Source organism: Natator depressus, chromosome 19, assembly GCF_965152275.1.
Source record: "Natator depressus isolate rNatDep1 chromosome 19, rNatDep2.hap1, whole genome shotgun sequence".
Classification (NCBI taxonomy): domain Eukaryota; kingdom Metazoa; phylum Chordata; order Testudines; family Cheloniidae; genus Natator; species Natator depressus.
Genome location: NC_134252.1, coordinates 1,256,225 through 1,830,732, shown reverse-complemented (window position 1 = coordinate 1,830,732; position 574,508 = coordinate 1,256,225). Strand labels below are relative to the sequence as shown.

The following is a 574,508-nucleotide window of genomic DNA, read 5'->3' as shown; positions in this document are numbered from 1 at the left end:
TACAAGACTTCCATCAAAATACGGTTGCTTGAAAAGAAAATCCTGTTTAGTAAAATAAAAATTGTGCAAAGCCCCCAGAGAACTAATTCATATGCATTTCAGGAAAGGCGGGGAGTAGCATAAGGAAGACTGGCTTAGCTTTGCGGAGATGTGAAGGCTATGCAGATATTTTCATCTTAAAGTCGCAGGTGGAGTCACCCAAAGTCATAAGTATCTGACTATTTGGTGATCCTCTGTGACATGAGTTGGGGGCCTTGGTTCAGTTCTTAGCAGACAGCCATCCACATAAATATCCGTGGCCCCTTACTAGGAGTTTTAGTAGAGGAGCTAAAGACTAAATTTGCCAAGGAGTCTGAGCTCCTCTCTCATCCCCCTCAGGGCAGTGTGAAGGCACATTAATTGGGGAATCCTACACGGCTGCTGCCCAGTGCTGTAGCTGTCCCGCTGATAAATGAAGGACATCTCTCTCCAGCGCTGTCGCTCTGTTTCCTTTCAATTTGGCTAACTTCCTTTTAAAAGGATCTGCTGCATTCAAGAACATTTATCTAGAAAGAGGTCTTTAAAAAAGCTTGGCGGTGCAATTCTGTGCTTTTGTGCAGACATCTCCTATCTGTCATATATCTCTCCCAGTTAACCAGGCTCAGAACCTTTATTAGAATAATCTACATTGTCTGTCCTTAAGCCATCCTTTACCTATTAATGCATATGCACACACATTCCATTCCCTGCTTGGAGATGAAACTGTGTTCTCGATGAATGAGATGGCAAGAGGGGAATTAAATTATGTGCTGCATTCTCCAATACTGCACACCAGCAGAACGTTAGCCACCCCTCCTCAAATAAGGTTCTATCTGTAAAGCAGAGAGCTGCTGAAATATTCATTAAATAAATTATTCAGTGCAAAACGTCTATTTGCTGAATATCGTGGTCATCTACTAGCATCTGACTGGCTCTAGTTCCCCGTTCCTCTTTATTATTATAATTGCTGCATGTTACAAGAGCTCCCAGAGACTCCAATGTGGTACATGCTTTGCAGACACACTGTAAGAGACAGTCCCTGCCCCGAAGAGTTTACAGTCCCAATAGGCAAGGCAGACAGTATGGGGAAAGGAGATATTAGCCTTATTTTATAGCAGGGGGAGCTGAGAGAGACAGAGATTAGGGGAGAGGGTCTGCGCAGAACCGGGCATTCAACCCAGGTCTCTCAAGTCCCCATCTGGTGCCTTAATGCTGGGGCCATCCTTAATCCCGGGAGATTTGTTGGGAGTCTGTAGTGGAGTCAGGAATTGAACCCAGCTCTCTCAGGTTCCAGTCCAGATTCGTGTGCTCTCCTTGCAGACAGACCTGGCCCCCAGTGGCGTAGGATGAGACACACGTGTTTGTATGAGAACCCCAGCACCTTATGGGGTAAATCTTATCAGCTCAGAATGCCAGGGTAAATCCTAGCAATGATGGTTTGTTTTCCTATTAGACAGCAATAAACACACAGAAACCTTCAGGATCAAATTCCCCCCTGCACAGGGAGCCAGCACAAGAACTGGGCACCACTTCCATGCTCAAAATAAGGGGTAAGTGGGACTTTCATGCTGCCTAGCCCTTGTGCCATTAAGCGATCTGTGGGGGAATTGCCTGTAAGGCTACAGCTATGCTTGGAGCTGAGGGTGTGATTCCCAGCTCACACTCTCACATCCTCGCACAAGCACTCATCGAGATAGCGTGCTGAACATGGCAGTGAGCTGGGGTAGAGCGGGCAGCAACAGGTGGCTCCCCAAGTACATGCCTGTCTGGACCCTGTGGGGACCTAATCAGGGCAGCTCGCCCCGGCCGCTACTTCCCACTGCCCAGGCTACCACAGCTGCACGGCTATCTTTAGAGAGCTAGGAAGAGTATGCCGAGGTGAGCCGGGAATCATACCCCCAGCTCCAAGGGTAGCCATTGCCTTTGTGAGAAATGGTGATGGACCCTGGTGAACTCTTTTCACGCTCCGTGATAACACTGATATGCCTTTGCCTCCGCTCCCCTTAGCTTCATGCAAACACCCAATAGCTTTTGTAAAGAAAACCACTTAGCAGCTGACATCAGCTGAAGAAACAACTCTTCTGGTTAATTAAAAACTATAGTGGCGTGTACAGTAACTTGGCTCCGGCTGAAGACATATCATAGCTAATTGGGAAGTCAATCCAGATCTAATCCTACAGAACATATTAATGAGAACATAAAATCACTTCTTTAGTCAAGGTAGTTTTTATTTAATTTCCAGTGCCTTATTTTGACTTAGTAAGTCAGGTCTTCTTGAAGTATCAAAACACTCCATATGCAGCTGTGTAACAGGGAACATAAATATGCCATTAAAAATGAACCCAGCTTGATCTTGATGCTGACAAAGCAACTTCAAAAGAATCCAAATCATTTGTTTTTGGGGGAAGGAGCCATGTTCTCTCAGGGAGGGAATGAGGCTTGAAGAATCCTCAGCAAAATGAAACATCAAAAGAGATCTGAGTTAGGATTTTCCAAAAACCTGCAAATAACCCATAAGTGCAGCACCAAAACTCACATGGCCCAAAGCAAAGAGCGTGAACAGCTATCAGCAAAAAGGAAAGAACAGGAGTTGTAATATACACCATTGTGCCTTCCAGCAAGAGAGAATCTTGTGAAATAATACGAGGCAGGCCCAGTCTGCAGTGTCGCTCAGAAACCCAAGTTAGCCTCCCAATCATGGACTGAGAGATTATCTAGTCCGACCTCCTGTGCAACACAGGCCATGGAATTTCACCCAGCGATTCCAGCATTGTGTGTTTCACTGCAATGTGTGTGTCTCATTCCCTGGGCTATCAGGAGCTGGCACTGCTGCGTCGGCAGCATGCCTACACTTATGAGACAGAAGAGAGAGAGAGTCCGTGGCACTAAGCAGTAATCTTCTCCGTCTGACTAAGGGGTTGCCATGTCAAGGCTCTGCACTGGGAGTGGAGGATGTGGGCTGGCTTTGTTGCAGAAGGGAGTTAGACAAACTGGCTGTAACGTAGGAGGTGAATCCTGGTGGCCCTGAGTAGGCGAAGCCCATGTCATGCTGTCCAGACCCAGAACTCTTGAGGGGCTTGAAAATAGCAGGTAATTTCAGCATTTATTTATTTATTTTCATTCTCTGCATCTTTCCAAGTCAAAATAGCAATGTCCTGAAGCACCAGCCCATCTAAGGGGGAGAGCCTTTGACTTCAGCAGGGCTCATGGACTTGAGTGGGGCTCCTCTTCCGAGGAAGGCCAGCCCAATGAAAATTATTTTCAACGAGGCTAATCCCAGGAAAACTCTCATGGAAGAGCCCTGTTCTCATTGGAGTTCTGGTGCAAAGAGTTTAAATAACGTTGGATGAAGTTTCTGGACTCTGGGATACTTGCCCACGTGATGTCCATTATCCTAGACATCAGGGTAGCTATGAAATTACTCTCTCTCCCACCAACCAGCTTCTTTCAAAGTCAATAACTACCCACTATTGCCTTATTTCCATGAATAAAACACTCCTCGGTTTTAGGATTTAGGCAGTAAAAGCAGGACAGCTTGAAATGCTTTGTAGGTTAATAGTTTCTTCATTTATGAACAAGTGGAGAAAAATCCCAGAGATTTGCAAACCAACAAGGCATCTATATTTCCCCCCCTTTTTTGGAATTTCAGAGACCTAGTCTGGATCAATCGTAAAGGCTAGTGCAGTTTTCCCAGAGGGTCCCTGTGCACCGAGCATTTAGCACACCTACATTCCTGCTCAGCTTAAAAAAATAAAGTAAAGAGTATTTCCCCTTTGCATGCAATAGTTAAGAAATGGAGAGCAGAGAGTCATAAAGTTCCCTTTTATAGCTGTGGAAGACAGCAGCAGAGTGTGCTAAAGTGAGCGAGGAAAACCCAAGGTGACATTTAATTTTAGCGATAATAAGCTATGGCAAAATTCCTCTTATTAAAGACCTAAGGCAAAAATGTTCAGCTGGTGTATTCTGGAGGAGAGATATTGCAAGGAGCAGAAGAAGACAGGGTACGACACCTTCAACAAGATGAGAAGAGCCAGGCAATAATTTTTGGGAGGAGGAATTTGAACACCTTTACATAAGCAAGAAACTAACCATTACAGTGAGAAAAGCAGTTTCTTTACCTCTTTTCTTACACTCCCAGCTCTTGCACCCAGGGATTTTTTCCAGTGGATCTATATCTATATAGGCCTAGGACATGCCAGTGAGGCCCGGGCAGCAGAGAGTTGCAGCCCCTCCAAGGACTGGGGAAGGAAGGATGCATCTTTCAGCCCACCGAAATGCCCCTCCCATGGGTCAGCATCAAGGTGACAAGGTGGGGAAAGTGGCTGTGTCACCTTTGGGGTGATAGTCAGCCACAGGGGACACATGGAAGGAGCAGACTATGCATCTGCATGACAAAGCAGAGGGCAGACACCCGCTGAGGGAGCTATCTGCCACTCCCGAGGAAGAATCAGGTCTAGAAAGCACAATCCAGTTCAGTATGTTCTGGGGGCGGGGTGGGGGGGGGTTATAAATCCTTCTCTCTTGGGCTTAATGCTTCAGAGCCCATAATTGTGGGCGCTAAGGTGAATTAAGGAATGTGGGTTGGTAAACTGGGAGGTTATGGGGTGAATTCTTCTCTGTGCAGTAGGTCAGAACCATGACCCACTTATTTTGAGAAGTGCGTTTGAATCCTGAACGAAAGGGCTTCTGGGTCAAGAGGGGTGAGTGGAAAGATGAAGCCGTTTTGCATTCAAGAGCATAATAGCAAAGACACCCTTTGTTTGCCATAATTTCCCCCTGCCAATTCTCACCAGGTGGGATTGCTGCGTAGAGGCAAAATTTGTGGGAGCAGCCTACGAATTACAGCCTGCTCTTAAAGTGGTCCAGCCAGCTCTGACCACCAGCCTTCGTTCTGCTCCTCTGCAGCCCCTCACTGGATTCATTGCTCTTTTTGGAAACTCTTGGGACTGAATTATTTCAAGGAGATGAGGATTTTTTTTCTCCATAGGCCCTTTTGCCGATGTTTATTTCACATGGCAGCTATGTCTGCAGATAATTCGCAGCATCTATTTTGGCAGCAGTTCCTGGAAAATCTAATAAGCCACTTGGTAAGTCATGCACTTCCACGAGTTGGCTGCACACACGAGCCAGTAACATAACACAGAATTAAATGTTACTCTGTTTTCTGAAAGGACTAGCCCCTGAGAACAGCAAGAGTAGGGGAGCACAAGTGTGAGCATTACAAGGCCTCAGACCACCCGCCCGTGAGCTGCACTCCAGCCCCAGACATTAAGCAGAGAGAGGGCCCGGAGCAATTTCTCACTACCAAGGCTTCTCTATATTGTGCAACACTGATTTTTCATAGACTTATAGATTTTAAGGCCAACAGGTCCACGGGGATCATCTCATCTGCCCTCCTGCATAGTCCAGGCCAGAGACCTTCCCTGAATTAACTCCTGCTCCGTGGGGCGCTCATGTTCAGCTGATTATCCACCACAACCCCCAAGTCTTTTTCAGAGTCACTGCTGTCCAGGATTAAGAGTCCCCCATCCTGGCCTATACGCTTTGTTCCTAGACGTATAATCTTCTATTTGGCTGTACTGAAACTCATACTGTTTTCCTGCACGCTGCTTGCCAAACGATCCACGCTGTTCTTTATCTGTGACCTGTTCTCTTCATTATTTACCACTCCCCCCCCCCCCCCGGCTTTGTGTCATCTTCAAACTTTATCAGGGATGATTTTCTCTCTTTTCCCACGTCATTGACAAAAATGTTCAATACATTTCTCCAGTTACCTGTAAAATGGCTGCGAATAGTACAAAATGTCCGCCCTCTGGAAAGGCAAGTATTGGTTCTCTCGATGCCGTCTGTACATTTGTTTGTAATGCTCCCCTGGCTGTGGTGGCCAGGTGCAATATGACAAATTAAAACAGCAGCAGCGTTTCTCCTCCCATTTCCTGGCGGTCCTCCTTTCCCAGCATGGAACCATATCATGCAGCGGTGAGTGACCTTCCTCCCAGGCCCCTGCTAATACAGCAGGATCCAGAGTGCAGAATACAGGATTCGAGGGGTCTCTCTCTGTCAGAAGGCAACGGGGCTTGAGCTGAGAGGGAAGCTGCTGTGGTGGGTAAGACACGGCACTGCGATCCAAAAGGGCTGGGATCTATTTCCAGCTCCTCCACAGGCTTCCCGTGTGACAGTGGGCAAATCAATCAATGTCCCAGTGCCTCTGTTTTCTATCTGTAAAAAGGAAATAACGATCCTTCCCTGGTCTGGCTATTTCGATTCTGAGTCAGGGCCTGTCTCTTACTATGTGTCTGTGCAGCCCCCAGCGCGATGGGCACTGATTTTGGCTGGGGCCGCTTGACAGTACCGTAATCCTATAATTTTGGCTTTCAGCGTCCCCAGTGGTGATGTTGGGATCAGTGCCAAGTCAATGCAGGCCTTAGGTTGAGATTCCAAACTGAGGTCCCTTCTGTCTGACCTGTAGGACTCTCCAGGTAATGAAGAATCTCACAGCACTCTTCAGAAAAGGGTGAGGAAAGTGTGGTGTCTCTCCCAGTAAGACCGTTTGCTAACGTACAAGGCTGTGTATATTGCTGAGCACAAAACAGCTGCTCCGTTTACCTGCATAGTCTTTTCCGTCCAGAGATCGGACTCATTGCTGTGCAAAGCACTTTGGGAGACACGGAGAATGAAACGTGCGGTATAAAACTCACAGGCTAGCCCATCTGGGCCTTTTGCTTCGTCTAACTCCATTGCTGTAGGGCAACTAATGGCATCGACTGACACCAACTAGCAGAAGTCACCAGCTTCTGGGAATTTCAGTTGTTCCTCTGTTGGCCCTGGAAGACCCAGCATGTAGGCCAATGTGCTCACATTCCATTGCCTGGAGGAATGGAGTGACCCCAGCAGCCCAGATAAGAAGGCTGCAGCTGTTACTGGTGCAACTAACCACTGAGTCATTGGCAGGTGCAGCTTTTTAGGAGCAGGTGAAGTGCAGCCTGCCTTGAGGTGTTAAAAGAAAGGGAAACCAACGGACTATATCTGAGATTTTGGCTTCACTAGAAATGTGCTAGGATGCCACATGGCACCCATGCTGACTGGACATGATTCAGGGGATGGGGAGGAGTGTGTTATAAGGTACCTGCAGTAGGAATAATAGCCCACTTTTCCGAGTGGAAAAATACCTGAGGAAGGAAAGATGTCCCCTGTGATTAAGGGAGGGGAGTAGCCCAGCCCAGCACATGCACCTGGCCAAATTGACTGAAACTGGGAAGCAGGTAAACCCTCTAAGAGATTAATCAGGTGTTACAGCCCCTTTGGTCTGTTCTTTCTGCCTTGCATTGAGTTCATTCCATCTTGGGCTGGGATTCAGAAGTAGGGTGCATGCAAGTGTTAGGAAAGGTTCCTTTTCCTTTGAATCCAGACGGTGGGGAGGTTCCTACGCCCAACTAATTAGACAAGGTAGAAAATAGGCGATGGCATGTGATTAATTCTGAAAAAAAGAAAAGCTGAAATGAACTTCTCCAGTTCCTCAAACCCTTTCACTAGCTCAGCTACAAACACCCTTCTCCTGCTCCTCCCAGAAGGCATCCATCCACCCTTCTCCTGCTCCTTCCAGTAGGCATCCATCCATACCTTTTCACTCCCTAGGACCCGCTGGTGGGGAGTCGGGGCCTCTTGGAGTGTTACATGGGAGCTGACTAGAGGGGAATACTGGAGAGGAACAGAGGGAAAAGATTAGGGAACACCCAAGTTTGGATGAGCATCAGATGCCTCAGAATATGGTTACTGCCAGGGTGGTCAAACCAGAGCTCCATCCAGCACAGGCTCTGGTTTCTGACAGTGACTAAAGGCAAGTGCTTTCCAGGCTGGTGCAAGAAACCCCATGGAAAGCAATTGTGGGATGGCCTTGTGGCAAGGAAGTTTCTTCTTAACCCTTGGGCTCTTGTAGCACCACACCTTTATCGAGCTGCGTAGAAGTAGGTATAGAACGATGAACATCATTACAATTTGTGCACTCCATGCGGCAGGTCGGCGCTGGTGGATTCTCAGAATAATAAGGATGATGGGCAGTTGAAATGACATTTACAGAATGAAGCTAACGGCAAAAAATTGCTGGCACGTTAACATAATTCCTGCTGTAAAATGAATCAGGCCATTCTGCCAGCACAGGGAATTGAACTGATGAGTTCAGCCAACGGCAGCCTCTTTAATGTATTTTGCATTTGTTGTTCCCTTTTCAGCGCTTGCTTTCCTTGCGGTGCTCGGTCTCTGCAGACTGATGCCTTTTCCACCGGAGGACAGGGGCATAGCTCAGCTGACACAACATCCCAGTGCCCTGTAGAATTGGGTCTCAGGTCAACGTTGTTTTCTGCCTGCATATTGCACCGCTCGGAGCACCCAGCTTGGTCGTCAGAGAGAGAATTCAGGAATATAAGTCACTGCCACTCACTGCACTGTCGCAGAACAATAGCGGCCATACAGTGTTTGTCAATAATTCCCCAGGAGGAGGCGGAAAAAAAGCCATTCTGCAAAATGCTCCCATTTAGTATAATATTCGTCTGGCTCTTTCATTCGGAATGGCCATTGCATTGAAAAGCCAACACCCAAGCTCGCTCCTTCCATGCAGTCTAAAGGTCACAGAGGAATGGAAACTTTTGTCCAGGATTCTTCTGCCCACACAGAGACATGAGATTTTTATCTAGGGATAAATTTAACTTTGGCTATACGCGCAAAAGGAAGGATCTCCATGTGGTGAAAGCACCTGACTGGGATTTGTATAGTATATTTATGTCTGCATCTGTAACTTTCACTCCATGCATCTGAAAAAGTGGGGGTTTTACCCACGAAAGCTTGTGCTCAAATAAATCTGTTAGTCTTTAAGGTGCCACCAGACTCCTTGTTGTTTTTGTGGAAACAGACTAACACGGCTACCCCCTGTTATTTGACTGGGATTTGGGAAACTGGGGTCTAATTCCTACCCCTGTCACAGGCTCCCTCTTTGGCTTTGAGCCTGAATCTCTCTGTGTCTCACTCCCCCCATCTGTAAACTGGGGACAATAAATCTGTTTCGATTATGTAGATTATTAACTCTTAGGGGCAGGGACTGTCTCTCACGAGGTAGTTGTATAACACCCAGCATAATGGGGTCCTGATAAAAAATAATCCATTCATGTATGCAGTGGGTGTGAATTGGTGTGGCTTCACTAAGGTTAATAGAGCTATGCTTATTTACACCGGATGAGGATCTGCCCCATATATCTATATAATGTCAGAGGCTTTCATGGTCATTTATTTGTTTAAGAAGTATGAACATTTAGGAAGATTCAAGTAGCCACTTAAGCAATGAACATCTTAATGTATTGCTGTCTTGAGATATTTATTCCACTGTTATATACATTTTTTTCCCCTTTCTTCTTTTAGCGACAACAAGAAAGGTCTTGGGTCAGGAGACTTTCCGTCTATATTACTGAAACACTTCAGTGTCTGTCAAGTGATCATTGTAAATTACTTCATTAGTCTGTCCTCGCCAACCTCTCCGTAATCTATTAGACGACAGCTTTACCTACAAACCGCTGCATCGGAAGCTTTGCATATCACTGCATAGCGACAGTCCATTTAACCTTCGTGGATTTCGCTCCTTTACAAAGGCTGGGACTTGCAAGCTGTCGTGTTAGAGGGCGCCAGCCATGTAGCAGGGATCCCCTTGGGCAGAGGAGAAAATGAAAAGTTGCTCATATTGTGGAGGTCTGAGTGGCTCAGGCCATTAGAAGTAGACTATGGGCCACTTCACCTCCAAGAATATGCCTGCATTTGAGCTGGGAGGTGTGATTCCCAGCTCATGTAGACGTTCCCACTCCAGCTGTGCTTGGCCTAGCACTTAAAATAACTGTGTCTGCAGCGGCATGGGCTCAGGCCAGCTACCCGCAGATGTTCCCAGGGATTCGGGCAGGATTAGCACTCAGGGCAGCAAGCCTGAGCAGCCATGGCTACGCGTCTGTTTTAGGTGATAGCTGGAGCCCAGCTAGTGTGGGTACGTCAATGCAACCTGGGAATCACAGCCCCCAGCTCCCTACACCCCTGGTGTGAATTAACCTAACTGGTCAGCGCTGGAGAGTCCTTGCCATCTGACAGCCGTTCAGTGCAGACTGTGAACTTTTCTAGTGGCCCCACTCAAGTGACAATCAGATTTGTTTGAGGTTTTTTTAATGTCCTTGTTTGTTTCAAATGGGTGAAGATGTGAGAGTTGGGTAGGGGGGTCAGGTGAGAACCTGAGCTGTGACCCAGCCTCTCTAAGGGGAAGGGTTCCCTCCAAGGAACAGCAAAGGACACTAGGGGGTTAAGAAGCCCCATATTCAGTACATGATCTCATGGCCAGGGAGCCGAGGAAACCTGAAAGGACGGATGGCCTGCTGGTTTGGGCACTTGCCTGGGACTTGGGACACCAAGGTGCAGTCCCCTGCTCTGCCACAGACTTTGTGTGACCTCAGGCAAGTCACTTAGCCTCTGTGCCTCTGTTCTGTACCAGGGAATAACGGCCCTTCCCTGCTTCACAGGAGTGTTGTGAGGATAATTACATTAAACATGGGAGGTGCTGAGATAATCCAGTAATGGGAGGTACATAAGTATCTACTCCAGATATACAGAGTCCTGAGTCCTGCCCACTGAGCCACACTGACAATTAGTCTGGGCCAGACTCTGCCATCCTTTGTTGAGCAAATCTCTCGGGACATTTTCTGTAATTAAGAATCACAGAATGTGAGCCACTGATTTGAAAGAAGATTCTGCATTCATGCAGGGGGAAGGAGGGACTAAGAGAATGAATTGGGCCAATTTATCCATCTGGTTTTCATGCATTTTGCTCATTAGATTCATGTCTTCCCTCCTACTCCACTCTGAATCATGTCAATCAATCAGATTTCACTCTCAGTGGGCCAGATCCTCATCCACTGTAAATCAATGTTCCCAAGTGACTTTGGTGCCATGTTTGTATATTGACTTCCATGGAGCTATGCCCGATTTACACCCGCTGAGGCTCCGGCCCCTGCATATCTTTGACTAAACTCAGGCGTTGATCTAGTGCTCTGAGGGGGGAGGGATAGCTCAGCGGTTTAAGCATTGGCCTGCTAAACCCAGGGTTGTGAGTTCAATCCTTGAGGGGACCATTTAGGGATCTGGGGCAAAAATTGGGGATTGGTCCTGCTTTGAGCAGGTGGTTGGACTAGACTAGATGACCTCCTAAGGTCCATTCCAACCCTGATATTCGATGATTTCCTGGGTATAGGCTGGGCAGTGCTGTGATTACAGGGCACAGTATATTAAAGAAGGCACTAGAGATAGCCGTTAGGGCACTGATGTGGGCCTTGGGAGTCCTGCCAGTGAGGTTCTGCAGTTTGGGAACAGTTAACATTCCCAGCATCACTTTCCTGAAAGTTTGTCACTAATATAATTGCTGAATAATTCATTTTCTAAAAACTTCCCCCCAGCCCTGCATGTAAACAGTTTGCAAACTGCTGCTGATGACATTCGCCTCATAACAGTCCCAAACAGAGAGTTCCAGGCAGCCCCGGCTCCTGTGTTGTTGGTGAGCTACAGAGGGTTTGTTGGAAATTGCAGCCTCTCACAGATGTCTTCTGGAGGCTTTGCCTCAAGCCATTTTTGCTAACAGTAAGGGGGGGAATGTTTTTCTGAACCTAATGTCTCCTAAGGCCCTTTCATGTTACAGGTAAACTGAGTTATTAAAATTGTCAGACCAGTGTAAGTAAAGCAAACCTTTGTAGCATGTTTAGATGCACATGCAAAAAGCAGTCATTCTGATGGCTGTTGGAAGGAGAACAGACCACGGAGAGCCTTGTGCACTTCAAATAGTCAAGGTCTTTTATCACTCCAAGCTGCATATTTAATGAGTATCGGGTGCTTGGAACCCATTAGAACTACCATGTATGTATAAAGTGCAGCTACCCATAACTATAACAGTGAGGGAACATGCTGCATTTTTGAGAATACCTCGTTGCACACTTTGTCTGTCCTGTGTATTAGAATTGTCAGGTCTTTCAGGCAGGGCTGCCGCGATCCGTCTGTACTGCACCCAGGCCAATGGGGCTCTGATCTCAGCTGGGGCCTGGAGGGGTCACCATAACTATAATCAGGGTCAGAAAGCAACGACGTTATTGAGGCCACCCTCTAAGAATGGGCTTTCTTTTCTCCAAAACAAATGTTATAATAAAGCAGTGACTGAACAATGTCGGTGTCGTGGTGTGGACACATACAAATAGCCATACTACATGTCAAAGCTCACTGAGATGTGACTTTCTTTCCCCCTCCCCCCCCGCCCCCTGAATGTGAGCATTACCAGCCTTCAAACAGCAAACAGCCATGCTTGGGAATATTTCCAGTGAAAAACGGCCCATTTTCAATTGAAGTGAATTTGCAGTGGAAAGTATGCCAAGCCTTCCCTTCCCTCCCCCCCACAAAAAAACAACAACAAAAAACATTGTTCACATGCTTTCTATATGGCAAGGGCAATTCTGGAAAACATCTGTGGCAAGCGAAAAATGTGGAGGCATGAAATTACAGCAAAAGCAGCCCCAAAGTTGAGCAGAAGGCATGGTACTAACTGCTCAGGTATTGGATACAGTTATTTGTGAATGAATTATTTACACATGAAAGAAAAAAACAACATGAATAATTTATTTGACAAATGTTCTTTGATTCATACATCTCTATTGATGGACAGTGGAAAAATAGATCTACAAATGAATTTTTCTCTTAGTTGCTAGACAAAATTAATTGAATAAACAATTCATTAATATGATTCAGCCAGCCCAATCTGAAATCCATCCCAGAGCGGAGTGTCAGCAGGAGATGCAGGCCACATGTAATTCCCACTTCATCCCTAAAAGGGCTATGCAGAACCAAACTTCTATGAAACTCCTGCTGGCTCATGATGCAGAGGGTTTTGTGCTGGCTTTCTGCAAGGGGTGAATTTCAGCCTTTATGATTGTCACACACCCCTAGACATCTCTTTTTAGTCCCATAGCAGACCCTTCTAGCGCTCTACCCTAAGTGATGGGCATTAGTAGTCCTATAAATACAGGAGTCACTAGAGCAAGATCCCAAACATGGCAGAACTTTACTGCCTTCTTTATGATCAATATTTGCGTTCATTGCACCATTGCTGTGTATGGCACTTTACCAGACAAGTGTGAAGACAAGGGCCCTTCCCTAAGGAGTTTATAATCTCAGTGATAACAACATGAGAAATACCAAGGGGTTGAGGGCAGGGCTCAGAGATGACTTACAGCTCCTTGCTAGCTAGCTTCAGGCAGGGAATAACCTCATTTCTCTCACTCTCTCAAAGCAACAAGGAGGTTTATGACTCTCACTCGGGGGAAATCATGGGAAGATTCAGGTGGCTGAACCTGACAGGCTCCCAGGGAAGCCATCTTGTGTCTCTGTGCTGGTCTGACAGAGCAGAGCCAACCCAGTGTCCAACCCAAATCTCTCTTGTTGTAGTTAGGTTGCTCCAGCTTCTATCAAACCAGGGAGGAGAAGGCTGGTTCTGTGGTTGTCACTTGGCAGCAATTAAGGAGGCCCAGATTCCATCCCTAGCTCTGCTACAGCTTCCCTTTGTGACCTGGAACAAATCACTTAATCTGTCTGGGCCTCAGCTTTCCATCCGTAAAATGACAATAATAATACTCCCTTTCTTTCTCACGCGCCATCTCTTGCCTACATCGTCTGTAAGCTCTTTGGGGCTGGGACTCTTTCTATGGTGTATTTACCATCCTCAGGCCTGGTCTCAATTGGGGCTTCACAGCACGACCATAATACAAATGAAAGGCAAACTTATCTGACCTCACAAAGAATCGCTGGGTTCAGAGTTTGGGAGAACATTCCTGTTGGCTTGTATCAAAGCCAAACTGGCTACACCCATACGTCAGCCTCACACAGACCCAGAGGAACTCGGGATATTTTCTTGACCATCCTGATGCCCTTCGAGATAAAAGTCAGAAACCAGCCCCAGGGTATTTGGGCAGCATCTGGGACTTGGTCAAGACTTATTTTGCTGTGACTCCGTGGTGCATTTCCAGACTCTACAGTGGCTGCAGATGCAGGCTGTGCCACTGGATACTAGTTCAGTATGATGGGAAACAATTACTTTATTCTCATCCACTTTAAATTGCACAACATGTCTGCAGCTGCCTAACATGACCAGTCTGAAGGAAAATGGTCTGCAAGATAAAGTGGAATGGCACTACAATTCAAAGGAAGCTCCAGAGACCGTTGTTGTTTGGTTGACAGTTGGGAGGTCCTCCAGAAATCCTGCAGCAGAAGCAGAAAGGAAAATTGGCCACTGTGTTGCAGGATGGGAGCGCCCAATGAAAATTGCCACCTTGAAACAGAACTTGGCCATCCTGTTCTGAATGGAATTGAGAAACTGGCAACCCCTGGCTCCCACCATGACAGAAGTAAGGCCATTTAATATTGCAATGCATGATGGATGCAACTGGAATATTACCATATTACTATTTGCAAGATGATGGATCAAATTCTCTGCTGCCATAACTCCACTGACTTTCCTGGAGTTAGTGCAGCTGAGGGATTGGACCTTTTGCCATTCCAGTCATACCTTGTGCAGAAATACAGAATTGGCTGGACATGATATTCTCCACATGATTTCCACATGTTGTGACAAGCAGCAGCTGGAACTGGAAATGACACCTATGTAGGCTATTATACAAAGCTGGTCTACAGTCCATTGTGGAGAAAAGAGACGCAGTGCATTATGGGAAAAACACATACCCTTGATTGTATTTTAACCCTGGAAAGCTTTCATTGAAATGAAAACAATAATACAATAATTGCTCTAGGTGTGTAGTTTTATTTGGCCTATTGATGACTCCTCAGGGTTGCTCAGTGCAGATGCTGTGAACGAATTATTTGCAAGTCATATGGTTTCGGGTCTGAAGATCCAGTATGGTGGAAGCCATTCAACTCTTTCTGCGCCAGGTCCAAGGCAAATTCCACCTGTGCTGCCAGAGATCAAAAGCCCTGGGACTCAAAGCCCAAGCTGCCAAACCCATCTGGAAGCATTATGCCTGCATCTGTGACCCAGCAAGGAGGAATGTGTAATCTGCATCAGCAAATAGAGCTATCGGACATATACAGTATTAACAGTGAACACAACAGAACCTTGTGTGCATGGATTGCAACCGGTCAGCTACTGCAGCACCAGAAAAGGACTTTACGCCTATCCTTCCAAGGGGAATCTCCATGGTGCACCATTTGCAAATGATCTTTCCTTACCACACTGTTATCACAACCTGTGTCTCTCCCAAAGGCTACTGAGGGGAGGGCGTTGTTTTTCAAGAATGCTAGGGGATCTGATTTTCAGACATGATGAGCATCCCCAGCTGCCAATCATCACAAGTGCTAAGTACTCAGCACCAATGAAAATCATGCCCTAAATATTGTGATTGGCTTCTACGCGAGGGGGCTACTTCTGTGCTGCGCCTCCATCAGAGCCCAGGGGGAGAGGGGAGAAAGGCAGCTTTGCTAGAGGCCTCCTTGGCATTTTGGGTTTTCATTACAATCCATGCAAAGCAAGCAGTGATACGTGTCTTGGGGAAGTCCACTCGTTAACGATTTTAACCAACCAGAAGGAAGATTTTAACCAGCATTTATTCTTCCCAGACTGTTTTGACGCTGCTTTGTCCAGTGCTCTTTTCAGAATCCATTGCTGTGAGTCTCTCTAGATTAAGGGACTATTGGTTTTGGCTGCTAGACACTGAAATCTGTCAGGGCTGAAAATCTCAACATTTGTCCCATTTAACTTTGACTCAGGCTTCCGCTGAGCCAGAGTCTGGACAGCAACCACAGCTGGAAACAGTTCACGCTGAAGAAGAACCTGTGGGTCTGGAATGATGGAGAAACAAGTTCAAGACAATTTTCATCTTTGTGGGTTTAAAATGGCCTCTTAGGGCAATGCATTCTTACAAACATATCTTACCTAAGAATAGAGGCCCTGGTCCAGCAAAGTGCTTAGCCATGAGCTTACTTTAAAGAACATGGGTAGTTCCTGTCAATGGGATGATTCCTGCTTAGAATTAAGCCTGGGTTTAAGGGGAGAAGGGAGAAGTACTTTCTAGTGCTCTTTGAGAGCCTGACCCGCCCAGTAAGGTGAGTGGGAGTCTTTCCATTGACTGCCATGTCTGTAGATCAGTCCTCCAGTGACGGTCACCGGGCCAAATCTAGTCCAGAGGGTCCAATTTCTGTGAAGCTAACAGAATTGTGACTGCTCCTCTCTGGAGACAGCAAAGTGAATAATGGAGGATGTTATGCCACCTCTCACACCTGCATAAGCAGCTTCAGAGGAAGGTCCGGCTGTGGACAGGAGAACTTGCTAACTGGCAGCTAAGCAGCCAGAGCATACCAGTGAATCTGGTTTTGGTTTCTTTAATACACTGTATGAAAAGATTCTGGACTGCACCTTGCCATAGAGTAGAATGCACTCCAAAATCTTCATGGTGTGTGACTGATGCATCTTTACACGGGGAGTTAAATGCCTGGGAATAAAAGTGTTTGGAAGAAAACAAAAATAGACTAATCAATAGAATGGAAGGAATTTCACATCCACAGCTATCATGATGATAGTAACAATGGTACCGATAACATTAATGGCTTGTCATCAACAGAGAAGGGCAAGAACATACTATTTACCAGGTGAAACCAATGTACTTTGTAACTACAAAATGTTGACATAATATTTGTGTCTTGTAAAATAAGGCGATGACAAAATAAAACATCAAACTCATATTTCATTGATCTGCCTCCCTTACTGTAAAAACCCTCCTCACCTTCAGAAGGAAATAGAAACACATCATGTTTAGGTGTTGTGTAGCTTTAAACTACAGTGCATTTTATCCCAGTCACACTCATCATGCTGAAGTAGGTAGGGAACTAGGAGAACAAACACTTTTCAAAAAACAAACGTGTTTTTTCCCTTTTAATTTTTCTGCCTCTGGTTATATGTAGACAGAACTCTTGGGAGCAGGTTGTCCATTTCTGCTCTTCTTTCCCAAAATATTATTGTAGGTAATGAACGACTGGCCCAGTCAACACTTAAAAAACAGTCTGCTAGTAATATGAAAACATGCTATCAATTTTTAAAAGGCAAAGACAAAGAACAAATCAAAAGAAACGAACCTCCCATACTTTGGTTCTGCCTACCTCTACACTAACCAATTTTTGGCAAAGCTAAATAACATCTAATATTAATATTAATTTTCTTGAAGGGGAGTCATAAAGGCTGTCAGAGAGAAAGCTGCCTGTTGCTGAGACGGAGAGGCTACGTCTACCTGCAAAAGCAGATGAACAAGGCAATTTTAAAAAGGACATTTGTGTTTGCAATGTGTGCCGGGGAAGTCTTTTGTCCGGGGTCACGTGTCCAAAATCCAGGCCAAGACTGGAAACATTCTGTCCTTTATTATCTCCTATGTTCCATGTAGCTTCTTATAAATTCAGCTGCTCAGGAGCAATGTTACCAGCAGCCTGAATGCTGAAAGGGAACTACTTTACTTTAATTGTATGAGTGATTCCTACACAAAAGATAATAAAGCCTTAAGTGATTAGTAATTATTAGGAGTGCAGCTACATGTGCATAACACAGAGATGCATGCTTTTATTTCTTGACTTCCCTCTATTGCAAGGGTATGCCAGCTGCTTATGAGAAGCAAGTTAAACTTACAGCAAGATGGGCTGGTTTTCATAATTATACTGAGCGCATAGACAGGGCTGGGGAGCTTCAAGGTGCTCTTCAGACACAATGCAATCCTCACTGTCATACCCCCATGGAGTAGGTCAGGACTATCAACAAGCTAGGTCAGGGAAGCTGGGACAGAAAGGTTAAATGACTTGCCCGAGGCCACTGCTAGCGTCATTGTTGGAGCTGGGAGTAGAACTGTGTGTTCCTGGTTTCTAGCGCTGGTCTGGGGCTCAGGCCCTCCCTTTCTTACAAAGCTAAGAGGACCCAAACTCTGCTCAGCCACTGCTGCCTTGGTACTTTTCCAGGCTCCCAGGGGATCAGTGGAATATATTGCATGGAATGGACTGCAGCCTCCAACACAGCTGCTGCCCATGGACACTACAGGTCTATGGTCGGAAAGGACATGTGGGCCATGTGTTGGTATTATAGGGAGGGTGAACAACAAAAATGCATGGGAGGCCTGTGGCCTGACAGCTGCCCTTTAGCGCAATTCTTTAAATCATGGCTTGCAGAGTCCGTGTGCTTGGGGTAAATGTTCAAGACTCATGCGGGGACTTGACCATGTGACTTTTGTTGATCCCAGCAGAACCTGAGTAACCCAGATCCCCTCTTCACTGCTACTGAACCCCTCCGCCCTCTCTGCGACGCAGAGATAAATCCCACATGCTGGGAGAATGACAGAAGAGAGGAATCTTCCCAGAGTGATGGAGGCAGAGTTGCCTATTGCAGATGAATTGCACAATCTGTCCTCTGGTTAACAAGGTTTGGGGTGGGGCTGGCACAATGACCGGGCCATCTGCGGACTTGACAAATTAGCTGAATGGTCCAGATGCAGTGAGTGTCGAGAAGTAGGGGATTTTTCATTTCTCAGTGGCAGAAAATGGTTATTCCTGTCCCTAATGGCTTTGCTTTTGAATGGGAACAAATTTCTTTCTTTTTTTAAGAAAAACAAACAAAACCTTATTTTTAGAAAATTACCACTTCCTAATGTGTTCCCACTAACCATGTATTGTCTGATTTCCTGTAACCACAGGCCAAAAACTACATTAATGCCATATATTTGGCTGGAACTTTAAGTTCATAAAAGTCTGGAATTGCAAAGTTATGGTTCCCACAGCAGCCACAGGTAACAATTAGCCTGGTTCTGTCCATTTCTAGAACAGAAGGTCTCCCTCCCAAATACAAAGCTATGCCAAGGGGTGTGTATGTGTATGTGGAGGGGGGTGGATCAGTAAACAAAAGCTGATCTATTTTTCTTTTTCTCTTTTCAGGTTTACCTCTTCTATACCTACCGTTCTGAACAGCTTCTTATCCTACCACCCAATGTGGAACCTCCTAAACACATCACACATAATTTATTTCCACTTAGCTCTACTCTTTGTAACAAACATAATTCATGGTACATCCTGCATTATCTTCTCCCTCTGTATATCACATATAATAAATATCACCACAGTAAAATTCATAGCTTGTGACACTCCTTATTAATGCCATCTTCTCATAGCAAAGAGAGATTACAGTGGCTATTATGAATTTACGCAGATCTCACTTCAGAGACAAACAAAGACATACATCACTTTTGGAATATAACACTTCATACCTGCTGTCTGGAATGTCTGTCGGATGATGGAAACACACACACAGTTTCCATGCATGCCCATTGCCTTCAACTTAGCAAAAATGGCAATCAATATTTTCAACAAATCAATGCACTCTAAATGCAATGTTCTCAGGGAAGCAAAGAGAGCAAAAAGGTGTATGAGTATGTGTGTAAGGCTTCATCTACACTTGGAGCTGGGGGTGTGATTCCCAGCTCACACAGACATACTCGCACTTGCTGACATTGAGGTAGTGTAGAGTTAGGGTTACCCATGGGGTCCAGTCAGGTTTGTACTTGGGGCAGCTAGCCCGTGCACCCCCTGGCCACTCACTGCTGCCCATGCTGCCCTAGGTACATTACTAATTTTAGTATGCTAGTTTGATGAGAGCTAGTTGGAGTATGTCTGCATGAGCTGTGAATCAAACCCTGGCTCCAAGTGTAGATGTAGCCTGAGTACCAAGCAGATCCCTGGCTCCTAAGCTGCTCCATCAGCCCATCAGTGTGACTAGTGTACACATCAGCTGTTTGTTATTTTTCAAATTAGCCAGCCTCCACTAGTTAGCAGGGCCTTTATTTCCTGGACGAGTGATTTATGAGTGCAGATCAGCTGTAGGAAATGCTAAACAGAAACGATGCAGATACTTGGCGAGGCTTGAAAGGGGATCTTTCATTTGGAAAAGTTCAGTAACATTATAGCTGTTTGGAAAACACTCCTAGTTTTGCTTCCAATTTGAGATGTTTGCTCTGACTCGCAAATTGCTTTTGTTTCCTTCTTCTCCCCACCATGCATTACTGTTTAGGTTATAAAGATGGAAGCCTGGTTTCTAATCTAATTTTGCTCTAAGTCTGCTAAAAGGAGCATACGTTTTCTGGGGCTTCACTCATAGGCCAACTCTTAAACCTATTTTGTGTTTAGAAGGCCCAGGTGTCTCTCCTGGAACATCAGCATTACACAAAGTTCTAATAGTCTTTCCTGTCCTAGCGTAAGAACTCAGCACAGTTCTTCCTTCATGTCGTCTGGCTTGCTGAGAGAGCATGAATAATTAAAATCTGTAGCACAGTGGCTTGTTCATATTTAAATTGTATTAGTGTTACCAACTGTCTTGAGCAGTTTAATATTCATACCTTACATGGTCCTCTTAGAGCTGATCTAGCACAGTACCTGACTTAAATTGCTGCTGTCAGTTTTGATTAAAATTTAAATTGAACACAGTTGCAGGAAAATTAAATTAACATTCCTTCTGAGCAATACTACAGAATTTAATGTAACAATTAATACAACTGAATCATGTAACTGCTAAGAGAGGTTTAAATGTAACCCAGGATTGGAGGAAGGCAGGGAAACATTGCATTCTCCAACTCTCAAGGATTCCAGGACTGGGAAAGAGAAACCCAACATGTTGTCAGTGCCATTAAGAAAAGAAAATAAACAAAACCCAACATTTCTAAAAGGAAACTCATTTTGTTTTCCAGAGGAAGGAATCAAGTTATCAATAAAAATCTCTCAGGGTCTTTTCTAATTGGATTAATTTGACATTTTATGGAAGGAAAAAATAATGATTAAAACTATTCTTGATTTTTAGCCCCATTTGACTGGCTGGAGCTTCCTGAGCTGGCTTCTTCAGGGATGTTCTTGGGTCTCTTTTGTTCTTTGCTCCAAAGTGTCCAGACTAGAACTGGTTGGAAAATGGACTTTTTTTTCTACAGACAATGTTGACTTTTTGTCAAAAACTGACAAGCAAAAAAAAAAAAAAAGAATTTTTTTTCATCTACAAGCTCAATATTTTGGGTCAAAAACCACCAAAAAATGCTCAGCTGAAAACTGCCAAAAATGTTTTTTTCTTTTAGCTGAGACTTTCCATTTTTCAGCTTTTTAGAGGGGAAAAACAACAATAACCAGTAGACATGTCAAAACCTGCAGACATATCTCCACTGCCAATGATCAATACCCTGCACAGCACACCTTTCAAGATTCAAGCGTCCTACTCATGCCTATCACAGCACATGATGTACCTCATCCAGTCCATCAAATGCCCAATAACAACTATGTGGGTGAAACCAGACAATCACTACGCTCTTAAATGAATTCACACAGAAAAATTATAAAAGACATAAAAGACATATCACCCATAGGCAAACACTTTTCACAAAGTGACCACTCCATATCTGATCTTTCAATACTTGTCCTCAAAGAAAACCTGCACAACACCTTAAAAAGGTGAGCCTGAGAACTTACATTCATAACTCTGCTAGACATAAAAAGCCATGGACTTAACAGGGACCCTCGTTTATTGCTCATTACAACAATTTGTAGCACGTCACATTGCCTGCTACCCTTAATTGCCCACTTTAAATCCTTTACGCATAACAATCTAACCCCTAATTTCCCACTTCAAGTGACTGCCTCCAACATGCTACCCCTTCTGCTTCACAACCTGTCAATCTGTATTTATTACTGGGCTTCCTTCCCCTGACCTGAGGAAGAACTCTGTGTAGCTCAAAAACTTGTACCTTCCACCAGCAAAAGTTGGTCCAGTAAAAGGTGTTACCTCCCTTACCTTGTCTTTAACAACAACAACATCCGCAGCATTTTTGAGACTTTCCACAAGCAGTTTGTTCAGCTGAAAACCCAGTTTTCTGCTGGAAAAAGTTAACAGAAAAGTTTCCACCCCCAACACGGTTTTTTTCCCCTGCCATACCTCTCTCTCCCTCCAGGACCCTTTCACTTTTACCCACCAAGCTAGCTTGGAAATAGCCATCGGACAGCTACAGGTCTCCCTAAACAAACACACACAACACGGCTAACGACTGGATTCTAAATGTTCATGTCCAAAATGGTCAGGGTTGGTTTTTACACACTCCAACACTCAGCTGTGTCCTGCCATTCCAGCGACTGGAGCTTGACGTTTTTGTTCACGGATATTTGCCATTTGCCACAAAATTGTGCATCCCAAATCCTGCCCTCCCCAACTTCTTTTTATCATTTGCAATGGGTAGGCTGAAACCAGTTGGAAAATTTGGTCCTAATAATGACTGACTCCCATACAACTGGCGCTCTGGTTTAGGAGGCAGAGAGAGTGCCACTATTTCCCTGGCAACTGGTGATAAAATTGAATCAATTGGTCAGCACAGTCTCCATGGGATTCAGGAGTCCCAGCACAAAATGGGTGTCCAGCAAAATAAACTATGACTGGATAATCAGATTTTATATATATAAAATTTCACATGAAAAAGATCAACACACATCAAGCATAGAGACCTTCTGCATAATTGGGGGGAGGGATAGCTCAAAGGTTTGAGCATTGGCCTGCTTAAACCCAGGGTTGTGAGCTCAATCCTTGAGGTGGCCATTTAGGGATCTGGGGCAAAAATTGGGGATTGGTCCTGCTTTGAGCAGGGGGTTGGACTAGATGACCGCCTGAGGTCCCTTCCAACCCTGATATTCTATGATTACCAGCAATTAAAAAACAATGAAAAAATTAGGTACATCAAATTATTCATATTCAAAAAATTAACATAGCTGAATTAACACAAAAGAAATTAAACATTTTTGCTGCCTCAATTAAAGGTTCGAGGGATAAACTAGAATCAGTGTTTCTCAATCTTTTTGATACCAGGGACAAGCTTGCTGTCTTCCTAAACTATGTCAGGGTGATCTCGGGGACTGGCGCTGGTCCATAGACTGGGTAATTGAGAAACACTGCACTAGATGACCCGTGAGCAGTTTCTTCAAACCCAAATTGTTCTGTGATTCAGCTCATCTTCGTTCTATGGGTGAAATTAATTTCAGTGCCTCTAAATCCCCTAGATTGCTTTGAAAATCACAGCCCCCTGGTGTATGCTCTCAGAGGATGAAATTCTTACCTCTGAAGACGGTCAGCACAAGCCCTGGGCACCACATACGATCCAGTGATGGCTGAAGTGGTCCTAGTGCGGACTCTCAGCACATTTATCTTACAGGCATTATTTCCTGCTATTGGTAGTCGCATATGCAGATTCAGGGCTGAAAATATGATCATATTAAGCCCTGTTCTCTAAACCAGGTTGTTAAAGAAGTTCCTACATTTTCACATCAAAAGTTCTTTCCTTTCCATCTTCAAAACATACGATTTTTCCCCCTCAAAGTCACAAAAGTCTCCACAAAGGATTGTTGCAAGGATACTAAAAGGTTTAACGGACAGAGGAATAAAAAGGATCGTGTAGGCAAGACTACACCTTTCATATCAAGGAGAACATGGACCATTCACTTGTTTCAAATATGTCATAAAACTTTTATTTTAATTTACCCCCTTTCCAGATTTTTAACACTTGAGCAAAACAAAAATCAAATCTAAGCCTTGTGAATACGTTTGGTTTATTTAGCATACAGCACATTCCTCTATGTAACAGCTGTTTTAAACATTTAAAGTGACCTCCAACTAGAAACTTGCACTGCAGAATGTATATTTGTTACCTTTCATTGTCTCTCACCCTTGACTAAATGACCTTTAAGGTCCAGAAACTTTATAGGACCATTATTTTATTAGCCTAATAAAAGGTAGCTCTAGTACCAAAATTAATGTTTCTGTGGAAAGGACAGCTAACTACCCTGCCACCCCGGGGAAGAAAAAATATGGTGTAAATTGAGGTCAGAGTTGGACTCTTCAGTCAGACATCTTGTTGGCTGGGTAGACTATGATCCATGTGGTTTATCCTCTCTCAGCTCAAAGGAGGTGGTTTACAATTCCTGGCTTTATTATTTCTTTTATCAGCTAACACCGAGCCTGAATAGCAAGTTTTGGAAAATTCTTGTTTTAATAGATCTATCTATCAGTAGTGTCTGAGCATCTGCATGCTTAGAGCATCTATTACCTAGCAAAGTCTCTCTCTCTCTCTCTCTCTCTCTCTCCTTGGCCCTTGAGTATCTGGGCCTGAGGCATGGTAATCAATCCAGAATTCACCCTATTAACTAGCACACACAAAAGAGAGAGAAAGTTTAACAGCTAGGACCCGCCTAGCACAGGTTCGTCATAACCTTCCATAAATTGATGCTTAACAGTAACATTAAAACCTGCCAGAGGAAAGCTGTCACGCAGGTGGGATACATTTCGCAGTGAAACAGGAAACAGATCTCTTTGCTAGCAATTTCCAGGTTAGCTACAATAATAGAGTCAGGTATATGTTGCCCACCATCTCCTGTAGCTGACGTTCCAGATCAGCATGAGCCAGAATGGCATGAAAATACCTTCTGGAGGGGAAGGAACTATCCTGAAGATACTTAAGGCCAAACTGAACATCCATCTTCGCTCCGCATACTCCAGGAGTGGAGTAAATCATCCCTGTACTCGGGGACAGCTCAAAAAAGACACTGTGGTGGAGAACCATGTAGGAAAACTCAATACATAATGGCAAGTACCCAAACATTGCTCGACTGCAAAGAGCCACAGTAAAATGCACACAATGGAGCAGGCTGCAGCTGCTGCCAATGTTAAAATGACTACACCTGCAAAGATTACACATCCCAGCATGCCATGCTTCATATTGAGCTGAGGGGGGTCAAACCACTTGTTGGGTCTGAGCAACTTTAAGTGCCATGCTAATGTATTAAAAACTGGAAGCCATCAAGAGCCTTCACTCTGTGAATATTTCATTTACCATAGGGATGATAAATTGAACTACACTTGTCTTATGCCGCACGTGACCTGAGAGCAAGAGTTCCCACCAGGGGAAGGGGAGTTATGAAAGGCAATCAGTGGAGGGGGGATCTTCACGTCGTTGAAAATTTTATGACCATCTAAAGCAAAGAAAATCTTGCTTCCCCTGCACCCTGCACCCTGACCCTTCAAAGTCGATTATGCTCAGTTAATCTCTCAAATTACACTCACAAATAAATGATACAGGCTTAGCACTGGCATCGCTCAGGGGTTTTGAACTTTTATTTTATAGTATGTATAATGGAGTCGCCAGAAGCTTTGACTTCGAATAAGAGGCTGCCAATCAGCAAAGCCTGACAAAGACAGGCTGAGAGCCCCCATCAACCTCTTGAGTCTTCTAAGAGGGATGCCATGTCTGTGACAACATCTTCCCAGCAGGAAAGCTTGGCACGTCCTGGAAAGAGACAAGAGAAAAGATGATGCGACTGAAGGAGAAAGCCTTTTTACTCAAAGGAGCAGACAAAATGCAGCCCAGCCTGCCTGGACCCTGTTTGCCATGGACATATTTGCACAAGCCGCATGGGCTTGTGCACAGCCTGGACCTTCAGGCTGGAGAGAAAATCAAACGCTTATACTGGAAAGGGCCAGCGTTCATTTCTTTCCCCAGGGAGCGAGTCGTCAGGACAAAAGGCGTAATAGTAAATAATTCGGTGTGGGCGTCTGATGTTTTAGCATTTGTGCATTGATTGCTTTCATTCGTTGGGGTTTGTCTGCTTCCTCGCTGAACTTCACCACACCTGCAGCTACCGTAGGGGGGCCACTTGATGGGCCCAGCTGCTGGGGCACAGTGCCAGTCAGCATGATGAGGTGCAACGTGACTTGCCAAATTCACACGGGGAGGTCAGACCCCCCAAGACACAGCACAGACATGGAACAAATAAATCTGCGATTCCAGCAGCACAACCCAATAGCTGTTTATTTGTGAAGGCCAAAAAAAAAAAGGATCTGTGTGTGTATATGCATGTGTGTTTGTGTGTGTGTATGTGTGAGGAAACAAAGACAATAAGCAAGAAAGAACAAGTACTGGTGGGAGGGCCACAACAGCCTGATGCCAGGCCCCGGCCAAAAATCCTGAAAGGCATTTGATTGGCTGGAAAAATCATCAAAAAAAAATAATCATCAAAAATGGCAGGCCCCAGTGCTTTTCCCAAGGCAATGACAGTTCCAGCCTAGATACATCTGCTGTGATGTTTTATTGATTATTTAAGAGCCTTAAGGCAATTTAGCCTGAGCCTGTAGAAAAGGATTTTGGTTTTGTTCCACTGGATGTCATTGTTTCTGGGCTATCACACTGCCTAGGAAACTTGCTTCTGATGTAGCTACTTTAGCTTTACAGCTGCAGGAAGAATTAGTCTAAAGTGTCTGGGAGAGGCTCTAAGGGCAAAACAAACTAGCTAGAGAACTGTGCCCCTTGCATTAACACTGTATCTCCGTAGGAAGTTGGCTGGGGTTGTGCAGTGACTTGCAGAACCAGCCTGAATCCATAGGAATGTAGGATTTGTCATTAGCACATTGCCTTAATAGCTGACTCTGACTGATGGTTCAGACGAAGGTAAAAAACAAACAAACAACCTGCTCTTGTACAAAGCTTTGCCATAGAGCAGCTCTTCCTGATTCGGAGCAAGGACTAGAACCTGTTTCTGCCACAATCCCAGGTGAGTGAAAGAATAGTTAATTATTTGTACAAAGTGGAGCAGCTCCAATAGGAGAGATTGAGAGAGAATGGCTTTATAGCCTGGCGGTTGGCTCTTCTGGGGTGGGACTCTTGCATTGGTGTCTTATCATGAAAGAATTCGAAAGGTCTCATTTTCCATCCTTGTCAGAACAACAACAAAATCTGAAATCTCAGAATTTTTCCTGAAATGGAATTGTTGTTTTCTGGCCAGCCCTGTTCTTAACTGCTACAGGGGAATGTTTAATGACCTGGAGCAGGGAGACTCCAGTGTATAACCAAGTGACAGATTACAGGGAACATGTAGCTCAGCTTGAAATTCAAATAGGGAATGTACGAAAAAGAATGACCTGATTCACTCAGAGCTAAACTGTGACAATCCCCGGGTGGGTGTGCAGGGCGGGGGAGGTGCTGGAGTAGCGATAGATGCCTTTTGGTGCTGGATGAACATTTATGTTAATAGGGTCACACACAAAGGAAAGAAATTAGGGTTTTAGTTAACAAGCCATTTTGGCACAATCCGCCTCCTGATGCTGGAGAGCAAACCCTGAAAGGAGCATGTGGTGGTTAGAGGGGCAGTTGCTATTGAAGTCCAAGGTAGGACCCCAGCAACACTTACTTCTTCAAGGTTACTGCCATGAGGAGGGTGCTATCAAAGGCCAATAACAAATGCCAGATTCCAGCATTATATCCTTGTCCTAGGATACTGCAAAGAAAGGCTCAGGGATTTCCAATTCAAGAGGAGGAATCTTCAGTGGGTATTAGAAAAATCAGAAACTGTATTCACAGGAGTGGCTGTTTAGGCAACTGCAGAGAGATACCAATAACGTCTCCTATCTAACAGCTGAAGAACATCATGACTCAGACCCCAGGAAGAGACAGACATCCTATAAAGGTGAAATGTCCTGTCAACTTGGAAGATGTTTTGGCTTAACTCCAAAGGCCTTTCATGAAAAGAAAACCACCAACAGAGCCACTACCTTTGAATAATATTTGTCCTTTGTTGAGTGGTATGTTTTGTTGAAATCTTATGTAAAAGGAGAAAATGATGATAAGAAAATGAGGACAAGAGCTCTTAAGGGATAGTAAAGTTTTCCTCACTGGGTACAGGCATAATGTGAGTTCTCCCAGGCAGCCCAAAGGAGAAGTTAATTTCCTAACCTTGTTCATTCTCAGTGGCTTCTTTGACTTTTCTTCAATATGATTTCTGCCTTCCGGCCTGATTGCAGGCTCCACACACACAGCGTGGTATTTGGTCATGCGGCCTAGTGGCTGGAGAACTGGACTGGGATGCCCAGCTCTGCCACTGGTCTCCTGAGTGACCTTGAGCAAGTCACTTCACCACCATAACATGGGGAGGATGACAGGGACTCCTTTGTCAAGCTCTTGGAGATCTGTGGATGAAAAGCGCTGCATAAGAGCTCGGTGGTGGTGTTTGTTACACTTCCATTCAGCCTCAAGCTTCTGAGGTGAGTCAAGAATTTCCCCACACAACGGTTAGAATCCAGAAAACACCAAGCTGCAGGAAAGGTAATGACCCACATATCCCTGGCTGCTGGGACAATTTCTCTTGGGGTCAATTAACTATGGGCCCAATCCTGCAATCATTGACATCAGTGGTAATACTCATGTCTATAAAGTTGAACACACGTGGGATCAGGGCCTAAGACATTTTTCCAGCTCAGGAAGAGATTGTTCATGCCCCAGAAGTGGGTCCGGCACGTGAGAATGGCCACACTGGGTCAGACCAATGATCCATCTAGCCTAGGATCCTGTCTTCCGATGGTAGCCCATGCCAGATCCTTCTGAAGGAATGAACAGGGCAATTATTGAGTGATCATCCCCTGTCATCCCGTCCCAGCGTCTGGCAGGCAGAGGCTTAGGGACACCCTGAGCATGGGGTTGCATCTCTGGCTCTCTTGGCTAATAGCCACAGATGGATCGATCCTCCATGAAAAGCCTTCTCTGACACTGCCCCATGGCAGACCCATTTGGTCAGTGAGGTCTTTATGCTCTAGACCTATTAATCCACTTTCACCAGCATCAAATGCTGGTGAAAGTGGATTAACAGGTCTAGAGCATAAAGAACTCATTGACCAAGTGGGTCTGCCATGGGGCTGTTATTCCCAGGCCTTGAATGTTTGCCCCTCTCAGCTGGGTACCACGCTGCATTTTTGAAAAAGCACTATTTTCCCTGAGATATTCGATATGCTTTTTATAACCATGCTGCTACCATCATGCGCTCCATTTGATATCTCTTCACCTTGGGGAATGGCAAAGAATGAATCATTCGAAGAAGGGTCAGAGGGCGTCTAATGTCAGCTATGAAAACAATGGTGGGGTGTGTAGGAACCTGCCTGATTTCTGTGCAGAAGAATATTTAGCAGTTGAATAAACTTGACTTAATAATTCTTGACTTAACAATCAACCACTGAAGTGGCAACATCCAATAGGTAGTTCAGCTGGAACATCTGAAAAAAAAAATCAATGCTCTTTGCCAGCACCTGATACTTGTACAGTGTCCTAAGATAACGGGCAGTAGGCGTGTTCCCACTTCAGAGAAAACCTCGCTCATTCATGGGAATCATAGCAGTTAACCACGGATCTACCAGAGTTAGACTAGCTTGTACATTCTCTTCCCAGTGCAGGATTGTTCCCGACAGATGTTCAGAGACCACAGTGATGGGCAACCTTATGGAAACCTAGAAGTGTTCTGTTTCTTTTGTATTTTTTAAAAGTCCAAACTAATGGGACTTCTGCCAGCTCTGCTGGGAAAGGATATTTTACAGAACTGCTCTCTGCACCCTCCTGGCACATATACAGATATATTTCACACCTTTGTTGTCCAAATAAGCCCAGTGCAGATTGGGAGCCATTGTACAGTCACCAACTGATGGCTGGGTGGTGTCTTGTATGGAATTATGTGGTTGGTCCCAGAGGATAGAACAGCTTGGCAATGTTGCCTTGGGTGATAAACAGAATGGGTCAATATAAGAAAGTGGCATAAACAAGGGCAGGGTGCACAGGCTGGACAACACCTAAATTTGATAGCTGGTGAATTATGGATGCTTAGATAGATAGTGTCCCCATCATAAACCCCCCTCTGCTGGCACTAATTACTCCTCTGATGGCAATCTCAGCAGAGAGGTTGAGGACTGAATGGTCTATGAATTCTGAACTCCCCTTGCCAGCCCAGCTTGAGAGAGATTGGCAGAACTGTTTGGGGCAAGGGTGAGCGGCAGATTTGTCATGGCTGCTGCTCGTGCTGCACCTCTCCTGAGGATAAACAGAGGTCTCCAGGTTCTCGGGCTGTCAGGCTGGTGTCAAATTCACCCCTGCAAATGCACAGAAAAGTGGACCAAATGTGTGGAGTTGCGAAGACGGAGAGTACAAACCAATCAGGGTGTCTGTCAGTTAATGTTCTCTATAAAAACAAGGGTTAAAACGTGTAGTGTGTTTATTGACCCTCTTTCCCATGCCCAGAGCTGTTCCATAAGGTATTTTATATATGGAAAAAAAATAAAACTGATGGATCATTTGATATCTTTCTGTACTTTTCAGGTCCCTGGAGAATGTATGGCTGAGAAACTACTTTCTCCCTGACAGACACGTAAGACTGAATCTGATCTCACTGAACCTTAAGAGCAAGTGCAAATGGAAGGATATTGTCAGACTGAACTGCCCCACACTGCTTGTGAGCAGCGGACGAGTGGGTCCAAGTTGCTCAGAAACTTCGGCTGGACTCCATCTGTGGTTTTTATGAAACCCACTAAAACTGGAATAATGGAGGTCTATTTTCTGGCTAATGAAGACTCTTATTAGTCCTCTGATCGATCATTATCTTCAGGACAGAATTAGAACCCCATATACTTTTTCAAGGTGATACTTTTTATTAGACTAACTAGGAAGTTTTCAGGCTTGCAAGGTTGCAGATAGGTAAGGTCACTTCAGGTGCAATGTACATTCAGAGCAATATTCTCCTTAGGTTGCACATCGTTTGCCTAAACAGCAAGGAGGAAACATTTCTCATTGTTATTCTGGGCGGAGTGGGTGGTGACTTCATCTCTATTTAAACTGGTACAGTATCTGTGAAATCTCACCACTGCTCATGAAAGATCTTTTAGGACAATTAAATACAATGGATCAAGGTTTTAGTTACTCTTACCAAGAAACTATGCACTAGATGTTGATGAACATTGGAGTGCCACGGATCTAGTAGCTATCTCTTACTCACTTGGGAGTGTTCTCACCCTTCATGAAGGGGAATCTGGTGCAGCTGGAGATGGACAGCCCTGGAAACAGTGGCTTCTCTGCAAAGATTTTCAACCAGAGTAACAATTAAGTTGTGAGAGAGAAACTATCCGTTAGGAACTGGTCTGAGACCGTCTAACCTTCGGGTCAGACAGTGATGGCCATCTACCTAGAGTTGGTCCGAAAACGAAAATGTTACCAGCAAATCATTTCAAGAGAAAGGTCTCCCTTAGACGCTTTTTGATTGAAAAATGTCAGTTTTCTGCAGGAAAGTAGCATTTTCTCTCACTTTCTAAAAAACTTTCATGTTTCAGTTCAAAAAACTTCTTTAAAAGTGTGGGGAACATACTCCCCTGCCCACCCCAACCCCCGACTTTCTCTCACTTTATAAATATTTTTCCCTTTTCCACTGGAAGAAAATAAAGAGGGGAGAGGGAGGAAGTAGAAAGACTGAACTCAGTGGCTTAGGAGCTGTGTAGGCTCTGGGAAATATTGAAAAGCTTATAGTAAAAGGCAAGGTAGCACAGGGAGTGAAACTGAGTTTTGACTCTAATAGGAAACTGTGAATGAAGATGAATCCTTGTTTTCACAAACCTTGTCTGGCTGCAAGGAAACACAGGAGTAACAGCTCCAGAAAAACCTTTACAAATGCACAGATGTGTTGCAAATATTAGAAGAGGAAGCAGAGAGTTTGGATATTCTCCCTCTCCCTTTACCTCCAGCATCTTGAGTTTGGGGGACTGAACAGCACCAGCCAGAATTGGGGGCGGGTAGGAGGCATGGTAAGTGTGAACTACGGAGTACACAGAGGAAAAAACTCTCTCTAGGAAGAAATTAATTATGCAAATGATCTTTCCGGAAGGTTTAAAAATAAGTTATTTTTTAAAGGAGAACAGATGGGCTCAGAGTACCCAACAGATGCATTTTCTATCTTGGAATCAGCATTAGGTAACAACGGTAAGAGCAAAGCTTTGACGTTTGTGTGAGTCATGCAGGCAACAGGATGGAAGATGCTTCTAACCTAAACTTGCCTTCAAAATGCAGTGTGCTTCCACTGTAACCAAGCTGCAGGCCTATGGGAAAAGCTGTCTCTGCAATGTGCCCTGAAGGTTAGGAGGATGGGGTTCAGCCCCATATCAGCAAATTCCTCATTGCTGAAAAGCTCTGACTCACCCCCCTCAGTTATTTCCACTTTGAGGACTATGAGCTGAACATTGTGGTTTCTAAAATGGAAGGATATTGTCAGACTGAATTGCCCCCACACTGCTTGTGAGCAGTGGACGAGTCCTGTAACAATAGGTTCTGGAATGCCCTTTTAGAACATTCACTCATAAAGGATAGTACGGGAACGGCCCCAAAAGAGTGCTGGAGAATGGCATTCTGACCCGATTAAAGCCCTGGCTGAGAATCTGAACTGCTCCCCACCCCCAGCCCATTTGGGCCTCTGGAAACATTAAAAAAAGGAATATTTTCTTAATGAGATAGAATGAACTCTTGCAGCAGGGCTGGGTATTCTGAGTGCACAGCTCTATTCTCTACAGCTGGCATGCAGTCTTGGTTCTGGAGATTTATCAGTGGGTGCGTTCAGTTATTTGCATTTGTGAGGGATGACTGGGTTACAAAATATTGGCAGAACTTCCCCTATTTTCTGGAGCTTCTCTATTATCAGATCCCACCTGTTCTGGAACATGGGCTCAACTTGTTCCATTTTAGCCTCTAGTGCGTTTGACACCCCTACTTCATGCCCCCCATCTTTGAATGAGAGAGGGGATGAGAGCTCGATGAGTGCCCCCTGGCAATTAGTGTGTTGAGAAGAAGAGAACAGTGAATTGCCAAGAAACCCAATCTCTGGATTTGTACAGTCAGCCTTAAAAGTAGGGTTGGCAGAATTAGATTTTTATTTCATTATAATTTTGACAGATAATCTTGATATTTATTTTTAAGCAATTTTTTTAGATTTTTATTTTTAAAAATCACAGTTGTGCAAAATTTAAACTTTTTTTTCCATTTTTATCTATTTAAGTTTTCAAAGTTGCAGAAACTTATGGGGGAGGTCGAACAATAAGAAGTATTTAATGGCAGACACTGAGGTTCAAAAAGGTAAAGCTTTATAATGGTTAAAACACAAATTGTCAAAAATGTCAAAATATACAAAGTAAATATCCTCCAATCAAACTCTAATCAGTTCTCAAGCAGCATTTGCCTTACTTCGCCTCTCTGTGATTTTCTATTATCAGCAATGGAAATATTTTCCCTCTGTTTGGGTGTGACAGTGAAATCGACATTTACCGACAAAAATATAATTCTTCCCAGACCTACTTAGTAATGCAAGAAGTCCATAGAAGTTGGACAGACATGTCCAATTCCATTTCCCGACCCATACAGTATGTACTTGTAGGTCACTGTCACTCTAGTTACTTAGCTACACAGGCTGTATTCAATCCAGTGAGCTAATCTCAACACCACTGAGCCAGTAGAAATTTGGAGGGGAAAAGTTACTGACCAACCCTTTGTTTCTCCGTCAGAACGAATCAGCATCAGAAAAGTTAATGGGGAACACAAAACCTATTTAAACGATGCATTTACCACTTGGCTGATCCCATTACATTGTGTAATATCCAGGTGTCACATTTCCTCTCCAAATGTCTGTCTTAATGCTTTCCGGGGCTGCTTGGATTAGCTGGGCACTGCTGAGTGCCACATGGGAGCATGTGTAACCCTCCCACCCTCACTCCCCAAGAACCTGAGGTTTCCAGGAAAAGATAATCTCCATGGGAGGATAATCAGGTTTCCGATGAAATAGAAAGAGAAACTAGGCAGGTTGGCAGGATGCAATTAAAGAGACCTCCCTGACCAAAGAGTGTGCAGAACTGCCCAGCATTCCTCCAGGGCCCGATTCAGGGAAGCACTCTGGTATATACCTTATGAGACAAGGTGGGGGAGGGAATATCTTTTATTGGACCAACTTCTGTAGGTGAGAGAGACGAGCTCTCAGCCACACGGAGCTCTTCTTCGGGTCTGGGAAAGGTACTTCCTGTATCATGGCTAAATGCAAGGGGGAACAGACTCTTCAGTGTAAGTAGTTAGCACTTATTCCCAGGGGCCATTTGAGGTAGAGTGGCCCCTTAACACCTCTGCAGACATAGGACAAAAAGGGGGGTTATTGGGTTACAGCTTGTTGTCATGAGCCATAAATCCAGTGTCTCTGTTCAGTCCATGATTTTTAGTGTCTAGAAGAATTATGAACTTAAGCTCCCAGGCTCGTCTTTTGAAGGTGTTGTGCAGGTTTCCTTTGGAGATGAGGACCAATCAGTCAGCTGTCGAGTGATCGCTCTGGGATGAGTGATCGCTTACCCACACGTGCGAGGGCGGTTTTGTCTTTTGTCATCTTCCTTTGTGAGTGCGGTCGAGAGGGCAGTGATTGTCTCATTTCACCCCATAGTGGTTATTGGGTCAGTGCAGTGGATGAGGTACACCATGTGTTGGGTACACTACATGGGGATATCACCTCACCCACCCAGTCTCTCTGATATCCTGGGACCGACAACAACACGGCTTTTTCACGGTGAAACAGACTTGTCTAGCTAGTCGATAGCCACCACCTACTATAATTCCTAAATACCTAGAGGTTTGTATTCCTTCATTCTGCTCGGTGTCTCTCAGGGCACAACACCTTGCCAACCCGGCCCCATTTCCCCAGTAGTTTTACTAACTAACATCATGTGACTTAAGCAATTCAGATTCCTCAGACAGCCTTCCCCTTTCCTTATCAAAGCCGCTACATACCCATCAAAGGTGATCCATTGTTTCTTCTGCTTTACAGAGCGCACATACTGTATCTTTGTGTTTATTTCTTTGAAAAAGATTTCTGTTTAAATCACAATAGCCAGCTAGCACTCTAAACAAAATCGCTGCATTTTTCGTATCCGAGTCCTGAAGTAAGTCATTATTATCCTCAGCACTAGGGCACAATACAACAAACCTTCCGCTTTTTGTGTTGATCCAGATTTTCTGAGCCCCCTTTTTTCTCTCACCTTCCTGCCTTTATAATCGCGCCCTCGCCCCGCCCCAGCTGGACTTCATCTCTAATTAAACCTGGTGCAGCCAGATAACGTGACTGGCCTCTCAGGCCCTCGTTAACAACTCAGGTTGGACAAGCAACTGCTGTGCCCCCTGCTGAAAGGATAATCACCTGTTTTCTAGGTGAACCAAACTTGAAGCAAAACTTCCCAGAGTTCTGAACTGTTCAGATATGAGGGTTTTCACTTCCATTTTTCAGCCATGACCACAAATGCCAAAATTCTGCATGAAAAGGCTGTTTTTGTGGTGTTTGGAGGTAAGGTCACCAGAGGACGTGCCAGGAATTTTCTGTAGAAGGCTGTTCACAGGCATTTTCCAACCCAGTTTTGCAGACTCAAAGGCTCCAACAGGCTTTGCATGAACACTGCAGCTGGGATTTTCAAAGGAGTTTAAGGGACATAGGTGCTCAACTTCCCCTTTGAAAAATCCAACCATGGGTGAGTGTATGAACCAACCCCAAACTTGGAATGGGTAGAGCTTGGCTCATGGCTAATGACGATGAGCTGAACCTGCAAGATGCTGAGTCTCCTCTGCGCCCAGTGACACTACTGGGATAGTGGGTGCTCAACACTGCAGGGTCATTGTCAAGTCCGATCCTCTTCATCTGGTATTATACTGTACACCATGAGCTGCTCTGTTATGGCTACATCCAGGGGACCCTAACCCCAAATTCAGCTAATGGGTCGTCTTTTCATCTCTGTTACAGTGGTTTAAATTTGGAGCAACTACATCGGCTGAACAGGATTACTCCTGGTTTACATCGGTGTAATAGATCTGAATTTAGCCCGAAATTACCAGTGACCACTCCTGATTCCTGACCTGGGAATAGACTCCTACAACTATATCCCTTAACTCCTCCTCTCTGGAGCTTCTGCACAGAATGGAGTGCATCATTCCAAACCCACAGGATCAGTTTAACATTGGGAACCAGATTAAAACTATTTCTATTTTTTTTAAAAGGGAGCAAGACTGCTCCTTTGGCCTGTGTCCCATGAATAGACACTCTTCTTGCTTGGCACCATGTTACCTACTGACATTTCTCTGCTAAAGCAGGCACAAACAATAGAAATAGCAGCCAAGGAGTCTCAGAATAGGGTTTTGTTTTACTTCTCTATCTCCTGATTATAGATTTGATATTTGGAATGCTTCTCTTTGTGTCTGAAGAAAGTCTGAGCAATTTGGAGCTTCACCAACTCTCTTGCTCCTGTACTAATTTATTTCCCCCTGAGTCAGCCTGACATGGTCTGAGATCCCCACAGCTATATTTGATGGTCTCTTCACTTAAACTTGGCAGTTCGTTTTTCAGACACATCATGTGGCTGGAACCATCTGGAATAGCTCATTTCCACTTCGCAAATGTTCATGTTTAAAAATGGATATTTTTACGAGGATCCACACATTCACTGAGGAGTGAAATGTCATTTCCATTGCCAAATGCTGCTTTCTGCACTGGAAATTCACTGCAGGCTGAAATTCTTCCCTATACAGTGGGAAGCTCCGGCCAGCACAAGGCCTATATTCCATTCGGAGCCTACCACTGGCTTTTGGGTGGTGCATGGACCTTGTGGGGCTGAAGTGGGACATAAGGGTGTTTAGACTTTTTGCTGGCTTTCTTCAAAACACATATTTTTTGTTGCAAAACTGCTGTTGCTCAAGTGAGGTAATAGTCACCCCCATGCAAAGTATTTGACCTGAGGATGTTGTTTCTTCCCTATCTCATTTGAATCTGGGACTTACCTCCCCAGTTTTATCCACGTGCTATGAAATCTCATAGAGCTACAATCATATTTTTTAAAACCTAAAGTTTGCTTCCAATATTAGTGATCTTTCAGTCCTTGCTAATGTCCTTTCAGCCAGGATTTCCAAAACTGACTAGCAACCGGAGATGCCTTCAAGGGGTCTGATTTTTCAGAAAGTGCTGAGCACCCTCGTTCCAAAAGAAAAGCTTCTCAAGTTGGGTATCCAAAATCACTAGTCACTTTTGGCTTTCATGATCCCTGATCATGCTCTGGTATGTCCTGCCTCGGGTGAGCAGCTCTCCTTAGGTACAGTTCAATCTGTAGTTCCAATTTTAAAGAGCAAGATTAAAGGTGTAATTGCCTTCTTAGATTCTTAAGAAGGTCAAACAAGAACATGAGAGGGATCCTTGTAAAAGATGTAATAAAGTGTTCAGTTATGGTCTGATGAAATATCTATACTCTCTGCATAGCGATTTCAAAGAAACACCATTATAATGTGGTGTTTTATTAAAATGGAGACAAGAAGGATCTTGAGCACTTGTTGCTAATGTACATACTTGATCCAACACCCTCTTCTCTGGAGTGTTGCTTTATAGGTCCGAATGAAATTGTTGTGTTTTCCCATGCTTGGAAGGAGCAGCTGTGCACACCGAGAATCGTTAACATTGCTAGTGACTCAGCGTGGAGCATGGAGCCACTTACAGAAGCAAGCTCAGTCTCTCCGGTTTTTAACTCAGATCAGAAATTCCAGTGATTGGGCCGCGCCTGCTTTTCTCCTGAGAGCTGGAAGGCAACACTGCACCTGTACTCTGGCTAACTGTTCTCAGCCACATCAACCAGCGTGGTGCACCCTGAGGTCAGCACATCCAGTCCTGGGAGGACCACCTCAGTGTTGGGGTGTCCTCTTGTGGCATAGAGCTGTCACAGAGACTCCTACACCCACTCCCTGCTGCCAGCCCAGGGGGCCTGAGCAGAAGACAGGATCCTATCCTGCACCAAGTTCCAGGTGCAGTTTCAGCCTTGGTGCTGCTAGCAGCTAGCAAAAATCACAGTAAACCCCAGGGCCAAGGGGAGGGCAAAGGTGAGATTCCCCCCAGCCCTGACCTGTACTGGATGCAGCTCAACTGGACCCTGGCCTCTGGCTGTCTGGGTGTTATTGCACCCTTAGACTTATGGGTGGCATGAGGATAAATCAGAGGCATATAAAGAAATGAGCCCTGGACATCATCTCACTCAACTGTGTTGCCTTAAAATATATTTGATTTACATATATATAATATAAAAGAGGCCGAGTAAATGATAGAACACAGAGCTGCTCAAGCCAAATGCAAGGACAACAATGTAAGGATATTTATGTACAATACAACTCATTTACAGTGTTCCAGGGGCTGTAATCTAATGCTTACTCTGTACAATTATTCAAAATACTAGGTACACAGATAGGCTGGCTAACACATTGCTGTATAATTTAGCCCTGTGTTATGTGCCATTCCCTGGTGTTTAGGGTTTAGAAAAGAATCATTTATGAGACACTCATAGGCTGCCAATGGTAGGTGGATTTCAGTTGCGTGGTGTCAATAGATGAACCGTGAATTCAACCGGGAGTCACCAAAAGATCACGACCTGACACACATCCCCAGACTGGCACTACCTGGGGCTGGAATCCCACACTGGAGACCGAGCCGCTTCCTAGCCCGCCTCAGGGCCCCACCCCAGAAAGAATCCCATTGCCTTTAGGGGGAGATTTTGCTCTGTGAAATCAGCAGGATTTGACCTTCAGGGATGCTACAATCAAGGCTCTGTGACTGTCCTCAGAGCTTCCTGAGGTGTCCCAAAGGCTCAGCTGTGAGATCCTGCGGCAATCCAGGCAGAGGGAAGAGGTTAGGCACAAGACACATTCATATTGACATGCACAGTTGTCAATCTCCAACAGCCACACTGAGAAGAGTGCGTGAAAGCCAGAGCACAAGGTAGAATATGGTATAAGTGCCACGCTGTCAACTCAGCTGCAGTCTGCACAGGGAGTGTGGGGTTGCTTTTGTCTGTGTGAGCAGACAGCAGATAAACGAAGACTGTAAGACCAGACTCATATGGCACTTGGCAGTGTTGCTTTGTGAGATCTGTGCAAATGTTGCCTTTGGTTTCCACTGAAACCCTATTATGCCTCTGGGAGTGCGAGAACCGGGACCAGCCCAGGGTGACCCATAAACTGTGTGTTGTGTGCTTCCTCACCCCTCTGCCAGAAAGGGACTCACTCCCACCTCTTTCACCCTCTCCCCTGCCTCTGTGTTTCCCACGCCTCTCCACTGCACTTAGGAGAGTAATTGCTCAGTGTGTGTAACTCAGCACAACTTCACTGACTTCACAAGCTGAGGATCCGGCCCTAGGCATTGCAAGGGTTAAGTGTACCGGGCAGTAGGGAGTGAAGGCTTCTGGCACTTTTCCTCTTCCATTGGTTACACCCCTCGGCAGGAATGGCCTCATTTCTACCGGGAAATATCCATTTCAATCCATTTTTCGATTTTCCAGTTGGGAGAATTGAAACAAAAAAATAGTTTCCTGTCAAGATTAACAGCATGTTTTGTTTTGAAAAGTTAATGCAAGTGAAAAATGCCTTTTGATAACATCTCATTTGTTTTTAAAAATCATTTTGACATTTGCAATGCGAAATTTTTCTGAATTTTTTGCTCCACACATTTTCCAATATTTTGACTTTGTTCGCCAATAAATATGTTAGGTGTAGTACACACCACAGTAGTGGGCATTATGTGCACTGTGTTAATATAATATACATTTTATAGCTGTGTGTTTGGAAGTTATGTTAACTGAATGTATAATGCTCTCCCCACAATTCTCTTCCCCCATATCAAGAACCCCACAACACTTTGCAAAGCTGAAGTCAGCTATGACATCAGAAAATAAGACACTTTTCAAGGCAAAGCTGCATGAATACTTTGTACCAAGTACAGTTAGTGAGTGCTCTCACCGTTCATCAACACCTGGACTGTAGTATTCAAAATGAGATATGGGGAAGTACCAAGGACACAGTTGGCACAAACAAGTGGGTTAAACTTAAACTTCAAGTAATGAATAGGAGGCTTTGGGCTTGAAAACAACTGCAGAGTAAATAGAAGTGGGTTTGGGGGCATGTCTTTGAGGCACACCTTCTGTGTAAGGTGAACATGCTGCGAGATAAGAATTTTGTCCCGGAAGGAGCGTATGATTGTCTCCTTTTCATATTGTACTGCTTAGTCATTAGACAACAAATTTGACTAAAAGTTCAACTATTTGGTCTCTTGAACATTAGGAACAAACCCTGAGTGCAGTCAAACAATTGGCTACACCTTTCAGTCAATAACTTTCTGTTCTGATTTGGACCAGAAACTAATTTCAAAATGTTGAAATTTCCCTCAGGACGAAAATTCCATTTCTCAATCAGCTCAATTTTGTATTTTTCACTGCAGGGGAGGTGAGGTGAGGTGCTCATTAAGAGAGATGGAGTTCTAATGAGAATAGGCAGGAGAGGTTCTGTCAGGCTATCAGAGAGTGTCAGATAGAATAACAAGAGGCGTGAGCTTAGTTTAAAAATAATGTAGCTAAAAGTTTTGTACCTGGAAATAGTTAATAAGTTGAAGGGCAAGTGCAACAGCATCCCAGTAGATATAGTTTAAGCAAAAATAGACAAATATTTGGAGGGTATAACTGATAAACTGTGGGGTAAGAACAGCAGGATTTAACTGCAGCGACGAACACAAGGGAAGACATATGATTTCTGGTGTTCTCTCCTCTGAAGTCTCCTCTGTCCTCTGAGAGATAGAAAGGATAAGTCTCTGAGAAAGAAAAATGTTCTTTTTGGTGACCTTATGGATTAAAGATCTCTTTCTAAACCAAATTTTCATATAAAACTTGCCATCCAGAATCCTGAGCTTAAACTTCACTTCGTCTGTTGACAGACATGACCTTTCCTAGCTTTGTATATTAAATATCACAAAACCTGCTGCAATTTAAGCTAAAGCTTTTATGTTTAAATAAAGGCAACTTAAAGCAAAGTTAGCTTCTGTGCAAAGCCCATGGCACATGGGAATATGGCGATGATTGGGACACAACATTTTCTTCTCTTCCTGTAGAATTAGCCATACAGCCCCTAACCCTCGCAGTTGGACTCTGAGTCCCTTTATTAGGGACAACGGGATGCTAATGCTTCTTTGACCTGGCAGCTTTGCAAAGAGGCGTGTGTAGTGGCATTATCATGCTCCTCAATATTTTACCTGAAAAGAAGCCGTTTGGGTCCCACATGCTTTTGATCATTGAACAATATACTGATGTTTGAAACAGGACCTTAGGTGCACTAATAAATCACGTCACATCAGTGTCCTCCCTTTATCAAAGGTCATAAAGCAACGCCCTGGCTAGCTCATTATCCAGTCACCAAAATGACAACTAGGGAAGGACAGACACCATAAAATTGTGTTCACATAGGTCCTTTCCATGCAACTGGGTCACTCCCAAGATGATTTGCTTGAAACTAGTCACCTAAAGTGAAAGGTTCCATGTCTCATGATTGAACCCCAGGCTTACGGATATCATCTTACAGCAGGTGCCCATATAGCTAGGATCATTCATCATCCGGATCGCTCATTGGGTGCCTGGAAGCAATTTCCAATCTCGGCCAAGCCAGGGCAAATTACTCCACTCCAAAAGTGTTTGGCTTTACTGGTTCTGGAGAGGTAAAAAGAACAACTGAACAGGCCTAGGGAAGATGTGTCAGCCCCTAGCCCTGCTGTGCTCTGCCCTGCTGTGCTGTGCTGTTGCCAGTGGAGCGTGATGCCCCGCGCCATTCACTGGGAAATCGGGGAAGTGGCACAGTTACATTTTGCACATACAACCCAGGGGAGAGGAAACCACGTTTCTTTGCCTGTGCATTCCTAAGTGCAGTTTGTGTGGCTCTGGCACCAGCAGCCTGAGGGATTTCATGTGAGTGAGTGATCCCCAGCGAGTGTAAAGGCCACACAATCTTGCCCAGAGTGACTCTCAGTTGGTTCCAAAATTAAACAGAAACACCCTTACTTTCCTGCTCACCTCCAGGCAGCTTCCTGTGCCCCATTGTCAGCCACTGGGGCCAGAAGTGCATGGGAACAATAAGAAATCACAGATGTTATGTGGCTGCAAAACCCAGCTTTGCATGGGCTCCTTCCTGTGAACAGAGGTGGGGATGAGTGTTTCACGCGGCCCATTCACAATGGCTGTGACAGGTGCAGCAGCTCCCGTAGGAGGGAGAAAGTTTCAAATCCTTTCTCACATGCTCAGGAGCATTGTTGGGCTATGGAGAGGATGGGAGATTGGCAGCGTCTCCTGCGCAGGTGCAGCCAGAAGCAGGAAAGGGTGAATGGCATCAGACCTGGTGATGTGAATTGTTTGATGCCAATCTCACACTAGCCTCAGAACTCAGTGAATTCTCATCACTCTGGCTTAGCTTTCCCATAAAAGCAAGCTGGTCAATCTATCCAGGCAAAGTGTGTAGGGAGAGAAGCCTTTGTGCCATATTATGTCATACTGGTGAGATCAAAGCAGTGAAAATTCTTCAGAAAGAACTCTTCATGATAAAATATCATCATCAAGATTTTGAAAATTAGAAAAAAATTCTTACCAGCCAGATAGCCATCCATAGGGTGCACAGATACTGTGGTGATGGGTCAGTCTGAAGCCTAAGCAGCTAAATAGACACAGGTGGTGTTATTCTCAGAGACATTAGAGAAGACAATACATCTAACTCAGCAGGATCGGGAATGAGGAGTTATGGTGGGTTGCTGTTAGATGCTTCCATGTTTCAATTCTGGTGCATCATTAGCAATACGAGCATCAACACGATCGTGTGCAGTTAGAACCACAACTCATTAAAGGCTCATGGGAGGGGAAATAATCTGAGGTCAGCAATCGTACAGGCTGTGGCTTTCCCTGTTTATGGAGTATGGACATGCAAAGCCACGATGTTTGTCCGATTTGCATGGACTTTACATTCAGCAGCATTTCTCTCCCCATCCCCCATCTTTTTTCAGCTTGGAGATGCCTTTTTAGCTAACAGTTGCTTTGTGACAACAAATCAATGTGTTTCTGTGTAACAGAATTAACTGAACTTACCCAGCTAAAGATCCGCTCTTTGATTATTGTCAATAACTAATCTCTTCGTAGGTGAAATGAAGAATGCTGTCTCATTAGCACATGGTTTACTGAGCAGAAATTATCAGTAGAGAGAATCTAAGGCCTCCAAAGGAGGGTTAAGGCAGTGTAGCCAAAAGGGGACTGTTAAACAAAGGAGAATAGTGCTGGAAAAGTCCCAAATGGTATGGATTGTCATTTGGAGGAAAACTGCTGGATGCTTCACCCAACCATTTTATCTCATGCTTTTTCATCTAGGAAGTACACTTGGAATCTGATGAGGAAAGATTGTTTCTTCTCAGTGGTATTATAGTTGCCATAGAGCCGTAGATGGATAGGTACAAGCAACTTCAGGAAAGCATGATCCCAAGAGCAGGTTTTCATCTCCGGTGGAACAGGAGAGGAGCAGAGATTTTGCATTGTAGGGCTACAATATGTGTTTTGTAGTGCTAGAATTGTTTCCCAATATTGTTCAAAGGCCAGAGGAGTGGGAGAGGATGGTTAGTGGTGAAAGGCTGATGGAAATAAGTGTTTAGGGGGCTGGACTGGAGAAGAGTGAGGTACTTAGACACACTGTGGATCTGTGAGATTGTTCTAGGTACAGGGAACAGTAGGGGAAAAGTTGCAGGAATGTGAGTTAGGAAAGGAGATGAAAGGAAGTAGGGATGAGTAGGGAACACAGAGTCTTTTCCACCAAAACCCAAGCAACGCTGAGATGCATGCAAATGTCAAATAAAAAACAGCCAGATATTTGTATTGCTCTGTGATTTCAGGATGGAGGCAAAGGTTCTGTTCCCTTCCTATGTTATCCTAACCAGTGCATCCAGCCTCCACCCTGAGTCTGAGCCTCCAATTGTGGAGAGAGGTTGCTGATCCCTCAGTCCCAGATGTAACCATGAAGCCGGGTCTCTTCTCTCTGAACTTTCACTGATTCAAATCCTTCAACCCAGGTTTATTTGGGGAGTTTAAGAAAAATCTAGGGGTCTGTTCTTCAGCTGGTGAAAATCAGCAAAGCTCTACTGAAGTCCTTGGATCTACACCAGCCAAGAAAAAAATGAGGCACTTTGTATTTAAAGCATCCGGCTTTATTCTGAATGAATCTGCCTAGTGCTTCTCATTTGCAGTCAAAGCTGTTTGACAGTTCTGAGGAACACACAACCCCCCACCTCTCATTCTCTTAGACAGTTGAGCCTATTAGTGCAGCCAGATTTTGATTTTCATTTCATCGGTGCCTGATTTAAGTCAGACTTGAAATCCCCCAAAGATACCTAGGTAATTCAGGAGTAACCCTAATTTCCTACCTCATCTATTCAGGCCACATAACAAGTTGCCATGGAGATCTGCTGAGCGCAGGCATGACTCACTGGTGATGGAGTCTCGGAGCCAGCAGCATCTGTTAATCTTATTTTTATCAATTTTTAAAGAGGGGATAAGGGTGAAAACTTTTTCTCTCCCCACCCCAACATCGCTTGCGAAAGCTCGGCATTTGTACTGTATTGAGATCCCAGGCTCCAGTGACTTTGAAAATGAACCTCAGCAAACATGAAGCAGTAGCTTGGGAAATATGCACTATGAGGGATGGAATTTAGTAGCAGGGAGCTGCTAATATGCTGCTACCTTTGACATATTGCTCTGGCTTTAATGAGTGAATGATTGACAGCACAAGATAGAGGTAAAAGGAAAACATACCATAGCCTTCTCCTCAGGTAGTCACAGCCAAGTCAGGGCCTGTAGCCAGGTCAGGCAGAGAAAAAGGGGCTTTCATTTATGAAACTTAGACATATGCCATCTTCAAATAGATCTTTTAATTGTTTTTTCTCTTTTATAGCGTGTGTGTGTGTGTGTGTGTGTGTGTGTGTGTGTGTGTGTGTGTGTGTTGAGCCTCTCTTCAGTTATAGGTTTACATTTCAGCAACATGTGTATTAAGTGGAAAATATGTTCTTAACTTAAGGAGATAGATAGATAGATAGATAGATAGATAGATAGATAGATAGATAGATAGATAGATAGATAGATAGTAATTGTGGCTCAGATGTCTGGTTCAAGGCCTACAGAATGGACCAGAAAATCAGCACCATGGACAGAGAGTGAAGGCAAAAAGGAGCCTCAGAAAAGGGCATTTGAAAGTCAAAATAAAAATAAGTAAACTCTGGGTTGGGATTCCCACCCCCACTTCCCTGCACACTCTGGGTAGGTGTTTTTCCCCATCATGCTTTGGGCATTTTATCAAGCAACCCAATTCTAACATAAATAAAACAACAGCTCCTGTGGCTGGTCATGCCACTGATTCAGCCCCAGACCACAAACCCCACCACAGCTTCATAGCTAGCCCCAGATGGTTCCCTTTAGTGTTAGCAAATGGGTTGTGCCTGCCCCTAGATGCGGAGTGCACCCAGCGATCCTTATGTCACAGAGATCCCATGGTTGTCAAGTTGGTGAACCCAATTATTAATGACAATGCGCAGTAGTTGTCGTCTTCATTATTTGCATGCCGACATGCGCCCTGTCCCAAGGATTTACAATCTTACGCTTTCCCAGCTTTGCTTCAGGGAGGGTGCAGCTCTGTGCTGCCCCAGCAGGCACACTCTGCCCAAATGGCCCGTTAGACACACTATCGACTGGCTGTAGCAGTGCGGCGACTCATTCTTTAGGGTTGTTATTGTGGGGAAGCTCTTACAAAGAGATGGCTCTGGCCTTTTGTTCCCAGCCTAGTGGGGCCGGTGACCGTTCCAATTCCTCAGGGAAAACCATTCCCCAGCCAAGGGCCAGCCACCAGGTAAACCCCAGTCCCCCAGCGCTGTCAGCTCCAGCAGCTCCTGTGCTGGATCATGCAGCGACAAGTAGAGTCTCCATTTAATGGGACTAATCTCAGCAGAATATATGAGACTTATTTCATTAACATGTGTAAGTGCATTTAAATGGCAGCTTTTGCCCACGCATTTCAAAGCAGAGCATTCGTATTGCACTGAGAAAGAGGCAGTTTTTACATAAAGCAAATACGGAACGCTTTTGGTTTTAGTAAAATCTTTTAACCAAACACCATAGAAATCAAAACAAGTGGCAATGTTTTCTTGTATTTCAAATAAAAAATGCATCTTTCCTAGAAGTAAATCATCACTACCTCCACAGGGACTGTTATAAGCAACTATAAAAATGACACAGAGCACCGCACCGAGTGCCAAGCTAAGCTGGTATAAAGGTAAAATAAAGCAAAGCTGGATCCCTTAGGGCTCATCCCCTGCACTTTCAGCCTGGCCTCCTCCGAAGAAGTTGCCACAAGCAGCCCTGGCGGTTAGGCTCCGCCAGAGCGGGTATGATGTTGTCACTCACCTGCTTTTGCATGACAGTACTGCCTGTGTCCAGCAGGAGTTTTTTCAACTTTTTGATTCACTGAACATTTCTTAAAACATTGTTTTCAGCTGGACTCACAACCAGTGGGGGGGTTGTTGTTTTTCTGAGTTTGTCAGTATTCAGAGGAGCAGCCGTGTTAGTCTGTATCCGCAAAAAGAAAAGGAGGACTTGTGGCACCTTAGAGACTAACCAATTTATTTGAGCAAAAGCTTTCGTGAGCTACAGCTCACTTCATCGGATGCCAAGAATGTCAGTATTGGAATTGTCAGTAAACCAAAAAGTCTGTGAAAGTCATATGTCAAAGGCTGTTTTTCACCCAGCTCTGCTCCTTAGGAACAGACCTTTAGACAATACAAACTGTGGATTTTTAAGGCGATAAAAAAACCCAAAGCCAAGATCTAAAAAAGTTAGTCTCCAACACCCTGAGCAAATTCTTGCATTAGTCTCCTCTTGTGTCACACCTAGGAAATAAAGCCAGTGGTGGCAATGATGGACAGGTTGGCATTGGATAGGTGCCTTCTGAGACTGAGAACCAGCACGGGGGGCCTGGTCTCTGCTAGGGTAGCTTCCTAACACAATAACATGCTCTCCCATGAACCTGTTCTGCCTCGTGGCAGAGCCAGGGAAGTCTGAGTTCCATGGGCACAGCTGTGATTTCCTCACAGAACTTTCCATTCACACAAAAACAAGCACTGAAAGAGCCCAGGTTTCCCCTTTTAAATAGGTCTGAGGATGCTGTCCCACCAGGGACAGAGCCTAATCACAAGAGCCAGTGTGGGCCTTTGTCAGCCTCTACTGGCTGCACCATGTAAAGTACATTATGAATCCACTGGTGTCTCCAGTTAATGGGCATTGTGTGCAAATGTGCCCCATTGAAATCAATGGGAGCTTTGCCATTGACTTAAATGGGACCAGGATTTGAGCACTGATGTTTTAATGAAGCAATAGAGGCTTGTTCTGTTCAATCCAGAAGTTCAAACCTTGTAGAGGACACAACTAGGGGTGATGTTACAGGAACACAGAAGAATATTTAAATCATTAATAAATTTGGAACCATAATGAGCTCCTATTTAGCCCAGGTACAATGAGTAAAGTAACATAATGGACTATGACTAAAAATATTTTTCTCACGACTGAATGTAAATTGTGTAGCAAAATGTGCCTGAAGCCAGAAGGTGGATCTATTCTGTAATGTATAATGTTGGGATATACAGTAATTCACCTGAATTCCATCTAACAGCGTGTTGACGGGGTATGGATATATTTTTTACATAATCTGCAAAAAGACGCTCCATGCAGATGTTTTCTGACTTTGTTCTGATTTAATCCTCTTTATTTATTGCACCATTGTACAAGTATATTATTTTCTATTTTTCTTCCTGCCATTCTATCTCAATGCACCTGATACTTCTGATCTTATCAGAACTTTTAAGAGAGGACAATAAGTACATTTGTGTCATTTCCCACTTTAATATGAAAGGAGGAGAGAGAAAGGAGATAGCTGTTGAAGAACAAAATGCTCAAATGATCTGTTTTAAAAATAACATTAAAGATCTTTAGGATGCCTCCTGCAAAACATTCTGTTTAGAGACGATTCTGTTTTGTGCCACTTTCTTGGCCTTTCTCATCCTTTGGCATGCAGGGTGGAGGATGTTTGAAAGGAAATCGGGACTCTCGTTTCTTCGAGTAGAGCTGCCATTTTTATTTATTTATTTAATTTTTAGAAACAATCTTTAGTTGCCAGAAATGCTGTTTTGGGTCAAATTCAGGGAATAGTTTCAGCTGAAAAAAATGGTGAAAAAATTCCAGTAAACTCAACACATTTTGCCTTTTTGTTTTGAAGAGCTGAATTTAGAAATTTAGCAAGATTAATTTTTAAACAAACAAACAAAAGGGTTAAACAATGTCCCAAAATTATATCAAATATTTAGTTCAACCCAAAACAGTGTTTTGTTTGTTTTTTATTTCCACAAGGAAAAAAACCCCAAAAAATGTCATTCGGGGTCAGCCTGAAAGTAAATTTTCTGCAGATTTTTCCACAGAACCAAAAAAATCAGCTGTTCACCCAGCTCGATCTCGGAGTCCACATGAGCCTGCTGCTGATCCCACCCTCATCCTAATGTCAGACCCTCTGTCCCAGCGCAAGTGCCTCCCCGAGAGGTGGCAGAGGATTGGGGGTGTAAGTAGCTGGAGCACGACAACTCTAAAGAGGTGAAGAGCCAGACCTGCTTCTCCTTTCAGTTGCTCAGGTGTCCTCGTTTGTCTCCTACCTGCTTTGTTACTTCCTCCCCTCACGTTTTATGCAGGTGGTGAGAGGAGAGGCTTGTTTCTTTCTCCGCTGGCAAGCTGCTGTAAAATGACAATGTCACAACATCCAGCCAGCCAGTCATGATGGGACCATGGGAATATTATTTGGCTAATGAACGTGCACTTTGTCGGGTAGCCGGTGGGATGGTTCACCTTGTTGCTCCCGGGAGCTTCCAATGGGATGAGCCATGCAAGGTCATTGCTGCCTGCCAGCCCCGAATCATTTCTTCATTAGATGCTTGAGAACTGACAATAATACTAACCAAGGGAGACGCCTGCGTGACGCAGGGCTACCCTGGGCTCTTCCTCCTCAGGACGTTCAAAGCCTGATTCCAAAGAGAAAATTGAACAACTGCAGCTCCAGGGGCTGCTACATCAGGAGCAGTGGGTGCCCACCAGGCCCCAGCCCGCCTTGGCAAGGGGCCCCCATTTCTCCAGTGCAATGGCAGAGGCGGGGGACAGCATGGAACTGGAGCACAGTCAGGAACGAGGGCTCAGAGAATGTCATGTCAGTCTGGGAGGAGCTTTACATTCCTTCTCCAGTGCTCCCAAGAGCCTCTAAGCATCCTACATCCTAGTGCAGGCATCCCACTACAAAAGGGTCCGTTCCCCAGAGAAAGGCCCAGCCAAGGCCTGTGGATGTTCTGTGATGATTCCTCTCACACAGGCAGCGGCTTCAGTCTCCAAATAGTTTCTTGTTCCACATGCATCTTTTCCTATCATGATAGTGAGGCAATTCCACTGAGACACTTAGCAAGCAGCACTAAGTCTCCCTTTCACAGAATTCAAGGTGTGGTGTCACCTATCTATCTAATCTGTCTATCTATCTCCCTATTCCCACCCTCCTCCCCCACCCCATCTATCTACACATCCCCATCCACCCCCTCTATCTATCTAATCTATCTATCTATCTCTCTATTCCCATCCACTTCCCCCCATCTATCTACACATCCCCATCCACCCTCTCTATCTATCTATCTATCTATCTATCTATCTATCTATCTATTCCCATCCACCTCCCCCCATCTATCTGCACATCCCCATCCACCCCCTCTATCTATCTATCTATGGTTTTGCTAAAGCACCCATCTCCCAATATCTAAACCTTGTGTCTGCTTTAACCCATGGGAATGGCTTCACAATGTCAGAGGTTTCTACGCTGTAGATGATTGGTGGCCCAGCTGCAGGATCTCTCTTTAAGGAACTAAACTTCAGTAGTGATTCTTCTGCCTTCAAGGGCATTTAGAAAATTGCAAAGCTCCTTTCATCCATGGTCACTGTAGTTCCAACCTCAATGGCCCTCTGTCCAGTTACAAGGATGCTCCTCTCCGCCACACAGGGAGTTCTGTTCTAAGCAATGCCTGCTGTTCTGTAATCTATCTGATCTAATTAACCCAATTATCCTACACCTGCAGCTCCAAGCCCAGATAGACTTTATGGCCTAACGATCTATCTGTACTGTGCAGACAAGTATAAACCTTTTCTTCTGGTTAGTGCTAAACTAATCAGCCTCGCAGGTAAGTTTACAATTTTTCATGCAGCCCGGCACTTTGGTTATAAATGTTTCATTTTGCTGCTGTTTCGGTCACTCTGCTTTGCAGGATTTATAACAATCCTCATTCAAACCAAGGTTCTTCTCAAACATGCTCCAGTGAAGTGGAATTTGCTGCTAAATAAGGTGTTATTAACCTAGCTCTCCAGTTCCAGGCAAGGAATAAGCTTTGCCACTGAAACTATTCTTCACTGATGAACTCTGCTTAAATAGCGATTAGCAGACATTCCAGTAGCAAGACAAATGCAAAGCCTGTGACCTTTCAGGCTCTCAGCTGCAGACACACATTTAAGATCTAAATGTGGTTTCTATTGCTTGTTCCAGGCGTTCACCAAACAGTGATTTTTATGGCTCTTCTCTTCAACACGTAGTTTTTAATCATTTCCATTTCTGTTTCTGTTAGTTTTACTCCCTCGCCTGCATGAAGCTGTCTCAGATCATTTTTGAAAATCGATGTATTCAGCCCCGGACAGTCCCATTTTTTAGACTTCGTGTGGGTCACTGTCCATGACATGAGAACATCAACTGTGTTATACAAGTCTGGATACTTCCATGGCATGTTATACACCAGCCAGGATTGCGTAAACTGTTCAAAATAGAACCACTGTTATTTTCATGCCAAACCCTTTCTAATGGCTTTGCAAGCCCAAGATTTCAGAAAGAGATGGTTTTGAATGAGCCTGGCTTTGCACAGGTTGTACCTTCCTGGAAATCCACAGGCAGCGCTTGAATATGCGGCGTTTGCTCAAGCTCGTTTAGGCTCACATGGGCTGGGTGCAAAACGGAAGTGGCAATAGTGGCCATCCTGGAATATGTAGTACCTCCGACACGCCCCATGTGATGTCGCCTATTGACGGTTTTTCCCTCAAACAGCATCCAACATCATTCGTTCTAGTGCACTTTGGTAACCAAAAAGAAACATTGAGGTGGCGGGGGGGGATCCAACATTTCAGATTTTTGAAAAATGTTCAGTTTTTCAAAAATCAAAACTGGGTGAAAATTCTATTTTTTGACAAAAAACTAAAACTTTAATCAAAACTAAAATTTCAACATCAAAAATGTTTTTTTTTTTAACTGAACGCAACTTTTTTAACTGAGTGGGAGAATTTTGACTAGTTCTACAATATGACAAACAAAGAGAAAATACGACCACGATGCTGCATTGTGCCCACATGTGGCAAGATAAGAGAGGAACAGAAGTATGCCACAAGCCAGCTTATCTGGCCAGCTGCATGTAGCAGGTGCTACAATCATGTGTTCCTTACCTGCCTCTTGGTCAGCCATGAGAGCTCAATGCAGAGGAGCAAACCTTATCAGTGAGAAAATCTAATGTCATTTTCCACACATGCAAGAATATTACTTTAGAGACCATATTGCAGAGGCAAACTGCGCTTTTGTACTGTGATCACTATATGCGGTCTTCAGAGGCTCCTGGGGAGACAATAGGGGGTGGTGAGGGTGGTGCTGGGCCTGTGTTTAGTCAGACACAGCTCAATCTTTACCTACTGCGGTAAATTTCCTCTGACAACATTTTTATGTCAGTTTTGTCTTTCCTCACTCAGACAGCACCAGCCTCTAATGCAAACCCTATGTATATTCAGTTTGTACAGCAAAATAATAGAATTTCAAATCAGCTGACGAGCATTACAGCAGCCCTGCTTCCCCCAGGTATTGAGCCTAACTTTAAAATTAGGAAAAAAGAAAAGGAGTACTTGTGGCACCTCAGAGACTAACCAATTTATTTGAGCATAAGCTTTCGTGAGCTACAGCTCACTTCATTGGATGCTCACGAAAGCTTATGCTCAAATAAATTGGTTAGTCTCTAAGGTGCCACAAGTCCTCCTTTTCTTTTTGCGAATACAGACTAACACGGCCGCTACTCTGAAACCTTTAAAATTAGGCTTTGAAATAAATGTCACAAGTTACTGGGCTTGTTATAAGCATAACTGGATGAAATTCTAAGGTCTGTGTTATTTGAGTCGGACTAAATGATCTTAAGGTACAGTCTTCAAACCAATGACTCTCTGAATATATCTTGCTGAAGAGAGGCCTATTGGAGATCTAAGAGCTATGATTATTCGTTTTTAAATTTATAAAACTTTAGAATGGCCAAATGGAACTGCAAGTTTCAGCAGAAAATAGGAGTCTTTAATGTAGATGTGCATCTCCCCACTCTACCTTGTCACAAACAAGGACATGATCATTAGATATATCTTTAAAGGACAAAATTATTGTATTTGTTTCCCTGTCAGTTTTCATGAGGCCATCAGTCATTCCTCACGGAGAGAACATTTTTTATGTACATTGACAGGATAAATTATATGGTTCTCATCCCAGCAAATCAACATTACTATGACATTAGCTTTTGCAAAATGATGCCTGAACACATCAGAAATTCCAATCAGGTTTATTAGATCTGCCTTTTCTTCACATGTTTATTTTATCCAAAGTTGCGGTGTTTTTTTCTCTAATGTGGAATTGCGGGGGGGTTGATTTTCTATAAAACAAAACCACCGAATTAATGCCTTGGATGTTCGCAGACTTTTCATTAGGGGGAGTTACTCGGTCTGACCGTAATACACAGTGATAAATGCTAGATGAATGCTCACTCAGAGATATTATGACACTGGTGATGAAGGGAAGCCGCTGAGGTGCTTTGTAAGACTGAGAAAAGAGACAATTTAACCTGAGCTTTTAGAGTTATTCAGGAAACGGGTTTTTTCCTGTGAAAATTTTTGATGAAAATGCAACCTTTTCATTTTCATCATTTTCCTGCGTTGTTTGCAGGTTTTCACCAAAAAATGAAAATTGAAAAATGTCAATTTTAAACAACTGAAAGTGAAAAAGTTCCTAATTTTTTTGGTTTCTTGCAAGTGAAAACTGAAAAAATTCAGTGAATCAGACAAATATTTTGGTTTTTGACAAACCTAAATTATTTAGTCAAAAACGGACAATTCCCATGGAAATTTCAGTTTTGATGAGAAGGTCATTTTTCGGTTAAAAAAGCAAAAGCAAAAATGCAATGCTGACCTTCTCTAGTAGTTTTAACTCAGCAAACTAGACTAACCACCTTGATCGATGTCAACAGCAGGGCTTGAACCTGGAAGTCGTATGTTAAGCACATGAGCTTCTATCATTCAGGCTAAAAGACTAATCCTATTAATTGCAGTCAACAGGAGCCTCATGAAACTCATCTTTAATCTACCTACTACGAGGGAACAAAGACCCAAACCCATAGGTTACATTGGGAGGCAGTGTGGCCTAGTGGATAGCCTCACATGCTGTCATACCAGAGAACTGCATTCTATTTCTAATTCTGCCACTGGGTGATCTTGGGCCCTTCACCACTCCGTGCCTGAGTTTTTCAATCTGTAAAATGGGGATAATGATATTCATCTCCTTTGTAAAGTGCTTTGAGAACTGTGGAGGAAAATCGTTGTATAAAAGCAGGGTAGTGTATGTTATTATTTTTACTGTGCCAGCTTTCAGGGTGAAGTGGTAAGTGAGTAGAGACATCAGATAACCAGACCCAGTCCTTTTATCGATCGAAGGTAAAGTCAGCATTATTCAAAAGGTGAATACATTGTCAATCTGAGAACAATCTCTAGCAGCGGTATGATGCTTTTTCCTTGCAGCTAACCATAGATTATTTCTGTCCTCTTCAAAGGCTTGGAAAGCTCGGAGTGTTGTGTGCTGCCATGCTGATCTATTTGACACAGACTTCTCGAGATCGTCTGGTTTTATTGCACCAAAGTGTGTGCTGTTCCTGATGCTGTCTTTGTCGCACTTTCTGAGGGGGCCTTGATTCTGATGTTCTTGTGCCAATTATATATATACAAAGAGCAAAAGTTACAACAAATTCACTACTAGTCCATTTCCACAATAAAGCTTAGCGTGGGTACAAAGTATGCTGGGAGATTTTCAGTAGCATAATGCACTAACTACTGGAAGCCAGGGGGCTACATGGTCAGTTCCTCTCTGTCATTTCTTTTGCAGGCGGGATTGCAGGATGCCCTGCTTCATCACTTTTCCTCTTCTTCCTCTTCCTCCCATTGTGGTGACATTCCCTTTAGCTGAGGATAGCTGGACGTGGCTCCCCCCACTCCTCAGCACCACTCCAAAGGTTGGGTCATTCACAACACTCAGGATAATACTCCCTTCCCACTCTCTTCCAGCCCACGACTGTCTAGGGCACAAGAAGCAAGTGCAGGATCCCAGCTCCGATCCTCCAAACTGCTTTGTAGCTGATGGCTCCTCTGGCTATCCTCCATCTTCTCTTCCCCTCTAAAAACTGCCTCGTGCTGCTCCACGGAGATGGGCCGTTGCTGCGTTTCACACCGGAGGCAGCGGTTGCGAATCCTGTGTGGAGTTCATGTCAGTTTATTAAGATTTTAAAACACTTTGGGATCCTCTGGGAAGCAAGGCAATACATCAAGGCAAGGTACGCAGTTACATTTCACAGCTCACGTCCTGGCCATGTCAGTGCAACACTAGTGGCAGCAGGAGAAAGTATGTAGCCTTAATAAAGCAGCTGCTTTCTCGCCTTCTGCCTTGTCCGAAGAGGTGCTGAGCAGCTGCCTGTCCTCTTGATGTCAGTGGAAGATGCAGGTGCTCAGCACATCTCAGGAGCAGTTATTAACAAAAGGGCACAGATAATTATTAATTATAATTTTATGTATTGGTTTCCACAATATGCTAGGCATTTTCTCAGACATTTTGTCAGCAAATAGTTGAAGAAAACCTTTACAGGAGAGAAATTGTCCATCTTTGCACTGTGCCTGGGCCCCCTGTTCTGTTGGAAAAATACAAATCCCCGAGACAATTAGCTGAAACCAACAAAATAAACTCATGTATAATGAAGACATGAAACCTCGGAGGGTTGTAAATGTCACTGCAAGTAAAGAGGCTGCCACAAGGCAAAAGGTCTGAAAATGAGATTTAGAAATGAACTGGGAGTATCACTGGCATTCAGCAGAGATGAGCCCAATCTCGGTTCTCAGCCAGCAGGGGCCAGTTTGACAGTGTCAGAAGTCCTGGTAGCTCTTGGCCAGGGTTCTCCACAGAGAAGAACGACTCTCTTCAAGCAGAACCCAGGGTGCCATGATATATCTGTAAATTAAGCAGTCTGAAATATTTTCATCACACAGTATAAACACGTGCTACCCACAATATCCCTACATTTCTCATCATAACAAGGGGGGTCGTTATCTCTGATTATGACATCTGTTATAGTGAAGGGGAATAAAGAACATGCTAACTGCACTGTGGCAGTAATATACAGTGGTTACTGTAACTGATTGGGGTGAATGGGGATTCTAACGCATTTTTACATCACTGGTGTATAATACAGCATTGATAATATAATTTTACTATCATTATAAGATCATTCAATATACGTTTTCATCAAAGCTTTTCAGATTTGAGGCTGGACAGGTTGGGGGATTGAATTGTTTTTAAAATTTATTTTTTCAGGAGAAAGAAGCAGAAAAAATAGCATTTAGAGATGGATTTCCTTGTACAGTGCTAGAGTTAAAAGAAGACAAAGTTTTCTCAAGCCCCAATTGCAGAGGGAAGCACGGGACAGCCAGCCTGGTGCTCTCAGTGGTGTTAACAGTTCCTGAGTCTCATCTATGAATGGCGATATGCTCCCCTGCTCTGAGAGTGCAGGAGACCCTCCCAAAGGGCTGGAGACTCTCCCAATTGGTGGAGAATCTCAGTGCCATGTCTTACCAGCCTATTTAGAATATTGCATTTTCCCCAAAGTTTATCCGTAGGCTTGAAGAGTCACCAAATTGGTTTAGCATTTCTTCGGTGACAGCTCTTGTTTTATGGGGATTAGAAGTTGAACAGTTTGGACAGGAGATTTCTAATGAGAATCGTTTCACCAGCCTTCCTCTATATTGAAGGTTTTTGTTTTCCTTTCTCATTTCTCTCACATGCATTTAGCAGCTGTGGGTAACACCCAGCCAGAGAGAGCTGATACATGGTCACAGACAAGTTAGAAAGCAGGTGATAAGTGGGTGCTGGAGTGATGCTCTGAGGAATAGAACCAAGCAGAGCTTTCTTGTAAAAGAGAAACTCTCCCAAGTTTCTGTATTGTTGTCAAAAGAGAATCAGCGGAGGCTGAAGAAAGAACAGAATCATTAGTGTGACATAACCCCACGGACCTGAATCGCTGAGGCCAAATGTGAATGAGCAAGCGCTCAAGTACAAATAGAAAATGAAGAAATGTGGGGAGTTCTGGAAAGCTGTCAGTGGGAGGATGTCTCTGGAGCCATAGAATCATAGAATCATAGAATCATAGAATATCAGGGTTGGAAGGGACCCCAGAAGGTCATCTAGTCCAACCCCCTGCTCGAAGCAGGACCAATTCCCAGTTAAATCATCCCATAATCCCAGTTAAATCATAGCTTGAATTACGAAAATCTCCTAATTCTCCTGGGTCCCAAACAGATACATATTTTCAGGTAGGTAGAGTTTTCAGTCTCTGGAGGGCCTAGAGCCTGTTATGCATATTCTCAGGGGGACCTATACGTGGGGAGCCTAGAGGTCTCTAAAGAGAAGATGATCTCTCTTTAAATGGGTGAAGAATATAGAAAGGATGAAACCTCTGTAAAATGGGCAAACAAATGTTAGATACCATGGACAAGATTTGTGAAAGTGACTAGTGATTTTGGGTTCCTAACCCGAGATGCCTTTAAAGGGCCTCTTTTTCATAGAGTCTAAGGCCAGAAGGAACAATTATGATCATCTAACCTGACCTCCTGCATAACAAAGGCCATAGAACGTCTCTGAAAAGATTCCTGTGCTAATTTCGCCCTCTGAAATGCAGGCGCCTTCAAACTTTCTTAAGTCTAGCGTGCAAATCCTGAAGCACTCAGTTGCATCTGTCACTTTTGAAAATCTTGACCTAGATAGAAGTGTGGTGTGGGTAACCATATGAATTAATCTCCTCAAGGAAGAGAACTCACTAAGAATCCTGCTGTTCAGAATAGTTTGGAGAACAAAAGGGACCAGTAAGAATCGTCTATTTTGCCTTCCCTCCCACCCCACCAGCCTGCCCTCTAACTCCCATACTTTTGAAATGACATTTCAATAAAGAAAATCTGTGCTTAATTCTAATAATATGATGCTTTTGTACCATCCCATAAATTGTAGCCCGCTAAGAATGAAATCAATGCAGCATATGAGAGAAATGGAACTAAGCAGAAAATTTACAATGTACAGTTCATTTGGCAAATTTAGTAAATTTCCTCTATGCAAATTCTCCATGGCTTTTTACTCATTTGTCCAGTCACAATAAGCTAATGAATATGTTATGGGAACACGTTTCAGACAGTGGGATACCCACAGATCTTTCCCTCTACTGGATATTTGTAATCCCGTATTTGGATTCTGGGATTGGTCACCCAAGTCAAATGGTATTGTTTCTTTTTCCTGGTTGGCTGTTCTGACCTTTATAAATGACTGCCACTTCTTCCAGTGGAAATGAATTTCATTTTGCAATTAAATTTAACCTGGGCTTTGAGCCCCACGTTGGCTTTCTGAGAACTTGGGTAACAAAAGAATTTCTCCCTCCTGACTGTGCACAAAAAGTGAATTGCCGGGCTGGTTGCTGGAATTCATTTAATCACAAAGCAAACTTCACTTCTAATGTGGTGCCATCAACATGTTCACTGATTTATTTTTTTCCCTAAGGATCAGTGTTTTCTCATCCTCCTGACTGAAATATGGGGGTGTCAGGCTGCTGACAGGGAATTCTTTCTCATCAAATGAGTGAGGGGTATTTTAAGGATATCAAAGTTATAGCAGATCAGGAAACTTTAAACAGAGCAAGGCAGGTAGAACCATGCTAGATCCACAGTGCTGCAGACTACAAACCATCTTCCGTCTGACCGTGCTGCCACCTGCTGGCCATTTCATTCCTGTCTGGTTGTGACACTACAAAGCTGGATTAGCACTGCTGATGCCCGAATGTAAAGTTAGTATCTAAACATTGTTTTATTTTTTTTCTTCTGTGATTGTATCCTATAGGTTCCTGTTTGATACAATCTCCCCTTTGCTATGCTCAAATAAATTGGTTAGTCTCTAAGGTGCCACAAGTACTCCTTTTCCCTTTGCTATGTTATTGGATTCTATTATCTGACATAGAGCAGGAATCTGGGAACCTAGCAAACTCAGATATACTGGAGCTAACTACCTGGAATGGGCTGGTGACATAGCTTTTCTGGGCCTGATCTTGAGTTGGGATATATCCGCTTAGCTCCACTAAAGTCAACAGACTCACTCCAGCTTGCACCAGCTGCAGATCTGGCCTTATCTTCCAGATTTGTTAGTATATTACAGCCCTTTGGCCAAATTGTATTCTTGCAGTCCTAGTCCAATAGCTTGAGTGCTGCTAATATGCTCCACTGAAAGAGCTGTAATATGTAATCTTGTTTTGAAAGAATAACAGTCTCAGAGATTTCCCAGATACGGTGTAATCAAAGACAAAACTGGTTTTCAGAAAGATGAATACACAGCTTGGGCTGAATTGTGCCCATAAGAGTAAATGGATGGTGGTAACAAAGAGGAGCTTTTGGTTCTTATTAAGTTCCAGCCGGAATTTCTTTACTGCATTAACATCATGTACTGGCTAGAGAAATGCAATGTGACTGATACCTAGATACCCCTAAGAGGGGAGCTCTAGGGATGTCTTCTTACATATATTTCAAAGAGATTGCCAATAGCATTTTGCTTTCTGCTTAGATCATCAAATTTCTAGTACATTGACTGAAAAGGACTAATACTGAATTTTTTAAAAGGAACAACAAATTTTGTGCACTTAGAGGATGCCATGGGCCTGACACTCTTCTCCTTTTATTCTGATGTAATTCCATTGGGCCAGATCCTCAGCTGATGTAACAGATGCAGCGGCACTGAAGTCAACAGTGACTTATGCCAGCTAGGGATCCACCTGTACATTTTAGCTAAATTTCTCCTGCTTAGCATGAGGAGAATTAGGCCCATTGTTTAGTGTACTTGTACCAGTTCCCTGTATTTGAAATGAGGCAACATGACACAGTGTATTTCTCTTTCAAAGCTGCATAGTTCTGACACCAGTAACCTTTAGCTCTCGAATTGAAGGCTGCACAGCAGATGATTCCACCGGTAGGGCTGGAGACACGTTCATTTCGCAGGCATTTTTTTAAGGTACAAAAATATGTCATTCCACCTCTCATTATCCACTTCATCAGTCTCAAACTGTCGGGTTAATTACCCTCACCCACTCTTCCTCCTCCTCTGACAAAGTTAAATAACAAACAGCTGCTGTCACCCTTTAGGGTACCTGTTCTGCTGAGCTGTATAACTTATGGAAATGAACTCAATTAAAGAGGCTTTTAGAGCAGAACTTCTGATTACTCCAAACCATAACTTTTATTTTTCAACAGTTTGGTCCTGTCATTAAGTCTGAGAAGTTTGATGTAAGTGTTTAGTGGCTTCCCCTCCAGAGGTCTAGCTCGGAATATCAGGGAGGCCTTGGAAAAAGGAATTGCCTTTCTATGGTGTCGTGACTGGAAGCTGTTGTGTTTTGCAGTAGCATTGGTAACCGAACAGGATTTTGGTGTTTGCGAGGGAGCCAATCACTCCTGTATTTGCACAATGGGTGAAATTCACCCTTGTGCAGAGAACAAGTAAAAGGGCAGTGCATGGGATCCACTTAAACCCTATTCTGAGGACCAAAGTGATATCTAAACCTTGTTCTGCCCTTTTGCACGGGGATGAATTTCGGCAATGTGAATATAGGGCCATGTTGCTTTCAGGCCCAAGTGTGAGTCAAAACTCAGTAAAGACCTAAAGACAAAACTGAAAGAAGGATTTACACCCTCATGCCTTTTCTGCCTGACCTAAATAATCCAGTCTGATGGCTACACTTTTCCAGTACAGGGAACAGTCAGGTGCAGAATGCCAGTCCAGAGTCTACAGCCTAGTGAACCTTTCACCAATGGTCATTTCACATGCCTAAATTCCAGTTTGCACGTCCAAACACAGGATTAGCAGGGCCTGCCTCGGAAAACTGGGACCTGTGTGTGTATGTACACACTTAGAGACCTGGGGGGTTGTGTGTATACATGTAGAGACCTAGGCAAATATTTGTAACATCCACAATTATATAAGAAGGTTTTGTACAAATGTAGAAGTAATAAAACACACGTGCTCCAGGGCATAGGCCAACCACCATCTGCTAGGCAAAGAACAACTAGACCAGGAATCAGGAGACTGTGACAGTGTCTGACTACGTGCATGTGCAACTTCCAGCACAATGGGGTCCTAATCTTGGTTGGTGCCTGTGGGCACTGCTGGCCTACAAATAATAATCTCAGTGAAGCATGCTACTCCGTAATTGTGCACTCCAGGGTTTCTCGCGCCTTCCTATGTAATATCTGGAAGTCGCCAGTGTCAGAAACACAACAGAGGATTAAATAGCCCACTGGTCTGATCCAGTAAGTCATTTCCAACATATAACACACACACACACACACACACACACATACTCTAAGCATAGACACAGATCATTCATGCTGCCCTTGACTGGGTAGAGCAACTCTATAGAAAAGGGGTTTTTAGGAAGGGAATGCTGTCTCCTCTGAGTCTACAGTGGAGAATTGCTAGGAAGGCAGTTGGTAATCACCCAAGTGAGAACTTGTCCATGACCACAGCTGGAAAGGATCCTAGGGTATTTACTGACTGGGAGGTATTAGGAAGGGCCTCACTTTTATGCTTCATCTGCCCCCGGTTTAAATCTAGCATAACATGAGAACGAGAGCAAAGGCAGAATGGTAGTTAGTCACCCAATACAATTTATTTACTCCATTGAAGGGATGGGCCCATTCCATAGCTCAGGAGTGAGTCGTGAAGGTCACTGCCTTAAGTACAGAAATAAATTGTTATATATTATATCACTTCCCACACTTTGTTTATATTGTTATTATCAATTTATGGTGTTGCATTATTAATACCAAGTACTCCATTACTTGATGCTTCCTTATTTTGCTAGTTTTATATGAATGACAATAAAAATAAATATTTTAAAATAAGTAGCCAATCATTAAATCTCTCAGTACTAACAGTGAAGAATTAATTCAGCATTAATGCAAATGTGATGTGCCATTTATGCAGGATTGGAAGCACACTGTAATTTACTAACTAATGAATGGGCTGTTAGTAGAGAGGATATGGGCTGTTAGAAGAATGAGGGGTGATTTGATAGCTGCTTTCAACTACCTGAAAGGGGGTTCCGAAGAGGATGGCTCTAGACTGTTCTCAGTGGTAGCAGATGACAGAACAAGGAGTAATGGTCTCAAGTTGCAGTGGGGGAGATTTAGGTTGGATATTAGGAAAAACTTTTTCACTAGGAGGGTGGTGAAACACTGGAATGCGTTACCTAGGGAGGTGGTGGAATCTCCTTCCTTAGACGTTTTTAAGGTCAGGCTTGACAAAGCCCTGGCTGGGATGATTTAATTGGGGATCGGTCCTGCTTTGAGCAGGGGGTTGGACTAGATGACCTCCTGAGGTCCCTTCCAACCCTGATATTCTATGATTCTATGATATCGATTGAACACCTTTACATTAGTGGGACTATCTGGAAACAGACATACAACAAGCACAACGGAGAGCTCTTCCGTCTGAAGGGTAGAAGAGAGCACTTTCCAGAGCCTTAAGAGTCAGCCAATGTTAGATTTGTACTGAATGGGCCAGATCTCCAGCAGGTGCAAATCTGCAGAGCTCCAATTCTAGGTCAGATCCTCAGCTGGTGTAAACCAATGTAGGTCCACGGAAGTCAACGTCACTAGGCCGATTTGCACCAGCGGAGGCTGTGGCCATGAATCTGCTCTCACTTACTCCAGTGTAAAGCGGGAGTAACTCCATTGGAATTACTTGTTATACCAGGGTCAATAAGAGGAAAAGCAGGCCCTCGGTTTCTAATTGGCACTGTAGCCCATGCTTTGATTCTGATCATTTTAGGTTTTCACGTAATATCCACAAACCCCAAAACCTTTCTGGATTTCTGACAACCCTTTCTCTAAGTTGTACCCTCCTTTTTGCCTCTTTTCCACAGGCAATGTTGTGATTGCTGCAGAAGGGCATCATCCAATCCCCACTGACCTCAGTGGGGAGATTTCAGTGGGAGCCATTTAGTAGGAGTCACAGGCAATTTAGAAAAATTGGTTTGCTGAAATATTAACACAACTACAAGATGGACAAGTAAAGTGCTGGCTTATTCCAGATCTCCACCCACACCACTCCGAGCAGGTTAGAGACAACAGCTCACAGCCAGACCTGACTTTGCAGCATGAGTCTCTCTAGGAAGAAGTTTTGCTCAACTTCTTCAATCCTCAAAAATGATTCCATCTGAATTATGGATGACGGTCCAAGTCAGATGGGTCTTATTTTATCTACCCAACTTCAGCCAGCTCTTTGCCTTTAACTCATGGAGGATGCAGATATGCTGTATAAAAGCTCAAGTTATGGCATGATTCAGGAGTGACTGACTTGGTCTAGCTAGGCATTCTCTAACTAGCCAAGTGCCCGTCACTCTAGGATCACAGACAGTAAAGAATTTAGCTTCGCGACCCCTTGGTGAGACAGGAAAGTGCCATTATTCCCACTCCACAGATGGGGGACTGCGGTACTGACAGGCTGAGTGATTTGCGCAAGGTCACACACAGCAGGGAAGAGAATCCACGTTTCCTGAACCCCATTCAATGGCTTCACCACAAGATTCTCCTTCCTCCCTAAAAAACACGAATAACCAAAAGCTGTTTTCACTTAACCGGGGGAAAGATTTGCTTGTAGGAATTTTCTGGCCCTGGACAGAGCACAGATAAATGTCTGTGACCTAGAGGTTGTCAATGGGGAGAGAACAGCTCTCTGCTATTTACAGGTAAAATCTTGTATTTTCTTCCTAATGAAACGTTCAGCTCTTGATTCAGTCCCTCATTCTGCCCCCCATTATCATGCACTCCTTACTGCACAGGAGCGCAATCACACATTTCAAAGGGCTCCAATGAAGTTGCTGGAAGATGGATGGGGAACGTTTTTTTTCCCCTGACAATAGCTGTTGTTAAGGCTTTTGTGCACAGCTCTTCAGCTTCTGAGAAATGAGTGTGTAATCTCCATTCCGACTTGCGAAGGAAACAGAAAATCCATACAGGCCTTTTTAAACCTATAGATTTCCAAAGCTAATATATTGCTTTATTCACAAGGGAGATGCTGAGCAAAATGATAGGCCCCTATTGAAAGCTGGGCATGCTGCTTCCCCTTTCACCTGGGGTAGACAACAAAGAGTGCATTTAATTGGCATTTGCAATGAAGGAGCTTTGTGAATGGGAACATTAGTACTGAGTGGTGGTGGTGGGGTACAGGAGGTGTGTGTAAGGTGTGATTTCCTTTGTCAGGATAACCAGGAGGTCAGACTAGATGATCTAATAGTCCTGTCTGGCTTTAAAATCTATGACTCTTTTTGCATCCTGCAGGTTATTAGATCCCAATCTTTGAAGCCCATGGAAAGACTCCTTTTGATTTGTGAAGCTGTATCAGGCCCAAAGTTGAGCTCCAGGAGGTGAAAGTCCTGCAGATAAAGCACTTCTCCATGGATGGGTCAGAAGCTCAGTTCCTGAGCACCTTCTTCAGTGGCACAGAGTTGCCTTTGATGAGTATCATTTTGGTTATTTACTTTACATGTCCTGTAAAGTTCTCTTCAGGGAAAACCCTAAAAATAAAAATTGCCAATAAAGTTAAAGGTGTGAAATGAAGGATCCTCCCCAGTGTTGCAGTGGACACATGCTTTAGAAATGGGAGGGCTTTGATATTAAATCTAATTGAGTCACAAGAGTTAAAGGTGAAATCCACCCCATGCATTAATGAAGCCCTAGTTTCAGGGCTTTAGGAAGATTTAAGTGATGCATGGTCCCTATATTGAACTGACTATAAAGTGGGTCCCAGTTTAGATTGGATTAGTTACTGGAGCATTTAGATCAAGTAATAACATTGACACAGAAATCTCAGCCATGGAGTTACAGACGGTACAATACGATCAATCTTCTTTTGTAGCTGAGAGTTAATCTTTTAACAAGTAATTAAAATACGGTTGGCTAAGCCAAGATGTCTGAATAGGAAACCACAAAGGAGGGAATAGGGCTGTGGGAAGGGGAGGCGTTGTGTTGGCAGCTGTAACATAGGAATCCTGTTTTGAGTTTGATTTGTGATGTGTAGCAGGGGGTGGAGAGGATAATGAATGGCTAGAGGTCATGGTCTGAGACCTGCCTCATCCCTTAAAGGGAGGTTGCCGTCTCTAGCCAAAGAAGTTACCAACAAGCGATAGCCTTTTTTAGAGCCTCATGGTTCAAGGCAATGATTTGTGCTCACTGGCAAACTGCCATTGGCTTCATCGGGAACCTCTAACCAGGCTGTGGACTAGGACTCCAATCCGGCAAAGCATTTAGGTATATGCTTAATTTTCACCACATGGGCACTCCCATTGGAGTCAATTGGACTTAAAGTTAAGCACGTGTTTAAAAACTTCACTGAATTGAGATACTGGTACCTAGGCTACAAACTTACCTGTATCCTGAGAAACGCATTTCTGCCCAGATTGCAAGACTTCTTTTAAGGTTACCGAGATGCTTTCACTTCTCTCACTTTCTCTCCTATTCAGTTTTGTATTTCACGGCCTGCATTCATCTACTTGAAGAAGTCCATTAGGACTTTTCCTCATTTAGAATTCTGGGCACAATATACAAGAGTTAGCTTAATCAATGAGATACTACTCCTGAAAAACCTCCCTTTGCCTTGGTGACTCACCTGCAGAATATTAACATTTCAGGGCTTTCTCTGCTCATCAAATATCCTGCTGCTGAATGCAAGCACCAGGCTATGGGCAGAAGCCTCACCCTCTGTACCAAATCAGCCAAGTACCAGAGGGGTGGATTTGATTTCTATCAACACCATCAGAAGCCATTTGTGGTTTTGGAGACATGTTTAAAAGATGAATTGGTTGTTTGCAGAAAGCTGAAAAATGGTTCAGTTACAGCTCACTGATTAGGACCCGTAGTAATTGTGCTGTATAAAAATTCAGGTCACCATTTTAAATTCATTATTTTTAGCAAAACAAAAGCTAGAGTGAAAAAAGAACTATTCTGAAATCCTAGTTGTTACAATAGAAGAGAATTATTTAATAACAATATTACACAATAAAGTCCAAAGATTGTTTTTAAGACTTCTTATTCTTTAGGTAATTAATGTAGGAGATTTTCCTTTCTTCTCTGTTTATATTTAGCTCAGCCCTTTGCAACAGATGTAAAATCATTTGAGCTAAATTTAAAGTCCCCCTAATTTCCTTATTACTCCACTAGCATTTCTAACTAACTTTACCGGCTTTAACAGGACAAATTAGAATCAGTGCTTCCTTTGTCTGTTTTAATAAGTAGTTGCCATTACTCCTGAGGTATTCTCAGGGCTGTGATCTTCTAAGTGCCTGTTTTCAATAGGAGAGATATAATTGTGGTTTTTAATGTTTAAAGATTAATTATATAGCAGCCCCCGTGCAAATCTGCAGCTTCCTTTTCCCCCTTGTTTGCAATTTAATGTTTTTAAATAGTTACGGGTGGCATCCAGAACTCTCCCACGCCAAGGGATCCAGGCCAGTTACTCACACTGCAATGTTTTGATTCTGTTGGTCTTTGGAGAGCCAGGTATGTGGCTGGGTGAAGAATCCATCTGTATTTCTTACCTGCTATGTGGGACATTTCTGACATCCCTGTTAAACTTCCTGAGGGTGAAGTGAACCGCTGCACAGAGAGGCAACATCTCCAGTTAAGTCTCATTTACGCCTGCAAGTGTTGTGCAGACCTGCTGATGGCCCCTCTCTACACAGAGGTGGATTCCACCCTGTCAGAACAATTACTGCTGCATGAATTCCCACCTTCCCCTTCCCCTGGCTGTTCAGCTATTGAGAAGAGACGTCCTGTAGTGTCTGCACAAACCTATAACACAGCAAAACTGTCTCTCGTAGACATCAGTATGTTTATTGGAGGGTTCCCATCAAATGACCCATGACTGAGAACAGAGTCCTGCTATACCTCTGTCATGGTCCCTTGGCAGGCTGCCCCACTGGGATCCTCTTGCAGTCCTCCAAGGGTGCCCTTTTCAAATGGCAGCTCTGTACCTCCACTTCTCTTTAGGGTGGGATCTTCCAATCCAGCCAACTCTTCAACTGGGTTTCTGGCTTCCATCCTGTTTGCCAGACACGTTATTTGCAGGCCAGTGAGTTTGGCATCTGCAAGTTCGCCCCAGGTGCCTGTGACAGCGGGTTTTTGCAGGGAGGCAGAAGCAGCTTCTTCCAAACACAGCATGGGTCATTTTGCCCAAAAGGTGCACAGAATTCAGAACAGCCGAAGAGACCTACACACCTGGTCCCTTACTTAGCGTCAACCTCTCTATCTGTACCTCAGTTGGGTCTGGCTTATTCCCCATAGCTGGGAGGGGAGAACCAGCCTATGCTGCTTGCAGCCTGCTCCTTCCGTTGCTGAGCATGTCCTCTGGCCTGTCAGCTTCTTCACTGATACATCCTGGCCAACTCTCTCAGCACACTCCAACCCCCCCTCCACACACCCTCTTTGCCAAGGGTACCTTGTTAGACCGTTGAGGGCTTTTGATCCTCGGGAAGAGTAAAACATCCTAGCCTGCTTAGAGTCAGCTGGGTAAAGCATTCCCCCAGCTGATGGCCCAGCCATGAGATCTTAACTCCTTTGAAGCTTGTGAGGCTGTCTCCTCTGTGCCATTGTTGTACTTTTCCTGCTCAGCTCTGTAACAACCCCTTTTACATCCTCCTTTGAGTTAGCTCCATGCATTGGGTCAGGCAGCAATATGCCACTGAACAGGGAAACTGAGTCATGCACAATAGTCATAAAATAATCCTACATTTTCTGCACTACATCACACCCTCCGTGTGAGGGAATTCAGGAACATGCCTGCCCGGCTGTCACTTGGACAAGCACACAAGATGCACACGGTGCAAACCAGGCACCTGTCCTCCAGAGGAGGTTAGAACGTGCTTTGATTTGATTGATAAGCAGACAACTTCATGTGGGTTGGTGGAGGGATACCAGTGCAGATGGGAGTGCTAAATGCACACGGTATTTAAGCAGCTCTGGCTGAGACCCCCACCCTACCACCACCACCACCTTCCCACCTTCTGGAACAGCCCCATGGTACTGAATAGAGAATAATAGCTTTTTATATATCTACATCCATCCTAAAGACCTGAACCGAGAATTCTATCCCACCTTTAGAAATCTAGAGGATAAAATAAATCTACAGAAAGGTTCTCACCCTATCAAATTTGATAGGCTTTTGGAGTAGTTGCTATTACATTTCTATAGAGCCCTATTAGTTTAATCTCTCTCAAAGCCCCTAGGGCTTTTCCATACATAGCCCAGACAAGAAGGTGGCATTTTTGTTCTCCAGATCTCAGGTTTGAGTGGATTTGTTGGCATTCTTCTTCTTCAAAACATCCCCTTGTTCTCGCTGTATGAACGGAGTCCAGCGAAGCCTATGTAACATGGAAAATGTGTGTAAGAAAGTTTATTTCCAGACAGATCTTTGTGCAGTGGGCTATGAGGATAGCAGTGTGTATTTACACACCAATCCCTACAGGCTGGGAGCTCTCTGGGGCTTATTTTTTATCTTGTGATTTTCAAGGCATCTGAGCACACAGTTCCCCCTCCTTCCCCCAGCTGCCTCTGCTCTGATCTTAGCTGTACATTTCCTAAATGGTACAGTCCCCAGCAGTTTAGGCTCCAGGCTTCTATGAACAGGAGGAAAAAAACCCCTCAGTATTAACAAATGTCAGCATGATGTGTGTTAATAGAGATAGTTTTCACATGTAAGATGCAAGGCTTTTTCTTTTTTTACAAAATTTTTTTTTAATAATACTGCTTTGCATTCACCTGCCTTCACATCACTGCTTGATACACACATTTGCTGCTGGTTGATCGAGTCTCTCAATTTTGCTATTATAGCTAAACTAGGACATTTGCAATCATTTATTCATTGCACGGTTAAAGAAGGAAAAAAGGCATCTCAGGTTTTTAAAATAACGTTAAATGTTCGTTGGTGACCAGCTGCAGAGAAATATTTGAAATCAAAATAATGTGGGAGATAAAGAGTGGATTTGCTTTCTTACGCCGCTGGTAAGAAACAATCAAGACACTTTCCTTATCTCTTTTTCCTCTCACTGTATAGAGTAGAATCACCTAATACACCCTCACCCTCTCCCACATCCCAACCCCCTGCCCCAGCCCTGAGCCTTCTCCCACACCCAAACTCCCTCCCAGAGCCCGCACCCCCTCCTGCACCCCAACCATCTGCCCCAGCCTGGAGCCCCCTCCTGCACCCAAACTCCCTCCCAGAGCCCACACCCCTCACCCCCTCCTGCACCCTGAGCCCCCTCCAGCACTCAAACTCCCTCCTTAAGCTTGCACCCCTCACCCTCTTCTGCACCCCTGCCCCAGGCTCAGCCCGGAGTCCCCTCCCACACGCCGAATCCCTTGGGCCCATCCCAGAGCCTGCACCCCAACCCTCTGCCCCAGCCCGGTGAAAGTGACTGAGGGTCGGGGAGAGCAAGCAATGGAGGGAGGGGGGATGGAATGAGCAGGGTGGGGCCTCAGAGAAGGGGTGTGGCAAAGGTGGGGCCTCAGGAAAGAGCGGGGCTAGGGGGTTTGGGTTTGGGTTTGTGTGATTAGACAGTTGGCCACCCTACCTTGGGCCTTGATTTCAGTGACCTACTGTGGAAGGGTAGCCAGTCCCTGGACTCTCAAAGGGTTGCTATGGGGATGTTTGGCACATTTTGGAAGCGAAGGTGCAATTGTAAGGGCCTTCCTACCACAATGAGTTATCAGTAGAAACAGATCCTGGGACCTTCAGCACCAAGAGGAGAGCATACGCTTCTCCCCCTTGAGCTGAATAAACATAACTAGCTGTGAGAAGTAGCCGGTGTTTATCTTCTTGGTGGACACTTAACCAGGCATGATGGGAGAGGACATGAGGCACCGGGGGAGACGCTTCATGCTCAGCTGGTGTGTTACCCAGCGGTTGCTGTGGGCCTCATTTAAAGTCCACTGAAGTGGATGGAAAGATTCCCATTGACTTATCCGCACCACAACTGCCAATAAGCCAGCTTACAACAATACCGCCTCCCAACCCAGGGCGTTTGCCACTGACCATGCAGATGGGACCTGACCTGTGCTCCATAACAAACGCAGCCCTTGGAGAGCCCTCAGTTATTAGCTGTACAGCAGCGAATAGTATGTGGGGGGAACCAAATTACACCAGGATGCTCCCCTGAAGAGATCAGGCTTCCTTTAAGATGGTTACCACACACTTTGACTCCATCTGCACAGGCAAGGCAAGACCACACGTAACACAGCTGGGGCAAACAAAGACCAAGGGATTTGGGGTGCTGTAGAAACAGTAGCAGGAACCCTTCCCCCCACACACTCACGTACACACATATGTGTCACTGCAGCCCACTTGGGACTTAAAAGGAGACAAGAAGATTCTGGGTCCATAGATGTCCCAAATTGCTTATATTGGTATAGATTGGTATAGATAATCAATAATACAGCAAGAAGCTTGATACGTAACTGCAAAGATGTATACTCAGAGTGGGAAGGTGAAGGGACTTAGAGGGGTCACGGTGCCCACTTGTTTCTCACAGGGACAAAGGCATCACCCTGCAGAAGGCATGCAGAGAGAAGGAGGGCAGTGCTTTGCGAAACTCAGTCTCTGCTAGTGAAAATAGATTTTCTTTAATTCAGTTCAGGACAAAGTTGTTACTTTTTCCTCTGGCAAAGAAAGAGGGTTAGTTTTTTCCTCCAGCTGGAACGAGGTGGCAGGTTTAAGTGGAAGCACTCCCCTTTCGCCAGTTTCCCCAGTGGAAATAGCTTTTCCTCCAGCAGAAAACAGCCAGGAACTGGAGGTGGCACCGCTGAAAATTCTGCTGTTTGTAAAATGGGGGGCAGGGAAGGGGGGATGTGCCACTTTGCTGGTAAAACCACTTAAAGTTCAGCTAAACTGTCTTCACTCCTGTCCCCAGTGGTGGCAGGTCTGGAATATTCCTAGGGGAACGTGAGGACCCCGTGTGATCCCCGGGATGCAGTGTCCCAGGTGGTATGGTGAAGAATGGGCGTCATGACACATTTATTCAAAGGAAACCACTATATACAGCACAATATGCTAAAAATAGGTAACATTTCTCCATCTGTTCTGCTTGCGTTCTAGCACAGAAAGCAAACTAGGCATAAAACCAGCTCTGTCTGCTGGAGTCAAACTTGTTTGAAGGACAGTTCAGGATACACCAACCTGCATAAAATATCCCATCTCACCATTTCCAGACAAGACAATACCAGCACCCTGAACTCAAGGTCTTGTGAACTTCAGCAGGGATCTGTTCAGCGGATGGGACAGTTCAGGTAGGAGCTTCCTGGGGTGCCCCGGCTTTGCTGTTTGCAGGCAGATTTGAACATACAGCTGAGGGGCTGGTGAGGGGAGTTAGTTTTACAAATACCTGGGTAAGGGGAGAAGGGTTATAGATGGGATTATTTTCATGAATAATAGTCAGGCAGCTTGATTTCCATGGGAGACACTTGATAATTTTCCAATCTCCCCCCAAGCCCACCAAATAAATCTAAATTCTGTATAAAACTTAATTTCAACTTCATAGCTCAAACTTATGTGTTTACTTCAGGGAGTAAATGCTATTTGTGGTCTCCAGTACAATGCAGCTCATAATTTTTTCACACCTCTCAGAGCAGGTGACAGTTGCTTGCAAAGTCTAATTCATTCTCGCTCAGTGCACAAAGCTGTGTTTTTAATGTATGCGCAAATAACACATCAGAATAAGGTTATAGACAGAAGAATCCCTCCCTATGCCCAGAATATGCATTTTCTGGAAGCAACCATCCAAAAAGGAAAGCCATACAAAAGTAGACACCTCAAACTGGCTCAATATTAAAAGACAACAATGAATGGGCCTCACTCTATAATTTCCTCTTGGACAGAGCCACTTTTTACTTAATTGCAGGAAGGATTGTTATGCTAATTGTCATGGTGCACTGAGTTAATTCAGCAGCACTGAATGTCTAAATTTAGCTTCCCACTTCTGCGCGGCTGATCCCTTCTGAGCCACCTGAACGGGATAAAAGGGCATTTCTGCATGAAGCTGGAGGCAGCTTTGCCCTGCTCCTTTGCTGCCGTGCAGTGAGAGACTAGCCATAGGCAGCAGGACCCCCACACTTTGTGCAGCAGCTACATTGTAAATTCCACCAAACAGATTAGATTTGATTTTAATTGTGGTGATTCTGTCAGTCTTAGGGCTTCCAGGGACCTGCCACCATAGGGTCTCTTCTGGTCAGGTTCTTACATCATGCGCCATTGTCCTGGTGGCACAATGTTTTTCGGATTCTCTGCATGTCTAGAGACCCCACCTGAGAGCCCAGGCCCATTGTGCTATGTTCTGCACAGACACATGGTAAGAGACCGTCCCTTCCCCAAACTGCTCACAGGACAATGTGAAACTTTTCTCCGTGCTGCATTATGGTGGGGCTGCAGCTGGCTGAGAAGGCTGAGGCAGCTCTCCAGCCATGGCGTGCAAGCTGAGGTTGAATGGAGATCAAGCCCAGAAAGAAGCGTGGAGCAAAGCAATGACCACCCCTAGACCCTGCTGTCCCCAGGGTCACATTCAGGTCTGTCACATGCCACTGCAAAATAATCCCTCCCAGTTCAACCTCCTGCATGACACCTAGCTGCTGCCAAGAACTGGGTCCAGGTCTTCTCTGGGGCCCTGCTCTGGGTCACCACTTCAGTCCCTGTTGGAAGCAAGGAGCAAGAGCCTGGGATTTGAGACTGTCACCGAGCAGCCATGGAAACGCCTTGAGCAACAATATTCTTTGATGTGCTGCTGTAATTGCATTTAGTCAGGTTTTAGGTGTATTGTAACAGTATTGATTGCTAATAATAAAGCTGCAGCTGTTTAATGCCAATGGATGATTCACTGTCAGTGGGAACAGAAAGTCTGGGGGCAAAGTTTCATTTCTGACATTCAGTAATTTCTTCTCTCCAGATTGTTTTGTACTGAAATCTGTGTATCGAGGACTGATTAGCCTTGGGGATTTATTAGAATGTTGGGTTGCAATTTTTGCCTGTAATGTGAGGCGCAGAAAGGGGGATTTGCTGTGAAGCCGCATTGTCAGGCACAAGCTGCTTGTTTCCAAACAGAAGGTGAACTTTGGAATCAAATTGTCTGAAGCTGGAGCAAGTTTAAAGACAAAATCCATTCCGAGAGGTGGCTCACCTTGGTGGAACTGTGTGGGACGGCAGGGCTGGGGGACACACCATGCGGAGGCCAGTAAGTGACATAGGCCATATTTCTTCTCTAGCTAGAGACTCTTCCAGGCATAAACCAGGCTTGAACCTCCTCTGCCTTCTCCTGACCACACCTCACCATCCTGTGTCGGCTCCTCTGAGGCCATGCCTCTGCTAGAAAGTCACAGCCACACTGGCATAGTCGGCGGGACAGACCCTATTCCATGGACACTCCTACGTTGGTCGAAGATGTCTTTATACAGGTATGGCTGTTCCCACACAGGATGGGGAGAAGCTATAACTACATCCAGACTTAGCCTTGGATAGGTAAAAATTCACACCCATAACTGACAGTTCTACCAGGATGACGTTCAAATATACGCGAAGCCTTAGTCTTATTCCTGCTCAGAAATTCATGCAACACAAGTGGTCACAGCTCCCCTCCTTGTCTTGTTAAAGGGCTTGATTCAGCTAAGCGCTTGAGCATGTGTTTAAATTCCATTGGCCTTCCTGAGCCTCCGCACCCAGCAAGAACTACTCCACTGAGTAAAGGTGACAGAATCAGACACAAGCTGGGTTTGCTGGAAAGTTTCACCTCCACATCCCCACAGTGTCCTGAGAAAAACTGTTGTTCTTTCACAGAGCTCTGGATCATATCCCAGAGCACCCCATTGGCTAGAGCTCTGCAAAATATTCTCTCCACGAGCCATGCAAGTGGAAAAATCTCTGGTCCAGCTCTTCGGCTGGTGGCAGTCTCCATGGAATTTGCCCTCCTGAGAAACCAGTCTTCTACTGCTTGGATCTGCGAAGTCGCCTATGATATTTTTAATTCCACTTCACGTTTTTTACATACACAAAAAGTGGCCATTGCAAGCAGACAGTCGTTACTTGGCAACATTTTCACCTGGTGCAAACTTAGGACAATTCCCAGTTTGACTCTCATCTTCCCAGTTCCACTCACCTCCTGCCCCACCAAGATTAGACATGTTTAACGGTAGAAATCATGTTAATTTTTTTTACCCTGGGTCACATTCATAAATATGCAGGCTAGTGGGGGGCACTGGGAGTGGGCGCTGGGATACTGTCCCCTTTCACCAAGTGGGTCTAACCCAGACAGGCCTGAACACACTTTAAGTTTGTTCCCATCCCATCCGTGGGCATCACAGAGCTACACTGACCTTCAGCAGTAGCAGATCTGGTCCCTCATCTTTTTTTTAGGCTCCTAAATAAAAGTGTTTTGTTTTTCGGAGGAGCTGAAAAATTCCCGCTGCTGGGGAGTCAACAGGAGGGGAGAGTGTGCAGCGCCTCTGAAAACCAGGCACCCAGATTTCCAGCCTGTGATTTATGTATTCAGCTTTGAAGAGATGTGGGTAGCTGATGTGGAAGGGCAGCGTGGTCTGCAGGGTAGGGCAGTGATTGTGAATCAGGAAATCCAGGTTCAGCTCCCACTGACCTGATGTATGACCCTTAGCAAGTCACTTCCCCTCTCTGGACAGCTGCTTTCCCTCTGCTTTTTTTGTCTGGTCTATTTAGAGGGTGAGCTGACTGGGACTGTCCTTTTCTTATGTGTTTATTCACCGTCTAGCACAATGGGGTCCTGCTCTTGGCCGGGGTCGCTGGGGGCCATTGTCAGACAAATGATAAGACGAAGAAATTGTTATTTCTCTGGTTCTACATTTCCCAGTCTCCTTCCTAGTTAATCCTCACAGTTAACAAAATCGATGTTTCTGGTCAGGTTTTAACTTGCAGATTATTTTCATGCAATAGAAAGTGTATTAAAACATAGTGTACTTTTTAAAATTAGATTTTTTTTCTTTTTTTTTTTATGATAAGCTATTCGGCAGCAAATGCATTTCAGTCACACTGAGAAGATGAAAGAGCCTGAGCCACTGTATTACTTTAAGTAATCAGGCTGGAGGCTAAAGGTAGCTTTCTTTTTAGCTGACAAATAGAAGGAATAAATAACCCGGACACTAAAAGTTGCATTAGGCAAATAAACATTTCCACAAGAATTATATGTGACATTCAAGAGAAAGCAAATAAACCCTGACTTATGGAAAGCTATCAAACCTCTTGGAGAATTAAATAACTGAAAATCATTATGTAGCATTTGAGGGAAGCTATTAAAAACTGTCCTTCCTTTCAGGCACTATTTTAAAGAAAGTGTGTTTGTAATAGAGTCTGTAGCATTTTAATCCAATTTCTGATACAGAGCAGAATGAACAATCCAATTTTATTTAAAATTCCTTTTAATTACGAGAGAGAGGGAGGGAGAGTTGTGCATTCCTTTACTCTCTTTGCAAATCTATTTGTGTCGTGGAGTTCTTCCTCTGCGTAACTGCTCATTAGAGTCAGAGAGTGGTACAGGGCTCTGCAAGTTTCACCCACACAGCTTTGCTAACATACTTCAGTTTTGCCATGTAGCACTTCCTGTTAGTCTAGTCCACCCCCACAAACATCTCCACCAATTCACCTCAGCCCTGGCCAGCACCACGCCTGCTGGTCAACGCCCTCGGCTTCTCCGGCAGAGAGGCTTCCACTTCCACTGAATTGTGCTATGCCATTTCATAATGTAAAGTTCTGTTTGTAGCAGGGTCAAAACTTCAGGGGGAGAGGGGTCCACTAAGCTTATTTTCACACACACAAGCAAGATTTAACTCCTGTTCCTAGGTGAAAGAAATGATTTCTTAACCTCACTGCACCACAAAGTCCCTGTCTAATCTTTACCAAACTTATGGAAGATGTGCTTCACACGCAAAGCTCTGGGCCCGTGGTGTTAGTGTCCAGTTTTATTAACTACAAATCCAGATTCATAATTCTTCCCCTGAAACATAGGATAGCACTTCGTTTATAGCTCAGATGGAGGCTTGAAGGCATTTGATACCAAGGAGATTTTATTCAAGGACTTGGCATACAAACATATCAGATAACACCAATGATACAATAATGCTTTTCAAAAGAAATAGCTGTGTTCAGAGCTCCTCTCTCTCTGTTGGTGCAGCTGAGTACACAGCCAAAGTGTGATGCATGGAGAAAAACACTTCCAGTCGGAAAGTAAAAGACCATTTTGGACACTGGCTTGCATGGTGCTAAAAAGTAGAGTTGAGCAGAGATTTTGGTTGAATAGTAAATTCTCCAAAATTGCAGTTTTGGAGCAACCAAAACTGTTTGTGAATTTGGGCTGAATTCAGTTTTGGCTGAATAAAGAATGAGAGGGAAATTTTGAAAATGTCTGAACAGTTTCATTTCATTTTGAAAAGGTCATTTCGAATCAACATTTCATGTTGAAAATTTCATTCTGGAAATGACATTCAAATGGTTTTATCCAATCCAACAACATGGCGTGTCACATAAATAACACCCAGAGGTGATGTTAAGCAGCCAATATGGGCCTTGCAGGAATGAGGTACTTTCCCAAGTACACACACACTTTTCTTCTAGTGAAAAGTGCTAGAATGAGACATTCGGCAGATGTAACGCAGACAGCAGCACCAGCATCTTTCCCCATGTATTGCCATGACATCAGGCCTCAAGCATGTTTTGGGGGGAACCTCATTTGGGGTTGAGAAGGGAGTTCAGGCTCCGTGTTCGGTTAACGCTTGCCCTCTTTTCTGACGCTCGGCAAGGAGGCAGTGTTCATAGTTACTGTGGTACTGCCATCTTCCTGTTGGAAACCTGTCAACGTCTGGCCATTTCATTTAGGTAGCTGAGAATCTCGCCTAGCTCTAGATACCTGTTTCAAGATGTTGGCTCCAGATTTTAGAATTTACAAAAAGTTTCTAAAACCTTCTGGTTCATGGCATAAACTCATCACCTGCTGGGCCCAGGAAGGATGGAGTTTTTTCTCCGCTAGTCAAGTCAGCTGTGACATCTGAGCTTCATTTGAAGCTTCTGAAGTCAGACTAGTGGACGAGGTGGACCCTGGAATGGTACCGATGTGTCAGTGCTTACAGGAGGGAAAACCTCCCACAAGAACAGCTGTTTTGCTGGTCCTATGTGTTTATTTGGTGCCTGTGGACAGAAAGACCATATCAGAGTCCTTGGAAATGAACCACTTTTTGAGGACTAGTTCCACATCTACAATCAGGAGGCTGCTCAGACAGTGGAATAAAAGAACGGAAGGGTCAGGCTATCGATCTGGGGCCAAAGTCAGCCCCTGGGCACACTGAGCCCCCTGCCCTTGAGGCCAAAGGGAATGGCGTGTGCACGTCTGAGGAAAGGATCCAGCCCCAAGTTAAGCATATGAGGCTGTGATGGGGAAAGACAAACAGTCTGACCCCGCGAGGGGAAAATGCAAGGAAGGTAATTGTGAGAAAGGCCATTAGGCACCGGGACAGAGGGACTGAAGGGAACATTTTCAAAGCATTAATGTCAATGGCGGTTAAGCTGCTGAAGCCCTATGAAATGCTTTGAAAACGTGAGGAGTTGTTTCAGCTCTATTGGAAGAGCTCGGAAGCACCAGCCCCCGGGGGGGTTACTGCCGTGTCTGCTCCCTGCAGGGGTGGAGGGGACATGTGGGGCTGTGTAGCCCGCTCAGCGGTCCCAGAGAGCACAACATCTGAGGTAATGTGGGGAGGATTTTAGAGCTTTGCTCCCCTAGGTCTGGGGACAAAGAATGGTGCCACCTTACCCAGCTCTCTCCCTAGGGATTCATAATGCCTGGAGCGTTGACTCATTTTGGATCCGCTCAAACTTGCCCTGTCTTATTAAAGTTGTCAGCATCCCGTTTGCAGTAAGAGATGTGAAAAAGAAGGGAAGTATGACAGAAGGAAAACTGCAAAGCCCAGAAATAAAAACCCAGATGCAGGCTCTCTGGCAAACCAGAGGGGGAAGGCCACGTTTGTGTATTAGGTAGAACAGCCGCCAGCATCAAAAGCTGCACATCTGAAAGGGAGAGCAGCATTAGGTAGATTAAAGCAAAATTCACATGAAAATCAGACCCTACATAGGCTTCTGTGCGAGGGAGCCAAACAGCAGATCTTTTAACTTTCAACAGTGTGTCAGCTTAGAGCATTAGACCAGGGGATGGGTCTGTGTTCTATCACAGAATCGTAGACATGTAGAACTGGAAGGGACCTGGAGGCATCACTAGTCCAGCCCCCTGCACTCAAGGCAGGACGTCAAAGTTCTATCTCGACCATCCCTGCTGACAGGTGTTCGTCTAACCTGAGCATCCTTCCATTTTTATGGTCTGCTGTTTAACCTGGCTGCCCCTCCCTTACCAAAGAGCCTCATCTTTTGGGGGACTGAAACGGATCCATCTGAAATAAGTAACCAGGGATCTAGTGAGCAACAAGGAATTGGTTGGGGGCACTGGCTCTGTAGCTTTTCTTTTCCCTGTGGCATTACTTTTTGGAAAACTATTCATTTCTTAATTCCCATTGTAAAAATTCAATCAAGTTACTTTAATACGATGGCAGCATCCAGCTACGTAGGCATCCCCAAGAGTGTTATTGCAACTGAATACCCTGTTAATATTTAGTTTTAACAGCAAACATTATGGCTTTCAATTTAGCAGATGATACTTCTGGTTAGTTATGTATCGTATGTGCCATACCTTCCTCTCTGCGTGGTTTCTCTCATAGCATTTTGTTATATATTTAAAAAAAAATTTCTCTGAGCACTTTCTATGTGTTGATCCAGTGAAGCAGTATTGGGATCAAAAACATGTTCTGAAAAGAGAACAGGAGGACTTGTGTCACCTGAGAGACTAACACATTTATGTGAGCATAAGCTTTCATGGGTTACAGCCCACTTCATCGGAGGCACAGAATTGAACATATAGTAAGAAGATATATATATATATATATATATATACATACAGAGAACATGAAAAGGTGGAAGTTGCCATACCAACTGTAAGGGGCTAATTAATTAAGATGAGCTACTATTAGCAGGAGAAAAAAACTTTTGGAGTGATAATCAAGATGGCCCGTTTAGACAGTTGACAAGAAGGTGTGAGGATACTTAACATGGGGAAATAGATTCAATATGTGTAATGACCCAGCCACTCCCAGTCTCTATTCAAACCCAAGTTAATGGTATCTAGTTTGCATATTAATTCAAGCTCAGCAGTTTCTCGTTGGAATCTGTTTTTGAAGTTTTCTGCTGCAAAATTGCCACCTTTAAGTCTGTTACTGAGTGACCAGAGAGGTTGAAGTGTTCTCTGACTGGTTTTTGAATGTTATGATTCCTGATGTCGGATTTGTGTCCATTTATTCTTTTGCGTAGAGACTGTCCGGTTTGGCCAATGTACATGGCAGAGGGGCATTGCTGGCACATGATGGCATATATCACATTGGTAGATGTGCAGGTGAACGAGCCCCTGATGGCGTGGCTAATGTGATTAGGTCCTATGATGGTGTCACTTGAATAAATATTTGGACAGAGTTAGCATCGGGCTTTGTTGCAAGGATAGGTTCCTGGGTTAGTGTTTTTGTTGTGTGGTGTGTGGTTGCTGGAGAGTATTTGCTTCAGGTTGGGGGGCTATCTGTAAGTGAGGACTGGTTCTGTCTCCCAAGATCTGTGAGAGTGAGGGATCGTCTTTCAGGATAGGTTGTAGATCTTTGATGATGCGCTGGAGAGGTTTTAGTTGGGGGCTGAAGGTGATGGCTAGTGGCGTTCTGTTAATTTCTTTGTTGGGCCTGTCCTGTAGTAGGTGACTTCTGGGTACTCTTCTGGCTCTGTCAATCTGTTTTTTCACTTCAGCAGGTGGGTATTGTAGTTTTAAGAATGCTTGATAGAGATCTTGTAGATCTTACACATATTGAATCTATCTCCCCATATTAAGTATCCTCACATCTTCTTTTCAACTGTCTAAATGGGCCATCTTGATTATCACTCCAAAAGTTTTTTTCTCCTGCTGATAATAGCTCATCTTAATTAATTAGCCTCTTACAGTTGGTATGGCAACTTCCACCTTTTCGTGTTCTCTGTATGTATATATATGTATATCTTCTTACTATATGTTCCATTCTATGCATCCAATGAAGTGGGCTTTAGCTCACGAAAGCTTATGCTCAAATAAATGTGTTAGTCTCTAAGATGCCACAAGGACTCCTGTTCTTTTTGCGGATACAGACTAACACGGCTGCTACTCTGAAATATGTTCTGAAAAGTAATTGATGTAATCAGCTACACAGAGCTCTGTGGTCCTGATAAATGTTTTCTCCAGCAAGCCTTGGAAATGTGTATCAGGATGACATTAGGAATTAACCAGAACTTCGCCCAGTAGCAGGAAGGCCAAGTCTGCGAGATCCACAGCTGCTTATCAGTGCAGGGTTCCAACAGCAGCTGATGTAGCTTGTGAATTCACCCTTATTATAGAACCATAGATAGGCAGGGCTTGTTCTAGAGCTAAATCAAACAGAGGAGGAGAAAGGGGGCATCCCTGCCTCGTACCTGCCCGCAATGGAAATGTGGCAGAATTAACACCATTGGTAGCTACCCTGGAAGTTGGGTTAGTTTATAAAAGCTTATCTCAAGCAATAAATGGCTAACGTAATCCAAATTTTGCTAACACAGGCTACGTGGTCAACGGCCTTTTTGGCATCTAAAAAATGGCAGCTAAGAGTTCTTTGCAATGTCTTGAAGTGGCAGTAATATCTATCAGTTGACACAAATAATCTGAGCCATGTCTATTATGAAGGAAGCCCATCTGAGCGATGTGTAGAATGTGTGAATGAACTTTGTCCAAGCAAGAGCTTTAGCTAAAATCTTAGTGTCAAAACTGATTAAAGAAATTGGCCTGTAATTACTACATAGTACAAGGTCTTTCCCAGGTTTAGGAATAACTGAAATTACAGTTTCTCTTAGAGTAGGCAGAAGAGTTTGCTCATTCTCAGCCTCATTGAACATATTCAATAATCTAGGTGTCAAAGTTTCAGAGAACTTTATTTTGTAAAATCCAGTTGGGAACCAATCTGCACCAGGAGACTTTCCAAACATCCTCTCTTTTTTTGTAGCGTGAGTCAGTTCTGTGATTTCTAGAGGGCCATCTAACAGTTCCTTCTGAGAGCCAGAGATTTGTGGCAGAGACCGTCCTCTAGAAAAGTTACCTAGGGCATCTTCCCTCTTCAGCTAAATATAGTTTTGAATAAAATTGTTGAAATTGATTATTAATATCTGTGTTCTATATAATTTATTGCTACTATCATGAATAGCAGCAACCTATTTCTGTTAGCCTTGTGCTTAAGTTGGTATTCCAACAAACTCTCTCGCCAGTTCCCCAGTAGTTTTGCTTCAAACAGAATAAAGCAAACTCAACCTTTTGGGACAGATGTTTCTTGATTTCACATCTTAGATTGATGTGAGTTCTGAGTTTCTCTGGGGAGGGGGCAGAAACCTAGTCTACCATCCAAGGCCTTAATTTCCTTTGCAAGGGTAATCGGTTCTATGTTATCTCCATTTTTTTTTAAAGGTGGCATAACAGATGATACAGCCTCTAATGAAGACTTTAAAGGCTTCCCAGTGTGTGGCAGTTGATGAAGCAGTGGGGATATTTGCTCTGTGATGGGTAACATAGAACATACAGGAGCAAAATGAAAACAAAACACTGTACTCAAGTACATCTTTTTCTAGGGATGGGTCATTATTGCCTGGTAACCTGATAATACTGCTACCCAGGCCACCCCACAGCTGCCTCTGGATTCAATGCCAAGACTTGTGCCAGGCTGAGTTGTCGTATTTGTACCAACCAGGCCAAATTCATCATTCACGGAGTTGCACCTGAGATGGATCCCTCCTTCTGGGGTACTCTGGTAAGATCAGCAACCCCTCTCCCCTGCTCTCTGCCTTCACTCCCGCTGAATCCTGGGTAGTGAGAGGATCTTGTAGGTTGTCAGGTTAATTATTAAACCCTCCCAGCAGGATCTTCATATGGAAGATGTTTTGCAGACATGTTCCTACCGGTGCAATAATCCTCCATTTAACCAGGCAGATATGGCCAGCAAAATAAAGAGGCCACATAAGACAGCATTTTCCCTTAGCATCACCTGATGCTGCGGGCAGGCAGAGTTATAGGAAAGAGATCTGTATTAAGCACACCAAGAGGCCTGTACTTGTCTGGTAACACCATAGCCCCCCACTTGCAGGTCTGAACCCTCTGGTGTCACCCCCTACTAGGTCCCTCCTGGAATCAGACTCTCTTTCTCTGGTACCACAAGCATATGTTCCGATGAAAATGGTGGAGTTCTTGCTGAGGCCGGTAGCCCGCGTAGGCTGCACCACTGTCCACCCAGAGAAGGCAGCTATGGGCCAGGCTGTCGATTTCCACCGGACATGTATAGTCACAGGAGCCAACAGTGGGAACTGCCCGAGGGAAAACTGCCTCCTTAAGACGTTCCCATGTAGCGAGCAAACAGGCTACTTATACCTCTCTGCTTTGGGGGCCACAGTGTCTTCTTGCTTAGTACGGCAGGAAAGGAAATTTGAGCGAGCAAATTGCCTGAGAAAGTAGTACAGAGAGAATGACTCAAGCTGCAATTATCACAGCACCCTGTACTCACTGCAGCACAAAGCCTAGCTCCCATCCCTGCAGTGTCTGCCAGTAAATAACCATTACCCCAGGAGGCAAGGGCTAATACGGCTTGTATTTCAGAAGCGCACTCTTCTTTGAAATGCGATGTAAGTGCCAGGGAAAGGAGAAGAGCTGCAGGACAGAATGGGGTGGTTAATGAGATGAAATTGCCCTTGGATAATCTGGATACCCAGAGTACTCCAGCACTGCTAAAAGTCACTAAAACATTTTCTGACTCTACGTACATCATGCTGCCGGTTTCACCCTGCTGGGGCTTGGTAATATGGTTTAGTTGGTACTTCAGCCAGCTGTTTGTTTTCCCCATGTGCAGGGTAGAAAGCTGCTGCACTCCAAAGCCCTGCTCTAGAGATTATTTTAAATTAATCAATTAGGATAAATTAGCTTTGTGATGTAAAATGTCCTTGCTCCATGCAAGTCTTTTGAACTGTTAGTTCTTTTCAGAAGATTAATTACCAGAGTACAGGGCTAATGCTGTTTTAATGGAATCTGTTATTTAAGTTTAAGGAGTTCTAGATACTGAGTGCATTGGAGTTAGATTTTCATTATGTAGATTCCAAATCAACCAAGAGAGGATGAAACTACCAAGAAAGGGCTCCTTAGCCAGGAAGAGGAGCTGTGATTCATGCCTTGATCCCGTGTAAGGCACAAACTAAGAATCACTTTAATTGTCTCCACCCTGCCTATGATTCCAGGAATTAGTTTTAACCTGGACTTAAAGGGGCTGTTTACAATGTGCATGTATTTGCACCTCAAACAACTGTTCCCTGGCCTAATGAAACAAAGCCAGGACTTTGACTGCCAGAGTTTGGCATGGCACCTCGTTGTTATTGTGTTGCAGGTGGATTTCTCCCAGCACTTAGCCTAGTTCCGTGTGTCTCTTTAGGATGATTTTGGAGAGCAGTTATTTAGGGGTAATTTCTCCCTTCAGTGTATGCCTGCAGCTTCCATTAATGCTAAAGAGCTAGGTGCATGTGTAAACTACAGATCCCTCTCTCCCTGCCCATCCACAGACAATAGGAGCTAGTACAGCCCCTAGCTACTCAGTCCTGGCTCTTTAGCTCAAGATGGAGCAGCTTCTGCTCTTAGCTCTGGAGGTCCATGGTTCTCCAGCAAAGAAGATGGAGACACCTTCATGCTGGAGGTTGTGGGTATTTTTATGTTTCCCCAGCTCATGCACATGTAGGAAGGATGACTTGCTCCGGTGCAGGAGATCAAGTCCGCTCAATTTGACATTTGGGCCCTAATGTTCAAACACAGCCACACGTTTGCAGTCCTTCCGCTTTTGGGTGCTGAGTTTGTGCAGCTCCCACGAACTGCAGCTGGGGTCGTGGGTATTTGCCATCTCTGAAAACCATGTGCAGGCACTGCAAGGTGGACAACCCAGAAGTGCAACACCCCAAAACGAATGGCTGCTTTTGACCTTACTGGCTGCTAGTTCTGAGTGATCCACTTGAATGAAAAAGAATTGTTACTCATAAAAAAATCACTGTGGAGCAAATGAGTGTTGAGTGTTGGGTTTATGAAATCATCTGTGACACATCACTTTGGATCAGATCCTGATAGCTGCCGAAGTATCTTAGTCCCAACTGTGCACCATCTGAATGCTTGCAGGTAATTAGTAGGCAAAGGTACCTTAGAACCAGGAAATGTTCCCTCCATGGGCAGAAGGAGGCATCATAGTGGTGGATATGGGTCCAGCACACTGTCAGAACTGTGGAATATGAAGTTGGGGGTTTAGGTTGGATTTGGGTTTCCTTTGCATTTATAAGTAGGGGCTGAGCAAATTGCAAAGAGTTTAATGTAATATATCTCTATCGTAACTCATATTGCAGATAATTTCGTGCTTTAATGACAGTTTATATCCACAGTGCTATTTTCCTCTGTTGCAAACATGGCACATTCAAGAGGGCTCAAGATCCAGATATTTGTCACCTCCAAACCAAACATAAGCCAGATCCGAGTCATGTCACATCCTCAGCCAAGCAGCAGGGATGGATTGCAGGGAGGTGGCACCCAGAACTGCAGCAAGGAGGGGAAACGTGAGTGAAGTACCACGCCCTGCCATTCTGAAGCAGAAACTTGTCTGCTCGGCCTTTCTTTGCTCTGACTGGTGGACAGAGAGTCTGGGCTTTTGTGGCTGACAAGTTCACAGGAGAAGGCAACTTCCAAACATAGACTGGGGGAAAGGGATAAAGAGAAACAGACTCAGTCAAAAAGTCTGTGGGAAGTGGCCCAGTCCTCCTGGGCTTGTTTCCCAGATTCTCCACATCTTCTAACCTAGGCTTGACCAGGGAGTCTCCTGGCCTTGTTTCCTCTTAAAATGGAAGGAGAGAGAGAGAGAGAGAGAGAGAGATGTGGGCCATAGCCAATCCCACAATCTAGAATGATGTTTCTTTCCCACTTTGGTTCTCCATTGCCCTGAACTCCTGAGCAGACACTGGCACCAGGGTGAGGTGAGTGCAAGATGATGCCAAATCAAGTGTTTCCATAAGGTGCAGGACAACACAGAACCAGGCCCCTTGTATTTTAGCAAATGGCCAAGATTATGAGATTTGACTATTAAGAAATCTTTGCACATTTCACAGTGACAGGACGACAGTTCACAGAATACACCATGCTGCTTCTCTAACCAAGACTGAGCTCCCCAGTGAAAACCAAAACCTGGAACAGGGTTGTGTGACCCTGCTGCTGTACTGGAGGTACTAAAAGAAAAACCAAGCACATATAATGAATTCTCTATAAACAGTACATTTGTTCTCCTAGTTGATATAAAACACCAGGGCATAAATGGTGATGCCGTAGTGGGGTTAACAAGTTCACTGAGATGTTAGTTTCTCTCCCATGCTCAAAGATGTTTCCTTTGGTAGGGTTTTGGGAAGGAGATAGGGTTGTCCACACAGCTCTGCAGCACGTTCATTTCCTTTTTCGAGTCATTAATTTTCCCCAATACTGAGAAATCTGCCAGTCAAGAATCTTTTCCTGACCTCTCACCTCATTTCCTGGGGTCTTTCCTGTCGTTTTGTCTATTCAGCTCTCAGTTGACTAATTTATGCATTATTAATCATGTGTGTTATGGTCGTGGCTAGGAACCAACCAAGCCTAGGGCTTCAGTAGACTAGGCACTGTGCAAACACAGAGTAGCAAAGAGTCCCTGCCTCAGAGAACTTGAAAACTAAAGCTCTAAACAGACAAGCCATACGAAGGCTAGGGGAATTCATTCATTCTTTCCCTTAGCCTCTTGGTAATTAGTGTCTGAGCAAGAGTAGCTGTTGCCTGGGACTTAGATAGAAGGAGAAACTTTATTTGAGCTGAGCCAGCCCCTAGAGCAGGTTTGGAGTCTGGCCCAGAGACTGGGTTTGTTTCAAGTCAGTCTCTGCTTTTCCAAGGCCAGTTCATCCAGTCCTGTCAATCACAGATCCAACGGCTAGTGCGGCTTTGCCTGCATACACCAAATCTAGCTTCAGTGTTAGTCTTTTTCCACTACAGAAACAAAATGTTTCCTAAGCTGAAGCATGTTCATTAGCACAATATGGAAATGACCCAGTATTTTGGTTTTCCATTTGCCTAATTAGTTTTTTGCAGATTAGCAAGTGGAACAGCTGAACAATCAATTGGATGTATTAATCAGGCCTATTTTGGAAGCCTTAAATAGAAAATATGTTTGAGCTCCTTTTCCATTAAGGAAATAATGGTTGATAAATGGACACACATAACATAAATTACCCCCTTTAACAAGATGAGAAAAGAAAATAGTGATGTATAAATAAGGAAAGCTTATTGGCAATTCATTGGGCTCAAACCGATGAGCAATCTAATTCCAACCCAGGAAAAAAAACAGCAAGCGGTAACTAAAAAACCAGCAAGTTGAAATAGGGCCAGTTGGCTGTTTTTAAGCATAATCCAGGATAAATGATTGTTTAAATTCTGGGATCATCTATCAAGTAGCATTTATGTGACTCTCATCAGAACAAAGTTCTAAAGGGAATAAATATATATCTCTAAGACAAATACTAATAATCCTAGCAATACAAGACTAATTATACAAATATTAATAATAGCACATTGAATGAAAAAAACACTCCAGCAATCTCAGACGCTCATTTCAAAGCCTTTGTGGAAACAAATAGAAGTTTTCACAGGTGGAAAACAAGTTCCTCTATGAAAATGGCAAACCTGGCATAATTCTGTGCAGCTCAGGTTCTTATATCACACCTATCAGCATGGTATCTGAGTCCTTTCCTACCTTCGCATATTAGCATTTCAGAATTTTGCCAAGAAAGCCAAATTCTATGCTTTGTACCATGTAAAAAAGCCATGATTCCAATATTTCTCACACACACACACACACGCATCATTCACTGGGCTGCAGCCACTGGCCCCTGTACATCGTTCCCTCTGCCACTGTGCCGTCGTTCACGCTCGTTTGCTCTGCTGCCATTGACTGCTGCACTGTGACTTTCTGGGCAGCCACTGGCCTCTCTACTGCAACCTCTGGGACGTCTTGCGGTCCCACCACCTCGCCCGGCGCTCCATGATTTCAGCAATTAGTGGGGGAACGCACTGGTGGTGCTGGCTGGTCAGTCTCTTTCACTGGACACGCTGTCCCACAGCAAGTCAAAGTCTTAGCACTTAGAGCCAGCTCCAGTGATTCATAACCAAACAAAAAACTCTCAATGGAGTCTAAGCAGTTCTGTCTTTGAAGCGTGGAGAGGAGGAGGATCAAATGGTGTTTCAGACTCGTTGGGCAGAGCCCACCCCTCAGGTACAAACACCTGTCCCTACTTTCTTTTTCCTCTTTCGCAGGGATTTGGCATCCCTACACCCTGCATAGCAAGTTCAGTTCAGGATGACCCCCCCTAAAGCAGGGCAGGCCAACCCCTGCCCCCCTCCACACAGTAAGGACAATCGCCTTTCACAACCCCTGTATCCAGCAACAAAGTGACTTGCAATCCAACACCAGACAAAAGTTTGGGGAAAGCAGGGCAATCATGCTGCATGTGTAGGCAGAGTAGGCATGTCTATGCATACAAGGTCAGCTCCTGAAGTCTTTTCCCCCCAGCTCATCACCGGATGTCAGGGGAGAGCTCATTCAGACTCTGCTTACATCAGGCACCAGCAAGGAGCATGCTCAGAATATTGTATTCTGCATGCCGACCAGGGGGCCATATGGGGAATTATATCTGGTGGCTATACAAAGATACACAATGGAAGGATCAACTTTAAAAGACAGAATCGAAGCTGATGTCAGAGCGCTAGCTGGCACCCCCAAGTCTATGTGTAAGAATAAGATATTGAAATAGACGAGCAGATACTGAATATGACCAGATGCATCTGTGAACATCTTGAGACAGCTTTCAGGCCCGAGTTACCAAGCAAGGTCAGATAGGTTCTCGATCTTCTGTAACTGAAATGCTGCTTTAAGTAAGACTGACCCTGAATGGTGAAGCCTGGTAATATCCAGACCTCTGGCAGATGGTATTCAATGTAGGTCTAAGGCAGATGGATAGGTGCAGTTGATCTAATATTCTTATTTGCAAAGGTTCAATAAACAAATATGAGGTTGTTGCAAATTATTTCTACCATCCCTTCTTGCAATGAAGTTAACAGTTGAATGAGTCCAAATACATCAGTTGTATAAATTCATAGGGCATTTTCATGTTTCAAACTCGTTACGTATTTCTAGTTGGCCAAACATGTTCAAATTACCATTAACTGCAATCCTATCACTTGGTTCACTGAGCAGAAAGGCAATACCTGGATTTTAACTGTTGAAGAACTGTGGGAGCAAGAGAGTGTGTGTGCAGGAGGAGGAGGAGAAGGAGACAGACCGAGAAGTGACAGAGACAGAGAGGGCACGCTGCAGCTCTTCTCTTTGACAAGTAATGCATGACTGATTATTCAGCCCAGGTGAATGATTCCCTCTTTCATTTGGCTTGTTCCAAGGTCTTGCCTTTGATCCAAGTCTGAAATGTCCCCTTAACATTTGTGTCGGATCATCTGAAGCAAGAGCAGTACAACCTGTTCTCGCGGTTTATGGCCCCAACCCAGCCTCTCCCGCCCGCTGCAACATTTCACTTTCATCCCAGGATTGTGTTCTAGTATGATGTGGACATTATTAGGGCCCCTGATCCAGCTCCCTTTGGAGTCAGTGGGAGCTTTGCTATTAAGTTCAGTGGGAGCTGGATTGTGCCCTTAGTGAGTACAGTTCATAGGCCCAAATAGAGGCCCCTAGATCTATGGGCAGAGGAGCCTTCCATGCAAAAATCTCCCTGCAGCCACCCAGTTGGAGGGGAGAGTGTCACCTCGGCCGTGCTTTCCCCCTGCCACCTTGGACTCTGCGGAGGGGACACCCCGGGCTCAGAAACCCACATGCACGAGGGAGACAGGAGGGCTGCAGGCTGGGGGCCGGTGAACTTGCACCATCTCCCCACTGCTCCCCAGGCAGGGAATCCACTGAAAGGCTAAGGCAGCCCTTTCCTCCAGACCTGTCCTGTGGAACCGCCCCGGGACAACCAGGGCAGAGGGAACCCTGGCGCTGGAGCTGTGCTGCTCAGGTGCTGGAAGAGGACAGGAGCAGATGCAAAGGCACAGGGTCTCTAGCCCGTCTCCAGAATCCTCAGATTCTGGGCATGGAGCCTTCTTTTTGCCTCAGTTTCCCCACATGTAAATTGGGGATGATAATAATAATAATCACATACCACGCTGAGGCTTCGTTTACATTTGTAAAGGGCTTTGCCTTTCTTTAGTGTCCCACTGCAAAATTCAAAGTTATTAATTATTTATTATTATTGCCACCTTTGCCTGCCTGCCTGCTGTCACCAGCCTGGAGGTGGAGACTGGAACTCTTTGTGTAAAACATAAATCCTCAGCAATGCCTCTCTGCAGGCCCGCGACACCTGCCAACAGGGCCCCAGTACCCAGTGCTCCTTATGTACAGAACACACGTCGCCCTGGAGAGACCTGGCAGAGAGTTAAACCCTGGTGGAAACTCATCCCTGCGCAAGCACAAGGTGGGCATTGTGCTTCCTGGATCAGGTGTCAGAACTAGCGGAGCTGCTAATGTTCCATGTTCTGGGCCATAAATATCGGACTGGGGGAGAAGAATCTTTTTAATGTTTTGTCTAACGCAATGGTTCTCAGTCGGGGTACGGGTACCCCCGGGGGTACGCAGAGGTCTTCCAGGGTGTACATCAACTCATCTAGATATTTGCCTAGTTTTACAACAGGCCACATAAAAAGCACTAGCGAAGTCAGTACAAACTAAAATTTCATACAGACAATGACTTGTTTATACGGCTCTATATACTATACACTGAAATGTAAGTACAGTATTTATATTCCAGTTGATTTATTTTATAATTATATGCTAAAAATGAGAAAGTCAGGAATTTTTCACTAACAGTGTGCTGTGACACTTGTGTATTTTTATCTCTGATTTATTTCTGTTGTGATTTATGTCACAAGTAGTTTGTGAGGTGAAACTTGGGGGTACGCAAGACAAATCAGACTCCTGAAAGGGGTACGGCAGTCTGGAAAGGTTGAGAGCTACTAGCCTAACATGCCCCGGCTCACTGGTGTCTGTAACGCTGCGTTTCTTGGTTATGGAGAGTAGCTTCTTGACTGTGCCCAGCCAATGGCTTATCTTCCCTTCATTGGCCTCACAAGTGACCCTGCAGCTCAGCCATGTGTCCTTACATGTATTGGATTGGACTGGATTTCTAAGCCTTGCTTCCTGAATCAATGAGTATGAGCTAAGGCAGGTACTTTGGTTTTTATAACACTCTGGCCACTCTCAGGGGTTTGTGGCTCTGTCTCTTGAAGCGTTGAAGTACCGACTGTCTCTTTGCCTGCATGCCCAGAAGGCCTGGAGCTCAGAAAGCTGTAGTGGGAACCAAGCTCATCTATGTTTTTAAGCTCATTTAAGCATGTTCCACACTTTGATCCTGAAAGTAACTACCTTCCTTCAACTCAGATTTTGAGCTCTTTTGGGTAGAGATGGTCTTTGTATGGGCGTACAGTGCCTTGCACAGTCTGTCTGGAGCTGATATGTACTGCAAATAAATTATGTATGGCACGAATAAGCTGTGATTATCAAACAGACTCTGATGAGTAACTTTTCCCCACCCTTTCCCACCAGAAAACTCCTGGCAAATTGTATCAAATTTTCCCAAGCTTTTATGACAATTCCTAACTGTGGAAGCTCTGCCAAAGCGCTGCATGGGTTTGGACGTAGAGATGGGTTAGAAAACAATCTTTCCAGTGAAGATTAACATACTCAGGAAATATGCCCAGAAAAGTCAATTTAGAGGACAAAATGGAAACACAAGCAAAAGATCTATTAAATACAAAAATGAAATAATAGACACTGAGAATGAAACTCCCTTAAAATGGGTTTGGGTTTGGATTTAGATAACAAATAGCTGAACTGTCTCCAATGTATAGCTGGCTAACCCCAGGCAGTACAGACTCTCAGAAGGTTCAATTACATGTCCAGCCAAAAATAATATGGGGACAAGTCTCAGTGTATTTATTTTGCTGTTTCTGTGACTGTGCTGACTGCTGGCTGACTCTTCGAAGGGTCAATAACCGCTGTTACAAAGTGTATCCTTCTCTATCTGAACGACCTTCTGAGAGGTGCCATTCAGTGTTCAGGCATTCTGTGAATTATTTAATATGCCAGTTAGATTTTTAGAGCTGCAGTATCTCATGCTAGTGGAATTTTAAGCCAACCTCTCCTGTGGATAAATATATCTGCAGAGCTGGTATCTCAAGTGAAATCTCTGCCTGTGATTTCTGAAAAATTGCTTCTTTTCTATACAAATGTGGAAACTTATGTAACCCTAACCCACTGACCCCCTTCCAACTTCCTATTTTACAAACTTATTATTGTTTCATTAACTCCAAATGTTTTATTTACACTTACACTTGTATCCGCACATCAGCAGTCAAAGTAAGGCTCTCCTTTCATAATACCCCTTGTAGATAACTATGTTCATGGCTAACCCCAACCCCATGGCACATATCCAGTGCCCTGGGCTGCTTGAATTAAAGGATGTATTATATGCAAGATTACAGTTCATTATCTCCTCTTCCCCAGTGGCAGCAACAAAACTAAATCCAGCTGCATAACTACTGATTTATACTTTGCAACTTTGCAAGTGTTTTCATAGATTCCAAGGCCAAAATGGACCATTGTGATCATCTAGTCTGACATCCTGTGTAGCACAGGCCAGAGAACTTCACAAGAATAATTCCTAGAGCAGATCTCTTTGAAAAACATCCAGTCTTAATTTTAAATCTGTCAGTGATGGAGAATCCACCACGACTCTAGGTAAATTGTTCCATTGGTTAATCACTCTCGCTATCCAAAATTTATGTTTTGTTTCCAGTCTGAATTTATCTAGCTTCAGCTTCCAGTCAATTAATTGTGCTATACCTTTGTCTGCCAGACTGAAGAGCTCATTATTAAATATTTGTTCCCCATCTAGATATTTATAGACTGTAATCAAGTCACCCCTTGACCTTCTCTTTGTTAAGCTATATAGATTGTGCTCCTGGAGTCTATCACTGTAAGGCAGGTTTTCTAATCCTTTAATCAAGTGCTCTGGGGCCATGGCAAAGTACAACATTCCCAGTAGCAAGAGCAGTTTTTCACAGCAAAATCCTGCTTTCTTGCTCATCACCCATATTCCCCCCAGGAAAAAGGCAAAGAAGAGAAAAGGGGAGACATGAACATTTAAAATTTTCCCCAAAAATGTCAAGAAAATTTGTGAAGAAATGAGAAATCGTTCTAATTCAAACCCTGCAAAATGAAAACAATTTTGAAATTGTTCGTGAAATTATGGGAGGGTTTTTTTTTCCATTTTACATCGTGCTCTGTCCAGTAGATCCCTAGCTATGAAGTGAGATCTCACCACTTCTGGTGCACAACTAGGATTCGGTAGTGGACGCACTCTAGAGAGGGCAAATTGTGGGAAAATTTGTTCACTGTAGTAAATGGGTTTTTTTTAATCATCCATATTATCAGGAGCCAGGGTGAGGAAGGAATATCAAAAAAACAGAGCAAGAGAGAGACATACACACACATAAATCCTGCCACTGAAGAACAAAGCGATGGGAAGGGGATAGAGAGAGACAAGTTACTAATGCTGCAGACAGTAGCTAGTGAGCTGAGCACATGCTGGTCAGACTGTCCCTGAAGATGTGTGGTTGACTCCACTGCATAAAGAAAAAGGATCTGGAAAACATATACTTTGCTGGGAAATAAGCAGCAGCATCCAAACCAGATAAAAGCTCCCAAACTATTGCATGTATTAGTTAAGACCCTCAGAAAGCTGGAGTAATAAATAATAAATAACAGAAACATTCCAAAGTGCTTAAAACTCTTCAAAATGATCTCCCGACTTTGAACATCCCATCAGCTGGCTGGTGCTAAAAAATTAATTTGGTACAGATGATAAGAAAACCCATTTCTGAGAGTGCATTATCCTGAGACTTCAGCTCCTAACACACACACACATGAAATGATACACTGGCGAAGATCAGAGGAAATCGTTGTGGCTCTTTGTTATTCAGTGGCTGGGGAAGCCCTGTATAGAGTATTTAATACCCTTTGAACACCCTGCCGCTCAGAAATTTCTTTCTGCTTGTGTTCATTTTGTAGTCAGAATCAAGTAGCTACGGTTACAGACCAAGTTCAGTGCTGAGAGGGCATGCTCTGCAGTGGCACTGCTCATGTCATGCAGAGCCACAAGTGCCATGACGCCTCGGTAGGAATGATGAGTGTGTCTAGCACCGGTGGGAGAAGGTGCAGGAAGAGGAAGGAACGGCTACTCACCAGTGACTGGAGTTCTCCAAATGTACTGCTTCCGGAGATCCAAGAAAGGATGGAGTTGTGTGTATTGCTTCTGAGCTCTGTGGCCTGCTCGCTATCTCTCTTCCTTAGTATCTAAGCATGTGCCACTCCACCCAGTGAAGTCCTGCAGAGGCAATTTGATGAAGGACAATTCTTCCTCTCCTTTCTCCACTGGTTTCTTTGTTCACGTGTTCTAACAAAATGAACATGGAGTATACTGGTTCCATTCGCCTTAACATCATTGCCAAAGAGAGAGAGACCTTTGTTGCCACAACCATCTGGCAGCAGAGCTAGGGCCCAGGACACGCAGGTCTGGAGAGAAAGGAGTAGCTCTGTGTAATGCTATTTTGGAAGTGCCCTGTCTGTTAACACAAGCCCCTGTGGGGAGGGAAACCTTTTCATGAATGTGAAGTTTGTTTGGAGTTGGTCAAGAGAAGGGGATCATGGGAAATCTGCATCCCAGGGCATCTGGCACTTCTCAAAATCGGCTGGACCCATCAGGACACAGGTGGTGTTACAGGGTTCTCACTGTTTTGTCACAATACTGACCTTGATGGGATGTGGCAGAAGCAAGAAGGGGAACACACAGTTCCCGAGAGTGAGATAGACAAATCTGTTTCCGGGGAAAGGAGTCCAGGTGGCACCATAGTCATTGCTGACTCCCTTTCCTGCTCACGTGGCCTTTCTGAGCAGTGTCTGTAGAGGAAATCGTATGCTCAGGCAGGAATCATAGAATCATAGAAATGTAGGACTGGAAGAGACCTCGAGAGGTCATCTAGTCCAGTCCCCTGCACTCATGGCAGGACTAAGTATTAGACCATCCCTGACAGGTGTTTGTCTAACCTGCTCTTTAAAATCTCTAATGATGGAGATTCCACAACCTCCCTGGGCAATTTATTCCAGTGCTTAACCACCCTGACAGTTAGGAAGTTTTTCCTAATGTCCAACGTAAACTGGGCAGGAAGGAGCCAGCCTGTATGGATGGGAGTGGGAAGGAAGATGCACAAGCTGGTTACTGCCTTGCTTGTGGTGTCACGGCTTGGTAATCCCTGATCACACCCTGCCCTGCCTACATGGCCCTCAGGTACCTCAGAGCAGCTCAGAACCCTAGGATACAGAAATAATAGGCAGCCTTGATTTTCAGCTGCCATTTACAGCTAGGAGTGAGCCCTGTTAAGTCCATGGATTCTTGCTCACATCAAGGTACTATTCTGGTGTCTGGCGAGAAGTAGAAATGAGCATGTGAACTCTGAGCCTAAAGGGAATAACAGGTCAGAGACTGCATGAGACAGCTAGCTAGCATTTTCCTCAACGTCCCTGCAGGTCTTCTGATACATGCTTCAGGGTGCTAAGAAAATGAAAAATGATTAATCAAGAAACATTTCCACTTGTATAATATTTTCTCTTCTCCTTGCTGATAACTGACTAGGAAGCATCATTAGAGTTACTGTGGTAAGTGGTTTTAATATGGGCTTTTCTCTCCTTTAAAGACAAGTGTGTGCTCTCTCCTTAGGGCTGCAGCCTTCTACTTCAGGGACTTTTATCAGCTGCTTCATGTAGTAATAATCACCTGGGAAGAAGCTATAAATGCAGAGAAAAGTCACATATTTCCGAAAGGTACCAGGAATTGTTTTCAGAGAAACTCATTACATATTAAAATAAATAAATATGAATACTAACAATGCTTTCCACTGGGATATTTCCCTCTAATCCTCCTTCCCTTCATCCCTTTGTTTTCATGGATGTTGCTTTGCCATAGCCCAATGCTGCACATGCACAAGGCAGAGCTACTGAGCTACAAATCTGTAGGTGTTCAGCAAATGAGAGCTGGTCAAGGCTTACATTTCGGTGCTGTGGGATACTCCAACCTTTCGAAATGTCCCTTGGTCCTGGTTCAGAATGAAGAGCCAAAATTTCCCATGAAATGAAATTTTCCCCCCAAAATTTGTTTTGGAAACATCGGAATGACCTTATTGAAACACTTTGTATTGACTGTATCATTTCAACTTGTGTATTATATTGGGGTATGTAGGTTATATTATATTAGGGTAAATAGGTTAATCTTTTTTCAATGTTTATATTATATAAAGGGGAAATGAAGCGCTTTGGCTTCACAGAAGTAAAGGGCTTTGATAATTTTTCATCAGAAATTTTAGACAAAATTGATATGCTCCCAAGAAACGTTTCAGTTCTGTCAAATCCGCCTTTTCCAGCAGAAGACTGGTTGGTTGGAATATTTTCAACAAGCTCTACTTCAAACCCAACTTGAGTTTGTTGGCTGATCACTACTGGCTGGACTGTGTTTGATTCCTGCAGTTCTTGTCAATGACACTCACCTTCCGAAGCAGCGGGGGAGGCTGGTTGCTTTTATTTTAATTAGTGTCTAGTCACTGTTACAACTTGACATCTATATTTAATTCTGTTTGCAATATTTCTGTCGCGGGGAATGATAATGTAGCAAAGCAACGATCATTCTTGGAACAGTCGCTTATTCAAAATATTACTCCTACTTAATCAATGTAGTTGAGTGATTGATTGACCTGCATAGCCAATCTTGTCTAGCATGTTACTGTTATTAAAACAAATGCATTTCTGAAGTCCATCTGCATGTAGTAAATTGTAAAAAATAATGGCAGTGTAGCATTAATGCAGATGTTTTGTGTGCACAACAATCAAGTCATCCTGCCCCCCGAGGAGAGGAAGGATGGTCTTGTGGCAAAGGCACTGGACAGGGACACAGGAGACCTACATTCAGTTTCTAGGCTCCTGGTGTAAGGTCACTCCAGTTGTGCACCAGTTCATGGGGATCATAATCCTTCCTCCTCCACCCCTTTGTCTGGTTTGTCTAATTAGAGGAAGGTCTTTACTCCAAAGACAGTCTCTTGCTTTGCCTCACACAACAGGGTTCCAATCTCAGTCTTTACTCCAAAGACAGTCTCTTGCTTTGCCTCACACAACAGGGTTCCAATCTCAGTCTGGGCCTCTCGGCTGTTCCATGATACTAGCGAGACCATTATTGAGAATAAAAACTTTTTTCCAACTTTTTCGACTCCTCCCCAAGAAGTTCTTTTAGGGCTTAGCCTGACGTTTGAGAGGAGAGTCAGGGGAGATTTAGTTTATCCAAACTGGTTTAACCAACTTCCCGCAGAAAGGCAGATGAAGGGGGGGCAGTGTTCAGTACTGCTGACCCCACACACTCAAAATCATAAGTCAGGCCCCAAAATCAATGAGACTGGCTGAAAAATCATGAGATTTTTAAAAAATACTCACCATTGGGATCTTTTTCTTTGCCTTCTAGTTTCCGAGCATTTAGGGGTCATTTTTTTTGTTAATGAAAGATGAGATGTTCACATAGTCCAGGAACCAGGGATTTAAGAAAAATACCAGCGATCGTGAGACTTGTGAGAACATCAAGGGTGTTGGCGACTCTGCCATGAGGAGCGGAGCAGTGACTGCTTGCAGCGCCTGGTGATTTTCCTTCCCTGCCTCCCGAATCCACTCCGCCTCAGGTTCCCACTGTCCCGTTGGCCCGCCCAGCTGCTGTGGGAGGTGCTGAAGTTCCACAAATACAGACAAATCAGGGTCCTTGGCACAAGAACTCCAGGGGGCTAGTCACCACCCATGAGGGCATGGTGGGATGATTGCAAATCGGCACGAGGAACTTTGAGCATTTTTCACAAGGTTCTGGAAGAGCCGACCATGGGATGGAGCAGGCGGAATTGTGGGCATTTGACCCCACGCTTCCCCAGGTCCCTGAGAAGAATGCTGGCACCCCACGAGGCACTTCCAAACTGTCCTAGAAGGCAGTGCGCTGGGGGGTGGAGGGGGCACACTGGGATGCCTACCCACAGTGCGGGGCGTCTCTTGCCGATTCAGCCTCTCACTGAGAGGACTCATGGCAATAGCAAAGTCAGCCAAACGTGCACTTGCTCTAGTAACGTTACAACGTCGGCAGCTGTCTGCTGGTAGAAATGCTCCCGGAAAACCTTTCTGCTGCAGAGGTGGGCCTGAATGTCCACTGCTCAGGAAGGACGGGATAGCTTCTTCCTTACACAAAGTCAAACTATTTCCCCTTGTTTATTTCCCCCCCCCGTTCCTCACACATTCTTGTTAACTTCTGGAAATGGCCCACCTTGATTATCACTACAAAAGGTCCCCCCCACTGCTGGTAATAGCTCACCTTTCCTGATCACTCTTGTTACAGTGTGTAATGGTAACACCCATTGTTTCATGTTCTCTGTGTATATAAAACCTCCCCACTGTCTTTTCCACTGCATGCATCTGATGAAGTGAGCTATAGCTCATGAAAGCTTATGTTCAAATAAATTGGTTAGTCTCTAAGGTGCCACGAGTCCTCCTTTTCTTTTTGCGAATACAGACTAACACGGCTGCTACTCTGAAACCTTCTTCCTTCTAGTGACTGCAGGACTGTCTGCTGCTCATAATCCAGGGTGGGTGGGGCAGAGAGGAAACCCCTCGCTGAGGGTCAAGTCACTGCAGAGCAGTAAAATTCTTTCATGTCCAAAAGCAAAGGGTCAGCTACAGTCCGGAGAGAATTGGGAGTGTCGGCTGGGTGGCATAGATTAACATTCGCACTCAGACCAGAGTCTGCAACTTTATAGCCCCGCAGGCTGAGCCCCGCAAGCACCAATCCCCTGACACGGGCCAGCTGCAAGGGTTTTATTGCAGGGTACACGTACCCACAGCAGGCTCCGGTTTAGTGCAGAGAAAAAGCAGTTCCTGGCTTCAGCCCCTCTTCTGGTGACTGTGATTTTTCTGCCCTGAACAACAGGACGATGCAATAAAACAAAGGCTTTGAAATATTATTAGTATCCCTGACTTTCCAAGCTAGGCTGTAAAAGATCTGAAATAAAAGTTAATACTCTGTCCCCTTCCTTCCCTTCCCCATCAGTGAACATTATGGCAGTGCTTACCACAGCCTGGCGGAGCTGCGACCGCTCACGGCTGCTCTACAGCCCCGCTGGAGCCAAGCTGTTACTGTCCTTGCTTGTGTCATCTCCTCCCTCTGGGTACCGTAGGGCCCGGGTTTCTGCGTCCCCGCATTTCAATCCTCCCGGTGCTGCCAGGAGTGGGAATGCAGAAGGGTCTGGTTCTCAGAAGTCCTGAGCACCCCCAGCTTCCACTGAAGTCAATCAGAGTTTTGGGTGCTCAGCATATCTGGACACCAGGCCCTTAGATGCTTGAGAGCCGATAGCCTCTCTCATGCCCCAATATCCCTCCTCAGAGCTCACCCGCTGCTTGTTCTTGTGGGGCGAGCGCACTGAGGTCATAGAGGGAGCCAGAAATTACCCTTTTTTAAACCACACACTTTGTTTTACTATCCTGCAGTCTTTGAGCAGAGGCAGTGAATGGTCCTAGCAACTCTCCCAAGTGCAGTAAATGCTGACTGAAGCGCAGAGGGGGGACGATGCTCAGTTCTATCGGTCGCCGGCGGTCCAAGGGCAGGACTACAGCCTGCAAAGGACAACACAGAATGTCGACATTTCCCAGCTCTCTCTCATCGTTTCTTTTGTCCCTTCTGCATTTCAGAAGCACTTCTCCCTCCGCCCCAAGTGGGCCAGGAGCTTTTCCATCCCATCCTAGCTTCTCCTCCTGAGTTACTGGGTTGTGTCTTCCAGATCTCTGCCAGAGGGCAGCAGCGTGCTGCTGGGAGGTGTGAAACCACATTAGGATTCCCAAGGGGATGTATCTAGAGATCCAAAAGCATTCACAAATCATGTCACCCCCCACCCCACCCGAATTATGAGATTGGTTTAAAAGTCATGTGATTTTTAAAAAAGTACTAATTTGGGGTTCTTTGATTTAGCTTCGGGGTTTTCAGCTTTCAGGGCATGTTTTCAAGTTGTTCTCCACAACCAGGAGCATTAGAAACCGTCTTTAGAAAACATTTCAAGCTGAGATTCTGTTATATACACATGGCCTCAGGAACTCGGGCTTTCAGGAAATCACCAGGTGTCATGAGACTTGGGATAAAATCACAAGAGTTGGGACCGCAGAAAAAGCATGGCCTATTGTTCCACCGGTAATGTCACTTCCGTTAGTAGGACTGTTTGCAAAATGGGTCGATTCCCAAGGAAAATTTTTGAAGAAACCAAAAAATGGTTCGCTCTCAGCCAAATTTTCAGAGCTGAGAATGTTCATCCACTGAAAACTAAAAATTGGTCGGCTGAAAACCCCCCAAACCCCCAAAAAGAAATTGCCAAAAAGTTCAGTTTTAGCACTTTGGGTTTTCTGTCAATATTTTGAACAAGAGTAGACAGTTTCCACTTTTCTATTTTGTCAAAAACCCAATTTTCCATCAAAAATAAGTTCTGACAGAAAACATTCGACCTGTCCTATTTGTTATATCTATTCTGAAGATTTAAATATTTAATCCCTATTCCTGGCCTTGGGACATTCCCATCAACTATGGATAAAGGTCCCCACATGGTTACCTGTCAGATAACACCGGTGACACCATTATGTGGGCTGCCAGCTGCCCTCAGCGCTGACTGTAGCAGCCAAACTCCACAGTAAAGAGACAAGTAAGAGAAGCCCATTTTATGGACAGGCTGAGATTTCACTAGCTGCTCAGGAATCTGTTCCCACCCCTTGTTCCCTTCTTCTGAGGTGAAGGATTCCCCCTAATCCAGGTACTGAGATGGATTTTGGTGCAATGAAGCTATACTGAGTCCGGTGCCTGCTCAGCATTCGGGGATTTGAGCGTAACACTCAACACAAACTACATGCTCCCATACACTCCTAGATCCCCCGCTCACAAATACAGACCCTTCCCCGCCGACTCTCTGCAAACAGAGTCAGATCTTCCAATGGCGGCGCACCGTTGACATAAACGGAGTGATGCTGATCTATTCCAGTGAAGGGTCTCATTCACAGAAGCAGCACCCTAGCTGCATAATAAGAAAGGATATTATATAATTATTGCACTTGTTACCAGGTTCTGGGTTCTGGTTCTTCTTTTTTATTAATATTATATTTTTTTCTCCTAATGCTATTTACCTAGCAGTTGCTGAATTCAGATGCCTTGGAAAAATAAATACTTGGGTATTTTTCGATCTGAATCTCTGAATCTAACAAAGCTAATGCAAAGCAGCTGTATAGAACCCGTATGAATAGATTAGCATAAAATTAGGTACAAAATAACAAATATCAACAAGTCAACATACTATAAAGCCATGAGCTTTATTCAAATATTCTGCTCTGCAGGCAGCTTTGCTCCTGATGCCCTCACAGGTGAAATACCTTTCCATGACTGTGTGGTTGTCACAGTTTCTATCTAGATAGCACCTTGCCTCTGCTTAATGCTCACATCAAGAGTCACATTCTGCAGCCTTATGGCAGTAGAAAGCCTGCCCCCGTTGATGGCTGGCTGGCTGAGGATGCTAGCTCACTGCTAGCTGATCAGGCTATCTGAGCACCTGCCATGTTCATTAGATTGGCAAAGTAAGGTGCTCAGACAGACAGACAGACCTTTCACCCCCATCAAAACTGGTGATCTCTTTCCCTATGGAAGTAGCCAATTCCACAAACAGGACTGAAGCATTCGGATTCTCTCCTCCCTTCCCGTCCTCAGTCCACGTTCTCTCTTCTCCTCTCCCCGGCTCTGCTCTGCTTTGTAAAACTGCTCCAGGGAAGGGATGTATATTTTAAATAAACAGGTTAGTGGGGGGAAATCCCCAGCTGCTCGGCATGAGTCTGAGCAGCCCAGAGGAGCCAGCACTGAGAGGGCTCAGTGCACAAGCGGGTTACCCAGGCCAGGGCAGCGCCAGGGCTGGAGGAGAGGGGAGTGCAGCTGAGCAGAGTGGGGTCCCCACCAGAGAGCTGCTTCAGGGCAGCGTGAATCAGAGGTTGGAGGACACTCCACTCTTGCCTGAGGGCCCTTGTCTGCACCTCGGAGTGTTGTGGGGCTATTAAAATGCTGGGAAAGGGCTTAACCCTCTCCAGCACCATTGCCATTCTACACCAGGTCTGTGGATTTGTAGCAGGTTGTGACAATCTGCTGTATAAGGCCCTCACATCCCTCCTACACCAAACCCAACATGCTCTGTGCACTGCGCTCCTTGTAATGCCCAGGGCAAGTCTAATGAGCAGAACGGTCAGCGCAGGAGTCAGAAACAACGGGGCACCATTTTCAGAGTGGGCAGTGACAGCCGTACTGTGAATTAGGGGTCGGCAAGTCAAAGGGTCTGTGTCCTAGAAGGAAGTGATCCCTCCCACAGAACTCCTTGCCCAGGAAAGTGTGCAGAATACAAGAGTGCGTGAGAGGGGGAAACAGCTCCCTGCCCAGGAGAGTTTGCAGGCCGCAATGTGAGAGCTCCCTGCCCAGGGCGAGCGTGCACACCGCTCTGTCTTGGGGGGGTGGGCGCGTCACCGGGAGGCTCTACAATGAAGACACAGCGTGAGTCTCCACTCTGCTGCAGCCGAAGCTACAGTCACCGAGTGCTGCAGGGAACGAAGCAGCAGAAATGCCATGAAATCTGTAGCTCCACAGGGTTATTCTCAGCCAGCCAACTCCTGCTGTGCACCGAGTGCGCTGACTCCCCAGGAGTCGTCGCTGAGGTGAAGCGAGCCAGCTGTCCTCTGCCACCAAAGCCCAGCGACTGACCAGGCCAGCCGGGACCTACCTTCCACAATCCCGCTTTGCTGAGCTGCATTAGTCCCAAATGGGGACCGCAAGTGTGAGGGGGGACCTTCGTCACAGAGGGCAGGCAGCAATTAGACCTGAACTCTGCCCTCAGGCTGGAATCAGTTTGCTGAGAACCCGGATGAAAGCAGAATAAGACAGAGGGAAGGAAGAAATATTTCAGTCTCTAGCCAGGGGAATGGGTGTATCTGAGGAGCTGAGTGCCAAACTCATGGAGGGGCTTTCAGCTGATAAAACTACGATTGTATCTTTAGGACAAAAGGCCCCTTAGTAGTTGGAAAGGGTCATGAAGCGAGCTGGCTTCATCTGTTGTCTGCCTGTTTGCCAATAAATTAAAAGGTCAGCCCTGTCCATGGGTTCGTTATGCCAGAATCTTCCCAAAATTACAGGGAAGTTCTGGTTTTCCCTTGGTTCACTGTCTGCTGCTGTCAACACCCTCTGGTTAGCCTCACTTTCTCTCTATTGCTTTTTATTTCAGTTGATCATTTTGCTGGTGTTTCTCACTCTGGTGCTGGAGGTTTTCCCCAGGTGCTTTTTCAATCCAATATTTTCTTTAGCAGCTTGCTCCAGCTCTGGCAGATCCTAGGATTTCTTTTTCCTTTCAGTTCAGTTTTATTTGTCCCCCTGCAAGAGAAAGAGGTGGTAGGAAAAGTCCTGGGGTTTCTGTGATTTGATTGACAAGGCTGGAATTTCTGTCTGGAACTCATGCTCATGGAATGACTGTCATCTCCCAGAGCATGCATTTCCACAGACTGAGCTAAAGAACTAGGGGTCAGGTTTTTAAAGGTATTTGGATGCCTTACTCCCACTGATTTCAGTGGGACTTAGGTGCCTAACTGCCTTTAAAAACCTGGCCCAAAGCCACTGAGCTAAAAGCTGTAACAAATTCACATCACTTAGAGAAGTTGTTGATAAACTGGAGACGGTTTTCAGAGAAGAGCCATAAGAATGAGTAAAAGATTAGAAAACCTGCCTTATAGTGATAGACTCCAGGAGCTCCATCTATTTAGCTGAGCCAAAGAGAAGATTAAGGGGTGACTTGATTAGTCTGTAAGTACCTACATGGAGAACAAATTATTTGATAATGGGCTCTTCAGTCTAGCAGAGAAAGATGTAACATGATCCAATGGCTGTAAGTTGAAGCTAGATAAATCCAGACTTGAAATAAGGCGTACATTTTTAACAGTGAGGATAATTAACCACTGGACCAATTTGCTCAAGGTCATGGTGGATTCTCCATCACTAGCATTTTTAAAATCAAGACTGGATGTTTGTTTAGAAGATCTGCTCTAGAAATTACATGGGGGGCAGTTCTCTAGCCTGTGTTACACAAGTCAGACTAGATGATCGCAGCGGTCCCTTCTGACCTCAGAATCTACAAATGAAGACTCCTGTGAAATGCAGAGGTCCGGAGTACGTTAGTTTATTCCACAGCTGCACACAGCCTTAGTTCAGACCCTGTTTGAAGTACACCTACATATGAGCTGAAGGATCTCTCAGCTTCATCCCAGAGGGGGTTTCACAGCTGTAACTGAGGGCAGAATTTGGTGCTGCATATTTGTTACCCCCATTAGTGACACCACTGAGCTTTGTGGGCACTGACATTCATTCCAGAACCCAAACCATGGTATTGCTCCGAGCCTCCGGAGACCCTGCGGCCCACACCCAGCATCAGCCATCGCTCAGAGTGCCCAGCAGGTGCTGGTAAAGAGCAGCTGGCACCTTCACTTAGTCCCAGAATGGCCACAGGCCTGGGACTCAAGGACAAATCCAGGCCTGACATCAGTGGAGATGCACTTTTCCTGCAGCAGGTCTGAATTTGGCCCTTATCACTAAGGATGACATTCTCCTGTGTGCAGAGGGTCAGCACAAGGCCCAGGAACCCACTTACTTCATAGGCATCAATCTCGCCTTAAAGGTTCACCCAACACAACCTGGACAACAGGATCTGTTGGTTCTTATTTAGAAACACGTGCAAGGCATGCTACTGTAGCTGTGGTCTCTCCCACTGGTGCTGTTCACACCAGTCTAGTATTCTCATTCCCTTCAAATGGTCTTTGCAAGGAATTTATAATGCGGGATGGGGGACTCTGTTTGGATAAATAAGGCTCAGTCTGGATCTCCACCTCAAAAACCAGCCAAACCCACCAAACTCACGTTGCTGTCAACTTTAAATAGAAAATTGTTTTCAATTTCTCTGCCAACAACATCACCCTTCTTGGTCTTGGCAGGAAGCTGAATCATTGCAGAGGGAAGGATGTGTCTGTGGCTGTAGTGCACTGGACTGGGAGCTAGGAGATCTCTGTTTAATTCCCAGCTCTGCCACAGACTCTCTGTGTGACCTTGGGCAAGCAGCTTAATCATTCTGGGCCTCACTTCCCTCTCTGTAAAATGGGGATAACACACCTCCCTTTGTATGTGGATTGTAAGTTCTTTGAGGCAGGGAGAGTCTCTCACTGTGTGTTTATATGGCATGCAGCACACCGGGCCTGACATCAGTTCGGGCCTCTAAGCACAGCTCTGATATGAATAATAGGGAAGACTGTTGTCATGGTATTTCCACCAACTGGGAGCAAACAATACTGGAAACTTCCCAGAGCTTGTCCTCGTGAGCCTCCACTAGCCCACTCTCTAGCTGAGGCTTGCAGAGAAGTTCTGAAGAAGCTTAAGAACTTTGAATCTGGGATCTGTCAGCGCAACTGGATGTAAACAGACCTTCTCTGCGGCCCTGGGGGCTCTTTAATGCGACTCAATTTGGCAGGCCACACTCCCTGATGATTTGGTGACAGCAATACGCCAGTGCAGAGATGTCATTTGAAGTGACATCTGTTCCAAGAGCCAAGATCAAAGGAATCTATCAGAGTGAACATGAGTGTTGCCAAGAAGGCCAATGGCATTTTGGGATGTATAAGTAGGGGCATTGCCAGCAGATCGAGGGACGTGATCGTTCCTCTCTATTCGACACTAGTGAGGCCTCATCTGGAGTACTGTGTCCAGTGTTGGGCCCCACACTACATGAGGATGTGGAAAAATTGGAAAGAGTCCAGCGGAGGGCAACAAAAATGATTAGGGGACTGGAACACATGACTTATGAGGAGAGGCTGAGGGAACTGGGGATGTTTAGTCTACAGAAGAGAAGAATGAGGGGGGATTTGATAGCTGCTTTCAACTCAGAGGATGGATCTAGACTGTTGTCAGTGGTAGCAGATGACAGAACGAGGAGTAATGGTCTCAAGTTGCAGTGGGGGAGATTTAGGTTGGATATTAGGAAAAACTTTTTCACTAGGAGGGTGGTGAAACACTGGAATGCGTTACCTAGGAAGGTGGTGGAATCTCCTTCCTTAGAAGTTTTTAAGGTCAGGCTTGACAAAGCCCTGGCTGGGATGATTTAATTGGGGATCAGTCCTGCTTTGAGCAGCGGGTTGGACTAGATGACCTCCTGATGTCCCTTCCAACTCTGGTATTCTATGATTCTATGACTTGTTTAGGGATGCTGACACAACTTGACTAGGCTGAGTCTTGTGTTTACTCAGCGTGTAGCTCTCTCTTGTCCCGGTCAATGAGATCTGTGCCTGGAGAAGTTCCACAGTATTTCCCTTACCAGAATAATCCCCCTGTTCCACATTCCTGAGTGTCTGTCCTGGCTTCCCTCAGCTTCCCTCAGACCTCACGCACCACCCAGGTATTCCTTGTTCCTGGGCCTTCCTGGGTGAGGGAACCTGGCCTGCCCATCATATCTCCATCCTACCTAACGATGTGTTTTTGTGCCTCACTGATAGGAAATGTAACAGTCATAGATGCCAAAATACTCTGCCAGGCAGGGGCACTAGTTCAGTCTTGTAGGTTTTCATCACTCACGTAGTATGCACTGATGGACAGAACGGACGGAGAAATGCTGGGTTCAGAAGAATGAAACCATAGCTGAGTTGCCCAAGCAGTGGGCAGGTTCCAGGAGGCATTCTCAAGGGGAAACAGGATGGCAGGAATGTAAATGCTTGCACCTGCATCAAACACACTCAACAGGCCCCCTGGACTCAGGACTGAAAGATTCAAGCCATGGAGAAAAGTTGGCACCATAGGAAGAAAATCGTGGGTTTGTGTTTGCCTTAAAACCCCTACGTGGAGGGTAGGTATAGGGTCCAGAGTGACCTAGACAAAGTGGAGGTTTGGGCCAAAAGAAATCTGATGAGGTTCAACAAGGACAACTGCAGAGTCCTGCACGTAGGATGGAAGAATCCCATGCACTGCTACAAGCTGGGTACCGACTGGCTAAGCAGCAGTTCTGCAGAAAAGGACCTGGGGATTACAGTGGACAAGAAGCTGGATAGGAGTCAACAGTGTGCCCCTGTTGCCAAGAAAGCTAATGGCATATTGGGCTGCATTAGTAGGAACATTGCCAGCAGATCAAGGGAAATTATTATTCCCCTCTATTCTGTACTGGTGAGGTCAGTAAAAAAAGGGAAGAAGGAGGATCCTGGGAACTACAGGCCGGTCAGCCTCACCTCAGTCCCTGGAAAAATCATGGAGCAGGTCCTCAAAGAATCAATCCTGAATCAATCCTGAAGCACTTACATGAGAGGAAAGTGATCAGGAACAGTCAGCATGGATTCACCAAGGGAAGGTCATGCCTGACTAATCTAATCGCCTTTTATGATGAGATTACTGGTTCTGTGGATGAAGGGAAAGCAGTGGATGTATTGTTTCTTGACTTTAGCAAAGCTTTTGACACGGTCTCCCACAGTATTCTTGTCAGCAAGTTAAGGAAGTATGGGCTGGATGAATGCACTATAAGGTGGGTAGAAAGCTGGCTAGATTGTCGGGCTCAACGGGTAGTGATCAATGGCTCCATGTCTAGTTGGCAGCCGGTGTCAAGTGGAGTGCCCCAGGGGTCGGTCCTGGGGCCGGTTTTGTTCAATATCTTCATAAATGATCTGGAGGATGGTGTGGATTGCACTCTCAGCAAATTTGCAGATGATACTAAACTGGGAGGAGTGGTAGATACGCTGGAGGGGAGGGATAGGATACAGAAGGACCTAGACAAATTGGAGGATTGGGCCAAAAGAAATCTGATGAGGTTCAATAAGGATAAGTGCAGGGTCCTGCACTTAGGATGGAAGAATCCAATGCACCGCTACAGACTAGGGACCGAATGGCTAGGCAGCAGTTCTGCGGAAAAGGACCTAGGGGTGACAGTGGACGAGAAGCTGGATATGAGTCAGCAGTGTGCCCTTGTTGCCAAGAAGGCCAATGGCATTTTGGGATGTATAAGTAGGGGCATAGCGAGCAGATCGAGGGACGTGATCGTTCCCCTCTATTCGACACTGGTGAGGCCTCATCTGGAGTACTGTGTCCAGTTTTGGGCCCCACACTACAAGAAGGATGTGGATAAATTGGAGAGAGTCCAGCGAAGGGCAACAAAAATGATTAGGGGTCTAGAGCACATGACTTATGAAGAGAGGCTGAGGGAGCTGGGATTGTTTAGTCTGCAGAAGAGAAGAATGAGGGGGGATTTGATAGCTGCTTTCAACTACCTGAAAGGGGGTTCCAAAGAGGATGGCTCTAGACTGTTCTCAATGGTAGCAGATGACAGAACGAGGAGTAATGGTCTCAAGTTGCAATGGGGGAGGTTTAGATTGGATATTAGGAAAAACTTTTTCACTAAGAGGGTGGTGAAACACTGGAATGCGTTACCTAGGGAGGTGGTAGAATCTCCTTCCTTAGAGGTTTTTAAGGTCAGGCTTGACAAAGCCCTGGCTGGGATGATTTAACTGGGAATTGGTCCTGCTTCGAGCAGGGGGTTGGACTAGATGACCTTCTGGGGTCCCTTCCAACCCTGATATTCTATGATTCTATGATTCTATGATTCACACCTGGAGTATTGCATCCAATTTTGGGCCCCCCACTACAGAAAGGGTGTGGACAAATTGGAGAGAGTCCAGCGGAGGGGAACAAAAATGATTAGGGGGCTGGAGCACATGACTTACGGGGAGAGGCTGAGGGAACTGGGCTTATTTAGTCTGCAGAAGGGAAGAGTGAGGGGGGATTTGAGAGCAACCTTCAACTACCGGAAGGAAGGTTCCAAAGAGGATGGAGCCAGGCTGTTCTCAGTGGTGGCAGATGACAGAACAAGGAGCAATGGTCTCAAGTTGCAGTGGGGGAGGTCTAGGTTGGATATTAGGAAAAACTATTTCACTGGGAGGGTGGTGAAACACTGGAATGGGTTACCTAGGGAGGTGGTGGAATCTCCATCTTCAGAGGTTTTTAAGGACCAGCTTGACAAAGCCCTGGCTGGGATGATTTATTTGGGGATTGGTCCTGCTTTGAGCAGGGGGTTGGACTAGATGACCTCTTGAGGTCTCTTCCAACCCTAATCTACAATTCTATGAAATGCAGTCACCTTTCCGAAGTGAACAGCTATTGAACGGCACATAGGAACACTTTGTGACAGATTAATTTGGGGAACTGAGAGAAGCTGAATATTGTAATTTAGTTGGGACACTTTGATTAGCACCTTGGTACATAATGGAGTGCTTAAAATCCTTTAACTTGACACTTATGAAATAAATTGTGAAATTGCTATGCTATTGGCAAACTAGGATATTCTTGCTGATGGGTGTAGAGTGTTTGTTCTTAGTCTGGTTGCCTAGCCCATGAAAAGATATTTAATGTGAATGAGAAGATCTTGCTGCTGTGTGCTGGGGAGGCTGGAGACACTGTGTAGTTTGCAGAGTAGATCCAGAAAAACGTTTAGCTCCACAAAATGAGAAATGGTGAATACAAAACCAGACCTCAAAACAGCTCCTTACTGGGTTTGCTTTAAAGTGTAATAAGAACAAGATGTCATGTTTTATAATTGTATGAAAGAGAGCAAATATGCCTGCATGTTGTTAGAGGCTCAGAATCCTTGGTAAAGAAAGTTTAAAGGACAGTCAGTTTGACATGTAGTGTGTGTTTTTTTAAGTGAAATATATGTTGGTGTATTACACTTGTCCCTTAGTTGCCAGACTAGTTTTTGTGAGTTTACATTCACAATTACCTGTTAACTTTTTGCTGTTGCTGTGTGAAGAACTGGCACAAACAGGAAAAACTAAAACAGAGACTCTTCAAGGGAAACTGTAGAACGCAGTATGCAAGAAGTGCTGTGAGATGTAGATTTAGTAATTTTAGCAGTTACTTCTGACAGGAGTAGTTTAAAAAATATTCACACTCCAGGGGTGATCATTATATTTTTAAATTGATGTCCCTTTAAAGATGAATATTAGATTATTTCAAGCTGGTGTTTGAGGGAGGTGCTCGTGTGACATTCACAGTTAGATTTAAAAAGAATAATTTGACTTGTCAAGTGAACAAATTTCCATTGGAAATGAGAGAATAAATATTGAACCCCACAGGTTCCTTTGTTTAAAGAGCAACTGTTCTGATTTTAACCACACCATGATCGTCAGGGCCAGCTGACTGGGGCACCCATTGAGTGAATTTTAGACTGAAACCCACAGATTATGACTGTGCTGATATAAACCCTCATCCTGGATCAGGACGGCTGGCTTCAGATGAGAATAAAATAAAAGAGGTTTAGAGGCAATTTGTTTAATGTGTACTGTACCCCGGTCAATTCAGAAGCATTCCAGAGTATATGAGGCACAGAGCAGTGGGAAATATCTGATTCAGGTCATAAAAAAACCAAATGATGGCTTTGCTAAACTGGAAATTACTTTCTTCACAGGGGGAAAAAAAGTGATGTGGCTCTCTCTCTAGCACTTCAAAGTAGTTACATTACCTGCAATCCGGTACTTTAGGACACTCTATGCACTGAACAGTTTGGTATAATTAGGGTTTAATCATTCATTATACGGCATAATAAAAACTAAAATATATATGCTAGGTTAATTTTTTGCAAAATATTGTGCTGAGGTTAGAGGAGGTGATTTACTCAGGCCCTCTCAGCTGCAGGGAGATATGATCATTTAGGCACCATCCCTGTGGACCCAACCCTGCTCCTTTGCAGAACTCTGCTGAAGTCAGTAGAGCTCTGTGTGGACTCGGGGCCGCCCCAGGTATTCCTCATTTCAGGACCAGGACCTCGGCACAGAGAAATTGTACATTTCTGTGCAAATAGTTTCCTTTCACCCTGGTACATTCCTCTCCTCCTGCTGCTACTATCTGCCTTCTGCATGCCGTGTGTCCGGTGCACGGTACTCTGGCTGGCTGGAGTCTCCGTAGACAGCCTTGGATGTGAGAGGCCTGAGCAGCCCTATTCCCAGCTGTGATAGCGAGTCAGCGCTGCAGCCTACCGTCAAATATCTTCTTTGCCTTCAGATACCGAAGTCTTATTTTTGTAATCTGCTTTTTGCTAGCTGCTCCTGCTGCTGCCCTTTGCAGCTTATTTCACATACGACTTAGCTCTGCATAAAGGAAATCTGCCTAATTTCGTCCAGCCTCTGACCTTTTCATAGCTGGAGTTCATGCCTCTGTGTCCTGAAACATGACAGTGACTCTCGCAGCCTTCTAGCTTCTCCTTTCCCCCAGGATTTATATTCTACAACCGGGTCCCGTCCTAATCTTCTCTTCTCAAGCCCACTTTCTTTTGCTAAGAATAACTAAGCACCTTGAGTCTCCTGTTCCATCTCCATTATGGGCAGGGCTTTTAACCGATTAACACCCTGTGCAATTCCATCGAAGTTCGCAGGATTGCAGCATAGAAATTTTTTTCCTGAATAGCCTGATTCCTGCACTGATTAATAAATGGGTTCCTTTTATGTTCATGAATTGTCCATGAACTAACTGCAATTGTTATGATTATACCTGGTATTTGTAAATTGTTTGCTGGATTGTTTTTACAGTCACGGGTAGGCCTCTGAGTTTTCATATACTGACCATAGTGACTAGTGCTTGGGGTGTTTGATAGCCAGCATTCAGACTGTGATTGGTCACCTAAGTCACACTGTGTGGTTTCTGTTCTCTGATTGGGTGACCTACCCTTCATAAACAGGAATGGTGCCCAAAGAAAGCATTTGGGGGTTGAATTTCTCAGGGAGAGGGTGGGGAGAGAGTTATGGAAAGACACCCAGGAAGTTAACAGGCCTATATTATAGTGAATCCTTTCCTGTCCCCCGTATGCAGGGAAAGAGCACTTTGTTTGGTTATGTACCTGAACCACAGATTTAAAAATAGCTGCAATCTAGCCTGACTCCAGGAGAGAGAGGGGAAAAATTAGGCCTGTTTACTGGGCACACAGCAAAAAGTCACTATCTTACTCTGCCGTTCTAACCCTCGCCTCCCCGACACACAGCCAGTGTGTGTAGGGTGTGGGGGCTTATAAAGGGGGACCCTTTATCTGTAATATGCTTATTTTCTCATCCACAGCAGCACCGGCACAAATGAAAGCTCTGTCATGACCGCTGCTGTGAGCAAACCCCAACCTCCCTAATGTTTCCAAAAAAGCAGCCCAAGCTGGGTGCAAATGTTGCTAGATTAAACTTCAAGTCAGAGTTCACTGGCACATTTGAAAACTGGTGTCACTCTTCACCCAGTTCCAGCAATGAAGCCCTTTAGGACACCAAGCAGGAAAGTCAAAGCATGAAATCAGGTCGGTTTTGTTAAAATGAGGATCCTCAGAACTCCTGGAGAATGGCTGGGAGAAACTCCCACAAGTCCAGCTGTGCCAGGAATCTTATAGAAATCCTCAGGGCTCCTCAAGTCCTCTCGGAGTCTCACAGAAAGTGTTTTTTTCTGTTTAATGCATCCTGCTTCCAGGAGAGGCAGGCACACCAAGAGATGGGCCTTTCTGGTGCCTTTTGGACATTTCTGGCTGGAGCTTGTCAAAGTTCTGGAAAAATGAAAATTTATTGAGGATAATTTTTTCTCCAGATCTTAGGAAAGTTTGGGGTAAGGGCTGGGGTCTGTTCCATTTGTCTCTGCACCGGCTTCCCTGCCCCTAATTTAAATTGCAACAAGAAACAACAACTCAGAGCTGCTCCCCACTGTGCTTAATTACTGCTGAGCAAAAGCATGGAAGAGCGCTCAGGCCCACACTTGTCACCAATGACCTTTCTTTAGTCCAGCTGTAGATTATTTTGCCCTCTTCCCTCCTCCTCTGTTCCTCTTACTTCTGTATAAAATGGAGCCAGCTATTAGCAATGTCCCTTGAAGGTGGTTTGAGACTGTGGAGAGAAATGCTCTCCTTTAACTATTGTCTTTACCCTTCTAGTTAATGAAACCCATGTGGTTTTAAATTGCTTGCCTTTTTAAAAAAAAAATCTTTTTGCAGACCTCCCAAGGCAGCTGACTACTTGGCGGGCTCTCTGTTGGTGTACGCTGAGGGTAGCATCACTACCTCTCTCCCTGCGATGTGCCATGTCATTCCACGGGTAGCTTGGCTTGAGAGAGCTGGAGAGATTTCAGATGTGTGTGGTTTGTGAGGCTCTTACGAACAGCGATGAGAGCTACGCATGCGCACACCCTTTGCATGTAGAACGCTCCCCTGACGCTGGTGAGCCCAAGAGCACTCCTCAGGCTCTCCCATGAACAGGAGGAATAAGATCATCAGAAATGAGCACTGTATGCCACAGGTAGCCTCTGGAGCACTTTGGTCAGGGCCAGAGCGAGGCCTTGCAATTGCTGCTGCCTCAGTCTCCGCTGAATTGTTAAGAGCTTGCTCCTCCCTGATTGCTAATTGAGATTTTCCTGACAACCCACACGGTGGAAGCAGGGGAAATAAAATTACAGAGTTATTCACTCTTTTTGTACAACTGATGTGCTGATTACCTGTCAATCAAGCAATTGCATTAACATCTGACAGTGTGTGCATAACAATTACCCCCATCAAATTAAGGAAACCTTTCACACTCCCAGAGAGAGAGAGGAAATTCAATCAGCATAATTAGCTCAATCAGAAAAGAACTTCTTTTCATCAAGAGGAGGGAAGGGAGGGAGGGAAACGGGGGAGGGGGAGAGAGAGTCTATCTAGTTGCCTAAATGTCACATCATACAGAAATATCACAGCAGTGTCTGGCCATGCAGTGCCAGCTGCTTGCTGAGCAGTCACCAGAAATGACAATGAATCCAGCCAAAGCATTTTTTCCCCTCTAGCTCCTGGTAATCTTTCCCTCTGTGTTCTGGGGAAGCTTTCCCTAGAAGCAATACTGCCTTAGCTTTCCTTTCGCATTGGCTCAAGTGGCTTCTTTCCTACAGAGTCCCTGGTGCCTTTGTTTGCGGAGACTGCTCTCCACCCTCTTACCCTCCCTCTTCCCCCCCCCCCCCCGCCTCATCTTGCCCCCCTCGTAATTCTTCTTCCACTGGGGAAAAAAGGAACAGCAATAAAACAATCGAAGGGGCCTTTTCAAAAGAGAAGCATATTCTGCAGAGATCAGAAACGTATGGTGCTCATGGCATTCCCCATAGGGTGGTATTAATCCCTGGGTACAGGAGCCGATAGAATCAGAGAAGTGTAGGACTGGAAGGGACCTCAGGAGGTCATCTAGTCCTGTCCCTTGCACTCATTGCGGGACTAAGTGTTCTCATTCTAGACCATCCCTGACAGGTGTTTGTCTAACCTGTTCGTAAAAATCTCCAATGATGGAGATTCCACAACCTCCCTGGGCAATTTATTCCAGTGCTTAGCCACCCTGACAGTTAGGAAGTTTTTCCTAATGTCCAGCCTAAACCTTCCTTGCTGCAATTTAAGCCCGTTGGGTCTGGTCCTATCCTTACAGGATAAGAACAGTTTCTCACCCTCCTCCTTGTAACAACCTTTTAGATATTTGAAAACTGTTTTGAAAAATTTGAAGATATTTGAAAAATGTCCCCTCTCAGTCTTCTCTTCTCCAAACTAAACAAAACCAATGTTTTCAATCTTCCCTCATAGGTCATGTTTTCTAGACCTTTAATACTTTTGTTGCTCTTCTCTGGACTTTCTCCATTTGTCCACATCTTTTCCAAAGTGTGATGCCAAAACTGGACACAGTACTCTAGTTGATAAATTTATGGAGGGGATGGTATGATGAGATTGCCTACAAGGAATTTTAATCCTATTCTCCAGAGCACTTGCAACCCCTCCCAGCTTGGTATCGTTCACAAACCTCATAAGGGTGAGCTCTATGCGATTATCTAAATCAGGGATTCTCAGACTTTTTCTTTATGAGGCCCCTGCAACATGCAATAAACACGCCCCAGCCCGCCTGTGTCACGACAACAGGTTTTCCGCATATAAAAGCCAGGGCTGATGTTAAGGGACAGGAAGCAGGGCAGTTGCTCAGTTTCCACATCACAGGAGGCACCACAAAGCTGCAGCTTCAGCCTGGGGTGGTGGAGCTCAGGGTCCTGGGCTGAAGTCCTTTGTGGTGGGGCTTTGGCTTTCTGCCCTGGGCCCTAGAGAGTCTAATGCCCGCCCTGCTTGGTGGTTCCCCAAAACCTGCTCACGGCCCCCCAGGGGGCCCCGGACCCCTGGTTGAGAACCACTGATCTAAATCATGAAGATATTGAACAGAACCGGGCCAAGGACCAATCCCTGCGGGACCCCACTTGATGTGCTCTTGCAGCTTGTCTGAGAACCTCTGAGACTCTCTGGGAAAGGTTTTCCAGCCAGCTCTGCACCCACCTTACAGGAGCGTATGTGGTACAAGGCTTATGTGTGACCTACGTGAGGCATCAGCCTTGTCGCGGGGAGAAAGAAGAGCCTGAGTTATGCACGGGCCTCGCTGTGGCTCTCTGCACAGGAGGAAATTTCACCTCCATTCTGCTGTGAGTGGTGGGAGGAGGGACCCAGCTCCTTCACAGGAAAGGTAACACAAGGAAAGAAAACAAGCCCATCCAGTTAAGTGCGACACAAATCATGATATTCGGCTCCTCCCACAGAAATTGATGGCCTGACTTCCATGACTTTCAATGCCAGGGCCATGGTGCCACTTGCCAAAAGTAGCGTCAACAGGCTTTGTCTAAACTAATAAACTTTGCACCCATCTTCCGGTGCTGGTTTGGAGGGGGATCAGGCATTCACAAACACCTCTTTGCTGGTACCACACCAGGCTAGTGTCTCCTGTTCTGTTACAGGGGAGTAGAAGACGCCCTGTTTCCCCGCCCCCACAAATGAATGAGAGTGAGAATCTGTGAAAGTGCAACTGTGCACTGGGTTTGGGAAGCTTCGGCTTATTTCCTAGTTTTTGAATCAATCAATTTCCACTCTGGCAATTTTCAAGATAGACACTTTCTCCCAAGAGAGAAAATGCTGATCCCTACATTCCTAAACACGATTGCACACCCTGGGGCTGTGGATCTCAGCCCATGGCCTCTTCTGGACGTATTAGTGCAACCTCTTCCCTGGGTTAATGCCAGTGACTACAGATTTCCAAATAGATTGCCACTGAGAATGAAGCCTAGTGAATTAGATTTGATCCTCTTAAAGGAGAGGCAGTTTCATCAAATGATCTATCTGAGAAACTTAGACAGTTCAAATGAGTGGGGGAGGGAGCATAGATTTCTTTGTTGGTGATTTCTTATGATGATTAAAGGTAGCAAAAGTTAGGTGCACTCTGGGACATTGGGCTTCCTGAATTTTTGAGGAGCCAATTATTTTATCATTTGTGAAAGGTGTACTTGTTAAGAGAATTGAAGAGTCTCTTGATCCTTTCTATCCTTGCAGCTTCTTTGACAGTTACTCTCTGTCTTGCCCTTTGCTGCGATTTATATGGGTTTTTAATTTTTGTAGCATTCATTTTAATTTAGAAAGTTTAAAAAAGAATTAATGGCAGGCCAGAGGGCACTGAGAACTGGGCTGTTTTCCTTGTGAAACAGAGAAACAGCTGTTCTGATGGACAGCTCCAGAAACCTTAGAGGTCCCTCTGAATTTAAGACAGAAGCCGCCGCTGAGGGAGCAAATAAAGTTTCAAGTTTGTCTATCTCCCGCTAATGCATTTGGAGCCCTCCCTCGGTACTTGCAAAAATGATCCAAAATCTGGCTGCAGTGTCAGAGACAAGACTCTTTCTCCACTCTGGCTTGATAAATCCTACAGCAGATTATCCATGTGAGCTTGCCCCACAGGGCCACTAGTGAAACTGCAAAGGGATGCTCTTGGTCCTCCCTGCTCAAAGCCCAATTACATAGTTTGCCATTGAGAAATGATTTGGACTCTATAATAAGGAGTGGGAAAAAACCCCTAAAGTTATAGTTGTCAGCTTATCACATCGTTAATAATACTTTGCATATTTAGCCCCTTTTAGCCTAGCCTCTCAACATGCTTTGGTTGAAATTCATAGCTGGGCAGAGGGGCCAGCACAAGACCCAGGCACCACAAAAAACCTCTGAATTTCCTCCTCTGCAAGCCGTTACTAGCCATGGCCTTACCACAAGCTAGAGTAATATATATTCTTATTGAGGCTGCAGAAGTTAAGGAATTCGTCAGTGTCAGAAGCAGGAATAGTCCCCAGTTCTGACCACTAGACCAGGGGTGTTCAGCCTGTGAACAGGTTCCCCATGAGTTGTGAGGACCCAGCCTTCCTCATATTGCTACACAAGGGGCAACATGGAGAGGCAAAGGTGGAGCAGCACAGTGCTGGGCTGGGCACCCTGACATAGGAATTTCTTTTCATTTCTCATCTTTTATTATTCTGGAGTTCGGGGGATTTTGCTGTTGGTTTATTTTCACAGACCATGTTCTCCACTTAGAGTCTGCTCCTCCAGCTCTGACCCTCCAGCTGTAACGGTGCTGGGACTCCTTCATTTTCCTCAGTGCTAAGACAGAGTCCGTCTCTTTGCAGCTGGTGGCCTGGTGCTCTCAGAGGAGGCCTGTTGCTTCTCTGTCCATGACAGCCATGTATCCCGATTAGGCCGAATGGAGTGCTCTCTGTGGATATCCCACCTACCCAGGAATCGCTCTGCTCACCTTCAGCAGGCAGGGGAAGTTGTGCCAGTGGTTGCATCAATAAGAGAGACACAAGCATCTATTCCCTCCAGCCACCGAATGTGTTGCTGTCTCTGGAGAGTCCCTGCTTCCAGACATGAGTCTTCACCAGGGCACTCCGGCCACTGGGACACAGGTCGTTCTCTGGGCTCCTCGCAGCACTGCGCGCTAACTCCTGTCAGTTTACGTAGGAGGGTTCTAATCAGGTTCCAAGGCTGGAGGGAAGTTTAAACCAGCAAGATTTAGACCGGGGAAGAGCCAGGATTTTTCACACCTGTCCCTGACCGTCAGTCTGGGTGGGAGCAAAGAGAGGATGAGAATTCCAGGTGAAACGAAATGGAATCGTGCAGAATGGAATTGGAGGAAGGCGAGGCTCGCTTGGGATGGAGACAATGTGGGAGAAGGTCCAAGGGTCTGAGGATGCCTGAAGCGAGCAGAATGAGAAGAAGAGGACAGAACGTTAGTGTTCGTTGTTCATTAGTATTTCTACTTCAGTAGCACGAGGGGCCCCAACCCAGCTCAGGGCCTGATTGGGCTAGGTGCTGTACAAACACCGAAGACACGGTCCCGGCCCGAAAGAGCTAACTATCTAACTTACATCACAAGCCACACCAAGGAGTAGCAGCAAACCCGGGGGGAATGGGGAAGGGAGCAGGGGAATGGTGGCTGGAACATGTGATTACATACCTTACCCCTGAACAAAGGTGGATGGGTCAAGGGCATGAGGTGCCATGAGCAGGCATGTTCCCATTCGATTACACCTCCCTTTCATTTCCAAGGATCTCAAGGCACTGTACTAACCTAGAACCACATTCTGCTCTCGGTCACACCTGCGTAACTCAGAGCTGAATTTGACCCCTAACAAGCTAATACATAGGAGTCATTTCATCATCTGTTGGAATAAAGGCAGCTGTGACATGCCAAGCAGCAGCTGTGTAATGGTGCTCAGCAAAACTGCCAACAATTGAAAATAGATGGGAAATCTAGATATGTCACTAGGCTCTGCTCTTATCCCCTGTCACACCCTCTTTACCTCAGTGCAGGGCCAGGCTGGGATGCGATGGGATTCCAGGTGGAAATCAAAAGTTAGTTCTCACTAAAGTGCAGCTCAAACAGCACTTCCTTCAAACGGGGTCCAAGAGGGCACGAGGTAGAAATTTCCTAATGCTAAACTGTGTGCCCATGAGATCAGGGTGAGCCACTCTTCTCAGCCCAACAGCTGTGGCAAGACAAGGAGGGGCATGCTGAGAAGTTAGAAACAAATTGTGCACAGATGTCAGGTAGAAAAATAAGAAGTGCAGGGAAGACCCCCTAGGAGAAGTGGATGAAGCGAAAGCCACTGGGCTCACTCAAGAAACAGCTGCCATCCTGGAGAGGAAGGAGCGCAAAAGAGGAACAAGGTCTGTGGGGCTCCTGTGAGTCAACAGCGAGACTTCTGTCAGGAAAGTTCTCCTCCCACAGGTACGCGGGCTGCAGGGCAGGCCTGGTGCTCTGCCTTGGTTGCAAGGCAACATCATATTAGGATGCGTGAGTCGAAAGTCTTTACTTCAGATCCTTTTAATCTGCGGTTCTGAGCTCTGGACTAGTGGTGACGATTCAGGGGAGGAGGGAGCTGCAGGCAGTTTGCTTCCCTTTCGGTATGTGCCCCAGCCCTGTAGGAGAGACTGTACAGGGCAGAGGGTATAAAAATGGTGTTAAAATTCCCTCTCTACTGGTGAAATCAGCAACCTGGATCTTCCTCGCTGTCTTTCTCCCCTAACCCTAATGACAGTGCTGCCCTGTCTTTTGTGACCAGCCATACGGACGTTCTTAGGCTGTGGACTCTCCACAGAGTGAAAGTGGGTCAGGTCTCCTTTGGGTCTGCGTGGAAGCGTGGAGTCCTCTTGGAGGCAAGTGATTGGTCCCTCTCTCCCCCATCTGACAGGTGATGCTGCAAAGCGGCAGTCAGCAGGGTCGCCTGGCTGTAAGGGACAAGCCACATGAGGTAGCCATGGCTCCTTTCAGTGGGATTATACACGCTGCCACCTGCACCTGCCACTCCTTCTGGCAGGGAGAGCACTCCCCAAATTCTCAGAGCGACCAGAGGGAGAGCACCCCTCCTGTTCAGCCTTAGCCTTCTCCTCCTTGTCTGGCCACATACAACACTTAGCTCTGCTCCACCGCACTGGGGGCCCCCCAAGATCCTTCAGCACTGGGAGGGGGCCTCCTCCAGCTGCATTCTTCACAGCAGCTTTTAACAACAAGCTGAAGGAGCAGCTGCTTGGTGCCCTCCACCATGTGCAAATTGTTCAACACCTTGGCCATGCCTGTCTTGTTCCTGGGGATCCAGGCCAGGAAATACTTCCCCAGGAGGAACAGAGAAGGAGGAATGCAGGAGCCTGATTCTCCTCTCCAGCAACCTGCCCCCTGCAAATCATCAGGCCTCTGTGCAGGTATGTTCCAGGTCCTACAACTGTGTGCTACATACTGGCCACAAGTCTGATGCTTGGTGATAGACTGCCTCTGCCCCAAAGAGCTTGCAGTCTTTGAGATGGACCAGGTGGAGGCAGGAGACACTGGGGAGTGCAGGGGAGGAAAAGCTTGGTGTTTGAGTTTTAAATGTTCTTTACACCCATTGTGATGGAGATGAGTCAGTAGCAGGGATGTGAATGAGCATGGTGCCGAAGGGAATGGAATTGCAGAGCTAGCACAGGTTGGCAAGGCTGTCTGCAACACCCCTCTTAGCCGGTGTCATTCCTGCTGGTAACAGGTTACATGGCTTTGGCTGACTCATTGAGGTAGGCAGCTTGTTATCCGACCTGATTCATAAGGGAAGTCAGAGGACCTTTCTGAGAAAGAGAGGATCTAGGGTGAAGGCTGACCATTTCTGAGAGAGGAACCCTAGCAGCAGCTGCCCAGCCTGGGGAGTAAGCCTGAGTTCTGTGTTCATATTATTTCTAATAAAATCCACAGCCAGGACATGGGTGAGCATGGAGCCTACAGAGCAGGTGTCCTGTGTTTGGAAGTGGATTGGGAATAGCATATGCTTGCATTCCATACAGCAGGTTGGCAGGGGAGAAGTCATGAAGAAGAGGATGGGAGGAGAGGGGCCCACATGCTCTTTCACATCCCAGCCCTCCACATTGTCGAGAACCCATAGATTCTCCTTGTGTCACTTTGAAATGTAGCAGCTAAAATGAAATTACTAGGAGAAACTTGCCTCAAGTTTAAGGCTATCACCATATTCATATCAAATAAACATTCTCTGTGCTGAAGGTCCCAGGGTCCTTCCTAGCCTGCTACCATCACCAAGGTGGCATTATTACATCCTTGCATCTCTGGTGGATCACGCTAACCCCAGAGCAGTCGCAGTTTGCAGCAGGGTGCTCACCAATATGTGGCAGAGAGATAAAAGGCTTTCAAAATACCCCAAAGGGAAGTTTCTTTATTTACTCATAAAAGTAAAGATCAAAATATATTTTGTCATTAGCACATTTTCAAATAGCTTCTAATGAGTGAGTCACAGAGGAGATGCCAGAGGGAGGGAGCTGAGCATGTCATTTAGCACATAGAAGGATGAAAAAGCTCTTTGTCTCACTTACAAATTAAAGTATAAAGATTAAAGATTACTACAGGGCTGCAGATAACAATGGAGCAGATAAAAACCTGGCTCAGCAGAAGGCTGTGCTCTTATCTGTTTTCCTCAGGGCCTGAAACAAAGATTTTGCTTTTCCAGTATCTTAATTAAGGTGCATGGAACAGAATTGCATTAAGTGCATTTCCAGTGGATTTTATGTCACATTGTAGCAGGGGCAGCATGGTGCTCCAAAGAATGGATGAACACACGTTGGGCAGTATGGTTTAGAAGGCAGCCCAATGAGGACAGCATTTCATCCACAATTCAGGACCAAGCTCTGCCGGTAAGGAGAAGGTTACCATCTCTCCACTAGTCTCCTGCCGGCTTTTTCATGAGATGGGCTTGGTGGGCCCATTCCAGTTCTTATTCGGCCAGGATCCATGCTGCAAAAGCACCACCACACTTCACTCTGTGTAGATCCCACACTGACAGACCCCAAGCCACGGCTGGAGTGTGCATGAAAGATGCCCTGCAGTGTCCTCCAGCGCCAGGCAGGGTGGGAAAGCTTAGCCCTGATTCCATCTCTGCTGCCCTTGTTCTAGGGACCCAATCCCATTTTACCGGCCCTAGGTTTGTTTATGACAGAAAAATACAAAATAAAATCAACCCCCGCCCCGTGTTTCAAACTTGGATTCAACTTTTTAAAAAGAAACAGACTTCACATAAATAGACAAAAAAGTCCAAACCCTGATCCTCTTTCTGAAAATTATGAATTACGTCCCGAATATACACACACACTCCCCATCACCGCCACCAAAAATAACCACACGGTGCTCTTCATGGGGGGGGTTTGAAAAAGGTATAAAAGGGCAACATTTTCATAAATAGCTCCCTAAACTGGCCCCATAAAATCTGTTCATTCATGAACGTGGACTTTTGGATGCACAAATTGCTCATGCATGCAACAAAGTCAAGTGATCCCAGCCTGAGCAGGCCTCCGAAAGCGGTCACGGGAGGGTAAATCTCCTCAAACCTTAGTCATCCCCTCCAGACTTCAGCTGGTTATTTTGAAGGTTTGTAAGTGAACATGGTGGTATTTTTGTCAGTAATTTTAGAACACTTAGAGCTCTATAAATATAACAGAGAGTTGCCCTGATGCTGGCTCCATTTTCATAGATTCATAGAATATCAGAGTTGGAAGGGACCTCAGGAGGTCATCTAGTCCAACCCCCTGCTCAAAGCAGGACCAATCCCCAATTTTTCCCCAGAACCCCCTAAATGGCGCCCTCAAGGATTGAACTCACAACGCTGGGTTTAGCAGGCCAATGCTCAAACCATTGAGCTATCCCTCCCCCCGAAGGCTGAGTAAAAAAGGGAAAGAAAAAGTCTCCGCTCGTTGTTGAAAGTGTCAGCATCACAGAACGCAGGATGACCGGATGCTTGAGTGGAAGGGACTAGCCGTGCTAAACACTCACTGGAGAGCCGGAATTGAGCTGGGCTGACTTTTAGAGAGAGCCAGTTAAAAGGCTAATCTGCCTAAGAGCTGATGTCTCTTCTGATTAGGACAACCGCTTCTTTTCTAGTGTGGTCTACTCTGATTCTTGCTTCACAGCCTGGACCGGGATCCATCTTGCTCTAGTGTCTCCCACGCCGCCCACGCCACTTCCTTTTAAACTGGATGTAGAGCTGATGAAAGCGTCCGACTGGCAGCTCTGGAGATGGGAGGGCTGAAGAAGCCGAGGCAATGGGAGGGCAGCGTCACTAAACAAGACCTGTTGCTTCTACTCATGTGCTTCAAGCCTGGCCTACAGCAGGAGTTCTCCGGCCACCCCATCACCTCCAGAGTCTGGCTCCTGACTGAGGGTCATGAATGGCTCTTAAAGTCTCACCAAACCATTATTTCCCTCACCTTTCCCCTGGGCACTGCCCTTCTTCTATCCGAATGGGTATTCCCAGCTCCAGCCATTATTCCGGCAGCTACTTTACTTTCTTACCTCTTACTGCGTGGATCTCAAGATTTACCATCTCATGATATTTGGTTCTTTTAGTTGGGTGTAGGAGGGAAAGAACCCTAACGGAGGTAATAGGATCGTAACGTTGAAAATTGCCTGCCCTGGATTTAAATTACCCATGACACACCAAACAGGGAAGGCACTGAGTGTATTTGTTTTAAAACTTATTCCAAGAGAAGCCCCCCCTTGCATCTGCATTTGGGGTGCCATTTAGTTAGGTTGCATATTGCTAAACGTTCAGTCCATGTTCTTTAAAAGCTAGGGTGAAATTCACCTTGGTGCAAAGAGGCAGCATAACTCTGGAGGGGGGAGGAATTTTCAAAAGCACCTAAATGGCCCGTATGCCCATAACCCCTTTACAAACTCACCTCTGTAACATCTCGCCCCATCTGTACTACGGTCTCCCCATTTCTGGGAACTAGCACACGGCATTTGTGTGATGCCCCTAAGCAGCCGGACCTGCCTGGGAATCTGAGCTCTGCACTGGGTGGCTTGCACGTGCCAAATCCCAGGGTACGCACCGGCTGTGATTGTGGTTTTCATTGCAGGGGTGCGGGGAGGACACAGGTTGGGTGCGTGTAGATTTTATCTCTGTCTTTTTCTTTGTATGTTACCGTATTGAAAAGGCAATAAAATATAACACAACAGAAAGAAAACTGTCACCTAGAAACTTCACAGCGATTAGCGATGTCATCGAAGCACAGCGATATTTCAGAATAATGGCATGATACCAAGCGCTAAAACCTGACTCCAGCAAGGATTAAGCTCCATCAGTTTCATTAATTTGGCTGTTTAAAGGCAAAATGGAGAAAAAAGATCAGAGTTGCAGTTACAATCCTTAACCATAATGCAGGGAGAGATGTGAATTCCGAGCCAGGCTCAGGAGTCACAAATGTCCGTGTGGATCCATTGACGTGAGCGGAGTTACTCCAGCTTTGTATCCGTGTCAATGAGATCATTTCCTGTATTTTTCAAGAGAAGACAAATTGTCTATTTCTTGATGGAAAATACCTGCAAAGTATGTTTTCTTTGAGCATACGACTGTTGCAGCAGAGTGTATTTTTCCTTATTACCTGCGTAACGGGGCTATTCAAATGGGCCCATAATGATAACAAAGGCTAAACGTGAATTCGAAGTGCACTGCTTCCATAAATACCTTACAGTCTGTAACTTATGATGCACCCCAGATGAAGCCCAGAAGGCCCGTATCTGATCGCTTCCCTCTGCCTACCGTTGAAATGCTTCCTCTCTGAGGATGAGACACGGTGTGCACAGCAACATCCAGAACCAGGGGGACAGGGAACACGAGAACTTCCCTGAACTTCGGGGCATCCACTCAGAACCAAACCAGCAACTTCTCCAGCTCTTCACCGAGTGCCTGAATGTTGAGGCCAAGAAAGGACCCTCGGCCCAGAACCCCTCCTCCAGATTTTTGAATCATCAACTGAGAGGTAATGTACATTGGTAGACAGAATAAGCCAATCCTGGGCTGCTAATGTAAGAGACCAGATCCGCTAAGCACAAAGCGCAGATAACAATCATGACTTTAACACATCAGACAACGGCTTTATTTGTGCTATTGTAACTTACCAGGAAAATGTGACTCAAAAATGCTCCCTGACAGCGACTATTCCATTTTAAGTATATTGCCTATAGGAGTCTAGACAGAGCCAAGCTCCTTGTCAGAAAGGTTAGGGTCTTGAAATTCTTCTCCTGTTTGTTCACTCAAGCAAAGCAGCAGCAGCTGCTAATAAAGGTCTCAGTGATATCCTGCAGGCCTGTAGGAAATGTGCGCTGGGCTAATAGAGATTCGTTGGCTTCAGGACTATCCAGGCCTCTAATCTGAAGGTTCAAATTGAAATAAACACCCCAGCGGCAAAGTGGTTGGGCTAACTAGATCCAAGCGCACCTGGCTGTGTGCAAAGCCAGCTTCTCTCTCAATGTTTGCTTCGTAAAATAGCAAAACTTTATCAGCATGTAACAACCTCCAGCTCCGCAGATTGCAGGTGTGAAGCTACGGGAAAGATCCTCAGCTCTGTCATGTCTTCTCCCAAGACGAGCTATTAGAAAATCTGAAAGCCCAGTGAAAGAGCAGGCTCTGCAGTTTTGTGACGGGTGTTGGTAAATCCCTCTGGCTCCTGCCTCATTTTGCTCCTCTTCTCTGAACTCTCTCCAGTTTGTCAATGCAGGACCAGCATGTAGCATCCCGCTAGTGCCCGCACCAGAGATATATAGAGAAAAGGGCCTTTGTGCCCTTGCTCTGTGATGTGACGCGACTATATTGCTCTTTTTGGCTGAAATTATGCATTTAAACAAAACCCTTTTGCTCACATGGAGGTCAATGGCAAAACTCCCATTGACTTCGGTGAAAGGAAGGTGGAGCACTGTAGCTCTGGGCTTTGCTGCTGATCAGGATCAGGCTCTGTATCAGTTCTATGAAGTAATAAAAGTTCTGACACTGAGTGGGAGGGGGGAGGTAGAGGAGTCATTTATAATAAAATCCCCAAATTTCATTCCTTGGAATGATACAGCCCTTTGCATCCACACACACATCCATGGAACTCGCATCAGGGCCTCTGGCATGGAACTCGCATCAGGGCCATGATCTGAAATCGCAAGATTCAAAGTGACATCTCTGGAATGCTTTTTAAATTTTTTGCTATAAATATGTTCTGAACTGCTAGTAATCACCCAGGAGTATTCTGCTGCAGAGACCCCAGGCCTTATCCACTGGACATATCCCAGGCCTTGTTCCTTTATAAGGGTGATTTAGCCTCAAACCAAATACCCAGGGATTAAACAATGGCAGCAGCCTGTCTTTCCTTTCACACAATCATTCTTTTATTTTTAAGTAACATATTGTGGTTTCCTAGAAGAATGAGATCCACTTTGATAACTTTAAAAAGAAACATGCTTTTTCAGACTTCTTGAAGCAAAACTCAAGCTTCAGCTGTGATTCATTCCTACTTGACAATCAAGTGATTATTACTTTATACATATATATGTCAACATACGTCTCTATCCCAAATTTGAAAGCAATTCGTTTCGGAGATGTGTTTAATGCTTCATTGCACAACTCTGATGAGTGTGTTGGTTAATTGCAAATCTGGCAGCACCCTGAGTGAAAAAGACGTACAGGCAAAAATAAAAATATCTTTAAAAAAAATAAAATGATAGCAACAAACTCAAACTCCTGCTGCACATTTCCTACCATTTTTTTCAAATCCGCCTCAGATGTAATAATCAGCAAATTAGCTGAAATTGAGATGAGCCATATTTTCCCCACATTTATAAACAAAGAAAAAATATTTCTCAGAATTTTGTAGACCATATTTCTCCAGTGAGACAAAGCCCCAGCCTCGTCAGTATTTACACACACGCACTGAAGTCAATGGGAGCATTCACATGAGCAAAGTTAAGAGCGGACATGAGATTTGCAGGAACAAGGCCTTAATTTGGTAATTAGTATACAGAAAGAATGCTGTCTGGAGAGATCAAGTGTATAGTGGAAGAAGCGTCGCTATCCTGCACAATGAGAAACTTTTGAACTCTGATCTTCGTTTTCAGATCTAATCTGTTCCATGGGGAAAGTCATGGCAAGTATCCTGACACGTTAACCAGAAGCATTCGGGTAATTCAAAGTTCACAGCAACTCCTGGGACAAAGGGGCTGAAAGTGTCATTACCAGTAAGTGAACCCGACATGTGCTCCAAACACATGGAAAAGTGACAGGAAGTAGTCCAGGCTCTACTGCATGCGTGTGCCAAGTCTGAGTGGCCAAAGTTCATGACTCTGTTGAATCAAAAAAACAGTTTTCAACACAATACACAAAGGCACTTCTCAGTCCTGGCTATTTCCAAGCCAAATTTTCAGCGGTCTCTTCTAACCCGTTTTGGACGTAGAGCCATTTTTAAAAAGGTACTTTTCTTTAATAATAAAAAAGGAATAATTGGGAAGGTGCATTGCTTTTCATTCTCAATAAACTAAGCACTTTTACGCCCCTCACCACCCCCACATGTAACTGTTGCTCAGAGACCAAGCTCAGAAAATGTCAGCCCAAACAGTAAACAATTAAAAAAGCTATAAGTTGCTGAAAGCAGGGGATTACAGTAGAAATGTGTGTTATACCTTAAAGCTATACTTCTCACAAACTACTAGTAATGTACAGGGACAGGATAGTTTCCTTTTAAATAGTCTGTGAGCCTTCCAGTGGCGCTCACTGGGTTCTGTGTTTTAGAAGCCACTATTTATAAAGTGGGATTTATGCAGTGCACTGCACAGGCCTTGTGTTGGGTCTCTGCACAGAGGTGAATTGCACCCTTAGAGTTCAGTGCTACAATTCTGTAGCATGACTAGGTTCAGATACTACAAATGGAGATAAGAACCAGTAATAAATGGCTTGTGTCCAAGAGGACAAGGAGACTCTGACAAAGAAAATTCTGCTGTGCCTAATGTTTTTGAGATGTAAGTTGCAAAAAAGAGCTAAAGTGGCAATTTTGCACTGTAAATTTCAGGCAGTATGTGAACCTCCCAGTCCTAACAAAATTAGGGCAAAATCAGGCATGTTTATAGCTTAACCACACCAAGTGTGAGAGAGAAATGTTCTTTGCAGAAAGCTAAAAGGACTCCATGGGAGACAGTAGGTTTAATAGAGGCCAATCATCTGTCTCGCGCTGTGGACCCACAGGTACTTATTACCCTTCCTGGAATATTTTAAAAAATTAATGAAATAAAGACTTTACTGTAATGATGAAATATGGGCCACATTAGCTTCTCAGGGTAAATTTATTGAAAAATATTCCACTGGATGATACTTCAGATAAAGCATTGACCCAATGTATAAAGATGAATTTTCAATATCTATTTCTATTGCTTATTTTTAAGCATAGTAAATATTCTCCTTTATCATTTCCACTGTTCAGCCAAATAGTACATGAATGTAGATGAGTTCCTTAAAAGTAAACAAAAAACCTTGTGACTCTCATTAAGGTTTGCAGCTGCTGCACTTTTCATTGATTGATTCATTTCTTAATTTTTTATTTTAATTTCTTGAAATCCACCAAGAGTTGAGACCCTGCAGCTTTGGGGTTACTCTGCTTTGGGGCATCTTATTGCTCCATTAGTTTTAGTTCTTTTTTAGTCACGTTTTCAGCAAATCTAGGTCACCCTTCCTGTTGGCGCTGAGCTACTCACAACTATCAGTAAATTGAGAGGCAGAGAACAGTTATTCAGATTTTATAGCTGGGAAACTGAGGCACAGAGCGATCATATGACTTGCCCATGGTCACACAGGGAGCTTGTGGCACAGACAAAAATTGAAACCTGGTTTCCGGAGCACTAGTCCATGCCCTAACCACAAGGCCATTCTTCCCATACTACAGTGACCCTTTCCAGTGTGACAATTTCAGGACACATTTGGGTAACAACAGTGATTTAAATGGAGTTGCTCCCAACTGATGCCAGTGGGAACATACGCAGTATCAGCCCCTTCATTATGCGTTGCATTTTTCACTTCCGACTGTGACTTTTGTCAAGGTCAAAATTTGCCTTCAGCTTTGAAATGCATTAAAGGAAAATGTATTTCAAATATGCACAGGTAGAACACAGCCTCCTTTAGTGGACTCTGTCCCTGGCCAGCAAAGTTCATGTCTCGGTTATGACAATGCACAGAACACACACAGCAAGTGTAGGCAAATGAGTTGTGTATATTGACTCTACCCTCTGGCCCCCAGCTGGCCAGCAAAACAATGAATGAATATTACACATCCCCAACCCATGCCACCCTGCCACATCCACTGTCCCTTTCTCTGCCTGCAAGGCACAAAGCACCTTTTCAAGGTAAACACTCACTGAAAGCTAGTTAATAACTTGGGTGGTTTTCCCATGAGCATCTTAGCCAGGCAGTTTTATGTGATATTGTTTGACATGAATGATGTATCCTGACATGAAGCATCAAAGTAAGATGCAGCCATTGGTGAAAGCAAAATGCTTCCTCAAACCATAGCTGAATGCAATCAAGGGTTAGAGAAAAACACATCTCTCAGAAGAAGGGTGTTAATGAACACGCAGCATTAACTGCGAGGTTACTAGATACATTTGCTGTGGCTGGCCCAGCGATACCTGTTTCCACCTATGGGATATGGCTGCGTCCATCTGACGTGCGTACCGCACCCCCTTTGTACTCTCCCTCCCTTCTGTTGGGGCTTGTGCAGCCCAGCTTGTCTGTACGGCCCTTTCCCACATGACGTACAAATGCAGCCTGGTTCCAATGTGTCTTCCTGATGCCAGAGCTCCCCAGTTCTGCTCTCTGATGCCTGCAGTAAAAGATTTGCAAGACCCCGTGTCCTGGGACCTCTGAGCAGAATCCTAAACCCTGATGATGATAAGCACAGCTCAGGCTGGGCATCTTTATTTAGCACCTCTTAAAAATCTGGTTGCTAAAAACACAGAGGAGTAGGGAAAAAATAGACTGGCCAAAACAATCCTGTAGCATGACTAGGGTCAGATCCTACAAATGGAGATAAGAACCAGTAATAAATGGCTTGTGTCCAAGATGAGCAAAAGCAGCGATGATCCAATAAGCGGAATTGAATTAGCAGGTACATTTTACAGCAAAGTCCTTGGCAACGTGTTTTAGGGATTGAAGATATTTATAGCAGAGGGGGAGGGACTTGGGCCTGTGTCAGAAGGAGTGTGCCTTCATACTCAGCTGCTCGGATCATAGCTCTCCTGTGCACTGCACATTGTTCCACTAAGTGTTATGACTGGTAATAGATTAATTAAAGTTACCACTCCAAGGAGAGCTTGGAATGGGAGAGTCACTTCCATCTGCCAATTGCAAGGTCATAATTCTGTGAACTTGTGATTGGAATCCTCAACCATTTTAGAAAGTGCAGGCGGAGACCTATCAGATCATAGGTAATTTGATTAGAAAATAATTGGTCTACGGCAGAGCCTTTAAAAATCTAACAGATTTGCTGCTGATAAAATTAAAATTAGAAACTAAATTGATTAGCTTGTGCCAGCAAAGGAACCAAAATGTCAGACGCCAGCTGCACATTTGCATTTGGTACTTAACAGAGTTCTTACCCAAAGAGAGAAATATATGTTTGACATTTCCATGATTTCTACCATTCGAATGTATATTTTATTGATATTAATTAAAAATGCAAAGAAATAATGGAGTGGAAACTGACAGAAGGAAGTTAGCTATTCTAATGCAGACCTCGGCTGGCTATGCTGGGGTATGGGGAGAGCAGATCGCAGGTTCTCCTGGGTGCACAATGAGTAATCAGAAACAGTTAGCACTGCACTTTTTCTTTTCTAGAATTCCTTTGAATGCTTTAACAGGGGAAAAAATTATGTGGATTTTGGTGCAGTTATCATGCTAGGTATAGTAGAGACGGGTGCTATGCAAGCGTCCCTCAAGCAGTTCTGCCAACGCACCTAAATTCTGAGCTACAGCTCCACTGCTCTTCCAGTCCTGGATTCACCCACACCTCCCCACACACAGCTCTGCCAATGTACTTCAGTGTTGTTGTCCAGCGTCCCCTGCTAGACCAGTCCTGCATCCTGTGTCCCAACACAGCTCTGCCAAATGCACCTGAGTCCTGCCACCTCTGTTGAAATACGCCAAGCTGCATTATGGTGTAGTGCAGCGATCAGCCAGTGCTTCGTGTACCTCCTCTGTGTAGTGTCGTACACTTTGTTATTCTGTAAAGAAGGAACTACATTCCATGCTTTGGCCAGGGCAGCCACAATTCCATATTATCCCTCAAAGAGGAGCTATCAGCTTGACACAGAACTTTTTGGTGAGCTTTTCCGGCCTGCTATACAGGAGGTCAGAAGACGTGACCATAATGGTCCTTTCTGGCCTTAAAAAATCTATGAATCCCATGAGCTGAAATGTGTGATTCTTGGCTCCATCTGAAATAAAGCCCTTGAAGTCTGGGCCTTCTGAACAGTTTGAAGGTGAGAAGTCGCATTATTATTACTGAGTCCTCAAAGCATTAAAAATGTGATTACTCTCCTCTATTTCCACCTCCCTTCTTCTCTCTTTATCTCTGATGCTGCCTACCCCCTATGCTGGAAACACCCTCCTTGACTGCAGCTGGTGGAAAGGCGAATAATTCACTCTGGATTTAGCCTCTTTTTCTGTTTGAAAATTGCCTGCCAACAGATTGGAAAGCGCCGAACTTCGAGAAAAGTCACAAACGTTCACCAAACCTCCCTTCTCACCGACTTGGGGCTGCATTTCCTCCCCCAGCTGTTCTTTGTCTCTCAACAAGAGAGGTCACGTGGTAGGTGGCTGAGGCTTGACTGCTTAAGAGTAATTCTTAGGATCCAGTTTCTGAGGTGAATATTCCAGGTACAAATACAAAGTTGGCTGTTTCTACAAAGATTCTCCAATATTAGTTTAAAATTCAACTTCCTGACAACAATCCTGCCAGAAAACTTGTCTAATGGGATATTGGCATCAGGCAAATGCAGAAATGGGATGTTTGCACTGGTAAAGTAAATTTATTTACAAATTCATATGAGTATTTGTATCATTTTTAGTACCTTCCCATGCAACCTCCAAATCCCAGCTCAACCCCCACCTTTCCCCCAAACTATCTGACATTGGCTCACACCCTTGTGCCAGCCTTCTAGATATGTATTAATTCCTTCCAGCTCATGGTCTGGGCAATAAAGGACGGTGCTTGGGTCCATGTAGCCCCGCCCAGCCAGCCCTGCAGAGCATGCTCCAGCTGGAGGGAGGGTTGAAAAGGGAGCAACCAGCTCAGAAGAGGGTGGCTGGTGAGGAGGACAGACCTACCCTGGAGGCTCCTGGCAAGGGGGCCGGAGAAGCCTCCCCGAGGGGCTAAGACTGTACACTCTGCCGGGTTGGGGCTGACGGTTTGATTGCCGTTTCTTTTGCTTCTCACTTGATATTTGGACTGGAAGCGGGGGGAGAACAGCAGATGGTAGGAAGTGACCCTGGGAGGGTAACTTGAAGGGCATCTTTGGGGGACAGACACTATTGACCCTCCTGGGGTCTGGGCTGGTGCCTGGTGGAAGGCCACTGCCCATCTCACACACCTCTGATTAAAAGAGCATCTGGACTGCAAGACCTGCCCACGGGGAGGTTGCACTAGGTGCGCTAATCACTAGGCCACCTAACCCACCGAGACTTTATCACACATTTTAAAAGGAACTAACATGATCAGCATCTAGCAAAAGAAGCAGCCCCATGGAATTGTACGTAGTCTTTCCTGCCATCCTCTGGCATATGCCTGATGTCATCTCTCTGCCATGAACGGTTACATATAACTAGAGCCAAGAGAAGAATGCTACATATTTTCCTATGAAAACAATTTGCCAAATTTTTGACCCAAACAATATTTTTTCATTTTGTTCAGAGTTTTTCAGAATTCTTTTCCCCCCTCTCTTTGCTCGTGTTCTGCATCCCCTCCACCCAGATATCCTTTTTTCCATTGGAATTGTGGGAAGGAAAAAAGACAAGAGAGAGAACAAAAAGAGAAAGGAAAAATTGAACCACCAAAATTTTTCAATTTCCTTTTTATCAAAAAAAGTAGAAAATTTTCTTCCCAGATGTTTGCTTCACTAAAAAAGGTAAGTTTCCTTTTTAAAAAAAAAAATGTCCATGAAAAAAATTTTTTGGCCAGCTCGAAATATAGCCTAGATTGTTTGTTCCTTGGGTCTGGAACTGTCTTGATTCCCTATATTGGGGTGTGCTCCTGCTCCCATTGAAACCTCCATGTGCTCCTGGGGTGCTATGGGCAGGTGCTTAGGAATTTTCACTACTCTGAAGGTCGGAAACCTTCACCTAATTTCAAGCCTAAACTTGTTGATGGCCAGTTTATATCCATTTGTTCTTGTGTTCACATTGGTGCTGAATTTAAATAACTCCTCTCCCTCCATGATATTTATCCCTCTGGTGTACTTATAGACAGCCATCATAACTCCCCTCAGCCTTCTTTTGTTAGGCTAAATAAGCCAAGTTCCTCTGAGTCTCCTCTCATAAGTTTGGTTCTCCATTCCTCTGATCATCTTCGTAATCCAGCACCTGTTCCAATTTGAATTCATCTTTCTTAAACATGGGAGACCAGAACTGCACACAATATTTCAGATGAGGTCTCACCAGTGCCTTGTACAATGATACTAACACTTCTCTATCTCTACTGGAATTACCTCCCTTGATGCATCCTAGGATTGCATTAGCCTTTTTCCTGGCCGCATGAGCCTGCCACAGAAAGTGTATAATTAATAATGGCACCAGGTTAATTCATGCTCTGAGCTAATCAGCTAATCACAGTGACACAAGCAAGATGACATGAAGCATTGACATTTCGGTGCCTCATTGTTGAACCAAGTTCCTTGGGGAGAAAGCGTGCAGATAATGGTTTTCCTCCTGTTTGAGGAGTGATGGACAGGTTAATGCCAGGTGAATGTGTGTGAGTGTGAGTGCATACGTGAATGTATAACAATGTGTGCGTGTATATGTGAACACACGTGTACCTGTATGTGAGTGCATGCCTGTGTGTGTGTATGTCTGCATGTGTTTACATGTGGATATGTGAGTCTGCACGTATATGGATGTGTGCACATGTGTGCGGAAGTGTTTGCATGTGTCTCGGGAGTACGTGTGTGCAAATACAACACAGCAAATCATGCATATGAGCAGCAGAGCGTAGTTCCTACCTTGAGCCTGCATCCCTAATGAGCTTGGTAAATACATCACTTCGTTTATGGGATCACTTTCATCTGGTGACCTGTGTGTCATTTTTATGCCTATCATGTTAAAGAAAAAGTCTACTTGTGGACTGTGAACCCAGGGTGCAGTTTTAATTGGGAACAGGTTGTTTTGGAGCATTTTCTCCTCTAATTTATTTTGCCTTGGGGATGTGTTACTGTGTGTAAATCTTACAGGGTTATGCAAAGGTTTCTCATGCAGCCTCTGGGATATTTTAATCTTATTTTTATGATGAGACATTTAGAAATATTGTGATAAAATAATTATAAAAATTCCACATAAAGCAACAGGAAATTCTTCATCAAAGGGCTCTGAATTATACTGAGGAGCAAAGGACCAGAATCCTAAATGCAGGTAGGGCCCATATGGACTGTCTATTGCAACCCTACAACCCTGAGCAATGCTACGGGAAGTCGTTACATGCTGGGCCAGTTACTCAGCTGGTGTAACTCATCACAGCCCGATTGACTGTGGGTAAGCTACACTGATTTACCCAAACTGAGGATCTAGCCCATTGTCACCAATGGAATTACCCTGGATTTACACCAAAGTGACATCAGAATTTGGCCCAATGGGAGTTTTGCTGTTAGCTTTAGTGGGGGTAGGACTGGGCCTTTGATGGACAGACAGGTAGTGTGTTTACTTCTCAGCTACCAACCATCTTTCACAGCGTGCTTTCACTCAGCAGTGAGTCCTATTCCCTCCTCGGCTCTGGCACTTGAGCTGCTAGGATATTCACAAGTTATTTCCAGTGCTCTCCATCAAGCCAAGCCCCGCAATCATGCAGTGATCCTAGATTACAGCAGCAACGATTGGATGCGACCCCCTGCTAGCGCCTAGCAATGCCAGCAGAGGTCTGGCATGTACTGCTTGCAGCTACGCTAGTAAATCATGGGTTAGCAATGTAGTGGTTCCGTTACTTCAAAGCCCATCTGTGGGAATAATGTCATGTTGCCATCATTTCCCAGAGCTCCTCTGTACTGGAGCCTGTTCGATTATAGTACTGATTACTCTAGAGATGATGACAAAATACAGTCATCTATATTTCTATTGGCTACTATTGAAAAAGACAACCCAAAAATGATTTCACTTTCCTGCTTCTCTGCAGCGTGTGGTGATGAGGGGAATCGAGCCAGCTCAGAACATCCACAGCGATTTGCAGGAGGCAACAAGCCAAAAGCTGGTTTTCGTCTTTGTAGCTCTGTCATAATTTAACAGCACAAACACCCTCCCAGCTGGCTTGTGTTCCTAGCTCGGGAAGTTCAGAGCCATGCTAACGTTGGGCGTTGTGTTAATGGTGAGCCTGCCACCGGGGATTTTCCCCTTCCCTTATCAAGCCCTGGATCCTCCTCTCTTGCAAGATGGGGCTTTCCTTGTGGAACCAGCATCCCTCTCCCTGGAAAATCATTTCTTACATACAGGCTGTTGGGAGGGGCTGAGACCTGTGGCTCCACCATTGAGCATGGGGCATGTGTCTCTGGATTTGCCACCAGCATGCAGCAGGGCTGTGTCAGCAGTGCAGTCTTACTGTGGTTCTCCTCCTCGCCCTAACGGCTTCACCTTGAAAGAGGAGTCGGAGGGTTCCCAAGGATATGGAGAAAGGAAGGCTCAGGGGACCTCTGGAACCTCTGTTGCAATCTTGAGCTCAGTGAGTTGAAAAGACTGGTCCCTCCGACCCCATGTCCACGTTCCCCGTCCCGTCAGCACATCTGGCACACCCCTGTCCCTGTGTTTCCAGAGGTGAAGGATGAAATGATCCTGGCTGATTGCACTCACATGCCCTGAGCGGTCACCTCCCCAGTCAGGAATGAGGCCTGTTGGCGGAGGAGGGGGCCAAGCTTGCGTGGTGACTCTCTGCGTTGTAGCTGTATTAGGCATTGCTTCCAGGGCTGCTAGAGGGAAAGATGCCCAGTGCCCATCAGCACTGTCTCTGCTACGAGGCGTCTCTTCCAACAGACCCTCCTGGCCATGAAAGAACATAGAGCAGTAATGATCATAATGGTCCCTTCTGACCTTAATATCTATGAATCTATAATGCTCTGGCTCTGGCTCAGCTCAGGTGCCCCCCAGGGCACCCCCGGTAGCAGTCCCTGGGGCCCATTTACAGGCCTTTCTGCAACCTTAGCTCTATGTTTCCACTCTTCTTCAGCTGTTCCCAGCTCCTCCCACTCAGCGATCACGGCCTGTCCCACGAGGTGCAGTGCAACCTCCCTCCGCCCAGTAAGGACACCTGCCATTCCCTAGCAGTGCCGAGATGGTCTCCGAGCGGTTGACAGATGGTGCCTCGGATGCCAGCACCGGCTCTGCAGCAAGACGTAACATGATTGACCGTGTGTGTGTGTGGTGAGTGGCAGCATCCATCTGGATGACATTCAATTAAGTACATCCAGGAGATTCAAAATCAAACTCTCCTGCGCAAGGGAAGCGCTCTGCCAATGCACAGCCAAGCTGAAGTGCCATAAGCACCGCAGCGTGGAAGAGTGTGTATCGTGCCTGTGCAAAAGCAGCATGTCAGTTGCCCTTATAAAATGTTGCCAACCAGCCCAGCTTGCAGTCGCAGTGCTCACAGAGAGCAGTGAGGAGAGACAGCTGAAAGGCGAACATAAAAGAGAAAAGGGATGCAGCTGGAGCTGGCCAACTGACCCAATGTCTTGCAAGCGTGACTCCTCCTGACCACTGCACCAGTGTCTCCTTCAAAGCCACACTGCAACAGACGACCCCCGTCCCGCTCTGTGGAACACCCTGGCACAGAGCGGTGATGTGAGTTCTCCTGCACCAAATCCCATCTAGATACACAGCTAGCTCCTCACAGGGCAGGCTGGGACATCAGGGCTAGGACCCCCCACCCATATATTCCTGCTTGAAAATACTGAACTTGTAAGTGAAACACCACGTGTTGTGTTCGACAGGGGAGATGTTCTGAACCTCCTGTGCCGGGCTAGAGCGCAGGGAGACTGCTGAGCTGCATACATCAGAGACGTGAGACGACTTTCCGCAGACTCCTGCCCAGAGAAGCTCTAGCAAGGACAGCCCGGGTGCATCTACACCGCAACTAGACACCCGCAGCTGGCCCCTGCCAGCCAACTCGGGCTCACAGGGCTCAGGCTGGGGGCTCTTTCGCTGCTGTGTGGACATCTGGGCTCGGGCTGGAGCCAGGGCTCTAGGACCCTGCAGGGTGAGAGGGTCCCAGAGCTCAGGCCGGACCCTGAGCCCAGAAGTCTACACAGTAATGAAACAGCCTCGCAGGCCAAGCCCCATGAGCCCGAGTCAGCTGGCACAGGCCAGCTGCGGGTTTTTCTTTGCCATTCTTGTAAGGGTCTGTCTACGCAGCAATGTGTCCTGGGCTAATGGGTGATGCTGAGGCCAGGTCCCCAAAACTTTTCATATTCTGAGCCATTAGCTGCTGTCTTTTACAAATTCGCCCTTTTAGTGGGTGTCCCGTTCACCAACCCACCCTTCTGCGCAGAATATTCCCTGTTTCTACCAGGCAGCACTGCCTCTCACTAGCCCTGTCCCAGCCCTCTGCATAATCTGTCACCACCCTTGCCAGAAATCACGTGCTTAAAAAGGGTCTCCCGCCACAAGAACTACACAGCTAATTGGTTTTGATTTTTAAACCGATGGTCGATTAACAATTTGCACAGGAGCCGGTACTTAGTTCTCATGCAGCAGGAGCAAGAAACCCCACCTTTAAAGCTCCAAAATCAATAGTCATTTTTATGAGTGAGACTGAGCTAGATTTCATCCTACAGTACATTAATTGGCTATTGCTTTTACTCAGTTGTATTACATGCTTTGGGAAATATGAGGCATTATTTCTTTTTAATGTTAGTAAGTGTCTCCGCTCGTCGTTGCAAGGCGGGTTTGGATTACATGTGAGTGGGCATTTCCCTTCCGGGACTATATGATTAGAGATGGTCAGGAATTTTTTGATAACTTTTCTTTGCCAAAAAATACCTGTTTATGGGGAAAGGGCCCGTTTCGATTAATTTCCCACGCTGAAAAAAAGGCCGGAAAGTCAAAGTTGCCAAAAGAGTTTCCATAATCCGGTGCCAAGAGGTGGGGCAGTAACAGGACTTTCACCATTGACTAACCTGGGGGAAATGGAATAAAAACCACCCAGCTGAGATTCAAGAAATGAAACATTACGTACGATACATCCTGTGCATTAGACAGAGGGGGAATCCATGTCTGGAAAATTCCTGGAGTCTCTCAAGTCAAACCAAAGCAGACACATACGAACGGCAACACTGCATTGTGGTCCATCTAGCCCAACGTCTTGTCTTTTGACATTGGCCAGTGCCAAGTGCTTCAGAAGGAATGAACAGAACAGGGCAGTTTTGAGTGATCCATCCCCTGTCATCCAGTCCCAGCTTCTGGCAGTCAGAGGTTTAGGGACAGCCAGAGCATGTGGAGCGTCCCTGACTATCTTGGTGAGGGACCATGTCAAAGGCTTTCTGAAAGTCCAAGTACATTATATTCACTGGATCGCCCTTTACCACATGCTTGTTGACATCCCCAAAGAATTCTAATAGACTGGTGAGGCACGATTTCCTTTTACAAAAGCCATGTTGACTCTTCTCCAATATATCATGTTCATCTATGTGTCTGATAATTTTGTTTTTTAGTATAGTATATAGTATTGCCTGGCATTGCACACAAGTCTGTCTAGATGTCTCAAGAGATCTGCAACCTTCACACCTGGCAGACAATTCACCATGAGGTTCTCCCAGTCATCACAAACCCAAGTATCAATATTTCTAATAATTGAATCCCCCAATTACTATTACCTGTCTCTTCCTAATAACTGGGGTTCCCACCCTGGGAGGGGTATCTTCAGTGCAAGAGGATGCCATGACATCATCTGGAAGGAAGATCGCAACTATGGGATTGTTTCCCTCCACCCCAGCTTGATGTTCTCTTTCTCTGAGACTTTCATCTTCCTCAACAGCACAAAGTCTGTCAGACTGCAGGTGAGACTGCTCTACTGGCCCCAGAAAGTCTCATCTGTGTACCTCTCTGTCTCCCTCAGCTCTTCCAATTCAGCCCCTCTGGTCTCAAGGGCCCATACCCCGTCTCTGAGGACCCTGAGTTGTTTGCACTGAATGCACACATGTGCCATCTGCCCAAAAGGCAGGTAATAATACTTGCTGCATTCAGTGCGATAAACTGGATAGCTCCCCCTCTGCTGCTGGACTTCTGCCTGCATTATTTTACTCCTGCAGGGAGGTTGGTTGATTTGTTTTGGGGAAGGTGGTTACTGGCCTAAATTTAGAATGCGTTGGTTAGGTGTTCGCACGTCTCACACTCCCTCGCAAAACTCCCCTGCTCGCTAGCTCCTCTGGTCACTTAGGAGCTGGCTTTTTAAACCCCTGTTCTCCCTGAGTTAGCCCCACCCCTTGCCAAGGGGTCCTAAAGGTGTCAGGGACCACAGCATGGCAGGCTAGAGCCTTGTTAGGAAGCTCTCAGCCAAGCCTATCAGGCTGCTGGCTCAGCATAGAGCCCCCACAACAGACCACACTAAAATCTGTCATCAAGCAAGCGCACAACAAGCAGACGGACAGCCAAGAAAGCGCCAGATCCAGCAGAGATCCCCATGGAGGATGGGAACGGTCTGAAATGGGTACAGATGAGAGGGCGTGAGACCGCTGAATTTTCTGTCTTAAGGGCAAAGTTGAGCATTTTCCCACAGGTAACTGTGAACGTAGGAGAGGAGAGAGGGCTGGGCAGAGCTTCTGAGACAGCAGGGCCTGATCTGGGCAGGTGCTGAGCAACCACAACGTGGGAGGCATTCTCAGAAGCACTCAGGCTTGGCCTGACTCTGCCCCCATGGAAGTCACTGCTAGAACGTCCCTGGCCTGCAACAGGTGCAGGGTCAGGCCCCAGAATTCCCTCCCGCCCCATGGGAGTTGTCAGGGCACAGCAGGGACATGTTCCAGGTGGGTCTAGCTCTAACTTTGACATCAGTGGGGACAGAGCCGAGTGCTTTGGGAAATCGCGCCCAGCCCCTCTCGGGACCAGGCCGATAGGCAGCACCTCTTTCTTGTACGCTGGGCACATGGGAGTGAAAGCGCCTGGTTCAGTGTTTGCAAAACGGGCTGGAGCAAAGATGCAGGAGAAGCTGCTGAAGAGCTGGGCAGAGGGACGGGGCAGGTGGGTTAGTCATAGAATATCAGGGTTGGAAGGGACCTCAGGAGGTCATCTAGTCTAACCCCTGCTCAGAGCAGGACCAATCCCCAACTAAATCATCCCAGCCAGGGCTTTGTCAAGCCTGACCTTAAAAACCTCTAAGGAAAGAGATTCCACCACCTCCCTAGGTAACGCATTCCAGTGTTTCACCACCCTCCTAGTGAAAAAGTTTTTCCTAATATCCAACCTAAGTCCTGGAGATGCGGCACTGGTCTCAGAGCATGTCCTCTCTTAGGGTGAAATGTCCTCTGTTTTCAGGGTGTCAGTATCGGGCCTATGCACCACTTGGGTCCTCAGGGTTGATATGGGAATTCAGTGTTCCTCTGCACCGGGGAAATGCCACTCGCCTGTACATTTTAGTCATTCTTTCCCTTCTTTCTCCTGTATCTGTCATTTGCAGACAATATAAAACCTTCCAAACTGCAGCCTCCGCTCCCTGCTTTGGTGCTCAGAGGCGTAGTCCCAGCATGGCTGTGAAGAGGCTTTTCTTCATGTGCCCTGCATTTTCCCCTAGGGTGACCAGACAGCAAGTGTGAAAAATCGGGACAGTGAGTGGGGGGTAATAGGAGCCTATGTAAGAAAAAGCCCCAAATATCAGGACTGTCCCTATAAAATCGGGACATCTGGTCACCCTACTTTCACCACCAGCTCTTACCTAACCTCAGACAGGTCTTGGGGTTTGCAAGGTGGAGGAGGGGTTTCATCCAGCCTCAGAAGCTGCTTGCCTCCAATGAAAGGCTGAGCAGAAGGTGGCTAGACTTCAGCCTCGCAGCAAATGAAGAGCAAGCAGAATCCTTTGGAATAAAGTTCAACACCACCACCAACAACAAAAATATACCCCTTGAAATGCCTCATCGGCAAGTACAGCCGGGGCCACTTGTAATTATCGGAAAACAGGGGCTGTCCCTGACGCTTGGAATTGACATGAACACAGAGAAAAATCCTTCCTTTCCACTCTTTTCTTTTCTTCTTTGCTTGCTTCAAGTGTGTCTTTCAGAGGTTCTGACATAATAATTCTTAATCATGCGGGGGAAGGGTGGCCCGAAAGACTGTTAGATGGATCAGAACTCCTGCAAGCTGCTGAGAAAGAAGTAGTGAAATTAAAAAAAGAAGAAACTAAATTTGTTATTGAGACTAGACTCATTGACCTGAAATTTTACCCTCCTTAACACAAGGAGAGAAGATATATGATTTATTCATAGCTTAACCTGCATCAGCCCAGTGTGAAGAACCAAGCACAAAAGGTTTTTGTCTTTGTTTCTGTCCAGCCTGCAATTAAAACCACAAACCACAGTGAGCCTGTGTTGAAGTGTAAGTGGCGTATATTACAGCATTTCTAAAAGTACCAAACCTCACCGTACTAAGAGAATGGCCTTTATCAGAAGCTACTTTTATTACCATGGAAACGGAAAGATAGCACAGACCAGTCCAGTCATTTCCATGCTCCAAAGAAGAAGAACGGATACATCTTTATCTATAAGGTTGTAATTATCATTGAGGGCGACGGGCAAAACTGCGAGAGGTGAAGGGTGTGGCTGGGATGCTTCTAAAGGTTTTTTTTTTTTTTACTTCTTTGATCTGGAAACCTCACAATAACAAGATTTCCTGTAAAAACTCCAGCACCTTTCTAGTGTTGGCCAAATACTAAATTTTCATTTCCATGCCAAGCCCCTAGGTGCATGACTGAACTATTCAAATAACAGAGGAGAAAAGTCAACACAGAAAAAAAACCCATACAACTAAACTAAAAATAACTAGAGTAAAGAAACATTTTGAGTAGAACTGGGAAGAAATTGGGAGAATCCAGGATCTGACTCCCCAGCGGAAGAGGGTTCCATTGAAATGAAGTAAGCAAGATGCCATAAAGACTGGCCACTATCACTTTATATGGAGCAGCCACCACTAAGGACGGAGTGAGAGGCTCCTGAACTGCGATACTTGCAAAGCTGACAGTCACTTCCCTGATCCAGGCTCCATTCAGGTCAAGGAGACAGAGCAGGGGAGAGAATAAATCTGAGGGGGGGAGCAGAGGCCCGTTAATGCCTCAAATAATATTGTTGCCCATCAGCTCCACAGAGTATGTGGACATGAGGGGTTTGCATGCCTAGTCTGGGCAGATGCAAGCAATGGGCATTTGAATATCTAGTGTGACTCATTTTCTTGTGCATGTTCCCTGTAAATCTTGCCCTCTGACTAATGCTTTTATTCCAGCCTGTTGTACTTTCCTGCTCTGTATTAAATCTTCATCTCATCAGCACTTGACTGAATTTGTAGAAGCAAAATGGAAGGGGGGAACTCAGGCATGAATTAGCAGTTTAAGATCAGAATAAGGTTCATATAAATCTCTGATCTGCCCATCCATCATAATGTAATAATGTGAAAATATCAACACGACGCATTGCTTAGTGACTGTCACAGCCATTCGTCCTGTGATGGCCTTTTCTGCTTCCAGCACTCGTCTCATTTCACTTGGAGACTTGCAGATCCTACTAAGTCCAGCTGCGGGATCCCTGTACTCAGGGCACTATCCAGAAACGGAGGGCAAAGAAAATTATATTTTCATATTGGCTGCTGGAGTCGGTGGTTTTGGAATTGAATATTTGTCTTTCTTTCACGGTGTGAGTGAATTTACTGCTCGTGAATTAATGGCCCTGGGGCCCGAGGAGGAGCAGTGGACATCTGCTGTGCAGTCATTCCCCACCAAGCTTGGCTAGTGCAGCATCCCTGCTGCACTTCTGCCCTCGAATTGTACAAAAGAGTGTATCCGATGAATTTTCCTCATTCTTTGCTCATGAGCAGGTTGTAATTTCCTTGGAGTTAGCCAGGATTTGAATAGGTGAGAGGTTTTCCGCAGGAGTGGGTGGGTGAGATTCTGTGGCCTGCGTTGTGCAGGAGGTCAGACTAGATGATCATAATGGTCCCTTCTGACCTTAATATCTATGAATCTATGAAATAACCCAGCCATATGGCGGAAACATTTTAACCCGGGGAATCGATTGCAAATTGTTCTTTGGGGGTATCTGAGTTTTGATATTTGATAGTTAAGCTGTGCTGGTTAGCTGTGATTGGCCAGACTTGTCACATGATATTGCTTCTGTTCCCTGACTGGATAAGCCAGGCAGACACTTCTGGAATGAGTGTGTGGGCTTGTGTGCAACTCTGGAACTCACTTCCTGCGTTCAAGAGTGAAACCTGATCCCAGGGATGTTCATGGAAAGCGGACATGCAAAAATAACACCAACACTTAGCCCTTTGCTAGCCCTCCTTACCCACAGGTCTCCAAGTGCTTTACAAAGGAGGGCAGCAGCATTATCCCCATTTTACAGAGTGGGAAACAGAGGCACAGAGTGGGGAAGGGATTTGCCCAATGAGGCATGAACTTGGCTGAAATGCAAAATTGTACTGCACATTGGTGGATTTTCCTCCATTATTTCCCCAGCTCTGCCTTTAACCCCAGCTCCATCTCAGTCAATATACCACTGGGTCCCCGTTGTGGGGAAGAATGGTTTTCTGGCTAACGCACGTCATTTCCTCCCCTCCCCTCCCCTCCCCTCCCCTCCCCGAGCACACACCTCAGTCCAGACCAGCAGCAGCCCCCGCTCCTGTGTGAGACCTGGAACCCAGCCTCAAGAGACTGCCCGGGCCCCTGAACGCATGGAGCTCTTCAGCACCCAGGGTCTGCGAGCAGATGGTGAAAGGCTCTCCCTGTGGGAGGATCTGAACGCTGCACTTAATGGTGTGGCCTTTGGAGGGATTTGGCTTGGGCTGGCTGTGGGGGACAGGGGATTGGAAGAGGGAAGCTGCTCAGACAAACAAAAGAGAAGCACAGGTTTTAAACACCCCCCTTTTAAGGGTTTCTTTCCCCTCTCTCTGGGGTGAGCTCAGGACTGCAGCCTGCAGCCCTGCAGGGACTGCACGATGCCTGTATCCGCTCCGTGCACTGAATGGGCAGAGACTCCTCATTTCATACCTCATTGACACTTTGTCTGCAGTGCCTCCATGCAGGCAGCCACTGGCAGGAGCACACAGCTCAAGATTTCTCTTTCATATGATGCTTAATGTCCTTGCCTAGGTACATTGGGCAGGGGTTTTAGTTCATTCAATTAACAACAAGCTACCTGAACTCTTGTGACTCAGCGTACACAACCCAGGCAAAGACATCTTCACCACGGCCTGAACCCCTATTCCCTTTCCATAGGAACCCCGCAACACTGAATAGCACGGAACATCCCTTCCTCCACTGAGTAAGCTACAGGCCTGCTGCTACAGGCCCTGCTCTCACTGGGTCCTTACTGCTTGGAGCCACCATCCTTCACTGCTTGCGTGGTCCATTTTGGTGCACAAGGTGGCTACATAAGCAATTTAATATAAAAACCATTGTTATCAATCTATATGTGAAAAGCACCAGGGCTTGGACAGACAAAAAGTGAGACGCAGCAAATCAACCTGGTCCCAACGTGCGGAGAACCTCCTGTAAAGTGCGGCACAGCCTCCGCTCCCGCGGATCGGCTCCTCGTGGAATCCGGCCCTGTTCTCCTAAGAATGCATCTTCAAAAGGCCTAGAACCCCAGTCTCCCGCCCTACAGCTGCGAATTGGCGCAGTAATGCATCTACCGAGGTGGTTTGCAGGTGCAAACGGGGAGGGACCCCACTTTTCAACACTGGGCTCTGAGGCACATTAGGAAATTGCTCTTTAGCTCTGGGGTTCCACATTTTCAGCAAGAGACTGAAGAGACTCCGTAGCTGTCCTGCCTGCACCATTCCTCGAGCTGGAGTCTATTTTCTGAGTCCCACAGCTAAGCAAGCATTTCCAAGACCAGTTTTGAGCCTCTGTAACAAGCAGAAAAGGGGATTTGGAGAGGGTTATGCAGAGAAACTAGGGATTTCGACTATTTGTGTTAATAGAAGCGGGTGAGTTTTGGTATGAACCTCTTTTAACATTAACATTTCGCAAGGACAGCATCACCAGTGCGCAAGGTGTGGACAAGGCCTTTTGTTTGCAGTTTCTGTTTTTCATAAACTTTCCTGAGACTTTCTCAGTGTTTATTACAAAAATGGGTGGAAAAAGGCTAAACATGCGTGGAAATCAGTGCAAAACATGAACCTTACAGCTTTCTGGGTAAATATTGGGGGACAGGCAGACAGAAAAAAGCAACAAACAGAGAAAAGTAAACACCTGTCAGGGATGATCTAGGCTTATTTTGTCCTGCATCAGTGCAAGAGGCTGGACTTGATGATTTCTCCAGGTCTCATCCTGCCCTGCATTTCTGTGATTCTATAAAAGCAGTTTCATGCTGTGGTTTATTCCATGAAGTGTACTTTAACAGTACGTGTGTGTTTGTGTGTGTCTTCCACTACATTGCCTTATTTTAACAGCCAGCCTCACATTTACCTATTATTAACATAAACACACCTACCTAATGTTATATATTCCATTTTCTTGACATAATCAGTATTTTCATGTACATGAGTGATCGAAAATTGCAGTGAAAATTCATTTTAAAAAAGAAAATAGCTTTTTTTTTTTTGGGGGGGGGGGGGGGGGATTTTTTATCAAAAATTGAGAATGAAGGGTCTTAGGTATGGAGAGCAGCCCAGGCTGCCTATCCCAGTCGAGGAGCTGCACACGTGGCCAGCAGTGTGTCATTACACAATGAATTAGGTTTCAGAAGCTCAAATCCCCTTAGTATGCAGGTCAGGTACGATGGGAGGCACAGAATCTCTGTTGTAGTCATCTGGATCATGGATCATAATATGATTGATTTACAATGTGTCACAAATGGAGAAACTTGAGTGCCGGAAAGTCGATTTTAGGCTTGCCCATATACTTGCCATGAATGTATGTGCCAGGTGAATGCAACGGCCTTTACAAGTTTTTGTTCTTTAAAAGTTCTGGAATGAAGTCCCTGTTACCCGCCTCATTTGATGATTTTCTTTCAGGCGGCTGACCGAATTTGTGCCCACAAACTGGGTTTGAGCCCAAGTACTGGGAGAATCCAGGCTAATGAGTACAGGAAAGAACTGCAGCTGCATGTGGACAATGGTATACACAAGAGATCATTTCCATCATGCTTTGCTTTCCTGTTCTGGAAAGAGCAGAAGTCAGGGTGCAGTTATTGTCACCTATACAGCCGGATACTTTGGTGCCATAATTTTAAGCAAACACAAAATACAGTTGTGTTCTTTGTGATCTCAGGCCAGCTCCATGTGGCTTGGTAGCATGGTGATGGGGAGCTGTGAGGAAAGATATGGGCTTTCTTTAGAGACAGTTTTAGAATCACAGAGGCATAGGAAAGGTTCCCAGCTCCTCCACCACATATGCCCAAAACATATTGTTTCTCGTTAGTATTCTAATTTAGGGAATGTGTGATCCTAGTGAATTTATAGAGTAACCGGAGGTGTCTTGTGTGAACTTTAAATCTGAAAAAATACAACTTGGCTTCTCCGCTGCCGTTTCATTAATACAGCTGCTCTATATACATACAAATGGTGTTTGCGTGGGGGAAGCAGCAGTCCACACACTAGATTCCCATATTAAAAGAGAGGTAGAGTCTATTTCTTCAGGGCAGGGACTGTCTCTCCCTATGCGTCTGTGCAGTGCCCCGCCCGATGGAGCCATGATCTCGGATGGCCTCTCTCGGTGCCATTGTGACACAAGTAGTGACCTAAGGGAGTTGCTCCTTACCACCTGCCTATTTTTCAAGCATGGTGGCTTTTTCCCGAAGTTTAAAAGGTTTTTTTTTTAAATATATTTATGTCAATCAATACTTAAGTCTAATCTGGAGGTTTGTGTTATTGTGTCTGAGTGAACATGGCCTTACAATATCTGTCAAGCTTGCTGAGTGCTGAAATAGGTGCTATAAATATGAGACAGCCTAAAAAAGAAAGGGGGAAAAAAAAAGCCAAGGAAGGAAGCAGAAGTGAAGTAACAGTGATTGATCTGTACCCCTCAGAATTTACAAGCTTTTATAGCTTAGAATTATACCAACGCCGTTTGGAGCACACTGGTAATACTAAGTGTTACATAGCTGAGAAATCATTGGAAGCACTCGTTACTCACGTTGGAGGTATTTTATCTGTGAATTTATGTCTGCAAATACATTAACTATTTAAATCAATACCGTTACTTCATTACTAGTGGGGAACTTAAACTCAGTTCTCTTTAATGACCTTTATAAATTACTGCTTACATTTTGTTTTCTGGCGGGACTGGGAGACTAGCAGCTGCATGGCTTGCCACCTCCTGAGACAGAGCTAGGCTAAATGACTTCCCCCAGTCACTTATGTTCATTGCTGAGCTGAGGCATAAGAACGGCCACACTGGGTCAGACCAATAGTCCGTCTAGTCCAGTATCCTGTCTTTCAACAGTGGCCAGTACCAGGTGCTTTACCCTTTGTGATCCACCCTCTGTTGTTCAGTCCCAGCATCTGGCAGTCAGAGACTTAGTGATACCCAGAGCATGGGGTTGCATCCTTGACCATCTTGGCTAATAGCCATTGTTGGACCTATCCTCCAGGAACTTATCTAGTTCTTTTTTGACCCCAGTTATACTTTACAAAAGCCATGTTGACTCTTCCTCAACATATCATATTTATCTATCTGTCTGATCATGCTGTTCTTTACTATAGTTTGTAATTACCTGGATTGTCTCTGGGGCCTTTTTTAAAAATAGGTTTTAAATTGGCTATCCTCCAGTCATCTGGTACAGAAGCTAATTTAAGCGATAGGTTACATACCATGGTTATCAGAGGGGTAGCCCTGTTAGTCTGTACCAGCAAAAACAACGAGGAGTCCTTGTGGCACCTCAGAGACTAACAAATTTATTTGGGCATGAGCTTTCATGGGCTAAAACCAACTTCATCTGATGAAATGGGTTTTAGCCCGCAAAAGCTTATGCCCAAATAAATTTGTTAGTGTCTAAGGTGCCACACGGACTCCTCATTGTTTATACCACAGTTCTGCAATTTCATAGCTGAGTTCCTTCAGAACTCGTGGGTGAATACCATCTGGTCCTGGTTCATCATTACTGTTTAATTAATCAATTTATTCCAATACCTTTTCTATTGACATCTCAATCTGGGACAGTTCCTCAGATTTGTCACCTGAAAAGAATGGCTTTTGGGTGTAGGGATCTCCCCCATATCCTTTGCAGTGAAGACCCATGCAAAGAATTAATTTAGCTTCTCTGCAATGGACTTGTCTTCCCTGAGTGCTCCTTTAGCACCTTGATCATTCAGTGACAACACTGATTGTTTGGCAGGCTTCCTGCTTCTGATGTACTTTTTTAATAAAATTGCGATTAGTTTTTGTGTCTTAGGTAGTTGCTCTTGAAATTCTTTCTTGGCCTGGCTCCCTATCACTTGACTTGCCTGCTAGGCTCCTGTTTGTTTTCCTCGCTGAAGTTGATGGGACTTAGAACATGCTGAAAGTTAAACACTTCCTTAAGAGCTTTGCTGAAAATGGATGGAGTGAGGAACTAGGACCACGGAGAGTCAGTGGCAGAGCTAGGAATGGGACCTATGAATCCTGGCATTAGATGTTCTGCATTAACCAATCGAAAAAAATTCCTCTTCCCAGAAGAGGAGAAGTGGAATGAGAACTGGCTCTCCTGCTCCCATGGTTACTAATGGTGTCACTTTGCACCAGGAGAATGCAATGCTCTAGAGATGGCTGCTGTTTCTGAAGTTTATTTGTTATAGTTAATAAGGTTATAGGGCAACTCTGGAGTTAATCAGGATTTATACTTGTCTAACAGTGCAAAATGTGGCTCATAATTTCAAGTCTGTTGCCTTATGAAAACAAACTGGTTGTCTGTGTCAAACTGACCATTTGATCAGAGGCTGTCAGAAGACAATATCATTGAAATATTGGGGAAAAGGAAGCAACAGTGCTCAGAGCATTATAATGGGATATGGGATCAATCCATCAGTATGATATTTTTTATTAATTAAACAGATTTTGAGGGAGAGTCTAAAGTTTACGTATGTTTCCCTTTGTAGAAAGTGACCCTGACTTCAGTATTGCCCGGGTTGGAACGGAAAAGCAAGCACATTTCTGAAAACAAATGCAAAAATCTGTACAGTCAGCTTGATTTCAGAGGCACTGGGAACTCAGGGATCCCACTGAGAGCTCTGAAAATCAGGCCCCTTGGATTTTTGAAGAATTTCTAAGTCTTGGAAGATTGAACCATGGTGCTATGAGGAGGTTGACAACAGGAAAACATGTGTCCACAGACCCCAGAGATATTTGCCACTGTAGTAGCTGCATTATAAAGCCATCCAGTCGTCAGTGGGCCTTTTCTTTCCAGCAAGAAAGGAGGACTGGGAACTGTAAAGAAAACTAGCATCTCTGGAGATTCACATCCTAAATTATCCCTGGCGTTCCCTTTTCAAAATTGAATAAATTATACTGGTGGAGTAAAATTAAAGGCAGAAGGTTTTCTAATGCACCTAGAGCAACAAAACTCCGTGTAGATGCTGAAACCAAATTAGAATAACGTCTGAATCCAGAGCACTTTCTTACTGCATTCAGCACCGGCTTGAAGAGATCTGGAGAGTCCAACACCTCACAAATGTAACAATAGGGAAAGGAACAATGAGCATGCCGCATGTACTAATTTATACATTTATCTACAGCTGCAGGAAATAGAGACTGGGTCCCCACTAATTATTTTGTGGACAAAATGTCAAGCAGCAACTTAGCAAACAGCCCTTTGAATGTTTAGTGACTGCAGCTCAGATACTGAAAGCTGCCACCCTTGGGTTGCAGAAATCATGGTGCATAATTATTTTATAATCAGTTTCATTGTATTGCCAGACATCTAGGAGGTAAATGCATTTCACTAATTTCCTGCTGCTGGGTCTAACCGCACTGACTGTGTTGAAAACGGAAATGGAAACTATGGGATTTTATTTAGATTTGCCAGATATGTGGCTCAAGGAAATATCTTGGTTTATACGCAGAACTAGCCTTGAAAGAGATGGCTATTAGTCTATTAGCCAGTTCCCACAGTGTGTCCTATTATTCCTGGGTGCACTGCCTGGGAGGGATGTAGTTTCAGGCCTGCTATTGTGACATAACTAAGCTGTTCTCTGTCTGTGTGCATGCACAGTAACACAGCTCTGTCCTCATTAGCTAGCAAAGGCATGAGCAGCAGGAACAACAGACCATTCTCCCTGAATAGCAGCCAGCAGGACCAGGTGACTCTCCTTCCTGCCCTAGGAGCCCCTGCAGGAAAAAGCAGAAGAGCTTGATCTCATTAGAGTTTAGCTGGCCTTATTCTGACTGATTGGGTCAGCTGGTCTGACCCCTGCCCCAGGCAGGGCACTTCTCTATATGAGTAGGCTCTGACCCCGCACCCTTAGGTCAGTGGTGCAGGATCAGGCCCTCAGAGGGTTATGCAGTCTCTTCTTTTACGACAGGGCCCTTGAGCATCCGTTCCAATGTCTGCATCAGTCTGGATCTGCCCCTTTCAGGGAGGAGCCACTAAGGGAGCAGAACTCCGTGAGGATGGTCCCTGCCTCGACACTGGGGTTCGGGGTGTGGGGGGGGAGTCCATTGTCTCGATCAGGTTAGTTCCAGAGAGGCTGGTGTACCTGGGCTTTCCCTCCTAACTCCAGCTTCCTCGCCCTCCTGGCTACACTCGGTGCTTGTGCTTTTAACTCTCAGGATGGAGAATTCAAGGGGAGTGCTGTCGAGCGGGGAGAGCGGAGGCACAGGAAATGGGGGGGAGGTTGCTATTCAAATGATCCCAATGCAAGAAGCCCCACATGGATGAGAACATCCTTCCGAGACCCCTTTTGATGCAAATGAAAGAGGTTCCTCCTGAAATGTCAATCAGAACCTTTCGGTGAGGTGTGCAGAGCTGTGAATATGGGATGTTCCAGTCCACCTCCATGTCTCTCCTTTTCTCAGCTCAGGAGCTCCAGCCCCAGTGCTCAGCCTTTTGTGTTCTGAGTTTCCCGAGGATTTCAAGGCTGCCCAATTTACTCTCTTGTTAAGCAGGAGATCTGCTCAGTCACTGATTTATGTTTTTTAATCAGGGCACAAAAGTGTGAGGGAGCTGAGGGGAAACATGGCTCCCTCGTTAAAACATATTAATTGCTTTAATAAACGTAGGAAGAGGGCAGGAAAAGACAAGGGAGTTCCCCCTGGCTAAATATTTACCAGTCAAGCCCTGCTCTTCATGAAATTGAAGACTAGTTTAATGGAACAGTAGCTTTTGTCTTGGCAAAGCTGTAGATGCTGGTGACATGAATGCTGGGAGATGAAAATGACACAGAAAAGCATCCCTGGATGCAACTGACAGTGGTGGGTCAAGATCATAAAATACCTGCCTACCCTAACTGGAAAATTCTCTGGCATTCCTCTAACCTCTAACCATTTCTGCTGCCAGCACTTTGGAACTGCGAGGTTTGTTCTATGCTTACAATTGACTTTAAACGGGCCAGGTGCGAGTCTCCCGCAAAAAGCCTGGCCAAGATCTCGCAGAAACTACAGTGATAAAGAAAATGGCCCAAGAAGAGGGCATTCCATATGCCCTCAGAAATAAGGTTTCTCAGAGACTTTGTGATCTATTTCCAGGGGAAATATTTCAGAGATAATAAATAACTATATGGAAGGCAGCAGGCGCCTGCTTGCACTTTGACTGCAAAGTATGTCCTCTGGCAAGGCATAGTGTCTGTGTCAATATGCCCCCTCGATTCACTGCCATTCATGCATTCCTATCAATACCCAAACAAATGCATATTGATCAGGTAATTGTTCTGTTATCAGCGTACTCCTTAGTCGCTGATGAGCTAACAGGGTCTTGGGGATGTTATGGGGTGTTTTAAGTCATGCTGAGCAGTGAGTGTTGGATCCCACTCCAGCTGGGGTGTGGGTATTTATCCTGATTGCCCTGAACAGAGCTGTGCCCAGGGACCATATGGTAACTCTTGTGGCTAAAAGCAGGGTCTGAGATTTCCTGCTCATGAGGAGTTTGGCCAAAAATCACGGGATCTTCGAAAGCTGGGTCTTGCCCTGCGCTTGGCCCAGAAGATGACAACCCCGGTGGAGCTGAGGGAGCCTAGCTTTCCAGGTAGGAGGCAGAACTGCTACTTCCCAAAACACTTTAAAGACATGTTCCTAGTTGTCACTAATCAATCACCTTGATCAGAAATAATGGCATAGTGCTTAGCTGTTCAGAGCACTTCAGTCATTAACTAATTAATTAACTAATGCAAAGTGTAACTTCACACTCCATAATTAGGCCAGGAACTCTAACCTACTACACAGCTCCGTAAAAGTCCTTAGAAAGGCAGGTTTCAGAGTAACAGCCGTGTTAGTCTGTATTCGCAAAAAGAAAAGGAGTACGTGTGGCACCTTAGAGACTAACCAATTTATTTGAGCATAAGCTTTCGTGAGAAAGGCAGCGAGCTCGCTCCTGTCTGTCTGCTCTGATGATGTAGCTGAGACAGGGTCATGCTGCCCCCTGAGGAAATGTTTGTATTGGTCCAGCAGAGAAGTTCTAACATTTCCTTTTGGCGAATTAATCTGAAATCAGTGGAACTAGAGCCTCAGCAGAGGAACCAGAGGAGCAAGACCTGGTCTGCCTTCTGCATCAGTGCAGGGATTTTAACCCTAGATCTTGAGCGCAATATGGTAGAGGGGCTCTATAAATGTACCCAGGTAATTATTTGTATTGCAGTACAGCTGTAGATGTCTGCCCTGGGATCAAGGCCCCATCGTCCTAGGTGCTGCACAGACCCAAAGTAAGATAGTCCCTGCCCCAAAGAGTTTACAGTATAAATAGACAAGAACAGCAAAGTGTGGGAGAAAGGAAGAACTCTTGTCCCCATTGTACTGATGGGGAAACTGAGGCATTAGCGACTAAATGACTTGCCTAAGGTCACTCAGAGGGTGTGCGGCAGAGCAGGAACCAGAGCTCAGCTCTCCTGACTCCTATTCTAGTGCTTGAGCCACAAGACTCTCTCCTCTGCTCTGGGAGCCAGCCGTGCTGGAACTATTTGTACAGTGGGGGTGCTGAGAGCCATTGAACCAAACAGTGAATCCTGCGTATGATGGAAACCGCTTCAAGCCAGGGGGTGCGGGAGCCCTCTTAGTTCCAGCACCTATGGGGAGCATGTCTATTTGTGCGCACAAGCTTATGCTCATGCAAGCCTGAACTGTTGTGTGCCCCGGGCTGCATTCGGGGCCCAACCCAGCAGACACAGACAGGTGCAGCTACCTTTGCTCATGATATTAGTCCCATTGACTTCAAACTAGACAACTCGCATGAGTAAGGTTCCTCCCGGGCATTTGTTTATAGGATTGTGGCATTCGCGGGGCACGGTTGGGCAGGCCCTTTTGGAAATTTTGGTCCTGAGAATGTTCCCAGCCCCCTTGATGAGCTCAGAGAGTTCCTCCCTAAATCGAGTTGGGCTCCTGTGTGCTGAATCCAGGCCGCTCTCATCACCACAGGGATCCGCTTTACATCTTTTCTTTTCTACAGCAGTGAATTCATTAGTGGGTAAAGACGAAGACAACCACAGGGAACAAGATGAGCACAGACTGAGCGGGGTTGGCCATGTGTCTAGCTTACATGCATCATTCCTGGGTGAGCAATTTAACATATTGTCCCCAATTCCTCTCATTATGTATGTAAGGCAATATAGAGCATCATCTGTCCCTCGCCCCATATCCCTGTTGGCTGCCTAGCCTTCCTTCCCCAGCCAGTGGGGATTTGCTGAAAGTCCCTGCTTGCTGTATCATATGCTGTATGACATGCATCCCACGAAGAGGGTATTCACCCAGGAAAGCTTATGCTCCAATACGTCTGTTAGTCTATAAGGTGCCACAGGACTCTTTGCCACTTTTACAGATCCAGACTAAGACGGCTACCCCTCTGATACTTGATATGCTGTATGGTGGTCTCTGAGCCAATGACCCTTGTCAGGACTTGAGCTAACAGAATGACTGTAGATTTCTCTCTGACTCTTGCCTGTGATCTACTGACCAGCGTAATAAATGATTGCAGCTGCAGTGAATAACAATGCACCCCGGTCCCAATGTCCTAGCATTGTGTGTCTTAAGGAAGAAGATGGGTCCTTGGTGATAAAATGCTCCAGGAAAGAGGCACAGAATGCTTTTACCTGGAGGTCACATTGCACAGATGTACACAAGCAATCAAAGGGAAGGCCTTGAAAGTGAAACAAACAAAAGTGTCTGAGCAATGCGGTGAGATCTGGGAAGTTAGGAAGGTGGGGTTTCTCCCAGTGCACAGGGTGCTGTGAGATCAGAAGCGCCAAGGTTGGAGTAGGGGGTGCTGTGCAATATGGTGCATCAGGCAGAGGGGTGCAGGAAGCTGGGGTGCCAGGGCAAGGACTGCTGTGAGATTTGGGGTGTTCATTTTTAGGGGGTGTGCTGCTCTGCAGAGAAGTGCTGTGGAACTTGGGTTCCAGGATTTAATCCAGATGGTGCTGTTGGATCTTTCTTTAAAGCCTTCTTGGTATTCCTCACACCTGACTTCCCATCCCTTCTGCCAGTGCGCAGGGCTGTCTAGGCTCACCACCACAAAGCGAAGGATGCCAGCAGGAGGAGCAGGAAATTGGCCATCCATATTCCAAAAAGTCTACTTGGCCAGCTATCATTTAAAGTTAATGGTCCAGTCGCTGGTCTCCACTGTATCTCCAAGGTGGCTCCAGTCACCTGCTGACAGTTCTTGATACTTGATTCATACCAACCTAGCCACCTCTACGTGACCCATAACCAGTCCATTCAATACTTATTCCCCAGCTCTCAGTGAGCGTCTCTGAAAAGAAGTTAACCCCTTGGTTAACTGCAATAGCAAGGAGCTGGCAATACAGAAGTGAGTGGGTAAAAACTGTCACACACAATTTTCATAAAAATAATCCAGAAATTGACGATGTTCTCCATGAGCCCCCAAACTTTGCACTGACCATGCTATCCCTTGTGTCCTGCTAGTACTGTAAAAACAAACACAGTCATAGGATGTGCAGGGATGGGTCGGAAAATCCTGGCAGTATGCTAACGCTGCTCCTCTGTGAATGGGCAGGAAGGCCTGGTGTGGGATACTGGACTCACTTCTGCTCACCCCAATAAAAAGAGGATTCAGAGAAGAGCAGTGTAAACGTTTGTCTGGTCTGTCTCTGAGGAGGCGTTAAAAAGATGGAAGCTGTTTAATTTAGAGGTGAGGGGCTTTGGACAGAAGTTTACACAACAACGAATGGTCACCTATTAACCCTTTCTCATAACACAAGAGCAAGGGGACACCGAGTGATACCGAAAGGCTACACATTTAAACCTGTTTTAAAGAAACACTGTATTACACAACTGCACTGTTAGCCAGTGGAACTCATTGCCACAAGAGCTTGTAGTAGGATTCAAAAGAGGGTTAGATCTTTATGCAGATAATGAGAACGTCCACAGTTTCATTAGGTAGCAGAAACAATACACTGAGTAGGGATCTAAACCCTCGAGAGAGAGAGAGAGAGGAATTTTCCTCTACAGCCAAGCTCTTCCAGAATTGCTCACTATAAGGTTTCTGGCACCTTCCTCTGAAGAAGCTGGTGCTAGCCACTGTTGGAGAGATGGTGCTGGACCAGACAAACCCTGCATCTGAGCCAGTCTGGCAGTTCCGCTATATGCAGGTACCCAGTACAAACAACAGATTCTCCTGAGTATGAACATACCCCCAGCATCAGAAGATATCTGGAGAAAATGTTTCATGCTCTGTTGCTAAACTGTTTTGGAGTCATTTGAAATTGTGCTGGTATTTGGAAGCCAGTGATGCATGAACAGCTAAGAGAGAGATTCTAATAAAGCTACATTTAGATTTCTCTCTGATATTTAGATTGGGCCTAAACTCTGCTTCCCAGCAGCTCCCCATGGTGAGAGTGAATAGCTTTCTGCTTTGCAGAGTTTGGAGGTGGGACTGGCCATTAAATTATTCATTATGTGCTTTCTCCAGTGCTTTAACTTTGTAGCCATGTGACAATGCAGGTCCTGATTCAGAAAAGGAGATTTTTATGCAGATAATGGATAACCTGTGCGGGGGGAGGAAGGATAATTCTGAAGCTGGTATTTCGAAAGGGCTGCCTAGAATTGTTTCAGACACACGGAGCATTAATTTAGGAGCTAGAATTGATAAAGCGGTCCCCACAATTGATCGCCTGGCCATCAGTGTCACATAAAGGAAAACATTTCAGAAAGCAAAACTGCTTTATACAAATAATAAAGTATGATGATAAATTGTAATCCAAAGCTTGAAAGTAATACATGCATTTCCCTAATCCTGTAATTTAATTTGAAAATAACTTTAAAGCTGCATTTACTTAGCATTTTCCATTATGTGGCTGAAACGAGATTCCCCCTTTGTACACCCACACGTTTGTTTTCTCCTAATGCCATGATACATCAAAAGATCCAGGATGTGATACCAGTCTAAGCTCCCCAGCTCCTTCTTTTTTGTTTTTTTCCTGTTGTAGTTCGTTCTCCATTATGCAACTGCACCGATTACAGCTTGTCCTCAGAGGAGTTACTTTTCACTATAGCCTTTTCTATTATGCTGCAATCGGAGAGGAAGGGAAAAAACGCCACCTCCCTTTCTCTGTGATAACAGTTACGCCTGTCTCATTCTAAAAGCACTCGGTGTTTTGCAAAGCAGCACATCATCCCCATGTCCAGGAGAAACCAGCTGAGGGGAAGCTGCTTCCCACATCCAGTAACAACGCAGATGCCCCCGAGGGAAAATCCAGCTCCAGTAGCCAAGTCCCATTCACCCCACAGGATCAATTCATTTAATAGCTTGAGTAATAGATTCTAAGGCCAGAAGGCGCCCCTGTGATCATGCAGCCTGACGGCCTCTCTAACACAGACCAGAGAATATCCCCAAAATCGTACTTTTCCATAGTGCCCACAGGGCTATATCCTTGGCCCAGCACAAAGCCCAACTGAAGGAGCTGTGCCCAGGGAGATTGTGCTGAGGTGTGGGGAAGGAACCTGCCCCCAGCCCAGGAATATCATCTCCTCCTTTTTTTACAGGTGTGGAAACTGGGAGACAGGGAGGGGAAGATACTAGGCCAAGCTTATACAGTGTGTCAGTGTTTTGAACAGGGGGTCTTGACTCTAAGCCCCATATCTAATCCTTAATTATTTTTCTCCATAATATCCTGCATCAGTGAGTTCCATGGGTTAACTTTATGCTTATGTTTGCCAGCATTGGCGATGTTATTCTGAAGACAGATGGTCAAGTACTTCCTGGCAGGATCAAAAAACGTGGCAGCACCTGAGCCAGCCTCCGCTCCTGTGGTGCTGAGTTAGACACTCCAGTCAGCTCCAGCACAGACCCAGAGGTTGGGCCACACCCCTCTGAAGTTCACTGAAACTGAGATTCACTCAGCCCAGGGGCTTCTCAGTTAACAGGGACTTTCCCAGTGCTCAGTGTTCAGCCTTTCTGGGAGCCTGAACCCCAAATAAATCTGTTTTACTCTGTATAAAGCTTATACAGGGTAAACTCATAAATTGTCCATCCTCTATAACACTGATAGAGAGATATGCACAGCTGTTTGCTCCCCCAGGTATTAATCACTTACTCTGGGTTTATTAATAAACAAAAATGGTTTTATTAAGTATAAAAAGTAGAATTTAAGTGGTTTCAAGTAATAACAGACAGAACAAAGTAAGTCACCAAGCAAAATAAAGCAAAAACATGCAAGTCTAAGCCTAATACATTAAGAAACTGATTACAATTAATATCTCAACCTTAGAGATGTTCCAATAAGCTTCTTTCACAGACTAGACTCCTTCTTAGTCTGGGCCCAATCCTTTCCCCTGGTACAGTCTTTGTTAGATCCAGCAGACATCGCAGGTGGTAAGCAGGGGTTTTCTCATGACTGGCAGCCCCCTTTGTCCTGCTCCACCCCCTTTTATAGCTTTGGCACAAGGCAGGAATCTTTTGTCTGTGCTTGTCCCCACCCCCACTTCATCAATGGAAAAGTACAAGGATTGAGATGGTTTCCAGCTTCATGTGACTGTAAAACCCCCTAGTCTCCATTCTTCCTGGGTTGGCCCACACATAGACAGGAAGGTTTGCAGGTAAATAAACCATTTACAATCAATTGTCTGGGTCAATGGGAGCCATCAAGGTTCTAAACCACCATTAATGGGCCACACTTTGCATAATTACAATAGGACCTCAGAGTTATACTTCATATTTCTATCTTCAGATACAAGAATGATACATGCATATAAATAGGAGGAATATATTCAATACTTTATAACCTTTGTTATGATACCTTACGAGAGACCATTTGCATAAAGCATATTCCAGTTACGTCATATTTACACTCATAAGCATATTTCCATAAAACATATGGAGTGCAACGTCACATTACCCTCCTCCATTCCACTGCTCTGTCTGCAACTTTCACTCTCTGGCCAGGTATTCTTTTACTCAGTGCAGTAGGAAGCAAATGATTGGATGGCTTCCCAGTCAGGCCTGAAATCAGGGAGCACCTTCTGAGAGCACTTTACTTGCTGCCAGTTTCCTTTCTCCTGTGATTTATCACTCCCTGCGTTTCCCCAGTTGGAGTAGGAGCCAGAATGACTATAACCTTGGGGAATTAAAACTACATTTTATTTTCTTTTGTGTTTTTAATGGAAGGAACTCTAAAGTAAAATATAAAACTTGATGGGGAGCCATGCACAGTACGTGTAGCTCAATTGACACAATGTGATTTTCAGAAGCAATGAGGATTGGCAGCAGAATACACTGATTTCCTTTCTGAATTTCAGGTATAAATTAATGGGCTCAGTGCACAAAGACTTTGGTTCCTGAGGCTTGAACTTGACTTAAATTTTATTCATAGCAAAATTCCCCCTCTCCTATTCCCTCTTTCCCACACACATGTATACACATTGCATAGAGTTTTAGAGTAGTTTCTTGAATCTTTAATTGAAGTGAAATTTATGTTCAGAGCCTGTAAATTGCATTTGCTAATTCCAGCAACCCTGGAATTCCTAAGCCTAGCCGTGCACAATAGCCTTTCCATCTCCCATTGTGTCATGCTGCATTTCCAATGCGGGTCTTGCAGCACACTGTTGTTTCAGTTTAAATATTAAAGTTCATTTTAATATGTAAATAATACAAGGGAGTGGGTCAGAAATCAACACAATGAGCCTCATGCTTTGTGTTAGCTGCTGACTTGAATAGCTCTAAGTTTGGCAGAGCGGGGAGAGAAATTATTTGTGTGTGTGAGAAAGAGAGAGAGAGTTGAACATGCACAATGGAGTGGGGGGAGTTGGGTTTCCTGGCCCCTGGGAGCCAACCACACCAGCTTTCAGGACTCTTCGCAGTAGGGGCTGTGTGATGAGTCCGGTGAGAAATGTACTGTTTGCAGATTGAATACAGCAGGCAGCCCTGTGGAATGAGAGGCTTCCTCACACACAGGACCACCCCAGACAGATACTATCTTCTGGGCCCTATCTCACAACCAGCCAGCCCCCCATCTGAGAGCCAGTTGCACCCCAGAACACAGCTCCCCTCTCCCGACAGCACCCGTAGGGGGCAGGGAGCTTTGTACAAAAAACACTCACAGCAGCTGAGGTCTGCAGCTATTAGAGAGGGGAGGGTTTCCCACAGAGCACGGAAAGGATCAGAGGGGGGTTGACGTGTTTCCGTCGAAGTATTCGGAAGGTCGGTGGTGCTGCTGCTGTGAGGAACATGTAGCAGCCGGCCATGCTGAAGGCTGCAAGAATGGAGGAGTGGCCAGATAGAGCACAAAGGTTACATCGCGCTCTTCTCGGAGCGTGTGCTGTGATGCCATGGTGAGGGAGAGGTCAGAGCCAATTAGCTGTTTGTCCCCCTTCCATCTCAAACATGGACCGCATGAGTCTGTCGAGGCAAAACCCCAACAAGTGGCACGATCCATCCCTCCCTAAATCGCATGCCCAGCAACGTCCCCTCATGCAAGAAAGCTGGTGAGAAGGAATCAGGCCACTGGAACTTAAAACACAATCTGTGCCTCAGCAGGCAGAGTGGGGCAGACTCCAGGCCCTCTGCAAGCGCACAGACCTTGGCTCTAGCCGGCCTTCTCGGTTCGCGTTTGAAGTCTGCCGGCAGGTCAAGCACTAAAAGGACGATGCTTTACCTATTAGTGTTACATTTGTCCTGCAGGCCCTGGCCATGGCTCTAGCCGTCTCTGCTGGATTATTAATTCAGAGCTCTTGAATTTTTATAGGCAATTAGCTGGTCAAGTAACCCACCAGATTGAGCTGTCTGCCTTTGGCACCTACAAAAATGAGGCAAAGAAGGCCAAGTGCAGGTAGAATAATAGAACCATAAACATTAGCACTGGTCTGCAGACCTGTTGGGGTGACCAGCCCATCCCATTTCCCAGTGCATGAGTCGGACTTCACACCCTCTGCTCAGCCCTCTCCTCCAGCGAGAACAACAAGGAAAAGCTTCCTGCCCACCTCTCCTCTGGGCTGGCCACCCAGAAAGGAGACAGTTCACAGCAGCCTGTCCTCTTGGCAGTCAGACCACACTGGGGACGTTGCTCAGGGATTCCACCTTCTGGCTTCTCTAACTCCTAGGGCCCTGCCCTCTCCCTGCCATCTGCTCTCTTCATGGACCCTGCGACCTAGGGGCCCCAGGTGCAGAGCATTGTGTGGTGGAATGTTCTTCCCTGCTGAACTCTTTAACAGAGAAATCAAGAGGAGCCTGAGCTGTGCCAAATTTAAGGGGCAAGATCAAGACCTGGCAGCTGCAGGATAGCCCAGGCATGCAGGGCGACAGCTGGGGCAAACCACCACTGTGAGATTAATAGAGGGTACAGCCCTTTGCAACAGCAATTGCTCTTTCTTTATGGTGCTCCTAGACACTGCCGTGTGGGTAATAGGAGCAGCTAGACATACAGAGCGACGTTGGCCGTGCTGGCCAGGCGAACAGGATTTCAAAAGCTAGCAGCCCAACCAAGAGTGAGATATAAGCAGAGCGGAAAATTTTCAACAGAACAGTTTCATTGAAATTGAACTCTTTTGTAGGAATACAAATCACTTTGGCTTTCTCATTTCATTTCAATACTATCAAAGCATTTAATATTAACTGTATCATTTTGATTCGTTCCATTTTGACTTTTATAGTATATTAAAATAACTTTAATATCTTATTAGATTTTGTAATATATATATTACATGTCATGTTGTAGTACGACATTTCAACATTATCAAAATCCCAAATCAATTTTTTTCACAATCCAGGTCCAATGGAGCAGTTTCAAAATTTGGACTTCTCATTCTGAGTCAGAGCAAATCCCAAAGCTGCAGTGCCAGAGGTTCCCATGGAATGGAAGCTCTCTGGGGCAGGGACTGTAGCGTACCATGTTTTGTATAACACCTAGCACAGCCTGGCCAAGCCCGACATTCTATTGTGATATAAATTAATAATCATCAGAGCAAAATTAGGAGGCCCACTAGGGCCATTTTATCCCATGCTAGTGTTTATTTGTCCTTCGTGTATCTTCCCCTTTGTGAGCTGGGATGGTTTTCTCCATGTCACATGTACTTGAGGTTATTTGGTGTGTGCCAGGTTCTTTTCTTGAACTTAGCTTTCCTGCAATGGATTCTTTATCCACCTCAGATCCTCGACAGCAACAGCAACCATAAGGATGAAGACCTTACTGATTGCGAGGGGCACTCAGATCCTGTGGCAATGGCAGACATGTACCTCCCTAAGACAGATGTCAGTGGGTAGTTTGTGTGTGGCTCAGGAAGTACCCAGCACACACTGCCATGGTTCTGAGATGCCCCAAGGTTATAGAACACCCTCTGCTTTTCTCAGAGTTGAGATGGTATGGTTTTCTGTAAGTAACTGTGGGAGAGGGCAACCAAAACCCAGCCATGTCTCCCTCGGAGCTGACCTCAGTGACCTGAAAGACAATCCTTGCTTATCATCAGCATTCACTCCCCTAAATGCTGTTACTCAGGAGGGAATTATCTTGGCATTATGATGTTTTGCACAGGGGAGGGATCTTTTGTATTCTTGCCTAATGGTTTCTTTCTCCACCATTCCTTTACTTGTCATGCCTAAAGGTGAGGACTTAGAGGGATGTTTTCTCACTCTCTGCTCTTGCTGCTGATTTCTAAAGATGTCTGTGTCTCCTCTATCTTTGATCTAGGTAATGACTCTGAACTCCCATTAGAACTCATTTCATGTTTATGTCTTTCATGCTCTCTTGTCATCTTGTGTATTCTGTTTTGCACACTTTGAAGTAGCCAAACTGTGTATGCTGCACATTATACTCCATTCGCTTGCACAAAGGACTCCCAGGCTCTGATTTTACCATTATGATTTTCAAAGGCACCCATGGGCCCATATCTCCCTGTGTGCAGTAGAACCGTAAGCCTAGCTCTAGTGCAAAGCAGTCCTGGGATGGGGAGACGGCTCTGGGAGTGTTTATTTTATGTTGCTAAGGAAAAATCCCTCTGGATATTGAGAGAGAAAAATGAAATTAACTGTGCTGATAATTGATTAGCTAGTTCAATTCACATGACGTAACAGGGCAGATTCACACTCGGAAAAGCCCCATGAAAAGCCACTATTTGACCTCTTGACTTTTTAAGAATAATAAAAACAAACAAAAAAACACCCTAGAAAAACATGTTTTAAAATGTGCCAGATAATGAAGGAGAATCAGTGAATTAAACCCCCTGCCCATAATTCATATAGCTCTTTTCATCAGCATTCACAGGCCCTTATCCCACCAGGACGCAGAAAGATGGAGAAAAGCCCCTTCCAATCCTAATAGCTCTGGCTCCAATGAACTGTTTCACAGCATAACCAAGAGAACCAGACCCAAAGGCAAACCCTCCTGCTTTGGTTATGTGCCCCCCTCTCCATTTGGGGGGAGAAGATGTGCTCCACCAGAGTGAAGTCTGAGCCATTCATTGTGGAACAGAGCAATACGCAAGTTCAAGCTGTGGAGAGAGGCTTCTCCTCTCAGTGCCTGGGGTGGGCCACATGGCAGCATTGTCACAATCCCCCTCCCCCTCCACGCTCCTACCTTGGGCACATCACGGGAGTCAGTGTCCCTATTATATCTAAGGGGCTGCTGCACACCAGAGTCAAAGCAGCTGTCCTGGGAGCTCCAGTACATGTAGGTAGAAAATCACTGGCTGTGCTCGCTGAACATTCGAGCTTCTTCCTTGCAAAATGCACCTGCCATGGCACTGAACACCCCGGGTGCATCATGATGTCTCACTGCTTGAAATGGGGTGTCAATGGATGACAGCAGGGGCACAGGAGAGTCAGAAGGCAGAGGGCATAATGGCAGATGTATGTGGAAACAGGCCCCTGAGCCCCGAGCACAGCTAACCTGCTGCTCCAGACTCGGTCAAGGGACTAGGCTAGACGTCACCACTCCATCAAGCCTTCACTTCTTCTCCGCCTATCGGTTGCCGTGTAACCGTGAGGCTGTTTGTGCGGAAAGTGTCCGAGGTGCAGAAATGCAGCATGATCACCCAGGAAAGGAAGCTTCAGGCAGTTGCCAAGCAAAACTTATGGGTGCCTGAGCACACAACCCTCCTGGCATTACCCCAGTGCCACCTGTCTGGATTGCAGGCAGGTTTAATGGGATGCTGCAGGCTAACTCTGTCTGCCTGAAGGATGCAGGGGAGGGGGAGATGCAGGTATTAGACTCTCCCACAACTTCGCCCCCTGTTACAGGCATGTCAAAAACGTCTCCGCAGGCAGCTGTAGTGGTTCACACATTCCCGGACATTTCCCTAATCTTTACTGTTATCAAAGAGTATTTCAAGAGATCAGGCTTGCAGACATAGGTCAGAGAACAAGTCAGGTTTTATTTAGAAAAGGTTATTTTGCCAGTTGGTTCATAACAAGCTCCTGGGTTTGACTAGTGAGTCCCTTTAGAAGAGTTTTTCTCCTGGTCCCCAGGACGACGGTCACGCAATAGGGGTTTGGCTCTGCTCTCGTGGAACTGACATGAGTGTCTGGCCCTTGGTCAGCCCCAACCCCACTATGGCACAGACAAGCGCTCATGGCTTTTGCAAAAGGAAACAAAATTGCCTTTTCCCCCAGCCGATTGTGAAGTCTGCTTCTGGTTTTTTTAAAATTGTTCCCATGAATTAAACTGTTTTTTGTGGCTAGTGACTCCAGCTCAGCTGAGATCATGCTAGGCGCTGTCCACACCGCAAGGGACCAGCTTGCCCTCAAGTGCTTACTGTCTCAATAAGAGAGAGGCGCAGGGAGACGAGGTCACCCAGCAGGTCGGTGGCAGAGCAAGGAATGGAGGCCAGCTCTCCTGCCTCCCAGGCTGGAGTCCTGCTCAGTAAGTGGCTCTTTCAGTACCTCCGTTATCTTGCTCTGGAGCCCCCTGCATTTGAAGCAGAACATACATCCAGGCTGCTCCCAAAGCACTTCACAAAATGAGCATGAATGCTATACAAGAGTCACTTTATCCCCGGTGAAATGCAACCACCTCTAGGGTGAGGCACCACAACTGTTTAACACAGCACAGCAGTTTAAAAGAGGGACTGTATCTAGCTGATCCTGCAAGGGGCACATACAGAGAATGCCACTGCCTCTGTTGGATTTTGGCCAGAGCACCAGGGTTAATGCTCTCAATACCTGTGAAAAGTGCTACTGGACCTAGAAGGACCCTAAGCGTCTAAGACCTTGGTTTTCCATGTACTCTGGAGCACAGCACAGGTTGGTGCCATCTGGGGCTCTGATTCCGTATTGACTCAGAGGCAAAACAGACACCTACTGAATCAACACCACCGCATCTTGCAACACCCTGTTGTCCTACTGCCAAGTCTCTCAGTCAAGCGCTGGCCCAGTCTAGCTTGAGTCATCTGACAAGGCCACAGCTTGGGGTTCCTGGCTACTCCCTGCGTGCCGCCGTTAACCTTCTACTCCCCTGGTCAAGCTTAAAGGAGAAATTCTCAGGAACATTTTTCCATTCATGAAACAGAAACAGCTGTGTAGCAGTGAGCCAAGAGCCCGTCTCTTGGCATGGCGAGCGAGAATGCAACTAGGCCAAACTTTCACTCATGCTAAAATTTCCAGATCATGTTGGTTATCCCTGGGGAAACCCTTGCAGTGCAAAACTCTGCTACTCCCCATTCCTCCTACTGCCATCTCGGCAGAATATTTCAGACCACTGAAATCCATCAAATCCATCCCGCTGGTTAGGTGGATTATTCTCTGAGTGACCATAATTCTTGTGCTAAAATGGCAGGTAGAAACATGGAGTCCCGTTCCTTCTGAGTACATCGACAATGAAGCAAATGATTTTAGAACGAATTCTTTTGCAAAGCAAGTTTAGTATAAAAGGCATTTATTCATCTTTTATGCTTCATTGCAGGTCAGGTAGGGCATCCCCATTCAAAGTTCACATGCTCAGGATCTCTTTTGAAAAGTGCTGTAAGCTCTTCTAATTTTGCAAAAAAGACGTTAATAACGTCCCTGCTGCGCTTTATTGTGTCCTGAAAGGCTGACAATCTGCTTTCAGAAATTACAGAGGAAATGTTGGGAAACCCAAATGAACTGGTACAGGTAGCAGTCATCCCAGACACTGTGATCTGTAAGCAGCAGCTGAGCTGTTCAGCCAGCCACGGAACAATAACCGCACGCAATAAAAACCAACCAGGGCACAATATCAGAACCATTCCCTCACCTAACAGTGAATTTAAATTACGCTGGAAATCCATAAAGGATGCCAAGTGTGAATGCAGCAAATCTGATTCAATCAGCATTTGGGCTGGAAGACGATATATTATTAGAGATGAGACAAATAATTCTAATAAGATTGGAATATCCTCTTGCGGAATCTTCTGGCGAAACAGAAATCTCAGAATAATTCAAACACAAAGCAATTTCCCCGGGGCCATAGCCTGCGTGGGCAGAATGTGTAGAATAGAGCACAGGAGATGCCCTGGAGCTGTGGTGACCTTGGCAGCATTATGGGATGCTGTGACCTGATTCAAAGCCCACTGAATAGCTGGATTGGCATCAGGGGTTTAGGATCAGGCCCTAAATGCACAGGGATGAGGAGTTCTCAATGCACAACATGTGTTGTGAGGGCTTCCCTCAGCAAGAGACACGATGCTGGTTTTGTTTCCCTCTCTTTGTCTCTTTCCGTCTCACTTCAGAGGCCAGGAAATTGCCTTTGCATGTAGTTTATCTTCCCCTGTTGCCCCGCGGCACTGAGAGGCTGGCTTCCCCGGTGGTTATGGCGTAATACCTACAGACCCCGGTCGTCAGGATCGAACCTGGGACCTCTGGAGCTAAATGCATGAGCCTCTACTGCATGAACTAAAAGCCACATGGCTATTAGCTAAGGCTGTAGAGTAGACTCATTAATCTCTAAGTGATCTCGGTGCCACTAGAGGGGACAGAGCACCACACCCAGGAGGTGTGTGGCTTACAATGGCATGGGCTTAAGACACAGCAGATCTGGGCTCAGTTCCTTGCTCTGCCACAGACTCTTTGTGTGACTGTTGGCAAGTCACGTGATCACTCTGTGCTTCTCAGTTCCCCATTTGGAAAATAGTGATAAGAATGCTCCCTTTCCCGCACCCTGTGTCTGTAAGCTGGTTGGGGCAGATGCTCTCTGGTATTGTCTGTACGTGCAGCACCTGGCACAATGAAGATGGAATTTCAGCTCCTGTCATACAAATAAATCATAACAGCTGACATCCGTGTGACTCCTGGGCTTGGGTGGGCAGATGCAGGTTGCCAACAGATAAACAGAAGCATCTTTTGCCAGCACCAATTTCCTACCTGGCTGCTGGTGACCAGAATCTGAGGATCCTAGCGCCCAGCCCAGGATAAAATGGACTTTTAGTTTTACCACCTGCATTCAGGGAGATTTTTAATTCTTCTACGAAAGCTTCAGAATTTATGATCCCTTGTCCCAGCCACAGCTCTGGTCACTGTGATCCACACTCTACGCTAGAACATCATCATCGCCAGCGTCATCGTATTGCGGGTAACGCTTGGCAAGTTCCCGGGCACTGCTGTAATAGAGCTAACAAATAATACTAGTAACAGATGGTCACGGAGCCTTTAGACCGGCGCCCGACGTGCTGCGAACTCCATGTATGCACACTGGCCACCTGATACAACTCCAGCCAGTCTTTGAACCCCTTTTCTTCTCCTCTTCCATCTATTTCTGCTAAAGCCCTTTCAGTATTGGAGTTGTCTGTGAAAATAATTAGAAGTTAAGTGCAAATCTACAGTGTGTATTTCATGGCATTAAAATGAATGACATTACTTCTCCCCTCACTTGGCTTTTAATACAGCAGTTTTATTAAATGATCACAGCTTTTCATTGTGGTAATGGGCATTATTTCTGATTGACTACCGAGGTGCTGCAGTCACTCATCTGAGATTATCCTCAAAGATGGATAATTTTACACCTATTGAAAAGACAGTATTTTTGTTGCTTTGCTGCTGTCAGAGGAGGCTAAATTATGTATTTGTATTGTAATCTAATGCGAATGGATGAATGGAATTATGACTGGACCGATGTGCAGAGAAGGCAGCTGACAGTAAGTTTCATATTCTAGCACCGTTGTTAACTGGGAAACCCATTGATCAGATACCTCCATTGGGGAATGCAATATGTACTGGGATCAGTCACTGGATATCCACCGAGAAGTGGCTAGGAGAACATTCAATAATTCTGACCCCCACTGACTTCAGTGTGCTTTGAGTCAGGTCCTTGCTCCCAATCTCAGCATCATTTATATCAGTACTGGTGCACCAGGTGTCCCACCAGAGCAGGATTAGAGGGTCATAATAGTGCCTTCTGGCCTTAAAATGTATGAGTCGATGAACAAAGGATTGCTATGCCTTCCTGGAACGTTGTCCCATCTAATCCAGTATCCTTCCTCCAACAGTGGCCCTCACCAGGAAGGTACAAGACATCCTGCAGTAGCAGTTATGGGATAACCTGTCCCCAGGGAAAGCGTCTTCCTTAACCACAACAGTCAGAGGTGGATTTATGCCCGTTAACGTGAGTGTTTGTATCCCATCTAACACTTTGTTGTTTTTTAATCCTCACTGTTAGAGTTCTAGATATCATTATCCATGGAACTATTTAAATCTTTTTTGAATGCTTCTAAATTCTTGGCCTCAAAGATATCATGTGTCAAAGAGTTCCACAGACAATTCTTAATGGTAAATATCTGTGCAGGACCCTACTGTTTATTGCTGTCAGCCTCCCATGGGTCAGGGAGGCCTACCCTATCAGGAAGTTACGGTGTCCTTGTATTCATGAAGGTGCAGTTTGGAGAAACCTAGTTAGCAAGGGAGTCAGAAGAGGCATGGTTGATTCTGGTTTATAGAGCTGGGTCTTAGAACTGGGAAGAGAAAAAACGTGTGGAAACGAAGTGTCCCTTGCATGAAAAAGACCACATACCATGGACATTCCCCCCCACCCTCCGCTTCAGAATCTAATCCAGCTTCAGTGTCTTTCCAGGGTTATACAGAGACACTTTTCTTTTTTCCTCTCCTATATATATATAGATTTAACGACAGCGAGGTTTACACCAGGCTGAGTGGCGTAACCACTGCTCTTCTAGTAAATCTTAGTTACATGCAAAGACTAATCCTTTGGGATTGACACAGCTGGGCAACTGCTCATTCATTTCTGCAATGTGTTGTGTGTGGTGGTACAACCCTTTTCCCTTTGCATGTGCGTTTTTTGTGCTGCTTTAGGCAGTTGAATGAATTCAGGCCTTTGGGGAGAGATAAAAATGTATTAACACTGCATCTAAAAAATTAGAGGAATAGTCAAGCAAATTTATTTTTATTGACTTTTAGTGGGCCATTTAATCCAAACATCTCATTATCTGCAATATAAATATGCTCTGTAATGGTATTGCAATAAGAACAATTAGCTTTGCAATTAGCATGAGAATGAGCTCTCCGTGACTGCATGCAAAAGGCAACAGGCGTATCAGAAATGTGTCCTGTCGAGGAGAAAAAATAGCATTTCCGTTGGGTAGATGGATACAGTCTGACTTTAAGGACCAATAATATTTCTTCTATCAATCGAGCTTCCACACAGTCTGAGGAAGGGGCTTCGCTTTCCCTGAAGAACGTCTTTTCCTTTCATTGCCATGGCCTTGATTACCTAGATTTGTTATGGATGTCATGGAGTCCTGCAGCAATTAGCCCGTTCCATTAGTACTCTACCTGACTGATTTCCAGAGTTATTATAAAGGCTGGAGCTCCATATGGACTCTGTCTGAGCAGGCAGCTCAGGTCCAGCGCTCAAAAGGGGCCAGCTGGGAGCCAGCCCGAGAGGCCTTGTTTCATTCTGACTGCTGCCCACCAAGCCTGGCCATCTGGAAGCAAATGGTGCCCTGGGGAACTTCACGTATGAGGCCAAGGTAATGGTGAACAAATGGCAACTCTTCTCTGCCCTGGCCCCAGGAGAAGCTGGTGTTACCCACACCCACTCCAGGCAGCGCTGTCTCCAGTGGTGCCTGGCCCACGGAGAGGGGTCGATGAGTCTACTATTGCCTTGGCTTGCATTGCTGGGTCTTTTAGCTCAGGCATAGAGGCTTGTGCTGCTAGATCCGTCCTTAGATTTCCAGCGCCTCAGCTCCCACAAGGCAGAGGCATGCCGAGTTGTTAACACAATCAAAAGTGCAGCATCTCACTCCACCGCCAGGCCTGGCTCTTGAGCTAGAGAGGGGCTTGCTGTGCTGTCACCTAATGCTCCAGCCGCCTTCTGCCAGGCCCAGCAGAGCCAGCTGCCACGGAAACCTGCTTCTGGTGAAGATCCCTTCCTCCAGGGACACTCTGTGGTCAGTCTGAGACTCTGGGCCAGATTCCCAAAGGGATTTAGGTGCAATTTACATCTCAGTGAGCCGGGCGCCGAACACCCATTGACTGTCCATGAGTTAAGTCCCACTTTTACAAACGCATCTGAACAGGTCAGGTGCCTAAGTGGTGCCTTCCCCTTATGCTGGCCTGCCTGAGCAGGGTGAATTCGGGCAGAAAAGTATCAGAGTAGAACCAGAACATATCCAATTTGTATGGAAAATGCAAATCATTCCACCACTACTAAAAAATGGAATGTATAAATTAAACATGTTCAACAATAGACTTGACTTTGCTCCTTGCATATTTTAGAGCAGTGATATTCAGACCTCAGTGGTTTAGGGACCAAATTAGCGATCAACACTGCCCAAAAGAACCAAACAGTATGAATTCATTGTTTCGTTTACTATATATATATAATTATTCTCACAGCAAAATGACTGACCAAGTATTCTACAATTGGTTAATAACATAGTAAAAGCATCCTGATTGATTAATAACTTAGATTGGTTAATCATTAAATCACACAATATTGTGTGCTGCACAGAGCCATAGGAGACACATTTAAGAACCACTTGCAGCCTGCGAGCCTCAATCTGAGTATCGTTGTTTTAGAGGGTTTACTAGAGCTAATGGCTGAGTATTTTTGATCATTTTCCTACTTCAAGCTCCAGAATGATGTCAGGGTCCCAATGTCCAACAACTGAGCTAGGGAAGGGCTGTCACTGCAATGAGATTACTAAAGGCAAAGAGCTGGCACAGATGTTCTACAACTGGAAACCTCTGTGTCAAAACTAAAAGCATCTCTCTGAAAATTCTTGGGCCTGTTTCTCAGTGACTATTAATTGGGGGATTCTGCTGAGGCACACAATGAAATTATTTTCCATCACCTGCTTATTGATCATCTGCCTCCACTTGGACTTTTAGTAGCTTAGGAAACTGAAGACAGCCAGAGTTGCCATCTCAGGCTATTGAATAAATAATAACCATCACAAAATTCCAGCATTTAGGTCTTATTTAAATCTCCTTGCCCACAAGACTAACGTCAGTTTTATGATGCGTCATTATAGCCTCCCAGTGCATCCTGCCTGCCAAACAATATGTTCCATGAAAACTGATATAATCTGCTTGTTATCTATAACACAGCCTAGCAGCAACTCTTCATTGATTTTCTGCAAAACCACAATACAAATCTTCCTCTATGCCCCCTTTTACCTTTTTATGATTCTGAAGGGTTGCTTTCCACTCCTCTGTCATTTCTTGCCCACGTGCATCATTCTTGGTTATTTTATAACATTAAAAAAAACAACTATTGATTTGTACCACCACATGAACGAGTGAAAAGCTGGGAAGGGCGGCGGGGACACCATCATCAGTTATTTGAACAGCGGATTTAGCAGCTGCATTCCACAGAGCAGAGGAGCCAAAGTTACAAGAACTCCACTTAGAAATACAGAGGAAGCTCTTCAGGTCTGAAAGTGCAGGATCCTAATTTTTGGTTTCACTGAACATTTTCACACAACTGGCAAATATTTTTCAGTTTACAGCACCTGAAAAGTGAAACGATTTCCTGCAGAAATTTCCGTTTTTATTAAAAAGCCATTTTTAATCCTAAAAAAAAAAAATCAACTGAAATATTTTGAACAGCTCTAATCTGGCCCCTAACATCATGGTATTTGAGCACTCCCAGGAATTAATTATTTCAGCCTCACAGCACTTCCATGAGGTAGGATACATTTTACAGAGGGGGAGCTGAAGCACAGACCAATAAGTACAGCTCAACATTCAAGACCCCATCCATCAAAGCACATGCTTAACTTTAAGCATACACGTAGTCCTTTTAGCCAGCAGGTAGGGTCCTCTGCCGATCACAGGAAAGTCATGTTCCCTGAGGTACACACTATTTCTTTGGGTTAACAAGGCACTTGGTGGAATTTTATTTACTGAAAAGGAGGAGTAACGGGTTGTAACTCTCCTCTTTAATGGCAATTAATAGTGTCACATTTCTCCCGAGTTAAAATACAGGAACAGAAACGTGTTTCAGTGTTTTTAGTGCACATGTAATTAAAAACTAAGCTTTCCAGGTGGCAACATAAATAATTCCTGCCTGCTGATCAAATGATATTTAAGTAACGGAACAGGAATTAAGGGCCAGATCCAAAAGCCCCTGGAAGTAAATTGTACAACTTCCCTTGACTGCAATTGAGTTTGGGTCAGACCCTGACTGTCCCAGAAATGTGAAGTCTGTACCTGTTGGAGCAAAGTGACTGAGATGGCAGAGGGTGTGTCTACATTGCAGTTAAGCACTGGCAGCTGGCCTGTGTCAGCTGACTCGGGCCCGTGGGGCTCAGACTGCCGGGCTGTAAACGTTGGGGCTTGGGCTGGAACCCAGACTCTGAGACCTAGTGAGTGGGGAGAGTCCCAGGGCCCGGGTTTGGAACATCTACACCACAATTTTACAACCCCACAGCCCAAGCCCTGTGAGCCTGAGTCAGCTGACAAGGGCCAGCTGCAGGTATTTAACTGCAATGTAGACATATTTATGTACAGGCGTGATTACCTGCCCTTTCCTGGTTACTATAAGCGGCCAGTCCGCATCCAAATCCAGTAAAAATAATAAATTAAAATAGGCTATAATCCATTTTATAACTATTTATTAATAAGTATTTAAAATCACTATCTAAAAGGACAGATAGATCAACAGCAATGGATATAATGGTATTAAGAAACCAATAATCCAATATTTTAAAATTTGGAAACAAAATAGCTAAAATTTAGTTATGGTAAGTGTGATACAGCATGGCCAGAGGGCAGCAGGAGAGTGTTAGAAGGGAGCCTTATTCCCTGTAGGGGGAAGAAAGTTTGCTATAAATTAATTAAAGCACCTGAAGCCAGTCACATGATAAAAACTCCCTGCTTCAATCAGACAAGGGGAGGAGTTGAAGCAGAGTGGATTGGTATTGGAGCAGAGAGCCGTTTGGAGGGAAGCAGAGGAGAGTTTGGAGAAGTGCTGAGGTGGGCTAAGAAGACCAAGACCCTAGGTTAAGGGACACCTGGTTTGTGCAGAGGGAGGGCAGGAAGCCCCACAAGCTGAAGGGCAGGAGAGGGAAGTAGCCCAGGGAAAGGAACCGCTAGTTCAAGTGGTTTACCGCTAACCCTAGGGCCCCTGGGCTGGGACCCAGAGTAGAGGGCAGGCCCGGGTCCCTCCCTCTCCACTCCCCTCCTCTAGGACACTAGTGGGGCAGTTAATACCCCAGTTCAGCGGCAAGAAACGGTGCCCTGAAACCTCCCCCCTCCCAAGAAGAGAAAGCGCGAGACCCATCATAGTAGTGCCCACAATTTGCCACATAAGATACACGGAATGGACCTCCGGGATCTTTACCTGTCACTGAACATAGCCATCATATTGATCGTGGAGTATAAAACCTATCTACAAATATTCTCTTTAAAATTTTTACCTTTACGATTGCCAGCATTTCCTTCACTCACTTGCCACGAGCCCCAAGTACGAGGCCAAAGAAGTGTATATTTTTACCTCCCATCAAGTTCTTAATCTCTTCCTCCACTTCGAGGTAGTAAGTTACCTTCTCTCTGAGGCCTTTCGCTAAACTCTTGGCATTATCTTCCCAACTAACTGTCACATCCACAACCACCGCCATATCTCCTTTTGTAAAGACTATATCTGGTTTTCTGAGTTCTCCCTTTTTATTTCTCAAATGGGGTTCTTTAAATACTTTCCATCCTAATTTACCCACCTTATCTACAACATCTGAGACTACCCTATTATGTTGTCTAATTCGTTCATCTTTAGTTTTAAAGCATTGTCCTGATATGTGTGGTATTGTCTCTTTCACCTTGCCACACCATCTACAAGAGGCATTTACTCCAACTCTTCCTCTTGCTAATGTTTCTCTTGTAGGGTATATATTCGCCCTAAATTGTAACGCTGCAATAAATGATGGGCACTTAATCTTACTAGAATTTTTCATAATCGAATTACTAATTGCATCATTCTTAAAATATTTCGTTCCTACCCCCTCACATCTCAATCCACACCATCTAGAGAATTCTTTCTCCCTCCATTTTTTAGGATTTGGTGTTGCTGCACTAAATACCAGAATCTTGTCAACTAGATTTTCTCCAGCATATAAATATGAAAGATCTATCCGTTGTCCTTAGAAACAATATGTCTTCTCAATTTCCAAATCAACATATTAGGGATTTGTATACTAAATTTTGTCAGCGCAAGTCCTCCATCTCTCCCTCTAGAATAAAATAAACCATCAGTAGTACATTGCAGTAAATGTAAAATTTGTTTTACTATTTTCCTAACTAAAATATCCAAATCATTTAAAAGATAAAAGGGGGGTTCTATTAAAAGTGGATTATAAAATAGCCTCTGTAAAATAAATGTTTGTAAAATCGTTAATTTCTGGGCCAGCTTCAGGGAGGACTTATTCAAACTCTTACTCCATTCATTCAATTTATCCCGAAGCGACAGTCCTCCAACCTCTATCCAGGGATCTATTCTTGCACCCAAATACTTTTCAAATTCTCCTGGTTGTACATACTCAATCCTATCAGTCCCTATATTCCAATTATCCTTTGGATTAACTATATAAGTTTTATATTTTGATAAAATGTGAAAACCCTTCGTTTTTTTCACATTAATTCGAAGATTAGTGGTGTTACGAAAACATTCTAAAATACCCAAATTTTTAATCATCCCTTGATATGAATCACTTAAAATTGCCACGTTGTCAGCAAATGCCAATGACGTGACACTATTACCCTGAACATAAAATCCACAGCCCTCTGATTCCAACCTAGTTAAAAGGGGATCGATGGCAATATTAAATAAAATAGGAGACAAAGGGTCACCCTGTTTGACCCCGCTCCTAATTAAAATAGACTCTGTACTTTTATCCCCCACCCAAACCCTTGTGGTACAGTTATCATATAAGTCCCCAATAATTCTTATAAAATGCTCATTTATTCCCTATCTTCTGAGGCCAGCCATAATATGTCCATGTCCAACTGAGTCAAATGTTTTTGCTAAGTCTACAAATACTGTAGCTAATTCCTCACCACTTCGTTTTACCCCTTTTATCAAATTATCTAAAATTGCTATAATTTCCTCACAGCCAGGGGCAGAAATAAATCATTTTTGTCTACTACATATTTTAACTGCAATCATTAATCTTTTAGCTAAAATCTTAGTATATAGTCAAACCCATATCGAACCTATTGTTAAAGGCCTCTTTCAATTCCTCCTCATTTTCCGCTTTTGGAATTAAAATTGTTCTATTTTCTTTAAAATCATCTGGGACTTGACCATTTTAAAACGATATATTAAAATTTTTTGTGAGAATTAAGAGAGTCTATGTTTAAAATATCCCATAAATCACTCACCTTTATTTCATCTGGGTCAGGGGCGCTATCTTTATGAATTTCTCTTAATACTTCTCTAATTTCATTCACGGAGATTGGACTCATTAATACATCATTATCCACACTCTCTGTGGGTGAAGGCCAACCAACGGTATTTCCATGTCCAACTTTATCCAATATATCAACATAATATGCCTCAATTTCTTTCATAAGGATGTTACATTTGGCTCTATCCGGTTCTCCCATTATAATTCGAGCCAATCTTCTTCTATCCTTCTCAAATAACTGCTGATAAAACTTATATTTTGCTTTCTTAGTAGCATATTTTCTAATAGAGGTGGACTGTCTTTTCCTATCTCCTATCACTACCTTCCTTCTCTTCCCCTTATTTGTCACCTCCTGTTGTTCCTCTTTCCTATTAATATTCTCCCCTAACAGCGAATTACATACCCTTTCCAGCATGGCCCATCCAAGTTGATTATCCTTTAATAACCTTTAAATTTCCTCTAGGCTATTAACTATTTCCTGTCCTTCTCTACTCTGTTTCCCCTGCCTACAAACTTTTTCCACTTTATCCACAAATGGATGTTCTTGTAATGGTAAAATTCTTTCTCTGGGAGGTGGAGTTTCTAATACATTCTCTTCAAATTTGTCTACCTTTCTCACTTCATTAATCTGTCCATCTATCTTGATTTTTTTCTTCGCCAATTCTCGCCTTTTATCTGATATTTGTTTCTTAGTTTTTTATCTTAATTCACCTTCAATACATTTATTTATATTCCTTTTCCCTAAATATTTATTCTCTACTTGAAGAAGCAATTTGACCTCCTTATCTGTCCAAATCCGAGATCAAGAAGATCTCTCTCTATTCTTAGCTTTACTGCTATATCTTCTTTTCTTTGCTTGTTTCTAATGGCGGGGTGTCTGTGTCTACAGTGTTGGCTTAATCCCGATTTAGTATGAAATGCCAGCCCACAAATAGAACAGGTATAGCTCTTTGCCGGGGTATCCACCTCCCTGGACACGCACTTGGGGTAGATGCAAACTATATTTTGATATTGAGAGGATTTTCTGCACTTCTGACATATCACTCTTATGGCCTTACTTTTATGAACTATGTTAATATGTTTTGCCCATTTTCCAGATGCTGATAAAACCGGAGGGCAAATTGGACAATTGAAACAATCAACATGGTATTCCCAGTAGAAAACCCCATCTTTCCATGAACTACTTTTTGGTATATTTAACAAATTTGTTGAATTATCAATCATACCGTCCTTAAAATCTGCAACAGAATTAACTGAATTTGATAAATTAATATTAAAATGACCAGGTTCTTTAAAATACAGCTCATCAAATGTATTTAAATCCTCAAAATCTGGATTAAAATTGTCCATAAATAAACTATTAAAAGTATCCTTAGTAAAAACCATAGGTAAAATAGATAAAATCTCCTCACCTCAATCATTACTTATCATTTCATCTTCCTCAACTCCCCTTTCCTTTTCCATTGGGATCCATCGATCTCACTCTCCTGAGGTATCATCTCATTCCCAACTGTCTTGTCCATCGGTCCAGGGACCCTAATTACTCCCCTAATATATTTAACACTGTCGGCCAGGGCATCGAAGCCGACAGCGGGGGCATTGTTAATCCGGTATATAAATAAAATTTTCTTTTTTCCATATTTAAAAGATATAAGCCTTCTCAGGGGGAAACTAACCCGTACCAGGGGAAAACTAACCCTTACCAGGGGGAGTCTACCCATACCTGGAGGAGGCTCCCTTACTGGGGGGCAGCTTTGTTGGGGATGCCCATCCCCACCCCCCCAGAATGTGGGGGGTTTGTCCTCTGCAATCCGCCCGGCTATCCAAGCCAGTTACTGACTCTCACCACGAGGAGGCAGCGGTTGGACTTGCCATCCAGAGGCTTTCCTCAGTGTGGGGTCCCAACCAGCATAAAGTCAAGCCCTAATCGGTGTGCGGAAGAGGGCTCAGATCTTGGCGGGGACTGCCCCTATTGGCCGGGTTCGCACCCATCCCCGCCTCACAATCCATCACTACCCTCAGGTCGTGGAAAACCGTCCAGGCTCGACATCTGGGAGGGTCCAGAGACGCATGGATAGCCATTAAGAGAGTCAGACATTAAAGACAGCGAGCATCAGTTCTGTCTTGCCCTCTGCACACATGGAAGCTTTGTGCTTGAGATGATTTGGCGGCTGCTGGTGCCTGCCAAAGACTCTGCCCATGAATGTGAGCCTGTCACGTTAGTAGGTTTCCCACATGTCGTTATACCCTCTGACCTCTTTTCCTCAGACTCACTGGTCAAGTATTTGACTGCCAGCCCAGATGGGTGCCACTGGGACCGGGGAAACATGGGGCATTGCCATTATGGAGAAACAGAGCAGGCCTTTGCAGGAGGACACGCCCCTGGCGCAGTCTGTGATGGGGCCCTGATAAAGCTGGGATCTGGTGAGAGCCCCCTGTGCCATGTTGCTGCACGTTCTGGCATAGGAGTGCCTGGATCGAGGGGAACATAATACACGGCAGATGTCCCGGGGCTTTGTGAAGGGCAGAGTTCCCGGGCTGCACTGTCATTCCAAGAGGCCACCTCAGTCTTCCACATCTTTGGGTAAGGCCATGTGGCTGCACCCCCACGCTATAGATAGTGCCATGAGCCAGTCATTTGTGTCCTCACTAGGTAGGATCCAGGGTCCAGAGAATTCCCCCTCCGTTTCCGTCACCGAATGCGCTCCTGGCAGGCAGTCGGGTACATCAGGGCGAGGAGGGCAGTATAGGCACCGGAATGGAAGAGAGGCAGTAAAAGAAACTCCTTTCTCCTTGCAAGGCCCTCACCTAACGGCAGGCCACAGGCCTGGGCTCAGGCCGCAGACCAGTCCTGCTACTACACAGAACGGCCCACAGAGCTCCAGAGACGCACTAGCCACAACGTGAGAGAATGAAATAGCGGAGTCAGAGGAGCAGCCGAACACAGGGGCGCGTCTGATGTTCTCCGGGGGGCCAGCCGCGTCACCTCTTTTCTTTACGTGCCAACAGTTTTGTTTTCCTTTGCAGCGTCTCCATGGCAATCAGTCAGTACCTGCTCCCTGCTGCTCGCTGCAGACAGAGGGCTTTCTGTAATGGGTGAGGAGAGGATTGTGTTTGTATTTTTTCCCTCCTTGCTGAGTTTCTCTGATTTATTAGCGATCTCTAATTCCCATTCAGACTTAGGGGTTTTTTTCCCTCACCACTGGAAATGCCCATTGAATATTTAATTCTGCTTATTAACTTGCCAGAAGGAGTCATTGTTTACCTGAATCTGTCAGTCCAAGGAGAATCTGTCAGTCCAAGGCTCAGAGAGGAGCTCCTTATTAAAGTTGGTTTACTTGCCCTTCTCTCCAGCCGCTAGCCATAAATCTGGTGTCTCTGCATAGAGCCTTATCGTTAGTCTTTGCAGGTGCAGCTCCCGTGGCAAATGCTCCCTGCCAATTAGCAGCACGAATTCCTCAGCTGTTGTAACCCGTGTGACACTCCCAATCCCTGAACAGTGAAGGAGTGTGCAAATGGAAAGGGGCCGCTTGCTTTGTTCCACCGTTGCTGAACCTGGAGATAATTATCTAACAAATAGACTATCAGAAGTTATCAGTTGTAATCTGCAGAGGCCATTTTTTGTGTGAATTTTTTTACAATAATTGGTGGTTTTACTTTAATTAAGCAGCTTGTCTAATATTGTGGCAACACAAATGTGCATGGTGTAAACCAAACTGTCAGGCACAATGCAATTAGCTGCTTCTCCTCTGTCTCTTTGCTCTTAGGGGCATTGGCAGCATTCATTTCATTGCAGGGTATTAAATGTTATAGAACTAAGAGCAATGGGGAGTTAACAGAACATGAAGAAGGAATTCGCTTTTTGCTGAGGCAGGCCTATAAATCGGCGGCTGGGTTTCTGTTGTCTCTGAAATGTCACGTCATGGTGAGACAGTCTGGGCACGGTTTTCTCGGGGCTGTCACTCTGGAAGGCAAGGCAAGAACTACATCATTTTTTAAATTCTTCTTTCAAGTGAATTTCAGTGCTGTCGTCGACCTCAGAACAGGTGCTGCACTGGAAGGTTGGGGTGGCCTCTTGGAATGACAGTGCAGGCCAGGACCTCTGCCCTTCACATACCCAGAGTGCACCTACCATATCTTATGTCCCAGTAGATCCAGGTGCTCCTATGCCAGCATGTGCAGCAACACGGCACAGGGGTCTCTCACAAGATGCCGGCTTTATCAGGGCCCCATCACAGACTGCGCCAGAGGAATGTCCTTGGCAAATGTCCGCTCTGTTTCTCCATAATGTTTCTAACCCACTGACCCAGTGGGAAAGGACCCCTTCCTTTCACTGTTACTCCCCCTGAGCCAGGCAGGCAGCTTAGCAATTGCATGTCATATGTGAGCAATGGAATGTTTTATTTAGCCACAGATTCAGGTGAAACATGGTGAGTGTTTTGTATCCCAGGATCAGATTCCCAGCAGATGCAAATACACACAGCTCCACTGAAGCCTGAATGAATGCCAGTTTACATGGGCTGAAGCTATGGTCCTCAGTGGAGGCAGAGAAAGTGATAACAAGTGATGCTGGAGTGGGATGTCATATATATTACAAACTGTCTGGGATTAAACCATTATTTATATTAATGAATCCCTCTAGACTGGGTAAGTGCCATCCCAGATAACACATGCATTTCGCTATGTGAGCCAGGGTGAAAGGCTGACCCCACTCCGGCACTCTTCCTTTTATGACAAGTTAAATCTCGGACAATATTCTAAAGGTAATTTGGTCTAACAATTGAGCACATTTCCCTTGGATAAATGCCTCTTTGCCTTTAATCTGTTACAAGATGACGAAACTTAAAGGAAATGTTCGGCTGTTGGGAAAGTGCTCTCTCGAGACACTTCTCCATTTTTGGATACTTGTGGCACTTGCTTAATCATTTTCCAGGGATTCCGCTCCAGCTCCCAGGGCTTTCCGTTTTTTTCTCTTTCCTGTTTTGTAACATAGGAGGATGAATATTTTACAGTCAGGAATTATGTATATGCCTTGGATTTAGATGCTCTCAGATGTAACATGCCACTTCTCTTGCTGTTGTTATGTATAACCACATTCAGTGCGTTCCCTCCGAGATCTAGGGAGACAGATCTCTGCACATGACAAAGCAAAGTGTTAAAAAGTCCCTGCCTGCCCACCTCTTTGCAGAAAGGCCATGATCCCGGGGGACAGATTAAGCACCAGAGTAATTTCATCCCGATTCAGCAAAGCACATGCTTTCAGTCCCATTGAAACCGAGTAGATTTAAGCATGTGGCGATGGTGTCTCTGCCACCCATTCCGCATCATCTGCTAACGCTGCTGACGCTGCGCCATACGAGTGAGAAAGTCTCCTCCCACATAGCCGGGGAGCTTTCATGCGGCTACTGCACTCAGGCAGCCCCCAGCTGTTGGAATGGCCCCTTCAGGCTTCTGCAGTTCTGCGGAAAAGGACCTAGGGGTGACAGTGGACGAGAAGCTGGATATGAGTCAACAGTGTGCCCTTGTTGCCAAGAAGGCCAATGGCATTTTGGGATGTATAAGTAGGGGCATAGCCAGCAGATCGAGGGATGTGATCGTTCCCCTCTATTCGACACTGGTGAGGCCTCATCTGGAGTACTGTGTCCAGTTTTGGGCCCCACACTACAAGAAGGATGTGGATAAATTGGAGAGAGTCCAGCGAAGGGCAACAAAAATGATTAGGGGTCTAGAGCACATGACTTATGAGGAGAGGCTGAGGGAGCTGGGATTGTTTAGTCTGCAGAAGAGAAGAATGAGGGGGGATTTGATAGCTGCTTTCAACTACCTGAAAGGGGGTTCCAAAGAGGATGGCTCTAGACTGTTCTCAATGGTAGCAGATGACAGAACGAGGAGTAATGGTCTCAAGTTGCAATGGGGGAGGTTTAGATTGGATATTAGGAAAAACTTTTTCACTAAGAGGGTGGTGAAACACTGGAATGCGTTACCTAGGGAGGTGGTAGAATCTCCTTCCTTAGAGGTTTTTAAGGTCAGGCTTGACAAAGCCCTGGCTGGGATGATTTAACTGGGAATTGGTCCTGCTTCGAGCAGGGGGTTGGACTAGATGACCTTCTGGGGTCCCTTCCAACCCTGATATTCTATGATTCTATGATTCTATGATACTGCGCTTTGACAAACCCATGCAGCTCCCTCGTTGCTCCTTCATGGTTGGTGGAGAATTCAACCTTCATAAGCCGAAAGAGAGTGTTTTCCTTTGGAGTATCATTTATTTGTAGATCTGATTTATTGTTTTCCCTTCCAGGGCCCCCAAGGAATCTCACTGTGTTTGTTCTAGGGCAGCAAAAATAGAATCACACTGACGGGTTCTGGAGATGCAGCCACTTTGAAACCAGGGGCTGTGCTGTGCTGGGATCTTCCTTGTCGTTTGTTTCTTTCTATGCCAGAAGAACTTCCCCACCTGTCGGAGAGGAATGATGGCGAGGAGGAGGAAAGGGGGCTGATGTTGACAGCAGCGATATTCTGTGTAACAAACAGACGTGAGGGAGGGCGAGGCGAAGGGGCCAGATGAAGTTCATGAGGAAGTAAAAAAGAGCTGGAGGATTCCCTTGGCTCTGCTGTCGCTGAGGAGAAGACGCCCCTCTCCACTGGCTGCAGGCTCCGGAGCACACTTGTAAGCCACCACCTTTCGGGGGATGGAAATGCACAGAGCAGCTTCTTGGGGCCCCAGCCCCATGGGGAGCAACTGTTCTACTAGGCAGCATTTTTATTCACATCACTGCAGTACTTCAGGACCCCAGCTGATGAGTTCGGTTGTGCCAGGAGCTGCACTGACTCTGCCTGTGAGCTTTTCATGGCCAGGACTGTCTCTCACTCTAACAGACCAGCCAGACCAAGGGAGGGAGAAAGAAGGGCTTAGCATTCCCATTTTACAGAGGGGAAACCGAGGCAAGCAGCGACTATGGGATTTGCCCCAGGTCACGCAGGGAGTCTGCAGCATAGCTGGGAACTGAATTCTGAGCTCTTCAAACCTCCAGGCCGTTCTTGTTTTGCAACCTCGGGCCTCCTGGAGCAGAGGGAGGATTCTGGGTGGCCTCTCCCCAGTCACACAATGGAGGGTGGCTCTGTGTGGCTATGATCTTCAGTGGAAAGTGGGCTTGTCTGGCCCCCATCCCAGGCAGCAAGCTGGGTCTATGAGTGTAGGCCCCAGGAAGGCAGGATCTCTGGGCCCTTAAGGATCCTTTGGAAGAAGGCAAATTCTGTGGGGCAAAAGCCAGGCAGGAAGCAGGCCCCGTGAGCTCCCCAACTAAGGTCAGGGCTCTGTGTTTCCCCAGGAAGAGCAGATAGCATCTTACGGACTTACACCAGTGCATAGTCTGGAGAAGCAGGTATTCCAAGGGACTCCCCAGTTACGGCACCCCTTTGCTGCGCGATCTGGGGCTAGGCAAGTCTGTGCCTCACTTTCCCAGGGCGTAGGAGGGGGATAATAACACCCTAAAGCACAGTGAGAGCATCAGATGGAAGGTGCTGCTGCAGAAGCAGTGACTTAATGAGTAATTGCCCTGCCATGCGCTGCTGCGAAGGGCCCACAGGGACATGCTGTCAGGTCCCAGGGCCAGGGATGCTTTTCCCTAGTTTCCCCTCCCAGTTGTGCTGGGGCTTTTGTCCACCAGGAGGCAAAGATGCAGAGAGGAGGAAAGTCCCTTTGCATTTCTGAGTGCAACTAAATAACCAGGCTGTGTTTGCTGTCATCACTACCGATCATAAAGCATTCGTTTGCACTGACCCTTTAATAAGCGGCTGATCCTAAAGACAAGGGAATTGTAGGCCTGGAGATGACCAGTATAAAGTAAACTCATTACCTTAAATTAGCATCAAACTATGCGGGTTTGTAAGCTGAGCTTGCACATATGGAAAAACCATGATCGGAGGGGGCACTTATTCAGCTCTAAATGTAGTTCATATCGCGTGTCTCCAGCGAGGCCTAAGCTGGGGGGTCAGAGCACGTTCAGGAGGGTTTCTTCTCTGCAGCTAACATGATCATTTTATTAAGTAAAGCAGGAAAATCTCTGTAGTGACTCAGTCCTGATGGGAAGATACTCGGCACTCTGCAGTCCCCAGGCATGGTGGATCCTCATGCCCTTGTGCTTAGCTCGCGAGGGTCACGCAGGTTCCGTGGGCTGGACGCTCCTCTCCCTTGTGCCATCACTTTACACTCCCGCAAAGCAGTGTGACGCTATGCCCATTTTGCATGGAGGTAACTGACAAGGTGAGGTGCCAGGCAGTGCAGAATCGGGCCTCTGCTCACCAGCGCTTAAGCCCTGTTGAACAGTGTGGGTTTTCACTGCTTATCAAGCGATGTGCCAATCCCCATGCTGTCCCGCACACGTTTCGGTGACATTCTGAGCATGGCAGGGGCTCCCACGTGCTGTAACTGGCACGTTACACACACCTCCAGCCATAACACAAGCCCATCTATCTGGTGAGGAGCCCAGAACAGTGAACATTCGCCTCCAGCATCTCTTCAGCTAAGCAAGAATTCTCAAGGAGCTTGTCAAACGCCAGTGAGGTGCCAACTCCTCGTCTTGCCTTTGAAAATCTGCCCCCGTGCCTCTAACAGATGTGAAGGAGATCCAGACTGGTTAGAAAATGTCTGAGTTCCCTGGGAAGAATTCTGAGCTCTGTCAGTCCAGAGAGCTGCCATGTGTTACAAGCCAGGTGATGAGGGAGGCGGGTGCCCTGCTTTTCAAAGCTTTGATGATGCGTTTATTAGATGTCACCAACAGGGAGTAGAGCGGGGGACGGGCAGGTTCTTGGTGGGTCTAAACGAACCAACAAAATCTGTTGCAAACTTAAAACATTAGAGGACTGAGTTGTTGAAGAGGGCTCGTTTGCCCCATGCTCCGGGGGAAATGTGTATGAATACATTATCTTGACCACAGAGTACAGTGGAAATGTCAGAAACCATTTCTGAAGCTGATGACTGGGGAATTTCAATTATATCATTGGAGGGTGTGAGAAGGAATCAGGCCACTATGATACACAAAGCTACGTTGCCACTTTATACGCAGGAGGGGCTGGAAAGGGACCCGCCTTTGAGCTCAGGGGGAAAGAGCGAGCTATAAATTAGCCGCTAGTAATTCCGGGGGTGTAATGCAGGAGTACGTGGCACCGAAACGACACCCGGCATCCAAACAGCTAAGGGGCACAATGGACTCCAAATGCCCAGCTCCTGACCCTGCCTCACCCCTCCTGTGCTGGGCAGAGGAGCCCACACTCCTGGGGGCCTCAGTTACCCCGGGGCCCTCCCGCAGCCTTGGGTATCACAGGGACAGATGGATGCGAGTGGGGATGTTCTGCCATGTATTGGCCAGCCACACGCAGTGCCCGGGAAGCAGCTGGCCCTTAGAGCCACTTACTAGGTGCCCAGGGCTCTGCCCAGGCAGATTGAGTGGGGGTCAGTGGTGATCCAGGCTGCTGGGGAGAAACCCTGTACTAGGCAGGGGCTGAACATTTGACCAATTCAGCTCAGCTCTTTAGCAGACCTGGGTTGAATTTTTTGACTAAAACTTTTTTCGGCAAAAAATGGAGATTTAGTGGCACCAAAACATTTCACGAATTTGTGCCGATTTTCACCACATTGGTTTGATGTTTTCAGTTTTCCAGCCAAAACATTTTGTTTTGACATTTTTGAAATGAAATGTTTCAATTTTTTCCATTCAGAATGACTTTTCACATAGAAATTTCATTTATTTTTGTTTTAAAATAATTTTAAAATGTAAAAAAATGCTTGAAATTGACAGAAAATGTTTTATTCGGCCTGAAATGATTTTTCAAAATTTTTCAATCACCAAAAGATTCGAAAAATGTTTTTTTCCATAGGACTTGAAATGATTTTTTTCCCCAACGAACCGAAATATCCATTGTTCGCCCTGCTCTGTTCTTTAGGCTGTTTTGAGAAAAATATTCGTTGCTGGAATAAATGGGTTCCCTGCTTCCACAGCATCTGGCACAGTGCCCCGGCCTGTGATAATATAATAATAATTAAGAATGATCCTGACTTCACTACTGGGAAAGCTCATCCCAGCCGGACAAAAAGAACAGGGGAAGCAACAATTTCATTCCCACAGGTCCAGTCCCAGCCGCAATTTTCCATTTGGAAAGATGGGTGGGGGGGCAAAAGGGAGACAAAGGAAGGGAAAAGAGACACACACACCCCCCAAAAAAATCACAATGTCATTTTTTTCAATGTAAAAAAAGCCCCAAACCTGAGGACACATTTGTTTTGCTGTCCCCTGGCCCCCCACAAAAGAAGTGCAGTATTTTTGTGAAAATGTTTTGCATCAAAAATATTTTAATGTGGCCGCTCTTGGGGCAGATGTGCGCCAGAGACTGTGCTGTGAGGCAGTTTGTGGAGTCCCCAGGCCCCTGCAGCCGTTCCAGGGGAGCACCTGCCCTCCTGCAGTGGGGAGCTGCAGCACGCGGTCCTAACAGGTCAAGGGTGCAACACAGGGAATTCCTTCCTCCTCTTTCCCAGGGTACAACCCAGCCCATCGCTCAGCAGTCAGCTGTATTTATATTTGCACCAAAGAGGGAATGACTTTGCGGCCGGGATTCAGTTCTTCAGCCTGATGTTCGTAACGCCATTGTAAATATATGTCCTGGCCCTCTCCGGTTGTTTTAGGTTTCACACTTGAAGGAACATGATATTAAAGAAAGCAACTGTCCAGACTGCATTCAAATCCGACACTACCCCGATAGCTCTGAGTTAACTCAAGTGTTTTTCTTTTCTCTCAGCGAGACAACGTGCCCACAGCACAGCTTGGCTCTTCACTGCCCAAAGGGAAGGTTTTTACACTGAGATCGCTTTTCCGTGATACTTACCTCAGTGTAAAACTCCAGAGGAAATAAGGCACGGTAGTTCTTGCAATGCTGTGGCTCATGGAGGTCAGCCCCAGGGAGAGGATCGCTCTCTCCAGGTGCGGGATACCTGTGACTTGTCTGTGCTGGGGTTTTACATCAAGAGTGCGCTCTGGAGTGAGCTATCGCAAGGTTAAACCACACTTTTTCTGCAGTGAAGGCAAGCTCTCAGATGACGAGCTGCCTGTAGGAACGGACCAGTCTAATCAGCTCATGGAAAATTGCTTGGCCTAAATGAGCCCATCAATATTAGGGGCACAGTCCTCTATTCTTAGGCACTCTTTGGACCTAATCCAAAGCCCAGTGGAGTTGATGAAAAGGTTGCCAGTGATTTCACTGGGCTCTGCGTCAGACCAAGGCCCTTTCTAAACACGATGCTTTATTGTTCCTGATTTTAAATGTTTTTCAAGTCCGTTAGAAATAGAAAAAATGGGCGAAATTCAGGATTAATGTCAGCAAAACATAAGAGTCAGGTCAGCTCGAAGACCGTTGTGATTGTGTTGGGCGCCCGCCCCACCCCGAGGCAGGCCTGGGCTGGGGTGAGCTTCGCACGCACACCTCTGGCCTGTGCTGTCTGCACCGCAGCCGCACCCCTGGATCCGGCCCGGCTCGGTTCATTCTGTTATCGCCCACCGTGCGAGTGCAGAGGCCAGGATTAATGACGCTGCTGCCGGCACTGGAGGGCAGGGACCTGGCTGCCCAACCCCTCGCTTTCCTTGGCCTGCGGATGTGACCTCGGGGGGGGCTTGGCCAGCCTCTGCCACGACCTGTCACCAAAAGGCACGTACAGTTCTCATGGCCACACGGCGCCATAACTAAGAGACCCCATGTCTCCCTTCCGTGGGATTCCCTGGCTAATCCCACAGCGCTCGTTGGATCTGCAGCTCTGGGGCACGGGTGTGAGTTCTGCCTCTCCCAGCTCGTGGCACTGCAGTTTCATACAGAACCCTTGGTAGTTTTCTCCTCCTATGTCTCAGCAAATGCCCCTCTCCCCTTCGGTGCCACCCCGGATTCTGGTGTATTCGGGCAAGGCCCAGCCCACTGGTCCCAGCTGCCCTGATGTTTGGAGGAGGCTGCCTTAGGGCCCGCCTGTCAGCTCCAACACAGATCCCATGGAGAGAGGGAGAGGAGACCCTGGGGGCTAAAGTCTGACCCGTGCCCAGACTAGCTGAGAGGTGGCGAAGTCTTCCAGGGTAGCTCTGCCTACCAATAGCCCGTGTCCGCTCGTCTGCCAGGCACCTCGGACCCGCTCTGACAGCTCCATCTTCTCTCCTGTGCTACACCGTGGTCCTGCCTGGGGCTGGCGTGGGGAGGAGGGAGCTCCATGCCAGTCGCTGGACCTCGGACCGCGACTCCGGCCCAGAGGCGTTTGCACCAGCCAGTCCCGACAGGTAACAAGAGCAGCGTGGCAAAGAGCGGTGCTCCGGCGAGCCAGCTCCCCTTCCAGCCCCCGGGGCACCCCTCCCCCACGGCAGTGTTACGAGCATGTCCCATTAATTGTGCCATTTAATTAGATAAAGAATATTCATATTTCATTAACGACTCCGCCGTTTGTTCCGCATTTAGCTCCTCGTGCTTTAATTACGCAGCTTTCTAAAATGGCACACAGCTCGCTCGTTTGCTTCCTGCTAATGAACAGCCACTTAGAATTGTAAAAAGTGGAGGATATCTTTCCGAGTTAATTACCTTGAAATTAGCTTAATCACAGCTAATTTAAACTTATCTAAACAACAGCACGAGGAACTCTAGGAAAATTTGGGTGCGACCTTATTCTGCTCTCTGCATTCGCTGGCAGAGCAACCGCGGAGCTGTGGGTATTTTGTTTGGGTGCGGGGACTGCAGGAGCACTGCGTGCTCTATCCGCTGGGGAATGCTAGCCATTCCTTGTCCCCTGTCTTGAGACACACTGGGGACTGGCAGATGTTTAAAACCAAAGTGCTCTTGCCTTTGACTAACTGGGTCATTCAAACCTGGGTTCGTTTCCTTTCAAGCAAAGAGAGGCAGCATTCCCTAGCGGATAGAGCACAGGGCTGGGTTCTGTTCCCAGCTCCACCACTGGCCTGCTGGGTAACTTTTGCCAAGCCAGTTCACCTCCCTGTGCCTCAGTTTCCCCGGCTGTGAAATGGGGATCATGATCTTTGCCTGCTTTGTAAAGTGCTTTGAGATCCATGGATAAGAGTGAGCGTTCGGGCTGGTTCTGACAGAGACCTGGCTGCAGACCTCCTCCAGTAGGATCTTCCACAGCCTAGACCCCTCCGGGTCATCACCTCTGCCCCGGCTCCCGAGGATCTCAGTCTAGGTGTTCCCAGTCCTCAGGGCTCTGCCAGGTGTGGCTGTCCCAGATGACAGGGAAGGCTGCAAGGAGCAGGAGCAGGACTCTGAGTTGAACCGGGAATGCCGGGATGGACAGGCTGAAGCGTCCAGCGGGCCCTGGCAGATGCCCAAGGCAGAGGGGCAGACGGCTCTGTGCTAGGAAGGGGGCTGATCGGGGGTGTTCTGAAATCTCCCTGGAGAGGCTCGTCCCGCGAGAGCTGCAGACCACAGCAGCCCGTGCATCCCAGTGAAGTGCATGTAACCCTTCTGGTCCAGGCCCAGGGCTTGTTCTCTGGTGCGGCCGAGGCGTGTAGCCGTCCCTCAGGGCCGGGGCCAGCCCAGAAGGAAGGCAGTGCGCAGGGCCCGGCTGGTGCAGAGTACCCGGACCGGACAGGGTAGACTCTTCTGTCTGAAAACCGGCTGATGCCCCATGGACGTGGGAATGCCGCCAGCATGTTCTCATCTGCCCCTGAGCCCAACCAGCGCCCACCTGTCCCCAGCACATGCCGCCGGGCGCAGGGAGCGCATGTCCCTCCGCTTGGGCATGCATGGTCTCCTCAGAAATGGCAAACTGAGTGACTTCGGCGCGTCGGCTCGTCTTTATTATTAATCCGTCTACAGGACCCTTGGAGGTCGCTCGCTCCTGACTTCTGTCTCTCCTGGCCCCTTTCTAGGGCACTGTGGTAATTACAAACGTTGGCATAACCAGTCAGACATCCTACAGTTTAGACTGTCCCTGCAGCCGTCATTAAGGCTGCCATTCCTCACTGTGCTACCCCCAAGAGCCGACAAGGAGCCGTCATATCCCTGTCAGGCCACGCTCCCTTGAGCCGTCCCGCAGAGGCACCGGGCGGCGTAACGACCAGGCGCCGGGAGTCCGCATTTTAGCTTCCCCATCACCCGAGCTGCCCAATGATGCGGGTGCGTCACGTGCTCTGTGAAGCGACCTCATAAAAAGGTCAAATCCTCAAATCTCCAAGCTGAAGCCAAATGCTACCTGGCCTGACGAGTGCTGCTCTTTGCATGAGGCCCAAGCAATAGGAAAGGGGAGGCTCCGTGTGCGAAACTGCCCCAATCCATCTGTCACTTGATCACTTCCCTTTTTAGGTGACAGTGGCACATGTCACCCTAGAAAAGTTTCCTGCCATTCCATGCCTCCTTAATGCTGCACAATTCATCGCAGGGCACCAAGGCTCAGTCACTTCCAGGCAGGGATGATAGCCGCATCCCACCTCAGTGATAAACTCTCAGCTCATTATACTGGAACTTCTGCACGATTTTATTCCTGGTCTACTGTGTGTTTTTCCCCCTCTAGCGCTTAGTGCAGGACAAGATGTGTGAACTCAAAGTGATTTGTATTATTGTCCTATTGCTAAAGCACAGAGAGATCTGATCTATCAAACTCACACAATGAAACTGCCAGAGCTGGCTGGGTCATTTCAGTCCAGGATACAGAAGGGGCACGATCCCAACCCAACCCAAAGCAGGGATCTCTGGGAATGTCACAAGAAAGCCTCTATGTGTGAATGTCCAGCCCAGCTTGGCAAACGCCACAGGGTCTGGTTATTTACAGCAGTTTTGAATAGACATCAAGCCCTTTGGATTCTTGTCCAAACTGCACCCTTCGAGGCGTGGTCACTGCTAGCTACCACCCACGCCGTGCAAACTGCCCTGCTGCTTGTGACTGTATTTCTCAGATAACCCCTGTCATTGCTCTGCCACCCTGTCCCAGCCGGAGCCGAAAGGACACAACAATTTGCAAATGCCTCTAGGACGCTGTGGACCAACAATCCATGGCTCACACATTGTGAGTGCAGGGGTGACCCATGGCAAGCTCTGGTGTGTTGTGGACACGTGGGCGTGGAGCGAGAATTCCCGGAGTACTAAGCATCCAAAAGGTCCTGTTGAGATGATGGGAGGGGAAGGAGGGAACTGGGATCCTCCACTGGCTCCAGCTAGGAGGGGAAGGGGGGATTCTCCAAGGGAAGCTGCTGGCAGCTGGCCATTTTGGAAATTTTGGATGCTTCCTTTGGGTGCCTCAATGGGAGCTGAGCCCTTCTGAGAATCAGGCCAATGACCTCCCTGCTGGACAACCCAAACACCTTCTGTCTCCTCTCAGCAATCAGCCTCTCCCGTGGATGTGGCTGCCCCAAGCAACTAGGAAGAATCTTCCCCTCTGGGGAAATTATTCCATAACTATCCCTCGCTGAACTTCTTGTAACCGTCCTCTGAAGCAGCTGGCTCCGACCTCTGCCAGGAAGAGGACAGTGGGCTGATCCAGTCTGGCAACTCCTATCTTCTCATTTCAGATGCGTCTCCTTGAAGCGTAAATGATGTCGCATGTCCTGAGATGCTGAAATGGTCTCACCACAGGATGATGCGCTGTTCCCTTGAACAACTGCCCGTGAGATGTACCTTGAAGAGCTCGGGGCACTGCCGTGGTTGGGTCTTGCTGTGCAGAACATCAGCCACTCTCATATATTCCATTGAGAGCGCTCTAGGTATAAAGGCAGCTAGGCCTGAAGGCTGGATTAAGTAGCTTGTTTTCCTCCACGCTGCCCAGTAACAAGGCTGCCTATCAAGCTGCCCAGGCGAGACTCCAGATTACTGTTCTAGCTGAAAGGTCGTTTGCAATGACCCTCAGAATCAGTTTTCTTTCTTTCGTGTTTCTCACTCCAGCCTGGATTCTTCTGTTCCGAGTTTCTCCACCTCCTTGCTGGACTCTCAAACCACTGGCAGCGCCAGATGGTGTCTCATCCTGAATTCCACCGTCCAGGTCCTCACCTGCGTTCAGAGGGTCCGCACGGCCCAGCATTTCTCGCGTTGTACTGAGGGTGCATTTGGTGCCTCCCTAAGGCCGAGGAGTAGAAAGCTGGATTACTTCCTTCTGTTGCTCCATGCCATGAACTCCACCCACAGAGGCAGGCTGCTCGGCAATTTGCCTGTGCACTCCCCTGGCAATCTGCTGCTGCCGAGCGCCTCTTCTTTGCGCACTGGCTCTGTGTTTTCCTGACGGGCTCCAATGCTGGACTGTGTCTGGCCCAGGGAGATCTGCATTATTTCTCCTCAGACCCCATGAAAACCTGAAATAAAATCTGTGCTTTGCCAACGTGCCTTCCTGTATTAGCACTTGACTTTAGCACCCGCGCTGCTTCTGTATGCGATTGTCTGCACCACAAAAGGCCTTTGTTAGAACGAAGTTTCCTGCTATTAGCATCGGCGTGAGCTTGGGAAGGAAGATACAGCTGGGTAGGAATGAGTCAGAGCCTTTACAGGTGTTGGACCTGTGCCCCGCTCACGCCCACACCCCGGGGGGGAGCGACCCGGGGGAGGAATTTCCCTTGCGCCTCTCCAGAGGCTGCCCAGATCTCGGCTCCAGGGTCCAGCAGAGCTGGTCACCCGCTTACTCCCTGCCCAAGGCAGGTGCCCAGGGAATAGCAGAGACTTTGCCCCTGCCACAATACACGCTCATGGCCAAAGTGGCTGACGTGGTGAGGGGAGTAGGAATTTGTGACTGATATAGGCCAGTACTGCAATCAATCACTAGCCCCCAGGAAGAGGAAGGGGCAGGAGTGAGACTCAGAGAGGTGTCTCTGAGCAACATCTCCTTCTTGGTCAGTGCCACTCATGCCCTGCCCGTCACTCAGAGCTGTGCCGAAAGCCAGAATCTGGCCTCTACCACCAGCAAATATAAACCTGACCCAGTGCTGGGGTCTCTTCCTGTGGCATGTGGTGGGGAGAATTACCCCTGCACCGAGAGCCGCACAAGGCCTATGCTGCTTCAATCCCACTTAGGCTCTTTTGACCCTGTTATTTATATTCACGCTTTGTTCATCCTGCAGAAGCGCCTTGAAAGTCCCCAAAGCTCGTTTCCAGTCCTGGACCATCTTGTTCCTGCTTTTTTGTGCTCCCAGGAAGATCAAAGTTGTTCTTAAATAAATGGCTTAAACTGTTTTCACCCAAGAATGATTCGGGGTGGGACGGGACTCTGCTGCGTCTGTAGAATGGGGTGTGAATGATTCTCGAGGGGCCCTGGAACCTAATACAACAAAGTGAGGCGTCTGGCTGAATGCATTTCCTGCAGATGAAATCAACACTTTGTTCATTTTTCCAGTTGAAATGAGACCTTTCCTCTCTGGGTAAAATTATTCTAAGAACTTTGATAGCTTCTGAACATTTGGGATTAAGCCAGATACAAATAACTGGGTCCCTGCTGGACACCCCAGGTAGCAGGAGCTTGCCAGACCGCAGCACGTCCCAGGTCTGACTGGGCTGACACTACCTGCCTTGCTCCAGAACTTTGAATATATAGCCAGGTAGGACTGAGCTCTCGGGCGTCTGAACATACCCTCGTGTGCCATTGACTTTGATGGGATGAAAGCAATCCACCAAGGACCATTCTAGGCTGGTTTCAGTGCACGTGAAAAGGCACTTCACATACCTCCCAGCATTTGGGGCCTCATCCTGAGCCCCATAAAGTCAGGAGGAAAAGTCCTATTCACTTCAAGTGCAGAGTCAAGCTGGTAACTTACAGACCCACATCTTCAAAGCAGATTCCTAACCTTCCCTTGCAGAATTTGCCCAGGCATGTACGAAAGGGCTAATTGTGCAGACAAGCACCCCTTGCTGACCTAGCGCAATGGGTGGGATTTGGGAGGCTTTTTTGCAAACTTGCCTCAGTTTGGAGACATATGGGGAGGATTTTCAGTTTGAGGGGTTTGTGCTGGGTCTTTCAAACCCTTTCTGAAGATGCCGCTGAGAATCACATGAGAGCTCAGCAGTGGGGTGTAATAGCAAAGAAAGTCAACCCCACCTTTAAAGGTGCATCTGTGACCTGTACTGGCAACTTCTTCATACCGAAGGGAATGCAGCATCTGACCCTCACACTACCTCTGCTGCCACATTACGCCGGAGAGGGTACAGCCTGCAAGAGGGGCAAGCAAAAGGTTAATTCTGGAAGGGGAAGGACTTTTCCCCACACTTTGTTTGCAGTTCGGACTAAGGACGCGTTGACTGGCAAGCCTGGTGCCCAAGGGATTTGCAAGTGGACCAGGTGAGCATGATACTGGTGATGGCTGAGGGATAATTATGGTCAACTGGCAAATAGCCACCAGGTGCCCTGAGTCACAGAAAGCTGAAGCGGGAGAAAAGCAGTTGCAAAACAAAACAAAAACAAAACAAAACTCTGAAGGCCGCTCCCGCTCCCAGTCTTGACTTTAAGCGCCGGGAGGCTGCAGTTTGTCCCTGCCGCTCTCCCCTCTGAACCTGGGGGCAGCGAGGAGACGCAAGGCGCCTGGGCAACTTACTTAGAGAGCCCTGTGCAGAGCGGCCAGCACGGTGCCCCCCCCTCCCCCAGCCCCAGGTGGTCTATGTATCCCTTAAGTCCTGCTTCAGGCTTCAGCCCTAGGAGCTGGAGTGGGGTCTAAGTGGTGCCTAGACTTTGCGTACAGGGGTGAATGACCTGGGCGGGCTCGCTGCTTTTGGGCTGGTCTCGGTAACCCTCCAGGGCCGCGGCTTTCCTGCCCCCCTAGCTCAACGTGCATCTTCCCTGGCTCTCTCCTATTGCTCTTGGTGCTTATCCTCAGACACTGCCGAACGTGGGGCCTGATCCCAAGCCAGTGGGATCCAGCGGGCTTTGCATCAGCTACCTCCCCCCCCCCGACCCCCGTCAGAGCCTGAGCTCCAGCCCAAGCTGCAACTTCAAAGCAGAGGGGCTGGAACTAGGGGGGGGGCTCCCGCACCCCCAGGCCTGAAGTGGTTTATATCATACACAGGCTTCACGGTTCAGTCCACTTGCTCTCAGCGCCCCCGCGACACAAATTGTTCCAGCGCCCCTGCTTCAAAGCACTGCCCCTATTTTTAAAGCACGCGTGTGAGCCCCGCTAGCCCAGGTCGGTCAGCGCTCCCACTGGGGCCAGGATGCTGTGTAGACATACCCTACGTGACGAGACGGGCCCTGGCGAACGCCTGAGCTCGCCCGGTCCCTGCACGGACCTGAACCCCACCAGCTCAAACCGGTTCTTTTGGGGCAAGAAATCGCCTTTCAGATCTGGTCAGTGTGTGAATGGAAAGCTGGGGGGGGGGGTCACCCGTTTACGGGAGCGAACACAGTACTACTGCTGGCTTCATTAGGGCCACAGCTGGGGAACCAGGTAAAAGTGCAACCAACACCTTCCCCACTCGTGTATAAATACAATCCAAAGCGCTTAGACAGAGCAAACTTGGACTGAGTGGCTAATGCCTCCGGGCCAGCAGGAGACAGCAGGGACAGGCCAGTGTGTTTCTGCTTCCTCTGAGCCAAAAGCAGAGGCATCCGTGGCTGGAACCTCAAAAAATTACAATAGGCTGTAATGAAACTGGCAAGAAAGCAGGCACCCGTGACTACTGCAGGAGCAGATTTGCTTGTAATCAGTCTTTAAGGCCGTCAGGAAAGAGGGGAAATCCTCGAGCTGGCAAACTGAAAAATGACCCCCCCAGATCTTAACTGAAGTGACTGTTACAACTGGACCCTTCTCTGAAGCAAAGACCGCTCACCTGCAGGCTCGGTTATGATTTATGATCATTCCTATTGAGGCGGTGCCTCGGGGCCCTGACAGAGGGCTCAGGACCCCGCTGGCCCGGGTACAGCACCATTTCAGCTGCCCCTGCTGCTAGGGACACTTCCCTTGCGGCCCCTCGCTCTGTAACAATCCCTAATACAAGCAAGGGGGGAGGTCATTTGGCACGGCACACGGCTGCCAGCCTCCTCCATCAAGAATAAGGCTGTTGCCGGTCTGAGGCGAGCTCTTCCGCATGATGCCGTCCTGGGTTTCAAAGCATCGCTCTCCCTTTTTCATTCTCCCCAGGGTTGGAAAAACCACGCAACAATCTGGAAATGGGGGAACTTCTCCACGGGCGGGTTTTGTTTCCTGCTAAGTTCATTGTACACACTTACCGGCGATACCTTCCTTTCAAAGAGTATTTTACACAGATTTACAATAACAAAGAAGTCGGATGACAAGACTGTCCAGGGTTTTCTCTTTCCGTGAATTAGCCAACCTCTGAGGGGTTAGGAATAAACTTTCCCTTGGAGCGGGTTGTCCCATAATTGCCTGCTGCAGGGTTCTCATGCTTTCTTCTGCAGCAGCTGCTACTGGCTGGCCACGGGATGCTAAACTAGATGGACCCTGGTCTGATCCAGCTTGGCAGTTCCTGTTTTCCTGTGTTCGCTCGCTATCTTCTTGTCTTGGCTGGTTCTCTCACTCTTTGGGATAATATTCAGCACTGGACAGCTACCAAAGCTGGGAAGTATTCCGCCAACTCATTTTAAAAAACGGATTTGTGTTACCTCGCGCAGATATGGCTCCACACCGGCTTCCCTAAGTAGCGGGGAAGCCAGTCACATTTCTACATAGCTCGGCACTGGGCGCTCCGCAGCGCTCTGGAATTCACCCAGTCGCAGGCTAATTCCGCCATTAGCCCATTTAGCGTGTCCCCCGCCTTTTCGGATAAGTACTTTCCGTGCTTGTCTGATCCTGACGAGCATAAGTGGGTTCTTTCCTGGTCAGGCGCTATTAAAATTAAACCATAACTGTTGCCAGCTGATTATTCCCATGTGAACGTGACTGGAGCATCCTATGGATGCTCTTCTGCGAAGAGTTAAATATATTACACTTCAAGCCAGAAGTGACATTTCAGTAAGAATGCCATCTTCTCTCAACATTAAAATGACTAATTCCCTCTTCCAGCTAGAGAAACAGCGTGGGCTTCCCAGCCTTTGCATGGAGCAGGACTTCAGTATAGATACGTCAGGGATTCGCAGCAGGAGAGAACTCGGCAAGAGCAGGGCCAGAGAGCAGGGCTCTCCCCTTGTCTTGGGACGGGGGGTGGGAGGGGGCATGTGCCTCTCACTGTCACTAGCGGGGCAGCTCTTGTGCAGACTGAAGGGAGAGCCACAGCCACGGCCAGAACAGGCCCCCCTGCCCAGAGAACCAGAGGCCTGAGAGACGCCAGTGAATTTCTCTTCCCCAGGACAGTGAGTCTCCACGGAGTTAAATCCAGGCAACTCTTCTGGCTGGAGTTGCTGATGCCGTACAACAGGCTCCCAGTTATTCCCACAAGCCACTGGCCTATAACTATAGCTTTAGGGCTAGGCGATGGGGAGCTGGTTGATTATTTCTGTGCCGTTACTTAGGGCGTTGTTAAAGTGATGACTCTGATGGGGTTGTATTGATGCCCATGGAAAGCGGGGTGCACTTCCATTCAGTGATTATTGTGCCAGGCTCATGGGTAAATTGCAGCAAGCATTCCTACCGGCACAGGAATCTGGAACATCTCCCACCCTTTGGCGATCTTGCCTATTTAGATCGTAAACTCTTTGGGGCAGGGACTGTGGGGGGTGGGCAGCAGCTAGCACAACAGAGCCCCGTTTTGCTTGGCCTCTCTAGGAGACACCCATAATACATATGAATAACAGTGAGTCAGATTCGCCAACATGTCCTGGCTCCTTTGGGTCACTGGTGCCAGTCATGCTGGATGGGGGGCTCCTCTGCACCCCCAAAAACAACACAAAGCAAGCTGTGGCTACCAGAGAATGTGGGTTCCTTAACTAATTACCCATCCCAAGGAGAGGGTCCACACCTGCTTTACTCGGTGAGAGCTCAGTCCTCACGTGGGCTATAGGAAAGAGGCTGAGAATAGCAGGGAGACCCCCCCCCCCGGTGCAGAACAGAGACTGTGCAGTGTGCTTTCTGTAATATGTAATTGCTTTATTAGCCAACCCAACAACCCCACACATGCTGCCATCTGGCCAGGAGCGAGAGAACAGTAGGGAACGTCTGGCAGGCCCATGGCTCCCCCCTCCGCTGTGCAAAACCCCAGGTGGGAGTTGTCATCGTCACTGTCACCACCGTGGGCAGTGGCTGGCAGCCCGCCACCGCCAGGGCAGGCCTGGATGCAGCTCTTGCACTGCTTTCTGCTGCTGCCCACTGGGGTTCGCACATAGTTATAAAGGTTTTTAACCCTTTTCCTTATTTGAACTTCCCCACCCCCCTACTTTTGGGATGCCCCTTTTTCAATAGGCTAACTCATCAGTTCCCCTTATCCTCATCAATATTTACACCGCCGTATCACCATAGCAACAGGCAGTTACCTTAAGAAAGTCTCTAACATTTCACCCTGACTACCAACATCGATCCTGAGGTGTCTGCTGAGCTCTCCCAGACATTATTGTCCAAACTCCGCAGTTCTTTTCACATGGGTGTATCACAAATACAGACACAAGCTTAGCCAGTTTATTAGTAATGCACTTGTGCGAACTTACTTTCATCATATTGCTAACTGGTCCAAAGGCCAAATCTGGCCAAGCTAAATAGTTTACAGTCCTAAGCCTGTAGATTTTTAGCATTGCAGCTTTAAACCTTAAGCTGTCTTTTACCTGTTACCTATCAGCTATTATTAGTCTTTTATATCCAGCTCTTATAATCGATTAATTTATTAGTTATGAGCTACAATTCGCTAAGAAGTAACAAACTACTGCTTGGCTTAGGCTGTCTCCACTGAAGACAATGGCAAAGCACCCACTGAGTTCATGGGAGAAGAGTGAGCCCTAAACTTTCAGGACAGCTGGTTGCTTGACAGCTATTGTGAAAGAGAATGTATTATACCTAAGCTGAGAACTTTGCATTAAAATCAGTTTGTTTTTCATGCATCCGATGAAGTGAGCTGTAGCTCACGAAAGCTTGTGCTCAAATAAATTTGTTAGTCTCTAAGGTGCCACAAGTACTCCTTGTCTTTTTGCGGATACAGACTAACACGGCTGCTACTCTGAAACCTTTGTTTTTCTGAGATCCTTGAACTTCTGGTTAAGAGCCAATCAACTGAGTCTCTCTGTCTGCCGGACGCTGAAGCCAGGGTCTGGCGATATTTACACCAATTTGCTGAGATCAAAGGTAGCTGTGAGACTTGGAAAGTCACTCCATGCAAGAGGTTAAAAGGAAGAGAAGAGAAGTCTGAACTCAAGTGGGAGCTTTGTCAGTCTCTGTTAGCTTTCAATAATGCTGCCGAAGAGAACGCAAAGAGCTCCTCACCGCGGAGTAGCCAGAGCAGATTTGCTTCTCTTCACTCTTAAAGAACCTCTGGGACAAAATACTGTTCCGAGATGATACAAAAATGGGGTGTTTGACCACAGACAAGAATCACGCCCAAGAGACGGAGCAATGTGACTGTGCCTTGGCTAATCCTGCTGCTGCTCAGGAAGGACAGGGGAAGACTGTGGCTAGCAGGGTGACCGAGGCCCTCCCAGGCCAATCATAGAATATCAGGGTTGGAAGGGACCTCAGGAGGTCATCTAGTCCAACCCCCTGCTCAAAGCAGGACCAATCCCCAATTTTTGCCCCAGATCCCTAAATGGCCCCCTCAAGGATTGAACTCAAAACCCTGGGTTTAGGAGGCCAATGCTCAAACCCCTGAGCTATCCCTCCCCCCAATGAACAGCAGCTCCCTGTGGAAAGGCCAGGCTGTCAGGCAGCCTTAGCAATCCCTGGGGAGAAGGAATTTATGGGGACGAGAGAGGAGGGAGGGTCATAAGAATAAAATTTCTGGCTGTGTTTTACTAGGACATTGTAACCTGCCCGTCCACATGGGGCTTGTCCCATCTGAAAGCAGACGCTCTCATCCCCATGGTTACGAAAGAGATTTGGGGGGCAGTGTCTGGGACCTGGTTATTTCCGATCACGTAAATTGGCAGGGCGCCTGCTGAAGGTGTCACTGGGGAGCTGACCCTTTATGAGGGGTGGGGCTACGCCTCACCTGTGCCAGGTATAGCTGCCTCCCCAGGCGCAGAGAAGCTGAGTGTGAGGTCACGTGATGGGAGCCTGTGACTAGGAGCCAAGTCTGCTGGGGAATCAAAGAGCAGCCTGAGCTCAGGGAGCCTGCTGAGAGGGGGGCAGGTTGATGGTGACTCTCCAGAACAGAGCTGGTGAGGGACAAGCCTCAGCAGAGGAGGCCTGCAGGGGGAGAAGCCCCCCCAGGAGGGCTGCAAAGGATTGTGAGCCTGGAGGAAGGTTCTCTTAGGAATCAGAAGCCCTAAAAAAGGCTTTTGAGCCTGCAAGACGGCTGCTGGAGCCTGTTATAGCTGGAAGGACTAAGAACCCAGCCAAGAAGGTGTTGGGGGTGAGGAGAGATTGTTGCTTTGAACTTACTAATAAACCAGACTCCCAAAAAGGAGGGTCATTGAGAAAACCCCCACAGTGAAGAGTCTCCCCTACTGAGAAGGGGAAACTGAGGCAGCCACAAGGCTCAAAGCTGGACTGGATGAGGACCTCCTACAGCTGGGGGTCTTCCTGTGGAGCATCAGAAACCGGAGGCAGGAAACCATGTGAGATGAGCGCAGGCTGGCGGAGACCCTCTCCATTTGCGTTAATTAGGAAGAAGCTATTTTCGTCCCGCCAGGGAACGTTTGTCTTGGTGGAGAGAGAGACTGGCAAGCTCCCAGGGGCTGAGGCCGGGTTGTAGAGCTCTCGGCCAGAAGCATTCAAAAGCCATTCATTTGGGCGCAACGTGAAATGAGCTGGTGGACAAATCGCCACATGTTCACAACTAGCTTGGAGACCCTTGTTGGTAGGCTAAGCAGAGAGGGCAAGGGTTAGATGGGCCTCTGAACGGGGTGCCCCTCTGAGATGCTGGGGGTTCTGACTTCAGTGCAGGCTCCAGCACCTGGAGATGCTCAGCTGGGAGGGAAAGGAGATCTTATCACAGAACTCATCAGTGGCAGCAAGGTGGGGAGTGAGAATAACTGGCAGGTAAAGCTCAGGCTGTACAAAGATCCTGGCTTGCGAGTGTGAAATCCTCACTTCCTTGCAGATGTCCAGGCTGGTCTCTAGACGGGTATATGTGACTGAATCGCCAATGGCGCAGCAGCATGAAGGTGCCTCCCACCAAGAGTCCATTGCCTGGGCCCCTTTCAGACACACCTCTAGATGCCTTCAGTGCCATGAATCCGGTCATCAGCAAAAGCCCCTCCTTTTGATCCACCCCACTGGGGGGAAATGCGAAGTGGTGGGCGGGGGGACCCCATGGCTCTGGATGCAATTAGGAGCAATTTCCTTTTGTTTGCTATTGAAAGAATGGGGGAGGAAGGAGATCTGTGTTCTCTTTGAGGGAAGAGAAGAATGAATAAAGGTGCCGCAGCGGTTCATGAATAAAATAGCTTCCATCGCTGTAAGTGTTCATTATTGGCAGCTGTACCACCAAAGATCTGTGTCACAAACAACCATGCAAATATAGTTACCCAGGAGAATTTCAATCAGATAATTCTTCCCTGTTCTGAGAGCAAGAGAGAGATTGTTTAAATGTCTCTGCACTGTTCTAGCCTCAAAGAAAATTGTTGTTATGACAGAACATAATGCTGCTTTTGTGTAGCACTTCTGCCTTTCTCATTTGTTTCCCTCTTGGCTTCTTTGATGCTTTCTGCTTCCTGCAGTACCAGGAGAGGTTTGTGGGGGACAAGTTCATTCTCATTGGGGAAGGGCAGGTTTCAAGGTGACCCTGGTGGTTTAGATTTAGAAAGAAAGGTTCAGTACAGTGAGATGTTGCCACATGTGTGCCATGGGCATATAATCTGGAAATGAGGAGCTGGGGGATAAGGGGAGGGGAATAGGTTACTGGGGAGGGTGAATGAAGTGAAGATCAGAGACCGCACCTAGATTTGTATCTTCAGGAGGGGAGCGAGGGCTCAGGAGTTGAGATCACTCTGCATGTTAGGTGAGGCTTTCCTGTCTCTGACTCCCGGTAGGCTACCATACAGTGGCTTAGACACAGCCACACTGGTTTTATTGTCTAACTTGACTAATAAAATCAAACTAAGAGCATGACGGTGACAGGGGGCTTTTACAGCAAGTTTCAGCTCTGAAAACCGGGTTTGTGGCTAATTGCCCCTTGTAAGTTGCTGAACGTGCAGCCTGGTACTGTAGCAGGAAATGCTGATAGACCCGTGGCTGTGGAGCTACCATGGACACTGCCATTATAAATAAGAGAAGAGAAGGGAGAAAGGTGAAGGTAGAAACCCTCCGAGATCTCATTAGCAGGAAGCATCTCCAACTAATGCCTTCTGGTCTTCAAACCCCGCTCTGCTCAAGCATTCAACCAGGAGGAAGGAGAAACACGTATTCTACATACAAAGGTGGTTTCAGAGTAGCAGCCGTGTTAGTCTCTAAGGTGCCACAAGTCCTCCTTTTCTTTTTGTGAATACAGACTAGCAAATTTATTTGAGCATAAGCTTTCATGAGCTACAGCTCACTTCATCGGATGCAAAGGAGGTGAGTGAAGCCAAAGCATCTTGGACAGACTGGGCCAGAGAGATGCAATTACCTCACACAACAGAGACTTGGGTTTTATTCTTTTTACATGAGCATATGCTGAGCTCTGTTTGTCAACAACCAGCTGTCTGCATCCTCGCTGTTGAGATAGAAAACCAGCTATTGGTAGCCACTGAATTAAATGAAAAAGAACAGGATTGTTTGGATGCAAAAACCTTTTCTTCCTTTGTTCCCTTCTCTCTTTCCCTGTTTTGTCCCCCTGACCGGTGCCCAATGAATACCAACAGATGAGTCTATGACTATGAGGGTACAGGATGTACTGTGTGTAGCTGCAAAGCCCAAAGTATGCATGGATCACTTGTCTCTATCGATGGGGATGTCAGTTATTTAGCCCTGGGCCCCTTTCATGTGCCTGGCATTGAAGTGTGGTGACGGATGAGCATTTGGAGGGTGGGTTGCATACCTACATCCAGCCAAAACCTTGTGGTTCCAGAGATCTCACAGCAAGAAGAGGTAAAATTTCTTGGTTTGGCCATGTCTGAGATACCAAAGAATTTTAGAATCAGAGATTTTTCTTATAGATATTCTGGTATTTCCACTTGCAAAGTTGGCTGCAGCCCAAGGGCTCACACCACCGAAGACCCAGAGGTCTGCACATCATGGAGTCCTGCATCATGGTGATTTGTCTCCCAGAGCATAAATATCCAGGCACTAGCAATAGAGAGAGTCTCACAGCACAGTTATGGAGACCCCTACTCCACTGAGATCTGTGCCCTGTACCTGAGGGCTGCCATGACAGAGCCCTGCCTCTTGAGAACGCATGTAAACAGACAGCTAGAGACTCACGACAGAGATCCAAAGAGCCAGCTACCTCCAGCACAGGGAATCCTAAGTTTTGCTGTGCGAAAAGATGTGCCAGGCCATGGAGAAAGCACAGAAGCTGTACATATGTTTTTATTTTTAGTAATTTATTATTAACTGGCTGGAAAACCACACTCAGCGAGTTATCAGTCATTCACACTGAAGCTGGAAGGGCACATTGAGTGGGATCCTGCAGGGATCTGTCCTGATCTGATTCTATTCAATATGTTCATAAATGCTTTGGATAATGGCACAGAGAGTACACTTATAAAGTTTGTGGATGACACCAAGCTGGGAGGGATGGCAAGTGCTTTGGAGGACAAGATTAAAATTCAAAATGATCTTGACAAACTGGAAAAATGGTCTGAAATAAATAGGTTGAAATTCAATAAGGACAAACGTGAAGTACTCCACCTAGAAAGGAAAAGTCAATTGCACAAATACAAAATGGGAAATGACTGCCTAGGAAGGAGTACTGCAGAAAGGGATCTGGGGGGCATAGTGAATCACAAACTAAATATGAGTTAAAATGTGACATTGCTGCAAAAAAACCAAACATTATTCTGGGATGTATTAGCAAGAGTGTAGGCAAGAAACGAGACGTAATTGCTCCACTCTACTCAGTGCTGATAAGGTCTCAGCTGGAGTATTGTGTCCAGTCCTGGGCACCACACTTTGGGACAGATGCGGACAAACTGGAGAAAGTCCAGAGGAAAGTAACAAAAATGATTAAAGGTCTAGAAAACATGACCTACAAGCAAAGACTGACCAAAAAAGGGCTTGTCTGGTCTGGAAAAGAAAAGACTGAGGGGGAACATGATAACAGTCTTCAAGTATGTAAAAGAGAAGGGTGATAAATTGTTCTCCTTAACCTCTGAGAATTGGACAAGAAGCAATGGGCTTAAATTGCAGCAAGGGCAGTTTAGGTTGGATATTAGGAAAAACTTCCTAACTGTCAGGGCGGTTAAGCACTGGAACAAATTACCTAGGAAGGTTGTGGAATCTGCATCACTGGAAGATTTTAAGAGCAGGTTGGACAAACACCTGTCAGGGATGGTCTAGAAATACTTAGTCCTGCCTCGAGTGCAGGGGACTGGACTAGATGACCTATCAAAGTCCCTTCCAGTCCTATGATTCTATGATGATGATGATGCATTTGTATTACCACAGCATCTAGGAGCCACAGTCATGGATCAGGAACCTATGGTGTTAGGTGCTGTACAAACACAGAAGAAAAAGACAGCCCCTGCCCCAAGGAGCTTACAATCTCAGTATAAGTATAAATTATTTCCACCATGCCAGCACTTAGCAGAAGCAGCTCCCACCAGGTCACTATTTTCTATATTATGAAATATTTAAGTACTGTTATAGGGCCTATTTTACCATCTTCATGTACGTGCATCTCCCATTAGCAATAATAGAACTTACTATGCACAGTACATTAGGGGTAGAAGTGAGCCCCATGTTTTTAAATCGGACGCAAGCTTTGAAACATTTCAGTGCTCTTTCAGAAAGAGGAAGAAATAGCTCCCTAACCGAGGCAGTGATATCTCCATTCCCACTGGTTCAGTCATTCAGTCTGCAGTTAGCAGCAATATGAGTATTTAAATTATGGACCAAGTTTCTCAGTCCTGCTGCTCTTTATTTGTGCATGTGCTTTTTCCTAATAACAATGCAAACCATATGGCACTTCCAGCACTGGGATTCCAGCCACTGGGGCAACAGATACAAAACAGCCCAAGATAATAGACTGAAAAGTTTGTTTCTTCTCTCTTTTGAACAGTTGAAAAACAAACAAACACAACACACAATATGCTGTGTGCAAGACAAATTAACATCAGGATGAAGTGCACAAGGCCAAGTCTGCCAGGAAACTCTTTCTTTTGGGTTCCCCTTAGAAGAAGCTTACAATATGTGGCTCTAGCAAGCCAGAGGCCATTAGTCCAGTTAGGGGGATGAAGGATGGGAAATGATACAATCTCTTTCCTTGGAGTAAATAGTCCAAACAAGATATAAAAATTGTTTGTGTTTTCCATCCAAATTACTGTCAAACTCAGAGCTGCATCATGTTAACAATGACAGTAATGGATACAGTTGTCATGTAATGCTCTAATTCAATCAGTGAGTGCTATTATTTTTCCTTAGAGCTCACTTGCAGACCTGACACAGTCTAACCTTGGTATTGCTGGAGTGGAGATCCTGTGTATCTTCCCTTCATAATACAGCTTGGGTTTTCATTTCTTCATGTACTTATAGGTCTCCCTGCTGTATAATAATAGCCTTCACTGATATCGCCATTTGTACCTGACAGGACTTGACAAACTCTATCTATATCATATCACCTTCACCCTTGTGCAGCCACCTCTGTAACTGAATATGGCAGCTGTTTGACAGCACAGGAAGAAAGTGAAGAATGCTGTGCTCAGTTGAGACTGCCAGGGGGACTGAGAGAGGCAGAGAATGATTTAGCCAGAACACCAATCTAACACCCCTAGCCTTGAGAAAAGTGCCAAGGAACCTTCTATGGACACAACCGGTGAAGACCTGTTTTGCATCTCCTCCAAAAGACAATTACCTCCCAAAGCACAGTGCTATCTGTCAGCAGGCTGCAACGTCTGTTCAATAGGATGCACAGTGAAGAGTCCTCTTTACTGAATCACCAACAATGCTTCTTGCAGCTCAGAATATGTCTCCTTCTGGACCTACACAGCAATTTGATGGATACAGGGCCCTTATCCTGGGCACAAGTTAGCCCATAGCTGCCTTCTGCGGGGTTTCTTGCACCTTCCTCTGAAGCAGTTGATACTGGCCATTCTTGGAGACAGGACTACATGGACTCCTGCGTGACCCAGTTTGGCAGTCCCTGGGGTTCTTCCTTTTTTAAACCTACCAGTTTAAAAAGAAAAACTAAAAGCAAGAAAGACATTAGGATCATTCTTTTTGTAGCCTATGCAAGGATTCCCAGCTGAAGCTGCCTGCTGGGATTAGCATGTGGAACTGAGAAAGTTGTAACCCACCCCAGATCTAGCAAAGAGACCAATGAATGGAAGTAAAAACGTTGCTCAAACATTTTCAAAACTCTAAGACCCAGCTGGAGTTCAGCTAACACTTCACTTCAAGGTCTGGGTTGGTGTGTCCCTTTACCTTATTGGTCTGTTTGCCACACAGGAGTTCCTCTTTTGCTTTCAAATTCCCCATTTCCATTTGGGGGCAAAAACCAGTCCTGCACGCCAAGGGATTCTCACTAGTCTGATTGCTTTCATTACTCTGCAGGATTTGTACATGGCTGATATTGCTAATTAGGAAAGACATAAAAAATGTGACTTACAAATGATTGTGCAAGTTTACGAATGTCATTTGCATTGAACTGTTATTAGTTTATTGATTGTATTAAGCAAGTAGATAATCACTCTGTCTGAAAAGAAACAATACTCTCATCATAAAGTAAATGAATGTTAAATGTCTTTGGGTCATTAGCACATGTATTGCGCTTTGTTACCATTTGCAGGACTTCCAGACAAATGATATGCACTCTCAGCTACACTCAGCCCCAGAGATTATGTAACGGCTCAGACCTGCAGTAGGGTTTCAAGGTAGCCTCTCCTCTTGAATGTGCACCACATGGAATCTGCATCTGCAAAGCCAGTGCCAGGAACGGGGCCGTCTGGAGAGCTCTGAGGAGAGTTCTGCCCTCTCTAGCCTGTACATTATGAAACTCTTCACCTCAGCGACGAGCAAAGCCCTGGCTATGGAAGCAAACCAACACAAAGCTACCATCTGGTTGGTGGCGAGGGGGCTGATCCACAGAAATCTGCTGATTTTGGAAGCTTGCAAATTAGCTCAGATCTGAAAACTGTTCTCTGAAAAGCAACTTCCTGCTGATCTCTGGAAAGGAAGCAGCGTGGTGCAGTGAGGGTAGCGAGAACTGGGTTCTAATCCCTGCTCTACCTCTGGCCTGCTGTGTGACCTAGGGCATGGCCTTTCCCCTGCATGTGCCCCTGCCTCCAGAGTTACCTTCCTTCCTACAGGTTTCAGAGTAACAGCCGTGTTAGTCTGTATTCGCAAAAAGAAAAGGAGGACTTGTGGCACCTTAGAGACTAACCAATTTATTTGAGCATGAGCTTTCGTGAGCTACAGCTCACTTCAACGCTTTGCGGCTTATGGACAGAAAGTCTCTAGTCCTCTGAAATGTGCAGCCTAATCCCCAGCATGCCGATTTCTGCAAATGAAGGGGAGTCCTTCCTCCAGCAAAGATGACATGGTGAAGTGATGAATTTCAGCTGATGAATCTAGCAAATCCATCCTTCAATTGCCAGAGGACAACGAGGAGCAGGTTCTTCAAGTCTCCTGATTTATTTTACCATTTTCTCTGTGAGGCATGTACCAAGTCAGCAGTCCTGCTCTCGCCTTCTCCTCCCAGTGCCCCCAGGCTCGGAGCTTCATCCTCATGGAGCTACAATGTTCTGAAGAAAACAGAGACAAGGGTCTGCTGCACTTGTATAAAGGGATTCTTTTGGAGGGGTCGGGCAGCCTCGCACATAAATAAAACTGCATGAGGCAGGGTGTCAAGGTTCCTTCCCTACTCTGAACTCTAGGGTACAGATGTGGGGACCTGCATGAAAACCTCCTAAGCTTATCTTTACCAGCTTAGGTCAAAACTTTCCCAAGGTACAAACTATTTTACCCTTTGCCCTTGGACTTCCACTGCCACCACCAAACATTTATCTGGGTTTATTTTTATTGGGAAAGCATCGTTTGGAAACGTCTTTCCCCCCAAAATCCTCCCAACCCTTGCACCCCACTTCCTGGGGAAGGTTTGGTAAAAATCTTCACCAATTTGCATAGGTGACCACAGACCCAAACCCTTGGATCTTAGGGCAATGAAAAAAACATTCAGTTCTTGAAAAGAAACATTTTAATAGAAGAAACAGTATAAAGAATCACCTCTGTAAAATCAGGATGGTAAATATCTTACAGGGTAATTAGATTCAAAACATAGAGAATCCCTCTAGGCAAAACCTTAGGTTACAAAAAGACACACAGACAGGAATATTCATTCTGTTCAGCACAGCTATTTTCTCAGCCATTTAAAGAAATCATAATCTAACGCATACCTAGCTAGATTACTTACTAAATTCTAAGACTCCATTCCTGTTCTGTCCCCAGCAAAAGCATCACACAGACAGACACAGACCCTTTGTTTTTCTCCCTCCTCCCAGTTTTTGAAAGTATCTTGTCTCCTCATTGGTCATTTTGGTCAGGTGCCAGCGAGGTTACCTTTAGCTTCTTAACCCTTTACAGGTGAAAGGGTTTTTCCTCTGGCCAGGAGGGATTTTAAAGGTGATTACCCTTCCCTTTATATTTATGACACAGGGGTTAAAATAACATCATGCCACAGAAGAAACCACGGGATAAATATTTCCGTTGCAGTTTGTTCGCCCCTGGATTGTACAAGCCCCTGTGGCTGAGGAGAGGTTTTGAAAATAGTGCCACACTTCGCAGCACCCGTATCTCAAAGCACCAGCCTGCTCTTGGCAGGGCCAGTGAACACGGGGAAATGCCTGGTTAGGATTTTGTTCACAATCAGAGTGGCAGGATTTATACCATCCCCTTCCCTTTGAATTTCAAAGCTGTGGCTGCAACCAGCAACAGCAGCACTGCCTCTTCAGCCTGGCAGACTGCAGTGGAAGGTGTCGATTTACCAGCTTGCAGATGTGCAAAGACTGAAGCAATGCACCTGCTACCTGTCAGCTCACAAGCATTAGCCAGTCAGTACCCAATAGGCACTGTGCTGTGTCACGCAGAGTCTCTCTCATACATGCCGTGTCCCTAAGCACGGCAGAGTTAACTGGCAGAATCTCCCTGCTATTATTAAAGATGAACAGGCAAGGAAAGAAGGCCTGGCCTCTGAAGATGCAGAGAGATGCAGAAAGGCTGCTCCTGGGACCAGGAGATGCAGCGACAGAGCAGAAAGCTCCTGCACCAACAGGAGGGAATTTCTGACAAGGGACAGAGAATATGAAAGAGCGATTCTCTGGGCTGCACTCTAAGAGCCTGATCCAAAGTCCATGGAAGTCAGTGAAAATGATTCCCTTTGATTTCACTGTGCTTTGAATTGGGTCCACATCATCTTCACATTTCCCTGATCCTGGATTCCCGTCGCCCAAAGGGGCTGTTCCAGCCTCAAGCTATCCCTGGGGCGTTAGGGGTGCTCTGGACCAACTGAGGGGGTGGCAAAGCAGTCACAGTGCAGCTGAGAAACTGGCCTAAGTCCGTGAGATCAGCTGGCTGCGGTCTGTAGAGGGTTGTGTGCAGCACACTCTGGGTCTCTAGACCCCTGCAGCGGAAGGTGAGGTGTGCGCCCCACCGTACCCTGGAGTTTACAAAACTGGTGATGATACAAGAAAGTTCTGAAACGTCTCACTGCAAAAGGCCAGTCAGAAAGGCAAATCCCACTTTTATTCCAAGCCGCCTGTCCCCTGGGGCCCTGCTAAAGCCATGAGAGCAAGACCAGAGTTCACCTCCCCCCGGGCATCGCTTGTGACTCTCCACTTTCTTGAGGGGAGTGATGAGCCTTTCCCAGCCAGGCCTCCCCTCCCAGCAAACGCGGTTAATCGTTCCAGCTGCTGCAGAGCTTGTGGCTTGGGTTCTAAACGGCACTCCGGCTCCGGGCGCTCCACTGTGAATGGTAATGGCTGATTGCCATTGAGGGCAGAGAGTGAAAAGCAGTGACTGTTCCTGATAGCCCCATAATGAGATCTGACTCCAGCCCTAATCTCCCTCCAGATGCTGGGTTCATTTTCCCAGTGGGGGCTCGATCTTAACACACACTGTTCTACATGGCCCAAGCGCCAGGAGTTGCCTTCCTGCATCACCTGAGAGTGCTAACTAACAGCCTCCAATGAGCGCATGCCCAACCAAATGCAATGTCTTCCACTGGTCCCCTGCCTCAAGAGACTATCGCAGAAGGGAGTGATGGGCGCCTGTGTCCTGGGGTGACCAAGTCAGGTGAAATAAACACACCCCTCACCCGAGCCTTTGTCCCAGGCTCAGACATGCTCACGGCACTTTGGGGAAGCCCCAAAAAAGTTCACTTAATTTTATTGCATTTATTTGTCATCTGACGTGCCTCTGGGATTCCTGGCTCTTGCCAGGGCAGAAGTGCCAAAATCCTGCACTGAAAGCTGCTCTCCCGGCTTCCCTGCTCCAGCGGAGACCAGCGTGCCCTAGGCATGTCGTGGGAGAGAGAACGGCTTGCTGGGAGGTGTTCAGCCCGCTTTCCAAATGCGCGACTCTCTGACTGGCAGGCTGGAAGGGATCACTGTGAGCCTCTAGTCTGAGCTCCTGCGGCACGCAGGTCACAGAACATCCCCCAGAAACTCCTGCATCCAGCCCAGAACTTCTGGCTGAGCTAGAGTCTCTGAGACGTTATCCCCATTTGACTCAGCAAACGCAGGCGCACTGCAGCTGCATAAACTCATCAGCCCTGTATGGGCTGTAAAGCTCTCAGTGCTGGAGGCAGGGAGATAGGCCAATACTAATGCTCAGAACTGCAGTAGTGCCCTCACTCTGAGCAGCCCCCAATCCTCAGAGACGTCCATGGCCCCTGTTATCACAGCCACGGGGGCAGTAAGATGCTTGTTGAAACTCTCTGGAGGCCAGTGTTGGAAGGCCAGCGTAAGAGCAGAACAGAGGGTCTCTCTTCTCCTCAGGAGTAGGGTGGCTTGAACTAGGAAAGGGAGCTCTCAGGGCACTGGCCATGGAGGGGGAACTGCACAGCTTACCAGCACACTCCCCGTGGCTGGGGACGGAGATAAGCACCCAGGCCGGGGAAGGCTCCCGTTACCACAAGGAGTCTCTGTAATGGCTGATGGCTCTCCCCAGACCCTACAGAGGTAGGTCTGGTTTGAAACCTGGTATCACAGCACTTCACAGGGGTCGCAGAAACCCAGCATTTCAAAGGAGGCATCTGGGCTGGGAGACTGTTCCTTTTGTGAGCTGTTCTTCCCCAGCTGTCCCTGCCCACTAAACACACGCACAGCCTGCTGAGCATGTCTTTGGTTGGCCACTTGGTAAATTCCAGCATTTCAAGGGTTAATGTTCTCTCCACCTGTGGGAGAAAGTCCTGGGAACAATTACAAGCCCTGTCCCTTCCCATCAGAGCAGAGTGATTCTGGTAGCTACTTCCTTCCTATGGGGAATGAAGGCTGGGTGATTTCCCACCACACAGCAGAACAGAACAATCAAATGTACACAGTAGACTATTGATTGCTTAAAATTATCATTTTAGTCCCATCTCGTCTTCCTTGTATTAAAGTGCCTTCCCCTCCCCTGGCGTCTGGCTGCAGCTTCTGTATTCTGCGCACAGGGGCCTTCTAAAACAGAGTCTATGTCAGGGGAAAGGGGAAAATGGTACTTAAAAGATACACACAAATAAAGTGGGCTTTAGATATGCAAATGAAATGGATTTATATTGGAAAAGTGATATGGTTTCATTTCTCCCCCTCACCCCCATGCAAAATATCCTCCTGACCTTCAGATATGCAGATCAATGTCCTGGGAATTCTCTAACTAAAGTTCTCCAGAAGGGATTTAACTAGAAAGGAAGCAGAGGCAGAAGCCTGTAATTTCCTCCAGTGCTGAAGCTAACCCCTGTTTAATACTGAGTGTTGTCTGTCATGCGGATGCTCATTAGGACAACTGATATAGGTAGGTTCATATTAAACAAGATGGACACAGGATGAAAATCCCATGTTAACATGTTTGAATAGTATGCTCTTCTAAAGAGAAGCGAAGGATAGACAAGCACTGGGGTTTGCAAGCAGAAACATCCTTTATAATGGACACAAAGCCATTCCCACTGGACCCTGTGCCCTAGTGCTGATGTCATGGGTAGATTTACTCCACATCATCAGGGTTAACTATCACTGCAATGAACAATAATGGAACAGCATAGCTTCTTTCTGCTCATGAGCAGATGTGGATCATAGATGGCATGGAAGATAGGAGACTGTGGGGCCAGAGAGTCTGCGCATTTGATACCCATGCTTCCATCAGTAAGATATCTGCTCTTCTGCTAGGATGACTGCAGCTCATTCCCTCTGCCTGCCTGGCCCACTCTTTACATCCTCATTTTATAGAGATGGTTGAAAAACAAGGGGGGGAATCATAATAAAACTGACTGTTTTCCTACTCATTCATCCCAATTCAAAATGGTGATGAAAATTCACATCAAAATTTTGAAACTTGACAAATTGGGAAGACCCTTAGACCTGGTCAAACACCAGGATTAAAACAGAGTGAAACCATCAGATAAAATGGCTTTTTGGTTGGTTGGGTTTTGGTTGGTAGGTTGGTTGGCTGGTTTGGAATTTTTTGTAGGGAGTGTGTCAAAATTTGGAATGTTGACCAAAAAAAAAAAATCATTGACATTTCAAAATTTTAAAAAATGTTGGCCCCGCCTGGTTCCTAGACCATTCTCATCAGCGTGTTTGCCCTTCACACCCAGCACTGGGTAAGCCATGCCACTTCATCTCTGCACTGGGAGTCGGGCACTGCTGCATCTGTGACACTGGGTGTCTGGGTGTGGGTTGTGGAGACAAATATTTATAGCTCATTATTATTATTTAAAATAATGCAAACATTCTGTGGCTGGGGTGGAAGCTGGCTATGGGCATGGTCCAAACCCACTGAAATCAACAGAAGAACTCCCATTAGCTACTAGAGACATTGGATTGGGCCCTGGGGAGGGTGAGTCTTGAGAACAGGCCTAGATAACAGGCTTTGCATGGATGGAGAGATACCTGAGGGCACAATGGGACCTCCAGGTTGCACTGCAGGGGTTGGCGATACCCTGAGAGCTTTGCTGAACTTTCCCGCTCATCTCCCTGCATGCTGTGTGTGCCTGGGAAGCCCAGCAAATGAACACACTCCCTCTAATCTGGGCAAGGGCTGCTGCAGGCGTAATTTTTTCCCCACCCTTGTGAATTATTCACCATTTGCTGCAGCGATGCTGGCCTGTATCCTGAACAACCTCTCCCTTGCCACCTGGCTCTCTCCAAAGGACCCTGCCACTGAGAGCAGCCTACTGCTGGGGATGGCCAGGGTGGGATGAGATGCAGGGAGAGCGGGAGGGACTGTTACAGAGGAGGGTGTCTGTTAACATTTGTAGCTATGAATACCACAGCAAAGCTTACATTATAACTGGTGCTGTGGGTATGGGCAGCTGTCTGTCTGCCAGGCCGTCTGGTTCTCCCTCACCACACCTCACTCCAAAAAACCTGGATGCTACTGGGTATTTTGCTGATAGGTAACTGAACCCCTTGTGTGCTAGGACAGGACAGGGAGTGTGCCACCAGTTCTGAGGTCCCTACTGTCTGGCCTGCAGGCCATGCTCTGAGTCCAGGATGGCTTTGGGGAGGATTGACCAGAAGAGCAAATCCTCTTGTTTCAGAAAAGAGTGCCAGACTTCAGCTCCGGGCGACTCCCAGGCTTCACACAGGGGCGTTCTACATGATAACTTCACCTCCCATCCCTGAGTGCTTCAAGGAAGCTCCTGCTATCATCTGCCCAGCTTTAAATTGCCTTTCCTTCCCACCTATTTCAGTCACACCAGTCTCCTCCCCTTACGTCTCAAGGACCTTGTTTGTGCCTTGTCCATGGTGCTGAATGTTGATTGGCCTGTCCTGAGACCTGGAAATAATAACTCCGTGAGCCACAAACACAAGTCTGCCCTTCCTGGGCTCCCTGTGAGACTGGCTGATCTGCCAAGGCCCCAACATTTCTGTTGGATCTGTGAGGACCGCAGCAAGTGATTAGAGCATGGGGGAGGGAATCAGGAGACATTGGATTATGGACTCAAGCCTTTAGCAATATGTAGCCAATGGGAGTTTGCCCATGAATTCAGTGGGAGCTGGATCATGCCCTATATTCCCATCTCTTCCTCTGACTCCCTGAGGCTCAGCTGTTACAGGGATGGATGGATGGATAGGTAGATGGGTAGATAGATTTGGCAAGCCCTTTACCTCATCTTCCCCATCTGTAAAGTGGAGTAATGCTACCACTTTTGTAAAGCACTTTGTGATCTTTAACTGAAAAGGTGCTGGAAAGTGATGAGTGATTTTTGGCGAGACACCTTAAAGGATCCTGCCCTTCTGAAAGAGCTGAGCACTGACTCATTAAAAATCAGACCCTTTTAAGATGCCTCAAACTGGGCATCAAAAAACTGAGATACCCCAAATCACTAGTTACTCTTGAAAATCCTGGTCCCTAGGCCTAATCTAAAGGTCATTGATACCAGTTGAGTCATTCCATTGACTTCCCAAACTAATACCCTCCTGTGTTTTAAAGAGTTAAGGAGATTCCCTACCCTTTATTTCACACACCAGATACATTTTCCTGCCAGGAATGTTCCGTGTGACAGGACTTGACCTTCTAGCAACACCTGCATGATGCAGCGATCCCTGATTTTAAGTCAAAATACGATGATAAGGCTTGGGATGAAGAATCTGAGGGTCCAAAGCCCATAACGTATTGCTCACCCAGCTTTGGGGTTGGAAATTGAGGTAGTCAAACACACAGTAGCATATGTTAACAGTTATGTTGCTGGCCCTGCACAGTCCCATGCTAAATATAAGCAAAAGCATTATTACCAAGTCTTCTAGAACTGGGGCATCCAGCTTCTTTACAAAAGGAGAGAAATTGCATTACGACCACAATCAGCTGACCTGGATGGAATCCCAGCAGACACAAGCCATGTCTTTCCATATGCTAACTCCCTCTGCTTTCTTATTTCCCAGTAGATCCTACAGGCCTCCTGTTGCATTCTCCACCCTCTCTTCTCAAAGGATGAAAACTACTTATTAATTTCACCCTGCAGGAACTCACCCCAAATGTCCCCAAGGCAGCTCTGCATCCCAGAAAGTTGCTGAAACTTTTACCAAATTTCACCTGGTATAATACATGCACCATGCCCTGCACAGAGAGCTGAACTTGGGATTGTACCTCCCAGAGATCAAAGAGGTCTGAGCTCCAAAGAGATGGAGGCCCTGGTCTGTGCTTCTGGGACATCCTAAGGGATGGTACCTGTTGATTAGGGTTTGAAAGAGAGGGGATTTGTCAGCAAATGATCTCAAATAACGTTACTCCAACCCAATCAGTCACACAGACACACACATCCTCTGGAAACACTTGCTGTATAGAACGTAGCTGCATGTGATGAGCCTACTGGGGATTCAAAGCCAGGAGTCATGTACATCCCATTCAGTTGTGAAGGGTTTATCAGAATCATCCTTTTAGTTCTAGAGGTCGGGGTGACGCCAGCGACTCCAATAGCATCTCCCTGGGGAAGGATTTTTCTGTAATAGTTTGAAGGAGCTGAAGTGTCTTGGGTTTTTTTCCCCAAGAAGAAGAAGCTGTTTTCAATTGAAAGTGATTTCCTTTGAGCCTTGACATAAAGTCAACATTTGTACTTGATATAAAAGTTTGCACAAGGCAGCAAAGCTGGAAAGTACTCATGCTGGTACATTAAAACGGATCTTCATGAAACCAAAAGATAGGAGGGAAAATGAATGCCAGTTGTCTAATAATAACAGCAGCAGCTTCCGTTATATAGCCCTCTATATCCCCCACAGCCTGCTCTGCTCTACAGGCTGAGAGAAAAAACCCATGCCCAGGAGACAGGTCACCAGCCACTAAATGCAGTCACCTCTTGTGGCAGCCATTTAACCGCACATAGCAACATTATGCCTCTCATGAGGTGTATGTACGCCACACTGGCCCCGCAACCAAAGGGTTAAAACAGGCACTGCGGGCCCTGGGAAGATGCTCGGAAGCACAGACACTGTCAGAGGAGTGAGCAGGCTGGAGGAGGGAACGCCTGTCAGCAAACTGCTAGAGAGGCACCCAGGGACAGCACCCAGGGAGGGGCCAACAGACCGACAGGCTGGAGAGCCCGTAGAGGCCCAGGGGAAGGCAGAAAGGAGCCCAGGGCACTGGCTGAGTCCACGAACCCTGGTCATACGTGTGTAGCTTGAGGGGCCTAGGCTGGAACGCAGTCGAGTGGGTGGGACTGGGTTTCCAGCCCCTGCTGCACCTGAGAATAGGGTTGCCAGGTGTCTGGTTTTCGACCGGAATGCCCGGTCAAAAAAGGACCCTGGCGGGTCCGGTCAGCACTGCCGACTGGCCCGTTAAAAGTCCGGTTGGCAGCACAGCAGCGGCCCGGGGCTAAGGCAGGGTCCCTGCCTGCCCTAGGTCTGCAGAGCTCCCGGAAGCATCTGCCAGGTCCCTGCAGCCCCTAGGCACATGGGCGGCCAGGGAGGCTCCATGCACTGCCTCCAGCCTCGGTGCCGGTTCCGCAGTCCCCACTGGCCAGCAACCGCGACCAATGGGAGCTGCAGGGGCAGCACCTGCGGGCACAAGGGCAGCACGCAGAGCCTCCCTGGCCGCCCATGTGCCTAGGGACTGCAGGGACCTGTGGCCGCTTCCTGGGAGCCACAGTAAGCAATGGCGGGACCCCAGACCTCCTCCCGCACCTCAATCCCCTGCCCCAGCCCGGAGCCCCCTCCTGCACCCCAAACCCCACCCCAGAGCCTGCACCCCCAGCTGGAGCCCTTCCCGCCCCCCGCACCCCATCCCCCTGCCCCAGTCCGGTGAAAGTGAGTGAGGGTGGGGGAGAGCCAGTGATGGAGGGAGGGGCAGGGGCGTTCAGTTTTGTGCCATTAGAAAGTTGGCAACCCTACCTGAGAACAGGAAGGGTGTTCAGATTGCTGGGCACCAGGAATGGCCTGACCGCCCCGTGGAGCTGAGTGAGCCAGGGCCGTGCCCCGCTTGGCCAGGAGGGGGCACTGTCGCATTGACCCACCCCCTTCCCCCCCCGCCGACTCACAACGCCCCCGTAAAGGTGAATCCCGCAGCCAGCTGAGGGCCGAGAGGGAATTCAGGGAGGACAGTGCCACTGCACCGTGCACTGGAGTCAGTTCACGCAACTCGGTCACGACAAGGCAGCAGCGGCTCGGCCTCGGGCCTGTCCCAGGCCGGACGCCTGCCACGAGGAATGGGCGTCAGCAGCACCCTGTGGGCAGGACGGCAGGACGCGTGTGCGCTCTGGGCATGAGGCGCAGCTGGTGGGGAACGCGCTTGGCCCCCGCGCGTACCCTGCTCCGGCTTCGCCTGCCTCGCTGCCCTGAATCCGCCTGCCCTTGCTCCCCGTGCTCGGTGCAATGGCTACGCAAGGCAAGGTGCCTGGCGGGTCCCGGCCGTGCGGGGAGCCACCCTGAAATCCGACAGGCCGGAGCTCATCCCTACCCCTGCTCACCTCAGGCAGGGGACAGGCAGAATAGAAGGGGGGTGGCCTGAGGGACGTGGTGCTCGCTGGGCCAGAGCCACCCGATAAGGGGAAGGATTTGCCCCCACCTCTCCTCTCCATAGCAACCAGGCAGGGTTTCCACAGCGGGGCCCCTGGCTGCCCCCTCAGTCCCACTCTCCGTCTGCATTTGTTCCAGACAGGACTGGCCGTTGACGGGCCGGACGTCCCATGGCCTCAGACTGGGGGCAGAAAAGCCCCATCGGTCCCACAAAGAACCGATTCCAAAAGGAGAGAGAAAGTCACCCAGACGGGCTCTCCCTGCTCTCGCAGGTGCGGGGAGAGAGGGGACCGATGAGACAGTCTGCCAGAGCCACCTCTCGGCCGAGGGAAACATTGCTACCTGTCAGCCACAGGGCAGGTCTCTGGGGGAGCCGAGAGCAGGGCCCTGTCCCGACCTGTCCTGCTGCTAAACCCCAGCGGGATTCACAGGCCACACAGCTGGCTCTGTTGCCTTTGTCTGACGAGCGCATGTCACTTTAGGGCGATCATTGGAATCTTTATTCTACGCTTTTTACACGGTCAACAGCGAGTGCACCCAGCAACAACGTAGCGTAATGCCCCAGCCGCACCAGCACGGGGCTGCGAACCTAGGACCCTGAGCTCTAAACGCATGAGCCGCCAGCACCTGAGCTAACGGCCTGGCCCCCGCCTCTGGCAGGTATAGGCGACTCTAATCCACTGTGCACATGGCTAAATCTGCCCATCAATCATGTGAACTACAAAACCGTAGGTGTGCAGCATTGTGCGGGGGTGTGTCTACACACGAAGAGTTCAGTCACACCAGTGTCAAACAGGAGTAACTGCACGGATACCACTGGTGCCAAACTGGAGTAAATGACCGCAGAATGAAGCCCCAGTAGGTACATATCCTCCTGAAGCTACCCTCTACAGATTATCACCTATCTAATCTCTGTATCTATCTATCGACATACTTATTTAGCCCAGAGTTCGGTTCGCAGAATGAGGCAATGTGGACTGGACTCTGGATCGTATGAAATGTCTTGCCAAATCAGTGCTCTGCTCCCTGGAATCAGCTCCCCGTGACAGGACCAACTCCCTGAAATTGCTTGCTATTGAGAACGTTGAACAATTTCCAGTCAAAAGATTCAAGATAATTTTTCAAAGCCAGTTCCTCATTTTCTTCTTCTTCTTCTTTTTTTTTTTTAACTACTATTCAATTTTTGCTTACGGAGAATTTAAACCTAGCAAACTGCAAAGCAGCAGTAGGAGTGACACGCAGGCCTGTGCGACTGCTCCATGCTAAATCAAGCTGGGACCATTTTGGAAGTGTGGAATAGCTGATCTCTTGCAAGCAGCGCTGGTTCCCTTAGGCAAGCACTCTGAAATATGTTGTACTGCTGAAACCCCTTCATAGGGTCCTGGAGTTCAGCTGTGAGCCTTTCCTAGTCATTGCTGCTCTGCCCAAGGATTTGGGTAGAAATAGAAGGTTGTTTTCTGTTGTATTCAGCCTGCTCCAGACAACAAGATCTGGTCATGTGTGACATCATATTTCAACACATCCCCAAACTGTGATAGCTAGGGGTGACAGAGGAAAGTTAGATGGGAGGGAAAATATCTACTGGCCTAAGAAGGGGCTGGGAACCAGGACTCCAAGTTATTGTCTCTGCCACTGATCTGGGCAGGTCCTGCAGCATTTCTGAGTCTCATCCCTGACAGGGGGACACGGGCGTTGCCCCGCCTTACAGGGCCGCATGGACTCATGGCTGGGGAGGGCCATTCAGGCTCAGAAACAAGGCACAGCGCCATTCCCACCATGTTACGGGAAGCTCAGGCACCCCTTGTGCTCCCTGTCCAAACTCCTCCACCTTGTGAAGGGGCAACTGGAGCAGGAGCCGCCTTCTAATTGTCAGCAGCAGTGCTGGGCATGGAGGAATGAGTGATGAGCTGTCAGCAGCAGGACCCCCTGAGGCCTGTACGGGTTACATGCCAGGGAAGCCAGATAGTAATCCCAGGTGCAGCCCTGCTGTAAACATCTGGAAGGACACAGATGTTTTATGGCTGCCTGCTGGCACCGGGCCTCACGCACAAGGGTGTGGAGCTGCTGTGCTACGTCCACCCACAAGGCAGCACCATGCCTATCGACCATTGGTTTCCAGTTATCCCTGTGATGAGAGCAGAAGAGCATTCCAGGCTGCAGTGGGAGAGGAAAGGAAAGGACAGATTCCCAGAGGAAAGGGGCTTCCCACCCGTCCACCTCGGCAGTTATGCCCCTACAAGCATGCTAGCGCAAGTATCTGCCTGATTGTCAGCTCAGAAGAAATGGAGACGTTGCAAAAAGTTTCCCATTAGCATTTCAGTGACCTCAAATGCTTGTGGCTTTGGTGACTAATCACGCAGCGTGAGTGAGTGATAAGGGTGCAAAGCTGGTGTAAATAAGATCAGCCTCAAACTCACAGGCACTCCCAGTGGGAAGTGTGATTTCAACACCAGGAGAGGCAGCTCTGTGGAAGGGGACACTGCCAGTGCCTCTTGTTATCCTACTAGAGCTAATTTCCTCCTGTTGCATCTTATCTTAGGCTTTCGCACCCAGGGAGATCAGCCACTTCATGTCCAGAGTGTATTAAAAACGCCGAACTGCAGCTGGACGGCCGGGGCTGTAGAACTTCAGGGGGCTGCTAACAATTTCCTGGGGAGGCTGCAAGTGAGTTCAGGTTTAACGGCAAAGAAAAGACCTGCAGTCCGGTGATAAGGACCCAGAATGAGTGTCACTGCAGCAGCGCCTGAGTGGCCACCAGGGCGACACGGTCCCAGGCATTGCGCATACAGGATTAATTGCACGCGGGGTCACGGTGGCATGGTAACTTCGTGTGACGTCCCACTAGCCCCCAGCTCGCTCCAACCCTTGACACAGACTGATCATGCACCTCAGTGCTCAGTGCTTGTGACTGATACCTGGCTCCAGCACAAGATGTAAAAAAGCAGGGATGAAAAGAGCCTCAGCCCCAATCTCCTACTAAACTACCCCAGCTTTGGGGTTTGGGGCCACTAATTAGCTCTGATTAACTACCCACTGACTATGTAATGAATAGGTCTTGGGGCTAGTGGCTTATTTTTCCCCTCCCTGAAAGCTCGTAGCTGGATTTATGGCCATTTAATAACAGCAGGGCATCTCCATCCAGCATTAGGGGCCATGAGGGCACTCAGAACCAATTGGCTTACCCCAAACTGTGCTGTCTCCTGATAAAACCTCCCAGCACTGTCAGCTCCTCATGTGCAGCATGTCAACAGGCTCAATGAATCACCTAGGGCAGCTGCAGACACATGCCCAGCCTTCCAAATCCCCACAGATGTTGCTTATCAGCCCAGGAAGGAAAAGGAAAGGGATCCTATTTGTCTGGGCCCTTTTTGTTTTGCTCCAGGGTTTTCTCTGTGTCATGAGCATTTTCTACATTGTTCTAAAGATGGAATTATAAAATGCAAAGAGCAGAAAATTGCTTCACACAAACACCAGCACAAGCATGGACACATACACGCTCACACACACCTGCTCCTGTGATTGCAGAGCCTGCTGTGATGTTGCTCTGGAGAAAAGCCCGTTGCAGACCCTGGCTCAGGTTATGAGAGACCGTGAGAACTATAAATAAACAAACTAAAAGCAACTTGTGACTGATGCCCCTTCAGCTGGGCCATTCCCAGCTAGAGCCGATGAAGCAGGAATACATGCACAACAAGGAACAGTCCTGCATTGGCTCCCGAGGACTGGGCTCTGTCAGGGTGCTTCCATTGGCCTTGATTAATAGCCTGCAAGTCCCACCATGAAGGTAGCTGTGCATGAACCTAGGAATAGAGTCTCTGCACAGGACTCAGTGGAGGGGTGGCTTCCTCAGTGGGTGAGTGATTCTCCTGGAGTTCCAGCTTTTAAGGATAACTTCCCCCGGAGAAGCAGGATCCCAGAAGATGTGTTTGTATCCCCAAGGGATAGCTCATAACCCGGGATCTGGCTCAGCAAGGTACTTCAGCACATGCCTAAGTTTAAGCATGGCTGGTTCCGTTGACTAGGGGCAATGCTCAAGTGCATGGGCCAATGGCATCTTAACAGAGCAGGAACATCTGGTGCGGATGGCCGCAGTGCAGTGGGGTGTGCAGTTAACCAGACAGGCCAACAGAGGGGTGAACCAATGAACTGTGGGATATCAGTGGGAGGACTAATTGCTATAGTTATCTTGGTATGGAGACGCTCCCACACAAACGTTTGACCGATAGAATTCCTATTGAAACCCGGCTACATCGGTTCCAAAGCAGCTGAATGAACCCGATCTTAGGCATGAGATAAACCAAAACAGACAATGGGCGTGTGGATACCAGGCAGCTTCCGCTGGATAATCCAAAGTTATAGCGGTACAACAGTCTCGGGTGGAAGACAAGACTGAAACTAAAAGAAGACACTCAGCCCGAAATGGGCATCCCCACTGGCTTAACTTCACCCCTCCCCTTCTACCAGTGCAATGGTCTCGTGTAGACAAGCCCCTAGTTCTTCCCGGGCTTTACTCCTCCATCTGGTATACATTCATTCATTCATAAAAAGCTTCATTTCTTCAGCTGACCTGACAAGCGCAGCAGAGGCTTAGTCAGGGCTCTCCCACTGCACAGTCCCACACTCCACAGCCTCCCCCTGCCACGGACAGCGACAGACAATCCTGGGCTGCTGCCTGGGTGTTGCATTTCTCCCTCCCCTCACTTCCCAAAGCCTTGGGACTTTTCACTTCCCACAGTCCAACTGGCTCCCAAAGAGTCCATGGATTTCAACATAGATTAAGGAAGTGGTTGCTACAGAAATGAGGGTTCAGGAAAGAAGCCCCCAGACAGTCCCTTCCCATCAGACCTTCCTTCGAAATGGTGCAGAGGCCCCTGGGAAGTGATGGGAACAGCGGGGACCAGGGTCCAACCCCAAGGCCTTTTCTCCTGCAGGGCTGGCTTATTGCAGGGAGTGAACTCTCAGGGCCCAACTCAGCACTGCCTGGCCCACTGTGGGCACAAAGCCTGACCATTCTGACTCGGCAGCATTTGCCAGGCATGTTGCATGGATGTAAATGGTGGCCCAAGGTGGGGCCCGGCCCTGTGCAGGAGAACGCCATCTCCGGAACACTGTGCTGGTTGCTGCAAGCGGGTGCCTTCTGACGGGGTGACCCTTACATCTCAGAGGCAGCTTTACAAGCCAGGGAGAGATGCCCCAGACATACAGGGTGAAGGGGCTGGGGGACGGTGATGAACCCACCAGAGCCAGGGAAATCCCCTCTTGTCCCCCTTTCATTTCCATGCTGCTCAAATCCTTGTCTGTAGTAAGCATTTTACTTTCATCTGTCACCAACCATCTGCCGTTGCCGGGCTGCTGTCAGCTGTGTTTTGGCAGAGTTGAGGGGAATGGAGAGGCCACAGGAGGGGGGGTCGGGGGGAAGCAGCTTTAAAAATAATTAAAACTTTAGAGAACTTTTTTATTACAGGTAGAAACTTATATTGATAGTTCTCTCTGGGCAATTCCCACGTGGAAGGAACTGACTCAGCTGCCTCCAGGAAAGCGATGGAAAGGAATATTGAAAAAATCCCCATTCTTCATGCCTCCTTTCATTTGTCTGGTACTGAAGTTAGGCTTTCTGGCCTGTAATTGCCAGGATCTCTTCTGTAGTCTTTTTTAAAAACTGGCATTACATTAGCTACCCTCCAGTCCTCTGATCCAGAGGCTGATTGAAGCGATGGGTTACATGCCACAGTAAGGAGTCCTGCGATTTCACATATGAGTTCCCTCAGAACTGTTAGCTAAATACCACCTCGTCCTGGTGCCTTATTGCTGTTTAATTTATCAAGTTGTTCCAAAACCTCCTTTATTGTCACCTCAGTCTGGGAGAGTTCCTCAGATTTGTCACCTGATAAGAATGGCTCAAAAAGAAAGGCATTTACCAAACTCTCATTAGTGAAAGCTCAAAACACCTCTGAGATCCACTTTCCCCATCACTGGATGCTAATCTCACTCAAGGGTCTGACCGCACTGAGGGACCTATTCTCCACTGCCTTGCCCCTGGTTTATACCCGTGGAAAGGGGGTGTGAAACATTCTGACCCCCGTCATTTGTCCCAAGGTTGCATTCACATATGCCTGCCCCTCTAACATTTCAAACCACCACCTTTAGAAATTCTTTCCCTTAGGAACCTAATTCTGGCCCTTTAAATAGCGGAGCTGTGATCCACACAAATAGGAAGCTTCTGCCTGGGCTGAACTGCAGGTGACCCTTATGAGGAACTGGCTATTTCAGTGTTAGTGTTTCAGTTCCCGAAAATCCAGGGAAATTAGAGCTGGAGGCACTTTACATTATTCATGTCCAGATTTTACTGACAATGAATAGCATCCCCATCCCCTTCCCATCCCCTTGCTCTGCTCCTGGGACGGACACCGGAGCTAATTACACAACCAGCTCCTGTGTAATACACAGCAACGCAGGACCTGCAGCCCTTGCACCACTCAGCTCCTGCCTAGCCAAGGCCAAATCGTTAGTCACAAAATCATGTTGGATCTATCGCATGTACCCAGCGACTAGCCACCCCAGGGGACTGCAGCACTGACTACACAGAGCATCCTGCTCAACATCCGGCCCACATTCACTCGGTCCCACATTCACTCCTCTGCATTATCCACTCCCATATCTGATCTCTGCACAAAGCAAAGCCCAGCAGCGAACAGCTCAGTGCATTTCCTCATCCCCGAGGAGGTGACTCCCAACAGAGACCACCTAGGCATGGTCCCTACCAGCTCCATTGGGGAAATCAATTCCACACCAGCTCATCCAGGCAGCGCACAGCGAAGACCCATGTCAACGTAATTCTGACCAAGGAGAAGTGACCTCCAACGAGACCAACTCAGGATGATTCCCATGGTCTTAGTCAGGGGGATGACACTTTATGGCACCAACTTCACGTCCTGCAAGTCCTTGTCCACACCTGGCCTGAAGTAACAGGAGGAGACACACACTCCAAATTGTGGGGCACTCAGCTATGAAGTGATGTCTACTCGAGTGTGGCAGACATAACTCTAACTAGCTTGGGAGTCTGTCTGTGGGGACGGTGAAATGACAGGGTCACTCGCTTTGTTTCCTGAATGGATTCAGTAGTTTGCTCCACATGTGCAAAACAACCAAATAAATTCTCGCCCCATTTTACAGTGATTGCTGCAATCAGAGCCCAGCTCCGGCTTGCTCTCGGGAGCTGTAAATCTTGAGCTCAGCCGGCACAACCTCCAGGCGGATAACAAGAATGATTGGACTTGATTCCACCTCTTACTCTAATTTCGGATGGCTCAGACAGAATCCCCCACAGAGACGCTAAATACACCAGCTAATCACAGCTCCTCAAATGTTCCCCAAGTTGCTAGGGCACCACGGTTCCATGGCAATGAACAGGGCACCCTGCCACCTTCACCAGCCTTTCACTTACCAGCAGCCCTCTACCCAGCCTCGCTTTCTGCTCTTTATCTCTGTCCCTTTATTGTTTCCAAGTTAGTGTCGTTTGGACCGTCGTCTTTATTTTTTAATCAGAAGAAAGGGGACTCGAATCAGAAGCCAGGATAGCAAATGTTAAGGAGAGGAACAAATGTTTAATGTAGAAAGAGGGCGAAGCAGAAAAAGGATCAAAAAGAGGGAATGCCAGCCTGACGCCCTCTCCTGCTGGAACCTCGCTTTGGAATTGAAAAGGGCTCGGAAGGGTTTTTACTGATCATTTTTTTTACAGATAATTACAACCTGCCCTTCACGGAGGATCTCGAAGCACCTCACAAACAGCCTCACAACCCCTCTGAGAGGCACTAGCTCTGTTTTGCAGATGGCGAACCTGAGGCTTGCCCGTGGTCGGTGGAAGAGCAGAGACTAGCACCTGAGTCCCGACTCCTAGTCCCCTGCCCTGCCCAGTAGATTTCAGCAATACAGTTTATGACAATATACCTTGCCATGCAGCCTCTTGTGCAATCTTCTGTTTGGCAGAAAGCCCTCTGGTGACCCTGGTATTTCTGAGCAGTACATGCTAGTGGGCTGTGACACAGGGGAGGGGTGGGCGTGGGCGTGGGAGTGGGGAGCAGATTTTCTCCTACATTCTGGCTTTGTCTGCACAAGCCTTTTACCCCTGGGGTAGCTGAGGTGGCAGCACAAGGCAGTTGCAGCTGCAAGTGTTTCTACCTTCGTGTCAGCCTGACCTGCTCTAAGCCGGGTGAGGGAAAACACCGGCATCTGGGCTAGGCCAGCATCTCCACGGTTGCTAAGAATGGTGGTGCTGCTCCAGGGAGAGCCAGGGTGGGATATTTTAGGGCTGGACCGCTAATCTGGTTGTAGAGGGCTCCTGGCTCTGGCTAATTGCAATTCTTTGCTGTGGCCATTCCAGCTGCTCCATTGCAGCGCAGTTCAATGGGAAAACTGTTCTGTTTTTCAGGAAGCCTCTTTCTCTCTCTTCCTCATAGGGTCCAATGACCTCATTTAAGAATTTTTCCTGCCTCCTCCCTCACATCCCTCCCCACCGTTAATCTGCCTCATTCAAAAGCACTTCTAAGAGCGGCAAGGTGGTGTGTGGGTTGGTTTGTTTGTTTTCAGAACTGGCACTTCTGAATAGCAGCCTCAATCTCTCTTGCTCCTGGTCTCTTTGAACAAATCGCTCCTCTTGCAGAGACCTGTTGTTTAATTTTGCCAAACACTGAGTCTCACCCTCCTGTTAATTGGTTTTGCCTGTCTTTGTGCATTCCATTAAATGAGAAAACTCCACACATAAAATTTTAATTTTGAAAGCCGCCTTGTTTGTTTTATATTGAAATCACCCGTGCCGATCCGGCCCGTGGAAACAGACGCAGTCTCGTTTCATTAAAAACCTCTTTGTGCTGTTAAAAAGCAGCAGAAATGAGATAAAAAGTGGTGGGATTTTAAAGGCACATGAAAGTGGCAGTGATAAATCCATGTACTGTGGAGGATCAAACCCAGCGCGGGGCTTCTGGAGAGTGATGATATTGGAGGGAAACCTGGGCTGCCAATCGGGCACCAGCACAGAGACTTTCTGAACGTCCATCTTCAACTGCCTTCCCACGACTGAGGCAGCTTTTACACTAAGAGACGGATTAAATAATGTCTCTGCCCAGCTCTGGGCCACGGCTCCTGGACTTGGCATCCGTAGCTCAGAGAACCCAAGACAAAGTCTGGGGAGCCCAGCACAAGGGCTGTGGGGCCCAGGGAGTGAGGAGCAAGGTCCATAGGGCCCAAAGTGTGCAGCCTACAGGGCCTAAGGGGCCCAGGAAGGGAGGCCCAGGGAGTCTGGCATGAGGCCTGAATCTGTTCCCTGCACATCCTGCTGATCCACTCGGCTTACTCAATAGCACCTTCTGCAGGGAGACACCAGAACTGCACCAACGCACTTCGATCTATAAACGCATCTGGTGCTCAACCACACTCACATTAACAAAACCAGTTCTAAACCCTCCCGTTTCAGGGTGTGAGCAACTTCTAATGAACAGTGGTCAGAAAGGAACTCTTGTACTATTGCCAGTTGTAATTTCCCTTCTCCAAAGCAGCCGGTTCTGGCCGCTATCTGAGCCAGGATACTGGTCTAAATGGACCCCTGATCTGAGCCAGTCTAGTGATTCCTCTGTTATTAAATATTCCATGGTTAGACAACTTAAATGTTTAATCTGAAAAATAGAGCCTCAAAACATAGTGGCTCATCATCCTGTGAAAATGTAAAACAAACTTCCAGCCCGACACTTAACTGCTTAATTTCTTTCTCTCTTTTTCCTTCTTATTAATATCAGAGTGCCTCTTTTTCCTGTTGGTTTTCAATATTCTGCTGCAGCCCCTGAATCACTATTCAGCTTTGCTGAATTTTTCCACCCACTGCCATTTAAAAGGTCATTTAATTATTATTACAAAGAATTACAGAAAGATTGAAAATTGTCTAAATGCCTTAAGCTGCAACAGGTTATTAGGCAGGGATTTTTTTATATAGCCAAGTTAAATGGATTAATATTCTTTGCTTTGCACTAAGCTAGGCCCAAAGGGGTTTCAGCGACACTCATGTCATCCCACTGATAAAGCTTCACAGGGGTAGTGGTGCTTATTTGTAAAGGCCAATGCTTGTCAATGAGACAAGGAGGCTGAGAGAATATCTTTTATTGGACCAGCTTCTGTTGGTGACAGAGACAAGCCTTCTAGCTACACAGAGCTGGGAAAGGTACTCAGAGCGTCACAGCTAAATATAAGGTGGAACAGCTTGGTTAGTCAAAGTAGTTAACACACATTCTAAGAGACCATTCAAGGTGAAGTGGCCAATTAACACATGTGCAGTCATAGGATAAAGAAGAGCAGGGTTAGTGGGTTACAGATTGTTGTAATAAATAAGCAATAAATCTAGTGTCTTTATTAAGATCATGATTTTTAGTTTCTAGCAAACTTATCTTCCCAGCTAGTCTGAAGGTGTTGTGCAGGTTTCCTTTGCGGATAAGGCCTGAGAAGTCAGCTATGGAGTGATCACTTTGTGAAAAGTAAAAAGAACAGGAGGACTTGTGGCACCTTAGAGACTAACCAATTTATTTGAGCATGAGCTTTCGTGAGCTACAGCTCACTTCGTCGGATGCCGGTTCACCCACAGAAGGTAGGGTGTTTTCGTCTTTTATCACTTTTCTGTGTGAGTTCATGTGAGACTATAATGATTGTCCGGTTTCACTCCCATAGTTGCTCTTGGGGCACTTAGCGCACTGGCTGAGGTATACCACGTGTTGTGATAGGCATGGGTAGGACCCACGGATCTTAAATGGGGTATTAATCAGTGTAACAGTGGAGAGATGTCTGCAGGTTTTGCATCTGTTGTTCTGGCAGGGTCTGATGCCACTTTGAGTTGGTGTGTGCTGGTCTGTAGGGAGCTTGCTTCTGACGATGAGCTTGGAGAGGTTGGGGGGTTGTTTGAAGGCCAGAAGAGCGGGTTTGGGAAAGATTTCTTTCAGGAAGGGGTGCCACTGAGTACAGGTTGTAGTTGTTTAATTATGTCCTGCATGGGTTCCGGCATGTGGTGGGAGGTGACAACTAGGGGTGTGCGGTCAGAGAGGGTTTTATTTCTGTATTGAAGCAGGTTCTCTCGGGATATTTGGGTTCCCCGTTCCATGATGTGATCTACTTCTCTGGTGGAGTGTCCTTGTTTGATAAAGGTGGTGTTGAGTGTGTTAAGGTGTATATCCTGGACTTTCTCCTTGAAGCATATTCTGTGGTATCTGAGTGCCTGGCTGTAGATAAGAGATTTCTCGGTGTGTTTGGGGTGGTTACTGGATCTATGAAGGTAGGTGGGGTGATCAGTGGGTCTCTTGTATATAGTTGTCCGTAGGGTTCCATTGTTGAAGCTTAGTGTGGTGTCCAGGAAGCTGATGCTGGTGCAGGAGTGTTTGAGAGAGAGTTTGATGGATGGGTGGCGGTTGTTAAAGTTATGGTGGAAATCTATGAGGGAGCTTAGGTCGTCTGTCCAGAGGATGAAAATGTCTCAGGTGTATCATTGGTTTCGACGTGCATTTGTCAGCAATTGTTCCTCAAGGTGGCCCATGAAGAGGTTGGCATATTGGGGTGCTTGTCAGTGACCCGCTACTGTTACAGATCAGTCGGAGCGGGTGCGTGTCCAGTAGTGTCCTGCAGGGATCGGTGCTTGGACTATGTTATTGAACATTTTTATTAATGACCTGGAAGAAAACATAAAATAGTCACTGATAAAGTTTGCAGATGACACAGAAATCAGGGGAGTGGTAAATAATGAGGAGGACTGATACAGAGCGATCTGGATCACTTGGTAAGCTGGGCACAAGCAAACAATACGTGTTTTAATATGGTTACATATAAATGTGTATATCTGGGAACAAAGAATGCAGGCCATACATACAGGATGGGTCAAGTCTATCCTGGGAAGAAGTGACTCTAAAAAGGATTTGGGATTCATGGTGAATATGAGCTCCCAGTGTGATGCTGTGGCCAAAAGGGCTAATACCCTCCTTGAATGCATAAACAGAGGAATCTCAAGTAGGAGCAAGGAGGTTATTTTACATCTGTATTTAGCACTGGGTGCAACCCTGCTGGAATCCTGTGTCTATTTCTGGCATCCACAATTCAAGAAGGATGTTGATAAATTGGAGAGGGATCAGAGAAGAGCCACGAGAATGATTAAAGGATCAGAAAACATGCCTTATTGTGATAAAGTCAAGGAGCTCTATTTAGCTTAACAAAGAGAAGGGCAAGGGGTGACTTGATGACAGTCTATAAGTATCTACCTGGGGAACAAATATTTGATAGTGGGCTCTTCAGTCTAGCAGCGGAAGGTCTAACACCATCCAATGGCTGGAAGTTGAAGTTAGACAAATCCAGACTGGAAATAAAGTGTACCTTTTTAATAATTAGAGTAATTAACCACTGGAACAATTTATCCAGGATCGTGGTAGATTCTCAATCACTGGCAATTTTTAAATCAAGATGGGATGTTTTTTCTAAAAGATCTGCTCTAGGAATTATTTTGGGGAAGTTCTCTGGCCTGTATTAGCCAGGGGGCCAGACAAGATGATCACAATGGTCCCTTCTGGCCTTGGAATCTATGGAGCTCATCAGGGCAGTCACCAGAAAATAACACTGGCTCCACTATTCCACCATGAGCCAGCCCGATCCAAACCCCCTGCATCAGCCCCTGCAGGGCAGGGCTCCTTCTCCGTAGGAAGATTCCAGGCCTGCTGAGTGCCTGATTATTTTTCTCTTTGCAGGTGGGTGTCACACTGCTATCTGGACCTCCAAGGCCACAGTTGCTACCACATTACTTTCACAGCATTGCCCTGCCCAGTCCGATAAAGAGGCCGATAATGTGAATAACGGCAGTTGTGCACTTGGTGAGATACAGGATAACAGTGGCCTGTCCCCTCTGATGCGGCAGGGGAAATCAGTTAATGAAACAGAGCGACATGCAGATGCAGAATAGATGGCCTGGAAGGTGGAGGGCAGGATCCATCACTGCCTGACACTTTGCGTCATCCTTTCCGCCTGTGCGAAATAGGCATGAAACACTCCTGCCAGGGGAGGGGGGGAATCCTGATCGGGGAGTGTTTTACCCCTATCATGTACAGGTGGATATAATAACACAAGGTGCCTGGCAGCAGAAAACCAGGCCCCTTGTTTCTCAGCAGTAGGGCTCACCCAACAGATTTAGGCTGATTCGGTTGATTTCATTTCTGTGCCAGCTAGCAGAAGATCTGCTACAATCTCTGGGATGCTTTCCCCTGAGAGGCAGGGAGCGTGCTAGATGAATTGAGCTTGGCCTTTGATTTCCAGCCTGGCTTTTGCTGTTCTTTCCAGGTAGATTAGAGATTTTTCAGAACAGCTTGGGGGCTGGGGCTGGGGCTGGTATGGCAGGCAGGTTTTGAACACCTCTGTGGGGGAATGGTGGTGCTCCAGGCTCATTGGTGATCTGAGAAGCCAAAATCAGACCTGTCTACCCTTCAAGTTGCAATAGGCTCTCCCTTTGCTCTCTCCCCAGCTCCTGTTTGCTCCCAGATCAGAGGCTGCTGGGTGAGACAGCTGGGCTGCCAAGGCTGGAAAGCATCTGAAGCAAGTGCAGATCCCTGCCTCAGATTTTTGTTTCCTGGGACCTTGCCTGCACTTGAAAATGTTTGCTGGTATGCCCCACTGCTACCCACCAGAGGCGGCAGTTCTGGGAGCCATGGTGCAGAGGAATGGGGGCTGACGGTCAGAAGTGTTAGAAACAATGTCCCAGGACTGGTGTTGCAAAGATAAACTAGATACAACGCCCTGCCGGGCATTGTTTGCACAGACCGGACTAGCTGTTGCTGCAGGGGGATCCCAGTGTTGCAGGACACAACAGCACAGCCTAGGCACAGATGATACCTGAGGTTTTCGGGCCAATTTTGGCGCACTGGGAAGGAGGGGATGTGTGCAGTGGAAGTATGGTGAGTACACGAGCCTGGCGGCTGCTGCACATGCCTCCCGCATGCCTGGACCAGGGGTGGGAGCTAAGAAATACTCAGGCAGGAAGCAATGTGACATCATACGCAGCCAGCCTGAGGTTTGTGAGGGTGGCGCTGTGGTGAGTCACCCTGGGGCAGTTCAGGAGGGCTCAACGTGGGTTGGGGTGGCTTAGGAGAGCTTGGTTTAGGTGTCAGAGAACCTCTGAGGAAAGGGGATTGGAGGCTAAATCCCACAAGGGGACTGGGAGCATTCTAGTAGTGGGGCTGCATAATAAACAGGATATAAACTGCATGTGACCATCCCAAATTCTGTTGTTTAAACACTAAGTGAGCTTGTTTGCCAGGCTGCTTCCACCCCAGCCTCTCTCCTGCTCTGGTTACACTGGCAGAGGGAGGCTGAACCAACTGCAGGTCTGTGGAGCAGCAGAGACACCCAGTGCCTGGCTAGGGGCATCACTGGTTCCTAGAGCCTGGCTTTCCTCCCATGCACCGATGTCAGCCTGCACCAGTGTGAGGGGAAATTTGGGCACCCAGATCCTGGCTCTCCCCTGCCTGACCCCTTGTGAGTCATTACAGACTGAGTGCAAGCTGGGTGCACCAGGCTGAGTGAGTGGAGAATTCTGATCCAGGGGCAAATGGCTAACCAGGAGTGGAGGGTCACAGTCTCTAAAATTTTAAAGACTCTAAAAGGGCTATTACCAGCAGGAGAGTGGGGTGGGAGGACGTATTTTTTCATGCTTTGTGTGTATATAAAAAGATCTTCTACACTTTCCACAGTATGCATCCGATGAAGTGAGCTGTAGCTCACGAAAGCTTATGCTCAGATAAATTGGTTAGTCTCTAAGGTGCCACAAGTACTCCTTTTCTTTTTGCGAATACAGACTAACACGGTTGCTCCTCTGAAACCTGTCTCTAAAATTTGTTAGTCTCTAAGGTGCCGCAAGTCCTCCTTTTCTTTTTGCGAATACAGACTAATACAGCTGCTCCTCTGAAACCAGTCTCTAAAGAGAGGCTGCAGATGAGACTTTCTACGTACCGTTTCATTTATTTGTTTCCCTTGTTTAAATCATCATAAAAAGCAGCTTCCTGAACAAGGAGTGTGAGCCTCCCAAAGTGGCTGTGACAGCCTGAGGCTCTTCACCCAAAAGCGAGCATGAGGCTTGGTGGCGACAGGGCGGGTGGGAGAATAGACCATAGGGACTGTTGTCCATAGGGGCTGGCAGTTTGGAGGTGGGGGCTCTGTCTCTGTTTTGAGATGACCTCACCTGAGAGGAATCCCCTGATTCCAGCATAAGAGGCAGCAGAAAGCTGCAAAGGGGGGAGTGGCTGAGAGGGGAGCTGAGCCTACCCCAAGCCGGAGGCCTGGAAATCAGCTGATCAGGAGCTAAGGGGAGACTGAGCCAGAACCTCAGGGAGGAGGGGCCCGGGCTGGGCCCTGCTTTAGGTGGAGTGGAAGGTTTGTTTTTGTCTTTGCTTTTGGAGTTTTGTGAATAAAGGAGCCAGTCCCAAGAAGGGCGGTGATTGGATGAGAGACTGTGGAGGTGGTTAAAGGAGCCCTGAAGAAGGGGAAAACAGAGGCAGGGCTCTGCAGAGCCAATCTCTGGCTATGAGGGGGCACGTGGGTGACAGTCAACTCTGTTGCAAGCAATCATAACCACACTGATTTATATTTCTACAGACTCTTTCATCCTAAAGGATCTGCCGGCACTTTAACACACTGAGGCAATGATTCTGCAGCTGCTCCACACATGGGATTTCCACTCACTTTGAGGGCAGATCAATGTGCAGGGCAGCTGCAGAATCAGGCCCATTCACAAACTAATATACTAATTCCCACCATTAAAATGCAGCCCTCAGTGGAATGGAAAGTAGCTGTTCTTTCACAGCTCACAGAAATGTCGCACATCTGTTTAGCAAAAAACGGGGAAGAGAACTCCTCTAACCAGTGAACACTGAGGAGGGCGTTTAGACAGACAACATATTCACCTGAGCAGGAACGTGGACAGGCCATACGAAGGTTGTGTAACAAGGGGAAGCTACTGGGGTTTTTATATGAAGGGTGCAAAAGTGACACAATTCAAAGGGAAGGTTTCCTTTCTGCACACCTCTGATATAGAGAGATGAAAGCCTGGAAATGCGGTAAAATGTATATTACCTTAACAGCTGCTGAGAGATGGCATTAACTGGGCATCAGGTTGGCAGTAATGGATTGTCGATTATACCATTTTCCATCCCAAGTTACAAGTCACAGCCGTATGTGTCGAATGATCAGAAAGTTTCGTGCAAATTGCAACACCTTGTATAGTCCACTAGATGGAAGGCTGCACACACGCACCCGCTGATTGGAAACCTGGTAGCACGTCACAGGAACTTGCACGTTTCATCTGTGCTTTTACAATCAGTTTCAGTCACATTGCCAAACAAACGCTTCTCAAAGGGCGCAATGCAGCCAGGTTTCCCCCCACACACACCCTTTGGCTGCAGTCAAATCACTGAGTCCTGTGCACCAGGAGGGGGCTGTAGAAGGTTTGCCAGGTCTGACCTTGAAGTCAGCTCTGATAGACGGCAGAGTTCATGTAGCTGCTCTTCGTGGTTTGGTCATGACCTAGTTTATCTTCTCCTACCTGCTGGTAATTGGTCAAACTGGACAGTCTCTACGTAAAAGAATAAATGGACACAAATCAGACGTCAAGAATTATAACATTCAAAAACCAGTCAGAGAACACTTCACTCTCTCTGGTCACGTGATTACAGACATGAAAGTTGCGATATTACAACAGAAAAACTTCAAATCCAGACTCCAGCGAGAGATTGCTGAATTGGAATTCATTTGCAAATTGGATACAATTAACTTAGGCTTGAATAGAGACTGGGAGTGGCTAAGTCATTATGCAAGATAACCTATTTCCCCTTGTTTTTTCCTACCCCCCCCTTCCTCAGACGTTCTTGTTAAACCCTGGATTTGTGCTGGAAATGGCCCACCTTGATTATCATACACATTGTAAGGAGAGTGATCACTTTACATAAGCTATTACCAGCAGAAGAGTAGGGTGGGGGGAGAGAAAACGTGTATATAAACGTGTATAGTATATACACGTGTATATAAACGTGTATAAACGTGTGTATAAAAACGTCTTCTGTATTTTCCACTAAATGCATCCGATGAAGTGAGCTGTAGCTCATGAAAGCTTATGCTCAAATAAATTGGTTAGTCTCTAAGGTGCCACAAGTACTCCTTTTCTTTTTGCGAATACAGACTAACACGACTGTTACTCTGAAACCTGCTGGTAATGGCCTCTCTTGACTTTCCTGTCCTACCCCATGTGTTCTGTTTTGAAATGAATGCGTAGCTTGGTTGGTGCATCTATATAACAAGATTTCAGGACTGTCATTCTGTGGGTCACTCTGAAGCCTTGAACAACTGTTGAGTTAGTTTCAGAGTTAGTGTGAAGCAATGGAAACAGCCACAAGCATGGCTGAAAGCTCTCAGATTATCGCCAAGTTCGACCAATGCTGGGTTTCGGTTCTGTTACCACCCCACCGTATTTAAGTTCTCAAGCATTTGGGGCTTTTTGACGCTTTGAGAATGACACCTGATAACAGCCGAGCTTTCACCTCGTTATCATAGAACGGGGAAAAGGTCTTTGGGGCCTGTTGTCCTCTCACACTACTGTAAGCCAGGAGGCAGCTCACAACACGTATCAGGCCAGAATTGCTGCTCTGCTCAGTAGCTGCTGGGTGCAGTTGCGTTGGGGAGGTGACACAAAGAAGCCAGCTGCAGCTCCCTGGTTACGCGGTTGGTTCTAGTCTAGGGGCTGCTGAATGTGCCAGATACTAAAGGCCCCCTGGCATCTACCAGCGAAGAACAGCTAAAGCACAGGAGCATTCCAGCCCCACCCCGTACACTGAATGTGTGGCATAAGAACTGGCTACGGCACCTCTATGCCGGTTAGGGACTCCCTCCACCCTGTGGGAATCCCCCGATGGGAAAAGGAAGAGAGAATCTGGCCTGGCAGAGGTAGAGCCATGTGAAACCAGCCTAAGTGAGAGACCAGCTTTGTGGAAGGGAAGCTGTTATCAGCCTCTCTGTGCCTCTGCTCTCTACCGCCGTGGCCATGGGTGACGATAAGGATCTTGCTGCCTGCCAAACTCAAGAAATGAGCAAAGCCACAAAGCACTGGGTCTGGTTAGCAACCGTTCCGCCTTCAGGGTGAGGAGACAGGCAATCAGCTCCTGGTCCCCGCAGGCCAGATCCAGGCACCGTTGTGCTGACACAGACTGAGTCATGTCAGATAGTGCCTCCCGCCCGCGCTCTGCCTCTCCGCTGGCTCTGACATCAGGACACAGAGAGGGGGAGATCTGCTTACCGTATTTACATTTCTGCCCCCGGTTTGTGGGAGGGCCCTGGGGTGGGCAGCAATGAAGAAATATTACTCAAGCAGACATCCGCTCAGCCCAACTGCAGCCGACACTGAGCTGGACTCACAGGTCCTCTTCATCTGACAAGCATTGTCATGAGAAGGAATTAAGAGTTTCCGAAGCTCCAGCGTAGCTCTGGGCAAGAAGAGCAGGGCTGGGGCTGGCAGGGAGGGCATTATTTCCATATGAATGAGTTTCAGTAGGAGATTTCAGCTCTGCTGGGATGTTCTGTGAGATTCAACTTCTCTGGCTGGCTGTCCCCTGCAGTTCAGGTTTGGCCAGAAGCTGGCAGCACCTCGGCCTCTGCAGGAAATTTGGAAGGAGGTGATGTTTTCCGTTGTGGTGCTTGCTTACACCCGGTGGGACAGCCAGCCCCCTGCCTGCCATCTCAGGACTCAGCTCTCCTGCCTGGTTGTTGATGTTAGGGGGGGAAGAATAGCTCAGCGGTTTGAGCATTGGCCTGCTAAACCCAGGGTTGTGAGTTCAATCCTTGAGAGGGCCATTTACAGATCTGGGGCAAAAATTGGGGATTGGTCCTGCTTTGAGCAGGGGGTTGGACTAGATGACCTCCTGAGGTCCCTTCCAACCCTGATGTTCTATGCCCCATGTGTCTTGTCTCTGGTAAATCCATTCACTAAGCATCCTGCTGCTTCTCTCTTTGCCTGTCCACATGCCCTTCGGCAGTGACAGACCCTCCCTGCTATCCACAGAGTCTACTTATATTGAAGTGTTCAGACTATTTCCCAACTAGGGCACTTCTCTCCAAGCGACTCTGTGCCTGGCGTTGCCTTCACCACGTTTGTTTTTAACAGCATGCAGCAGGGAGTCACTGCCTTTAAGGCCACAAGGGACCAGTCTGCATAGCACAGACCAGCCATTCCACTCAGTAATCGCTGTGTTGGCAGAAGTTATTTGTCCCTTCTGTGTAAGTAACGCTATCCAGCCCATGATGAGAGGACAGGCCTGCAGCCTAGCCATAAATGAAAGCTGACACACACTGGACATTCTCAGATGTAGGCGTTTTGTATTTCCCAACTTGGGTCTACCGCTACTGCTCCCCTCCGTGTGTTGGCATGGATGAGTCAAGGATTAGGTGATAGGGCCCAGGCAGTGAGGAAGGAATGTGTCACAAGCTGCGAGGTGAAAGCATGTCTCAGTGACACACACTGTGGAGTTCCTGTTCTCAGGGCTGGAGATGAAACATAACAAACCGCAAGCAAACAGTGTAAGGCTGCGGACCTGTTTGCTTCGGCAAAATTCTACACTTCAGGTACTTGGCACATGTTTCCAGACACCCCAGAAACACTCCTGCAGGTGACTAACTCTGGTGAGACACAATGCTTAGCCTCTCCTTCTTTCCCTCCCATCAGTGAGCCAATCTCTGCTCCCTCCACACTCCATGCACACACCTGGAGCCTGACGCAGCATCCCTTCCTCAGCCTGAGCAGCACTTACTCATGCGAACAATCCCATTCAAGTCAGGGTGTAAGTGGGGCAGGATCAGCCCCTTCTCAGGCGTTCTACAGAATGGTTTGCCCACTACTCAGAACTTGGAGGAGAGCAAGCGTCCACCTCATCAGTGAGCGACAAAGCAGGAACAGGGGACACAGCTCTAGCTGTCCTTGTTTAGGTTACAATCCCACTTCCCTATGCTCAGAACAGAGACACTGTAACAAACTTGTCCCCACCAAGTTGCTTGAGAGTCTCCACACCTGAGATCTTTCTCCTATGTCCCTCTGGTTGGATTTTCTTTACAGACCCATTGGTCATTTTTTAACACAACTCCTCTGAGGGCCTGCGTTGACGGAGAGGTATCAGAACTCATCCATCATTATCCCCTTCGTTCAGTTATTTCAGGGATGCTGCATTTTCATTTTCACAAAACAAAAAGTTTCCATTTCCTAGAAGGATTTGGTTTTTCTAAAGGACAGTGTTCAGGGACCAGCACAAATCCTCATCTCCTCCGCTTACGCTGATTGGGCAGAAATATCCTGTGATCTAGCGAAAGATCTCATTTAAACAATCAAATATTTGTTCAACAAAAACCGTGTTCTACGATGCCTTTCGCTTTGCACTGCTAATATCTATCTCCTAGGTGTCTCAGAGCATACAGTATATCCATGAGTAGGAGCACTGCAGCCAACCGACACGTGGACTTAGCAAGCCACAGGGATATTTCTGTTGTAGGCGGCTAGAGCTGATATTTTGCAGCAGGTGAGTAGCATGTAGGAAGGAGGTAGCACAACAATATAGTGGCTGGTGTGAGAGGGACACTTGTGCAACCAGTTTGTTTTCCCCCAGCAATTATTAGCAGAGTGTGTTGCTTGCATGGGCTTTCTGTTCTTTAACTTTGCTGCAGTATGTTGCCGATTACCCAGTGAGTCCGAGAGATTTCTCTGCTTCAGGAAGAAAAAGTCATTGCTTGGAGAGCAAAAGATCCAAACACTTGATAAACAAGTTTTACAAGACAAAATAAATGCCAATTGGGCAGCTCTGAATGCTGAAGTCCTCTGATTAACCACAGAGCAGGTACAGCCTGGCAATGGCAGGGCTAGCTTTCCCCACATGCTGTCTCCTGCCAATGTGCTAGCTTGGAACGTAAAGAGGACCCCTGCTAGAAGGGGGGAAGGGGTTCAGTCTCCATGGCCCATTCAGTCCATGGACTCTCAGCCAAGATGGCCAATAAAGGGGCTAGTAAACATAATTTGTGTGGTAGAGTTGAGGACTTAAGAACTGGACTGACAGCTCAGATTGTTGCTTGCTATTATGTCCTTTGAGCTGCACCTGAGCCCCTTGCTGCACTGGGGGAAGTTTAATACATTAAACCAATAGTTACGATACTCATTGCTTTACATCTCCACAACACTTCGAGTTATTAACCTCCGAACCGGGGGGTGATAGCTCAGTATCCTCATCCCTAGTAGATTAGCTTGGAATTCACAGGCTCAAACTGCTGCTCCAAAATACAAATGCAACAGGGTCTGACTGATCCTAAGGGTTTACATTCTGTGTCCTGTTAACCTCCAACAACAACATGAATTTCTAAGGGTTAAAAAGACCTGTGAGCCGCCAATGTGATATGGACTTGAAAAAAGCTAATTCGGTCTTGGGATGCATCAGGCGAGGTATTTCCAGTAGAGTTAAGGAGGTGTTAGTACTGTTATACAAGGCACTGGCGGGACCTCATCTGGAAAACTGTGTGCAGTTCTGGTCTCCCACGTTTAAGAAGGATGAATTCAAACTGGCTACTAGGATGATCTGAGGAATGGAAAACCTGTCTTATGAAAGGAGACTCAAAGAGCTTGGCTTGTTTAGCCTAACCAAAAGAAGGCTGAGAGGAGATATGATTGCTCTCGATAAATATATCAGAAGGATAAATACCAGGGAGGGAGAGGAATTATTTAAGCTCAGTACCAATGTGGACACAAGAACAAATGGATATAAACTGGCCATCAGGAAGTTTAGACTTGAAATTAGACGAAGGTTTCTAACCATCAGAGGAGTGAAATTCTGGAACAGCCTTCCAAGGGGAGTAGGGGGGCAAAAGACATATCTGGCTTCAAGACTAAGCTTGATAAGTTTATGGAGGGAATGGTATGATGGGATAGCCTAATTCTGGCAACTAATTGATCTTTGACTATTAGCGGTAGATATGCCCAATGGTCTGTGATGGGGTGGGATCTGAGTTACTACAGAGAATTCGTTCCTAGGTGTCTGGTTGGTGAGTCTTGCCCACATGCTCAGGGTTTAGCTGATCGCCATATTTGGGGTCGGGAAGGAATTTTCCTCCAGGGCAGATTGGCAGAGGTCCTGAGGGTTTTTCGCCTTCCTCTGCAGCGTGGGGCATGGGTCACTTGCTGGAGGATTCTCTACACCTTGAAGTCTTTAAACCACGATTTGAGGACTTCAATAGCTCAGACATAGGTTAGGGGTTTGATACAAGAGTGGGTGGGTGAGATTCTGTGGCCTGCGTTGTGCAGGAGGTCAGGCTAGACAATCATAATGGTCCCTTCTGACCTTAAAGTCTATGAGTCTATGAGGTGATGGCTTAATTCCTTGAGTAAGCGCACTTGAAATAACATAGTGTGTTACTTCCTCGGAGCAACAGCCCTTTCAATAAGTCAGCATTTCTGCAATGTAACACTTGTCATTCTCAGGCCCAGAGTTTGCTATACAGTCCTGAGTAGTACCTAAGGTTTTGCCTAGCCAGCTAAACTAACTGGTATAGCTACCGTGGAATAAACTATTCCATTATAGCTATTCTGGCCTAGCTCTCTGTGTGGACACTTTATCTCCACTTTATGTGGACACTTTTTTTCCACAGTATGCATCTGATGAAGTGAGCTGTTGCTCACAGAAGCTTATGCTCAAATAAATTGGTTAGTCTCTAAGGTGCCACAAGTCCTCCTTTTCTTTTTGCGAAAACAAACTAACGCGGCTGCTACTCTGAAACCTGTGTGGACACTCTATTCTGAATAAAAGTGACTTTATTCTGGAATAATAACTCCACTAAGACCTTACTCTGGCAGGAGTACTCAGGGAGTAAGGTGCTACTCAGTGTGCTTGTGGAGAGCAGAATCTACTCCTTTATTGCCAGAGGTTAAAAAGAGAGTGAAATGTGCGGCTAGCTACAGCTGCCATCCAGAGTAGAGTCATCTTAATAGACTGTGTGGTGTGGTGTCTAGCTTTGCCTACCCAGCTGCCGTCACTCACAGGAAGCTCTTTATCAGGAAAGACCTGTACATATGCATTCTGCAGAGGGGATTTCCATACATCCTTTCTTGTGAATGTAAATACGCAAAGACAGGAACTAGAAACCAGCCCTAATTAACTTGCAACTGCCCTGGATGCCATTTACTCAATGAGAGAGGTTACCTGTCAGCTAGAGGCGCACACACACACTGCAGAAAGAGGGGAGGGTGCCTCTGCTCAGCAGCAGAGCAATGTGCATTCTGCCTCACCAGTATACAAGGCCCTACTGCAAAAGGTCCCGGATATGGATAGGAAAATGAGAACTCCTCTTCTTTGTTCTGAACCAACGAACAGGTACGCGCATGCTGCCATCACTGTTCTGCCTAAGTCAAGAGCTCCAGCTCTGTGACCTGAAACCTCTCACATAGGCTGTTTTCTAGGAAACTCGCTTCCAGAGGCCATAAGCTTCAGTGGAAGCAAAATACATAAACCTAAATTCTGCACTGGGTGAAAGTAACATGATACAATCCAGATTTAGCCCACTTGTTTACAATTTGACCTGAGTTTCAGCCTTGCCTCCTAGGTGACCTCAGAGGCTGTTGCTTTCTTCAGGCTCACAGCCTTTTAGATTCAAGGTGCTGAGAGCTGCTGTAGAGGTGGATGTGCTGTGTGCAGTCCACTCTCTCTACGCTTGTGAGGCCAGCCACAGGCCTCCGGTCAGATCATTCAGATTCCCACTGTGTCTCGAGTTCACTGAGTACACAAAGCTGAGTGAAGCTCCGCTAGTTCAGATGGTCCACTGAAAGACCGGTATTTTTTCAATGGCTTCCTATTCATTTCAGTAGGATTACCATACGTCCGTATTTTCCCAGACAGGTCTGGCTTTTTAGTTCTTAAATCGCCGTCCGGGAGGAATTTTTAAATATCTAAAACGTCCAGGACTTTGCCACATCGGTCGGGACGCCCTTTGTCTCGATATCGGGGACCGCTCACCTCACCGCATGCACCAAAGTCCCGGGGCTGGCGGCGCTTCCTGGGGCAGCTCCCGGCGCCCGCCCGCCCGCAGGAGCCTGCAGTGCGGGCGGCCCCTAGGCACAGAGGCGGAGGGGGTCTCCACGTGCTGCACTGGCTCCCTCCTGCCCAATCAGAGCTGCGGGGGCGAGGCTTGCAGGCACCGGCAGCAGGCAGAGAGCCCTCCACCACCCCCGACCCAACCCTAGGAAGGGCCAGAGGGACCTGCCTGATGCTTCCCAGGAGCAGCTCCAGGTAAGCACCGCTGGGACTCCCCACCTCACCCCCCGGCAGGTCCCTCTGGCTCTTAGGGTCAGGTGGGGGGGGGTGAAGGGCTCTCTGTGCGCTGCCAGTGCCTGCAAGCCCCGCTCCGTGGCTCCGGCAGCTCCCGTTGGTGCTCTTCCCGGCCAATGGGAGCACGGAGCTCGGCTGTCCCGATCCTAGGAGCCAGAGGGACCTGCGCAGGAGGGCTGAGCAGGCGAGCGGTGAGCCAGCAGTGGGTGGGGGGGCGAGTAGGCGAGCGGGGGTTCACCGAGCGGCGAGGGAGCCAGTGGGTGGCTGGCGGGCGGGGAGGGTGAAGAGGCGAGCGGCAAGGGAGCCAGCAGCGGGCGGGATCCAGTGGGGCAGGGAGGGGGTGGAGTTGGGGCAGACTTTGGGGAAGGGGTGGAGTTGGGGCGGGGCCAGGAGCAGGGGGTCACGAGCAAATACCTCCCCCCGTGGAGCGTCCTCTTTTTTGAATGTTCAAATATGGTAACCCTAATTTCAGGATTGGCTTCGTTCTTGAAACCATCCATTACCGGCCAGCCAAGCTCATGGACTCTCCTCCTCCTCCTCCCAGACTAGCTTCCTCCACACAATCTCAGCATTGCAGGTTGCTCTCCGGAGCAGTCTTGCTGCCTCATCACGTCTCTATCTTGTATCAAATCTCACAAAAGAAACAGCTTTGCCCTCTTTTAATTTCTCTCTCCCCCTGTTTATTTATCATCTAACTCTGGGAAGTGTTTGAAATCCAAATAGTTGCAAAAAACAAAAACAGAAAAGCAAACTACGCACAACACTCTCAACTTGTTCTTCCCCTCTGCTTGCCAGCAGGGGGTGCTGTTTGCTCAATTTCCTTAGGGTACAGTCTGAAGGAGCCTAACCTTTAAAGGACACAGAGGGGAGGAAATTGACTTTTTAATGTTTTTTCATCTTTATTATACATAAAGAAGGCATGTGCTCTTTATTTTGGGAGGTGCCTAGCAAACTTTTGAGTACTTTGATAAATTGTAATAATACACGCTCTAATTTGCAACTTGCATCAGGGAGGGGAAATGGCCAGGCCTGCAGCTCTTCTTAAAATTTATCTCTTAAGTTATTAAACTCAGAATGTTACCAACTGGCCACATGTCTGAAAATTACCAGACAAAAGGGTTTTCTCAGCTGTAGCCTTTTATTTTATTAAAAGTGAATTTTGTAATGTGGTATTACACCACCATAGATACTAAAATCATTGGCTACACATCCCTACCAAATTGTCAGCTGTGGCTTTTGCTGTTTCTACCAATACAAAAGCAGCCAGGCAAAACAGCACTGGCACTCAAACGGCAAAATCTAGGCAAAGGCTGTCCTTAAAGGACACCAGGAAGAAGAGTTACTCTGGCTAATGAGTACACTTGTTGATGCAAATCTTCCTTATTGTAAAATGATTTGCATAAAAACCAGGTGCTCTCAGAAAAAGACCGGTTTCTTCATCAACTGTGATTATTCTACAAATAAATACCTTAGTCAGGTACTGGAAAGAGACCAAGGCAATGAAAGGGGAAACTATCAAGCAAATATGATAGTGACCTTCTTTCTTAAACAATATTCCATACTCCCTTCTTTCCACCCTCCAAAAATCACATACTTGTATAGCACACATAAAAAATCTAAAAATAAATGAATTACTAATGCAAGTTTTAAAATGCACAAACACATCTAAAGAGCATTGTGCACTTATTTTGCAAAGCACTGGCTTTTTATTATCACTAAAATGGAATTTCATGAACTATCAAGGATGGATATAGGACATGAAATTGCCTCCTTTCTCACTTTTGCTGTGATTTCTAAATGAACTTCTTGTGGAACTGAACCATTTGGTCGTGGACATGTCTAAAATGCTTCTGTCATCACTGTAGTTTTCCTTAGCTGGCTGCATTGTACTGTATAGAAGTAATAGCACCAGCTCAGCAGGGTAAATTATAATCAGTGGCTTCCAGAACCTGTGCCATATTATGTAAATAGGAAAACTTTGAAGAGACTCAGGTGTCTGACAGGTTTCAGAGTAACAGCCGTGTTAGTCTGTATTCGCAAAAAGAAAAGGAGGGCTTGCGGCACCTTAGAGACTAACCAATTTATTTGTGCATAAGCTTTCGTGAGCTACAGCTCATTTCATCAGGTGTCTGAGAGTAAGAACACAGCAACTGCATAAAAATGGGCAGGAAAGGAGAGGCAGCAGAGAAATGTAAAGCACTTGAGTTATCTCAGATATGGAGACAACAAAACCCCAAAAATGGGCTGAAAAACTCAAATACCCTGAAGTAATTATCACTAAACTATAGATGAAGAACAAGGAACAGATGATGGAGCAAAAGGAAGTCTAATGTAGGATTGGCAGAATAATACATGCCAAAACAACAGATGGGTCCCTGTAGCTTTAGGATTTCAATCTGCACAGCTTGCTGGAAAAACACCTGTGGAAGATCACACAGCACCAGGAAGAGCCAGCTCTGTCTCTGATTTGAAAATACTGCTCCCTGCCCCTCTCCCACAAATGTGGCAGCCTAAAGTGAGGCACCTGATCAAGTCGGCTACCTTCCCCAGGCCCGGAGCCCAGCAGCTCTGACTCACATTAGTTCTGAAATTTTCTGTGTTACCAACTCCAAGTATTCAAAAATTATGAGACTCACTTAAACTCGTAAAAGAAAAGGAGGACTTGTGGCACCTTAGAGACTAACCAATTTATTTGAGCATAAGCTTTCGTGAGCTACAGCTCACTTCATCGGATGCATTCACAATGCATCCAATGAAGTGAGCTGTAGCTCACGAAAGCTTATGCTCAAATAAATTGGTCAGTCTCTAAGGTGCCACAAGTCCTCCTTTTCTTTTTGTGAATACAGACTAACATGGCTGCTAGTCTGAAACGTAAACTCCTGAGACTTTCAAAAGTATTCATGCCGGGGGATTGTCATATTACTTGGCCCGCTGGTGTCTGAGCCTTTGAGGTGCACATGGGTCACATTTCCGTACTCTTCTCTGCAATCATGAGAACTAGAAACATCTCTCGCCCGTGTAAATTGGGCTCTCAGCAGTGTACAACTCCCTGGGGCAGGGGTTTTAAGATACACCCCAAATAGGGGGGAGAAATAAATCAAATAAATCAAACCACAGCAGCCGCCAGTACAAGGAGCCATGACCCACTCTGGGGAGAACGGGGCCAGCCAGGGAGTGACTGGGCCACGGCCGTGGGTCCAGCAGGGTTCCCCCCTCGCCAGGGGCGCTGGAACAATTTGTACAGTGGGAGTGCTGAGAGCCATTGAACCAAACTGTGAACCCTGGATATAATGGAAACCACTTCAAGCCAGGGGGTTAATGAGCCCCCCCCTAGTTCCAGCACCTCTGCCCCTCGCTGCCCAGGAGTGGCAGCTTTGGGGACACACAGCACCTGGCTGTCGGTCCCAGCTCAGCCCTAAAACACAAGGGGAGGAGAGCCCCCCCTGTACCCTGCCCCAGTGCATGGGGGGAAGCGGGATCCCTGTACCCCCACCCCATAGGGGTGCCATGTACCCTGCCCTCGCTGTGCCTGGGGGAAGGGGGGCTCCTGCCCCACTGTTTGGGGGGGGAAGCGGGATCCCTGTACCCCCACCCCATTTCAATGGGTCTGAGGGACGGGGTGCCATGTACGGTGCCCTCGCTGTTCCTGGGGGAAGGGGGGCTCCTGCCCCACTGTGGGGGGGGAAGCGGGATCCCTGTACCCCCACCCCATAGGGGTGCCATGAACCCCGCCCTCGCTGTTCCTGGGGGAAGGGGGGCTCCTGCCCCACTGTGGGGGGGGGGAAGCGGGATCCCTGTACCCCCACCCCATTTCAATGGGTCTGAGGGACGGGGTGCCATGTACCCCACCCTCGCTGTGCCTGGGGGAAGGGGGGCTCCTGCCCCACTGTTTGGGGGGGGGGAAGCGGGATCCCTGTACCCCCAACCCATTTCAATGGGTCTGAGGGACGGGGTGCCATGTACGGTGCCCTCGCTGTTCCTGGGGGAAGGGGGGCTCCTGCCCCACTGTGGGGGGGGAAGCGGGATCCCTGTACCCCCACCCCATTTCAATGGGTCTGAGGGACGGGGTGCCATGTACGCCGCCCTCGCTCCGCCTGGGGGAAGGGGGGCTCCTGCCCCACTGTGGGGGGGCTCTGTGTCCCCCGAACCGTGGGAGGAGGGCGGCTCCGCCACGCCCCACGCGGGGCGCGGGGGCCGGGCGCGGGGCGGGCCCTGCCAGGCCGGGCGCGGCGGATGAGGAAACGGCCGCGGCTCCTCCCCGCCCCGCTTCCGCGTTGCCACCTGCCGGGCCCGGCCCAGGTATAAAGCGGCGGCCCCGGCCCAGCGCGCCCGGCCCCGCCGCCCATGGACCCTCGGCGGCGCGCGGCGCCCAGGCCGGTGAGTCGGGCCGGGCCGGGCCGGGCCGGGCCCGCGCAGGCTGGGGGGGTGGGTACGGCGGATCAGGGGGCTCACCCCCCCCATTCGCGGCCGGATCAGGGGGCTCACCCCCCCATTCGCGGCTGGGGCGGGGGGCCGCCCCCCATTCGCGGTAAAGGGGGCGCAGGTCAGGGGGCGCGGGGTGCATCTCTGCTTTATTCCTTGTTCTTCTGGCCCCACCTGGGATCGGGGCCCCCCTTGTGCGAGCCACGGTACCCCCCGCCCCCGCCCCTCCAGTCCCTGTCCCCACAGAGCCTGCTGCCGAAATACAGCGCCAGGGCGCAGGGAGAGGCAGGGCCCGGGGGGGACGTGACTTGCCCAAGGTCACGCCGCAGGCCCCTGGCAGAGTGGGGCCGAAAACCCGGGTTTCCCTGGTCCGGGGCCCCGTTTGCTGGGCCGGGCGAGGGGCAGAACCGCAGGGTTTCGGCTAGAGACCCCGGGACGGGGGCCGGGCGCGCCCTGTGTCTGTCCCCTGCGTGTCTGTCCCTGAAGCAGGAGTGCACGGGCCTGAAAGAAGAACCTGAGAGTGGGTGGAAATGTGCTCTTTTTACCAAAGCTTGAGGCCAGGGTTGAGCACAGGTGCGCTATCCTGCTACCCCGAGACTACGTTTTCGCTCATGTCATGGTAGCCAGAGGGCTGTCGGTGTGCCCCCATTGGGAGGTGGAACACGGACAGGGGGCTGCATGGTCTGAGCACGGGACCCGGAATCTGTGTCCCAGTTACGCGTCTGTCGTTGACCCTCACTCCATGACTTCGCACCAGTTGCTTAGCCTTGGTTTTCCCATCTGTGCAAGGATTAATAACTGACCCTACCTCATAGGGATGCTTGTGGGGCTTAATCAGTTAACATTTGTAGGGCACTTTGAAGGTGAAAAGTGCTATCTATGTGCTAAGAATGATGTTGCACATCCCAGGATCCTTATTACAAAAACCATGGCATAGGTGACCATTTTAACAAGTTTCAGAGTAGCAGCCGTGTTAGTCTGTGTTCGCAAAAAGAAAAGGAGGACTTATGGCACCTTAGAGACTAACAAATTTATTTGAGCATGAGCTTTCATGAGCTACAGCTCACTTCATCGGATGCATTCAGTGGGGGGGAAAAACAAGTGCATCTGATGTGCTATTGGAAGGTGATGCCCTATTTTGACAAACACTGAATTAAATTTAGTGCAAACAATCTGCATGTTAACAAGGTTGTTGGGGGATGGGATTTCTAAAGATTTCTCAATTCTTGTGATGTGCTTTGGAAACATAAACATGAAGTATCAATAAAAGAATTTCCAGAGTTCTTGAGTAGCTGAGCCATAGAGAAGAATTTGAAGAACGTTAGTGTGAAAACAGTTCCTGAATTTCCTTTATTTTAGATCAAGTCTTTAGGCGTTAACGATCACTATATTGATTCACAGATACAGTGTGTGAATGAAAAACAGAACTTGCCCCAGGAAAATTATGAAGTTGGACAGTATTCCTTCTGTTCTGGGTTTTCCCAGCTGGAGTGAGATGTTTCCAGCTGGCAAACATTAAGTTGCTCAGGTTGACAAAAGCATGAGCTCCAGAGATACATCTGAAAACAATCACCTGAACTTGAACTGTGTGCTTCCTGCGAAGGGCCAGAGCCCTACAGAGTGTGAGCCATTCAGCATGGTGGATGTGGTACCCCGGGCAGCACAGGAAAGGCTCAGGATTTCGGAGCAGGACCTCATGGACAGTGCTGAGATGCAAATGAAAGTGGACTTCTTCCGCAAACTGGGCTACTCGTCAGAAGAGATCTATATCGTTCTCCAAAAACTGGGCTCAAATGCTGACACCAATACTGTCCTTGGGGAGCTTGTGAAGCATGGTGCTGCAGCTGCTGACCGAGAGACTACCGACCCCCCCCAGGAGGCCGTAGAAGCCCCATTGATACCCCGTGGGGGAGTTGCCAACAAAACCCCTGCACCTGTGCCGCCATTGGAGGAGAAGGAAGGCAGTAATTTAAAACCCATTGTTATTGATGGAAGCAATGTGGCAATGAGGTATGTTGGTCCCCTTAAGTGGGAGAAGCATCTCTAATTTTAGTATAGTTGGCATCAGATTAAATTATAAAGTAATTTCTTTACATTTCTTAAGGTTTTTGGTTTTGGGGAATTTAGTGCTTATGAAAGGTACCAGATTAAAAACTCTGGAGGCATCCAAGCTCTCCACAAAGGTGAGGCCAGGCTGGGCTTTGGTAGAGCAGTCTCACCAACCTGTCTCATTCCCTCACCTCGAAGGGCAACATCTACAAATGTGAGGTTCAATCTGTCTTAATGGCCCATTCAGTCCTTGGTTTGTCTGCCATGTCCCACTAGGGTGCGAATGATGGGGACTTTTATGCCCAGTGGGAATTTTGGACTTGTTTCATATGAAATGCTAAAGTTTTTGTATTTAAACTAGCAAGCAGAAGTGAAATCCCCGATGTGTAGTCCTGTTACCTAATTACTGTACGTAAGCTCCAAAAGCAGGAAGTTGCTCAACAAATAATTTTTTCAGGGTTAATTAGAAGAGGCTGTAGCTTTGAGTAAAGTGGCGTCTCTGGTCTAGTTTCCACAACTTTTTGGTTAAATCTCATGGCAGATCTGCAGATTGGGTGGAAGAAAAGAGGGACAGATTTCCAGTTTAGAATGACACTGGTACACCAGTTCTGCAGCATCATTGACAGCTGTGAACATGGAGGCAAGATGATGACTTATCTGCAAATCTCTCATACCTTCTGTTGAGAGAGCCTGCCCTCTTTTCATAGGCAGTCTGATCAAGAGATCTGTCACGTGTACTGGACAGATGTGTCCGGTACCATGTGTACTGGACAGATTCAGTACTGGCCCAGGCTGGATTAAAAGTTTTCAGCCTCGTTTTGCCCCCTAAGAATAGTAAAGTGGATTTTTGGGGGGAGAAGTGGGAGGATATGAGGAAGGTTCCCCTTTAGTGAATTCTTTTTGCACATACAGTATACTTACCTCTAGATTTAAAAAAAAATCAAGTCCTGTGGAACCAGTTGGCCAGAGGGTAGTACGCTCGGACTTCAAATCTGATTCCGCCACTTCAGTTTAAATACAAGTTTCCTTCAGTTTATATTTGATTGTCTTAATCTCTCTTGTAATGAGAAGATACATGTCAGTGCACACAGAGCTACTCTAGAGGATTTACCTAGGGCAGAAGAAAGTCCTTTATGGAGACTGCCTTACAGGTGTGGGTTTTTTTCCCCAAGTCATGATTGGCAGTATGGCTGAGTAAGACTGTATGAGGAAGGAAGGGGAACACCCTATCCCTTGACCGTATAACAGATCCGAGGGCCAAGGCCCAATTTAGCCAGTATGATCAGGAAATATTGTGTTTGCGCTCTGATGTTCACACTGACCTACCAGACGTTATAGCCAGTGGACTTAACCTGGAAGTGTGTGTAGGAGAGAGATTGGCCCCTTTCCATTAATAATTGTTTCTCCAACAAAGCTGCATTTCCCAGCATAGTGTGTTCACGGGAGAAAAGACCTTATTTTAAGAGATGTGCTAGTGGGTAGTGTTAATTTTATTGCAGAAACCTTTAACTCTGAACTTTAGTGCATGCAGACAAAGTATTAGGCTACAGTGACCTCTTACCCCTGAATACTCTTCCATCAAGCCACCTCAAGCAAAGGCGAGTGCCTGGCAGATGTGGTCATGGGCAGACCAGGTGTGCGGTGACTAGTCTTCTTGATTTGGGACTGTGGAGAAAGATTCTCTTCCTCACTTGTATTGCATGAAATAACTGCAGAAAAGAATTGGCCCACTTGTCCATTTCAGAGTTAGTGGGATTTCTAGACCACCAGAGGGGTTGGGCCTTCTGCATTAGGGAGCCGTGTTGAGGAAGGAGGAGTTGAAACACATTCCAGAGGGTAAGGCATCCTGCATAAGTATGACTTGGTGGGGTTTTTTTTCAGTATCATGCCTGTAGTTGCCTCTTCTTCAGGGGAGTAGCTGATTTACATATCCAGGTTTATGCCTGCCTTGTTGCCTTAATCAGTGCTTTTCTCTCCATTAGAAATGTGCCACTTGTTATGACTAAACTTTAGGGTGAATGATTCCAAAGCAAATACTGTTTGATTCTGCTCATCTAAATATTTGTTACAATATATTTGAGAAAACTTGGCAGGACAGAATCTGTCCATCTGGAAATGTCTGTCTTGGTTTCTCTTTTTCTGTACTTATAACACTTGATCTTTAGCTGCCATTTTAAAGGAAGAATATTTCTCCTCTGATTCCTATAAAGATGTAGTAATACTGCAGCTGGAACAAAGTTTAATGTTTGCAAAGCAGTTAGTTGACTGGTGTGGGTTATTTTAAAGCTGTTTACCAGGAGGGGAATTCCATTCTGAAACTTCCTGTATTAATAATGGTGTATGATGTTCCCTGCTGATTCACTTGCACAATGAGCAGCAGGCCTCCCTGTACAGCTCTCAACATCATATGCAAATCTCAGTGGAAATTAGCTTCTACTTCCTTCTAAGGGAATTTCTCAGTAGTTGCCAAATCAGATCAGCCCATTTGACCGTTTTCATTACGGACTCTGACTTGTTAGCTGGGACTCCAGAAACCTGAATGCATGTTTTTCATTTAATCTTTCAGGAACTGTGGTGGTAAATGTTTGGGTATCTTTCAACTCTATTGGTTTTGTAAAAACTCCTTTTTGGAGTTTTTTTTCCTCTGGCCACTGATGTAAGCTAATTGAACTTTGGGAGCTTACTATTTTAAAACATTCTCAATGAAGTTTTAAAGATAGCACTGCTGCCTGGAAGCTGTCCCTGGGGTACAGTAAGCTTATGCATTTGTTTTGAACAATTGCGGGGGGGGGATGTTCAGTTCCTTGTTTATCTCCATATCCAAATAGACCTTGCAACAGTCTGAAATTGGTCTGTGGCTTAAATCGTACATGCAGTAAAACTAATTTTTTTTTTCCTGTTTGCGGTGTAGTTGTAGCCATGTTGGTCCCAGGAGATCAGAGAGACAAAGTGGGTGAGGTAATAGCTTTTATTGGATCAACTTCTGTTCGTGAACAAGACAAGCTTTGAACTTACATAGAGCTCTTCTTCAGGTCTGGGAAAGGTACTCAAAGGGTAGGTCTACACTGCAGTGTAAGCCTAGGGTTAATAGAACTCAAGTTAGCAGACCCTGGGTTTGTTAATCTACAGCTTGAGAGTCTACACTCATTTGTAACTCCAGGTTAGGAATTACTGAACCCTGGATCCTAACCTGGGGCTCTGGCATCTACGCTGCAGTACATAGGTCTGAGTCCAACCACTCATATCCTGCGCACTCCCAAAATGTAGACACTCTAGCCCTTTGTTCGTGTTGCAATGTGGGGAAAACTTGACTCTGCAGAGGGCAAATAAAGTTGGCCTGTGGGACTGAGGGATACTTGTAGCATACTCCCAGAACATGAGTCCAGTGGGGCTGCTTCTGCAATAGGGCTTGAACCCTGGGTCCTGGCTTAACTCAGACTCCTACCCTCCAACCCCTTGGGATCCTCGGTCTGAGCCCTGGATTAACACGATTTGTATGTAGATGGAAGGGGGGTTAGGCTCAAGCCTGGGCTTACTTTGCAGTGTAGACATACCCAGAGTGTTACAGCTAAATACAAGGTGGAACAAGATTGTTTAGAATAAGGAGTTAACACTGTAAGAGACCATTCAAGTGGGCAGATAACACTTCTGCAGTTATAGGACCCTCCCCCAACACATCTTTCAAGATCTGTGAGTCCCACGCGTGCCTATCACAACATGTGGTGTACCTCATCCAGTGCACTATGTGCCCCAATAACTATGTGGGTGAAACCACACAATCACTATGCTTTTGAATGAACTCTCACAGAAAAATAAAACAAGAACACCCAATCACCCATGGACGAGCACTCTTCACAAAACGATTACTCCATATCTGACCTCTCAGTCCTCGTCCTCAATGGAAACCTGCACAACACCTTCAACAGACAAGCATGGGAGTTTACAGTCATAACTCTACTAGACACTAAAAATCATGTACTCAGTAAAGATTCTGGATTTATGACTCATTATAACAATCGATAATCCACTGATCCTTCCTTGCCCTACTACTGTTAATTGCTCACTTCACCTTGAATGGTCTCTTAAAACATGTTACAATTTGTACCACCTTGTATTTAGCTGGGATGCTCTGGGTATCTTTCTGAGATCTGAAGGAGAACTCTGTGTAGCTTGAAAGCTTGTGTGTCTCACCAACAGAAGTTGCTCCCCCAGCTTGGCTCTTTTTATTTCCTACAGCATGAAGGACCCATTTTGATTAAACTAGAGAATTCCATGTAATGATAAAATGGAAATATCACTTCAAATCTGTGTCCATATAGAGCCAATTCAAATGATGATGGTTCTATAATCTGTAAAATACCCTGGAGCTGGGAGTTTAAGGAGAAAGAATAGTAATTCTTGGTCCCGCAGCAGTGAAAGTTCTGCCCTGTCAGGCACTCATTTGACTCCCATCGCTGTTGTGTCTGAGCATGTCTTCAGTTGTAATATAGTCTCTGTTTCAGGAGCTTTAAAAAATTATTTCTAGGCTGGAGTTTAGCTCAGTGGGGAAGTGAACTTTGGATTGTGTTGGGTTTCTTTAAACCCTTCTACGATAGAACCTCAGAGTTACGAACACCTCAGGAATAGAGGTGGTTTATAACGCTGAACAAAACGTTCTGGTGGTTTTCAAAAGTTTACAACTGAACATTGACTTAATACAGCTTTGAAACTTTACTATGCAGAAGAAAAATACTTCATTCCCGTAATTTTTTTAATTTACATTTAACACAGTACTGTGCTGTATTTGCTTTTTTGGGCTCTGTTGCTGCCTGATTGTGTAAATCCTGATCCAAATGAAGTGTGTGGTTAACTGGTCAGTGTGCAACTCTGGTGTTCGTAACTCTGAGGTTGTACTGTACTCTAAAAGGCAAAGGAGAAATTGTGTGTTGTTGCTGTGGCGGTGGGTGGGAAGAAAACATGCCGAAGTTATTTCATTTAGAAAGTGGCTGCCGCATGTGTTCGGTTTTTTCATGCAAATTGATAGGGACTTAAAAAAAAAAACCTCTTACTGCATCAAAGCGACTAAACTGGCAAAAGCCACAAAATGCCGTGCTTAGGCTTGTAATAGGAGCACTATTGAGTTGCTTGCCATTTTTAAAAATCTATTATTGGGGAAAGAACATAGGTGCCTTTTTTCCCTTTACTCACAAAAAAGCTAAATTTGGATAATGAGCCTTCTGCTTTCACTTCATAAGAACAAGAGGATCCAGAGGCCAAAACTCTAGTGCCTTTGATATTTTTCACCCTACATATTGCTCACATTGATGTAAAGGTTTCTGGCATTTAATGGTTTTGCAGAGAAACAAGTGGTCTCTTTGAAGGTAGGCACTTCTGATATTGTTACCCAAAGAACTCAAGAGCGGGGTTCAGGAATATAGCATGCAATGGCTAATACAAGGACAGTTGTGTCCAAAGTTTTTCCACAGAGCATTTACTTCTGTATGTTTTATGGGGGATGTTGTGCACCCACATGCACCAAAAAAGATACCTCCTCTCATGTCTGTGCTTCAGCTTTTTCCAGTTATCTCTGACTTCATTTAAGTATACTGTACCTGCGTTATGCCTCAACACTGCAAACACTGACTGACTGTGTAGCTCTGCCTACTGTGAGGACACAATGAGATTACTCAGTACTCATTACTCTGGTTGGCCAAGAGTTTGCCAGATCAGTCTCTAAGACTGCAGAATGACTTAATATGGTATAGACCTTGGCTCACTACAAAATAAATTTCCCTCTCTTGGTATTGACAACTCCTCATCAATTATTGGGAGTGTACCACGTACACCCTGTTTGAATTGGCTGTGTCAACGCTGGTTCTCCACTTGTAAGGTAACTCTCTTCTTTTCATGTGTTGGTATATTTATGCCTGCATCTGTAATTTTCACTCCATGCATCTGAAGAAGTGGGTTTTTTACCCACAAAAGCTTCTGCCCAAATAAATCTGTTAGTCTTTAAGGTGCCACTGGACTCCTCATTTTTCTTGTGATCTGTGTACCTTTGTATTGTCATAAGCCTGCGATGGTGGTGATATAAATAAGCAGATTTTTCCTGACTAGGTGCCCATTGCTTTTCCACATAAAAACTTTCACCTTTAAAAATTGTGATAAGACTTGCAGGCAATATTCACAGAAAATACTAATCCTGTTTGTGTTATCTTACATTTATATAGCATCTTTTGTTATGAAGGTTCCTCAAGCAGTTTTGAACCAGGAATATCTTCATCAGTGAAATGCAGCTGCCTCTGATGTGGAATGTGACATTTCTTTATTGGCACATGTTAACATTACACTACGGTTTAGGACAGGAAACAAATCTTGTTCTCTGAAACTGCAAGGGAACTTAAGTAGGCACCATGTAATTACCTAAATTAGAATTTGGCAAGGATACAAGAGTTACAACCCTGTTTCTTGTGAAAAGTGAAGTGACATGTATGCTCTTCAGAGAACACCAACATGAGCAGTTGCCTTTCACGTGTTTTCTTTGGGTATCTGAGCCCCAGATCACAGACTGTATGTAATGATAGTGGATCACAAGATGGCCTGATCGAAGCTGGCCAGTTAGAATACACGAGTCTGGGTAACAAAATGAACTAGGCTCAATGGTAGTCAGTTGTCCACCACCCAAGAGATGGGAGACCAGGCTTTTTGTATGCTAATACGGTACTGCATTTCTTTGTTAACTTGGTAATGCACTTTAATGTAGTTCTTATTTGTTTCAAAAATACTTGACTCTGAACATAGCTTTCCAGACTATCTTTTAGCTACTGAAGGGAGGGTTGCTTAAACATAAAGCAAGTTCCTTGAAGTCTGATGGATTCTTGAGTTTGCATGGATCATAATCTAATTATTTTGCATTGTAGATATTAATATTTTTAGAAATGTAATATGAATTTTTGTTTAAGTGGGTAGTGAGGGGAAATCGATTCTCTTGAAGAGTGACTCCCCATTCATACTCTTCAGTGCAACATGCAGAGGCTCTGAAAGTCACCCTAAAGTAAATACCACCTACAGCCCTGATCTGTCACTACTGTGAAACTAGTAACCTGGAAACAGCTGATAATATTTCTAGTTAATGTGCAACATAAGCACTGATAACATTGTGAATACTGGAACCTGCAAAGAAACGATTACCAGCCATGTGTTATATAGAAACTCTCCAGAGACTTATTGATCTGACTTAATTGACTGTTCAGAGGAAGGATTGTGTTGTACTAGCAACTAACCTCTGATACTTGTGACAGCCCTTTTCTTCTGGTAGAATTTTTCCTTTTCTTGATTGTCTCTAACAGGCCAGCTGGATAGAAAGAATTTATTCGGGGCTTTCAGGTTTGAAGCTGCCATTTCATAAACACAGTGCAGTCACAGGTAGTCTCTCCACATACTGGGCTCTGTATAATGAGGAGAGGATCTGTCCTTCCCCATCTTTACAGATGATCTTTGAACACATTTTTGGTATGAAGTAAAGCAAAAGGAAAAAGACTCCTATACTACAACCGTTTGCTGGTCTAGCTACATTGGCGACCCCTCCTCGCCTGAACGAAGTTGTAGTGGCAAGAGTCCTTTTGTCGGTGTCGCTTGCTTACCCCAGCTCTCCAAACAAAATGAAGCTATACTGCAAATGGACTTTTCTGCCAACATAACTGCATTTATACTAGGAGGGTTTGCCAATAGCACTCTGGCTATGGGTGTGATTTCTCTCTTCTTTCCTCTCCTGTGCCGCCCCCCGCCCCCCACTGACATAGCTGTGCCAGCAAAACTTAAGAGTCTAAATATAGATTTGAGTGCCCCATTATAAACAAGTGGGCCCCGATTTCAGAGGTGCTAAAAATTGATGAAAGTTGTCAGTGCTCTGCGCGTCTGGGGATTTGTGGGTATTGCAGCTTTAGAATAGCTTAAGACAGAACTACTGGTCCCCTCAACCTCTTTAATGCATTGCAATAAATGGACAAATTCAGAGGCTGTCAAGTAATAGGATACTGTGTCTACAAAAGTACCACCTTGAAAAGAATGTCTAAAACACTGGCTCTTCCTGCTTAGTATTGGACTGTCTCATGTGCTGTCTGTGAATACGCAAAAGTACATTGTATCTGAATACTGAAAACAGGGTCCTCTTCCATCCTCTTTAATGCAGCCATGGAAATAAAGAAGTGTTCTCCTGCCGAGGTATCCTGCTGGCCGTTCACTGGTTTTGGGACAGAGGACACCCAGATATCACAGTCTTTGTGCCATCCTGGAGAAAAGAACAGCCAAGACCAGATGTGCCCATCACAGGTGTGGAATTCTAAAGCCAAAACTAAATCTCTAAAGCTTCCAATTGTAGCATTTTAATAAGCCTGCCAAGGTCCTTCTTGCGCCAGTAAGCTCCTAGGTAGCAAATGGAAAATAAGAGCACTAGAAACTTAACCAAACTTCTGACCAGTGAGATTTCAAATCCCTAACCTCTCGTCTAAGCAAGTTCTTGCTCAGATAAGGTAGCTGAGTTCAAAGAACATAACTAACTTTATTCCAAAATGCTTCCTTATTCCTGAGGTTTACTCACTTGATGTGTGTTACCTTTTCTTATCTCCAGAATTCATTTTCTCCTCTTGTAAATGGCCACACAGCCCACCTGTATGAAATGTTAACAGACAAGCAGCTTGGGGATCTATTCAGATGGGTCCAGGTGGTGATAATTGCTGTTTTGAGTTTCCAAGGAGCTGAGGTTTGAGTTGTTCCAAAGTCAGTATTTCAGCTCTGAAAAGAAATCCATACATATCCAGAGCACGATAAAAAGTCAGGCTGGCCACTTCCATCAAAGGCATGCTTTGGCCTTGCCTTATTGTCTGCTTGTCATAGGTTGAAGAAAACATGGGGACTGGAGTTTCATTGTACTGCAGCACCATCTGCAAGTCCTAACTAAAATCAGGACCTCACTGTGCTAGGTGCTATAAAAACAAATAGGAGGAGTCAGTTCGTGCCTCAAAGCTTACAAACTACACAGACAGCACAGCTAACGTGTGCAAGACAAGGAAGAATCATTGTCCCCATTTTACAGATCAGGGATTGGAGGCACAGAGGGACTAAGTTACTTGCCCAGGATCACAGCAGTTATTCCTGGCTGGGCCACAGACTGAACCCAGATCTTCAGAGTCCTAGTTCAGTGCCTTAGCCAGAAGACAGTCTTGGTCCATGTTAAATTGAGTTTGGGTCAGTGCCCTTTTAAACCGTGAGAGGTGTGGGTGAGGAAATTGAAAGGCTTCCTAAAAATTGGAATGATTTTAACAGTAGCAGTCTGTGCAGGACACAGAGTAACTGAAATGTCAAAGTAGTCTTGGACCTGCCGCTATGCCCCTTTGGAACTCTGGACTCTGCATGTTCATAGCTAGTTTGTTTGGTTTTTGCCTGTAAACATTACACTTTACTTTTTTGGCATCTGTTGCCTGGAAATGATACCAGGCTGTATATGTGTTTATGCCACATTTTCATGATTGTTCCAGACCAGCACATTCTCCGTGACCTTGAAAAGAAGAAAATTCTGGTCTTCACTCCTTCCAGGCGGGTTGGAGGCAAACGCGTTGTCTGTTATGATGACCGCTTCATTGTGAAACTGGCATATGAGTCTGATGGCATCGTGGTTTCCAATGACACTTACCGTGACCTGCAGAATGAGCGTCCCGAATGGAAGAAGTTCATTGAGGAGCGCTTGCTGATGTATTCCTTTGTTAATGACAAGTATGTTCATGTTCCCTGGTCGTTTAAAAACAATACAGCAGTTTTAAGTGACCATAGTACTGTGTGCCTTTGATTAATAGAAGGTCAGTGGCATCTCAGTGTTAGGAGGAGATGGCATGCAGGGGCTGGAAAGGTGAGTGTCAAACACAGGGTAAAGCAAATGACTTAAGGTGAGTATTTGAGAGGAAGTGACTCAGTGCTTCCTATGTGGAACAGCTCCTCCCAATAGGCAGCAAGTCACAGGGAGGGCACAAAGAAAAGGCCAAGAGTGGCTCTGACTGCACTTGGCTTGCTTGGAGCCAGGAACTCCTCCCTGCTGACATTCCTGGGCAGGCCTGGCACTGGTACAGACCACTCACTTCCTCTGCATTACAAATGAGAAAACGATCAGCTGGCCCAGCGTGCGACAGCGGAGCACAGGATTGGTGTGACCAGCAATGCGGGGGAGGCAGCCTGCTCTGTTCCTGGGGCAAGAAGCCTCTTGCAACAATCTCGATCAAATCCTTCTCTATTTACTTGAACAGTACTGTTGGGCAACAACCCTTCTCTGTATGGCTAACGAACAGGTCAGCCTGCCATGGGTCATTAAGAGGATTAAAAGGGAAACTTTTCTTCCAAATAGGGACACCCTGTTGGGTCTAGAGGAATTGTCTGAATCACACTCCTGTGGCCATGCCAGGGTTTGTTTCTTGGCTGGTATGGGGAGGGGATGGCAGATGTGAGTAATTTTTCATCCGCATGCAGCCGAGAGACTGAAACCTTGGCCCAGGAAAGTGGCTGCTCCTGAGTGATGCTCATTATCTTCTTTTAGGTTTATGCCTCCAGATGACCCCTTAGGGCGGCATGGCCCCAGCCTGGAGAACTTCCTGAGGAAAAAACCTTTAGTGCCAGAACACAAGAAACAGCAGTGCCCTTACGGTAAGACTAGCCTCATATGCTTGGGGGCAGCGGTGTCCGTACAGAGTAAACTGTACACACTTGGTGAATTGCAGCAGGTCACCCTATGTTCTGCCTTTTCCTTGCAGGGAAGAAATGCACTTATGGGATTAAGTGTAAATTCTATCACCCCGAAAGGATCAACCAACCACAGCGCTCTGTAGCTGATGAACTACGCGCCAATGCAAGGCTGTCCCCAACCAGAAGCCCCACCAGCACTGCCAAAGAGGAGAAAAGGAGCAGGAGACCTTCCCAGGCAGAGCCCCTCTGCTCTGTGTCCACAGACAGTGACAAAGGCTCTGTGCAGAAGGTCTCCATGGAGAGGAAAAGCTCAGCCCAAAAAGCAAAACCTAGCGACAGTCCCCTCCTAATCCAGGGGGATTGTGCCTTGGGCAGTGTCCCCTCTAACAATGGCAGCTATCGATCTTCTGACTGGTACCAGCACCCGCACCCTCCCCCTTCTCCCCATATGGACTCTCTCTCTTACATCTCTCAGGAGCGTCTTGACTCAGGCATTGGATCCCTTGAGAACCAAATGTCTGAGATGTGGCCTTGCAGATCTTCCGCTCACTGTGAGCATTCCCACCCCGAACAGATGGCAGTCTGTAGCTGCAGCAGACAGAGACCTGTCTACCAGCACTCTCCTAGTGTAGAGCAGGACACCCTTGGCCACTATAAGCACGGCTCTCGCAAAGCGGTCTCCTCTGATACTAGCTACTTGCCATATAGTTCTGAGAACTCTCTCACGAGGTCCTCTCACTCTTTCCCAGGCTATGGAGTGCCCGTACATCTAGCAGGTGGCGGGCATTATAGCATTCCCAATGAGTATAACACCCCAGCACGACATCTTCGTGAATACTGGTCTGAGCCGTACCAAATGCCTGCCACATCCACACGACCTAGCAACATTAGAGACCCTCACCCATTGCCGAGAGCCCCAGGGCCAGCGTACGGTGACCAGTGCCAGTGGGCCCTGCCAGACCGCTTCGCAGAGGAGCGAGCCAATGTGCATGTGAAACTCTGTGGCATATTCCACCCCCATTTAGTAGATGCTGTGATGAGCCGTTTCCCTCAGCTTTTGGATCCCCAAAGACTAGCTGCTGAAATTCTGACGTACAAGTCTCAGAACCCAGGTATGTGAGGCAGTCGATGTGCTGGGAGCACTGTCTCTCCTGTGGACAGCACAGCACAACTGGCATGGCTGCCTCAGTGAGGGTTTTCACCTTCCTCTGAAGCGCCAGGTCCAAGATGAAGGCAGGATACCAGACTCGATGGGCCAATGGCGTACATTGGTGTGGCCAATTCTAATGCACCTCACAAAACCGCTTGTGAGGAAACTGTCCCATCCTCCCCTAGGGCGTATTAGCAGGAATCTGGGGAAAGGGGGTGGATTTTGCCTTTCTCAGGAGCACAGAGCAGAGATTCCCCTGTAGGAGCAGGTGGGTATGTCCTGCCCATTGAGCTCCTGCAGTTGTCAGTTGGGCACTTCGGACCATGGTTCTTCCCATTAGCCTGCAGCATTCAAAGGTGGCGTAGCACACAGTCAGATGTATGGCGCTTTATGAGAAAGATCTGACAGTTACATTTGAGTGAGTGGGGTCTGCGGGGTTACTCTGAGACGGTGCCTTTTGCAATAAGTGTCTGTGTAACTACATCTCGGGAAAGGCTGGAGTCTGTGCTCATTGTCCAGTCTGCTCCTTAGTTCTTAACTGAGTCGCTTGCCTTGAACTCCCATCAGCCATCTTCATTTTGTCCTTGTGAGGAGACGGCAGATTCCAATAGCTGACTCGAGTCCATTTTTACGGCCTTTCCCTGCCCTACCCACCCCTAGTGAGTTGGCCTTATGTGGGGCTGCCCTGTGAATAGGGCAGTTGTTTCACCTGCTGCAGGGCTCCCGCTAATCCAAAGAATGAGGAGTTCATCTTCTCTCTGCTTGCCTGGAAGGGCCTGGCACTGCACCAAACCTCCATGTGACTTGCATTCTGGTCTCTGGAGCCTTGCCTCGTGCACTTTCTCCACCAAAACTACATTCTGTACCAAACTTCAAAGACGAGCAGGCTTGTGCTGCTCTTCTAAAACACGTCCCTTACGCCCGGCCGTGGAATCATCTGTGTAGTGCTGAGGAGAGGTCTGGAATGCCTGTGATATTAGCTCCCCCTTCGTCATCACCCCACCATAGCTGTGGGGATCAGTAAAATGAAGTGACTACGGTCCCACTTGGACTTGCAAGTTGTGTGTCTGCCCTTTTGCCGGTACAATTTTGATGGCTCCTCCAAATTCTTGGCAATATTCAGTATTTTCTCTTTGAATTTGCCACTCCTTTACCCTTTCACTCCTATATATTGTTCTCTCCCCACCCCCACAAGCATCCTTCTGACTCCCAAGATCTCCAAAGCGGTCTCACTTTTGTTTGACTAATTGACCCTCTTAAGTCTGTTTCGGTTAAGGATCTCTTTGGTGACTTGTAGATACTGTAACTAAAGTTTTAAGATATACAAAAGCAAATACTGTAGCAATTGCTTCTGGTCCCAGCATTTTAATTAGGGTGCAAAGGAAACTTTCACTTGCAGGCCAGAAGCAGTTGACTTGTTGATACACATTGTATCTGTGTGGCGGTGTTTTTTTAATTGTCCATCTTGTGGTTAAATCAAGGTCCTTCTAAGTGGCAAACCATGAGAGGGAGAACTGCGCACAGATGTGGCTGAGCCACCCCACTTCTCAGTGGTGTGTTGGAGGCTATTCTGTTCGCTGGTTCTTACCACTCAGATTTCCAATGGATGGCCTAGCCAAATTGGCACCATGTGCCATGGAAACCACAAGGACACAGAAACCCTGTATACCTGGTTAATTATGATACATTACAAAACTGTAATGTTTCATGTTAGTAAGCAAAATGCTTCTTAATCTTATGTAACCTGATAACTTTGCATATTTGTAAATTACAGGAAAGATGTTTTTTAATGGTATTGTCCAGAAACTTGTTTGATGATACTATTTTACTTAGTACTGTACTTAACTCAGCCGTTGTGTGTTAGTGGTGTTTTCTGGAAGAGTTAATAGCAATATATACTTGCTCTATTGCAGTCAAAGATCTTAGACACTTTTATACTTAAAGTTGACAGTTATTGAAACTTGCTGTATCCCTTGGAGTCCACGCAGTCAGCTAGTCATGTGGAAGAGGCAGCCCTGTGTATGTCATGGCAAAGTAAGAACTTGCATTACCCAAATAAAAATGGCTAGGTTGCGTGGCTAGGTTGTTGGGTCTCTTTTTGATGGCTTTTGGGAAGACTGTTTTACAGCTTGGTGGGGATTTTTAAGGAGTGTACCACAATAGGCTTCTGGAAAGGCAGCTGTGCTGTTAAGACACTGGACTGAGACTTGGGATCTCTGGATTCACTTCCCAGCTCTGACACAGACTCCCTGGATGACCTTGAGGAAAATCACTTAATCTCTGTGCTTCATCTGTGAAATGGGCATGAGACTTCCCTGTCTCTGGGGGGCTGGGCATTGAGACTCATTCATGGTTGTGGGGCTGAGGACCATGGAAGTGTTGGGATACAGCATGGTAGCAAGTGTGGGGTTGGTCCAGGGAAGTGACACTCTGCTGGCATGTGGGTTTTTCAGCAGGCTGTGTGGGGAAAAGTCTGCTGTTGTGTTTGGCAGCTGCCATAAGTGACCCAGGATGCTACAGCCTGTTTTTGTTGTTTTGGTAGAACTCATGAAGTCTGCTTCTCCTCACCCCTCCTAGCAATTGTTGGACAGAATTTAAAAACAAAACCCGGTTTTCTGTTCTGCTCGCTAATTCAAACAGAACACTCAAAGCAAAGCTCCCAGCCTTGGCTCTGCAGCTTTGTGCTCTACATAGAGAGATTAGTGTAAACATCTGACCAGAGAGCGGCGATCTGTTACGGATGAGCACCAGTGCTCTATAGGCAATGAAAGGGGTCGGGGCGCAAGCAATGTTTTTTTAACTTTCATCAATGAAGCAGCAAATCCAGAGGTGCCAGGGCTATGAACCGCCAACCCTAAAGGAGCCGGGGCTTAGCCCTGGCATAAATTAAGCACTGTCTAGCACCATACCATTTATGCAAGCTGTTGATATAAATCCATCACTATAAATCATGACACCACGCCGTATGCAAGACTTTCTTGGCAGGGGCCTTTGTTAGTGAGCTTAGGAGGAAGTCTAGTAAGAATTTAACACTCAAATTTCTCCAGGGGAATATTTCCTCTCCCAACCCCACCCTCTAGAGTTCAGTACAACATAGTCTTATCTGACTTTGTAAATTATTTTATGGTCTTTTATTCAAATGTGCTCACTTGATCTAGTACAGTCAGATAGCTCTTTCCAGCTGATATGAAATAAATCCCTTCCCTAAACTGGAGGAAAAGAGGGACTTCCTCTGAAGGTAGTGGTGGATCTGTGTTCTAATGGGAATCTGAGAGCAGCAGCCGGGGAGGGGGAGGACTGGGACTCAGAAGGCCTGGGTTTCTGTTCCTGGCTCTGGCTCTGAGCTGCTGCATGAGCTTGAGCAAGTCCCTTCCCTCTGTCAGGCAGGTGAGCTGCTCAGCAGGGGCAGGCACCTAGGGGAAGGAAAACTCTGATTTCAAACCAAAAACGTCAGCCAGGTTGGAAAAATGGTACCAATCACACAGGCACTGTGTCTGAACTGCTGACCCCAATGAACAGGATGAGGTGAAGTATTCTAATAAGAATCTGCAGTTTTCCTCTGAGCCCTACCGGGTGAAAGGGCTTTTATTGGTTGGGTAAGGGAAGCCCTTTCAAGGGCACATTTCTTCTGGAAAGTAAAGTCCTCCAGCTCCCAGTGGATACAGTGAGTACATCACCATGATTTTGAAAGGTGAGGTGGAGCTGTGCACGTGCATTTGAGATCAGGTACTGAATTAAATGTCCCTCTACCTTGTTGTGCTAAGGTCTCAGGGTGAAAAAAAGAATTGCGAGTGGTAATGCTGAAATTCACATGCAGCTGATGCTTGAAAGTTGTGCCCTGACAACTACTCTCACAAGAAAACTTTTTAAAAGCTTATTGTAGGAACTCAAGAATGCACTTCTAAATGAAATGCCTCCTTTATATAGATAAAAGCTCTCCCTTTCTAGGCCACTCCTAGTTGTATACTGGAATCAAACCAAAAACTGATCCATGTTACAAACAAGTTGGTAGACAAATCCCAAGTAAATTAGTGCCGACGTTCCCAGGTTTGTTAACATAACTTGACAGAGAAGGGATCTGGGGCCGTTCTGTTCAGGCGGTGATGGTGATGGAGCTTGGTCTTGCCTCTGTTTCTGCAGCAGATTTTGTAACAGTGTCTGGCTCCAGAGGGAAAGACTTCAGGAGTGAGGGTTCTAGAGTTCAGACCTCACCAAGCAGCTTTTGACAGCCAAAGGCAGCAGGGGAGAATGGGGCAGTGATTTGCCCCCTGTCCCACAGCAGGGCCATGCCTGAGCTGGGCATGGCATCCTAATCTCCTGACTCCCTGTCCCCAGGAGCAGGCTACCAGTCGAGCAGCGTTCTGCGCTCCTTAGACAGGGCATGGCTTTGCTGTTCTGCAGCATCTCGCTGGAGCCTCTACAGGCACGCCCCAGTAGCGGTCGCTCAAGCTGGGCCTGCTGATGAAATGCTGCCCATCTGTTTCCTGGTGGATGCAGTTGTCATTCCTCCTGTTGTTGAGAAGGAATGGGCAGCATTTATTTGAACTGCTACATGTATTGGTTCATCCTAAACTGCAGCCACAATCATGTCCATCAAATCAAAGAAACCTGCCCCAAACCCCTCCACACTGGTTCTAGTATATTCTGCTATTGTGTAATTTTCAAGAAACATCCGGTGGCTCACCACTTCCTCTTGGGTACCTCCGTGCAGATGGAACCTGGTGTCAGATTGGTGATCACTGCATCTGCATCATATTCCTTATCTCTCTAAATAGGTTATCCCCTCCTCTGCAATGTGCAGATCTACTCTTTTTAAAAAAGAGGTCACATGCACACACGTGCTCTGAAAAGTGTGTTGCACCTCGGCTGGGTACGCGGCTGGCTCAGTCTGGGGCATGTTGGATATGTTCAGCCCCTAAATACAGAACCCCTCAAGCCTATGTCTGAGCGACAGTCCCACCCATTGCTATAATGCAAGGAAAAATGTGGGGAACTCCTGCCTTGCTGCTGGGAAGCAGGGGCCATGGGGTAAGCAACAAATCCAAGGGAAGTCTTGTAATGTTGCAGGGCAAGTCTGGTTATGGTGCATGGGGCAGTAGACTCCAGCGGAGCAAGATGAAGTGGAAGAGCAGGGGCCACTCCTGTAACACCCCAGGAAGCAGGGGCCGGACAAAGCTGATCAAGGAGCTCTGAGCCCTGCAGAACAAGTCTGACCAGACCTTCATTATCTGTTCTGTCCCTCCTCCAAACAACTGTTCTTTTCTTTACCCTGCTGCAGTATGGGTCAGTATGATTTCTCTGTGTCCTGCTTGAGTGTCTCCTGAGCCATACAGACCTCTCGAATCACTAGGATGGCTGAGCTCAGTTCTGCACATTCCCATCTCGGAAAAGGTATGGCAGAAATGGAGAGGGCTAGAGATGGCTGATAAATTTAAGATCTGGGCAAACTCTCATTTCGTGAGACTAAAAGCACTGAGACTGTTCATCGTAGATGAGAGCCATGAGAAATGTACACAGGTCATGGTGAATGACCATCCATTATGCTAACGTACAGGGGCATGGGAACATTCAATTAACTGGAAAGATGGTTACTTTAAAGTGGATAAAGGCAATACTTTATCACATGATGCACAGTTAAGCTGTGGAATTTACTGTCACAAGGGATCACTGAGGCCAAGAGTGCAGCAAGATTCAAAAAGAGTGGAGTTCTTTATGGATGACAAGAACCAGTAGAGTTTAAAAAACAAGAGCGCTGGAAGGGCCGGAAGCCTTCCTGGTTTAGGGCAGAAGCCAATCTCTGTGTGGGTTAGGAGGGAAGCTGCTTGTGGGCAAGTGCAATGCTTTCTGCAGGGTTTCTTCCACCGCTCTTGGAGACTGGCTGTTAGACCTCTGTCTGATCCAGTCTGGCAATCGCTATGTGCTGTGTGTTCTGAGCTACGGGGCTCCCAATGACGACGATACCTAGCTCAGATACTGTAAATCCCAAAACGCTTCACCAACGGTGGCAAGTGCCATTATCCCCATTTCCCAGACGCAGAGACTGAGGCACAGAGGTGAAGTGATTTGCCCAAGGTCACCTAGCAGGCCCATGACAGAGCCAGGAACAAGCCCAGGTCTCCCACATCCCAGTCTACAGCTCTGTCCACTCAATCTCACTGCCTCCTGATCAGGGGGAAGAGGTTGCTTCCCCTTTACACTGGGCACTAGCCCTGACCCATTCACTGAAATGTTTTTGTTGAACAGCGTGGGGGGGAGGTCCCTCTTCAGCCATTTTGATGTTTGACATTTGCTTTGTTTTGAATTTTGCACTAAATGCAGGAGGGGGAGGCATGGCCTGTGCAGGAAACAAAGACTAAAAAGGCAAAGCCCAGAGAGGTCTGGTCCTCAGGCTGCAATGACCCAGCTGGGGAGAGCCACAGGGGAAGAGGGTGGGAAGGCTCCTCTTTCAGCTTAGCAGGGCTGCAGGTAAAACACCAGGCAGGGTGCAGGCTGTTTCTCAGAACCAGTGAAATTCTTGCCAGGAGTCTGCACTGCACTGGTCCTACCCCTGGTGCCCTGCAGCACTGACCTGCTCCTTAGGGGGCTGTCTGCCTTCCCTCTGCAGAGACTCCAAGGCCAGAAGGACCACTGAGGTCATCCAGTCTGACCCCCTGCATAGCCCAGCTGGAGAATACTCCCCCACCTCCCAGTAATTCTTATCTGTTAGAAAAATGGCCAGTGATGGAGAATCCACCACCACCCTGGGTAAGTTGTTCCAGGGGTCCATTACTCTTGCTGTTAGAAAGTTATGCCTTGTTTCCAAAACTGGACACAGGATTCCAGCAGCAGTTGCACCTGCAGGGCCTGATTAACGCAGGGGCTTTAGGGGCTGCAGCCTCAGGCTAAGGGGGCCCCTGCAAAAATAAATCCATAATTATATACAATTCAGTGGTCACCAACCCACTGATCCTAGAGCCTCTGCTCTGCTCTGCAAATGGGAGCTGCGAGGACGGCGCTTGCGGGTACTGGGCAGCGCATGGAGACACGCTGTCCCCCTCCCACCAGAGTCGCGCAGAGATATGCCAGCAGCTGGCCGCTTCCGGGAGCGGTGTAGAGCTATGGTAGCAGGCAGCCTGCCTGAGCCATGCTGTGTCGCCAGCCTGGAGCCGCCTGTGGTAAGCGCCTCCGGGACGGAGCCTGCACCTCGCACCCCCTCCTGCATCCCTGCCCCAGATCCAGACCCTGGACTCCCTCCTCCACCCCAACCCCCTGCACCAAACTCCCAGAGCCTGCACCCCTCATCCTTTCCTGGAGCCCCCTCCTGCACCCCAACTCCCTCCCAGAAAGAAACTGTTATAACAGCCTACTTCTTACCTTAGAACAGCTATTTTGCATTAACTTAACTATATTCTACATGTTTTAAGACTGAAATGTAACCACAGAACGGCTTTATGTTAATTAAAAGGCAAGTTTAGTATAGCGTTAATAGCCTTGATGCCATAATTGTGATCATTTTGTTTTAAATTAGGAAAAAGACTTGTAGACAGGGGCCCCACACAATCTAATAGCCCCAGGCCCACAGGAGAGATAATCCCGCCCTGTGCACCAGTGCTAAATATAGAGGTAAAATAAGGAGATTCCCCAGTTTATGCATCCTAGGACTGCATTAGCCCTTTTGGCCACAGCATGATAGTGGGAGCTCATGTTCACCTGATTATCCACCATGACCCCCCAGTCTTTTCCAGCATCACTGCTTCCCAGGACAGAGTCCCCCATCCTGTAGGTATGGCCGACAGTCTGTTGTCCTAGTTGTGTACATTTACATTTAGCCATATCAAAACGTAGTGTTTGCTTGTGCCCTGCTTACCAAGTGATCCACATTAGTCTGAATCTGTGACCGGCCCTCTTCATTAATTACCACTCTCCAATATTTGTGTCCTCTGCAAACGTTATCAGTGATGATTTCATGTTTTCTGCAAGGTCATTGATAAAAATGTTCAATAGTGAAGAGCCAAGACCCTAACCTTGATGTTTTCCCATTTACAGTGGCAACGTGAGACCAGCTTTCAGTCCATTTAATGTGGGCCAAGCTCATTTCACATTTTTCTAGTTTTTTAATCAAAATGTTGTGCAGTACCAAGTCAAAGGCCTTACAGAACTCTTAAGTACATTACAGCAATGCTAATACCTTATCAACCAAATTTATAATCTCATCAAAAAAGATAGCAACAGAGCTTGGCAGGATCTATTTTCCATAAACCCCTGTTGATTGGGATTAATTACACTGTCCTCCTTTTAGTTCTTTGTTAGCTGAGGTTTCCCATGCCTTTCTTTGGTGCTGGATGTTCCTGTGAATTCAGCAGGTTCCTGGAGGGGATTTCCCAGAACCCAGGAAGTGGCTGGCTTAGAAGTAGCTTCCCTGACTTTAGTATGTGGGTGGAAGATGCGGCTGCACCTGCTAGAAATGAGCAACAATTCCCAGTGGTGCTGGACAGAGATTCCTGCCTGACTCCTGGGGCCAAGGGAAAGAAGATGGGGCTTGAGAGCCATGTTGTTTGAGCTGTTGTGCCCCCTGCTTTCTGACTGGAACCTGGGGGTTTAAGGCACCTTAAACAATATTATGCAACAAGGGAGCAAGTCTCTGTCTTTAGCGAGATGTGAGTGAGGGCCTCTGCTTTGACCCCGAAGGCTTGACAGGGGTCTGCGAGAGCCAACCAGGCCCCACCCTCTCAACCTCCCCATCTCTGTAATCTGATAGAAGCGTGAGGGCATCCACTGAATAAAGGAGGAAGGAAGTGCAAAAGTAAATATGATACTAGGACACAGACAAAGGAACAGCCAGAAGCAGGGCTGGGTCCAGCAAAAGGGAAGGAAACCACCCAAAGGAGGAAATGGGGAGTATGTGTAAGGGTCAGAACAAAGATCTACTGCTGTATAGGAAATCTGGCTGGCCGGCTGGCTGTCCCTATGCACACCCCTCTATCCATCTGTGGGTTTTGTATAATCATAGAAATGTAGGGCTGGAAGGGACTTCGAGAGGTCATCAAATCCTGCTGTGGCAGGACCAAGTAAACCCAGACCATCCCTGACAGGTGTTCGTCCAACCTGTTCTTAAAAACGTCCAATGACCGGGATTTCACAATCCCCATTGGAAGCTGTTCCAGAGCTGAACTACCTTTCAGAGTTAGATATTAGGACAAATTTCTAACGATAGCTCCCTGGCTGCAGATTAAAGCCCATCGTTTCTTGTCCTACCTTCCGTGGCCATGGAGAACAATTGATCACCGTCCTCTTTGTAACAGCCCTCAACGTATTTGAAGACTGTGATCAGGTCTTTTCTCAAGACTAAATGTTCCCAGTTTTTTTAACCTGTCCTCACACGTCAGGTTTTCTAAACCTTTGATCATTTTTGTTGCTCCCCTTTGGACTCTCTCCAGTTTGTCTGTATCTTTCCTAAGCATGACACTCCGTACTCCAGCGGAGACCTCACCAGGGCCGAGTACAGCGGGACAATGACCTCCCGTGTCTTACGTACAGCAATCCTGTTAATACACCCCAGAATGATATTAGCCTTTTGCACAACTGTGTCACACGGGTGGCTCATGTTCAGTTTGTGATCCACTATAGCTAAGGCTACGTTTTAGTCACGGGTATTTTTAGTAAAAGTCACGGGCAGTAAACAAAAATTCATGACCCGTGACCTGTCCATGACTTGTACTATATACCCCTAACTAAAACTTGGGCCAGAGGTGCTCTGGGGGGTAGTCCAGGGGCACTGGGGTAGGTGGCCTGGGACACCTGCTGGTCCTGGGGAGTAGGCCGGCGGTGACGTGCAGCCTGGACCCCTGCTAGTCTGGGGGGAGGAAGGTTGGTGGGCAGCCCCTGAGCCAGCACTGGCAGTTACAGAAGTCTGTGACCTCTGTGACAGACATGCAGCCTTAACTCTAACCCATATACATGATCCACCATAATGCCCCTCACCATAGTATCCAAGTTTTTTTCATGTAAATGGCACTGGTGTAGCAAGTTCCCTACTGGGTCTCATGGCAATGGGGACTTCCCTAAACACATCAGCACTGAGCAGAAAGCTGTGGGCTGTTCTGTCTCACTCAGAGATGCAATCACAGCAAGGTGACAAAGGCACTTTCTTGCCATGTCAGACATTCTCTGGGTAGAATTCCCTGTGTCCTTTACCCTAGGCAAACCTTCCCCCACCGCAGCCTTGGGGGGTAGACAGTGATCAAAGGGGCAGAGGGCAGGTCAGTATCAAAGGCTAGTAATGAAGCCATCAGCTGATAAAAGAAAAGGAGTACTTGTGGCACCTTAGAGACTAACAATCAGCAGCAGGTTCCCCAGCTGTGCGGAGCCCCCACCCGCTCCCCCCACCCCGGGCCTGCATTGCACAAACACGTCAGGGGAGATACAGCGTCTTGTTGAGCAACATTTCAGGAGAATTTGCATGTTGTTTTCACCCAGGCACTTGGCCTGGGGGGAGGTTTACGGGATCAGCCAAGCAACTATTGCCCAATGTGGAGATAAGTGGTGAATATTGCTGCAGCTGGGAGCTGGGCCACCGCAACTGAGTGGGGAAGAGACGCCGTGTGCATGCAGTTCAATGCTGTTTACCTCCATCCTGCAGTTTAAAAGTGATCTCCAGGAGAGTCAGTGACCCACGTGCAGCACCACGCTGGGAGGCTGTGTCTAACGTGGTTCTGTGGTTGACTGTAATCCAGCTGAATTGTAGCATGGCTGGGATTTTATGTGCTGTGTGTGTCTGACATCTCAAGCACTCCCATCACGCACCGCACTATCCCAGCTGCCTGGCTGCTCGGGTTGTTCATGATTTACTCTGCAGTAGTGTCTAGAGGCCCCAGTGGGGAATCAGGGACCCGTTGTGCTGGGGGCTGTCTACGCACATGAAAACACAGTTCCTGCCCCCAAGAGCTTTCCATCTTAGTGCCTGACACAGCAGAATCTAAGCACTGAACCAGCTACAGGCTAGTGAGTGTCTGGGACAGGGGTTGCCTGGTGTTGCCGGAACACCCGGTCGAAAAGGGACCATGGTGGCTCCGGTCAGCACCTCTGACCAGGATGTTAAAAGTCCGGTGGGGCGCAGCGGGACTAAGGCAGGCTCCTTTCCTGCCATGGCTCCACACAGTTCCCAGAAGCAGCGGCATGTACCCCCTCCGGCTCCTATGCGTAGGGGCAGCCAGAGCGCACCGCATGCTGCCCCCGCTCCAAGCGCCACCCCCGCAGCTCCTATTGGCTGGGAACGGCAGCTCCTATTGGACGGGTCAGCACACAGAGCCACCTGGTCATGCCGCTGTGTAGGAGCCAGAGGGGGGACATGCCGCTGCTTCTGGGAGCTGCCTGAGGTAAGCACTGCCTGGAGCCTGCACCCCTGACTCCCTCCCACGCCCCAACCCCGTGCCCCAGCTCTGATCCCCCTCCTGCCCTCAAACCCCTCGGTGCCAGCCCAGAGCATCCTCCTGCACCCCAAACCCCTCATCCTCAGCCCCACCCCAGAGCCCACACCCCCAGCTGGAGCCCTCACCCCTCCGGCATCCCAACCCCCTGCCTCAGCCCACAGCACCCTAAACTCCTCATTTCTGGCCCCATCCCGGAGTCTGCACCCTAACCCCAAGCCAGCCTGGTGAAAATGAGTGAGTGAGTGAGGGTGGGGAGAGCGAGTGAGAGATGGGGGGGGGGCAGGGCCTTGGAGAAGGGGTGGGGCAGGGCGGGGCCTCGGAGGAGGGGCAGGGCAGGGTTCAGGGCAAGGGTGTTCAGTTTTGTGCGAGTAGAAAGTTGGCAACCCTAATCTAGGACTAAGAGTGAGGACCTCTGGCTCCGTTCCCAGATCTGCCACTTACTCACTCTGTGTCCTTGGACAAGTCATTTCACCTGTTGATGCCTCTGTTTCCCCACCTGTAAAATTGGGAGATCTTGACTGAATATTGCTGAGGACTGGGGGCTGGCTCCTGCATGGGCTGATTGTGGTGTATATTTTGGATTGTTGTTCTTGTCTTTTTTAAAAAAAGAAATGCTTCTAAAAGTGTCTAGCGGCTCTGGGGCTAAGTGGTTGGAAGGAAAGCTGTTACATAAATACCTGGGTGACTTGGGGGAAGGTGGGGGACATTGTGGGAGTTAATTCATTAACAGTTGTAAAGGGCTTTGAGTGCCTGAGATGACAAGGGGACAGTATTGTTAATTAGGTGTAGTAGGATGATGATTATTATTTTCCTGCTATGCTGGTACTAATTCCAGAGCAGGAAGGGGAGCACGGGGTTTGGGGAGTTTGCCACATGCTCACCTACAGCTACTATGTTCCCGTGCAGGTACAATATTGCAGACGAACACCCCAGAGGCTGTCTGAGCTGACCCTCCAAGGGCACAGATGTGCCGAGGTGGGGTTGTGTGTCTGGGTGCCATCTAGACTCATGTCAGTGTGGACATGATTTGGGTTTTGCAAGACCTTGTGGGCTGGGATTTTGATGTGACCCAACACCAGCAGGGGCTCAGGTCCAGGTTTCACACTATTGAACACCGAGTTTTGGTCGTTCAGACACGTAGCATTTTGTCCCATCTCTAGCTCCTAGTGCAGACAGGTCAGTGCAAACAGTGTGAGTCATGACTCTCTGGGCACGGCTGCAACACAGATAATAATGTGCTGGGCGCTGCACAGACCTGTTGGGAGAGACAGTCCCCACGCTCTCCTAGCCTGTTCCCTGATTCCAGGTACGTGAGCTGGCTCTCAGAAGGGTGGTGCAAAGACTGGGGTAGGATTGTGCTCGTGCTTGCAAGGGATAGTGAGAGGGACAGGCCCAGCTTTGCCATAGCCAGTTATACAGTGCCGCTGGTCAGTTTCACCACGAGACCTTGGCAAATAGCTTCCAACAAACCCGCATCTCCTGGAGAGTAAAAGCCAGCGTAAGGCTCCATGCCAGAGGCCAGAGGTATGGAACCAAGAAGCATCACATCTCATTAGCTGACCTTAAACATTAGCCAAGCCAGATGAAAAGCACCAGACCAAAGTAAGCACTGGTTAGGGAGGGACTGGAGCTTTGGGATCCTTGCCTGCATGCCAGCAGAGAAGAGCCATTTGCCTGTGTTAGGTGAGGTGGTTACTGTGCTGAGCGGGACCCTTTGTTCATTAAGAGCTCAGAGACACTCTTTTGGGGCCTCAAGGCCTAGTCATTACGGTCTAATGGCTTCCAGGCTCTGCTGTTTGTCTGTGCTGGCCAGGGCGACACATCCAGGCAGGAAGCTCAGTGCTCAGAAATCAGGCGTCTTGGACAGGACCCAGCTCTGGGGGAGTTCGGGACTGGACTTTTTCCTCACCGCAGAGCTTGGTGCAGTTGGCAGTGTCTGCACAAGAGAAGCCTAGAGCAGGAGTCTGTGCGGGAGCCCAGAAATGGAGACAGCTTTGCTGCAGGTCAGGCACGAGCGACCGGCGGGGCTCAGGGACAGGGGGCGGGGCTCAGGGACAGGGAGCAGCCCTGGAATTGCTGGGGGCTGCAGGTCCCGACTGAGCGGGAACAGCAGAGTGCGGCAGTCAGGGGATGAGTTGCATCACAGCTTTGGGAGTCAGACTAGTTCCTAAGGTGCAATTGTCCATGGCACCAGCCCCACAAGTGGCCCTGAGGGGTGCTCTGCAAACTTGCCTCGAGACTGAGAGGAGGGCCCTGCAGGCCAGGCTGGAGGCGCAGAGATGGAGCAGTGAAGGGCTGGCTTGTGCTGTGAGCGGAGAGAGGTCGCTGCTGCCCAGGGCCCTGGCACCAGCCTGAATGGCAGGCTCAGTAACAGCTTGTTTCCCAGACAGTCATTTTGTATCTGGCACAAAAAGAAATTGCTAAATCCAGGGGTTTCCCATCAGTCTCCCCCTGCCCTGGGAGGCCATTACTGCCAAGGGTGTCGCCGGCAGATGAGCGGCAGAACCTAGCTGTGCAGAAGCCCGCAGGGAAGGGCCTGTGATCGGGATTCTGAGCCGCGAGCCATGGCAATGCTGCTGAAAGGGGGTTGAGCTACATCAGGTATGCAAAGGCTGGTTTGCCCAGACTCCTCTTAATGGGGATTATCTCCAAGACACAAGGTGCTGCTGTCACATGTCATCCCTTTCAACCACACAACCCTGTCTGCAGAGTTGCAATGAACATTTCCGTGACTGTAGCACATGCTGATCTGCCTGGGCAATTGGCCAGGGGCACGGGCTTTCCTGCCTTGACAGAAAGGTGGAATCAATCCACTGTTTGCTGAACAGACACCTCGGAGCCTGCCTGGGAATGTGCACTGGTATAAAGTCACAGAGCAAACGGCCAGCCCGTCGCATCAACCCAGGTGCTTGGGGAACGGACACTTGAGATTAGCTCCCACCCATCCACAGCGTCACAGACTTCCACAATCTCAGAGAACTCCTCAGCTGTCCATGTTCCCAGCTGCTCCCGGCACTGCTGGAACAACCTGCGTTGACCCACCGGCCTGTTGCTCCACGGCTCTCAGAGCCTGGAGTTCAGTCGGCACCAGAAACGCCCCATTTCCTTTTGCACCAAGATGGTTAGTTTGTGCTGCTGCCCGTATTCCGAACAGCCCAGAAGCAAATTGCCCCATAGGCTGGGGACGAGCTCAGCCAGACCCTGGTCCCAGGGAGAAGCTCCATCCCACCTGAGCATCTTATTAGGATCAGGGTCATTTACTCCAGTAGGAGAGACAATAGCCGTAATTCCCCTTTCGCTTTATCCTCAATTTAAATATCATTATAACAGTGTCCAGCAGCTGCAGCTGAGATCAGGCCCCACTGTGCCAGGTGCTGCCCTGGCACAGTAAGAGACAGGCTGTGACGGGTTGGGTCACAGAAACCCTCTGGGAGCTGACACCTGATGTGCCAAGACTACCTCTGCTCCTGCTTTCCTGCCCTGCCAGCTTTGGACACCAGCACCCTGCCTAGTTTGAGCCAGACCTGCTAGCCTGCTGCAAACCCAGACCCAGATCTGAACCATGTCCCCTAACAGCTGTAGGCTTAACTGAAAGCAGCTTACAGAAGTGTTCCTGTCCTTGACACTCAGATGCCCAACTCCCAATGGGGCCCAAACCCTAAATAAATCCATTTTACCCTGTATAAAGCTTATACAGGGTAAACTCATAAATTGTTCGCCCTCTATAACACTGATAGAGAGATATACACAGCTGTTTGCCCCAAGTATTAATACATACTCTGAGTTAATTAATAAGTAAAAAGTGATTTTATTAAATACAGAAGTAGGATTTAAGTGGTTCCAGGTAGTAACAGGCAGAACAAAGTGAATTACCAAGCAAAAATAAAATAAAACCCGCAAGTCTATGTCTAATAAAACTGAATACAGACAAAACCTCACCAGATCCAGTAAGCTTCCTTTTACAGACTAATCTCCTTCTAGTCCGGGTCCAGCAATCACTCGCACCCCCTGTGGTTATTGTCCTTTGTTCCAGTTTCTTTCAGGTATCCTTCAGAGAGGAAAGGCTATCTCCTTAGCCAGCTGAAGACCAAATGGAGGGGTCTCCCTTGGGCTTAAATAGACTCTCTCTTGTGGGTGGAGACCCCCTCCTCTCGCCTATGCAAAGTCCAGCTCCAAGGTGGAGTTCTGGAGTCACCTGGGCAAGTCACAGGTCCATGCAAGACTCACAGTTTTTACAGGAAGAAGCCATTGCCCACCTGGCATCTTGAACATCTCCAGGAAGACTTCTTATGTGGACTGGAGCCTTCCAAGATGCACTGTTCCTTAAGTGCTTCTTGATTGGGCACTTAACTTTGTGAAGTCCTTTCTCCAGGAACTGACCAAATGCTCTACTAAGGTTATTTAGAAATCAAGCCAGTACACGGCCAATATTCATAACTTCGAATACAAAAATGATACATGCATACAAATAGGATTGATAGATTCAGTAGATCATAACCTTTACAGAGATATGTTACATGGCATATGTAGCATAGAACATATTCCAGTTATGTTATATATATTCATAAGCAGATTTCCCTAAAGCCTTATGGGGAGCACCGTCACACAGGCCTGCCCAGAAGAGTTCACAGTGAAAATAAACAAGACAATAGGTGGGAGAAAGCAAGGATCATCATCTCCCTGTCGTGGTTAATAGGATGATGTGAGTCTGTTCCTGCTACCCTCTGTCTAGGTCCTTAAAAGCCTCCAGGCAGGGAGGCCGCACCTCGGGCATTTTGGAGAGGGGTGAGTCACATCCATGACCCTTAGTTTTATACCAGTCAGTGTGCGGGAGGGACAGACCCCTGTGCCTGTGGTACGGGCCACTTTTCACACCCAGCATGAGCCATCCGGTGACTGTGTTTCCTGCTGCAGAGGGTTAGTGGCTTGTTTGTTTCCAGGTCCCAGATGCAGTTTGCTCCATGTGATTAAGGAGGAATGAAGTCACTGGGGATTAGCCAGGTCACGTTGGTGCAGTGTACGGCACATGGACACTCCTGGAACAGGGCTCAGTCCAGTCTTCCAGTGCAGAGGGCTGACTTTTGCCACTTTTCTTTGCAGACTGAGCTTTGCTTTCATTTGGGGTAAGAATGAGAGGCTTAAAAATCTACAAATAGATGTGCACTTCAAGGGCAGCAGCCCCAGGGGGCTTGTTCCTCCACGTGCAAACAGTGTGTCTCCAAGAGGCCAGCGGAGAGTTACAGCGCGTGTTTGAGAAGCTAACAAAAGAGATTTATCTGTCCAAGCCAGGCAGTAACTAGGGCAGCGCCTGCATTTTGCAACCCTTCCATTGCTACAGCTTCTCCGGCTTGTGAAAGAGACTCATCCAGGCAGACAACAGTGGAACCACTGAGTGACTGTTCTGGCCGTATCCCTCACAGGAGAATTCCTGGAGGCTTCCAAGAAATTGCTCAACATTAAGGAAGCTGCCTCATGCAGCCATGTCCTGACTAAATCTTAGGCCCAAAGGAGATGGGCCTGAGCGCACAGGAGGTGGGAGTGTGGGACTGAGCTATGGTGCAGGACCTGTGGGGGGACTGGCTGGGATGGGGGGGGGGCGGGGCCTGAGGTTCGAATGTGGTGCTGGGTCCAGGCACTGACCCAGAGAGCCCCTTCTGTACCCGTGGTTGGGAAACCTGCACTGGCCTGGCACTGGGCAGGTGCTCCAGGAGAGCAAGTGCACACAGCACCTGAGCTAGCCCATCGGCCGGCTCTTGTGGTAGAGATCCAGAAGTGTGCCCTTGTTTGAAAGGATGATGTGTGTCCAACGGTCCGTTGTCTCCCTGTAGCTCACAGCCCCTTCTTCCTGCCCCTTCAACCTGGCCCCGTCGCTCAATCTCCTCAGAAACTCACGGGCCGGCTGCATTTGTTTAATGACAACCCGTTTCCTTCAAAGTTATTAACGGTTTTAGCTGTGGCAAGTTCTGGGTTGTAGCCTGTGCCCACTGGTTTGTTCGGCAGTTCTGGGCCCAATCCTGCTCTCAGGGACGTGGGTGGCCTTGGATCACAGTGGGAGCAGGGGTGGTGCCCCAGGGGCGGATCTGACTTTGCGTTGTACCCAGGGACGTCATTTGCACCATGCAAGTGGGTGCCAAGTGCAGCCCGAGCAGAGTTTCACACGTGCTGGGAGCGCTCAGCACAGCTCCTAGACAGCTCGGCTTAGAGCTCTGGCGAGAGAGACCTGTCTTTCGGGATCTTTCGGGCCTGGACTCTAGTCCCTACGCTCCAGGCGGATGCGGGCTGTTAGTAAGCGGCGGCAGCCCCCAGAGCGGAAATCCTCACGACCCCGGCTCCAGGGCTTTCGTCCTCACTGAGAGCCGGCAGCCCACTCCGACTCTCCAGAGCAGGCTCTAATAAGCTGTTTGGGAGTGAAAGACTGCAGCAGGCCCTGCTGAGCTGTGCGTGCCATGTGCCTAGGGGTCTGCGTGTCCCTCTGCCAGTCCTGTGCGACCGCACACCCAGCGTGTACAGACTCCCACCGGGTAGCCTCCCTGTCCCTTCTAAAGCCACGTTGGGCCACACACACGTTAGAAATGCCAGCCAGCCAGAGAGGTGGGCAGTGACTGGCCTCGTTCAGCAGGCGGCTTTCAAGGACAGGGATCTTACAATGCTTAAGAAACTGCAACTAAAAAACCAAACAACTCGATGTGATTCCTGACAGAGGAAAGAGAGCGCTGCCCATGCGCACACCCTAGGGCAGCGCCACTCCCCCCGGAAATGCATTCAGTGACCACCGGACCAATCGGAGCCTGATGTATCCCTTAGAGATGGTGCCTTTCCACAAGCAGACGCTTTCGACAGCAACGTTGCGGCTACGGGTGGAATATGGGCCCTGACCCTGCAAATGCTTAGCTACGTGCTTACCTCTGCACGCTGCAGAAGTCCCATTGATTTCAACAGGGTAGTTGCTCAGTGCATCAAGTAAAGCACATGCATAAGTCTTTGTTGGAGAGGGGCTACTTGCTCCTTTAATTCAGCTGCCCAGGAACCCCGCCACCCCACTTTGTTCTTCTTAAGCCATGTCTCCCGTCACCTGCTCAAAAGGGAAAAATGAAAGATCTTAAAAAACAAAAACCTGGGGGGCTCCAAATGTAAAAAAAAGTTTGGTTCAAAATCCAGGCAGGTGACAGCAGCACATTCACCTCCCAGGCCAGGCCAGCTACAAAGCCCCGGTGTTTAAAAGCAAAGCGGCGAGCAGCTCAGAGAATAACGCTCCCAGGCACCATTCGCACAGTCAGCGGTGCCTGTCTGGCACATTTCTCCTGGGGCCGACGGCTAGTGGCACTGGCTGCAGGTTGTGTGCCATCTTCTCGCTGGATAACCACAGGCTGCCAGCTTCTGACTCAGTCCCTGAGCTCGTACGGAAACAGTAACACAGTGCATCCAGAGCTGGGCTCTGAGCTCTGACTCACACAGCCAGTCAGTGGAGGTGCAGACACTCACTAGTGTGACTCAGGGTTGCGCACTGGGACTCTGCAAATAAACCCAGTGACTCCTGCCCTATCGTTTGGTCCCTTCCTGTCAGTGGGAGGCCCAGCAGGAGCCCTGTGCCCTGAGACTTGCAGCCTGTGAGCTTTGCTCCAAGCACTTGCCTTCGAGCATCCCGTGGATCAGCGACAAGAGGAAGGATTTTAACCAGCCCGCTCTAGTTTACAACTTTGCCTGGGTTCGAGCAGATTCACTCTGGACTTCCCCTGGCTTTGCACTCTAATAACCTACCTCCACCCCCCATTGCAGGACGCCACTCCCAGATCACTAGCCCCTGGTGGAGATAGGATCACAGTTCCTCTCTTTTGCTTTCTAAGTTCCTCTGACTCCGAGCTGGAGTCACCACGCATGAGAGGAGAACTCGTCTGTTGTGACCTGCCCGGCAGCTGGCTCCAAGGGAAACCATGACGAGCAGGTGTCCACATGCATACTGTGTGAGGCCCTGCTGGCCAGTGGTCAGAGCAGGGGACTGGGTTATAGTCCAGGCTTTGACTCGTGATGAGCTGTGCAGCCCAACGCAAGTCCCTCCCTGTGGCTGTAAAATGGAGCTAACCATCATCCACCTGAGACCTGCCGACGAAGCAGCTGTAAATACTGTTGTTAGTTTAGAAGAGCCAGGCCTGCAGCAGACACTGGTGCTGGGAGGGCACCTCTAGGACAAAACAGGGCCCATGGGAGAAGCCAGCCTAGAACCACTCTGCATTGTTCTGAGACATGCACAAAAAGCCAAGGCGGTAAGAACGTAGCTTGTAAGCACCTTAGGACACGGGCCATGTGTTTGTACAGCACCTAGCACAAGGGGGTCTGGTCTACAAGGGCTTCTAGGAGCTATGCTAGTGTAAGCAGATTCAGGATGATCTCCACCCTGACATCTGGTGGTGAGGTGTGGTAAGTTGTGGAAAAGACCTTCAGGGGCTGATCTCATTTGCATAGGCACACCCACCCCACCTAGCATGAGGCCATAGCTGCCCAAATGGTCAATTTGGCTGCTGTGGGATGTCCAGTGTCTCTGTTATTGGGGCAGGAAGAATAAATTGTTATTACCCTGATTATGGGAATCAAGGACAGTGGAACTGTATTTGGCCTTTCGTTATGATGGAGGGACTCACCATCAACTAAGTAGCACTCGCTAGGCAAGGGACATGGGTTCCAAAACTCTGCGAAATGAGAGAGGTTGGGGGTAGGTATTAATATTTGGTGGTATGGGTCTTCTGGTGAGGGCTTTACATGCTAATTGTATTTCCTCTTCTCTACTAAGAGCTGAAATCACTGAGTGTTGTTTTAAGTAGTGGGGGAGCCTGAAGATATATGGTAGAGCAGTTTGCAGGATGGCGAGCCGAGCAGCTGGTGGAGTAGAGCAGTTTGTTGGATACATAGAGCAGCTTATGGGGTGGCTGGCAGAGCAGAGCCCCATGGAGAGGTGGGGCCATCAGCTTTGGACCATGTAAGGTGCCCCTTAAACCCCGCCCCTGCATCTCCACCCAGGTTGGGAGGTAAAACTCTGCAGATAAACTTTTGAACTCTGGGGCTGCCCTGACCAGGGACAGAGACTTTGGGGTTGTTGGACTTTTGGAACTTTGGGTGATTTTGGGTTGCTGGACTCAAGAACCAAAGGGAAAGGACATGCCCCAACTTGCTTGGGGTGGGTTTTTTGCTCATGGGTTGTGTTAGGAATCCTGTTGGTGGTGTTTCCCCCAACATAATGCCACATTGTTTCTCTCTGTTATTAAAAAGAAAAGGAGTACTTGTGGCACCTTAGAGACTAACCAATTTATTTGAGCATAAGCTTTCGTGAGCTACAGCTCACTTCATCCTTTTCTTTTTGCAAATACAGACTAACACGGCTGTTACTCTGAAATCTGTTATTGAAAGGCTTTTTGCTACACTCAGACTCTGTGCTTGCGAGAGGGGAAGTATTGCCTCTTGGAGGCGCCCAGCGGGGGTGGTATATATTTGTCCCAGGTCGCTGGGTGGGGGCTCGAGCCGGTTTTGCATTGTGTTATTGGAATGGACCCCCTAGATCCTGACCCCGGCCCTTGTTGCTGCCAACTCTGACGGGCAGAAGGGTTACACTAGAACTAATGACTGATCTCAGCCTGGGCCTGAGCAGCACTAACCTCAGGTCTGACTTACGAGAACCTGCTGGCCGTGACGCTGCTCATGTCCAGGTGCAGCAGGGCGTCCCAGAGCAGAGAGCCTAGCACAAGCCCTCGGCACCTCTTAAATCCCACTTTGGCCATCAGAATAGACTGATGGCTGACCCTGCCTGCCCAGGTAGCCCAGTGCCCCCTCATTCTTCGGTGAGGACGTAGCCTCGGTGGCACACACATTTCCCACCCCTAGAATGCGTTAACGTAAAACCCTGTGCCTGAAAGCCGCAGGAAGACACCACTTCGTATGGAGCTCATCCCCTCCAGCTGCTGGCTCCCAGTTTGCCTCCCACGCTGATTCAGAGTCTACCTCCGCATGACCTGCCCAGATAAGTGAGCAGAGACAGCAGCCAGGACCAAGGGTGGAGCTGGCAGGAGCTGCAGAGCAAGTGTCTTCAGCCAGTGGGATGGGCTGGGCTTTCTGACCTGCATTGTCAAAGAGGTTTGTCCATCTCAGGTGGTGGGAATGAGCTGAAAGATGGGCCAGACCCACCCAATCACCCAGACTCCAGCATCAGGGCCACTTGCAAGCCACCAGCTTCTCAGCTCTCACACAGCCTATCTGGGAAGCCCACAGACTGGCTGGTCAGCCCATCCCCCCACAGAGCCTTGTGCGCACTGCTTTCGCTGAATGTTTGTGGGCATCCACTGGCTGCTGAGCGACAGAGCAGGAGAGGAAAATCTGGCTTCTGTCATCATTGCCTGGTCTTGGCCACAGCAGCTGCTGGAGAGGAAAGCACCCAGAGAGAAGCTTTCACCACGCTTGCCCTGGCAGAGGTGCAGGCCGGACAGCCACCCCACGGCTCTTAGCTAGCAGAGCTCGGGTTAGGGCTAGGTGCCCGGCACTTTCCTTCGCAGCCCAGACCTGCAAGGCTTTATTTCCTCTTTTTGGAAACAGCTGCAGTTCTGCTGGCTGGGCTGGAGGAGGGGGGCCTGAGCTTTGCAGGATGGTGACTGAGAGAACCTGCAGCAACCCAGAACTGAGAGCTAGACAGAGACGTGCCTGTAGCCTAGATTAATTCCTGCCAGCGCCAGCCCATAACAATGGCTGGGCCAAGCTGAGGGGCTGGTGAAACGCACAGGGGTGTAACTGTGCGTTAAAGGGTTTGTCAGGCCTTCTTACATTACAGTCAGAGACCCAACCATGGGGGTCGCTTCGTGCGGAGGCGGTGGTGCTCCTCCAGCTTGCCACTGCTGTAGCTGAGAGCGGGGCTGGGCCAGGCAGGGATGATAGATCGTGTGAGAGTCACTCTGTCTGCTGGCCAGAAAGGCCTCCTAAGCAGCTAGGACGTTCAATGGGAATAACAGCTGACCAGGAGGGAATCGTGTCTAAGCAAAGCAAACCAAAGGGCAGAGTCAGTGTCCTCTCCGTGCTGGCCCTGTGGTTAGTCTGGCCAAGAAACCCATCTCCAAACACTGAGATATCGAACACAGGCCAAGGCTGAATGGGCCCTAGTGACCTTAGTTGCTGTCATTCACCTTGGCTGGGTCCAGTGGTGGAAGCAGACGACTAGCCAGGTCCGGGCGTGTTTAGGGCTCTGCACTAGCATTTACCCCATGGCTACCACGGGGCAGCTGTAGCCTGCTTGAAACCTGGGTACCATGTCTCTTAGTGCAGCTAGGCCCAGGCATGCAGTCCAGGTGTGACCGCCGGTCCTTGGGCTCAGCAGCAGCCAGGATGCAGCCTCCAAGTGCCTGGGCAGGGACCCTGGCTGTCCATCTCACTGCCTCCTTTGGCGGCTTGCCCCCAGTTTGTGCCAGCATCTTTGTGTGCAGCGAGTGTGTCCAGCTCGCTGCCCGAGTGGGTGTCTGGCAGGCTGGCTGGCAGCCGACCGAGCACGGAGCAGGAACAGCTGTTTGTCTGTGACCTTTACGACGGCACAGTGTCCTGGAGCAAATGCAGCCTTTCTATGCTACTGCTGCATTGTCTTTTATTCCTCTTTTCTAGGTCACTGGTCAAGCGTTAGCCCCGGAAACAGCTGCTGGGCTGGTAACCACCTGCTGGTCTGGGGTGGGGCTACCTTTGGCGAGCATGCAGTGGCCAGGGCCAGGGGCAGACGGGGGAGTAGGGGCAGGGATGAAGGGCACGTGAAGATGGGGCTGGGGCACAGTTCGTCGCCTAGAAGGTTTCCTCCCTGTTCGGTCGTTACCAGTGTCAGGGTGTGGCCGGGACGGGCGAGCAGGATGAGGGTTTGGAGGGGCTGTTGAGGTTGTGGCCAGAAGCTGGAAGTTTCTCCAGTATCTGCATGGCTCCCCACAGGCAGTTGGGGGAGAGGGGGTTGCACGAGCCCATAAGCAGGAGGGGGGCGCTCACCCCAACTGCCTCCCCATCCCAAGCAGCATCTTCTGTGCCCCTGTCCAGAGGCCCCGGAGCAGCAGAGCGGGTGTCTGGCCGCGGGGCTCCCCCACCCACTCGCCCGAGCGAGCTGGAAGCCCTGCACTGGGCGGCAGGAAAGAATGTGGAGGTGCCCTGCAGCAGGGAGGCGCTGCTCTCTCCCCGCCGCGTCAGCAGCATGGTGGCAGCAACCGTGATGTGGGCCTGGTGCCATTGCCCAGGGGCACAGAGCTTGCAGCAGCAGGATGCCCGGTGCAGCCCGGTGCACTAGCACCATGACGGGTGTTCTGTAACTCCTGGTGCAGCCAGCATGCCAGGGCCACCCCTGCCGTGGGCTAGGCCCCGGTTTATGACTTCTCGCTGAGCCCTCATCGCTAGCGGGAAAGGGCTGGGTAGCAGGAAGGAGCCTGGGCTGAGGACAAACCACCCAGTTACAAAACAGACCTGCTGGGAGCGCTGCAGGGCCAGGGCTGGGAGCAGGAGCTCTCTCCCCTCGCAGCAGGGCTGGGCCTGGCCAAGGGACTGCATGAGCCTACTCCCAGTGCTGGCCGGGGCTGGTCCCCTCCCTTGGCTCTCTGGGCGAGAGGCCAGGCCTGCCCCAGCTCCTGGCAGGGCAGGTAAGCCCGGGCCTGTTTGCTTCGTTCCCTGGCAGTCGCTCCAGCCCCGTTTGCTGATACAGTTGTGTACCCAGCAGGCAGGAGCTGGGGCCGGTGCTGACGTGACATCCCTGGAGCGGGACTGCCCTTGGCTCAGCCTGGCATGTCTCTGGTTCCCCTCCCTCCTGTGATTTCGGTTCACCCTAGGCTGGCTGCTCCCAGCTCCCCATGTTTGTGGCTGGTTTGGGTTCCCGGCAGCTGGCTGGTGGGCAAGACACTTCACGCCTTCCCGTGAATCAGCCTAGCCTGCTGGAGCCAGCTGCCAGCAGGCCACAGCTTGTCCTCTCTTCTCACCAAAACCTGGGGCACCAAAGTCAGGCAGGTGAGGCCTGAGGCCAGGGCCTGGCCCAAGGTAGAGCCCCCCCGCAGGGGCGTCATCCCCCCCCCAGGGCCAGGCAAACACCGACAGACCAAAGGAGTGACTAGGGTCTTGCAGTGAGATTGGAACCGGGGGGGCGGCATAGATAGACTTGGCTGGTGCAGCTGCTCATGGGAGCCTCACTGCAAAGACACCAGGGCTTGGTCAAGCCTGGGGAGTTGGGGGGGGGAGGCCTCTGTTTCCAAGTGAATTTGGTGGGGAGGTGGTTTCCTGGCTCCACACCCAACAGATGCCACACATGCAGTTACATGTGGCCCCTGGGGCCAGTATGTAGCCCCACAGCCCAGCCACGAGCCAGCGGGGGTGGCACCATCGGAAGGCTCTGCCAGCCCGCGGGGGAGTGGGTCTGTCGGCCTTTCAGAGAATGCGGCGCACAGCCCAAGGACCACGAGTGCGGGGGCCCAAGTTGCCAGTGCCCGACCCTTGGCCACACTGTGTTAGTCCCACATGTGAGGGGCAGGCGGGGTGTGTGTGCAGGGAGCCCTTATACTGAGACGCGAGGAAGAGGGAGCAGTCCCCTGACCCAGACGAAGCTACTCCAGAAGTAGCTGAACACAGGCAGAGGGCCCAGAGACGGTCCCCGAGAGGTAACCTGGCTAGCAGGGAGCCTGATCCTTCCCCTCAGCTCTAGCCTTGCCTAGCGGGAGGGCAGTGGGCTCTGCGCAGTGCAATGGCCCCTGCCCAGGCTCCTGCCCTGCCGATGGTGCTTGGTCGGGCGCTCACAAGCCCAACCTGCCCAAGCCTGGTGTTGCCCGCTCGGAAGTGACAGCCCCCAGGGTCCCAAGACGACTTGCTGCTGGTGGAACGGGTCCTGCCGTGCGTCTGGCTTTCCACACGGCTCAGGCCCTTTGCCCCGGGTCTCGCTGCAGCTCAGTCATGCTGGGCTCTTCCTCCTGGCCCCTCTTGTGCCCCATGGCCCAGCCCTGGGCAAAGGCCATTTCCTCTCGCCCCGCGAATGTATCCCGCTCAACGCCATGCCGAGGGCGGGGGCCTATTCCCCGACCATCAGCACTTTGCGGAAGGGCACGAATGCTCCATGGCCGGCTTTGCTGCAGCAATAAAACCACAGAGACACAGCGCGTGAAGCTGCTGCCAGGGCTGCCGAGAGCACGGCTGCCGTTCGTACAGCTCAGAGCACGGCCCCCGCAGGGCTGGCTCATCCTCTGCAGGGCTGGGCGATTCCAGGCCACTTAGGGCTTCAGAGACTTCTGCGTGCACCCAGTCCCCGGCTGGGGCGATTGCAAAGGGACCAGGCCCAGTGCCTCAGCACTGCTCTCCAGCGCCCCCCACTGGCTGCTGCTCATACCAGCACCCACTCTGCAACCTTGGTGCACGGGGCTGCACACCGTTCCTGTTGTTCCCATGGGCGTCCCTCCAAGTAACCCCGTCTCCCTCCATCTGTGGCTCCCCTCCCTTTGGCTGAGCCTAAACTACGAGCGTCTTCGCTGTGTGCTGCCAACAGGCATCCCAGTGTGCAAGGGAGGGGCCCCAACCCTGGGACCAGCCCCACGAGTGCCCAATGCCCGCGCCCCGCTGAGGAGAGGAAGGACCCACCAGGGGAAGCAGCAGTGCCCCACCAGGACATTGTCGTGTGCCCCATGACCCGGGTCCTCTAACTCCACTCCCACGGAGAACTCGGCCTGGTCGGGGAAGACCCCCAGGTACCGGATGGTGCCCGCACCGACCCCGCCTGACTGCAGCAAGACCTTGGCTCTGTGCCCGAGGCGCAGGTCCCATGGTGAACGTGGCACGGATGCCCGGGTACCAGGGTGCTGCTGGGCCCTGCAAAGCTGGATGCTGCAAGAGACAGCAAAGGGGACACAGTTGGTGGGGCAGCCCCCTGGAGCGAGTCCCCGCTGGGCCCAGGAGCACAGTCACTGAAGTGGGGGGAAGCCAATTGCCCATCGCACCCAGCCCGGCTCTGGCAGGGCCCTTCCCTGGAGGCTGTAGGAGCTGTAGCCCTTGAGGTGGGGCCACGCCATGGACTAGCCCGGGGGCTAGTGGCCTGTGAGCCCGGAGCAGCCCCAGCAGGGCTGGGAGCCGAGCCGGGGCGCCAACGTGCTGCGCCTGCCACCTGCTGGCAGCTGCCCGAATCTCACGGTTCCCCATCAGCACCTGCCTCAGCTCATTGCAGCCGCATCCTCTCCCCTTCCACAGCCCGGCGTTGGGCCTGAGACCCTGTCCCTCCTCCGCCCCCCCCCCCCACACACACACACCAGGGCCTGCCACACCCACTGACACTGGGGCCATGGCCTCTCCTTTCTCCCCCCACCCCCCTAGGGCCTGCCTCCTCTTCCCAGCCGGGGCACGAACCTGCAGCCCCACTGGGGCCGAGGGCCTGTCCCCCACTCCCCACACCAGCACCAGGGCCCATGGCCTGGACCCCCCACCCCCTCCAGCACTCTCCATACGTGTTTTGCCCGGGCTCTGTAGAAGGGATAATACACGGCCCTTGCCCACGGCACTGGTGTGCTCTGGGGCACGGTGTGCCTGGTGACCATGTGAGGGGGTAGGCGCGAGCGCCATCCCATGGAACAGGGACTGGGGGGCATGTGAGGCAGCGAGAACTGGGGCGGGGGGGGTTCATTGCTTGTCCCTTTGGATGTGAACTGGCCACTGCCGTGGGGAGCAGACTACAGGGAACAATCCTGGGGGCTGGGCCCTGCAAAGTCCGGGCTCCACCTCCTGACCATGCCGGGGGAGCTGGGCGCAGCTCAGCGGGTGAGGCCCGGAGAGTGAGGCTGGCAGCAGGAGCCCCGCCGCTTCCCCCCCTGGGCCCCATCCACAGCAGCTTGCACTCAGAGTGCAGGGCCGGAGCCAGGGATGCACCTGCCCACGTCCACGGGTGCTGAGCTGGGCCTGGGGATGAAGCTTGCGAAAGCCGAAGATGCAGACGCCCGGCCTGGGCAGCTGGCAGCAGGACAGCTCTGAAGCGCGCCGCAGGGGCTCGTGTCTGGCCGGACAGGCTGCGGCCGCTCCCCTGCGAGGCAGCAGATGGGAGGGTGACTGGGTACGGGAGACGGCAGCCAGGCTCGGCCCATGGGGCATCCAGCAACACATGCCACCTGCCCGACCCCTCCCCCCAGCCACGCGCCAGCAGCCCACGCCGATGCAGCACAGGGCGCCGCAGCACGCTGGCCACCTCCCCCTCTGCACGGGCTGGGACAGCCGCTGGCCCCGCAGTCCCCCCTGCCCCGGCTGTCGCCCTGTGACCAACCTGCACCAGACAGCCAGGTAGCGCTCATCGCCCAGGTGATGCTGCACCCTGGGTGAGGCTGGGGGCGGGGGTCCTTCCCCCGGCCCCCACCCCCGTGGCACACTCACAGGGGCACACTGTTCTCTGCGCCTCCCGCCACCCCAGTCCCCCGGAGGTTTCCTCACCTGACGGCGTCTGGAGGCCCCAGCCGCTATCTCCCATGCACCACCCATCCGATCCATCCGCACTGGGAGCCTCGGCTTTGCTCTGCATCTCCAGGGTGTCCTTGGCCTCGGGCCCCCAGCTCCGTCCCCACTGCTGGAACTGGAAAGGGGCAAGCAGGTGAGGAAAGGCCCCCGCCCCCTGGCACGCTGGGGAGGCAGCCACGTGGCTGTGGCGTTTGCCTGAGGCCTACCTGGTCACGGAGCTCCTGCTGCTCCCTCAGCAGCTCCAGGTACCTGCTGCTCCACAGTAATTTCTCTGCACGCAGCTCAGTGCTGACATACTTGACCTCAGCCTCCAGCCCCATAAGCCTTTCCAGGACGGCAGTGCTGGCGTCCTGCAGCCTCTGCAGCTCCCCACAGCCTAGGAGACAGCAAGACGGCCCTGCTTGTGCAATTGCCCACAGCCACGTGTGATGCTCCCCACGGGGACGCGGCCTCATGCTACAGAATGCTCACGCTTCTCCCGGCTGCATGGCCTGACCCAGCTGAGTGCTGCAGCTGTAAGGCTGAGCACGTCCTCTGGATATGTACAGGGAGAGCCTGGGCCCCAGGGCCTGCATCTGCTGAGAGCAAAGTGACTAGAGAACCAGAAAGCCCCCAGGGCCTGTCTCATTGCAGCCCGGCACCTGCACTGCAGCCCAGCGCACCCAGCCTTCGCTGCCCGGTGGGGAAAGCCCAGGGAGCCCGCAGCACGTCCCGGGCGCTGCAGGACACTGCTGAACCGGGGCAGGGCTTTGTGGCTTCCCAGAATACTGACCTGCCCCGGGCTGCTGCTGGCCAGGAACAGGTGTGCAAGCGCCATCCCCATCGCAAGCTTCGCTGCAGCTCTCCAGCCATGATCCCAGCACTGCGCTGACCTGCAAGCCAGTCGGACCCAGACATAGTGCCGGCACTGTCACTGGGGCAGCACGCGCAGCCCCATACAGAGATGGCCAAGACTGGCTCGGCCCAGCCCAACTCACTCCCTTCGGCCTGGGGCCCCCAGGCAAACACAGCCCAGGTCGTCTCTGCATCAGGTAGTGGGGGAGGAGGGCCCAGAGGCTGCCTGCTCGCTGCTTTGGCATCAGACCCTTCCAGGAAGGTTCAGACCCACTGAGACACACACGCCTGTAGCCCTCCCAGAGGCGCAGAGACAGGGGAGTGACGTGCACCTGGGTCAGAGCAGGGCTGACCCCCCAGCACAAGGCACAGACTCACACTGGGTGCAGGAGTGACTCTGGGTATGCGATATACTGGATGCAAGTGAAACGTTCTGGGCATCACGGAGGGTCCTCGGCAGGTGGCAGGTGTCTGTACCCCTCCCCAATAAGTGCAGGGATCTGGTATAATGGATATGAATGGGTCTGAGAGCTAATTAACGCCCCCACACGCCCAGACCCCTTTCCAGGTGGTGGAAGCCAACCTGCCCCTGTTTTATAAGCACACTTCCTCTGCTCGGGGTGCGCTGGCTCCATGCCTCTTGGCTCCGAGTGCATGGGAGGGTGGAAACGAAGTGGAGGCGTTCGGCAAAGCTCCAATGGAGACCTGTGTGCATGGTCACGGCTCGGAACAAGGAACCCCATGTGAGCATGACGGTGGAGGCAAGGGACAGAGCCAGCATTTGCAAGTGCCATTTACCTCACGCACGAAATGGAACACGAGCTCCCAGAAAACCTTGTAGCAGAACAACACGTGCTAGAGAGGAAGAGGAGAGATGGGCGAGAATAGCGTCAGCACGAGACGGGAAGCGCCCGGCCAGGACAGAGGGCAGGCGGCCCTGCACCTCTCTGTCTGTTGGAGCCTTTCCCGGAGCGCCTCCGGCTGCGGTGTCTGGGCTGGACTGTGTCCGCCGGCGTTACGCCAGGCTGGGCGCACGGCGGTCAGAGCCTGTGGGGACCAATGAAGGTGGGCTGTTATTGGGCCGGGGAATAAACTCTATCAGGAAAAGCAGAAGGCATAGAGGCAGGATTTCCCAGCTGCACCGCCACGAAGAGAATGACGCCCAGCCAAGCCCTGCCGTGGCACCTGCAGTGCTGCCCTGTCACTTTTCCCAGCACAAATCCAGCATGAGCTGCACTTAGCGAGGGTGGGACACACAGCGTGTTCCAGGCCTCGGAGCTGAGAGCGCCCACTCCCTGCCCCAGGAGCCCCCAGCTATCCCTGTGCTTCCTCCCCCAGCTTCTGAGCAGTGCCAGCAACCCTGCCCTTCCAAAGGGAGACGTGACCCTCCGCAGCCGGAGTCTGTTCACCCTGGCCCTACCTCACTTCTGGGGATGGCGCCGGGGGAGGGGGTCATTGCAGAAGGCACACTCCCCGCCCCGGGTAGGAAGACAGGCCCACATTAGAGCTGGGTGAAGTACGGTTTTACATTGAGTTGGGACGTTAGCATGAACAATAGGCATGGAACCAAAAAGCGTGAGAGATGAGAAAGACGACTCGTTGTGTCAAACTTGTGGTGACCCTTCGAAATACCAGTTACCTTCCTTAAGGTTTGGGCAAAGTAACAGAAATCAGACTTGCTTACTAGGATACCAGATGCAGTAAATAATTTACTATTTAAGAAACTCCTTCATCTGGCCATGGCTAGTAATGACAACACATGATTGTCAAAGGGGATGAAAAAAGTAACCTGTGAAAGGGTTCATTGCTGATATCTGCCTGACCACACCGGAGCCATCCCATATGGGTCTCAGCACCCCTGGGGTTAGTCCGTGGGCTGTGAAGACGTAGTCAATTGCTTGTTCTTTAGGCATGTTTAGCATAATTGTGTAAATACTATTCCGCTTTCAGAGTAACAGCCGTGTTAGTCTGTATTGGCAAAAAGAAAAGGAGTCCTTGTGGCACCTTAGAGACTAACCAATTTATTTGAGCATAAGCTTTCGTGCTTTTGATGCATCCGATGAAGTGAGCTGTAGCTCACGAAAGCTTATACTCAAATAAATTGGTTAGTCTCTAAGGTGCCACAAGTCCTCCTTTTCTTATTCCACTTTGGATTTAATGAAGGAATTTATGGTTAAATTAGTGTCAATGTGATACCAGCCATAAATAATAACCATTCCAGCAGCCTGCCTGGTCTGGGGTGCTCCCAGCCACCCTGAGGTGCTCCCAGCCTTACCCACCCAGGGAGCAAGTGCTCACACCTGGAAGTCAACACTCAATTGTGTCTGTGAAACTTGCATTTCTAGGAAGGGCGGGAAGCTCCCACTATTGTCAGGGTGTGGCCCAGCTGCTCCCTTCACTGCCTCGGATGACACTAACCCACATCAGCCTCCAGAGCACCAGCAGCCCAGACAGGGACGTCCTTACTAGAGACAGGAGCCACCTGCACCAGGCTCGCGAGCGAAGCAGCCACCGATGGGGCAGTGAGGGGGGGCTAGGTTTCCTCATTGAGTCCCTAAATAGGAGAAACCAGGAAGAAGAGTCAAGGCCAGGCCCCTGCATTGCTATCACATACTCCCTGTGGCCACACACTGCCGCCAGCCGCTCGCCGGATCAGTTCTCATTCGCTTGATTGTTCCCTCTCAACTATGTGCTGCATGCAGCTTCCAAAAAGGCTAATAGCGTCCTGGGGTCTGTTAACTGCAGTGCCGCATGTAAGACAAGGGAGGGCATTGTCCCACTCTGCTCGGCACTCCTGGGGCCTCAGCTGGAGTCCTGTGACCAGTTCTGGGTGCTGCGCTTTAGGAAATACACGGACAAATTGGAGAGAGGCCAGAGGAGAGCAACAAAAATGATCAAAGGTTTAGAAAACCTGATGTGTGAGGAAAGGTTAAAAAAAAGGGGCGTGTTTAGTCTTGAGGAAAGACTGAGAACAATCTTCCCATATCTTAAGGGCTGTTACAAAGAGGACGGTGGTCAATTGTTCTCCTTGGCCACGGAAGGTAGGACAAGAAGCGATGGGCTTACTCTGCCACAAGGGAGCTATCGTTAGAAACTTTTCCTAATGTCTAACTCTAAGGACAGTTCAGCTCTGGGACAGGCTTCCAAGGGAGGCTGTGGAATCCCCGTCACTGGAGGCTTTTAAGAACAGGTTGGACAAACCCCTGCCAGGGATGGTCTGGGTTTACTTGGTCCTGCCTCAGAGAGCGCAGGGGACTGGACCTGATGACCTCTCGAGGTCCCTTCCAGCCCCACATTTCTATGATCCTTTAATTACAGACAAACATGAACTATTACCTGCAGGGGCTGCAACTCCCTTTAATCCAGACAACTAGGCTCCTGTATAGAATGATGTGTACAGAAGAGGGCAGGTGCCAGCACCATCCCATCCCTTACCTGCCTTCAGGGCGCCAGAGCTGCAGGAGTTGGGAAGCGTGGGGCACGGAGCGAAATGCTCAATGGAAGAGTCTTGCTCTTTGCAAGGTGCTGAATGGGCTGGGGAAGGCGGTGACCAGATCTGCTGCTTCCTCTCTGCTGTTTACAAGCTCCTGGCTGTTGCTAGGCCGCCTGCTCGGGACTGATAAACTCCTGGCTAATCCTCTTGGTGACCAAGGCAGTGAAGGGAATTAGTGGATTTTCCCTGCTGCCCCTGTTGTGTCTATAAGGAGTTTCTCCTGTACCAGCCCATGCCCTGTGCAATGGGAAAGAGTGGGTCTGCTGCCAGGAAAGGATGTGTCCCCCCTTCTCTTCAATGCCTTCTTCATTAGCATGTATATAACAGTCTGCCTAGATACACGGCCCTGTGGGCATATGCAATCAAAGCACAGGGCTAGGGGCAACACACCAGGGTTCTATTCTTAGACAGCTTTGAAATCTTTACATTTAATAATTTGTTCATTAGAAAAAAAGTGCACACAGGGAAGAGCAGAAGTTCCAGGTTCAGGAGGACACGGTCAGTTTCTGAATGCTCCTTTCCTAACCCTTGAAATTAACTGGTGTTTTGTTAACTGACATTACATAGCGTCTCATCTGTTTTCCATGCTGAATACCCAGCTGGGAGAATGCTATTGAAGTGAAGGACACAGTGTTGGCTCTTACTCTGACAATCAGATATAGGAATGAGTCCCTCTGCCAGAACAAGCCCTAGGGAACGAGAGCGGGCCTGGTCTTTTCATTTCTCCTGTCTCTAAATGGCTACAGTGCTGCTGTAATTCAATATAGCCTGAAAGGGAGCTGCTGGATATTAATATAACCAAATTTGCTTTGACTGTGAGCAAAGCATTTGCCATTTAATTTGCATACTCCAGTCACTGAGGTGACTCCTGAAACATCAGAGGCTGGGGAAAAAACCATCGCTCGTTGGGGAGTGAGCTTTGCCTTTTTTTTTTTTTTTTTCTCTTTACAGTGACTGATGCGGCTACAGCTCAGATTGTCCAGCCTGCCTGGGGCTGGGGATTTCTGCTCCCCTAACACACTGGGATAAAAAAGTGAGTCAAAACGTCAGCAACGCACAGAAGCCCGGGGAGGAGTGAGCAGCTCCAGCAGAGGTAATTACAGTGTATACATGTCAGAAAGGGCACCAGGTCTTCAGCTCTAAAACCAAAACATCTCTGCAGCTAGGCTGGGTTGGGCCCAGGACTGATGGGTGGTCACATCTCTGTTCAGCACAATATCATTAAAGGGAATGAAAACCACAATGCATGGGACCTGCTTCCAAAGGCTGCTCAATTGCAGTTCAGTGTCTGCACAGGTACAAAGCTACCGTCCCATGCCCTACCCTGCTCCTGGTCTCACAGGGCTCCTGGCCCAGCCTGATCTCTCTGTCCCTGTTGCTGAGCTGAGTAGGGCACCAGACAGTTTGCATCGAAACAAAGAGATGCAGGAGCTGGGGCGGGCGGAGAGCACAGGCCTCTTGGGAAAGGGGAGAGTTGGCTGTTTGCTGAAAGTCATCACCTCCCCAGAGATTCAAAGCCCAGGCCCCAGCCCCAAAATGCCAACCCCTAGCTCTTTGCTGATGGCTCTGCATTAACCTTGCCCCCCTTTACGATCGTTAGAGTACAAATCTCCTTCTGCATAAGTGTCTAGGGAACTGTAAGTGATAGCACAGATCCACCAGCCAGAGCACAGAGCAGTACCCACTGCTGTCACCACCAGCGCAGCTTCCATTCCAGCACACTGTGCCCGGCTGCCAATGCAAGCTGTGTCCACCGCACCCTTCCCGCCGATGCTGGCTGGGAGCGGCAGCAGGTTTTCCGAGGTCGGAAAAGGTTTGCCAACGATACTCTACCAAGTTCATGCCTTTCTGCAGTCCCTGCGTTGGGCCAGGATAAGGGGAATTAGCACAGGAAAAGCTGTTGTGGGTTTTCCATGCTACCAAGGCCGAGTAGCCAAAAACTCAAGGCCAGAGTTGTTCTTATTCCAAAGCAGCTGGGGAACACAGGGCGATTTTCAGGACTTGTCCAGTTTCTTGGATGTTTACCCATCCCTAGTTTTAATCTTCTGACACTGCCAAGTTATAATGCAAGGAAGAACAGATTAGAGAAGAATAAAGCAGAACAGGTGTGCCTCTTCCTCTTAAATCAGTGTCTCAGCACTAGCCAGCACTCCACGCTAGCCAAAACAGCAGCCGCCCCTGCCCAGAGAGGCTGCCTACAGGAATTGCCCAGCTATTACAGCAAGTGTGACTCTGTGGGAGAACCCAAGACTGGAACGTACAATAAGAAGGGACTCAGCCACTGCTGCTGTCGCTTTGGACTTTCCCCGCAAGCAACCTGGCCTTAAATGAGTGTCTTGGTGTAGAACGGCACCTAACAGTCCTTGCATGGTATTGAAGTCAAGCCTCTGCTACTCCACTGGCAAGGGCAGAGCTGCAGCCACCCCAGCAAAAGCTAGGAAGCAAATGGAGTCCCCAGGAAGGCAAGGCTCAGTAACATGGAGTCTAATACGGAGCAATTGAGGGGCGCAGCACACAGACCTCATGGCGATTTGGAGAGGTTTAAGCAAATGGGCACAACTCCCTTCCAGAGACTGTAGCATGAGAACAAAGGTGCTAAAACCCCACTCAGCCCAGGTAACACTGGTGAGCGGCACTCAAAGTTCTGCCCCCAGGAAAGGGCAGCACCACATTCCTGACCCTGGTTAGGACACTCATCCCTGTGCATAGGCGTGCTGGTTCAGAGAACAGTCAGGGCTGCTCACCCATTTTACCAGGAGGTATTCCGGCAACATCAGCAAGTGGTCATGTCTGCCCAAGATCTCTCTAGTTGTGAGCTGTGAATAATTAGCACAAAAGGAGGCTCGTTCCTGGCTCCCTTGACAGTCACCACTGTGTGTGTATACAAGGAGGAGGAGTAAAGGAGACAATTCCTAAGAGGCTCATGGAGCTGCATAAACACACGCAGTATCTGAAAGTAGAGGAATTCAGGAAAACCTCACAGAATAAATGGAGAAGAATGATGGAAATTCTTGAGTGGCTTAGAACAAACAAAACACAGAAACGTCTCCAACTGCAAAGCAAGACATGAGAAGAGAGACAAACGTGACTTTTATTGTTTTATATACAAATGACAGATGTTTGTATTAAAAAGAGAATCCACCCAACCTTTAGGAGCAAGATGGCTTCGAGGTCCAACCACTCCCTGTAGCTCAGTGCCCCAAAAAAAACAGAGGGGAAGTGTTAAAATCAAAGATGAAGGAAAGGGGTGAGCCACTTTCTTCTCTACTAAGGTAAGAATTCAAGTGGATCGTTCTGAAAAATGAACAGCCTAATCAGATTTAAGAAGGAAAAATCAAAAGCCAATTTGTCAACTGTATAGTTTGGTTTAAAAAAAAACAAACTAAATATCAGTATTAAAAAAATAACCTAACAGATTTACAACCTGCATGGGACACACAGAGCCACGCCCCCATTCCGGTATAAAATGGAACAACGACATCTCTCAATGGTTATTACAGACAATGGTGATGGCAGCAGCAAAACCAGCCGATTGCAGGGTGTGTGTTGCCAGCTGTGGGGGAAGAATGTCGCACTCGGGAACCAGAGATCGGTGACACCACAGCTTAGTCCTCCTGCATTTCAGGTGATTTTAAAATGACACAAAGTACATGGTCCAATGTAGCCAAACAAGACTATCCCCCCCCGACCCCCCCCAAACACACACACACTTTAGTACTTTTGAGTGAACTACTCCTATGTGCAGACACTCGGTGGGAGAGCTGCCCATTGTGCTCATTCGGTCGACTGATGTTTTTCTTAGTGTGGACTCAACGTGGGGGCCTAGATCCGGGAAGCTTCGGCACCGATGAGTCTAGTAGTCCTGCAGATAGGGGAAAGGGCAGGACATTAATATCCCCCAGAGTAGCTTTCACAGCTTTCACACGCAACGGCATGAAGCACAGACATCACTCTTTGCAGGCAGGCAGAGAGAAGAGAATTTTACTGTAGCTGAACACCCTCATTTGCACTGCAAAATCTTCAACTAAGAGATATGTCGACCAATCACCAATAGTTTTCAATTTACTAGATTAATAATCACAGCTGGAAAGGGTGTGAAACAATTTTTCTTGAGTAAAATATATGGGGCTCTCAACTGTCACCAACATCTGGTAACAAGCAACAGATAAATCCAGCTATGATAAATCCACAAGGAAATTGCTCGTTTCACGCTAACTATTCCCCCACCGTGAAAATGAGAGAGCATAAACCATGGCAGACGCAGACTCTAGAGTGCTGGGGATTAGCCTGCAACCTCAGAGTACAGACTAACAATAAAAATAATGACACAGGACTGATACTTACAGCTCGTGGCTTTTTGTTTAACTTGAGATCAATCCTGTGATGGGAAAGAGAAGAGAAATGTCCATTTCAATACATTACATTTCAATGGGAGTTCCAAGAACCAGCTACAGCATATGGCACAGGCTACAACAAAGGCTATTTGGTTAATTCAATCCACGTTCTCCGAACTGGACGAGCCAAATCATTGTCCCAACATTACTGGGCAAGGACCAACAACATCAATGAGAGCGGACTCTTTACACCTTGCCGAAATGCATATTCCACCCACTCAATCAGAGAAACAGTTATCAAAGGTTCATAATAAAATCACAGGGAAGTTATGCAGCGTGCAAAAATGGGATTAAAATGCATGCTCTATGTTAATTTGTTAAGAGATAGATGTAACTATGCCACAGATAATTATTCAGACATAGTGGTAATAGTTACTTACTTGGACTATACAGAGAAAGAGGATTTTGAGACAACAGGTATTATAAAATCAAGGGGATTGGCTTTATTACATTTCTCCAGAGGAAAATATCCAAATTTATGCCACTAATCTCTTTAGGAAGCAAAGCCAGAAATCAGTTTTTAACTATTTATTAAGATAAAGTTTATCTGTAGTTTTAAAAACGAAATAAAGAGGCAGAAGAGTAAAGTTGATTTAATTTTGCTGAAGTTATTAAATAAAATGTTACCTCCATCATGTTTTTCTGTTTTTTAAAAAAACTTCCCAGCCTAACCTAATATACATACCTACAATTAAACAGATAAACTATGGGTTAGAAAGGTCTCAGAAAGGCACATCGGTGTCTACACACTAACAAGACAGCACAAGTACTAATTCAAGTCAAACTTACTCAAAGTCATAATCAAACATGCCAGGCGGGCTGAGGGGCAGCATTTGAAAGGAAGAAAGCAATAGCCATTAATATACTAATGAATTCAATAAATAGGTTGATTAGCCACCCTAGCGAGATTATAGAAAAAAATAAAGCCAATGTCCAAAAGCCATAAAGTTCTTATTTTATATAGAATATGTTATTTTATTTATTTATTTACCAGAATTTGGCACAAAAAAGCACTCCGGACTCGGCAGTGCAGAGCCCCCCTCCCCAAGTGGATTGCTGGGAAATGAGGTGTTAAACAGAGGAAGAGTGGTTTATGTAAGGTATTTTTATATGCAGAGAAAGGAAGCCATCAGCTATTTGGAATAGCACATTAGCTTCCAGACAGAGACTGAACTTTCGATGCACGCAAAGACAACCAAGTGGGCACTCAGAAAGCAGAGGCTCTCTCTAGATTATTAGGGCAGAAGCAAAGAAGTTGGTTCAGGCAGCTAGATGGAGGATGTCATAGAAATATTTAGCAATTTTGCATTCAAATATGGTTGTATGCACACGAGTGCACGCGCGCACACACACACACACACTTACTTTTCACTTATAAACCTAAAAAGAAAACATTGTGAATTGTTTGAATCTAGTTACCAAACAGTTACACTCCAGCATCCATACACACACGCTCGCACATCCACCATGGCGCTCTGTTTCCAGAGAGCTCCTCCTGGAATCCAACAATTATATTGGTTAGAAAGAGGGAAGTTAACATGACACTTCAATGGTATTAAGTCCTAACTCAGTAGCCTCGTTGCAACGGAATGTCTAAGAGGAAGCAGCATTCCTGCGGAATGTGAGCTATTCCTCGGCTGATGCAAGTAGCTGAATTTGGGGCACTTTGGTAGGGAATGGTATCCCTGGCACTTGCACAGCAGAGTGGCCCCCATGAGCAATGGCCAACGCCGTTCACCATGTTCAGATGCCAGACGTGAGAGCTGGATATTCATGCTAGGTGCCCGCCACGCTGGAACAGCACCAGTACTGCTAGCAGAGCTGGTGAGGTATAAAGTAGGAAAGCTTGGACTACTTTGCAAGCAGTGTCAGCCATGCCTGAAGACAGCCCATTCCAATGGCCACCAAAGCTTCAGTCAGCACTCAGCTTACGCAAACAACTGGGAGAGCCGTGAATCAGGATTTGCAGTCAGAGGGCAGCCCCAGTGACAGACTTTCAAGATTTCTTATATAATACTTTCATCTCAGGACATTCAAGAGAAATGGGCAAACAAGGAGGTGTCTGTTTCCGAAGAGCATTTCCCACTATATTTCATTTCAAAGCACCTAGAGTTACATCATTAATTTCTTGCGACTAGCTTCATGTTCCTGGATGGTGCCTGGAATTTTTCCTTTGCTGGAAGGATTTTAGGAAGTAGTTAGTAAGAACAGTCAGTTTTTACGTCACAGAGCTGTATCAAATACAGTTAGACTTGTCAGATTCAGTAACTGGCCACACTAAGGCATTTTAGAACAACAGTCAATTAATTGTAAGTGACTTTGTATTATTTAGATTTCTCTCTCTGCTTTACATTCTAGGATCATAGGAACTGCCATACCAGATCAGACCCGGCTTCCATCTTGTTCAATGTCCTGCTTCCAACAGTAGTCAGAATCAGCTGCTTCAGAGGAAGGTACAAGAAACCCCGTAACAGAATAACTGGCCCAGAGTGGCAGTTTCTTTCTAACTCCTGGCGCTAGTGGTTGGCTTGTGCTCTGAAGCATGAAGGTTTATAAAGTTTTTATCAGATCTAATGTAACTGTGAACTTTCTTATTGCCCACATAAAGGCTTACTGCTATTTGAATCCTACTAAGCCTTGGTCTCAAAGATATCTCATAGATGGGAGTTCCACAGGTTAAGTATGCTTTGTTTCAAAACTAGTTCCTTCTGTCAGTTTTAAATGTGCTGTCTATTAGTTTTACAGGATGTCCCTTTCCTCTCATATTGCAAGAAACCTATAATGTTATCTACCCCTTCATATAACACAAGAACCAGTGGTCACCCAATGCAATTAATAGGCAGCAGGTTTGAAACAAACACAAGGAAGTACTTCTTCACACAGTGTACAATCAACCTGTGGAACTCATTGCCAGAGAATGCTGTGAAGCCAAAAGTATAGATAAGTTCCTGGAGGATAGGTCCATCCATTGCTATTAGCCAAGATGATCAGGAATGCAACCCCACGCTCTGGGTGTCCCTAAATCTCTGACTGCCAGAAGCTGGGACTGGACAACAGGGGATGGATCACTTGATAATTGCCCTGCTCTGTTCATTCCTTCTGAAGCATCTGGCACCAGGTCACTGTCAGAAGACAGCACACTGGGCTAGATGGATCGTTGGTCTGATCCAGTATGGCCGTTCTTATGTTCTTAAACTATTGTTACTTCTGAAATTGTTTCTAGCTACCTACAGGAAAAACCAAAAAGGTCTTTCTAGACTACTTCATGATTCCTAGCTCATGAGGAACTAAAAGGAGATATAACTGAGCAAACATTTTTAAATTTTAATATTATAGCAGAAGGAAATCCTGGATCTAAGAATTAAAGAGACACTGACACCACAAAATCCAGTCAACTTCAAAAAGTGAGTTAAATGTATTCAGTGTAGTACTCAGGCAAAACACCTGCCCATAACCCAGCAGTTCCCAATTGTGAGTTGTGACCCCAAATGGGGGTGCACCTCCAACAGATGGGGCAGCAGTGATCCCTAGTGTGCAGAAGACGCCATTTTGCTCTGCAGTGTGTCCTCACATGTATGGCGCATGCGAGGTCACAAAGCCTGGAGGACACCATTTTTCTCTACAAAATGGCATCCTCCACACAGAGTGACTTTGAACGCACAATGTGACCTCGTACGTATTGTGCAGAGGACATCATTTTGTAGAGAAAATGGCATTATCCATGTGGTGTGACCTCACACGTACTATCTCTAATAGGCCATCTCTAAAGCCACCTATTTCAGAATTGGCCGCCCAAGGGCAACCAAGTGAAGGTTGTGAGATCTTTACTACTTCTTACATGGCTGTGAGGTCAGCTTCCTTACAACTGCGTTCAAATGAACATGAAAAGCAAGGCAGCTCCAGAACACCACATGGAATAGAGGCTCAGTCTGGAGCCAAATGACAACAAAAATGGCTTCGGATCAAAGTTTGGATGAAAATATCCAGGATTTCTAGGACTTTTATAATCACTGGATTCCCAAAGCATTTTTGTTTATTTCCTGATCCTCTTCCCCAAACAGATCTGTCAACGTCCCTACCTCACTCAATTCCAGAGAACAAGATGCAGGCACCAAGGGGACTGGATTGTAACCTCTCCCCCTGGGAGGCAGGCCAGTATTATTCTGCTTTACAGATTGAGAAATTGAAATGGCACAGAAAAGGGAGGGGTCCTGTCCCAAGGCCACATAGGTATCTTATCAGAGCCGGGATTAGAAATCAGAAGCTCTTGCCTTCCAGTACCCTGCTCAGTCCACTAGCCCAACTATTTCTAAATGTCTCCCACTCTTATCCCTCCCGGAGATTATGGGAGCAGGGCCAGATAGGTTGTCTGATGTCACCCAGTGAATGTAATAAATTTGATTCAGTGATTTGCAGGTTAACATGAAGCGAGAAATCAGATCGTCATTTGCGCTTAATGACCCCAACTAACCAGTGGTCTGAACTGCTCATTGCTTGAATACATTTGGCTACTTTCAGGCCATAATGCCATTTGGGCAACAACCAGCTGTTCAGAGGACGTGGTGAGGGCAGCTGGCCCCACTAACCTGTGTCGATTTTTGTTCTTCCGTTTTTTGTGGCTGCTGTGGTGACTCCCCGAGGAGGTGGAAGAAGCGGCTTTCTGGGGTTTCACTCCCTGCACAGTCCCATCCAGCTCTTCAGTATCCTCCTGGCTGGGCTCATTCTCCTGATTGTGAAAGTCTGGAGAAGCATCACTCTCTGTGCCACTACCTGGCTCCTCTAGAACACAACAAACCCACAAGAGCACAGCTGTTACTTCCCATCCGTTCAGCCCCAGCACAGACCCTGGTGAATCCCTTCACACCCAGAATAAGGAAGCGCTGGAGCCAAATCCCGAGTGCAGCAGCAAACTGCATATGGAAGCCACATGGAGGGCAGCTTAACATCTCCAGTAGATAGCACAGAAAAAGGTCACTAAGCGGGACTAAGCAGCATTTCCTCAGTGTGGCGAGTTACCCCCTTAGAAACAGATGCATGCTAGAATCAAATCCAATTCAATCAACACCTGATTCAGGAATAACCCGGGTAAAAATGGATTTACTGCATACCAATTTCTATAGTATATGCCACACAATGCCCTTAAGCACCCAAGAAAGAGCAAAAATTCTCAGCCCCAAAGGCAGAGAGCCAGCACTGCACCTAGTTGCCCCAACAATCCCTTTTATCGTGGATTAAAAGTTGGTGCACTCAACCTCTACATCAAAGCCGAACAGTGAGCGATTCTGCTAACTCAGGAGGGAAGATGTAAACTTGTGTGAAACTTGTGACAGATGCCAGGGTTCTGGGCAGCAGGCACTCAGATCCACTGACAATTACTTACCATTTAATGTCAGGAAAGAAAAAGAGCCAGAGCTCCAACCCCCAGAGCCTCACCTCCCAAAAATACCAAACCCACTTAAACACACTTCACTTGCAGACAGCAGTTCAAGCAGACACAAAAGATAATGCCATTGCTAAAAGAGAGGTCTACATTTTAACATATACACTTGTAATGAGTACAACTGTGACCTTATTTAGAGCAACACAATTGCTGGGGTGTGAAAAGCAGCATACCTAACCGACAGGGAATCACAAGGACCAATTAAAACAGTGCTGGAAGGGGAACCCTCTAACAGGACCATAATTACCCTTGGTCGTGCACCTGGTAAGGGGAGAAGCATAGGCGCTGACCCCATGGGTGCTCCAGAGCTGGAGCACCCACAGGAAAAAATTAGCTGGTGCTTAGCACCCACCAGCAGCCAAACTCCCCCCGCCACAACTCCTGCAACAGATGGCCCCCGCTGATCAACTCCTCCCTCTCCCTCCCAGCACCTCCTGCACGCAGAGGAACAGCTCCGTGGCATGCAGGAGGTGCTGGGAGGCAGGAGGACCAGCGATGGGGCGTCCTCAGGGGAGGGGACAGAAAGAGGCGGAGAAGGGGCAGGGGTGGAGTTGGGACGGGGCCTGGGGCTGCGCAGGGGTTGAGCACCCCCAAGAAGAATTAGAAGCCGGTGCCTATGGTGTGAAGAGAACAGACACGTGACCTAATTCCTCAGGAAGCAACTTGCTTCATTCCAAGTTAGTCAGGTGGTGAGAGGAAAGAAGTAGCAGCTTACGCTTTTCAATGAGCTGGTCCTGAACTCCGGCCAATGCACTGACTGCCTAGAAAATCAGAAGGCACATTAATAAAGACAGATTCCCATTTATTATTTTTTTCAAGCTCTCAAAAGCATGCAAGGCCCCTCACAGCACAAGAGGTGGTTCTTTGGTCTCTGCTCCAAAGACCCTGCAGTCTAAACTCAGCATGTCACGACAGGAAAGGGCATTAAAGCCAAAAAGGAAGAGAAGGGAGAATACCAATGAGGGCAGAAATAGGATCGTGAGACACAGAAGTTTCTTGATTGGTCTGTCCCCCACTCCCTCCTCTCAGAGACATTTGGGCATTGCGGCAGATGTGAATTTTATGGGCGGATGGGAGATGCTTGTGAGAGGAGAAGACAGATCAACAGAGCCACTGAAAGGGCACAAACTATGCCAAGGGGACTAGTCCTAAGAACAGGGAGAGATCAGCCACCCGAGGGTTTCCTCTCAATGAGGCCAAAGAAAGCAGAATAAACAGGCTATTTTCCCCTTGTTAGGTACAAAGTGAACAACTGAAGGAAACTCCATGAAGAACAATTCAGCACAACCTGGAAGAAAGGAGAAGAGTGAGAAATGACGGAGGGGAGAGCGTACAATATAGGATCTGTTCAGCTCAGATTTGTCCTCCCCGATGTTCATGGGCAAAGGCCAGGCAGTTCTGCCCAGGAAGGTCAGGACTTGAGTTGGCATTGCATGCTGCCAGGCCACAAGCGCCGTACTCACTGCTGCGGAGGTGACCGAAGATTTGCTGAAGAGTCGTTCAGCTTCTTTAAATTTCCGGTTCCTTCGGTCGTTTTTGCTGTTCGAGTTTCTGAAATACACAGCACGGCCTCATTGCAAATACTCAGTCACCATGTCAGATGTTCTGTTCCCTTATCTACCCACGCAAGACATAACCTGCAGGTTAGGACAAGGCAGAAAGACACTGCAGCCCAAGGACACTGCACAAAAGTCCCTAATGGACCAGTTACTAATCCCTGAGAATGCCCTACACCTATGTCCTTACAGTTATCTGAAGAGAAATCGTGCCTGTTACATGCTGTGTCCCCTGAAAACATATGGAGACTTGGGGAGCTCCACGAGTCCCCGGTACCCATAAGGCCCCCTTTAGTGCTGGGAAGAGGGAGACAAGATACAAGTGCACAGAGAAGTTTTACTGGCTGATGTAGTTTCAACTGGTCCACACACCAAGGCATCTTAAGAGAAACAATGCCCTGTGTATTAGCTAACCTCAGGGACCATCCCAATCTCTTATTTTTTTAAAAGTTCCACTTGTCAAAGCTGTTTAGAAGCCAGAACCTCAGGACTGGGATGGAAACATATTACGAAGCAAAAAGCCCAAAAGTTACATGCCAGAGTGAAACTACTATCCCCTGAACCAGGGCACCCAGACAAGTCACCTCTCTCCACTCACTTCTGGTTTGTCAGGTAGCGGTCCCAGCCACGGATGATGTTGCCATACATCTGGGTGTCCTCTAAGTAGCTGCCCTCAAAAGCATAGATCTGCCTCTCCAAATTCGCTAGGGTCTCCTGGTATAAGAAGCACAGAACAAAAGAAGACGAGGCTAACGCCAGCACATCCCCAGAGCCGGTCAATGACCCAGGGGTACCAGAGCTGGCCACTGCCAAGGGACTCCCAGGAGTCTGCAGAGGCTGTGAGAGCTCTGGACGTGGGTCAGCTCCCCCAGATCTCATGGTTCATGCCTGCTGCAGGGGAGCAGGCAGGGAGGGATGGGGACCGATGGAAAAGGGGGAGGATGCAGGAGATGCCTGGGGATTCGTGCCTGTTGTCATGGAAGCGGGATACTCCCCAGATACCGCTACTCTCCAACGTGCCCTCTATATCCCCCCCGTTTTCTAATCCCCCCCAGATTCCCCCAACCCCACTTCCCCCCCAGAGCTGCTGCACCCCCAACCCCCACCCCAATCCTCACTGCCCCCCCCAGAGCCGGTGCACCCCCAACCCCACTTCCCCCCCCCAGAGCCGGTACACCCCCCACCATCCCCCAGAGCCGGTGCACCCCCGGGCTCTCCAGCCCCATTCCCCAGACGCCCCCCTGGCCCCACGGCGGGGCTGCGGGCCCAGCTCGACCCGGGGCGCGGGCGGGAGGCCGGGGGGGGGGGGGGGCGCGGCCTAGCCGCCTCCCCAGCCCGCGGCCTCTCGTAGCGCGGGCGGCCGGGACGCGGCGGGAGCGGGGCGGCCGCGCCCCCTGCCCCTCACCGCCAGCTCCTGCTTGCGCTTCACCAGCTCGGCCAGCTCCCGGCGGGTGTCGGGGATCTGGGGGGGGCCCCCGGCCTTGGTGTGCAGCGCCGCCATGATGGGCTGCGGCCTGCGGCGGGGCGGGAGCCGCGCCGGGGGGAGGGGGCCGCAGCCGGGCTGCGCTGCCGGCCTGGGCCGCCGGGGGCAGCGCTGAGACCCGCCCGCCCGCCCGCGCCGGCCCCGACCCCCCGCTGCCCCGGGAGGGGCCCCCCTTGCCGAGCCCCCCCGGGACCTCCCGCGTCCAGCCCCCCCCGGGACCTCCTGCACCGAGCCCCCCCGGGTCCCCCCCGCGCCGAGACCCCCCCCCGAACCCTCCCCTGGACCCCCCCGCGCCGAGCCACCCCCGGGACCTCCCGCGTCCAGCCCCCCCCGAAACCTCCCGCGCCGAGCCCCCCCCCGGGACCTCCCGCGTCCAGCCCCCCCCGGGACCTCCTGCACCGAGACCCCCCCCGAACCCTCCCCTGGACCCCCGCGCCGAGCCCCCCCCGGGACCTCCTGCACCGAGACCCCCCCCGAACCCTCCCCTGGACCCCCGCGCCGAGCCCCCCCCGGGACCTCCTGCACCGAGACCCCCCCCGAACCCTCCCCTGGACCCCCGCGCCGAGCCACCCCCGGGACCTCCCGCGTCCAGCCCCCCCCGGGACCTCCCGCGCCGAGCCCCCCCGGGCCCCCCCCGCGCCGAGACCCCCCCCGAACCCTCCCCTGGACCCCCCCGCGCCGAGCCCCCCCCCCGGGACCTCCTGCACCGAGACCCCCCCCGAACCCTCCCCTGGACCCCCGTGCCGAGCCCCCCCCGGGACCTCCTGCACCGAGACCCCCCCCCCCGGGACCTCCCGCGCCGAGCCCCCCCCGGGACCTCCCGCACCGAGACCCCCCCCCGAACCCTCCCCTGGACCCCCGCGCCGAGCCACCCCCGGGACCTCCCGCGTCCAGCCCCCCCCGAATCCCCCGGGACCTCCCGCGCCGAGCCCCCCCCGGGACCTCCCGCATCCAGCCCCCCCCCCGGGACCTCCTGCACCGAGACCCCCCCTGAACCCTCCCCTGGACCCCCCGTGCCGAGCCCCCCCCGAACCCTCCCCTGGACCCCCGTGCCGAGCCCCCCCCGGGACCTCCTGCACTGAGACCCCCTCCCGAACCCTCCCAGGACCCCCATCCACCCCGCACCGAGCCCCCCCCCCGAACCCCTCGGGGACCCCCATCCACCCCGCACCGAGCCCCCCGGGGACTCCCATCCACCCGCACCAAGCCCCCCCCGGGCACCCTGCTACACTGGGATCCCTCTAGGTCCCCCCCAAATCTCCCTGGCACCCCCATCCACCATGCACTGAGACACACACCCCCCATATCCCCATCCACCCTGCAGCGAGCCCCCCCGGGACCTCCTGCACCAAGCCACCCCCCCAATATCCCCAGCGACCCTGCACCAAGACCCCCTGAACCCCTCAGGGACCCCCATCCACCACACGCCAAGCGCCCCCCCAGGAACCCCCCGCACTGAGACCCCCCGGGGACCTCCCCCACTGAGACCACCCCAGGACCCCCATCCACCCTGTACTGGGAGCAGCCTGGCAAACACACCCCTCCAGAGCCTTCCTCCAGCCACCCTGCACTGAGTCCCCTATGGCATCCCTATTCACCCTGCATTCAACGCCCCCAGCACCATCCACCTGTGCCCTACTCCCACTCACCTCCATCCAGTGCCCCCCCCGTCCCAGCCACCCTGTAAGCAAAGCCCTCCCCAGCCTCTGGTGCTCTCATCCAGCCTGCACCAGAGCCCATCCCTGGCACCCCCATCCAGAAACTCCCCCACCCATCCCTGGCACCCTCATCCAACCTAGACCCAGACAAGCGCTCAAACCTGCCACCCCCTACTCAAGTTCCACCCACCACCCCTCAACAAGCCCTTCGTATGCATTTTGAAGGAGATCCACTTCTGTATTTTCACTGCTTAATACTTTCCTAAAGGAAACAGTTTTCATTAGCCTAGTCAGCCCTTGCTGTTCTCTGGAGTCAGGTTAATCTCTTACAGTGACCTCACTGTAATCGTATCAGTTGTTCTCTGAATAAGCTTGTCTTTAATTAGCCCTGGTTACTAACTATGCAAACCTCACACGATTTGGTTTTGCTTCTCTAGCAAAATGATCATTTTTTTCTACCTGGCAGTTAGTTTCTTGTAAAGAAAATGTACATCCCCAGGGACATTGTTGGATAGATCAGAATTTTATTGAGATTTTTGAATGCGTTTGGAAGTTTGTAATGTCCTTCATTGTCCCCTTGAACATACTGTAGCTTGTCAAGGGCTCTGCTCCTGCTGCACACAGCAATGTGGACCTCCCGCTCTGATTTCTATGCAAATACCACTTACGTTCCAGAAGATTTAGAAATACTAAAGCTACCTCCAGCAAGTGGCTTCATTTGCTCCATTTTTGCTGAAGATTCAAGTTTACTGACACCAACTAATAAGCACGTGATGCACAGGAGGGCCAGCAAGGCCCTGTCTGCCCTGGAAAGTCATACTGCTCTAGCTGTAGTGGTATAATTAAAGCATTACACCGCTCTCGGGTGGATGCAGTTATGGGACTATAAGGGTGTCCTATCCCCACCCAGCTATTCCTGTATAGGAAAGGGAATAAGCTATACTGGTGTAACTGCATCCACAGCTTGTACCCGTATATCTGTATAATTTAAAATACAAAAAAAACCCGCCCTTCCCCCCAACATAGTCACATCAGTACAACTGTCAGTGTAGACAGGCCTATGGCACTGACGTATTTCATAGCTCTAGTCACGTAGCATGGATTAGGGTTATTAAAGTTTCTCTCTCGGCTGGAGTCAGATATCCAAAGGGGCCAGAAACCAACAGCATTAGTTTCTCATTTGTTCTCTTTTCAGAGTAACAGCCGTGTTAGTCTGTATTCGCAAAAAGAAAAGGAGTACTTGTGGCACCTTAGAGCCTAACCAATTTATTTGAGCATAAGCTTTCGTGAGCTACAGCTCACTTCATCGGATGCATACTGTGGAAAGTGTAGAAGATCTTTTTATACACACAAAGCATGAAAAAATATCTCCCCCCACCCCACTCTCCTGCTGGTAATAGCTTATCTAAAGTGACCACTCTCCTTACAATGTGTATGATAATCAAGGTGGGCCATTTCCAGCACAAATCCAGGGTTTAACAAGAACGTCGGGGGGGGGGGGGGTATTTTTTTTTGTAAGGAGAGTGATCACTTTAGATAAGCTATTACCAGCAGGAGGGGGGGGGGGGAGGTATTTTTTCATGCTTTGTGTGTATAAAAAGATCTTCTAATCTTCTACACTTTCCACAGTATGCATCCGATGAAGTGAGCTGTAGCTCACGAAAGCTTATGCTCAAATAAATTGGTTAGTCTCTAAGGTGCCACAAGTACTCCTTTTCTATTTGTTCTCTTTATAACCTCTCCAGCTGCCCAGCTGATCCCAGCCTCCTCAATCCCTCCCCCCAGTTGAGGTGGGAAGCAACTCCTCTCTTCCTGCTCCATATCCTTCTGAAGACTCACCTCTCCCAGGACACACTAAGAAATCAGCCAATTAACGATGGCTAGATTAAAGGGTATATGAACAAAAGGCTATATTATAAGAAATATTGATATGTATTCCCTTCCCCTGCGCTACTGCAGTATTAAGAAGTACAGTAATAGCCTTGCACCCAGCACCTTTGTTAAAAAACACATTCACCATGCCATTTAAAGCAAGGTCGGATGAAATTCTAGAATTTTAATTTAAAATGGATTTTATACATTTGACTTGATACAAATGTAACATACTTTTGAACATACTGTATGCTAAATACTGTGCCATTTATAACAAAGTGTAAACACAACCATTCAAAAGATACAACTGGTATATTTCCACATACTGTAGTAAAACATTTTTCCATAGGTAAAACTCAGTTCCAAAATGTAAACCTCTGTGATGCTTAGCAAATGGCAGCTAGCTTGAACTGCCATAAGATATTTTTAAAAATGCAAGCTTTTAAACAATTTAAGGAAAATTTGATCATATTTGAATCAATACTTCAATCACCAACGGTAAAACATCACATTGCATTGGTAGTCACTGAGCTGGTCCATGCCCACATTGGGGCAAGCTATTTCCCAGGAACAGCAGAACAGAGCGATGGAAAGAAATACTGAGTAAAATTCTTATATTGTCCAAGCAGGACAATTTATGGGCCCAATCCTACAAACACTTAAGCACATCAGTTGCATAATATTAGTAGTCCTAACGTTACATACATGCATTTCGAAGTGTTTTCATGGCCTGATACAAGGAGTCATCAGATTTTACACTAATAAAAAAAAGGGCAAGAAATCACTTGCACGTAGATTTGGATGTTGCATTTAGAAAGAGGGTTGCTTTGGTTTTCACACCACCATAGAGTGTTGGTGTACTACAGTTGTTGGATTCCACCACAAGAAACTGGTTTGGTCTAGCATAAAAAACCCCAACTGATGCAGTACAGCAAAATCAAGATAATAGTTTTGTGCTATTGTACACAGTGTAATCAAGTCTGAAAAGGGTAATTCACAAACCACCACATGGTACACTATTTAGGAATTTCAGTAGACATTTCATACATCCAGACCCATGACTGGACATGACTTCAGCCTGAAGCAAATCAATGCCACTCCTTAGATGGAGCTGAAAGGGTCACAAATCAGCAACATCAAGAAGTGTATAAATAGTGAACAAATCTGAAAAAGTGTTCTACTCATATTTTTCATCTCACCTTTACATCACACTATGAGTATTTGAGCTCTGTCTCTTCTCTTTGTGGAAGGAAGATCCATTCTAATGGGCCAGTGTCATATTTATTAAAAAGAAATCAGTACCGCACTTTATTAGGCTTTATATGTTCTGTTTTGTCTAACTAGGTTAAACCTGTTGAGCTAGTTGCAGCCAACATTTTAAATTTTAAAAATAATCCAAATGTGCTGGTGACACTTTCTGAAAAAAGTAAAGATTTAGGGCAAACTAGCCCATCTTTCATAGTATTGGTTGAATCTGTCAAGTCATATAATCTGTTTGGTGCTCTAGGCACCCCTTAATGAATATATGTCCACATTCCAGAAGATGCAACACAACAGGAAATCACACACACTAAACTTGGTTAGATACCATGCAGCCATGCAAGCGTTTCAGGCATTGCCCAGCAACAGCAGAAGTGCACACAGCTCTGGTTTGAGCCATATGCACCCCTCTCTCACTTTCAGAACAAACTCACTGCATTTTTAAGAGTGTACAGATAGGATCTGCCAGAGTAGAACATAAAATCACCTAGCTGGAGTCTTTGGTGACCTCAGTATCTGATGGGTGTACATGCAGATTACAAAACAAACACGCAACAGCACACAGACACCAAAAACTAGGATGGCTTGGGTGCTGCCATTAGAAGTGAGACACTGCTCAGCTCTGCAAGAAGTATAATCAGCACTGGTTTGACTTACATGTGATCACTCCGATTTTAAAGCAGACACACAAAATAATCTTCAAGTGTACGCACGCAGATCTGCCACTGAGCCATGAAACCACATTAATGCCATTTGTAAGGATGAGAGATTTCATCCTACGACTGGTACTCCTGCTTTTTGTGACGAAATAATGTAGTACTATAGTATTAACAAAAAAAAGTAATGAATTACCAAACGTAATACAATTCTAGAATTATCTATGTTTCACCCATCTAGCCTTTCCTTGAATGTATTACAGCATTCTAAACAATGCCTACCCTCAATATTAGAATTTCCCCCATCCTCTTTTTGTATTTGTGCGTTTTTATTAAAAATATATATAGTATCTATTTCAGAAAATATAAAGCAAGCTGGACACTAGAAAAACATTACAACTAAAGGCAGCTAGGGCTAAATTTACAAATTCTTTATTTAAAAACCCCAGAGTACATATAAAGGACAGTCTGCTATCCAAAACACATTCTTCTTATACCTACTGTTTGAAAACCCGCATGTACACCCCATATTTACACAATAAACTTTAGTTGTGTGTATAATATACAACTTATGTATATACACACAAGAAGTATATACATAACACATGAAGACAGTATGTGCCCATACATCACAAATACGAGGGAAAATTAGTAATCAAAGTGAAATAAGTTACATTTCTTATATCACAAGGTAAAACTCAGGAAGCAGATGTCTGACTATATGCAAATCTAAATAGTTCCATGTTTTGAAAATGTTTCTCTGAAACAAACTTCACAATTATAAAGTATTGACTGTTTTCTGTTACATGCAGGTGAAAAAGTATTTCAGACATGACAGTACGATATTTTCCATAACGTAAAATTTAAAAAAAAATAGTGCAAATTATGGTTAAAACACTGGATATTTTTCTTTTTGATGGTAACATAATTAAATGCAGAAATTATGTGAAATGATTCATGGGTCAGAGTGGTGTCAAAGTCACAAAGAAACTAGCTTCAAATATGGACAAAAATCAGCATCCAGAGGCAACGTCAGCAAACATTTGCAACATACTGAGTGCATACAGCCTTCGACAGCAAGCCACGCTATCATAGCTTCAGGTCCCATGAAGCATTTTCTTTCTTTTCAAGCTACACTGCTTATAAATTACAAGGTATTCTGGTGAAATGTCCTTCCCTGAAAAATCATTTCAATGCAAACTGGCTACCCAAATCATATGAATACAAAGAGAAGATTTGCAACATATCTTCCTTTTCAGTGACACAAACCTGATCAATTCCTCTGCTTAGTGAGTGGTTTGCTGTGCGTACAATTCAGCAAATCACATCAAATAATTGGACACTACAAAACATCAGATCATGTTCACTGTAACTAAGATTCTAGTTAAGAATAAAGGAGCAATTTCAAAGGATTGTCGACAAAAGAGTTTGCAAAACCATGTTCTTTTTAAAAATGCCTATTTTGTTCCATATCCTTTAAGTACAACCTTACATATTTATTTTTACATGTGATGAAGAGCTCCATCCCTGGAACTCTCACTTTCAGGTGCCTTCTATTTTATTTTCATTTTATTAGGGAGAATCCTCTTAAAGCAAAAGCTGTATTTCCTGATGAATTTCAAAACTACAAAGGAGATGAGTAAGTCAGGAGTTTCCCAAAATTAACTACAGTGAGAGCTGATCAGCAACAGAGGAAAGACTTTAAGGCAATAAGAGGCATCAGTGCTGTGATGCTCCAACGTTCACATCCAGATTCAAGTTCTACTGGAAGAAGATCTTTGAAGTCTCTTTCTGATCTGTTAACTGTCTGACTCTTCCTCCTCCTCTTCTTCCTCCTCCTCCTCATCTGGTTTCCTGTCCACCTCAGATGTATCTGAAGATTCGTGGAGAAGGACATATTCCCTGCTGCTGAACCCAAACTTCAGCACATCCTTTTCTTTCAATTCATAGTAACGCTGAGGTTCAATCCGTTGGTTATTTAGGAAAGTACCATTGCCAGAGCCAAGGTCAATGATGTAAGGCTTGACTCTGCGGCCAACTGTACCATCGGCACGGGTGTACTCCACAAGCCTGGCAAAAACAGAAAACCTTTAAACCATAATGATAGTATAACCAGCCACTTTATGCTGTTAATAAAAATGGAGATGGATCTTTCAGAATAACTTCAAGATCGCTAATACCTCAATTTCCAAAAATCTCATTAAATACAGAAAGTTAAGTCTCTGAAAAGATATGAGGCACTCAGCCTGCCTAAAAAATTCTCTCCATATAGAATGAGCTGAAGTTAAATGAAAGCCTGTGCCATGTTTTAAACATTAAAAAGATCAAGATTAGTAATATACAAATTGTTAAACCAGATTAATTCCATCAACGAACAGCAACTCTGCCTCCAGCGGTGGCAATCCCTGCTGCTTCAAAGGAAAGCCAGCACCCCATATTGTGTTGGGCCAATCTGGAAATGCTCCTTTTCACCTATTAATCAAAACTACAAGTGTTACTCCAGTTCCAATGTATGTCTAATTCTATTTTGACTACTGCTGTACTCTTTGCCTTACTTAAAGGCTGCCTATGGTTAGATGTGAGGAATCAAAGGTAATTTTGATTACCGCTAAAAGGATACGCAGCTGTTGTATGTAAAATCTGGCTAATTCTGAAATAGAAAATACATTTATAAATGTACTAGTTTGCAGAGGATTTTGAGTACCCTACATGCCATTCACTTCTAGCCTCCACTACAATCCGGTTTCCTAGGCGGACACAGTGAGTAACACTTACCGATACTGAAACACAGCATGCTGTTTGGAGCAAGAGGGGTGGTCAATAGGAATATCTGCGATTCTTCGGTGCCTGCCCAGCAGGTAAGCACTCTGTCTGTGAATGTACATGACTGGGAGAACCTCATCATTCTTAAAAGGGTAGAGACGCCATCGTTTCTTTGGAATCCGAGCTTCCGGGGGCTCGCTATATTTAATCACAACACCTCGGAAGGTGTTTGAATCCTCTAGGAGTGCACCAGACAGTTCAAAACTTGGTTTCTCTTTATTTGTTGGATCTTTGTCTTTATTTTCACCATCAGGTTTCCCAAGGTCCAGAGTCTCATCACCACTGCTTGCTTCATTCTTCTGGCGATGCTCACGTCTTCTCTCATTATAAAATTCCCTCTCATCTTGCTGCTCACGGAGATTTTGGGTATCCCTCTCTCTTTCATACCCTCGACCTCCTGGCCTTTCATTGGGATTTTTCCTTCTCTTTGAATGATCTCTGTGTCTGTCTCTGTCACCATTTCTATCTCGTCTGTGTTCTTGCTCTGACTGACCTCTGTGCTGTCGTTCCTCATGTCCTCTCCGGGAATGGTCATCTCGCTCCTGTAACAAAGAAAACCTTACAGCGATCTATTTAGAATTAAGGATGAAAAAACACGGGGAATTTTGTTTGGTCTTTAAAATTTCAATTTAATACGAAACTATAGAACAAAACTCAATCAAATATACAGGTCTTTAAAAAGTGGATGACAATTACTTCCTCATTCACCTGCTAAGACCCATGTTTAGGTCTCTGAGTTAGAGCAGATAACATTAGCTCCAGAAGAGAATACAGACCTACAATCCCTGCACTGAATTAGGGGGTTGATGAGATGACTGACTGTTCAGGGACTATGTAACCATGAACTCTGTTTTGTAAGATAAATATAAGCAGAATAGTTTTTTCAGTTACTTTATTCTAAAAAGTAGAGGTTCTTGAGTTACATACAGTTTACTAGTATTTGGCTTCTTAGCTTAAATTGTATATTATTATAAACGTTTATATTATGGTAGTACCCCAAAAGCCTCACTGAGGATTATGCTGGGTCCTGTACAAACAGAAAAGATAATCCTTGGCCTGTAAGGTTTACAATCTAAAAAAATAAATTAAAATATTTGATATTTTCTATGGTCTAACAGTTTGGTCACTTCCACACATGGGAAAAAACCACCTAAATCAAGTTTTCAAACTACTGCTCTTCTACTGACATTTCACAGAGCAATGTTAAGAATAAATTTTCCTAATATTTTGTCTATTCAGTTTTCTGCATGTTTCAGTACTATTGACACTTGCATAAACCCTAAATCTTTCTTCCCTCAGAATTCTTCTGCTTTGCCTGCTTATTCCTTGCCTGAACTCAACAGCCACAGTTTTCTAGTCATTCCATTATGCAACCCTCTTTGCAAGAGATTCCTCTCATGGTTTATCTCACTTACCAACATCCCATATCTTGGTTCTCAGTTTCCCCAAGAAGGGTACCATGGACCACATGTATGAGTAACACTCTGGAGGAGCACTGTACAATATTAAAGTTGGAAAAATAATCCCCAACTATAACAACTCAGTAATTTTTATGTTAACGATTTAGGCCCCGTCTACACTACAACTTATGTCAGGAAAACTTATGTTGCCCAGGGGTGCGAAAAAACCCCAAAACACCCCCTTGAGCAACGTAAATTTCACCAGCATAAGTGGCAGTTGTAGAGCTTCTCCTGCTGACAAAGCTACCATCGCTCATTTGGGGTGGTTTCATTATGTTGACAGGAGAGCTCTCTTCCGTCGGCAAAAAGCTGCTGGCTACATAGAATCATAGAACGAGAGGTCATCTAGTCCAGTCCCCTGCACTCAAGGCAAGACTAACCTGCTCTGAATCTCCAATGATGAAGATTCCACAACCTCCTTAGGCAATTTATGCCGGTTCTTAACCACCCTGAGAGTTAGGAAGTTTTCCTAACATCCAACCTAAACCTCCCTTGCTGCAATTTAATCCCATTGCTTCTTAACCTATCCTCAGAGGTTAAGAAAAACAAATTTTTCTTCATCCTCCTTGTAACAACCTTTTACATACTTGGAAATTGTTATCTTGTCCCCCCTCAGTCTTCTCTTTCCCAGACTAAACAAATCCATTTTTTTCAATCTTCCCTCATAGGTCATGTTTTCTAGACCTTTAATCATTTTTGTTGCTCTTCTCTGGACTCCAATTTGTCCACGTCCTTCCTGAAATGTGGCACCCAGAACTGGACGCAATACTCCAGTTGAGGCCTAATCAAAGCAGAGTAGAGTGGAAGAATTACTTCTTGTGTTTTGCTTACAACACTCCTGCTAATACATCCCAGAATGATGTTCACTTTTTTTGCAACAGCGTTACATTGACGACTCATATTTAGCTTGTGGTCCACTATGACCCCCAGATCCCTTTCCGGAGTACTCCTTCCTAGGCAGTCATTTCCCATTTTGTACGTGTGCAACTGATTGTTCCTTCCTAAATGGAATACTTTGCATTTGTCCTTATTGAATTTCATTCTATTTACTTCAGACCATTTCTCCAGTTTGTCCAGATCATTTTGAATTTTAATCCTATCCTTCAGAGCACTTGCAACCCCTCCCAGCTTGGTATCGTCCGCATCCAATAATATTAAAGAAACTGGCACATGAAACTGCAAGGCCAATAGCAAGGATCTGTAATAAATCCCTAAACAAGGGGCACTGGCTATGACTGGAAAATTGCTAATATAGTATCATTTTTAAGAAAGGGAAAAAAAGTGATCCGGAAAACTACAAACCTGTTATTTTGACCTCACTTGTATGAAAGGTCTTGGAACAAATTTTGAAAGAGAAAGTAGTTAAGGGAATAGAGCTAAACAGTAACTGGGATAGAATACAACATGGTTTTACAAAAGACAGACTGTGCTAGACCAACCTGATCTTTTTCTTTGAGAAGATAACGATTTTTTAGACAAAGGAAATCCAGTAGCTCTTATCTACCTGGATTTCAGTATGCATTTGATATAGTTCCACATGGCAAATTATTAGTTACATTGGAGAAGATAGGGATTAATATTAGAACTGAAAGGAGTTCCTCAGGGATCAGTGTTGGGACCTATCTTATTTAAAATTTTTATTAATAACCTTGGCACAAAAAGTGGGAGTGTGCTAATAAAATTTGCAAATGACACAAAGTTGGGCAGTACTGCCAATTCCGAGGAGGACTGAAATATCATACAAGAGGCTCTTGATGACCTTGAAAACTGGAATAATAGAAATGGGTTGAAATTTAACAATGCAAAGTGCAATTAGGGACTACCAAGAATTTTTGCTATAAGCTGGGGACATATCAGTTGGATGCGACAGAGGAGAAAGACCTAGGTGCACTGGTTGATCACAGGATGACTAGGAGCATCAGGTGAGGTATTTCCTGCAGAGACAGGGAAGTGTTATTCCCATTATACAAGGCATTGGTGAAACTTCATCTGGAATACTGTGTGCAGTTCTGGTCTCCCATGTTTAACAAAGATGAATTCAAATTGGAACAGGTGCAGAGAAGGGCTACTAGACTAATCAGAGGAATAAAAAGCCTACCTTACGGGAGGAGACGCAAGGAGCTTGGCTTCTTTAGCCTGACAAAACAAAGGCTGAGGGGAGACATGATTACTCTCTATAAATACATCAAAGGGATAGATATCCAGGAGGGAAAGGAGTTATTTAAGTTAAGCACAGCATTCCACATTTTCAGTTTTTGCAGTAACTCAGCCAGAGATTGTGGGTCTAGTATAGGAGTGGATGGGTGAGGTTCTGTAACCGATAACATGCAAGAGATTAGATGCGATGATCATAATGGTCCCTTTTGGCCTTAAAGTCTATGAATCCTGCTGCTGTCACCAAGGCCCCAAGAGAGCGTACTACTTCACCTGATCAGAATCCTGTACCTGGGTGTGACAACACTGAAATCAACAGCACTCTGCAAATGGAACAGCTTGCAGGGTAAGGTGTACCATGACACAGCCCTGACATTCTTACTGAATCATTAATAGCTAATCCCCGTGGATACTCAACCATTTACAGCAAAATCTGAGATAGTTATCATTTGTTTATTTTTAAGAGTTAAATATAGATTCCTAAATATACAAATTACAACAACTGATAAAAGAAAATACTGGGGTAATCAAGTGACACATTAGTCACATCGCCCCATTTAGACCCAGTTCCCACATGTTACTCCATGGAGACAGACAACTGTGGTTTCACAGATCCCCACGGACTTCAAGGAGGAGATTAATCATGTGGAGTAATTTTCAGCACTGGGCCCTTAGTAGTTAATATCCAGTAAATTACCTGCTTTACTTTGACTACAATATGATGAGGGCTTCTACTTCTTTTACTTCGAGGAGACTTGCTTCTTTTAGCAGAGGACTTGTTCTTTCTTTTTGCTGGTGACCTTTAAATATTAAAAAGATAATTTGTTAGGTCCACAGTCCCCAAGAAAAAAAAGGAAAGGGAAAGTTTGTGCAAAATGCACATGGTAATTTAACCTTGACCTATAGCTACCCCTGCACTGTATTGCGTCGCGGGAGGATGGGGTGACGGTGAAGGGTCGGAGGGTCTCCCCACTGTGTGTACTGGGGGTGGGAGAGATGAACCGCCTTACAGGAGGAAGAGGGGGATGAGGAGGAAAGATTTGAGCGGGGGGGATGGGAAATCTCCGGTGTGGGCCGGGACGAGGGGGGGCTCTCCCCGGGTGCACGGGGTCCCCTGAGCACAAGGCGGTCCAGCAGGGACACAGGGACCGCCCGGGAGGACGAGCGGGGTCTGGCGGCCGGTACCTGCTGCGGCCCGGGCGGGCCGGGCCCTGCTCGGCGGGGGGGGACTGGCTGCCCCGGGCGGAGCGGGGCCGCCGGGGGCTCCGCTTCTCCGCCGCTTCCGGTTGCTCCTGCCGCCGCCGCTTCCGCCGCCGCCGCTCGGTCTCGGCCTCCTCCATGGCTGCGGCCGCAAGCCCCCGGCAGGTGGGGACGCAGCGGCTGCGCGAGGCCCCGCCAGTCACAGGCCAACGGGAAGAGAGACTCCGTCCCCGCCCGCGCCCGCTTCCGCTTCCGGGGCGCAGCGCGCGCGGCCAGCCGGAAGCATTGGCCCCAGGGGGCGGGGCCGCGCGGGCCCGGCGGCTCCGCTCATGGCGCTCCCGCGGCGCGCGGCACCGCCCTGCGCGGCACGCGCCGGCTAGGATGGGCGGGGCGCAGGGGCTGGGAGCGAGCGGGGGGGCGGGGTTTGCGCGAGGACACTGGGGAGCGAGAGCGCCGCCATATTGGGATCCCGGAAGCTCTGGGCCCGCGCAGCCCCAGCCGGGCTCTCTGCGGGGGAACCCGCTCGGGGGACGGCTGGGCCGCGTGGGCCCGAGGAGCGGTTCCCCGCCTACAGAGGCAGCGAGTGAGGTCCCCTGGTCTCGCTCACGTCTGAGGGGCCGGCCGAGACGCTTTACACTCTACGCATGCGCAGGGCGCAGGTGCAGTCATCTACCTCCCCCCCCGGACACACCTGCTACGGCGCATGCGCGTCCAGCCGTCGTCTGCTGCTTTTTGCATATGCGTCTTCGTGGCTTTACCGCTCACGAGCGCGGAGGGGGGACGTCATGACGAAACGACGCTGGGGCGCGGCGCGGTGCGCGGCCCGTTGTTGCCATGGTGACGGTACACCGCTCACGGGGAGAGTGCGGGCCCCCGAGCCGCCATGATCCCCCCGGCGGACTCGCTGCTCCGCTACGAGACCCCGGTGCTGGTGAGCCGCAACCCGGAGAAGCGCTCCCCGAAGGTGAAGGGCTGCGGGGGACGGGCCCGGCAGGCGGGTGGGGGGCGAACGGGGGGATATTGGGGGGAGCCGCGGGGCGGGGGGGGCTGAGCTGTGAGGAAGGGAGCTCGTGGGGGGGGCAGGGCGGAGCTGGGGGTACGCGGGGGGGGCTCGTGGGGGGCCAGGGCGGGGCGGGGGCTCGTGGGCGGAGCTGGGGGTACGCGGGGAGGGGGCTCGTGGGGGGCCAGGGCGGGGCGGGGGCTCGTGGGCGGAGTTGGCGGTACGCGGGGCGGGGGCTCGTGGGGGGGGCCGGGGCGGAGCTGGGGGTACGCGGGGCGGGGGCTCGTGGGGGGGGCCGGGGCGGAGCTGGGGGTACGTAAAGGATGGAGCATTTGAGAAGCCTCAGATGGGGACTCTGGGGGTGACCCTGTTGCGGGGTGGGGGGTGTATGAGATGGGGACATAGGGAGCCTTGTGTGTTTGTCAGTAGAGTCCTTAAAGGGCAATAAAGAGTCTGCTTCTCACTACTTTTCCTTCCCCACGTGTGCTGACAGTCTTTGTGGGGAAGGGCTTTCTTTTTTCTCCTGACTTGCATAGATCCTCTGAACATGTGGGAGAGGGGTGTGTGAATGGGCAGGAAGGAGTGGGGGTAGTGGAGGATGAGGGGGAGGTTGGCTTCCCTTGTGGGATCAGTGGCCTCCTTCTCTGCCCCAGTGTGTCTCTGGGGTCTGCTTCGGCACACGCTATGGCTGGAATGTGTGCCCTGCCTGTATAGTCCCGGGATGTTTCTCGTTTGCAGGCGCGTTCTTTGAAAGTGAGTCCTCAGCAGCCTGTGTCAACAGGACCTGTGCCACCTCCTCCAAAACCCAAGACAACTCCTACATCTGTAGATCCAACAAAACAAGCAGAAGAAATCTTAAACGCAATCCTGCCACCAAGGTAAGAAGCTGCTCTTTCTCCCTTTCACCATGGTTCTAGGATCGCAGGAGGAGTCAGCAATGTAAGATTCTAACCTGGAGGGCAAGGGAGAGGCAGGCAGTGAGGGGGTCTGGAAGTTGGGATTCAGTGAATGTCACAAAATGGTGTTGGGGAGAGAGTGGTGGATGGATTTCTAGCTAAATGAAATATTTGTGCCTGTCAATGAATGTGGCCCATCTAATAGCTGGTTATTTGTGCTGGGTGATGAGTGGTAGTTAAGTATGTTGTCTAATTTGTAACAATATTGGCTCTTTCTGAATCTGACAAAGATGCTTTTCTCAATGACGTACTGAGGTAGCAAATGGCCCTGATTAATTATACATCAGTTTTTAAAGTAATATAATCCAAATTTTTTTCCTGACATTGCAGTATCAGACACAAATCAGCAGTCCCCAAGCCTTTTTAAGTCTTGTGTCTTGCTTGATGGTCGTGTAGTGTGCAGTTAGCCATGTTTGCTGTCATCCAAGTGTTGTGTAGCTAAAAGTTCCTGCCTTGCTAGACTACTTTCAGGGATCATTTCTGTAGTTTGTAACTAGAGAAGCGTACATGCATGTGTAAAATGCTGGCGCTCCCTCTGCTGTTGAAATGCCAGTTCAGCAGGGATAATGAAAGATGTGAAGGCAGCATTTGTTTAAGGATCAGGGCAGTGATCGGAAGCTGTGCCAACATTGTCTCTCAGTTGTAATGACTATGGAGGGTGGAGAGAATGCTTGTATTGCACACTTCTGTGAACAAAAAATGGGATTCTTTCAGTCTGGTGGAAATCAGTGCTCAAGCATATGCTTGATCAAACCATATCCAGAGGCAGCTCCTAGGTTGTTGCTGATAGCAGTCAATGCTTTTATTGGCAGTGAAGCTATGATGAAAGCAATGAATATGGCTAACAAACTAAGCTGTGCTGCTTTTGTGATGCAGAGAATGGGTGGAAGACAATCAGCTATGGATTCAGCAGGTGTCCACCACTCCCAGTACCCGAATGGATGTAGTTCATCTGCAGGAAGAGCTGGATCTCAAACTACAGCAAAGACAGGCTCGAGAAACTGGGATTTGTCCTGTCCGCAGGGAACTCTACTCACAATGCTTTGGTTAGTGAATACATCCAGGTCCCAGAAATCATAGCAGAAGGCTTATTTGAATGATACTAAAACACCTGAAGTTTCTGAATAGCTCAGGATATAGGGAATGGGAAATAGAGACTTTCATCTAAGGTGTACGGGTTCCAGTCTACCCCGGTCAATAGGGAATGAGACTCATTACCATCCCATGCCTGTTTGATGACCTGTTGATCTTGGTTTAGTTCCTGGTGCAGAGATTGACATCAGAATTAACACAAGTAGGCCCCTGTGTGAAGTGTCAGCGAAGAACCCAAGGTTAGAATGGACATGCATTCTAGAAAGAGAGAAAGAGAAATCTAAAGAGAAATTTTCCTCTTTCAGCCTAAATGGGTCCTACAGGGCAGGGTTGAGGCACACTGGCAGGAGACAGTGCATGTGGGAAGCTTGCACTGTTATTAAACATACTGTACTTGCCCTCTTGAGGCTCCCCAGTCTGTCACTCTAGCATCTCTCACTACCATGTATAGATGAAGCCCAGTTGCAACAGGAGTGCTTCCTCTTAGTGTCAGCTTGTATACAGAACAGTATTTTTTAAAAAAAAATCTATATACAAGCTGACACTGAGGAGGTGTTACTGTGGCAACAGAGCATTGAAGAGTAAGCTGGGATCTGTTGCATATTTGCATGGGAGGGAAAGATTCATCCAACCACACTTAGAACATACTCCAGTAACTAGATTAATTCATCTTAAATTATTAAACATCTTGGTGACACTATGCTAGTCCTCCAGCTGCTACAGACCAACTCCGGAGGCTGGAGGAAGACACCAGCCACTGGTTTAGAGAGAATTCTTATTAATATAATTGATTTGTAATTCCTTAGCAATAGGAAGCTTCAGGTCTACACTGCCTTGCCTTGAACACCTCAAATGTCATGGCCATAATTACCTTGCCAGGCACACTGGCCCATGTCAAAATGTTTGTCTTGATACTTATGTAAAACATTTTCCCTCTATCTTTACTGTTATGCCCTTTTTATTTAAAGATGAACTTATCCGTGAGGTTACAATTAACTGTGCAGAGCGGGGACTGTTGCTGCTTCGAGTCAGAGATGAAATCCGAATGACCATCGCTGCCTATCAGACACTGTATGAGAGCAGTGTTGCCTTTGGTATGAGGAAGGCATTACAGGCTGAGCAGGGCAAATCTGACATGGAAAAGAGAGTAAGTGGGGCTGATAACTTCATAATGTACCTGTGATCTGGCACACAAATGTCTCTTATCTTCCTCATGCTGGCTCAGCAGATCATATTTTCTCACATATCTAGTAGAGCTTTCTGACAATTTTTTGCAAACAAAATCAACCAACAAAACCTTCACCGTTTTTCACTCAGCTCCACTACTCACATTTGAGTCGTTTTCTGATTTCATCAATAAACTCGTTCAAAATATGCCATTTAGATTTTTTTTTTAAATTTCTAGTTCCACTGGGTGGCAGTACAGATCATCAAAACACACATCTTGCTGATTCCCTGAGGCTGCTTTTTAATGCATAAATTGGCTATTATCATTTTTATTCTTCAAAGACTGTAAAATGCATAACTTATATCTTCATTGTATTTCACAAACATAGCAATGAATGTCAGGCATATCTATGTTCTTTAAAAGATTGCAGAATTAGAAGATGAAAAGCGAGAGTTGGAAAGACAAGTGAATGAGCAGAAAGCTAAATGCGAAGCTATTGAAAAACGTGAAAGTGAAAGGCGGCAGGTAGAGGAGAAGAAACATGGTGAAGAGGTGCAGTTCTTGAAACGAAGTAATCAGCAGTTGAAGGTTAGTAAAAAACCCTGACTGCAATGTCTTAGTAGGAAAACAACTGAAATATTTGCTTTGTAAATAACAGGGAGTCCGGTGGCACCTTTAAGACTAATATTTATTTGGGCATAAGCTTTTGTGGGTAAAAAACCCACTTCTTCAGATGAATGGAGTGAAAATTACAGATGCAGGCATTATTATACTGACACATTATTATACTTCTCTTCATGTGTCAGTATAATATCCTATCCACCTGCTGACCTTCACAGCTTGCTTGTGGGTCAGAGGCAACTTTGGGATTTAGTTGAAGAGCTTTTGGATAGGTCTTTTGTTACAAATTTAAATGTGTGTGTTTCCAGTAGAGGGCAAAGTAATTGTTTGGAAGAAACTTGAATCTGAACCTGTCACATGGGCTGATTCTGTGAACCCCTAATTTTTTATAACCACATGTCTTCAGCTGCATTGGAATCTCAATCTTTAGGGGAACTCGTTGGCAATATCACTACATTTTCTGGGAGCTTCCCGTCTCTCTCTCCTGTTGTGCAGTAGAATTACAGATAGTAAATGGCAGTGACGCATTACTAACTGGGTTCCTAAGGCAGGAAGCATTTGCTTTGGTCAGATTAAAGCGTAACTACTGTATTGTAACTAGTAGTACTTCTCCAGTTGTCTGCTAGTGCTGTCTCCTGGAGCCAGAATACGTCAAAATAACTCTTCCAATGGCTGTGCTTGGTTGGTTGATACATGTGGATCACAGCAGTCTAGTTCTCTGAGACAGAAGGAGTAACTCTCACTCTAAAACAAAGCACCCTGGCTTTGGCAATTAAGATGCTTCTCCAGGCCAAAAATATTTAATTTGATGGAAGCAGGGTTTGTGTTAGCTGATCCCAGGATAACATGTCTTTCTTTGCTGTTGAAAAGTTACTTCATGCTTGTGGTAAAAATATCTATTTAAAGCAACCCAGAACCTTCCTGGCCAGAATTAAATCTCTTTACTTAGCACTCAGAGCTACTTTCCTTATCTTTGACTTTATCACATTTACACTCAAGACTTCCTCAGATAATGTTAGTTTCAGACCACCTTGCAGAGTCTTAGGCCACAGAATGGGGTAGCCATTAGACCAAGGATATGCTGCTACCAAATCCATATTCCTTTCCTGAGCCAGAAGTATTTATAAAGAGCTGTACACTTACAATTGCTACCACTTATTTTGTTGATTTAAGTACTGGAAGTTGCATACAGTACAAGCTCCCTGTGCATTAGTAGCAAGTTCTTTTATCCAGGACTTGGGCGTCAAGTTGTCTCTGACTGAAAAATTTGCAGTTCCCAGATACTTTTGTTTGAGTCAGAGCTTGCATTCCAAACCCTGAGAGCCAAATGTTTAATTTAGCAAGCATAATACAGCCTGAAATCGGAGAACAAACCACTTTTTCAGCAACTTTTATTTAATTTCATTTTCAGTACTTTGTTATAAAATGGGTCTTACACTGAATAGAACCAAGACCAACTTTTAGTTTTCTTCTTATAATGCAACACATCTGTACCAAGAATGAAACAAACTAATTTATAAAACATGGAGTAAGGAATGAAATAATCAGGAGAAAAATCCTGGCCTGGTTCCGCTGGAGTATTCAAATAACTTCCTAACATCCTCACTCTGGAAACAATGGAAAACTGTCACCTTTCAGCAATGGTGGGTGGGGGTGTAGATTGAGTCTAGTGAACTTAATGAGTTGTTTGTTTGTCTTTCAGGCCCAACTTGAAGGCATCATTGCACCAAAGAAGTAGATTTCCTTGTGGGGCCCTGCAGGAAGAACTCATGAAATCTTTCTCTCAGCAAGGCCATTGTGGTTAGTGACCCAGGTCTGTCTCTTTCATAAAGTGATCCTGATTTCCACACTTAAAGTAACTAGAAACATTGCAATTGTATTCCTTCTCCCCTTCCCTAGTCTAATAGATTAAAATGTTTTGCTAATTACTGTGACCTCATTTTCAGTGACTTTTCAGCATCCAGCTCTTTGTATGCTGAACATGTCTGGGATTTGCCTCTGTGATTCTCTAACCTATCACTGTTAAGGTCATACTATTTTTAATAAACTTTTTTTACATTAGCACTTCTGCCTCTATAGATCTGTTAGATGCTGTACAGATTTCAGAAGTACCATACACAAAGCATTGGGCTAATATCAAATGGAGGGTACCGTTCAAATACTCATTCTGCTAAAATGAGTGTGTTTTGTTTGTGGGGTGGAAGCAGGTCCAGACTCATGAGCTTTCTATTAAGCTGTACAACTGCCAGTACGGCTGGATGTGAATGGTAAGGGGCCAGCCTGCTGCTTTCTGCTCTTCTGAGCTGTATGTGTGGGAAAGATGCTGTAACATTGCTAACCTGCTTTTCCTCATCCCAGTCACTTGTCTGGCCCAGCACCTTCATTGCTACTGTATAATGCATCCCACATATGACTATTTTCAGTGCATGTCTGTGACATGCTGTACTTCCTGCTGAGCTCTAGCATACATCACATGTACCTCCCTGGAATAAAAATTTATAAAACAGGACAGAATGCAACTGGGTACCTTTGGCTCCAGTGTCCAACAGGCAGTTGGTGGGGCACTCTAACAATTTAAAAGTGCTGGTCTTAGTTAAGGAAGGGCAGGTTTCGGTGCATTTTCTGCCTTTCCTAGCAAGGGCCATATCTACCCCAATGGAAGGTTAAATTCTTGGAACCTTGTTATGGCCCAGAGCCCAGCTTGGTTCCAACCCTGAGTTCTCTTTACTATTCTGTTTACAGTTAATCACTAGTGTTAAACATGCACAATTACCACATTGCCCACCCAACCAAAAGTGTGATCACTTGGTGTCCTCAGTTCCCTTCAGCAAGTAGAACCCCTACGTAATCCCCAGCCATCCAACCAAGGGGCTGCTCTTTTCTCACTGCCTGCTGCAACTGCATTTCTTTCCTAGAAACTCTGGTAGTGACACCTTCTGTACATGCAACTCTGTATACGAGAGGAGAAACAGCAAGTTTAATGCTGGCCTTGCTCAGTGGACCCCATGAAACCTGCTTGTGGCCCCCCATGGGGCCCTGGACCCCTGGTTGAGAACCACTCAACTTGAGGTCTAAAGGTCTCTTTGCTGCGTACCACTCAGAACCAGATACTAGACACTTCACTAAAGAAAACTTAAAAGGCATTTCCCATGCAGTTGTGTAGGTTTTTGTTCTACTGTTAACTAAAGAGGGAAGTAATTTATTAGGAAAGTAGAGTTCAACGGAGAAAGCTACAGTTAGCCATACCAAAATCCTCTAAAAATAGTAACTGTTATTCCCAGCGCACCTTGAATTAATTCAACATTAAAAATTAATCTGGACTTAATATCATTGCAAAAAGGGAGCGTGGGGTTCACCCAAGCACAAGTTGTCTTAACAAGAGTGACTGAAATCTTCACTTGTAGCACTTGCATAACTAGCATGTTCTATACAACTAGATATTGTTGAAAAAGAGGACTCATTTTAAGTCATGAATTGGAGTCAGAAAAGCTCATTTTCAGAATCTGCAGAAAGACTTTCTAAAGAGCTTTGTGACAGTAGCTGCTGAAGCAAGTTTCAGCCTACATTTTGGTACTACCAGCTGTACTCTGTTCAGCTGATGAGGAATGAAAAGGATCATAGGGTAACCGTCATTTAAGTCATAATTCCCAGCTTCTGTTTTCACAGCATAGGGAAAGTTATTGCAGATGAGGGCTGCATCCTTTTTTCCATTATCTTGGACTCTAATATCCAGAAAAGAAGAAATTTGGAGGGACTTAGACTTTAGTCTCCTCCAGAGACTTCCATTTTGTGAATACCTAAAAAAACAGTGTTTCCTGTTACTGCTTCAGTTTTCCCTTGCTCATTTTCAGCCTGAAACTTAATTTATCCCAGGCTCATTCCTTTGCCAGAATCACTCTTGGGGCTCAGTGGTCCTGACAAGCTGCAAAGTGGTTACTCACTCAAGTAAGGAATTAAGACAAGGGGTTCATTTTAAGTAAGAGCAGGACCCAGTGATTCTATAGTTCCAAAGACACAAGAACACTTCCAAGGCATGTGTCATTTGGATGCTCAAGAATTGTGGATGGCCAAATATCCAATGAAGTGGATGAGTGTTTGGTTTAGCAGTGATTAGAACTCCCAGCAAGATAAACTCACACATGCACAGGTGAGAATTCCCAGGTTCACAACTTAACTTTATGCCATGTCTCTGATTTCCAATAAGGATTCCCATTACTGCCATTTCCAGGGGCATGATAATCTGTTACTCTGGAAAACAGCACCTTATTCTGACAAAGGCACTAGAACATAAGTGCTGCTCCTGCTTCAAATCCCATGACAAACATGGCCCTTAATAAAATTCATCTAATTAAAAACAGTTAAGAGGCTCAAAGCCCTGTGAATGACCCCTGCCCCAGACACACATTTCCAGTGTCTCTTCATCTGCCATAGCCCTTCCTTCCCTGTCCCCCAGGTCTCTTAGCAAGCAGTTGTGCTGAAGAGTGCCTAATTGTGCAGTTGTTTCATGATACAGAGATATGGCTAGCAGCGTAAGTGGCAGGTAATGAAGCTGGAGGCACTATCTATCTTGAATAGATGGCTAAACTCAAATGAGGTAAAAGGCTGAACCTATGGCATGAATTCAAGCAATCGCTTCCACTATTCCAACCCTGTGATGTTTACAGACTGCTGCCTGTCCAGCAACCTGCAGCTCCTAACTCAAGTCACCCCTCTCCAAAAGGATTTTGTAATTATGGTTCTAGGTTTTAATTTGATGCTAGATCACAGCATGGACTAACATTAGCCACTTTTATGCAGTGCCATTGTGGGAATATCATGTACTCATTTGAATGCTTTTTATGCACACAGAGACCGTGAAGCAAATGTGATGCCATGTTGCCTCTATATAAATCCATGGTACAACCACATGTTGAATCCTGCGTGCAGATGTGGTCACCCCATCTCAAAAAAGATCTATTGGAATTGGAAAAGGTTCAGAAAAGGGCAACAAAAATAATTAGGGGTATGGAACAGCTTCCATATGAGGAGAGATTAATACGACTGGGACTTTTCAGCATGGAAAAGAGATGACTAAGGGGGGGATATGATAGAAGTCTATAAAATCATGACTGGTGTGAAGAACGTAAATAAGGAAGTGTTGTTTGCTCTCGCATAACACGAGCTAGGGGCCACCAAATGAAATTAGTAGGCAACAGATTTAAAACAAACAAAACGAAGCATTTCTTCACACAATGCACAGTCAGTCTGTGGAACTCTTTGCCAGAGGCTGTTAAGGCCAAAACTATAACAGGGTTCAAAAAAGAATTAGATAATTTCATGGAGGACAGGACTATCAATGACTGTTAGCCAGGATGAGCAGGGATGGTAGCTAGCCTCTGTTTGCCAGATGCTGGGAATGGTGACAGGATGGATCACTTGATGATTCCCTGTTCTTTTCATTCCCTCTGGGGCACCTGACATTGGCCACAGCTGGAAGACAGGATACTGGGCTAGATGGACCTTTGGTCTGACTCAGTAAGGCCGTTCTTATGTTCATCTATCACTGTACCAAGACACATGGCCACGCTTTGAATTTAGAAATGCAAGTCGTACATGAAGAAAAAACTTCTATCTAGAGGCACTGGTTTAATGTTAAATTTAATAAAAGCCCCAGTTATTGCTTATGTTTAAATTTCTTGTGTTTTGAGCTCTGTCCCTCTGAGTCACTTTTCTTCTTGTTCCTGTTCTTATTTTTCACATTGTGAGTTTCGTAGTATCGGACCCCAACTTTCTTGGTATGCTGCTGCCTCTCAGCTCTTCTCCTCTGCAAAGAGATGCAGTCACACTTTGTAAAACTAACACACTGCACTGTGCATCGCCCACCACCTTTTACATGCAAGAAGCTGAGGTATCTGGAAGGAGCCAAAGCTTCCACTCCCTGCCCTCTGCAGCTGGGATTAGAGGTGGTAACACTTACTTCTTTGGATGTAAGCTTCTTACAAGGCTTTTTACCCTGAAGGGCATCCTCCTCCTCATCCTCTTGTGCTTTCCTTTTCTTTCCCTTTTTTGTGCACCCTAAGAACAGTATTTGAAACAGTAAGACACCTTCCAGCATTGATCTCTGTTCGCATAGGTCAAGGGAGCTGGCTCCATGCCAATCCTGCCTTTCAGCACATGGAACAATGCCAGAGTTGCACCAGACACATTTGTAATACATGTGGTCTGTTTTGTCAGAGAACTATTTGACATTTGATATGATAAAAGCTGCTATTAAGGGCAGATTTTCAAAGCACTGTGCAAGATTCTATCTAATGGGACAACTCCACTGCACACCCATAGTGTCAGAGTCAAATCCCCATCTGCTGGTTTCAAACCTCCCAAACTGAGCCCGCTCAGTGGTGACTCCAAGGGAAACAGGATCTTGGAAGCTGTCAGATCAAGCCTCACCACGTTTCCCTGGGAAGGGAAACTGCTGGGACAGGACTATTGCTAAGTACAGGGAGTGCTATGTGAGCTGTCCATTACCCCCCTCCGTGCCTGAAACACCAGGACTCTTACACCACCCCTTGGCCCTCATTCGCATAGCTAGAGGAGGCAGAACACTTTACAATCTGGACAAACAGGTGAGAGCTCTGAAACAAGAACAACCTACAGCTTTGCAGGGAGCCCTCAAGTCAGATTAGCTCATCAGCAAGTTTTAAATAGTTTTAGGGAAAGAAGAAACTGGCCCCAGAGACTAGCAGTAAATGCCCCCATTGCTTGGAGTTTCTGTGCTAAGAGCTGGGGCATCCCTAGACCTTTTCATGTTACCTCTGGCCTCTGGTTCTTTGGTTTCTTCAGACTTCTGCTCAGATGTTGTGAATACCTTTTCACTGAGCCCTCTGGGGATTCTGCAACAGATAAAGCAGAGACATTTTTATGGGATTGTGCTAGCCCTAAACAGCACCATGATACCACCTTTTCTATAGGCCTCTCCTACATATAGACAAACAGTACCCATAGTGCTCAGCAAAAAGCCAGTTCTAAAACCATAGTCTTATTAACAATTCAAAGAAGTCTGCAAGATACCTGAAACTTGTACAAGGTCATATGGCTTTGCTGGGAGCCCTCCTCAGCCCTCTTGCTAAGACCTAGAAAGTCCATTATTGACAGATAGTCTAACTTATCCAAACTCATCTGCGTGCATGAAAATCATGAAGACAGTAGCACGAGAGAGCAACAAAAATGATTAAAGGTCTAGAAAACATGACCTACAAGGAAATATTGAAAATATCAGGTTTGTTTAGTCCAGAGAAGACTAAGGGGGACATGATAACAGTTTTCAAGTACGTAAAATGTGGTTATAAAGAGGAGGGTGATAAATTGTTCTCCTTAACCACTGAGGACAGGACCAGACAACAAAAAACAGGCTTAAATAGCAGCAAGGAAAATTTAGGTTAGACTTTAGGAAAACCTTACTGTTAGGTAGTTAAGCACTAGGACAAATTACCTAGGGAGGTTGTGGAATCCCTGTCAGGTTTTTAAGAACACGTTAGACAAACGCCTGTCAAGGATGGTCTAGATCAGGGGTTCTCAAAGCCAGTCCGCCACTTGTTCAGGGAAAGGCCCTGGCGGGCCGGGCCAGTTTGTTTACCTGCTGCGTCCACAGGGTCAGCCGATCGCGGCTTCCACTGGCTGCGGTTCGCCGTTCCAGGCCAATGGGGGCTGCGGGAAGGGCAGCCAGCACATTACTTGGCCCGTGCCGCTTTCTGCAGCCCCCATTGGCCTGGAGCAGCGAACCGCGGCCAGTGGGAGCTGCGATCGGCCGAACCTGCGCATGCAGCAGGTAAACAAACTGGCCTGGCCTGCCAGGGGCTTTCCCTGAATAAGTGGCGGGCCGGCTTTGAGAACCACTGGTCTAGATATGACTTAATCCTGCCTCAGTGCAGGAGACTGGACTAGATGACCCCCTACTGAGGTCCCTTCCAGTCCTACATTTCTATGATTCTATGAAGGGACTCCATTAGCAGCTCTGGGAACTGTGTTAACTCCCCCATAGAATACCAGCAAAGCCATAAGCTTCAGTCACGTTCAGGAAATAGATGCTCAAATAATCTGGTCTCCATGGCTGATCACCTTGTGCAGTGCAAGGAGAGTGAAAAAGTCATCCCTAGTACCAGGGAGGGCATGGTATGGACCAGAGGTGGTTTCTACTGCCCCAGCAAAAACTAGTTAATCCCAGTTCAAGGCATTTTCTGGTTTAAAAACTGTTTTGTTACTGCAAACCACATTACACTTAGTTTTAGTTACACACTGAAATGGTGGTTACTTAAGGCAGCAGATTCAGAGATTAATTTAGGATTTACAAATAAAGAGTAAAACTGCAGTGGGTGTAATACGGATACATGTAATATAGTACTAAACATTGGAATATCTGTGCCATTTGGTTCAGTATTTTCTCAAGGAAAATGTCACAACTCATTTCAGTTTTCAATATTATATGCATTGCAAAACTTATCAAATTGCTAAATATTTTTCAGTAATTTTCATGAGTATATTTTAATAATTTTATTTTTTTACCAGTTTCCTGGTTTTAATTGGGTTGAAACCAGTATTTACCAGAGCTCTGTCCTAAACAAGTTTTTCTGGGAAATTGCCAACCCTGCCAGGTCCCCATCCTCTTTGTCCTGCACAAAGTTGGTGGGAGATCTCCAACTATCCATGCAGACCCAGTTATGCCCAAACTGGGCCAGCAGTATCCGCCAGCCAGATCTCAGGGATGCATGCATGTCCAGATGATGCATCAAGCTACAACCGCTGGCCTCACTACATCAAAGATCAAGCAAGATCTCAGCGTAACTGGTTCTAGATTCGCTATGTGGTATAGTTCAGTGATTCTAAGGGCCTTTGACTAAGGACACCAAAATGAGACAAACTATGGTTTTTCCACTGGCTCATCTCCCTCCGGAGAGCTAAAGAAGTGAGCATGGAGCAAACTAAATGCTTTGAAAGAAGATGCATCAGCCCAGGCTGGCAGAAACAGAATACTAACTCACTCATGACAGCACAAGGAGCTGTTTTCCCATAAATGTCAGAGCATTAGATGTTTTTAAGATGATAAATATGCCTCATTCAAAGTTCAGCTAAGTAGATGTTTGGTTCTGAGAGAAGATTATTCAATTAAGGTGAATATATTGGCCCAGAACAGAAATCCTAACACACAGGGAAGCAGCTGAATGAAATGTGATTCAGTGAACCCAATAATAGGACTGAATTCAGCCCAGTCTCTTCTCCTGTACAATTCTTTACTCTCAAAACTGAACAGAGTCCAGTACCTTATTGCTGAGAATCTCTTGGCTTTGGCTTTGTCCAGGAATTTTTTGTATTTTGCAATCTTTTCCTCCAAAACCTTAATAACTGCCTTGGGGCCCTCCCTGGCACCTTCTCCATGGGAGTTGGAGTCATCCTCAGCTAAATTTTGCTGCTGTTCTTCTTCCTCCTCCTCCTCTCCTCCAGAAGGATCACTGTCCATCGTGTTAATATCCGACATATCTACAGGAACCAGATCTTCTTCCAAGAACTGAGTTGCTACATTAATCTTCCCAAAGTTCTGCCGGACGTGAGACATGAGTTGCTTCATTTCTGCGTTTGCCTTGTTCTCCCCTTCCCCTATCGACTCCGTGTTCGAAGCAACAGCCTCTGAGCTCTGCTCGTCACTGTCAGCTTGGCTTGGCACCGCAGCTACTTCTAAAGAAGATGAGGGCTATAAACAAGAGGAAGAAAGGTGAGACTTGCACCACAGGCATTTCACCTACAGGCAAGATCTTAAACATTCAAATGCACTTTGACCACCAACAATCTGTACCAAATCAGCCATGTGCCTTGTTGTACCGCCATAGTCTCAGGTAGGGTAGGAAGAAGCTGGGCCAGTAAATTGACTCAGAAACAATTAGTATCTTCAAATAATTTGCCATCAGTTTAGTTTAGTTAGTTTAATTAGGATCAGTTTAATTAGGATCAGTTACCACATCCTACAGAATGGACCTTCTGTCCTTTATGTATCACAGCAATTCACATTCACTTACATTTCTCAAAAAACGAGTAATCCTGAAAGAGTGCACATAATTCCAGAAACTCCATCAGGGGTCACAGGGCTATCAACTGGGACTGGCCATAATGCAATCCCTTAAAAAACCATTCGTGGTAAAATATCCACAGTTGCTACTGAGCGGCAAAAGCTGGAAACAATCCAAGAGTCTCTGCCATTCAGGAACTACCGAATAAGTAATTCATGTGCTACACATCAGATAAGAGCTTCAAAGGACCATCTGAAACAAAGTGAACTTTCAAAGTTAAGTGGGTTTCCCAGGAAACCTCTAAGGGGAGGCGTATGCACATGTAACCCCTTTGGTTAGACAAGAAATCAGCCATTTGAAGCTTCACCCTGAAAAGGAGCCCGTTGTCAGAATTACTTATTCACAGATCCAAGTCCCAAACTGTACAGAGCTGTGACTCACAGACCCATGGGGGTGCTTGTTCTAAGCCAACACCTGTTATGAACGAGTGGCCCCAGAAAAACCCATGTGGAGTTTGAAGGACTGATCACCTGCCAGAGCCCTTATTGGAGTTGGTGTGATCTCTGGTGAGCTTATTAGCATGCTTGTAGGTTCTTTTATTGTTTATGTGTTTTCTCTGTAGTTTATGTGTTTTCTCTTTTATCTTAAGAATAAGTGTGCTTGCTTAGAAAGAGCTGGGTGGTAACTTAACTGTGGACAATTACGCTGTTTATTGCCTCTGAGGAGAAAAGCAGAGCAGGCCTGCTTAGACACGGGGAATTGACAGTGTAGGCAGGGAACAGTACAACCTGGAAATACCCTGGTCAGAAGGGAGAGATGCAGGTCTCCAGCTAAGAGAAGTGATGGCCAGGGCCTAAGGGTGGATGCCCTTGGTGGACCATAGAGAGGGGCCATTGTCCTGAATGGTTACACTTACTACAAAACAAACCCTAATGCTGTGCACAAGTTTCATGATAACAAATTTCCAATCATCTCTTTGGAAAAGAGAATTTATTTGCCACCCAAATTAAACACCAGTTAATACTGTGAAAGTTACTGAAATGTCTGCATGTTAGCCAACACAAACCAGCTAAAATAACCAGTCAGGACACTGCTGCATTCTTGCTGTGTTCTCCCTCTGTTTAATGAATTCAAATGAGCATTACCTGAAACACTAAGGGAAAACCTTCCTCAGCTATGCTAGTGAAGCTGCTAAGAAATGGTGTGCAAAAGGGAAATGGGTTACCACGTCTGCAGGAATGGAAGTAAGTGTTCTCACCTGAGGGACTGGCTCTGCATTTGGTGGTTTAACGAAGAATGGTATACGGCCCCTCTGCCAGTCGTTGAGGACCATTTTGCTCACAGTCTGCATGTCAGGTTCTCCACCCTGGAATAGACAGTAATGATTTGTGTCTGCACTCACAAGGGCAAATGTACCCGCTTCACCTCACCTCACTGGAGCTTGGCGATTTGAATTCCCCGTGTATAATGTGGGACTTCACTCAAACACTCCTCACTCACCTGAGGTTACACAGAGCTGTGAAAATGCAGACAGTGTTTTAATCTGGCTCACCTTTAACAGTTTTCCAGTCCTGAAGGCTAGCTTCTCAAGGAAATCCTCTGCATTTTTCCAGGTATCAATTTTGTACGTCTTGCTGATGTACTCTGGCTTCGCTCTTTCGAGCACTGCACTGATATGGTCTTCAGGGCTCTTTATTTTTTCAACTTGAACCTAAAAATGAGGGGGAAATAGAGAGCCAGCCCCTCTGAGCATCACTGTGGGTCAGACAGAATTCAAAGGCTCAGATGCTCTGGGCAAGCACAGCTGCAAACTGATTTCAGCCTCAGCAATTCCTCTCCAACTTCTTCCTCCCACCCACAATGGAAACTCTTCTAGCTTGATATTAAAGGGAAAGGCAGCTCTTCGTTATGCTCTAATACTGCAGAAGTTCTACAGTGTCCCAAGCAATGCAGAGATTCTAATGAAGGGTCAAACTTAACCCCCCCCGCCCCCCCAAGACACCCAGGTTCACTTTAAATGTGTACAACTTCCCTTTACTCTGTACGTTAAGTAAGATATCATGTGTGCACACTGTTTCGGCTCCCGGAACCCTACTCCATCCTATGGTCGGGCCAAAGAGCACGATTACTGCCCGCAGCCTCATCCCCATTCTGAAGTTTACCATACGTACAGATCACAAGTTGTCCCTGGGGTGAGGGAAGTCAGTGTTAAAATCTCTCCAAACCACCTGCATCAGCAGCAGAGAAACGGGCCTTTGCAGCATTCTCAGCAGACACTCACCACTCCCTTCAGCACAACGTCAGTTTCCGAGTCCTCCGAGGGATAAACTACACCTGGGCAGTCAATGAGGAAGATTCGCCGCATCAAGGTGACGTACTGCCAGACCTGCAAGAGACCGACAGGCGCCCTGCTTTACCCTTCTCCACAAGCAGCCTTGGAGTCTGCATTTTTAAGGTTACCCTTAAAACAGGCACTGCAATTTATGAACCTGAGGGACTGAGAGACCCAGAGTTAAGGACAGTGACCAGCTATTGCCCAGCGCCAGGAAGCTGAGCATTATGTGGGATTCAAGAGGTTGGATCCCATCACAAGATGGTGTTCGTTCAGACAGGAGGACTGGACCAGGTCGTCGTAACACTAATGTCCATGTATTTTTGCATAAATTCAAGCCCATGGTTTGCCCCAGGGATTAAGTTTATATTCTGTGTCTAGGAACTCTTACCTGCCCAAAGACCAAGGTTCTTTCATGGCCTGCCTACCTACCTACCTTTGTTTCACCAGCAATGGGGGCCACGTTGCAGACCTTCTTGGATCGTAACGTATTAATCACTGAGCTCTTGCCAACGTTTGGATAGCCAATGAAGCCCACACTGATCTGTTTCTTGTCTGTGTGCAACTGTTAAGAAATCACACACATTTATGAATGCCTTGTAGAGAAATGCATGGTTGCTATTAAAATTCCAAAATGTGAATTCTCAGCAATTCCTCTCCTCTTAGAAATGAAGAGCAAATTCAGTCCCAACGCAAACCTAATCACAAGGAACAGGGTCCCTCTAATAAGAGAAATTTATTGCAGCTAACAGGCCTTCAAAGAGCTGATTTCAAGCGCTGAAGGAAATATTCCATAACTTTTGTTTGAAGAGTCAGAATTTTTCAGCTGCTGTGAAGTTACTCATTGATGTCTTAAGTTGAAAAGCACTTAGGTTGAGAAACAAATATAAATAGGAATCTGTCAACAAGATAGACACAGATGTGGGACTCGAGAGGAAATCAGTCCTCTACAAAGGAAACTATTCTGTTGACTTGTCTCTCTCAGGAAGATGAATACTTCAAAGTGGCAGCATCTTCATGGGATAGTACCGGTTTGCAGGGCATAAATGAGCCTCATAAGTACATTCTTCCCTTCTACATGCTCATGTGTTCCTAAGTAGTATTAATGGGAGTTTACTGGGTGCCCTCAAGACAACACCCACTAACTAGTATGTATCTGGTCAGACTGGGTTTTGAGCCTGGCTGGGTTGTGTTGCACATTTCTCAATAACTCCCAATAAACAGGGAACGCGTTCCAATCACTTCCCAAAGAAGGGCTTTTCACAGATAGAGTCAGCCACTGACATGGATAGCCCAGTGTCTAGGCTGCTGCAGAAAGACATTTTCCACCCTGAAGCCCAGCAACGCAGAGAAAAAAAAAAAAAAAACCTGTTATATACCTTTCCGAACTGCCGTAACAGCTGTATAAAGGCTCCTTTGCCAAAGGGATTTGTGAGACTGGCGTGGAAAGCAAGTGTTGGATAATCCTGGGAGAGGATTGCAACCCAGCGTTTCTAGAGAGAAAGCACAGTGCTTAGCAAGGAGGGTCATGCTACAGACCCAGAAAAACAAGTGCAGCAACTTAGCCTGATCACAGGACTGCCTAAGGAATTGGCTAAGGAAACTGCTAATTCAAAGATCTTTGAATTGTTTCTCAAACGCTACAGTAAATGCTTTGTCTTCCAGTTTATACATGCAAGAAAATGCTCCAAAAATGTTTCTTTGCTAGCTAAATCCAATTTGCTGAACAATATAAAACAGGCTCGCTCTTAAGAGGACTAACACTTAGCGTACTCGCGAGAAAAAAGCTGAACTGTTACAATCAGCCAGAGGAAGTAAAGAGTTTGTGGCTGGTGACTGTTGATCAGCTAAGCAAAACATGGGAGCATTTGCAGTGTAACTGCTACTCTGATGGCAGGAAGTCCTAGAGGAGCTCCTACTGACCACAGTTACATTGTACCCTGCAGCATGAGGGCTGACACTTGCACCAGAGCATAGGCTACAAAAACCCCCAAAGAAAAACGAAGGCACTGCAGGAAGGACAGTACTTACGGTGGCCCAAGTAGGGACAAGGTCACATTTGTTCAAGACGAAAATGAGATGTTTCCATGGTTTCTCCTTTTTGAGGTAAGATTCGACATGTGGGGAACGAGTCCCGACGGGATCTCTAGCATCAAGAACTTGCACAATAACATCAGACGAATCAATCACCTGAAAATCCATGGAGAGAGGAATCATAGAATATCAGGGTTGGAAGGGACCCCAGAAGGTCATCTAGTCCAACCCCCTGCTCGAAGCAGGACCAATTCCCAGTTAAATCATCCCAGCCAGGGCTTTGTCAAGCCTGACCTTAAAAACCTCTAAGGAAGGAGATTCTACCACCTCCCTAGGTAACGCATTCCAGTGTTTCACCACCCTCTTAGTGAAAAAGTTTTTCCTAATATCCAATCTAAACCTCCCCCATTGCAACTTGAGACCATTACTCCTCGTTCTGTCATCTGCTACCATTGAGAACAGTCTAGAGCCATCCTCTTTGGAACCCCCTTTCAGGTAGTTGAAAACAGCTATCAAATCCCCCCTCATTCTTCTCTTCTGCAGACTAAACAATCCCAGCTCCCTCAGCCTCTCCTCATAAGTCATGTGCTCTAGACCCCTAATCATTTTTGTTGCCCTTCGCTGGACTCTCTCCAATTTATCCACATCCTTCTTGTAGTGTGGGGCCCAAAACTGGACACAGTACTCCAGATGAGGCCTCACCAGTGTCGAATAGAGGGGAACGATCACATCCCTCGATCTGCTCGCTATGCTCCTACTTATACATCCCAAAATGCCATTGGCCTTCTTGGCAACAAGGGCACACTGCTGACTCATATCCAGCTTCTCGTCCACTGTCACCCCTAGGTCCTTTTCCGCAGAACTGCTGCCTAGCCATTCGGTCCCTAGTCTGTAGCGGTGCATTGGATTCTTCCATCCTAAGTGCAGGACCTGCACTTATCCTTATTGAACCTCATCAGATTTCTTTTGGCCCAATCCTCCAATTTGTCTAGGTCCTTCTGTATCCTATCCCTCCCCTCCAGCGTATCTACCACTCCTCCCAGTTTAGTATCATCTGCAAATTTGCTGAGAGTGCAATCCACACCATCCTCCAGATCATTTATGAAGATATTGAACAAAACCGGCCCCAGGACCGACCCCTGGGGCACTCCACTTGACACCGGCTGCCAACTAGACATGGAGCCATTGATCACTACCCGTTGAGCCCGACAATCTAGCCAGCTTTCTACCCACCTTATAGTGCATTCATCCAGCCCATACTTCTTTAACTTGCTGACAAGAATACTGTGGGAGACCGTGTCAAAAGCTTTGCTAAAGTCAAGAAACAATACATCCACTGCTTTCCCTTCATCCACAGAACCAGTAATCTCATCATAAAAGGCGATTAGATTAGTCAGGCATGACCTTCCCTTGGTGAATCCATGCTGACTGTTCCTGATCACTTTCCTCTCATGTAAGTGCTTCAGGAGTTTGGACCCTCATGCTGAAAGCTAATGCAGCACTTTTAAGGGGAAATGGGCAAGCTAAAAAAAACTTATATTTTCCCCCACTCAATGTGCAACTCGCACTATCCCTTCGGTTAGTCAAACAGACTAACATCCAAGGTGTTTACTTTCCCCGCTGACGCTGTGGTGGACAGTGAAGTTACTCTGTGTCACTGGCTTCCTGTGTGCAAGGACGATGCTGTGGCAGTTTGGTTGCAAACGCTCCAGAGAAAGGCTCTAATTAATCACCTTAATAAACAGAATTAAAATGACTCTGCATAAACTAGGAGAGAGTCACTTTGATTTTATAAAACTCTACACCTAAATGTGGAGCCTAGGCCACCTGATCGTGTTCCTTTACTGGCACTGTTTCCAGCAATCAGTGGAGTTGAAGAGCAATTGTTTCACAGGAGGGGCACTGGTAAAACCTTGAATGGAGTACAAATGCAGTTCCAGCAGGCAAATTCCAGAATCACTGCTACCATTTTATTGGTGATCATGATGCAAAAAATGTTTCTTGAATCAATTTTCACACACAAGAAACAAGGGGAACGTGCAGTCAGCTAACCACCTGCAGCAGGGAGAAGTCATTTTATGGCTTGATTCAGACCAAGTGAATTTGTTTCACATCTATTTCTTGCATTTTTGGTACCCATTTAATTGAAATCCATTCAGGTTGCCTTATCATTCTCAGCACTTTTACAAGGTCTCTAAGGGGAGAGGTGGCTGTACAGGTTATAAGCTGCATTCAGAAACCCAGAGCAACGTCACGTTAGTCTAGCAGTAAGAGGATGCACATCTGTTCCTGTTACCACTCTAGCTTTGGCTGTTTCCCGTTCCTCGAGCAGTCAGTGTGACTCAGAGGGAGCTGAAGGTCAGAGCCTTCCAGAGGAAACCCTGTCAAAATACCGGAATGTGATGTTTTAGGCTAAACAACCTTGACGTCGTCTGAATGGTTTATCTGTAGTGAAGACCCAGGGAAGGTTTGTGCCTTAACCCTGACAGCCACCCACTAGGTTGTATGCTTACACGAGATACCTGTCCCCTTGAGGTCGGGGTTCAAGGTCAGTCTGAGTGAAGACTGTGGGAATCCCTATCCGTTTACACCTTGCTTCTCCCATGTTCTAGTTGCTGTTGCACAGTGGTACCAGACCTCGGGGTTAAGAGGGGTCAAGTTTCAAATTAGATTCTTGAACAGGCTGACGAGAGAGCAGGCAGGCGAGCAATATACCTGCCACCCTTCCTTATAAGGGAAACCATCACCTATTTTATGGTTCCAGTGAGCTTTAACCATGGAAATGCTGAGGGATATGGATCGACGTTCATGTCACGCTCCTCATCAGTGCCTGGGCCGGGGAATTTAATGATCCAACCAGCGGACCAAGTTTGGTGATAAATTCTAGTCACGTGCCAAGTGAGGCATGTTGTACATATGTTAAGAAAAAGAAGGGAATGCCACTATGCCCACACTTGGTTTTACAGTCCAGCTCCATCAACAAAGGGTCTTCACAGAGCCATCCCAATCATTGTTCTATGGAGTTACTAGTTTGTGCAGGCTTGTGTGCTGTTGCCTTTGGCTGAGTGATCACCAATTTAAAAATCACCTCCCATGAGCAAGTCGTGGGAATTCAAATGTATGAATCTCTCTCAACTTCTACAAGATTACACTTACTTTGTAAAGCTCACCCCAGATTCTTTTGGACTGTCCCTTCTTGTAGATCTCCTCTCGTGCTTCATCCCTAAGATGTGGATATCAAACACATGTCAGCAGCTGAAATACCTGGAGGATGCATTCTCTGATGCCATCTGCACTCACAGGAGATGAGGCCAAAGTGACAAATACTTGGGTTTTACACAGTCCTGATCAGCCTAGGAATATGCAGAAAGAATACCTATAAAGAGGTTCCAAACAGATATATCTTTTCATATGCCTAGATTTGTGCACCTACTGGGCTCCTTTCAGAGTAACAGCCGTGTTAGTCTGTATTCGCAAAAAGAAAAGGAGGACTTGTGGCACCTTAGAGACTAACCAATTTATTTGAGCATGAGCTTTCGATGAAGTGAGCTGTAGCTCACGAAAGCTCATGCTCAAATAAATTGGTTAGTCTCTAAGGTGCCACAAGTCCTCCTGTTCTTTTTACTGGGCTCCTGTTAATCTCAAGACACCCTTGGTAGATATTCAGAGATGCCACACATCATGAATTACACTTGAGGGTACTTGCATATGGAAGCAACCACTAGGTTAACTATGCAGGCACACAGATAGCAAGAGAAAAAATCCAAGTCAAATACTGACCATGTTGGACACCTTAAATCGTCTAGCTCCCCTCAGCCTCTTATATTCTGTAGCCGCCCCCCCCCCCCCCCCAAGGTGTACAGTACTAGTAGCACAGGGGACATTTTCCAGGGTAAAACTAAAATATGCGTTGCTCTTAGGGAATTTAAACACTGACCGTAACTAACTCCTCCCTGCTTTTTACCTCACTCCAGTATCTTCCATCACCAGGTCTCGGTCCTTGCCCCTGTCATAGGTCCCTGCGGAGACCTCAGCATTCTCCAGAAGAGACTGCACATCACTTGCAGAAAGATTTGGTCTTTTCCTTTGCGATTTGGGGCCAAAGGTCGTTTCAAAAGTTTCTGTGTCAAGAATGTGGACTTTGGAATTCTGAGGGAAGATAGGTTGGTAAAAAGTAATAAAAACATGCTTTAACTTTGCCATGGCTCAAAACATACAAAGGCTGAGTTCAGTTCCAAAGAGCCTGTCACAAGAAGAGTTGTATGCATTTTCTGGATGAGTTAAAAAAAAATTAACTCCCTTTGAGAAATACAAGAATAGTTGTTTAATAAAAAGGACAGCCAATACAAATGATGTTACACTTGCCAAAGAACTGCGTTTCATTTCTTTTATTATAAACTTAGTCAAATAGAATTAAGAAAACAATGATGAAAATTAAAACTGTTATCTTTGATCAGTCCTTTGTTTTTCTAACAAGTGCACAAATCTCGCCAAATTCACAAATTTTGTCAAGAATAATCATGCTCAAATTCGTAGTTTTTATTTTAGACCAGCTACAAATGCCAAAGTTTTCTTAGAAATGAATCTACTTCATGGATAAAAAGAATCACTCATTTTTAATGTGCATTTTAGTTTCAGATAACATTTCCCTTAATTTAGGTAAAAATTTTATTAGATGCACATGGAAAGTCTTCATATGAAAACATCTAGCAAGAGTCCAAAATAATAGCCTAGATGTGATAAAAGAAACTTGATCCTAACTAAAACTTGATGTGCCTGAAAGAAGGTTATATGCACAGGAATTTTTGACTCAGGATCTGTCACACAACAGGAGGCAAGCAGGGTGAGACCAGCATCCTCAAGAACTCATTGTCAGGCTGTCACTTGTGCCATCACAAGCACCAGAACCAGAGATGGCATGGGAACAAATTGCCACAGCCAATCCTATCCTGGCACTTTAACACAAACTGCTTTCAGGCAAATTTCCTGCCAAAAGAGATTAAGTCCCAATGGATAATACAGACCTTCTTACTGGTTACACACAGCTAATACACTTGCTTTATTTCATTCATATTCATTCTATAAATCTTCCCAGTCCCTGGGAAATATTCCAGTGCAGTAACCCACTCCAAGTACTGCTAGCTGCAGTCTGAGTTCACAGTACATCAACTACGAACCACAGAGGATATTCAAGGGCAAACAAGCAGCCTGATGAAAACCCAGAGTCAGGCCTTCCCACTCAGAACAGAGCCACACTCTCACCAGTCATCAGACCAAGACACCCAACATTACAACCACCTTTGCCTGCTCATAAGCAGGATTCCAGAGCTACATTTAAACAGGATCATTTCGGGGGTACTGAAAAGCAGAATACGGGGTACTGATGTACTCTCCGTAGCTGACTGAATATGAAGCGATAACGATGCCTTAATTTCTATTTTGTACTAAGAGGAAAGTGCTTTGAACTTGTTTGATTTGTGTGTCTGGTTAAAAGTCTTCTACTAATAAGAATGCTGCTAGTGACTACTCTGCAAGGCATGGGAAATGTGTCTTACCAAATATCAGGCTATTTCGCTGTTTCATGAATAGTAAAAATGTCACAGCCCAGCCAGCTCTGACAAACAGATGTGTGAAAGGAATAAGATTTTGGAGCCTCAATGCACAGGTGGGAGTGCTCACCCAGGATGTGTTACTTACAATTCCATGGCAAGTTACGCAATTAACTCTGTGGAGCCTCAATAAAATCCAAGCCTTTAGAGACCAAGACCAATTAAGATACAGATTATCCTGAAGTAGGTGGTTAAGTAGATCCCATCCAAGGACCCTGTTTACAGGTGAAGAACAAAGGAGTGGTCTAATATATCTAGGGGTGCAGAAAGATGCCCTGGCATCCTTCATCTGGGGAGACAAGCTTATGAAAAAAGGGTCTCAGCCATCCTGGCTGGAAAAAAAGCTATGATAAGGACTTGTGGTAACCAATACCTTATTAGACAAGAGGGCATCTTGTTAGTGAAGTTTAGGCTTTAGAACATGTGTAATTAATTTATATGTGTAATTATTTTATAATTAACCCTTTGTTTCCAATATTTCTGCTTGCTGTCATTTGAATCTCTGTTCAGTTAAATAAACTTATAATTTTGCTTTCTCTATAAAATAACCTAAGTGCTGTGTGTTAAGCAGAGCTGTGATCCAGAGTGTAACTGGTAAGCTAGGGAGTACTGTTCCTTTGGGAGCAGAGGATCTGGGAATTCTGTGAGTGTTCAGTAGATCAGGGGCTGGGAACTCTAGGGGGATGCCCAGAGGACTCAAGAGTGGGAGCGTATCTATCGCTAACCTGCAAAGAGATGACAAAGCGTGCATAGGCTGAGAGGAAAGTGCTTGTGTTGCCTGTGGAGTTAGGGAGCTGACCCCCGGCAAGCACAGACAAGGCTCCCTCACGCTCAGAGCAGGTGGTAGTGAGGTGCCTCACAGGCCTGGGTATCCCTGGGAAGCGTCAGACTCCCAGTTCAAAGTGTAGACATATCGGGAATCAGCACCAACCTTTTCTGCAGCATCTTGTACTCTCCCACCCAAGTACTGACAGGTTGATACACTGCTTAGCTTATAGGACCACAGCCAAGGATAGTAAGCTGCTACGAAACCTCAGATCACTCAGTGATTCTTTCAGGCTGACACAGTGGCCCTAGCAGGCACCCAAGAGAGCTGCATCCATCCTTCTTCTACCAGAGAAGAGAGCGTGACATCAAATGAGGGAATCAAGTCTGCCCCTAGAGGACACCATACAGCTCTTCACCAAACTGAACAGATACAACATGTCCATTCATAAATGACTCCAGAAAATAACCCTAGGAACTAAGGCTCCTGCCCAGAACTATCCGAACAGGTCTTTCGTGTGAGGAAATGAGAGATACTCACATGAGGTCTAATTCGATCATGGAGAAGGGACATCGGCACCTTGCTTTGCTTCATGACCACTTTGTACGGATCTTTCATAACAGTCTCCATTTCCTCTTGGAATTTCTGCAGAGACGACTGCTTGATCACACGAGTATTTCCTGGTATAGAAAAACAAACATTGCACCTTCACACGTCCCCCACATTGGGCACAGGGCACACAAACCGAGTGATGCGCTAATGCTCTGTCTGGAGCTGAAAATACCAGGGAGAAAAACAGATGGTTTCACTGGATAGAGGCACAGTCAAACCTTAGAACATCTGAGTGACCATTATTTTAACCTCGCTGAGTCATGAGGTAGAAACACTCACCAAACCATTTAATATTTGGTTCCACTCTTGCCACTGTGCCTGGTGCCACTGTGGACTGGTACTGCAGAGGCCTAATCACTTTACCACGATTGTTTCTAAGAGAGAAAAATGAGAGCTTGTGTAAGTACATGAGCAGCAGAGACACATAACAAGGGTCACAGTTCACTCTTTCCAAGACAAGACGAATACCTTGTGGTTTGTCTGAATGAAAGGCCCTAAGCAAACAAACACTGTATACACAAGGGCACTTTTACCAGCAACAGCACTGATTGGAAGGGCAGAATAATTTATATAGCTGAGACAACAGGAGAATTTAGGTCAGCCAGCATACCCTTATCCACGCTGGAATTTGGCCAAGATGCCAGGGTTATTCTTGCAAACATGCCACAGGGCCCTGTGTGACCAGGATCTCAGTCTGCCACCCAAGTACTGACCAGACCTAAACCTGCTCAGTTTACTGAAAAAGGGATATGACGCCAGGCCTTAGGCAGTCAGTTTTATGGCACAAGGCATAGTTGGATGGAGCCGTTATGTTTGGCCGTATGTGGCAGTGCCAATGGAACGAGCGCGCACACAGACATTTGCTCCCTCAGTGAACCTTTCCTCCCCCTCTCACTATGGGTGAACAACTGGAAACAACTGCCCATGGGCTCATAATCAGATTAGGAGACATCTGGGTCACCCAGGTGGGAGACAAGAACATGCATGATCAACGAGTCTTTATTAGCATGGCAAGCTATACAAGTGCCGCCAACCCCCATAACATTGTGCGTGGGTTGGTGGGTTGGGAACCACCTAGAAGATCTGGAGAAGACTTGCACCTGCTCCACGGGCGCAGCAGAGCGGTGGCCCTTCATGGCACAGGTCTGCACCTAACAGGCGACCCAAGGCTGCCACCGGGAAAGCTTTTATTCTGGACCCAAATGCATGTGCAGGATGGGGTTGCTGGGATTCCCGTTGCCCTGGCTCACCCACAGCTACAAGCCAGGGGAGGTGCTCAGCTGGCCCCCATGAGCCAAGAGACAGCCCACTGTGGAGGGGCCACTCCGGCCCGTGCTCAGGCCCCAGACAGCTGCCAGCCTCACCTGCGCTCCTTCTGCCGGTACATGTTCAGCCGCCGGATGGTTGCCCGGTCCCGCACATTGTGCCCCCCGGCGCCCAGCACCCGATCTAGGGAAACAAGGCAGAGTCAAGGAGGAGGAGAGAAGAACTTGGGGGGGGGGGGGGGGAGGAAGAGGAAGGGGATGGTTGTGGCGCAGCACGGGTGGGGGGATGGGGGGGCATGGCGGAGCATGGGGGGGCGGAGCGTGTCACGGGGGGGCAGGGAAGATGGCAGGGTCGCAGCGCAGCACGGGGGGGCCCGGGGGAGGGACAGACAAGGAAGGTCGCGGGGGGAGGGTCGCACCCCAGAGGAGAATGTTGTGGGTGGGGGGGTCGTGGCACAGCTCCCAGAGGGTGGCGAAGATGGTGGGGGAGGGCTCAGGGTCGCAGGGGGAGTAGCAGGGAAAGTGGCGCGGGGGCCAGGGAGGGTGTCGCGGCGCAGCACGGGAAGGGGGGGGGGTCCGGGGGGGTGCAGGGAAGGAGGCGGGGCCGGGCAGGGTCCCGGGGAAGGAGGCGGGGGGGCCGGGCCGGGCCGGGCCGGGGTTGGGTCCCGGGGGGGCGGGGAAGGAGGCGGGGCCGGGCAGGGTCCCGGGGAAGGAGGCGGGGGGACCGGGCCGGGGGTGGGGCCCCGGGGAAGGAGGCGGGGCCGAGCAGGGTCCCGGGGGGGTCGGGGAAGGAGGCGGGGGGGGATTCCGGGGGAGGCGGGGGGGTCCGAGGGGGGGCCGGTACCGGGGTTGGTGCTGGCGCGGGACGGGTTGATGCTGCTCCGGCCCTTGTAGCGGGGCTTCACCATGCTGAGGCCGGGGGCTCTCGGGGTCTCGGGCCGGGGGGTCTCGCTTCTCTGGCGGGCGCCCCACGCGCTGCGGCTAACCCGGAAGCGGCTACACGAGCACTTCCGGCGGCGACGGGACGTGTTTCCGCCCGCTCTCGAGACCTGCCCCGGCTCCCGGTTACCTTGGCAACCCCGCCCACTGCGGCGTCCGTAGCTGAGCCCCGAGGTGGCTCTGACATCCTGACGTCACCACGGGGGGCCTATGACACGGGGTCATGACCTCACCACCTGTCCCGTCACACTTGCCATGACGTCACCACGGGCCCGAGTCACACGGGGTCATGACATCACCCTGGGCCAGAGTCACATGTGCCGTGACGTCACCACGGGCCGGGGTGATCCGGGGTCATGACATCACCCTGGGCCAGTCACATGTGCCGTGACGTCACCACGGGCCCGAGTCACATGGAGTCATGACATCACCCTGGGCCAGAGTCACACGTGCCGTGACGTCGCCACGGGCCAGAGTCACACGGGGTCATGACATCACCCTAGGCCAGAGTCACACGTGCCGTGATGTTGCCACGGGCCCAAGTCACACGGGGTCATGACATCACCCTGGGCCAGAGTCACACGTGCCGTGACGTCGCCACAGGCCAGAGTCACACGTGCCGTGATGTCACCACGGCCCAGGGTTATCCGGGGCCATGACATCACCCTAGGCCAGAGTCACGTGTGCCGTGAGGTCACGAGAGTCCCGGGGCAGGTCTACACTACAGGCGCTGCATGCAGCGGTGCCGCCTTGGTGAAGATGCTCCGAGCTGGGCGCCTCGCAGCGCGGGCACAGCGCTGTCTGCACGGCGGGTTGCGGTCGGCGTAACTGCATCGCTTGGGGGTATGGACGTTTCACAGCCCTGCGCGACGTCGCTCCCCCAAAGGAAGCGTGTAGGGTAGACCCGGGCCCAGCCGCTTCTCCTACGGAAGCTGTTCCATACCCCTCCTCATACCTCTTCCCATCCTACTAACCCATCTGTTACCAACCCTACTGTCCCATCCGCGACACCCTCCCCCCCCCGCGCCACCTTCCCTGCTCCTCCCCCTGCGACCCTGAGCCCTCCCCCACCATCTTCGCCACCCTCTGGGAGCTGTGCCACGACCCCCCCACCCACAACATTCTCCTCCGGGGTGCGACCCTCCCCCTGCGACCTTCCTTGTCTGTCCCTTCCCCGGGCCCCCCCGTGCTGCGCTGCGACCCTGCCCTGCCATCTTCCCTGCCCCCCCGTGACACGCTCCGCCCTCCCATGCTCCGCCATGCCCCCCCATCCCCCCACCCATGCTACTTTTGTGAGCTGGGGCAGCCAGAGCTGCACACGCTATTCCAGGTGTGGGCGCACCATGGATTTGTATAGTAGCATTATGGTATTTTCCGTTTTATCATCTATTTTCCTAATAGTTCCTAACAGTCTCCTAGCTTTTTTTTACTGTAACTGCACACTGAGCAGAAGTTTTCGGCGAATTACCCTTCTCCGAGGCTCCCCGCCGCTCACTCCATCCCCCCTCCCTCTGTCATTCGGTCTCCCCCACTTCACTCGCTTTCACCAGGCTGGGGTAGGGGGTTGGAGTGCGGAAGGGGGTGTGGGCTCTGAGCTGGGGGGTGGGGATGAGGGGTTCAGAGTATTGGAGGGGGCTCTGGGCTGGGGCAGGTGGTTGGGGTGCAGGCTGTGGGAGGGGGTTTGGGTGCAGGATGGGGCTCAGGGCTGGGGTGCGGGAGAGGGTGAGAGGTGCTTATCTCGGGCAGCTCCCGGAAGCGACCGGCATGTCCGGCTCCTAGGCTCAGGGGTAGTCAGGCAGCTCTGCATGCTGCCCCTGCCTGCAGGCACCGCCCATTGGTTCCCAGCCAATGGGAGCTGTGGAGCCGGTACTCGGGTCGGGGGCAGTACACAGAGACCCCCTGGCTGCCCCTGTGCCTAGCCAAACACTCCGGTTGCTTCCAGGCGCCACGCAGAGTCAGAGCAGGTAGGGAGCCTGCCTTAGCCCCACTGCACCCCTGACCGGACTTTTAGACGCCTATTCAGATCTCCCGGATTGGTGATTTCAGTAGCCACCAGGAGATTGATGCTGATTCTGGTAGACTACCGGCCAGTCCGGAAGGGTTAGCAACCATATCCCTCACAGAAAGTCATTCAGGGAGTGACCTCCCCACAGCAGGGCTGGAGGCAATACTTTACCTACTGGATAGGCTAAGCAGGGCCGTCCTTCCCTGGCCTAAAAAGGGGGTGTCACAGTCATGCAAGAGGAATGGAGAGCTGAATTTTCAAGGACACTGCCAATGGAATTTTCATTGTTTTTAAATTTTTGTTTTACCCACAGAAAAATAATAAGAATCCTTAATCTGAGCGTGAAATCTATTCACATCCTAAAATGTCTCCATGCAGACTGCATGCTGGTTTATTATGGTAGCATGGGGCACAGAGGCACCAGGTTGTTGTTGTAGGGATGCCCATGGATGCACTGGTTTGGTACTGTAGTGTTGGTCATGGTGGCACCACCTTGTTGTTATAGCAGTGATGCTCAGGGGTTCACTGGCTTGTTAGTGTGGGATTGTTGGCAATGATTTTTAGAAATAGAATTGATAAGATTGAAACATGTTTTAAGCAGTCATGTTAAGAATTGCATGGACATTGCAAACAAATGGAAGACAACAAGTTGGGGTGAATTGTATATCTAACATCCCTGTATATATATATATATATATATATTCATGTCACTGCCAGATTTTAATAGACATTGGACAAGATCCTCACCTACTGTAAATTGGCATAACCTCAGAGAAACTACCCTTTCCAGGATCAAGATCTAGCTGAGGTTCTAGCTCCTCATTTCCAAATACTTCTTGTTAGCACTGGAGTGGGAAGTATACTTTACTGGTTTTAGAATTCTTTTTATTTCTGCTAAGACACTCTAAAAATGAGACTGGTTTTTTTATGACTTGCAGCATTTTGCTTTTTGATATTGTATAGTCCCTGTGGTGTGAGGTACTTTTAATTTTTGAAGTGCTCCAGAATGATTTGTAAGATGATATTAATAGCCTCTAATTTTCAGTCTGTTTTGGATAAGCCTAGAATTTCTGGTTTTCTCTTAGCAGAATTATATGTGCCTTAAGCATTTACAAAACACACACTGATGTGGGAATTAAAAAAATTAATTCCAAATTGTAGATAATTATTTAAGCTATCAGACTTAAGGCTTATGCGGAAGAGTTTTGTCAAGACTGGTGTGTTTTCTATTAGAGTTGATATCAATCTGTCAAATGATCCTTTTGATTTTCAAACTCTTAGACTAAATAGTTGAGTAATACTTGCCTTCCTCCCCCACCCCACCCCTTTTCCCTCCCTTTTCCTTCGGAAAACACTCTTTTTATTGTTAACTAAAAATCTTGGGCTGCTTCCAGAAAATTAATGTTCCTTTCTTTGAAAGAACAGAAAAAGTTGGTTTCATAAATGTAGTGTATGTTAAGGAGAACTCCTGTTATAAATGCCTGCTGGATCCTGCGGGCATCTGGATTGGTTTGCTGGGGGAATTTCTGCCTTTCAGAGGAGTTGGCATACAGGCGACAATGCTGATCCCCCCAAGCTTGAGAATGGGAAATCCTGTCATTCAAATCCAGATGTACTGAGTGGGCTGCACACATTTATTCTTCCACTGGACAGCAAAGGGTGAAATACAGGGAGTTTATTGACATTAATGTGCGTTCCTCCTTTCATCTTCAAAGTGCAACATCTTTAAACATCTTTAGACATTTTTAAATTGGCAGGTCCAGATAACGTGCATCCAAGAATTTTAAAAATCTGGCTGAGGAGCGCATTGGACCATTAGTATTGATTTTCGATCAATCTTGGAGCATTGGGGAGGTTCCAGAATGTTGGAAGAAAGCTAATATTGTGCCAATTTTTAAAAAGGGTAAATGGGAGAGCTGATTAATTATAGACCTCTCAACTTGATATTGATCCCAGGCAACATAATGGAGCGGTTGATATGGGACTCAATTAATAAAGAATTAAAAGAGGTTAATGTCATTAATGCAAGTCAGCATGGGTTTTGGAAAATAGATCCTGTCGAGCCAATGTAATATTTTTTTTGATGAGATTACAAGTTTGGTTGATAAAGGCAAAATAGTTGATGTCATAAACTAAGACTTCTGTAAGGTGTTTGACTTGGTACCGCACAACATTTTGATTACACAATTAGATGTAAAATTAACATGGCATACATTAAATGGATTAAAAACTGGCTAACTGATAGGTCTCAAAATGTAACTATAAATGGAGAATTGTCATCAAGCTGGTCTATTTCCAGTGGGGTCTCCCGCAGGGATCGGTTCTTGGCCCTACACTATTTAATATTTTTATCAATGGTCTAGAAGAAATAGTAAAATAATCGCTAATAAAATTTGCAGATGACACAAAAATTAGGGGAGCGGTAAATAATGAAGAGGACAGGTCACTGATTCAGCGTGGTCTGGATTGCTTGGTAAACTGGGTGCGAGTGAACAGTATGCATTTTAATACAGCTAAATATAAATGCATACATTTAGGAACAAGAATGTCAGTGTGATGGGGCTCCTGCCCCACACTGGGTTCTAAGGGATTAATAGAGCCCTAGGTAGGCTGCATAGGAGGCAGCCAATCAGAGAAGGGCTGAAGGGAGGAGCTAATCAGGGTCAAGCATTCCCATATAAAAAGGGAGCTGCAGAGCAGAGAGGAGTTCTCTGCTGGGAGTCCAGGGAGGAAGATCTGTGTCTCTGGAAGGTTGAGAGAACTGCCAGCACGCTGGACAGAGCAGTGCTGCTAGCAGGGACCAGGGGAGTTAGAGACAGCTCCTGGCTCACTGCTGAGGTTTGCAGGCTGAGGCCCTGAGGCAAGGGCAAAGAGGATGCTGGGGCCACGAGGAAGTGGCCAGAAAATTTGCTGCAGTAGCCACTAAGGGAAGTGGCTGTGAACAGTGGACTGCTGGTCCCCCGGAAGGGGAGAGCACAGTGTGTGCCATGGCCGGAGGGCTGTGTCGCTGAAGAGGATGCCGCGGTCTTTGGAGAGACGCGGGTCCTAGATCAGGAGTGATAGCGGCGAGGCACCACCTGAAGATCTAATTCCCATGACAGCTGGCAGGAGGCGCAAGAGTGGTGAGTGAACCCCATTACAGTCAGCCATACTTACAAGATGGGGAACTCTGTCCTGGGAAGTAGTGATTGAAAAAGTTTTGGGGGTCTTGGTGGATAACCAGCTGAACATGAGCTCCCAATGTGATGCTGTGGCTAAAAGAGCGAGTGTGATCCTAGGATGCATAAACAAGGGAATCTTGGGTAGGAACAGAGAAGTTATTTTACCTCTGTATTTGGGACTGCAGGAATACTGTGTTTAATTCTGGTATTCATAATTCAAGAACATAAGAATGGCCATACTGGGTCAGATCAAAAGTCCATCTAGCCCAGTATCCTCTCTTCCAACAGTGGCCAATGCCAGGTGCCCCAGAGGGAATGAACAGAACAGGTAATCATCAAGTGATCCATCCTCTGTCACCCATTCCCAGCTTCTGGCCATTGATGGTTCTATCCTCCATGAATTTATTTAGTTCTTTTTTGAACCTTGTTATAGTCTTGGCCTTCCCAACATCCTCTGGCAAGGAGTTCCACAGGTTGACTGTGCGTTTTGTGAAAAAGAAGGATGTTGATAAATTGGAGGGGTTTCAGAGAAGAGCCATGAGAGTGATTAAAGGATAAGAAAACCTGCCTTACAGTGATAGACTCACGGAGCTCAATCTATTTATCTAAACAAATAGAAGGTTAAAGGGGTGACTGGATTACAGTCTGTAAGTATCTACAAGAGGAACAAATATTTAATAATGGGCACTTCAGTCTAGTAGAGAAAGGCATAACATGATCCAATGGCTGGAAGTTAAAGGTAGACCCATTCAGACTGGAAATTAGGTGTAAATTTTTGATGATCAGAGGAATTAAACATTGGAATAATTTACCAAGGATTGTGGTGGATTCTCCATCACTAATAATTTTTAGATTAAGATTGGATATTTTCCTATAAAATATGCTCTGGGAATTCTTTTGGGGGAGTTCTTTGGCCTGTGTTATGCAGGAGGCCAGACTGGATGATCATGATTGTCCCAGCTGGCCTTGGTATCATCTATCTAGTTTTCCATGCCATTAACTACTTTTCTGAAACTACCATTTTCTGTTCTTTCAAATAAAGCAATGTTAGTTATTTGTAAGGATTCCAGGATTTTTCAGAAGTCTTAGCAGAGTCAAGCTGAACTGACTATTTGGGCATTCCACCTAAGTTGACTAAATATCACATAGGCACTATTTGGCCTGCAGTATCTCTGCAGCTGTGGAAGGAATCATCCTCAAATTTGGTCTGGCAGGAAGAATTCCAGCATCTAAGGTTACTGGGCTGATGTATCTAATTATATATGATTCAGCCATTTCCACTTGTTGCCCTGCAGCCCACAAGTTTATTCATTTCAATACTGATACATACTGACTTTGTTTTTTTAACTCACTCTGTTGTTTCTCAAATAAGTAGAGTGGTGTGTTTCCCACCATAGCTCCCAGACCAGGAGGGGCAGGTCAGGGCATCATGCCAGGCTGTCATACCTGTCAAATGCCTTTAGTTTCATTGACAAGGCTGGTCTGACCTTTGTTGATGTTTAGTCATTTTGAATTTTGCTCAACACCTTCTGTTATGGTTTGATTGCTGTAAACACCCCCCAATGAATGTGGCCATGTGATGGCAGCAGAATGACTCATTGCCATAATTACATGTGTAAGGAGTATGGGGAATAAACAGGAAGAACTGGAAGTATTAGTACATAGCCTAAATTATGACTGAATTGGCATCACAGAGATGTGGTGGAATAAATCTTATGACTGGCATATTGGTATAGATGGGAATTGCTTGTTCAGGAAGGACAGGCAGGACAAAAAAGGAGGGGGTGTTGGCAGTATACATCAAGAATATATATACTTATTCTGAGGTCCAGAAGGAGGCCAGAGGCAGACCAGTTGAAAGTCTCTGGGTAAAGATAAAAGAGGTAAAAAATATGGGTGATGTCATGGTAGGAGGTCTACTATAGACCACCAAATTAGGAAGAGGAGGTGGATGAGGCATTTCTAGAACAAATAACAGAAATATCCAAAATGCAAGACTTGGTAGTAATGGGGGACTTTAACTACCCAGACATCTGTTGAAAAAGTAATACGGCAAATAGCAGAATTTCCAGTAAGTTATTGGAATGTGCTGGGGATAAGTTTTTGTTTCGGAAACCAAGAGAAAACCATTTTGGACTTAATTCTGATCACCAGGGAGAAACTGGTAGCAAAGCTGAGGGTGGAAGGCAATTTGGGTGAAAGTGATCATGAAATGATCAATTTTCATGATTCTAAGGATAGGAAGGAGTGAGAACAGCAGAATAAGGACAATGGACTTCAAAAGAGCAGACTTTACCAAACTCAGAGAACTGGTAAGTAAGGTCCCGTGGGAAGAAAATCTAAGGGGAAAAGCAGTTCAGGGGAGCTGGCAGTTTCTGAAGGAGACAATCCTAAAAGCAGAACTGTAAACTATCCAGATGTGAACGGAAGATAGGAAGAATAGTAAGAGGCCAATATAGCTCCATGAGGAGCTGTTTAATGACCTAAAAGTCAAAAAGGGGACACATGAGCGAATTGCTAAGGAGAAGTCCAACAGAATCGCACAAGCATGTAGAGATAAAAGCAGAGAGGCTGAGGCACAAAATGACATGCACCTAGCAAGGGACATATGAAACAGTAAGAAGAGGTTCTTTTACTACGTTAGGAGCAAGAGAAAGATGAAGGTGACTGTAGGTCCTGTACTTAGCGGGGAAGGAGAGCTAATAACTGATGACATCAAGAAGGCTGAAGGGTTTAATGCCAATTTTGCTTCGGCCTTCACAAAAAAGATTAGTGGTGACCAGATACTCAACACAATTAATATTAACAACATGGGGGAAGGAACATGTTAAAGAATATTTCGATAAGTTGGATTCAAGTTGGCAGGGCCTGATGAAATTCATCCTAGGGTACATAAGGAAGTAGCTGAAGCAATTTTGGAACCATTAGCAATGATCTTTGAGAACTCATGAAGGACAGATGAGGTTTCAGAAGGCTGGAGAAAGGCAAATATAGTACTTGTTTTTAAAAGGGGGAACAAAGAGGACCTGGGGAGTTTTAGACCAATCAGCCTAACTTTGATACCTGGAAAGATACTGGAACAAATTATTAAACCATCAGTTTGTAAGCACCTAATGGCCAATAGAACTGTAGGGAATAGCCTACATGGATATGCCAAGAACAAATCATGCCAAACCAACCTATTTTCCCTCTTTACTGGCCTAGTGGATGGAGAGAAGGAATAGACATGATTTATCTTGATTTTAGTAAGGCTTTTTGACACAGTCCCACATGCCGTTCAAACAAGAGAAATGTGGTCTAGACTAACTTACTATAAGGTGGGTGCACAACTGGTTGAAAGACCGTACTCAAAGAGTAGTTAAACTGGGTAGGCATAGCTAGTGGGGTTCCACAGTGGTCAGTTCTGGGTTTTGTACTATTCAATATTTTCATTAATGTCTTGGAAAATGGAATGGAGAGTAGGTTTATAAAATTTGCAGATGACACCAAGCCGGGAAGGATTGCAAACGCTTTGGAAGAAAAAGCTCTGGGTGTTATGGTGCATCGCAAATTGAATGAGAGTCAAAAATGTGACACAGTTGCAAAAAAGGCTAATATCATTCCAGGGTGTAATAACAGGAGTGTCGTATGTAAGACATAAGAGGTAATTGTTGTGCTTTACTCAGCACTGGTGAGGCCTGAGCTGCTGTACTGGTCCAGTTCTGGGGGCCACACTTGAGGAAACATGTAGACAAATTGGAGAGTGTCCAGAGGGAAACAACAAAAAAGATAAAAGATTTAAAAAAACTGACCTATGAGGAAAGGTTAAAAAATGGGCATGTTTATTCTTGAGAAAAGAAGACTGGTAACAGTCTTCAAATATGTTAGGGCTGTTATAAAGAGGACAGTGATCAATTTTTCTTCATGTCCACTGAAAGTAGGACAAGAAGGAATGGTTTAATCTGCTGCAAGGAGATTTTGGCTCGCTATTAGAAATAATTTTCTAACTGTCAGGGTAGTAATGCACTGGAATAAGCTTCCAAGGGAGATTGTGGAATCCTTATCATTGGTGCTTTTTAGGTACAGGTTGGACAGTTTATAAGGGATGGTCTTGGTTTACTTGGTCCTGCCTGAGCACAGGGGGCTGACTTGGTGACTTCTCTAGGTCCTTTCCAGCCCTACAGTTCTATGATTCTATGATGTTCTAAGGGAGTTGGTTAAGTTATTCTTACCATATTGTTAGGAACTGGAGTTGTCGTTCTTTTTGGCAAGCATCATCTGCAATAGATCACCTCCATCTTTCTTCAAGTTTTCAATGATCAAGGAGCAAATCAAGGAGAAAGTCTCTTTCTGAGACTTGACTCTATTCAGAGCACTTTTTCAGAGTGGTGTGGAGCTACTGTATTTGTTGTTAGTTTAATGCTGCTAGGATAAGGGCAACACCAGTCTAGAGACTCCATTCGCTGCACTGGTCCCCACAGAATACCAGGGCAGATTTATGTTTCAGTATTAGTCTTCAAGATCCTCCAAGGTGGCACAAGAGATCTTAAAAAGGAGAGGAGTACTTGGTGGCACCTTAGAGACTAACAAATTTATCTGAGCATAAGCTTTCGTGAGCTTTCTTTTTGCGGATACAGACTAACACGGCTGCTACTCTGAAACAAGAGATCTTAGATACTTCACCACAACCTCTCCTGATGACACTGTCCCTCAGGGACTATGAAGTTGTCATCCTCTAGGGTGAAGCTTGTGAAGGGAGACGGGGTGACAGGGCTTTCTTGGCACATGGCCCAGATTTGGTGACTCCTTAACAGAGGAATAAGACCCCAGAGCTCAATGCCTTTGATTTATCCTTCCCACAGCTGCAGTTCAAATCAGCAAAGAAAAGAGAGCAGGAGGAAGAGGAGGGGGGAAAAGGAGGTGATGATAAGAAAACAGGGAGAATGAAGAGCATGGGCAGTGATTGACTTTAATGGCACCTGTGGATGCTCAAGACCTTGCAGGATTGAGTCCTCTGAGAGCAGAGTGCTTGTCAGACTCAACCCCTTCAGTTCTCTTAGATGTATAGGGCCTGACTGAGCACTGCGTCGTTCCGTGGAAGGCCACGGAGTTATGGCAGCATTGGCGTAGCTGGGGGGAGGGGGAGCACAAATGGTGCCTTTTTTTGGATCGCTCCCCCTGTTCCCTCCACCTGGCTACGTGGCTGGAATCAGGCCAATGTTCTCTATCATATGTATAAAGTATTTATTAGGAATCTGGAATATAAAGCATTCACACATAAATATTCTCTCTGAAAATAAAGTAAGACAGGAAGATTTTGTGATCTGAATTTATTCGGCACAAAATGTGATTTATTCTCCAGAAAGCGGTGCATATCATGTGCTGCATTTTATCTTCCAGCAGCCCGCGTCCTGGGACTTTTGCATACAATTGGTTCATGTGCAAGATGGGTGGCACGCAAGAATCTAGCCAAGCTGCTTTGCACTGGTTGTAAATAATACTATATAATCTACCTACAACCCCCAGACTGCCGTTGTTCTCAGCAGGGCTCTGCTGCTCTTCAGATACCGGGGGGTGCTGGCAGGCTGCTCTGCCTGACCTGTAGTGGGGTATTCAGGTGGGTACACGATATTATCCTGTATATAAATACCATCAGAATGATTTATTTGGGATGACTGGTTGTATAAAGTTGGGATTTCTGTCATTTAAATGGAGATTTAAAAAAAAACAAAACGGTTCAGCGTTACCATCCCTTTCTGTGAGGTCCATTGATTTACTAAAATCTGTCAATAGGTGCTGAATCTCCTCTCAGCAATCCTTCAGCAATGTAACCCAGATAATGGCATCAAAGAGCACCGAGGCCACCATCCGAATATCCTTCCTTTAATCAAAGCCTGGACTTCTTCTGAGTGAAAAATCATTTCAATGTAAACATGAACTAAAACATGTATACATTCCCTCCACTTCTACCGCAGTAGAAGGCTAGTAAATTATTATTTGAGGATTCTGTATGTGCACATTTTAAACCTAACCATGGCAGGTGAAAATCTGGATTTATATTAAACATGGAGGGTGAAAGCATAATACTTACAACCAGTCTGTGTCTGGTGAGATGGGTCTGTCTCGGCGCCTAAATCTCAGCAAATGAGCTAGAAATTAAACAATTTCTAAACTGAGGGTTGTAGGGTGGTGATATTTTGTTCCTTCTCCTTTGCTCTAGTTCCATCAGAACTGGGAAAAATTACCCAAATGCTAAGCAAAATATCTGGAAGCTATGCAGGCAGATTTTGAAAAGAAATCTGCCATTGACTTGACACGTGAGTAAAAATGTTTTTGTGTCACTAATTTAAACAAAGACATCTCTGTCCAAAGGAGCTTCCAACAATGTCCATGATTCTATCTATCTATCCCCATCCACCCCCCCTATCTAATCTATCAGAATAGCACAGAACACTCCTCCAATTCCATTAAAGATTGGGTGGAGGTGTGGGACAGCTTTAGACGCCAGAGGTAATAGTGTTGCCTTACAGGTAGCCATACAGATACCTGAAGCATTAATCTGCCTGGAATTGTGGAGAATAAACTGCTTCATAAGAGATGTTTTGTCCTGTAAATATTTTTAAACCACTTGTTTGAGAGACACCCTGATTTTTGTGAACGATACATGAACAAAAATTATCAGCACCACACCTGCTAAGAAGCATGTTTTATGGTGATGCCATGAGGAGAACATCACAGCAGATTTTGTATTGTAAAGGGAAAGAAAGCACATAGGTGGTGGAACTAGGAGTGTTGGGGGGGGGGGCTGCAGCACCCTCTGGCTTGAAGTGGTTTCCATTATATCCAGGGTTTACAGTTTGGTTCAATGGCTCTCAGCACCCCCACTATACAAATGGTTCCAGCACCACTCAGAAAGCATTAACATGCAACTGAACTGAGATGAATGAAGCCCTCTTAAAAAATTCCAAAACTGGGAGCAGTCGCACCCCCAAGCATTCCCCAGGTGTTTGAACCCAGGCCCCTCTTCTTGAAAACATATTGGCTAAAGGGAAAATGCTTTTAAATCCCCAAACACAAACCAGCTATCTGGAGGTGTCAATGAACAAGCAAAACACACGGGGAAAAATCATGAACGTTTTCAAAAATTTTAGAAAAAAAAATTCCGTCAAAGTTTTCTAAAAGAATGGATTTAAAAAAAAAATCACAATTTTTACTGAAAAATTTCAAAACTAAATGTTTTTGTTTTGTGTTTTTCCATTTTGCTGCTGAAACAGGCAGAGAGGGGAAAAAACTAAAAAAAAAACCCTCAAATTTCACAAAATGAAATTCTTTTGCAAAATTTTCAGTTTAAAAAAAAAAGGCCATTGAAAAATTTCGACTAGCTCTACGTGGATCCAGACCAACCCCAGGTGGTGATGCTCCCTGGACACACCTGGCACTAATGGGTGAACCCTCCCTGCACTAACTGTGAAACAGAAAGATCCGAGTGACATTTGTGTAGAAAGTTCTGAGTGTCAGACACCTGTACTGAATGTATTGCTCTGACAGGAAAAGCAGCCATTCCAAAACAACCCAGCAGAGAGGATTGGAAACCTTTGCCAACAGCCCTTGCTAATGACTGGGGGCCCCACTGCAAGTTAACAAATTTGGAGTGAAAATCCCCCCTGGGACAGGGTTAACACAAGGGCTATACACCACTTAAGATGTCAAAATAGGGCTGGGGTGGAACTGAAGTGTTGCGTAGGCCTTGTTCTCCTCCTCTGAAATAACAAGTAACTGCCAAACCAACATAACAACAACAGCAAATCAAAGACCCTGCAGCACCACATGTGCCTGCTTGATTTATCTTGATGTGCAGTTTAGTTTTTAAATATGGAGGCTAATACTGGATATTCTGTACTGTAGGGAACCCTGAATGGTAGCAGTCAGGAATATAATTATCGTTAATTGTTAATGCCCTCGCTCTCTGCTCTTCAATCTTTGCTGAGGAGCGGGTTGGGGCCCTGGGGATGGTGCTGGAAATTAGTGAAGTGAGACTCCCAAAAGGGTTACCGGATATTGCTGCTGAACAGCTGGAGGGGAAAAGGTCCATGTTAGGTACAAAGCCACAGTACAAACAGACTACTCCTCTCACCGCTCGCTGACAACAGAAAATAAAGCAAGATCCAGCCTTTCAAGTGGGGAGGTCTCCGCCAGGATTCATCTAAACATGATCTATAAACAATCAAAAAGACGAGTTTTGAGAACCTCTCGCACTCTCTGCCTGGTATGCTGCTCATTTATCATTGTGCTGAAATGGAATCCCCTCTAAAAGATATAACGGCCGCTTGTTTACTTAAATACAGAGTGGATGATGGGCCCAAAGGCCTTGCTGTCAGCACGGCAGGCACGGAGAGCTTCGTGCAGCTCTGGAACTGGGACAACTATGCGGCTCCCACGTTCTGAACCCTGCCAAAACTGCACTAGGGCAGGTGGGCCAAAAAGAGAATTCCAGTAGCTTTTCCTAGAATTGCAGCTGCATGGACTTGTGTTTCCGAAATACAACGAGCACTCTTCCCAGCTAGCCGGCAGGAGGGGTGTGTGAGGTGATGCAGCCAGTCACATCAGGTGGCCATGTGTGACCTCGGAAGGTGTCAGCACATTACGTGTTGGGGGCAGCTCTCCCCCAGCGCATGTACTTCTGAGAAGCAGTGGTTGCTTTCGCACTCTGAGACAGCCAGGAAGCAGAGCAGGAACAAAAGAGGTGTAATAATAATGGTAAACCAAAACCTCCTGAGTGCTAGGGATCAGCTGGGGGGCAGGTCAGCTCACCCTGATCCCCCCTGGGGGCAGGACAGCTTGCCCCTGACACCCCCAGGAGGGTGGGCAGCTTGCCCAGGATACTGCCCTATGGGGCAGGGCAGCTCGCCTGGGCCCATCCCTCGGGAGCAGTGATTTCAGCTGGATCTTAAAGGGATGAAAAAGGGTCTGCAAATATCTACACCAAGGGATGCACACTTTGAAAGATAAGACCAGTGGGGCAAGTAGAATTCATTTCTTACCACTATGCTGCACCAGCTGGGGGGGGGTCACGTGGCCTCCCCACATGACCCCCTCACATGAACCCACCCCGCCCCCAGCCTGGGGCCCCACAGTCTCCCCTTCCGCTCCCCATGATCCATCCCACATTACCTGGGGGGAGCTCTGTCTCCTCCTGCTGCGCCAGAGACTTCTGAACTGCAGGCCTCTCTGGAACCACAGGGGCGAAAGGAGCAGAATATGGGGCAGCCCCACAACAGCAGCTCTTCCGGTGTGGCTCTACCGCCCCCAGCCCTGTCCTCCAGCGGGGCTGCCTACAGACCCCAGACAGGAGATGCTAGTCACAGCTGCGTGGAAGGGCTGTGGGGCCGCCGTTCTGCTCCTCCCGTGTCTTCCCAGTACGGTGGACCGGCTAGAAATAGCTCACTGGTACGGCCTACTGGCTATAAATAGCTCACTGGTACAGCGAACCAGCTATAAATAGCTCACTGGTATGGCGTACTGGACCGGACCTCCTCCTTGCACCACTGGATAAGTCTGAATACCATGCAGCCTCACTACAGTGCTTTGGGTAAAATCCACCCTGTGCACAGGGGCTGCACAAAGTGTGTGCGCACTGCTTCAGTCTCCTGGAAGCCCTGTGGCCACAGGCCTCGTGTTGCACAGTGGTGAATTTCACCCGGGAGATTAAATCTTTGCTGAGAAGTGGGGAGACCTAGAGAGTGCTGGTGCTAATTCTAAGCCAGTCCAACTGGCGACATGCCGATGAATGGTTTTCTAATGGATGTAAAGGTTCTGCACATTTTGCCCCCTGCAGAGACGGGACCGCACGGCTTTTCTCCATTAGGTTAGGGAGGGGTCTGCACAAAGGCATCAGCACCTTCCTCAGTCCAGCACAGAATCCTTTCAGCTGCGACTGTTGTCAGAATCGCAATATCAAACAGCCTGTGGTTTGCTGTAACCTCTAATTTTCTCAACTTGCTGCATGATGGGAAATTCCCGACAGGGCTTATTGAACACAGATGGGGATTGTGCAAGTGAATGACGACTGATTTGTGGCTAGGATGCAGCTGGCAACATTTTCTGAGATTTTCTTAAAGCTTTTATGAGTTTTCCTTCTGCAAGCAAGGCCCTCCCCCACGGCCACCAGCTTCTGCGGGGGCTGAGCCATGAACCATACGCTCAGAAATTTGGTTGTCATTTTGTTGGATTTTTTTTTAATTTGAAATAAATTTTTGAAGCCATTTCAGGGCAGACATCTCTGACCTCTTCTCACAAAGGTTTAACATATATTCTCTTACAGCTTAAAACACAAAATAAAGGAAGGGGGAATAGAAACAGGCCACTGCCTTTGCACGATTCCAGATCCTTTGATTTGGAATAGTAGCAAATCAGTTCTAGTCTCTGGCTGAAGCTGCGTTATGCTGGGGTTTACATGGCTGGCTTCTATTTGAGACATTTAATCAGGAATATTTGCATCACTGCCCTCTACTCTGGTTCACACTTTCTCCCCAGCTTCCCATTGTAAAGTCCTTGGCATTTAAGCTTCATCTCTTATATTTTCTTACTCCTCTTCTTAGAAGTTTGCTCTTTGCAGTCTATGTTGCGTATGTGTGTGGTCTCTGTCAGTCTTTGTGTGTGTGTGTAGTTTCTGTGTCTGTCTGTCTATCTTTCTGATTGTGTCTGTTGTGTAGCAGTGCTCTGGTTCAATAAAGCTTTCATATACATAGCAGCAATGAACTCTTGCCATCATGTGACTGTAAAGGGGCAGCTATTGAGCAGGGCTAGCTGGAGTCATGGGGACCACAGTCCCTCTCTGTTGGCCTTTCCTTTTCTTGGTGCCAGATTTAGCATCTTTGGTGTCTTTCCGGTTTCTGTTTCCATTCGTGTTATCTTGCTCTTCCTTTCTCTTCCTTTTTCCTGAAACCAAGCAAAGGAGCAAAAATGAGACTATCGAATGGAATGCTGGCTGATCACAGAGCTCAGCACTGCCACTGCCTCGTGACCAGCAGGCACGCTGGCCCAATGGCTAGTGAGTGCTGACATTGCCTCGTGACCAGCTTGCACGCTGCAGGCCTGTGTTTCTCCTGCTCTCTGAGGCGTTAGGGTGGTTGAAGTGCACGCCCATGAGCTCAGTATTATTTGTGTTCACAGAGCGGTGAGATGACTGAAATTCTAATTTGGTTTTGTAATTTTCCATCTCTGGCAGGGCATTCAGAACCGGCATTTGCTGAGGTTACAGGCCAGACTCCTTAGCATGATTGGAAAATTCACTTTGTGCATTTGAGAGCCACTAAACTCAACGCCTGCCTTTTCCCTCTGCTCCTTATTGTCTTCTGCCTGCAGGGTTAGGAACTATCCAGAACGGCAGATGAAGTGAGCTGTAGCTCACGAAAGCTCATGCTCAAATAAATTGGTTAGTCTCTAAGGTGCCACAAGTACTCCTTTTCTTTATCCAGAACGGGGCTCCCCAGAGCAGCCAGCACAACTGCAGTCCTAATGCAATCCGGAGGGGAATGAACAAGCCACCAGCCTCCATGAGCTCACAAGTCCAGTGACTGTGAGGAACAGCAAAGAAAACACAACATTCTGCAAAGGGGGCTAGAGAGGAACCATCCATCACATTGACAGGTTTCAGAGGAGCAACCGTGTTAGTCTGTATTCGCAAAAAGAAAAGGAGGACTTGTGACACCTTAGAGACTAACCAATTTATTTGAGCATAAGCTTTCGTGAGCTACAGCTCACTTCATTGGATGCATACTGTGGAAAATACAGTGAGGAGATTTATATACACACAGAACATGAAAAAATGGGTGTTTATCATGCACACTGTAAGGGGAGTAGAGACTGGGAGTGGTTGAGTCATTACACAAAGTAAAACTATTTCCCCTTGTTTATTCCCCCCCGCCCCCCACTGTTCCTCAGACGTTCTTGTTAACTGCTAGAAATGGCCCACCTTGATTATCACTACAAAGGGTCTTCTCCCCTCCCCCCACTCTCCTGCTGGTAATAGCTCATCTTAAGTGATCCATCTCCTTACAGTGTGCGTGATAAACACCCATTTTTTCATGTTGTGTGTGTATATAAATCTCCTCACTGTATTTTCCACTGAATACATGGGATGAAGTGAGCTGTAGCTCACAAAAGCTTATGCTCAAATAAATTGGTTAGTCTCTAAGGTGCCACAAGTCCTCCTTTTCATCCATCCATCACATTGTAAGTGGACCAACCATCTACCAACCATCACATTGTAAGTGGACTATGAGCTCCAGCCCTTGGTGTGTTCTCTGTCTCCAGTGAAGAAGCTAATGGAATAAGAATGCCAACATACAGCAGACACGGCAAGCTGTGTCCAGGGACAATTTTTTAAGCTTAATCCTATTAGAAACTAACCGCTCAGTGGCTCATTCTGTTTTTACAGCCAGGGGTTCTTTCTAGTTGTCATGTTGCACACCGGCCCTGAAAGGCTTTTGGCAGGGCTGCGTTCCTATGAAAGGCAAACTGGACACACACTGTAAAGAGCAAGGCAAGATGCTCAGTGCCTCATGACATTGCATGAAACACATCACAGCTGCTCACATCCGTCAGTTCGGGCTGTGGCAAGGAGGATCACGCAGCACAGACGTGCCTGTCCTGTGGAGGTGCAGCACAAAGCAGGGCCTATTTGGGGGCTGTAAGGCCCAGCAGGTCTCAACCCTGGACCTACAGAGCTGCCAGGCAGCGGGGCATCTCCAGGCTGCCAGCCAGTCTGCGCTCCACTGCCCATGATCCGCTGAGAACACAGATCGGGGAAGTCCCTCCTCAAGGGGTCTGATATGGGGCAGCCTGGTGGTTCCCGATTGGCTCCCCGCCCTATATAAACCAAGGAGCATTCCAGGAAGTCCAGGCAGCAGCATGGATCTCAGGTAGCTGCCGGGACCATTCCTGCTCCTGGCTCCTGAGTGCCTGGCCTTGCCCTCAGCTTGGTTTGGACTTCGCCTTCCGCCTCGGCACCTGAAACTGGATTCTGACCTTCGGTATCAACCCCAGCCTGGAACCTGATTACGAACGCAGTCTACGACTTCCAGCCCCAGGTTCCCCCTGCTCTGACCCTGGGTCTCGACTGCCCTTGCCAGGTTCCTGACCAGGCCTTGTTTGTTACATCCTGCAGAGAAACTACATGTTAATGACAAGCAAACAGAATGTGTCCCCAAAGGGAGAGGGTGAAATGCCCTGCCATCAGCTCACCTTCAGGGCACTGGTTCTTCTGCACTGTGCATTTCCGGAGCTCCGTGGTGGCAGGACACACAGACACATCTCCAGAGGGAGCCTGCAGAACCTTCCGCGATCGCTCTTCGTTGCCTTTCTTGAAGCCACACAGCTTCCTTTTCTTGGCGCACGGGCCCCAAGGGCCCCACTCGCTCAGTTCACATTGTGCTGCCAGACAGCAAGAGAGTCAGGAGAAAACTACTTTTCCCAGTGCCCCCAACACGTCCCCGGAGCCCTTTCCCTCCCCAGTGCCACCGGCTGCCTGCTCCTCCCAGACAGATCTCTGTCTCCCCCAGAGCTGCCTCTGGTGAGGTGCAATACTCCCACGCACCCCAGCCCAGCCAGAGCTCTAAGGTGGAGCCGCCGGCATTATTCAGAGACTTAAACAATGCGGAAAAATCTACTGTGATGGGAATTTTCTGGGCCTGTTGCGAGACACTTGGAGTCCAAACGCCAGTTCCGGGCTGCACCACACAGGGCTGTGGTGATCAAGGCAGGGACCACATAACAAGTCAGTGTGCCTGAGGAGAAGGCTCTGACTGCACCTGGCCTCAGCCAGAAGGTTCAGTGCATCTCTCCCGAGGGGACCGTTCCCCCTGGCCCGTTCTCTGCTCCACCTGCAGAGCAGGGTCCTGGAGGCCCAGCAGGGGAATGGGAAGCCTCACTTCGAACATGCCTGGACCCTCAGAGCGCATCACATCTGCCTCTCCTAGAACAAGTCACCACGGTCCCTTCCTGCTTTTTCTACTCGCTCTTGTCTCCTAGCCTCACGTGGCCTTTCCCTTTTGGCAACCCCAGACGTGGGTCACTGCAGACCTCACCCACATGAAGCTGGGTGCCAACAACGAGCATGTCTGCATTTTTTGATGTCTGCCTAACCCAAATAACCCCATGGCCGTGGCCTGCATTCTGCCACACCTCGCACACCTCCCGAATGTCCCTCGTTTTGAGGGACCCCAACCCGCTTAGCCCCCAAATTCCCCGCATTCCACACAAACACGGTGCTCCCTCATTTTCACTGCCAAAAATTGTTTACTTTAGAAACAAAGACGGGCGAGACCGAGGAGCCATTCGCACGAGGAGGGGAGCCTGCCACAGTTTAAGTTTCCTGCATGGTTAATTTTTGTGTGTGCTCATATGGGGTCTTTGTCACCCACTGCACCCCACATCTGGGCCTTTAGCAGGTCAGAGGTGTGCTCCCCCCACCCCTCCCTGAGGCTATTATATCCTTGAGTCCGTCATTTAGATCGTGAGTCTCAGCAACAGGTGTTTTCGGAGAAGTAACAAACAAACAATGAATCGGGGCAGTGTGCTGTAGTATGCCAGAAGGTTTTACACTCCTCCAGAGGGTTGAGTATCTGGCTGTACTATCACTCATTAGAATGCTGCTGCAGCTAGCCTTGTCCCTTGCAGGGTTTATTGACATCTTCCAAACCACAGCTATGCTTTAAGGCAACCGGCACAGAAAACCGATCACGCATTTTGCAACTAAATATTAAATTGGCAAGGGCGGAGAGTTTCCTGCAGAGTTAAGCCCCTGACTGTTTGTTGTTTTTTGCAGATGCAAATATGCCACCAGTGAAGAACAAATGAAGCGGCAGATTCTGGTTTGCCTGGCTTTGCACAGCACAGCTGGGATGCAGGGAGGGGGGTTCAGGTGCATGTCTTACAGGGAAAATCTGTCTCCAGGCAGGAAAGATCACATATACACTCTGTTTCCTGGGAGGAAAGACTATAGCTCCCCCAGTTTTACTAGGATGTTCTCATTGTTGAAAAGCTTTCTTTTCCCTATGTCAGCTGGAATTTCTTGTCTGTTGCCGAACCCTTCAGGTACCTCCAGGTCATCTAGCCCAGTGTTTCTCAAGCTATCTGATGCGGGGGAGCGGCAATTTTTTTTCCCAATGTGCACGCGGACCGGCAGCAGGTGGCTCGTGGACCGGCACCGGTCTGCGGACCACCACTTTGAGTAGCACTGCTCTAGAATGCACCTGCTGAGCTGTTAATTGTTCCATTCCCATACTTGCTGGGCTGCCCACTCTGGCACCCCAGCAGGTCACTGCTGTTCATGGGACGTCACTGAAATGCAGCAGGGTGACGGAGGAGCAGCAGGGAAAGCGGGCAAGGATTAATACGCTATTGCATACAGACAGGCAGCACAAATCTGAGCCTTCAGAATGCTACAGGACCCGGCAGAAAAATCAATCGCTCTAACAGCTTTAATGCCACTTACCAGGACTGCTGCACTCCATGGTGCCATTGGCAGCAGAGTAGCCGTCTGGGCAGGTGGAATAACATCTCCCTTTGTGCAAGTACAAACCTTCCTTACATTTGGTGCAAAAGTTTCGGCTGAAACAGGCCTCACAGTTCTCAATTTTGCATTCTGGGGAGGAAAAAGGAAAAAAAAACCAGCCACATAGTTTGAATTCTACCCCCAGGGCCAAAATCAGCAGATCCATAGATATGATCGAAAAGCAACTCCCGGCAGGCTTCTGTGGCCTTTAGGTACAGAAAGTGGAAAGTGCATATTGCAGTCAAGTTGCACTTCAAGGTGGAGACTGGGCACCATCTGCTGGAGAGGGGAAAGGAAGAGTGGAGCTATGCAAAGGGGAGGACTAGATACCCCACTAGAGAGCCCTCCTGGCCCATGGAATCTGCAAACAGCCAGTGTATGTCTCTGAGCACTCTGCCAGGCCTGGTGGTGCTACCAAGAAGGAAACTGGTTTCCTTCTGCCATTGCCCCTTGCAAGATAGAGCCACTCTGCTGAAGTTATCACATCAGCAGCAGCCTATGCTGGGTTATATCTTGGCAATATGATTGCAAGAGGGTTGGGCTCCTGTTTAGTTTGACAGACAATCAGCCAAAATGGAAGAAGACAAGGAGCTGACTCCATTTTCAGTCACTCCTTACCCTGCTCTAGTGTGGCTACAGAAGCTGACTGTGGTGCCAGGTTCTATGAAGCTGCTAATGAAATGACCCCAGGATTGTTCATAGGTCCAACTCACTCACTGGTGTTTCAGTTGGCCCAGCCCCTTGCAATGGAAGACAGACAGACCCAGGCCAAAGACCCAATTCATTACGGATGGGCAGACAAAGGAAGAGGTAGCGTCTGTGGCACTGGTTCCCCAGATACCGCACAAGATCCTGGAAGTAAGAGCATGCCCACCTCAAGAGGTCAGCTATGACACCAATGTGTTAGCATCACTTCGACCCGGTGGGTAAGCCAGACAATTCACACAACAAAATAAGAAATGCCCAAATTAGAGACTGTGTCTCTAAGTCTTTCTGTTTGACAGTTCACTGCTTCAGCCCTTTCCCCCTCCCCCCCCGCCCCCGCCCCATGCCCACTTTGTAAAGACCCATGATAGCAACCTGACCCTGGCTGATGGGCCCGTGAGGACATTTTGTCTGTCACTGGCAGAAGCTCTCCGTGATTTAAGCATAACGTTTAACATACGTTGGGCCAGACGTTTAGTTGGTGTAACTGGGGGTAGCTCCATTGACTTGAGCAGAGTTGCACCAATTTACACTCTCTTGCAGTAGTTCCAAGCCACATTTCTGCACTTCCCACCTAATTTCTGCAATTTCCTGTTCCTAACAAGAATGACTGCAGTCAGCTCCTAGCTTAGATCCCGGGGGACCCTGACCAAAGACACAGTAGCCAAAACGCAAGTCAAAAGCTGAGAGAAGGGGCTGATGTCCAAACTAACGGATGCCGGACAGGCTTTTCAGGCCATCATTACGTGAGTGTCCATTGATGTATCTCTCTCTGTAGGGCAATCTGTGCGTGCTCTTTCCCACCTTAGAGAAACTCACTGCGCTACTTCTACTGACCCTGGCTTGGTAGGAGCTATTAGGTGGCACTGGGAAAGCTTAAGGCACCTCGGCTCATACTGTTGCTTCTTAATCTGTTTCAAATAAACCCCTATGGGACATTGCATTCATGGGTGGAAACGCAGCCACCTCTGCAGGGGAGAGAACTGCATTCCCATCTCAGGTGCAAAACGGGATAAATCTCTCTTCTGCTCTCATGCCGCATTCAGGGCTGCAAGCAGCAAATCGCAAAGGGATCCCTTTCTATGGATATTCTCTGGGCAAGTCACTTTCCCGCTCTGGGCCTGTTCCCCCATCCATATAATGGGGATATTACCCCTGATCCACATCCTGGGGGCAGGCAAGGGTTGACTCACTGCAAGCCCTGGATGTGAGGACCTGTAAGTGCAGAGCATGGTTTTGTATCTCTCTCTCTCCCAGGCCCTGGCACGTACTGATGCATTTGTTCATGTCTGGATTGCGAACGCCGAAGTACCCCAGCGGACAGGATGGCAGGCAGATCCCGATCTGTCGGATGTCGTTCCTCTCCAGCAGTATGAAGAGTTTGGGGGAACATTTCAGGCACCCGTTGAACTCAGAGCACAGGTCACAGCCTTTCGCACAGCCCTGGCTCACCTCGGTACTGACTGAAAAGGCAAGAGAGATACCCGCAGGTTAACAAACACATTGCAGAGCAGCAAGATTGTCCAGGGAACTGGCTGTAACAACAGCAGCTTGCTACACGGCCCACTCTCGCGCTGGCTTCCATCTGCTATTCAGGTTTATAAAACGTGTTCCTGTGGTTAGTGGACTCAGCCCTTGTGGCCAAGTGTCTGCAAAGACACAACCTACCCCTCACCCCCAACCCAATCTGGGCCCTTTGGCGGTCTCAGCAAAGAGTCCCCAGGCTGGATCGGCAAGAAGACTGAGCCCTCCTCCAGGCCAGCACTCCTCTTTCCAGTTGGCAAGGGGTAGCACATGTAGGAAACTGCCCCTTCTAAAGACAAGTAGAGGATGCTGCCTTTCAGGGCAGACCAGCTGGCGTGGAATTCCTGCAGAGTGGGTCTGGCCCAGGGATCGATAATTAAAGTGTCAAAATAGCCGACAAGCCTTTTGGAATTCTTTGCAAGAAAAATTATCAGGCATCAGAATGGACGAAATGGCTCAGGCCTGAGATAAGCTGGTCACTCAAACCCTGACCTCCCAGCCCCCATTTCCAAGTCCCCCTTTGTCTCTGTCTCCTATTTCCCCCTCACTTCAACCTTTTCTTTGCAGGACAGCAGGCCAGATGTGGCTCCAGAATGAAAATTTCAGACAGGAGTGTTCCCGAGCTCCAGCTTTAGATCTGCCCAGGCTCTGTGGTGAAACACATGGCAGAGTTACTAGGTGTGACATCGCAGTATGGATGGCGCCTTGGCCGCACCAACATGTGGACAATAGGGGAAATGTAGAAGAATTATGATTAAATGACGGGAGAGGAGGATGTTCCATTGGGTGTCAACAGGTACAAATCTGTCCAACATGGGAGTTGTCAGAAAGAAGAGATTACAGGAAAACCCTTCGCTATGCGTGTTCCTGAGCTAACCCAATCTGTCTTCTGTTTGGTGAAACCCGCTTCATATCAGCCTGTCAAACCCCAACCTTTCACCACCCCAAGCCAACCTTCAGCAGAGCTGTGCCTCCCTGGCCAAATGCAACCTCATACCAGTGAGAATGTAACCTGAAAAGTGCAAGCCCATCATTAATTTGGTCAGGATTCAATGCTAAACTTCCAATGGATAACAGAAGATGAGACACTCTGGGAGCCAAGAGAAGCCCCCTGAGATGAGGGAATTAGGCAGAGTCCTATTGTCCCATCTAACCTGATGTTCCTTCTAAGCAGACGTTACTGTTGCTAAGTCAGGGATGGGGTGGAGAGGATGGAGTGTGAGCACTGACACATGCCCGGAGATATAATGGTTTAGGTACATGCCTCTGGAGAACCCAGATTCAAATCCCAGCAGGAGATAAACTGGGTCCATCTCTCCGCAATGTTCATGTGTCTTTAGGACAAAACTACTGGCTAATTTGGCCGTTTCTGCTGAAGAGGAAAACCAGGACTCGGCATAGCAAGAGCTGCTGCCGGTGGAGGAGCAGAGCTGGGGAGGAGAGGGGAAATGCAGAGCATGCTGCATCTCAGGGTGGAGGTACATCAGCAGAGCTGGACAGGGAATGCTTGGACAGGGCCTGCCTTGACTCTCCTCCCTGTAGCAGCTTCTCACTTGAAATTCGCCCCAAAAGCTCCCATTTTAACCGGGATTGACTCTGCCCAGGTTTTGTGCTGGAACATTCTCAGAGTCACAAGACATCCTTCTTGCCAGAAACGTGACCCAGCTCAAGCTGACTCCAGAAGAACATTTGAAATCTCCAGTTCCAAAAGCCCCCATGAAGAGAGCTGAGTGTTTCTTGTCAGCAAGCATCCCTGTGTCTTTGGGCCTAATAGCTCACAAATCATCTCATGGGAGATGGCACGAATGATCCTGCAGCTTCGAGATGGTTTATTGCTATGTGAAATGCTCCCTAGCGCTGGCTCTTAGGTAAGAATGGACCCTTTATTGGCCAATCAGCAGCATCATAGAAAAAAAATCCCTCTCTCAGGAGACCTGTCATTAATATTTGATGCAATGAGTGAGCTCATGCTCCAGCTTAAACGCTGCCCAGAGAAAATGAGTCAAACCCAGATAAATAATTGATTGCTCCTGTGGCCATTACAAGCGCTGTTGTCCTTTCTGGCCAAGACACATCTGTTCCTGAGGGCCCTTCCAAGCCTGGCCTGCATCTTCCTCAGTGGGACACAAGCATCTGTCAACTCAGCAAGATTTAGCAAGCTCCTTGAGCTAATGCGGCCCGGCATTCTCGGGATCCCGGCTTCCCTGGTCAGCATTGGCCTTCATATGTGCTACTGTGAGAAAAACATATTTGGCCGTGAGAAGGTAACGTTTGCAAAACTCCTCTGTGTCCAACTTGCAGCACAAGGGAAAGAGACTTCAAGGATTCCCTGTTCTTGCCCATTATTCCTCTCGCACCCTTCCAACCCAGGAGGGCTGCATGCACAGCTCACGCCAGAGCCTATCCCATGATGCTCCAGGACCGGCACCCAGACAGCACGTTACTGAGTGCTCGATAAATACCCGGATTAGATATTCAGAGAGACGGGCTCTCTCCTTCCCTGCCCCCTTCCCCCGGGCTGAGCAGGCTAGAAGAGATGACCAAGGAGCAAGTGATTTGAACTTGCAGCCCGGCATTGCACAGCCACTATTCTCAGCCTCGTTTCAGATGCAACTGCAGCAATATCTGGGACGAGTGCGATTGCTTAATACCCAGAAGAGATGGAGTCTCGCACTCTGTCTTGGTCCATACGGATGCATCGGTGGATGGAATCACGCACCCAAATCTACTTGGGTGGGGAGGGAGTGGGGCTGTTGCACACCTGGTCTGGTTGCTCTGAGCATGGAGATAAATATCATGAAAACAACAGCAGCAATTTGGGCCAGCGTCCAAACCCTGTAATAAACCCCGAATAACCCCCCCCCCCCGACTCCCTCACCAAAGCGCTTCCATCAGCCCCACCCAGCGACTCCATCTCCCACTCAGAAATAACACCTGGCCTGGCTTTGGCTACCACTCCTAGAGCATCTGCAGGGGAACGCATCTCTGCAGGTCCCCGGCCACGCTCCTGAAGTGGGCTGGGAGCATGTGCCTGCAGTAGGCCAAAGTGGGGAGGGTCACATGCCTGCCTTGGCTTATTGCCTGGCTCCTGGAGCAACTCACTCAGCCCAGACTCACACGCCCTCATCTGCCTACAGCCATATACTTTACGGGGAGGTAGCCAGCTCAGCCGAGGAGCATCCTCCCTCATGAGCAGGGTCCTGCCCCAGATAAGCTGGGCTCACATGTCTGCAGACTCCAAAAGGGGAAACCATCCGAATACCTCTCCACACTGCTTGGAGCTGATTCAGGTCTCAAACTTCCTCTATAGGTCAGTTACATCAGGCAACAGGGAGCTTTTAGTACCCCCTAAACTGAGACCAGTTCTGAGGCCCTAATCTCAGGCCAAGAAAAATGTCCACTTTCATGTTTGAACATCTTCTGCTTCTAATTATCATAAAAAACTCTGCTTTATTTTGAAACTAACATTTTTTGCAGGCTAGAATGCAGGTTATTTTTATTAGTTAATTATGTAAGCATTGTCTGTGTTTATAGAACATCTACATCTTTTTGTATTTTAAATACTGCATTTATTATACCTCAAAGCAAGCACTGGAACGACAGAATCTTTAAATTCCAGGCTAGTAACTGAGCGGCAAGGACTTGGATTCGCAAAGGAAAAGAAAAACCTCACGCTTGCTTCCAGAGCAATTTGCAAACCCCTTAGATCGCTTCAGTAACCCCTGTGCTCTGCCTTATCAGAACCATGCAGCTGCTGATGGCATTTGTTCTGTTTGGGTTACGGAGGCTGTTCTAAGCACAGAAAATGTAACAGAAATCGGAGCAGATTCCTGATTCAACAGAACAAATTCTAATTACTGGTCAGGACTGAATTCTTGCTAACTCTGGGACTTGGCCCCTCCCCCTTTTAGGGCCAAGTTCCCCCTTGTATTGGTGCAGGGGCTCCCACTCAGCTGCATGAGAGGGAGCCACGGGGGAGCGCATGGAGGCAGAATCTGGCCCCTACCTGCAGAGAGGAGATGCCGCTGATTTCATTCGGTCATTGTGCCTGCTCTGGCAGGACAGGAATTTTGCACTGTTTTGTGAAACCCTTTCCCTGTGTTTCGAGCAGCCCTGCTCATCTGTCCAGGGGTGACTGTGCTGATGGATAGGGGCTCCCTTTAAGCAGGGTGACACCTCCCCTCTTCTGTCCCTGCGTCTCAGCAGAGCTGCACTGCCCACTCGGGCGGAGAACCACTTCATTTTGATCCTCTTAGCAATGAGCCCACCCTCTGCCTTGATGTTCTGATCCCGCTCTGGAGTGCGGCCAGAGAGCTTGCAGCCCAGCCTCGGGCATACGCGAGCTCCTCTCCCCGTGGTCCCCGAACGCAGTGCTCACTTCTCAGCCCACTTCTCTGTAGCCAGATGCTGAGGTTTTTATCAGCTCCTTCTCCCCAAGTCTTGTTTGCTCAGAGGCATGCTCACTATCAGTACGTGTCACCAACTCGCCTCACGCCCAGAACAGTGAATGACCCACGAGTTTCAAACCGAACATAGTGACTGCTCAATGACCACCGAGCAGAGACACCCAGCTCCGCTCCCCGAATGGAAATCATGCAATGGTTTATATTAACCAGCCCTATGCCGCGCAGACAGACGGCTTCAGTGCGGAGCTACAGCCTGGGGCATCTCATCCCAGGGGGTGCTCCACAAGGCTCCGCTGGATACCGGAGCGGTTTGAATCGGGGCTTGGGGTACGTTGTGCTAGAACTCGACATCTCCTCTGTATCCGCACCAGCAGTACCACTGCAAGCTTCCCAGCCCGCCTGCCCACTTCCACTGGGCCTCAGACCTCACCACCAGGGCCCACCTCTGGGGCCAAGAGGGGGATCCCGTTTCTGGTGCAGGAGGCTGGACTGGAGGGAATATGCCCTGATTCCACCCCCCTTCCCCAAGGCCCCGTCACCACCTCTTCTCCGCCTCCTCCCCGGAGCAGTGCGGGCGCTCTGGCTCCGCTTCTCCCCCTCCCTGGCAAGGGCCATCGGCTGATGGGCGGCAGGGAGGGAGGGGAGGAAGAGCGGCAGGACCCCAGCAGGCTGGGGGAAGAGGCAGGGAAGGAGGAACTTGCCTGCCCTGCAGCAGCAGCCGGCAGGACCAAGCTTCTTCACCATGCCCTGGGGGGGGCAGGGGGAAGAGCGGGCCAGGGCTGGCAGGATTTTTAATGGCTCGCTGCTGCCTGCCGGGGCGGGGTCCGGCCTGGGTTCGGCAGCGGGCTGAGCGGGGCCAGCGGCTGGGACCCGGCAGGCCTCAGCGTGCCATTAAACATTGGCACGCGTGCCATAGGTTGCCAACCCCTGGGATATAGCACATCCCCTCGGTCTGCGCTGGGTCAGGAACAGAATGGGGATACCCCACTGAGAGCAAAATCTCTCGTTTGCTGCAGGCCTGGGCTTGTCCTCTGTGGCTGCGGCCAGGGGGTGCTGCTGCACTAGGTTCCCCAGGAGGAGCTCCCAAAGAGGTGGGAGCGTGTGATGAGACCGAGGAAGCAGGTGGAGTCCCTGGGTGCGGGCGCTGGAGGCTCAGGCTCCAGGACAGGACCCAGATGGCTGAACGGCAGCACCCATTCTCTGGCCGCATCGCCCTCTGCGCTGCCCAACTGGGGCTGCTTCAGGAAGCTCACCCTGCATGTTTCCCCAGCTGATCCACCTGGCTTAGCAGCTGAAAAGGGGAGCTAATTCCCAGCTCGGCTGGCAGCATGGCGACCCTGCCGCGCCCTTCCGGAGAGATGACAGCTTGCATCCAGCCAGATCTCACTCATGCAAGAGAGGCACCGACACTGAGCTCCGGGGCAGTGCCCTGGGCCGGCTCTGCTCCCATGGGACACTGAGTCCCAGGCTCTCTGTAACAGGGAGATCGCTTTCCTGCCCCTTCCCTTCTCGGAGGGGGAAATGCTACTTCTGTCCAAACGCGATAGCTGCGGAGGAGCACATGGTTCGGACAGACCCATCCCTTGGGGAGGGTTTAGTAAAGGGGATGCTCTATATCCTAGTAAAGAGGAGAAGATAGAAGTTGATGAAGTACAGGTAGGAACTGAAGAGAAACAGTCAAAGGAAGAGTCCTGTTCAATGACGTCACACGAGGCAGACAACTAAATATTGACACCTTTTAGAAGTGTTTGGATACAAATGCAAGAAGTCTAAATACTAAGACGGGTGAATTTGAGTGTCTGGTATTTAATGAGGATATTGATATAACAGGCATCACAGAAACTTGGTGGAACGATGCTAATCAATGGGACACGGTAATACCCAAGTACAAAAGACACAGAAGACACAGGAATGACAGAGTAGGTTGTGCTGGAGGGGGACTGGCATTATATATGAAGGAAAGCATAGAGTCAAATATAGTTAAAAAAAAAAAAGGAATCAAACTGTATCACAGAATCTCTATGGATAGTAATTCCATGCTTGAATAATAAGAGTCTAGCAATAGAAATGTACTATCAACCACCTGACCAGGATGGTGACGGTGGTTGTGAAATACTCAGAGAGATTAGAGAGGCTATAAAAACGCATTAATAATGGGGGATTTCAACTATCCCCATATCATCTGGATACATGTCACCTCAGGACGGGATGCAGAGATAAAATTTCTGGACTCCGTTAACGTCTGCTTCTTGGAACAGCTAATCCTGGAACCCACAAGGGAAGAGGCAATTCTTGATTTAGTCCTAAGTGGTACACAGGATCTAGTCCAAGAGGTGAATATAGTTGAACTGCTCAGTAATAGTGACCATAATTTAAATTAAATTTAAACACCCTTGTGAGGGGGAAATAACTCAGAAACCCACCACGTAGCATTTAACTTCAAAAAGGGGAACTAGACAAAAATGAGGAAGCCAAGAGTTACAAAGGGACCTCACAAAACTGGGTGACTGGGCAACAAAATGACAGATAAAATTCAATGCTGATAAATGCAACAGTGGAAAACAGAATCCCAACTAGACAGATACAAGGATGGGGTCTAAATTAGCTGTTACCACTCAAGAAAGAGATCTTGGAGTCATCATGGAGAGTTCTCTGCAAACATCTGCTTGATCTGCAGCAGCAGTGAAAAATGCCAAAAGAATGTTAGGAACCATAAGGAAAGGGTTCAGAGTAGCAGCCATGTTAGTCTGTATCGCAAAAAGAAAAGGAGGACTTGTGGCACCTTAGAGACTAACCAATTTATTTGAGCATAAGCTCTCGTGAGCTACAGCTCACTTCATCGGATGCAACAATGCATCCGATGAAGTGAGCTGTAGCTCACGAAAGCTTATGCTCAAATAAATTGGTTAGTCTCTAGGGTGCCACAAGTACTCCTTTTCTTTATAAGGAAAGGGATAGATAATAAGACAGAAAATATCATATTGCCTCTATATAAATCCATGGTACGTCCACACCTTGAATACTGCTTGCAGTTCTGGTTGCCCTATCTCCAAAAGGATATATTGGGATTGGAAAAAGTGCAGAGAAGGGCAACAAAAATGATTAAGGGTGTGGAGCAGCTTTCTTATGAGTGGAGATTAAAAAGACTGGTACTGTTCAGCTTAGAAAAGAGATGGCTATGGGGGAGAGGGGATATGATAGATCAGGAATGGTGTGGAGAAAGTCAGTAAGGAAGTGCTGTTTACCCCTTCCCGTAATACAAGAACCTGGGGCAGCTGGTTCAAAACAAACAAAAGAAAGGCTTGGCGTGCAGCTTCCCAGGTGCGTTATGGATTGGGAGAAGGGGCCAGTGAGTGCTAGCCAGGGAAAAAGGAGGTGGGGAGCCCTGTGGGACAGAGGCCTCACCCTGGATTGGTTCAGAACAGCTCTGTACTTCAGTTCGCAGATACAGCCAGCCCATTTGTACTCCCCTCCACAGGTGCTGGAAGTGGGGGGGGGGTGGGGGCTGCTGCACCCCCTGGCTTGAAGTGTTTTCCATCATATCCAAGGTTTACATTTTGATTCAGTGGCTCTCAGCACCCGCACTATACAAATTGTTCCACCCCCCTGCTCCCCTCTGTTGGGGGCTGGGGAGGAGAGAAGAAGACAAGAGAGGGGCATTGGGCCAAATTCCTCCTTGCTGTAACTCTACTGATGCCCCTGAAGTTGCACCAGGGATGAATATATTTGGGGTAAAGTCCTCCAGGCCAGATGGCTTCCCCCATCAACTGTACATGCTTCGGGCATTACTTACAGGCACAGAGAGGGTGTGTGTGTGTGTGTGTGTGTAAAACAATGTCTATAGTGTGAGTGCTGTTGATGGGAAACCATGTATTTGGTGGGGGCAGGAGCAGGTGGCAGCCTCCCCCCAACTCCCCAGTGGCAGACACTGCGTGGCTCGTTCCAGCTGCACATGGAGGGTGTCACTGCAAGGCCAGGGGCAGCGTGCTTACCCTGTCGCAGGGCCCACAGGAGTCGCTAGCTCGACACAATGGCAGATATTCCTCGCTCTGGTGCTGATGGGTGGCCCCCCAGCTAAGATTGTAATTGAGACCCATTTGGGACTCGTAATTTATAACATTAACCAAGAGAGCACATCTTCCCTGGAGCAAGCAACTGCTGCAGGCATCCCTTAGGACTCACAGACCCGCACTAGTTGGACCAGTTTAACTTAAATCAATTAAAAAGCCAAAGTAGTAAAACCGGTGCAAACCCCTGTGTGGATGTTCTTACATCAGTTTAAAACTGGAGATATCAGCTGTTGACTTGCACCTGCACACTTCCTGATGCTGCCGAAGTGACCTGAGAGCATCCACACACAAAGCTGCCCCCATGTCACTACATCAGTTTAAAATGCACTGTTAGTTAAACTGGAGCAACTCTGTGCAGAGAGCAGGCTGTAAAGCAATAACCAACTCCCACTCAGTCAAACAGCAGCCCCTTTCATGCCATGCTGACTTGCACCAAAATAACTAACTGGGTTTTAAGTCACCCCCCCTTTGTTATTTCCATGCAAGTTTGTGTGCAGACCAGGCCTCAGAGCCCCTGTGAGATGCAGCCTCAGCTGCTGAGCCAACCTGGGCCCAGCTGTTAACCCCCATTTGAGAGGCAGGGTATTTACGGCTGAGTCATGCTGGCCGGTGGGCCCAATTGACTTTCACCAGGCTCTAGAGAGGGTGAGGCCAGCTCACTGGGCTTGAGACAAGCAGAGGGTTTTTGCAGGAAGGGCAGAGGGTGAGCGACAGTCTCTGGGCTCTGCCAATCTCAGGCAGGAAGTTTAGGCTGACATGCTCTTATTGCTTTGAGTGACCAGACCAGCCCATCCTCAGAAAGCTCAGAGTCTGGGTGCTTTGTTAACAAGGGGCAGGGGCTTGGCCCATTCATAATTCCTGGAGCTGAGGCTAGAGAGGAAACTCCCCTTTTCAGTTTCCTGGGTGCACTCGCCAGCCCTCAGCGCAGTGAATTTTCCTGATTCACCGGCAGCCCCTGTTGCTAGTCTACTCCTACCTCCCTGCATCCATGCACCTGCCTCTGGTCTCTTCCACACACTCTGTAGCCACCACAGGCTCTCACTGGCCACCCCTGCCTCTCCTGCTCCTAGGGCCTAGAAGCTGCAGGTTCCTTAAAAGAAATCTGGAACAGGCCTGCAGGTTGTTACAAACCCAGCACTCTGCGGTGGAGGAAGAGTGGAGCCCAGCGGGTCTCCCTTGAGCTACAAGCTGGGGGCAGGCTTTGGGGGAACATAAGATCACCGTGTTCCTGCAGAGTCAGAGGAACCAGTTCCTGCTCTGTGCTCAGTAAGGGACAAGGGAACCATCAGTCCAGCCGGTAGAAAAAGCTGGGTGCAGAGGAAGCAAACTTATAGATGTTCCCTATCTGACAGCAAGAGAAAGGGACGTATCTTTCCAGCCAGGCTCCTTGTGGGATTTGTTAGGTACTGACGTGGCAAGACACAAACAGCCCCAGCCCCTGCCCTGAGGAGCTTACACAGCCAGGGACTGAGCGACATGTCAAACTGTTACCTTATGTTTTGGGCGCGGTAATGATCCCACGCCTACCACCCCCTTCTGCATTGCTTACCCTGAGCCAGCTTCTCCCTAAACAGCTGCTCCTCCCCGCCCCTGCCCTTTGGGTGCCAGCGAACAACAGGGGCCTGTTACGCACAGACATTGACATTCTGCATCGCGAGAGGGAGTCGGAGAAGAAAAGCATTTCATACATACTTCGTCTTTGCCTCTTGCCCTTCACCACCTTGCTGCTGCCTGTCAGATCCATCAAGCTTAGAAAAACCACCACCAGAAACAGTCCAAGCTGCATAGTAACTTCCCAGTGCCTAGACTGCAGGGTGATCGAGAGTCCGTTCCACAGCGTGGTGTCTGGGTTTGCTCCTGCTACTGTGTCTTGGGCTGGATCAGAACTGAAAGTCTGTACACGATGCCTGGTACGGGACCATATCCGCACACCATAATATCAGCCACAGAAAACTTAGGTAGTAGGTAACATGAGTCTACCTTCAAACCCATAAGGAGCACAGGAGCGTGGATCTAGTCCCATCTGGGGGCTCCCACGCCGTGAGCGTTAGCTGCTTGTAGCTTCCAAACACACACCCACACAAACTGGAAGGGAAAAGGAACAGATTAACCTTATGGAATAATGAATGTTATTTTACGTCTTGTGCATAAACTGCTCAGCGGGACGCTGCGAGAATTAACATACAAGTGCCGAAACAGCAGGCCAGGAGGAATAACAACATCACAGAGCCCTGGAAGGGCAGAAAGGGGGGGGCCCAGGCAGCCGATCTGCAGGGAGGAGATTGACTGGTAATATTACTTCACAGACATATCTGGAAGTTCCTGTTTGCTTAAAAACTAATAGCAACCTATTTCCTTTGACAGGTTTCAGAGGAGCAGCCGTGTTAGTCTGTATCTGCAAAAAGAAAAGAGGACTTGTGGCAGTCTCTAAGGTGCCACAAGTACTCCTTTTCTATTTCCTTTGAGAAAGTTAACATGACATTGAATAAGGGATGGCCTGTTTCTGGCTAGAATTTACTTAAAGTGCAGCCAATCCCGATCACTGCTCATCTGACCGCTACCAGCTTGTAGGTGAGGCTCTTGTAGGCTGCCAGCATCACAGATGTCTCCCGTCAAGGGGGCCTCATTGAATGTCTCGTGACTTAATGTGGGCAAGTAGCTATTGATGTGATTGTAGCTACCGAGATTTCATGCTGTGCGTAGGGACAGTGGTGCTCATCCTCCCTCACACAGACTAGGTACGATTGTCCCTCGGGCAGGTCAAAACTCGGAGGTTCTGTTCCCCCGGAAATTACAGCATTTTGAAATTTCCATTAATCCCAGGTCAGAACCACAAGCCAAAATTTCCTGCACAACAAAATTAAAAAAACCCCACACCTTGGAAATAGCAAAATGACTCTTCTGGCATGTGTCAGTCAGCTCTGCCCGGGACAAAGCTTAGGCCCAACAGGGTCCCAGCCTTAAAACATTGTCATTACCTGGAGAGAGTCCTAGATCATTCAGGTTTTAAAAATCAGAAATAACTGATAAATTCACCAACCCCTGCGCAGGAGTTGCCATTTTAGGGCTGTCTCCTGCCTTCGCTCTGCTGCTACTGCAGATCCAGCCAGCAGAGGAAGCCCAAGTTAATTAACAAACACTGTTCTCACAGCTGTGCTGACACCACTGCAGTGAACAGTGATGTACCAGTCGGGAAGCAATGGCGGCATGTGCTCGATGAGGAAAACCACGGCGGTGTGATGGACAGGTCAGGGCAAGGGCAACTCCGACAAAAAGCAAATTGTTCTGCGCCATTGTCTGTAATAGGAGATTGGAAGTCAGGGCCCCTGAGTTCTCATCTGCCTCCACCACTGATTTGCTGTGTAACCTCTGAACAAGTCTCTTACCTTTTTTGTGCCCCATTTCTTTTATCTGTAAAATGGACGTACTATATTAATACTTGCATTACAGTGATGCTCAACCAAGTACAGGCCCCCCTTGAACTACTGCTGCACACACACATTGTAAGAGACAGCCCCTGCCCCAAAGACCTTACAACCTAAATAGACAAGGCAGAATTATTATCCCCATTTTGCAGCTGGGCAACTGAGGCACAGAGTGATTAAGTGGCTTGCCCAGGGTCACACGGGTCTGTGACAATGACGCCTGATGTCCTTGGTCCTGGACCAGTGCCTTAACCACAAGACACTTTTCCACTCCAGTAATACTGACGTGCCCTAGAGCAGATTAATTCATTCATATTTGAAACACTCTCAGGAACGTGGGAATTGCCAGAGTGGATCAGACTCAGGGTCCATCTAGGCCTGTGTCCTGCCTCTGGCAGGGGCCAACACCAACTGCTTCAGAGGAAGGGGTAAGAAACCCTGCAGTAGCAGGTACGGGATAATTTGCCCTCATGAAGGTCTCACCCTAACTCCTAATAGTTAGGGATTGGTTTAAGCCCTGAAGCCTGGAGTTTTATCTCTCTTCCAATACCCTTCTTTCAGGATTAACCATAATGACTCTGATGAAGTGGGCTTTAGCCCACGAAAGCTTATGCTCAAATAAATATGTTAGTCTCTAAGGTGCCACAAGTCCTCCTCGGTCTTTTTGCTGATACAGACTAACACGGCTACCACTCTGAAACCTGTCATGACGACTCTGGACATTCTTGCCCTCCAGATAAATGCCTAATTGCGCATCGAATCTTAAGTTTCTAGTCTCAGTGGCATCCTGTGGCAGTGAGTTCCATGGTCTAACTGAAGATCTTGATGACCCTTGAACAAAAGATGCTGAAAAAGGGCAACATGTTTTCATGATAAAAGCAGTTTCCTTCCAGCTCTAGCACGACACTGCCCAGACTGAGCAATGACGGATAAAAGGGGGAAGCTTCAGGATTTGAGGTGTGATCAACAGCTACAGAGTTTGCTAACAAACCTAGCAACCATGCAGAACTGGCAGGGTTGGCCTGGACTTCAGACATATGCACACTGCCCAGACAGTGCAGCCAAGGGAACAAAGCGCTGCTTCGCTCTGGAAATGATGGAGGAGGTGATCTTTCTGTGTATTATGTGTCTGGGAGGAAGCGAGACATCCCGGCTAAATAGGAAGCTCTGACACAGCTCTTCTGGGTGCAGCTTGCAATGCAAAGCCCCACGAACTGCTGCCATTGTGTGGGAATAAAGGGGACAACGTTCACGCTGTGAGGTCAAATGAAACGGAAAATGATTTTAATCCCTTTAAAATAACTCTGCATCACCGATGCTCCCAGTGCCCATCTAGATGGGGCTGGAGCTCGGTGGGGGCTGCAGTAAGACCCACACATAGCTGGAAATGGGCTTGTGCTGATTCTAAACCGCTAGGCGCTTGGCACGGAGAGACCCCACCCCCCATGGTACCAGGATCTCTCACATGCTGAGAGGAATGGGGCTTTGGCAGAGTTTGTACACTAGGAGCCCAGGTGCTTGGCTGCCATAAATTGGTGCAGCTCCCTTGGTGCAGCCGTGGCCATTTGCACCAGCTGAGGATCTGGCCCTAGGCCTCCAAAATGAGTCTGCAAACAGTTCAAGCCGAGTGCCGTGCTGCTCATCTCAGCTATGCAGCAACCTGCAGGTGCCTCCTCCTGCTCAGCGTGGCAGCCTCTCCCTCCCTCAGCAGGTCAGCTGGGAGCAGCCAGCGGGCTTTTTACAGTGTGCAGACTTTGGCTTCAGACCAGCCCTTGCAAACACAGCCTCTAATCCCTCTAGCGTGCAGGTACTAACCAGCGACAGCTGGCCTGGAGAAGAGGGCTGGATGGATCTTTCAAACCCGTGCAGGCATTACCTATGGGAGGGAGGTCACCCCTCTGGTTCCCCACCCCAGGGACTTCTCCTGGGAGCCTGTCCTGGCTTGGAGACGCACGGGCTCACAAAGAGGATTCTGATGGTCATTCCCATCACTCCCCCCCAGCCCATCACCACAGTAGCCAAGAGCGCAGAGAAATTGTATCTCACTGCACTCCTCTGGGCGTTAAACCCACTACTTTAAAATATCTTTTTTGTGCAGTCCCGCTCCCGTTACCCCAGGCTGGCCTTGGCGTGCAGAGACACGACAGCCCTGCTAGTTCCTCTAGGCCAGCCCAGTGCATTTCCTAGTCTTTTGTCCCATCTAGTGGGACACGATCTTGAGACCTGAGCCAAAGCCCAGTGCAGTCGGTGGAAGTGCCTCAGGGCCTTCGAGAACAGTTCTGGGCCCGCTGAAGTCCTTTACCCCTCTCTCACAAACTGTGGCTTGGCCTGCCGCCAGCTGGAAGGAACAGATACACGCTTCCGCAGCAGCGAGGGTGAGAATGTGCCTCAGGGCCAGCGCTGGGGAATATTCAACTCCATTGCTGAACACAGGCCCCATGGCCCAGAGGAACTCTGGGCTAGCCGCTCTGGGCACTCAGCACGGGAGTAAGGAAAGGGGTCTCTGGCGCTGCCCAGGATGGGGGAGATCCCCCCCCTCGCGGCAGAGGGCCAGGGCAGGGCCTCCACTGAACAGGCTAGAGGAAATCTGCACAGAGGAGCTGGATTTGGGAAAGTCTGCCCCTCTCTTGCTCTGAGAGGGTAACAACCCCGAGCACTGGTTGGCATCAGGATTTGAACCCAGCCCCAAACTACAGGCCTCTACCACTTGAGCTGAAGGAGTAAGTCCTGTTAGCTGGTGGCAGGAATAGACCATCATCCTCTAATCGACCAGCCGCTCGAGGGGGACACGACCCCTGATTTGCCCCATGTGCTGCGACAGCATATCTCCGATTGGAGTGTTCATGCTAAAATGGAAAGCTGAGGGCTGCTTTGGTTGCAGAACAATGCTGAGGCCTGGGAACTATTTCTCACACGCCCGGCAAAGGGTCATTGTCATCCTCCGGTCCCCGTGACTTTGAACTTCACCGCAGCCCTGCTATGGCCCCCCCAAAAGCTGCCCTGGCAGGAGCGCAGCGCTTCCCATGTGCTTGTCGTTAAGGTCCTGCAGCAGCATCCAGGGGGTTTTCAAATAAATAGTTAGTCACTCGGGTAAACACCATCTTGCGCTGTGCTTTGAAGGCTGTCTGCTGCAAGCTGCTTTATAAACATTGTCAAGAGCTTCAGCTAGGCCGAGGAGCGTTTACCAAAGTGGGGATGTGTGCAGGGGAGGCCTGATCCTTGGGCAGCGCTAGCCCCTTCCCCCTGGCCCGGACTCACACACACACACACACACACACACACACACGAAGAGAGGGTGTGCATGGTCACGTGGCGCAGCATGGACATCCAGCCCTGGAGCAGAAACATTTTGCAGGGGAGGATTGTGGCTGAGTTTGGGCCCCTCTGCAGCAAAGTGAACGTCGGATACACTTATCCTAATCTGCAATCACCTTCCCAGCTCCTAACACCTGCAGCCAGGCGCTTCCCATGCCCAGAGCTTTGGACTGGTCCGAGTGTTATCATTTTACTCCCTGGGGCCCAGGCAAGGTTCACAGAGCTCATCGGAGAGGCAGAGTTGGCCTGGATTTGGGCCCAGCTGGTGCCCCACCTCCCCGGGCTCTGCTCTCACCAGAGGCGCCGTAGGAGGGAGGCAGAGCTAGCAAAGGCAGATAAAAGAATTCTCCTCTAAACAAGCGTCTGGGGCTCCAGGACAGGATCCCGTCTGCCACAGGTGGCTCCTGGGGAGCCTCCACCCGCGACACAGTGAGGCCAGGAGCATGGCTACGGAGCGGGCGGGGGGGGGGCTAGTCTTCTCTGGACGCGCACGGCAGGGCTTGCACTGGAGCAATAGGCAGCCGGGCTCTTATTACAGACTAGACAACACGGACTTGTGCATAGGGCAAGTGCAGCACAATACTGCCTGACGGTTACAACCGCCCTGTGTTTGTGACTAAAGCTAGATGGCAATCACCGCAGGGAGCATTTTTGCTCCAATTCCTCGACATCTGCACTGGCTTCCCGCTGCAATTCTGTGCATTGCTTTTGATCTAGAAAGCCTTGTGTGGCTTGGGACCTGAATGTGAAGCCCACCAATCTCCCCACGTGCACCCCGCTGCTGAGGAGTTCATGGTAACATCTGCAGGCCAGAGACAGGGAATTTGCAGAGAGGAGAGAGGGCTGGACTCCGGGATGCATTTCCCTTGCTGCTCCAACAGACTCAGATTCAGGAGAAAGGTGAAACGGAGTTTCCAAAACTCCCCCTCAGACTAGAGCAGGGTGTAGGATTTGCAACAAACAATGAATCTGGCATGTCCTGCCTCCTTCTCCCCCTGCAGATGGGGTCCAAGTCTCCCAAAGGAATTCCTGGTGCAAAAATCAGTCGGCGAACAATTTCTGCAGATCATTCTCGGCCCACAGGCTGTCCATTGCAGTGGTTAATTTGTGCCAGGGCTGAGCCCCAGCACCTCTGGGCCTGGCAGTTCAGAGCCCTGGCACCTCTGGGCTTGCCATGTCAGTTATGACAGTAAAAAAACTGCTTGAGCCCTGACACCTCTTTCATTACAAATAAAGCCCTGGTTCATTGCATGTGTTCAGTATTTAAAATTCCAGCACTATTCCTTTTGATTGGACCCACAGGTCACATGGTAGCTTTCCCTTTGCTGATTATAGCAGGTTTCTGGTTCAAATAGTCGTGATTATGAACTCAAAACTGGCTTCTGAGAACCGTCTCCAGTCCTCCTGCAGAATTTGCTGTCTAGGCAAACATTCCCAGCTGTAGACGCAGCTGCTAGGACTTTCAGAGAGAAAACTCTCCGCATGCAGAGGGCCAGCATCATGTCTGTGGAACACTTACATCCCACTTAAACCCTCCAGTTGGGGCTGCTGCCGTGCAAAGGCCTTGGAGTTTCAGCTGGAAACCCGCCACGGAGGGTGCCAACATACTCCAAGCAAATTCCTTTCATTTTCCATGTTCTACCCCAGACAAAGCCTCAGAAGCCAGGGTGGCTGCTGGCCCAGCAGAGCAAGCGAGTTTGTGTCCTGGCTGGAGATGGGGCATGCCGAGATATTTAGCTAAAATTTGGCTTTGCTGCAGACACTTCCAAGATTTTAAAGCTAGAAGGAAGCTACTACCCTCCTACTTTCAGCTTGCTAGGAAATTATCCTCTGCTCCCACCCACCTGTCTGTCAGGTTCCAGTAACTGACGGCATGTGAGACTGATGGCTCACTGACACTGCACAGACTTGAGCCACTTGATGGGCCACTTGAGACTGCACAGACCCTGCTTTCATAGCTCAGAGGGGTGGGACCTGCCCCACTCGGCTCAGAAACCTAAAGACGACCGTGTAAATGTCAACGTCGCTGGCTGCTTCACTGCTGCTCATCCAAGCAGGAAGATCCGGATAACGTGCTTTTCCCGAGTATCCCCCGACAGACCCCAAGAGTGAATTCCCGCTAGTTATGCAGACAGCCCACAACACAATAACCCAACCAGTACACGAGCTCCACAGATTAGTACAGGCTGCTCCGACTCTGTCACATGGGCCTTTCCCAACTCATCCTAAAGGGCTGCTCCAACTACACAGGAGAGGAGAAAAGGAGCGAGGTGCAATTCAAATGTTGACATGTACATACGTTGTAGGGGGATTACGCCATCAAATGTCCATTCTGCATCTGTCTGCAGCAGCTCCGCTGAGAAGACCCACTGTGATGAGACTAAGATCACGTGCAGTCCATGGGGCCATGAGGAAAGGGTCTGAACTGTGATGTTACTGGTGCTCGTTCGAATGTTTCAATCATGGGATGAAATTCAAAGTGCGAGGTCATGCACTTAGGGTCTCATAGTAAGAATTTCTGCTACGAGCTGGGAGCTCATCAGTTGGAAGTGACAGAGGAGGAGAGAGACCTGGGGGTGTGGGTCAAGCACAGGATGAGTGATGTGGCTGTGGAAAGGCAAAGGTGATCCTAGGATGTATCAGGCAAGGCATTTCCAGTAGAGATAGAGACAAATTAATGCCATTGGACAAGGCCCTGGTGAGACCTCAGCTGGAGTCCTGTGTGCAAGTCTGGTCACCCAGGTTCAAGAAAGATGAATTCAGACTGGAACTGGTGCAGAGAGGGGCTACGAGGCTGACGAGGGGAATGAAGAGCCTGTCTTTGAGAGGAGACTGGAAGAGCTCGACTTGTTTAGTCTAACATAAAGACGGCTGAGAGGGGATCTGACTGCTGTAAACACCTCGGGGGTAAATACCAGGGAGGGCGAAGAGCTGTTGAAGCTACAGGACAATGCTGGCACAGAACAAATGGGGATAAACTGTCCATGAACAAATTCAGGCTGGAAATTAGAAGGTTTGTAACCACCAGAGGGGTGAGGTTCTGGAACAGCCTCCCAGCAGGAGTTATGGGGGCAAACAACAATTAGTTTTAAGAGAGAATTGGACTAATGTATGCGTGTGGTTGTATGACGGTGGGGACCAGGACTCAACAGTCCTGGAGCTCACAGTTTCCATCTTGTGTTCCGAAAAGCTCATGCTCCAGGGTTTCAGGCAGCCAGGTGCAGGGGTCAGAAAGAGATGTCCCACCCCTCCCCTCCCCCAGTGTATTCGGGGTTTTTCTTTTAACTCCTTTTTCTGATGCGTTAGGGTGGCCGTGGCTGGAGATGGGACGCTGAACCGGTGGGCCAGGCTCAGTGGTGGCATTGAGTGTTCTCCCTCTCAGGGGCTTGCCTGGCTGGGTCTTGCTCACATGCTCAGGGTCTCACTGATCGCCACATGTGGAGCTGGGAAGGAATTTCCCCCCCGCTCACATTGGCAGCGACCTGGGGCGGTTTTATTGTCTTTTGTTGTTGTTGCCGCCTTCCTCTGCAGCTGGGTGCGGGTCACTTGCCAGGGTGATCTGGGTGTCTCTCACGTAATCATCTCCCTGCCATTGTGGGGGCTTCACGCCCTGGTGCACTTTGGTCCCTCCTCATCGCTCCTCATGGCACAGAATGGTCCTATCTCCTGAGGGCTGTGATACTTTGGGCTCGTTTCAGTACGTGGCTTTAGTGTGCGGGTGCTGGCCTGACACATACAGGAGGTCCTAGTAGCTGATCTGGTCCCGTCTGGCCTTAAACTCTATGCCTAGCACAAATGTAGTCCGTTGCATTCGTAGGCCCTGGTGCGCTGTGCAAAGCTGGGTAGCTTCCATTATCCCCATTTTATGGATGGAGAAACAGAGCATTTTGGCAACAGAGCTGGAGCTAGAAGCCAGGCCTCCTGCATCACCCACTTCTGCTCCATCTCGCAGCCAGGGCGGCCTTCCCACCCCTACTTGGAGCTGCTCGTGTGACGCTCCCAGCCAGTTCCCAGGAGGAGCAAAGCCCAGCTATTATACACTTACACATCTCGTCGGGAAGGTCAACTAATCATCAGAGAGATTTGGTGTGGACAGGAGAATCTTTTTCTGACAACGGTGCCTAGTCCTCAGCATCGTTAAATAAACCTACTTCATAAATACAGATTAAAATAAATCTTCACAAGTTAAACAAAGTAAAACGCCAGGCTTGCACGCAGTGATTCAGCCCGTGTTTATATTACACCAGCTCCGTTTTGCTTTGCCTTTCCCTCCCATTAAAAATGTGCAATGAGGTTACTCGGAGACAGTGAGGGGTGGTAGTTAGAAGGTTTTCTAGGAGGGGTGGGGTGAGGCAGGTGATCTGGCCTCTAGCTCTGAAGCTGCCACTGAATTGCTAGTTCCCCCGGACTAGTCACTCTTCCTCTCTGAGCCTCAGTTTCCCCATCTGGAGAACCAAGTGAGTGCGAACACCCATGCAAGGGTAGTGCTTTGAGACGCTCCAGTGAAGAGTGCCACGTATGTTTATAGTTGGATCACTTCGTCCGGCAAGCATCCGTCCACATACACACGCAAAGCCACTTTGTTCTGCTTAATCCCTCAGGCAATAAAGATCAGCGGCGTTAAGTCAAATGTCCTACCCCGAAGGTCTTTATTTGATATTATATTTCAGAGCCAAAGTTCTGCCAAAACCATAAACCATCAAGCTAAGCACTGGAAAAAAAACAAAACCTGGCAGCAGAATTCTCTGCAGCATTGTTGAGGTCTGAGTCCTTCCGCCAGCTTCTGCAAAGCACTCACACCAGCGCTGCTGGGAGCCTACCAACAGGGACTGCGTCTAGAACAGACTCCTGCCTGCTAGAGGTCCCACCTGTCCCTTGCCACCGCCTTGCTTGGCTACATTACCAAGTCACTTTCACATCCACCCACCATCCTGAGCTGGGTCCCAGATTCTCTCTCCAAGCTGTATCCTGCAGCTCATGCGGTCACCACCTACCAGCATTGGGTGGAGATACCATAGTGCTGGTTAGACTGACAAGGAAGAATGCCCTTGCGGTAAAGGGGCAAGACTGGGCCTCAAGAGACCTGGATTCGGTCCTTGGTTCTGCCACAGACTCACTATGTGACCTAGGGCAAGTCACTTATTCTTATCTGTGAAAAGGGGGTGATAATACTCCATTTCTTCCACGCTTAGTCTGCCTGGTCTATTTAGACGGTAAGCTCTTGAGAGCAGAGACTGCCTCTCACTAGGTGTCTATACAGCCCCTAGTACACAGTAGGCCTTTAGGTACTACTAAAATATTTATTAGAATCATTACTACATGTACCAGTGCTCCAGGATCGCCCTTTAGCACAACACGTTATAAACAGTCACTTAAGGTAGGAAACTTCATCATCTTCTCAGTTTGCTTCTATGACAGATGCTGGAGTGAAACCGGCCACCTCCCAGAGCAAACCCAGCAATCCAAAAAGGAGCCCTGAAGTTCTGGGAGTGATGACGAGGTCAGGTGCGTGTGTGAGCGAGGGAGAGACACAGCACCTGCGTTCCTTCTGCACCTTAATCTGCCTCCTGGTATCATTATAAATGCACAGGAGGCATCATGTCAGGCACTGCTCCATTAAATGGGATCAGGAGCAGATTAGGAGCGTGCATGGGGATTTTGTTTGGGACAGTGGGACGTTCCCATCTGGTGTTATCAGGACCGGTGATCTCCTAGGCCACTCCAATCCTTGACTCTGGGAGCCAGCCTGACCCTGCTCTGCTGTGAGAGCCCCCACTCCTGGGCTGTTCACGCACAGCCTCTGGCATGTGAGCTGCTCCCAACTATTTGCAAGCGAATGACACTAGCCAGTATCTCCAGTCCCAGACACAACCCTAGGAACCTCCGTCTTGCAGTGTCCAGTTATGCCTGCTGGACGCTGTAAGCTTATATAAGTTTGTCAATTTAACAAAGAAATTGATATGTACCATGCACCCAAGGGGAGCCTCTGACACACTGCAAACCAAACACACTGCTTCAGGTAGAATAAACAAACAAATTTATTAACTATAAAGATAGATTTTAAGTGATTATAAGTCAAAGCACAACAAGTCAGATTTGGTCAAATGAAATAAAAGCAAAACGCATTCTAGGCTGATCTTAACACTTTCAAGGACCTTAAAAACTTAGATGCTTCTCACCACAGGCTGGCTGGTTACTTCTCAGTCAGGCTCTCCCCTTTGATCAGCATTTCAGTTGCTTGGCGTCTGTAGATGTGGTGGAAGAGAGAGCGCACGGCAAACGTCTCTCCCTTTCATCATGTCCTTTCTTCCCTCTTGGCTTTCCTTCCCCCTCCCCCCCCACCCCCGAGTCAGGTGAGCATTACCTCATCACAGTCCCAAACTGCCCACAGAAAGGGCGGGGTGACTCCCTCAAGGGTCTAACAGATTCTTTTGTTGCTGCCTAAGCCAGTGTCCATTGTTCCTGTGAGGCTGGGCTGGGTTTGTCCCATCCATGCCCTGAGGAGGTGTGAACTGCCTCTCTGTTCTTGGAGAGTTTTTGCGTGGGCTTGCTTTAAACCATGAGGATACATTTTCAGCCTCATAACTATATACATGAAATCATAACCTATAACCTTACTATAACATCACTATAACAACCATGCTCAGTGCATTATGAGCCTTCCAAAGACACCCAACATGACAAACTTTGCATTGGATACCACACAATCATTTTATAAAGATGAACATGGGGGTGTAGAGTGTTCCCCCGAGGTACAGAGCGTCACAGACAGGTCAAATGCAAACGTTCCCTAATTTCCCCCAGTGCTTTTTTGCACAGTAGAACTTTACATTGCATAAGTTCAGCATCATCTGCACAAACTGTCCCTGGGTTAAGTAATGCACTTACAAAATGCAAACTAAAGATGAAAAGCAGAGGTCCAGACTGAGGGAGAGAAGACTCAGAAGAGGTGTTTTCAGCTGCATTTTCAGAGCAGACCAAGGGGGGGCTAAATGTGCAGCTGTTCCCTTAGAAGCATCCTCTGAATATTTCTGCTAACCTCAGTCACCAAAAGCCAGTGTTGCCTCCCTCACAAATACTTAAGGACTGAGAGACAAGTGAAGAGGCACCTGCCCACACTACATGAGGACAGAACCCCCCACTCTTCCTCTGTGACCCTCAGAGAACTAGTGCAAAGCCCTATACAGTTCTGAGCAAACTGCCGAAGGCTGCAGGCTGGTTGACAAACAAACCTCTTTGGTTAAGCCTCTGCAAGCCCGTTCTTTCGGTTTAAGAGCATCCACACAGCAATTTGCATCCGTTTAATTAAATTGCTTTAAATTCACACCAAGGCTCCATGGCTTAGGCCAGACGTCCATTCAGAGCATTTTGCCAGGAGAGCAACATCAGTATGCTAGGTTGGCAGAGTGCTCCTAGTGTGGACACAGTTTATACCACAAAACGGCCCCTTTGCTGGTAGAGCTCATTCCAACCCCCTGGGCAAAATAAACGAAAAGCGCAGTTTTGCTGCTATAGCAGTGTCTACATTAGGGCCTTTTGGTAGCAAGCTATTGTGGTCACATCTCCTCATACCTCTGACCAACAGAGCTGCCAGAGCTGGCAAAAGTTTGCAGTATAGACCTGCCCTGAGAGAAGCCAGCTTGAGTCAAAAGCTGATGTGCTAATCACTGTGCAAAACAGGGATGAAACACAGGGGCTTGGAATCCCAGGGCAGCATGCAGCGCTGTCTGTGCAGAGGATGAAACCCCATGCAAAGGAAGCATGCGCTAAACACAAGATTCTTAAAGGACTCCCAGCACTCTTGCCGTCCTGTCTAACTGTCACACTGGCTTCAAAATCTGAACCGCAGAGCCCCAGAGTCCTGCACTGCCCCTCAGAAGCAGATGGAAAAACAAGACGGAAAAATCAAGAGACATCCCAGCTTTGTTTGGGGCAAGACAAGGAGGTTGGGGGGCGGGTGTCTTGTGCTTTCCCTGATCAAGGAGTTCCAGCAAGTTTAGCTGTGAACTAATTTGCAATCTGTCTTCTTAGGGGAATTCTACTGCTGCCACTTGAACAGAGGGACCCAGGGGACTGGGCTGGGGCTGGGTCAGGGACAGGAGAGATGCAAGGAGGACTCCAGCAGCACAAGCCTGGGGCGTGCTGCCGGGCTGCCCCCAAAACCTGGCACTGCTCAGCTGCTCTCACAACCTGCCCGGGTTGGTCTGTAATGCAAGGTTTTCTCCAGTAGACACAGGCCAAGTTCAGCATGTAAAAGCAATTTGGGGAAGCTAAAATCAGAAGGTGTGATCCCCAGGAGCTGTCAGCTGGGGCTGTCTGAACCAGGGATACTGGGCAAAACCTGATTATTCTGTCTGTTCATACCCCAAAGGAGGGCATCTCTCTGGGTCAGGGCTGTCTCCAGATCCCTGGCTGAGGTCAGGGAGTCGAGCTGGGAGCAGACATGGCATGGGAGAACCTTGCCCTTCTCGAGAGCATATTTTGCTCCCTGTTTGGTTTTCCTCTCTCTTTGCCACATCTGGTGTTCCTTTTACACCCCCACGGGTGTGTGTGTGTGGTCGGGGTGGGGGGAGAGCTGAGGTCTGAGTGCAAATCTGTGCAGCCTTTTACATGCACTGGTATGTGACACAGAGGCAGGACGGTCCCATACTCAGGTGTTAGCCTAGGCTGCAGAAAAGGCAGGTTCAGTTACCTGCTCTGCTGCAGACGTCCGATGTGAGTTTGGGCAAATCCCTGTCTCTCTGTCTCAGTTTCCCCATCTGTACAACGGTGAGGATCGTCCTGCCCTGCCTCACCAGGGGTGCTGAGGATAGACCCGGTCAATATTCCGACGTGCTCAGATGCTATGGTGCCAGATCCCAGAAAAATATCTTAGACTGTCTGAAATAATGGGAACCACCCAGGAACCTTCGATGTCTCAGTGAAAGCCAGCTGTCTCCCAGGAGTCTCAGCTGTGAACAGTCCCACCCCAGGCACCCGTTGGGCCACCCCTGAGCGGTACGTACTCCTGGGAGTTGTCCCACTGAGTGCACAGATCCCTAGGCAGGAGACAAAGGTTTCTAGCATTGCTCAGCTCTGTGCCCAACAGTGCTGGGCAGAGAGAGAACGCTCAGTGCCCGCAGAGTCTGCCTCCTTCACATGCCTACCGCTCCCAAGGGATGCGTCTCCCTAGGGTACTGCTCTCTATAATGAGGGAGGTGCAAAGGACCCCGTAGCCCTGACTTTGCAGGAGACAACAGGAATCTGTGGGGCAGAAAGTCCCCAAACTCCCAGCGTTCTGCCCTCTCATAGCTATAGGCAGATGGCACCGGGAGCCCTTTGTACCCAGAGGTGCTCCCCAGAGAGCAGGCTTTTTTCTCCACACTCCGACCTTTCATTAAGCAAAGCAAAGCCAAACATCAGCTGCCAGCCCCTCTGGTTCTGGGAGCACCCCCTAGTGCGGAGCCCAGTGCCCTGTTATCCCACCGGTTTGACAGCCAAACAGGGAGACAGCAGCACTTCCCAATGGGTGAACTCCCCCTGCACATCAGCAAGGGGTGTTAACTCAGATGTCTGATTACTACCAGCATCACTTCTAATCCTTTCCATGCTGCTACCCCGGGAGAAACAGCCAGTCAACACACTTACCGGGTGCTGTGCAGGTACCTGCTATGCACAGTGGCCCCTTCCTTTGCAGAGGCTGAATTATCCGTGGCAATTTAAATATGCAAATAGTTTCCTACTCAGTTAGCTACCCTCCTGATTGTTCAGGTAACCAAGATGCTTGCTACTCTCTTTGAAAGTCAGGGTGGCCGTGGCAGCGGTGGTACGGCCAGTTACGAAGTGCTAGACTCCTGCGCAGCAGCTGGTGGGATTTTGCAGTTGGTCCAGTAGCAGCAGCTCACTTTAATAACCTGACACATATTTCTGAATAACTCCCCTTGTGTCCTACACTAAGATCTGGCACGTAACGTACAAGCAGAGAACAAAAAGCAATACCCCACCTTCCCCGTAACACTTCTCCCAGGTTGGTGGTTGGGGCACTGAGGAAATCCCCACAGAGTTTGCTGTAATTCTTCACAGCTTTCCATTGTCCAAATTCATTAGCGATATTGCAGGAGGCAAACCCACAAGTCAGAAGCCGACAATGCTCACACTTCTAGCTAACAGCCTGCGTTGCGAAAGCTTAATCTCAACAAACATGCATTGTGAAACCCTTACCTCTGAGCTGTCAGTCACTCATGACTGCTGAAGAGACTCTACTTAGTTTCTCAGTTTTAAAATACCACAAGAACAATCACAAAAATCCTCTGTTCCTCCACGGAAAGTTACACGTGAGTTTCTGTCCAAAAAAAAGAAGTCCCTGGGAGCTCACCGGGAAGTCTGGTGCAATGGGGCTTCAGGGGGTTGTTTGGCTGGTTGGTTGAAGCAGATTTCGAGCAGCCTCACAAACTCCGCAGAGAGAAACAAACCCTTCTGGGATGTGCAGGATTTCAAGCTCGTAAAGATTGTCCAGGCTAGTTTATACTCCATCAGCCCACACTGCTCCCTGTGTATGTGATCATATCAGAGCAACTGGCACATTAATAACGCCTGCCCACAAGGCCGCAGACTCCATCCCCATTCTAGGAGTATGGTTGTGGGTTGTTGTTTTTTTTAAATTATTATCATTACCAGAGTATCCAGCTTTGTAAAAGCATCCAGTGCAAACTCCAGCATGAGGGAATTCCACCCGACTAGTACCACCTCCTAAGACAATATCCAGCCAAAATATTGTGACTGTTGCAAAACCCGGACTGGAGCTCACCAAAGGACCATCCAATATAACATCCAGAGCCAACAGGGTCTCAGTAAATCCCTGCAGGGGGACAGAACATACAGGGTTCTTCTGTTTTATTTATGACCGTTAATTCTGACTTGTTACTTACATTTCAGTGGTAACTGGCATATGAAGTCTTCACCAGTCACTACTGCATCTGTTCATAAACACAGCAAATATTAGAAGCAGCTTGTTACCCTCTCGAGGGGAGAAGAGACTAAGTAGACGAGCGTTAAAGCCTAGTTATTTTTCAGGCTGTAACCGTGCTGCAGGAGGAAAACATTCATGCTTAGGAAGTTAAATAAAGATTTTCTTAGGAAAACAACCCTGCTATGGCTGGGAGCTGTGTTCTGATACCTGCTGTCTTGGATACCTAATCTGCCTTTCCTCCATTCCTGCTCAGCTGCTGTATCCCCTTCCTTTCCTCTCATTAACATGGACACATAGAGAAGGTCAATGGCTAACCTCTACTTTGCAGCACGAATTAATTCAAACACGCTAGGAAAATGCAGGAACCCCCGAGACCACAGACAATCAGCTTTCCCACCCTCTGTCTCTGCATACCCCCCTGGGTTTGCTCCCAGCATAGCCCATAGTAAACGTCCCCTTGGCTTTGATGGCAGCAGGGTCATACCTAAGGCGGTGCCCTGCAGAAATGATGTGTCACAGCATGACTGGCAGCCACACCATGCTAGGCTGCGTGAGCCCATCAGATCCACAGGGTTGGCCCTGCCTGGCCCAGGAATGGAGGCTCTCCAAGAGCACACAAACTGGAAGCCCTAGTAATTTGTGCTCATTAAAATTATCATGTTAGATGTTTTCTCCAGGGCCCTGGGCAACTTTCAAATTGGTCAACTGCTTTCTGCGTCCCTAACGTCTCCACGCCCTTTCCCTTCGATACAGAATTCTTCTCCGGTCCCTCTCCAACACCGCGGTGCTGCCGTGCAACACAGACACTGGGTTCCACCGGACCAGCAGCTGCATTTCAGCAGTGGGGAAGTGATCCATCTAGCTAGAAAATGTCTGTCGAACACTTTAGGACCCTTTGGGATCAGAGATATTCTTACGGCCATCACTGCTGTCCTGACGCGACACTGTCACGGTGACATATCAACGTCCCGTCCCAGCGTGTATTTGGGGATGCTCTCTGTGTTACACCAAATGACGTAAATGACCCACCCAGTCTTTAAAAGAAACCCAGCAGCCATAAAGCACCCCCCCCCCGCCAAGCAGATTAACATGAGCTGACAAGCTGGACAGGTTCTTTGTTTCACGTAGGGGGAGTGCAGCCCGGGCAGCAGCTCCCCGGTCCTCTGGCCCTGGTGGCAGTTGGTTAAAACCCCCAGCCTGACCCAGTGCTGTTATTTCTAAACTACACAAAGTTCTAAACGAGAACAGGGCTCATTTGTTTCCCGGGCACCAGCAAGGGGATATGGCTGGCGGAGCTGGGACTCCCCCTGCGTGTCCATTCCTCCTTCCCTGCCCCCCACACACGGAGCCCGCCAGCAACAGAAGGCAGGGAGAGCGATTCGGAGCTCTGCCGAGCTCTCCCCCCCAGTGAGGAGTCCGATACCTCCAGGAGCTGCAGTGCTGCAAGGAGCGCTGCTCTCGAAGAACAGAGTCCCCCACATCGCAGCCATCCAGAGCAGCCACAAACGTCCTTGCCTGCTTTGTGCGCTGCTGGGGAGCCCCCGGCAGGTCAGTCCCCCTCGCTTTGCAGAGCTGGGGCACTGTGCCTGCATTGCACTGTTGCCGTCAATGGCGTGAACGGGGAGCAGGGCCCAGGGGAAGCAGGCCCTAAGTCTGCTCCAGCAGCGGGCAGCGTCCAGTGAATCAGCTCAGGCTCCAGCGCGTGACCCACACCCGCAGTATGACACTCCAGGGACTCACGACACAGCAAAGCTCTTGTGGGAGAACTCGTCCCATTGCAGAGAGCCTAGGGCCTGGGCACCGCTTTAGCTCCTCTTCAGCCTCCGAGCGTGTCCTGCAGCCGCTGCTTACAGCATGAGCAAAACTGTCCGACTCCTACCTTGTGCCCCACCCACTCATCGGCTGCTTGTTACCACCAGCTATTTCTCACCTTACATTAAACTGTCCACTCTTCGGGGCAGGGAGGGTTTGTGCAGTGCCAAGCACAGCAGGGCCCCAATCCCTGACCGCAATACAAATAGCAATAAATAATAGCTACCATGGTCTGCAAGGACAGGACACTCTGGCGATGGGAGCCAGACAAGACAGATGTTAAGGCAAGGGAAGGGTCACCAGAGGGTGCTGTTACACATGCTCTTCCAAGTTCTTTTCCTTTGTATGTGAGCAAATGTTCAGACTTGGGAAGACATGTCGTGTTGCTGTTAATTTTTGCCATGCAAGGTTCAGTGTAGAGGGGGTGAGTTCAGAGGCTGGAGCAGTACAAGGAGCTGGAGAATTTGTTCTACCTTGATCTCTAACTGGAGCCAATTCCTGAGGTGGGGCAACTATCTGGGAACCAGGCACTGGTATTGAGCGGAGTTTCCAGGCAGAAGGGATTCCTTGCATGCTGTTTGTGATCATCGCTGTTCCAAGACAGAGGCTTGCAAGGCACAATGGTTTAGAAACTGTTGTAAACATGAGTGGCACTTAATGCGGTGTCTGTACCATCCTCCTTTTATCTACTGCTCCCTTGTCAGTTCTCTCCAATGCTAACCCCAGGTTCTGTGGCTGGTCCTACCAGTGGCCTTTATTAGCTTGGAAGGAGCAGAATGGAGTTCACCCTGGGATGCACAGGACTGCACAGCACCTCCTACCCACTGGATTCCCTGATAGGAAACTCCACCAGCTGAAACGTGGGAGGGAAGGGACAGCCTGAGAATGCTGGGGCAGCTGAAAGGGCTGAGGAAGGAGAGTGCGGAGACCATCGATGGAACGCTGAGAAACATGGGGAGGATGAATGGCAGAGACAGCAGCCACGGATGCTGCAGGACTCCCGGGTGGAGTGTGAAAACCCATCGTCTGGGCCCTGCGGCTCCCCTTGGCACCGGAATGGGTGAGGCTGCTTTGCCCATGTACGTAGAGCAGTCCGCACTCTGGGGAGTCAGCGATGGGACTGCAACAAGGCCTTGCGTGCGGGGGTATCCAGGGAGGGGCCGGCTCCCAGAGACCTTTGTCCAGATGACTGACTTCCTCCCTAGCACTGCCTGGACGTAGCACCTCAGCCCTGGGCATCAGCAGCATCAGAGCCACCCATTCACAGTCAGTTTAAAGCCAGAAGGGACCTTTAGTTCCTCCATTCTGAGTCCCGTAAAGCCCAGGCCAGAGCATTTCACCCAGTACCCCCAGGACTGAGCCCAATAACTTGTGTCTGACTAAAGCAGGGGAGGGGAGCCTACGGCTCGAGGGCCGTATCCGGCCCGCTGCTTCATTTAATCCGTCCTGCAGCAAGTCTCCATGCCATGGGCCGGAAGCCCCGAGCCTCGGTGAGCCCCTGTGGGGCTGGAGCCATGAGCGCCTGCTCATCAGGTTGCCAGAAGACCGGTCGGCTCTGCGCAGCTCCTGGCAGTGACCGACATGTCCGGCCCCTAGGTGCAGGGGCGATCAGGGAAACTCCATGCACTGCCCCCACCCCCAGCACCGGCTCCACAGCTCCCATTGGCCAGGAACCGCAGCCCATGGGAGCTGTGGGGGCGGCGGCCGGGGGCAGGGGCAGCACACCCCGTGCAGAGCCCCCTGACCCCTCCACCTAGGGACCAGACATGGCGGCCACTTCTGGGAGTAGTGGGGAGCCCAGGCAGGCAGGCAGCCCATCGGAGCCCACACCCTGAACCCCCTGCCCTAGGTCAGAACCCCCTCCTGCACCCCAACCCCACACTACAGCCCACACTCCCAGGCCCAGCCCTCACCTACTCCTGCACCCTGAACCCCTCATTTCTGGCCCCACCCCAGAGCCTAGGGGAAGCCCTGAGCCTCTGTGCCCCATCCCACGGGCCTGTGTGGCCCTTGACTGGTTTTTTCTGTGGGGCAGGGACCCCTGATAGAAAAAAGGTTCCCCACCCCTGGGCTAAAGCATCGTCCAAGAAGGCAGCCAGCCTGGATCTGAGGGCACCAACAGATGGGGGATCCACCACCTTCCTTGGGAGTTTGTCCCTCCATGGCTTAGATTCATTCAGTCACAATTGTCATTGAAGGGGAAGCCCCCTGCCAGGGGTGTTCTTGCCTCAGCAGCGGGAAAAGGGCTTCCCTGCCCCATGCAGTCCCCTTCGCTACCCAGTAGTGTTGGAGGAGCAGAGCAGCAGCCATGCCGCACCCTGGCTCCAGGGTTGGACCATTTGCAGGATGCAGCAGGCACAGGGTGAAGTGTCATGGTCCCAAAGCATGTACTGAGGGGCAAGGAATCTCTCAGGACTGGCACAGCCCGTTCTCAGGAAAATGGTCCCCAGTGACAGCGGCAGGCAGATGAGATCACTTTTGCGGGACAGGGTTTATTTGAAGTAGAAGAGTCACCTTTGTCGAGAGGTCAGTCAGACAGTCCGTGGTAGGCTTCCCAGCCCATCCCCTCCAGCCTGGCCAGCGTCTCCCCCTGTGCTTCTCATGTGGGGTGGAGGCGTTTTCACATGCACTGTTAGCATCCCATGCCTTTCGGTGCTGGGCGGTGATTAGACCCCATTCCATTAGCTGTAATAACTGTTGACTCCAGATGGCTCTACTCTTCCCAGGGAAGCAAGTTGACATTTTAAGCTGTCTGGACACATTTGAGTATTTATTTTAGGTATAAGATCCACTTAAGCAAAGACCATAATTCTTCTTTAATGAGCAATGCTCCAGCTCCGGCTCCCAAACTCTCCTAGGGATGGTGCAGGCGCCGGTGACATATTATCAGAGCCAAACGGGGTGACTCACCACAGAGCGCTCAGAGAAAGAGGCTGGAAAATAAGAAACAACATTATCTCCATGTGCATCTATCGGCAGGGCAGCCCGCAGGCCTGCTCACAGCTTCCAGGTTGAGAACCTGCAGGTGCCCCATCCAGTGGGGCTGGGGGAGAAGTGGGGAATGGCTTTCTGATGTGGCCCAGAGGAGAGCTGACCCATGCCTGGGCACCGATGGGCTAAGTGTCTGGGAGTGAAATGGGAATGTCTTTCCAACACGACCATCTTGATAAAACTCGGACAAGCTGGGAAATTGTGAACCAGGGATGCAAGGTCCCCTTGTTGCTCTCCTCATTGCATTACTCCCCGGTGTCCAGGAATTTGCAGGACATGGTCTACAAGAGCAAGGCTCCCTGGGATGGGCTAGGCCTACATGTCTATCCAGACCTTCACGAAGCTCGGTAACTTAGGAACCTGTGGACTCCCGTGAATCCCCCGCCACCCAAATCCAGAGCAAACCTCCGCTCAGGGTGGCCAACTTTTTCATACAACTGACACCCTGAACTGGCCTCAGGCTCACGTCAAATGCTGTTCAAACTCACCCCAAACTCAGCTTTGTGCTGAGGGACTTGGTTCCAAGGTCACCCAAAGCCTGGCCAACAAAAAACACAGCCTTCATTTGCCAAAAATGTGTGAACTGTGGCAAAGCTGGCCCGAGGATCCAAGTCTGGAGCCTTCAGGTTTCATTAGAGGAACTTCTGCCAGCCCAGCTCTTCCCCTAGTGGCTGAACTGCGTGCCATTCACGGGCTGAAGGCGAGTCACTAGAAATAACCACAGCGGGGTTCTTATTGATTCCAAAATTGTTTTCTACTGTCTAAAAATCTTTTCTTTAAAATACCGTCTCCTGGAAGGGCTGGAGAAGAAACCTCCAAATCCCCTTTGCAGACACTGCCAACTGAAGTGTCAATCCAGACCCACAAAAGTCTTGAAATATCTCTCTCCACCATGCTCCTGTGGGTTTAGACATCAAGAGGAATTTTGGGGTGGGGGGGGGGGGAAGGGTCAACTTCTTTGTGACTTTTCCTTTGCATTATAGTCACTTGGATATACATCAAAACCACTTTTCCAGAGGCAGCCTCATCCAATGGATTGGCTGAGCATTAGACAGGCTGTAGGTGAAAAATCACCCCTGCGCAAAGGTACCGACCCAAGTCCTTTTGCTGGCCCTCTGCAGAGGGGTGAAATTCATCCAGAGTGTGAGTACATCACCTACCCTCTTTAGGCCTCACCTTTCCCTATCTGTAGAAAAGAGGGTAATAAGAGCTACCCCACAGGCGGGCTTGGTAACGTGAAGACAACCGCAAAGATGCCACATGCTCATTGTTATTGTTTTGTGTGTTGAACTGTTTGTCTATTTCTTTACCTATTTAACATTTTAGTATATGAAATTCTTAAAATGTCCATAAATCCCCCTCTGGGACCAAAGCACTTAGTCCATGGGATGGCAAATGTTTAGAAGTCTTACTCACTACGTTGCATGAAAGTGTCTTGGGTCTTTGTGGTTGTTTTTTTTTTGTTTGTTTTTTTTGAAGGTTTAATCTTTTACACTTGCACAGAACAGCCAAATCTTTTTCTTTTTTTTCTGAAAACGCTGCAGTTTCCAGCCGACAACTGTAGATCAAGTTTCAGCCTGGAGCAAATGTTTATAGCTGAGCAATAAACCCCTGAAGATAGAGCTTGATAATGGAAACTCTGACAATCCTGCCCTAGGAACAGGGCTACTGGATGCACCAGGAATTAGTGAGCAGTGGAACAGATCCAGCCAAAGGCAGAGAGGTGCTCCCTAGACCCCTTGCTTTGGGACAAATCCTTGCACACGACAGTACATCGCACTAAATGCTGTCTTAGCTCTGGCCGCTATACATCTAGAATTAAGTCCCACATTTCTCCTCTCGCTGATAGGTGGCTAATTTACTGCTTTGTTTTCCTTCAACTAATGACTGTTGAGCCTGATCCTAAATTAATCCTAAATGAGCTGTTTCCTTCCAGGACAAAACGACACATGATTTTGCATGTAGCTGGGTAAAAATGTCCAAGGGGCACTTGAGCAAAAGCAGAGTTGTTGGCCTGCAGTGTTGGATGGCCTGATGGAGCAGGTGAGGCCGGAGCCACTGTACCTGGCCGGATGCTGCTGGCAGTGATATACCCCTCTCTCCTGGGGGCTGACGGGAATCGTCCTCCGGGGCGTCCCTCCGACGGGTTTTTAGTCCAGGCAGGCATTCCCTTCCCCACCGCCTCATCTCGCCATGCACTGAGAGGGCACAGGGCGAGCTGCCCCCACGGCCAGTGCTCGCCCACTGGTGCCAGGCCCCAGGGGGACGGAGAGCAGCTGGCCTCAGTACTGGGGAAGGCAACACAGCCGGTGCTCCATTTGTAATGAAAGAGGTGCCGGGGCTACGAGCTGCCAGGCCCGGAGGTGCCTACGCCCTGTCCGCCCCGTACGTTTCAGTACAGTGTTAGTCTGCACTCGGGCAGGGGAGAGGCATGCCCGGCACAGCACATGGCCCCTCTGCTGCCAATAGCAGGCACCATCCAGGCAGAGTTCGGCACTTGGTTGTGTCCCTCCGCTGACCCCTAAGGAGCAGCCTCCCTCTCTTCCAGCAAGGCGGTTCCACAGGCTGGAGGGAGCCATCTGTGTCATATAGGGCCAGGCGTAGGCTGGGCCTTGAGGACAGGGTCCCTCTCCTGCCACAGCCACCCCGGGACAGTGACTGTCCCTCCAGATTGCATCCAAGATCTATTGGGTGGAGGGAGTTATGCAAAAGCAGGTGGTGTTATTCCTACAAGTGCCAGGCACAGATATGTAAGGGACCCTGCGTCACGAGGCAGGTGCTGATGGGAGTTGGGTATGCAGCCAGGAAGAGGGCTGGCTGCACGGAGTCTGTCCAGATGCTTAGAACAAGAAGAGATGGGAGTCAGGACGTCTGGGCTCTCTCATCCCAGCTGTGTCCCTGGCAGGCTGCTTGGCCTCTGGCAGGTGACTTCAGCGCTCCCCTTCGCTCGTCTGTAACACGGGGATCCCGACACCTATCCCAGGTGGTGTCCTGAGGCTCAGCCAGAAAAGGTTTGCAACGCGCATTGTGCTAAAACGCTCTGTAACGCTCCGAGTGATGTCAACCATGCCCAGCTTCTTCCAGCTCCCAAGGGCTCAGCAGCCCTGGATGAATGCAGCTCCCCCACCCTCTTCTGGGGACGCAGCGAGGTAAAGGGAGTTTCCCACAAAACAGTGTGGGTCTGGGAGTGCAGAGTATTATTTTCCTGTCCTCTCTGCAGGTCCAAGGCCTGTGTTGGTGTCTCTGTACATGTACTGTGTGAGTGGAGAAGACAGAGCCAGTTTTAGAGCTGGGCACCAGGTTCCAAAATTCGATATTGTGACAAAGTTTTTAATTTTGACAAGACAAACAAAAAACCAACAAAAGCCCCAGACTAACAGCCGCCCCTGCCAACAAAACCCCAGACTAACACCAGCTGCCCCTGCGCGCTAAATGCTCATTAAAAGGCTTTTGGGTTCTGACCATTGATGGAGCTGCTCCCAATTCTTTGAATTTTGACAATGGAAAACAGCATAAAAATGTCCATACGTTTTTTCTGTATTTCCCATCAGCTCGCCCCTTTTTTTGCGCTGAACTGAAGGATTTAGGGCCCATCCTGATCTCCCTTACATCAGATCTGCCCTGGAGTAATTCTGTTGACTTCAGCAGAGTTCCTCCTGATGATACACTCCAGTGACACCAAAAGGAGACTTACCCTAGGAATGCCAGAGCTAAATATCGCCTTGGTAAGAAACCTGGCCTTGCTGTTAATGAGTCACTCAGGTAGTTTATCTGTTTGGGTGTATATTTATAGATTCTAGGACCATTTATGATCATCACAGGTCAGAGAATCTCACCTCCTGGTTTCTGCATCAAACTTGTAACTTCTGGTTGAACCTGGAGCATGCTGTTTAGAAAGAGGCACCCGACTCTGATTTAAAGGCTCCAAATAGTGAAAAGGCCATGTCACCAAGTAAGCTGCCCTAGGATTAATTCCCCACCCTGTGAAAAATTTGCACATTATTTCTATCTTGCATTTATCTAGCTTCAGCTCCCAGCCACCAGTTCTGGTTCTGAATAGCCCTGAGCTATCAGAAATCTTCTCCCATGCAGGTGCTTATAGGCGGTCATCAAGTCACCTCCTCATTTGCTCTTTGACTGAGCTTCCTAAGTCTTTCACTGTAATTCAAGGCCAGAAGGGACTGTTCCGACTGTTTCGTCTGACCTCCTGCATAGCCCAAGCTGTAGAATTCCACCCACGGTTTCCTGCCTTGAAGCCAATAAACTTCTGATTGCACTAGAGTCAGAGCTAGGGCCGGAAGGGCCCACCAGATCATCTGGTCTATCTCAGGCCACCAGCATCCGCACACTACACCCAGTAAAGCATATCGTAGTTTGATTTCAACCCGTTGCGCACGGGCATGCACTAGTGCTTACAGGTCTCTGGCTGGCACTCCGTCACTGGCAGAAAAGGTGTATTACCCATCCCTGGTTCCACATCCACCTTTGATAATATCTCTCAAAATAACCGTAGAAAAGGAGACCAGAAGGGAAGGAAGAATATGGTCCAAAAGGATGCGCTTGAAAATGGCTGACTCAGTTGGAAACCTAGACTCTTGGCTCTGGCATTTCTTGCACGCCTTATAACACAAAGGTTTCCTTTTCAAAATGATTATCTCATGTCGAATGATTGACAGGCTGGGCATTTGTTTTTAATATATCTGAACACCTGCGGTCCACGGTCCCCAGTAATATAGTTATCCTGAATGCCTGACTTATTACATAAACAACGGCTCCAGTTGCAAAAATAACTATCAGATTCTTAACACAACCTGCACAAGCTGCGGTGGAGGCTCATGCATGGGGGGCAAACAGACTGATGTTTCAGACATGAATATCTGTGAAAAAGAAGACAGGAGATTCGTATCTCTGCCACAGAACCACACAGAGGCAGTTTTCTATTTTTCCAGCTCCTTAAGCATCTGAAACCGGTTACTACAAATATGTTTTTCTGCTGCAGAATGTTGCCCATTGGGTTTTGCTGTGAAATGTATCTTGCCTGCAATTTCAGAGTGGATTTTGCCTTGGAGCACTGCACTACTAGATCAGTGAAGGGGAATATGCTGTTTTTCTTTGCGGAAACTATTGGGCTAAGCTGTTAGTAACAGTGGGGTTTTGGACTAGTAAAAACTGCCCTCTAGACAAAAGTCTTTCTTGCAAAACAAAGGGCCAGATCCTCAGCTGATGCAAATTGGTGTAGTTCCATCGACGTTACACACTGATTTTAAAATGCCCCCACTCTTCAGGAAGCTGCCGGTGTCTGTGCATAGCCCTGCTCCCTGGGGACGCTCTGACCTGGATTTGGGGAGGCGATACCTCTTTCCTTGTGTAGAACATCATGGCTTGTTTCCGCTGAGAAAGGTTCTATGTATTGATTTAGAGCTGCAAATCAGTGCTCATGGGAGCAGCTCAAGTCTGTGGGCACTGGGAAAGCTGGTGTCGCTCTTTACACCTCAGATGCAGTGTAGTGGGTATGACACGCAGTATCTTTTGCTGGGGCACATACACTGGAGTGCATCCAGCTCTGTGAGGCATTTGGCTGCATTGGCTCAGTGCTCCATGTGTCCCTGGGCCTTGCTGACTCTTGTATGGCTGCGGTTACATTTGGAAACGCTGGTTTTTCATTTGCTTGGAAGGCCTGTCTTCCCAGTGTTTGAAGAATACTGTTTGAATTAGCCCTGCCTATTGCAATCAGACCCTTTGTTTTCCTTTCCCAATGCAAAGAGGCGTCTGTTCTCTTTGGCCTGCTGCATTAACTGCGGCCTTCCGCACTGACCTCTCTGCAGCTCAGGGAAGCTAATTTAATCCCAATATTGTTTCCAATTGCGGTAGGATGGATATTGCAGATTCCTTGAAGCAAACCAGTGCTTTGGCTCTGGGAGGGAGAGCAGCTCTCTGGGGACCCCCAGCTCCACTCCCCAGGGAGCATGCTCTGTCAGGGAGGGCCAGATGGTGACAGCCTGGGGGACTGCCAAGCCAGTTGGTTTGGAACCAAAACCCTTCTCTGTCCTGACACCAGAGAGGAGGAACAATACAGCCGACAGTGACGCTCCCTGTTCACCCTTCCTTCCTCTGATGCATCAGCTCCTGGGGCTGGAGATTTTAAGTCTGTTCATTGCCTGCGATTCTTCCTGGGCAAAGGAAGCCCAACATCCTCTCAGGTACAAAGAGGTATGTGTGGTGTTGTCGTTATTAATTACTGTGCAATGCGCTGTTCAGTCACAGACACGTGCCACTGACACGGGGTGACCCTGGGCAAGACACCTAACATTACTTTGCCATCTGTGAAGGGTGGGGTCATAGATTCCCCTGGCCACTGAGGGGTGGGAAGTGGGTTGTTTATAAAGTGCTCCAGGAGAGGTGAGATTGGAGGGTTAAGTCTTGTTACCATCACCACTCCATTTGCAGGAGAGGCAGCGGGTTAATGGGGGTTATTGGCACATAACGCTGGACTGATGCCGTGTTTCCATCCTAGCGAAGGGCCAGGCAAGGGGAGCTGGCACAAGAATCAGGGTGTTAGCAGTCCTCGTGATCAGGCCAACGGAGTGACAAAGCATTTGCCAGAGAGGAGCCAGGCACCAGCTCCGTGCACAGGGGAAGCAGAAGGGCAGCATTGCTAATGCCATGAGTTTTGGTGCAGCCTAAAGGATCTTCCAGCACAAATGCAAGTTTCATATGCCCCTGCCTGCTCCATTTCTGGGAAATAAGCACACGCTTGGCATCTCTCTGCTTGCCCCGCAGCGGGTTATAAAACTGCCAGTGACCCTCCGTGTCCACCTTCCCAGCTCTTCCCCTGAAAGAGCAAGTACTCTCCCCCGCCCTCACATCTCCACCTCGGTGTCCGCACAAAGCAGAGACCAGCCCTGGGGACATCATGTGAAACCAGTGCCAGCACCTTGCAGGCTGCCTTTGCACACCTGTGCAGCACCCTCCTGCAGCTAATTCCATTCCTAGGATATCCCTGATATTTATAAATAGCAACCCGAAGGGGAGGTCTGGAGGCAGGGACCATGAGGTGTCTCCCTCCATCTCGCAGCTTCTCCTGTACCCCTGCCCTCAGGTCCCAGCATATGACAAAGGCCCCACCATGGGTGGGGCAACAAGCAGCTTTCCAGGATGCTGAGGTTTGTTCCTGTAGCATTTTCTGTAGCAGCCGTGAGCCTCCTATAAAGAATTCACAGAAACCCGAGTGACGTAGCAGCAGGTCTGTGTGGGGCACAGGAAAACACCAGGGCCAGAATGAAAGAGCTCTGTGGATCTATTAGCAAATGATTGTCCTTGTCATTCATTCCACTATTTGGAGGGCCAGAGCTGCACCAGATAGGTATCAGGCAGCACCATGACGGGGGGCCAAATAAGCAGCTGGACAGATAAGTACCTGTGCGGCACTTATTTACAGAGTTGTTAAAAACAGCTTGTGGTCCCTGTTTCTGCCTCTGAGAGAAGCATTTTTCTCCCACCCCCTTCCGTTGTTAGGACCATGATCAACAAACACAACGAATCCATTGTCCGCGGTGGGTCCCCACCATGAAAGAGCTGGCTGGAAGGGAGACAAGCCAGTTGGACGGGAGAGCTAAAACGCCCCTCGACAAGCCTCAGTGGGGCTTTGGTTTCCTGACGTCTCAGTACATTCGCATGCGCATTTCCCGCTTTGTAGTTTATTTTCATCGCTGTTCGGGGAGGGGTGTTGACTCATTAACATGATCCTCCAATAAAGCTTCCTGCAGCCAGTGCCGCTGGGGGAATGCTCCCACTGCAGCTTCTCGGTGCTGACCTGCACCGTCCGCAGCAGCCTCACCGGCTCCTACGCACACAGCTCTGCTCACACGCCTCACTCCTGACCTCAGCCTTGCTGCCCCCCGCTCTTCTACTGCTGGCCTATGTGGAGATCTACCAAGCATGCCAAATGGCCTGGAGAGACCATGAAGCCTGTATTTGAGACCATGTTTAAGGCCAGAGACAAAGACTCTGCAAATTAACCCTCCAGAGACCGGAGCACCTTCCTCCTTGTTTTGTCTCCTCTTTTCTGCCTTTTAACAGAACTGTTTTGCCTTCTTTCTCCTCTCTGTAATGTCCAAGCTGTTACCTTCAAAGTGTTTCTTTTCATTGGTTCCTCACCGATTCTCTGAGTCGTGTTGGCTTCTCTGAAGACACAGAATAAATCACTGTCAGGAAAAAATGCCCCCAAATCCCTTGTAGAGTATTGAACCATTTCCAAAACCCCTCAGAGGTTGGATCAGAATCAAGGCTTGATCCTCCCCACAGAAACAAACAGGTTTCACATAGGGTGTCGACTCCGTGGAGTCCCGTGGACTCCGTGGAGCACCCACGGGGAAAAATTATGTGGCATTTATAATGTTTCACCCATCTTGAAGGCTTTTACCACCTTGAGAGAAATGACCATTTGGGTCCCGTTCCTCAGTGGACGTAGTTTGGAATCACTCTGTTGACTTCTGGGGAGCAGCCCCAGCTTATGGCAGCTAATGGGTAATGGGTAAACTGGTCAAAACTTCCAATCCAGAAGGCAGAGCTTGAGTGTGAGCACTGTGTGCCAAGCATTGTCTATATTGCATGTTGCTACACAACGCGTGTAACAAACAGGGATAATACTCCAGAGGAAAGGAGTGGAATTTGAAGGCACAAAACACAGTTAGGAGCTGACTCACAATCAAAGTTAATGGAAGTTGTGTATCTAACTCCCCTTTGTGCCACTGAACCCACCCCAACGCCTGTAATTTAACAAACGTGTTGCATGTCGTTTCCATGCGTGTGCCACTGGAGTTCTGAAGTACGGGAGGGGTGCAGGGACGGGGGTTGTTTCTCGGTGTAGCAGATTGTTGTTTTGTATCTTTTCTCCCTGTGGAAGAACGCGATTACGCTGAACAAACTTCATTTAGTACATTGCAAGCTAAGTCCAAATGTTGTTCCCATGGAATACACAGATATTTTATTTCTCGGGGTTCCCTTTGGTTTATGGGGGGGAGGGAGAATATTCCAGTGACTATAATAGCAGCTAGAAAGCTACCACAAGCATCAAAGCATTTCTCCATGCCTCTGTCCTCCGAGCTGCCGAATTGTTTAGTTTTCATTTACCTTTCTGCATTGCAGCACTGAGAATTTGGGTTGGAAACGGGGCTGCTTTTGTCTAACAGAAAACATGCTTTCACTGTTGCGCTAGGGTGGGGACCGAGTGTTCCACTATTAAAAGGTAATCTAATTTATCTTGTGTATTCTGTGATGACCAAGGCTTTGTCTAAGGAGCCCTTTAAAGGAGAAATTTTCCATTATTAAGTGTATGTGTAGAAAGTTGAGTCCTGGCATCCTTTGATAACCAAATTTCTTTTCCATCCTCCACTATATCCATCGTGATAAAAGCCGCTGCCAAAGCCCTAACTCAAGCCATGCTGTCTGGCATATTGTGAAATGAATCAGGGAGAAAACACAAGATGCTCTAGTCCCATATTGTTTTTTAATCCAAATTTCCAGGAGATTGATGCTTTACCTCAAAAGGTAAACATTGTAAGCCCCGTTGCTTTCCCAAGTTTAAAACAGAGACAAGTGGCTTCTTTGCCCTGCATAACTGTCAGCAAATGGTTAATAGCACATGATAGTCCAATATCCTATTACCCCTCTTCAGCATTCTTTAACTCACACACTAAGGACCTTATTTGGTGGGCGTTATTCATTGCTTCACAGACACCTAGCTTGGCTGGGACCTCACCTTGCCCATCCTCCTCCTCTGTAAACCTGGGCTCAGATTCAGCGCCGTTGTCTTAGAAAATGGGAGAAATTCCAGGCCCGAGCCTGTGGGGTGTGGAGCACCTGTCCCCTCTCAGCACCTCCGAGGCCATCCTTTTAGGAACCACTCCACACACAGCATCTCCTGTGTCTGTCCTTTTCTAATTATTTAACCCCCACCCCCCAGTCCATCTGCAGACTTGTGGCCTAAAGGTGTCTATCTCCCTAGCCCGGCCTCTCAAGCCACGCTATTTCCTCCTGGGCTTTCCCAACTCTTTTCCCCTTTGGCGAGTTTCTGAGTTGCTTTCACCACTGCCCCTCTGAGGCTGTAACATTGCACTTTCATTCTGTAGAAGCCGTTTCTTGCAAGCATTGCAATGTATTCGGGCTTGCAGCCCATGTGCTGGAAGCACGAGGCTACCCTGGAATACGCGTCCACTGCATTTATTCTGTTAATCTATTAATAACATAGCAGTAAAAAGAAACATTCACAATCTTGCTGCTGAAAAATAACCCAGATTTAGAACCTGCGAACTGCTCTGTACATTCAGAAATCAGCCTTTTCTGCAGCCTGACCTACAGCTCTTGGATGCCTCCTCCAACAGAGGGGCCTAGCGGCTCTGGGACCTGGCTCAGCGATGCTGCTAGCTTTACCCAGCTTGCTCAGACTTCCCTCCCCAGCTAGCCGGCCTATGCTCCAGCTCGTTATCTTGTTTATGAAAGGCGAAATGAAAGAACTTTCTTGGAGGTCAGAACCTTGCAGAAAGCCCCTAAATATTTGCTCTCTGCAAGCGGAGATAAAACCAAGATGGATAAGGCGGGTTTCCAGGGTTAACTGGAGAGAACGGCAGCTAAAAATATAGAGTGAGAGAAGAAAACGTGTGGTCTCCATTTCTCCCCATCGGGAGCCCACTCACGGAGGGAGTGATGGGGGGAGGGGAGATCGCCGCATTCTGGGCTGCTGAAAGGCAGGGCGCATGCTTCTCTTTCTTACCTTAAAAGCCCATTTCACCAATCCTTGATTTGCTCCTGTTGACTCTCTAGGGTAGGTCTACACTGCGAAGTTGTTGACAAAACTTTGGTCTTTCACGGGTACTTAAAAGAGCCCCCCACAAAAGAAAAGTTTTGCTGATGCAAGTGGCAGTGTGAACGCGGCTTTGACGGCAGGAGCACTTTCCGGCTGACAAAGCGAACGCCACTCGCGGAGCTGGAAGTATGTTGTTGGCAAAAGTGCCAACAAAGAGCGTTTACACTCGCTGACGTTTAGTGACAAGGCCATGTTGACACAGCCTTGTCACTAAAAGCTGCGTGGTGTAGACAAGCCCAACGTCTCTTTAGGGCACATTTCCTGCTGCTGGGCTCATGCTCAGAACCTGACCCAAGCCACGGCTCCGTGCTGAGTGAGGAGCCTGCCCCGGGCTTCTTCAAAATCACTGTACCGTGTCTCAAGAGCTGTGCCCACTTGTCCCCGAGTTCCAGTTCTGCCTGGGGGCTGTCCTCTCCTCTCTAAATCCCTTTCATTACTCCCCTTCTTGCCACTCTGAATGTCACCACAGATACGTCTGTACTAGAGCCAGGCTTATGTAAGGCTTGTGTGAAGTGTACTTGGAAACAAGAGGTCTTGTAATTTGCGAAACAAATAAAAGTGTCCAGTCATTTTTATGAGGGAAAAATGAGTCATGGGATGGCACCGTTCATATGACCGGCATTTTTTGATTGGCATAAATAGCTGTTGAATTAATCTGGTCCACTTATTGTTAGCAGACACTAGACAGTTCGAGGCTTTGAGATCTTTTTCTTGGAAAGAAACATAACACCTACCCAGTGTCTCATGTGCAGGGCGATTTCCAGCTCTGTCAGCTCCTGCTGAGTTTGTTTCAAATAAATCCTGATGGGATTGGTGGCTAGAACGTGCATGACGCTCACCCAGCACATCCAGCAACTGGATGCAGTCGGTTTTCATTAGGCTGAACTGCTGCCACGGTCAGAGCCATGGAAAGCAGGGCCAGAGAAACCCACTGGACCATTTTGTCGAATGCCTCTGTGCATCTTACAGCCTACCTGCTACAGGAGCTCCATTAAAGTCTTGTTGAGACTGCAGAATGTCTATTTCTGGCCTAGAAGTTTTCTGAGCTAAGCTGTTGCTCCTTGCAGCAATTAGCAAAGGAACCTGGTATCCCCAGCTCCTCCAGCTGGAAGGGAATGGTGCCACCATCACTTACATTTCCAAAAGCAACTGGCAATTTTGGGACACTTAAAAAAGGGCCAAAATTTCAGGGAAGTGCTGAGCCCCCCTGCTTGGGTGTCTCAAGACAGGCTCCTAAAAACAGAGGCACCCAAAATTGCCAGAGAACAGATTTAATTAAACATTTTGTGCCTTTGGATTCCAGACAAAGCTCACGTTTCTTTGGGCCTAATGACGCTTGAGCTTTGGGTGAATTGCCCCATCTCCTTAATTTCATCATATGATTTTGATTGGAATGCTCGGGCTCTGTTGCAGTGAGATGGGCCTTACAGGTCTTGATAAACTGACAGCATTTGTTCCTACTGGCTCCTTCATGTTTGTCCTTCTGGACTTTAGGGTCTCAGGAAACCCTCTTTTAGAAGTGAGCCTTCCTCCCACCTGCACCAAAACTCTTCATTTTCTATCCCAGTTATAGCCCCCAGTGAAGAAAATGGAACAATTTTCCTCTGGTAAAAGACGAGAGCAGCCAAATACCCCATTGCCCATGACTTATAGCGAGCTGCATGATGTATCAGCACCCTTGGCTGCTCTGTCACTCCCTGGGAAGCCGAAGTCTTTTCTCTGTGTTGCCCTGTTAAGGAGATCGAGTATGTGCCGAGCTGCTGAAAAAAGTTACCGTGAAATCCTAATCCCATAGGGACAACAAAACAAAAATACCGTCTTCCCAATGCGACAAATGCCCTGCCGGCAAGCAGCTATGTAGCAATCCTACTAGGAGCATGCTGGGCCCGGGCTCTCCCTCCGCCCTCTCACACTGCACTTTTGTAAGATAATGGTCCTGACTCAGCAATCCATCTCTATTCAGCAGAGGATGTGCTTGAAAGCTCTGCTGAATAGAGACGGACATAACCATGTGTTTAAATGCTTTGCCAAAAGGCTTTCATCCCCTCTTAAGCCATGTAGATTGGTGACCCTCTCTGTACCAGGCCAGCTACTGACATGCATTGGGACCTTGCCTGGGGCAGGCCTGGTACCGCCCCCGCTTTGGGGCAGGGGGGGATGGGGTGTCAGAACCTCACCACTCCCAAGTTCATGTGCTCGCCTCTCTGTGGGCAGCTCGATGCGGCCTAATGGCCTCCCTCCACACAATCACCCCTTGGTCCAGGTCATGTGCCCGAAGGGCCAGAGTCCATATACATCACTCCCAGCCTTGGAGCAGTGCAGCCCAATGGCCAGAGTCCATATATCCCCCCTTGCAGGCAGGGTAGTGCCACCTAGCAGCCAGACTCCATGTAACTCACCCCAAACATCAGGCAGCATGGCCCAATGGCCAGGGTACATACGCTTCCCATGCCAGGGGTAGAGGGACCCAGGCCCACCCTCTCCACCGGGTCCCAACCCAGGGCCCTGGTAGTGGAACATTCCCCTTGCCACCAGCTTGGCAGGGATCCACCCAGAACACACCGAGCCTCCATGCAGCTTTAACGCCATTTTCCTCTCCAGTTCCACTGGGACACCACCAACCATAACCTGCAGGTCCTCCATTTCAGGGGGTCCTCTGGCCTGTTCCCCTTCTGGGACGTACTCCATCAGCGCATGTCCCAGCTTGGCTGGCCCTCCTCAGGAGCTGGCAGCACACCTCCTTCCCCTCCAGCAGTCAGCCCAGACTGGGCAGCTCTGCAGGCTTTTATACCTGTTCTCCAGTTGGAGCATGCCCAGCAGAGCCCCAGGGGCGGGGCTTCCTCTGCTAGAGAGGAAGGGTTAACCCCTGCAGTACCAGTGCGGGGCCGCTCTGCCCCGTCACACTGCCCTAATGATCAATTACCTCCCACCAAATAATTTCATTCCAGCATTCAGCACTTGGCCCCTCAAGACATATTGAAATGACTCAGAACTTTCCTCCTGCTGCACCTTAGCTGGAAATCTACTGTGTCCCAGTGCAGCCCGGGTGGGTTCTGCTGTCATTTCTGGTTTCTCAGCCATTTCCAAAATCAGTTCCTATTTGTCCTCCTGGTTTTCAAAGCTGCCCATGTACCCTGCCTCCCTTCCCAGGACCCACTGGTGCTGCTGCCCTGATCCTGGCCCCTCCTTTGTCTCTCCAACTCTGGGGCAATGTGCTCTCTCCTCCTCCAGAAATCCTTCCTCCTTCCCTTTCTCAGCTTCTTCCCTGGAACCAGTGTACAGGCTGGAACCTGGCCATCTCATTAGCATGATGTCACCATCTTTCAGATAACTGATAGAAGGGAGGTTCACACGTTTGCAGCACTTTGCACAGGTGGAGTCCAACCGACTGGGGAAAGCTGGAGTCCCACCTGTGGGGCAGGAGGAGCAATGAGCTCTGTTGTCTCTGCCATCTTCCTTCCAAGCTCCTCCACTCCCAGAAATATTTCACAAATCTCGTCTTTTATTATTTGCTCGGGGAGGGGAGTGGGCTGTATGGGCTCTGAAGTTCTATTCCCTTCTCTTCCAAAAACTCTGTGTGCAACCTTGAGAAAGTCACTTCTCTGTGCCTCAGTTTACTCACCTGTAAAACAGGGATAGCAACACTTTACCGGGAGTGTTGTGAGGCTTAGCTAATACTTACCAATGCTGAGATCCTCAGATGAAAAGAGTTGCAGAAAGGCAAACCAGGACGACTGTTGCATAAATGTCATCACCTTGAATTAGCTATAGATGGGGAAGCAGATAACTATGCTAAATGCACCTGCAGACCCAGAAGACTGTCCAGTTTCCCTGCAGCAGGTCTAGTGTGTGCAAAGAGGAAGAGAAGGTGGTGGGAAAATCATGGACTAACCTGTCCTTTTGCTGTTAGTCTCCCAGCCACATGTACCAGAGCTGGAGTTCACCCCAGGGCTCACTGTTTCCATGCAGGGCCAGCCTTAGGGGTGGGCCACTCAGGCGACCACTCAGGGGTGCCATAGTCCAAGGGGCGCCCTGAAGCAGCGCAGAGGTGCACCCTGCCAGTGTAGAGTCAGAGACTGCTCTCGGCTTGCAGGGGAGAGCTGCGTTGTGGGGGGAGGCACCCAGATTTCTCCTTGGGGGGCAACAATGACACACAGATACTGCTCCTGTCCCCAACATTCCTCCCTGCATGCGGAGAGAGCGGTGGGGGGGAGCGAGGACCAACACCAAGTGCTCCTGCATCCTGGTCACGTTCCTCACCTGGGCTGTGCTCTGAGGCATCAGGAGCTGCTGCTCTCTGCCCACCCCTGACGCAGCCCAGGCGGGGAAAGTAACCCAGGTGCACGGAGCACCTGGTGTTGATCCTCGCTCTCCCACACACACACAGACCCCAGGGGTGCGTGGAGGAGCAGTGTTGGAGGGGGGGAGCGAGCAGTGATGCCAGCTGCTCCGTGTATCCCGGCCAGTTTCCCCATGTGGGCGCAGAAGGGGGCAGGGGTTAGGGAGTGAGGAGGGGGCCTGGGGAACCTACGGAGGCCAGGGGCAATGGGGGAGGTGCTGCATCCTCAGGTACCAGGGATGCCAAAATACAAGTGCTCCCAGGGTGCCATTTTCCCTAAGGCTGGCCCTGTTTCCAAGGCCCTTTATCTGCCTGTACCTTAGCTACCAGTATTACACACTGCAGCTCCCAGAGGACAGCCGGAAGAGTGTGCTGGCATTCCTGCCAGGTGCAGGGGCACAACCCCCGGAAATAGCTACTGCTGATGGCTTACGCACCCCGCCAGAGTCTCCCCTCCATGGCTTGGTATTTTCACAGCATTCAGGCTGCCGAAGATTCTGGGTCAATCTAGAGAAATAACATCAAGGAATCAGCTACAGCTTGGTGTCTACATAGCCCAGCAGGACAAGTGAAGCTGTGGTGATAACCAATAGGAGGGGCCCTTGCAGGCGAATTCAGCAGGCCTGAGTGAGGCAACACAGGACAGAAAACGAACAAGAGACATAATTGTCTGATAGTGTGAGTAAGAGACTGGGAGCCAGGAGTCGTGGATTCTACCTCCATCTCTGCCCTCAGTTCACTGTGTGGAATTGAATTGCTCTGTGACTCAGTTTCCCCATCGGGGTGATAATGGTCCTCAGGGTGGCCTCCTGGCTTATTCATTATTGTTTATATCTGAGTATTGTTAATAGCACATTCTGGATTGTTTTCCAGTCCTCACCCCTACTGTGTAGGTGTGGGCAGGGCCTTCACCCGCTGTGTTCAGCTCCAGGTATGGCTCCCCGAAGCAGTCAGAGATGCCCAACTTTACTCTCTCCCACAGCTGCATTACAGAACTTCCGACTGTCTGCCTCCAGCTTTCTAGTAGCAGGAGACTTATCAGCTGATTCCACAGGTTTCTGCAGGTCATCGGAGTAATATAATAGGAAAACCAGGCTGCTGCCCAGACATGCTAATCCCTTGGCAATTGTGTGCCATTTCTGATGGCGTTAATAGCTCAATAAGGGCTCTGCAACCTTAGCAAAAATGTTAATCTTTACAGAAGAAAAATGTGACAATTATTTAATGTCACAGTCCTGGAGCTTTTGTGATAGATGGATTTGTGCTGAGTAACGTTTTGTGGAAAATATGACCCAGGATAAACACTATGTGGATTAACTGTGTGTTGCTTATCTGGTTAACTATGTGCAAGGAGCTTTGGAACTGGGTTAATGATGCCAACTGAGAAACGATGTTGGGATTCTGTAGGCTGTGACCTTGTGCTGCCAGTTGTTTGCATTCTTGGGCCCCTGCTATGGCTCGGTCCAGCTTGAATCTGACAAGGATAAAGGTATTAGCTGAGGTCTCTGCCATCATTCAATGAAAACAGTAGCATGCCCATGGCAGGAGTATACCTTTGTACTGGCTCTTCTGTACAGGACATTTCTCATTGGCTACATGCCCTTTCTAGTGGATCTATTGTTGGCTATGATCCCGATAAACCACAGCTAAAGAGCAGTTGACCAGCCTCTCTGTTCTGTCTGTGCTATGGTGAGGCCAGAATGGACTGACACGAAGAGGTTTGTGGGTTAGCATGCAGCAGGGAGCATGATGGGTGTACGTGCCGGGAACTGCCCAGCGGGAGGACAGCCAGCGGGGCACAGGGCAGGAGAACACGTGGTGCATAGTGTACAAGGGCTGTGCAGTGGGATAACACACTCTGCCATGATGCAGTGAAAGGATGATTAAGTGCAGCAAGGCAGAAGAATCCGAGAGGCGTCGGCTTCTCAGGCTGTTGCCGGCACTGCAGTCCCTTGCTTAGCAAACCAGGAAAAGGGGCACCATGTGGTTGATCAAAAAAGGCAGGATGGTAGCCAATCAGTTTTCTGCCTCTGCTCTGCCCGTTATGTGAGAATAAAGCCATGGCACGGTGGCTGCTCCTTGGGTGCTGGGGTCCCTTGGGCTCCCCTCACTCACCCTGGACTGATTCTCTGGGGGTGGTTCCCAGGAGATGCATTTGCTGTTGGTGCCATCTGACCGGCCATATGCCAATGCAAAAGCCTTCACCACCTCACATGCCGCGGCTCTTCCTGCCTTCGTGAATTGTTTGGAGGTGGAAAAATTCAAACAAAAGCTGGGAGCTGCCAACCCATTCTGTGCTGGAGGAGCAGAGAGTCTGGCTCTGTCCATCCCAGGGCATCTCTGGCTTCAAGGATTCAGGGGAGAGCACTTTTAAAGCACATGCGTCTCTGGGAGGCATAAAGGAGGAGATGACAGAAAAGTCTAGGAATGATCCAGGTCTGACTACAAGTGTGAGGAGTGCAGCCGCACAGCTGAGGGAGACAGGGTCACTCATGGGCAGAATGGCTTGGGCGGACACGCGGCATGGCCAGGAGCTCAGGTGAGTCACGCACCGATCGAGTGATAATATCTCACCTCAGAAAAGGCCCTGCGTGACAAGGTGTCCTCCCCTTCCCTCTGGGCAGCCATTGGCCCTTGGCGTCCGGGTGTCAAGGCCCTTGTGCAGCCTCTGGGTTCACTCCCTGCCCCCAGCCTTACGACTTTCCCTCCCACACACTCTGCAGCTAAGGTGGCTCTGTAGGGCCTGCAAGCTCAAGCAGAGCGGCCCCAGAGAGCTCTAGCCTCGGAGAAAGGCATGTCGAGGGCACCTGTCTGACATGGAGAGGGGAGGTAGAAGGTGAGCAGATGGCAAACCATCAGAGACTGCAGAACTGGTCCCAAACTGCTGTGCTTGAAACAGTTCCCTCTGGAGAGGAATATGGAGATGGTTAAGAACCCAGGGACTGGGCAAACAAAGGGTGTTAATGGCAGTGCCCAGGTCTGCGAAAGCTCAGAACAAAAGGTGTTCTGAGTACAGCTGGGCAGCAGTTTTGACCAAACCTTTACTTTTGCTGAACAATGTGGATTTGGCAACGCCAAAACGTTTTGCGAATTCTTGTAACTTTCCTCAAGTTGTTTTGGTTGGGGGGAAAAAAAACACTTAAAAAAAAAAAGAACAAATCAGAATATTTCATTCTGAGGTTTTCTAAATGAAGTGTTTCAACGTTTTGCTTTGAAGAGACTTTCTTTTCAGAAATTTCCTGTAATTTAATTATAAAAATGTTTAAAAGTTAAAAAGTGCTTGAAATCGAAACAAATCTTTTTGTTCAACTCAAAACTCTTTTTTTTTTTAATTTTTCAGAATTACCCATGAACTGAAAAGAAGTCCTTTCCCCTGCTCTGCTCCTGACCCGATTATATTTATGGAAAAGCTCATTCCTGAGAGACATGACTTGGATATCATGGAAGACCCTCCTTGTAGAGGAAGTGAGCTGTAGTTCACAAAAGCTTATGCTCAAATAAATTTGTTAGTCTCTGAGGTGGCACAAGTCCTCCTTTTCTTCTTGTAGAGACAGGAGCTACCAAGTCCCCACTTGAGCACGTCAGCAGAGCCAGGACGGGGGCTGCGGCCTCCTCATTTTGTCCTGACCTGCACCTCCCAATCGCACGCCCCTATTGAAATGGCTCCTTCCTGAGCATGGCAGGGTCCTCCTGGCAAACCGCCACAGGGAGGACCTGGTGCATATTGAGCTGACTGATTCCTTAGGCCAAGGAGGAGCAGTAGAAAGGAAATAATATCCCATTCCATTCCTACGGTCGTGCCCCCTGGAAGGGAAAGGCGTCGACTAGCTCCTAAAAAGGCTTTCCTGGACGGAAGGTGTTTGGGTGCAGTTGTGTTCCTGCCAAGTGCCGGGCCATGTATTATCACACAACATGCATATGCAGTTTGCCATGCGATGGGTGTGCTGCTGTGTGCCCAGTCTGTGTGTATGAGAGCGCCCACAGTGTGTGGGGGTGGGTGTGCGCACGTAAGGGCCTACAGTGTGTGTGTGTGTGTGTGTGTGTGTGAATGTTCCCACAGTCTGTGTGTGCACGCCTAGTTTCTGTGAATGTATCTGTACAGTGTGTCCATACATTTGTGTGTGCCCACAGTCCCTGTGTGTGTGTGTGTGTGAGCACACACGTGTGCACTCTCCAGTGTGCATGTCTGTGTACATGCATGTCTCCATTCTTCACGGCCGGTGGATTTAGGAACTGCAGGCAGAAAGTGCAATCTGCATTCGATTAGCACAGCCGTTAGCAAAATAGGGCACACACTGCTTACTCCCACCTCATTCAGGGAAGTACAGGCAATATTCCAGACCACTGGGCTGAGTGCCCTGGAGGCACACGTCCCAGGGGCGCATAAGCCCACGGGGACAGGAACTGGAGCTGAGACTGTCGGCGGATTCTTCTCCCCTGGAGAGAGGCGCACCGGGGAGTAGCATGAACAATACAAACATGCCAGTTGTGTTTAGGGTTGACAAATAATGTAAACCACACAGTCTGGTTTGAGGGAAACGACTTCACCACAATTTACTTTAGTGCTTTAAACATCACGCCAAACTCTGTAGTGAATTGCTAAATTAATGCCGGGCTGCCATCTAAATAGAGACCTTCAGATCCCAAGCATGTTACGGGGTGAACGGCTTCCTTTGACACGGTTCCCACAGTTTAAAGGCTGTGCCGAGAAAGAATGTGCCCAGAACTCAACTGCTGCCAACATGTGGTGGCCACATTTCTCCGCGGCTCTTGGCCTTGCTGCTCAGTAAGGCTGGAGAAGCACCAGTTGAGGTAAATAGATAACCCAGCTAATTGCAGAGAGCTGGGGAATGTGCATGCCACAAGCTCCTCGCTTGAAGGAAGGGGGCTGAAGCAAAAGGGAACTGAATTCCAAGCTATTCGCCTTGCAGGAGACGTACATGTCCCAGGCAGGCAGTCGTTTGTTCGTGCACCACGTTTGCCAAGCTGCTTGTGACATAGCAAAGCGGTGCAGCACGAGCACAGTTGTTTCTGGGGAAGAGGAGTTTGCTAAACTGGATAATTCTGCCTCGCTTATACCCCATCAGATCCTCAGCTGGTGGGAATCAGAACTGCTGCCTTTGCTCCATTCCCCTGCTGCCATGGCGCGACCCCAGGGTAGGATCTCACCCTACACAAACATCAAACTCCACAGATTCGCCAGGCCAAGGCAACGGGGCTCCACAGGGTAAATCCCGCCCTCTGTAGTTTGGGACACTGCGCCAGAGAACTGCAAGCTGGTTGAGCCCATTCTCCACGGAGCCCCTCTTTGGACAGCCACGAAACAATGTCTGTGTTGAGGTGGGGGAGTCAGAGCAGGGTGAGGTCACTGAACCCACCAGGAAAGCCCAGAGCAGACCTTCCCCTCATGACACCGAGTGTGCGGGAGCGGTGGGGTGTGTGTGTGTCCAGCAGCTGCATGGGGAGGGGAGGGGAAGGGGGAGGAAGGGTGTATGGGGCAGTGAGGGTGCAGGCTCCTCTCCATAGAGCGCTGTGCTCTATTCCCAAAGAACAGTCAGAGACGGGCTGCTCCCCACAGGGGCTGGTCTGACAGCCCTAGACCCGCACCCCCGCCCCCGGAGGGCTGAGAGACGAGTCCATTGGCTGCAGCCCGTTCAGATCCACGGGCTGTTGTGCTGACCCTGCCTCCCGAGGGCTGCCTAGTGCGAGTGGAGGGGAGCCGAGACCTCTCCGCTGTGACCCCACCCTCGTTTCCCACGGGCTCCTTCACCCCGTGGGAGCTGGGCATCGTGAGGTCTCCTCCAGCTGAGCAGAGGCTGCTTGCATGCACACCGCTAGCCTGCCAAGGAGCCAAGAGGGCAGGCACCAGGCCACAGCAGCCCACGGGCAAGGTCTCATTGGCCTCTCCGGCACCAGCCCGAACTCCAGCTTTTGTGGCTCAGCCTCTCCCCTTATGGTTCCCTTCAGCTCAGCTGGAGGAAGAATAAAGAAATGTCAGGGCCCCAGCCTCTTACCAGGATCATAAATCTGCCTCTGCTTAGAAACGCAAAGATTAATTAACCCATAAGTATTTCCTGTCCGAAGCACTGGGAAAGAACACCCCCGGATGGGCCAAGATCCCTCCAGTGCGCGGCTCAGCAGGAGACACTATGCCCGCGGCCTCTCCACCAGCCTCAGTTGGCCTGACCTGAAATGGAGTCAGTAAATCGGGATTGGCCAATGCTAACGAGCCTCTTCGTGCTTCCAGCAGCAGCTCGGGCCCGACAGTGCCTGGAGCGGCTGTTGCATGTGGTTCCTTATGGCTGCTTGTTACACAGGCCGTAATGTGGAGAGGGCCCAGGGCTGTCACAAGGGGCTAGGGATTTGGGGTGCACCTGAAAGCACTGAGCACCTACCCTCTGAGGTCTCTCAAGCTGGGCACCTACAGTCATCAGGTGCTTTTACACTCTTGGTCAGGATTGTCGCTGCAGCCCCCCAGCCCTCCCCAAGCCTGAGGGACCACTTCATATTACAGGGCAAGCGCACGCCCTCCTGAACTGTCTGCCTCCCCTCCGGCCTGTGCAGGGCTGCTTAGACGGACCCTGTATCCTGTCCCCTTTCTCTCCTGCTGCGCTACTGCTCTGGAGTTGGGTGGTCCTGCATTTCCAGTGTGCCCCTTGTCCTGATAAAGGCAGGCATGGGGGGCTGTGCTCTCCCCACATTCCCCATCCCCTGCTTTTAAAAAACCCTGGGCTACTCTTTAGCCATGGGGCACAAGGCGGTGGGGCAGGTGAACGGACAGGCGGGCCCTGGCCAAAGACCGGGAAGCAGGGTGCACAAAGCGCAGCTCCCAGACCCAAGGCTAAAATGCATCCTGCAGGCAGCCGCCCCTCCCTTTACCACCAAAGGGCTGCCCTGGGCCCAGCATGCAATGCCAGGTGGCTCAGATCCAGGTGGAGCACGGCCTGCTGGGACTTCACCACCTGCCACCCTGTCCTGCTAATGCAGCACTTTGCCCTTGGAGCTGGCTGATGGTCCCCCCCCCCCCCCCGCCTCCCCAGCAGGAGCAGGCTTGAGTGCCCTGGCTCTGCAGAGTGCGAGGCTTAGTAGGTTTCTCCAGCACCCATCTGGCACAGACTTGTTCTGCTCTGTAATTGCCAATCCCTGAAGAGCAGGAGCTGCCAGGAGCCTCTCTTTGCTCAGCAGGCTCAGGGCAGCATTTGTGCGCAACAAACAACTTTTGCAACATGTTGCTATTATTAGTTTTTAAAAATAACTAAAATCGAAGTTGGTGTCACTGTGTGCTCTGCAAGCCGCTCGCCGTTCCTAACCCGTCCCGCGCCTTCTTTCGTGCTTAAAACGTTATAGCCACCGTGCAGCATTGGCATTCCAGAGCAAAAGAGGTGGTAAGGCCCATGCCTCCAGTGCAAATTGCCTGCTTTCCCCAGCCGCTTCCTGTGGGGCTGGGGGTGTCCCCATCCCCGTTAGATATCCGTGAGAGAACAGGCCTAGAATCCTTCAGCCTCATGGTATTGACATCACTAACCTGTGCTTGTAACTGGAGGGTCTGAAGGACAAGAGACGGGTCAGTACAGCTCCAAATGGCAGAGACAAGGAAGCTGAAATAGACACTGTTCAAAGAGCCGGTCTCATCAGCACAACCCCAGGAAATCAAATCCAGGGCTGGGATAAGTCCTCTTTCCATGAAATAATGCCAGAAGGACCCAGTTTGGGCCTGGCTCTCCTGACAAGTGCAAACTGACAGACGCTTTCCTGAAGCCAGTGAGGGGAATCAGCCCCTTCTTTCCACACCCAGTGACATGGCTCCTGTTTCTGATGGTATGCAATACAGTAACCCTGCCCCAAGCAGGACAGTGCAAGCATGCCATGCCAAGCCTCCCCCACACAGTCTGAGGTGTGACTTCTTCAGATACAAGAACCTCCTGCTCTCAACCAACTATCCAGATAGATAAAATTATTCACATCTACATGCAGCATCAACAGGTCATTGGTTTCCATTTTATAGGAAGCATGCACAGCTTTGGTTTTATCACCATTGATCTTAAGGCCTGTATATTCAGTAGTTTTTTGCAGCTCTTCCAGAATTAGCTACAGTTGATTAGTAGTCTCTCCAAGTAAGGCAATATCATCCGCATGCTTGAGATCCTCTAAAGATGAATCTTTAAATTTTATAGCTCCTACTTTAGTGCCAATCAGCTTTGTCGTCAGATAGTCTATTAGGACCTCGAATAACGTAAGTGAGAGAACACAACTCTGGTGTACTCCTGATTCTACGAAACCAGTCTGGAATACAACCGTTGACCCTCACACAGCTATAAACGTACAGTGAGACAGTTCCTCCACTAGGCTCACTAAGTGCTCAGGCATCCCCGACTGGTGTAACAGGATCCGCAGTGCAGATCGATGCACTGAGTCAAAAGCGTGGGCCAAGTCTATAAATGCAACGTTAACTTCCTTTTGTTTCTCCAGTTATTTTTCAGCAACATTCTGGAGAGCATAGGTAGCGTGGATTGCCCATCGACCTGTACAGAAACCACACTGTCGTTTTGGGGCTGAGACAGTATTTCAGCTGGTTCAATAGTACGATCATAAACACCCTTGAGGGGACTAACAGCAACGTTATTCCCTTACAATTTGAGCAAGTGGGATCACTCTCCTCTTTTGAAAAAGGGATGATGCAGCCCTTCACCCGTCTTCTGGAATGTGACCAATCTCTTAAATTTTTAAGCCAACTCTATGAAGTCAGTGAAGTAAATCCAGGCCTCTGCTCATTCGCAGTTCCGATGCAATATCTTCAAGACCAGGCACTTTATCATTTCATAACCGTTTGACCACAAGCATTACTTCCTCTAAGGTCACCAGCCTGTTTTCTGCTGGGTTTATCATCAGATTAGGTTGTAGTTTACATGTCAGTGGGGGGATCTGTTCATTAATTCACAAAAATGCTCAAGCCAACACTTAAGTTGTGCAACCGTCTCCTGACAGCGTTCTTCATTTTTGTCCTGAACTGCGAATGGGCATCCAGTTAGGACTTTCAAAGTCTCAGATACATAGTTCTGATCAGAGGCTTCCTCAATGCATGGCACCTTACTAGTCCACCATTGATTATGATCATTCCAACAGGCCCTCTTGACTGTTCATCAAAGACATTTCTTTTCCTCTATTGACCACTTCATCCTCTCTTTACTGACTCAGTTCTGGCCTTCCAGTGCATCCATTCTGCAGCACAATGCTTTTCTTCTCTCCCATAATTTCATGGTATCATCTGTAATCTCATTCTCCTTAGTCCCAGCTGTTTGCCAGCAATCTCTGTGCTGGAATCCTGACATACGGTCCGCTCTTCTCTGCAGTAGACAGCAGGCCTCCAGTAGAGAATATTTGTTGGAAGTTGCTGCCACATAACTATTAGCAATCACTTGATCGTGAAGCTTTCCAATAGAACCGCACCACTGGGGTCCTTGTTCCTAGTGCCAGTCCCAAGTCCAGATAAGGGTTGGGCGATGGCCTGGCAATACATCTCTAGCTTCGACAAGCAGAAGAAAAGGACATAAAATGTTGGCAGTTTCATTGGCTTCATCTGCTCTGCCAGTTTCAAGAACCAAGTTTCAAGATTCATCTAAATCTTCTCCTATATGCAGAGGTGTCGAACCATGTGATGATGTCACCTCCATAAATCGGAGACAGGGAAAGTGCCTGATATCATAGGCACCGACTTCCCCTCTGCCTGGTGGGTGCTCAACCCCTCCTCCCGCCCTGGTCCCACCTCTTCCCTGCCTCTTCCCGCCCCTGCACCACCCTCGCCCTGCCCCCATTCCACCGCATCCCCCAAGTCCCCGCCCATGCCCCGCCTCTTCTTCGCCTCCTGCCCCGAGTGCGCTGTGTCCCCACTCCTCCCCCTCCCTCCTGGAAAGTCCTAAGCGTCACCAAACAGCTGTTAGGCGGAGGGGAAGAACTGGGATTGAGGGGGAGGAACAGGGACGCAGCATGCTTGGGGGTGGGGGAGAAGGAGGCGAGGAGGGGGGAGCTTGGCTGCCGGTGGGTGTGGAGCACCTGCTAATTTTTCCCTGTGGGTGCTCCAGCACCTATGCCTGATATAAAGACAGTACGTCTGCTTCTGCAGCAACGTCCGTATCTGAGGATAAGATTGTGGGGTGTTCAGTCATTAAGAGCCATCAGAAGAACAACTCTCCTGGCGGAAAAATGGGAAAGGTTGAATGTTTATATATGCGCTGTGCAGAAGCATGGTGGAATATGAACACCCAGAGCACAGCTCCTACTCGTAGTGGTCAGATCTTTTGATTGTTGCATACCTGTGATACATCTGACAAGCACACTGGTGTTGCTCTGGTTTTGTCCCCAAGGGAGCAATCTGCATTACTGACTTGGCAGGCTTATTCTCCATGCCTAATAGCCATCACTTTCAGTTTGAAGGTAGGACGTGTGGTAATTGTTAATGCACATGCTGCATCTAATGCCAGGCCTAATGCTGAAAAAGATCCTTGACATTATATCTAGTATGTCATCCCAACTTCATATTGCAATTTTAGGAGATATGAAGGAGAGAATTGGCCATGATAGAACTGAATTTGCTCTGGTGCTGGGACCACACAGCTTCCTGGAAAAGAGATCAGAGAATGGTGTGCATCTACTAGAATTTTCATCCATACGTGGACTATTTTTAATGGCTACCTGGTTTCAGTACAATAATTTCTATGACTATACATTTTGATATCTACTGGCCAACAGTGCAGCCTTGGGTCACATTCTAGTTTGGAAACCCTTGACTCAACTCATCTGGGATGTACGTGTATTTAGGAATGCTGATCTTGCTCCAGAAACTGATCATCCACCCCTCATAGCAACACGCAATGAAGTTCTGTTTAACAAAGTTCCAGAGCGAGGTGTCTGTCACAGAACCAGGTGCAGGCTGTGTTAAATACTGAGGTGAACTAGAAGGGGAGTGCCATCCCTGTATCAAAGGGCTGGGGCTGGGGGGAGGGCGTGTCTGGTGTATGTGTCAGCAGCTCCTTAGGCTCCTGCACCAGTTTTACTGATGACACCTAGCGTGACTTGACTTCACATAATTAACTGCGGCATGTTCGCATCTGACACTTCCACGCCCAAGCAGCTCAAGGCCTGGCTTGGAACAGCTGCTCACAGCTGCTGCAGACTCACCCCTGGAGAAGGTCAGAGCTACTCGCAGAGGCACTGGAGATGGGGAAAGCAGATTTTCAGCAAGGTCTGTGGGAAGCAGTTTTAATTTGTGTTTATCCACACACTCCTGCCCCGGCTCCATTTTCTAGCTCCTTTTCTAATCGGGGTGGACAGTGATTCTGCCTTTTCTCTAGGTGACCGACATTTGTGAATATGGACTTGGAGAGCGTGCATTGTGTATAGCCTTTAAAAACCAAGGCAGCCCATTGTGAAGCAACAAGGTGCTAGCACACCCTGGTCCCTGCTCCCTTCAGGGTACGTCTACGCTGCGATGAAAGACTCGTGGCATGGCCTGGCTGGGCTGGGTCAGCTGACTTGGGCTCGCGGGGCTTGGCTGCAGGACTATCATATTGCGGGGTACGTTAATGCTGGAAGTAAAAATACCGTTGGAACTAACTGGCATTCCTACGAAAGGGGCTTGGGCGGCGTGCCAGCTTTAGCTTCAGGACTTCGTGCTTTGAATTTTCCCTAACGCATGGAGCAGGGAACGTGAGTTTGGATCACCATCCTGAGGGATGGAGCACGTCCTCTCCACCAGACATATGGACAGTTCATACTGACATCAGTGGCAAAGTACCCATTGATTGTACAGGGGCTGCGATTTGGCCCTGGCTGAGAGAGGAGACTGACTGAGCAGGATATCCAGCTGGAACCTCCTCTGCTTCTCTCACTGTCTCCTTGTGCCTTGGGTCAGCCGTCCTGTGGGAGAAGGTTGGTTCTAGTCAAGGAGGAGGGGTCCGGTGGGCTCACAAGGTGGGGACCTCATGCTGTTCTTAAATCCCACGGCAGTGCTGCCGTACTGGCCAATGGCGCTAACAAGGGTTCCCAGTCCACTGAGCCATTGCTGTTCAGTTGCGACTAGCCCACCGCCTTGGTAAGGGAAGGACAAAGCTGAGCATTCATCCTACCAGCTGCAGAGGACATGGACGTGCTCTTTTTAAATTTAGGACTGTTACCTATGCTGCAGGATTGTCCAGTTGCTGCTGCCAGGGACGTGTCCTGACTAGATGGAGTTAAATCGAAAGGGGTTGTTAGGAAAAACAAGCAGGACAGGAAACCATGAGTAGAGATAAGATGCGGGGGTGGGGGGGGGGGACACAATGTCTGGGCTATAAATTGGGAAGAGCTCACCTCTCCTGGCGCCTGCCAGGGCTGCGGGCGGGGCCTAAGATCACCAAACGGTTAAAAAGCCTGGCCGGGGGAGGTCAGTTGTCAGGGACTGTCCAGGGGACAGGCAGACCGAGAGAGGTGCTCTGTGGAGAGGGCCCACCAGACCAACATCAGGGGGATGGTAAACGCTCGGTCACTAGGCCTGCGTATAGACTGATTGTTTTAAAGGCCTGGTTCTCTCCTGCTCTGCGGTGTCCCGACTGGTAGGAGGACCCAATTCTGTGCTGTGAAAACACCGATCACAGAGCCGCGGGGACCGAACTCCAGCCAGGCCCGGGGAGGTGATCCGTACACAGCGCTGTGGCACCTTCCCCTTCCACGGATAATACCAGTGATCAGCACGTTCCCAGTGGCCCCCGGCTGATACCACAGGGTCTCAGGGGTGGACCACTGCATGGGTCAGTGCCATTCGGGAGCATAGGCCACTTGGCTGATGAAATGTCTGGACATCAGAAGCGGAGAGGACCTGGTTGGGGTTCCTGTTCACTGTGCCACCAGCACTAGGCCCTCTGAACAGCCTGGGAGTGACTCCGTACCAGCGGGGCGGCTTGAGTCCTTCCCGTGCGTGTGATCCCCTCATCTGCTGACAGGCATTATAAAGAACAGAATACAGAGCGCCAGAGCCTAGAGAGTGAACCCGTCCCTGGCCCAGGCCGTGCCAAGTTCTGCGGCTGTGAAGCGCTGGATTCTGTAGCTCTGGCCTGCTCCCTTCTGTTTCTAAACAAAGAAAAAGCAATTATGGTCTCCAGCTCTCTGGTTTTACCTTCTCCCTCTTGAACTGTAGTTACAATGACTCTGACAGCCACCTGCCTGGCCTGTGGGCGAGGGGATAGTCGCGGTAACACTTCGATTGCCACAACCAAAAGCAATATCAGAGTCCTGGCTAAGGGAAAACAAACAGACCCAGGGCTAATGGAACCGATTCAGCTCAAACACAAACCAGCCCAAACCTTTGTGTAAAACTTGGCTCATATCTGAGCCTTCTAGTGGGTATAAACCATGTAGGTGGGGGGAGATTTTCAAAGGCACTACTGACAGTTAACCACTTCCCCCCCCAGTTCCCTGCTCCTCCACTTGGTTGCCTTCACGCTCCCTGGCTTCACCCTGGGGCAGGAGGTGCAGCTGTGAGTTGTCCCCACTTACTACCAGTTTTTGTTTGGCCAGCAGAAGAACTGGCTTGTTGTTTTCCCAGGTGGAACGGCTGCTGCTCCTGCTACTATCCCCTGATCCACGATGCATTTTAGGAACCAACAAATCCCTGTTTTCAGGAGACCCAGCTGCTTTGCTGAAGCTTCACTTCAAGCATCGGGGCTTTGAGATGTTTCATCAAACCCAGCCAGCCCCCAGAGCGTGGGATGCTCGCCCGTTGCTAAGCTGAAAGCACGTTGGAGCTGCTGGGCAGGGACTGTATCTTCCCATCGTTCAAACAGCACAATGGGACCTGGTCCTGATGGGGGCCTTCAAGCTCTACCGCCAAAGGGGCCTGTAGCTCCTCTCCTTCATAGCGTTCAGCCTTGGTCTATTTTCCCCACAAGCAGCAAGAGGCTGGGGGGAGAGGGATTTGTAAGTGATCAGTGGAGTGAGGCTGTGGCAGGCACAAGAGGAAGCCTTGGGGAGCGGGAGAGGCACATCCCAGCCCCATGCTAGTGTACTGCTGTTACCAACCGGCTGTCCGCTGGTTTCCATTGGAGCCTGTCTCTCCTTGCCAGCACCAGCTGAGCCCCTTCTGTATTTAAGGAGAGAGCCTCTTTCATGCTCATCGAAGCGAGCGTGCCTCCAAATGCTGCTGCCAGCGGGCCGGCTCGTCCTGTTGGTGATCCTTTGTGCGTGCAGAACTTCTTCCTCCATCAGTGCAGCAGTACGGTTACGGGCAGGTTTGGGATGAAGGCCCAGGGGCGGCGGCTGATGATGCCATTGGGCTGGGAGTTGTGCAAAGATCCCTTTGAGGGCACGTCTGAAAGGTGAACGGGGATAAAGAAACATTCCATTCAATGCCCGTTCCCCTGGTGGCAAATTCAGCTGACTTTGGTGCTATTTAAGAGTTGACGTGTCCTTGGGCAGGGAAACTGGTGACGAATACCACGTACCCCTTGGGGCACTGCCTTCCTCTCTCTCGGGGGTGAGTGCCAGCGCAGCTTATCTAGAATGGCTGTGTTCCTCCCTTTCTCCTCCCCCAGGCCAATGGAACTGCCCTTGCAAAAGCACTTGGGATTGGCCTGGATTGAATGTGCGTGGCCAGTCATGTTAGCAGGGACCTGTCTCGATTTGTCTCTCCTCCCAGCCCAGACATCTACAAGCATGCTCCAAAGCACCTGCTGGTCTTGCAGCCCATTCAAACACACCAGGGAGTGTGTAGGGTACCTGCCTGTCACAAGCTGCTGTTCGAGAACTGGCATTCCCGCAATGGAATAGAACAGCCTGATTTCCTCTTCCATTTGCCTCTGCTTTTCAGGCCCCTCCTGAGTCTTGGCTGAGCCTGCCTGTGCCTCCAGTTCCTAGGCTCAGCACTCTCACGTTGTTGCTGGTTACACCCTGCTGCTTTCCTGGGGTGAGGCTTTTTGGGTCTTTTCCAGGACCAAAATATAAAAGCATGACTGGAAATTCAGCCACCAGGTGGGACTAGACCTAACGGGAGCTGTTTATCAGCCAAACACACAGCTCATTTAGTCCATTTTCTCTGCCCAAAAATATGAGCGTCTGACCTCAAACCTAAATATCCGCTGTATTTGTAGCTGTCGTTAAATTCCAGGGATGCTGGTAGCCAGTAGCCTAGGGCTAGGGGTCCCCACAATTTTCATAGCATCGTCCACATTTCAATAGACTGAACTTGTTTGTGATCACAGAAGCCCCCATCTCTCCTCCCATGTGCAATCCCCTAACATCCCTGTGGCAACTCCAGCAATGGGTGGGATGGAAAAGTGATACAAGGAAACCGGTTAATATTTTTCAACTGTCCTTTAATGCAGTTTAGCAACTGGAAATGAAGAGGAGCCAGCACTGTGTGACTAGCCCTGCTCACAGATTGGGAACCTGTAGAAGCCACAATTATTATCTATTTATTTGCCGAGCCAGCACTAGGCATAAGCAGGCTAAACAATTGCTTAGGGCCCCGAGCAGCTCAAGGGGATCCCCTATTAATTATTATTATGTGTTGCGGGGCGCAAAATATTCCTGCTTTGGGCCCCCAGTGGACTTGCACCAGCACTGATTGTTTGTAGGAGCCCCAGTCACAGACCACTGATTACTTATATTGTGCTAGGCGCTGTACAGAAACAACAAAAATGGTTCCTACCCCAAAGAGCTTCTAATTTAAGTATGTCAAGAGAGAACAGGAGGGTAAAGACAGATGGGGGAGCACAAGGAAACAATGAGTCAATACTAAAACAATACACAAATCATCATATCTCCTTTATTTGACAGAACGAGCTACCTGTCTTATAAAGACCTGCTTGTTCTTCCACCTGTCTGCATGGTATGCATCTCATTAAACCTCATTGTAGCTGGGCTGCAGATGTTGTTGTCACAGATGTGCAGAAAATGTGAACAAATAGAAGCTTAAGACTTAGTCTGGCTTTGCAGCCCCACAGCACAGCACCAGATCAGTGCAGTTAGCAGCTTCCTTGTTCTGCACTGCCTCAAAATGTGCTGGTAAGCCAGCCAGGGCCAGCTGTCTTCCCCTTCCCCTGACACCTTTCAGAGTAACAGCCGTGTTAGTCTGTATTCGCAAAAAGAAAAGGAGTACTTGTGGCACCTTAGAGACTAACCAATTTATTTGAGCATAAGCTTTCGTGAGCTACAGCTCACTTCATCGGATGCATACTGTGGAAAATACAGAAGAAAACCTGGATTTGTGCTGGAAATGGCCCACCTTGATTATCATACACATTGTAAGGAGAGTGATCACTTTAGATAAGCTATTACCAGCAGGAGAGTGGGGTGGGGAGAGAGAAAACCTTTTGTAGTAATAAACACCCATTTTTTCATGGTCTGTGTGTATAAAAACATCTTCTGTATTTTCCACAGTATGCATCCGATGCAGTGAGCTGTAGCTCACGAAAGCTTATGCTCAAATAAATTGGTTAGGCTCTAAGGTGCCACAAGTCCTCCCTGACACCTTGTGCACCTTCCTGCCGGCCTTCTGAACACAGCAATTCATTGGACCCTCGTGAATGTGCTGCTCATGGCAAGCTCTCCTGTGAGTTTGCCTTTAATCCAATAACCCCTGGGAACAGGCGGTTTTTCTTGGTCTTCAAAGGGCTGTAAATGTCATCAACTAGAGAGGAGCCAGACTGAGCTTCAAGTGGGCAGGAAGATGCCCGTGATACAGCGGCAGTAAAAGGGAACCTAAGGCAGCGTTTGGTTGCTCAGGCTGGCAACCTGCAGAAGGCCACCTGGATCTGCTGTTAGATACACAGTGGGGTCTGGTGTTGAGGCAGCTCTCGGTTGCTGGAACATTCCCGCGGTGAGGCATGTTATGTACTTACAAGGTGAGGCACTTATGTAGGGAGAAAATTTCTAGTTTAGCTCCCGTGGGAGGTTGTTCCCTCCTCCTCACTAGTTCTCTGCACCCTAGAATACAGGCCACACCCAAGACTAACTAGGCAAATACGTCTGTGCTTCAGGGCCCTGCCATGTGCATCCTTCAGTTCGATTCAGTTCTGTGGGAGGCTTTACTGGCAGGACAAGCTGTACAAGTGCTGCCAAGGGTAAGGAAAACCGAGACCCCTCAGGCATGTGTCAGAGGTGGGTCTGACTTTTCCTTCCCCCTGTCCCCTGAGGGGGTTGCACACTGCATATGGGGCTGTATCCCACCCCACACACAGGTCCAGATGGCTGGTAAGGGAACTGCAGCCCTCCTGCTGGGGAAGAGGTCAGAGTGCATGCAAAGCTAAGCCTGTTCCAGTCCCTGGATTCCAGCCTCACAGGAAGGTATTGGAATACAGAGAGCTGATCTATCCTGCACACAGTCGTTCGTCCTGCATCAGTTCTGCAAGGTCGTCAAATTAACCCTCTTGCAGGAAGCTGCCAGGAACCATTAATGATGGTGATTATCATCAGTGGAAGGTTTTGTTTTATCCTAATGTATATTGCAGAACTACAGGGAGCTGTCAGTTTTCTCCCATATTATGTTGTTACTGTTATAATCCCTCCCAGCTGCTCCAGCCTAAAGTCTCTTTATAACACTTGGCCCAATAACACTTCCAAAAAACCTGGGTCATGAGCTCCTTCTCCCTGTGGTTGCTAAATCCTCTCTGCTCAGCTGGGCCTGCAGAGGACTAGAGTCAGAAATATTTGTTGCAGAAACTCACCACTTTGACTAAATCCTGCTTTGTTTTTTCTTAAGCAATTAGGTGTCTAGCCAGAAAAGGAATCCCTCTGCTCTTAACTCCCTCTGTGCCACAGTCAGCTTTGCTCCTCTTCCTGTCACTGGAAGGGCTGAAGTGGCCGATGGTTTGTTCTCGGCACAGCATCCCAGTTGTAGGGCTGTGTGCAAATGAAAGTGCTCACAGCCCTCTGGCCCTGAGAGCAGGAGCAGCCTTTGTGGCCGAGCCAGGGACGGCATGGCGTGACTGAGCTCCGAAAGGATTCTCATTTGGCCCTCCTTGGCTAAGAAACAACCCTAGATAAGAGACCTGGAGATTGGTGTTCTCGGCTTGTCCACAGAACTAACCCAACACAGACAGTGGCGGGACACGCCTGCATGCCCGGACCTCTCACTAGTGCTGGAGTTGGCAGGTCAGGCACCAGGGCCCAGGCAGTGGCTGGCATCCCTACCGAGCTTGGAAAAAAGGGAGGCAGGTGCAAGGGCAGATCCTGTGGTGCAGTCACTGGTCCTCTGCTGGGCTGAATCCTTTCTTCTCTGGCTCATTGCACATGAGCTGCGCCAGGCCAGAGTCTCAGGAGAGCCACCCATGTAGGCACCAAAACAAGTGGTTCGGTTTTCTGAAGCACTCCGGGGGTGGGGGTCACACATGGAGCTGCTGAGCACTTTGGAAAACCCAGTCTCTATTAGGTGCTCACTGGGCTCTCTTCCATATCTGGATGCTGAGCCCTTGAAAATCAGGGTCCCTGTGAGCAGCCTGATCAACCTGGGCTGGTGATTAGGACCATGACCCAGGGGCGTAATTCCAGCCACCTCTCACCTTGACAATGACATTTGCACACTGAGCCTCAGCACAGCATGATCTGTGCCCCCACCCATCGACTGGTTGCTCCACAGTCACTCAGCCGACGGCTCCCGCCCATGATCCATGTCCCAGAGTTGGGACGTGCCTTCCCACCCCCCAGAGCTTTGCATGTAGCTGGGCTGACCAATTTCCTGCTGAACTGTTTGTGGACTGTAACGGGGTGCACGGCCCACCCCTGCATATCCAGCCTCTTGGCCATACTCCTCACAGACTCAGGGGCACGCCCAGCTGGTGCAACACCTGTGTTCTTTATTTGTCCATTTCCCACCACCAGTATCCTACTATATACTGGCTATTTAAAATGGCTTGGCCTAACACAGCCCTGATCAGCAACAGAATAACAAGCTTCTACCTATCCTGAGCCCCCCCGCAGCCTTATAGCTCCTACCTAATGAGGCTGGCAGGTGCAGTCAATGATTAGGCAAACCTAGGCTGTTTACCCAGCCCCAATCCATTCCTCCCTGAGTGGCAGGCGCTGACTGAAGTTTCCCCAGCAGTGCCCTGCAACATGGACATTTTATCTCTCTCTTGCTCCTTCTCTGAGGTGTTTGCTCATGGGGATTTTCTATTTCAAGCTCAGGGAGAGAACAAAACATTTTAGCAAAATATTTCACTAGGAATCACGCAAGTGTCTCTTTTTTAATAGTAACATCTGAATGAAAACAATGTGAACTTCAAAGGCCATCCCAGGGATGCACTGGCTGGTTCTTGGGCTTGTTGAAAGGAATATTCCTTTGGGGCCCAGGGAATGCACCAAAAAATGCCAGTTTATTCCTCTCTTGTATCCATGGTGACTCCTCCTCCAGCTGCTGGCTCAGCCCCAGCACCGCCCCAGCATATGGAAACCAAACCGCCAGAGACTGCCGACTGGCTGCAAATATTTTGAGCTGTTTAGAAATTTTGTCACTTGTGCAAATTAGCCATTTAGTGGCTTCCTCTCTTCTTGTATTTGCCAGTGACGGATGCTAGAGTCCTGACAAGCGGCACGGCAAACACTGTGGTTGCTCTGAAAACAGTTTAATGTTCCCAAAATGTAAATGTTGATGTTTTAGACAAAGATAAACAACAGGGAAGACGCTGATGAAAAGGGAGCTAGCCCTGTTTGTTTGTTAAAGCAGCTATTTTTAACAAGTCCTGCTTGATGCAGTTTGGGACTTTGAGGGAAGCTGCTCCAGCCATGCTATCCCCGCTCAGTGCTGGGAATGCCGGTGGCTCAGTAGTTGCTCTAGGTTCCTGGGTTGTTTGGGGAAATCACTCTTTGGAGCCCATGAAAGGACTGCTTGAAAATCTCATTGGTTTTAGCTTTCTAAGAAGAGGGAAGCTGGACTGGAAGGGAAATTTCTTTTCCAGCAAAAACAGCGTGGAGGAATCTGGGGGCCTGCCTCTCATTTACAAAAAGCCTGTTTGCACATCTCTGGCAACATACACTTCACTGGCACTCACTTTAAGGCCTGTTTTCATGGCCAGTGCAATGCAAAGTGGCTTTTGTGTAAATGTGAATCAGGCCCCAAGTATCTAGGGAGACCTTGTGTCTGGAGCTGGTGAAATTAGCTGAATTCTGAGTTTTCAGTTAAATTTTTCACTGATTATTCAATTTTTGATGGGTAACAAAAAACAAAACAAACCCCCAAGCCCCACAAATTATAACATTCATTGAAAACATTGCGTTTTCTCTACTCGAGCCTCTCAGGGAGTGAGAGACTTGCCTTTGGACTTGCTCTTCACCAAGAGTGCAGCAAACCCAGCTCCCCAGCTGGGACAGGGCAAAGGGGCTCTCTCTTTAGCTGGGGGCTGCGGGGCTGGTGTAAATCCAGAGTAACTCTGCCGAAGTGTACTGGAAAGCCTGGGGAGAATCTGCCACTCTGCAAGCACCTCTCCTGGCTGTCCTCAGGGAAGTCTCACTCTTGGAGCTGGGGTTGGGGGTGATTCCTGGCTTAGGGAACATCTCTGCACTAGCTCAATGAACTCGGAGCATAGCCGGCAATGAGAGGGCAGCTGCCCTGAGTATGCACCCACTGCAGACCCTAGGCCTGGAGTCTGTGTGGCTCGCCCCAGCTACACTGCATGGTTGGCAATGCCAGCTCCATGAGAGCAGAGAATCAACCCCGAACCCCCGCTTCAGGTGTAGACACCCCCGAAGGCAGCCAGAGCGCTCCTGATCTCCCTGGAAGCTCCATGGGTGGCTTTTCTGTTCCTGCTGCTGACAAGCGGCTGTCTGCACCATCAGTGGCGAGTAGCAGGAAATCACAGGCACAGGAGGAAATCGGGCAAGGAGAGATTAAGGAGCAGAGGCAGCTGAATATGGAGTAAGGTCTCTTACTCCATATTGTGGTGTAAAGAAGAGGAGAATCTGGCCCAGAGATAGCGAACATCCTTTGTTATTTTATTGATGAACAAACAGGGAAGGAAATCCCAGAGGATGCTGGCTCCACTGGAGTGCAATGGTGTGTGTGCTCAGCCTCAAACTGCCCCCCGTTGTACCCGGGCAGCTCCACAGGTGGGGGGGGGGGCAGACTTTGCCCTGAATGTCTCGCTGAGGCCATAAGGTCTCGGCCTTTAAATGGCCTTTGGCTCTTCTGCATTTGAGTCCAAGCTCTTTGCCTCCTCACCCTCGCTGCTGTCACGCCCTGTGCCCCTCCCCAAGGCACAGTGGGCCTGTCTCGCTCTCCTGGCGTGGCAGGGCTGTTTGCTGACGTGGGCTCGGGGAGCCTGGCATTGCAGCTACACTGCTTGCCGTGGGGGAGCGGCAATGGCAGTGTCTTTATATCTTCCAGCCTCACATACAGAGATCTTTGCTCTTTGGGGGGAGGGATAGCTCAGTGGTTTGAGCATTGGCCTGCTAAACCCAGGGTTGTGAGTTCAATCCTTGAGGGGGCCATTTAGGGATCTGGGGCAAAAATTGGGGATTGGTCCTGCTTTGAGCAGGGGGTTGGACTAGATGATCTCCTGAGGTCCCTTCCAACCCTGATAGTCTATGATTCTAGTCTATGATTTGAACCTCCACCTTGGACAGCCTTGCGAACACATTCCTGTCTCAAAACATCCTGGGGAAGGTGGTGGTTGTTTTTCCTCACCTAAGAAGAGATTGTAAATTTGTGGGGTATTTTCCATTGAGGTGCATCCAATGCAGATACATTGTTTCTCTTTGAATTCCTCAATATAGTATTTTATGCTGTTTCGATTTAATATTCTCCTCATGACTGATATCTAATGCAGACGAGCCTTGAGGGTCACTTGAAACATGTGTGATTTTAATTTGTTTTTACTGAGCCACATGTTCTCACTCCCGGCATCATCCAATTAGCTTTCTTTTTTTTTTAAGTCGTGGGATCAACAAAAATGTAATGCTCTTTTTAAGCATGGTAGAAAAGTGAAAAACATATTTACTGCAACTACAAAGTAAGATTAGCGCATAACCCCTTGCAAAAATAACCCTTATACGTGAGACCAAACATGAAAATGACATTTCTCTGAAATGGGGCTATTTAAAAGGCTGCAGTGTTTATCAAACATCATCCTGGAATTTCAGTGTTTAGAGTCACTTATCTTCATTTATACACGGCTCTAGATGAGAATGAGGCTCTGCAAACATATCAGAAGAAATGGGTTCTGATTCCCTATCAGATTCCATTGACTTACTCTGGTGTAAATCAGACATAAGTCGGAGCAGTGTCTGACCCAGTCCATTGGAGAATGTGGGCTTTGCACAGCCACATTCAGAACCAGGGCCCAGTTCCTGGGTCTCTGCTGTCCCAAGGGAATCTGGTCTTTGAAACACTTCTTTTTTTTAATTTGCTTTTGCCGTCAGGAAACTCTTCCCTTAGTTACACTCAGAACTCTCCCTTCTTCCGCTCTTGCAAGCCTGTGGAACACGGGGAGGGACCTGCGTGACCACGGATGGAGCAGAGATAGACTAAACCATGGCTGTACCACCTAAAGGTCTATGTACCAGCTCAGCCCTGGGGATCCTGTGTGCCAGACACTGCATTTGTTGGCCTGGCAAGTTGCAGGTGGCAGCAGGAGCCAGCTGGTCTGTTTGGTTGGAAGGAAGCCAGTGACAGGGAGACTGTGCCAGGCTCCGGACTGGACGTGTCCTGACCTCTGGCGGCTGCTCGCTCTGAAGAGAGTTTCAAGCAACACGGAATGTGACAGAGCACAAAGGAAACCCTGCTGCCGTCACATGCTGCATTCTTTAATTCTCACACGTGTGGTTCATTTGCAGTGTGAGAAGCCTCTAGCTTGTGGGTGACTGCTAACCTCCAGTCCCAGCATTAATCTCCTGCTTCGGGGCCATTTACTACAGCCCACAGAAACGCTTCAGAATTGGACCATGTCGAAAGACGCTGTGACAGTTGGGTTGTTTTTTTGTTTTTGGTGCCTCTGAGAAATCTGAGTGAAGGTAATAAAATCCCAGGGGATGTCCATAACCTTCCAGCCCAGAGGTCCCAGCCCTGCAACTCAGGCAAGAGGGCTTAGTCCATGACACAGACTCTTGTTGCTGGGCTCATCTCTCCCCACACCATGCGGTGCCATTCCATACTCCCAGGGATGCCCTGTTATGTATCTCTTTATTCCAGAACAGTTTGGCTCACAACAACCAGGCTGAGGGGAGAGATTAGCCCCTTCTCTTCAAGTCCTGCCTGCCTGCCCCCCAGTATAGAAATTACACACACAAAACAAGTGAAAAGAACATTCAGGCTGCAAAGTCAAACATTCAAAAGAGAGGAAATGCATCCCCACCCTTGTCTCCACCTCATCCTACCCCCATCTCCTTCTTCCAGTGCACCCCACCACAAAAGGCTTTCCATCCCAGTCCTTCTACCATGCGCCCTCCCCCGGCCCAGCTCCTCATCCCTCTGCAGCCTGGTCAGGCTGCAGCATCTCTCCCCCACTTAATCCCAGCACGGGGGCACTGAGAGCACAGGAGAGACAGGCTCCCTGCACTTGGCTCTGGTGGCCGCGCCACAAAAGCTCCTGGCAGCCGGGGGCAGCCGTTGCAGGGAAAGTCCTGCTCAGTCCCTGCATCCCTGGAAGGGAGCATGCTCCGTTGCTCTGGGGATGGCCCATGCGCCATCTGGTTGGTACATGGGAGCTGTGAGAGGATGGTGCTTGCTCCGTCTAGTGGGGTCAGCAGGCAGGAGCTGCAGGGATGACCATGCTCAGGGAGTTGTGATTCTGGCATCCCTTGATGCTTCTGAGGGCCATCAGGAGCGGCTGGAGTGCACAATGCCCATAAAAGTGCCTGGGGTCTAACAGGGCATTGTGGACAGTCACACAGCTTCTCGCAAAGCCACATGCACTGAGGGTTCATGGAGGTAACCATCTCCTACAAAGGTGGCCCTAATATGCAGGGGGCGGTGTGAGCTACCCAGGCTGGGAGGACGAGAGCAGAGTGGCTGGAAGGGGTGGTCCATTGATCCATGAAGGTCCAGGCAGAGTGGAATTACCAGGAGGAGCTGGTGGTTGCTCATGTGTCCGAGCTGCTTCAGTGACACTCCACGGTGCAAACTGCAGCCCTGAGCATGTTCCTGGTGCCCTGCCAAGGCTGGGTGACAATGGCATGACCAGCAGCCCCTGAGGCAAAGTGCTGTGAGTCATATGGCAAGAGCAAGAACCTCAGAGAGGCACAGCAGTATCTCTGGGCAGTGCCAACTCCGAGCACCACTCGCTTTGCACCAGTGTTTCATGCTTCGCTTTGCAGATGATCGGGGACACTAGGTTTGTGCATTGTGTCCAGCTGTCCAGGGGAGAGGAGCTGACCTATGGAAGCAGCTCCATGTAAAATATCTAGGGCATTGCTCACCTGCCCATGGATTTCCATGGCGGTACAGCAGGAGCAGTGCCTGACCCAGCCATAGGGATTCAGGGGAGAAGATTCCCTACATGAAACCTGAGTGATGGGAGGGCAAACTTCCCCCGTCCTGGGTTAGAAAATATCTTTGTTCCCCCAGCAGAAAATCTCTGCAGGAAACGCCGTCAGACCCCACTGTGGGAGCGCTTGTCTCTGCAGCAGAGCAGAGGTCAGGCTAACCATGCCTAGCTGGGAGAAGCTGGATCTGATTCTAATTGTGGGGCACTGCACTGGACACCTGTGTCAGATATGTAAGCATAAATAATCCATTGTGTTGCAGAACCTAACACAGCCAGTGCAGCTGGGCTCTTCCGCAGCTCACGGCAGGGACGTTTGGCAATCACCTGGTGTCACGGAGACAGTCTAACCTGCACATCTGTTATTCTGGGCAGGGTCCAGCCTGCCAGGGGTTAAGGCTCATTAGAATCATTCTTTTTGGTTTGGCTTCATTTCGGGTTTCGTGATTTCAATTATTGCTGTGTGAAATGACTTGCAGGCAGTGGAGGTGGGGGCTGGCGAGCGGGGGATGAAGTGTGGTTGTCCCAGATGGGGGCTAATTGGAAGCAGCCGCAGCAGCAAGTGCCGAATGGCTCTTTAAAGGCTGTAGGCGCAGCCTTGAAGATTTTGTCAGTCCCGAGCTGTAAACGTTCTGCATGAGGCTGGTGAGCTGGAGCGTGTTACCAGTAGGTGGGGGAGGAGGCTAACAGCAGGTCTCCCATGTCTCTTGTCTTTCCTGGGCTACCATCAGCTGAGCTAAGGGTACAGGCGCCACTCGTGCTGTCCCCTCCCCAACTGACAAGTCAGCGTTGAAGTAAGAGCGTTCTGATTTTCTGACAAAGCTGATTAACTGCAGGGAAATGTGAGAATTAATTGACGGGGAAAGGAGGATGATCTGGTTGCATTGACCGCCTGGAATGTGGGTAGTCAACTGGACTGGAACCTTCGCTTCCAAAGCAGCAATGGTGAAATTGCCACGTGCTGCTAGATGGAGATGTGTGAGTGCGACAGGCATGTCCTCCGGTGCCACTGGCTCCAGGGTAATGCATCTCCAGGCACTGTCTCTGATAGGTGAGGCCATCAAAGGATTTTACAGAAAAGTCCAGCATAGGTGGAAAGACTCAGAGTTTTCCTCTTCCTCTGAGCTGGCTTCTCCAGTACATGGGGACATCGCTCTTAAGCGGTGCTGCGACCTGTGTGCTGAATTGCAGAGAAATCGGATACATGGCATTTATCAGGCACCTTTCACCACTTCACCTGAGATCTCTGCAAGGTCCTGAGATATTGACTTTAAAACTGTGACATGTGTCTGAGTAGTTTTCTCTAAGGCCCGATCTCTGTTGGTCAGTCACGGACACCAGTGCCGAGTGGGTGCTGAGTCTATAGCATTGTACACTAGCTTTGCGCTGGCAAAGGGGCTGTGCAGGGTGACAAAGAATGAGGCCCATATAGTTTCTGGAAGGGCTTGATCCTGCACAAGGAAGGTGCACATCGCAGGCAGGCATACAAGGGGGCCTGAGGCTTCCTTCAGCCTAGAGCTACGCCTAGTGCTTCACCTTACATACATTCACACGTAGCCTCCATCTGCACTGAAATGTACCATCCTTGGGCACCCTGCTCTACACATAAGAACATAGGAACGGCCAGACTGAGTCAGACCAAAGGTCCATCTAGCCCAGTGTCCTGTCTTCCGACAGTGGTCAATGCCAGGTGCCTCAGAGGGAGTGAACAGAACAGGGAATCATCAAGTGATCCATCCCCTGTCGCCCATTCCCAGCTTCTGGCAAACAGAGGCTAGGGACACCATCCCTGCCCATCCAGGCTAGTAGCCATTGCTGGACCTATCCTCCAGGAACTTCTCTAGCTCTTTTTTGAGCCCTGTTTTAGTCTTGGCCTTCACAACATCCTCCACACAACAAACGACAGGACCGAGGCCTGAAGTGTGCCAGTTAAATTCAGTGATACTTTCCAGAACACCGTAGAGCTTGGGAAGGGATTGAAACCCACCTGCTTCAGGGCACAAACCAACCTCTCATTATTGGGGGTCAGGAAGTAACTTTGCTAGAGGGCAGATTACCCCACATCTGTCTACTGCAGGGCACTTGCACCTTCCTCTGAAGCAGATGGTCCTGGCCGCTGGACAAGATGGATCCCTGTGCTGATCCAGTCCGGCTAGTCCTGTGTTCCTCTGTTTGAACGATGTGCAACATTTAATATGCTCAGTTATGAAATTAGGGTGATATTGTACATAGCCTTTAATTATTCATAAATAATAAATAATTTGAGCTCTCTGAGTCTATCACTGGAAGGCAGGTTTTCTAATCCTTTAATCATTCTTGTGGCTCTTCTCTGAACCCTCTCCAGTTTATTGACATTCTTCTTGAATTGGGGGCACCAGAACTGGACACAGGAGTCCACCAGTGTCAAATACAGAGGTAAAATAACCGCTCTGCTCTTACTTGCAAGTCCCCTGTTTATGCATCCCAGGATCACATGAGCTCTTTTGGCCACAGCATCACATTGGGAGCTCAGGTTCGGCGATTATCCACCAGGACCACCACATCTTTTTCAGCGGCAATAAATAGCACTTTGAGATCAGTCTAAATGATCTCAAATCCAGTCAGAATGGCAGCTGTGGTTGTCACAGTACTGTGCAGCCTTTCCTTCTACTCACATGCAAAGGTGAATGTGAAGGACAATTCTCATACGTGGATTAAGTTTTTAAAACCCAGAGTTAGAGCAGTGCAGCCTGCAGTTCTCAGCTAACAAGGAGACCTGACAAATGCTAGCTCCCTATTTCTTTATCAATGACTTCATTAAATAGAGGTACAAAACCCGCATCTGAGAGGTCTTCCTTTCCCAGAATCCTAGAATCTCAGGGTTGGAAGGGACCTCAGGAGGTCATCTAGTCCAACCCCCTGCTCAAAGCAGGACCAATCCCCCACTAAATCCTGTACAATAAGGAAGGATAAGTAGGAATTAAGGGAATTTCAATAAGCAGTTGATGTGGATGCTTCTCAGGGGAATGGCACGTGAATTACTGAACACTGGTGAAACACTCCATCCATTACAGGTCATGAGAGCAGGACCCGGTCTCTGTGCAGCACTGACATGTTTTAAAAATAATAAAGCTCTGAGCTGCAATGTTTCCTATTCAGTCCTGTGTTCCTCCAGGCAAGGCTTTGCCTTTGGTGACCCCAATGGTTCGTGGATCTGCCCCTCCCTGCTCTCAGCCCTTTGTCCCCAGGCTGAGCCAAAAGTAGTCTCCCGTCCTAGTGCACAAGACACAAGAAAGGTCTGGTGTTCCATGTGCAATATCAGCACTCTGCTGTTTCCAAAGGAGTAAGACCCACCTGACTGACTTGTCTCTGTGGGCGGAGGCCAGGCCAGGGTCCACGGAACCACACGGTACAAGTAGGCGAGATGCTTCACTCTGTGGTGCAAACTCCAAAGGCCGTGGCTGGGGCCAGGAATCTCAGCCCTTCCGAAAGGCAGCTCTCTGCAGCAGGATGAGGAAATAACTCTGCAGAGTGTGCTATTGAATCATCGGCACCCCGAGCAGCGTCAAGACCTTCGGAGCACTTTGTGAGTGAGAATCTCCTCTGCCAGGAACACAGCGCTCATACACAGCAGGACCTCAGCCTCTCGCTGCCACGGCCTGGCCTGATGCCTGCTTTCAGCTCGCTGGAATGAGTACAAATGGGCTCTCCCAGCCTCCTGGCCATTTATGCTCCTGCTGGAGGTCTGCGCTCCCCTATTTCCCCACCCAGGGATTGCTAATGGGGTGAAACCCTCCCCTGTGCAGGGGGCCAGCAGGAGGCCAAGCTACCCCTAGAGTGCCACATTAGTCGTTTCTGCCACTGCATCTCACTGAAGCCATCGCACCACCTATGGACTACTTACAAGGTCTGTGCACCACATATGTCTCACAAAACCTGTGATTAGCAGCCAAGAGGCTGATCAGCACTCAGGGAACCCACAGGGCTAACACGGTGCCAACATGACGCTCCACATCTGCAAGGAGAGCAGGATTTAATGGGCTCTGTTTGCTGGGAGGGCTGCCAACCGTGGGGGGAGGCTGGGGAGTGGATGTGCTCTGGACAATCACACAGGTGTGAAGAGGAGATGTGGAAGTTCTCTCATTGGGCATCTTCCCTGGATCATTGTTAGGGGCGACCCAGTCCCCAAGGCTCAGGTTAGTTTTTGGTTGTTTTCTTTTAAATAGCCTCCATACCTCTCCCATCATTTCCAGAGGGTCCCTGGATGCTGAATGAATAAGGAATGGATGCATCGCCTCACAAGAACTGTGATTAGCATCCAAGAGGCAGATTGGAACTCAGGGACCCCATGCAATAAAAGCCAGTCACAAAACGGAGTTGCAGATGCTGGTAGGTTGTGTGTTGTCTACTGTCACCCTGCTCACATCTGTCGAGAGCTTGCCACAGCCCCCCATGGAACCCTTTGCTTTAACTCAAGAATCTCTCTGTTGCCCCAAAGGGCTGGTTCACCACAGCCAGGATTTGCTGTCGTTCATCAAGTCACGAGACAATCTGTCTCCCTCTGGGGATTAGACTCCAGGAAAGTCTGAGCGTGGTGGGTTTCAAAAGGCAGGAGTTTCTCTGTGACTTTGAAGAACTTCGATCAATCAACTTTTCCCACCCTCCCTTAGGGCCAGGCTCAGGTTCTGCTCAGCGGGGCAGGTTGCGGGGTTCTGGATTAGTTCATAACCCATTACATTCCAGCAGCTCAGCTCTCCTAGGCAGCAGCCCAGTGTTTTGAAGCCTCTGCAATTCCCAGCATGCCCAGCCCTTCCTCAGACAATGCCCACCCCATTCTGCATCCCTTGGGAGGAGCAGGAGGAGACAGAATGCTCCTCTCTCTTCAGATTGTCTTTGACCTGCAGGCTGTAAATTGCCCTTTGTGGCATTGCTGAGACACTGCTTCCTCTGCAGGCAGTGCAGGGATCCAGGCCACCTGTCCCTGGTGCATATAGCGGGATCCACTGGCTTCTACAAAGTAGTGATCTTTATAGATGTCTGCCAGAATGCCATCAGAACCCCAAATCTGAAGCCAAAATACAGATGACCCAGGGACTTGCTGTTGGGGATCAGAAATATTCTTCTCTCTCCTTTATTTTGCTCTGAATGGAGTTTCTTCCATTCCCACTACCCTACACTCTGCTCTGGCTTCCATTCTTCTCCGAGAGCTAGGCTTTGCAGTGTTCAGCCCTAGGGAGCCAGACAGGACTCCCCAAGACCTGTCCTGGACTGGCCAAGTAGGGCCTTTCAGAAAAACACTGAAGCCTAAGGCAAGAGCAAAAGCAAAGGAGGGACTTTTCCTGATGTTATTTGGGATCCAAGCAACAAGCAAAGCCCCCGGACATGCGATGTGCTCAGCCCAGTTACTGCACCCCCCCATGCCACCAGCTTGGGGTGCCCATATCACTGAGCTAAAGAAAGAAGGGTGGGGAGGTGGGTTGGACAAGAGATCCAATAAACGACGCCGGAAGCGTGAAGGAGCTAATGTGAACTTCACTTTTTTACCATGTACTCCCACAAGCCCAGCTTTGTGACTCAGTCTTTGGGGTGTGAAGTAACATGCCCTATAATAAGACCCTGCAATGACACTTATAATCATTAATGCTGACCAGGACACTACTGGAAGGGAGGTAACAGAGCTGGACGGAGAAACTTGGACAGTATCATGCTCTGTCAACGTGCGGCTCCTTCCAAATCACAATACTTTGCAAAATCAGGTTAATTTCACTGGGATTTGGGTTTGGAAGAAGACTTGGTGGAGGGGGTGGGGGCTGACCATGCTGAAATCTGATGATTTGACATTTTTGGAATGAGAGGTTTTGATTTTTGATTTTGAATTTTTATTATGTCTTATATCATATGATACAAACTTTTTTAAAAAGTTGAACTTGAAACTAAATATTTCGATTTAGATTGACTTGACACAGTGTTTTCCTGAATTTTCCTTTGTAGGGAATTTTGAAATCATTGGCTTTGGTTCCAACTGGGAATGAAGCCAAATTTGAAAAACTCTAAATCCTTTGGGAAATGGAACGTCCATCCCCTGCACAGCCCTGGGAGATAAAACCTCCTGCTTCCAGGTAGAAACCTACCCCTAACTATTAGGGGTTAGAATAAGAACTTCATGGGGCAGATTATCCCACCTCTGCCTGCTGTGAGTCTGATCCTCTCTGGCAATTGAAAAAGAAAGATAATACCAGCTCCATGTGAGAGGCTTAAGATGTGGAGCAGCTGGAACATGACCTTCCATTTGCAAGTCTTCAGCTTAGATGAGGGAAAAATTCATGGCTTCCCAATTCTGCCTTCAAGGGACTCCCATCCTAGAGCTTCACACTCATGGCCTGACCATGCCAGCCTCTTTTAGAAATATATGCTTTTCTCCTAGCCTCCATTGCATGTAACGCAGGCCAGGACTACGCTCCACGTACTTCTGCCTTCGAGATCTACTGGTCTTGGGTCTGACTCTCTGGGATCAGCATGTTTTCTCTTCAAATAAAATTGATTTTGAACACTTGGATGGTGCATAGCACAGATACTGCACTCATGGGGGCCCAGTGTACCTATCCATTGGGGGAAACAAGTCACATATACCTGGTTGCTAGGAGTTGGAGCCGGAAGCCGGGTTACAAGTGACTTGGTTGTGAGGAGTTGGCTCTGGCTACACGTTACCTGGGCATTAGTGACATTTATCAACTTATTAGGAGCAGACAGCGCATCATAAAAGTCTCCAAAATAAACACTTCTTTATTTTTATTTTATTTTATTTTTTTGCAAGTTAAGCTTTTTTGCTCCAACCAGGAACAGATGTCTGAATCGGCTCATGAATTGGAAACATCTGAAACAACTTTCCAAGCTGAAGTATAATAAATATACCTTTCATCACAACCCCTGCACGAGGGTTTTTAAAGGCACTGTGTTCGGTGGGCCTGTGCTGGAGCAGCATTATGACAAATGAACCCAATTACAGTCCCTGGGTTGAACAGCTCACTGTTCGAGTTACTTTCCCAGCACTGCAGGTATCACCTTTACAGCCTGGACTGGGGCCTTGGCCTCCTGCCATCCTTCCCCAGATTTCTGCTCTTTAGCCTGATGATGCCAGCCTCTGCTCTGGGGGAAGTGAGGTAGAAAAAGCGAAGCTTCTCCTTCGGGAGAAGGAGTGTGTTGGGAGATGCATCTGAGTGCCCAGTGCAGCCGGATTCTCCTCTTGCTGCGCCCGGTGCTGCCCTGGAGTCTGGGGTGTCAGTCTCATGTGAGAGCAGCATGGGAATCAAGCCCTAGATGTTTCAATGGGTGATACCTTCCAGGTTGTGTGGGCTCAATAGCAAGGAGGAGCCACTGGGCTGATAAGGCTGGATGAGGCACTGTCTCTCTCCACGATGCCTGTGCGAGACTCTGATTTCCCTGTACCACCTGTTGTAGAGACTTGTGATACTGGGGCCAGTCATATGCTAAAGAATTGCACTTTGTAATGTATATGGCATGTCTGTATCCTCTGGCTTTCACAGCTGCATACGAAGGAGAACGGACAGGAAAGCTCAGAGTTTGGGACCCTTCAGTCCCGAGAACAGGGTCAGATCCTGATGTCTCAGTGGAAACTGATGATGCTCATTCCCTTCTGGGAGGCACTCAGCCCTTCCCAGGACTGGATCCCCCCCCGGGACACAGCAGGAGCACTGCAGGGCAGCACATTCGTTGCTGGTTGTGGATGTTCTGTTTCTGGTTTTGGCAGCATTCACTTCTGGACGGGAGAGAAACAATCAACAAAGCATCATAGTGGGTTAGTGCGAGAAACATCTCAAAGCCAGGGGGGACTTTCTGGCAAAGTTAAAATGGCCACGATTCTTGCAGTTGATCTCACACCCTGGCTAGCTGAGACTCTTTCAGCAGGAATCGCCAGCGGGAGTTCATTTTTCCATGTCCTCACTTGGTTTATTCCACTTAGCAAAGTCAGATTCTGTTAGTTTCTTTTAAATCACATTTATTTTGCTTTGGGAAAATGAAAACCAACTTTTCCCCTCAAAGTTAATGTGGCTTGTACAGGATTTGAGGGTCAACTCTTCAAGCGGGAATGCAGATGTCCATCCGTAATGTGTACAAGTACTGGCAGGTAGCAGCATTTGTCCACAGGAACTGGGTATTAGGACATGCACATGTGCTCAGTCGGCAAAACTGGTACAGGTGCTTGCAAAGGGAGCCTAGCTGGTGTGCACTGACGGTGAGATTCACCCCTGGGCAGAATTTATGGACCACTTCAGTGCCACTAAAATCCTCCCAACAGAGTTCTGTTGGACTTGGCATTCACTGGCAACTTGTGGGAAGCTTTGGCCCTTAAAGTGACCGCACAGAATCACACAATCATAGCACTATAAGGACTGGAAGGGACTTCAGTAGGTATCTGTGCCCCTGCCTGAGATGGGCTGTGAATCCCTCTTGTTGCTGTCACTTCCATACACCCTCCTCCCAAGCCCCTTCATTTCCCTTCTTTCCCAGTTTTCTGTAAAGACCTCCCCCCACCCACCCCCCAGCCCCGCCCTCCAGCACTGAAGCCCAGGTACACGGGTGAGTGCTGGGCGGTGGATGGGCTATGTTTAGCCCCCCACTTGTCAGCTCCTATGATGTGCAAAGCCAGGTAGCACCCGGAGAGATACCTGGTTGCAGCAATCAGCATTTAAAATGCCAAGTTTCCCTGGTCTCACTGCGATAATCCAGCTCCTCCTGCCCCCTGGGTTGCTGCCAGGTGGGGGCACTGCCCGGGCCAGCCATGCCTTTTGTTCTTTGCAGCCAAATGGCGGGAGAGTCAATTCCTCTGGCTGCTTCCAGGGCTAAGGACAGGATTCCCGTCCCCTGCCTCGTGAACAAAGCCATTCCTCATCTGGGCAGCCTTTGGAATCCCAGTACTGTTGTAATGAGCCTGGGAGTTGGTTGTCTTAGCCCCTTCCTCAGCTCCCTGTGGGTGTAGATAAGAGAAATAAGAGCAAGCACGGCCCATTACATAAGGTTCCTTTTTGGTTAATGCTTCCCAGCCCTGGGAGTGCCCGGTGCCTTACATTTTCCAAGAGGAGCATGCATTGCTGTCGCAGATGGTGCAGTTCTGTGCATTGCTGGGGATAAGGTTTGCTACTGGAACTGCTAAACAGGCACACAGGGAAAAGAAAAGGAAAGGATCTGCATTGCAATGGCCTTTATTCTCCTGCCCGTGGCCATTAGGTAGTGCCCGTAAGCACGTAGCAGAAGGGTGGAGATGCATCGCTTTCTGGGAAGCAGTGAGTATTGTCACTATTCCCAGCTCCCATTCCAAAGAAACCCTCAGTTTATCACTCTCTTAAAGAGCTTTGGGGAGGGAGAGCCTGCCATTCTGGAGGAGTAGAAGGGATGGGGAAGTAGTTTGGAGTTCTGACCATTCCTCATTGGCTCAGAACCGACTTCTGAGCCTCGCCTTGCAAAGACAGAGAGACACGTGAACCCTGCTGCTGTGTGGTATCTGTACAGGCCCCCTCATCCCTCCTCCCACCAAGGCATCCTCTGACAGCCAGCAGGACAATCTGAATCACTATCCCCAAGTGCTCAGCGGGTAACTATTGATTAAGTTATGTAGCATTTCCATTTGGCTCTAGCCACAAGTGCAGGAATTAAACAAGGGAGCCTACAAAGAACTCTGCCACCATCCAAGACAAGCCACTCTTGCTACTCTCTCAGAAAAACCTGGGGATAATAAATGGAAGTTGTTGTTGTTTGCTACATTTGCTGTCTGGTTAGAGCTTTAAAGAAATCAGAAACAGCCACCAGGTGAGTGCCTGGGATCTGAATTTCTCACTGAGTGTCAGACCGCCACGGGCAGAAAGCAAATAACCTTGTGGACTAATTTCTTCGACACTCGCTGCAGACGAAATCTCCCCACCCTCCAGACCAGACAGTACCGCTGGGCCTTGTGCCATTAGGAGTTGCAGGAACATGGAGCAAACATGCTGCTGTGTTTGGCCAGTGAGTGAAACCTGATAACCAGCAGCCTCCACTCCTAGTGGCTGTTAAACACAATGTGCAGCATTAGAAACAGCAGCACCTTAGTGCACTTAAGTTGCAAAAGGCTCACAAAATTAACCACCTGCCCTGATGTGTTACTGCGTGAAAATACGCTTCCTCGCAAATTGGGTGAGTCCCATGTGGGAGGGAGGCAGTTCGTCCCTTTCCCAGCTCCTCTCCCTACCCAGCTGAAGTCCCCTTAGGGCTTGTCACATGGAACAAACAGTCTCAAGACACTGATGCTGAGTGTTCTAGTCCTGCCCCTCCGCCCTGGGGGAAGGTGATGGACACACAGTAAGGGACTGTCCCTGCCCACTTGAGACAAAGTATGAGAGATGGGGTGGGGGGTTATCACCCAGGCTATGGATTGGAAAAGGAGGCACCAAGTGACCTGCCCAAGGAATTGACCCTTGCTCTCTGGGGCCTTGCCCGCCAGACCATCCTTCCTCTTTTCATCACAGACTGCCAGGGTCTGGGTGTCCAGGTGCGTGTGGCCACTCTCTGAGGCCGAGGCTCTGCTGTGCCAGAACTGTGCACTGTGCGGGGTCACAGCCACCCTCGTGCCTCCACCCCACTGCTCCAGGAACACTCATTGCCTCCTGCAATCCCCAGAAATCAATAGCTGCTCCAAGTTTCAGAGTAGCAGCCGTGTTAGTCTGTATCTGCAAAAAGAAAAGGAGTACTTGTGGCACCTTAGAGACTAACCAATTTATTTGAGCATAACCTTTCATGTGCATCCGATGAAGTGAGCTGTAGCTCACAAAAGCTTATGCTCAAATAAATTCGAAGTTTGAAATTTGAATTTTGAAAGTTTGAAATTTGAAAGTTTGAAATTTGAATAAGTTTGGCGAATGGCTGCCCTTTCTGAACGAAATCCAGCAGAGTTAGGCAGTAGAGACCAGAAGCTCAGCGGATTCTGTACGACACAGGGGGCTATTGCTTTTGGAGCAGTCTGCCTGCAGTATCTAATTCTTCCTGTGAGTCACTAATCTGGTGAAAGCCTCCATGGGCTGGGAAGCTGCTCTGATCTTTCATGTGGTTTGAGATTTCCTGGTCTGTACTCCTTCAGAATGGCTTTTGGAGCTGCTGTGGAATGGACTACAGCACAGGTTAAGGGAGGGGGAAACAGTACGTTCCACCCAGCTGCTGAAGGGGAAAATGGAACAAGAAAAGAGAAAACCCCAAAGCATTAGGCAGTATTTAGGCTGGCTGGTTTGCTGCCTTTGTAGCCACGGGAAATGCCAGCACAAAATGGACAAGACCAGTGCAAGTTAAGGGAACAACCAACCAGGCTTCCAAGCAAAGGCTAGAAGAAGCAACACGAGTTCTGAAACTCACCCCACTTTGTTAAGCCAGGCTGCAGGCACTCATTTGGCCTGATTCTCATTCACACTAACTCCCTCTCGGGGAGTGTAAAGGGATCTGAAAGTGGCATTAATGTAAAAGTGCCTTTACAAAAATGAGAATGAAGCCCAGGATTCTGATGGGAAAGTCCTACAGAACCAAATGAAAAGAAATGACCTTTCTATGGTTAAAAAAAAAGGCACCAGGCAGACATAGTGAGATCCTTTCCAAATTTGAATTAATACTTGTGGAAAGTTCTCTGTAGTATTCATCCTGCTCTGGTCAGCAGCCAGCACCCTGATGTACCAGTGACAGGTGAAGAACAGAAGGGGTGGAGCACTGGTTCAGATAATCCCCGCAAAGTGCGGCCTCTTGCACCCTTGAAAGGAGGCTGAAATTCTACGGCATGCCTGAAGTCGTGCTGCTTCAAGGCTATGTTCTCGTCCAGTGTCACACGCTAAGGGAGACTGGGCCTGGTAGCAGATTATGGAGAATTTATAAGGCTAAGACAGGATATTGGGTGGACGTGGGTGAGTCAGTAGGCAATGCTCTTTGCGTGGAATCAGCAGGAAACTTATGTTCCAGGATGGTGCCAAGAAGCCATGTGCAGATAAGCCAGCACCTTGAGTGCTTAGGTCTTATGCTCAATGACCATATATCAGCTCTGCTCATTACCTTCTTCCTACCTACATTCCAGATTCCTTCCTTCCGGTTTCATCTGGGCAAGTCACTCCCACCCCAAAGCATGGCACAGTGTTGCCGGTGAAAAATAGCCACCTTGTTTCTAAAACTGGGGCTGCATGGCGTTGGTGCATGAAGTGACGTGAAGTAAAGTAAAGAGCTTTGTGCTCCGTTGTGATGGTGTCTGAAAAACAAATTAAAAATTAGTAGAACATTATTTTAATTTTTCTTCTCTCCTGCCCCCCATGTGTTGAAAAATACCAAAATTCTCCACTGAGCTCCGGGCCATTAGGAAGGAAGGCCCCGTGCGTGTAAGTTACACAGCACACACATGCACACACACACAAATATCGTTGTCTCCTTGGCTGAGCGGTAGCTGAATTTCGGGGCCTTGCAGGTCAGATTTCCGTGTGGAGCAAAAAGCCATGGCACAGAATCAGAGAGTTTCTCAGTATCATTTGTTTATTTACTCACTGTATCCAAGGCCCAGCAGCAAGGACACATTCTATGCAGGCAGCTCCGCTTTGCAGGAATCCCAGGTAAAGAACCACCCTCACCACCCCCCGTCCCAAAAAGTAGCTGTTCTGGGTCCCTACTCGTCTGCAGGCTTTCACTCAAACTCACAGCCGAGCACAGACTGCTTTCTTCCAAGGACGCAGCACACCCAGCTGTCCGGATGCCGCAGAGCAAACTGTTCCAGCCCTCAGCCCCTGAATTTGAAACCGAGAGGGTCTCACTAACTCCACACCCCCCCCGTCTGTGTGGTCTCACCCTCCGGCTCCAAGTGCCAGCCCCTCCCATGCGTGCAGCCGCTAATGCCAGGACATTAACACCTCCTGGAAGAGTGCAATGTCTCTAGAGGGAGTCTTTCCACTGACGGCAGTGAGTTCTGGATAAACTCTTTTGTGGCAGGGCCTTGCTTTATGTTGCGTACGTACAGCATCTAGCACAATAGGGCCCCAATCTTGGGCCCCTCTGCATGCTGCTATTATAATACAAATGTTAAATAATCCAGCTAATTAGCTCTAGTTATCAGAGACATCAGCTTGATCATAGACTGATATTGACCAAAAGTAAGGTCAATTACTCTACCATCGTACATACTGTGCATTCTCCTGTCTGCTTGTCACCGTCAGCATTGGACAAGGCAGTGCCAGTGTAGTGGAAATATTTTGTTGGAATGCTGTATGGGATAACTAGACATCCAGTACTGGGAGGTTTCACTGAAAGCCTACCTTGCATGGCTAATTTCCTCCCAATGCACTCATGAGGCTGAATTCTTTCTCATTCTTGACCCTGCAATCGGCCTGTGAGATTGGGTAATTCATTCTGAAAAGCCCTTTCTCTGGCATGACTGCCTGCCGCTGGGCCAAACATGGGGAAAAGGAGAGACTCCTTTCAAAAAAATCAAAACTTAGTTATCTAATGTGCCTCTATCAAACGTTGCCAGCTCCCTGGCACCACAAAGTGGCCTGACATTTTCAAAAATGTAAAATGGTTTCGTTGGGACCACAGCAGAGGGAAGCAGGCCCCTGCTGCAAGAGTAATTAGATCAATGTGGAGTGCAGCGTTTGTTTTCATTAGACCATTTCAGTTCCAGTGAAGGAGCAAGGCCCCGTCCAAAAGCGGCTGCATGAAAACTGACTTGATCTGAAGTAACTTTCTCATTTAAAAGAAAATATTTTGGAAGTCAGCGGCTTCCTCCCCTTGCCAGCGAGTTTAGGGTTTCATAAAGCACGAGTGGTAATAGATTACAAATGTACCTATAATTTGTACATTTGTTTTCATTCAGGCTTTGTGAATTCTCAACAAATTCTTCACTGTGGCAGAGGGAAGGTCCCAAATATATGTAGGGCTCTGCCCTTCCCACCTCTGATTCTCTCTTTGGCCATTCTAAGAGCAGTGCGGTGGGTGAATTGTTCTCCCATAATCGAAACCAACACTCGTCTAGGGCAAGCTGGACTTCAGTGAAACCCTGTGATTTATATGCAAATCCTGCAGCAGAGCGCCTTGCGCACACATTCCACCTGGGCTGCTTTGGAAGAAGATGGGTCCATAGACCACTCCTGCCAAGACCATGCTCCCGATTTGACAGGCTGCCCTGCAGTGTGATGATGCTGGGGAGCTGAATTAAACTTTTCCTGGGTGCCCTCCATAGCAGAATAAGAACTATGTGAAATGAACTGGGGATCCCAGGACTAAATGGACCCTCTTTCCATCCTGAATGTCAGGACTGGGGCAGGCTGGCAGTGGGCAGCGCAGGCCTGGAGCCACGCTGGCAGGAGAACGGATAAAAAGCAGAGCTGGTCAAAACTCAGCATTTTTATTCTGTGGGAAAATCCAACATTTAAAAATGTCCTTTCATCCTGAACTGGAATGAAAAGTCCAAATTTCCCACAGAATTAGGAAATATCAGAATAACCTTGTTGAAATGTTTGGGTTGGATACAGTCAAAGAACTTAATTCTGACTTAGTCATTTTGACTAATATGATATAACTAATGATAAAATCAAAATAAAGCAAACACCAAATATGTTCCTGCAAAGGATTTCAATGTTGTTAAATCAACACTAAACATTTCAATCAGCTCTAATAAAAAAGGCAATGTTTGGAATGTCAGTGAAAAGGCTCCCGAGCGTTCCTGGAATGAGATGGTCCATTGGAATCGGCTTTATCCTGGAAGTCACCATCAGCAGTTAGGAATCAGAAAAATACAAGCCCAGAAAAGAGTTAAATCTTTCAGCCTGAGTTTGGAGGATCTCAGGAAGTCTAAATATAAAGCTCATCAAGCTAAAACCCCAGTTTCAGCATAGCAGGGACCAGCCAAATAGCATGAAACATATCTTTTCTCTGAGCATTACGGAGCCTTTGAAGATGTAATAGAGTGCAGTTCCTGGGCCAGTCAGGTCTTGTTTGGATGATGTGAAACTGAAACTAGGCAAAATCATCCATCTCTGATTTAGTTACATGGTGATTACATGGGTTCTCATCTGAAAAGGAAACAACGGGGCAAGGGGAGGTTTTCTCCGACGTTCAAGCAATTGAAGTGTCTGGGGTCGCAGCTGTTGCACAAGATGAAGGCAACTTCGTGGGGAAAGAGACAGTCGCTTTTAGTTTAGGTACTTTTGAGATGAAGATGTAGGGTGCAATTTTCCAAAATGCCTCAGTGACTTAAGAGCCAGGTCTTAGGCTCCTAATACTAGATTTTCAAGGGTATTTAGGTGTCTAAAGATGCAGAGGGCATAGTGGGATTTTCCCTAGCTTAGGCACATTTGAAGAGCTCCTATCTGCATCTTTAGGCACCTCAGTACTTTTGAAAATGGGGCTGTTCCAAGCCTTTCTTCCCATCAGGCAAAGGGGGAAATTGAACCTTCATCTCCCACATCCCAGCTGAGTGTACAAGCCACTGGATACCGGCTGGGCACCTTGTCCTCTTGCTGTTTTGTGTGGAGTAAGGCAGGCACTTAATGCATTTCCCCAAGAAATGATGTAGGCACCGAAACCACCTGGCTCCAGGTGGCAGGTTCCTGGTCGTGGATCTCTAGGTGCCTCTTTGCAGCCTGGATTGAGGCACCTATCTCTGAGAGAGGGGTGGATCTTACCAAACACCCTTCCTATCGATGTCACCCACTGGCTGTCTTAGGGGGCTCTCTGCTTACCACGCTGGGTTTTGTAGATCGCATTCTAAAGCACTTGTCTCCGTTCGTTGTACAGGGAACCTCGGTGCCGAATGCAGCCTTTGTCAAGTGCAGTGTTGTTCCTCTGATTTTCTAGGCACCTAAAAGCTGGGTTCTGTGATGCTTAGTGTTGCAACACCTTAGGGCAGGGGTGGGCAAACTTTTTGGCCCGAGGGCCACATTGGGGTTCCGAAATTGTATGGAGGGCCGGGTAGAGAAGGCTGTGCCTCCCCAAACAGCCTGGCCCTGCCCCCCATCCACCCCCTCCCACTTCCATCCCCCTGACTGCCCCCCTCAGAACCCCCAACCCGTCCACCCCTCCCCCGCTCCTTGTCCCCTAACCGCCCCCCAGGACCCCACCCCTTATCCAACCCCCCCCTGCTCCCTGTCCCCTGACTGCCCCGACCCCTATCCACACCCCCGCCCCCTGACAGGCCCCCCGGGACTCCCACACCTATCCAACCCCCCTTGTTCCCCATCCCCTGACCGCCCCCCCCCGAACCTCCACCCCATCCAACCGCCCCCAGGCTCCCTGTCTCCTAACTGCCCCCCCAGGACCCCTTATCCAACCCCCCCGCTCCCCGCCCCCTTACCATGCCGCTCAGAGCACCAGGACTGGCAGCTGCGCCATCCGGCTGGAGCCAGCCACACTGCCACGCAGTCTAGAGCACCAGGGCAGGCCGGCGGCTCTCGCAGCCCCGCTGCCTGGCAAGAGCTCGCAGCCCCGCCACCCAAAGCGCAGGTGGTCTGGTGAGCTGAGGCTGCAGGGGATGGGGGACAGCGGGGGGGAGCCTCCCTGGCCGGGAGCTCAAGGGCTGGCCAGGACGGTTCCGTGGGCTGGATGTGGCCCGCGGGCCGTAGTTTGCCCACCTCTGCCTTAGGGCCTCTGTGGATCTGGGCCTGTGTGGCAGAGATGTATCTGGGCTGACATTTTCAAATCGCTCTCGGGAGATCTGGCCTGAACACAGCCCATGGGAGCGCTGTGTACTCAGCTCCTTTGGAAAGCAGCACCCTGTCTCCATGCCTACCTCTCAAGCTCTGGTTCAAAAACGAAACCTTCAAACTTCAAGGCCACAAACTAATGACTCGGAGATGGCTGGCAACTGCCCAAGAAACAGGCTTCTGAAAACCCAAGGAGTTACATATCTTTACTTTTTTTTAAATTCAACATAGCCTCACAATGTTTGGCCAAAAGCTGTGGCAGCTGCTAAAACCTACTACCCATGCAACTGTTCAGAGATATCATCAGTTCCTCCATGATCAAGTGGAAGATGGAAATCTTCTCAGATGGAAGATTTCTCTTTAATTCTGTGGTCTAGTCAGCAATTTAAGTTGAAGAAGTAGAGTATAATCCTATTATTTTCAGACTGAGATGATTCTGCAAAAGGTTTCTTTGATTCAGGAAGTTGCAATATATGCAGAAGACTGCTACAGACACACTGTACAGTGACAGCACTGGTTTAAAAGGGCAGATAATTTGTCACAAGTTGATCAATAGCCAAGTACCAGTGCTTCTGTTTATTTAAAGGGATGCCATCAACTTAAAAGACCACGCTTCTCTTTGAAGTTTTTGTACATACTGGTGTTACAAGTATCACCTACAATGCTTTAACTGAGATTAGAAAGAATATTTCTCTCTATTTCTCCCCGCCCCCCATTTGTTTACTTTGTGCTGTTCATTGCACTTTGGCCCCGATCCTGCAAACACTCAACACGTGTGCTTACATGGATTAAGGTCAGTGGAATTATTGACAGGTTTAAAGCTACATAGAGTCAATATTTACTGCATCTCCTGCCCACACTCATAGAATCATAGAATCTCAGGGTTGGAAGGGACCTCAGGAGGTCATCTAGTCCAACCCCCTGCTCAAAGCAGGACCAATCCCCAACTAAATCATCCCAGCCAGGGCTTTGTCAAGCCTGACCTTAAAAACCTCTAAGGAAGGAGATTCCACCACCTCCCTAGGTAACCCATTCCAGTGCTTCACCACCCTCCTAGTGAAAAGGTTTTTCCTAATATCCAACCTAAACCTTCCCCACTGCAACTTGAGACCATTGCTCCTTGTTCTGTCATCTGCCACCACTGAGAACAGTCTAGATCCATTCTCTTTGGAATCCTCTTTCAGATAGTTGAAAGCATCTATCAAATCCCCCCTCATTCTTCTCTTCTGCAGACTAAACAATCCCAGCTCCCTCAGCCTCTCCTCATAAGTCATGTGCCCCAGCCCCCTAATCATTGTTTCTTTGGGTCTTTCACACAGCGAGGGGGGGGAAGAGAAGTATTTATAACAAAAAGAAACTGTTGCTGTAAAACTCCCAGGATTGGCAGGGGACAGGTGTGGTACCAGAAACCAACTCATCTAGATTTCAAGCCAATGGTGCCTCTTTAATAGGAACATTTAGAGTATGATCAGCATTTAATAGGATTGTTTCACAGAAGTTGCAGGTCTGAGATGCCAGACGACAGTTGCTGGCCTGGTTCTAAGCTGGTGATCCTGCTGGTTTGGTTTCCAGCAGACCTTGGAAAACTTTCTTTTGTTTCATTAACGTGAAGTACTTTGTTGAGGGACTCTACGTGGGAGCTTTCTGTTTCTCCGGCATGGAACAGGGCACGCAGAATAAACAGGGGCAAAAGGCAAGTGGCATGGACATTTGGATCATGCCAGTAAGACAAGCCAAGGATCCACAGAACAGTTGTGTAAGTCTCCATGGCAATAGGTGTGCAGGGCTGGCCCATTCATTTAATCAGCTCTTGGCTGCCAAAGGGAAATGAATTTCAGTTGGTAGATGTTTTAATGATGACTTGACATTTCTTCTTGCGAAACGCTGTCAGTGACTGGGCAGTCAGGAATTCAAGAGGCTGACAGAGGGCCTGCTTAAGGTGGCCAAAGAGAAAGCAGAGTGGAAAACTCCAGCTGCAGCATGGTATTCATTTCATTTGCCTCATCACACCCACAGAAAAGCTTGTTCCCTGGGCTGTAGTCCCATCCAAACATACCCTTGGCCAAATCCTCAACTGGTGTAAATCAGGGTTGCTCCTATGACTTTCATGGAGGTCTGTCAATGTACACCAGCTGAGGATCTGGCCCGCTCTGTTTGCAGACTGAGGGATCTAAACCTTTCATTTATTAGGCACTGACCCAGCAACACACTTAAGCAAATGTGCTTCACTCTGAGCTCCAGGGGACTTTTCGCACACTTAAAGTTAAGCTTATGCTTAAGTACTGAGATGGATTGAGAGTGCCGCCTCAGATCTACTCAGACCTGGCGAACCAGAGGGAGTGTGTGTGTGTGTGTGTGTGTGTGTGTGTGTAAGGGAATGTGCAGAACAGGAAGGAATGGGAAACTAGGATGGATACTCTAGCTACTTTGTACTGCTGAGCTGGTGATGCCAAGTAGCTTTAAGCCTAGCTTAACTGTCCAGAACACGCTGGCTGTTTGGTGCTGCCACAGAGCTCCATGAAGCAGCCACAGAATTCTGGTGAGTCTAGCTCTTAAACTGAAAATTAAAAACCAAAAAAGATTTACACTCTACCACACTGACCCTGCCCATCTGGAGCTCATTTGAAATATCACATGGCAGCATTTGTGCTCCTGCAAATTGTCTAAAGTAGACTGATGGTTTTAGCTGGTAAAGGAAAGGAAGAGGCGGGAGAGAGAATTTGCTCTTCCACGCTAGACCATTGTTTTCCCAAATCACCACTTTCATGGCCAAATCCTGCTCTCACTGGCGGTGGTGTAAATCCAGAGAAACTCCATGGAGTTCAGTGGAGATAATCCAGATTTTCACCATTGTAATGAAGAGCAAACTTTGGCCCTTAGTGATCAGTCAGAGGAAGAGTGGAGTCTTGGGAAAGTGAGGCGTTTGCTGTCCCACACGCACCTGTTTTCAGATGCTGCATGTTGTCCTGGCAGGCAGCAGTAGCTCAGGTGTGCTAGTCCCCGTTGGATGGCTAGCATGGGGGTGTGAGAATGGTAAGAAGATCTTTAAAACAGGACCCGTAGGGATTGGTTTGTTTAATTTCTTGTGCCCTCCCTGGTAGTGGCATGGTTCTGCTGATGCTGATGTAATAACAAGGTATTCCGTGTGCAGGTTCTGTTTCTAACCCCATAATGACAGGAGCGTGCTCAGTGCCTTTGCACAGAACTCAGCCCTCCTGTCAGTCCTTCCATCAGTTCCTTTTCCATTCAGACCTTTTGGGAGTGGAGCAGCCACTCCTGGAATCTTGATGCAAGGCAGCTCCCTGTCCCCTCTCCACCAGGGAGAGTGTAACTGAGATGAAAATAATGCCACCAACCAATCAGAAAATGGGGATGAATACAGAGAAACCTCATAGTATTGGACAGAACTGGCTCACAGAATGTGGTTCTCCTCAGATGGAACAGAGCAGGGAAGATGGATGAGAGCTGGAGGAAAGCCAGGCAGAGTGGAATCCTCTCCGGTCCCCCTGCCATAAACTTGAATAACTCTTTCCATCAGCTCTTGAAGGGCTTCCGCCTTTGGCACAATGCATGCTTGGGGCTCTGTGTCCTCCTGCTGTGTGGAAGTCTCTGCTGCTCACACACTAATAGGGCTGCCTTGCCTCCCCATGGTAGGCTCATTATCTCATTCGGTGAGGTATCCAATCCCAGTTGGGATCGCACCCAGCAGCCATTCTCCTGTGTGCCAGGGCACCTCCAAGAACAAAGAGCCTCATGGAGGAGAGAGAACCACACTATATGAGAGCAGGGGTCTATCAAGCCCAGGAACTTGTCTCTGATGTGGACAGCACCAGCTGCATCAGAGGCAGGGGTAAGGAACCCTGCAGTAGGCAGTCCAGGATAACCTGCTCCTCAGGAACTTTCCTCCGAACGCCAAAGGTCAGAAGTTTATATACTCTTGCCCCTTTTTGGCCTTACTGATTAGCCAGTATTCGGAGCCTTGCCAGGTTGTTTCCATTAGGAGGGGAAACTGATTCTGCGAGTGTCACAGGGTTCGGGGTGCAATCCAGACCAGTGAGGTGTTGTGTCCACACTTGCCCTGCAAAGCTGGGTGCCTTACAGTGCTTTGCTGCTGTAGCAACCAGCCTGGGATGCTCACAACCAGCAGGTCACATCCTGAGTCTCTATGTGGTAGGCAGCCCTGGTGCAGCAGTTCTGACCCTGGCAGCCTGTCGACAGTCTGACTTCCACCAGCCTTGATTACAACCAGCAAGGTGACCCCTCCACACCCCCAGTCCTGAATCTTCCCAAAGCCATGTGCTCTGCAATGGCCAACCCTCACCTGGACAGTTTGGAGAAATGAGGTTTGTTTGCCCCTCTAAAGACACAAAAGCACATCACAGCTTATTAACTTCACTGGGGTGAATACACCCTCCCCTTGAAACACAGCACTGAGCCGGTTAATAATAAAAATAAAAAAAGTTTATTAACAGTAGGACATAGATTAAGTGATGCCAAGTAAAAGGAATAAAGTCAGAAAGGGTCACAAGGAAATAAAAGTGAAACAACAAATCTAAAAGCCTCAAACTTAATCTAGAAAGGTACAGGCTTTGCTCAAGATGGTTTCTCACATATATTTGGTTCCAGAGACTTCAGCCCCTCATTGGTGGAAGGACAAGAGCTCTGCCTCTGGTGTCTGTCCAGGGATAGATGCCGAAGATGCCTTCTACTTTGCTTATATCTTCTAAAGTTCAATGACTTTGTTTCAAGAAGCAGGATGACATCATGCTCTTTTCCTCTGCCTGTGCGCATCCCATCCCCTATATGATTTCTGTGTCCATGGGGCTTCCATTGTTTTGACTCCACCTGCTTAATTTACCTAGGAGACAGGTAAATAGCTGCTTTCTCTCCTATCTGGGACAGAACCCTCTTTGTTCCTGTTGGCTAGGAACTTTAAATCATAATATCATTAAGTATCCATGTTCGCTCCTATAGTGTTAATACAGACATCTCGCAGTGATATTAATCACCAGCGTGTCATTAACTTTCAGAAAAGACCTCACTCTATACACTTTTATAATACAGTGATATTATATACAATCAGTTGATTCAACTGCTTATCACTTGACGTTCAGCCCTCTGTCTTTATAGACCACTAAACCTTTGAAATGGATTCGTCAGAGGGTTACCCCTCAAAGTAAAGTTTATTCAAACTGTGAGGAAAGCGACAGAGGCTGGTGCTGAAGAAAGTTCCATGCTCTTTCTTCCCCCACTTTGTTAGCTTAATAGCTTTGATTACTTAATATGTAAAAATGGACCTTCATTGTCTTTGCCTAAAGAATGGGCTGGTCAGAGAATCAAATACCCATTCCATTGTTTAAGGCAGATCTGTGTACCAACTCCCCCTGACAGGCCTGGGTTAAACATAGGCTAGTCAGAATTCCAGCCTATATTCATAACTTTTTGTACACACCTTGTATATAGAACATGCAAGAATATTACTGACCAGTGAGTTATTAGCTTTCAAATGATGCCTCACGAGGCACATTCTGTACGAAGCTGATTTCTATAGTGTGTAGGATGTGAATACAGCGGTGCTTAGGGTCACAGTGAGTCAGGGTTTTTTTGGTGCAATCCTGTTTTTACTTACAAAGAATGGTCACAGAATCCTGTTTCCCTGAATTCTGCAGGAACAGAACAATATCAGGCAGTTTCCTTGCACAGGAATCCATATCTGCCTTTCCAGCGAGTCTTGTGCCCTCAAGAAACTCTGTCCCTTGCTTTCTCCAGAGATGGCAGATGAGAATGGGTGGGGGCCTGCAGAGACTTCCATATGAGACGAGACTGAGAAGACTGAGACTGTTTATTTTAGAGAGGCGCTTGGCAATAATAATAATCACATCTAAGAATTCAACCAGTCCTATGGCGTCTTTCAAAGAAGCTATTCAGCAACCGATTTTTGACACAGTTTGCCCAGCTCTAGTTATACGTCCCCTCGACCTCCAAAACCTGGGCCAGAGCCTCAGCTGGTGTATGGCTGAAGCTCCATTCAAGTCAAGGTGGGCTATGGTGAGTTACACCAGCTGAGGATCTGGCCCAGGGCTGTTAACTGGACTGAAAAGATGCCTTAGGAATCCTGAGGTCCCAGTACTGTGCGGACGGCAGCAGTGCACTTTGGAATAGCTGAGACCAGAGACTGAGCGCTCTGTAAAATGATAGATCTGTGGGTCTTGAAATGATTTATTTACGTTGAGAGAGAAAGTGCAGCCTGTGAATGTTACAGCCTGTGTGACAGAGAAATACACACGCCTCGTGGGGAATAAGTGTCCCACAGACTAAGGACTGTGTGATTTGGCTGATTGAATGCGACATGATTAATAGTCTCATTACTCCAGTCTTCAGTTTGCTGCCTGACATACACTCTTGCGCTTGTATACAACTGTTGAGTCCTTGCTCTCTGAGCCAGCTCTGATTCATATGTCAATAAACATGGTGAAAGAAAAGTGAATTTCCCTGCCAAACTAAACAAACAGTATCTTTTTGGTTAACCCCAGAGAATCCTTGTTAAATAGGCTCCAAAGGGTGTCACACTGTTTCCTCATCTCTCTGATGAGAGCAGCTATCAGCCTGCATCCAGCACTCTGGGCTGCTGTCAAAAGGTTAAGGAGCGCTTGGTAAACATTAGGAATTCGTAAGTACCTCTGGATTTCAGGCACAAACTCCTGGTGCTGTGTCCTGGAATGGCCTGCTCTCCTGGGCTGGGTGCTTTGTGCTTTCAAAGCTGTGAGCACAGAAAGAGAAACTCTGCTCTGTTTGCTCTATGCTATAAGCAAGGTCTCCTCTGGAGTTACCACACACATTTCGGCCTCCCCACTGCCCGCCTGGGCTCCCTTCCAGTGGACAATGAGCACCGATCTCCTACCAGTGCCCATCGCTGGGCTTCCATGTGCGCCTGGACGTTCCGATGCCAAAGCTGGAGAAATGTGCGGTGGGGACTCTGGGTTTGGGCTAACGTAGCGCAGCAGTAATGAAAAACGAGAGAGGGGTGGGGTGGGACAGAGCAGCAGCATTTTAACTATACTATTATTAAATTTAAAAAAAAAGAGTTTATATTGGCATGGATTCCTCCTGAAACTTTCATAAAAGGCAAATGACTGGTTTCCCTTCTCCCCTTTTTCCATTTCTTTCTAATACAGATCAGCACTGGGGCCAGATCACAGATGCTTTTAACCTTTTAAATGGCCTCTGTGGAGAACCATGCCTGGGAATGTTTCGATTACTGTATAGTAACAAACTCCGCTGCGGTTGGAGAAGAAATCCAGGGTGCAAACACCTGAGCCCTTTGAGTCAATCCTGGTTACCTAGACAGTAAACATGGCACACAGACCTGGGCAATCATCCTGGCACCAGAGAGCGGCTGGTACATGCACTCCTGACCCAGGAGCAGCCCCTCCCAGCACCACACAGAGGTGGTGCAGTGACTCTCCTGAACGAACATGCAGCGATAGCCGTGCAGTGACTTTCGCTCTGGGGGCACTGGCCGGTGTGGCACCAGGAGCAGGATGAGGTGTGGAGCCTGGAGCATTGACAGTGCTGATGGCTAGCAGGGGGGAGCATTCCTCAGCCATGCTCAGGATGGCGCAGCATGTTGGCAAGGCCCCACATTCCCCACACGAATCCAAATGGGTTTCTTCCTGCACCTGCTGCACTGTCACCCCTGTGCTTCTGGGCGCGGGCAGAGGCCAGGCACTCTTCTCTGCCTTCATTCCCGGTTCTGGCACAGGGGCTGAGGCCTCTCATCTGCTCTCAGATTTACACATACTACCCATCTCAGCCTATAGGTGAGCAGGGCAGGGCTGCCGGGGTGCCGCTGTGTGCCCATTCACTGACTCACTGCTGTGTTCCTTGCACAATAGCCTTCAGCTGCTGCCCAGAGGTATTGGTGTGAACAGAGCTATGCTGATTTACACCAGCTAAGGATCTGGCCCCCACCTCATTAGCCTTTTGGAGCCCCCGTGAATGCCCAGGAGGAGGGAGCTGGTGATACTCCAGGCCGTGCAGAGGCATGGTGAGGGTTTTTCCCCAGGAAGGAGGGGGAGCTTTCCAAAGGCACAGAGGGGAGTTGAGTGCCCAACTCCCATTGACCGTCACAGCCCTTTATGCCTCTGAACATCCTGCCTGAGGTGTGTAAACCCCGCCAGACCCTCAGGCACTGCAGAAGTAAATGCACTATATTAATCAGCCTCCCCGCACGGGTAAGACACCTGCTTTCTCCACCTAGCCTGGGCACCTCTGCCCCGTGCTCATGCCAGCTACGCAATGCTGTTATTTTACTAGCTTATTTTTAGATGGGAAACCTGATTTTCAAAGGTCCCGGGCTGGGCATCGTCGGCCAGTTGTAAATGGGATTCCGGCCATAAGCGAAGGGCCCCCCGCATGGTCTGTGTGTTCTCACACAAGCTGGCAAAGTGGCGGAAAGATCCAGGGAGACTGGGTCAGGGAGCCTCCAGCCACTGCACCAGGAGCTGCCTCCCTCCAGCAGGAGCTGTGCTCCCTTTGGCTGGGAGCATTGGTTGCTCAGTAACGGCTGCAGAGGGGACCCACAGAGGGGCGATGAAGCTCCCTGGTGAGTTATCTGCTGCCCTGATGTCTGTGCACCCAGGCGGGGGCCCTGGAGGAACTCCACAGGTGACCTCTGTGGAGGGAGCGATGTGGGGAGATCTTGCTGCAGGGCTGGGGACGCAGGCGGCAGCTGAGCTCTGGCTGGGTCACTCACCTCACTCTGGAAATGTAAAATATGGGAAATTCCTGTGGAAAGAGGGATTCCTCCTCTGCTTCAAATCTAGACCAGCTGTGTGGTTGGCCTGCTCCTCCTTGGTGCAAATGGTGTGGCTCATTCCATCCTTCCTTCTGCTGGTCCAATGTCTCCCAGCATTCCTGAAATGGCCTGCTGGGAATGAAATTCAGTGGCTCTGAACCAGCAGGGAGCGAGAGGGAGACACATGCTCACACACACAAAGAAACTGCTCCTGCACAGTCAAACCAATGCCTTAAATTTTACAGCTAATCCTCCCCTGCTTCCATCAAACTCTGAGGAGACACCAAAATCTTTTTCCAGTCTCATTCAGGAGAGACCAACCCTAGGGCAGAAGCATCTCCAGAGAAGGACCCCAGTGGGTTCTCCTTCCGTAAAGCTCATTGGATGTGTCTTTATTTATTCATTTTTCTTTCCACTAGACTCTCAAACCCAGCACCCATCCCAGGCCTTGAGTGCCCTTGATGCTCATTTAAAATATATAGTTTTGCAAAATAAGCTAGTGCTAGTTCTTGGATCCCACAGTGCCTTTATAGCCTTCAGGGGACTGACCACTGCCAGGAAATGATCTCACTGAAACCACAGATGGGATTAATCTGAATCTGCTTGCACTGACCTTAACTTCTCTTGAAATGCTGTAGCCTTAAACACAAAATAGCTTAGGACTCTATAGCATGTACCTGGCTAGAATTGCTTCCTTCTGCAAGGGCTTATAGGAGAGCCCAGTGAAAGCTGGGAGGGTGGCTGGCCCTGGAGCCTTCAGGTCTTATGGACACCACTTAACGTGTCCAGGGATGAGCTGGCCCTGCTCAGCTGGGTTTCTGATGGTGCAGAAGCACTGGAGTGGTCAGGGTATCTGGGGGGAGAAGGAGTGAGGGCAGACCTCCATGCTGACTCTGCACTGGAAAGGATCAGTAACTATCTTGGACCAGCTTCTTCCACCTTGAGGTTCCTTAGGGGACAATTGCTGGAGCTCCCAGATCTGGAGTGTGTCTCAGCGGGCTCCTTCCTCTCACCCCCACCCACTCACTCCTTGTGTTAGATTTATCTGACATGAAAAATGTACGTAAGTCGATCCATTGAAAACGCCCATTCGCTGTAAATCTTGGAACGGCTTTATCAGGGGAGATTTATTTTGTCCTCGGAAAAGACACCCCTGTGCAGGGTCTGTGTGTCTCTCTCTCCGTTTCCCTGTGGCTCTGTCAGTGTGGTGTCCCAGCATCTCTGTCGTGTTTTGCAGCTGTCTCACGCAGCTGACCCAGTAGCTGCCCTGCTGCCTGGACGCAAATAAAAACCAGTTCCTATTTGTCAGGCTGTTGTGAAAGCCATGACCTTTATGGGCCCCGCAGCCTCGCTGACTCACTCAGGAGAGCAGGGATTAATGCTCAGCCTCTCACATTAGCTGGCACCAGTAGAGCCCTTCAGAGAGCAATGTGGGATGCTGCTGAGCCATAACATCTGCCATCTTTGTCTGCTGACAATAGAGGGATGTAATCTATGGCTCTGAGAAAATGCCTTGAGCCTATAAAAACAGGGTCCTTCTGCCAATTTCTCCTGCAAATTTACAGCAGCTGCAGGTGCCTCCGCACCTGCTCCCCAGCCTCCATGGGGACAAAGCAGACTGCAGAAGAGCCTGGTCTATCCAGCAGCTGGGCTTAATGCTTCTTGTCACAGGTCGGCTCAGGCTCCCACAGACTGAATAGCTGGGAAGAGCATTGCAGATCTCAGACTGACTGAAGGCCCTGTTCCTGGACTAATGAGAGAGGAGTTCATTACCCAGGCAAACCCACCCAGCACGTTGAAGGTGACTTGGTAGGCCCCAGAAACAAGAGGCTGGAGGAGACTAAGTGCGAGGCCAGGAGTTATGGTAAAAACTCCCGGCCCAGTGTGTAATGCAAGGACAGAAGGAACCAAGAACTGTGTCCTGTTAGTGACGGTAAAACGGGCAAAGGTGCTGTTGCCTCCCTGGAGGATTCTCTAATACTCCAGAATGCAGGTGTTCAACTTCCATCTGCGCGCGGTGCCTGCTGGTTGCCACACTTCTGAGAAGAGGATGAGAGGGAGAGGAGCAGTGGGGGTGCAATTGCTCTGAAGACCTCCATGCAGATATGAGACCATTCCAGCTGTTTGCATAGAATTAGGCCCCTATTCAGCAAGCAGGTGTGCAACCTGGGCATGTTTAGTCTGGAGAAGAGAAGGCTGGGGGGTGGAGGGGCAGGGACAGGACATGCTAGCAGTCTTCCCATATGTAACAGGTTGTTCTAAAGAGGACAGTGCTCAGTTGTTCTCGGTGTCCACAGAGGATAGAACAAGTAGTCAGTTTAGTTTGCAGCAAGGGAGATTTAGGTTAGACATTAGGAAAAACTTCCTAACTCTCAGGCTCGGTGAGCACTTCAACAGGTTACCGAGGGAGGTGGTGGAATCCCTGTCCCTGGAGGCTTTTAAGACCAGGTTAGACACACGCCTGTCAGGGCTGGTCTAGGTTTACTTGGTCCTGCCTCAGTGCAGGGGGATGTCCTCCTGAGCCCTCTTCCAGCCTGACAGTTCTATGATTCGAACTGTAATCGCATGAGAAATCCCATTGATCTGGAAGGAATGATCCCTCCTTACTATGTAAGTGAGACAGGATAAAGCCCAATAACACGTGGTTGAACTAGAGCTTAGCTTTTACAAAGTTAATATTTTAGTGCAAACATCATGAAAATGGGACCAATATGGAATATGCAGGAGAATGCAAAAATGCTCCAAGTTTGTGCCTTTTGCCTTTTCTTGCTCATTTTGCAGCCCTCTCTCTGTAACACTCTTTTCTGAAATTGCCAGAGCAGAGTGTCATTTTTCAGCCACATGCCAAACCCTTCAGGGCTCCCCTAATAAAAACCGAGTCACGCTGGGCTGATGTAAAGCAGTGTAACTCCACTGAGATCAGCAGCCCTCTGTCGATTTACACCAGCTGAGGGCCTGGCACAAGAGTTCCGACCTCTGCAGTTAGAAGTGACAAGGCTAAGAAATAAGGGAAGCAAATGTACTCTGAATGGGTGTGAGGATGAGTCTGCTCCCATAAGTGTCCTATTCTTCTTAAGGGCTAATGATCTTAAGCCCAGGCATGCAGCTGCACGCAGGCTTCTCCAGCGGGAATTCTGTTCTCCTTCCCTGGAAAGTTAACAGCTTGATTTGCAAAAAGATAATGAAAAATGTTTTTCATTAACACGTCTGACACCACCATTAAGGCATTATCGGTTGTACTCAAGTGTTAATGAGATTTCACTCTTTTCACCATGGGAGATGAGACAGTAATTAGGGCATGTTTCATATTCACGGCTGGAGCAGCTGAATTAATTGACTGAGATTAACTCTTCTGTATACGGAAAGCGAATATTTTATTTCTGCTCATGTGGTGGTTTGAAGGAGAACTCAGTTCAGTTTCTGATGATTGTCAGATGGCTTGAATGCAGGTGAAAATGAGCAGTTAATTTCATGAACAGCACACAGCATTAATTAGACCCCACCAATGTCAACACATCCTTGGAGCTCTCAGAAGAGGCAGAGGGGGCTGAGAAGAACAGAGCTGTAAAGATACATTAAAACATTCTAGCCTCGTTCATTAACACTTAAAACTGCCATAGCAAATGTTGCATAGTAATTTTTAGTATGCACAATGTGCACGTTAACCAATGAATGTAGAGTTGGGCTGAAAATAGCTTTTATAATACTCTAGCTTCTCATGTAGGGTGAAATCCATGCCCAGCAGAAGTCTGTGCACCACTCAAGTCCTATTTAATCTCTGTAGAAAGGCCATAAATCATGTGTAGGTCTCTGCACACGTATGAATTTCCCTCCTCTAGCGCAAGAATCCTCATTTTTCTGTCCTTCCAGCTGGAATCCCAAGATGAGGGATGTGTGGATGCTATGAAGCGATCCCACCTGGAAGGGATGAGATTCATGTCCCTGTGCTTTAGCTGCTGCTGAAAAATTACACCTTCCCAGATGACAAATCACATCTCAGTGGCATAAACTGGGGAGCTTCCAAGGTGGAATGCAATTATGGAAAGAACTATTTCCTCGTGTAACCAGTGAGGAAGGGAAAAATAAGGTAAGCAAATGTGTTATTTTCATAAGACGATTTAATTGGTGACATCTGTGGTAAAAGCACAGCTCTTTCCAAAGTGGAGTTAATTTTCTGTCTCTGGAGGAAGCAGTGATGTGGGTGTAGAGTCTTTGGAGAAGTCCCTTTGAGTCCTTTCCAAAGACACTTGTGAATGAAATGTGGAGCGGATTAAATATGTAAATGAGGTACTGATTTATCTCTTTCTCGCATGAGATCTTCTTCGGATGCTCCGAAATTACTGTATTATTTATAAGCCTTAAATCTTTAAAATTAGATGTGTGGTTTTTCAAACTAAACATCAAAACCTTAATGCAAACCACATTGTTTCAATAAAAAATCATATTAAAAAATCAAATACAAAATGTTTCTGCATTTGGCTCAAACCCCTATCTCATGTGGTTCACATCCATGCTGGATCCATTTTGCAAGATCAGGTCCTCTTTGCAATGACTTGCAACAGTGAACTCAAAATAAACAAAAAAAGAAAAGGAGGACTTGTGGCACCTTAGAGACTAACCAATTTATTTGAGCATAAGCTTTCGTGAGCTACAGCTCACTTCATCGGATGTTCACGAAAGCTTATGCTCAAATAAATTGGTTAGTCTCTAAGGTGCCACAAGTCCTCCTTTTCTTTTTGCGGATACAGACTAACACGGCTGCTACTCTGAAACCTGTCAAAATAAACAGACCTGGTTTAATTAAAAAAATATTGCCTTGCTATTGAAAAGTATCATTTCCACATACACACCCCTGAAATTTCTTGGGGAAATAGTGGAGACTGATCCCACCAGAGCCCACAGGGAATTTCTAATCAGAGGAAGGGAATTAGCTGGCTTGTTAAAGTCCAAAAATGCAAAATATACTATGCCAGCATCTGCATGTAGAGTGCTGTTGGAGTCTGTGCTTTCCAGGTGCTATTTACCTGTCAGAGAGCACAACAATGCATGTGCAGGTATACAGCAGGGGGAGGGTGGGATAGGGGATAGATTGTACAATAAACAATTTCTTCTTGTAAATTCCAAAGAGTCACTTAAAAATTGCTCTAGCTCCCTCTCTAACATCCTGTGATCACTTCCGGATAAAGTACCAAACTGCACTGACAGCCAGATCATAGGCACTGGGCGTGGCCAGCTCACTCACTACATTTCACAGCTATGGCTGGTTTCCCAGAACTGAGACACTCCTGGATTGTTGACGTTGTTGTGGGAATCTGTTGGGTAGCAGAGTAATTCGCAGGGTGGCTGGCCCTAGCTGTCTGGGCCATCTGACAAAGGATTGAGAGGAATCCACAAACTGGGCCTTCATGTCATTTCCATTTCTTTCAAAGGAGGAGGAACTGGCCAGAACAACCCAGCCAAATCCTCATCTCTTTAAAGGGACAACGTCACAGGCCAGAGGCTGCTCTCCCCTGCAAGGTGAGGAAAGGAGACAGGAGGGTCTGTGCTAACAGGCAGGAAGGCAGAAGCCAATGGACGAGGACAGGGATGCTCCTATCCTCAGTATGGGTCCCCAGATCTGCGTGGATCTTGGGCCCTCTGTGGGCATAGGGGTCCACCAAATGCCCTACCCATTGCATGCAGTGGGGGGCAATCCATCCTTATGGGATATCCCTAGGGACCGTACATAGGGACATCAGCGACTGCTCTGGGGACTGACAAAACAAGCTGTGTAGCAGGGAATCAGCAAAGGAGGAGCCGAATCTGCTGAGGCAGGGGGCTCGTATACCCAGCGAGAGCCAGTCCCTGCCTCTAACAGCAGAGAGACGAAGGGGTTGCAGGGGAAAGAGAGATTCGGGGGCTGGGGGGTGAAGTGACTTGGCCACGGTCACACAGCAGGTGCATGGCAGAGATGAAGTTAGAGCCCTGCTCTCCTGTTGGCCAGGCTGGTACTTTTCCAGCATACCACACTGCCCCTTCCCTGGGTCACTAAGGTCAGCTGAGATTTGTGACCATATTCGGATCTTAGCAACTAGGGGTTGTGTTTATTTTTCATCTCAATTGGCTCTGAGCAGTTGCGACCACTTAGCAAATAACGACTAATAATAATCTTGTTGACCTTTAACACAGTTGGCTGACTTTGCATTGCTTTCACCTTGGACAATTAATACAGCCCGGTCCATTTCACATTTACTGCCAGTCTCTTTCCCCCTCCAGTTCTCGGGCACTTGCATGCCCTGGCAGTGTCTGGGATACAGGCACTGCCAGGAAAGGAGGAAATCCAAACAAAACCTGTTTTCACTGAATTAAAATCAATTCACTATAAAATTTCTATTAATATTAAGTGTTTTAAAATGTTTCGTTTCCCCAAAGCCTAAACCCTAAGCCAAACCTTCCTGACAGGGACACGTTCATTAGCAAGCTCAGACTCACATTACGCGTCTCTTCTGCGTCTCCTGGAGGGGCTGGTGGGACAGCAGCTGCCTAATCCGGGTTTTGGCACATGCTGAACATCCCTTCATAATGGCCTCCACTGGACATTTTCCCACCTGTTTTCTCAGGTCCCTGCGTCGTCCCTCTGGATGATGGTTAACCGGCTCTAACCGGACAGAGGGTTTGTGCGTTCAGGCTGCCTGTGTTTAGAGTCAGCGTCCCCAGTCTCTCTCCCAGTCTCCCTATAACTTAGAAGAAAACATCAAATGAAACTTTGGAATTCCAATCAAAACTCAGGACGGGGACAAAGGCCAGTCTGAGCAGGCAGAGGTGACAGCGCCTGACTGCAAGGTGCTGGAAAGCTCAGTGGCTGAGGGCGGTGTTCTCTGGGAAGGTCAGATCTATTTGCAGGTCTCTTGCCTGCAGGTTGTCTGTAGGATCAGAACCCTGGCTGCGCTGATTCCCACGGGACTGAGTCAGGGTGACCCTAGCCACTAGCTGAAATGGCACTGCAAATCCCTTCAGCAGCCAGCCTGCTGGCTGCCGTGGATTTTGCGAAAGCTGGGAAAACGGGTGTTTGCTGGAGGCAGGCTGCGTCCCTGCTCAGTCACAGCATCACCGTAGCAGAGCCGCTCTCGGAGAATCGCCAAATGTTGCCAAAGCTTTGCACACCACGCGCGGTGAAAGCCACTCGGGAACAGGAGTGAGCTGTGCCCAGCACCCTGTGTCCCCACGTGCCTCAGAGCATAAGGACTGGACTCATTTCCAGGCCCACTGGGGTCTGTGCCAAGGAAGAGAACCCTAACTGTGGAGCTGGGCCCCCTGGATCCATACACAGAGGGGCTCTCGTCACCCGGAGGCACAGGGCCACGGGGGTGTCGTGTTTCTGTAGCACCCTCCCCTGCTCTCTAAACCCCAGGGAGCTCCCTCTGTGGGCCCAGGACTCAGCATGCCAGGAGGGAGCGGGTGGGGAAGGTCTGGGACCAGCCAAGATGGGAAGGGACATGAACCATCCTCCGGCATCTGCTCTCTCAAGCTGATTTCCTTTTTCACAGCCCAGCTTCCTTCTTTCCTTGGAAGGGCCCTGGGCAGCTGCTGACTGGAGAAGCCCTGGAAGGCTACTAGGGACCTTGGGCAAGATGGCAGGGAGCTGAGCCTTGTACAGAGCCCAGGCCCTGGCCTGCAATAGATCGCCATGGTCCAGGTTGGAGGGCCAGGACCCAGCTGAACTGGGGAGGAGCCCTGGGAGGGAAGCCTGCAGGGCCCGCCTACCCGTGGGCATGCCTGCTGTGGGCCAGCTTGGTGGAAAACAGAGTAAGACGGCAGGGTTGCCCAGGGAGGACCCCAGGAAGCTGCAGTGCCGAGCTGGACCCCGGGCAGCCCTCAGACATAGCCAGGCCTCCAAACCAGATGTTACCACCCCTGAAGCTGGTTCTCCAGGGCAACAAGGTGTCACTGCCCCTGACGGCCCCACTTCACCCACAGCACTTGGCAGGAGCTCCAAAGTCCCCCTGTCCCTGGGCCATTCTGAGGGGGTGCAGTGGCCCCTATAGAATGGGGCCTTTCAGGCTGAATTCATCCCATGGGGAAGTAGCCCAATTAACTCCAGGGCAGTTCTTGTACCTGGGGCGTAGCTGTGTCTACATGGTTGCTGAGACAGCTGGGTAAACAGAAAGGCCCAGGCAGGAGCAGCAGCAGCCAGCCCTGATTAGCAGTCTCCCCTCCTGTTCCAGCTCCAACCCGCCTGCCTTTCTCTGCTGCCACGCCCAGGGATGCTCATGGTTTGCCTGTGGTGTGCAGGCAGCAGCCTCACCTCTCTTGGCTTCCTGCTCATTAACCCGCAGGGTTGAAACTACAAACATAAAACAAACTAAATCGGCCTGGGAAAGACAAACAAGTGACCCACCCGCTGAAACTTTAATGGGAGATGCCTCAGGGCTTCTTCCTCCAACCATCCCAGCCGTGAGAGGGCTAATGGACTCCTGCAAATCTCTAACCTTAATTCTCCTCTCAGGTCCCGTCAAGTCACCTCCCTCTCCTAAAGCAAAAAGGAAATGTAAAAATGGCTTGACGGGAACTCTCTTTGGCTGGGGGTAATGGGAGAACCGGGCTGACGTCAGCTGTGCGCAGTACATCCTCTGGTCTGTTTGCTTAATGTCCAGGAATTAGCAATTCTTGCCAGCTTTCCCCAAAGCCAGACCGAAGCTGTGCCTCTGGGATGTGGAAACAACTCCATTCTCCTGCATTCCTTGTGTGCTGCATCTTCTGAGTTTGTGAAGCCTCAAACAGCATGTGAAAGAGCAACAGGAATCCCTGACCCAGCTGTACCAAGATATTCAGCTTCTGGCTCTTTGTGCAACTTTCCTCAAGCCAGGAAAGTAGCTGCTTTCTTGTTCACCTGCATGGCCAGTGTCCCAGCCTCCTCATGCCGTATACATGTCAGTGAAATGCAAACCAAATTTCAGAAGGAAAATGCTGCCAATGGCACTTGGCAGAGTCACATTAGCCGACGCTCCTCAGTTACTGTGCTTCCAACAGTGAGAGAATTGAGAAAGAGAAGGGAGACAAGAGAGATGCTTCTAAGGCAGAGAGAAAGAACAAAATGTATCTTTCTTCTGGACTCTCCAAAGACTAGTGTGTTCTGAGCACAGCTGATGTCTGCTCCTAGACCTGGGTCCTCTCTAGCCGCTGTATGGTCCCCAGCACTGCAGTGTGTGAGACTCCCACAAAGCTGATGGGTTTATTCCCATACACCTCCTGAGAGGCAGGACAGTGCTATTATCCCCATTTTACCAAGGGGGAAACTGAGGCACAGCGAGTCAGTGGTTTGTCCAAGGAAGTCAGACTGTCCCTTGTGGAGCCATTTTACGCCAGTGCAAGGTGAGTGCAGAATGCGACCCAGTCAGAATGGTAATGGTTTGCTCTGCCTTTGAGCTGGGGCAGGACAGTGGGGAGTCAGGCCCGTGAAGTCTGTGGAAGAGCTAGGAACTGGGCCCTGATCACCCAAGTCCCAGGCTCCAGCTCCACGGCCTGGCAATCTGTTACCCCAATGCACGCCGGATGTGGAATGTTGCCACCCAGACAGGGCAGCGATGGGTACCCCAGCATGGTCCCTGGCTCTCCTGCTGCCCTTCATCACCCCCTCTGACCCTGACAAGTCGCTTCGGTGTGGATTAGAGTTATTCTCAGTGCCGCTTCTCCTCTCCCCTGCTCAATGCCCACTTAGTCTTTGCAAAGCCAGACGTCTTGCTGGGGGGGCAGAGCGGACTTTGTAGAGTCCTGACTAGTCTAAAGCAGACATCCCCAGGGGGGCAGCCAGCAGAAGGAGCAGGAATCACTAATTCTATTTCCTGTGCTTTGCTGTGGCCCAGTTTTGAATTTCATGACTCTTGTGGTTTCCCAGCAGCCTTGCAGAGAAGATGCATTTCAGTAGCTTAGTGAGCCCGCCTGAGATTCCAGGAAGAACGAAGGGACGGCAAATGGCATTCTAAACTATGTGAGAGGGAACCGCTAATGTTCCACGGGCAGAGTTAGGTGCCCAGATAAAGAAGCAAAGGAAATAACCCTCAGCCTTAAACGCCCCTGATGAGTCTCGACTCCTAGGAAGCTGAGAACAGCCTTTGAAATCCAAGGCCTTTCCCCCTTCTAGAGCGGTACACATTGTGACCAGGTTCTGCCCCATGAATGTGTGAACGTTGCCATCTCTGCTGTTGAACATGGGTGTTTGCAAAGGAAAATGTCACCCTCCCATCCTGGACAGCAGTCACAACCTTTTACACACCAGGTGCAGCAAGAGCAGTGTGTGGTGTGAGGGATGTTTTCACCTGCAGAAATTACCACCTGTGTTTGGGAGTGTTACCGTCCCCAGGTTCACTGCACTCTGACCCTCCTGATCTCTTGGAGAGTGTGGCTTATTGAGGACTGCGTTAGAATTGCAAGCTATCACTTTAGCAGTAGAGGAGGAGGGTGTTTTCTGTTTCCCCCAGTGCCCCTTGTAGCCTAGGAGGCTCTGTAGCAAAGCATGTGAGCAGACTCAGTTTGAAGACAGACAGCTAGAGTAAGATGGGGTGAGTTGTGCCCTCGCTACATTGGGGAGCAGCCTGTTTTGTCTCTGTTTTTGTGTGTTCTGAAATCTAAGCAATAAAGTAGTATTACATGGCAACCTTCCAGCAAGATTATTTAGGTTTTATTTCTAATTTCTTTGTGTGTATGCTGTGACGATAAGAGTGCACCACACACCCCATGCAGGACTTGGGCCAGCACATGGAATTATACAATTCTCCAACTTTCAGAGTGGGCCTTGGCCATAGGGCGCCGACTTCTGCTCCCGCCGGTGGGTGCTCGACCCCCCTCTGCCCTGGCCCTGCCCCGACTCCACCCCATTCTGAGGGCCTCAGGGGAAATGATTATGAAGCTTTTGCCACCTGCCCCATAGAACAGATAATATGTCTGGTGACTGGTGTAAAGCGCAGGCTGCAGTGCTAGAATGTGTATCTGGAGAGATGAGTGTTCAGTGCAGTGTGAAGGCCTCTATCTCAGCAACTCACGGGCTGGTGTCTGAATCCCACATGCTGCAGACTTGATGTCTGTTGCAGAAGTTAGATGGGTGCACCAGGTAGATATTTGTTCTATTGCGGCTTCTTGAAAGCCCATTGATTCAATGGAAAGATGCCATTTGACTTCAATAGCCTTTGGAGCAGAACTCTATTGGGTGAGACCCTTAGAAATGCTACTCTCTGGTCCCATACAGCTGTGAGAGAAAACTTACGCAGTATTGTAGCATAGGGACTGCATTAAAATATAGTTCTAAGTGTCTCAATGGAACAAGCTGTCAATTGTAGTTGATTAGATGCAATAATAGCTGCTAACATATATCTCTGGAAATTGCTTGAGGTCTAGCTGGCATTTGTTAAAAACAAACTGGATGAAAAAAGAGAAACCTATTGGTGACATGAATGTGCAGTGAAGAAAATACATTTGTGAGCTCAGAATTTATAGCCTGTCACCATAAAGCTGTCTGGGATCCATGGATTGCTGCTTTAGATACTGATGGTAAAACAATTTTCATTCTGTTAGATGAAAATTGCTTTCAATTTGGCAGCACTGTGCTGCTCATGATCTCACCACTTCATAAATAACACTTTATAACAGCTCAGAATAAAACAAACCAAACCCTTCTCCAGACCTTCCTCCTGGGCTGTAAATACCTCTCGCCATGATGTCAGAGTCCTTCTCTCAGAACATCCTGCCCAAATCACTAACACGTGTGTAGCCAAGGGATTTGTTTTACCTGGACTTTCCACTTACCCAATAATGCAGCTTGGAGACTTGGCAAAGCTCTTTCATGGCTCATAGAGTTGGGCTCTTAGATAGTTTCTTTTTAATTCATTACTGGTTTTGGACAACACCCGCAGTCTAATCATATCATAATATTCCTGGGACCCTTATGTATCCACTAAATAAACATCACTTCACACATCTCTGAATCTCTCAGATAGTTTGTTGAAAATCCAAACCATCCAGCCATGGAATTGGGAAGAAGGGCACTTGGTTCACCCTGGATAAAAACCAGAGACCATACACAGACAGAGAGTAAAACAGCCTCATAACTCAGAGGTAACTTTGAAGTGACTGTCAGGAACTGAATTCATTTGCACTGCAGAAGAACGCTTCCACCTACTGTGAATTTACTCGGAAGCCTGCTAAAAAAACAGTGGTGCCACTGGACAATCAAGATGCTAAAGGAGTGCTCAATGATGATAAGACCATTGTGGAGAAACTAAATGAATTCTTTGCATCAGTCTTCAAGGCTGAGGATGTAAGGGAGATTCCCAAACCTGAGCCATTCTTTTTAGGTGACAAATCTGAAGAACTGGCCCAGATTGAGGTGTCATTAGAGGAAGTTTTGGAACAAATTGATAAATTAAACAGTAATAAGACCAGTAAGCCTAACTTCAGTACCGGGCAAACTGGTTGAAAGTATAGTAAAGAATAGAATTATCAGACACATAGAAGAACATAATTTGTTGGGGAAGACGCAATATGGTTTCTGTAAAGGGAAATCATGCCTCACCAATCTGCTAGAATTCTTTGAGGGGGTCAACAAGCATGTGGAGCAGGGTGATCCAATGGATATAATGTACTTAGATTTTCAGAAAACTTTTGACAAGGTACCTCAGCAAAGGCTCTTAAGCAAAGTAAGCTGTCATGGGTTAAGAGGGAAGGTCCTCTCATGGACTGGTAACTGGTTAAAAGACAGGAAACAAAGGGTAGGAATAAATGCTCAATTTTCAGAATGGAGAGAGGTAAATAGTGGTGTTCCCCAGGGGTCTGTTCTGGGACCAGTCCTATTCAACATATTCATAAATGATCTGGAAAAAGGGATAAACAGTGAGGTGGCAAAATTTGCAGATGATACAAAACTACTCAAGATAGTTAAGTCCAAAGCAGACTGCGAAGAGTTACAAAGGGATTTCACAAAACTGGGTGACCGGGAAACAAAATGGCAGATGAGATTCAATGTTGATAAATGCAAAGTAATGCACATAGGAAAACATAATCCCAACTATACATATAAAATGATGGGGTCTAAATTAGCTATTACCACTCAAGAAAGAGATCTTGGCGTCATTGTGGATAGTTTTCTGAAAACATCCACTCAATGTGCAGCGGCAGTCAAAAAAGCCAACAGAATGTTGGGAATCATTAAGAAAGGGATAGATAATGAGACAGAAAATACCATGTTACCGCTATATAAATCCATGGTACACCCACATCTTGAATACTGCGTGCAGATGTGGTCGCCCCATCTCAAAAAAGATCTATTGGAATTGGAAAATGTTCAGAAAAGGGCAACAAAAATTATTAGGGGTATGGAACGGCTTCCGTATGAGGAGAGATTAATAAGACTGGGACTTTTCAGCTTGGAAAAGAGACGACTAAGGGGGGATATGATAGAGGTCTATAAAATCATGACTCGTGTGGAGAAAGTGAATAAGGAAGTGTTACTTCTTCTCATAACACAAGAACTAGGGGCCACCAAATGCAATTAATAGGCAGTACGTTTAAAACAAACAAAAGGAAGTCTTTCTTCACACAAACACACAGTCAACCTGTGAAGCTCTTGCCAGAGGATGTTGTGAAGGCCAAGACTATAATAGGGTTCAAAAAAGAACTAGATAACTTCATGGAGGATAGGTCCATCGATGGCTATTAGCCATGATGGGCAGGGATGGGGTCCCTAGCCTCTGTTTGCCGGAAGCTGGGAATGGGGGACAGGGAATGGATCACTTGGTGATTCCCTGTTCTGTTCATTCCCTCTGGGGCACCTGGCATTGGCCACTGTCATAAGACAGGATACTGCGCTGGATGGACCATTGGTCTGACCCAGTACGGCAGTTCTTATGCTCTTATGTACTAGAGTGTTAAAAAACTTCTCCAGATTCTAATTGCTCTACTCAGAATGGTGAGGATCCTTATCATTTTTTGCTGGGTAAAGAACCTTGTGCAATAGTGTAGTTTCTAAATAAGCTAACGCAACTGGCTCATTACATTCTTTAAGATCCCTGTTTTCCCAGATCGCCCCAAAGCAATCTTCACTATAAGGACTTGCAAAATCTGCATGTGTACAGTCATTTTGGAGACACACTACAATGAAAAAGCATCAGGAATATACAAAAATATCAATAGTAGTAATTTCCCTTTTATTGCAGATACGTATTTTATACCTAGGACCTGAGCATCAGTGTAAATTGGCATTGCTCCATTGGCACCGACGCCCAGTGGAGTCACTGGGGCAATGAGGTAAGGAGCTGGGCCCGGTGCTGTGTTCCCATATTCTTTGTGAATAAATGTCTCATTCATGAAAAGAGCTAGATTGACAGCCCTGGGCCCTAGAGTCCTGAATGTGTAATCTACAGAACCATATAACAGCTGGGGCAGGGGGGGACACGTCTCCTGCCACCACCCCCACTCTGTCCTGCCTCAACCTTCCCGGGCGGGGGGGAAAGGGGGGCTCCAGGCTCGATTTGCAGCGCATTCGCTACTTGGGCCCTCTGACGAGGCCGTGCACAAGAAGAGGTAGTTACTGTCAGTCGTGATGGGAGCCCCAGTCCAATGAGAAGAGGCCTCAGACAACCAGATCATTCCACACGGCTGGAAGAAGACAGCAGCCTGGATTTGTCAGGGTTACCCACTCTCTGTCCTTTCCATCCAGAGGCCTCTGAGCACAGACGTGTCATTATCCCCGTGTTAACAGACAGAACACAGAGAACTTAAATGACATACCCAAGGGCACACAGTGAATCAGGCACTGAGCTGTGGACAGAGCCTTGATCCCCCATTCAATGCAAGAGACCCCTGTCCTACCCAAAGCACCACCCTGCCTCCTGCTGGCTCACTTGTATCTGCAGTTCTCCAGAGTTTAATACATGGATTTTAGGTCCAACAGCCCTTCCTAATGTGTCTTGAGGACTCTGTTTGACAACCCTAGAGGGAAACAGCAAAGTGAATGAGATCTGCTTAGATTCCAGAGCCATTCAGGATTGAACATGGATGTGCCTATAAAACTATGATGGACCCCATCACATCCCCTGCCGAGAAGCCTGTTTACATACCAAGATACTCCGACTCTTTGAATTTTTAAAGGGAGTTTCTTTCTCGCTCCCCGCCCCGCTGTTATTTATAGTCATGACAGTAATTATCCTGCTCTGTGAAGTGGTTTGGGGATGCAGCATATATGAAAGACGCTGTAAAAAGTAAAGTTGCCTGGTACTAAATAACAAAGGGACTTGGCCACATGTGACAGATGCTAGTCATGTTGCTTGGTGCCTCATTTTGAAGGCAATCTTGTACCCCTGGGACATGTGTGCAGCATGAAAACCTGAATAGCAGATAATATTGTGCAGGACTCAGGAACAAAAACCAGCTTTAAAATTAAGCAGTTTTTTTAGTTATAAAATCACAGAACAGTCCAGAGTATTCAGAAATACATGTGCACGCACATGTATGTATTTGCTCACCAAGGCCCTGATCCAGCAAAGTGCTTAAGCGCGTATTTAACTTGAAGCATATGCCTCCATCCATCCACGTTCATCAAAGCACTGAGCCCTTAATATGAGATGCCTTTACTGGGTCAGGGTCCAAGCCTTTAAGCCCTTGGGAAAGTGAAGAGTTCTTATTTTTCAACGGGCTTTGTCTGTTTTCATCACCTAGCCACAAAGATCCGAGCGGAGTCAGAAAGTGTCTTTGCACTGGTCAGAGATGCTGGCGGGCGAGTTCTCCTGGGACCTGGCGTCTCAGTGTAGAAGGTGACACAGGGAGTGCTGCAGTATGTCTACGTGCTTCTGAACCCGTTTGGTGTTCACCCTCTCACAGGGGCTTCAGCCCCGCCCAGACTCCAGAGGAGACAACGGGTTCTTTTGGATCCTTTGAAGTTGTGTTTTGTTGTTGTTCCTTGTGAATGAAAGGTCCTCAGTGTGGCAGCTTGGCTCCCACAGGAACAAGGGTCCCCCAGACCCTAGTCACCCCTCTGTCTGAGGAGGACCGGGCAGGAGGCACTGTTTTTATCTGCTCCTCTGGTTTCCGGAGGGTTTGCATAGTGTCTGATCCATCCCAGACATCTGGTCTGAAGTTAGGCAACTGGCAGTCACACTGCAGCTCCAGTTTTGGCTTTCTCCACCTTGGGAGCATCCTGCTGCTTCCACAACACAACTGAGAGCTGAGAGAGGACTTCAGAAAGGACTTCAGACAGGCTCTTCCCTGGATAATGGAGTAGAATTCTAGCAGTACAGTCACTTCCGCTCTCTGCCCCCGACCCTGGGGTCTTTCTCTTTCTCTGTGTACATATTTCAATCAGCAGTGTTGGGAAATCAGCATACCGTGCCCTCACAGACACTACCTAGGTCACTTTTCTGCTAGCCAGACTGCAATTACTCTGCTCTTTCCTGGAGCATCTCTGAGTCCCACCTAAACAGTGATGCCAAGTGCAAGTGCTCAAACTTAATGAGATTTTAAAGAATAATAAATGTTGGCATCATTTTATCTCTGTCTGGATTTTTTGAGCCTTTAGGGTCATGTTTTCAGGCATTTTTCAACAATGAGGAGGGCTAGAAACACCCTCTCTTTTTTTTAATGAAAGCTGAGATTTTCACCTGACTCCAGGAGCTGGTACTTTAAGAAAAGAGTTTGCAACACTGTAATATCGAAAGCTCTATATCTCCATCTTAAAAAGACAGCATGAAATCATAATTTTTCCTAATAGCAAAGCACATTCAGACACCCTTACTTACATTAAGTAGGACCTTATCATGCAAGTTGGCCCACTGAAGTCAATAGAGGTTTTTATGGAGTAAGGCATTCTCAGCAAGAGTAAGGGCACTAGACTCTGACCTAAACATTTTAACCTGTTTGTAGTAAAGCATGCGACACTAATTCCAGATGTTAATTTTTGTGCGTGTCATTTCCCTGCATTATTTGGCTCAGCAAATGGAGACCAAATGTAGTTCCTAAATTCGGATAGTGCTCTTGGGAGAATTTCAATCTCTTCTTTTATTTTAGTTTGGGTTTTTTGCAGGTCTGCAAATGTGTTTGTTTTAATAATATAGCTGCAGGACAGATTTTGGAAAGCCAAGTATCACTAGAGTTTAATATCTCTAATCCAGCAGTAACACAAACCTGCCGAGAGTTTGCTTAATGCTTTGCATCCTTTTCTTATTAAGCAAAAGGTTTGAAGTGATTATCGTTTATTTACAGTTAAATTGGGCTTAAATGCAAGTTAATTCCTACCCCCTACTCCATCAGGCTGTCTGCCAATTACCAATTACCATGTGTCTGCTAAGGTCACACTTCAAGAGCACCATTAGGAGCCCAAGAGCAGATGTTAACAGGGCAGTTCAGAAATAGCTTCTCCTCTGGGTGGAATGTCGGAGCTGTTGGTGCTTGAGTGCCCATGTCTCCCTCTAATGGGGGGAGGTCAGCCGGGGCTGTCAGGCCCTGATACTAGCACTGTGCATGGAGATTTTCCTCTTGATTGTAAACTCTTTGGGGCATTGTCTCTATATCACATGTTTGTACAGCACCAAGTACCACGGGCCTCCAGCCCTGACTGGGGCCTCTAGGGGCCACAGCAACAGAAACAGACTCAGAAGGGCCCAAGTTCATTCCCCTGCTTGGCTGGACTGTCCAGGTGTCCGTGGTGGGCGGAGTCTGACCTTGCTGCCCACTGGTTCCAGGATGTGAATATTTGCAAACTAAAAGCTATGCCTGGCAGCAGGAATACCCATTTCCCTCGGCTCAGAGTAAGGCCTTATGCTCAGAATCCCATACTGATAAGCGGCAGCTGTCAGTTTGCTGTCATATTGCGTCTACTAATGCTCTCTTGCTCTGTCACGTTAACAGGCCAGCATCTGGGTGTCTCCATGTTCTGTTACCCAGAGCCCACTCCTGTGCTGCTTCATTATCGGGAGACACAGGTCCTGCTGCCTTCGCGGAATGATGCTCTGCTGCCCTGTCCATTCTCCGGAGTAGGATAGCCCTTTCTGTTCTCCCAGAGCCTGCTGCCCTGTACAGGGCTGGCTGGGAACCGACTTCTCACACTCTCCACAGAGTTTCTGAATTAAGGATCTTTATTAAACAGCTGAGCAATGAGAAAGCCAGCGTGAGTTTAGGCCCCTCAGCAGGCAAAGAGAGCTCCTCTGATCCCAGGGCTTTTATCTTTGCCACAGCCTAGTGCTCAGCTAAGCCCCAAAGGAACAAAGAGCGAGTTCATTGGAAGGAATCAGGTGCCAAAGGACATTCTTTCTCCAACCTGTTCGAAGGTTGTCCTAAGCTGCAGTTACAATTCCCCCAAACTGAGCTCAGCCTTTCTGTGGTTAATGAACACGAGGGAGAGAAACGTTTGGGGTTTTAATATATTTTATTTTTGTTGTTTGTGAAATCAGTGAGGAGGCATGTGTGGGCACTAGCAGCAGATCCCCATCCCCAGGAATTCCAGCTCCCAGGCCTCTGGAGTGGTCCCCACGGATGTAGGTACCCAAGCAGAAAAGCCACTCAGGAAAGGGTCAGTCATTTCCAGCCACTAACCTAGTAATGCAAGGGGAGAGCAAGGAAGTAGGGAAGAGAAACAGAAAGAGGGGATTCAGAGTAACAGCCGTGTTAGTCTGTATTCGCAAAAAGAAAAGGAGGACTTGTGGCACCTTAGAGACTAACCAATTTATTTGAGCATGAGCTTTCGTGAGCTACAGCTCACTTCATCGGCATCCGATGAAGTGAGCTGTAGCTCACGAGAGCTTACGCTCAAATAAATTGGTTAGTCTCTAAGGTGCCACAAGTCCTCCTTTTCTTTTTGAGAAAGAGGGGAGAGGGTGACAAAAGGAGAGGGAGCCAGTCCCATGGAGAACATGTTCCTCAGAGTGCAAAGGACCAGCACTTCCTACCTACGGTCATTGCGAGCCAGTGGACCATGACAACAATTGGACCTCACCCCTCTAAACACTCCCCCTCCCAAGGGTGTGAGCCCCACACTCCTGCCACTGGCCCATCTCCTCACCTGCCTTCTGGTGAGTTTGGCCCTCCCTGCTCCTGCACCAGAGTACCTGAGGTTTGGGATTTGTGATGCCACTGGGAATGGCAAAATTGGCAACTGTAACTTTCTCCATCCTTTATCCCACTGGCCCTGAGAAGCCCATGTTTCACCCTTTTGCAGAGAGATGGCATTCCCAGACTGACAGCCACAGGGATATGGACAGATGGACGGTACCTGCAGGCTCCAAAGGGTAAACTCTCTCTTAGTTGTAGGTACTTTTCAGTTGATAACAAAAAATTAAAGGAAACCCAAACACTACGGCGATAAAACTCCTGCTAGTATAAACAACGAGGAGTCCTTATGGCACCTTGGAGACTAACAAATTTATTTGGGCATAAATGTGTTAGTCTCTAATGTGCCACAAGCACTCCTCGTTGTTTTTACTGATACAGACTAATCCGGCTGCCCCTCCGAAACCTCCCATTAGTATGAGTTTGTGTCTGAGCCAGCTGAAGGACTGTGAGTCCCCCTGGGCCCAGGCTTTGACTCTGAAGAGTTTTGTAATTCCCAGCAGCTCAATGGACACAATAAATCCATGCCGGGAACCCAGGTGGGGCCGCAGTCTGACACTGCCCGTATTACTCCCTTACCGATCAATGGGGGCCCTGGCTCTCACCGGCAGGGAGTGAGAGGAAGAAAGACACGCAAGCCGTGGGAAGTGAATAAACTCAATTAGATCTCTGTAATTGCAAGAAGAATGAGTGTGGGGGTCTGGCACATGTGCTGTCTTGGAGCAGTAATGAAAAGGGCCGTGTTTGCTGCGCTGGAGAGGTGGCCTGCTGTGTCCCAGCAGTGCCCTTTGAAAAGCTCCAGAATGGCGCTTCAGCGCCTCAGAGCCGGGGGACTCGCAATCCCCGGCCCAGTGGGAGAATTCCCTGGTTTTCATTCCCAACAGTTTGGCTAATTTCGGAGTCAGGCTTTGATGTGTGCTGGGAGCCCTGTGCGCTGCACACTTTCCCAGCCATGCTGCCCCCGCTTCTCATCATGCTTTATTCATTTCCTCCTGTGGTTGTGTTTTATCCTCCCTTTCCCTCTGGCCCTGCCGCCACGTCCCTCTTGTGCTTGCTTGGCAGGGATCCTGGAGGAGAGTCTATCATTCTGAAATAGATTTAAAGAAGGGTTAAAAGGGAAGAGGTAGGAACCCGTGGTAATTAGAGGGACACATGATTAGCTGCCTCTGCAATAACCAGCCCCTTGCAGTCAGGAGCCTCTCCTCCTTCCCCAGGGTCTGTCAACCACCATGTGCCCAGAGCCCTGATAGCACCAGGCCATTGTGCTTTCCAGGTGCCCCGGTGCAACCAGGTCCAGTCCCCCTCCGCCCCAGCTGCCAGTTGGAGGTCGGGGGGGCAGAGGGGAGAGTCATTTGTCACCCTAGAGACAGTGAAGGTGAGGTTGGACCATGAATTGTCCGGGAAGTTACGGCCTGAAAAGTGCCCTGCAGTGAGATGGGCACATGGAAGGACCAGCCGTGGAACTGAAAACCAGGAAGCTGCAGGAACGAGCCGTCTGTGAGTGTCTACAGCGGTGGCAATTGAGTTCAGGAGCTGCGTGCCCGTGCTGGGGTGAGGGGAATCAGACACGGCTCCTGAGGAGGACGAGAAGGAGAAAGAGGGAGCTGCTTTCCCCAGCCGGTTAGCAGGCCAGATGCAGAATATACAGTTGAAATCAAAGCTACAGCGTGACTCAGAGAGGAGAGTCTCAACCTCACTCTCCAGTTAGTAATTGTCTCACATTCAAAGTGCAGGAAGCAGTAGCCTGGAAGTACGCCTGCTGCTGCCACTGGGGGTCACTTTTGGGCAGGTTTAGGAGCAAAGGTGCCCGGGGTCTGTGTGCGGAACAGGGTCACCTACAGGCAGGTGAGTGGAGTTTGCCCTCCTACTCGCTCGGTGTCTCTCAGGCTGGCAGACCCGCTTCAAGCCCTGCATTGAGCTCAGAGGATGCCCTGTTTCTGGGAAAGTCTCTGGGCAGACTGAGGCTCGAGACGTGTGAAGGAGGAGCTCAGCTTTCATTAATCGAACGCCCCGCCCTTTGCTTGGCCAAGAGCCAAGGAAGTGTGAGTGGGGCAGGCCCTGCTCACAGAGCACTGGGGCTGGCATCTGCAAAGGGAATGGGAGCACAGGGTGCATTCGCACCTTTCCTCCCCAGCTGTTTATTGATCGATTGTGGGCAGGGTGCACACAGGAGCCCATCCCCCTGAAGCAGGAGCAGCTGTGAGAAAAGGAAATATCGGCGGACCCCATGCAGTCCCCCGCAGTGCTGCTGGAAGGCGTGTCTGGCAGCACGGAACAGCCTTTGCCCAGGCTCTGCTACAGGCCAGGAGTCCTGATGTGCAAAGCTGCCCACCCAGGGCATGGCGCAGGGGCTGTCACTGAATGGTGGAATGAGAGACTGGAGGGAGGGAGCCGGTAGGTCATTGACTCTGGCCGCACAAGCTCATGCCCTACAGTCTATTCGGTCTTAGAGCGGAAGCATGGCCGCTAGCCTGGGAGTTGGGGTTCAAGTCCCCGTTCTGCCACAGGCTTCCTGTGTGTGTACGTACGTGTGCCTGTGTGTGTGTGCGTGGGCATGGGTGTAATTGTCAGGTGGTCTGGATCCATAGGCATGAAGCCTGCTGCATTCGTGGGAGGTATTATTAACAGCAGGCAAAGGGACGAGGGCTAGTCCAGCCATTTCTTGGTGCTAGCTCTTAAAGCTGATGTCCGAGAGCCCTGAGGTCTGCTGATGAAACGCCAACCTCTTCCCTCGCGCCCAGTGAGGGGGACCAGACAGCAAATGTGAAAAATTGGGACGGGGGTGGGGATGGGGGTAATAGGCGCCTATATAAGACAAAGCCCCAAATATCGGGACTGTCCCTATAAAACTGGGATATCTGGTCACCCTACACCCAGTCTCATCTCCTTCTCCCCCCTTCCCCTTCCACTGGTCCCTGCTGCTAGGTGACTGTTACCAAAACAGCACAGCTTGCTGCCAACCCGTTCTTTACAAGCTGGCACCCAGCCCCGTCCCTGTTTTCTATTATCCTCTGTGTTTGGCACAAAGGGGATTTTCTCCCACATCCTTTTGGCACAGACTGGCTCTAAAACCAACAAAACCCTTGTTTGTACTTGCTGTCCTTCCCACCACAATCCCTGCCCTGCATGTTTTTGAACCCAGGAGCCAGGAACCATCAGGAATGGCTGGCAGGGGGTGGGGGGCTGTTATATGTAAATAAAAAGGGCTCACTACAGAACTATCCCTCAAGTCTGCCCTGATAGACACAAGGGAGGCCATGAATACATGACTCTGAGCTCAGTCAGGGGCTCTCGGCAGGCCCCAGAAGAACTGGAGCTCCCCACAGGATGGGTTGTGAAGTTCAGGGGTGAGATGCACCCATCAGAGCCTGGCAGCCTTTACAGAACCGAGTGCCCTGTTCAGCCAGAGAAAGAGGAGGAAGTCTTCCTATAAAAGACCCCTCATTGCCCTAGATGAGCAGACAGCCAGGAGGGCTGTCCCAGTCTGTGTAGCTTGCTGGTTCCTGACACTGCCATGCCTGTCTTGTTTGAAGCCCTTTGTGCCTGGGCCATCTCGATGGCAAATGCTAGGGCAAAGTGTGACCTAACCCTGCCCACTCTGGCCTTTCCACATGGCACAGCACCCGTGCCTGAGCAGGCTCACTTCTAGCCCTGCTGAGCTCTCCTGGTGCACATTGGCTTTCGGGGAAGCAGTAGGTGCTCAGCTCACTCCTGAATAAGCCCTTGGACTTGAATGCTCATTTGTGATCTGTTATCGGGCGAGAGGTTCAGATGAGCTTCCTGTTGCCACGTCTCCCTCAGGAAAGTCCATGCCTTCTGTTGCCCTTTCCTTCTATTCAGACAGAAACGGCAGGACTGCACAGCTCAGCTCCTCCAACAATGCGTTAGCCATGCAGGACAGGACCCTGCTGTTCAGAGGCATTGCAGGTTTGTCCCCTACAACGTGCTGTGTTAATTAATGCAATAACATGTGGTTCTGAATAGAAAGGCTTAGGGTGGAGGCCCTGGTTTGGGCCTCATGAACAAGATACAGAAATGAACCAAACGCTGTTTCCATGACAGGGCGTCGGGGGTGTGGGAGGGCTGCATGCAACCCAATTGCAAACCTCGGATCGCAGAGGGAGGGTGTATTGGTGGGGGAGGCCCACTGGTAATGGATAGCAATAGCCTCGGGAAACTCAATACTTACCTGGTTTGTAAACAGAAAACAAGAAAAATATATGTGTGCAGATGGGAGAACACCGAGAGCCAGGCTGTGGATTTCTGCGAGAGTGGAAATTATGGCTCCCTGCCCCAGACAGCGGGGCCTGGACTGGACTGGCCACTGGGTGGCTGTTCTCCTTCCTGGCTGCACAGGGCTGTGCATGACGCGATGACAAATCACCCAACACCCAGCATGTGGCCATGGCAGAATTTACAAAGCACCAGGGAGAAATGGGAGCAGGAGTGCAGCCTGTCAGGGACGCAGAGGGCAGAGTGCCCAGGACACTGCTCGTGCCACCAGAATAATCCGCCAGGCTCTCACTGGGTCCCCGAGGAGTCACTCTCTAGGTTAACAAGACAGCCATTTCTGGCATGAGCAGGAGCCTGCCCTGAATTGCACAGAGCGCAGAGGGGCTGTAAATGAGGCCAGCCCGAGATGCTGAATCGCCTCTCGCCAGCACACAGTGGGCTTCTGTAAGAGAAATGAAACCCTGGTCCACACCCCAGCTTGTTCCACCCAATGGTCAGTGTGTACACAGCACCTGCAGGCTGGGGCAGCCTGTCAGGGGAGACTACGCAGCAGGGAAGGGGAGCCCCTGCTCACCATCCCTCAGATGTGACCCTGCTCCCACCAGAGGCCTTCCAAGGCTGAACTCATGCTGAGTGACTGATTTAGTCTGAACAGCAGCTAACATGTTTGTAATTTGATTATGGGACTTAATATGTTTACGAGCAAGGAATCCTACTCCAGCCTCTCCCACTTGATTTAATTCACAATTCTTCCTGGCCAGTCCAGGCTATAGATGGTGTTCAGATTGCTTTGGGAACGACTGTTCCTGATCACACAAGGATATACTTAAGGCACCACTGAGTTACAGAAAGAGGCTTTCATTCATACCTACAGTGTATTTAGGAAAGAACTAAAAGCATAGGAAACTTCTATATAGAAGAATGTTAATAAAATTTGAGCAAACAGTTCAGTCTGAATGGAAACACAGCACTACCATAGCCTGAGGCATAGATTCTGGCAGCCCACCATGTTCATAGCACATATAGTGAAGCTAAAATAAATAATATACAGATGCACAAATGAATAGCTGGGTCCTTTCTTTTAAAATAATCTGTAACCAGGAGAAATACCAGTGTAAGCCTGCTCCGTGCAGAATAGGGCTCATATGTATCAATCCTCCCACACACAAACAGCAACCCCCCACGCCTCCCCCCAACATACCAGAACAAACTCTACAGACACCGTTCTCCCCCAGGGAGAGGATAAGCGAGAATGGACCACACCTGGCAGCTGTTAGTCATGTACTAAATGCACAGCTGGATGGCACCCAGATACTAGATGATGAGGCAGTGTAAGAACGTACGTGGAATCAAATCGAATCCCTCTGCCAGCCTCCTCTATATTTATTCTGCTCCATGGTTGGTAGAAATGAGTTTAGGTTTCCTGTGTAATCTCTTGTGATAGGCATCTGTGCGTTATTGCGGTGCTCTTCTATGGACTAGTCCCTTTTGGCAGCACAGATGAATTGACATGGGCGCCCACCTGTTTTATTTGTGCAGTTCCAGCTCACATTCACCCTTACGTGTGCAAGAGTCAGTCCCATCCGAGCAGAATTATTGATTCTGTTGTGGGTTGTGACCCAGTAGACGAGTTCCCTACAGTCTATGTTAGCCAGAGATGCTAGAGCTCACTATCAAGCACACGAATAGGAGGAGACAGAACTGGCACAGAGGCGGGTGGTGGAAGGTTAAGAGAAAGAAGTGGGTTTTGAAGTAGGATTTTAAGAAGGAACAGAATGACATGACCCCACAAACTTCCACTACCACTGCCAACAGATGCAGCCTGATTCAAAACCATAAGCTAACTCACTGTTCCTTGTCAGCCGCAGACAACAGGAGCTGGAATTAGACTGTTTATGAGCCATTGTGGGGCGACTGAAAATATGAAATGGATGCAATGAATTTTCTGGTTACCACAAGCCTGCATTTGCAGTTACAGATGCATGAAATGCAGCATCCTGTCTATGCTTCAGCATTGCCTGTAAATATATTGCACATGTCATCCATCCTCCCCTAAACTGCAGCGCTGGGTCTGCAGCCAGGAAGCGGACTCTGGGCACCCTCGCTGTGACAACAGGGACAAAAGAAATTAACGGAACTCTTCCCTGGGGAAGTCAGCATCTTGTAAACATGTAACATGTGCATGGCCCTCAGCAAACGCCCATGGAAGCCGCTTGCATGAAGGGCAACCCTGTGGTGTTTATGTTGCGACAATTTTTCATTCCTTTGGCACATAAAGAGCAACAACCTCCTTCCTTCGGATTAGGCAATTACTGTCGTTCATTTCAAGTGAAAACTACTGGCTCATAAAAGAAAGGCGTCTGAGACTCGAAAAACACTTCTGAACGGGCCTCAGGGGAATGTGGCTTGACTTACCCTCTTCCGGCAGCGCTGGGGTTGGGCGCAGAGCCAGTGCTTTTGGGTTTCATCTCCATGAAATTTACACAGTGAAACTGGATGTTTGCACAGTGTTGTTACTGCAAAAGGCAGCTGGTGAGCAGTGACAGGCACAGAGCCAGAGGCTTTGACACACGACCCATGTGCCAGGCATCTCATGGACAGAGCCCTCGCTATTGGCCGGGATTTCAAAGCAGCCTAAAAGAGCAAAGGACCAAATCCCACTGCAGTCTTTGGCCACCTGCCTGCCTGCCATGCCTGCAGAAATGCCAGGCTCAAAACCCATTGGTGCCCATCACTGGAGTATCAGATGCTTTAAGGCACTTGGCAAATCCGGCCACACAGTCATTGCCAGGTGAGAGCAACAAAGTCTGAATGTTGGAACTTCCCCATCCTGGAACCAGAATAATCCATAACCTCTTTTGTAAATCAGACCAGTGTGACGATGCACCCACCCCACCACTATCACTCAGCATCTGTTCTGCTCACCTGTATCTCACAATAATTTGCTCTGAGCTACTTATGCCATGTGTTTTTTTACTCTTCATTCACACTCAGTTTCCTTTGGTGCCTCAGTTTCATGGATTTTAAAATTGGAAGGGACCATTCTGATCCCCGAGTCTGACCACTCCATAGCACAGGCCAGAGAGCCTCACCCCGTGACTCCAGCATTGCAGGAAAATATTCTTCCCTCCTTTATACATGACATTATTGAGCCCAATGACTCAGGACCAAATGAGGGCAGGACTTGCAGAAAGACATCCAGTCTTCATTTGAAGACTCCAAGTGGCAATGGATTTACCAAGCAGTTCCAATGGTTAATTGTGTCCTATGTCCCGTTGGAAATTTCCACCTCATAGCTTCATAGAGTTTAAGGCCAGAAGGCTCATTAGATCATTGAGTCTGACTCCTGTATAACAGGCCAATACATCTCACCCAGTTACAGCCGCACTGAACCACCGGCTGGTGTTTGTCTAATGTGTAACTTGTGTTGGGCAAAGCAGATCTCCCAGAAGGGCATCAAGAGATGGAGAAATGGCCACTCCTCATGGTAGTTTGTCCAGTGCTTAATCACACTCACTGTTAAACATGTGTGCCTACATTTCTCATTTCAATTTTTCTGGCTTCTGGTTCCAGCTATTGGCTCTTGTTTTGCCTTTTGCCACTAGATTAGGGATCCCTTTCATAGCTGCGATTTCTCCCTGTGAAGATCCTTACACACTGTGACTATGGATGTACAATTCCAGTATTGGTCTCACCAACACCACACACAGATGTTAAATCACCCCCCTATTGCTGTCCCCTCTGTTTATATATCCGAGGGTGGCAAAAGCTCCTTTAGTCCCAGCATTGCACTGGTAGCTCATGCTGAGTTGCTCATCCACTGTGACCCCTAAATCTTTTTCGGAGTCACTGCTGTCTAGGAAACTGAACCCCATTCTGTAGGTGTGGCCTGCAGGCCTGGTTCCTAGATGTGTAACTGTATTAGGCTGTATTAAAACACATTTTGTTTCAATGAGTCCAGATTACCAAGCTTTGTCTGACCGCCGTGTCCTCATCATCATTTACCACCACGCCCAATCTTTGTGTGTGTCATCTGCCAATTTTATCAGGCGTGATTTTATATTTACTCCCAGATCATTGATTAAAATGTTAATTAGCATCAGGCCTAGTACCGATCCCTGTGGAACCCCACTGGATGCATCCCCGTTGCATGATGACTCCCCACTGATGGTTACTGTCTGTCAGTTAGCCAGTTCTTAATCCATTTAGCGTGTGCTTTATTGCTTTACTTATATTGTATAATGTTATTTTTTTAATCAGACTGTCATGTGGTACTAAGTCAAATGCCTTATAAAAGTCGGAGAGACAAAGGGGGGGTGAGGTAATATCTTTCATTGGACCAGCTTCTGTTGGTGAGAGTGACAAGATTTCAAGCTATACAAGCACTTCTTCTTTGATGTGAAGAAGAGTTTGTCTCTTGAAGTTGGTCCAATGACAGATATTACCTCACCAACATTGTCTCTCTATATTACATCTATATAGTTATCTTTATCAACCAAATTTGTAATCTCAACAAAGAATGAAATCAGTCTGTTTGACCAGATTTTCCATATTGACCGTATTTTCTGTATTGACTGTTTGACCGTATTTTCCATAAAGCCATGCTGACTGGCTTTAATTATAGTCCTGTCCTTTAACTCTTTATCAGCTGAATACTGTAGCAGATTTTCCATTATTTTGCCCAGGATCCATGTCAGGCCAATTGGCTTATAGTTATCCAAGTCATTTCACTTACCCTTTCTGAATATTGGCACAATATTAGCACTCCTCCAGCCATCTGGAATTTTCTCACCATTCCAAGAGATATTAAAAAGTATCATCAGTGGGCCGGAGATGTCCTTTTAGGACTCTTGGGTGCAAATTATCCAGGCCTGCTGATTTAAAAATGTTTATCCCTATTAGATGTTGTTTAATGTCTTCCTTGGTTACTAATGGACTTGAAGGTATTTCATCATTGTTGTGTGATATGAGTACATCATTCTTCTTCTTTCCAAATATAGAACTGAAATATTTATTTAATATTTCTGCCTTTTCTACATCTGGTAATGGGTCTGTACTGTTGCTTGGATTTCTTTTGTTCCTAATATACTTTATAAATTCCTTCTTATTGTCCTTAGCACTGCCAGCCTGACAGAATTTTTCCCTCATGTCTTTAGCTTCCCTCATCAATTTTCTACACTCATATTGTCTCATTCATATTGATTGCTATCTATTTCACTTTTATTCCATGTGTTATATATTGTCTTTTTTTTTTTTTGTAACTGCTGCCTTCTCTTCACCATGTAACCAGGAAAGCCAAAGTTGCCCTGTTTCTTGATTGTGAGATTGTGGTTTTTTGGCCATCGAAGAAACACTTCTTGAAGAACTTTTAATTTTCATGCGCAGTTTTTTATCTACGTTTTTCCTCCCAGTCAATTTTATTCATAATTTTCCTCAGCTTTGGGAAATTAGATCTCTTGATAAACCAAGTATACATACTGCATTTCCTCTGTTTGGTCACATTGAATGTAATCAAATCATGATCATTGGTCCCTAGACAACCACCAACTTCCAGTCCAATGAGTAATTAATGTCTATCTGTCATAATAAGGTTCTAAATCGAATTACCTTTTGTTGGGTGCAATCATTTTTGTATTAGAAACTTATCATCGATAATTTTTAGAAACTCCAGTGATGTTTTACTACAGGCTGCTTGAGAAAACCCCAAGCCAATCACTTAGTGCTCCATCATGCAGTGCTGTCCTTGCTCTGATTTTCATGGCTGAAGGAGAATACGTGGAAAAGAGAGCTGAAGGTAAATTATTGTAGGTACATTACCAGAGAAAAATCATACATCAGGATGAGATGCAAACTTGCAAGGACATTTTAGAAGAGTTTGTCAGATACCTGTTAAACTTTACAGCTTCAGTTTAAGAACTTCTTGAGGTTATTGGCATAGCCTGAAAGAAAGAGGAAGATTACAAACACATGTCATGGGCTTGAACTGAGCTGCAGAGATTCTGGAAGGTAATCCTTATTGTTATGTGAGATAGAATAGCCCTGATCAAGAATTCCTTTCACTTGCCTATTGAATGGCTGCGGCGCTTTTTGAAACCAGTGAAATTAAAAACATGTTTAACAGGAGGCTTGAGGGTTCAGAAATTATCTTGTGCAGGCACTGTGCTTGTCCAAACATCTCTGCTTATTGGCCTTGGGTAAAGTTGAGATATCCTGGCCTTCTCTGCTCCAGATTGCACCCACAAATTGTTTTCCCTTTATACACAAGGATGCATATGGCTGAACCTGAGTTTGAGAAGGAAAGGCTAAGGCATCTGTCCTAGCTGGCAAAGTTACATGAGATAATTGATGTCTGCAGTGTTGTTGTTGCCCCTTGGCTCTTTATGAGAAAATTGAAACAGGGAGATGTGTGGTGTGGGATGGAGCATTCCATAGGCATCTCCACTTGCCTTGTTTCAGCTCTCCCTGGCCTTCCCACGCTGCAGTGGTTTCACTTCCGGCTGGGCCAGATTCTTGCTTCTGCCAGCTCCATTTGTCCTGCTCTTCCATACATCTCAGATTGAATTCACCTCCCTACAGCAACAGGGCAAATGGAGAAAGTATTCAGGTGGACTTCATTTGAAACATTATTGCCTTGTTGGTTTTTACTTTCTATTGTTTCTTGCTAGACCTTTGTCTGGAGCCGAGAGGTACAACATGGTACTGGACACGCTTCTTCTTTAACCCAGGTAAGCCGTGGGAGCCTCTGCTGCTCAGCACTTTTGAAAATCAAGCAATTTTAATTTGAGTATCCAAATTTGGGTTTAGCAACCTAAATATCAGGCCTCCAAGCTTGAAAGTATTGGCCTCTGCCTGTATGAGAAGTTGAAATAATAGGACTGACCAAATTCTGAATAATTTGGCCTTGCTAAGTAATTTGGTTACTTGCATGAAGTATAAACGTCCCTGAGAAATCAGTAATAATCTAACAGGACTGTTGGGTGAGGAAGCACCTGGGGGCTGATCCTACTTTCTTTGCTTGGGCAAAACGACCACTGGCTTCAAGTCAGGTGCGCAAGTGCTTGGAGTCAACAGGCTATTCCATTACACCTCTGTCTATTGCTGTGATGGAAAACGGGTGCACTTCTGCCCTGTGCTTAGGGCCAGACCAAGGCCCACGCACAAAGTCCAGCCCAAGCCCTCCAAATGAGGGTATTGCACAGACCATGTGCTCGTCCTTTGCATCAGGGGAAATTTCACCCCCTCGGAACCGATTTCGCATTTAATGTTTTTATTATTTACTTTTCTGTAACAAAAGAAAAGCTGAGAAGCAAAATCTAAAGAGGCTCCAATGCAGGGAGCCGCTGGATCCAAACAAATCGGTCCTATCCTTTGGGTTATATAAATAATTCACTGAATACAAACACATGTGACTGTGTTCTGTTCCTCACCCTTCCATGCTTTGCTGACAACACGGGCTTTTGCAACACTTGTTTACTAGGGAAACTGCATATCGAGTGAAAATAATTTGCTAGGCCTTATGTTTCCACTTTAATTCCTGGTGTATAAAAAAAACCTGTGAATTTGCTAATGGGCTATGAAAATGGCTTTTTAAAGTGAGGGCAGCATGGCTTGGTGAGTTACAAAGGATTAGAAAAGTAATGAGGTTTGGTGGAAAAATTATTCTGCTGAGAAAAATCCAGAACAGCTGAAAGGCTGAGGTTTGTTTCCATCCAAGGAAATAAACAAACTGCTGCATCCAGAATCAAATCTATGTCAGGTATGAAGCCAGCTCATTTATTCCTTGCTTTTTACATACTTGCCGCGGGTTTAATATGTTCAAGGTCCAAATATACCAGCCGGCAGCATTTCCTGCCACCAAGTAAAGCTTGCAACACAACTTCACAACACACTTCTGGATAGTGCAATCGGCTACGCTGAGGTTAGAACCAGATGGCCACTGCAGAGTTCCTTGTGTCTTTGAGCACTTACAATAAACTGTAGCCCTGGGCAGGCCTTCTGGAGCTGGTGGATTTGCAAATGTTCCTGTTTGGGGGAGTCACAAATTGTTTTATTCCTTTCATTTAAACCCATGGCTCTTTTTTTCCTCCCAAAGATAATGCAGTTTTTTAAACAATGTTCATTTCTAGCTGAGGGCAGCCTGTGCAGTGGGGATAGAGGGACTCACTGTGAGTGAATTAACAATTGGGATGTAAGTGAACTAATTGTAAGTGAACAATAATAATAACACTTAATAATTAAGTGATACTTAGCCCATGTGCTGGCCCACTCCACAGGAGTGTTCTACCCCAAATGCTTTGCAAACAGTCCCTAATTCTTCCTCCCTGGGCAAGCTAGTGTGTGTGGCAGGGAGTTATTCCATAGTGCTCGGCCCCGTGTCAGAATCACTTTCACATGCTCTCCTGGCAGAGACAGCACTCATATGTTCCACCCAGTGGAAAAAGTTTGAATAATCTTTAAGGGGCTTCAACCAGTGGTTTCCATTCCCCTTTTTGTTAGTAGATGCCCCCCACCCCCATGATAGAGGAGCTACGGATGGTGACCCAGCAGCTTCTTGCAGCTACAACATCTAGAAGAAGGTGGCATAAACTTCAGATAAAAATCGATGGCTGAACTGGCCTTGCTCCTGTGGTTTCAAAGGAGTTGCACCATAAGAACTCAAGAACATGAGAACGGCCATACTGGACCAGAGGTCCATCCAGCCCAGTGTCCTGTCTTCCAATAGTGACCAGTGCCAGGTGCCCCAGAGGGAATGAACAGAACAGGGAATCATCAAGTGATCCATCCCCTGTCGCCCATTCCCAGCTTGTGGCAAACAGAGACTAGGGACACCATCCCTGTCCATCCTGGCTCATAGCCATTGATGGGCCTATTCTCCATGAACTTATCTCGTTCTTTACACCAATTTAGGCCAGCTGAGGAGCTGGCCCTATATCTTTATGTTAGTCAAAGTGTATCCCACTAGGAGTCATGAGAATGCCCAGCCAATAACCAAGGGGTCATTCCAGTGGATTATTTTGAGTATGCACCATCTGCAGCACTGGATACTCCCCTGCCCATGCACAAAGCACAGAAGGAGGGCACGCTCCTCCAGAGCAAGGCAGAACTGGTGACTGGCAGGGGCTGGAACCAGAAGAGAGACAGCCTCCCGTCCTCCCCCGTTGCCCCAGCGCCGAGTGCACAGCCGGCTGCACTCCCAGGCTGGCATTGGCTCACTCTTTGCTGCTGTGAGCAGGTGACCCCTCAAACGGGTGCATAGGCCAAGCCAGTCCTACCTTGAGCTGTTCCCGTGTGCTTTGCCCTGAACATCAGGGGAATGTGCACTGTTAACATGGCTGCATCTTGTCTTCCCTGCTACTGAAGGACTTGGCATCAAGGGAGATTAAGCACAGACCCTGGAGGGACTGTCAGCCACTGTGCTAAGTCCTGGGAATATGTTTGTTCCCCTTGTAACCTTCTTACCTTGTAGCTTTTTAATCCCCACTCTGTCATGCGACCGAGAAGAATATAGGAGCCTTCCTGCCCAGGCTTCCTAAGCTCTGGCCAGCTTTTAAAGAGCCCAGCAGCAAGCGACCCAGGTTGAAGAGGTTGGAAATAATCTCGCAGATGATTGCATTGAACCGTAGCAGTGTTGCTCACATGAAGGGGTGACAACTAAACAACATCTGGTTCAGTGAATTATAATATTGCTATAAAATAAAGCTTCCTGCAGATTTCATGTCATCTCTGTCTGGGCACCGCTGAACTGTGGAGGGAGAAACTTTTTTGTGGTTTCCAAAGGAGCCAGCGTAATTCTGGAGAGGTGTCATGGCAAACCTCTGCATTTCAAGCCTGGATCTGTCACTGGCTGCTTGGCCGGTGTGTCATGGGATATGAGTTGGGCAACTCAGAGAGCAGCACAAACAATGGCCTGGAAGGAGTCAATGCACGCTCTTCCCTCCTGCACAGCTGCAACCAACAGGCTGGGCTCAGAGATCTATAGCCCCAGCAGCCACCCAATAAAATAAAGACACGGAGAGAAAACACCTGCAACCCCTGCCCCACCTCTCCACTGACCAACTGAAAACAAAGGCTGAGATTTCATAGAGTCCAGACGGAAGCATTCAGAAAGCTCCTCTGACCTCCTGCACAGCACAAGCCAGAGAACCCCACCCAATGATTCCTGCAATGCTGCCAGAGAGATGTGAGTCTGCGCATTCAAAACCAAGGTGCTTTTGATGGGTTTTTTCTGACGGTATATAGAACGCTGCACCAGCAAGGAAACACAACAGTTGCTATGGTGCCATTAGCAGCTTCTACCCCAAGCTTGCCAGAAGCATGTGGGGCTCTCAATGTGCCTTCTCTGGTTCTCCCAGCAGAGCCCCCAAGGTCCTGAGGCTGGCGCTGAGTGGGGGGGCGGATTGAATGGGTTTAGGGAGCTCGGCATTCTCATTGCTAATACTCACTTTCTGTCCCTGTGCCTGCACACCTAACACAATTTCCACCACAACCACACCACTCTGAGAGGGGGCCTTGGGCTCATCTAGTGTCCTCCCTGGTTCCCCACCACCATCCCAGGAAGATGAGAACTGATTTTTTAATAGGAGGATGTTATTTTAATGAGCTCCTTTCTCCAGCCACACAGAGTAGATACAAAAATAATGAATGGTCCATTGTACAGGCCCTTAGTGGGGGGATACCCTGAGCCTGGGTGAAGCCATCAGAATGCTGTCCATCGTGTCCACACTGGGCCAATGTGTAATGGCAAGTCTGCTACATGTGGAGTGGCCATTTTCTGAGAACAATGGACACAATAAAAGGTTTGTTTTATTTCTGGAAGAGCACTTTGCTTTCTGGGAATCTCCGCTGGAGAACGGCTGTCCCGCTCTTAGCCGGCATGCCCCAGGGGTCCTGTTACTATGGAAAGCAGAGTCCCTCCGAGTTCTTGACTCCCATGAATGTCCCATAGAACCATCAAAGTGGCTCGAGCATCAGGCTGGGACTCAGGTGATGTGTGTTCTAGTCCTGCCTGCACCACACTTTGCCTTTGTTTCCCCTTGCAGCCATTGCCTATCTGGACTATAAGCTCTTTGGAGTGGGGACTGTGTCTGAGCAGCACCGAGCACAATGGGACCCCCGGCACAAGCCATGGTGGGAGTCAGAAATTAATCGACAACACAACCGTTCTCCCCAGCGTCAAATGCCTTTAATTTAAGCTGTCCAAGAAATTCACCCTTGGGGCTGAGGCCAAGTGTGGAAAGTTACAGCCAACAGGACAAATATCTGAGGGCATTCAGAGCAAGTCATGTTGCAGCTCTCCCCTCCATAACAATTCAGCGCACACAAGCCAAGCTCCTGGTGACAAGTCACCTGTAACCCACTGGCTCTGCAGGCAATTCTGCAGGACAGAAATCATCTCTTCTTACTGATGCCGAGCACCGGCTGTGCATCCTGCCAAAGGCTCGCCCCACACTGCTTCTTCATGGCAGATCTGCAGATGCTGAGATTTGTGCTCCTTACAGATAAGACACATCTGCACACAATTTATTTAAATGGTCTTTCCTGGGTTGGTTAGGGCTACGGACATTCCAGGTAATTAGAGAGGGTGCTTTTAAAATGAAAGATTGGCAGCTAGTATGTCATAAAGAGAGAGAGAGAGAATACTGGGATCTTCAGGTCCCCTAAGTACAACTGACGAGTGAATAAATCCTGCGGCATCCTTGGCATTACTGAGAAAAGACAGCTGGGTGGGGGGGGTACTCACAAAAGTCTTCAAATATATTAAGGGCTGTTATACAGAGGATGGTGATCACATGTTCTCCATGTCCACTGTAGGCAGGCCAAGAAGTAATGGGCTTAATCTGCAGCAAAAGAGATGAGGTTTAGGTTAGATATTAGGAAAAATGTTCTAACTCTCAGGCTAGTTCACAGACTTCCAAGGGAGGTTGTGGAGTTGGCAGTTTTTAAGAACAGGTTGGACAAACACCTGGCCGGGAAGGTCGAGGTTTACTTGGTCCTGCCTCAGCACATGGGGCTGGACTGGGTGACCCCTCAGGGTACCCTTCAGTCCAACACTTCTATGATTCCATAATTACGAGCATGGACAGCCCCAGACTCTCCCACGGTGGAGGGATCCACTCCCCTCCAACTCCCGATTATGGGTTGGAGCCATGGAACCAGATCCTTTCTACTGGTTTAGGTCACACGTTTCAGAATTGGGGGTCAAACACTAGACAGCTACATCTGTACTTAGATCTCTGAAAACCACACCCCTCTTGAGGGGCCCCCTCATGGACTTGGGTGTCCAACTTTAGGTACCTGCCTTCGAAAACATTGCCTTTAGTGTTCAAGGCCTTTGCTGCCTGCCTGGGTCTGAGCATGGGGCTGGACATACATAATCTCCCTGAAACCACAAATCTGAATCCCCGTCGGGGCAAACCAGCCCTTCAACTGCCTCAGCAGAGAAACTGAGGGCAGGTCAGTGAACTGTGAGCACCTCTTCCTGGTGACCCTTTAACAACCGGGGTCCTTTCTGCTTTGCCCGGGCATCAGAGTTGGCAGGGCACTTTCCATAAGAGTCAGGACTTGGATCCTTAGCCATCGAATGTCCCCAGCCCGGGGCGTGCTGTTTGTCTGCATGGCAGCCAGAGGCGGCTTCCTGACCCTTCTGTATGGTTTGCAAAGGCCTTTGGGCTGAAAGACACAATGGAATGGGAAATAATATTATTCAAAGGATCTCCCCCCACACCCCCCGATAGCGAAGTGTTGCCCCCAGCTAGTAATGGCACAGGGTGAACACGGCGTCTGCCCAGCCCAGTGACAAGGCAGTGCCAGGCAGTGACCCTCTGTGTGGAGTCACAGCTTTGCTGGGCAGGAGAGAAAGGCAGCCCTGGAGCAGGACCAGCTGGCTGATGTGACGGGTCTCATGAATGCCGATGGAAATCAAGCCCTTGTGTGAGCCATTCCCCAAGAGGACTCTCTTTGTGTCCCCCAAGGCTTCTGTGAGGCGTTCTGCAATCCAGACAGCCCCCAGCTTGCTCACGACTCTTTCCTGCCGCTCCCAGCCTTCCATCTCTGCTAGGAGCAGTGCCTCCGCCTGCTGCATCTGAGGTCCCCTCGGCATCTCCTGGCTGTCATGGACTCTCCTCTTTGCTTGTAGCTGGGGTGAAAGTATCGATCCATCTGTCTACGTGCTAGTGTGCAGGGCTGTGATGGGGCGCCTTCCCCACCCTGGGCTCTAAGAGGTTAATAGAGCCCTCGGGAGGCTGCATGGGAGGCAGCCAATCAGGGCTGGGCAGGCCCATATAAGAAGGGCTGCAGAGCAGACCCGCTTCAGTCGCTCCCTGGAGCTTGAGGAGGGAGGGGGACTGGCTGCCTGGCAGGCTGAAGGCAGCAAGCACCCTGGACAGAGCAGTGCTGCAGGCGGAGACCCGGGGAGCTAACGGCAGCTCCTGGTGGGCTGCAGGGGTCGGCAGGCTGAGGCCCTGAGGCAAGGGCCAAGAGGGTGCTGGGGCCGCGGGGAAGTGGCACGAGGAGATCGATAGAGTAGTCGGAGGGGATGCAACAAGTGGCAGCCATCTCCCTGGTCTCTGGGCCAGGACCTGGAGTAGTGCGTGGGCCCGGGTGCCTCCCTCGCGCCACTGAGGGAAGTGGCTGGGCTGTCAGACTACAGTCCAGTCCCCGGGAAGGACGGAGCATGGCGTGCGGCACAGTGGGAGGGCTGTGTCATGAAGAGGATGTTGCAGTCCTGGGAGGGATGTGGGTCCCTGGCGCAGAAGTGATGGCGGTGAGATGCCACCAGAAGAGGGCGCACCGGCTAGCAGAGCTGATCCCTGGGACATCCAGCAGGGGGCGCTGCAGGGGTGAGTTGCACCCAGTCACAGGGTCATAAAGTCATGTCTTGTGGGCATGGTAATTTAAACCCTGCAGAGTAAATGTGTCCCTGCACTGGGATGTTCCCATCACATTATGGAATTCAGGCTCTATAATCAATATTTAATCATGCTCTTATCCTAGCCTTCTGGGACACTGGGAGGCCCCAAGTTGTTCCTCATTCCCAGCGCAGGCTCAGATGGGATGGCTTTACTCATGCTGAATGTATTTATTCCATGAGTAGTCCCATGGACGCCAATGGGCCACTGATGGAGGAAGGTGCCATTCAGCATGAATAAGGGCATGACAATCTGCCTTTCACACATCTAATTTCTCTTCCTTCCAGTGCTCCCTAGCTTTGTTTGCATCATCCGGCATTGTCTGACTTCCCAAGCCATCTCGGCACCATTCTGCCACCACAGCTTTGATGCTCTTTGTCCATTATAACATTATAAACTGGGGGATGCATCACTTGGAAGTAACAAAGCAGGAAAAGGACCTCGGAGTATTGGTTGATCACAGGATGACTATGAGCCGCCAATGTGATATGGCCATGAAAAAAGTTAATGTGGTCTTGGGATGCATCAGGCGAGGTATTTCCAGTAGAGATAAGGAAGTGTTAGTACCATTATACAAGGCACTGGTGAGACCTCATCTGGAATACTGTGTGCAGTTCTGGTCTCCCATGTTTAAGAAGGATGAATTCAAACTGGAACAGGTACAGAGAAGGGCTACTGGGATGATCCGAGGAATGGAAAACCTTTCTTATGAAAGGAGACTCAAAGAGCTTGGCTTGTTTAGCCTAACCAAAAGAAGGCTGAGGGGAGATATGATTGCTCTCTATAAATATATCTGAGGGATAAATACCAGGGAGAGAGAGGAATTATTTAAGCTCAGTACCAATGTGGACACAAGAACAAATGGATATAAACTGGCCATCGGGAAGTTTAGACTTGAAATTAGACGAAGGTTTCTAACCATCAGAGGAGTGAAGTTCTGGAACAGCCTTCCGAGGGGAGTAGTGGGGGCAAAAAACATATCTGGCTTTAAGACTAAGCTTGATAAGTTTATGGAGGGGATGTTATGATGGGATAGCCTAATTTTGGCAACTAATTGATCTTTGACTATTTGACTATTAAATATGCCCAGTGGCCTGTGATGGGGTGGGATCTGAGTTACTACAGAGAATTCGTTCCTGGCTGTCTGGCTGGTGAGGCTTGCCCACATGCTCAGGGTTTAGCTGATCGCCATATCTGGGGTCTGGAAGGAATTTTCCTCCAGGGCAGATTGGCAGAGGCCCTGGGGGTTTTTTGCCTTCCTCTGCAGAACGGGGCACAGGTCACTTGCTGGAGGATTCTCTGCACCTTGAAGTCTTTAAACCACGATTTGAGGACTTCAATAGCTGAGACATAGGTCAGGGGTTTGTTACAGGAGTGGGTGGGTGAGATTCTGTGGCCTGCGTTGTGAGGAGGTCAGACTAGACGATCATAATGGTCCTTCTGACCTTAAAGTCTATGATTCTATGAAACACAGAACAAGACAGAGACACTCTTTGTGTCTCCACTTGTAGAGCTCAGGGGGCTATTGTTCCCATTTAGAGCAGGGAGACGGCAGCCTCAAAGTGCCACAGAAGCTAATTGATTGGAGACACGAGACACTTATGAATCAATCTCTGCAGGACGTTGTCCAAGACACAGTGGTATGAATCCTCACTCCAGTTAAGATCATGGACTAGTCTTTGGCTTAGTGTTTCCAGTGCCACAGAGAGGAGATGATCTGCAGCAGAGCCCAGCTAGGGTCATGGTGATGTAGGTAGAACCCTCACTTTACCGAGGTCTCTGGAGCAATATGTAATATGAAGGGAAGGGCATTTTCAAGGGGTAGAACTTTTCTTCTCTTGCCTTCAAATCTCCTACTGTTGACTTATTTGTCTGTCTCCTGACACTGATGCTCTCAGATGAGGCCAAAGTCAGAAACTGCCCACTTCTTGTCCTTTGACTGGGATATGAGCACGGCCAGATGTCTGACGCTCCCCCGTAGAAGAGTTTTCCTTTAGAAGTGCCGCCTTTCATGCCACCACAGTCACCTTAGCTGGGTGACCCTTGTCTCTGTGACACTGTACAATTCAGAGCAGCATTTCCCAGGGATTTGGCTCCTGTACCAATGACCTAAGTGATCTTCCTAAAGGCAGGATGAGGACTTGCCTCCCTCATCTGCTGCACGACAGCTCCAGACACTTGGGCAAAATGCAGTAAGTGGCCATCTGTCAGCATGCCCTGCAGTACAAATACCTTTTTCAAAGGCCCATCTACTTTGTTCTCCTCTGTAGCCCTGGGCATGGCTCTCATAGGGGAGTGCATTTCCCTCTAACTTATTGATTTGCCGTACAGCCCAGCAGGTTCAGTGGTGACAAAGGGCACGAGGCCTTTCACGTTTGAGAGACGCTTTGCACTCATCAGGAATCTACAGCATTCTTCAGCTCTTTTTCAGCATCTGAACTGCTGACCTGGGTGAGGCTTGGAAAGGGAACAAGCAGTTTTGCAAATAACAGGTACTGGTGATAGCACAGCAGAGAAAACAGTGGCAGGATTTATGTTCTGTCCCCTACAAATGATTTGGCGGATTTATTAAAAGCTGGATGGAACACAAAAGGATGTTTATTCAACTTAAATGGTTGCAAATTTCAAACTAAATTTAGCCAGCAAGTTCTCCTACATGCAACCAACTAAATGTATGCTTCTAATGACCATGCAAACTTACCTACTATTTATTACAAATAACATTATTGTACCAGACGTATAATTTCATATGTAAAGTACAATAAACAGAGTCTTATGGGTATGACATGACCTCTTCAGATAGATTTCAGAAAGGCAGCATGTATTTTTCTAATTAATTGAATGAACGCTGTTCCATTCCAGCTGAACAGAGAAATTACCTGCAGATGTGACTTTAACAGCAGTTGTTAACCAATTGCCCTGCAGCTCAGGATCAATAAGTCAGAAAATGAAAAGACAGTGACTCAAATTTTCAATAGTGGCTGGTGGCTTTGGATGTCCAAGCTAAGCTGTCTCAAAGGAGCCTAATTTTCAAAAAGTACTGAGCATCCACCCTCTGAAAAGCATCTACCCTTAAAGATACCTTCAACTGAGTTCACAAAAGCAGAGGCACCCCAGTCACCAGTGACTTTTGAACATGTCGGCCTGAATTAAGGCACCAAATTCTGCTTTCAGGTGCACCAATGCAACACTGCAGAAATCAGGGCGGTTGCATGGGGGTAAATAAAGGCAGAATTTGGTCCAATATGGTTAAATTCTGGCCTGGTCTACACTAGGAACTTACATCTGTCTCGCTACATCTCTCGGGGTGTGACTCTGCGGGATGTAGCTATTCCAGCATAACCCCTGTGTAGACAGTGTGAGGTGAACAGACGAATTCTTCCATCAGTTTAGCTACCGACTCCCAGGGAGGTGCATCGCCTGGGGCAGTGGGAGAGCCCCTCCCGTCGGTGTAGGCAGTATCTACGCTGAAGTGCTACAGTCACACTTTAAGAGCGGGCACACCTCGATGGGTAAATATCGCCATACATCTTTATACTGCGAATTACCCTTTAGCAGCTGCTGAGGGAACACTCTGGGCCTTATGATTTCACAGGACTGTGAAATGTCTCCGGTATCTTAGGGACTCCTAGGGGAGAGGGGTGTCTAATTGCATCTCCCGGCTTTTATATTTCATTGATTTGTCTCTGTGACAGGGCAGCTGGCCCTTGGGCTGGAGAGCCTGGGGCTAATGCTAGCCCTAAGGAGAAGAGGAGCCCCACCTGAGGGGAATCAGAGCATCCAAACAGAAGAGCTGCAGGAGGGTGTGGTTGAGAGAAGCTTAGAAGATACTAACAGGAGGCATAATGAGGGCCAGAGGGCTGCACTCCAGCCAGAAAGGGTCCGGAACTGGTGGCTTCAGATGGAGTTGGCAGACAGAGAAAGAGGTCTGGATGTGGCTGAAGAAACAGAGCCAAGTCTGAACTCTTGACGTGTGACCCATTGAGGAGTGTTTGGGTTAGTCTGAGACGAAGGACTCTGCAGTCTGTGTGAAGGTTCTGTGATACTAATCCATCCCCAGAAAGGGGTGCTGGGAGCCACAGCAGTGTCTGGAGTGCCTAAGGAGCTTCCAAGAGGGGGCTAAACAGGGCAGGGTGCCTGTCAAGCAACCCCCGGCCATGAGGGGGGCGCTCGCTAAGTGGCCACCCTGCTACAGTGTCTTTTAAATACGCCCCGTTCGACCTGCCCCTATGTACGTACAACGCTTACCAAGGCAAATGGGTGTGGTAACATCTTTTCTTGGGCCAGTCCCTCCCCCACTGAGTCTCTCTAATATCCTGGGGCCCAAATGGCGACAGCCACACTAACCCAGAAAACACCCTCCAAACAGCTCTGCTAGAAGGAGGTAAATAACCCCCCACCCTCACCCTGTCCAGAAAGAGGAACGTCGGGCTGTCACGGACCTTCCATTTTGGGTATTTCTCCACTGACGGCCCTGCCACTAGACCTAGACACCGAGTCCCAGGGCTGGTAGCCAGAGCCCGGTGGCTGAGTGCAGGAGAGAGGCTGGGATCCAAAGCAAATAAAGAGCAGAGAGAAGAATCAGTGCAGCCTCTAGACCCCAGCGGTTCTGTGCTCCCTCTGCAGCCAGCCCCACTCAGCCAGCGACTGTAATCACCTGTTCCCTCTAACCGGGTTACCAGGCAGCTCCACAGAGAGCACCCTGCAGAGATCCCGTGCTCCCTCTCCGCAGCCCCATTCCACCCGGGGACACTCTGCTGAGCCCCAGTCCAGCAAAGTGCGTGAGCACACACTGAGCTTTAAGCATGTGAGTGGTCCCATTACAGTCAGTGGTGTGCCTGCAGTTAAGCACGTATGTAAATGCTTTGCTGGTTTGGGTCCTAGTGCTCAGCATCTTGCAGGACTGAGCCTTTTGTGCATGGTGGGCGGGGGGGTTTTGACATGGATACTTGTCCTAGCACAGCAAAGCTTCTTACCATCTCTAGCACTCTGGATTAGTGACCTGTAGGGGCCAAGGCGCAATCTCTAGTTACCAGCCCTCTGAGGCATGCAGACCTCTGCCCTAAATGAGACATATTTTAAAAGATTCCATTCGTCTTTAATAAATTGTCCTTCAATAAATCTCCTCCCCGGGATAATTCTATTAAATATTTTCTACATGACGGGGTTATGAGCAAAACCTGATGTTTCCATTTCATTACCATGCATTTCCCTCTAAGACAAATACCAACTCATCTTCTGCTTCGTATCAGCCTAATGTGTACATTGGTTTTGTGTTACTGCTTATAAAATTCATATAGCTCAGCTTAATCCATTTCAGATTGCAGCTGGGTCAGACACAACCCAGAACCTGAACTGGGGATGCTCTTTCTTTTGCAGGAGCTGATGACATCACTCACACCTCAGCAGGGGTAAGGAATTCATTCAGTCAGTCACACTCACAATCCTCAGAGAAAGTTGCACGAGAACGTCTGACTGCCAGTTTTAGGCTCTAAATTGCGACCAAGGGTTTGACGCAGACTATGTTATTTGTAAGGCCAAAGCTGTCTTTTGTTCTTTTGGCACACATCCTAAAATGAATCTGAGATGCACAAACAGCTTCCGTCTGATTTGTAAAAAACCCTCTGCACACCACACCCTTCACTGCCCTGCAAAAACTGGAAATGGCTGCTCAGATTGCAAGTAGCAATATTCAGAACCTCCAGCTATCCCCTTAGTCACTGCCCTCCCCTTAGTGTTACACACATTGCTCTGTGTGATTTCTGTAGCTCAGCTGATAAAGGAAAATGCTTCACAGGTAGCTAATGCAATTCCTACCTGACTGACTGGAATTTACTGCATCTCTCCAAGAGATTCCTCCCCAGCGACACAACTCCTCCAATGGTAAATAAAGCACCTCCGATGGCATGTGTTTATTCCCATCGTCCCTTCTGATTAGAGATGCAAATCATGCACTAAACCAACGTAGGGCCCAAGCTTTTTGTTTAACAATTGTCATTCAAGCGGCACCATTGCATTTCTCAGCTATGTATAACAAAAGCCAATGAAATAATCTCTGCACCAGGAGAAGTCACCCGGAACAGCACCTCCTTGTGAGTGGTTTCTTTGCAGTTTGAAGCAGTGGCCTACATAACCTCCTCACTGGTTGTCACACAGTGCTTTGTTTAGGACCAGAACCTCACAAGGCACTAGTGACACTCGGAAAAACTAAGCTAACATCAAAAGACCCTACAGCTGGCTTCAGAGACACACCGAAAGATTCAGCTCTTGGGGACGCTGGCCAGAGCTGATACAAATGAGAACAGATTCTTCCATAGCGTTTCCCCTTCCGGCAGAAATGGGGAAGACCAGAAGCTCCACCGTGGAGGACGGTTGTAAATTAACCCACACAGAAGTTAGCTGAATTTTTCCAGCCTGAAAGAGGCCTGGCTCGGGTTTGGGCCAGTTCTAGTAGGAGCTCAGATCTCATGGTGAGGAGTCAGGTATAAATACCTAGCAAGATTAGACAGAAAAGTCAAGACAGATTTTGATCAGAGCCAGTTCAGCAACTTGCGACAGCCAAGCTCCAAATCGTGACACGCTCGTGACAGGACGGTTAAGCCACTGACGAGTGTCTTTCGTCGTCCATTTGTGTGGGAGTGTTTTACACTTTCACTCGTGGCCTGACTGCAGGAGGCTGGAAATCCCACCTGTTCCCCCGTTCCCGTCTGTAGACTCACAGGTGGGAAAGGTGCCACCTCCTATGGACTCCAGCTGGAGTCCCGAATGCCCCACACCCCTGGAATCAGACCCGGCGTCTGCTTGGAGTTTTTATTTCCCCATTGCAGGGTCCGAAGTGGGCCTGGCCTCTGTAGTGACATGTTTTTTCACTAGTAGCCTCAGTAATGTCAGTGGCGGCTCCGGGGTCAGGAGGATGTGAACTTTCTGAGCATCAGCAGCACAAAGGTGTCCCGGGAGATGGTGCAATCAGTGGTTGCTGTTTGAATTTATTCCGGAGCTGCAGAGAGAAGGGGGAGGGGGTTTGGAACCCACAGACATCTGTCACCCTGGCACATTGTTACAGCTTAGCTGTTCTCTTTCTTGGCGCGGAATCTCCATTGGCCCAAAGAAGGGGGAAGGCAGGGAACTCTCCTCCCAGGATGTTGAATGTTTTGCACCCCTTCCCCAGACTCTTCTCTCTTCAGCTTGTTACTGCTGAGCAGAAGGGGCTAATTGGGAAGCAAAGAAACAGTCTGATTTAGTGAAATCAAAGCAAGCCAATGAAATGAGCAATTGCATTCCCTGGCAATGCAGAAACTACTGAATGCAAACCTGCCAGCAAACTGACATCTCAAAGGCTTATAGACTAATCTTGTTAAACTCAACCAAAAAGCCTTTTAGACTTGGTGGAACAGCGTCCAGCTCAAGGGGCTCTGGGTTATTCCACTAGCATGTTTGGGTTTTCTCCAAATCATTGACTCTTTAGTGCTTAGACCAATAGCAGTGTCCTGTGCAGGCACCTCCAGGCAGGTCTATCCACCATTGCGACTCTTAGCCAGTGCACTACTACGAGAAATAAGGATTGTCCTGACAAACTCAGGCTCTCTGGTCCCTCTTTGCCTTAACTGAGGACTCCGCATGCCCTAAGATTTGCCTTTTCCTGACATGACTGCAGCAGAGATGTGACTAATGCAAATGGGAATGCTGGATTATTCACTAATCCCTTGTTAGCAGGACATTTTGTCTGTGTCTGGGATATCATGCCAGCTCTGGCTGCCACAGACAGTTGGGCTTTTCGCTCCTGTCAGGGATTCAGAATCACTTCAAATCCATTTTTCTTTTCCAGACTCATTCTCTCTCTCGCCTCTCCTCACACTCATTTTTGACGTCTGACTCATGGACAAATTCATAAAGCACAAACCCCTCTTCAAGGCAAACAGCCACAAGATGGTCACCTCTCAGGAGCAGAACGGCTTCTTTTCCACTTGCACAGGTAACTCAGGGCAAATACTCCAGCCCAGCCTGTCTCGGAGGGTACCATAAAGAAGCAATTAAAGGTAAACCACTGTGAGTTACCCTCGTCCAGGGGTTCTCAAATTTCATTGCACTGCGACCCCCTTCTGACAAAAAAAAATTACTACACGACCCCAGGAGGGGAGACCGAAGCCTGAGTCCGCCTGATTCCCACTGCCCTGGGTGGGGAAGCCAAAGCCCAAGCCCCACTGCCCTGGGTGGGGAAGGGGTCAAAGCCAAAGCCCAAAGGCTTCAGCCCCAGCCAGGGGGCCTGTAACCTGAGCCCCGCAACCCAGGGCTGAAGCCCTAAGGCTTCAGCTTTGGCCCTGGGCGGTGCGGCTCAGGCTTCAGCCAAGAGCCACAGCAAGTCTAAGCCAGCCCTGGTGACCCCATTAAAATGGGGTTGCAACCCACTTTGGGGTCCTGACCCACAGTTTGAGAACTGCTGCCCTAGTCCATGGCATCACACACACAACATCCAAGGTGAACTTTCTCATGTTGGACATTTCCTAGCCAGCTGAAGACGAAGGACTGGTCAGTGGTTAGGAACACTGGCTTGGGACCCTGATTCAATTCCTGGCTCTGCCACAGACTCCCTGGATGACCCTGCACAAGTCACTTCACCTCTCTGTGCTTCACTTCCCCATCTGGACAAGGGAAATGATTGCATTGCCCCGCTGCACAGGGCTGCTGCCAGAATAATACATTAAACATTGTGAAGTGCTCAAATGCTGCAGTAATGGGGTCTCTTTAAGCATCTTAGATAAATGAAGGGGAACCTTGCCCGGTTTAACAAGGTTTGGATTGTGAGGTCACTTTGTTCTGAGCCAATAAACAACTTTTATTCTTGTGGCATAACTAGGAGCTATGGGGTAATTGCTGCCGACATTCAAATGGGAAATGCCCAGTGGAATAATCCATCCTGTTCCCAGCCAGGCCAGGCCAGTTCCTACTGACATTCCCGAGAGCCTGTGTGACCCATGCTCCCATAACGCCAGGGTACAGCTCTTTCAGCTTCTTCTGAGAGCCTCTTCCAAAATCTAAGCCACATACTTGCTAGGATTTTTTTTTCCCTAATAGCCTAAATTGTCCTCTGCTCATTTTGATCCTGTCACTGCCAGTTATTCCTTTCTGAACATTTCTTCCCATCCCTAACGCTTGACACCCATCAAATATTTCTAGGCTTGGCTCCGATCTCAGTCTGTTCAATCCTCCCCATCCCCACTCCACCACCACACTTTGCATTTGCTAGGCACAAGGAAGGGGACATGAGAGAAGTATGTAAAATTCCAGGGAATATGAAAGTGGTGGATGCAACAAAATTATCCAAGGAAGGGTTAAAACTGGAAGGGCACTAAGCAAAACTGGAAAAGGTGCAAGCACCAGCGGAGTGCATGAGAAGTGTTTTTGGTCACGCAAACCTCAGCTGGGAACAGGCAGACATGAATGAGTCATGGAGTCACAGGTAACACGAAAGGGCAGTGCAGAGAGAGGCAGCTGCCTCATCCCATGGCTGTTATTGTCAGAGGTGGGAGGTCATTGCTCTGATCAGAGGGGTCGGGAGACCTGATGAATTCCCTCAGCCAGTCTCCTTTGGTGCTCTGCAGGTTTGTCATGGTACCAGAAGAGGGTGGCGTGAAGACATGCTACACAGAGCAGAGGAGAATATAAGCAGAGCTCTCCTCTAAAGCGCTGTCAGAGTCGTGAATGAAATGGGCTAGAACAGGGCAAACTATTAGGCTATTTGTGAATGATGATTATTCTAATTGCCATCTCCAATTTGGGCACTGTGGAAGACTATGCTCTTTCTAAAATGTTGATTGTTGGTAGTTTTCAAAGCCTTATACAAGGCAGATGTCAGACTTCTCATCTGACTTAGGTTTGGAAATATAATTGGTTTTCCTCAAACTGGTGAGAAGGTTTGAAAACAAAGGGAGCTAAATTTAAGAGTTAGGAAACCAAGAATAAATCGGGAACGAGGGCAGAACTCCTAAACATAAAGGGTCCTAGACATCTGGAATAGATTAGAGGGAAGGCAACCGGGACAAGGAGTTCTAATGAGTTCAAGAGACACCTACTGTAGACTTGTTTCTACAGAAGGAGAGAGGGAAGTGGAAGGGCCTAGGGGAAAAGCGGGAAGGTGGATTATGATAAAACCTCCCCAGAGCTGGCAGAGGAGGTGAGTTAGGCTGGAGTACATATGCTGAGTCTGGCTGGGCTGGCTGTGCGAGGCTGCAGAACAGTCCATCCTAGCTGTCCTGGTACTGTAGCAGGGACAGGATGGACTGGATGTGGTTGGCTGGGTTGACCAGATTGGGCTGGATGGAGCATACCAGCCCAGAAAACCTTTTGTTCCATGGATTCCCCTGTTGGCATGACCTAATTCTCTACTCCGCAGGAGCCTCCCGTTAGCTCAGAAGAACAAAATCTTGCTTCCCATTTACATGTGCTCCTATTCAACTCCCATCTATAGGATTAAGAGCCTTCCCTCTCCTTGGGACTCAGCAATGAATCAACAGGACAAATGCTGTAATAAAGTCAAAAACACTAAAGAAACATTAGAGTGAAGCCAGGCAAAGGGTAGGAATGAGAGAGACTGAACTTGTTCATGTACAGGGGCAGGGGAGGTGTTTTATTTCTGAGTGGATAAAACTTAAGAAGCCCCTGAAGCAGCCTGCAATCACAAAGAAATTCTGTTTGAGGCCAAGATGAAAGTCTGAGAGAGGAAGTGTGAAAGCCATGGAGGCTTATGGAACTAAATGGCTCCTGGAGCTTTTTATCACACATTTCTGTCCCTAATTAAACGTTAAACTGAAATTCAAATTCCAAATCCCTTTGCGATTTCCTATATGGCTAAACGGCATTGTGATAAATTCAGATTTCAAATCTACTTTAAACCCAGGGTTTCATCACTGGTAAGGAGCCCAGAAAGTACTCAGTGTTCTCAGTGGTAGGTGATGACAGAACAAGGAGTAATGGTCTCAAGTTGCAGTGCGGGAGGTTTAGGTTGGATATTAGGAAAAACTTTTTCACTAGGAGGGTGGTGAAACACTGGAATGCGTTACCTAGGGAGGTGGTGGAATCTCCTTCCTTAGATATTTTTAAGATCAGGCTTGACAAAGCCCTGGCTGGGATGATTTAGTTGGGGATTGGTCCTGCTTTGAGCAGGGGGTTGGACTAGATGACCTCCTGAGGTCCCTTCCAACCCTGATATTCTAGGATTCTATGATTCTATTGCTTTCCATCGAATTGGTGAAGTCTGGAGTTCTGAGTCTGGGGCTAGACACCTGTGTGTTTTAGTCCCAGCATAAGAACATAAGAATGGCCACACTGGGTCAGACCAAAGGTCCATCTAGCCCAGAATCCTGTCTTCCGACAGGGGCCAATGCCAGGTGCCAATGCTTAAAGGTAGAGGGAGTCACAAGGGGTCACAGACCTGGGGAAAAAAATAAAAATTGAGCAAGTCACTGATGGGTGCACTATAAGCACTTGGATTACCAAAACTGCTGCTCCCAGATTATGATAGACCCCACACACACTTTTTTCAGACCACTAGTCCCAGCATGCCATGAGGGCAAAGTTCTTGGGAACTTGATCATATGAATAAGTCTGCAGAGCAGAGTAAACTCATCTGAATCCCCCTTGTCAGAAAACATTCTTCTTTTAAAAAGTCAAACACTAAATGTCAAATTGTTCTCACTTGCATCCTCCCTGCTTCCCCGGTTGCCGGCTTCACGCCAACTTGCCAAGGTATTGGTGGGTCAATAAGGCACAGCTGCACTGCAGCCACATCAGATTTAATTATATGCAAAGACAACGCTCAAGGGAACAGAAATCTGCATTGGACTGAGCCTGAGTGCTCTCGTGCATGCGCTTTGTCGAGAGATATTAGTGAGATGCAAGTCCAGGGCTGAAGTCCTGCTCATGCAGAGGCCAGCAAAGCCCCAGGCCTGATATCAAAGGGATGTGATGATTTCATCCACAAAATCCTTTGAAAAGGAGAGAAGACAGTCATCAGAGTTACAAGGTCAGGAGCCTGGTATTTGAAATGTGGGCATGGGCCAGAATGAAGTGGCATTCTGCAGGCCAGAGCAAGGCAAGGCACTGGGAGAGGCTGTTCAATACAGACTGTTCACCAACGAAAGCCTTCTATTAAAAAAAAAAAGACAAGCATCTTTATCCACCTCATCTACGGGCTGGGAGTCTGGGCCTGTTCCTCTCAGCTGAGGACCTAGCAGCCCTGCTACACAACTCTGGAGGTGGACTAGCCACCAGTGTCCTGGGCCCTCCTCTGGCTCCCAGTTTGCTTCTGGATCTAAGATTCTGGTCCTAAGTGTCAAAGCCCTCTGTGGACTATCTATTAAAGATCTTATACTGTGCCCATCTCCATGGTGGATGAGTCCAGACTACTTCAGAAAGCACCTCTCCATCTGGGACCCACCCAGACAGGTTCATTCACCAAGGAAGCAGACATTAAAAATGCTTAGGAACATTTTGGGGCATTCTCAGTTCTAGGTGCTAGACTATGGGGCAGCTTTTCAAAGGGGGAAGTTGGAACGAGACCTACTTTGTCCATTTTCAAAGCCCAGTGCAAAAACTCCCCTCTTTGCAGGTGCCTCTACCCACAAGAAGGATTTAGAAAAAGAAAAAAACCAAGGAAATGTAACTCTCTGAACCTTAGGCAAGAGAAGCGTCTATTTCAATGGGCTTTTGTAGTGCTTAGCTTAAACTTGCATTTAATGCCTGCAACCTAAGGTAGACAGACAGACAGGCGTAAATTTGGTGCAAAGTTTCTTGTTTGGTTGCTATTTCTTTCAATCTGATTCATCCAGCACATTCATTTAGCTGGCAAGCCTGGGGTCACTGTCACGTCAGTGGGAGTTCAATGCAGCTTTTAGACATACGTACGCTCAAGGGCACGTCTCAGACACAACGTTATTACCATCTGGCAGGTTTCCGAGGGCATACTGCTCAGTAGTCCCTAAATTTGCTCTGATGGTGGCAAGACCAAAAGAAAAAACAACGAGGAGTCCTTGTGGCATCTTAGAGACTAACAAATTTAAAGTGGGTTCTAGCCCACGAAAGCTTTTGCTCAAATAAATTTGTTAGTCTCTGAGGTGCCACAAGGCCTTGTCGTTGTTTTTGCTGATACAGACTAACACAGCTACCACTCTAAGACCAGAAGAAAGAACCGAGGAAAATGCACTGAAAGTCAAAATTAACCTTAGCAAATCCCCCATGTTTCAAGCAAAGCTATGCAGAGCAGTCTCACTATAATCACATTATAAGCTCACTGCAACGTCCGTACTAAATGTTACTTATATGAAATGCAAACTAGCTGATAAAAGTCAGCTGTTTCTATAAACGCTTTGTGGCTTTTTAATTTTCGGAACTGATTTATTACTTTGTGCTTTTCCTGCAAATGGAAAGTAACTATTTTCACATTAAATCAGAGGGGGGCAGAGCTGAAAATCAAAGCATGGACTTTGTACTCTATTTTAACAGCGTAGCTCCAGCTGCTAATCTTGCTTTATTGCATTCCTGAAAGACAGAGCGCTGCCCAGCATACTCTCTAAAGGAACTTCCTCGACAAGTAAAAGAGCTCAGATTCACTTTCATTTACATCTAGATGTATTTACTCAGGGTGAATTAGTCACATGGACTGTGAGGCTCCTATGGAGATTAGAACTCTGAATCTTCAGCCCCCAGGATGAGGGTCCCCAGAGAGCTACAGAATGTGGTATTAGGAGCTGCACCTCCCCAGACAGAGAGGCTGGGTGGGGCTCTGGGAAGATTTTATTATTGTTCTGCCCAGCCAGTTGGAACCGCGTACAGAATAAAGCAGAACTCTTGCAAGTGCCTCAGGCACTGAGTGGTGACTGAACACCACTCAGGAGATTCCTCATTGCCTGGCAGGAGGAACAGAACTTCTGTTCTTGAGGCCCAGGCTAGGTTCTCAGATGCTGCAGTGATGAGATCAGACAGACGGGCCAGCCAGCCATTCATCCAGTTTAAACTGGACAGTCCTCTTTTGGGGTGGTTTGTCCCCGTCCCGTACTGAGGGGCTTTGTCTGCTATTGCATGGGGGATGCCATTTTGAAGCGTGTGCTGTCCCAGTGGCATGCTCTTCAAAATGGCATCTTCAGTGCAATGTCATTCCTCAGGAAGGATCAGGGCCTAACTGGCCCATGACGACCTGTGGAATACCCCTGGGAGCAATCGGGTGCTCCTGGCAGCACCTGTTAGCTCACGCCCCCCCCCCCCCCCCGCACACACACACACACACACACACACAAAAGTTTTTCAATTAAAGTTTGCCTCAGGACTGATTTATATAGCCAGAGGGGAAACTGAGGCACGGCCTGGAGACAGGGCGTGTGACAACATGTAATGGGACATTCCAGAGGAAGAGCTGTGAAAGAACAAGATTTTGACCTGGTCTACACTTAAGAGTTAGCTCAACCTAGCTCAGGGCTGTGAACAATTTTGCAGGTTGACCTAACCCACACTACAGACACTGCTAGGTCAAAGGAGTTCTTCTGCCGACCTCACTGCCGCTTCTCCAGAGGGTGGGTTTTCTACAACAACAGAGGAACCCCTTCCATCGCACACCAAGTGTCGACGCGACACCGGCCTAGCTGCAGTACTGCTTGTAGCATAGAGATGCCCACTGCAGTGGGACACTCATTGCCCCATAGCACGCTCTGGGTCATGGGGATCTGTCTGGTGCTACAGGGGATGCTGACTGATTAACTATTTTCAGATGCAGCTAAGACTCTGTCCAAAGGACCATTCCCAATCCTCCTCCCACACTTTTCAAAAGCAAAGCTGAGTGTTGAGAAATGTGTATCATTCTGTAGAAACCACCTTCTCCTCCACAATGCAAACTACTGATGTCCTGAATTCACAGCTTCAGTGTGGGAAGCCCCCTGCCCTGCAGAGATCCTCTGATGGATCCTGGCTTAAAAGGAATTAACACATGTGAGGAAAGACATTCTTGTTAACAGCTGGGGCTCTTGGCAGGCTGTCTGAGCTGTAAGGTACAGTTCCCGAAATTCATCTCAGCCCACAGTTGCGTTCAGTTAGAGTACTCTGATGTGAAGATGCATCTGGGCCTTGGCCTTCGCAGGGAACTGCAGACAAATGCCCTCAAAGGAATGTCCTGTCAACTGTGAGTGTTACAGCACAATGAACTAATCACCTCCAAAATGCAGGGGCACTCAGCATCACCCCATTTGGAGTCTGAGCGGGGTCACGGCCACTTCTGACCCATCAAGCTCTCATGGTATTCTTCAAAAGTAGAGCAGCGTGGCCAGCCCTGGTTCACTGATTATTAGTTAACTCAATCCAGAAGAATGGCTCCGCAAACATCATGACGCTAACTAAAAAATCATTCGACTAAAAATAAAATTGGTTATTTTTGATTTGTTTGCCTTCTGGCTTCTGAGCCACCAGGTTACATTTGGGTCATGTTTTCAAGCATTTCTCCGTAACCATGAGAGCTAGAAATAAGTGTTTTAAATTAAGGCTTTCTGTATAAAGTTCTGCATAACAGACAGACATATCTCTGGGTGTGGATAGTTCAGAATGCTTTCTGATGGCTATGGAACATTGTCCAGAACTTTAGAGCTTCAATAAAGTTGCTGTTGTTATGCATTGAAAACGGCTCCCTGATTAATGAGCCCTCAACAGTCCTAGTCAAATTCCAACTCCATTATATTCTGCCTCCCTACAGTTTCAGTTCGACAAGACAGCCTTCACTTCCTGTCCTAAACTACGATGTGCAGGTTACATCCCAGGGGTGGGAGAAGTAAACTCTCTCTAGCCCTTAATGGTCTCCCAGAGCTCTTGTGAAGCTCAATTAATTTAATCTGAGTAGAATTTTCAAAAGTTTGCATTGGCCTAATTCTGCTCCCACTGGGTGTTTGGTGAAACTCCCATGGGCTGCAGTGGGAGAAGGGTAAGGCAAAGGCCAAGCACTTCTGAAGATCCCACCCCATGTTGTTTTAATATGTCCGTGCAGATTCAGCTAATCCCCACGATACGCAGGTACAGCCCGGCTCTAGGCAGTCTCTCGGATCTCAAGGTATGACACCACATTGGACAGAGGCAAATGTCACCAATAGCAGGGTCCCATTCCAGTGTCCCTACGTGCTGTCAGGGGGAGATGATTCACAACACGTCTTGCAGGAAGTGGATACCCATTCCCATTCATCTGAATGGAAATGTGGCACCCAGCTTTGAAAAGCTCAGCCTAACTGCCCATCAGCAGCCTCAGCTGAAAAGGACAAAAGATTATGCCATCGTGCACCACACACAGCACAGACCCCTGGCTCTTGACTGGCTGAGAACATAAGGCAAGTTCATACTGGCTTGTGCCAGGTCTCCAGCTCCATTCCTCCTTTATGAAGCTGTGCTTCAGAGTGGTCAGAGTGGAGGTTTCCGGACTCAGAGCTACAGGTAGTGATCCATGCAGTACACAGGCTGCCTGGCTCTGGGAACATCATGATCTATTGTCACCTGAGATTTCTGGGGCCAAGGCAGATACCTCAACCTCCATCTCAACGGAAGTCAATGTCTGATCATTGTCTTTGCCAGCATCCTGCCCTGCGTGCTGAGAATGAGCCCACAAAGATGTTCTTCGTCAGGTGGGGCTGCCAGCCCTCTCAGATTCCATCCCTCAAAAACCAGGAGGGGGTCAGCCCATGTTGCTAAATGATATTTCAAGAACTGATCATCAGCATTTGCAGTGGGACCTGGCATGTTTTCCATTAGCCTCGTCCCTCTTCCTGCAAGAGCTGGCTCCTAAACTCCCTGGATTTGGGGCAGGTTTCATGTTTTGCTTTGTCTTCACTGATGCTGCTTCAGAAATGGGGAATGAAGGTCACTGAGGGATACAGCCCTGATGGAATGGGTCTGGATGAGCCCGTCCTACAAAGTACTGGCCTTTGGAAGGGATCTCAAACTGAAGTCCCCTCGCCCACATAGAAATTAAAGATCCCAAGAGATAATCCAGGTGTCCGTGGTCACATCACTGCCTCCTCCCCCCAATTGCTTTGGGTTTGAAGCAGTGAACAAGCTATTGCAGACCTGTAGGTCCGTACACCTGCACAGGGCTTGTGCTGCCAGGACGTAGCTCGTTACTCTATAAAATGCTTTGGGAACAAGTAGCTTTTGGGAGGTGGTGGGGAAACCCAAGACAGTTCTCAGGTGTGTCAGGGTGATCACACCTTGCTTCAGAGTATATGCTGCAACTTAGGCCCTCGTCCCTCCCTGTTGTACACCTGCCTGAACCAGCCAGGAGAAGAGACTGCTTCTAAGCTCCCGCTTCAGACACAGTTGGAGTGTGTGCAGAAGGAAGCAGAAGTCTGGTAATACAAGCAACTGATGCTGACACATCTCATCAGCATACTGGCATCAAGCTTACATGTTTTATGGGCTTTCTTCGGCCTGCTGTGTGATGGCTTTCACATCCCATGGCTGTCACCCATAAACACCTTCTCCGTTTTAATAACATGCACCCAGCCAGCATTAATAACACTTTCTTGGCCAAGGAGTTGCTATATGCAGATAATGTGCAGAGTGATTTCTACAGCCTGGGAGCCTCATGTCACCCCCCGCCCCGGACCAGTCATACCACAACACCGGAGCAAAACAAACGCCAGTCAGGGGTGGGGTACCGGAGTTTGTCAGTGGTTTTTCTAGGGGGCAGAACTGCAATTTGATTGCTAAAGCAAAGGCTGTGGGCCAGATGCTGCTGCCCTTACATGGTGCAGTGTGACCATCACAGGGAACACCGCTGAAGCTCTAACGCTAGAGAGAGCCACCGGGTGCAGCTGTAACACTCGGACACCAGAACCCCACAAGCCCACAGACCAGCCTCAGTCCTCCCCTTTCACCTGCCACAGCTTGCCCCTTAAGCCCAGGAGAAGCAGGCAGGATTTCAGTGGAACCTGGATGAGGTGAATCCCAGGTGCTGAATTTCAGAGGCTGGGTGTGGAGTGGGAGTGGGAATGTGGGGGGGGGGGGGGGGAGGTAAGATGAATAGAAACACAAGAAGCTGCCACCCAGCGAGGTACACAGGGAAACGTTCACCAGCCTCATTAATGGGCTGCCACTGTGCTGCAGCCCTGTCTGTGCCAGTTGTAGAGAAGCACTAAAAGCGAGAAGCCATTGATACAGGCCACAGAAGTGAGCAAGTGGTGGGTTTTGGTTAGTGGTGGGCAGGCTGTTAGAAAAGAGCCTCTCTCTAGGGGAAAGAGTGCTCCACCTGCAGGGTGGAGCATTCCTCCGACAGAGTTCTGTGGCACCTGTGACCCTCAGGAAGCCATGCTCTTCAAGACTGATCTCCCAAACTAACATCTTCACAACATCATCTGCTTTAGCTTAAAACCCTGCCGGAGGAGGAGGAAGAGGTCTTATCGCACTTCCTTTAGAGGGAGATGACTCAGTGCAAGGCTCTGGGATATTTGCACCTTGACTCATTGCACAGTCACATTCCTGTGTGAAGTTTTTGCAGGGAATCCACAGAATTCAGAGGCCCTGGGGGTTTTTCGCCTTCCTCTGCCACGTGGGGCACAGGTCACTTGCTGGAGGATTCTCTGCACCTCGAATTCTTTAAACCACGATTTGAGGACTTCAGTAGCTCAGACTTAGGTTAGGGGTTTGTTATAGGAGTGGGTGGGTGAGATTCTGTGGCCTGCGTTGTGCAGGAGGTCAGACTAGATGATCATAATGGTCCCTTCTGACCTTAAAGTCTATGATTCTATGAATTCACATGCACATGGAATTCAAGCTGGTCTGAGCCCACCCTTTAGCCAATCTACCATTAATGTGCACAGAAGGGAGCATTACTGTAATAAATGCCCCTTGACAGGGATAGAGGCCACCAACCCTGGAAGTCGAAGTCCATCTCTTGAAGGAGGACAGAGCCTCTGGGGTGCAATCTCTAAACCAAGCATGTGACAAGGCAGAGTCAAGAGTCTTATCTCCCTCCGAGCTGCTTCCCCTGGTACAGAGGGGGAAAGCGGCATGGTCTTCACCAGGAAACCAGCCAGGCATCTCTCACCAATTGCAATAGGCCAAAAACAAGAAGTGTTGTAACTCACAAGGCTGCTACTGCACAAGCAGGACTGCTGGCCTCTCCTGTGCCAGTGCAGAAGTTGCCATGTGACCTCCCTCAGTCCAGCTCAGAGGGATACAGGGTGCTGCATGGCCAATCAATACCCCTGCTGTTGCTGGGCACAAATGCTTTGTTATGTGAGAGATGCATTGAGCACCTTTGCCTTAACTCTTAATCACACGCACGGCAGGGATGGGGACCAGTCAGATGGACCCTGTATGGGAGCACTGCCCCCTGGCTAGACACCCCTGCGAGTGTCCCTCTGACTGCTGAGAGGGCATGTACACTGCAGGTGTACCCAAGGGGTTCCCTGGCATCTAATGTGGGCTTTGTATTAGCAGAGGAGGGACTAGGCTGGGCAGACTTGAGACACAGCCAAGGCAGGGAGACAGTTCTTTTTATCTTCCATTCCAATTAAAAGTGCAGATAAAATAAAAATCCCTAAGGCCAACGCTGTCAGCAGACAGGAGGCATTCGTGCTCCCAGAAGCACACAGCTGATAATATGCTCCCCTCCCTAGGCAGGTCTAGCAGTGCCCTCATGTGGCCAAATGGCTCCTTGGGCTTGAGTCATTTCATTCTAAAAGCAAAGCACAAAGAGGTGTTTCTCTGTCTCCCTTTAGCAGGTATAATTCCTATTAACTGCACAGTGTCTGGAGCCAGGAAACAAAGAGCTACATCTCTCACTGAATAGGTCTTTAAAGCGAAATCCATCTGGTGTCAGCCTAGGCCCAGTGACTGTCCTAGTTTGGGTCATTGCTGATCTCCCCAGGCAATGTGGCCAGAGGACAGGTGCCTGTCCTACCTGGTATGTTTACAGCTGTCTGCAGCCTTCAATACCATTGAGCGTGATGTTTGGTTAATGACTTACAGGCTCATGGTAGGGGAGGTGGTTTGCGGCAGAGCCGAGGGCTCTTGGGTTTGGAATTCACTCCCCCCAGCACACGATAAGGCTCATCTCTTCGCTCAAGCTGTCAGGCTGCAATTGGAGGTGGGTTGGGATGAGCTATAGATTAAGTCTTAATAGTTTGGAGTCTATTCTGCCATCTGAGTGTCTTGTCACCAGTACGTGGTGAGGACCAAGCATGCACATTTTGGGGAGAAAGCCCCCTCCTTCGTACATCTCTTGGCAATGCTTTCAGTGGTGCTTAAGGTACCCACCCTTATTTTCTAGGCTGCACAGAGAAACACAGGGAACAAGTCTCTCAGTAGCCTGTGCCATGTGCTTTTAGAAAGGTGTAGAATTAAATCTCCCATTCCCTATTCAGCACATGCTGCCTCAGCCCCAGGGGACAGCACCTGCCACAAGCAAAAGGGTGTGATACTTTTAGCATGGAGGACATTGTTCTACATACTGCTTTCAAAATCTCCATCACATCAACCCACCCAGAAGGAAAAGGGAGAGCTGTATAGCAAAGGGCAGCACTTTCTTACCAGCACCTTCCTGGTGGGGTTGTAAGCAATGCCACAATAGTCAACTTTCTCCCTTTTACATAGTGCAAAGCCCTTCCTGTTCCTGCACCATTCCCAGCAAAACTATTGATTAGCAGAACTGCAATACCACCCCCTTGAGGAGGAAGATGAAACTATGTTAAACTTTTCATAATAGGATGCTTGGCCATTTTATTTTCACCACTGGTGCGCATAGCATGGACAAGCCCTCACCTTTCACCTCCAGGACGGAGGTCAAGTCCATCTTTAGGTCTTAAGTGAAATGACTTTGGTGTTCTCAGTAAAGACTACATTCCAAAACCATCAGACTACAGCTAAATGGATTCACATTGCCCACAGCTCTCGGTAACATTGGTGGGAGGCCCAGAAGCACAATTCAGCACAGCATACTGGATGGTCTCTACCCTGCAGAAGCCCAAGGTTCTACACGTAAGGAGCCTGCACCCCACCAAAGGCAAGTGCTAAAATCAGGGGAAGCTCGCTCAGAACAGCACTGACAGGAAGCTTGTCTTACAACTGCCTGGCTGGGGTATAAAGCCAATTTGAATTGCTTATCACTATCTGCCCTGTAATGGAGAAGTATCTTACTTTTAAATATTAATCACTTTACCTCATGGGACAGAGAGCAGCAGTAAAATGCCAGCCCTTGCTAGAGAAGTGAGCTAGAATTCTTTACTTAAGGACTTGTATCTATTATCTGTTCTACTTGGAGCCAGCAATTTGAAATCTAGTAAATTCAGAAAATACTAAATGTAGTTTCCACAACTACAGCGGCACCTGCCACTATTTCAGCTTCATAATCACTTTTTGAAAACAGGTTTTTCTTTAGCCTTTCTGGGTGAAGGCCCACACAAGTGAAAAAAGGAAACAAGGAAACTGAACAGACAGATGGCTTCTTTTGTGCATTTGTCAGCAATCAGAAGTTTCTCTTTAGACTTCATGCTGTAGCAATCTTTAGTGTTACATGTAATGACAGTAGGTATCACACAAGGAATATTTTTAAGTGGAAGTTTTTGCTCTAACATTTAGTTAGCTACCTGGGGTAGAACTGCAGTGTGCCATTAACCACAGACAGAGACATTTTTTATTAAAAAAATATATTTCCTTTAGCAGACAAAAAGTCCACGAGTGCTGCTGCTGGCAGCTCTCCCTGAGCTGAAGAAGAAATTCCACATCTGTCATTTTCCCCTTGTCTTCAGTTTATGAGCCAAGCCACTGTTTCAGCTGCTACATCAAGTCCACTTTCATAAGCCAAGGAAGCAGCAGAGCCACTCGCATTGCGTGCCAGGCTTGTTTGACTTTTAACACACCACTTAGCTCATAGCAGAGAGCAAGGGAAACCCCTGCACTGGGCTAGCTCATTCAGCAAATCCAGCTTCTTCATGGGTATCCTGAACAAGGTATTATCCCAGGCACCCAAAACTAATCATTCCACACAAATCCTCTGGTGTTTTCTCTCTGCAAGCTGGTTAGTAATAGAGCTCTTCACAGAGTCTCCAGAAAGGAGACCTTCAGAAGAGTGTCTAAGTTGGGAGGAAAAAACAGAAGACATTAATGTTGCACTAAGTGTTATTTTTGTCATAATACACACACACACACACACAGAGAACTTCCCCACTTATTACCAAGGACCAACGGGGAATAACCCACCAACAATTCAATATCTTAGGACTGTTAAATGGGATACTGAACCTTTTGCCTCTATTCAAAGGTCCCATTTCCAGTCAAGTCCAGGTGTGCAGTGACTTCAAGTTGTTAACAGATAGTGATCGTTCAGTGGGTCTCAGTCCAGTTCCCAGAGGACAAGCGTCCATACAACCAATACTGCAATGGTAGCACTAATTGATAGACGTTGTGGCTGCATGGAATCATAGGACTGGAAGGGACTTCGAGAGGGCATCTCGTCCAGTCCCCTGCACACAAGGCAGGACTAAGTATTATCTAGACCAGTGCTATTCAAAGTGCTGGTCCATGGACCGGTGCTTGTCCGCGAGCCATCGGCTGCCGGTCTGCACGCACATTGGAAAAAAAAATTGCCAGTCCCCCACATCAGATAGCTTGAGAAACACTGCTCTAGACCACCCCTAACAGGTGTTTGTCTAACCTGCTCTTAAAAGTCTCCAATGATGGAGATTCTACAACCTCCTTAGGCAATTTATTCCAGTGCTTAACCACCCCGACAGTTAGGAAGTTTTTCCTAATGTCCAACCTAAACCTCCCTTGCTGCAATTTAAGCCCATTGCTTCTTGTCCTGTCCTTAAGAGGTTAAGAAAAAAAATTTCTCCCTCCTCTTTGTAACAACCTTTTACGTTCTTGAAAACTGTTATGTCCCCCCCTCAGTCTTCCCTTGTCCAGACTAAACAAACCCAATACAGTACAGGTTCAGGTGATAAACAGTGGCTTTCAGTCTCTAGGGCCACACCAGCCCCTTTCAACAGCACTAAGCTCACATTAAGATGTTTAAGAGTTTTATGAAAATACCTTGAACCATGTTTCGGCTATTGTTCTCCAAAATCCTCTCCCAGGACTGTGGCAGGGTTTGCATGTCTGGCAAGTTCTCATATCTGATTTGGAGAAGGAAGAATTTACTCTCCAGGTATCTTTCTGGAAGGTAAGGATTGAAATACGGGGCCGGTGGGAGGTGAGAAGGAAACACAAGCAAGCTGACTTCTTAGGAAGTTATGAGCTCAAGAGAGAGAGTAGGGACCCATTGTAGTCCTGCAGTCCAACTCCCCCTCCCACCAGGACATGCTGAAAGAGCTCGATTTGTTGTTCCTTGTCAAAACACACTAACGATAGTCACCCCAAGTATCTAAGCTTCTTCGCCCTCTATGGACTGTATTTTCTAGATTCTTTGAGAAATTCACTTACTAAAAATGTTCCCTATTCATCTCATTTCCCTTGGCCAAACAGCAGGGCCAGGAGACTGACTCCTGAAGGTGGAGGCAGGAGCAATTTGCCAGAGCTGTCCATCAAGATGTTTGGTGAGGTTTTATTGTGACCTTACTGGTCACCAGCTGATGACAACTCACAAATAAAGAAAGCCAAATCCAGTTCTGTTGACATGAATCAAGACAACAACCTCCTTGACCTGTTTGAGCTACGAACTTTGAGCTTTTCTAGCAAAGGATACACATGTCGGTAATATCTCTCAATATTGTGCAGCCATTCCAACATGTCTGCCAGCGAGGGGATAAGAGCAGTACGCTGCACAGAAGCTTCAAAACCTAGCACATCCGCATGCTGCTCATAGAGTTGGAAAACAGTGCCCACGTAGCCACTAACTACATCCCGCACTTTCTGCAAGTCAGCTCTGTGAAAACAGAGAGTCATACTCAGGGCTGTTTTTTCCAAAGGGTGGCCTCACTCACTTTGTACCCCAAAATGAATTACATGGACAAGTCTCAGTACTTGCTTTAAACAAAAAAAGTGCTTCCCCCTACAGTGACAGTTTGGTGAGTTCAACAATATGCAGTAACCTGAACTGGAACTAGGGAATTCATGCAAGGAAAAGGCAAGCCTATGTGACTGTATAACTGATCGTATAGAGCATGCTGCTGAGAGGCTGAACAAATCACATAATTTAAAGAGACATTGTAATTTGAAATCTAATGAGTACTATTAACACCTCTAAACTATTAAGTATTACACATGGCTGAGACCCCTGATAATTCTTGTGGTTTTACAATTATATATTTCTCCTTTTTTAAAATGCTCATCCCACACAAACACACACACTTCCAAGACTCTGTGAGAAAGACTGACACAAAATGAGGACAAAGGGTGAAAATGAATATTTGACAACACTCGGCCAGATTCTTTGCTATTGTAAATCAACAAAGGTCCAACAGAACTCAATGGGGCTACACTGATTGACACCAGTTGAGAATCTGGCCCACCATGTAAAGTCAAAGTAAACAAATTGAAAGGCAGGGGACAATTTTTTGCTCACTTTCAGTTGTTATGATTTTACATATTGTTAGAACAATAGGTACAACACTTCCAGACAGAAACGTGATGCTTAGGTTGACATTATCTCCTCTCCTTCAGATGTGAATCCTGCAAACAGGCCAGAAGGGGAATCCCATCTCTCTCAGCATGTTTGCCCAGGCTTTCATAGTGCTCACAACCTGACACAACAGCCTCTTACACTTTGCCCACCAGCTCTTCCAGCAGAGTCTCTGCTGCACAGCGTTGCTTATATTTTAACTGCTCTTCCAGATCCGGGAAGCCTCGCAGTGGTGTATGTGCAAATGTGACCTTCTGGCAGGCCTGCATCTGCTCCGCCAGATTGCTGAGGGAGCTCAGGAGAGGCTTACAGTCCGTCAGCGCCGTCTGCCAAGCCTCTTGCTGCTGCTGTATGGCCTGGAAGCACTTTTGCAGGGACTGATGAAGGACCAGGATGGCTGGGCTCTCTGACATCTTCTTATAGGCAGACCCAGAGCTGCAGGAAGAGAGAGGCTCTGGTGATGGGCACCACACAGAAACCTGCAATATGCACACACAGGTACAGAGACCCTAGGGCTGAGGGTCCCCACCGCCTTCCAGTAAGCAGCCACTGTCCACACTCACCATCCCCCTCCACAGACCAGCGCCACTGGCTGAGGAGCGCAGGCCTCCAGGAGCTCAGGCAGCTCCTAGACAAGAGTTTGCTTTAGAAATGGGAAAGGGGGGGGGGATTCGGGGTGGACTGCTGCTTATGGGGGTGAACATATTTGAGGGGAGAGCCCTGACAGAGCTGGAGGAAAGAGAGGGAGGGTCTTTATGCAGGGGCCAATGGGGATGGGGAGCAGGACCCAGGGGAGGGTAGCAGGGCCACGGGGGGCGAGGGGGGTGTCTCCATGCGAGGCCAGTGGGGGAGGGGGGTGTCTCCACGGGGGGCCAATGGGAGAGGGGAGCAGGACCGGGGGGGGGGGCGGGTCTCCATCCGAGGCCAGTGGGGGAGGGGAGCAGGGCCCCGGGGGGGGGTCTCGATGCGGGGCCGGGGGGGGAGGGGAGCAGGGCCCCGAGAGGGGGGCGGGGAGGGCCAGGCGAACCCCAGGGCCCTCCCTTACCTGAGCCCTGGGAAGTGCACTTGCCAGCTCCCCTCAGACCGGAAGTGAGACCGGCTGCCCCAGCGACGGGCGCTCGCGCGAAGCGGAAGTCACCTACCTGCCTGCCCCCGAGGCATGCTGGGAACTGTAGTTCTCTCTCGTGCTCCGTTTTCCATTGGCGGCGGGAGCGCGTGCGCGTGTGGGCGCCGTCCCGCCGCGTCGCTGATTGGGCGGTCGGGTTTGAATGTAGTTGTTGGGGCTCGCGCGCGCGTTGGGGACGCCAGGAGCGAGCCGGTGAGCGGGGGGGGGGCTGTTGGGGCGGAGGGGGCCGCTCGGGGGGGGCAGGGGGGCTGTTGGGCTGTTGGGGTGGGGGGGCCGCTCGGGAGGCAGGGGGGGCTGTTGGGGCGGGGGGGCCGCTCGGGGGGCAGGGGGGGCTGTTGGGGCGGGGGGGCCGCTCGGGGGGCAGGGGGGGCTGTTGGGGCCGCTGTTGGGGTGGGGGGGGCCGCTCGGGGGGCTGTTGGGGCGGGGGGGCCGCTCGGGAGGCAGGGGGGCTGTTGGGGCGGGGGGGGCTGCTCGGGGGGATGTTGGGGCGGGGGGGGCCGCTCGGGAGGCAGGGGGGGCTGTTGGGGCGGAGGGCCCCGCTCGGGGGGCTGTTGGGGCGGGGGGGGCCGCTCGGGGGGATGTTGGGGCGGGGGGGCCGCTCAGGGGGTGGGGGGGCCGCTCGGGAGGCAGGGGGGGCTGTTGGGACGGGGGGGGCCGCTCGGGAGGCAGGGGGGCTGTTGGGGCGGGGGGGCCGCTCGCGGGGGGACGTGCAGAACCCCCCTTCTCCCTTCTGTCACGTTTTCGCTCCCCAGTCGTTGTCCCTCGCCCCAGCCTTCCCCCGCACAGGGGTGGCGAGCTGCCAGCTCCATGCCCCAGTGAAACGATCCCTCCATCTTAATTCAGAAGGAGTCACACTCCGAGGCGACTGTGTGAAAAGCGGGGGGTCACCAGGACCGCAGGGTTGAAAACCCCTGCCCTGGCCGGGTGCTGGGCAGGTGGTTCCCAGCCGGCTTTGTCTAGTCCAGAGAGAGGTGATGCGGACTGGGACAGGCCCGGGCTGGTTCTGTCCCGTCCTCACTTCGCTGTGGGCCTGTTTACCTTCACCGGCCCAGAGCCCCCACCGCTGGAGCTGATCAGGAGCTGCCCTATGTTCAGACAAGCCCCTGCCAGGCGTTCAGCCCCAGGCCACCAGTGGTGCGTCTGGTCCTGGTCCTGGGGAACCACTCCCCTGTGTGGGGCACCAATGCTGGCTCTCTGCTGTGGCTTGCAATAGTCCCAGGAGCCCTGGTTTTCAATAGGGATAGAGCAGCAGTAGCTCCCAGCCTCCCCGAAGACTAGGGCCTCTTGTCTCTGACTGGCCAAGTGTTCCCTTCTTGTATGAACCCAACTGGCTGTTTCTGTTCTGCTGCAGAGCTCCATCCGACACCATGGCACCATCCAGGAAGAAAACAGCCAATGGAACCAGCAAAAACAATGTGAAAAAGAAAAAGCTTGCTGCGTTTTTAAAGGACTTTGATCGTGAAGGTAACCTTTGCACTCATTCATAAACTTGTTTTCTACAAAGGCTTCAGGGTCCTGACTTGTTTTCCAGGTTAATTTAATGCTGGTTAAAGTTATTGTCTTAACAACCCTGGAAACTGACACCTCAGGACACTGAAGTCCTGTACAGGCAGGACAGATACAGCACAAACTGTAGCTTTGATCCAGAAGGATGACTTTGAGGGATTGGAGAAGATGGTTTAATTCTTGATGCTTATGCAATCCTTGACCTTTCCTGAGGCTTCTATCCAGGGGGCTAGTTGCGATGAGTATGCTGCAATGTTGATGCAGGTCTTCTAGGAATTAAACTAAAATAGGAACTCTTTTTAGAGGTCATGGTTGTTACGGGGGCTTATTCCTTCACCCAATTACTTCCCTGATCCTTCTCGCATGAACAGAGAGCAACAATAACCGAAGTCCAAAGGTGCAAACAATTCAATGTTTATTGGGGTGATCTTCCAGCAAGCATGATTCCAGTTTCCTTCCTTAGTGTCCCCCTTCCCAGCTCTGACACCACAGAGCCTTACACCTGTGTCCCTGTTCCCATTCATGCCCTTTAGCCAAACATGATTCTAATTTCCCCACCCCCATTCCCTGTTCCCATTTCCCCCTACCCCCTAACTTCCTGATTGACTGCAGACTATATAGTAAAACTTGAGTTCTGCTTAGCTATACCTTAACCAATCATTTTCCTGAAATTTAACTAACCAATCCTAACATATTGTAACATGATTATTTAACCAATTATATCTCACCACCTTAATTAGTTTACACCCAGCAAAATTAATTATACAGCAGACAGGAACAATCACAGAACCAGACCAACAATAGCAAAGTGAGAACTATAATGACAAAACAATACAGAAGTGAGGATTTCACATCCCAGCTATTGATAAGTGAGTTCTTGCCAGACAGGATGCTATCAAACTAAGTTTCCTTTTACATCTTCTAGGCACTTTCCTTTCTCTGGAGGTGATAGGCATTATCAGGACAGGATTGTATTCCTAAAGGCCCAATAGCACCTTATTTCAATGTGACTAGGTTGGAATGTGAGGATGTGACCGGTCGCTTCCCAGTTTATGGCTGCCTCTGTTGCTTAGCCAAAGGCCTTAGCCTAAGAACAGGGCCTCAGACTGTCACAGTAAGAGAAGGACCTTACACTGCAGACAGTGATTTTGATTCTTTCTTTTAACCTCTATAACTAGCCAAGTGATAAGAATACACCTAAATTCTTAGAGTATAGGCCTTTACAGACAGGCCTGAATTATCTATATCCTAACAACTGTCAGCTGTTAAATATTAATATTGGGTGCTTGTCAATAGGCTATTTAGAGAGGCAAGGTCCATGCAGTGATATCTCTTATTGAACCAACTTCTGTTGGTGAGAAACAAGCTTGCATGCTTACATAGAGCTCTTCTTCAGATCTGGGAAATGTACTCTGTGTCACAGCTAAATGCAAGGTAGTACAGATTGTCCAGCATAAATAGTTAATACATATTTCAAGGGACCATTCAATGTGAAGTGGCCTGTTAATACCTTTCCAGTTATTGGGGGGAGGTTTAGTGGGTTATAGATTTTTGTAATAAACCATAAATCCAGTGTGTGTATATTCAGTTCATGATTTTTAGCACCTAGCAAAGTTATGAATTTAAGTTCCCAAGTTCGATTTTTGAAGGTGTTGCACGGGTTTCCTTTGAGGATGAGGACTGAGAGGTCAGACATAGAATGATCACTTTGGAAAGTGTGTACCACACAGGTGATATGGTATTTTTGTCTTTTATCATTTTTCTGTGTGAGTTCATTCAAGAGCTTAGTGATTACCTGATTTCACCCACATAGTTGTTGTTATCGAGGTACACTTAGTGCACTGGGTGAGATACACCACATGTTATGATAGACTTGTTCAGAAGCCAGCGATTTTGAGAGGTGTCTTGTAAGGGGTGTTCATCATCGCAGCAGTGGAGAGGTCCACAGGTTTTGCATCTGTTGTTCTGGCAGTGTCTGGTGCTGCTTTGAGTTAATGTGTCTTGGTCTGTGCAGAACTTTTTTCTGATGATGGGATTGGGGGGTTGTTTGAAGGGCAGGAAAGGGGGTTCAGGAAAGATTTCTTTCAGGATGTGGTCCCCATCAAGTGTGGGTTGTAATTGTTTAATGGTATGGGTTCCAATATGGGTGGTAGGTGACAATCTGTTCCACCTTGTGGAATTCTTCCATCAACCTAGTGACTGCCTCTCGGGGAGGTGGATTGCCTACACCAATGGGCGAAACCCTCCTGTCGGTATAGGGAGTGTCTACGCAGAAGCACTGCAGACATACCTTTATACAGTACAGTTAATTTTCTACCATTGGCTCACAGCAAATGAAAATATAAGTGCTCAGAAAGGCTTATTTGGGAAGAATGAAATAGATTTGATCAGAAAAGCGCGTTCACAAGGGAGTAGATTTTTGCTGATATTCAGAGAAATATAAATTCAAGCCCTGATATGTAAATCCTTGAATAACATTTGTGTTCTATGTAGTAATCAATCAAAATTCTTTTCTTTTTTTCTTTTAGTCCAAACTAGAATTGATCAGCTACAAACAAATGGGCAAAATCTTCTCAAGGAATTGGATAATCTTTATAACATAGAAAACCTCCGACTTCCTCTAGCACTGAGAGAGATGAACTGGCTTGACTACTTTGGTATGGTCCATCCACTCCAATATGTATTGACAAAATAGTTCAAAAATGTACTAAATTTAGAGCTAAAAGTGAGTTAATAAGTCATATTCATCCAGTTAGTGGACTCTGTTTAATGACATATACTAGTTGCATGATTTTCAGAAACGTAATTACTATTTACATTGTTATCTATAATTACAGTAAATTATTTCTTTTGTAACACATCACATTTAAAGTCAGTATATTGGATAAGTTTATTTGTATGAAAGTGCTAATTCAAAATAAGGCTTCAAATGTTTTTCCTTTGGATGTCTTAAACTTTTTGGCACATGAGATAAGAGGTGTGGCACTGGGTTAACTGGGTGCAAAATCATGTGTTTAAAAAAAAACCTTTGGGAACAAGAAGAGGCAAATTGAATATCCTATCCACATGGATTCGTAGACAACCACAGATTTTCTGTTTACGATAAATCCTGCTTTCCCACTAGTTCCTTTATCTTAAGATGGTCATTAACTGTCAAGAAATGCTCATTGTTTGCCTGTTTGTTTAATTCTACCCAAGTATTAAAACTTTAATATTGCATAAATTACTCTGGTTATACATTGATAAAAAAATGTTCTGTCTCCAGCTAAAGGAGGAAGTAAAAAGGCCCTAGAAGAAGCAGCAACGGTAGGTAACATACATCTAGTGTAGCTCCTAAGCCAAATAAAAACTTCTTTTCTGGTACTACTGGATAATGTTTTTAGGAACCAATCTTTATTTAAACCATTGCATCATTTTAAGAGTCTTAGCACAGCACTTGGTGAAAGGATTAAATAAGACATGAAACGTTTGTAGTCTCTCCTCTCTGGCCAAAGTGCTAGCCTTCTCCTTCAATTACTTGGTTTATGGTAAATCTTTGACACTCCTTTTTCCAAGATACATATCCAGTCTCCCTTGCCATGCACTTTAATGACTATTGAAACTCACTTTATTGTTATGGCTGCCACCTAATACAGACTTCTCCGAATCTTTACTGAGGCCAGGTCTACACTCAAAAGTTAAGTCAACTCAGCTACATCACTCAGGAATGTGAAAAATGCACACCCCTGAGCCACATAGTTAAGCTGACCTAAGCCCCAGTATAAACAGCCCTTGGTTGATGGAAGAATTCTTCCAACACCTAGCTACTGCCTTGGAGACATGGATTAACTATGCTGATTGGAAAAACCCTTCCTTTGCTGTAGTGAGTGTCTATACCGAAGCTCTTTGTGGCTCAGCTGCAGCGTTTCAAGTGTAGAGAAGCCCTGAGTCTGAAGCATTTGGTAGCTGGAAGACTTGTTCCTGAATTCTGTAACTACCTCTTTGCTTGTCTTACTCAGAGGATTCTCAAGTTTCAGAAAACTGACCTTGTAATTCAAGCTGGGTCTCTGCAGTTGATGGTGGGTGTCTGCCTTTGATTTTTAAAGAAGTGGAAAATAGCAAGTGTCCTGACCTACTTTCTCTCATGGCCCAGATAGCTGAAAGTTTTCAATTTTAGCAGTCTTTTTATAGGAAGCCATTTTTCTGCAATGAAATCTTGGCTTGCCTACCAGTGATACTAATTGACTAAACAGACTATCAGTTAAACAATGTTTCCTTACAGTTATCTTGCCCTGCCTCACTCACCAGGGAATATGCATTTCTTTGTAAACCAGAAAACTTCTATGTTGGGACTGGACTGAAATGTTTGGGGGTTGGGAATAGCTGTAGCAGGTGAATAAATTCTTTCAGTACTAAGTGCTGTGCAGGTCCTGCAAGCTGTTACCATTTCTAAAATACCAGAGAAGTGTTTACATAGCAAAGTGCAAAGCAGCATAGAAGCATTTTTATTGTAAAATAATTATGGGTTTACACTGCTGTTTGCAGGCAGTTAGGAATGAGTTCTTTACTAATAATACACATGGTATTGTGATTGCTTTTGGTTTTAGGCAGATTTGGAGCTATCAGAAATAAACAAACTTACAGCAGAAGTTATCCAGACGCCTTTCAGAATTGTCAAGAAAGGTCAGTTTGTTTACAAGCATTGCTGAATGTTCTGGGTGAAATCAATAGTGGAATGTTTTTTTGTTCCTTATGGATCTTGTCAGCTATCTTCCAACTCTCATTAACTGGCCTAAATAGGTTTCAAAGAAACAATTGTTGCTTCAGTCTTTGTGATGTTACATGTGGAGCGTGTTAACTTAGATTTGCTAAATCTTATAGAAGTGTTGTTCACATTTGTTTATGCCATCCATAAAACCCCTTTCCTTATAAAATCCTACTTTATCTCTATATAAGTATGTAACTACTAGTTCAATAATTTGTTTGCCAAACAAACTTCATGACTGTTTTCTTTTCACCTTATCTGTTCGTGGATATTTTAATATGCTTCGAATTTTTTCAATTTGGACACTTTTTTTCTCCTCTAGCTAAAAAATCCAAACAGGATATCGATGCTATTGAAGAAGAAACAGAACTTAGTTTGCTCCCTGTAGCAAAGAAGAGGAAACAGGATAGCAAAGCCCTTGAAGAATCAGAACCAGAACATGAAAATGTTAATCCCAAAACAGGGAAGGTAAATAACTGATCTTGTTGTGGTTACGGCCCAGGCAGGAAGTGAGTTGACTTTTGATGGAGGTGATACTTATAGCTTGCTTGCCGTAGGCTAGCTACCTGTTTTAATCAGCATTATAGGTTTATATAATCTTTTTATTTAAAATTTGTAAAATATAACTTTACAACTAGTTTTATTTTGCAGAGGAATATATGTTTTTCTCAGATGCAGCTTAAATCACATGACCATCTGAAAATGTTATCTATTCTATTTGTGATATCCAAGATGACTATAATGGGAAGAGAGAGATTTCTCATTTTGTTTTCTTGTACATTTGTAAAAGCTCTCTGGGTAGTCTCTTTCACTGTTTCCCCTCTGTACTGTACAGTCAATTTCCCTAGTTTGTTTCTATGTGAAAGACCCATTGGGGAGAGAATTTCTTTTAAAATGTGTAAAACCACAAATTGTCAGGGGACTTCAGGGTATTTTCGTATATTTTGTGTGTCTCCAAACCTTCAATGAGAAATTAGTTTCCCCCTTTGCTTCATAGCCTGAATTCTGTTTGTCATGAGATCAGAGTCCACATGGTATCTGAGTGCCTTAGATAGATTCTGTTATGAGGTAGAACCCAACCACTTCTGAAAGTGTGAAGAAACATTTTATATCCCTTTTCTCTTAAATTGTATGTTCAACTTCCATCATGTTCTGGGAGCAGGAGTTTCTTTACCCAAGACTGCTCTAACTAACTATTAGAATTTTGATATCTATGGAAAAGAATTCTGCACAAATCCCTGTGTCTTCCCCAGCTCAGCTCTAGGCTATGATAAAGCCAAGATTCAAAAGGGACAGGTTTTCCACAGTTTTGATCATCTGAGAAGGGGAAGGGGAACAGTGAGTCTTGTTCTTCAGTTCCTGTTACCAGTGTTAGTTCAGTTATGGGAGCACTTCTTCAGAACTGGAGTTCAGCTGTGGTTTGATCAAAAAACAGTAAATAATTCACTGAGTTCTGTGTGTTCCAGGTGAAGACATCAACCAAAAAAGTGCCAGTTTCGAAGAGCAGAAGAGCTCCATCAGCAAGAGTGAAACGCATTAGTAAAAGGTAAGAGTCTGGAGTGGTGTGAATCCCTCTCCTTCAATGTGGGGATGGAAAGGGGAGACCAGAAATGATACTGCCAAAGTAGCCATGGTTGGGGTGGATGGATGGAGGAGAGAGTGATCTGGCTGACAAAGCATACTGTGCTGGAGGAGCTAACAAAGGTATGGTAGGGGTAAATGGAGGAGCTCTACAGAGGGCAGTCTCATAGTATGGTGAGGTGACTGACCAGCTATTCTCTTTGAGGGTGTGTGGGGTTTTACACTGAATCAAGCTGTCATAAAACTGCAGTCTTTGCTGCCATGTCAAGAGGCATTACCTGAAATCAGGAGAAACCTCTAGTTTCCAGATACCCTCACATTGTTCTCAGCTTTTCTAACTAATAAAACAGATGTTCAGAACTGAGAAGCAACTGCTAAACTGATCTTTTAAAAGGGCATCATCTTATCACTGCCACTCTCTTTGAGCAGGTCAAGCAAAAATAACTTTGTCACTCCAGCCCTTGGCCAAGTCGCTGGTGCCCGCACATGGGGAAGGACCTCCACTGTCACCCCTAAATTTGATTCCAGGTGAGTGTGCATTAATTAGCAAAGCCACGTTGCTGTATATTTATAGTATTCTGCAAAATGTCTCTATTAAGTATCAGAATTTGCTAGGTGTCAAGGCATCTAGTGTGTCTTGCCATTAGTTTTCCATGAGCTGGGACAGAACAGTTGCAATGTAGATCAGCTTGTTACCATTCTGCCCCATGGCAGTGGCTGTTCCTATCTGATGTGTGTTATAAGAGCCATAATATAACACTTCACATATTCAAAGTGCTGTAGAAATATTGACTAACCGTCACAACCCTGGAATATTAAGGATGAGATAACTGAGGTAGAGAAGTGAGATTATTTGACTACTGTTAGTAGAGTGTCACCAGCAGAGCCAGGATTGGAATTTGAGACTTCATGATTCTGTATTCATTTGTGCATGGCTTACTGTGCTCAGTCTTGTACTGTGCAATCAGGAAAATTGTAGTCTACTTGTTTGAACCATCTCCACACTGTCCCTTCTCCCTCTCCTTTTTCCATTGTTCAAATACGTGCATCTGATGCGTGCAAAACTAACAACTGTGGTATGTAACCTATTGCTTAAATCAGCCTCTGTACCTGATGAGAGGAGGATAGCTAATAGAACACAGAGTTTTTAAAAAGGCCCTGGGGCAATCCTGGCAATTACAGGCTAGTAAGCCTAACTTCAGGAACAGGCAGATTGGTTGAAACTATAGTAAAGAACAATTAGCAGATATGCTGGCAAAGCGTCAACATAGCTTTTGTAAAGGGAAATCATGCCTCACCAATCTATTAGTATTCTTTGAGGGGGTGGTCACAAGCATGTGGACAAGGGTGATCCAATGGATTTAATGTACTTGGACTTTGACAAGGTCCCATACCAAAGACTAGTGAGCAGTCATGGGATAAGAAGGAAGATCCTCTCATGAGTCAGTAACTTGTTTCCTATCTTTTAACCAAGGGCAGGAGTAAATGGTCAGTTTTCACAGTGGAGGGAGGTAAATAGCAGGATCCTTCAATGATGTGTACTGGGACCAGTGCTGTTCAACATATTCATAAATGATCTGCAAAAGGGGGTGAACAATGAGGTGGCAAAATTTGCAGATGATACAGAATTACTTAATAGTTAAGTCCAAAGGAGACTACAAACAATTGCAAAGGGATCTCACAAAACTGGGTGATCAGGCGCCAAAATTGTAGATGAAATTTTAGAGTTGATAAGTGCAAAGTAATGTACATTGGAAAACATAGTCTCAGCTGTGATGGGGTGTCCACGCCACACAAGGCAGAGCAGGTTAAATTAGGTCAAGTAACCTGGTAGGCTGCACCTGGGCGGAGACTTGGGCTTGATGGACAAGCACTAAGTGGAGTCCAGCTGAGCAGAGGCAGGCTGAGTTCATATAAAGCCAGCAAGCTGAGAACACGAGCTGCAGAAGTAGTCTGCAGTCACTCCCTGGGTGGAGGACGTTTGGGTTGATAAACTCGGGCCCGGGGGAGCCAGAAGATAGAGCAAAGAAGTAGAAAGAAGTCCAGGGAAAGAGCAACAGGGAGCAAGCAGACCATAATTGCTGGACATAGGGTCCCTGGACTGGAACCCAGAGTAGTGTGTGGGCTGGGGTTCCCCTTCCAGCCACTGGGAAAATGGCACAGGGCCTGGCCTTGGATGGGAAGACTGTCTGGAAAAGATGAGGACAGCTGATCCAGTGGGACTTTAATACCCTGGAAGGGGAGGACTACATAATGACCTGGCCAGAGGGCTGAATCATGAGGAGGGAGCACTACATGTCCTGTAGAGTGAGAGGGGATGCAATGTGAGCCACCAGTGGGAGGGGGGACATCAGACCTTAGTGGAGCTAATACCCAGATGTGGCCACAAGAAAGTACCCCAATGGTAAGTGGACCCGTGACACCAACTTTATATACAAAATGGTGGGGTCTAATTAGCTGTTCCACTCATGAAAGATCTTGGAGTCATCATGGATCGTTCTCTGAAAACATCTGCTCAATGTGCAGTGGCAGTCAAAAAAGCTATCGATGTTAAGAACCATTAGAAAAGAGATAGACAGAAAATATAGTGCTGCTATACAAATCCATGGTACATCCACACCTTAAATACTGCATGCAGTACTGGTCACCCCATCTCAAAAAAGATACATTAGTATTGGAAAAGATACAGAGAAGGGCAACAAAAATGGTTAGGGCTAAGGAACAGCTTCCATATGAGGACAGATTAAAAAACCTGGGGCAGTTCAGATTAGAACAGAGATGACTAAGGGAGGGATATGATAGGGATCTAAAATTTCAAAAGCAGGTGCTTTAGTTTTTAGGTTGGGTGCTTTTGGTTTTTTAAACCGCTTGGGCTTGATTTTTAGAAGTGCTTATCTTATCGTTCTCAAGTAAAGCTGTAGTCAGTGGGAGCTCATCATTTCTGAAGATTGGGCTCAGGATGTCTGGAGCTGTGCACCTAAAACCAGAGTCTGCTTTTGAAATGTTGGCCTAAATATGTCGATTGTCTTCTCAGAATTAGCTCTTTCAGTGTAAAATATGGAATATTGAGACGACTACAACACACCACTTAATAGCCTTAGGTTTTGGCCTCAGAGTTTTGATTGATTTAGAGCCAGAAGCCTGTAGTCCCACAGAAGAGGGTAGATGGAGGTCATAACTAGAAAAAAGAAGATAAGATAAATCATGTCCTAGTTTAATCAGTTTTTTTGTTAGTACAGTTGGGTTCTGACAAGCTCTGTTGGTTTCGCACTTCAAGATACACATTTTTCTCCAACCTTCTGTTTCCCTTGAAAATGAGATGTTTGAAATCTCTAGTTGTGGAGAATCTCATGAAACGTACTGCTGATCATTTTAATTGGCTAGAATAAAGTTATTCAGCAATAACTTTGGAACGTCTTTCAGGCTTTTCAAGACACCAGGTCTACGCACGCCTGCCGCACATGAGCATGTTTACATCGTCTCTGCAAACGGTAGCCCTCTTGCTAACAGCAACGATGTCATCATTACGGTCCCTGTCGGAGGAGGGGAGGTAAAGCAGAAACTTATTAAAAATGTAGGGAAATATTTTAGTGGGTCTTGAAGTGCACCAAATGCAATTTAAAATAATGGCTGATAGCAGTATGTGCCATGGTGCAATACAGAAAAGGTGTGAGATGAGTCTGTGGTCTCATGCTGCATCTGGTCCTCTATTTGTAACTAGTCCTGTTTATCAGTAACCTTATCCTGTTCCCAGGACAGTGGGTCCATCACTTGCTATAAAAGCAGTACATGATTCCCTGCTCTTAAATATAGTGGTCTATCAATCTTTCTAATATATAATCCAGATACTTCAATCTTGTTTGGTTCTTTCACTGGTTTCACTTACAAGCTAACATGTACCAGTATGACACAGCTGAACAGTAACTGAGACTTGTGGTCTTTTTCATACAGAACATTCGTTTAGCAGCCAGTGACCTGACCAAAAGGAATTTGAGTCATCTCAATCCAGAGACCCTGGGAATTATGAAGAAGTTATCAGTAAGTCAATATATACTTGGCTATGAATTGAAACTGGTCTGTTGTGGTGCCTAGCATTGTCATCGTCCCTGTAGTCAAGTTAATGGGCCATCAGTTTCCATTAGACTCTGCCACTCATCTTTCTTGTTAAATTCTTTTCCTCTTGTGTTTGCCTGGATCTTGGCGCACCCAGAAAATATGGTTTTACACAATGTGGGTCTGTTCACCTAGTCAGCAAAATACACAGACGTGGGTCTTACACTCAACTGGTCTGTATACAAACAGTGCTTTCATTAGTGGGAGAGAGCTACCTGTAGTGCTTAGGATTTAATTCAAGGGTGAATATGCCCTCCTTTTTTTCCAATATAGGTGGTTTTAGGATGGGGGTGGGCAAACTTTTTGGCCTGAGGGCCACCTCTGGGTATGGAAATTGTATGGTGGGCCATGAATGCTCATGAAATTATGGGTTGGTGTGCAGGAGGGGGTGAGGGCTCCAGCTGGCGGTGCAGGCTATGGAGTGGGGCTGGCGATGAGGGTGTAGGAGGGTGTTCTGGGCTGGCACCGAGGGGTTAGAGGGCAGGAGGGATATCAGGGCTGGGGCAGGGGGTTGGGGCGTGGCAAGGGGGCAGGCTCTGCGTGGCACTTACCTCAAGCAGATCCCAGAAGCAGCAGCATGTCCCCCATCCAGCTCCTATGAGGAGGCGCAGCCAGGCAGTTCTGCCCCGTCCACAGGCGCTGCCCCTGCAGCTCCCATTGGCCGTGGTTCCCAGCCAATGGGAGCTGCGGGGGCAGCGCTTGGGGCGGAGGCAGCATGCGGAGCCCCCTGGCTACTCCTGTGTGTAGGAGTTGGAGAAGGGACATGCCGCTGCTTCCAGGAGCCGCGCGGAGCTGGGCAAGCCCTGGACCCCGCTCCCCAGAGGGAGCTCAAGGACCAGATTAAAATGTCTGGAGGGCCGGATGCTGCCCCTGGGCCGTAGTTTGCCCACCCCTACTTTAGGATATCGCAGCATGTGTTCTTTACAAGTGCTATTTGTTAATCTTTCTCCTTTTTAGGTTCGTCTTGCACAAGTATGCAGCAGCACGAACACCCAAAGATGAAATTTCAGGGATAATTGACTTTTTTTTGTAAATCTGGAACATCAATTTTAGGACTACAACCTGAATTCTTACTCTGTTCTTTTACCTTTCTGTTACACGGTGGAAGTTAGGAACAGATTTTCAGCCTGTAATATATAATGTGATTAGAATAGGTTGACTTCTTTTTGTACAGAAAGAAGTACTTAGTTTCCCGTTTCAAGATAGCTAGCTATACCTTGGCCTTGGATCCTCCAGAGTGTATGAGAGACAAGTCAGGTGGATACAGCTGCCCTGCAATCTGCAGAAGATCGAAGCAGTGGGATCTATTGGATTACAGGTGTGATTGACAAAAGTTTTATCTGGTTTGGGAGCAAAAGCGGTGGAGCTGCTCATTGCACTTATTACCAGGCAAGTTTTCTGTTTATTGATGTCATCATTGCAAGGTGCTAATTAGTTGTATTCTAACAGCTGGAATATGAACCTCAATTACAAATAATTAATAGGGGATGCTAAAAGAACATTTTGTTGCAGACCAGCTAATGAAGCTGCCAGGGGTGCTAGGGGTACAACGAATCCTTTGTTTTGTTTTTCTCACAGTAGCCACTGAACTTTCGATCCTGCTCTCCAGTTTACAGTGAACAATGTACTTGAAGTCTTTTATTGTACATCCTACCGTTGTTTTTAAAGAAATGAATACACTGGTGTGTTCTTAAACCCATAATTTTACTGAGTTTTAAAGCTTCTATCTACAAAACCAATCATCTAGACCTTCGATCCTCTAAGCCTAAGGCACATACACTTACTGGGCAAGTCCCTTTAGAGTGGTTGGAGACAGCCAGTGGAGAGTTCCCTCTGCACAGGGAAACTGCTGTTTCCTGCACTAGCTCCTAGGGAGGAGATGGGGATGTGGCAGGGCCAGGTTCCGCTATGTCTGGGTCTCCACTGCGGTGTTCCCTGCATTCTTTTCATGAACTAAAAAAGTTTTACACAATAAATACTGTTTATAGATGGAATAAAATTAGTTATATATTCATTGACTTTTATTGTTTTAGAAAATTCCTGCTTCGCTTAATAGCGCATGGACAGCACTGATGCATTAGAATGGTCAGTGTCCAGCACCTTACTCTTCTCCAGCATCTCTGTGGTGGAAAAAGCCTGAAGCACTTCATAACCTCTGTGTAGGAATCATGTGATTGAGACCTGGCCTGGAACAACAACATCTGTTCTGTGTCTTTACACATACATGTCTTTACACATAGTTTTCAGAGTTCTGAACTTTAAGAAGCCAGAATAAAAGTTCAGAAAGCCGAACTTTGCAACAAGAGTTAACACCCTGTATCTTTCCAAAGTGGAACATGAGCCCCAAGTTGTCTGGGCTTCTGTTCTGTGCTTCATTCCAGAACTTTAGGAATAATGGCTTGTCAACCCCTTTCCCTCCAATGTCTGTTTTTCTACAGCGTACTTAACATTATATAAACTGAGGCAATACTGGAACAGGCAGTTCTTAACAGTAAACTACATGCCCTCTTCCGATTCCGTCCCACCACATAATTCCAGTGATACTTAGTACATAGTAGTTGGCTGTAATTCTCAATGTGCATTACAAAAGGTATCTATCATCCTCTTGCCAAGAAAGGGAATGGGACTAGCTGGAAAAAAATCATGGGAAGAAAGTTCATTTGAATTTTTTTGTAGGAAAATTTTGTGGTGGTATCAGCTAGCAACATGAGTCCACAGGCAGAGTCCAGGGCAGGTTTTGTACAGCTTGGTCAGAAGCCTGTGCCACTGTTTTCGTTTCTAGCCACGCTAGCTAGATTTAAGCCAGTACATGTAGACTCTCAGCTGCAGTCACACCTCAGATTGCAGTTTATACATACCTTGAAGGAGTTCAGTTATTTAACATCTTGATGGTTTTGGCAGCCTTCTCTAAATCCTAACTGCAGGTGGCACTCTGCAAATTATTAAGCCTCAGGGCTTTGTCTCAGCTTTACTACCTCTGCTGAATTCCACTGACATGTAAATATGAAAATGGTCATGTTGGCTTAGAATCTAATTGCTGTGTAAATACTGCAGTTTGGAAGACAGAAGTCAAAGCCAAAAATCTGCATAAAGTATGTTTTTCATCTTTCAGTGCTTCTCCATGTAAAAGCAAATTTGTCCAGCACAGATCAAACATTTCCCTTATTCCTCTGCCCTCTACACTTGCTCCCTATCAAATCCTGGACTTAATTCAACATCCTGGTCCTAGTCTTCAAGGTCCTACTTTTAGAGTCCTGCAAATCTGCAGCTATCCACAGACCATGTTCGCAGATCACTGATTGGAGCTGATGTATCCACTCAGGGTTCTATCTACTTTGGCTTGTGCCTACTTACTTTAGAATCATCAGCATCTGTGACCCGCCAGTGAGCCGCAATACTGCTATTGCTGATCAAATATTCAGGGGCCAGAGCATGACACTTTTGGTGGAAGGACAGAGCTCAAAGTGCAAGACAGCTCTGTGCAAGCCTTTTCCCGATCATGGCCCTTGCAGAATATACCCTGAAGCCAGAACAAACGACAAGATGTGGATGGCAAGGTGCTTTTGGACCTGGATTGTCATTTAACTAAGTACTTGCTTTGAGCCAAGGTGCTATGGAGAGGAGCCCATTAGAAATGACAAAGATTGGGTGCACAAATCAGTCTTTAAATGAAGGCAGAATTTGTTCCTGCTTTGCTCTGTACTGAATGGTGTATCTATACATGACTTCATGCAGCCCCATTGGATACACTATTGTTAAGGCTGTGAGACAGTTTCCACTTCTAGCTTCCACTGATTTCTGCCGCTTACCTTTGAGCTTTCAAACACTTGAAAGCTGGGTTCACTAGCTCCCAGGTTGTAGAAAGCATCGGTTTCTAGCGCTAGTAGCTTTTGAGATAGCAGGTATTAAAATCAGGTAATGGGAAGAAACAAGATGCTAATTGGAATGACTTGAATTCATGGTCTGTTGTCTCATAACTTACCCTAGACACAGATGAATGCCTTAGACCCCTAGCCTAGCTTCCCAGCTCTCCAGTTATGGAACGCCGCATTCATTCCTAGCTCTGCTGGCTCCTGAGATATTGGACTTTAAAATTGGCACTGATCCCTAGGAGTAGCAATGCTGCTTTTTTCAGCTGAGTCCTAATCCTCGAAGCAGTGTCACTGAAATCTTGCTATACATTTCTGATGTTTCAGTGCAATGAAAGGCAGCTGCATCCACACTGGCGCAGGAATTAACACAGCATTTACACCCGCAGCAGCAAACAGCCATAGCAAACTTTAACTCCTGGAAAATGGGACAAAGCAGGACCTCCAGAACGTAAACTAATGTTTTATGGCTGCATTTCTAGGGTCCCTCTCATTTATTTCTGTTTGGGTTGTTTTGTGACTCGTACTGGCTCTCTGCCCTAGCATGGGATGGACTTGCTCTGTGGGGTCTGAGGGCGTTAGCTGTAGGCTCCCTTAAGGCTGGGTCGGTGCCTTCTGAGAATGACTTTCAGTTTTTGTTGTAGTGTAGCAAAGAATACTCATAATATTCAACTACATTTGCAACTGCTGTCAGCCAGAGTTAATTAGACCAGACATGAATTAAAGCAACCTGGCAGCCAATAGCTAAACCCATTCATTACCTGAGTCCGTTTCCCCATGCGGCCTGTGCTGTTTGCTCTCTGGAACACGGGTAAGTAGTAGTTCATTTTTCTGCTGTTCTATCACTCGTGTAAATTACCAGCAACACTTCTGGCCCCTTTGCACATTACATGGCAGATGCATTTTGTTTAACAAAATAATTACAACTGCCCTTTTCTGCTCAGTGCAGGGATTACTGGAACATTACAAGGAAGGGACTTAGGCTTTTTGTGCTTGTGTGCATTTATTTGCATGCCAGCCTGGCTAGTGCCAGCATTGCCCTTTCAAACTAAGTCGTGGGAAATGAAAAGCAATGCAGCAAAACAATGATTGTCAAGTTGAAAAGGCATCCACATGCATCACTGACAGGTTGTTGAAATCAGCTTTGTGTTACATGCACAGTTGCTGCCACTGACAGACCTGAGAGTTTTCCTTTGGGTAGGCATCAGTGATTGTATGGACTGTGCTGTGTGAAGGGAACGCCTCCCAGTGGAGGCAGAGGAAAGGCCTGGTGCCTCCTTCCCGCACACAGAGCCCAGGAAGGCATTCTCAGAACAGCTGCTCTGCAAATATTCATCTTGAAAATCAAAACAAAAACACTTCAAGGGCTTTGTTCATTTGTTTGTGGTTATAGGCTTTTCTTTTAAAGTAGAAGGCACTGGGAGACCTCCACTTCTCATAACTAGTTCCCTGGAACAGGGGTGGTGCCAGGTGTGCGCAGAGGTATCTCTGCCAGAGCTGGGAGCTGTGGTCTTCCCTGGGAGGAGCCTGGCAATCCCCTAAAACAAGCAATCCTGAAAAGTGATGGCATTATTTACCTGCAGATGAGGAGGCTGGGGCCCAGCACATCTCTTTAGGGTCCAAGCAGCTTTCCTGGACCGCTGGAATTTTAAAACAAGTTTCTCTAATGGGTCGGGCAGAAATAGAGCCTAGGCAAGTCCCTAGCGTATAGGTGACCCACCATGAAGCAAGGCGGCAGCAGTGAGTTGCCTTCTTCCCACAAAGTGTGCCCACATTAGGAGAGCAAGAACATCACAGGAAAATTCACCCCCCATCTGCCCACCTGAGGCAGCCAGGTCCGGCAAGTCAGGTGTAAAGCTCACCCAGCCCACGGTACAGCAATTCCAACTTGTGCCAGATGGGAGCAGCAGCAAGCTGCGCTTTGGGGTAGCTCTCTCTTTAATGCATGCTCCAACCTTCGCTTGCCATTGGCTTCGTTCTGGGATTCAAACGCCAAAGTTCAGCCCAAATTGATGATGGAAATCTGAAATATTATTAATCTTCAGGAATATAATGAGCTAAAAAGATACCCAGCAAGGTATCTTTCCCGAGATGCACTGACATTGAACTTCCCACAAAGGGATTCTGTTAGATAATGATCCTAACAGGTGGTTCTTCTAGGCAAATTGACAGATGTGCGCTATCAAGCTTTGTCAAAAATAGCTCCATATACAAAGCAAGCGTTTATCATCGTGGACACCTTGCAGGTGGTCACCAATTCGGTGACATTGTGAGAAATAAATAGATGATGATTCCCTGCCTGCTGATAGAAGGGATGATAACTTAGAACAAATTAGAGATGGCTCTAGGCAGTCACTTTCTGTGGGAGTTTTGGATTTAAAGGTGCAGGAGTGCTGACATGTTCCTTCTCTAGCTGACATGTCTGCTTCATGCCCAAAATCAAAATCATTTTTTCATGTGCCCAGAGTCAGATTGGGGTGGAAGAAGAAGGTGTATCTTCCAGTCACAACTAACTTTTGCCACTAAAATGAAATGTTACTCAGCAGGGTGTGTAAAGCTTCACCATATAAATCTCCCTGTCTTTTCTTATAAGCTGGCTCAGCAGTGAAATAGTTAATGTTGGCATTAATTAGTCACCCCATTATTAATCCCCAGTTAACATCCCATCGAGATGAATGGGGAATGCCTTCCGCTGTTCTCTCAGAAAGTTTTTCAGGCTCTTTCCCAATTTAAGCAAACATCGCTGCATCAGTTACACTTGGCTCATGTTTTCAAGCTTTACTTTGCCACCATAAGGGCTAGGTACTTCTTAAATATAAAAAAATTATATGAAACTGATTCTGGAGACTAAAAAGGCAGCCTCACAGGTGGTATTGGGTCACTGACCTTACTTAGTTTGAGTCCATACATACTCAGCAGGAGGGCTTGGAAAATGGAATAGGAATGCTTCAGAGCAATGATGGTGATATGGCAAAGGTGACCATATGTCCTTATCCATCACCTTCAAGGCCATCCTACCTGGCCATGCTCCAACTCCAGTTCAAACTTGCTTTCTTGATTTCTCAGGGTTTCCATAGATTTCCCTCTATGACGTCATTTCTGCTTCCACTTCCACTGCACCTCTTCCAGTGCCAAGCCTCTCCAGAAATCAGTCCCTTGAAAAGTGGAGTATTGTCCTACTGGAAGGCAACCAAACAACTGTTTGCCTGACCAAACCAGTGCTGCTGGTGAACGCAGTCCATGCCTGAGCTGTGATGCAGGGTGAAGCTGGATGCTGCCTTCCTGTCAGCAGCACAGCACTGTAATTTGCACAGGTGCCTAGATTTATTTTGACTGGACAGAACATCCTCCAAAAAATCTGTGCCTCTTTGTGGTCTTAACAACTCTTTGGCACTGGCCCTCCCAACTACAATCTTTCACCCTGTGCTGCTCCATCTGGAAAATACCTCATTCCCAGTTAGAGAATAACTACAAAATGGCAGCATATTGGTTCCAGGTTCAGGGCTGCCTTAGACCCTGAGCGAACCGTGAATTTTAACCCTTGTGGGGTGTTCAGAAGTTGCATGCAGTATGGGCGCAATGGAGCGGGGAGTGTCAGTACAGTTGAGCTGGAAGAAGGACAGACGTAAACAAGCAATTCCTGCATATTAAGAAAGGGATCGCCTGCTCTGGATTGTGCTTAATATAGCATCGTACTAGGGTGATGTATCAGAGCTGAGCAAATGGGGAGCATACTTTATCCATGAATGCTCATTAGAAATGTGGCCTTTTTGTGTTAACTTTCTGCTAATACACATGTACAGCTACAGCGAATACCTGGAAAGAGCAAATGCTCAAGTAGCAAAATGTGTATTAAATACACAATGCAATTTGCAGATTGTGATGCATCAGTTAGTTACATGGTGATGTGCATTATTTCTGTTTCCTGATTGAGTGACTTATAGGAAGTGTGGATTTGGTCAAATGCACAGTTTTAAATTTGTGCTGAATGAATGAGTTTTGTGGCATAAATTGCAGCATGAAATATCAGCTTTATATTCTATTGTAATATTTGCAAGTAGCAGTTAGACTATACTGCAGACCAAGTAGTATCTACTGATGGAATTCATGAACAAATTCCAGTGTTCTTTGATGTGTTCACGGACAGTGAAAATAGGTGAAATTTGTTGCATAAATTATCTGTTGCTAATTATTTGCCCAACTCCATTCTGTAGTAACAAACTGTCCCAGCCAGAGTGTGTACATGTATTACTCACTTTCTTAATTCATGTAGTATTCATGAATCAGGCTGAATCATGGAGAGACAGCCTCACAACAGGGAGCAGTTGAGGTCTTCCGGGGTAAAGGGCCCAAGGTGCCTGGATGCTGAGGGGCATTATTTGGAGTAAATTTGCAGCATCCACGTTGCCTAATGATATTGTAGCCGGACTCAGCCTTGCCAGCTGATTCATTCTGGATTTCTGCAGCTGGGTTTTGACTGTGACTCCAGGACAGCTGGATGCTTCCCACATTGGAAATTATGGCTGAATAATGAGCAGGGGGTTTATTTTTAAATGAAAACCATTTGTCCCTGTTAGAAGATGTGTCCATTTGGGAACATGGTATCCGTGTTCATGGACCCTGCTAGGCTGTTTGCTTCCTGTGCCCAGGCAAGCTGGAGCCCCGACTCTGCATTAATTAGAGGCAGAGAATCCATCTGCTGTGAGGAGGGATGCTGAGGGTCATCAGGATGATGAAGGGTGGTGGAATAATGAAATAATCTGCCCTAGATGGCAGCCCGGAGTGTCTGGCATGCCGCAGGGCAGGTTTGGTCCTATTTTACCTCTCCTGACGCTGCAGAGCAGTGTCACTTCTCCCTTAGATAGTCCGCTTCTCCAGCGACTCCAGAGGAGCTGAGGTGGGGTTAGTGACGCTAGCCACTCTCTGCATTTTGCTCCTCACCTTGTTCTCACTGGAGGAGACTATACTGGCAGCAACAGCTGCTGTTAGTGGGGTTGACAGATTATTTGCATTGCAGTTGTGCCAGAGGGTCTTTATCAGGGCCCCATTGTGCTGGGTACTGAACAGCCATATATATAATAATAAAAAGCTTGTCCCTGCCCCCAGGAGCTGACAATCTAAACAAGGGATGAGAAATGACAGGTGGCTGCACAAAGAAATGGGGGAGCACAAGATAAAAATGGGGAGTCAGATCTGAAGAGCTCTTCTTGCCTGGCCTGCTCCCCGGCGTCGCTGCCTCAGAAAGCCACTCGCCCACTCTCCCAGAGAGGGAGCCCACTGAGTAGCTCAGAAGTGCGCTGTGTTTTGGTTTTGCTCCAGCCCAGCGCTGGTAGTTACTGGGGCGTCTCTGAACGGGCAGAGCATCCTCTCTGGAAGTGAGAGGTGATTAGGATGGCAGTAAGAAAAGGAGGGGGAAAACCCCTGAGGAAGCAGCAATCTACAATCGGGAAATCTATGCGTTTATGTCTAAGGAGGCCCCCTGGGCAAGGACGTGTTACCTGGAATCTTATCTGACATCTGCAGCTTGTGTCAGGTGCCTGGAGATGAAAGGCTGGGCTCTATCCCTCATTTTAAGTTCCTCTGCTGTAAAATATCAGTGATATGAGACTCTTTTACCGCAGCTCTTATCTGTGTATGATCCCATTGCTAGAGAGGAGAAACGGCTTCACTTCCCAGCCCAGCCAGGTCAGAGGCTCGAACAGTCACCATGCTGCCTGTTCTCACTCATCCCGACACACCCGTTCTGAGCCTGTTTCCACACACAGTCGTCGGCATACAAGGCTCGATCCTGCGAGCTCACGAGTGGACTGCCCAATCCAACAAAGAGCTTGGCACCAGGATTTACTTTAAGCCAGTGGTTTTCAACCTCTTTTCATCTGGGGACCCCTAAAACATTTCAAATGGAGGTGTGGACCCCTTTGGAAATCTTAGACTTAGTTTGTGGGGCTCCCAGGGGCCCTGGAGCACAAGGTGAAAACCACTGCTTTAAGCAATCTCATTGGAGTCAACGGGACTGCGCCCTACTTAAGGTGAAGCCTGTGGATAAGAGCCTTGCTGAACTGGGTGCTGGTGCTCAAGCCTTCGAGTGCAGAGAAGGAAAGTGGCAGGACTGGGGAGAAGGGTTAGGGATAAAGAGCAAAGCCATCTCCCTGGGCTCTTCAGTCTCCCTGGTGCTGACTCTGAGTTTGGGGTGTATTAAGAACATAGGAATGGCCATACTGGGTCAGACCAAAGGTCCATCCAGCCCAGTATCCTGTCTACCCACAGTGGACAATGCCAGGTGCCGCAGAGGGAGTGAACCTAACAGGTAATGATCAAGTGATCTCCCTCCTGCCATCCATCTCCACCCTCTGACAAACAGAGGCTAGGGACACCATTCCTTACCCATCCTGTTTAATAGCCATGAATGGACTTAACCTCCATGAATTTATCCAGTTCTCCTTTAAACCCTGTTACAGTCCTAGCCTTCAAAACCTCCTCTGGCAAGGAGTTCCACAGGTTGACTGTGCACTGTGTGAAGAAGAACTTCCTTTTATTTGTTTTAAACCTGCTGCCCATTAATTTCATTTGGTGGCCCCTAGTTCTTATATTATGGGAACAAGTAAATAACTTTTCATTATTCACTTTCTCCACACCACTCGTGATTTTATATACTGGGGGGTATGTCTAGGTATGTGCATTACTCACATTAACAGGCTTGTAAGTGTTTTGCAATTTAAGCTCCTGTAACTTTCAATTTTTTGCTGTCTGACAAAGATTTAACATTTAATTAACCTGACTAACATCAGTTAACAATCGGGCCCTTAATTAAGCAGACAGTAATTAACAGATGTGACTGGTGCTCACTTTTCAGTGGTCTGGAACCTCACTGAATTAAAGCTGCGCTACATGGTGACCAGCAGTGTCAGGACAGATCTGGGCAGGCGGGATCTTCACTACTGTCACCTGTCACTTCCTAACCTAAGGGATCTCATGGCCTTTATGCCTGACCCCGTATCCTGTAGTACAGGTGACGGGGATATCAGAAATTCAAATCAAGCAGGAATTTTTGCCATGAACTCAGCTGCAGTTTGTTTTCCTCTGACTGACTGTACTGCAGGATTGTGAATGAATCACATACATGTTTAGTGAAAGCAGAGGCTTGTTGCTGTACAGTTGGCCCACTTTCTGTGAGTGTGTATGTACAAGAGTAGACACAGGGTGATCTGTTGGGACATTTCTGTTAATGACTAGGCAGAGGAGGGATGAGTCATCCAGGAATGGTGAATTCTCCCATCTCTTTTTATAAAAGGGAGAGAGAATTCATGTATATACTCTTATGCCAGGTGTCCCCAGTGGCTCTGCTACACACAATCCTCAAGTTCTTTTTGTTAGCTTGTGAGCAAATGTTCAGTCTGGGGATGACATGCTGTAGTGTTGCTACTTTTGTTCTGCAAGGCTCTGCGCCCAGGAAGCTGTGTGAGCAGTCGCAGAGTTTGCTCTGCCTTGGTCTTTGATTAGAGTAAACTCATGAGGCAGGGTTGCTCTTCAGGAACCAGGCCTTGGTGCTGGACTGAGCTTCCTGGGAGAAGGAGTTGCTCTGCATGCCTTTGTGATCACCACTGTTCCAGGACTGGTGCATGTGGAAATAAGACTGTTATACTTGGAGTACACCCAGATGCCACCTCACCAATTTCTCTTGTGCTGGGAATCCTACCTGCAAGGCTCCAGACCCTTGCTCCGGCTCACCAAAGGAGCAACATTGTAAATAAGGCTAAAATTATTAGGCTAGGTTGGCCTAAAGTTTGGCTCCTGAACCCATAGTTAGGCTCCCAACCAAAGTGGCCCTGAGCACCCACAGGAGAGCAAGAGAAAGAAAACAGGACCAGAAGGGGGCAGAATAGGGAAAAGGAGAACAGCAAACACAAATCTGGCAACAGAGAGAATGAGGAGATAGGGCAGCTCAGAGAGTGCTAGAGGCATAACCTTCGTGCTGGGGCAGGAGAGGGTGGCAGGGCAGAACGGTGGCGTAGGAAGGATTACAGAGACACTAACATTCATCTCTGAGGTGACCTCTGGATGGGGATCGAGGTATCTTCTAGTGAGTGCTGTCTGTTGGGCCGTCCCCTCCCCACCCCAGCATGTAAAGTTCCTGGGCCAATAAGCCCTTGTTTGTTCACAGTCCTGCTGCCCTTCTCTGGCAGGGCCGCACAGAGGGTTTTTGGGGGCCCAGGACAAAATCTGAAACTGAAGGGCCCCCCTCCAAAAAAAAATGACCATGGAGACAAAAGAGGCCCAGGGTGGAGAACAAACCCTCCCCGCACTCTCTGCAGCAGTGACTCCTGTCCTGCAGGTCTCGTTCCTGCTCCCCATGCCAAAAGCTGCCACCCAGCACATGGCTTGACAGCATCACTCAGGTTTGGCCCGGCCGACCCCCTGTCATCTAGAGGGATGGCTGGACCAAACCTGAGTGGCACTGTGATCCTGTGCGCAGGTCACACTGCCACTCGCTCATGTCCCATAGGTTAGGGGGCTCTCTCAAATGACAGAGCCCAGGGCAAACTGCCCTTTTTGCCTCCTTCCCCCCCACATCCCCAGTGACCCTACTCTCTTGGCCTCCTCCAGCCAGCAATTTAAAGATTTCATATCCTGTCCAGCAAAGCAGTGGACATTTTCCTTAGCAATCCTTGTCTGGAACTCATCGAGCAGCTCTGAGGTTAGTTATTGGCCTTTTACTCTCAGGGTAAATGGAGGAGCCAGCTGTACAAATGGCCAAGCCCTCTCAAAAGGAAATAATTTGTGACTCAAACTCCCCATCTCCCCTCCCAGGATTGCGGGGCCTCTCAGGTCAGGCCGCATGCTGGGCTCACTCAATGCAGTGAACCAATAGGTGCGCTGAAAGCAGCTCTATTGACAGTGGGCTTTTCATTCTGTGCCCTCCAACAATCTACTCGCTTCTCAACTTTATATTCAAGGCCCTTTCTTGTCATGTAAACAAAGTATTGTCTTTAAAAAGCAGTACCTGCTTCTTCCTCCCTGTAGAGCTGGCTGAGTTTTTCTTTTCACATGCTCAGACAACAGAAAGTTTGATTCTGTCAAGAGTTCAAAATAAGTATATTCAATTTATTCATAGATGGTGGGTTTCTTAAAGGCAGGATTCCTTTCACAGCTGTGCTGCAAATCAGACCCAGATTGTCCAGTGAATCTCATTTACAGTAAGATAATATGAAAACTGATGTGCCTGGAGTCGGTTTCAGAGCAGTGGAATTGCAGAGCACCGTGACTTGGCTGCCATATCTGAGTGCTGAGCAAAATATAAATGTTCTCTTAAAATACTGGAATAGGAAGCAAAGCTTACAATGGCACGGACTTCAGAGCAATTTCACCCCCAGCTCTGATGAGAGCAGGGAGAAAATCTCTATTTCATCTCAAGAAATTAGCAGCCATCAGGCACGGGCCTCACAAAGACCTAGCAGAGATGGGAGATTGCACTGAAAATGAGATTAGATGGAATTGTTAAATATTAAATCACACACGGACGAGAGTCCCAAGCAGGCTTTCTGTCTCCCCATCAAAGTTGATATTGCCTGTTACAGTGTAACCAATTAAAATAATTTCCCGTAAAGGGGGAGAAACAATTAGTAGGAAAGGTGCAATCCAAAATTGGATTAGAAATTTCAGTCTCGGGCAGAGCTGAGGATGACAAGGGGCTGAGCAAGAGGAACTTCTCTTAGGGCTTTTCTACACCACACAGCTTTCAGCAACAAGGCTGTGTCGACACAGCCTTGTCGCTAAAAGTCAGCCTGTTGAAACGCTCTTTTTCGGTACTTTGTTGGCACTTTTGCTGACAAAATACTTCCAGCCCCGTGAGTGGCATTAACTTTGTCTGCAGGAGAGCGCTCCTGCCGACAAAGCTGCATTCACACTGCCACTTGCGTCGGCAAAACTTCTGTCTTTTGCGGGGGGGCTTTTTAAAGTACCCGTGAAAGACAAAAGTGTTGTCAACAACTTTGCAGTGTAGACAAGCCCTTCGTGTGAGTAGCTGCCTGGGTCTGGATGGGAGTAGATGACACTTGGTGGTGACCTGCCCTAGGAAAGAACTCGCTCCTCAGTCCCTGTGTGCCATAGAAGGAGAGACACGGTGGGAGAGGTAACAGCTTTTATCGGACCAGCTTCTCTACATTAACAGATATTATCTTGTCTCTCTGATATCCTGGGACCAACACGGCTACAGCAACACACCAAACATAGAAGGGTTTGGTACTCAGAGGCAGCAGTGGGGGGTCGCTTAGCTCCTTGCACAGCACAACACAAAACCCTAGTGTCCTGGGCACCCAAGCGGGAATATCAAGGCTCTGTCAGTAACGGGGACTATGGGAGCAGTGACCATGGGGCACCCTCTCCACGGTGCTGAGCTGCAGCAGACCCCCAGGCAGCGGGGGCAGAAACCCTGATGGGTGCCAGCTGCTCCTTTCCGAAACAACAGGTTTTAGGTCTGTCTCGGGAGGAAATGAAAAACACATTGAAACTTCTAAATAGGCAGCACAAGGAGCTGGCAAAGGGACATTCCTTCACCAGCACAAAACGCTATTAGCAGGACCGCTAGTCTTACCCGTGGACAAATGACAGCTTAATTCTTTCCAGGGGGTTGTGTAGCTAAAGCAGAACTGCTGCTCTTCGGGGTGGAAGCAGAAAGTTTTCCATCCACTAGAGAAAGGTGCTGTGGCCCTTGACAGCTGCTGTGGAAGGACATGGGGCTCCCACCCGAAAATACTCAGTTGCTCTGACGGATAGATCCATTTCTTGTGGGCCATCACCATGAGCATCCACCTGGGACAAGATTTCCAGGGCCCTGGAGCCTGGGTCGGCCATCACACCTGTGCAAAATGAGAGCCAATCAGAATGGTAGCATGGCACGCCCACTTTGCACAGGTGTCAGTGACTGCCTAGCATGCAAAGCAGCAGAGAATCAAAGGCCCCACCCCACAGCGTCTCAGGGATAGTGGTCGTTTTTCAAGGAGCGGTGGGAGTTGCCAGGAGGCTGGGAGTTGGGCTAAAGGCTTCTGAGTGCTAAAAAGGGGCTAAGAGTAGTTGCTCGGCTAGTGCTTAAATTAGCATAGCTGAGATGAAACGTGTCTGGCAGGTGCTTCAAAGCGCTGCATTATCTCAGAGTCACTCACTGGCCCTAATTCATGTAAGTGGAGGGCAAATTTAGGAAGAAGGCAGCATGGAAAGAATGAGAGTGAAAGTGAGTTATTTTTGTCTTCTGATTTCTTAGCCTTGAGAGATCATGTTTTCAAGCTTTCCTCCCCAACCACAATGCCTAAGAGCTGCTAATCTCATAATCACAGGACTCCAGGAGCTAAAGCTTTAAGAAACATACTAAATATCACAAGATTTGTGATCAAATCGTAAGAGTTGGCAAAGCTGGAAATCCAGCTTCTAATTCTTACTCCCCATTACAAGGTTGCTCACAAAAGCGATGTCTGTACACAGGTAGCTGGTCAGTTAATAGACAAGGCACCCATACATGCCACTCAAGCATACACAGCTTTGTTCATAGGTTTTCTAGGACCAATGGGTAATTGTTGTGCATTGCAAATGGCTTCCTGTGTGAAACGCTGTACATGAAGCTCTTAATGTTCCACCGTTAGCACTCCTCATGCACACAAATGACCCCTGAACTCAGGGCTGGTCACACTCCTTTGCTCGGAGAGTGGTAACAGGGCGACAAAGCCCCACTGCTCAAAACAACACAGTTGAGGACCAGAATGCAAATGTGTATTTGTTTTACTTGTTCGGAAAGAGCATGAACTTCGGGGCTTTCTTTTCTGAAACAAATTTCTCCGTGCTATCAAATCCAATGTAGATTCAGTTATATGCACACATTCTCTGGACGTACAATTCCATATCACAGAGTCAAAATACTCACAGTCAGCGTCCTTAGAGCACCTCGGGCACCCAACCAGTGAACTTCACCCTGAGAAAGTCCATGCTTATTTCTTCAGAGAGAAAATCTGTGTTGCAGTCCAGTGTTACCATACAGCTCGTTATCTTTTGTATCGCAGTGTCTGCAGCAGAGGTGAAAGTAACTTAAAGGACTTACCGGTACTCCGGAGTCCTGAGTGGGGGGCGGGGCCTCGACCAGAAGAGGCGGGGCCTTTAAATCAAGATTTAAAGGGCCCGGGGCCTGCGGCCTCTGTGGAGAGCCCGGGGGCACTTTAAAGGGCCCGGGGCTCCCTGCAGCGGTCGGGGGAGCCGGTCCGGTCTGGCATGGCGTACTGGCTCTTGCTGGTACACCATACCGGACCGGACCGGCTTACTTTCACCTCTGGTCTGCATAATCCGATGACAACCAGTTGAGAGCAGCTTTCAAGGGAAAAATCAATATTTACTAGTTATGGGTCAACCTTCCTTATAAAGAACAAACCCTGACAAGTTTGAACTGCTCAATACCACAGGAAGCAGGGAAGCCGATACATCTCAGACACAATTTGAAATTAACTCATTTTCTATAAGGTGGTAGCTGGAAATATTACAAAGATCTAAGCTGTATTTTTGACCCCTCTTTGTTCATGGTGTCAAAAACCCACCCATGCAAATAGCTGGGGCAGTGCCTTGGCCGGAGCTATGAGACGGAGGGAATGAGGAAAGCTTTCTACTGAAGATACTTAGATCTTAAAATGAGCACTCAAGTCTGCATCTTGCTACTGATGCACAAAGCAGGTGGTTAAGTACAAGACAATTTCTCCTTGTCCAGCAACACTCCTACAAAAGTACCATGGGGTGACAGCTAATTACAGCCTATCTCCAACCAACACCAGCCAATGCTGGAGATTATTGGCAGCATCTGCCAGTGTGGCTGTGGGCATGTGGGGTGGAGGTGACAGGTGCAACTGGACAGATTGGAGGAGGAGAGAGGCCTGGGGCATGGGATTGGATGGAGTCACCAGGCAGGCAGGGGAAATGGGATCTGGAAAAAACCAGCTAGTTAAACAGGTACCGTTATCCCAAAGGGTGCAAAAGGAGAGACTGGGGAGGGGGACTGGGATGAATCTAGTATTTAAGGAGCATGGGGAAAGGTCCAGGGAACAAGGAGAGTACATAGAGGATATTAAAGACTAGGAAGGGCAGAAGAGACACAGCTGGGCAGGAATTGTTAGCTAGTTATGTGCACTGGGAAAGGGCTCTGCACCTCTATGCTCACTGGAGACAACAGGAGACCCAGTTTGGCAGGACCCCAGCCTGAGACGCTGAAATGTAAGTCGGGCCTGGCCCCTGTATAGAGCTCTAGGGTCTGAGCATGGTGAGTGAGGATCTCTTACCACTCAGCCTGCCTGCTGCATCACTTGCTGCTAATGGGGGCTTGTCCCTACTACAACTTATTTACATGGCTCTGGGGCATGAATAATCCACGCACACACACCCTGAGCAATGTAACTTACACCAACCTAAGCACCAGCGTGGGCAGCTGGTTTCGTTATGCCGACGGGAGAGCTTGCTCCATCAGCATAGACTCGAGCATCTTCACCGGACGTGCTGCAGCGGTGCAGCTGCTTCTTGTGTGGACTAGACCCGGGTCACTCACCAGACAGCTGAGCTTTGCTGTGAACAAAAAATACAAGAGCATCCTTTCTGATTTGCAAAGGACAGTCATTCATTGTGAATGGCAGCTGTGGGGCATTTGGCCCTTTATTCTGCATGCGAATGAGTCATGAAAAAGCTTTGTCTTTTATTAATCTATTTGCAATCATTCGATGAACAGCTGAAGTGAAAAATCTGAGCCTCTGGCTTTTTTGCCAACTGCTCCCTTCAGCTATTCCCTGTTCTGTATTCCTGGGGCGGTGGGATTGGTTACAGAGGTTGCATGGTATCATTTCTGCTTCCTGGCTGGATGCTGGAAACGTTTTAAGGAAAGTAGAGCAACTAGCAAACAGCAAATAAGGAGCAGCCCTGCTGGCAGGCAAGTACAGATGGGCATTCGCCCGAGAACCGGCCACTCTGCAAACCTTCATCCACTTGCTCAGATGTTCATGGATGGAGAATATGGGGGACCTTGACCATTGTTTGATATTCCTGGTGACGAGAAATGCCTTAATCTAAGAGGCCAGGTGAGGACTTTGGTACCAGCACTCAGTAACAGTGCAGCTATTATCACCCTGGAAATGGCCCTAGACTCTGTGGCTCAAAGTGAGGAGGAGAAGACGTTTGGGGAAGGCAGTGAGTCCCTCCAGGGAGAGGAATGACCCTGCTGAAATGCCAGTGCCATTGGATGGAGATAAGAGCCTCTCAGAAATCCCACCATGCCCCCTCCCCGCTCAGAAGCTTCTAACTTCATGTCAGGTTCATCCAGGGTTGCTAGGAAGCCTGGAGCCATGTTGAGTTATGTGCACTCAGCTGCTCTCTACTTCGCCAGCCAAGCAGTCAGCTGGGACATGTTTCATGGTGTGGGCAAGTGACTGGTCTGTCTTTGGGAGATAGCTGCTTTGTGTTTGCTGGAGCTGTGTGAGTAGACAAATGAGTTTCCCTTCTCTGCAGCCCGCACTGGAGATGCCAAGGAGAGAGAGAGACAGAGTTACTTCATCCACCCGTCAGCAGTGAGCTGTTGGTGTAGAACAAATGTCATCCCACACCCAGTTCAGTCACTGCGTTCCCACAAACCTCCACACAGACACTGGGGCTGGCAACTTTCACAGGCCTCCAGCTCTGAGTCACGCTATGTATCCATCTCTGCAGCTCACCTGCCTCTTATTGTGTAACTTATTGTGTAACATGCTAAAGTCCATGCAAAGTTTGTACGGAACAATTACAGTTAATTGCCGCTCGCCCAGTGCAGTTGTCAGATAAGCACGTTCCCTGCCCTCCAGAGAATGCTGTTTGCTTAGAATTCCACCCTGGACAGTGGAGGTGGCTTCCCCAGAGCTCCTGCCATGCCCCAGAATGTGCATTATCCTGCTCTGATGCTTTGTGACACTGATAAATATTTTCACCTCTCTGTGGCTTTGTTTAGTCAATTTCCTGTCCCCGCTGCAGAGGATAATTCAGATCAGAGAATGCTGTGATATCACTGTCTATCAGTCAGGCTGCTGTATCTCTGATTGTATCTGCTGTTTGGGTGCTTAAAATCATCTCAGTAGCTTGTTGTTCCTGTGGCACCCCTTGGAACCTTGCCCCTTAATGCTCAGCATTCCCTGGTTCAAAGTATTCCTCTTTGCAAAGGACCTTGAGTTGTCTTCACAAAGAAAACTGATTGCAGGGCAGTGTGGTGTGTTAAATGGTATTAAGTGTCAGCCCATGTGAACAGCAGGTGGATTCTTTCATATTGTTTCCGGAGCAAAGAGATCATTCCGTCCAGCCCACCATTAACAGAATGGCTGGGGCAATTGGCTTGGGATGGTTGTTTCTCTTTGCACTGTCCCCATTTGAAGGCCTTCATTGCCACATTAATATAGACCATGCATGCAGAATCCTGGAGCTGGTCATTAATGCTTGGGTCGTATTTTCCAAACACACCGATCTGGGTCTTTCGGAAGAAACAGATGCTTTACTGCAAAGGGCTGTAATCGGAACAGGTTGTTTTCCCTGCAAGATAATCAGGCTGAAATGAACAAGGTCAGGAGCAGCTGAACCCTCCAGAGTAACAGCCCCTGGATTCGTGCTTCCAATCCTGAGAAATCTTTGACTCTCTCAAGTGAACCGACAAATGCACAGGCTTCTGTTTTACACGGGGGTCAAGGGAAGCTGGGCACACCTGCTGATGCAAGATTTACCCCAGCTCCCTGAGACAAAATCACACAGCAGATGCAGTGGAAACCAGCAGCTCAAAGGCTATAAACACCAGTTACAGGAACTGAAGGTGTGAATTCTTACTTCCCAGACGAGGCACATGAGCGGTGACTCCAGACGCGTCCTTGCTGTCCAGCCGTGGCCCGTAGAAGCACGCAGAACAGAACAGCTTCATTCTTTAATGCACTGCAAAGTTTTCCTTTATAAATAACTATTTGTGAATAAGGATCATCTGCCCCTTTAGCCCAATCTGGTTCCAGACAACGACCTCTTTGTCTCCAGTGCTCACATGTATGAACTCCCAATGCTCTGCATGTGGATTTCCCCCCGGTTCAGTTACTGATACAGACCCAAAGCAGCCCCTCACACGTGTGTGGAGCTGACTGCAAGGGACTATATCCTTCCCTACCAAGACCTCCGCCTGGCCTGAGCTGGAACTCAGGAAGGGCGATTGGTATGTGGCAGATCTGCCTATAAGGACTGTGCCAGCTGCTAAATTCTAAGTCTGGCATACACAAGTGAGGGTGAGGCAGAGGGAGAGGAATTCTTAACTGTGTGGAATTAATTGGTTGTCTGCAGCTAAATAAATCTTTCACGTGGTCAGGCTGAAAGAAATCGATATATTGACAGCCAATACGGGAGGGTGCCGTATCCGATAAGAAGGTCAAGGAAATCAGAGGAGATTCTGTTTAGGGTTAGAAAGCTGGCTGCAGTGATCTGAGAATCTGAAAAACTTAAGGCAGAGGAACTTGAATTGATTCCTTCAAACCCAGGGTTCACCCATCACGAACGCGGAGCTAACTTACCAAGCAGGCTGGGCTTGCAGCCCAAAGGAGTTGGCTGAGTTCAGTGGGCACTAGGTGCCTAATTCACTGAGGCTCCTATACAATGACAGGAAAAGGTCCCCCGTTCTATTCCACTCTCCAGTATGATGCTCCAGGGAAGCTGGGGGCAGTGAGCTCTCAAGTCAGTGCCTCCCAAGGAGCACTGGAAACAATGGGCTCGTGATGGGATACTGTGATTGTCCTGTCATCAACTGAGAGTCAAGGATATTCCTGAGGCCACTACGGGCTGCACACTCTTATCCAGCCTCATGCTGCCATGTTTCCTGAGTGTGAGTCAGCTGTGGGAGCAGGTCTGAGCTCCCACACTCAGCCCTGGGCTCTCATGGCATCAGCCCCCATTCTCCATTACTTTGCTGAACCTTCTCGGGGTTTGTAGGGGATTCTTTGGCACAGCTGCATTTCCAGTCCAGCCATGGAGCTTGGCTCTGCCAAGTCATCCCCCAGGCAGTGCCTGTACCCCAGCCTCTGTGGCCATGGCCCCTCATCTTACCAATCCTGCCAGTTACACTACGCAGCCAAAGAGACAATGGTCATAAATTTCAAAAGCACCAAAGTCTCATTGGGTCCTTAAGTGATTTAGTTACTTTTTAAAGGGATTTGGGGTCCTCCATTACTTAAATACTTTTGAAAATGTTACCTAGTATGGCAGATTGCGACTGGGTGGCCCCAGAGCCTGGGAAGCTGAATTCTGATGGAACCTGATTGATAAGATCTGATGAGTCGCTCTTCCTCAGTGTCAGTCAGCCTGCTTCTGCTGACTGCAAATGAAAGCACAAGAAATTGGACAGTAATCAATGCCAGATGGAAAAGGCAATTGAAAATGCCTTCTGTCTGGAGCAGGCTGCTTGGGAGGAAAGCTCAGCCACACACACACACACATACAGAGAGTCTCTCTCTCTCTGGTGTTAACTTATTACAGACAATGCATCTCTCCACAGGAACTTAGCAAGCAAGGAAGCTATTTGCCATGTGTTCCAGTGCTCAATAACATGCCTGCGCTGGCCAGCCTCTGCAGAAATGAGGCATCATTATCCTGGCGAGGAGAAGGTGGAAATCTAATTCGTACTCCAGCACTTTACATGGAAACCAATGGCTCAAATCCAGCCCTAGCAGGCCGCACAGGGGAGCAGAGACGCTAAAAAACTCTTTATCTTAACTGTGAAGCGTCTTTCAGCAAATCTGGAAGGGCCCCCAGTCTATAGCAAAGTCTTGGCACAGGCACCCCCGCAGCATTGCTACAAGTGAGTCCCAGCCCCAGCTGTGCAGGATGTCAGCCAGGCCAGGTGCAGGGGACAGCAGCCACCTCAGTGATAAGCAGCACGTCTCTACCCTAATCCAGCTGTCCAAAGGAGAAGTTTCTTCTCAACCCCCTCTATCTTAGAGGTTGGCTTATGCCCTGATTTGGGAGGGCTTATTGCCTTTCTGAAATTCTCATGGCTAGCTCTGGACGTTGGTGTTTATCCCCAGAGCTGTCCAATCCCTTTCCGAATCTTGCTGAGCTCTTAGCTTCAGTGATATCTTGTGACAGTGAGTTCCACAGGCTGAGGATGAGTTGTGGAAAAGAGTCTGTTTTCAGGCAGGCTCCTGCGCTTCCCTTGGGAGGGCATCTCGCATCCCCACAGATTTTGCTGTCAGGATGGGACGATTGTTTTGTCATATTGGTTCCTGTTCCACATCCTGTCTCTGTCAGGAAGGTCAGAATTAAAACACATTTACATGCTCTCGCTGGATTATTTCACAGACTTACTGAGTGCACTGAAGGGTATTTTGGAGAACCCCAAGGGCAGCACTAACTAATAAGTTAATAAGTTAATAACTAATAAGCACTAACTAATAAGCTCTGCAGTGTGTGGTTAAATGGAGAGTGACTTTCTTCTATGCTGTTGCTTTCTGGTCTCTTACAGTTCAGGGTTTAGCAGGCACCAACACAGAAGTCACAGCATATGGTTCCCACGTAGCTGTGTAGACACTGACATGTATGAGCTTGCGTGTGGGTGAACCACTGTATGGCACATGTCAGATCTGCTTGCATGGCTGAAGCTGTTGCTTCTCTTTGCTGGACTAGTGAGGCTGCTGAACTTGGTGGTAGGTTCTTGGAGCCAACTCTTGTGATTTTTATCATGAGTTTCAAGATATTTGGTGTTTTCCTCAACCCTCCGGTTGCTGGAGTCGTGATCCTTTGAGACCCTCAACTTTCGTTTAAATGCAGTCAGTTTCTCGTCCTGTGTGACCCACCAGAGGCTCCAGCATCAGGACACAAATAAAATGAACCTCACATTTATCATGTTAAAAAAATCTCATAATTTTACAGCCAATCTTGTGATTTGTGGGGAGGGGGACTCATGATGTATGAATGCTTGGGTCTGACAATGGTGATGCTTCTAATTACTTTAACATTCCACTTAACATCACCCATAACAAATGCCTCTGGAATTAAATAGCAAACCCCCTCCTCCAGCTGGCGGGAGCCCGTCAGGTTGCCCCAGGGTATGTGAGAGGAGAATCGAGCTCTTGGTGCAGAGGCTCCATCGGCATCCCATTGTAAATTAGCAGCCGTCCTCACGGCAGGGTTCCACATGCTGCTGCTGCGGATCGATGAACATTATAATTATGTGCATCGGGGTATTGTGCTTTCTCGTTGACAGAACCAGCACACTCGCAATCTCTGTGTGGGTAGATGGTTAAATCAGGCAGAATTAGCAGATCTGCTCAGCCTGCCCAGACTATGGAACATTTGGCAGCTACAGATGGTTCTAAAATCTCCCCCTGGAAGCTGCAGTATAATGTTAAAAAAAGCAAATCAAGACTATTAAAAAACCTGAGGTACTAACATGCTTCTTACCACCCATCAACCTGATAACGTGGTTTATATCAGGCCTCCCTTACCACCACACACTGTCTGTCTTGTCTCTCCAGGCTTTGAGCTCCTGGGGACAGGGCGTGCCTCTCACTGTGTGTTTGTGCAAGGCCTGGTGCGATGGGGGCACTCACTGTGACCTGTAGGCATGACCAAAATACAGATCATAACTAATAATAATTCTTGGTTTAAGGGCTTCCCCGGCCTTCCCAAGATCCCTTGTGTCTGACTGGGATTCTGAACCAGTCCTGTCACCCTGCTTTAAATGCCAGGCTTTAGATAGGAGAAATCGGCTGGAACTGGGACATACATATATAAACCAGATAGGCCTTGAATGATTCATAACAACTGATTCCTTCTGGCCCTCAAAAAAGAAATGAGAAAAGTTCTCCACCTCTGGTTATCCCCAAACAGCTAAAGACAATAAGAAAATGGTTCACATCATGAAAGACACTTTGTCTAAGGACCCACAGATCGGCCAAGGTCCAGAGCTCCTTTCTCCAGGAATAGAAAGTCAAATGGCTAAACGAGAGTATTATTAATCACCTATGCAAGAATCCCTCTCAACTTGCACATGAATGAAACCTCTTTCTCCATCCCAACCTAACTAAAAAGAATTCCAAGTTACCAAGCAAGGGTGAGTCCCTGTTTTCCTGTGCAAAGTGGCCACTGCACATCGTGAGTGGAGCAAGAGATGGGCAGGGAAACTGCAGGTTAAGCAAACTAGAAATGATTGGCTTAAGCTTGGCAGTCAAATTGGACAAACTACCAGTTACCCCCAAGAAACCCAAGCCCTAGGGTTTCACCCCAACTTATAAACTATACATTCCCTATAAATCAAATAGACCATGGAGAATCTGTCTTTCATGCCAAATTTGTTTGTCTTGTGAGTCAGATCTACACCTTTCTATATGTGGATAATGTTTCTTGTTCTATTGTAAATCCTAAATAATGTGAAATGCTTACTCCGTACATTCTTTGGCTGTACATATGTTCTCCAAATTTAGAAGATTATAAGGGATTCTGTTGGTTTTCATTATAAATAATTGTTGCACTCTAGAAGTAATAGGAATTGTCTAGCACAAGGAAGAAGGAGTGTTGAAAGATATAAACCAGGATGTAACTTTGGAATATTAAGGGAAATTGCTTAAAAGGGGGGATTCCAATTGATAGCTGGGGCTAATAGTGAAATACAAACCTTGAAAGCCTAACCTAAAAAGCCTCTGATAAGAAAAGGATTGAAGAAATTTGTTATACACCGTCAACATCTACTGGATATCCACAGAAGCAGCGGAGAAACAGAGAGCTAAAATCTGAGCATTCATTTGGCACGTGTCCAATAGGAATCAGAAGGAACCTGGAAAGGAACCCTGAAATTGGGGTATATAAAACTGAGGTCACCATGTGTGCAACTGAGAGTTGACTGAATCCACTCAGAAGCTGAAGAATCCTAAATGTGAGCGATGCACAGACCAGCTGTGTAGAAAGGCTCTTCCCCAATCCCAGGGTTCTGAGGATAAGAAGAAGTGGTGAGATTTCATCTCAAAGATTGTTTTTCCCCTTCTACTCTTTAATATAAATAATGGTAGGATATTTTGTTAAGTCTGCTCTCTCTGGTGAAACCTCAGGTAAACCTATTTTAGCTTTTCAACTCCTTTAAAACTCCTTTATAAGTCCTCCTTGGGCCCAGTCCATTCAAACAGCAATAATCACACTGGTTAGTGTTTTAAAGACGTGTGATAAATGTGTTAGGTGCTTGAGAACTGATGATCATAAGTAAACGTAATGAGAAATCTTGGTAATTTGCATTGCTGCTTGAGATAACTGCTGAGAATCAACTCTAGTCTGTGATAATTGCTTGCAAGATTGTACTGTGTGTTCAGTGCACACCTAGAACATTGGTTGTGTTGTGTCTACACTTGAGTGGGCAATTTTTGATTGCATGCTAGTGTGGCTCTGGGTGAATTGGTCAACTGTTGGTTCATTAAGAGTAAGCCAGTGTCCCGATTTGAGGAATACTGTTAAGTTAAAACTTGACCTGAAAAGAACACAGCTTTAAAATTCATAAGCTCCCATTCTCTGGACTCAATAAAAAGGGGTTGTCATGTTGGCAAACATAGTTAGTTAGATTTCAGCTTTAAAATCTAACTAGCATCTCAGCAAATTTATAAAAATTGACACACACACACACCCCTTTCACACTTACAGGGCACACTTGAAAGAGGAATTTCATACACTCTTTAGTGTCTCAGACAGAGAGAAAGCTTGGCATGTAGCATGTGTCAAGGGGGAAATAATGGCATAGGAGGCAGTATTCAAACACGGTATTGGCAACATTTGTTAAAATTAAAGGTCTGCTTTAGTTTGCTACAGGGAATGGCCCTGGGTGCATTTAGACGCATTTTGTCCTGTAGCACCATGACGGAACAGGCTATCCGAGTGAGCATCAATACCATTAGAGGCATTAGCAGCATTAAATGGAATGGGAGCCACAAGCCAGGCTTCTCCAGTCATGCGGGCTCATTACCAGTGATGGACAGCCCTTTGCAGGACAGAATCACACTCTGCCTTAATACAACGAAACTCTCCCAGTCTAAGGGGGACAAGGCTCCTCTCTGTAGAGCCGTTAACAGATAAGGATGGCACAGGGCACGGAACAGGACAGGAAACGCTGCAGCTGAGCATCACGTTGAAGCCGACACTGGCATCGGAAGGGGCTGAGGACAGGACTTTCAATATATACACACAACTTCTTGCACTCATTTGGAAGCCTCTAGGTGATCATTGCAGGGGCATGGGAGCTCACAGGACAAGGGGCTGAATCTGATTTGAAAAAGGCCCTGGACCCTGCCCATCAATGTGGAGGCTGCTGGATGCTCTGCCGGTGCCGAGGAGAGGGGGTGGATGGGCTGCATTCGATCTGACGGGACTTGGGAGGTGGGGCTAGCAGAGACAACAGCCAGACGGTACATGAATGCTCAGGTTTGTTTGCCCGGATGAGCTGCAAGCCTCGTGGTAACGGGATTAATCGTAAACAGCAGCAACGGGGATTACGGGATGTGGTAATCACAGCTGTTGAATGTCATTAGAAACGATTACCCAGGAGTAGTTGGGATCCAGTTCCAAAGAGTGCAGCAAGAAGATGCCCCTTGTGCATCGCCCCACAGAGCAGCCTTGGGCTCTTCGCGTCATGCGGGAGGCAGGATGGGGCAGCTGCAGTTCAGAACTGGTCAGGCAAGGGGTCAGTTCTCCCCACAAGTGGCTGCGCAGCTGCTGCCCAGCATGGCCCTAGAGCCACCCTGCCCGAGGGCAGGCGAGTTAGGGGATGGCAGGGGCAATTGGCAGACTAGCCGTGAATGACAGAGAGCAGGAAAAACAGGGAGAGCCTGGCCAGTGGGGAAAGGACCCGAGGAGGGTGAGCTGAATCCTGCTGGGCATTTCCCCGATCACAGCCACTGCAAGCAGGCTCCCACCAAGCCAATGAACAAATGGACAGTCACTGCCCACGGCACGCCGAGCAGACATCCCTGGGGAGGGAGGGCGCAGTTTGGAGCTGGCTGGTCTGCTGATCCCAAGCCCTGGGAATGCCACATCCAAAAAGGGAAGAGACGATCATCAGCCCCCAGCCCCGTGGGGTGGCTCAGTCCTCTGGTGTTATTCCTAGGCTAGAGGGAGACAAGGGGGCAGTCAGGATAGAACCCAGGAGTCCTGATTCCCAGCCCCCCCTGCTGAGCCACTGGTAACGCTCCCACCAGGAGCTTCCTTCCCTTTGTCCCCCACAGGCTGCATAGCTCTGAGGGGGAGCAGGTAGGGGGCAGACTGGGCACTCACTGGGCTCCGTGCCTCGCCCAACATCCAGGGAGTTTTCCCTATCTCACCTCTGACTTGGGGGTTCCAGGGTTCCCTAGAGCTCGCTGCCAACATGGGGCAAGTTTTCCCTCAACTAGCAAGTGGGGCCCACATCTGTCTCCCAGTTTCACCCGCCCTAGGGCAGCGTCGGCGTCCAGGTCTGGGGAAGTCGGAGGACCTGCGGGGTGGAGGGGGAACTGGCCCAGTACCTGGCCACTCTGACTCAGGCTCCTCCCTATCCTGGGCACTCAAACAGCGACCCTTTAATGTGCAGAATAATGAGAAGAGGAGAGAGCCTGGGCCGGGCCTGGCAAAGTTGCCAGCCGTTCCGCTCCTGCATTCCCGGGCCATCCTGGACTCGCTCTCGGCAGTGTGATGGGCCAGCGAGCCCTGCTCCAGGGAGGCACTGAGCACAAGCAGCCCCTCAGTTATCCATAGCTCCCCCCAGAGCTTACCTGGCCAGTGAGGAGCCCAGCCAGCCAGTAAAAGCTGCCGGCCTGGCCTAGACTTGAACCCATGGCCTGCAAGGAGCACGCTCTGAGATCAAGGTGACACGGGCAGGCAAGGGAGGGTAACCACGCGGCTGGGGGAGCGTGTGGTTTGCCTAGCGTTCTGGGGTGGGAGCAGAGCACTGGACAGTGTGTGTGAAGAGACACCAGCTCACTTCTGCACACCCTGATGCTGGGAATCGTCACCTGCGCAGCTCCCTTTCCTTCCCGCCCCTACGGGATGAGTCCCAAGCCAACACCAGCACCAGAGGGCTCCACCTGCTCACTAGAAATACAAGCCCTTGCAAGACGGAACCAGTTTCCCTCCTTCCCTGGGGCCTGCGCTGGACGATACCATCCGGTGGTTTTTCACTGGGTTGGAAGCCGGGCGTCTTGTTGCGAATGAATTACGGAATCGTTTTCTCATCGAATACCCAGCTCACCCTAGAAATGAAGTGGCCTGGTTGCGAAGGGGGGAAACTTCAGAGGCAAAGTTTGGCACTAATGGCCCAAGTTAATTCCTGATTGTTTGGAGTGGGGCTCGTTGGAACTGATGGCTCTCTCTGTATAATAGCACGTTGCTCCTCAGACACTATCCATCTGGCACCTGCCATCTGTTCTGCACAGCGTTTCCCTTCCTTTATTTATGAGCTGCAATAAAAGCCTTCCCCGTGCAGATTCGCTCGGGACAAGAGCCCTGAACGTGGCATCAGCTGCTCTCCAGCCAGGCTGGCCTCGCTGTGCCCAACGCAGGAGCTAGGGTGACTTCAGCACCAGGTCGCAGTGAATGCTTCAGCTTGGCAGATGTCCCGTGATTACAGTGGGCATGGTGCAGCTCCATGGCACTGATCCCACACCCTGCCGAACCCAGCTGGGCTCTGGACTGGGGCAGGGCCTGGTGTCAGCACAGCACCTCCCACCCACAGGTGTACTTGCACTGACCAGGGGTGTTCCAGGGCAGTCTGGAAGGGTCTCAAACCCTCTGCATGTCTGCTAAGAGCCTGAGAATCATCAGCTAAGAGGAATGGCAGGCTAGTGCAGTCATCTCAGGGGCACTGACCCAGGAATATAGGGGCGCTGTGTCCAGCTGGTGATCTGGTAATCCACACTAGCCCAGTGTTGGTCTGTGGCTCTTTCTAGTGGCTGGCTCGCATGACAGGATAAAAGCCTACTACCGCTGCCAGCTCAAGGGTTCTCTCAAACAACAGCGGGTCAAACGCCCTGAGTTCTAACCTGGCTGATATCTAAACTGGACTCCTCAGATGCTTGCCCAAAAGGTTAGGTGCACTCGTCCGGGCAGGGAGGGTGAACAAGCCTGGAACATCAGAGCTCAGACAGCAGATTCCATCCCTAGGGAACAATGAATGATCGGAACATGCGCTCTCGTTCTATTGCTTTGATCTCTGTCCCTGCACCAAGACAGAGCTCAGCCTTGCTCTCTGCGAGACCTGACACCCTCCCAGCCACAGTGTTAAAGCAACAAACCTGCAGAGCCCAAAACACCACTGAAAAGCCCATGCTATAGCAGCGACACCGTCTCTGCATGCAACCCGCTAGCAAACACAATCGACTAGTGAGGAATGAGTTGCAGTGTCCAGAGGAGCCCCACTGTGCTCGGGGCTGTACATATGTATATTGAGAGACAGTCCCCGCCCCAAAGAGCTGGCAAGCTTAATAGCAAAGACAGAGCCAGGGAGGAAATAAAGCCCCTTAATGACAGTCCCAAACTCAGAAGATATTTCACAGGTCAAGAGACATTTAAGTCCCTGCCTGGCTCTGCATAAGCCTCCTTGCTGCTCTTGATAACATGGACAGTACAGGAGACTTCGTGGAGGGCAAGGGAATTTTGCATTGTGACCGGAAAAGGCTCCTGGCTAATGGGACGTGCTCCAAAATCCTCCCTCGTTTGGTCTCCTATCGGCTCCCCTTGGGCAGAAGCCGCTGAGTGGCCCTTGCCCCCCCCGCCCACTTGGTGAGGTGGGGCTAAACAATGACTCCCAGCATGCATTCACCGGTGGGCTCCTGCTGAGTCGCTAGGGCCTGGCAGCAGGGACGGGTTCAGCTGAGCGGAGGCTTCCCTAGACCAGTGATAAAGTGGGGAAAACAAAGGAGAAGGAGAATGGGACCATTCGATACAGAATCGTGGGACAGGAACCCACTAGGCGCTGCCTGCCTGGCTGCATGCCCAGCTCCCACCCGGCTCTGCTCGGGAGGCCGTCTACAAGCAGGTCTTGGGAGCTGAGAGAGCCACAGAACTGCTGGAGACGGAGTCATTAGCTAGGGCTCAGGACTTGCCAGTCCTGGGTGCGCCTGGCTCACCCGCTCCCTGGGTCTGCTGCCCCTTGAAGGGGCGAAGGAAGCTGTTGTGTAAAACCTGAAAGCAGCCATGCCTGAGAACACGGGATTAGATACAAGGCTGCAGCTCTGGCATAGCTGCTTATCTGTGCTTGCCCCTTGAGGAGCCCATTCTTCATGTCCGATTAAACACCCCAGCGCACACAGCAGGACTGGCTCTGCCAGCTCCCAGGTGGGGCCTGAGTGAGTTAATGGAGTCTGTTGATGCATCGACAAACCCTCTCCCCCGTCTCCTGGGGTTTCCACTCCTTTCTCAGCTGCTGTTTGTATTGCTCAGTTTAACAGATGTTTTGACACAACTAAATATACATCAGCAGAAAATAAACAAGAGCGGACTCAGGCGAGTGCCGGGGAATGGCAGAGGCGCTCTGTTTAATCAGGGCACTTTTGTCCAAAGCAATTGGGTGATTGATGGGGCTGGCAGCCGTTCTGCGCCAAAGCTGGAAGGAAAGAGATTTTTCTGCATGTAGCCAGGTGCCAGCCAGGGCAAGTGTTGAACTGACAGGGCCTCGGGCTGCAGCAGGAAATGCCCGGCCACGTGCTCACACCAGGCCAAGGTGTCATTGGCAGGGGGGCAGGGAAGCCTGCCTAGCCCTACACTCAGCACAGTGCAGCTTCTGAGTGGACCGGTGTGCCTCTGTCGCGTCCTGTACCGTTCCACCCCTCACCATGGTATCAGGTCAAGCAGGGCAGAGCTATTCCCCACATTGTACAGATGGGATCTCATACCCACAGAGCCTCGCCCAGCTCCTAACTCCCACGGATGTCAGTGGGCTTTAGGCACCTTAATACCTCTGAGGCTCTGGGCCTAAGTGAATTGCCGGAGGCCACGAGGGTGGGCTCTGCCTCGCGACACTCCTCTCAGATATGGCAGGGGAAACCCCCCAACTGCTCGTGTATGGGTGCCGCAGCTGCAGGTGCTTGGGGGAGAATCTGGCCTGGCCAGGCCGGCAGAGGAGCTGACGGCAGCAGAATGGCGCCCAGGCGCAGGGCCATGGTGCTGCCCGGGCCGGCGGGGTTGGAACATGGCTGGTCACTGAGCCATCCCATTCAAGCCCTGGCACAGTGCGGGCACTGGACACACTCGGGAAGGAGACAGCTCCCTGCTGGGTGTGTGTCTGAGGCCAGTGGATGGGCCTGAAGAGATTTCCCAGCTGCTGTTGGAGCCATGAGCAAGGGGAGGAGGTCTCCTCCCAGAGGCAGCAAAGCTGAGAAAAGCCTCCGTGAGGGGTCTTGAGCTGGCTGCCAAGCAGCCAGGTGGCACCAGAATGGGATCATGGGTCAATGAGCATTAGGGATACCGGGAAGCAAACAGCAGCGCAATGAACAGGGGACAAGCCACCGGCTCCCTTCATGGAGCGCACAGCCCTGGAGCCTCCTCAGACCAGATCTTCCCTGGGCCAGCCCAGCCCGTGCAGAAATGCCTCCGGGAGACGAGAAAGGGGCAAAGCAGAACCTTTCGGCCAGGAAGGTGAACCAGTGAGAGGCTCCCCAGCAGCTGCATGTCCCCACCTAGATGTGAAGGGCCAGAGGCGTGAGAGGTGCCGAGGGGGCCGGGCCTGTCCGTGTGTGGGAATCTGGAGTCAGAACTGAATTAGGGAACAACTTGACCTTCTTATCCTGGCAGCCGTGATGCCATGGGGATGGCATTTGTCCTGGCTGCACAGAGCCCAGCTGGCTGAATGCCACAGGTCCGCCAAACTAGACACTGACCCTCAGTTTTCTGCACATCCCCAAAGCTTCCGATTCCTGGCTCAGACGGACCTTTGTCTGTCGTCCCCGAGGAGGTATGAAAAGACCCTAGCTTCAATGAGACCCTAGCTTTTCCTGGCCAGGGTTTTGGCCACATCAGCACATCTGTTCTTGTTTATTCAGAACCTCAGAGGCCACTTTTCAGTGTGATTTTTTAGGCTGGGACATTTGCAGTGATCTGATTTACCCCTGACGCAGGGAGAGGCCTGTGCGTCAGTGGGGCAGCATCAGACAGCTGGCCAGGAAACAAATAACCTTATGCATGTGTCATCTGCTCTACAGTTAATTATAGAGAGACACCCAGGTCACTTCCCGTCCTGAAGAAGCTATTAATGTCTCCACTGGAGACACAGCCTCCTGCTATGGGGTCTTCCTAGACTTCAAATGACCCAGATAACCGTAACCTTCACACACCGTATGCGCTCATGGAGTCACTGGCGTCTGGGACTAGAACAAACTGGTTCTGCAGCCAGTCGCTGTTTATGTTCCTTGCCCTGTTTATTGTCAGCAAAGCCAATCCTTTCAGCAACACCTTTTCCTGCGAGAGGAGAGAATGCGTGTTTCCCCTCAAGCGGAGAGTGCAGGATTTATCTGCACGAGCCAGGCAGGAGTATGTCACTGGCAGGAGTCGGTGCTGAGCCAGCAGTTCCAAAACTATGGAAAGGTGCACTTCTTCCCAGTGAGCTCACCACTGCCAGAGGGAGGGCGTTCTTGGCCTTCAGCTGGGATCTGTTAGATGCCCTGTTACAGCCTCCGCTTGCAACCCCGGGCTGGAGCGCTAGGGATCGGAGAGCTCAGACACGACAGGGACCCTCTGTGTCATGCTCCCACTGAGAGGCGGGGGAGGGTTACCACTTTTGGTTGGACATATTCCTGGAGATTTCATCACATGACATAATCTTTAATTCCTGGAGACTCCAGGACAATCCTGCATGGTTGGCAACCCTTGGGAAGGGGGCGGTGAATGAGTTTTGCATGTTTTACAATGACCCACCTGCCAGGCATGCCCGAGCCAAGGACTCCTGCAATGCAGGGCAAGACCCCTGGCTCCACTCTGCCTGGAGAGTCCATTTGACCTGTTGGTTGGGGCAGGAGGAGCCTGGGGGATGGAGCGCGTGACAGACAGCAGGGTCCCAGCCAGAGGAAAATCCGAGTTCTCACCATGTGATTTCCCCCCCGGGTTTTTAGGTGTCTCACTGTGCATGGCTGGGACTCAGGAGACCCAGGTTAGCTGCCTGGCTCTGCCAGAGTCCCGGTGTGCCATTGGGTAGCTCACTTCATCCCTGAGCTAGTGTGCTGAAAATGGAGCATTGCCATGGCAGTGTGAGCGGTGGGAGAGGCTAGCCGCCCCGAATACCAGCCTAGCATCTCGGACGGGGATGGACTCGGGGTGGGCTGCCCCTCCCAATGCCACAGGGACACTATTTTCAGTGCACTAGCTCTGCCCAAACTAGCGTGGGTGCGTCTCCTCGGCATCCCGCGCACCGCGGGCAGGTGTACCCGGTATGTGTGGGCAGCCACTAGCTCAAACCCTGTGGTCAGGCCGATGGGCTCTTGAGAGGGATTCTGGGAAACTACTTCCCGTATAAAGGGGTGTGGCTGCTGGGGCTGGCTCCCTTAGGTCCAGCCTGGCGGCTGCAGGAGCAGGGGCTGTGTGTGGTCCTCTTATCGCGTAGCTCAGGGCTGGCTTTCCGTGCCAGCTACCTGCGCATTCACAGCACGCACAAGGAACCTCTCGCGCGTCAGTCAGGGGTCAGGCAGAGCCGTTGTGTGACTGTTGATAGTGGGGGGCACCATTTAAAGGTTCTGGTGGGATGCAGCAGGGTTCAGGGCAGGGCATATAAACCCTGGGAGAAATGGGGGGGGGCATGTGACCCTGTGTGCCCCCCACCCTGTGTCGCCTCTGCAGCCAGGCAGGGTCACTAATAACAGCAGTGAGAGCGGGAGCCAGGGTCAGAGACGATCAGCGAACGGACTTTCCCAGGAAATGCAGGAGGGAAGAGGGGGCTGGGGCTGGCTCGCGTGTGCTAGTTGAATAGGCTGAGTGCTCTGATTCCTGGGGGCTGTGGTGAATCAGGGCTGGGGGCATGAGCCCCAAGGTGCGTACTGGGGAGATGGTCACAGAGCTGAGGAAAGGGGTAAAGGCCAGCCAAGCTGATGAGGCTGAGGCATTAGTAGGTGCCTCCCCCAGGACTGCAGATGGGATCATTAGCAGCAGACACCTGATTGCTCATGGGGGGGAGGGGTGTGTCCTGCTCTCAGCTGTTACCATGCCTGCAGGGTTCAGAGCACACCCTGGCTCTGCTCAAGGGGCCTGGCCAGCCCTTCCTGGGTCTGCATGGCCCTTACCTGCAGGTGCTTAAATGATTAGGAGACTGGAATGCATGACTTATGAGGAGAGGTGAGGGAACTGGGATTGTTTAGTCTGCAGAAGAGAAGAATGAGGGGGGATTTGATAGCTGCTTTCAATTACCAGAAAGGGGGTTCCAAAGAGGATGGCTCTAGACTGTTCTCAGTGGTAGCAGATGACAGAATGAGGAGTAATGGTCTTAAGTTGCAGTGGGGGAGGTTTAGGTTGGATATTAGGAAAAACTTTTTCACTAGGAGGGTGGTGAAACACTGGAATGGGTTACCTAGGGAGGTGGTGGAATCTCCTTCCTTAGAGGTTTTTAAGGTCAGGCTTGACAAAGCCCTGGCTGGGATGATTTAATTGGGGATTGGTCCTGCTTTGAGCAGGGGGTTGGACTAGATGACCTCCTGAGGTCCCTTCCAACCCTGATCTTCTATGATTCTATGCTCAGACCCAGAAGCCTCTGCTGCCCCAGTACAAAACAAACCAAATCAATCAACAGCACCTGCCCCCTGCAATGATCTAACATGCAGTTAAATAGGCCATGATGATCCCGTGTGGATATTGCATGGACAGGCACTCTAGGCCAGCTGCTAAGCCAGAAAGGCTGGGGGTGGGGGGAAATGTCTCTACATAAACTCTTTACAAACCCAACCATGGCTTTAGATCGTTGCAGACAACTCCCCTGAGAGCAGTGATGGGAGCAGCCAGGCTCATGGGTGGCTTAGAGCAGTGGCTCCCAAACTCTCCCTTCCCAGGACCCAGCTGACTGGGATCTAGGCAGGCTGGCACCAGGGGAAGGGCAGAGACTAGATAACAGCTGGTGACTGAGTGGTGGGGATGGGAATGGTTGCCTCGTGGGGAAAGCCACTGGCTTGTCCTCAGATAAAGGCTGGAGCTGGAGTCCCATCCATTGCTCCCTTGCCCAGGGAGAGACCTGGTGGTGGTACCCAGGGTTTTCAGAATCCCCAACAGAGGTAACATAACCATGTCACTCCAGGTGGTGTCAGGAATAAATCAATAGGAACACAGCAATTCCGTCTGATAAAAGATTAATGCAAGTAAGCGTGTCTATCTAACACTGCAGTTTATTAGATTTAAGCACACACACACATAAGCAATAAGTTTAGAATATCCCAA

General features: G+C 48.0%; 9 protein-coding genes and 1 long non-coding RNA gene across 15 annotated transcripts; 4 read left to right on the top strand and 6 right to left on the bottom strand.

Annotated features, from left to right (window-relative positions):
- The first annotated feature begins 246,314 nt into the window (after window positions 1–246,314).
- ZC3H12A (zinc finger CCCH-type containing 12A) lies at window positions 246,315–260,848 on the top strand. Its single transcript, XM_074934616.1, has 5 exons — window positions 246,315–246,903; window positions 255,113–255,252; window positions 256,458–256,692; window positions 257,504–257,610; window positions 257,718–260,848. Exons 1-5 carry the CDS (start codon window positions 246,434–246,436, stop codon window positions 258,767–258,769), a joined length of 2,004 nt encoding a protein of 667 aa, XP_074790717.1. The 5' UTR covers window positions 246,315–246,433; the 3' UTR covers window positions 258,770–260,848.
- Window positions 258,626–541,226, top strand: CDCA8 (cell division cycle associated 8). 2 transcript variants are annotated; one of them, XM_074934619.1, is made up of 11 exons: window positions 258,626–258,631; window positions 528,645–528,758; window positions 531,329–531,457; window positions 532,066–532,106; window positions 533,387–533,462; window positions 533,867–534,012; window positions 535,011–535,090; window positions 535,555–535,653; window positions 538,549–538,675; window positions 539,077–539,163; window positions 540,196–541,226. In XM_074934619.1, the coding sequence occupies exons 2-11, from the start codon at window positions 528,662–528,664 to the stop codon at window positions 540,238–540,240; spliced, it is 927 nt and encodes a 308-aa protein (XP_074790720.1). In that variant the 5' UTR covers window positions 258,626–258,631; window positions 528,645–528,661; the 3' UTR covers window positions 540,241–541,226. The 2 variants fall into 2 exon arrangements, with proteins under 2 accessions (XP_074790720.1, XP_074790719.1); XM_074934618.1 differs by lacking the exon at window positions 258,626–258,631 and adding an exon at window positions 527,367–527,486 and having other exon boundaries at window positions 528,646–528,758.
- LOC141974748 (uncharacterized) lies at window positions 284,246–290,040 on the bottom strand. The gene is made up of 8 exons (XM_074934724.1): window positions 289,912–290,040; window positions 288,292–288,348; window positions 287,432–287,531; window positions 286,866–287,035; window positions 286,636–286,774; window positions 286,084–286,234; window positions 284,809–285,051; window positions 284,246–284,303 (listed from the first exon to the last, which is right to left on the bottom strand). The coding sequence occupies exons 1-8, from the start codon at window positions 290,038–290,040 to the stop codon at window positions 284,246–284,248; spliced, it is 1,047 nt and encodes a 348-aa protein (XP_074790825.1).
- Window positions 294,702–303,912, bottom strand: MEAF6 (MYST/Esa1 associated factor 6). Of its 3 annotated transcripts, none has more exons than XM_074934400.1 (8): window positions 303,782–303,912; window positions 302,975–303,090; window positions 302,284–302,371; window positions 301,536–301,581; window positions 299,967–300,159; window positions 296,170–296,199; window positions 295,331–295,364; window positions 294,702–294,848 (listed from the first exon to the last, which is right to left on the bottom strand). In XM_074934400.1, exons 1-8 carry the CDS (start codon window positions 303,875–303,877, stop codon window positions 294,840–294,842), a joined length of 612 nt encoding a protein of 203 aa, XP_074790501.1. In that variant the 5' UTR covers window positions 303,878–303,912; the 3' UTR covers window positions 294,702–294,839. The 3 variants fall into 3 exon arrangements, 2 of the variants coding, with proteins under 2 accessions (XP_074790501.1, XP_074790502.1); XR_012635778.1 differs by lacking the exon at window positions 296,170–296,199 and adding an exon at window positions 296,008–296,065 and having other exon boundaries at window positions 294,729–294,848; XM_074934401.1 differs by lacking the exon at window positions 296,170–296,199 and having other exon boundaries at window positions 294,706–294,848.
- On the bottom strand, window positions 308,574–317,097 carry SNIP1 (Smad nuclear interacting protein 1). The gene is made up of 4 exons (XM_074934436.1): window positions 316,928–317,097; window positions 316,440–316,542; window positions 312,081–312,670; window positions 308,574–311,375 (listed from the first exon to the last, which is right to left on the bottom strand). The coding sequence occupies exons 1-4, from the start codon at window positions 317,080–317,082 to the stop codon at window positions 311,105–311,107; spliced, it is 1,119 nt and encodes a 372-aa protein (XP_074790537.1). The 5' UTR covers window positions 317,083–317,097; the 3' UTR covers window positions 308,574–311,104.
- DNALI1 (dynein axonemal light intermediate chain 1) lies at window positions 317,619–323,665 on the top strand. The gene is made up of 6 exons (XM_074934251.1): window positions 317,619–317,906; window positions 318,681–318,820; window positions 319,775–319,944; window positions 320,959–321,137; window positions 321,582–321,746; window positions 323,482–323,665. The coding sequence occupies exons 1-6, from the start codon at window positions 317,826–317,828 to the stop codon at window positions 323,515–323,517; spliced, it is 771 nt and encodes a 256-aa protein (XP_074790352.1). The 5' UTR covers window positions 317,619–317,825; the 3' UTR covers window positions 323,518–323,665.
- On the bottom strand, window positions 327,406–345,449 carry GNL2 (G protein nucleolar 2). The gene is made up of 16 exons (XM_074934249.1): window positions 345,276–345,449; window positions 344,531–344,615; window positions 343,446–343,540; window positions 343,095–343,234; window positions 340,144–340,328; window positions 339,336–339,402; window positions 336,177–336,335; window positions 335,525–335,638; window positions 334,582–334,710; window positions 334,095–334,199; window positions 333,366–333,524; window positions 333,072–333,179; window positions 331,073–331,500; window positions 328,569–328,648; window positions 327,736–327,833; window positions 327,406–327,582 (listed from the first exon to the last, which is right to left on the bottom strand). The coding sequence occupies exons 1-16, from the start codon at window positions 345,337–345,339 to the stop codon at window positions 327,433–327,435; spliced, it is 2,166 nt and encodes a 721-aa protein (XP_074790350.1). The 5' UTR covers window positions 345,340–345,449; the 3' UTR covers window positions 327,406–327,432.
- Window positions 360,720–394,056, bottom strand: RSPO1 (R-spondin 1). 2 transcript variants are annotated; one of them, XM_074934202.1, is made up of 6 exons: window positions 393,717–394,056; window positions 378,757–378,861; window positions 368,048–368,239; window positions 366,012–366,161; window positions 363,761–363,949; window positions 360,721–361,453 (listed from the first exon to the last, which is right to left on the bottom strand). In XM_074934202.1, the coding sequence occupies exons 2-6, from the start codon at window positions 378,797–378,799 to the stop codon at window positions 361,305–361,307; spliced, it is 723 nt and encodes a 240-aa protein (XP_074790303.1). In that variant the 5' UTR covers window positions 378,800–378,861; window positions 393,717–394,056; the 3' UTR covers window positions 360,721–361,304. The 2 variants fall into 2 exon arrangements, with proteins under 2 accessions (XP_074790302.1, XP_074790303.1); XM_074934201.1 differs by lacking the exon at window positions 393,717–394,056 and having other exon boundaries at window positions 360,720–361,453; window positions 378,469–378,861.
- LOC141974687 (uncharacterized) lies at window positions 478,621–507,098 on the top strand. The gene is made up of 3 exons (XR_012635797.1): window positions 478,621–478,663; window positions 494,353–494,412; window positions 506,974–507,098. It is a non-coding gene; the product is annotated as an uncharacterized LOC141974687 (long non-coding RNA).
- Window positions 523,110–527,440, bottom strand: AIRIM (AFG2 interacting ribosome maturation factor). 2 transcript variants are annotated; one of them, XM_074934621.1, is made up of 5 exons: window positions 527,311–527,440; window positions 526,310–526,603; window positions 525,293–525,472; window positions 524,641–524,759; window positions 523,110–523,682 (listed from the first exon to the last, which is right to left on the bottom strand). In XM_074934621.1, exons 2-5 carry the CDS (start codon window positions 526,579–526,581, stop codon window positions 523,645–523,647), a joined length of 609 nt encoding a protein of 202 aa, XP_074790722.1. In that variant the 5' UTR covers window positions 526,582–526,603; window positions 527,311–527,440; the 3' UTR covers window positions 523,110–523,644. The 2 variants fall into 2 exon arrangements, with proteins under 2 accessions (XP_074790722.1, XP_074790721.1); XM_074934620.1 differs by lacking the exon at window positions 527,311–527,440 and adding an exon at window positions 527,214–527,302 and having other exon boundaries at window positions 523,115–523,682.
- Window positions 541,227–574,508: the final 33,282 nt, after the last annotated feature.

Excerpts from the sequence above, each read along its gene's own strand:
- ZC3H12A (XM_074934616.1), top strand. The coding sequence starts at position 246,434 with ATGAGCTCCAGAGATACATCTGAAAACAATCACCTGAACTTGAACTGT. Across the intron at positions 246,904-255,112 it reads GGAAGCAATGTGGCAATGAG|CCATGGAAATAAAGAAGTGT; the intron begins GTATGTTGGTCC and ends TCTTTAATGCAG. Across the intron at positions 257,611-257,717 it reads GAAACAGCAGTGCCCTTACG|GGAAGAAATGCACTTATGGG; the intron begins GTAAGACTAGCC and ends TTTTCCTTGCAG.
- LOC141974748 (XM_074934724.1), bottom strand. The coding sequence starts at position 290,040 with ATGAGGAAACCTAGCCCCCCCTCACTGCCCCATCGGTGGCTGCTTCGC. Across the intron at positions 285,052-286,083 it reads GCACCCGTGGACGTGGGCAG|CATCCAGCTTTGCAGGGCCC; the intron begins GTGCATCCCTGG and ends TGTCTCTTGCAG. Across the intron at positions 284,304-284,808 it reads GGGCACTGCTGCTTCCCCTG|CAAAGCCGGCCATGGAGCAT; the intron begins GTGGGTCCTTCC and ends TTATTGCTGCAG.
- MEAF6 (XM_074934400.1), bottom strand. The coding sequence starts at position 303,877 with ATGGCGGCGCTGCACACCAAGGCCGGGGGCCCCCCCCAGATCCCCGAC. Across the intron at positions 296,200-299,966 it reads AAGAACAAAAATCGACACAG|CCCGCCTGGCATGTTTGATT; the intron begins GTTAGTGGGGCC and ends GCTGCCCCTCAG. Across the intron at positions 295,365-296,169 it reads ATGTTTGATTATGACTTTGA|GATTGATCTCAAGTTAAACA; the intron begins GTAAGTTTGACT and ends TTCCCATCACAG.
- SNIP1 (XM_074934436.1), bottom strand. The coding sequence starts at position 317,082 with ATGGAGGAGGCCGAGACCGAGCGGCGGCGGCGGAAGCGGCGGCGGCAG. Across the intron at positions 316,543-316,927 it reads GCCCGCCCGGGCCGCAGCAG|GTCACCAGCAAAAAGAAAGA; the intron begins GTACCGGCCGCC and ends TAATATTTAAAG. Across the intron at positions 311,376-312,080 it reads CATGCTGTGTTTCAGTATCG|GCTTGTGGAGTACACCCGTG; the intron begins GTAAGTGTTACT and ends TGTTTTTGCCAG.
- DNALI1 (XM_074934251.1), top strand. The coding sequence starts at position 317,826 with ATGATCCCCCCGGCGGACTCGCTGCTCCGCTACGAGACCCCGGTGCTG. Across the intron at positions 319,945-320,958 it reads ACTCTACTCACAATGCTTTG|ATGAACTTATCCGTGAGGTT; the intron begins GTTAGTGAATAC and ends TTTTATTTAAAG. Across the intron at positions 321,747-323,481 it reads GAAGTAATCAGCAGTTGAAG|GCCCAACTTGAAGGCATCAT; the intron begins GTTAGTAAAAAA and ends TTTGTCTTTCAG.
- GNL2 (XM_074934249.1), bottom strand. The coding sequence starts at position 345,339 with ATGGTGAAGCCCCGCTACAAGGGCCGGAGCAGCATCAACCCGTCCCGC. Across the intron at positions 333,525-334,094 it reads ACGTTGTGCTGAAGGGAGTG|GTTCAAGTTGAAAAAATAAA; the intron begins GTGAGTGTCTGC and ends CCTCATTTTTAG. Across the intron at positions 331,501-333,071 it reads ATGCAGAGCCAGTCCCTCAG|CCCTCATCTTCTTTAGAAGT; the intron begins GTGAGAACACTT and ends TCTTGTTTATAG.
- RSPO1 (XM_074934201.1), bottom strand. The coding sequence starts at position 378,562 with ATGCAGCTTGGACTGTTTCTGGTGGTGGTTTTTCTAAGCTTGATGGAT. Across the intron at positions 368,240-378,468 it reads GGGCAAGAGGCAAAGACGAA|TCAGTACCGAGGTGAGCCAG; the intron begins GTATGTATGAAA and ends TTGCCTTTTCAG. Across the intron at positions 363,950-366,011 it reads CATGGAGTGCAGCAGTCCTG|CACAATGTGAACTGAGCGAG; the intron begins GTAAGTGGCATT and ends GCTGTCTGGCAG.
- AIRIM (XM_074934621.1), bottom strand. The coding sequence starts at position 526,581 with ATGTCAGAGAGCCCAGCCATCCTGGTCCTTCATCAGTCCCTGCAAAAG. Across the intron at positions 524,760-525,292 it reads GAGAGATATTACCGACATGT|ATACCTGGAGAGTAAATTCT; the intron begins GTATCCTTTGCT and ends CCTTCCAGAAAG. Across the intron at positions 523,683-524,640 it reads TAGCCGAAACATGGTTCAAG|ACACTCTTCTGAAGGTCTCC; the intron begins GTATTTTCATAA and ends CTCCCAACTTAG.
- CDCA8 (XM_074934619.1), top strand. The coding sequence starts at position 528,662 with ATGGCACCATCCAGGAAGAAAACAGCCAATGGAACCAGCAAAAACAAT. Across the intron at positions 533,463-533,866 it reads TTTCAGAATTGTCAAGAAAG|CTAAAAAATCCAAACAGGAT; the intron begins GTCAGTTTGTTT and ends TTTCTCCTCTAG. Across the intron at positions 538,676-539,076 it reads TCCCTGTCGGAGGAGGGGAG|AACATTCGTTTAGCAGCCAG; the intron begins GTAAAGCAGAAA and ends TTTTTCATACAG.